The sequence below is a fragment of the Neovison vison genome, chromosome 3 (genome assembly GCF_020171115.1).
Source record: "Neovison vison isolate M4711 chromosome 3, ASM_NN_V1, whole genome shotgun sequence".
NCBI lineage: Eukaryota > Metazoa > Chordata > Mammalia > Carnivora > Mustelidae > Neogale > Neogale vison.
The window spans coordinates 210,673,615-211,148,870 of NC_058093.1; the positions used below are offsets into that span (position 1 = coordinate 210,673,615).

The 475,256-nt window shown below is 42.7% G+C and overlaps 1 protein-coding gene and 1 pseudogene across 7 annotated transcripts; both read left to right on the plus strand.

Moving 5' to 3' along the window:
• Positions 1 to 50,325: 50,325 nt before the first annotated feature.
• LDLRAD4 (low density lipoprotein receptor class A domain containing 4) lies at positions 50,326 to 469,060 on the plus strand. 7 transcript variants are annotated; one of them, XM_044243670.1, is made up of 7 exons: positions 50,326 to 50,701; positions 108,900 to 108,990; positions 205,932 to 206,401; positions 268,487 to 268,627; positions 446,927 to 447,081; positions 465,916 to 465,969; positions 467,429 to 469,060. In XM_044243670.1, exons 3-7 carry the CDS (start codon positions 206,362 to 206,364, stop codon positions 467,957 to 467,959), a joined length of 921 nt encoding a protein of 306 aa, XP_044099605.1. In that variant the 5' UTR covers positions 50,326 to 50,701; positions 108,900 to 108,990; positions 205,932 to 206,361; the 3' UTR covers positions 467,960 to 469,060. The 7 variants fall into 7 exon arrangements, with proteins under 7 accessions (XP_044099605.1, XP_044099607.1, XP_044099608.1 ...); XM_044243672.1 differs by having other exon boundaries at positions 108,903 to 108,990; XM_044243673.1 differs by lacking the exon at positions 50,326 to 50,701 and adding an exon at positions 50,950 to 51,144.
• On the plus strand, positions 150,623 to 151,386 carry LOC122903143 (annotated as a pseudogene).
• Positions 469,061 to 475,256: the final 6,196 nt, after the last annotated feature.

A 475,256-nucleotide genomic window follows, 5' to 3' on the forward strand; every position in this document is an offset into this window, starting at 1 on the left:
CTATGTTCACATTTTTCTGGAGTAATCTTATTTTCTTGGATGTTTAAGCAATTTATAATGCACGTGTATCTTTCACCATTTGTGTTGATTTCCAAACTCTGTATGTAATTCATCATGAGAGACCGGGTCATTGTGTTTTTGTTGTTTCACGTTCTTGTGGGGTCCTAACTCATTTGTCAAGAATACGATATTGTAGAGGTGCCTGGGGGGGCTCAGTTGCTTAGGAGTCTGCCTTCGGCTCAGGTCGTGATCTGGGGGTTCTGGGATGGAGCCCTGCATTGGGCTCCCTGCTTAGCAGGGAGCCTGCTTCTCCCTCTCCCTCTGCTCCTCATCTTTTCTCATGCTCTGTCGTTCAAATAAATAAATAAATAAAATCTTTTAAAAAAATATTTTATTTATTTATTTGAAAGAGAAAGAGTGAATGAGAGCGAGAACATGAGCAGGGGAATGGGGAGAAACAGACTCCCCTGTTAATCAGGGAGCCCTATATGGGGCTGGATCCCAGGTCCTTGGGATCATGACCTGAGCTGAAGGCAGTCGCTTAACCGACTGAACCACCCAGGCATCCCATAAATAAAATCTTTAGAAAACAAAAGTGATATTGTAAATTTTGTTGTGATTTTAAAGTTTCTTCTTTAATGAATTTAACGAAAAGTACAAAAGAATTGAGTCTACATGAACTGTTTTCTGTATCCTTCTTTGTTTAGAGTTTAATTATTAATTATCTTCCTGATTATAATTATAAAGTGATACAGACTTTACCATCATCTTATAATTATTTAGCATTCATTATTAATTAGCGTTTGTTAGTGCCTTCAGTGTAAGAGACTGTCAAACCACATAGGCATTTAATGATATTATTAAAACTTTCAATTGTTTATAAATAGACAGAGTTTTTCAGGTTTAGATAATTTGTTAACTGTCCCCGAGAGTATGGGGTTGATTTGAATGTAAAGAGCTAAGACCTGGAGCTGCTCCAGAGCTGCTGGGTCAGGAGGTGGGGGATGCCAGAGGTGGGGGTGGGGTGGGGGGTGGAGTGGAGGGGTGGCGGTGGGTGGTGCATGAAACTTATTCGTTGAAGAAGATTGAAATCATATCAAACATTTTTTCTAAACACAGTGATATGAAACTAGAAATTAATTACATGAAGAAAACTGGAAACTTCCCAAATATGTGGAGACTAAACAACATGCTATTGAATAACCAATGCATCAATGAAGAAATCAAAAGAGAAATAAAAAATAATGTATCACAATGTGTGAGATTCAACAAAAGAAGCTCTAAGAGGGAAATTCATAATAATAAATGCCTATCTCTAGAAAGAAGAAAAATCTCAAATTAACAAGTTAACTTTACACCTCAAGGAACTAGAAAAAGAATTACAAAACCTGAAGTTAGCAGAAGGAAGGAAATAACAAAGATTAGAGCAGAAATAAATGAAATGATGACTAAAAAGAGAATGGTTAGTGATACTAAGAACAGGATCTTTGAAAAGATAAAACCTTGACAGACCTTTAGCTAGATTCATCAAGATAAAAAGGGAGAGGTTTCAAATAAAGTCAGAAATGAAATAGATGTTACAACTGATACTAGAGAAATAGAAAAGGTCATCAGAGATGACCATGAACAATTATATATGAACAAATTGGACAATCTAGAAAAAATTGTTAAATTCCTAGAAACATACAATGTACCAAAACTGAATCATGATGAAATTGAAAATCTAAAGAGACCAATTACCAGTAAGGAGAATGAATCAACAACAACAACAAAAAAAACTTACCAAAAAATAAAAGTACAGGACCAGACGGCTTCACTGGTGAATTCTGCCAAATATTCAAAGGATTAATACTAGTCCTCATATACTTCCATAAAATAGAAGAGGAGGGAGAGGAGGGAACTTTTCCAAACTCTCTTTATGAGGCCAGCATTACATTAATACTAAAACCAGACAAGGACACGTCAAAAACAGAAAATTACAGGCCAATATCCCTGAAGAAAATAGATGTAAAAATCCTCAACAAATATTAATAAACTGAGTTCAGTAATACATTAAAAACATCATAGACCATGATCAAGTGGGATTTATTCCAGGAATGCAAGGATGGTTCAACATCCACAGATCAGTCAATGTGATACAACACATTAACCAAACTAAAAGATAAAACTCATATGATCATCTCAATAGATGCAGAAGAAGCATTTGACAAAATTCAACATCCATTTCTGATAAAAACTCTCAACAATGTAGATATAGAGGGAACATACTTCAACATAATGAAGGCTACATTCATTCTCAATGATGAAAAGCTAAAAGCTTTTCCTCAAGATCAGGAACAAGACAAGGATGTCCACTCTTGCCACTTTTATTCTACGTAGTATGGGAAATCCTAGCCAGAGCAATAATGTAAGAGAAAGAAACAAAATTGGAATTCCAAATTAGAAAGAAAAAAGGAAAACTTTCACAATTTGCAGATGACATGATATTATATATGGAAAACTCAAAATATTTCATCAGAAAATTGTTAGAACTAATAAACAAGTTTAGTAAAATTGCAGGGTAAAAATCAATATACAAAAATTGGATGCATTTCCATACATTAATTAAAAACTATAATAAATAGAAAACAGTCCAATTTATAATCCAACTAAAAAGTAAAATACCTAGGAATAAACTTAAGCAAGTAGGTGAAAACCCTGTATATTAAAAAGTACATGACATTAATGAAAGAATTTCAAGAAGACACAAGTATATGGAAACATGTTCCACACTCATGAATTAGAAGAATTTATACTGTTAAAATTTCCATGGTACCCAAAGCAATATTCAGTTTCAGTGCAATCCTTATCAAAATTCCAATGGCATTTTTCACAGAAATAGAAGAAACAGTTCTACAATTTGTATAAAGCCATAAAAGACCCTGAAGATTTGAAGCAGTCGTGAAAAAGAAGAACAACGCCGGAGACAGTAGACACTTTTATTCCGAACTCTGTTATAAAGCTGTAGTCATTAAGACTGTCTGGTTATTGGCATAACAACAGACACAGAGCTCAGTAGAACAGATCAGGGAGCCCAGAAATAAACCCTCATGTATACAGGGAGGAGAGTGGAAATGGACTTATCACATGGGATTCCATGAGTGGCCCAAGGAAGACGCTGGCTAATTGAGTAAAGATTGATGAGGAAGAAGATTTGTTAGGACTGACCCATAAGGCTAACCAGGGATTAGATTTTTGTCCCAAAGCTTCTTCCTACAGCCAGAAGATGCAGCGAAGCCTGCCCTTTGATGAAACCACAGTTTCATTCCTCTGGTTAGCCATGTTGGTTTTATCCTTCGCACTTGGGAATGTGGTTTGCTGTGAGAGTCTGGCTCCTGAGCGCCAGATTCTGGGCCTCATTAGCCTTCCTGTTGGTTTCCAGTCTTCCCAGGCCCGTCAGGCATCAGGCCCATCAGGCACCCAGGGAGAGAGAAAATACACACACTGCCTTACGGGGGCGGCCAGGAAGAGCCTTCAACGCTTGAAAGGAGAGGAAGGTGGGAAGCTTTTCTCTGCTCCCTGGAGAGATCCCTCCAAGGCCTGGAGGGCCTGTCAGAGCTCTGGCATCTGACTTGTCACCACTTACTGTTTTCAGAGGCTTCCCTCAGTTTCCTCTGTCCATGGGGTTGGTGGTAGTAGAGTTAGTGTTCCTCTGCCACTGTGGGGCAGTTAGCAGAGGTAGTGCAAAGACAGCACGAGGGGCGGTACCTGGCCCAGAGAGCGTCCCACGTACACTTGCCATCATTACTGCTGTGGTTCTAGGTGGCCGTGAAGCTCAGCTAGAATTGGGCAGCCCTGTTTTGGGTCCAATGAGTGATCTCTCTCTTTTTGGGGCAGTGAGGGCTGCCGAGGGCATGGGAAGAACTGAGGGCGGTCATTGGAGCAAAAGGGTCTGTGGACCACCCTGGGCTATGTGCAAATGATAAAGTCAGCTGTTGGAACGGCCCTGGTGCTGGCCTGGGGCTTTGGGGGTGGCAGCTCACACTGTCTTCTCGCGCACAGGTGTACTCAGTTATCACTGCAATGTGAGGACCAGCCCCGGTCCCTCAGCTGCGGCCATAGGCCCGTGTCCCCTGGCTGTGAGCTGACAGCTGGCTGGTGGCAGGCTGTGTGCCTGGCTGTGCCTCATGTGACAGCCAGTGCAGGGGAGGCCAGGACAGCAAGAGGAGTCACTGCCCTTCATCCAACCCGGCCAGCCCAGGAGCTCAGGACTGTGCAGTGCAGGGAAAGGCTGTACCGGCACCCCTGGGGAGCATCAGCCTTGGGGGAAACTCCCTCTTGGAGGCTGGTTGGTTAGCTCAGCACCCACAGAGACTGAGGACTGAGAAAGCCACACTGCAGGGGGCCCCTGTCTCCTGGGGACACTTGGGATCTGATTTCCTGCCTTTCTGTCTGTACTGACCTCATCACGCTCCCTCACAGCTTGCGTTCCCGGGGTGTCTTCCCTTCTACAGGGCAGCTCCTGCAGTGGGGCCGTGGTTCTCTATTTCTGTACCCACTCATGTGACACAGGTAGGTGACTAATGAACGCCTGTTGAATGAGGACCGCAGGCCTCCTCACAGGCGAGGAAACAGGCCTGCAGACCAGAGAGATACTGCCCGAGCAGGGACATGCCGAGCAGATCCAACTGCAGATGTTTCTGGCAGGGCCTTGGTCTTAGTCTTAAAACTCCCCTTCCTGCACAATGGCCTAACACACACAGCTACTCCCCAGCCATCTCAGAGGAAGTACTGCCAAAGAACAGACACCCCCCGCCTCCCGAGACCTCAGCTCTTTCTCGGGGACTCTCCCCAGCCCAGAGAACACAGGTGAGGTGCTGCTCTGTTCAGCGGGCTCAAGACACAGACTGATGAGACCAACGTCTGTCCTCAAAGCTCGAAATCTGGACAAAGGAGGAAGGCAAATACACCTGACATTTTCTTGGTACTTTCATTTCAAAGAACACACTCCTATCAACTTTTCACTTTAAAAATTCAGTGCCCCCATAAGAACATTCTTTTTTTTTCTTTTTTAATTCTAATCCTAACCCAATGTATTTGTCTAAAATACAAATGTGCCCCAACAAAACCATGCAACACAAAGGCCAGCAGGACTGGAGTCTTTTGCTTGCCAAGACATCATAGAATGCAAGGCTTGGTTTCTTCAGGTCTCCAGCCCCACTGATGATCCCTGACGTCACTGCTAGTGGATGAACATAGAGTACATACTTGATTAAAACACACACACACACACACACACACACACACTGCATCAAAAACTATGTACTAAATGATGGCTAACTGAATATAATTAAAAAAAAAAAAAAGGAAATGTCACATTTTCCCAGGACCTTGTCTGAAACCACTCTATACCAAAACGTGCTACGCAAAAGTAAAGGGTTATTTATCAACATTTTAAAAAAAGATTTACTTATTTGACACAGAGAAAGAGAGCATGCACAAATAGGGGGAACGGCAGAGGGAGAAGGGAGCCCAATGTGGGACTCCATCCCAGGACCCTGGGATCATGACCCGAGCTGAAGGCAGTAGCTTGCTTAACTGACTGAGCCACCCAGGCACCCCGTCATCATTTTGGCTGGTGACTCTGAGAACAGTCACTCGTAACTGTCACTCTACTCATGAGGAACCTAAAACGGAGGGGTAAATATACCTCCAGGTCTGACAGCAAAGGAGGCTCAGAAGTCACACCCCTGCTCTCTGGCTGCAAGGCTCTGTCCTCCCCCACCACCCCAAGTGAAGGACACAGTGTCCTGAAAAATCTGCTCGCTTCAAAGTTGAACAGAGTTCTCCTTCCTGGTGCACTTAAAACAGCTTTTCAAAGGCTCACCCTACGCCCCAAGGAAGTTCATGAGCCAGGTGCACTCCAGCAGGAAAATAATCGATCAGTTAATTCAAAATTCCTGTGCCCTTACTTTCCTGATCATAACTGTCATTTATGCCTAATGGTTTCTTATGGGAAAATTCCATTATAAAAATCTCTTGCATATTTATTGATTAGTACATTTCAGGCATTTTGCAGAGGGCTCTGGCCAACTGTGGAAGGAACTAGAGTTCATAATTCTTATTTTGTATAATATAATATATATATTAGGATATATAATACAGAATAAAGAATATGTAGAATGAAGAATAGAATAAAGAATATAATAATGCTTTATTTTATATAATTCTTGTATTTTATTTTGTTTTTTAAAGATTATTTATTTGTTTATTTGACAGAGAGGCACAGTGAGAGAGAGAACACAAGCAGGGAGAATGGGAGAAGGAGAAACAGGCTTCCCACGGAGCAGGGAGCCTGATGTGGGGCTTGATCCCAAGATCCCGGGATTATGACCTGAGCTGAAGGCAGGTGATTAACTACTGAGCCACCCAGGCACCCCTCTTACGTGTTTTAAACAAAAGCCCATGGCATACTCTACAGGCAAAAGTTCATCAGAGAAAGGGGGGGAAGATTAAATGAAATAAAGGAGCAAGACTATTTGTTTATATATCTGCGATTGTTTTGTGAATTATATATTATGCGCTTTCTTCTTTGTATTTATATTGCTCCAATGATTGCTATCTAACTTAAGGATATAAATTACATAAAAGTTGGAACCTAGTGACTAGGTGCCAGATGTCCTCTGGCATCACGTTGAAATGAACCATCTCCGCGAAGCCCCTGCCCAGAGGAGACCGTGTCCGCAGTAGCCAGATCGCTGGCACCATAGACTTCACGTGCAAGGGCCCTGTGTCCAGAGCCCATCTAGGACCTGGGAAATGGTGCATGCCCACCCCCAGAATGGGAGCGGAAAGGGTTGAGAAAATGTTTCAGGACCATTTTAGCCTCAAAATTAAGGTTCACAATTCTTTTAGCTCTCAGGCATTTCTCCTAAATTTGATGTTGACAGAAAAAATATTTTAGAGGAATACAGGTAAAAATCCAAAGGAACTCAGGCACAGGGTTATTATTCATCGTGGCTTTATTCGTGTCCGTCATGGGCCTGGCTCAGTACACTGGGGTCCATCCACACGGTGGAGAGGACAGGGGATGAGATGCACGGATAACAAAGGGAACCCTGGGTCACGCTGTGAAGTCGGAAAGCCCGAGATACAGAACGGTGTATGTGATGCGTTCACATTTGGTGAGAAAGATAGAGAAACATGAACATGTGCCTATGAATTCGCTCATATTTGTGAAAAAGAGAAGGATGACCCAAATACTGAAGGGGAGGGAAGGGACAGAGTGAGATGAGACCAACGGTGGGGAACTGAGGTTTCTCAGAGTAGAATGTGCTTTACAGTTTTGACTTTAGGGTCATATAAACACCTTATATATTGTAAATAGTCCAAAAGCAAGAACCGATTCCTAACAATTGAATGGCCCTGTTGGACTGGTGACATAACCATTCAGAAAGCAATAATTATTTTAAGAGACTTTAGATCACAGTATTTACGCTACCCATCCTTAGTGAGAAGCCTAAACAGAGGTAGAGCTGCAAAGACCTTCCTTCAGTACTACGGCTGTTTGTAGTAATATGGGATTGTTACTTTGAAAACCGTTGTATCCATAGTTTATTTTACATGTGTTGTATAAAATATGTAACATACATAGATATTTATATGTTTTATATGTTTATTAAAAATATCTTAAAATGTCTACAGATACACATATCAGGGTAGAGTAAATGAGTAATTGAATTAAGGTTGTTAGCAATGAGATTTCTAACATGAGATAAAGTGATATTATAATTCAAAGATAAACTAAGATATTAAGTAAAATCCCTTTGAAGTTAAATTTAAAACAGAATATTAAAATTAAAACAGAAATATTAGCTTGCACTCAGGATTTTTTAAAAAATCCATATTTCCATCTCTGTCCACTGAAAATGCCCCCAAGCAGTTGTAACTCATTACAATAACAGTCCTAGAGAAAATAGATAGGGGACCCAGCTATGGCTGCTAAGCACCTACAATCAGAAGTATTATTTTAATTTTTATCTTAATTCATAAAACAATGTAATGAAGAAAAGAAAAATATGAAGCTAATATTCAAGAATGATTATGTCATGCCTACATAGAAAACTCGAGCTGGATAATTATAACTCTTATAAAATAGTCAAAGTGAATAATTCAAGCCTCAACAGGCATTTTGTTTTATTGTTCACATTAATTAATTCAATTAATTGCCAAATTTCAACTTCATTTTGTTTACAAAAATGCAGACTTTTAGAAAAATACTCTCCATTGCATATTTAGAAGAGTGTAAGAAAGAATGACTCCATTTGGGATGATTTAATTTATAAATGTATATATTTGTTTCTTTCTTTCCCTGAGAGTGATTAGAAATCCCATCAATTATAGACATCTCATAGTCTGCTCCCAAAAGACAACTTATTGACTTCAGTAGAAAAACATGCATTAGTAATTTCTAATTATTAAATAAAAATAAGGCCAGAAATAGATTAATGGAAATAAAAGAAAAATATCATGATGGTATAATTGACTAATACAACTGGAAAACCAATACTTTATGTCATACCTACAAGTAAATTCCAGATGGATTCAAGTTTTTAATGTAAAAAATAAAACTATAATTTTATTTTATTTTTTTAATTATTATTTTAAGATTTTATTTATTTATATGACACACAGAGAGAGAGATCACAAGCAGGCAGAGCGGCAGGCAGAGAGAGAGGGGAAAGCAGGCTCTCCACTGAGCAGAGAGCCTGATGCGGGGCTCCATCCCAGGACCCTGAGATCATGACCTGAGCCAAAGGCAGAGGCTTACCCTACTGAGCCACCCAGGTGCCCCTAAAACTATAATTTTAAAGGACAATTTCTATAACCTTAAGTGAAAGAGATCTCCCTAAGCAGGAAAAGAAACCCAGAAGCTATAGGGAAAAGTCAGATATATTGCTTTTTATTGTAAAATATACATAACATAAAATTTACCATTTTACCATTTTTAAGTGTACAGTTCAGTGGTGTTAAGCATATTCACACTATTGTGCAACCATCATCACCATCCATCTCCAGAATTTTTTAAAAAAGATTTTATTTATTTATTTGAGAGAGAGAGAGAGAGAGAGCACAAGCAGGTAGAGGAGCAAAGGAAGAGGGAGAAGCAGGCTCCCCACTGAGCAAGGAACCTGATGTGGGGCTCGATCCCAGGACCCTGGGATCATGACCTGAGCCAAAGGCAGATGCTTAACCAACTGAGTCACCCAGGCACCCCCATCACCAGAATTTTCCCATCTTCCTAGTGGATGTATTTTAACACAAAATTTTACATACTGAACATCAAGAAGATATCACAAGCAAAAATAAGAGACCGAATGTTGGGTAAAACCATTTACAGCATTTTCTATTTCTAGCACACCAAGTTCTCCCATAAATTGATAAAGAAAGACAATTACTAGAAAAGTAGATAAAAGAGCTCAGACATTTCACAGAATGAAAAACTTAGCTGGCTAATAGACATCTGAAAATTGGTTGAGAAAATGCAAATGAAAGCAATCGTGAAATGCCATTTTTCGGGACTGAAAAATTTAAATGCATCATGCATCCCTACATTGCTGGTGAGTGTGAACTGCTGGGATGGGAAATGCAAATTAAAGCAATAATAAGATATCTTTTTTTTTTTTTGCTCCTCAAGTCAACAAAAATTAAAAATTGAAGTGAATGAGAAATAGCCTTACTTTGCTGGTAGGGGTGTGAACTGCTAAAACTCTTGAGGAATGTAATCTAAAGATGTGTATTAAAACTTAAAGTCCTTTGACCCAACAATCTATAGGATAGACTTTGGGAGTCTATCCTGTACAAATGAAATCACTAGAGAGTATAAAGTTTATCATAGTGTAGTTTGCAGCAGCAGAACTTCAAACAATATGAGGTGTACCAAAAAGGCTGTACACATTAGGATGTGTTAATTTAATTCAATAGATATAAACATAACAAATAAGCTTATCCAATAGAAATAAGTATAACCAGGGGCAGCTGGGTGGCTCAGTCATTAGGCGTCTGCCTTTGGCTCAGGTCATGATCCCAGGGTCCTGGGTTCGAGCCCTGCATCAGGCTCTGCTTCTCCCTCTCCCATTCCCCCTGCTTGTGTTCCCTCTATTGCCGTATCTCTCAAAATGAATGAATAGAAACATAAATTCATTTGGCTCAAAAACATCAATGGCTTAGAACAGCAAAAGCAACACACAGGATCAAGACTGTGGACAGCTGTGCTAACACTGACCTCTCAGGAGCCAGGGTGGGATGTGTGTGCATGCTTGCCGTAGTAGAGGAGCACAGAGGAAATGCAGTGCTTCAGTAGGTGAGGGAGGCCATTGGTGGTGCCAAACGTTAAGGTGTGTGTGCCCAGAAGGATAGCAGGGTACTGATGGACCATAAAAATCTCTGCTACACAGGGGATGGTTGGGTAAATTACAGTTACAACCAACATGAATTGTTACATAGTTTTAAGAAAAATTAGTTCAGTGTACACCTGGAGGGATGCCCGTGGTCTTGTAAGTGACCAGGAAGTTACAGAGCAAGAAGCACAGTGCTACACCAGTTTTCTAAACACAACCTCCAACAGGAGTCTGCATGTGTGCTTGTCCATGTTTGTGTATGGGCGGACAGGAACACGTGGAAGGACACATGGGTTACATCAGGGAAGTGGAAATCCATTGAGTGCAGGAGAGATTTGATCATCTTTAAAATATGTATCTTTGGGTATTTTCTCTTGTTAACATGACCATACATGATTTTACTCATTTCAAAGGAAAGTGGTATAAAGAAAAAAAAATTCACATTAATAAAGACAAAACCTCGGTATTTCTAGTTGAGGATCTTTGATCCTAGGACATTGCAAGTGAACAAAGAGCAAACATTATTTCACAGTGTGGCCGAGTGTCTTTCCTAAAGTTGGCTGCAACTGTATCTACCATTTCCCATGCTCTTCTGGGATGTGAGCTTCCCCTCCCTCACCAAGGGTGGGATCTTTTCCTCTAACCTGGTGACTCTGGGCTGGCTCTATGATTGCGTGAACCAACAAAACAGGACAGAAGTGCCCAAGTGATAATGCCAGATCCAGCACAGCCTTTGACGGACCTGACAGCTTCTGCTTTATTCTTCTTGGAAGCTGGACCCGGGTAAGAAAAGCAAAAATCCTGAAAACACCTTGTTTTGAGAAGCCCTAGCAGATAAGACCCCATAGGACAAGAGAAACCAAGGGGCCTGAGGTGCCAACAGGTGAGCAAAGTAACCATCTTGGAACCAGGTCCTTGTCGCAGTCATCCTGGCTGATGCCCTAGATGTTAGAGACCATCTGCCCAGCTGACCCTTCCCAAGATTCCTCACCCACACAGATGTGCACAAAATAATGGGGTTACTTTATGGAGGGGCACCTGGGTGACTTAGTGGGTTAAGCCTCTACCTTTGGCTCAGGTCATGATCCTAGGATCCTGGGATCGAGCCCTACATCGGGCTCTCTGCTCCTCGGGGAGCCTGCGTCCCCTCTTCTCTCTGCCTGTCTCTCTGCTTACCTGTGATCTCTCTCTCTCTCTCATATAAATAAAATCTTATTATATAAAATTATATAAATAAAATCTTATTATATAAAATCATATAAATAAAATAATAAAATAAAATGGGGTTACTTTAAATGAACAATGTTTATGGTAGTTTGTCATGCAGTCATCAATGAGTACAGCATACAACAACCACCTTGGTTTGTGTAGAGAAAAAAAGTCTCATTTCCTTACATAATGTATTTCCTTTTTATATAACACATTCCTGTACTTTACCCTTTGTGGTTTTTTTAAACCAAAGATCTATCTCCATTCACTAGTAGAGTCAATTAAGCCATTTATAATAGGAAATTAAGGAAAAAGAGTTACTAAGCTTCATATAAAAGGTATTATAGTGTTAATATAGTGGTCCTCCCTTATCTATCCTTTCCCTTTCTGTCAGAAATGATGGCCGGAAGGTCAAGAGCAGCTTCATACCACATCCCAACAACCTATGTCGTTCCCGTCACATCGTGTCATCCCATAGTCATTGTATCATCACATCAACACAAGGAGAGTAAGTACGGTACGGTAAGCTATTTTGAGAGAGACCACATTCACAAAACGTTCATCAAAATTACTGTTTTAATTGATTTATTTTATTATTAGTTTTTTTTTGTTGTTGATTTCTTATTGCACCTAACTTATAACTCAAACTGTCAGAGGTATATATGTGTAGGAAAAACATAGTAGTGTACAGAAATCGATGCTATTTGTGGTTTGGGGCCTTCCCTGGGGGCGGTCTTGGAACATAGTCTCCCCAGATAATGGGAGGACAACTGTATTCGTTTGGGGAAGAAAACCCAAAACCTCCATAACCAGAGTAACAATCTTCTTTTTGCAGAATAAGCTTCATTGCCTATTATTTTATTTTTTTTGTAGGCAGTACATTGTAATTGCTTTGTTGTTATTATCCTTGTACATGTTTTAAAACTTTGCCAGCAAAGTCTTACTAATACTGCTGAAGGGACACTTTTCCTGCTTACTTGGCAAAGTTTCTTTCTGAATTAAAAAAAAAAAAATAAAAGTTGTGAAGACCGTTCTCTTTCCTTGCTTCTCTTTAGCTTTATTCCTCCCTCTTTCTCCTTTCTTTCTACCCTCTTCTGCTTTTTTTTTTTTCTTAAGTGAGCAATACTCCCAACATGGGGCTTGAACTTATGATCCTGAGATCAAAAGTCATGTGCTCTACTGACTGAGCAGAAGGTGCACCTCTTCTGCTTTTTCCTATAACCTATCAAAAAGAGTTCTTATTTGCCTGCAATAGGATTTGACAGTAGTTCTCTTAGGCACAAAGGAAACTTACTGGTATGTGTTCTCAATGGCGGAATACAACGCAGGCTTGAACACAGAACAGCACTGAGAACCTCTGGAGTTCCGAGTCCACGGAGCCTCCACTGAGGCCACACAGCAGACCTAACTGGGTTTGGGTATCCCTTTCATGACAAATTTGACTTCCAGTTGTTCCCATTTCCACTTTAGCCCTTGAGAGCATCTGATTGGCCTTGTCTAGGTTATGTGTTGTCCCCGTGTTAACTGGGGTCAGAGAGGAAGATCTCTGTTAGGAGGCATCTGCTAGAAAAGAAGCAACTAAAAATTAAAGATGAACAGACCTTAACACCCAGAAATCCCATTCTAATATAGACCCTAAGAAAAAAAAAATCTCACACCTGTGTGCAGAGAGACATGTACAAGGATGCTCATAACGATAATGGAGTAAGAGTGAAAGAACTAGAAACGCATTAATGTCATCAACAGGAGAATGGTTAAGTACATCATGATATAGTCACGCAGTGAAATACTATTACCAGTTAAAATAAATGAACTAAAACTTCATGTGTTGGGGCAACTGAGTGGCTCAGTGGGTTAAGCATCTGCCTTTGGCTCAGGTCATGATCCTGGGGTTCTGGGATTGAGCCCCGTGTTGGGCTCTCTGCTCAGCAGGGAGTCTGCTTCTCCCTCTCCCTCTACCACTCCCCCTACTTGTGCTTTCTCTCACTCTTGCTCTCTCCCACTCTCTGTCAAATAAATAAATAAAATCTTTTTAAAAAATAAAGAAAAATGAAAGAAAACTACATGTGTCATATGGAATAAATTTAAACAATGCAACAAGTGAAAAAAAGGTCATGTGTATACTACAAAAGCATTTATATAAAGTTTACAAACACACAAAGTAATATAGCATATATACAGTTAAGGAATTAGATATAGGCAACATGAGTGTAATAACACAGGTAGAAGGAACATACTAATGCTGGTCTTTTATATGTTAGCATGTCTTACAAGTGAGTCACTGAGTGACTTTCGTTCTAGACTACCTTTTGAAGGATGTTGTATAGTCAACAAACTTGGAAGGCAGAGATAGCGTCCCCGCTGGGGGCAAAGCCAGCCAAGCTTGTAGGCCAGTATAAAAGAATCAGGTCCCTTAACTAAGTCTCTGTTCCTGAAATGCACCTCACTGTCTATCTAATTGTCATCTGGCTCTCTTTGCATTGCCCTTTGAGAACCGGGGCTCAAAATATTAGTGTAAATATGCTGACCTGCTATTGTTGTAATAAATTGTCCTTTGTCTTTGATCCTGGAGTCTCATGTCTTCTGCCAGAATCCAGGGGAAGTTAACAGCTGAGAGGTAATAGAAAAATATATAGGGCACCTGGGTAACTCAGTTGGTTAAGCCTCTGACTCTCGGTTTTGGCTCAGGTCCTGATCTCATGGATCATGGTGATATAGTTTTGAAATGTTGGTGTGGTCCAGAGCCAATGGCCAAGGTACAAAAGGTGGTACAAAAGGTGGTTTTATTAAGGCACAGGGATAGAACCTGTGGGCAGAAAGAGGGGCAGCTGCTGCCTGCTGTCCTGGGATTATGAGGAGCAACTGATAATATATTTTGAGGTTGGGGGAAGTAAAGATAAAGGAAGTTCCAAAAGGATTTTCATATGTGAAAGAAGACTCACAGGATACTGGAGGCCTTGCTATTGTCAAGTTAAAGTTGTTTCCCCCTCTAGCAAGGCAATAACATTAAGACAGTGGTCAGGAGCTTCCTGGAAGAACATTATACTCTGCCTGCCTCAAGGATTTGTCAATGGGATGCAGGTAATAGGCACATTTAATTTTCTCTACATTTCCTTCTGCATTTGTTTCAAACACAGTGGGATGGAATCCCACGTGGGGCTCCCTGCTCAGCGGGGAGTCTGCTTGAAATTTCTCTCCCTCTGATCCTCCCCCACTTCATGAGCTCATGTGCTCTCTCTCTCTCTCAAATAAATAGATAAATCTTGTTTTTTAAAAAAGGAGATAAATGTATATGAGCCTCTGCTCCCAGTTCTTGACATAAGGTTCATGTGAGATGTACCAGGAGCATCTTTTTTTTTTTCTAATACTTGGTTTTTGACCCCGGTTCGTGACATAGGGCTTCTGAAACCCTTACAACTTCCTGGGTGATAGGAGTGTCTTTGTTCTAGTGGGGTGACTCTGGGTGGACTTCTGGATGGCTTATGGATAACCAGAAAGACCAAGCCATAATTGGAAGCTTGGAATGTTCAGCCTTGCCCCCCATTGTCTTGAGCAGGGAGGAGGGCTGAAAATGGAGTTGATCATAGATCATGCCTCTTTAATGAAGCCTTCATAAAAATCCCAATAGTATGGGGTTTGGAGAGCATGTAGCAAACACATGCACACAGGCAAGGTGACCCCCATTCCATGAGGGCAGAAGCTTCCGTACTCATGCTATGTATCTCTTCATCTAGCATTCATCTATATCCTTTATCCTTTCCTTCAATAAATTGGTAAACATAAGTTAGTGTTTCCCTGGGTTCTTTGAGCCACATTAGCAAATTAATCTAACCTGAGGTGAGGGTGGTGGGAATCTTCAAGCTGTAGCTGATTGGGTAGAAGCTGTGGGTAATCTTGGGACTACTTGCTATTGGCATCTGAGGTGGATGGAGAGAGTCTTGTGGGACTGAGCCCTTAACCAGTAAGACCTGATGCTCTCTCCAGGTAGACAGTATTAGACTAAATTAAATTGTAGGATTCCCAGAAGATGCTGCAGATTATTGCCTGGTGTGGAATAAAAGCTCCACACACTGGGTGACCGGGAATGTTAGAAGTGGAGTGTTTTGAGTAGTAAAGGGTAGACTCACAGGAAAGATGTGGATTTTTCTCTACCCTGGAGGGATTTTTCCCTACCCTCCACCTGGAGGTGGAGAACTAAGTTTTTCCTTTTTACAGGCTAATTTATTAGTTCACACGCATGGTAGAACTTCAGATTCCTCATAGTTCTTGACAACTACGGATGAGGGCGCAGAAGGCAAACCGAAGACAAAACCCAAGCGGACTCCCCGCAACCACCCCTCCTCCCACCTCCCCAACTCCTGGCTGGAATATGTGTGACATTCCTCCAGGAAACTCCCCACTGTCTTCAAGGTAAGGCTTTGCTAGATGGAAAAGCAACCTTAGCTTGACAAGAGCCAGGCCTCCAGTATCCTGAGGGTCTTCTTTAGTAGATGAAAGTCCTTCTGGATCCCTCCCTGATTCCTTCCCTCCCCCCAGCTCCCGAGTATATAGACCACCATTTCTCATACCCTGAGTGCTGCAGCTCTTTCTGTCTCTGGGTATTGTGCTCTTGCTTCAATAAAATCACATTTTTGCACCAAAGATGTCTCAAGAATTCTTTCTTGGCCATTAGCTCTGGACCTCACCACCAACACTACCACAAAACTATATCATTACCTTCAGGGTAAGAGTTATCTCTAGGAAGGGAGGAAGGCAAATGGAGGTAAGAATGGGGTCAAAGGAGGACTGTAACTTTCAATTTCTCAAGGTAAAGCTTTGAACAATCTGGTATGTGTGTTCAGTTATATTGTTCTCTATTTCTTGGTAGGTCCAAAAGAGAAGTATCCCAGAACAATTTTTTAAAGAGTTTATTTATTTGACAGATAGAGATCACAAATACGCAGAGAGGCAGGCAGAGAGAGAGAAAGAGAGCAGGAAGCAGACTCCCTGCTCAGCAGAGAGCCCAATGCTAGGCTCGATCTCAGGACCCTGGGATCATGACCCGAGCTGAAGGCAGAGGCTTTAACCCACTGAGCCACCCAGGTGCCCCCAGAACAATGTTTAATATGTTTATTCTCCAGGTAAGTTTCACATTTTTTCCGCTGACTTCAAGCCATTTATTAACAAGAAAAAAAAATCAATTAAGGGTCAGTAGTACACTTATTTGGTTGTATTTTTCCACGTTTATATAATGAAAGAATCCATTTATTTGTTTTCACCAATTAAATGAACCTAAATACTTAATAGCAACAAATAAAGTAATATCTTCAGCTTCTTACTCTGGCTAGAGGAGGCAGCATGGGAAGGAATTCATAAAGGAAACAAAAATGAGGAGAGAGAGAGAAGGAAATCGACAGAGAAAGATACAGAGAGGAAGAACACAAGTGTTTTATTTTGTTTTACTTCGACCATGACCTTTTATTGCATTTCTTTAAGTGTTTTATTTTGATTCCAATAGTTAACATAGTGATGTATTAGTTTCAGGTGTGCAATTGAGTGATTCAACACTTCTATATATCACTCAGGGTTCATTATGGTAAATGTACCTTTTCATCCCCATATTGTCAAAAACTGACCTCTGTGCTTCGGGGCCAAAATATAACTGGAAGACAGAGTTTGGGTAAAGAGGAACAATAGCTTTATTGCTTTGCTGGGTGAAGGAGGCTGCAGTAGGCTGCAAACCTGCCGAAGAAAGGGGCTGGGTGGGGGGGTGGTTATAGGGAAATAGCTGGAAAGAGAGGAAAAATGTTACTTTTTTTAAAAATTGAGCTTTACTGAGGCATTAGGGCAGCCATTTTGATTTTTGTTCACTTTGTGCTTTGAAGCCGTTTCCTCCATCCTCTACCCCACTCCCCCTCTTGTAACCATCAGTTTGTTCTCTATAGTTAAAAAGTCTGTTTCTTGGTTTGTCTCTCTTTCCCTCTCTCCCTCTTTTTTTCCTTTGCTCATCTGTTTCGTTTCTTAAATTCCACATAGGAGTGAAATCGTATGGTATTTGTCTCTCTGACTTATTTTGCTTAGCATAATACTCGAGCTCCACCCATGTTCTTGCCAGTGGCAAGATTTCCTTCTTTTTTATGGCTAAGTAGTATTTATACCACATCTTCTTTATCTGTTCATCAGCCAGGGGACACTTGAGCTGTTTCCATCATTTGGCTTTTGTCAATAATACTGCAATAAAGATCGGGGTACATGCATCCCTTTGAATTAGTGTTTCTGTACTTTTGGGGTAAACACCCAGTAGTGAGATTACTGGATAGGAGGTGAGGTCCAAGAACATCGGTATTTTTTTAAGAGCTGAAAGGAGAAAAGATACGTTGACACGGATGCCACACAACTTTCAGACACACAATCACACTCTTTCCCTGGTAACTTTTTCTCCGGCCTTTGAAGACTAGCAGCGTCCAAGTTTCCAGCTTATCTCTCTGCTCCTTTTCTAGGTCTTACTGGATCCTCCTTCTCCAGGTGACCCTTACATGTAAAGTTCTTCAGGGTTTCAGTAGGGGTGCCCATCTTTTTTTTTTTTTTCCTACGTATTAATACGAATGTCTTTCATGTCTGTGTTTTTCCATAAAAAATTTTTAATTTTTTTTTAAGATTTTATTTATTTGACAGAACACAGGTAGGCAGAGAGGCAGGCAAAGGGAGAGGGAGAAACAGGCTCTCTGCTGAGCAGGGAGCCCGATGTGAGGCTCGATGCCAGGACTTTGGGATCGTGACCCAAGCTGAAGGCAGACGCTTAACTGACTGAGCCACCCAGGCACCCCTAGAATTTTTAAATTCTGATAAAATATACATAATGTAAACTTTGCCATCTTAACTACTTTTTTTTAAAAAAGATTTTATTTATTTACATGACAGAGAGAAATCACAAGTAGACGGAGAGGCAGGCAGAGAGAAGGGAAGCAGGCTCCCCGCTGAGCAGAGAGCCCGATGCGGGACCCGATCCCAGGACCCTGAGATCATGACCCGAGCTGAAGGCAGCGGCCCAACCCACTGAGCCACCCAGGCACCCCACTATCTTAACTACTTTTAAATGTATAGTTCTGTAGCATTAAGTACATTCACACTATTGTGTAACTATCACCACCAGCCATACCCAGAACTATTTCATCTTTTTTTTTTTAAGATTTTATTTATTTATTTGACAGAGAGAGATCACAAGTAGACAGAGAGGCAGGCAGACAGAGAGAGAGAGAGAGAGAGGGAAGCAGGCTTTCTGCTGAGCAGAGAGCCCGATGCGGGACTTGATCCCGGGACCCTGAGATCATGACCCCAGCCGAAGGCATCGGCTTAACCCACTGAGCCACCCAGGCGCCCCAGAACTATTTCATCTTGAAAAATTCAAGAGCTCTGTCTTGTAACCCAGCCCCCAAGCTGTTGGCAGCTACTATTCCATCTCTATGATTTGGACTATGCTAGGGACCTTATATACATGGGCTCCTACAGTATTTTTCTGTGTGTGATTAACTTATTTCATGTAGCAACATGTCCTCAGTGTTCATCCATGTTGTAAGTATGTGTCAGAATTTCCTTCCTTTTAAAGGCTGAATAATTTTCCCTATATACCTCATTTTATGTATTCATTCTCTGATGGGCACTTGGGTTGCTTCTACCTTTGGCTCTTGTAAATAATGCTGCTATGAACGTGGGTGTACCAATATCTCTTCGAGACCCTGCTTTCAATTATTTTGGTTACATACCCAGAAGTGTTGGATCCAGCTATCCATACGGTATGATCCATACGGATCCATACGGATCATACGGTAATTGCATGTTTTAACTTTTTGAGTATTTTTTACAACGGCTGCACCGCTCTGAATCTCCACCAACAGCGCATACAGTTCCAATGTATCTTCACGAATATTCTTCCTTTTTTTGTTTTTAATTTCTTTCCCTTTTTTTAAAAAAATAGTAACCATTCAGGTGGGTGTGATCAATTTCACCATGTTGTCTCATTGCTGATTTGCATTTCTCTAAGTGATTAGTGACATTAAGCATCTTTTCATGGGCTTATTGGTCATTAACATATCTTCTTTAGAGAAATATCTATCCACTTTTTAATTAGGTTATTTGTTTTGTTGTCACTGTTATCATTGAGTTGTAGTTCTTTGTAAATTCTGGATATTAATCCCTTTTCAGATACATGATTTGCACATATTTTCTTTCATTCTGTTGGCTGCCTTTTCACTCTGTTGATTATGCCCTTGATATCCAGAAGTTTTTAATTTTGATACAGTCCAAGTTATCTGTTTTTTCCTTTTATTTCCTATGACAAAAACCAAAAGTATCATATTCAAGAAATGATTTCCAAGGGGCACCTGGGTGGCTCAGTGGTTAAAGCCTCTGCCTTTGGCTCAGGTCATGATCCCAGTGTCCTGGGATCTAGCCCTGCATCGGGCTCTCTGCTCAGCAGAGACCCTGCTTCCCCGCTTCTCTGCCTGCCTCTCTGCCTACTTGTGATCTCTGTCTGTCAAATAAATAAGTAAGATCTTAAAGAAAAAAAAAGAAATGATTGCCAAATTAAATGTCATAAAGTTTTCCCCTATGTTTTCTTCTAGGAATTTTATATTTCTAGCTCTTACATTTGGGTCTTTGATCCATTTTGAGTTAATTTTTGTATATGGTGTTAGGTAAGAGTCCAACTTCATACATTTGCATGTGGATATTCATTTTTCCCAATACCATTTGCTGAAAAGACTGTCTCTTTGATATTGGGTGGTCTTGGCGCCCTTGTCAGAAACCATTTGGCTATATGTGCCGGATTTATTTCTGGGCTTTCTATTCTATTCCATTGGTCCATGGTTTGTCTTTATGCCAGCACTACACTATTTTGATTGCTTTGATTGGTTTGTAGTAGGTTTTGATGTTTCTTACATTTGATGCGTTCATGCTAATACAATTTGAGATGAGGATTATGATTTTTTTTTCTATCAGATCTTATTGATAGCTGGAAACAGTCATAATGGGAGAACTTAGCCCCAGAAGTTGCTATAAACCAGAGCTTTCCTTTGTACCCCAGATCTTGTTGAACATTTATCAGCAAACCCTGTTTCAGTATTTACATTTTTAATTGCTTTTGAATTTTACCCAATACCTTCTACTGCAAATTTCTTCTTCTTGAATATTTGGCTTTCAGATGTCATATATATTCATAATAAACATAAACATAGTACATATTATGTATTCCAATAATTCAATAAATACTTTTGAGAAATCTATTTCCTGAGTCTTTGTATGATATATAAATGACTATTTGCCTAGCTAAAGAATTCTGCTCTTCAAATCTCTGTACCTACTGTGATATTTCTCCAGAAACTTAATGCTATGGAGAAGTATAAAAGCTGCTTTGATTCTTACTCCTTTGTAGGTAACTCATGATTGATGGATTGGATTCATGATTGGATTCCAGTAGAATTTTTCTTTTTATCCTTAGATATAAAAATGCTATCAGAGTATTATTCAGTATTGGTCTTTGTCTATTAATTTTATCTGAAATGTGCTCAGTACTCTTTTTTTGGGTGGGGAGAGAGGCAGCAGGGGAGGGAGAGAGAATCTTTTTATTTGTATTATTTTTATTAACATATAATGTATTATTTGCCCCAGAGGTACAGGTCTGTGAATTGTCAGGCTTACACACTTCACAGCACTCACCATAGCACATACCCTCCCTAATGTCCATAACCCAACCATCCTCTCCATACCCCCCTCCCCCAGCAACCCTCAGTTTGTTTTGTGAGATTAAGAGTCTCTTATGGGTGGTTCAGTGGGTTAAAATCTCTGCCTTTTGCTCAGGTCATGATCTTAGGGTCCTGGGATTGAGCCTAGTATCAGGCTGTCTGCTCAGCAGGGAACCTGCTTCGCGCTCCCCCCTCTCTGCCTGCCTCTCTGCCTACTTGTGATCTCTCTCTCTGTCAAATAAATAAATAAAATCTTAAAAAAAAAAGAGTCTCTTATGGTTTGTCTTCCTCCTGATCCCATCTTGTTTCATTTTTTCCTTCCCTACCCTCAACCTCCACACTCTGCTCTCATATCAGGGAAATCATATGATAATTGTCCTTCTCTGATTGACTTATTTCACTCAGCATAATACCCTCTAATTCCATCCATGTCATAGCAAATGGCAAGATTTCATTTCTTTTGATGGCTGCATTGTATTCCATATATATATGTATTTATATATTATATATATTATAGGTAACTATATATGTGTGTGTGTATATATATATATATATATATATATATATACATAGACACATACCATGTCTTCTTTATCCATTCATCTGTTGTTGGACATCTGGGCTCTTTACATAGTTTGACTATTGCAGACATTGCTGCTATAAACATTGGGGTATACGTGTCCCTTCAGATCACTACATTCGTATCTTTAGGGTAAATAACCCGTAGTGTGATTGCTGGGTCGTAGGGTAGCTCTATTTTCAACTTTTTGAGGAAATTCCATGCTGTTTTCCAGAGTGGCTGCACCAGCTTGTATTCCTACCAACAGTGTAAGAGGGTTCCCCTTTCTCTGCATCCTCAGGGGGAAAGAAGCTTAAGCAGGCTCCACACGCAGCATGGACCCAGACATGGGGCTTAATCTCACAACACTGAGATTGTGACCCGAGCTAAAATCAGGAGTTGGATGCTTAACCAACTAAATTACCCAGGAGCCCCTAAAATGCACTAAGTACTCTTAATCCATGAACCAAGGCTTGTTTCAACTCTGGAAAGCTTTTTACTTTTTTTAAATTGGATTTTTCTTATTGGGGCTGATGATTGCCTATGTCTTATTCTTTCTTTTTTTTTTTTTCTCAATTTATTTATTTTCAGAAAAACAGTATTCATTATTTTTTCACCACACCCAGTGCTCCATGCAAGCTGTGCCCTCTATAATACCCATCACCTGGTACCCCAACCTGCCACCCCCCACCACTTCAAACCCCTCAGATTGTTTTTCAGAGTCCATAGTCTCTCATGGTTCATCTCCCCTTCCAATTTACCCAAAAGCACATACCCTCCCCAATGTCCATAACCCTACCCCCCTTCTCCCAACCCCCCTCCCCCCAGCAACCCACAGTTTGTTTCGTGAGATTAAGAGTCACTTATGGTTTGTCTCCCTCCCTATCCCATCTTGTTTCATGGAGAAGAGGAGAAGAGGAGAATTTATTCTTTCTTGATTACTCTTGAGGAAACCTGTAATCTATAGATTGGATCTCCTTTCTTTTTTCGTCCATATTACTATTATTACTTTCTTTTTATTTATTTATTTGTTTACTAGTAATCTCTACACCCAATGTGGGACTTGAACTCACAACTTCAAGATCAAGGGTACCATGTCCTTCCTTCCAACTGAGCCAGCTAGGCAGCAACCCTCCCCCCCACCAATATTATTTTTCATCATGTTACTCTCTTTGTATTTTTAGCTCACTTTCATTTTTAAAATTTGGACTCAACATTTTTTATTGAGATGAAATTCATAGAACATAAAATTAACCATTTTAAAGTGAATGATTTCATGACATTTAGTACATTGGCAATGTTGTACAACTTCCATCTCTATCTAATTCCAAAACATTTTCATCATTCCAAAAAAGAGCCCGTACTCACTAAGCAGTTACCCTCCATTCTCTCCTCCCCACCCTCACCTCTTAGCAATTTCCAATATGCTTTCTGTTTCTATGGATTTACCGTCTCAGGGTATGTCATACACGTGACATCATACAGGCCTCTTTCATTTAATGTAAAATTTTTGAGTTTCATCCACATTGTGGATTTGATCACTGTCTAGGATCATTTGCTTTTAACCTGAAAAAATCTCTTTATTATTTCTTGGAGCATAAGTTAGCTGGTGACAAATTCTCTCACTTTTTATCTGGGAATGTCTTTATTTCATCTTCAGTTTTGAAAGACAGCTTTGCTGTTTGTAAGATTCTTGGTGGACAGTTTTTTCCTTTGAGCACTTGGAATGTTACTTCACTGTCTTCTGGCTTCCGCTGTTTGTGCTGGTTAAGTCCGTTGTTGATCTCACTGGGGCTCAAGCCTTGCAAGCCATGAGTTCTTTTCCTCTTGCTGCTTTCAAGATTTTCTCCTTGTCTTTCCCTTTCAGCATTTTACCCCAAAGTGTTTGTGGCTGTATTTGAGCTTATCCTACTTGGATTTCTTTGAGCTTCTTAGATGTCTAGGTTAATATTTTTCAATAACTTTAGGAGTTTCCAAGCCATTATTTCTTTAAATATTTTTCTCTTCCTTTCTCTTTCTCCTCTCCTGATACTTCCATTAGGCATATGTGGTGTACTTAATGGCATCCCACTAATTTTTCCTCATTATTTTTTCCCTCTGTTCCTCATATTACATATTCTTCATCAACCTATCTTCCAGTTTGCTAATTTTTTCTTCTGTCAGCTCAAACCTACTGCTGGGCTCCTCCAAAGAAATTTCCACTTCAGTTATTGTACTTCCAAACTCCAGAATTTCTATTTGGGTTTGTTTGTTTGTTTGTTTTAACTCCCCTCGGGGGAGGGGTGGAGCAGTAGAGGGAGAGGTAAACGCAAGCAGACTCTGCACCCAACATGGAGCCTGATGTGGGACTTGATCCCATGACCCTGAGATCACAACCTGAGCTGAAAATAAGAGTCAGATGATTAACTGCCTACAGCACACAGGCATGCCTGGTTGTTTTTAATAATTTCTCTTAATTGTTGTTCTCTCTTTGATATGATGATGGCATCACACTCTTCTTTATTTCTTTAAGTATAGTTTCCTTCAGTTTATTTTAATGAGAAGTTTCTGCTCCCTGCCTCTGTGTGTGTGTGTGTGTGTGTTTCTGTGTGTACAGGTCATGCTTTCTTATTTCTTTGTACATTTCTTTCTTTCTTTTTTTTTTGTTAGAAATTGGACTTTTTCAACAAAATATTGTAGAACCTCTAAGTAGTGTTTTTTGTTGTTGTGGTGGTGGTTATTTGCTTATGTTTTCAGTGACTGGCTGGTTTGCTTTAGAGAAGTTGTTTCCCCCCGTGATGCTAAGCCTCTGATGTCGATTCCTCAGGGAGGCACAGATTTGGATATGCTCTTGGACTTGCCTTCATCTCTTATTCTACTACTGTCCTTTCTCTTACTTAGTAGCCAGAGGAATTCTTTATAAGGTAAATGAAATCATTTCACTCCACTGTGCTATACCCTAGGTGGTTCCCCACCTCACTCAGAGTAAAAGCTGCTGTCCTGACCATGACCTAAAGGCCATCTGGCCCCCACTGCTTCTCTAACTCCCCTCAGTACCCTGTACTCTGTACCCTGTACGTCCACACTTCCACATCAGCCACACCACCTAGCTTCCTACACTCCAGATGCATTAGTTAACTGTTGTGGCTGTAACAAGCTACCTCAAGTTTGGTGGTTTAAAACAACACTGATTTACTCTCTTACAGTTTTGGAGGTCAGAAGTCCAAAATGAGTCAGCAGGGCTGATTTCCTTCTGGACTCTCTAGGGCCGAATCTGTTTGTGTGCTCCTTCTAGCTTCTAGAAGATGCCTGTGTTCCTTGGCTTATGGTCTTTTCTCCATATTCATAGCCAGTAGGGTAGCATCTTTCAATCTCCCTCTCTCTCCCCTCTCCCCCTGTTTCTCCTCCTCTTTCTCTCTCCTAGCTTCCCTCTCTCACCTTTCCTCCCATTATCACATCTCCTTCTCTGACTCTGACCCTCCTGCTTCCCTCTTATAAAGATCCTTGTGATTATACTGGGCTCACCCAGATAATCCAGGATAACCTTCTCATCTCAAAGTCCTTAACTTAATCATATCTGCAAATCCCTTCTCCCATATAAAATACCATAGCCACAGGTTCCAGGGATTAGGACATGGACATCTTGGGGGCCCATTACACAGCATACCACATCAAGCATGCCCAGGTCCTATAAACCACTTATGGTTGTCTGCTTTAGAGAGATTTTCCCATATTTGTATGAGTAGATACGGATAAGGATGTTTAGTTTAACAACCTGTATAATAGAGAAACATTGGAGCTAACTTCTTTTTTCCACAAGAGTGGCTAAGAAGAGAACTCTGAAGCCAAACTGCTTTGATTCAAATTCCAACTCAGCCATTGATGAGCTCTGTGAATTTGAGCAATTTTCTTAGCTTCTCTGTAGATGTTCTGTCATCTCTAAAAGAGTTGTCACAATAGTCCCTATATTTTAGGGTCATTTTGTAAACAAAACCACTTAATACAAATCAAGTGCTTAGAAAGTGCCTGGCAAATTTCAGGTTGATTGTTATGGTGGTGATTTGTTTGCTTAATACCACTCTCTCCAGCAGTTAAAATTAAGAAGCTATCTCTCATATCAGTAGAAATATCTCACATCCCTTACATTGGGTGAATAAATCAAGATGCAAAAGATATATGCTGTATGACATCATGTACTTTTAAAAACACAAAGCAATAGTTCAGATTGTTGTGGATGTAATAAGAATTAGTAAAAGTGCAAAAAGGGTGTAATGTCCATTAATGTCATAGTCATGTCCATCTGTAGGGAAGGAGAGAGAACTTCACTTACATTTATAGTATTTTTCTTTTTTATTAGTTCATCCGTTCATTTTTCAAAATAGAAAGATATGAAGTAGATAAAGTGATATGTCCATTTCTGCTTTATCTTGCCAGAGCTGTTAGGTATCATATTATTCTTGTATTTATATGTTTGAATCATCTTATAGTTGAAAATTAGAAAAATTAAGAAACAAATGGGGATCGGAAGTTCTGTGTGTACATGTGTGGGATCTTCTTGTCCAGTGGCCTGGCAGACTGCGCTAAGGTCTGACCAGGACTCCAACACCTTTCAGCAGCAGACCCTGGTGCTGATAGGTAGAACTCTTCTTGAGGCTACTTGTTGGAGCCAAAGTCGACTCTCCTCCCTCTTGCTGGCGTGCTGGTGGTGATGGGTAGTCTGGCACTGGGCCTCTGCTGTAGCCCCTGACAGGTCTGGCCACCTCCACCATCTTCCCCTCATCTGTTTTCTGCATGGCACCCAGAGTTATTTACAATAGACAAGATATAATGTTCAGATTCCTCCAGTGACTTCCCAATCTCTCTTAGAATCCATCTCAGGTTCTCATCATAATCTTGAAACTCTATAGGATCTCTCTCACGTCATTCCTACTTTTCCCTGGATTATTGCATGCCTGACATCCACTGAACTCCTTGCTTCTATCTCATGACCTTTGTACTTGGCACCCAACTCCCTGCTGGGGGCCTCCATTTTATCCAAGTCTTTGCTTCTGTATCACTTCCTTTGAAGTTCAGCCCCCTCCACCCGTCAAAAGTGGAGTCCTGCCACTCCCATTATTCTATTTCAGTTTTCTTCAAGCATTACCTGTTCTTTTAATATTTATTTACTTATTGCCTGTCTGCCCTATTACAATGCCAGCTTCATGAGACCAGGGACTTCTCTGTCTGCTTCAGAGTTGAATCCCCTAAAACAGTATCTGGCGCAAGTTTCACACAAAAAAATTTGTTGATTAATATTAATATTAATATTTGTTGAATAAATATTTAAATGGTTGATAGCAGGTCAGAAAGAAGTGTCAGAGGGCCGTACACTTGGGCACGTCATCTTTCTGCCTTTACCACCATGCCTCCTTGCTTCATTTACTGCCCCTAGTCTACTGCCCATGAGGTGTGACATCTCTGGGAAAATAACCCTTGGTCTCTAAGGAGGGAGCTGGTAGAGGGAGGTCTCTTGTCTGCTCATGGTGGGAAAGGGGACCCAGTAGTTAAATCGCTCTCTACATGTTCTCCTTTTCCCAGTCTCATGCCTACCCAGTTCCCCTCCCACCCCTGACATTCCTCACAGGTTCGGTGCAACAAATTGGTGCACTGAATGATTGATATATCTACCCACTCCTATGATGTTTTTCTAAGCTTCATCTTCTTTCCATTCTCCAAAAGTCCACTGAGATGCACTGAGCTGGTCTCCTCTCATTTTTTTTTCAACCTTGTGGGGTTGCATTTTTTCTATTCTTTTATTATCACTTCAGCAGGGCTTTTGAAGGGGGAGCAATAAACATAAGACTAATCTACCATGGTTGACTGGAAGCCCAAGTCCCTTGTCCTACAAACTAGTTTTTTAAGTATATATACTATTACCTTGGTAAGAGATTGAATTTGATAATTGAAGCAACAAATATGGCACTGTAAATAATGAGCCCAACATAATACTAAAATAACCATTAAGAATGTTGATTTTAGGGGCGCCTGGGTGGCTCAGTGGGTTAAAGCCTCTGCCTTCGGCTCAGGTCATGATTCCAGGGTCCTGGGTTGGAGCTGGCAAGGAGCCAGCTTCTCCCACGCTCCCACTGCCCCACCCCCTGCCTCTCTGCCTACCTGTGATCTCTGTCTGTCAAGTAAATAAATAAATAACCTTAAAAAAAAAAGAATGTTGATTTTATTGGACACTTACCTGGGTTCAGCTTAGAGATTGTTTTGATGACCATCTTCTGAGCCTTTTGCACTTATGATGGATAGATAAACCTTTGTTGTAGGACCAATCCTATTTTCTAGTTGTCTGTAATGGAGATATTTGCTTATGCTCCTATTGGAGACCATTTTATGAGGTGCCTAGATAAGAAACTAACTGTTTTATTTTGGCTAATAAACTTGAATTTTTGAGCGGTTTTGGATTTACAAAAAAATCGAGTGGAAAGTATAGTGGATTATATTTTCTCACTGCCTCTCCCTAGCCCCATTACATTTAATATTGATATCTTCTATTAGTGTGATATGCTAATGTTTCAATTGATGAGCCAAATTGATACTTTACCCCTTTTTCCCCCCAGATTTTACCTATTTATTTAAGAGAAGGAGAGGGAGAATCAGACTCTCACCAAGCGAGAGCCCGACATGGGACTCAATCCCAGAACCCCACAATCAGAACCTGAGCAGAAGGCAGATGCTTGATTGACTGAGCCACCCAGGTGTTCCCTTTGATGCTTTCTTAATAACTGAAATCCATAATTTACATTAAGTTTCACTCTTGGTGTTGTACTTTCTATGGGTTTTTAAAAATGTATAATGACATGTATCAATCATTACAGTATCAGATAGAATAGTTTCACTGCCTAAAAATTCCCCATACTCTACCTATTCATCCCTCTCTCCCCTCAGCTACTTGGAACCACTGATTCTTTTTTTTTTTTTTTTAAGATTTTATTTATTTATTTGACAGAGATCACAAGTAGGCAGAGAGGCCTACTTTTTTAAGAGAGAGAAGAGGAAGCAGGCTCCCTGCTGAGCAGAGAGCCCGATGCGGGGCACGATCCCAGGACCCTGGGATCATGACCTGAGCCAAAAGCAGAGGCTTTACCCCACTGAGCCACCCAGGCGCCGCTGATTCTTTTTTTTAACTGTCTTTATAGTTTTGCTTTTTCTAGAATGTCATATAATTGGAATTATATCGTATGTAGCCCTTTTAGATTTGCTTCTTTTAGCTAACAATATGCATTTGAAGTTCTTCCATGCCTTTTTGTGGCGTGATAGTTCTTTTTATTTAATTGCAGAATAATAATCCATTGTTTGGATGTACCACAGTTCATTTAACTATTCACTTACTGAAGAACATCTTGGTTGGTCTTTCTTTCTTTCTCTCTTTCAAAGAATTTATTCATCTGAGAGAGGACAAAGCAGAGGGAGACGGAGAAGCAGTCTCCCCACTGAGTGGGAAACCTGCTGTGGATCTCGATCCCAGGACCCTTGAATCATGACCCCAACCGAGGGCAGATGCTTAATGGACTGAGTCATCCAGGCTCCCTGACATCTTGATTTCTTCCAAGTTAGGTCACTTATAAATAAGGTTGCTATAAATATGTGGGTGTACCAGGTAAATACCAAAGAGCATGATTACTGGAGTTCAGTTTTTAAAATTGTTTATAAAAGTTTCATTTAGCTACCATTTTGTACACTTAGCTTTTGGATAACTGCATCCCTACATTGTCAACATATATTTTAATACACTGTACCTTAAGATTAACAAACCCTCAACAAGGAGCTCAAACCCACAGCTTTGACATCAAGAGTTTCATGTTCTACTAACTGAGCTAACCAGGCACCCCTATATTCTTACATATGATTTAAGATTTCCAACTTAGGTGATCAGAACTTGAGCATATGACTCACACAATTTGAATAAATTAAGCTTCAGTTAAAAAAAAAAAAACTCTTTCCTCTAGATTAAGTAGTCTCATGCTTAGCATGCTTCAGTTGGCTAGAATGGGTACTTTCTTTTTGAAAAAGCAACAGTTTGGTTAGTGAGGGTTCTTTCATTTAGCAATATTCCAAACAGTTTGAAAAACATTTTCTGGCAACCACCAAGGGTCCTGAGCCCATCTTGATTTTCTCCATCCTAGCACAAATTTAGTGATCTTCCAAGGATTTCTGACCCTTATTTATGGGGAAGGTAATAGAGACCAAGAAGTAGGCCTTGGGGCTCTCTGTAAACCTAGACTGTAGACAGATATTACACCCTGAAGGGGCTGTCCAGTGTTCCTATGATAGAATTAGAATCCCTTTAATGTAGATGAGTTCAGGGGCACCTGGGTGGCTTTGTTGTTAAGTATCTGCCTTCAGCTCAGGTCATGATCCCAGGATCCTGAGATCGAGTGGGATTGAGCCCCGAATCTGGGCTCCCTGCTTAGCAGTAAGCCTACCTCTCCCTCTCTCACTCTGCCTGCTTGTGTTCCCTCTCTTGCTGTGTCTTTCTCTGTCAAATAAATAAATAAAATCTTTTAAAAAGTAGGTGACTTCATACTGATTTAGTATGAATCTTCATTCAACTCTAACTTTACTAAGCCACTCTTTGTTCTAATGTTAAAGTATTTTTTAATTAAATTTTACCTTATTTAAACATGCACAGGTTTTTAAAAATTTCCTCCACCAAAATAAGTTTAGAGGAGCTTTCTGTCAATTAAGTATCTTTGATCACCTTTTTAGAAGGTGCCTTTTCCCAAGCCAACATCCATTTCCAAAACCTTCAGACCCTCAAAGTCAATTTTTAGAGCTCAATTAATTTGAACACATTTACACAAATCACACAACTTCAAGTCACAGTTCATTGGCAGAAAGTACTGTTGTCTGAAAAAGCAGAAATTTTAACTCACATGTACTAAAACAGAATTACTCACAGTCAACAGTGATAATAGTCAACCAAAGTGCCCATTAAAATGAAATTTCCTGTAATGGTTCTCCCTTTTGTGGTCTATGGGAAGGATTTAATCTCTGAAAATGTGAAGCTTTTCTCATCTTCCGTCTCTCTCCTCCTTAATTGAGGAGGACTCTCTCAGTTATTTTATGCTATAAACAAGTCTCTAGTTACCAGAATCCTGGCTTCATCCGTGGTGGGGGGTGCTGATTTGCCCATACCTGTGGCGCCTTCTATTTAATCTTTCATGCCAGCCATGTGTCTCTACTCTAGCCTTTTACCTCACTCCCAAGCCTGCTTTGTGAGTCAGTGCTTTACTTTCATTTTTAATCCCTTTCTACATCTAGGGCATGAATGCTTAGGACTGTGTGAAAGAATATCCTTCTAGTTCCACCGCGTTAAATTTTCTAGAAGGTCCTAGAATTCCCAGGCGGCCAGATATCAATGCCTCCCTTAGGTAGTCCTGACAGGGGGCTGGCTTCATTCTTGCTGCTTTCATGTCACTTTCCGAATACTGTAATGCAGCCCTTGCCGTTAAACTGCAGGGGTTATATAAAGATTTTGAATTGATTTCCTTCAAAAAAGTCATGCCGCCAGATTTTAAAGAAAAGCTTTACTTTATTAAAGGAAACAATTGTATCAATGAGTCAGCTGAAGCTTCTTAGAGCCTCCTGGCCCTCCTCTGAGTTCGGCAGCCTAGAGGAGGTAGGCTCACCAGGTATGGAGAGTCCCTGATCAGTGCCCCTTCTCCCCCATTTTTTGTTGCCAGCTGCTCCTTGACACAGAAAAGGGAGACTACCAGCCCAAACCCAGAACATTCTCCCTCTGAGTGACTCCTCTTCTAACAATGGATTCTGAAGTCCCTTGTACTGAACAGAAAGATCTCAGGATGACCATAGAATGTCCATCTTCTGGCATCCTTATAGCTTGGACTTCCCACACAATGTCCAGTGTCTAAACCCAAACTCATGGCCTTCCCCTCCAGCCTGGTATCTCCTGGTGACCCCTCTGGATGAAATGCTACCTCTTCCACCTGGCTGTCCAAATCAGAGGGCTGGAGCACTTTCTGATGCCCCCTGTAGCTCATCACCACTGTTGCTCTGGATAACCTCCTATATTGCTCCTTGCTCCATGTCCACCATGCTCTCCTGGCCACATCCCCATGATCTTGCCCTTGGCCTCCCGTGACAGACTTGCTATGGATCATCTCTCTGCTTCTCCCTCCAAAATTGTTGTTGCATGTGACCACATGCCGGGTATCTGTTGGGTTTTCTGGCCACAGCAGTAGACTCATGATGCGGGTTGTGCTGAGAGCAGAGACCGATGACAAAACAGAATCTTCTGTTAGCTAGTGATGTGTAAAGAATAAAGCAGAATGGAGGGATGGAGCGATGGTGAAGGACAGAAGTGATATGGGATCCTGTTCGATCTCACTTTGCAGGGGAATTGAGGCAACATAAGCAGATAGCCAGGATAGGGAAGTTGTCAACCAGCTGAGTGGACAAGAGGACACTAAGTCTAGAACAGTGCATGCAAAGGTGAGGGTCAGGAGGAGAGCATTTGGCCTGTTGAGGAGCTTTAGGGAGGCCAGAATGTGCCAGGGGCATGGGAGAAGGTGGAAAGAGGGAAAGAGAGGCCAGAGAGTTAGGCAGGGCTGCGTAGACTCTGGGAAGGATACTGGGTTGGAATCCAAGTGAGATGGGAGCTATTGGAGGTTTTGAATAGTTTCCTCAGGAACCATTCAGGTTGCCTGTGAGAAGAGACCACAGAGCAAGGAAGTTAGGGGGTTTTTGTAATGGTCTAGGAGGGAGAGATTGGTGGCTCATGCTAGGAAGGTGGGGGTGGTGAGAAGCAATCAGATCTGGGTCTATCCACCTGAGTGTCTAGCCAAACTAAGTCCGTCACCCAGCCAGGGCAAACTTTTAAAACTCAATCATGCCACATCGCTCCCCCTTCAAAACTCAGCAGGAGCGTGTATGAGGATGCCTGCCCACAACCACCTATAGGGTGCGGCTGTCAACTCCCACCCATTGCCCGGTGGGGATACAGGGATGAAGAGCTAGGTCTTCTCATTTTTCAGGAGAGGCAGAAATGTCAAATTTTTATGTGAAATTGTTCAGATCATATTCTTTAAAATAACCAAGTTCAAATGAGACATGTCATTGGTTAGAGTTTGACTTCTGTTCATAGGAAGTAGTTGTAAATTTTTCTGGATGGAAAAAAGAGACAGAATGAGTGGGTATAAAAAAGATGAAATATTTACACAGTTTAGGTTTTTAAAATATTACTGTTGGTCTTTAAACCTTTCCCCTTGATATAGCTAGGGAAAAGTATGAAACAGTATGATTGGGACAGGTGGGGTAATCGGAGGCTGGTGGAGGGCAAGCCCCCAGGGAAAGTGGGATGTGTCAAGATTTCCAAAGGGAGGTGAGATTGAAGGGAGCCTTATGACAGCAGTCCTCACATCATATTGTAATCACCAGGCACTGTCCACGTCTGCCATAAGGGATAAGATCAAAGATAGGGAGGGCAAATAATCCTGAAGGAGGACTGGATATATAGCCTTGAACTTGACATGAGGCTGTTCAGAAGAAGATGCTCCTTTTCCCAGCAATGACCAGTCAGATGCTTGACACTTGGCTCATTATGAATGCCCAGTATTAAAGCATCAATAGTGGTTCCACCAGTACTTTAAAACAATTTTATTAGCTTTGACTATTTTTCTATTTAACAACATTACACTACACCTATAGGGGCACAAATCATATTTCAGTGTTAGGCCAGGAGAGGTGGCCACTGTGGGCAGCCGATTTCAAGACACGGAGATGTGGCAAGAAGACAAGAGTCTGGGAGTCAGATGCCAGAAGTAGTGTTTGTATGGTATGTTCACATCATTTAATATGAGTGAGACCCAAGGTTTGCTTTTAAGGATTAAGTAAATCTGTAACTTCTTAGTGTGGTGTTTGTGTGCTTTAATGAGCTCAATAAACAGTAACTAGCACAGAATTATCTTGACATGATTGGCCTCTTTCTTCCTCTGGTAAACAAAGACTAATCTCAGAATTTCCAACTTCTACATTAATTTCTCACTGATACTTTGATATACTACTATAAAGAATATACTGTTGGCTACTGATACATCAACCACTCCACCTGCCTACAACTCACTGGGTCCTTAAGCATTTAGAGGACTAAGATGAATTTTAGGACTGGTTTGGAAAGGCAGCTGCTTGCCCTGTATGATTATGAGAATAAGGAGGTTTATCCAAGAACACCTTTCCAATAAGCTTACTGATGCCTGAAAAGTTAGAATGAGGAATTAATGTATTTAACTTTGTTTCATGTTAATTAATCTCCTTGGATTAAACCTGACAACCATTTAGTGTGAATGATGTTGTTAGTGCTTTTTCTAAAAAGGGCAAGGATGGGGAAATGGGTGAGGCAGGGTGACACAGGGGACAAGACTGTGATGCTGGTGTAGCTGATGCAATCTTTGCCAACGACATCATCCATTCTGGATGGTCTGGTCTGAGAAATCCCCAACTCATTGTCTCCCAGATTTAATCTGGACATATCTAGCCACTATCTGCAGGCACAGAATGTCCTGAAAGTTTCAGTCTCTGAGCTAGCTAGGACCTTAGTTATATGTTGTGGTTTTGTTTTCAGATTAAAGTTACCATTTACCACTATTTCTGTAAGTATGTCCTTCGGTATAATTTTTCTGGGAAGCAACGTGGTTTATATCAATCAAGAACTTTAAATATTCTTTGATATATTTAATCAACTTCTAAAAACCTCTTCTAAAGAAATAATCAGAAATTCTGAAGAAATATGTAAACAAATGTTCATATTGGTGTCTACTTTTTATAGACACAAAAAAGAATGAAAGAAACATGATGTCTAACAGTAGAGGAACAGTTAGACAAATGATGGTACATCTATGAAATAGTAACCAGGATTTTAAAATATGTCACCAGGAATCTTAATGACTTGAGGGAATATATATATATATATATATATATATATATATAGTGTTATATTAGAATTAATTAATATTTTATAATATGTTATATATATTTATCATAATGTATATAATATAATATATATATTATACTATAATGTTAAGTGAAACAGAGCAGGATACAAAGCAGTGTGCAGTATCACCTGTGTTGAGAGGGCTGTTACTTCTCCGTACAGCTACTGGGCTTGGTGCTGATTTCATGCCTGGAATGGATACAGGGACTGATCAAGATTTAAATATGGCCAACATGGTTGGAGTACATGTCTCCTATTCTTGCATAAGCAGTGTTCCTCTTACCTTCATTTGCCCTTAGAAACACTCTTCTCTGTGGAGCCAATTACACAAAGGTCAATGCAAAACTCGACCCTGATCAATTAGTGCACCCCATTTTCCTGCTTTTGGTGATTGGGTCTTGGGTGTACATGTGGTCAGCCAGACTAGAGTTCTCCCAGGACCTTGTGATAGATGCACTTTTCCACTGGGGGTGTGAAACTGCTGGCAGGAGGGTAGGCTATAGCAACTGGGAGCCGCTGGTACCCTATGGAAAGGTCCCGACTGAGAATCAGACCCAACTGAAGCAGCAGAGATGGAATATGGCATGGAGAGAATCAGACAGATAGAACTATGGCATTTTCCTTGGAGACCTCGCTTCAGACCTGCCTTGAAATTCCCTTGAAATTCACAAATAAGGTGAGCCCCCAAATTCCATTTTCAGTGTTACTTTCCCTTTTCAAATGCCTTATCATTTGCCAACAGAAGAATCCTCTTGAGGGGCGCCTGGGTGGCTCAGTGGGTTAAGCCTTTGCCTTCGGCTCAGGTCATGATCTCAGGGTCCTGGGATTGAGCCTCACATCTGGCTCTCTGCTCAGCGGAGAGCCTGCTTCCCCTTCTCTCTCTGCCTGTCTCTCTGCCTCCTTGTGATCTCTCTCTCTCTCTGTCACATAAATAAATAAAACCTTAAAAAAAAAAAGAAGAATCCTCTTGAAAAAGGAATTTGGGGTTTTAGATGCTTGGTTGTAGGCTATTTGTGGTTGGCTGCTAAAGTGAACTCATAGAGTCTTAGTCTGCAATAACCAGACTACCATGTGCAGGAAGGTGACCTACCTGACTTAACTGGTGAAAACCACATGTGGCATTGGGCTGGGTGTCGGGCACCAAACTGCAGGAGGGAGCTGATCAGCCAGGAGGAGAACAGCCAGGGTGCTGAGGGAACTCAAGCCCACAGCATATGAGAAATGGTTGGAAGAACCAAGCTATCTTCAGAGGGAAAGCAAGGCAGGCAGGAAGCTGCTTTTCAGGTAGGGATTCATGTAGAAGATGTCATCTTGCTCGGGCACAAGAGCTGGGACAACAAGAAGAAGCCTTCTTGGACCCTAGTCTTAGCTCAGTGCAAGACCTAACTTTCCAAAACTCAGCATGGGCCACAGGGCTGCCCAAGAATGCAGCGAATTTGTGAAGAGTTGGAAAACCACTTGGCAAGAATGTAGTTGAGAGATTTCTGAGACTGGTTAACCTTCAGGGCACTTCCCCAGGGATTGTAATATTCTATAAAAATGTCAGGCTATTGGCTCTTTCTTTAATTGAGATTAGTTGGCAGCTAGCTGGGAACAAGTTGCCCGCTTAACATTTTTGGCCTAATCAGAGGTTGGCCTTGATTCTAAATGTTTTTTAATCACTCCTTCAGTGGCCAAGTGAACTGAAGGGAGGGTCTTGCCCCAAAACACTGAAACAATGAGTTGTGGTTTCCACCATTCTTCACAGCCCTTGCTGTTTCAAATTACACTTACCTGTTTTGACTTTCCAATGTTTTCCCTGGGTGAGAGCACCATGGCCATGGTGAAGTGAGCTCCCCTGAGATTTCACCTGGAAAAGGCAGGATGAAGCTAGTGGGCACTATAACAGCCTAAAACACATTTTGCTTGTTTTGTTTTAATGGTATCTCTCTTCTTTCTGAGCTGTCAAATACTCCCATGGGAAATTCAAATCCAGTGAGGATCGTGATTTTGATTCGTAGTTCTGATCCCAGTGCCTGGCTCAGAGCTTGGCACATATATTCCCTGAATGAAAACATGAATGGTCTTTTTTTTTTTTTTCCTTTTCTGGTCTTAGTTCCATCCATGTTGTTGCCAATGGAATGATTTCAATTTTTGATGGCTGAGTAGTATTCCTTTGTATATTTATACTACATCTTCTTTATCCATTCATCTGTGGGTGGACATCTGGGCTCTTTCTGTAGTTTGGCTATTGTGAACATTGCTGCTATAAACATTGAGGTGCAGGTGCCCTTTGGGATCACTACATTTGTATCTTTGGGGTAAATACCCAGTAGTGCAATTTCTGGGTCATAGGGTAGTTCTGTTTTCAACTTTTTGAGGCCCTCCATAGTGTTTTCCAGAGTGGCTGCAATCAGCTTCTGGTGCATTCCTGGCATTCCGACCAATAGTGTAGGAGGGTTCCCCTTTCTTCACATCCTCAGCAGCATCTGTCATTTCCTGACTTGTTAATTTTAGCCATTCTGACTGCTGTGAGGTTGTATCTCATTGTTGTATTGGTTTGTATTTCCAAGAGATGTAGTGATTTTTTTCATGTGTCTGTTGGCAATTTGTATGTCTTCCTTGGAGAAATGTCTGTTCATGTCTCCTGCCCACTTCTTGATTGGATTATTTGTTTTTTGGGTGTTGACTTTGATAAATTCTTTATAGATTTTGGATACCAGTCTTTTATCTGATATGTCATTTACAAATATCTTCTTCCATTCTGTCAATTATATTTGGTTTTGTTGACCGTTTTGCTGTGCAAAAGCTTTTTATCTTGATGAAGTTCTAATAGTTCATTTTTGCCATTGTTTCCCTTGTTTTTAGAGACGTGTCTAGCAAAAAGTTGGTGTAGCTGAGGTCACAGAGATTCTGCTTGTGTTCTCCTCTAGGATTTTGATGGATTCCTGTCTCACATTGAGGTCTTTCATCCATTTGGAGTCTATTTTTGTGTATAGTCTAAGGAAATGATCCAGTTTCATTCTTCTGCATGTGGTTGTCCAATTTTCTCAACACCATTTGTTTAAGAAAACATTTTGTTTTTTCCATTTCATATTCTTTCCTGCTTTGTCGAAGATTAGCTGACCATAGAGTCAAGGGTCCATTTCTGGGTTCTCTGTTGTGTTCCATTAATCTAATTGCCTGTTTTTATGCCAATACTATGCTGTCTTGATGACTACAGCTTTGTAATACAGCTTGAAGTCCAGAATTGTGATGCCTTCAGCTTTAATTTTCATTTTCAACATTCCTTTGGCTATTCTGTTTTTCTTTTTGGTTCCATACACATTTTAAGATTTTTTGTCCCACCTTTGTGAAAAATGCTAATGGTATTTTTTCTTAAAAGATTATTTATTTATCTGACAAATAGAGATCACAAGTAGGCAGGCAGAGAGAGAGGAGGAAGCAGACTCCCTGCTGAGCAGAGAGCTTGATGCAGGGCTCCATTCCAGGACCCTGGGATCATGACCTGAGCTGAAGGCAGAGACTTTAACCCACTAAGCCATCCAGACACCCCACTAATGGTGTTTTGATAGGGATTACATGGACTGTGTAGATTGCTTTGGATAACAGACATTTTAACAGTACTTGTTTTTCCAAAGGAACATTTTTCCAATTCTTTGTGTCTTCCTCAGTTTCTTTCATGAGTATTCTATAGTTTTCTGAGTAAAGGTTCTTTGCTTCTTTGGTTAGAGTTATTCCTAGGTATCTTATGGTTTGGGGTGCCATTGTAAATGGGGTCAACTCCTTAATTTCTCTTTCTTCTGTCTCATTGTTAGTATATGGAAATGCAACTGACTTCTGTGCACTGATTTTATATCCTGAGACTATGCTGAATTCCTGTATCATTTCTAGCAATTTTTTGGTAGAGGCCTTTGGGTTTTCTATATAGAGTACCATGTCTTCTGGGAAGAGTGGAAGTTTGACTTCACTAATTTGTGTGCTTTTTATTTCTTTTTGTTGTCTGATAGCTGAGGCTATTTCCAGTACTATATTGAAAACAACAGTAGTGAGAGTGGACATCACTGCCATGTTCCTGACCTTAGAAGAAAACTCTCCGTTTTTCCCCATTGAGAATCATATTTGTTGTGGGCTTTTCATATATGGCTTTTATGATATTATGGTATGTTCCCTCTAACCCTGTACTGTGAAGAGTTTTAATCAAGAAAGGATGCTGTACTTTGTCAAATGCTTTTTCTGCATCTATTGAGAGGACGCTATAGTTCTTTTATTATTTTCTTTTATTATCGTGGTGTAACACATTAATTGATTTGCAGATGTTGAACCACCCTTGAAGCCCAAGAATGAATTCCACTTGGTTGTGGTGAATAATCCTTTCAGTGTACTGTTGCATCCTATTGGCTAGTATCTTGGTGAGAAATTTTGCATCCATGATCATCAGGGATATTGGCCTGTAATTCTCCTTTTTGGTGGAGTCTTTGGTTTTAGGCTCAAGGTAATGTTGCCTCATAGAATGAGTTTGGAAAATTTCCTTCCATTTCTATTTTTCGAAACAGCTTCAGGAGAATAGGTATTAATTCCTCTTTACATGTTTGGTAGAATTCTGCTAGGAGTCCATCTGGCTCTGGACTCTTATTGGGAGACCTTTGAGTTTTGTTTCCATTTCCTTGCTGGTTATAGGTCTTTTTAGATTTTCTATTTCTCCCTGTTTCAGTTTTGGTAGTTTATATGTTTCTAGAATGCATCCACTTCTTCCAGATTGCTTCTTTTGTTGGCATATAATTTGCTCGTAGTATTCTCTTAGAATTGCTTGTATTTCTTTGGTGTTTCTCCTCTTGCATTTGTGATTTTATTTATTTGGGTCCTTTCTCTTTTCTTTTGATAAGTCTGGGTAAGGGTTTATTGATCTTATTAATTATTTCAAAGAGCCAGCTTTTAGCTTGGTTGATCTCTTCTTTTTTTTTATTTTTTTTTATTTCTCTATCATTGATTTCTGCTCTAATCTGTATTATTTCCCTTCTCTTGCTGGATTTAGCCTTTATTTGCTGTTCTTTCTCCAGCTCCTTTAGGTATAAGGTGTATTTGAGACTTTCACTGTTTCTTAGGAAGACCTTATTTGTTATATACTTCCCTTTTGGGACTCCCTTTGTTGGATCCCAAAGGTTCTGAACTGTCATGTTTTCATTTTCGTTTGCTTCCATGTAATTTTATTAATTCTTCCTTAATTTCCTGGTTGACCCATTCATTCTTTAGTAGGATGTTCTTTAACCACCATGTATTTGTGTTCCTTCTAATTTTTTTTCTTGTGGTTGGCTTCAAGTTTTAAAACATTGTGGTCTGAAAATATGCATGGTATAATCTTGATCTTTTTGTATCAATTGAGACCTGATTTGTGATCAGTATGTGATCTCTTCTGGAGAATATGACATGTGCACTCGAGAAGAATGTATATTCTGTTGCTTTAGGATGAAATGCTCTGAATATATCAGTGAAGTCTATTTGGTACACTGTGTCATTCAAAGCCCTTGTTCCCTTGTTGATCTGCTTAGATGATCTGTCTATTGCTGTGAATGGAGTGTTCAAGTCCCCTACTATTATTATATTATTATCAATGAGTTTCTTTAATTTCGTTATTAATTGGTTTGTATATTTGGCTGCTTCCAAGTTAGAGGGCATAAATAGTTATAGTGATTAGATCTTCTCATTAAATAGATTCTTTTATTATGATATGTGTCCTTCTTCATCTCTTTATACAGTCTTTGGTTTGAAATCTAGTTTGTCTGATAGAAGGATGGCTACTCTGACTTTCTTCTGATGTCCATTGGTAACAAGTGGTTCTTCACACCCTCACTTTCAGTGTGGAGGTGTCTTTAGGTCTATAATGAGTCTCTTGTAAGCAGCATATTAATGGGCCTTTTTTTTTTTTTAAATCCATTCCAATACTCAGTGTCTTTTGATTGGAGCATTTAGTCCACTAACATTCAGAGTAACTATTGAAAGATATGAACTTAGTGTCATTGTATTACTTGTAAAGTGGCTGTTCCTGAAGCTTGTCTTTATTCCTTTCTAGTCCTTTTTGCTTTTGGGCTCTCTCCCCACTCAAAGGAGCCCTGTAATATTTTTTGCAGGACTGGTTTATTGTTCACAGATTCCTTAGTTTTTATTTGTCCTTTATCTCTCCTTTTATTCTGAATGACAGCCTGGCTGGATAAAGTATTCTTGGCTGCATATTTTTTCCATTTAGCACCTTGAGTATATCATGCCGTCCTCTGTGACCTGCCAGGTCTCTGTAGACAGTTCTGCTGCCAGCCTATGTGACTACCTTTATAGGTTAAGAACCACTTGTCCCAAGCTGCTTTCAGGATTTTCTCTTTACCTGTGAAACTTGCAAGCTTCACTATTTTATGCTGATGTGTTGACCTATTTTTATTGATTTCTGAGGGGTGTTCTCTGTGCCTCCTGCACTTGAATGCCTCTTTCTTTCCCCAGATTAGGGATGTTCTGACCTATAATTTGTTCAAAGAAATCTTCTGCCCCTCTCTCCCAGTCTTCCTCTTCTAAGACCCCCATTATCCAGATATTATTTTGCTTTATGGAATTGCTGAGTTCTCTAAGTTTCCCTTTGTGATCCAGTAGTATTATTTTTTCTTTTCAGCTTCCTTACTTTCCATCATTTTATCTCCTATATCACTGACTACTCTCTCTGCTGCCTCATTTATTGTCATTTTTATAACCTCCATTTGGGACTGCATCTCCTACTAGCATTTTTAATTTTGGCCTGACTAGATTTGAGTTTTTATTTCTATAGTAAGGGATTCTCTAGTGTTTTTAAGCTTTTTTCAAGCCCAGGTAGTATCTTTATAATCATTATTTTAAATTATAGTTCAGAAATCTTATATCCATATTGATTAAAGCCCTGGCAGTGAGCACTTACCTCCTGTTCTTTCTTTGGGGTGGATTTCTCCATTTTGTCAATTTGTGCAGAAAAGAATAGAAGAAAGAAAATAGAAGAAAGAAAATAGAAAAGACAACAATAACAACAATGACAACAGAAAAAAACCCCAAAAACACACTAGAAAAAAAACAAAATAAAATAAGGAAAACAAACAAACAAACAAGAAACAAAACAAAACAGAAAAGTAGATCCTGGGTGTATTTTGGTGTGCTTGTTACAAGAAACTAGATCCCAAAATAGGAAAGAAAGAAAGACTCATATATATGTGTGTATACACACACACACACACACACACACACACACATATATATAAAATAAAATGAAAACTTCAAAAGTAAATATATATATTAAAATTTAAAAAGAATTAAAAAATTAGAAAATCACTGAAAAAATAATACTGAAGACTTAAGAATAAAAAACAAAAAACAAATCCTATATACTGTTTTCCCCAAGAGCTGAAACTTTGCCACCCTCTATGATCAGTAAACTTGCTGGGAGCCAGCAGTTTGTGCCAGTCTTCTGGAGTAGGGGCCCAGAATGGGAAAGAAAGAAAAAAATATATGTATGTATATACATATATACACACAAAATAATATATACATTATATTTATATATACACACAAAAAAATAATAAAATACAATACAATTTTATTGCTCTGATTCTCAGGTTCCCTTACCCTTGTTGTGCTGATTCTTAAGTGCCCTTGCCCTTGTGGAAGTGTGCCTTACTAGCCAGGGTGCCAGGCTCTGTGTAAGTGACTCCAGATTCTACTATGTGGCCCAGTTTACTCCCTGAAGGCTTTCAGCACCGAAGGGGGGATGAATGTGGTTGTGTCCCACTCTCAGCCCCAGAACTGAAAGTTTTCACTCCCCCCCATTCTTCAGTGAGCCCTCACAAAAAAGTAGCCAATCCCTCTCGTCTCCCTGGTTTCTGTCCAAACTCTGTGTTTACCTACTCTGTGAATGAGCATTTTTATCTCCAGTATGCAACTGAGTTTTAAGGTTCAAATTTTGCAGACTTCGGGGGTATGGACCTGCACTGTTCCTCCGGGGGGAGGGAAGGGGTCTCCCCTTTCTTCTGCCTTTTTTTGGGCCCCTGTTTGGAGAGTGGTTGCAGGACCTGGCACTGGTTTGCAATTCATGGCAACAGAGAACAGAAAGCCGACACTTAGATTTGCTGTTTTTAGCCAGGTTCCCTGCTCCTATGCCTGGGAACTCTGCTGTACTCAGGCACTCCTGTTCCTCTTATGACTCCGGGGATCCTGAGACCATACTCTCCCACCTAGGATTCCACTGCACTTAGCCCCCTTAAGTGCCTTTAAGCCAAGGACATCCCCCACTGTAGCAGACTTCTCTAAAAGTTCTGATTTTGTGCCCTGCTACTTATAGTACTTTGTGGTAGCCTCCTTAAGCCGGCTTCCTCCCCTCCACTGTATTCTCTGATATATCACCCCGGATTCAATTCTCCGCACCTCCTACCTTCCAAAAAGTGTAAGTCTCTGCACCTCCTATCTTCCAAAAGCTTTTCTATTTGTAGAATAGAAGTGTTTCTTTTCTCAGATCTCTGATTGATTTTGCAGATGTTCAGAATACTTTGATAACTATCTGGCTGTATTTGAAGGACCCCATGAATTTAGAGTCCATCTCTCCCCAGCCATCTTAGCTCCTCCCCTGCAATATTAAACTTTTTAAACTACTCTGTGGTCTTCTGTCATATGAGTTTACCACAGTTCATTTATTCTTTATCCACTGATGGACATTTGGGTTGTTTTCAGTCTTTTTCTTTTTTTTTTTTTTCCTTTTCCTTTTCTTTTTTTTTTTTAAAGATATTAGGCTTTATTTATTTACCTTTTATGTATTTATTTGACAGAGAGAAATCACAAGTAGATGGAGAGGCAGGCAGAGAGAGAGAGGGAAGCAGGCTCCCTGCTGAGCAGAGAGCCCGATGCGGGACTCGATCCCAGGACCCTGAGATCATGACCTGAGCTGAAGGCAGTGGCTTAACCCACTGAGCCACCCAGGTGCCCCTATTTATTTACCTTTTAAAGATTTTATTTCTTTATCTGAGAGAGAGAGAGAGAGAGAGAGAGAGAGAAAGAGAATGAGAGACAGAGAACATGAGAGGGGAGGGTCAGAGGGAGAAGCAAACTCCTTGCTGAGAGGGAGCCTGTTGCAGGCTTGAACTTGGGACTCCAGGATCATGACCTGAGCTGAAGGCAGTCGCTTAATCAACTGAGCCACCCAGCCACCCCATAGTCTTTTTCTTTTTAATATTAATGAATAAACTGGTATGAACATTCTTGTACTTACATTTTGGCTGGCACGTGCACACGTCTTTCCTGTGCGTTCTTGGGAGTGGAATTGCTGGGTATGCAAGTTCTAGTTGTTTAACATCCTTGTGAACATTTCAAATTGTCTGTCTTCTAATGCTTGCCCTTTCAGTGGGTGAAACTATTTCATTACAGTTTTTTTTTTTTAATTTACATTTTCCTAATGAGTTGAGTACATTTTCATGTGCTTACTGGCTATTTAGTACCTTCTTCAATAAAGTATCTTTTCACCAATTTGCCCACTGTGGGGAGAAACACGTTTCCTTAAAGAAAGCTAGATTGAGGGTGTTATGTTCTTCCAAACAAGCAAAGAGAGGGAGAAACACAGGTGTGTGATTCTTAATCAGTCAGGATTAGATCATAAGACTCTTTGTAGGTGACACAGAATCAGGATTTATTATAGGCAATAGTGAGAGCCCACGGATGGCTATTGAATCTGGACCTGGCAGGCCAGCAAGTTGGCAGGAAAATGGATCACAAAGGGACTGAGAGGAAGGACAGACTAGCACACACTGGGACAAACTGGAACTCATGGAGACAAACATATAGTGGTTGTCTTTTGTCCCTTCAACGTCAGTGACACAGGCAACCTGAAAAGCCTAGCACCCTTCAGCCCAGTGCTACTGCATACTCTACCTGACCCAGGATCCTAAGGGGACAAGGGGACAGAGAGAAAGCAGGTTAGGGACATGTGTGGGCTTCATGGTGCCTTTTGCCCTATGCTACGCTTCAGGAGTACCAGCTACTGCTTAGTTCCTCTGACAGCCTCCCTGACCTGTATTTTATTTTTATTTAATTTTATTTATTTATTTAATTTTAAGTAGGCTCCATACTGGGTGGAAGCCAATATAGGGCTTGAACTCATGACCCTGAGATTAAGACCTGAGCTGAGATCAAGAGTTGGACCCTTCATTGTCTAAGTCACCCAGGCTCCCCACATCCCTAACCTCTGTTCAAAAGAAGATTAAGGGGCACCTGGGTGGCTCAATCGTTAAGTGTCTGCCTTCGGCTCAGGTCATAAACCCAGGGTCCTGGGATCGAGCCCCACATTGGCCTCCCTGCTCGGTAGGGAGCCTGCTTCACTGTCTCCCACTCCCCCTGTTTGTGTTCTCTCTATGTCTCTCTTTGTCAAATAAATAAATAAAATATTGTAAAAAATAAAAATTAAAAAAATTTTAAGAAAGACAATCTAGGTGATACACGCAAACTTTAGCATTTCATGAAATGGATAGTTTCATTTTGGAGAACTGCAAAATGGGGGAAAGGCAAGAAGCTTTTATAGGGCAGAATATAAAGAAGAAGGAAGAAACAAATGGGAAAGACCTGACTGGCTTGTTTGGGGCGAGAAATCCCAGAGCTGACTTGGCAGTTGAGGACTGGCTGGCCAGATATACTACAGTTCAGGTCAAGGAGATGAAAGTTATCTAAGTTTCCTGTTTGCTGATGGGGGCACCCAAGGCAGGAGTGGCTCCATCTTGAACCCCTGGAATCCCATAGGAAGAGAATTCTAACATGGATCGAGCATGGCTAAAATGTCAGGGTCCAAAATCAGAGAGCCTGTCTTTGCTGGCAGGGAAAAGGGCTAAATAAAAGCTAATATGTATGGACATTTTGGGCCATGTACTGCGCTAAGTCCTGAACTTGATAACTAATACCCTGGTAGGGAGCTGCCTGGACCAGGTTTAGGGAAAGCAGTGGAATAGGGTGGGGTGGCAGCAATCATTTTACACCCAACTTTTGGTTCTGGATCACATCCCCAAGGCCCAGGGAGGTATCAGTGAGCCCTGAGATGCCCTGCCCCTGTGTGGGTTACTTGTGGGCCACCTGGGTGCCAGATGAGATAGAAGCCAGGGCAGAAGCTGTGGGCTGCTGTGACCTTAACAGACTGAAGGGATTTTACTATACTTTAATAGCTGTAAATGGTTTGAAACTACACGTGTCATTACCTAGGAATGGTTCCATCATTTCTTTTTAAGATTTTATTTATTTATATTTTTTGAAGTAATCTCTACACTGAATGTGGGGCTTGAATTTACAACCCCCCTGAGATTATCACAGGCTCCACTGAATGAACTAACCAGGTATCCCATTGTTCCATCATTTTTGTGAACTGATGTAGAGACCCTATACAGAAGAATGTTTGAATGGGTAATCTTCGAAGTAGTCATTTACATTTTTTCCCTGCTGTATTTCTCCTTTGCCTTCGCCCCACCCCCTTCCCTTCAAGGAGAAAGAACAGATACTGGTTTTGTTTTTGTCTTTTTCAGGGAGAGTATTGCAGCAAGGCTGAAAGCAGAAGTTGCCTGCAAAACATTTTCCTTTCTGTCTCTGTGATTTTAAACCAGAGGGGAGAAGAATATTCCACCTCCAGATATGACTCTTGGGCATAAGAATGATTTTAGGCTGATTATTATTTTTTTAAAACAGCAGGCGTGAGGGAAGCTCTGAAAACCAAGCAGAAGTTACACTTTTGTATGAGACATTTACATGTTAGAAGGAAAATCTCCATATGTAAGGGTGTCTCCTTCTGTACTAGGAAGAGAAGGGTGACTCTGAGTTTCCAACTTTTCGAAGTGAAGAAGGCAAGGACTTAACTATGCATAACAACTCTACCCTGATTACTGCACTTTTCCTGGTCACCTCCCATACCTGGTCTCCGGGTACCTACATCTTTTATCTTTAGTGGGATATTACTTAAGGGCATGGCTTGAGCCATTTCAGAGAGTTCCTCAGTTTTCATGGGTCTCTTTCATGGACATGGGGGGTTAGCATGTTACTACATTTTTGTTTTTCTCTCATTAATCTATCTTTTTATTACAAAAGTGTCTTAGCCAACAACCTAGAAGGGTTGAGGGAAAATTATTTTCCTCCACACAAAACCTACACCCATAGAAAAGTAAAATTTGTGAGTCCTGGAGCAGTGGGGAAGGTAGCATCCCAAAGAAGGTAATCTGTATGTAGATGGGGACATGGCCAGCCTCACTACAGACCCAATGAGGTAGGAATTATTATCTCTGGTTTACAGACTGAAGTCTGAGACAGACTGATGGTGCAGAGTAACATGAGGAAACATGCCTATGACATCACTGAGAAATCGGGACAGATCCTTGTCTCCTAGAGCTGAGCTCATCCATGGATTCTGGTCCTAAGTATTTATCTAGACTGGGACTCTCACTTCCCCAGCAGAACCTGCAGTGCAAGCTTTTTGTTCTTACTTCCTCCTCTCCATCTCTTATTTTTTTAAAATACTTTTAATTTTTTTAAAGATTTCATTTATTTATTTGACACACAGAGATCACAAGTAGGCAGAGAGGCAGACAGAGAGTGAGCGGGGGAAGCAGGCTCCCTGCTGAGCAGAGAGCCTGATACTAGGCTCAATCCCAGAACCCTTAGATCATGACCTGAGCCGAAGGCAGAGGCTTATCTCACTGAGCCATCCAGTGCCCCTCCATCTCTTATTTAAATTAAAAAGTACAAAGAGTAGTAAGGATCATTTGAGATAGCTTAAATGTCATCAAAATGTTATGCACAAGCTCAAAGTAACAGAATTATGTTCTCAGATTCACATGTATTTTGTGGTCAGTTGGGGCCCTCGGGATCTTTTTTTTTTTTTTTTCCCAACATTTTTTCATTGTGGTGTCTAAATGTGGTGTCTCTCCTGATGGGACGAGGGCTCCCAAATGTGGAGCAATGATCAGAGTAGAAGCCGGTGACACTGGCAGTGAAGGAATTCACCTGAGGCAGAGCAAAGGAGATAGGAATTTATTGACTATACTGCAAGGGAGCACTGGGCAGGATAGCAGAGGAGAGGCTGTCTGCAAGGGGGCAGTGGGTAGGGGCTGTTTTTCTTGGGAGGGAGGGTCAGAGGTGGAAGGAGAGAGATAATCTTAAGCAAGCTACGCCCAGCGTGGAGCCCCATGAGGGGCTGGATCTCAAAACCCTGATATCATGATGTGAGCCAAAAATCAAGAGTCAGATGCTTAATGAACTGAGCCACACATGTACCCCATGCGTGGGGGACTGTTTATAAAGGGGGAAGATGAAGAAATATGGCAAAGTATGGAATTTCCCCCTCTTTTGGCAATTGTGCCTTGTGGTGGTAAGTAGCCCATTGGTCAGATAGGCTCATGGCTATTTTGAGCTGGGGGTCACCTAATGGACCTGTGTGTATTCAGCCAATTGGTTGCTGAGGGCCCTTTCTGTACTCCATTGCTCAAGCCTGCTTGCTTAAAAGCAGCTCCACACTCATGCTTGCCCTTCCTATTTTTGTCTGTTTAGATGACTGATCTTCTGTGGAGTAAGTATTGTTGGTATATAACAAACAACAGGTAAAATGTAATTGGAATTATACCGAGAAAGAATTCTCATGTCCCACTCCTTGAAACCAAGAGTCAGATGCTTAGCTCCACTGAATGAGATAGCCAGGTACCCCATTGTTCCATTATTTTTGTGAACTGATGTAGAGACACTATACAGCAGTATGTTTCTCGTTTAGAAAGAAAAAGTCATTTCTCTTTCTGCCCCAAGAGGGCAAGAACAGTTTCTCCAACCTCAGAGCATCTAAACTGCTATTTATGTGGTATGCATTCATGATCAGGAAATACAAACTAGTAAGTGTATGCTTGTCACTTTCTGATAACCTGTATTAAACACTTAGTTCGTTGCTCATTTAATAAAAGTTTACTCTAGCAGCCAGATTTACAGTTGTCTCTGTAGTCTAAATGCACCTCTGTTGGTCTGGGATCTGGGCATTCTCCTGGCAGAGAACAGATGCTACCCATTGCTGCAGGGGCTGAGTTTAACTGAACTGGATGTCAAAGCTACCGTAGGTAGGTGGCAGTATGGTTCAATTCCCCACTTCCTATGTAGCCAGTTAGCAATTTTACACCCATCTCTGTGGTCTGCTGTCAAGTTACTAAATCTTTTAGAGCCTCAACTTTCTATCCGTAAAATGGGAAAGCATTGGCTGCCCCAGATATTGTATTAAATAAGACAATCTACTTAGTAGGGGACTTGACAAAATAAATGGAGACAGAACAAATTCTATGCAGCAATTACCACGAGAGTAGAAGAGAGTGGAGAGCTCTTTAAAGAAAGCTGAATTAAGCCAACATTTCACTAACTAAAATGTTACTGACAAATTATTCATCGATTTCAAAAGATTCTCTTCTCTGACATTATGGGAAGTTGAAAATTAATTTAATTGGCTGCACCTCTCACAAATCCTGCCTGAAACCCCAGGTTAGTGTATTTTGGTATGTCTGCAGGGGGTTTACTTTGGGCAGAGGGGAATAATCTAATTTTGGTGACTGTAATAAAACTGGTTAAAATGCCGTACTAGGGCAGTACCCAAACTCCTTGGCAGCCAATGCTATTACTTCTGGAGACAAAATGCATACATATTGTCTGCACTCAGGCGGAGTTCAAGTCCTAAAGGGCCTTGAGAGGAGGAGAGATGTAGGTCCTTCAAAGAGAAAGGGTCGTAACAGGAAGAATCCTGCTAACTTTGTAGTAGGGAGCCATTGCCCTCATAAAGGGCGGGGACTCTTTAAGGGGGGGTGACCACGTGGGGTCAGGAGTAGCCCAGTGGGGCTGGCTCAGGGAGGATTTATCGGTCCCACTACGTGTCCTGCAGCCCTACTGTGTGTCTCGGGACTGGTGCCCAAAGGTCTGCTGCCCATTGGGCGCACGGAACAAGTCGGCCTGCTCTCCCGAGACCTTCCTAGCCAGCCAGCCGGGGCAAGCCGGCTCCTCCCGGCGCGCCAGCCAGCCAGCCAGCCAGCCGTCTCTCCGCACTTGGAGTTCCCTGTCCGGCCGGCGGTGGGCGCGCGCCCCGCGAGGCCCGAGCCCGCCGCCTTGTGCTGAGCCGACCCGCCCCGCCGAGGCTTGGGGTCCCGCGGCCTCTGAGCCCGCACGCCCCCAGCTCCGTGCACGCAGCCTGCAGAGGTTGGCGCGGCTCTCGCACTCGGGGTCGAGACCGGCCCACCTGCCTGCAGCACGGTGGCCCCCGCCACCCCCGCGGCCTGGCCGCACGCCGGGTCCCCGCCGCGGAGGGGGATGGGGAGGGAGGAGAGACTGGAGGAGTTGGAGACAGACACAGCCTCAGCGAGCACAGTTACGGCTGGAGACAGACGGCGGCGGGAGGCGGAACACTCCCCCCCTCCGGCGACGGGAGGCGGGACACCTCCCTCGGCGGCTGCAGCACCGTCTCCCTCCTCCCCCCTCCTCCCGGAGGCTGCGGGCCGGGCCCGGCGGGACAGGCAGGCGATTGCGGCTGGCCCTGCCCGCCCCGCGCGCCGCCGCGGCCGGCCGGGGATCCCCTGCGAGCCGGGGAGGAGCCGCCGCCGCCAGACAGGCTGCGAGTCTCTGGGAAAGTGAAAGGGGGGCGGGGAGCGCGGGGGAGGCCCGGGGGTAAGGTCCCCGGCTCTTAAAGAGACCCGGCGCACCGCGCCGCGCTCCCCGCCGACCCGCTGCGCGCCCCCCCGCCGCGGCGGCCCCGCATCCTGCGCCCCTCCCCAGCGGCCAGCAGGGCCGGTGGCCCGGCGGGCCGCAGTGCGGGCGGTCCCCCGCCTCTGCTCCAGAGGGACGGCCGCAGGTGAGTGCAGATCAGAGGTGGCTGTTGTGGTCTCGGCGTCTGGCCCAAGTTCAGCGCGGCGCTGGGGCGGGAAGGGGGGAGGCTGGGGAGGGCAGGGGGCGGAGGACGCGGGGACAGGACGCTCCGGGAACGGGACGTCCGCGAGCCTGCGCCGTCGGCGGGGGCGGGAGGGAGCTGCGCAGCCCCGTGAGTCCTCCCCAGACCGGCGAGTCCCCAGGAGACGAGTTCTCCAGGTCTGAGGCTGTGTAGCCCGTGGGCACGGCGGCGTCCTGGGGCGCTCGCCGGGTCCGCGTGTCGGGAGGGCGACCCGGCACTCCGAACCGAGGCGCCGCCGCCTCTGCTTGTGTGCTTTGCTGGAGGAACGCTGCCGACCTATTTCTCGGTGCCCGGCGCGGGGTGTCCTGCGGTTGCAGGACCTAATTCTGCACCGCGGGGAGGCCGGGGTAAGCGCCGCGGTAACTGCCCAAACTGAGGTCTCGGTTCCCTGGGGCCTGTCAGCGAGCCACTGCAGGCGGGGGGGTGGGGGGTGGGGGGTACTGGAGGTCAGCGGGAAGCGGGAAGATCGTGCAGGACCTTGCTGGGGAGTTTGCGGGAAGGAAAAGGGGCGGGAGCGGGCCGTACTCTGAACCCTGCATCCCGCTGCTGGACAGCCCGCAGCCCGCGGCTCCGCACCCCGGGACCCCGCAGATCGCGCCCCGCGCCCCTGGGGCCCGCCTCACCGGGCGTCTGCCCCGGTCCCCCAGCGCGCGTTGACGTCGGTCGCGGGGCCGCCCGCAGCTCCCGGCATTGGCTGGAAGTCGATTGTCTCCCGGCGGTTGCTGTTACACTCAGGCTGGGTCTCTGAGCCCCGGAGGAAGCAGGCGTGTGTTGAATTTCTCTTTGACCCTTAACGGTGGAATAAACAGGAAACGACGAGCACCCAGCCCGGGCTCAGCACTTGCCTTTGTTGTGGGGTCCTCTTTGCACAGTGACGAGGAGGCGTCCCTGGGACCCCTGCCGGGTGCGCCGCCCAGTGTGGCGTTGGGGGCGAGCCGTGTAAGTACGCGGCTGGAAGACAGTGGGCTCGATTCAGGTTGATTTGCTGGGGTGGTGGAGAGGGCATTTGCTTGTTTAAAAACTTTTTTTTTCCATTGGAAAAGGAAGTCTTGGCTTCCCGTTGAGGCAGAGATTTTCAGGAGGACGACACGGAGCGTGGTGGGTGGGTGGCACCTGGAGAAGACGCGTCAGTCAGTGCCCTGGTTCCCGGTTTAGCTGGCGGGGCACCGTGCAGCCTGTCAGAACAGCGAGAAACTCTTTAAAGCAAGAAAGGCTCCCTTGCTCCTAGCCCGGCACGGGAATGATTGCTGAGTGGTGGCCACATAAGCTAGCTTAATTTTTGTTTTCCCCAAAGAGTCTTTTAATTAGCTAGGATTGTGTAATTTTGATTTGCTTCTTTTCTCTTTCTCTGTGTCCCATCTATTACCTTCTCTTTTTTTGCAATTACTTTGGCTTCGATATCCCCAGGCCCTACTTACAGTTCAGGGCTGCTTTCCACAATGTCAATTAATTACTGTGATAAATATTCATTGATGACCTACTGTGTGCTAGGCATTGTAGGCTTCGAGGTGAGATAAGCTATTAGAGGATGTTGAGTCTGAGAGTTACTGTAAGTAAGTTTCTTGCAGTGGAGGTGGGTAGAGATGGTCAGCAGCCTTGGTTCTTAAAAATATATAGGTCCCATGGCTGGCATGGAGGTTGGTGCCTTCCTTTATGGCTAGTACTAGGAAACCTCCCTTTAAGATGGCCCTTTCCACTTGTTTAGCTAGCCAAGAAAGATATTCTTCCACTTGAATTTTGCCTGGAGCTTCTGGACTGAGCTTTGCATTGACAAGGAGTGTTCTGTAGAAACTGCCATTGCATCAAGCCATGTTCTGCATTTTGTATGTGACTATTTAGTTCTTTCTAGTATTTATATTGAATTTCCTGTCATCTGTATATCTGTCTTTGTGCTCTGCACAGTACTCTTGCAACATATTCTTTATGTTTGGTAAAGGATCATAATGTCAAATTTGAGTCATTACATAGACAAACGAATAGATCTGAATATTGCCCATCCCATGCACATTTATTGAATTATAATATTTGGTTTCCTATCAACTCTTGAATGCTATTTGATGGCCCTTGCAAAGCAGTGCTTTTTACAACATGGGTAAATGCCTCATGATCTTTGAAAGCTTCATTCTTTTAAGAGCTTCACTTTGCAATTGACATTGAACACACTGTTAGGAATTAGGGCCAAGACTGTAAATGCCGGTTAGGATGTGCTGTAATGGAGTTGTAGCTCCTTCCTCCCTTGTTTTAAAAAGACTCTTTTAATTTCTTAACATTCTTCTGTTGCCCTTGGAAGAGTTTGCCGTCACTGGCCATGGTTCTAGTTCATGTAGGTTTCTATTTACTATGGAGAAGACTTTTCCCACAGGGTTTTAGGACAGTCTCTTGAATCCTCTTGGGGGCTTGGTTTGCATGACCACAGTCCTGCAGAGGAATCCAGCCAGGGCCACCTGCTTATTAAGGGATTTTGTACCAATTTGTTGGCACATGATTTGAGAATCAAAGCCCCGCACCCTCCCCACCTCTCCTCGCCCCCTGCCATAGTATATACATACGTAGACAAATATTTCCCCCCAACTGCTGACAGTGTTCTAAGAATAGTTTTCTTGCCTGGCGTGCTGAGAGCAAGGACCCATCTGCAGAGGTGTTTACAATTTGGGACTGTGCTGTAGTCTTGGTTGACTTAGCAGCCTGCCAGAGTAGCCTTGTAGCTCATGGGATGCCGTCTGTTTTTCATCTGGGCTGCTGGAGGGGCAGTTCCCAGCTGGACAGGGCATCAGAGAGAGCTGAGAATGACTTTTGCTCTATGAGGGTAGTTTCTGTCCTGATGTCAAGCAGAGACCCTTAGGCTCTGTCTGGATCCCTTTGCTGTCACCTGGCTGTCAGTCACCCATAGTCTAGGCTGGAGAGGACTGTTCTGTGTAAACCCAAACTCTCAGGGCTGGGGCAGGGACACTTGGTTGTGACACTTGCTTGTCCAATCTCTCTGGTAGTTCTTGCCCTATTTCTTCTCATGTTTAATCATCTAGACTTAAGGAGTTTCTATGACGTGCCTGTCCTTTTGGGTGAGAGTTAGTAGAGGAGCAATAGCTGTAAAAAGATTATTCCATATTAACCTGGAAAGTTTTTAGAAATGTTAAACACACTTGATTTAGACACAGAGCTATTAAATACAAACAGTAGCAAAAACGCCCTGTAGTCCCATCTTGCCCTTTTGCCGCTTCTTCCTCTTTCTCCCTTCCCTCTAGTCCTCCATCCGTCCTTCCTTCCTTCCTTCCTTCCTTCTTTCCTTCCTCCTCCCTCCCTCCCTTTCTTCTTATCTCAGAAAACTCTTCTGGAAGCCATTATTTTCTGGTGTCAGAGTGACTTTCTGCCTACATGGGATTCTTTAGTCTAGAATTACACCTTGACCTATATTATGGGTGTGCATGGAACGTGAGTCTTAAGTTTTAAAATAGGAACATAAAGTTTCTCTCTACTATTTGCAAATTTAGGCCCCAAGACCTACCTCTTTTTTAGGAAAATTGTGTGTGTGTGTGTGTGTGTGTGTGTGTGGCGTTATTCGTTTCACTGTTAGGCAGCTGGAGTGAACAGGCCCCCAGGACCTGTACTATTAATTGCTACAGAAATATTGGATTCCTATTCCCAGTGACTTTTGTTTTTTCCTCTGTCATAGAAGGAATTGAAAATAGTGTTTGTGTTGTCTCATATCCATGTGAGATGGATTGTTTTTCTTTGAATTTCCACTAAAAATGGCACTTTGGCCTTTTAAGCTGTTTTTGTAAGGACTTTTCTTTCCACTAGGCTTGTTTTCCAGATAGGTCTTGGAAATTACGAAGAACATAGCTATAATTTCTCTCTTGATTGGCAGCTGAGAGCTTTCCTGAACAAAAATAAGGCTACACTGTGCCAAATGGTTGACTTTTCTAGAATAAAAACTCTAAAGGGTATGCAGAAAGTCCTCTGGTTAATATATTGGCATTCCCAGAACCCACTAAAACTCCGGCTGCCTGCCAGACACCACTTAATGAGGACGCAGAATGTCTGGCTCAAATCCCCAGGAGCAGAAGGGGGTGGGGAGCTGATGTCCACACCCTTTATTAATTTTTAATGACTGTACTTTTGTTTTGCAGATTTTGCTCTGTACCCCCCTCAGGACTGACCCCCACCACATCGCCCCTCCCCCCATCCGTTTATTTACTCATTTACTTGGCATCAGAAAAACGTTGAGACTTTCCAAGGTTAAGAATCCTGCTGAGGGATCACTTCTGTTTGTGTTTGTCGTTGCTTTTCTTTCTTTTTCTCTCCTCCCAACCCTTTTTCAGACAAGGAAGAGAGAGAAGGAACAGAAAAAGAGATGACAACTTTTTTCTATTTTTTTTTTTATGATGCTTTATTGTCTGCTGGAAGAGAACCATTTACGAAACTTTAAGTTTGTCAGACAGTTTATATGACAGTGCAAGTTGGTGCTTGCCAAGCTCCAGACAGATTGCTAATGTTACATGACAGGGATAAATGAATTACCGCTGTCTGCAACACGCTTGCACTGCAAACGCGCTCTGGAGCCGGCGTCCGGGCGCTGTGCACCCAGGGAGCCTGCTGGCTGTGCAGCTGGGAGGAAGGCCTCTCTGCCTCTTGCCTAGAATTCTGTGACTTGGTTCGGAAATGAAAAGGGTGTGTCTCTCGCTTTTATTTTTGGCAGGGCTGCAGGATAGCAGAATGGACGGAACAGCTGTGTGTCCTTCGCGTCACTGGGCAGCTCTGCCCCCTTGCCCTGCCCTTCCCCTCCCCCTCTGGCCCCACCACATTCTTCCCTCTGCACCAGGGGGCATGGCACCTAGCCTTCCTCCCAGGGACCTGCTGCGGACAAAACTAAACGTTGTTCTCAGTGGCTCAGGCCTTTAGTGTTCCCGAAGCCAAGTTTCAAGCTGTTTACAGTTGCGTTCTTTCTGCAGGTGCAGACATTGAGAACAAATTGTCTGAGATAAGTGTGTGTGTGTGTGTGTGCGCGCGCGCGCGCGCTGTCCTGGGAGGGGGCAGGGTGGCACTCCTTGGGCATAATGTACTTTCATCTCTGGCAATTTGGATAGTCAGCTGGCAGAGTGACAGGTGTAATGAACTTAATGGTCTTGCTCTAGTTGTTAGCGGACACACCGCTCATATTACAAAGCCACCTCCTAAGTTGGGCCCCTGCCAAATGACTTGCTCTTCTCCTTGCAGACGAGATTCAGGGCCTGCACTACTCCAGTGACGTGAAGGTCAGGAATTAGTGGGTGTGAGCAAACATCTGTGTGTCCTCATCCACATGGTGCCTAAATGGACCTCGAATTTCTCTTCAAAGTAGAAGCGTTGATTCATCTCTCATGCATCCCATCCACCCTCCGCTGGTCAGTCCTCCATGAGAGGTGTGGCAAGGGACCCTCTGTGTAGGTGTGTGGACTCCTTATCCCTGGGGTTTGCAGAATGGCAGGCTTCCTGCTGGGCCTTGTCAGTTCTCAGCCGGCCACCGGCCACTGATCTCCAGAGACGGGCCAGGCCTGTGGCTGGTGGAGGCTCCACCGGGCATTGTTTTCATTGTCTGGGGCCCCAAGGGCCTGCAACCTCCCCAGAGCTGGGGAGGGGATTTCCATAGCTTCCAGGAGGCAAGAGTGGAGCGTCCACGGCAGGAGGCCAGGCTGCTTTTGGAAGGGCTCCTGGACCTCTGGCGGGCCCGCCTCCACTAGGGCACTTGGTCAGAGAATAGTAGCAGCGGTTCCAGACACTTGCAGAGTGCTGACCGTATGCCAGGCTCTTCTTAGTGTTGCACATATATGAACTAATTTCGTCTTCGGTGCAGCCCTGTGACATCTGGACTGCTCCGTCCCCAGCTAGCAGGAAGGCCACGGGAAGCCTGGGAATTACCCAGAGTCGCACCTCTTGTAAACAAAGGGTGGGGTCAGACACAGCCCAGGCGTTCTCTCACTCGGGATCTGGGCTGGGACTCCAGGCCGCCCGAGGTCAGCCCCCAAGCCAGAAGTTCTTCATCAGGGACCTGTTGGTGGAGCTGGGTGGAGGAAGACAAGTTGGGTGGAGGAGGACGGTGCCCTTTCTCTCTGGTCCCGGTCCCAGAACAGGTCCCCGTGACTGCTCAGCCAGCAAGGGCCTTTCTTCTTCCTTCCTGCTTTTATCTGTGGCTCTGTTTATGGCCCCCTCACTGCCATTCCCCATTCTTCTTTCCAGCCTCTGCTTCCTGTTCGTGTCACACTGGTGACAAGGCTGTTGGTAGCTTTGTTTTGTCCATCTCGAACCTTGAGTCTCTCAAGGCAAGATGAAGTGAAAATCAGTAGCAGGATTGTTGGCTGAGGTACTCTGCACCATTCCTTAAAAACCTCTTCTGTTAGTCTTATCTGGGTGTCGATGGTTAGAGCGTTAGGACCTGTTTTCTGAGGGGTGAACTGAGGCTGGTGGAGGAGAAGCCTTCTGTCTGCTGTGGGTCTTGTGGGGCTTGGGGGAGGCTGAATGAGGCCCTCCTGGGTGTTTGTTCACTCAGAAGGGTCCAGATCATCTAGTACATGGAATGCTACTGACTTCATTTCCCTTTGCTTCCTGCATTTGGGGAAAAAACAAAACAAAACAAAACAAAATCATCGTATCTTTAAGAGTCTCTATTTTGATTCATGAGGGCATAGATTAATCACACATATTGACGTGTCCTTCTTAAGAAAGAGTGTCTGTTTTGGACAAACCCAAATGTTTGGGATTACAGCAAGTTCTTAGGTGATGCAGAGTCCCTTGGGCCTGGCAGGACAGCCCCTCAGCTCTTTGCAAGCCCATGGCAGTGGGGCAAGAACGGGAATCCATGGGAATCCATGGTAGCCCCTGAGCCCAGCCAGGTGATTGGGGTCCCTGTAGAATGTGTTATGGTGTCCACATGTTGTGGGGTACTGGAAGTTCCTGTTCTGGTCTGTGCTCGGTCCTCCCCATCTCCACAGCCCCGAGCAACAGTGTTTTCACAGGGCTTGTCCCAGAGTGCGTCAGTCGTCAGTTCCCCGGGACATGCTCCTCACAGCCTGTGAGGCAGGCTTTAGCATTGCCTGTCAAGGCAGACACAGAGGCCTGGGTGCGCCAGCTGCTAGTCCAGCTCTGTCCACTCTAGTTGAACCTGACTTTTCATTCCACAGACTCTTTTAGGCCTGTCTAAAACTATTCTCATAGATCTAGTCTCTGAAATTCTTTTTCTTTTTTTTAAGGTTTTATTTATTATTTGACAGAGACATAGCAAGAGAGGAACACAAGCAGGAGGAATGGGAGAGGGAGAAGCTGGCCTCTTGCTGAGCAGGCAGCCCGATGCGGGACTTGATCCCAGGACTCTGGGATCATGACCTGAGCTTAAGGCAGACGCCTAACAGACTGAGCCACCCAGGCGCCCCTGAAATTCTCCCCCCCCCCGATTATATTCTTATTGAGCATAATTAGAAACAAGGAAACCAAGAAGAAGAAAAAAGAAACAAAGGAGAAAATGAAAATAACTAAAATTGGTTTTGATCCTACTACTTTTAGAAGACCTCTGTTAGTAGGTTAGTCATATAACCATCGACAGCTTATAAAATTATATGTAGAAGGTATGTACATTTTCAGACTTTGTATTTTACTGTGAACATTTTTTCATGTAATTTAAATATTCTCCAAAGATACCACTGCTGATAACTATAACATTCTACTCTATGGTTATATTGTTATTATTATTATTTTTTTAAATCTGTTTGGGACATTGAGGATGTTACCAGTTTTCTGTATCCTAAATGATACTGAGTTGAACATTTTGATTACATCTTTTGATAGATTCCTAAAAGGGAGGATCGTGGGTATAAAAACTTTCAGAGGGTCTTCCAAAAGTATCACCAGCTTGCTTTTCAGAAAGGATGGGGCATTTTGCACTCCCATAGACAAAAGGGTGGCTACATCCTTGCCAATGCTAGGTATTATTATTAAAAAAATCTTTGCAAATTGGGCAGTAAATGTTATGATTACATTTTCCTTTCCATCTTTTTGTTATAAGAATCTAGTTTTAGGGGAGCCTGGGTGGCTCAGTTGGTTGGTCTGCCTTCAGCACAGGTTATGATCCTAGGGTCCTGGGATTGAGCCCCTCATCGGGCTCCCTGCTTGGTGGGAAACCTGCTTCTCCCTCTCCCACTCCTCCTGTTTGTGTTCCCTCTCTTGCTGTCTCTCTCTCTGTCAAATAAATAAGTAATAAAATCTTAAAAATAAAAAAAGAATCTAAGTCTGTATCATCTGGATCATAAGTGAAAAGAGTTTTGCTGTTTGCTAGAGTTTTGTTGTGGGCAAACACAGTGATTTAGTGGGTGATCTCCTCAGGGAGGTATAAGATCTTCATGCTATTTTATTTTTAGGATTTTTATTTATTTCTTTGACAGAGAGAGAGAGAGATCACAAGTAGGCAGAGGGGCAGGCAGAGAGAGGGGGTCAGCAGGTCCGTTGCTGAGCAGAGAGCCCGATGTGGGGCTCGATCCCAGGACCCTGAGATCCTGATCTGAGCTGAAGGCAGAGGCTTAACCCACTGAGCCACTTAGGAGCCCTGAAGTTTGTGCTATTTTAAATTTGAGATAAATTCAACTTAGGTAGGTTAAAGACACTAAATAATCTAATACATTTTTCAAATAAAATTAGAGGATTTTATGGCCAAGGACTGCACCTGCTCTCTTCTCCCTCCCCCAATCCTCACCCTACCCTGTGGGGGAATTTGGGCTCACAGTGGAAGAGTGAGGGCCAGGAGAGAGATGGATTCAGTGGCCAGCTGCTCGAACACGGTGTGACATATCCTTCAGTCACTCCTTTCCTTTTCGAAGACTACTTTCTGAGATCATGCCCTTCCCTAGCCTTGTCCCCAAGGATGCCAACATAGAACTCATCCTCTTATGTTTGACCTGAGGATTGCTACACAACACTTGACCTTGCTACCTCTGCGGAGGGCACTCCCTTCCTGCTTCCATAGGCTTGGCTGTTTGCTTCTGGCTGAGGCCTTTGCCCTTTTAGAGGCTCATGCAACCATCAACAGTGTCTGGCTTGCTAAGCTGATTGCTCCCAAAGCTGGAGGGAAGAGGAAAATCATCTTAGTAGATTTAAATTAAGTAAAGCAAAGCAGTTTTGCTTTCTCTGAAAGGCAGTTGGAAGGTTGGGAGCGGCTGGCCAGAGGGAAACCCATTTCACAGTCCTGGCTTGGGGGGAGGGAGCAAAACAGAAGCCCTGTATCTTTGGGGCCAATCCCACCTAACTTGCTGTGTTCACACTCACCTTTGTGTGTCTGTTTGTTCAGTGGTGTTGACCATGCTCTGGGGTGCATGGTGGAAGTACACCCCATCTGGGGCATGCCGGGTGGGCAGTGGGCAGGGTCCTCGCCTCTGTGCTCAGGTGAGTGAGCCCTGGGCACCTCAGGCCAGGTGGCACCCATATGGCACCCAGCCCTGTGTGGGCAGTGGCCTGCATCTCTCCCCCACTGGCCACACAGTCAACTCCCTGCTGCATTCCTGGTGCAAATCCGCTCTTGCCTTGGCAGGTAGTGTGGACAGTGCCAAGGCCTTGGAGATGGAGTGTGCAGAAGACCGCCATTGGGTGGGAGGGCTGGTTGGTGGCCACCCGGGTGGTCCAACCATGAGGGGTCAGGTAGCACCTTTGCGGGGGGCAGCTTGTGCTGGGTCCCTTGTGGAAACTGGCTAGGAGTATCCCAGGGAGTTGTGTGCTAGTGATGTTATTGAATAGTTGGCTGGAACATTTACTCAGGGCACTTTGGGTGATTGAAAAATACACCTTGTGTACCTTCCTTCTGTTTGCTTGTTGGCTGATGTGTATGGGGGCTGACAGACTTTTGTTTAATTTGACCTCCGTGCATTTGGCTTGCTCCTTCAACAGAATGATAAAATGCCAGGATGTTTTTCTAGGAGGGACAGAGGGCCTTTTTGGACATAATGAATGCATAATTTTAGAGGTGGAGGAGATGTTTACAGTTGGATGGCTTGGATGAATGTTTGTTCTCTTGCTCCTTCAGCTATTAAGATAAATACCATCCCCTTACAGAATTTAGCTTTCATCCTATTGGTGTTTAAAGGTGAGATTCAAAATCTTTACTTCTTGTACAAAATCTTCACTTCCTTAGTTTACTCAAGCTGTGTTCACACTCACCTTTGTGTGTCTGTAGGTCTTGGGATTTAAGGTAATTTTTTCTTTTCATCCGGAGAATAATGTAAAAATATTAAATATTGTACATATACAGTTATAACTTCATAATTATGTAGAAAATTTAATCCAGAGAAATAGTAATTATTTTTTGATAAATACAGTTAGACATTAAATGGAATTGGAGTTATTTAATGGAACTCCTTATGCATTACTTTGCAATGTGAATGCATCCTTTTACTGATATAACATGGTTTATATATTGGCTTTTAAAAATTGGGGCACATCTGTGTGCTTAAGGGGATGGCTTCCATTCTGACATCCGCCACGAGGCAGGCAGGCTGTTCTCACTTGACCCACCTGAGGAAGCAACGGCAGGGCAAAAACGTGGGGCTGACCGCTGTCCGCAGTGCGTGTAGAAGAGTCTCAGTAGACGTGTTATCATGGGGTTGCTTATAAAGGGTTGCTTTCCTCTGCCTCTCCTGGATGTATCTTCTGGGCTCTTGTCTGACCCAGCCCTTGGGAGGCTGCATGACTTTAGAAAGATCTGTTGGCCCTTCTCTAAAACAACTATCTGCCCACCTGTTAGGCTTTGAAGGGGATTAGGTAAGATAATGCATATGCAAGCCAGTGGGGAGAGGCTAAGTGAACTAGTGAGTGCTCAGGAAATGGCCGCTGTTATGAAGTCAGGTAAGTATTTGTGAGGCACCTGTCCAGCTGGTGTGGCGCAGACCCAGCTCCTGCCCTCTGGGGGACTTGGAGACTCAAAGACAAGGTAGACTACGTGTCCAGGAAGCACCCAGCAGCTAATAGCCAGAGGTTTATCATCAGGTCTCTAGTTAGGAGTGGGAAACCCAGGGCGCCTGGGTGGCTCAGTCCTTAAGTGTCTGCGTTCAGCTCAGGTCATGATCTCAGGATCCTGGGATCGAGCTCCGCTTTGGGCTCCCTGCTTGGCGGGAAGCCTTTTTCTCCCTCTCCTACTCCCCCTGCTTGTGTTCCCTCTTTTGATGTCTCTCTGTCAAATAAATAAACAAAATCTTAAAAAAAAAAAAAAAAAAAAAAGAAAAAAAAAGTGGGAAACCCTATTTAAGCCATGAGTCAGGAAGGGCTTTGTATGCGAGAGAGTGAGATGGCAGGGTCTGATGGGCCTCGTGTGTTGCCTCTCTTCCCTGCTCCGTATTCTTGTGGAGCCTTGTGATGCCCAGGCATTGGCTCTGCCCCCACACTGCTGGAAGGCAGGCGCCCACGTGGTTGCTGTACAGGGCGACTGGTCTGGCCAGTGTGTTGGTGGCACCGGGAGGTATGAAGGGCCCCGAGGAGTGAGGAGGACCTCTGGGTCTACTCTGGTCTGTCAAGGAAGACTTTGGGAGAGGGTGACTCGGGGCTGAGACTTGGTGAAGAAATAAATTTTTGCCAGGTGGACAAGCAGGGACAGGGTGTTCACAGTCACTGGCTTCCGGAAGGCTAGATGCACTGGGCTCTAGAAGGCAAATATCAGGGTTTCAAACTTCTGTGTGTAAGTGTATGCTACATTTTTACTGCAGTACATGTGTGTTAATTTATAAATAAATACATGTGACCTCTGTGTGTGCTCACACTTTTTTGCTCATAGGAGTTTGTGCTTAAAAATATTGGGGTTCCTGGGCACCTGGCTGGCTCAGACAGTGGAGCGTGTGACTCTTTGATCTCGGGGTTTTCAGTTCGAGCTCCACGTTGGGTGTAGAGATTACTTAAAAGTAAACAATCTTTTTTTTTTTTTTTTTTTAAGATTTTATTTATTCATTTGAGAGAGAGGCAGAGACAGAGAGAGCACAAGCCGTAGAAGAGGCGGAGGGAAAGGGAGAAGCAGACTTCCTTCTGAGCTGGGGGCTGGATGTGGTGCTCAATCCCAGGACCCTGGGATCATGACCTGAGCTGAAGGCAGACGCTTAACTGACTGAGCCACCCGGGCGCCCTGAGGATGGTGAAGTTCAGTTAATTTGCTGAGGGGGTCGTGGGGGCTGTGGGGGCTGCAGGGGTAAGTAAACATGTGGTTCTTTTCCTGACTTCGGAGACTGTACATTATGGCCAGAGTTCTGAGTGTCAGACGCCTGGCAGGGTTAGTCAGTGAGGCAGCACGCCCAGAGAACGGAGATCCGTGCTGATGGTTAGTGAGAGGGGCTTTCATGGGGGAGTGGTGCCAGGGCAAGGGGGCTCAGGACAGATTTTGTAGGGGGAAAAAAAGGCAGTTGACACGTGTGACCTGTACCTCTGTTGATGGGCAAGGACCAGAAGAGAAAGGTGTGGATAAAGGCAGGGGAACCTAGAGGGGCATTTGAACACCAGTCCATTGTCACCATCGGAGCTGGTAAACATTAGGTGTTGCCATTATCATTTTCGTTCTTGTGTCATGGCACTGGATTAAGGTAGGCAAGACTTTTCTGGGGAGTCCTTCCTCCCATCTTTGCTGAGGACCGAATGCACAGCCAGGAATGGTGAAGAAAAACAAGCCTGCTGGGCTTAATTTCCTTCTCTATTTGTTTGCCCTAGGTACTCTGTCTTGACTGTGGTTTTTTAATACTCAGTATTTGTTCACATTTTACAAAATGCTTACATTTCCTCCTCGGTGCTGTTCATACCAGGAAGCCAGGTTTATCACTTCCACATGGTAACAATAATGCCTTCTATTTGCAAAACATTTGTAACTTTTTAAAGCTCTTCACAGACAGTATCTCATTTCAGGTTCCTTGGCTTGAAGGAACAAATAATTAATGAAATGTACATAGAAGTGTAATTAATGGATTTGTTCCTTATTCTTCTCTAATGTGGCCATTAGCTGAATGTAGAATTCAGACTGGAGTTTATTTTAATGTGCAAAACCTAATGGGAAAGAGATGCTCTGTCATTGTCCAAACCACATGGCAAGGTATTTTCTGCAGTTGCTGGGACCAAGGCTTTGCCTCTTGCTTGCTGGCTGGGCACTCAGGTCACATAATTTTGAGAGATTAGGGTAGGGCACTCAAAATCCAATTCAAGAGTACAGCCAAACCATGCATCCTTTCTCAGAGGGATTGTGTAGACGAGATCTCATGGAAGTGAAGTGTGCCGGTGGCCTGGGTGGATGTTGGGAGCCTCCTCTTGTTTCTTTTCCTTTGGGAAAGGAAGGCTTGCCCGTGAGCCCGTTGCGGCACTTAAAAAGCAGCAAATCTAAAGTGTCCACCTGTTGGTTAGGGTGGAACGTGTGCCCCGCACACCATCTTGGGTGCTGAGAGTCCAGACAGAGCACTTGGGATCTCTGTTCTCCTGGGATCGAGCCCCACATCAGGCTCCCTGCTTGGTGGGAAGTCTGCTTCTCCCTCTCCCACCCAGCCTGCTTGTGTTCCCTCTCTTGCTGTCTCTCTCTCTCTCCGTCAAATAAATAAATAAAATCTTAAAAAAAAAAATCCTTGGCACGCCTGGGTGGTTCAGTTGGTTAAGCATCTGCCTTTGGCTCAGGTCATGGTCCCAGGTCCTGGGATCAAGTCCGGCATCTGGCTCTCTCCTTGACGGGAACCCTGCTTCTCCCTCTGCCTACTGCTCCCCCTGCTTATGCTTTCTCTTTCTCTCTAACAAATAAATACATGAAATTAAAAAAAAAAAAAAAAGAAATCCTTTTCATTCTGAGCTGGGTCCCTTTGTCCCGGTTACATAAGGGTGCTCTGCGGCCTCAGCTCTCGACCAGCGCCTGGCCACCTGTGCCCAGTTTACGCCTCTACCTGTAGTGGCCCCTTTTCGCCACGCAGCCATTTACTGTCATGTGTGGCTCTGCTGCTGCCTCCGGGGTTGCCAAGTTGACCCCCTTCTCACGCTTGCTTGGCAGTGTCCTGCTCTCTCTCTCCCTCTCCTCCACAGACCTCAAGGGGTGTGTCCTCCTCTCCCTCCCCGAAACCACGCGTGCGTGGAGCCTGCCTCACCCAAGTACTGGAGGCCTGCTTCTGCTGTCCTAGGCCCATAACAGAGACGGAGGCTGCAGCATCTGCTGGCTTTTCCCGGTTCGGACTCCCACTGATGACGGTTTAGTTATCGTTCAATGAGGAGGCAGATGAAGTGCTCTGTGATGTCCGTAGGTAATTAGTTGTCATGATCAGTAAGGACTGAGGCTCAGCTGGGAGCTGCGAAGGGGGACTGGCGTGGAGAGCTGGTAGTGAACTGGCAGTGCCTCCGCGGAAGGTGTCAGCCTGGAAGGGCAGCGCCGACAGGAGGCGCTCTTCCCATCGCTCCAAAAGTGAACTTGCCTCCCGTAACATGCGAATATATTCTCTGCTGCGGGGCCAATAGAGCGGTAACATGATCTGTTCACTTCATTGGCTTGTGTGTTGATTGCAAGGAGATGGCAAGATGGCAGGGAGCCCTTCTGGAGTCTAGAGGGAAATGGCAAGCAGAACCCAGTGCAGAACTAGGTGCTTTTGCACGCCGGCTGAAGAAGCGAGCGCTCCCTGGTTTGAAATACTCCTTTCTGTGACTTCTTTGCCACTGTCTCCAGGGTTGTTTCATTGACAGCCTTCTCTGGATGTGTCTGAGCCCATGGTCTCCCTACCTCTGTGATGTGGCCCTCCAGGCAAAGCCGCCAAGGAGGGCCAGGCTCAGAGCTGGTATTCAGTGGGGTCTCTCCTTTACCTGTCAGTGGAGCCGGTTTTTGCACTTAGAAGTTTATACCCACATCTGGAAAGCTTAGAGGCAGGCTTCTTCTGCACATATTGAAATTGGTTGTACCGTTGACTCTTGAACAACACAGGCTTGGACTGCGTGGGGCCATGTACACGGGGTTATTTATTTATTTATTTTTGGTAAATACCAAATACAGGGCTATAAATTAAAATTATTTTCTCTTCCTTGTGATTTCCTTTCTTTTAAAAAAAATTATTTATTTCTTTAACTCCTCTCTGCACCCCCTGTGGGGCTCAAACTCATGGCCCCAAGATTGAGAGTTGCAAGCCCTACCAGCTGAGCCAGACGGTGGGCCCCTTTGTGATTTTGTTAATACCATTTTTTTTTTCTGTATCTTACTTTATTTTAAGAATATGATGTATAGTACATGGGGTGCCCGGGTGGCTCAATCGTTAAGCATCTGCCTTTGGCTCGGGTCAGGGTTCCAGGGTCCTGGGATCGAGCCCCACATCTAGGTCCCTGCTCAAGGGAAGCCTGCTTCTCCCTCTCCCAATCCCCCTGCTTTGTGTTCCCTCTCTCGCTGTCTCTCTCTCTGTCAAATAAATAAATAAGATCTTAAGAAAAAAAGAATATGAAAATAATATATGAATATAAGAATATAGTATATATATAACATACAGAATAAGTGTTAATCAAGGCCAAAAGTAGGCTATTAATAGTTAAGTTTTAGGGAGTTAGAAATTAGAGATGGATTTTTGACTGTCCAGGGTTTAGTACCCCTACTGTCTGCATTGTCCAGGAGTCAACAGTGTATTTGCATAGGGATCTCAGCCCCGAATCCTGAAGTCCAAACTCGTATCTAACTGCCTGTCGGGCATCTCCAAACCTGTGTCTAAAAACCATGTCCTGATTTCCACTACACCTGATTTCCCTCTGGTTTCCCCCACCTGCCCTTCACTGCACCGTAGCAGTAACAGCGTTCCAGCCTGCCCAGTGAGTCAGGTCACCCATCTTGGAGGCCTCCTTGACTCTTTTTGTGTGTGTGTTTTGTCGTTCCCCTTATTCCATCAACAGATCCTCTTTGTTCTGTCTTCTAAGTTGGCCCCAAACCTGCTCACTTGTCACTGGCATGGCTGCTAGCAGCTCAGTGTGTCCCTTCCCGACTCAGGCCAGAGTCTCCTGGCTGGCCAACCCCTGCTCCTGCCTAGTGCCCCAGGAGTCTGGTCTCAGCTCAGCAGTTGATGGGGGCTCTGGGGTCTGGCAGCCCTCCCTCTGCAACTCTTCCCCATGGGCCTTTGTGCTTGCTCTGCTGAAACTCTGCCTTGAGGGCCACACTTCTGTCCCCCACTCCATTCAGTCCTCAGTCTGGTGACCCTCCTCAGGTGGCTGTCTCTGACCTTGGGCCCTGCCCAGACCCTGCCCCGGTTTTCTCCATCTGTTCACATGCTGGTTGTTTCTCCCCACCCCCATCCCTGAAAAGTAAGTGGGGGGGGGGCGGGCATGTCTCTTTGCCTCTTGTTCCCATGAGGTGCCCAGCAGCAGCCTGGGGACTACGGTGCATGTGCAGGTGAACTCGGGTGGGGGAGGGCAGATCAGTGGGGGACATGGTGCCACTGGGGTGAGCCGTGAGCCATACTCCTTCCTGGGTGGAGCTACTTCTGGGTGCTGGGTGTCTCCCCCTCAGTTACCATGGGTCAGGTCAGACCTCAGTGCAAACAGAACATCCTGCCAGAAGGGTTGAAGTACAGCCACAGAAGGGAAAGAGGTGCAGAGAGGCTGGCACATTCCAGGCGACCTCATTGCCATCACCCCTTCCACTCCTTGCCTCCTTGGGCTTTTCTATTCACCTGCATGAAAGCTCTGTATTACTGTTTCTTCCCAAAGCAAACTATCTGCTAGGAGCTAGGAGAAGCCATTGTTTCCCAGATAGGCTCTTGCCTTCCCTCTCTCCTCCTGCATTTAACTCGCTGGCTAAATAAATTATGGATGAATCGGGTACTATTTCTATGTTTCAAGAAAATTGCTAAAACTGTAAAAGATCATCAGATTTATTCATTTTAGTAAAATCGTCATAGGTACACGTTTTCTCTTCAGACAGCATGTCTCTATTATAATCCTGCTTTCCCTCAGCTGTTTTCTTCTGTTCTTGGGATCAGGAAAAGTTCAGAATGGAGAAAAATGGTCTGTGAATCTTTTTTTCCATCTTTTCACCAAAGACCAAGTGTTTGACAGTTACCTGGAGGTTTGACTCATCTTCCAGACATCTGACTGTGCTTTTATTCTGGGATTAGGTACATCATCTTGAGTTTTGTTTTCTTGCCTCGGATTTAAAATCCACAAGGATGTGAACACTCAGTACCTCGTGGAACAAGGCAAAAAACCCCAAATGAGACAAATTTCAAATAGTGGCAAATAGTACAGTGGTTTATTTATGGTAATGGTTTTTAGCTTGGTGGTGTATTAATGCATGCTAGCCTTGCTGGTGAAGGAGATGGGCAGCCGTGGACGGGTCAAGGTCTCTGCTTTGCACGTTCTTCCCTCCCATCTGGACCATACCTCTGCAGTCCTGCCTGACCCAGGACTGGACATGGCTAGTCCCAGGTTGGGTGGCTTTTCTTGGGACCAAGCTCCAGTCTTTGCCTCCGTCAGGAACCTGATTTAAATGACACAGACACGTGTACCTCCATCCGGAATACACCGGAAGCAATTGCAAACAGGAGGTTAAAAATAGATGTCTTCCAGTATAATACTAAGGGTGATTTAAAAAATTTTGCCTCTTCTCCTTTTCCATCTTTCTTACAAGGATCATTTTTATAACAAGAAAATTCCCAGTGAACTTGGTTTCCTCAGGGTGTGGAATAAGAGTCAGTTTCTAAAACGTCGTGGAAAACAATTTGATGTGTGTCTTTTTAAGCATTTTAGAAGCACGGGTGGTGTTGCTATGGGGATGGTAAGGTTTACTCTCTACAGAGAGCGGTTCCATCTGGCACCACACGCTCCCTGAGCCAAGCTGGGCAGTCCTACGCACAGCAGAGTTTCTCATTAGATGTGGAAACAATTACACATAGCATCATGATTCCATCTTTTTTCCCCCTAAATCACCATTTAGCTCTGATCGAATGGCAGGACATGATGCCAAACTGCTTTCTACAGCCTCTGACCTCCGTGCCTGTCGTCGCCTCTGAGACAAGTGCATGGCTTACAGTCGGAAGGGGTTCCGTCTTTGCTGGTGGAGCTGGGTTGCTTCCTGAACACGGTGCACGGTGTTGTACCTTGATCACGTGGGGATTCATTTTCTTTTGCGGACGTGGAGACATCTCTTTGAGAGGCATTGTTTTCGTTTCCCTTGGCTGCCCCCTCGCAACCATGGCTTCCTTCCCTTCCTGCACTTGTTTAGAACCCATGGGGGTCCCATCTCAATCAGAGATGAGGTTTTGACATTCTGCACGGGGGGTGTGGTGGGGACGTGAAGCATGCAGATCGAGTTCAGTTGTACATTCCATGGAGAATGAAACAAATTGCTCAAGAAGAGCGTAGGCTTCTCTTTGTTCGTCTTCTGTTATCCTTGGGGGCCTTATGGGGCTGATGTAAGTGGTGGAGAGGCAGGCATGGGGATGGCTGATGGCCAGCTGGTTGTAATAGGTGATATTCTCAGAAGTCTGGTGGGGGCCCTGAGCTAGATGTCTGGGGAACCCCATGTTGTTGCAGCTTTTGGTCTCCTTTTGGGGGTGTGCTCTTAGTCTAGTTCTGGTACCCTTATCTGGGAAATGGGGGGGCGGCGGCGATGCTTGCCTTCTCAAAAGGTTATTGTGACCATTCGATAAGATGGTTCAGGTGTCTGCTTTGAAAAGCAGAGAACTGAGTTCTTGAATGGTGCGTTGCCCCCATGTCTTGACCACTTGCGGGGTCGCTGTGTGTCCTGCTGTGTCTGGCCCACTTCCTCTGATGATCTGATAGGACATAGTTCTATCATATCATCGTGGATGGCCTCTTAGTACCTATAACTTCTAGCTTAGGTGTTCATGATGATGGACTGGTAGACGACTGTAGAAGAATGCTGTTTCATTCTTGCCTTGGTGACAAGGGTGATAACTTCACTCGGCCCCAGGATCAGTTGGAACTAGGGTGGTTCTACTTAATGGAAAAAGCAGCTGGAGGACATTCAGGAAACATGGATTCTTATTCCCAGTTCTTTCCCCAAGCAGCATTGTCCCCAAGCAACTCAGTATCTCGTCCTTCAGTGGATGGATTGCTTGACTGCCCTGGGACAGGTACCATGGACACTCCAGACCTCTGGGCTCAATTCCCACACTGAGAACTCCCTTCACGTCAGCACTGCTGTCTAGCATTTCTTGTGCATTATTTTATTTTGTTCATTTAATTCATTTGTGGGCTTGGGTAGTGCTCTGATCATACACGCTGTTAAGATCTTGTCTCCAAATGAGCACCTGGTGTGGAGCCTGGTGGCTCCCTGGGCCCCTCCTGGCTTGCAAGTTCAAGGACTCTGGTTACTTGGGAATCATAGCTCTTGGCCTGATTATAGACGACATGGGCAGTGGTGAGGAGCGGTTCCCATTCTGCCCTTTCCCATTAAGCACGTGCTCTGAAACTCCGCTGAAAACCCCAGCAGCTACTGGGACCCAGAAACTTAATAACAACACCCAGTATATCTGCCTTTCTTGAGTTGTAGGGTATCCTGTCACTTTGCCCTCCAAGCTCCAAAAGAGATCTAGGAATTCTCTTTTTTAGTTTCCAAGTTAGAAACTGGAGACAGAATCTTAAGGACTGGCTGTCTGGCTTGTACCCTTTAGGGATTATTTCCTCTTGGAGTTCCTCTGCTCACCTGGAAGGATATTGGCATTTCCAGCGCTGTGCAATCTTTTGTTGTTTCTAAATACCCTCAAAGTCCTTCTGGATGGCACTCAAGCCTTTATTTGGGTTGTTCATTTTCACACCAAAGGAAGACTTCTGTATCTTACCTTGCATGCTGAGTTTCTGTGCTAAGCCAGGAGGGTCCCCGGTTAGTTAGAAGAAAAGGGTGAACAAGAGAGATGTGCCAATTAGGGCATTTTACATACACCAAACCAAGAGCCGGCCTGGTGCAGGGAAGGGGATGTGGGCTGTGGAGTCCCACTAACCTGGGTTCCAGTCTCTGCTGAAATGCATACCGAAGGTGTGTTACTTTTTAGGATTCTGGAGAGACTAAATGAGGCCATGCCTGGGGTGGGGCCAGCACACGGCTGGGACTGGTGGCTGCCTGTGTTTGGAGTGTGGAAAGACATGTTTATAGAGCTGGATTCAGTCTGGCTGTCAGATGGCGTGGCAAAGGCCAGGCTTGCCCACGACCCACTGGCCCCAGCCCCTGCCTTAGCAGAGCTCACGTGGCGGTTTCTGCACAGAGTTTAGCCGATTACTGCTTGCTGATTGCTCCTAACTGTGGTTGGATAGGGCATTTGTGTCCTCAGACCCAGCTTGCCCGTGGGGGTGCCTGGTGGAAGGGGAGAGGGTCCTGGAAATGTTAATGCAGCTAATCCAATGAGATTAGCCTCCTGAGCTGAGGGATTTGAGGGAACAAAGGGTATTGAAGGGACCACTTAGAAGTTTAAACAGACTCTGTTCTCCCTTTTCACCTACATCTTGTATAAGGATTTCAATAGCTCCTAAATGAGCTGGCCTGAATGGCAGTAGCGCCCTTTTAAATTCTAATTAGCTGGTGAATTAACTAGTATGAATTTTGATTAGTTAGCATGAATTACAGGTATTAATGATTGTACAGTCTTAGAGCAAATGAAAGTAGCGGTTTATCCAAAGGGGGCTATGGCCAGTCGTCCGGCCAGAGGACTTTAAATAGTCTCAGAAAGACGGTGTTCTCTTTTCACACCGCATTCTTCACCCTTTAAAGCCTGGGACTGGAGCAGCGTGAAGTGGGAAGGAGACTCGGCCCCCTCGCTCTCCTTGGTGGCCCTGGAAGGAGCACAGCCCGCATGGTCTGTAGCTGGCAGGCCTCCAGACGCCCTCTGCAGTGCACCCTGCCACGCGGCTGCACAAGCTTCCTTGCTAGCAAAGCCAGCGGCTGTAGCCTTTTCCTCCCAGGGCCGGCCTTGACCTGACCTGGAGCTGCAGTGTTCATGTTTGCCGCGGCTGGCACTATCCCCTCTCCGCGTCAGTGTCTGGTGTAGGTTGGTCGGGGGCGGGGGGGCTGAACCTGTTTGGCTAAGGGAGGGAATTCATAGGTATATCAATATTTCCTTGGCCTTGCCCTGTTTCAGACAGCCTTGCACATGGACACTCATTGCATAGTTACATAGGACAGTGTTTTAAAATACCCAACACGGATCCATTTCAGTGACGGTGATGGGTCACATGCGTGTGATCAGGGTGTTCTGGAAAGAGTTGCCAGCTCATTTACAAAAGGCCTCACGTGGTCTAGTGTGCTGAAAGTCCATCACCTGATGGGCAGGGGCTCTGAACTGCAGGCTTAGTGCCCCTGCCGTCTGCCAGGCTCTCACTCCCTACCCTCTTGTCCTTCCTCTGGTGGCAAATTGTGGCCTAGTCTCGTGCTTTTTGGCTGAGAGACAGTTGGCCTTGTTTTATGCAGGCTTGGTCCCCTGCTCCTCCATTTTGTGTCCTGTTGGGCACCTTGTATGACACGGTGCTAGTTTATGAGGACCCAAAGACATGTGAATTTCAGCACTGGACCTGGTGCTTCCTGTGTGATTTCCCATCATTGTGGATTCAGGAGTTCGGCCAGGACACTCTTCGCAGGGCCCGCCCACGTGGTCTTCAGCAGTTCTAATGTGCATCATTGCTCTTAAAAGAAAAGTTTTGGTGCTCTGAGAGTTGAGATGGGCCAGAGATCCCAGCTAGAGAGAGAGTACAAAGCCTTGGCTATACTGATTTTAGCATGGTTGGACCATGGGTGTGTCTCAGGGACAAACATTGAAGAAGGAGCAGCAGATGAATTCAGGCCCAAGGCTTTCTCACCGAAAAGCTGCTGTTTGTGGGCCCTGATGGTTAGCGAGCCTCACCGCTTCTCAACCCTCACTGACCAGCTGGCTGTTGCAAGGGTGACTCTCTGTCACGCCCTGCCCCACCCCGCCACCAGCCAGGTTCGTCTCATGATGGAGCCTTTTGGATGTTGGTTTCATGGGACACTACTGAGCACATCCAAGCACATCCTATGTCATAATCAGTCCTGGTAGAGGCCAAGAATGAAAAGGGTTCATGACTGAGAGACTCTTGTGTACCACAGAGTAGGCTGGCTTTCTGGAGAAGTGGTTGACCACTACCTCCACACCTTCTGCATGAGACAGGATGACCCTGTTGAGCTATCTGGAATGGTTTCTGTTGCCGGAGCTGGTCACCCTCTGCTGTTAATAAGGCTCAGATCAGATCCCAGAATCTAGTTTCATCACATTTGAGAATAGCTCAGACTTATGTCTCCATCAGAGAAAAGATCCCATAGGAGAGCTTGGATATGGTCGTTTCCTATTTATTTCTTTATGCATGCCCAGCTTCCTTCCAGAAGTGATTTAAAGACAGCTTAAAAAAATACCTATAGTGGAGCGCCTGTGTGGCTCAGTGGGTTAAAGCCTCTGCCTTCGGCTTGGGTCATGATCCCAGGGTCCTGGGATCGAGCCCCACATCCGGCTCTCTGCTCAGCAGGGAGCCTGTTTCCTCCTCCATCTCTGCCTGCCTGCCTCTATGCCCACTTGTGATCTCTGTCTGTCAAATAAATAAGTAAAATCTTTGAAAAAAAAATACCTATAGTGTTGGGGTGCTTGGGTCGCTCAGTCGTTAAGTGTCTGCCTTCAGCTCATGATCCCAGGGTCCTGGGATCGAGCCCTACATCGGGCTCCCTGCTCATCTGGGAACCTGCTTCTCCCTCTCCCACTCCCCCTGCTTGTGTTCCCTCTCTTGCTGTGTCTCTCTCTTCCAAATAAATAAATAAAATCTTTAAAAAAAATACCTATAGTGTTAAAATAATAATACAAGATTGAGGTTTTTAGGAAAAAGAAAATACGAGTTTCAGGAGTTTTATTAAACCAGAGGAGTGCTTCAGACATGTTGACTTCTAGAATCCTTTCTTTACACGTGTCCAGGAAAGCCCATCAGAACAATTTTGTTGGGGATTCCAGTATTTCAGGTTTTACCAAAGAAAAGGAAATATCAGGCGACCTCCATACCAGTTCATATTTCTTTTACAGATAAGGGGTTAAGGTTTTTAGGACGTGTTCTCTAAATAGGCTCTTTAATTCCTACTGGTGTTTTGGTTTCAGGCCTGGAGCTGTGTTTGGGTGATTAGTGACATCTAATTATGGGAGGGCAGGCAAGAGCTTTATAGACTCGAGTCGGATACAGAAGAACTACCTTCGAGCACTGACTAATGATTTTCATTAGGAAATGGATTTTTCAGTTCAATATAATACAGAGGCTGATAATATTTTACCTTTTGAAATATGGCCATTCTGGAATAGTATGCAGTTTCTGAAGTGCATAGAATAAGAAAGAAGAACTAAATGTAAAAAAGGTGTATTGTTTTACTAACTCTAATAAAAGTGACTTCCAAGTAGTTTATTTTAATATCATCTAAGAGTTTTGCGTGGCCTTGCATTCAGCTCTGACCCCATTTGGCGCAACTTAATTTCAGCTGTTAAACAATTAGAGTCCCCCCACTTAGGTCCAAATTGGTGTTGTCATCTTATTTATCAGGAGCAGGGGCGCTGACTGCTGCTTGAGCCTCTAGTCCAGCTTGTCTACAGAGGCTCAGCCCTCCCAGGGCACTGGTCTTGCCTTTGTGCCTTTGTTCCCACCTCCCTCTGTTCCGTATCCCTTATTGGAGTGTATTTGAGCTGTCTTTTATGATGGAAGCACTTAGAGTCTTTCTGTCTGATTCCAGCTGATCTTAATTTGCAACTGGGCCATGTTTTCTTTGAGTGCCACCTTGCACTGGGCCAGCCCTGGTCCTCCCTGCTGGAGCTGGCCTCTGCAACTTCCCAGGCTCTTACCTGTTGGGCACGCTATGAACTTCTATAGAATGGGCATAATCACACCTCTCAAACTGTGAGGAGGAAACCTGAGGCAAAGTATGGGGACAACATTCGAAACTTCACATCTGCATCCATCCATCCATCCATCCATCTGCCCAACTCCACCTGCCTAGCATTTAGTAAACTAAATTGCAAAGTATAAATAAAATAAAATTACAATGAAGAACTCTAGTTTTCTTTGTTACCTACCTATGCCTCACTTTTTGTTATTACAGTTAACTGATTAACCTTTGAAATCTTGAAATATTATTTATTTATCCACATGGAATATATTGTGGTTGATAGGATCACTTACATCTACCCTGCAAGTGTTGCCATCCAAAAGTTGTGAGCTCAAGCCCCACATCGGGCTCTGTGCTGGGCATGGAGCCTGCTTAAGATTCTCTCTCTCCCTCTCCCTCGGCCCTTCCCTGCCCCCTCTCCCTCTCTTAAAAAAAAAAAAAAGTAAAATTTAATAAATATTTAGAAAGCGCATATCACTGTGTCTCATTAGCGATTTTTTCAGATGCTCTGGAAGAGCAAAAGCCCACAAATTATCTGTGTCCTATGGACCTCTCATTTTGGAGGGGGGCTCACTGCTTTTTTATGCACACGAGATCCTTGGAGAGCATTGTCATCTGTCTCATTTTGGTGGAGGTGATGGATGGGTTCCCAAAAGTGGAGATATGTCATATTGTCAGTGCCATAAGGAGAAAATGTCAAGAAATGCTTTTCAGGGGAGTAGTTTCTATGAAGTGTATACACAGGAATAACCCTGACTTTGAGGGACCATGTGTGTTACCCAGTGGGTTCTGGACCTTGTAGAGCGCTGACTATGCTGTGGCCTCACCCCCTGGAAGACATGCTTAATTCCACCCTGGCCCCACCATAGGTGAGCTCTCACTGAGGAGTACCAGGGATAATGGGGGGAGATTCAAGGCGAGACAGGCAGGGGAGGGGAGAGGGTTTTTTTGGTCTTTAATTAACATAAAATGTATTATTTGTTTTAGGGGTACGGGTCTGTGAATCATCAGTCTTACACAATTCACAGCACTCACCATAGTACATACCCTCCCCAATGTCCATAACCCAACCACCCCATCCTTCCCACCCCACTCCCCTCTAGCAACCCTCAGTTTGTTTTTTGAGATTAAGAGTCTCATATGATTTGTCTCCTTCCTGATCCCATCTTGTTTTTTTTGTTCCCTCCCTTCCCCCCATGAACCCCTGCCCTGCCTCTCAAATTCCTCGTATCAGAGAGTTCATATGTTAATTGTCTTTCTCTGATTGGCTTATTTCACTCAGCATAATATCCTCTAGTTCCATCCATGTCATTGCAAATGGCAAGATTTCATTTCTCTTGATGGCTGCATAGTATTCCAGTGTGTGTGTGTGTGTGTGTGTGTGTATCTCACATCTTCTTTATCCATTCAGCTGTTGATGGACATCTAGGTTCTTTCCATAGTTTGGCTGTTGTGGACATTGCTGCTATAAACTTTCGGGTGCATGTGCCCCTTTGGATCACTACATCTGTATCTTTAGGGTAAATACCCAGTAGTGTGATTGCTGGGTCACAGGGTAGCTCTATCTTCAACTTTTTGAGGAACCTTCATACTGTTTTCCAGAGTGGCTGCCCTAGCTTGCATTCCCATAAGAAGTTTCCCCTTTCTCCACATCCTTGCCAACATCTGTTGTTTCCTGACTTGTTAATTTTAGCCATTCTGACTGGTGTGAGGTGGTATCTCACTGTGGTTTTGATTTGTATTTCCCTGCTGCTGAGTGTGATGTTGAGCACTTTTTCATGTGTCTGTTGGCCATTTGTATGTCTTCTTTGCAGAAATGTCTGTTCATGTCTTCTGCCCATTTCTTGATTGGATTATTTTTTCTTTGGGTGTTGAGTTTGATAAGCTCTTTATGGATTTTGGATACTAGCCCTTTATCTGACATGTCATTTGCAAATATCTTCTCCCATTCTGTCAGTTGTCTTGGTTTTGTTGACTGTTTCTTTTGCTTTGCAAAAAGTGTTTTTTTATTCATGCACTGGGAGCTGCCTGAAGTTCTTGCTGAGTTTATTCTAGCAGGAAATGCTACTACTTCTAATTAATATTCATGTAAGACTTTGCCAAATGCATACTATATGGATATTGTTGTCATCCTTCCTTCGCAAATGTGAAAACTGAGACTCTGAGAGATTGAGTGACACGCCCAAGTCATCTCGGGCCGGAAGTCATTGGCGGTGTCCCTTAAACCCTTCTTGGACTCTGGCTCTCTCACTTGTTGCTAAGGGCTATGGACAGCAGAGTTTCTCCATACAGGACGAGAGCAAGAAGCAGGATCCTTTCTGCTTCACGAGGAGCAAGAGAAGTGATACTGGTTCCCACGTCACCTGCACAGACTGTAGCTTCTGGCTCCCAGATGTGAGCATGGGCCTGCCCGTTCCCGCTCTTCTCCTGGGCTTCTGCATGGACTTGCCTGCAGCCCAGTGGGAGGACTCAGAGAACAGGCATGCAGAATGAGGAGGCGTGTCCTGCATGCCGTGGGACCCGGGGCTTGGTACGCTGTTGCTGTCATTACTCATTTCTGCAGAGTGGGTCTCTGCCTGGAATTACAAGGCAGGCACTGACAGATGTATAAGTAGATGCTCAAGAGCACATTAAAAATGCATTGTTAAAAATGGATTCAATGTGTGAACCAAGATTGGCATGAAGGTTGGGTCCCTGTATTTTTAGAGGCTAATTAAAGTGCATGAACAATGATAAATTCAGATAACCCATATCGTCTAAAATCACCGTAAAGCATTCACAAAAGTGCTAATTGCAGGGGATGCTGTTGCTGCAACCCGAGGGGTCCAAGTGGTCTGCCATCAAGTTCCGTCTGCTTTGCCCGGATAGAGATCAGCCTGGGCCTGCAGCTCCTGAGCACCTCAGCTGTCTGGCACCCAGCACTGTGCATTTGCCATGTTTCTGCAGCCTTGAGTTTGGGGACACGTGTGGAGTTCTCCCATGCCACTTGTCTAAATCATTCACAGAAATCTGTGGTCACTTTCTGTAAAGTGCTTCACTTTACAGTGAAGTGATAGGGAGAGAGGGAGAGAGATTTAATACTGATGCATGTTCACACACCGAGGGTGTGCAGGTCGCTTCCCTTTCTGTGGCCCCTTCCCTCCTGTTAGGTGCAGATGCCACAGCCCGTTCTGGATGACCGGACCACAGTTTATTGGCTGGGGTAGGTATTAGAGTGCACGGTGTTATCCACGATCCATGGTGATAGTGTTCGCCGTGTTTGTCTGTCTTTGGAAAACTGGCCTCCAGAGGTGAACTGTGGAGTGAGCTGTGTCAGAATCTGTCTTCTCCCTCTGCAACACTGAACTGGTTTATCTGGAGGACCTGGTGCTCTGCAGTTCTGATATTCTGGCAGTCACACTGAGAAATGAGAACATGTGCGTTTAGTGATCGCAGGGTTAGTACATTTGCAAGTTGGTCACAAGATCTATAACTCAGGATTTTGTAATATTCTTTTTAAAAATATATTTTATTTATTTATTTGGCAGAGAGAGAAAGAGAGAGAGCGCACAAGCAGGAGGAGTGGCAGGCAGAGGGAGAGGGAGAAGCAGGCTCCCTGTAGAGTAGGGGAAGTTCAATGTGGGACTCGATCCCAGGACCCTGGAATCATGACCTGAGCTGAAGGCAGTCGCTTGTCCAACTGAGACACCCAAGTGCCCTAACTCAGTATTTTTGAAAGTTAGGATAGTTTTGTTCCTGGAAGTCTCTGATGCCTTTCTTAATCTACAAGCACTTAAAAAAACTTCCCTAGCAGCAAGTGTATGTATAGTCATTGCACACTGACACAGTAATGGCATGCTAAGGGCAAAAAAGACCAGGGTAAACTCAAGACCTTTAAGCATCATCATTCAGAACACATCCCTTCTCACCAGGCAGTCCAAACTGACCAACTTTTAAATTCCAATCTGACCAGCTTTTAGATGCCAGAAGGTAGTAGGTCTTAAGGGTTACAACTTTCAGGGTATTTGCAGGATTTTAAAATCCGTATCCCTTCCCCGTCTATCACTAAGCCACAGCCTTTTTTTTTTTTTTTTTCGACTTCCTATCAATCACTTTGGAATAACTGTAGGTTTATGGAAGAGTTGCAAAGTAGCTACAGAGAGTTCTTATCTCCCTTCACCCAGCGTCCCCTAGTATTTCCAGTTTGCCTAAACACTGCCTACTTACCGCATTAATATTGTGATCACTTTTGGGGCGCCTGAGTGGCTCAGTGGGTTAAGCCGCTTCCTTCGGCTCAGGTCATGATCTCAGGGTCCTGGGATCGAGTCCCGCATCGGGCTCTCTGCTCAGCGGGGAGCCTGCTTCCCTTCCTCTCTCTCTGCCTGTCTCTCTGCCTACTTGTGATCTCTCTCTGTCAAATAAATAAATAAAATCTTTAAAAAAAAATATTGTGATCACTTTTTTTTTTTAAGATTTTATTTATTTATTTGACAGACGGAGATCACAAGAAGGCAGAGAGGCAGGCAGAGAGAGAGAGGGCAAATCAGGCTCGAGCAGGGAGCCTGAGGCTCAGGCTCGATCCCAGGACCCTGAGATCATGACCTGAGCTGAAGGCAGAGGCTTAACCCACTGAGCCACCCAGGCGCCCCAACATTGTGATAACTTGATCACGTATCAAGTTAACACTGGTACAAAACGGCTAACTAATACCGCAGAGTTGATCTGGGTTTTACTAGCTTTTCTACTGAAGTCCTTTTTTCTGTTGTTGGATTCCATCCAGTATGCTGTATTACATTTAGCCACTGCCCTTTTTTATTCTTCAAACAATTTTATTTTTAACGTTTTATTTTGGTAACATTTCCAACTCTCTAAAAGTAGGGAATAAGAGAGCGAGTCTGCGTGGGTCATTACCCATTCGGAACTATGGTCAGCATATGGCTAATCACACTGTCCCACCATATCTCGTTTCCTGTTGGGTAAGCTGGCCTTAAATGGGTCATTATGACCCTCCCTCCACAGTGCCTTTCCCTCATGTGTACCCGCACCTGCGGGATATCACCTGGCATGCTTGCGTGTTATCATCTGGTCTCTTCCCAATGCTTGAGAGTTGCTGATACAGGCACCTTTATTTATTTATTTTTAAAGATTTCATTTATTTATTTGAAAGAGAGAATGAGAGAGAGAGAGAGAGAGAGAGAGAGCACGTGCATGGGAGGGGGGAGGGACAGAGGGAGAAGCTGACTCCCCGCTGAGCAGGGAGCCCCGATGTAGGACTCAGTTCCGGGACCCTGGGATCGTGACCTGAGCTGAAGGCAGACGCTTAATAACTGAGCCACCCAGGTGCCCTGTTGGGACCTTTAAATGCAGACTCAGTTTGATCTTTTTCCTGCTTTTTGCCACCGTTTCCAAGAAGAAGGCTCTACATGCAAGGAATATGGAGTAGGATTTGTTGGAAATGTCTCTCTGGAGCCTTTATTTGGCACTTGAAGTTCGTGTTTGTTACTTATGGTGACCCAGCATGACCTCAAGAGAAGGTCCATTCTCCTAGAGATATGTGACTGTGAGAGCCAGGCTAGAGGGCAGCATCTCACAGCACAATGGCTTTAATTCCATATTACACCTTCCCCCACTTACATCACCACTTGCATGCCAGGGTGTGGAAGAGTTACCGCTTGCTGCAGATGGACTCTTTTCTGCTGGCGGGCTCTCTTATTCCTTCCCCCTGTTATTTGCTGGTGCCAGGCACAGTCACCTCATTAACCTCTCATTAGGTTAGGTGTTATCGGGTAATTGTTTGTTGAGTGAATGAATGACCACCAGACTACAAATAAATAGGTATATGACTGAGCTACTTCACACCAAAGTGTTAATAGCTGTTAGTGTTTTCAGAATTGACCCCTTGGGATTATTTACATTTTAAGGAGCTGGTATCTTGAGGAACAATTGCTTAATCCAAATGTGGAATTCCTGACCTGTGGCCCCAGTGGAGAAGGCTAGGATGCCTTTCATATGGGTCTTCAAAATAAATATTGTGGCTTATATGAAAACTCAACTCTGAAAATGATGCAGATTGAAAAGAATGTTATTTTTGTGGTTGCGCAGGAATGATTCGAAGGGGACTTGGGTCTTCTAGTGATAGGACGTGTGGGACACCTTCTCGTGTTGGAATCAGAACAAGCCTCCTTGCTGAACATGAAGTTTTCAGGGAGAAGTGGATGTCATTGCTGAAGCTCAAATGTAAATAGGCATTTATTCCTTCAGCAGTCATTTACTGTGTGCATCCTGCCTGGGGCAGCAGGGTTTTGGGGACCCAAGGGAGGGCCACAGCCTTGTGTCGGACCAGGTGACTGACCTCTGCTGCACATGAGCTGTACTTTCAGTAGTCATTGCTAATATTATTATAATGAATTGAAACCCAAGACTGATGACAGGCACTCTGGTCATTCCATTGGAAGTGGGGGGGTCCCCAATGCAGCCTTAGGCACTGGGACTGCTGGACATGTGGGGGACAAGGTCCAGCCTCTGTCCTTAGTCATGTTCAGAATTAGGAATTCCTTACAGGTAGATGATGATGCATTTGTGTGTGTGTGTGTGTGTGTGTGTGTGTGCGCGCGCGCGCACCTGTGACATACGACTGGGACATTGTATCTCTGTGGCATCAGATAGCGTCCTCATGTGAATTATTGGTCCGTCCACACTTAGCAGGATGGAATCTCAGCGCTGACGTGTGTGGCAGATATCTGAATATGTGATACGTAAAGGCTATTGAAGAATGTGCAGAAGCTGTCATGACAAGCTAGGGTGCCTTTGGCTGATATTCCAGGCAAGGCTCCCACAAAATGTTTAGAAGCAGCCTTCTCCGCAGTCTTCCTTCCATGTCCACAGTCGCGTCTGCACAAGGACATTGCAAGCTGGGCCCTGTTCTCGTGTAGCCCCCATGGGGTCTTGTTGGGTTTTTCTTCTGTTTATTTTATATCTCGGCACTTTGCTTGTTTTCCAAACCACTGGCTGCACCATGAGGCCTCTGAGAACAGATGGCACGAGACAAACTCATGCTCCTGTGGAAGCGGGGGCAGCCAGAGGGTCCAGGGTCCAGGCCTGCCTGCTCTTGGCCCACGGCCTCTTCCACCCCCACTCCCAAGTCCGAGTGGTTTCTGCCTGGCCTGGGCTCTGGAGGCAGGATCGAACGGGTGTCCCAGGGGAGCCCCTAGGGGTGGATGCCTTCAGTCTGGAGGCACTGAGGTACGGAGGAGGGGTGCAGTGGTGGGGGGCGGGGAAGTGGAGGGAGGAGTGTCAGGTGTCACAGCTGCCGAGATGTGGGGAGCGGGCACGAGGGGCCAGAACCTACAGGTGACTAGAGGCAGTCCTTGTGGGGGACAGCCCGACATGTTTTTGTCTGGTGCCATTCTAGGGCTTAGGCTTATTACTGAAGCATGTCATTTGCTTCATATCTTTATAGAGATGTAATAAGAATCGAGGAGTAATATTTTAAAAATCCATTTTTTTTTCTTCTTTCCCTTCACTGTTTGATGAAATTTCTAAGCCTGCAGGTAAACTAGTATGAGGCTAAGCTAATAAGTCTTTCTAATGACTGATTTAATACCAGCAGGCAAGATTCCTTTTGGGATTGATTGTGGCACATGGTGCTAATGGGGGTTAATTTGTAAAGGGAGGTACAGTGTGCATTACCTTATGAAATCTGCACATAAGAGAGGGAGAGAGACAGAGACACAACGAAAGAAGGAATGTATTCAGTGAAAACAGGAAAAGCTGGAATTCAGAATTGTCTTTTTGATATTCAAGTCCTAACGATCAGGCTGTGTCGTTTTTTTTTTTTTTTTTTTTTTAGAGAGAGAGAGAGAGAGAGAGGAAAGCAGGCTCTCCGCTCAGCAGAGAGCCTGATGCGGGACTCGATCCCAGGACCCTGAGATCATGACCTGAGCTGAAGGCAGCGGCTTAACCCACTGAGCCACCCAGGTGCCCCCTGTGTCATATTCTTATTTCTTTTCTGTAGACTCACAGACACCGGCTCTCTCGATTGGGCACAGAGCACCTGGCCCTTTACACTCAGGTGTCACTGACCATGAGACTTTTGTGTGAGTTCCTGACAAGCCTCTCCCTGACTCAGCGAGCTCAGCCCGACCTCACAGAGCTGACTGGAAAGTGGGGGAGAACGCAGGGATCGAGCAGTCCTGCGAATAGATGTAGACTTCTGGGACAGCTAGCGAGGGCAAGATGAACATGAGAGAGGTTCTGTGGTTTCCTGGGGTCGCTGGGGGATTTCTGGAGGTGGGACGTGGGCGATGAAGGACAGCCAGCCCAGGATAGGGACTCACACGAGAGGCAGGGGAACAGACTCAGCAGCTGGAAATGGAAAGTAGCATGGGCTAGGGGTCCTGCAGGAGGGCTAAGGGTTTTCTCTTCGGAGGCAGTGGGATCTTAAAGGCTTTGGGAAGTCATCAGAGTGTTCAAAGCTGCAGGATGACAAGCTCTGTTCACTTGGTCGCGGTGTGGAGACCGGGCACGGGTATGGAAGGTCTCCCCTTGCACGGCCAAGGAAGACTGGGCGCAGACAGGGCATGGATGCTTGAAGGCTGCTCATCTGATCTAGAGGGAATAGCTGGGCCTGAAGCTCCAGATGCTGTGCTTGCCTTCACGGACATATCCAATATTGTGTTTCTGAAAAGCTCCACTGTTAACAAAAGTAGGATTCTGTGTGCTAGGGGTCAGGGAACTTTATTGTTCAGGTGACATTTGGACAGGGATCCAAGGGAGTGGTCCATGTGGATATTTAGGATGATTTCTAGGCAGAGAGAGCTCTGTGTAAAGGCCTTGAGCAAGGTCATGTGGCTGAAGAGGAGCAGGGGCAAGGGAGAGTGAGGGGAGGGAGGCCAGGTGTGCATGTGGGCTCATGGTCCTGGAGGGCTCTGGTGAAAACGTGCCATTCCAGGTGTGGAGCAGAGCAGTGTCTCCTCTGAGGTTCACAGGATCTCTGGAGTGAAGCGGGTGACCGTACAGGACCGTACAGTATCAAGTCCCAGGAGATGATGGTTTCCCAGGTCAGGGTGGCCTAGTTGGAGAGAATGAGCCAGGACTTGGGAGGCAGCATTTTGAGGATTTGGTGAGGGCTAAGAAAGACAAGCGTGCATCAGAGTTTTTGGCTGAGCAACTGGAGTTGTATCTTAGCAGGTTGGGGAAGATTAGGGAAGGAGCAGTTTTGGTTGTTATTTGTTTCCTAAGGAGACAATTTTTCTTATGATAATAATAATTATTATCAGCGATAGTAGTGATGTTATTTGGCCTACTTTTATTACTATGGTTTGTGGTCTTCTTGTTTCTGCCTAACCTTTGTGCACGATAACCTTTTAGAAAATGGCGTATCCCTTATTTAGGACATTATGAGTCTTAGTCTTGTCCAGAAATCAAATGGAATTTCTTTGCAAGAAAGATTCAATTTAAAGCCCCTTGATTCCCTGGGGGAAGGGGTGCTGTGTGTACACAGCAGGTTGTAATGCTCTGTTATCCTATCGAAAATTAGAACAGTGATTATGTATGTTGACAAGACTCAGATCCATGAATCTGGTGGTGGGAACTTTGGGAAACAAACGAAATCTGTTTGCTTTCTCTAAAAGCATCTTCCTGTGTCAGAGGTGGGTCCTATCCATGTTGGGAGTAGACCTCACTTGTTATTTAAGCTAGAGCCTCTTTCCTTGCTCTGTTCTCTGAGTCACCTCCCTGCGATGCTGGTTAGAAATGCAGACTTTCAGCCCTGCCTCTGTCCCACAGATCACAACCTGCCTTTTAAACGAGGTCCCCAGGGGATTCATGCACCTTAAAGTTTGAGAAGTACCGAGTAAGAACAATGGTGTTTCTGAAGCCTGGCTTCAGGGTAGGCATTTCATCAGGACTGCTGGGTTTCAGTCCAGAGCTGGTGTGAACTGGGTCAAGTTACAGAACACCCCTTGTAGCCCCTCCAGCCGTCTGGCACCCTGGGGACGCTTTCTTAGAGAGACCTTCGCAAACGAGACCCCTGGTAAGCCGGCACGTGTAGGTATGTGTACGGGGGCATACCTTAGAGAGCCTTCTTTTTTCTAAGGAGAGGGTCAAAAGTAGGGGGTTGAGTGAGTGGAGGGGGAAAGCCCAGGTGCCCGGGCATCTCACAATGCAAGTGCTCTTGGTGGGGCGAAAGCAAATTCATATTGCTGAAACGAAATAGCTGTTTGATGCACTTATTTGGAAAACATTGCCCATAGATCTCAGAACTGTTTGTTGCATTTTCCTTAAACATTTCTCTTGTCAGAATGATGAGAAAATTGCCTGTGTGGGAACTCTGAGAAGTGCAAATTTGCTAATACCTCTTTTGACAATGGTTTGTATTCAGAGCTGTTTATGAGCTGTCACAAATCATTTCCAGTTAAAATATGCTGCCCTTAAATCAAGGAGCGGTGGAAGAGTCTGGGAGATATGCATGGCCTCATGGCTCCAGCTCCAGAAAGGGCCCAAGCACGGAAGCTGTGGGTCTGGTTTTTAAATTGGTGAATTGGATTGTGGAGTGAAAATCGTCTGGTTCCTGTGGAAAAGCTCTGTTTTGAAAATCGTCTCTGTTTTAATGCTCTTCAGAAGGCTAATATTAAGGTGTAAGTTTGAGAGTCAGCCCTTCCTTCAATGGCCAGCACAGAGAGGAATTCAATGCCTGTCCTTTTGTTCTTTTATGATCGCACTTGTCAGACTCAGGGGTGGTGCTGTTATCTGTTCTCCTCACTGCCAGAACGTGGCAAGCGGTTGCTTTCCTACTAATAATGGTGCCTCTGCCCTGACCCATCGGTCCTACCCCATCCACCCTGTGCTCCTGGCGGACATTTGTAAGATGGCTGTCTGGGGTTCAGAGTGTAGCCTGCGGCCTCAAATTGTGAGAAACTTTGAGGTCTTGTCGGGTATTTTATTGTTGGTCTGGATGCTTTAGAGCAGTTATTCTCAACTAGAGGCAATTTTGTCTCCCAGGGGGACAATTGAAAATGTTCAGAGACATTTGGCTGTCAGAACGGGGAGGCAGGAGGTGCTGCTGGCATCCAGGACACCAGGAATCCCGTAAGCGTCCTGCTGTGCACATGACAGTCCCCCCAACAAAGAATCCTCCAGCTCCAGTTGTAAGGAGTGCTGAGGTGAGAAACCCTGCCTTAAAGCTAGAGGCAGTTTTGACAGGTGGAAAAGTGGTGGGTAAGGTTCAGGACATACCTGTTGGCCAGGTAGTGGTTGAAAAGATGTCAGATCTCCAGTGTCTGCTTCATACTCAGAAAAGAAATTCCGTTGTCCCAAATCCATTTTTTTTCTAACTGGGACAGATAGTCCCAAATTGCTGAGGTTCGGATGGCCGACTCCTTTATCAGAGGTAGCCTTACTTCTCTTCTTCTCTTCTGTGCTTCCAGAACATTTCGCTTGACAGTGAAGAAGCGCATGTCTAAAGGCATAATAAAGCTTTTCTTTTTTTAAACTCTCGATTTGTCTCAATCAGTGAATTCTATGAATTCTTTCTCGTTAGCATGAAAATGGAATCTGCTAATAAGATAGCCACTGGGACAATAGGGAAAACGCTGGAAATGTCATGCATTTTCTTGAAGATTTTATGGTCACTGAATTTGGATATTTCCTTGTATTTTGCTTCCATGACTTCACAATTCAAGTCTCTAAACAAATGTTTACAGTTGACTAGAGGGAAGTCCGGGGGGTGGAATGACCCCGTCTCCTGTGCCCTGAAACTTCAACCCCTTCTCACAATTGTCCTTCTTTCTTCAACCAGGTCCCCTTAAAAGATTTTGTCACGGGTGCCTGGGTGGCTCAGAAGTTAAGCGACTGCCTTCAGCTCAGGTCATGATCCTGGAGTCCCAGGATCGAGTCCCACATCAGGCTTCCTGCTCAGCAGGGGGTCTGCTTCTCCCTCTGACCTTCCCCCTTTCATGCTCACTCTCATTCTCTCTCTCAAATAAATAAAATCTTTGAAAAAAAAAAAAAAAAGCTTGTGTTGCCTGATTACACCTTATAGAAATTTGTAGCTAAGAAATTTATTATTAAAACTTATTAAGTTTATTATTAAATTTATTATAAGAAATTATTCATTCAGTATTTAGACCAATAGTGCTTCCTGGCTGATCACTAAGGCTGTGGCTCAGTCTTTCATGATAATGGAGTTCCTCTTTCCTTGGCTAGATTACCGACAACGTTCAGAGGAGGCAGAGAAAGGTTTGTACCAAAACAAGTGGACTTTTAACTTCTTTAAAATGAAGTCTTCTCTGAAAATGCTCTCTGACGGGAACTCATAATTTTAATTCAGAATTGACTGGTACTGCCCCAATACAGAACTGGACCCAGTACCATAGACCAGTGGGTCCCGGGGCAGGTTACAGCTTACCATCTCATGCTTGTTTCAGGATAACAGCGTGTTCCTCTGTTGCTGGAGACTGCTTTTTTCTTGTAGCACCTCTGCAGTTTCACGTGTCTTCCATGAAAGATGAATTTGCATCTACCTCCTCATTTCTGATCGACTTTTGGGTAGAGCGAATTTCAGTGTGAAAACATCCTGCAGTTGTAGCCCTTAGAGGTGCTAAAATACTAAATTAAAGAAACTGCCAGCTGTTGAATGTTCTATTGTATAGTTTGCTAGATGGTTTTGATTCATTTTCTTCCAGTTGTTTCTTTAGCTTGTTTTTCTGATTTTATATTTATATTTCTAGCATCTGTCTACATTTCTATCATCTTTATCAACTCTCTATACCTATTTCTACCTGTCTACCTGTCTGCCTTGTCTATCTACTTTTATCATCTCTATTTCTGTCTATCCATCCATTTGTCTATGTATCTGTCTGCCTATCATCTCCATCTGTTTTTACCTATATATCATTTCTCCATCTGTCATCTATAGCTGTTTATCTGTCATATCTATCCACCCATTCATCCATCCATCCATCCCACCCTCGATCCCTCCTACTCACAAAACTCAAGGAGCATGGATCCTACCTTCCCTTGAAAGAGAAAAGGCTAAAATTTATCTTCAGACACTAAGGGCACATGCTGCTTTTTTATTTAGGGTCATTGCTTTTTAAAAAAAATTTTAAAAATTAATATATAGTGTATTATTAGCCGCAGGGGTGCAGGTCTGTGAATTGCCAGGTTTACACACTTCACAGCACTCACCATAGCACATACCTTCCCCAATGTCCATAACCCAGCCACCCTCTCCCTACTCATTTCTTTGACCTACTGATTTTCATGTGTCAGCCCACATGCTGCAGCTTTGGAAACACACCCTTTGCTGCCTGACCACAGCAACAAACGTGTTCTCTTGGAGCTCATGGCTCCCCGTGACACACTACCTTCCCCGGCCTTTCAGGAGCCCTTTCGAGAGCTCTGAAGCCTTTCTTTGCCTTGGGAACCTAACTGGAAAAAGATGGTCTTTTATGTGGTGTCCTGAACAGCTGACATGTAGGACAGCACTCTGCAAATCTTCCTCTAATCTGTTCTGAGAAATAGCTGAGTAGTATTGGTTTTACATGAACTTGACCACATTTGTTCATGTTTGGGGTGAATGGGGACATACAACAATTAGTGAGGGATGGTGAGATTCCAAAGTATAGTATTTCTGTGACTCAACCAGTTTTGATCAGGGTTTGCTTTTCTTCCATGTTGGCAGAAATTTGCAGACCCTTATGTCACCCCATCTGATCCTCCACTTCTCTGGGCTGCCAAGCTTGCCTTCACCACTGCTTCTCAGGCAGTCTACTGACTTCCTCTGCGTTCCTCCTTTATAGATGAGGGTATGCTTACCAAATGGTGGGAGGAGGGTTTTCCAGAGCCCAACTACAATGCACTGTGTTTTAGAGTGGCAGGTTTGGTGAAGTGAGGAGGAGATGCTGGGGGCATTTCGTCCTAGTGCCGGTAAACAGCAAAACTCTGCCCCAGCATTCCATTTGCCGGTGGAAAAACAGATCTCAGTGGGTTCTCGCTGTTCTGCTTACTGGGTGATAGATTTCCTTCATATTGTTTACCAAGAAAGAATGTGGGTTTGCAGCCAAGGACTTGGATTCCTGGTTCCTGGTGAACAGTTGTTAGAGTGCTCCGAGTCTCTTCATTTATAGAAGGACAGTTTCAAGAAAATGCTCTGTCTGGGACAGGATAGATTTCAGCAAGTGTTTTAAAACTCCCAGTTCAGTTCATGCTGTGGGTTAAGAGTCCTTGCTGTTGGTCTCAGTCTCTGACCTTCAGAAATTTGGGGACTTGTTTGGGCAGCTATATCCCAAAGGCGAGACCACTGAGGTCCCCAGAGCTGGTGAGAAGCCCACCTGGGAGATTAACCAGTGGGTGAGAATTTAGGCAGCGTGGTTAGAAACTATGGTATTTCTATCCTACTTTCGAATTTCAGAGACCATCTCTGGACTTTTCAAAGATCTCTTCTCTGCTGAAGGTTGCCAAGACTCATGGCTTGGTAGGTGTCATTCCAGGTCTCTGCTCAGAACCTGTGGTCTGTGTTAGGAAGGGGACAATGGTGGGGGCCTTGAAGGCAGGAGTGCACATGCAGGGGGAAGTCAGGCAAGGGGGATGATGCCATGGGGACAGTGTGACCCACAGGGGGTTGTGTATGTGAGAACTGAAGTCTGAATGGTCGTTGCATTGTGCACTCCTGAGTGCCGTGGGCCAACCTTCCATCTCTGATCTCACAGATCTCACCAGAGCCTGGCAAGGCCAGCAAGGGCAGCAGGGGAGGGACTGGGGCTCATGGAGGCAGGAGCTGGCCAGGAGCTGGTGGTACCTCACTGCACCCACCCAGCTGTACCTAGTCCTAGCTTGTGTGATCTTGGATGATTCACTTAAACGGCCTGTGCCTCATTTTCCGCATCTGTAAGAGGAGGATGCTGGTGGTAGCATGGCCCACCTCATAGAGTTCTTATAAAGATTTTGAGTCAATAATGTCAAGTGCTTAAGACATGGCTGACCTATCCTAAGTGTTAGGATTATAAGTGAGGACACTGGTCCAGACTTTTTGGGGTGGGGGACTGTAACAGAACTCTGGAGCAAGTCTGTAAGCTGGTTGTTGAGTGCAGGACAGCCCGGTGAGGAGTCTGTAGGGTGCTTTGATGGAATCAGGGAGGGGCACATGACCCCGTCCCTCCCATGGCAGATCAGACCCCAGTTCTGCCTTTCCAGGCTCACTGCTGTTGGTCGGATGCCATTTCAAAGAGTAGTGGTAGGAGGGGGATGAAAGTGGCTGTCCATGGCTCTGTACAACTCAGGACCACAGGACCTGACCAGCCTGCCAGACGGCTGCTCTGTGTTAAGTTGCCACAGGAAGGATGGGGCCTGGAGATGGAGACGTTGGATGGCTTCCCAGCTCTCTGGAGTCCACATCCTCACAGTGGGCCTTGTTGCTTTTTTAAGAGAGACTATCCAGAACATTAGACGCATGCATATTTAACAATAAGTGTGAAAACATTTTAGAAACCTGGAAATTATTTTTGAGACATTTGCCGCCATTCAATGGTACAGCATCCTTTATGAGTATAGTTAATTAAGAAGGGACTTTTTTTTTTTTCCTCCATAAATATCGCAAGCCCAGTGACTTAAGGTATAAATACCATTCTTGGGCAGAGAAACCTTTAACATGTGTTTTGTATTAGACACTGTACTGTGTTTCTGTGTTTTCCTTTCTATTCAAAACTGTGATGAGCACTAAGCAGTGTTTCATACTTTTCTCTGCAAATGGCTGTTCTTTGGGTTGTGGGAAGTAATTTCTCTATAGCCCTTCCCTTCTTCCAAGACTTTGAATCCGGATTAATTTTTGTTTATGAAGCTTTCTGAGATGCATTACTGAAAAAGACAGTTGAAGAAGTATATCTGAAGAAAGCACATGGATGCATTTCACAACTGTGCTGTTTTATAAAAGCATTTAAATACAATCTTCCTGAATCTGGAAGCCTCCATGCTGACTTACAAAAACGGACTTGAGTGTTTCAAGGTTGAGGCAGACATGGGCACATTTGTCTGTACAATGATAATAAAAGATCTCTTTTCTTTCCCCTGACTTAAAGCTGGTTACCCAGGCCAGAAACCTGGACCTGGAGTGGCTCTCCACTTTCCTGTCTACACATCCAGCCTCTGGATCACCAAGTCCTGCCATTTTATTCTGAGTATTTGTTCACATGGCTTTTCCCATTCCTGCCTGTAGTGACTGCCTCCGATTCTTAGTGCTTCTTAAAACTTCTGCAGCCGCCTCTGGATGGATCGCTGTCTGCCTTTGACCTCTGGTTTTCCTCTCCCCTCTGCCTAGGTTCTCCCCTGTGTTTCGGAGCAGAGGTTCTCAGACTTCAGTGAGTGTCTGAATCACCTGGAGGGCTCTTTATATAAGAGTTTTTTTTTTTTCTTTTTTTTTTAATTTATTTGACAGAGATCACAAGTAGGCAGAGAGGCAGGCAGAGAGAGAGGAAGGAAAGCAGGCTCTCCACTGAGCAGAGAGCCCGATGCGGGGCTCGATTCCAGGACCCTGGGATCTTGACCTGAGCCGAAAGCAGAGGCTTTAACCCACTGAGCCACCCAGGCGCCCCCTGGAGGGCTCTTTCAAGTGCAGTTTCTGATTTGGTAGGAGTGGAGCCTGACACTTTCCATTTCTTCCATTTTCCCAGGGGATGCTGATACTCCTGGTCGGGGACCCCCTGTGAGAACCAGCACTCTAGTTATGTGGCCCGCACAACTGATGTGTCACTGCCTCGCTTCAAAAGGCAAAGGCTGCACTTGCCGGTGCGGCCGTGGGTCACAGTGGCCTGGTCTGGTCTCTGTCTCTGGGCTCCTCTCCCGCTGCTCCCTATTTCACCCCATTTCTCTAGCTAGACACCCGGTAGACCCCCTTCCTGGCTCCTCTGCCTAGAAGGCCGCCCTCCTCTGTTGTGAAGCAGGGATGTCAGTGGGAGAGGTGAGTACTTTTCTGGGCTCATCTTAACTCGGTAAAATGCATAACAGGAATGAATTGTTCCACGGCACTCAGAAGCCAGTCATGCCACATCCCTGTTTTTCTAGAGCAATTAGATCTCATTGGAGCCCTGACTCACCAGGAAAAGGAAGATGGCATCTACCAGTCACTCAGGGGTGGGGTGTATACCTCAGGACTCGTTGCTCTTCCCCCTCCCGCCCACTTCATCGGTGGTGGGTCCTGTTTGCTGGGCACTCAGGCCAGGTAGGGGGTGCCCTGGTGCCAGTCCGGGGGAGCCTGCTCTTCCTGTCTCCATCCCTTCCGCCTCTGCTCCCCCAGCCTCCTGTCCCGCTCCCCCACACGAGTTTAATTTGGGTTTGGACCTGTTTTTTAAATGTTGGTATGTTTAAGAATTTTAAGGGGGAAGCTTGTTAAAAATGCAGATTCCCACAACTCCACCTTAAGAGAGTATGACTCAGGAGCTGAGGTGGTGCCCAGGAGCATGTGTGGTAGTAAGAACGTTAGGCACTTTTGTAGTTGTCCCGTAGGTCATGGGCTGGGTAGCTCTTGCCTGGACCCTTCCTGCCTTCTCCCATTAGGCCCAGAAGTCTAAAGGCCATTTTGCTACAAACAGTTAAGTCATTTGGCTACCCAGCTTGAGATTCGGGACTGGACCGTGGACACATGCCGCACTCTTCCGGCTACATGAAGCCCCCTCCCTCCGCTCCAGGCTGCTGAGGCAGGCGTAGCCTTGGAGACCAGTACACACCACAGAGCTAGGGAGGCACCCAAATCAGGGTTTGGCTTTTTGTTTTCTTTCTGGCATGATGCTCCCATGTCCAGAGGTGGGGAGGATTCTCAGGGTCTCCAGCGGCTACCTTCTCCCGTTCTGGGCACGGCTGAGGATGAGTTGCTTTGTAATTGGCAAAATGATCATCTCAGATCAAAGGAAGCTGCTGAAGTGGCTCGCATTCATATCGGGATGGCAGCCGGTGATGGCTCTTACGTGGAAGGAAGGGAGCTGCTTCCAAGCGAGCCCAGCTCTGACGTCCTGGCTGGACTCCTGCTCTTGTCCCTGGAGCCCTGTCCCCACCCCACCCCTTGGAGTTGCCTTCAGGGTGTTAGCTACAGTTTTCATCACAACCTCAAAGGGTGGTGAGTCACTGCCTTGGTGTAGAATTGAAATGAACAGAATTCCGAGCCAGAGCAGTTCTAAAACTTGCAATTTTTGTGTTCCAGTGAGATTGAAAAAAATCTGTGTTCACTGAACCATAGACCTACTTTCACATGGAGTCTCTACCTGTAATAACATCATTGTCTGAGCTCTGGGCTAGCTCTTGGCTAGGTTCAGTAGGGAATCTTCGGCAAGGGGAGAGGCTGATAAAAATGTTCTCACGTGGCAATCCGAATTAGGAAGAAGACTTCTAAAGTCATTGTGTAGCAGCCTTCAGTTCTGTGTTTGGAAGATGTACTTTTACTTGAAAGGTTCAGATAATTAGCTGTATTAGAGACATTCACTGCATGTGAGAGTGTGGAGTCATGCACTTTGAAATGATCAGAGAAGGGGCGCCTGGGTGGTTCAGGTGGTTAAGCGTCTGCCTTCAACCCGTTGTCCCAGGGTCGAGCCAGGCATTGGGCTCTCTGCTCAATGGGGAGCCTGCTTCTCCCTCTGCCCCTGCTGTTCCCTCTCCTTGTGCTCTCTCGCTTGCTCTCTCTCTGTGTCAAACAAATAAATAAACTCTTTTTTTTTTTTACTTGTGCCCATTTTTTTTCCTTCAATTTATTTATTTTCAGAAAAACAGTATTCATTATTTTCTTCACCACACCCAGTGCTCCATGCAATCCATGCCCTCTATAATACCCACCACCTGGTACCCCAACCTCCCCCCCCCACCACCACTTCAAACCCTTAAAAAAATAAATCAGAGAGGGACGCCTGGGTGGCTCAGTTGGTTAAGCAGCTGCCTTCGGCTCAGGTCATGATCCCAGCGTCCTGGGATCGAGTCCCACATCGGGCTTCTTGCTCCGCAGGGAGTCTGCTTCTCCCTCTGACTCTGCCTGCCTCTCTGTCTGCCTGTGCTCGCTCTCGCTTGCTCTCTCTCTGACAAATAAATAAATAAAATCTTAAAAAAAAAATCAGAGAAATATTTGGTACCTTTGAAAACAATACTCGCAGTGACTTGAGGCGTGCGTGTGTGTGTGTGTACGCACACGCGTGTGTGCGTGTGCACAGGCCTGTGACATTAACAGTTAGCAAAAGAGCGCTCTGTCTTACTCCTTTTGAAACCAGCACACCACGTCTACCTGTCACATGTTGTGGTGGGATTTGAGAAGAACAAGGACGGTTTTATCGGGATTGGGATGTTTTGCAGGGGAATAACTTTGCACGCTCTTTGGCTTTCTACCGTAACCTGTGCAGCAACTGCAAGCTTGAAACCAGCGGGCTGTTCCTGCTCAGATCTAGCTCCTACCCCACACAGCTTGAGATGAATAAGCCTCACTTCACACGTAGCGGGCAGCTCGGCTGCTTGCTCGTTCCCACCGTTTGATTCCCTGGGAGCTGGAAGCAGAGGTAACAGAACCTCACTCAGATTGGTGTGGCAGAGACTACTGAATCATAAGCACTGACCAGCATGGTCCAGCCGCTTTCCTGGGGCTCGTGGTAAAGGCGACCGGTTGTCTCGCCAGGAGAACTAATGCAGACCGTGAGTCCTTTCTGAGCTTCAATTTCAGTAATGTGCATTCTTTCATCAAACTTGAATTCTTGTGCTTTTCGAGATGTGTGTGGGGGGAGAGAGATTTTCCTAAGGCTGAGACCACAGCTTTTTGTTTTTTTTGTTTTTTTAAGGAGTGTTTTTTTTTTTTAATATTTTATTAATTTATTTGACAGAGAGAGCACAAGTAGGCAGAGAGGCAGGCAGAGAGAGAGGGGGGAGCAGGCTCCCCGCTGAGCAGAGAGCCTGATGTAGGGCTTGATTCCAGGACCCTGAGATCATGACCTGAGCTGAAGGCAGAGGCTTAACCCACTGAGCCACCCAGGCGTCCTGAGATCACAGTTTTATACTGATTTCCTTCGCTTTCATGTCGTGTGCCAGAGTATTTAGTATCTCCGTTGTTGGGTTGCAGACAGGGCTGACTGCCTTTCTGGTGAGTCCCTTCTTTTTCTGGTGCCTCCGTTTCCTCCTTCACCCTCCTCGTCTCCCATTTGGTCCATTTTCTCTTGCTTCCACCTCTTGACCTTGACCCTTCTCCTTTCCCCTCTCCCTCCTGTCCTGGCAAGCCATCGTAATTGGGAAATTGGCTGATCGCATTGTGTGTAAAATTTCTTGTGGTTGTAGTTCTTTTTCACCCAAATTCCAGTTATTTGAATTGCCCAGCTGTTTGGATTCTGGCTAAGTGGGACTTATTTCATCTGAGGATCTGAAACCATAGTGCCAGTTAGTCTTTACGTGCATATCCGAGTTTGCTATTGAAGACACCAAGGGGGTGATATTGTAATAAGTCAGCAGATGCGAAGTGGTATGCTTTCAAAATTGCTCTTCTGTCTAGTACTTAGCAGCTGGAGCATGCAGCATCCATTGCCTCCTGCCCCTAGCTTGATTTTCCCCTGTAATGTAACATTGTTACACCGAAGTTACTTCATGCTTTTCCCTTTTAAGTGTTCCTTTGTCTACCTGTGTCACAGATGTTAGATTATGCTGCTTTCTTAAAGGCTGAAGCAGCGCACAAAGTAAAATCCTAAAATTTTTAGAAGCTATACAACATTATATTGTAAATGTGCAAAAATTCTTAACAAAATGAGTGGTTTGGAAGGATTTCCATGAGAACTCGTTCCGCAGAAAGGTAGTAAATTCCTTAAAATAACGAAACTTTGGCTTCTAACAGGGTCATTGTTTGGCAGGGTCCACATTTTTAAAAACTTTCCAGAGCTAAGAGGAGGAAATGATTCTGAGACAATGTAGCAATTTAAAAAATAAAGACAATAAATTAACATGTGCATTATTTGCCAAACACTGCTTTCCTTTCTTCCAACTTTTTACCTCACATTCTGAATAAATTGGATGATGTGAAGAACTAGATTAACTTTTCCTTTTTTTTTTTTTTTTTTTTGTTTGGGACTGAAATTAGTATTGCAGAAGTGGAAATTTGGCAGCAAGTATGGAAACTAGCAAATCAGTGTTCTGTGCTTCTTAGTTTAATGAAACCCACAAGAATGAGGAAAGACTGCATGGCTTCAAATAAGAGAAGGCTGTACGAGTGTAGGCTTTGCCTTTTCTGGAATTTTATTTTTACTCTTATTAATTCAGTAACATGTAGAACATGCAGAACGGCATGTCCAAACTTTAGTTGGTTAATAGTGACCTCTAAATGGGTAGAATTTCAACTCCCAATAGTTACTTTTTGATGATTTGTTGGAGAAAATGCTGGGAAATAGTTTCCAAGAATGGCGTAAAAGGAAGAGGAATATGGTAATTTAAAAATAACAACAGGCATACCTGGCTGGCTGAGTCAGTCTGTAGAGCTTGAGTCTCTTGGTCTCCGGGTCATTGAGTTCAAACCCCATGTTGGGTATAGAGATTACTTAAAAATAAAATCTTTAAAAAAAATGACAAAAGTAACACAACAACCACTGTGAACTAATGGAAGGTAAGCAATTGGCTGATGATAGTTTTTACACTCAGACATTGTGTTCTGAACTTGACTTCTAATGAGGTAATAGAAGCATATATCCAATTTCAATTGAAGTGACCAATTACGGAGTATTTGGAGCATCTGTGTTCCTTTCAAATAAAATAGGGTAGGTGGGGGGCACTTGGGTGGCTCAGTTGGTTAAGCGTCCGACTCTGGATTTTGGCTCAGGTCATGATCTCAGGGTTCTGAGACTGAGCCCTGCATCAGGCTCCATGCTGGGTGTGGAACCTGCTTGAGATTCTCTCTCTCTATCTCTCTCTCTCCCTCCGCACCACACCTCCAACTCCACTCTGTCTCTAATAAAAGGGGGGGGGAGGTGGACTTTTTTTTTTTAGATGATGGTTTTCATTGTCAATATGTTTTTTTCCAGCCAGCTGGGACTCTAGCAAGTCCATTAGACATAGCTAACTTTTAGTGTATCTAAGTTGGTAGTCTAAATATAGTATCTATCGATTGGATGGGGGCCCCCAAATGTGGGGCAACAATAGGGTGGAAGCCAGTGGTGCAGGCTGTGAAAGAATTCACCAGAGGCAGAACAGAGGAGATAGAAGTTTATTGAATACACTGCAAGACAGCCGTGGTCAGGACAGCAGAGGAGAGCCTGTCTGCAATGGGGTGGGGTAAAGGGGGAAGAAGAGGAGGTATGGCAATATGTGGGATTATCCCTTTTTTGGTAACTGTGCCTAGTTGTAAGTAGCTCATTGGTCATTTAGAACCTATGGATATTTTGATGGGCCTTTTCTACATTGCATTGCTCAAGGCTTTTTGCCTGAAAGTTGTCTCCCACATGAGTGACTTCCAAATAGATGTTCTCTTTTCATCTGTGGACATTTTGTAGATTTCTGTAGGAGGCTGGACCTGCTTTCCAAGTCAGTTTCCTCCATGTGGTTCCTTTACACCCTCTCTTAGGTGCTGTCCTCCAGTTTTCCCAGATGGCCCTTTCCATCACCATCATCAGTGGGTTGCCATCAGCTGAAGCCCACATTAATGTGTTTGTGGATATCCCCTAAATACCCGCCTTCTGCTGAGCCAGTTGCTGTGTATTTGAATACACATTATTAGGGGGTGCTAGGGAGGGCTACCCAGTGCTGTCTAGTGCTTTGTTACCAGACCACCACATTGGCATCCCTTGGGAGCTTGTTAGAAATGAAGAATCTTGGGGCTTGCTGCAGACCCGCTGAGTCCAAATCTGCCCTATGCAAAGTAGTGCTTATACTGGTCCTATTTTAATGACCATTTACAGGTTTATTGAAACACTGGATGCCAAAGATAAAGGTCCTTTCATAATAGAATGTGTTTTCATTAAGTTATTTCAGAATACTGGAGACTTTATTTGACAAATTCATGCACAGAGAGTTCGGATGGGTTGAGTTCTGTTTGGCTCCAGCAGAGAACAGTTAGTTCCTTTCTGCCTTCTGCTTAGTCCATGAGTCTTGCAGGGCTGTGCTGTGAAGGGTAATCCTTTGGGACACTCTGGAGTTTGATTGTTTTTTGGTTTGTTTGTTTGTTTTTTTTAAATATTTTTTATTTATTTATTTGACAGAGAGAGATCACAAGTAGGCAGAGAGGCAGGCAGAGAGAGAGAGAGAGGAAAGCAGGCTCTCCACTCAGCGGAGAGCCCGATGCGGGACTCGATCCCAGGACCCCGGGACCATGACCTGAGCCGAAGGCAGCGGCCTAACCCACTGAACCACCCAGGCGCTCCGGGACACTCTGGAGTTTTACCAATAGACTAGAGTTTGCTCTTTTCTGCAGTTGGAAAGGGTAGGTGGACAAAGTAGGGGACAGGTGATGAGAGGAATTTGAGGTTATTAATTAATTAATAATTAATTGGCTAAGTGCCTTGACTACTGTTTTAGAGCTGCAGGTCCCAACTCCTTGGCTGGTCAAGAAATCATTTTAGTAGGTCACAACCAGCTCTCAAAAAGTGATGTGCAATAGAAGAGAAGATAGAATATACTTTACAACCATAAGGCTAAGTATTATTTTTAGAAACTTAATTTGAAAAAAAAATTTTGGTTTTAGAAATTTTTAAAAAGTTACGTATGTGGTCTGAGTCAGTATATAGAGATATTTAATGTCACAACTCAGTATATGTATATATGCGTATATATATGCATTTTCACACATATATGTATGTACTTACATACATGTATATATTGCGTGTGTTAAGAGTGTTTGAAAGTCCAAAATGACTAGTATCGCAGGTGAGTTACAGAAGAAATATGAAGGGGATATAATCTATGTAGTTTAATAGAGGAGAAAGACTAAGTATTGATTTTTTTTCAAGTATTGATGTTTATTATCATCTTAGTTTACCAAAATAACAAAACATATCCAGATATCAATAAACAGTAAACATTCTGCCATTTAGGAATACTGGAAATATAGGGTGTGAAGATTTTAAACCACTGTAGTTATTATAGAGCTATTATAATATCATTGAAGATTTAAAATATTTAAAATCTAATGAAGTATAATCAGGACTAAAATGATTTTTGGACTTCATTTGATTTTCACTGCTGATTTACACAGCTTTAGGATCTTCTGTATTTTTGGTGTTTTCCTGGTCAGTGTTCAGGATCTATATGTACGTAAAGGGTGGAGGGGCATCCTTTGAGCTCAGAGAGTGCTCATTTCCAGGTTCCCAGGTGAGGCTTGAAATGTACTCTTGGTTACTTAGTCTACTGAAGAAGACCTTAGCTACCATTGAAGGTTGAGGAGTCTAGTTTTTTGGCCTCTTTTCAACCTTCTTCCTGTTCTTATGTCTTTAGCATCTGGCACAGGGCTTGGCATGTTTAGCATCTGGTAAATCCTTGTTGAATGAATGCATGACTCTTTGAATTGCTCCTCATTTTTCTTGAGTAAGTGCCAAGTCCTTACAATTTCCTACAAGCTCTTGGGACCCCCATTGCCTCTTTGACCTCATCTCCTGCTACTTTTGCCCTCATTCGTTCTGTCCAGGCACACTGCTTCTTTGTTCTTGGACCCTTCCCTGAAATCCTCTTTCTCAAACATCCATGTGTCCAACACCGCCCCCACCCCCGGGCCCTGCCTCCTTCTAGCCTTGGTTTTTTTTTTTTTTTTTTTTTTAAAGATTTTATTTATTCATTTGACAGAGAGAGGTCACAAGTAGGCAGAGAGGCAGGCAGAGAGAGAGGAGGAAGCAGGCTCCCCGCTGAGCAGAGAGCCCGATGCGGGACTCGATCCCAGGACCCTGAGATCATGACCTGAGCCGAAGGCAGCGGCTCAACCCACTGAGCCACCCAGGTGCCCCCTAGCCTTGGTTTTGATAACTGCCTTCTCAGGGAGCATTCTCTGGTACCACTTCCCTTTGGCCGTACTGGCCGTACTGGCCTCTGCTCTACTCTGTACTTGCCTTTGTACATGGCCTTTACCATTTCTGCGTGAACTACTTAATTGAACTGTTGGGTAGGTTTAGTGTTCAACTGTAGACCCTTGTTCTACTCACTGATGTGCCCAATTGCCTGGAATAGTGTCTGGCCCTTGGCGGGTATTCATACAGCCTGCCAGAGGGTTGCATGGTTCAGTGAGTTTGAGTGTCGAGTTTGACATACTTGGGGTTCTTCTTTCTACCTCATGCAACTTGGTGACTTCTCTGATCTGTTCCCGGCATTTAGCATCACCCCTTCACAGTGCTAGGGATTCAGTCCATTGAAACAGCTTTCTACAGAGAGTTGGGTCCATTTTTAACGTTAAATATTTAAATAGAGGTCAATAAAATTAATTGATAATATTTTTATCTTTGCCATATGAAAACCAGTCTTGACATTTAATTATAAAAGCACAGACTTAGTTATGTTTGTCCTGTTTTCCATACTAAATTTTAGAGAAATAACAACTTAGGTCCCTTTTATTTTCTGATAGTGGTGGAAAATTTGGCACATAATGGGTCTTCAAAAACATTGCTGCTTCACCAGCCTGGGACTGAGTCCACTGTGGCTTCTGAGAAATCCTGGCTGTGGCCACCCACTGTGCCAGTCTTTGGGGGTCAGGGCTCTTGTGTGCCAGCTTGGTTCCACAGTATCCACATTTGTTTCTGCCTGTGGAGTGTTCATGGGAAGTGACCAAAAGGGTCTGAAAGAAGTGTGCTTATTGGTGAATGACTTGTTGCTATTTCCAAACAGACTCATAAAGTCTGGGTTTGAGGGTAATATTACAACAAAAATACACCTTAGCTTTCAAAGGAATTCCCAAGAATAAAACATATCCATTTTTTGATACGTCAGCTTTGCTTTATTTCTTAATTTAACCATTTGTTTTGATGGCTCTGTGGATCTGCTTGTAGGATGAAATAGGATTCAAATCTTAGCTTTGCCTCTTAATCACTATATGACCTTAGACAAATCATCTAAATTCTCTCGCCTCTGGTTGTCCCATCTGCTAACTGAGGATACTAAAACATCCATACAAGGTTGCTGTGAGCATTAAATGAGATACATAAAGTGACTTGCAAGAGAGGCACTGAGCAAAGATTAAATATATGTTAGCTTTATTGTTATTGTTACTATTATCGCTTAGAAATGAATGACCGAGATGCTTGAGTATCTTTATCTGTTTGATTTCTTCTTGTTGTAATTAATTAAGTAATCGAACAGGAGGTCAAAAGGGGCAGAGAATAGAACACTTGGGCCGGAGCTCAGAATCCTGGGTATGCACGGCTGTTTCTTGAAGTAGGCCTTGTCTTGCTCTCAGGAATGTTGAAACCCCAAGCCTAAGTGCTGTGTGGTAGGATATGTGGGTCATTTTGACATGTATCTCTATAATGCCAGTGGCTACTGTTCTTTCTTATAAGGTAGGCTCTGTGATAAGCAGATGCCAGTGGTATGGTGGGGAAGGCAAGAGGCCAAGTTCTTTGCCCCGGGATGTGACCCACCTGTGTCACTTGGTCAACACTCTTCACCTCCATGTTCCTTGATTTCTTCCTCACTGATACAAAGGAACAGGGCTTGAACTCATTAAGTGTGAGAGCTTGTAAGATATGAGAGGTGGGAATTTGCCTCAAGTCTTCCTCTGAGGCTGCTATTCTAGGGAGTGCCAGATAGGAGATATGGATATGGTTGAGGGGTACAGGGAAAGAAGTAGATTGTATAGAATAACCCAGAAAATATGATACCTAGCCTTAGAAAATATGAGACTTGTTCTTAAGAGCTGGTATTCTCGGGGAGTCCCGTGTAAACATGAGAGAGGGTATGTGCAGATAGCCCAAGAATACTGGAAAGTGAGTGAGGAAGATTGTAGAGGGTGAGGTAAACCAGGAGGACTCTTGGGATGAGGTACTTCTATTGTGAGTTATATGTATTAGCAGCTGTTTTTCTCTGATCAGAAGCAATGCTATTCTTTATTAATTTGACTATATATTTAATATTTATGACCAGTTACTCAGGCCCTTATTGTCTTTCTAAGTCTCTGCAATGACCTGAAAGGTAGATAACCTTATCTTCATCTGTTAGCTGTTGTGCTCAGAGATGACTTCATTTCCCTGGGGTCAGGCACCCAGTTGTGGTGGCTCTGGATTTGAACCCAGGGCAGGCTGTGTCTTTGGCTCTTTTACTCCACCAGTCCACGTGCTCATGGAGTTCTTGTCATAGCGACTGAGTGTTTGATTCCCTTTTTGGCTTGTAACAGATATGGTAACATCTCCATTTGGATGTGTGCTAATATGCTTTAAAAAGTATAGTTTGACCTTGAGAACTCCTCCCAGAATGCTTGAGAAATGAGACAGTACTTTATTGCTTAAGAAGCAAAAAAGGATCTTGATGTCCCAATCACTGTCCGGTTTTTCATTGCTTTCAAGTATTTTGTGATCCTTTGTGGAGGTGTAGGTCTTTGTCTTCCTCCCCTTGAGTTTGGAAATAACTAGGAAACTACTGTTGGACTTGAATGTCACTTAAAAGAAATCATCGTCTTTATTGTTGTTTCCTTAAGGTGCTCATTCCAGCTTTTAGAAACTTTATTCGCCCTTTGTGTGCTTTGAAACATTTAATTCTGCCTTTATGGATCCTGAAACATCCCGCTTTTAGATTTTACACGCGTCCTCCGCCCTTGTGCGCGCGCACCTCCCTATGTGCGTGCACGCTCATGCGCATCTGCATGCACGTGTGTGCGTGCGCGCGCGCATGCGTGTGCGCAGAGACCGCGTCACCTTACCCGGCAGGAGCTCGAGCTGCCATGTTGGCTCCAGTGCTTCCTCGCAGTGCAGAGCTGCCTGGGGGTGGCCTTGTCCTAGTTTCCTCATACATAGTTCCGGCCTTTATAAAGCTTAGCAAAGGGAGCTTCAGAACTTTGCAGTCTGAAGAGCTCAAGCCAAAACAGCAGGGAAGATAGAAAACCTGTCTGTTTAGCCATAGGCAGATGGACTGTTTTTGCTTTGACTGAAAGATTTTCTTGGTTGAAGGGCGAGGCGGGGCGGGAAGAGCCTGTGAAGGTCTGTTGGCCGTCCCGCTGTCCTGTGAGCACAACCCTCAGAGCTGTTGCCATATTGTGCTGGGTGGGAGGAGGTGTGTGTGGGAGCCCGCCAGCACTGCCTTACTCCAGTAGGTGCACCCCGAGGGGCCTTGGGGACCAGTTCTTTGAGGAGGCTGACCACATCAGCAAGGGCCCCTCATCCAGCCCTTTGTGCTCCAGAAGAGATGACTTTCGGATGTGGCCGTCGCCATGCCTTATTTCTTCTTGGCAAGTGGGATGGGACTGTTTCTTTGTTGCATCTGCTTTGAAGAGGTCCTTCGTTTCTATTTTGGGAACAGAATTCTCTGTTAGAAGTAAGGCAGACGGCCGACAGAAGGCAGCTGGCTTTGGGATCCTTCTCCTCAGTCGTGGCCCTGGCTGGTTTTGTGTCTGCTGGGAGTTGCCCAAAGCTGCCCTCTTCCTCTGCATTCCTCGATTTTGAAAGGCACCCATGAAATGGTTGATGCTTTGTTAAGATACAACTTGTCAAACTGTTGGTCTTGGCTCTGTGGCTGGAACCTTTCACTCCTCAATCTTCTTTGCATCTCACCCTGGGCTCTGCAGGGAGATTGCAGTTGATGCTACCTGGAGGCCTGACCCTTTCCCAGGGCGGCCTCAAATTGGGTTGAATAAATGGACATGCACATTTTATGTCGTGAAAATGTACCTAACAAAATTTATGCATCTGGGGTGGAAGTATAGGTCCATCCTTAAGGAATGCCTCAATGTTTCTGAAAAAAGATGTAAAGTCAGTATAGTTTTGGGAAAGAGACCTCTGTTTTCTATTTTCCTTGATCTCTTTGTGTAACATTGAAGTATATTACCTACTACTTTGTGTTTTTTTCTCTCCCAACTTATAATTTATACAAAATGGCTCTCTTGTTTCCGGGCATCACTGTGTTTTAAATGGCTACAGTTCCCAGCTGGAAGCCAGTCTGGTTTCAGAGAAAGGCACACTGCCAGATTTCTCTCTTAACCTTTGTCAGGAATAAATATCTTCCTTTACCTTAAAGAGAAAGTGAGAATGTTGTGAAGATTGAGAATAAATGTGTCTTACTTCCCTTATGGTGTTTCAGTCTATTGCCACTCATGTATCCCCTTCTTGGGGCAAGGGAGGCAACTTCCTTGATTAATGTTACTTTCCAGGAATACCTGTAACTCTGCCTTAGTCTTGTTCTGTCTCTCAGCAGCTCATGATTCCCAGACTGTGACCACTGAACCTATAGTGCTGTGTAAACTGCTGGAAATGTGTTGGGAACGTGGCATTCAGAAGATAGTTTGGGCTGGGGAAGCCCCTCTGGAGAATAGTATGGTGGTTCCTCAGAAAGTTAAAAATAGAACTACCTTATGACCCAGCATTTGCACTACTAGATATTTACCCTAAGTTTACAGAAATGTAGATTTGAAGGGGGTACATGCACACTGATGTTTATAGCAGCATTATCAGTAATAGCTAAACTATGGAGGGAGCCCAAATGTCCATCGACTGATGGATGGATAAAGAAGATGTGACATATATATATAATGGAATATTACTCAGCCATCAAAAGGAACGAAAAATTGCCACTTGCAACAACATGGATGGAGCTAGAGTGCATTATGCTAAATGAAATAAGTCAGAGAAAGACAAATGTCATATGATCTCACTCATGTGGAATTTAAGAAACAAAACAGGTGAACATATGGGGCCTGGGAAGGGAGAGAGGGAAATAAATCATAAGGGACACTTAACCATAGAGAATGAACTGAGGGTTGATGGAGGGAGGGAGGTGGGGGGATGGGGTAGATGGATGAAGGGTATTAAGGAGGGCACTTTTTGTGATGAGCAATGGGTGTTTATGTAAGCGATGAATCACTGAATTCTGTTCCAGAAACCAATATTGCACTCTATGTTAACTAAAGAAAATTTAAATTAAAAAAAAAGAAGAAGTAAAAAAAAAAGAAGATGGTTTGGAGCTAGTGAGATCATCATCCCTCCAGGACCATACTTTATCACTTTGAAAACCTATGTATGGATTCCTCAAATGCTTCAAGCAGCAGGGTGTGGTCTATGTGTAAAGAACTCTGCTAGCATCTTTTTGGAGGTTGTAGGCTTAATAATTCTCATTAAGGGTCATTCTCTTGGGTGAACCATTCTACTGAAGGCTTAATTTCCTTGGTGGGGGCATGATATTATTGCTCAGTCTTCTTCCTTTGAAGCTCTGGACTTTGTGTTGAGCTGCGTTTTGTGAGATTATGGAAAAGGCATGTACTTACTAGAATTGAGGGTGGAGAGACCTGGGTGGGGTCTATAATTTAGCCTGTTTCTTTCTCCGCACAGGGTGAAGTTCCATGGTGTGGGTCATTGGTTATTTGCACACGTGGAGTTGGGCCCAAGAGAGTTAAAATTTGCTGAGAAGAAGAGGTGAATTTATTGAAATTCTTTGCCTCCTATGTCACGGAACTGATGTTTTTAGTTTATTTTGGCTTGAGTGTGAAAACACTGCTGCCTGAGAGGCTGAGCACCCAGGGATGAACCTTGGAGATAATATTAAAGTTTGCTGAGTGATTTATGAGGGAGTGGGAATATATAATACAATCCTGCATATAGACTTCAGGAGAGTATGATAGCTTTCTATAGTGAATAAAATTTTTATTTTGTAGTCTCTTAAGTAATTTAATTGATTTGAATGTTTTTAAAATATCTCTTTTATTAAACCAGTCCTTTGAAAATCTAAAATAGAGCTTTAGTCACAATCTTTTTTGTAATAAAAAATAATTTATCTCTTAAGGATTGCAGAAACCGAATATATTTACATATTCAACTTTTATTTTAAACAGGGCTTAAGTAAAATCTTGCTTAAGAGAATTAAAAATCATGTTTAAAAATAAAAGAAACTTTTTTATATTAACATATATTATTTGTTTCAGGAGTGCAAGTCTGTGAATCGTCAGTCTTACGCAATTCACAGCACTCACCATAACACATACCCTTCCCTATGTCCATCCCCTGGCCACCCCATCCCTCCCACAACTCTGCTCCAGCAACTCTCAGTTTGTTTCCTGAGGTTAAGAGTCTGTTATGGTTTGTCTCCCTCTCTGGTTTCATCTTGTTTCATTTTTCCCTCCCTTCCCCTGTGATCCTCTGTCTTGTTTCTCAAATTCCTCATATCAGTGAGATCATATGATAATTGTCTTTCTCTGATTGACTTATTTCGCTCAGTATAATACCCTCTAGTTCTATTCACGTCATTGCAAATGGTAAGATTTCTTTTTTTTTTTTTTTTGGATGGCTGCATATTTTATTGTATGTAAATATATATATACACCACATATTCTTTATCCATTCATCTGTTGATGGACATCTAGGCTCTTTCTATAGTTTGGCTCTTGTGGACTTTGCTGCCATAAACATTGGGGTGCACGTGCCCCTTCAGATCACTACCTTTGTATCTTTGGGGTAAATACCCAGTAGTGTGATTTCTGGGTCATAGGGTAGCTCTATTTTCTACTTTTTGAGGAACTTCCATACTGTTCTCCAGACTAGCTGCACCAGCTTGCATTCCCAACAAGAGTGTAGGAGGGTTCCCTTCATTCCACATCCTTGCCAACACCTGTCGAATAAAAAAATGAGTCTTAGGTTGTCAGGAAGTTGGATTAGCATTTTGTTTCAGAATTAGAGCTGGGTTATTTGACCTATACAGTTTTTTCCATTTTGATTGGGAATGAATTATTGATATGAATGGGAAATTAAGAACAAGTAACAAATTCTTCCTTTGGAAAATTTCTTAGGGATCTTTTGGTTTTTAACCTTTAGCTATTAGATAGCTAAATGCCAGAAGAAAGGCAAGGATATTTGGCAGAAGTGGTGACTACTGAGAAACATTTTAAGCACTGACTCAGGTTTATAGGTAAAATGAAATAACCAGTACTGGAGAAATTAATGCATTTATTGTTTGGGGGTAGAGCATGAGGCTAAGTGTCTTCCACCTAGTTGGAATTAATTTAGAGGTTCTGAGTGCTGTTTTGAAGAGTTGCATAAATTCTGTTGCTTTGGCCTTATTGCAGAAAACTAGGGATTGACAAGTCATAACTCTTTTAATTTGGCTTCTTTAAAAAAAACGTAAGAGCCTCCCGTGTGCCGCTTACCCTGCGGAGTCCAAGGGGATGTCAGGGTGATGGTGATGTGGTTCTTTCCCAGAAGGAGTTTATAGTCAAGTAGGAGAAATGACTTTTCACTTATTGTGGATGAGGCAGGTGGGAAGGGCTGTTGTATTGTACTAATTATGTATGCATATAACATATAAGTATGTGTTTTATATATCCCTATACTTATTTACTAAGTTAAATTTGTTTTCTGTTGCTGCATAACAAATTGCCATAAACATAGTAGCTTAAATCAGTACCCATAAATTACTTCACAGTTTCTATGGGTCAGAAGCCTGGGCCTTGCTTAACTGGTCCTTTACTCAGGATCTCAGAAGTCGGCAAAGTGTGGTCCCAGCTATGTTCTCATCTGGAGGCATGAGTGGGAAGAATCCACTTCTAAGATCATTTAGGTTGTTGGTAGCTTTCGTTTCCTTGTAGCTATAGGACTGACGTTCCTGTTTCCTTGTTGGATGTCAGCTTGGTGACTCTCAGCACCTGGAGGACCCTGCAGTTTCTTGTCACATGGCCTCCTCACAGTCCTTGTGACCATATAGCAGCTCACTTCTCCGGAGATAAAAAGGGAGTCTGTCACTCTCTAGTCTGCTGAGATGGAGTCTTGTACAGACAGCACTGCCTGATTAAGGGAATGACCTCTCATTACTTCTGCCATATTCTGTTGGTTAGAGGCAAGTCACAGGCTCTGCCTGCCCTCCAGAGTAATTTTGGCCACCTCAGTATATTTCTGGTTATTCCACCACCTTCTTTTCTCAATAAGTCTGAACATTTGACTCCTAGGAAAACTGATGAGAACAATCCCAGTTGAGGAATAAAAACTACTATTTCGAAAACCAGAAGTGGATTACTTTCCCCCGTCTCAGTAGATCATGAACAGGAGAAAGTAATGTCTGTGGGTGCGTAGTATTGGTACTGAGGAGTTACATAAAAACAGCAAGGTGTTTGTCTTATGTGTTCGGGGTGGACCTCCACAGGAATCTCACAGGATCCTCTGGCTAGACACGGTCATTTTTTATCTGGATGTCTTAGCTTTGGCTGATCACTCAGGAGTGACATATGGTAGGAACACACTTTAAGGGACAAGTCTCCTGGAGAGTACGCTACAGCACACAAGCTAGACAGATGGTGGCTTATTCAACCTTGGACAGGAGTGTAATCCTACACATTGGCAGCCTGGGTGCTGAGAGATGCTTGTGGTATCTGAGGCAGAGTTGACCAAGTTTACCCAAAACTGCTTCGTAAGGCACAGGGCAGTCACCTGACATGATCTGGAATGGTGTGAGGCGCCTAGAGCGTACTCCCTGAGGTGAGATGAGGATGATCGTGACAGATTGTGTGAACTGGAAGTGGACCTTGACAAAGTCTGGACCGCCAAACTGGAGAATGTTCTACCAACGGGGTAAAGGGCAGGTGTCAAGACAGCCTTACAGACAGTACCATGGATGTTCCCCTAAGGATCTTCCCTAAGCAGGGGTCCGTATTGCTCCCACAAAATTAAACATATTTCATGGGAGGAAAAATGTGCCCCTGGGCCTGCCTCTCTTTACAGTTAAGGATTGTGTGGATCCTTATGCTCACAAGATAATTCAGACTGTTAAGATTTAAAAAAAAAAAACAACCCATGTCCAATAAAGGTATCGTTCATTATTTGTTCCTGGGCCCTCATTGAAGAAAAGGTTTGTATGTTGAGAGGAGTAAGTTGTGTCTCTTTTGTTTGGAAGATAAAAACAGGGTGCCCCTTGTGGCTGCTCAAAAACTCATAAGGAGATTTTGTCCCTGGCTCAGTCAGGTCCCTGACCTCAATTGTTTTTATTTATTTTATTTTTTGTTTTGTTTTTTTTTTTTTGCTATAATTTTCTCTTCCTTTATTATTTGATGTTTATCTTTGCGTTCTTAATTTAATCACTTTGGTATTGTGGCTTTTATTGTGATAGTTCTCAACTATTTTTGTGGAACTTGGGGAAAGGGAGGGTGCATGAAAAGAAACCAAGAAGTGGTTCACTGAAATTCTTTATTTTTCCTTTTAGCAGTTCAAGCTCTGTATTTGTAACATCACACCATTGTCTCCATATTGGACCATTCTCAAGAACTCACATCAGTTTTCATACAGCTTAAAAGGTGAGTAGAACTTGAGACTCTTTGATAATGACTGTGAAGCAGAGGTTGTCACAGCACTAACTGTTATGAGATGCTGTACCTTTCAAGAAAGGCATGCAATTTCTAGGCACAAAAACTATCTTACTAATTTAACTTTTTCCCGTAGGAGGAATGCATGATATCGGCTTAAATTTGGACTTTTCTTTTTTGTTTGTAATTCCCCTTGAGCTGAGAATGTATATAAAACACATATTTCTAGATTTACTGGAAAAAAGAATAATCTTACTATTCAGCTTGTTTGTTGCTGAGCCTGAGCATTTAATGCCCAGATACTTACAAACATTTAAGATCAGTGGGAAATGGGATTCTTTATTTGTCATTCTAAATTCTGTGTTTTGTTTGCTTTCCTACTTCAGAAAATGGGGATCATGATGGGATTGCCATGAAAAATAAAGGAGCCATCATACTTAAAACAGCCTCTGGCATATAGCATACATTAAATAAATACTAGTTCCTTTCTCTCTCTTAGCTGTTGTAACATCCTGTGGACAGGTTTTTCTTTCTCTGTACTGGTAGCACGTGTGGTTTGTTATTGTGAAGAGGGGGTTGACTTCCTAATTTACTGCATTTGGTTTTACATTTGTGTGCCTGTGTGTTGATGTTTTGGAGAGTGGGTGTAAGTGACTGGGCACTGGGTTATCTGGAAGGAGAAGCTTAGGTGACACCTAAGTCTTTTGGTCATCTCTGGACATCCTCAGACCCAGAGACCCACTCAGAGTCAGCCCTTGGGGGGATAGTCATCGAAGGTGCTGGGAGGGTACCAGAAGAAGCCTACCCTCCCTCAGCTTGCCCACTGCCAGGTTTTTATTTTAGGCATACCCCTTCACCTCTCAGTGCCTCTATTTGGTCAGCTCTTAATTGATTTTAGTGATTCTTGTTCTGCCTAATCGCCAGTCTATGGGGAACATTAAATGAAGAAATACATGAGAGTTGTCAGAAAAGTAAGAAATTCTATAAAATTGCTTTTTATAAAATGTAAGGTGCAACTTTTTCCTAAATTTTAATGTGCCAGGTATGACTCATTGTTTATTCCAAGTTTTTTACTAGACTATAAACTTTATAAGGGCAAGAATCTTCCCTCCTTCCCTCCTGCAGTTCACCCCCACCCCCAGCCCCCAGGGCCTAAAGCAGTGCCTGGTGTAAGGGAGGAGTTCAGTAAAACTTTTGTCAAATGAAATGAATTGATGCAGATTCCTACTCTGGATGCTCTCTCAGAGCATATCCAGACTTTTTTTATTTATGGTTGCAGTTGGAAGTAGATGGGGCAATTGTAGTGATTTAATGTGCTTCCTCCCTGAGGCGCACAGACCCTTGAATTTAAATGGACTTTTCACAGTTTGGAGCCTTCCTAAAATTGTAGTTGCTATGAAGCCTGCGGTATATAACAAGCCACACACACTCTGAGTCCACGTTGGGTGCAGTTCCTCTCTGTTGGTGAGAGAATGTAGTCCGTATGTGTTTCTTTCCTGAGTCAGACACTTAACCAACTGAGCCACCCAGGCACCCATTACTTGGTGAGTGTTGATGAATTGTGCTGTTTTTCTTCCGTAATTTGGCATGCCCACCACCAGCTTCAGGTGGGGGGCAACAACCCATCTCTCCCAGTGCTGAAGAGAGTGTGGGCACAGTTTGGGTACTCTTTCATCATCTCAGATAGAGTCTTCTTTAACCTTACCCACCAAAAACTAAAGCCATCCTCAAATAGAATTTTACTGGATAACTGAAATACCGTGGGACCATGCAGCTCGATTTACAGAATTGTGACAAAAGTAGAAATATACTTCAAGTTCCGCAAGAACCCGATTTCCCACCGTATATGGGGTTACCTCATTCTGTCAGTTATTTTCAGCAACTTTCAAAATTGGTAATGGAAATCTTTTTCTTGACTATGTTACTGTATATGGATTTTATATGAAATACAAGGCTAAGTTGCTCCTTATGAACGTTAGAATGGCTAGAAGAACAGATCCCTTTCTGCAAACCTGCATGTTGCTTTGTGCCTCTCAGGCCATTTTCAGGCACCATACTTGGATTCTGAGGTGTTGCAAGAACTTTCACACCTCTAAAATAGGTTTACAGCTGACTGTCCTGGAATTTATATTTGCGCTGTTACTTGTAAAATTCTGTCTCTCGAAGCTCACAGCTGGACTGTGAGACATTCCTAAGGGCTGATAAGATGGACAGGTGGCCTTACAACTCTGCTCCAACTGCTGTGCTGGGAAAGCCCAAGGAGGTCTGGATTTTTGCACGAATTGCAGCATGTGCCTGTCTTACTGTACAGTGGATTTTTTTGGACTTGGTTCTAAAACAGGGTTGGGTTACCATGTTTAGGTTGTTATTAAATGTATTTTAAAATTTACATTTGTGACCTCCTTGATAAATTTAAAGACACATACTTCTTGGCTGCCTCACATTTGTAAGGTGTAGTTGGAAAAACGGGTTTGCCTCAAATTCTGTCCTTGCCACTTTCCTTCGCTGTTCTACTCTGACAAGTCCTGAGCCTCTCTGGATCTCAAATTTTCTCGTCTTTAAATGGGGTAATATTTATCTTGTGGACTTATTGTGAGGTTGCCTAATTCAGCATTCATGCACAGTAGGAGTTGCATAAAATGTCAGTATTTGCCATCCAAATGCTAGTTCTTATCCAGGGACCGTGTGCTGGCAGGATCAGAGGAAAAGAGGGAGCAGAGGCATGGATCTCTCTGTCCTCTTTCAGGGTGAAGGAGGTGTGCTGAGGAATTTCAGGAGGCATTTTCTTGCTGGAGCCAGGTATGGTGGAATATGGTGCTAGTGACTTGACTGAACATAATTCTTCTAGGATGTAGGGCAAGAAATAATTAATTCAAGTTTTCCACACCATTTCCTGTCGTTGTTGTGAGAAGAACCTCAGACTTAGATCTGGTTGGCTCTCGACACAAATAAGAAAGGTTCAGATGGGGGAAAATCCCACCTCTCTTTTGCTTTCCTTTAAGGTCCTTAAAGGATCAGAAGTAGATGGTGAGGAACAGGAAGCAGTGTGAAATTCTTCTGTGTAAGACCTGTGTTCCCAGTGGGGAGATGCTCCAGCATTAAAAAATAACCTTAAGGGGGCGCCTGGGTGGCTCAGTGGGTTAAACCTCTGCCTTTGGCTCAGGTTATGATCTCAGTGTCCTGGGATCGAGCCCCGCATGGGGCTCTCTGCTCAGTGGGGAGCCTGCTTCTCTCTCTCTCTGCCTGCCTCTCTGCCTACTTGTGATCTCTCTGTCAAATAAATAAAATAAAATCTTAAAAAAAAAACACAAACCTTAGGAGCACCTGGGTGGCTCAGTTGGTTAAGCCTCTGCTTTGGCTCAGGTCATGATCTCAGGGCCCTGGAACTGAGCCCTGCTTCTGGCTCCCTGCTCAGCAAGGAGCTTTCTTCTCTTTCTCCCTCTGCTGCACCTCCCGCTTGTGCTCTCTCTCTCTTTCTGGCAAATAAATGAATAAAATATTAAAAACAAAGAAACAAACAAGCTTTAGATGCTACCCATACATACCTAACCTGAACTTCCTGGCTTTGCATGAAATTTAAACTTTTAAGGAAACTCAAAGAGGATCAGTAGTGCTAGGAGAAGGGACACCTTTGAGTGTAGGTCCCCGCCTTCTATACTGGTAAATAAAGCAAGGCTTATTTTCTCCAGATATTTCCTTGGCATGTATAATAAACCAGATTAAACTGTGAAAATGTGATCAAACAAAAACATTTGGAGCTATGGTGTAAATGACCATATTGTGCTAGAGGTTTCCTAATTTGTAGCAGGATTAAACTCCGCTTTACAGGTAGGTTAGGGTCAATCAGAGGTAACACTAAAACTTCCTATATGTATGAGAAGCCAGTTAGTGGTGGGTTGGTGCCTCTCTAGCCTTCTAGTTTGCCATTAGAGACGTGACACCAAAGTTCCCATTGGGAGGAGTCCCGGGACAGATGCCAGGTTGACTAGTTCTGGGTTGCCTGTTGGCTTCGGAAAGAATTTTTGGGTTCTCGAATCCTCATTCAGACCCTCCTGCTTCCCCCTTTAACTCTCTCTCCTCTTCTTCCTCCCTCCCTTCTGCCTACCTGTATACACAGTGTCAGGGGACTCAGATCTGAAGTCCATCTCACCGCTTTCCCTTCATTCTTTAAGGGCAAGAGCAGCAAAAGAAAAATCGAAACGCCACAAGGGCATCAGGGATGTTTCGTACCCTGTTTGAACTAGGAAAGATCAGCAGTGTGAAGAGAAAGTGGAGCAAGCAGGAGCGCCACTTTTAGAGATAGGGAAGAGAACCTTGTTAGTGCCGTTATTTCTGTCTGTGGTCTGGGAACTTGGGAATTTTCTTTGCCTATTTGTTGGATTGTGTCCTTCTATTATTAGACTGTATCATTTTCTTAAAGTAGACTCATTCAGAGCTGTATCAGAAAAATACCTTTTCATTTTGCTTTAAAATCAAACATGCTTGCAGTTTCGTCAGCCCATGCCTAGCACAGTAGTGTCAAACTGCTAAAAAGCTAGCAAATTTTCCACCTAAAAATTTTGTGGGGGAGGTAAGGGTAGGGGGCGTGGGGAAGAGTATAAAAATAAACCTTTCAGAGATTCTGGGTTGCTTGGTGGCATGTGTATTTTTCCATGGTGAGGGAGGTTAGAAATAGCATTGCTTTTTATGGGAGTCTCAGCAGCAGCTCAGAAATTTGGCTTTGCAGGCTCAGTCTCTCTGTGTGGGTGAGGCAGCTTCTGCAGCCTGTGGGATGGGGGGCAGTGCCTGGCAGCAGGCTCTGGCACTGTCACTGTCTGTCTTCCTGCCTCCCCAACCCCCGCTTGGTGTCACCCGGATGAATAGCACTCAAGTGTAAAATGTGCTTACCAAGGTCAGGTTCTTGTGATGACTTGCCGGTGGGAACTGATGCCAGTTGTAACAGACTGAGTCTCAGCGGTCCCCACAAAGTCACATTGGTACATGTGTGAGGGCGATCACGGGGAGCAGGTATCATAATCTGTGAGGGAGTCATCCTTTAGGGCTGCTGTGTGTCAGACTGGCTGAATGTCTTGAGCTTATGTGAGATGGCTTCCCCTTAGAGTTTTGATATCAGTGGGATGGATGGGCCATGCCATCAAAAGAAGTCCTTATGGGTTCTTGAAATTTGTTCGTTACATAATTTTCACAAATAGAGGTAGGTTGCCAAGTGCTTCTCAAATTCAATGTAGAAAGGAGATGGAAGGAAGCAGCCACTGGGACAGAGGTTTCTAACCTCCAGGGGACCCAGGACATATGTGAATTCCTTGAAATTGTGCCTGTTCCTGCAGAGAAAGCCAGAGGGCTTTGATGGGATTCTCAGTAAGATTTTGACCTCCAAAAAGGTTAAGAACATTTGCAGCAGAGCATAAGATGTGAAGTTCATTTAACTCGGAAAAATCATTTTGGAAATGTAATGAATGTGGGCAGAGGAAGATGTCGACTGGAATAAAGAGGACAGGCAGAGGGAGGAGAGGGGTCCAGTTATAAATTGTTTAACCTAACAACACAAAAGGGGACTGCTGGAAGTTTCCATTGGGGTTTTGCTTTGTGGCTTTTTTCTTGAACTTCATGTAATATTTGTTTTTGTGTCAGAGATGATTTCTGCTGAAGGCCTTTTGGCAATGCTTGGTTAACTCTGCAAGCTCAGTGCTCGGGAGAGGTGCCTGCTGCTCACAGGATGTCTGGGGTCTGTATGGATTCAGCCTGACATTTAATGGTTTCTCCTTCTTTTCTTGGGATCTACTTGGCTATGGTACTCCACATTTTCTACACCTGGAGATTATGACAGGGAAGTCAGGGGATTCACCTGTTCGGATAAGGTGGAGGAAACATTCAGCAACGAGGGCGCTTCGTGTCAGTTTCCACAACACGCTGTGGGCTTTGGGGCTGCTCAGCGGTGCTCCGCTTCAGTACCTTCAGTCTAACTGGACCAGTCACATTCGGGAGACAAGATTGCTGAATGAGTGTACAGATAATTTACAAATACAGAGCATTACAGCTCCCAATGATCATGTAGGACAGAGTGCCAGGCCAGGTCAGCAGTGGTACACTGCCTGGGCTACACCTTCCACTTGGGAACAGAAGTTGTTCTGTTGAGTTCACAGGTAGAACTACAGGAGCCAGGAAACCATAATATTGATGGGCTTGTCAGTTACAGCAGCCACTTGTCTGTCTTCCACAGCAGCGCTTTGGAGATGGGGCATTTGGGGCAGGGAAGTACTCATCCTAAACCCTCTCTGGCTTGAGTCTACATTAACTTTTTTAAAAGTTCCTAAGTTGCTGCCTGTTATGTAGGTTCTGTTCTGTTCTAATATTTTCCCTGTGCTGTTATATTCCAAGAATATAATGCCTTGGCTTTCTTTACTTTTAGACTTGGGTTGAGCTGCATTTACCCAGTACAGTGATGGGCAGGGAGTTCTACTTCCTATGGTGTTTAGTCTGGCAACTGCCACATGTGAGATATAAAAATAAGAAAATGTCCTGGGATTATTGGATCATTTGAGAAAGAGTTGTTTCATGCGGCCAGGTGGGTTTGTGAAATGTTTTTTAGTGTTTTGTAAGATATAATGGTGCTTTTGAATCATTATTAAAAGAAATTTTTACCATTTAGGATTGTGATAGGTTACTTAAGTTTTTTTTTTTTTAGATTATATTTGACAAAGAGAGAGGCAGCAAGGGAGGGAACACAAGCAGGAGGAGAGGAAGAGGGAGAAGCAGGCTTCTGGCTGAGCAAGGAGCCCGATGTGGGGCTCGATGCCAGGACCCTGGGACCATGACCTCAGCTGAAGGCAGACGCTTAACCAACTGAGCCACCCAGGCGCCCCTAGTTACCTATTTTTTGACCTTTAATTGGTTCCCAAACTTCTGCTCCTCCTTTTTTTTTTTTTTTCATTTTTAAGTAGGCTCCACACCCAGTGTGAAGCCCAAAATGGGGCTTAAAGTCTTGACCCTGAGATCAAGACCTGAGCTGAGATCAAGAGTTGGACGCTTAACTGAGCCACCGAGGTGGTGGTGGTTCTTCTTCTTCTTCTTTTTAAAATTGTGGTAAAATGTATATAAGTTGGGGAATTTGGAAACCTTTGCATAGCTGGTGGGAATGAAAAATGGCATAGCTGCTATGGAAAACAGTATGTTTTAACCATTTTAAGTGTACAGTTCAGTGGCATTAAATATATTTTCATTGTTCTGCAACCATCACCACCAACCATCATCTTGAAAAACTTAGAACTCTATACCCATTAAACACTAACTCCCCATTCCTCCTGCTTTCTGCCCCTAGCCCCTGGCAACCACTGTTCTCTTGTCTCTATGACCTTGACTAGGTTCCTCATATAAGTGGCATCATACAGTCTTTGTGTTTTTGTGACTGGCTTATTTCACTTAGCGTGGTGTTCTCAGGGTTCACCCATGTAGCACGTGTCAGAATTTCTTCCTCTTTTAAGGCTGGTAATATTACATTATGTGTGTATACTACATTTTGTTTATCCTTTTGTCCATTGTTGGACCCTTGGCTTGCTTCTACCTTTTGGCTGTTGTGAATAATGCTGCTACGAACATCAGGGCAAACTTGGGCTTTCAAAAGTATGCATTTGTTTATCAGTCACTGAGACAAAGCAGTTGTTGGAACAGGAGCAGTGGGAAAATAATCAGCTGTTTATGATAAAATCTATCTTTAAGACACATTTGTAGAGCTGCGCATTCTGAGGAGGACTTGGGTACAAAGATGAATGGGAAGCAGGTTCTGCTTTACAGAGGGACACATGATCTGACTGAGGAGATCCACAATACGTCCTTAGTCATAGTACATGGTGACATGTCCTCAGCATGTTGTGCTGAGGGGACCCAGAGCAGAGATATCTTGTATACCCATCTAGGAAGGTTTGTTGGTACACTCACAGAGGTGGTGATGTTTAAAGTGGGTCTTAAACCATGAACTCTAGTTTTCTAGGTGGGCAAATGTAAGGGGAGAGCATTCTGAGCACTGGGAAAGTCTCACACAAATGCATGAATGTGGGAAAATTCATAGTGTGTTAGGAGAGTGGAAATGTGGTTGGGATATAGGGTGCTTGAGAAGGAAGGCAAGAGATAGAGATAGGTTGGAAAAGGAAGTTGGGACCAGACCATAAAGTATTTGGATGTGGTGCATAGATTATCCTGTAGCATGGGGAACCCCATTTTGGGCTTTTCAGGGAAGATGATGACATTAGATATGTGTTTAGGGAAGTCGAGTCTGGTGGCCATGGGTAGGAGTGAATGGAGGGGAGAGACAGAAGCTAAGATCAGCCAGAAAGAATAGCATGGGGGCTTTTCCAGGGAAGAAATGAAAAGGCTTGCCCTGGGCAGCAGTGACAGAGAAGAGGGCCTAGAGTGGCGAGGCCTTGGGCATGTCCATGGAGCAAATGTGGATTCCAGAATAACTTTTGGGCTCCAGCCTTGGGTAAATGAGAAGATGGTGGTATGGGCAGAAACAGGCAGCCTAGGAGGTGGAGCTCACCCAGGGTGAGATTTCTTTCTTTCTTTTTTTTTTTTTTTTAAATATTTTATTTATTTGACAGAGAGTTAGAGAGAGAGCACAAGTAAGCAGAGCGTCAGGGAGAGGGGGAGAGAGAGAAGCAGGCTCTCTGCTGAGCAGGGAGCCTGATGGGGGGCTCGATCCCAGGACCCCGGAATCATGACCCGAGCTGAAGGCAGCTGCTCAACCAACTGAGCCACCTGGGCGCCCCCAGGGTGAGATTTCTTGACAGGCATGTCTGTAGAACATCTGTGGGCTGTTTGCTAGATGTCAGTTAGACTGTAGCCTGAGGTGCCTGTGGCAAGATCATCACAAGGGTGTAGAACCAGTAGGAGAGCAGGACTTCTAAAAAGGGCACGGAGGCTGCAAATAGATAACTTTCTTTGTCTTATAATAATGATGATCATCTGATCTGTTGCCAAGTTTTTGTCTGTCTCTTGAGTTGTTTGAAAACAATTGTTAAGCTTTAATATTTAGTACTGTGTATCCTTTTACCTCATCAGTGAGCCTTAGAGATTTTCCCCTTGGTATATCCATTACCCAAAGCATTTTCTGTCTATACTTGGATGCCTTAAGGCCTGTTGCAGTCACACTTACTCTCATATGTATCATCTAAAAAAAAATTACTTCAGATAGTATATATTATAGTCAACCTTCAATGTAAGTGATTTTGCCCATGAACTCCTGGTTTCAAAATCCCCTAACATGGTATCTTGTCTTCTTCCTGTAACTGTCTAGAAGATCTTTTAGGGATGTTACCCCGGGGAAGACTGGGTGGCTCAGTTGGTTAAGCATCTGTCTTTGGCTCAATTCATGATCTCAGGGTCCTGGAATGGAGTCCCACATCAGGCTCCTTGCTCAGCAGGGAGTCTGCTTCTCCCTCTGCCTGCTGCTCCCCCTGCTTGTGCCTTTCTCTCTCTCTCTGACAAATAAATAAATAAAATCTTTAAAAAAAGAGAATTTTACCATATTTGTTAATCATACCTTAATAAAGCTGGAAAAAAAAAGAATTTCACTCCATCTCTAAATTCAGTTGAAAAAATTTCCTTGTTGATATTCTGCCATTAGAAATTGGGAACACTCAAAAACTTTGTAATCAATCTTCTTTTAAAAATGCATTTTAATGAATATTACTTTATTAATACAGAACCAAAAGTAAGGATAAAATGGGATTTATGTTCTATATCTCCTGGATTGATTTTGATATACAGATGTGAGAAATGAGTTCTTGCTTTACTTTGGAAAGTGGGTGAGGGGGTAGCGACATTTTTTTGGGTAAACAGTCTACTCTTGGCCTGTGTATCCTCATTTACATTCTTGTCTCACGCCCTGGCTGTGATGATTTGACTCTGTTGAGGGGGCTTTTACATTTTCTCAACCATCTGCTCTCACATTATGAGGGAGTGGTGCTCGAATTATTATTATTACTATTCTGATTTCGTGTAGAACTTAGTATGGGTGGGTGGAGAGAGAAACATTATGAGTGGACTTAGTCTAAGTTAAAATCAGATAATTGAATATTTGTTTCAAAGAAAATGTCAGTAATTAATATAAGCTTCCTGCAATTAAGAATAATTAATAGAAGATCAATTAAAGAAACTCTGATGACATTGGTTTAGTGCAGAGAAAAATGTTAAAAACTTTATATCAAAGGAGGCAAAGAGATTAAAGCAAAATGTACCTATCAAGCTAGTTTTAGTATAATAATCTGAGTTTCTAGAGTTTTTAGAAAATCTAGCATAGACCTAGAAGCTATCAGATAAATGACCAGGTGCTATTATCATTATCTTCAAAAATGATTACTGTATTCCATGTAAAAGGTAGAATGGGAATAATTGATCAATTTATGGTCCTTCCACGTTTTGAACAAAGATTTACTTATGTAGCAATTCTAATGTATTCTGTGGGGTTTTTTAAATTGATAAAACAGAAGTTTCATAATTCTTCAACTAACTGAATGTAGAATATAAACCAGAATAAAATGGGCATATGCTCCAAACTCAATTTCAGATGGTTAAAGTGAAAAGATCTCTTTTTAATCACCTTCCATCATGTTAGCCCAAATTACATCAATAAGTCTATTCCATATCTGTTTAAAGGACGAAAGCTTATTGAAATTGAAAGATTTACTTTGGACATCCATAATAGAATGGTTTACATTAAAACTATGTCAATTTTACAGCAAAGTAAAATTTTAGATAGGACCAGATATACAGCTTTGGCTATTTCATACTGAAATATTGTTGATGATACAATTTTGGTAATTTTAGCAAAAAGGATCCATAAAGGAATCCATAAAGTAATTTGCATAATATCATGACTATAAATGAAAAAATGCGCCATAGTAACAGATCTACCAATTTTGGCAGTAGACTGTACTTTCTGTTCTTTGGTGACACTAACAAAGCAGTTAAGACCTACTAATACAACTGTCCTACACAAAAACATTTAAAACACCACCAAGAAAAAAACACAAAACAAATATGGAGCTTTGGCAAAAGGGCAAAAACACTATGGTAACAGCATCATCCAAGCCTTTGGGCATTTTGGCAGTTGGGGGCCTTTAGAACCTCACCAGGAACTTGAGCTGTGTTCTGCTTTGCAACAATTGAGAATGTTCCCCTTGTTGGTAATTTCCACATTACTGTAAGGATCCCAACACTAGACCTATTTGGTAATTGTTTTGAAAATGCTCTGAGCTTGAGTAGTAGTATTCTGTTAAGTTCTAATGGTTTACTTCTTAGGGACTTACATCATGTTTGTTTCCTCATTTGTATCGATTGCATAGATGAATAAGCTGAGGGAATGAGAGATTACATGAGGCATATAATAGGATTTCTGATGACTCTTACACTGTTGGAAGGGATTAATAGAGTATCATAGATTGCAGCACATTCAAGGATTCATAAATGTGTAAATATAAGTGAGTTTCATACTGTTAGTTGGCTGATTAATTGTCTAATTACTTAACTTTAAACCTTCTTCAGAGTTGTCATCTGTCTTTAATTTACAATTGAATAAAAAATATTGACTCCATCTTTTTAATTTTTAGTGGAGAAAGCATATAAATAGGGACTGTGATTAAGAATTGCCAGTTGTCCATTGTAGTACTTGGCAAACTAGAAGACAGTTTGGCAAAATCATCTGGGATCCATCTATCTCCATTTTAGAGGGCTCTGCTTACCTGCAGACCCAGCTGTGTCCAGTCCTGAGCCCTGGGGATTGTCATGGAGAGAATAACAGCTGTATTGCAGATGACCAAATGTGAACTCTTCCTTGCTGAAATTTGGTGGGGTGAAGAATCACTCTCAAAAATAGGCTTCCTCCTACCAAAAGAAGAACCACATTTATTTTAGTCTTTCATATGTTGGGGGATCACAAGAGTGCAACACCTCTAGGGGAACCACTGGAACATTCTGTATTTTCAGTCTGGGACAAGACTGGTTATTGGCTGTGTGTGTATACCTTTCCCACATCTGGTGTGTAGTTCTTATGCGTTGGTAGTTGTGGTGGGTTTAGGAAGCCGGTGGGATGACAACCTTATGGAAGACTTCAGTCTTCCTGAGGGTGGCTGGACGGTGGATGCCTACTTCTCTTTGTTGATGGGAGCATCCATTCCTTCCTCTTTATCATCAGAATGGATGACTTTGTTTCTCCATGATTCTCAGGGACCTCAGTCCCATGATCCTTGAAGAAAAAGAAGAGCTGGGGATTCCTTTCTGTTCATGGTTCTTCATAGTAAAGTGTTAATACTTTGAGTGCCTTAAATATTTAGTTTGTAGTCAGTGTGATGGTTAATTGTATGTGTTAACTTGACTGGGTCAAGACGTGACCAGGTTAAACATCTCTGGGCGTATCTGTGAGGATGTTTCCAGATGAGGTTAGCATTTGAGTTAGTGAACTCGGTAGATGGCCCTCCTCGTTGTGGGTGGACACAGCCAATCTGCTGAGGGCCTGCAGAGAACAGAAGGTGAAGGACTATGCATTTGCTCCTTTTGCTTCTTGTCTGTCTGCTTCAGCTGTGACATTGGTCTTCTCCTGTCCTTGAACTGGGGTTTGTCCTATTAGCTTTCTAGTTCTCAGGCTTTTAGACTCAGACTGGAATTATACCACTGACTTTCTGGATCTGCAGCTTGCAGATGGCAGTTCCCGGGATTTCTTAACCTCTGTAATTGTGTGAACCAGTTCCTCATAATCAGTTTTTTCCCCTCCCTCCCTCCTTCCCTTCCTTCCTTCTTTCACTCTCTACCCCCTTTCTCTCTCTTTCTTGCATGCACGCGTGCGTGTGTGGGTGTGTATCCTACTGCTTTTGTTTCTCTGGAGAATCCTGACTAATACAGTCAGTTTGAGAGTTTGTAGCAGCTGCCTCTTCATTAATCTGATTTTGTTTATATCCTAAGCATTCTTCTATATCTCAACATCCGCCTTTTTACGTATCTAACTTACTCTAGATAAAACAATCCTCAAGTCATTAGAACACTATAGAACTTTTGCTTGGCCAGAAGAATTGATAGCTATTAAAGCTTCCATTTCTTTGGTTTTCTCTTCTTCTTTATTCATTCTCCAGACAGATATTCTTTTTTTTTTTTTTTTTAAAGATTTTATTTATTTATTTGACAGACAGAGATCACAAGTAGGCAGAGAGGCAGGCAGAGAGAGAGAGAGAGAGAGAGGAGGAAGCAGGCTTCCCGCTGAGGAGAGAGCCTGATGCGGGGCTCGATCCCAGGACCCTGGGATCATGACCTGAGCCGAAGGCAGAGGCTTTAACCCTCTGAGCCACCCAGGTGCCCCAACCAGACAGATATTCTTAACAACGAGAATTTGGGTTTGTTTTAGGCATGTTTTTGTGCCTTATTCCTATACTAGTTTGTGCATATTTTCCTTTTTGATAAGAAGCAAATCAGGGTTTCCTGAAAAAATTTTGTTGTTCCCTATCAGTTGTGTGACCTACTACTTATTGGTAGGTAGCAGCAAAACACTTAGTGAAATATGAAACTAATTAGAGGTCAAGCACTAGATATATTCTAAGAAGTTCAAGTATAACAAAAAATGAAAACGTCTTATTCCTATTTTTAAATCATAGCCAATTTATACCAAACCTTTGCCTCTAAGATAGGTCTATAAAAATAGAAGAGGGGGACATCTGCCTTCAGTTCAGGTCGCGATCCCAGGGTTCTGAGATCAGGCTCTGAGTCGGACTCCCTGCTTGGCAGGGAAGTCTGCTTCTGCCTCTCCCTCTTGCCTGCGGCTCCCTCTGCTTGTGTTCTCTCTTTGTCAAATAAAGAAATAAAATCTTAAAAAAATATATAAGAGGGTACAGTCTATGTAAGTGCTATCATTGCCAGTACCAGTGAGCAAATCTGGAAAACTTGGTCTGCACCATAGTTTTCTGAGAGTAAGTTAGCTCACGCAGGGGCCAGATCCAGATCTGCTGTGATACCTGTGGATTTTAATTTCCTACGGGTAAGTAAACTCTTAAAGTATTTTCTTAGTTTACAGGCAGTAAACACCTAAACAAAACTAAAATGGACTATCCAGATTGGATAGAGTTTGGACCTCTGAGTAACAGCAAAATAGTTCACAAAGAGAGTGAGTAGCGGCATACGTATCCACTGACCCTCCCTTTGTCCTATCAGTCAGTCCGCGTTCACTGACGTTTTCCACCTTTCTGACTGAGACCCAATCTGTTGTGCTCCGAAAACAAAATGATACATGATATAATAAGCAGCAAAGCTTTCTTTGCCACCAAGAGGGGCATCTGAAGGCGAAATCCGTTTTAGCTTTTTCATTCATTTTACACATTCACTCATTCAGTAAATAATTAACTGAATACTTATGGATTGAAACCAGAAAGTATTACTCCTGGCAAAAACCTTTTACCAGTTGAATTGTATAGTTGGAGAAGCCGAGGCTCAGACAGCTGTAGTGGTCTGCACGTGGTTATAGAGCATGTAAACGGAGCAGCAACGTCCTGACACAGGTCTTCAGGTCCCTCATGCACCTTTCACCTCATCAAAGGCTTGGTCTTCCTTACTTCCACAGCGAACTCTGCAGACTGGCCTGGTTTGAACTGCAGCTGATTTATTCCAAACCTTGACAACTACGATCTTAAGATTCTTAGGAACAGTAGGGTCACATTCAATATAAATGTGATTTATCTTTAAGAATTTCTAAATTTTAACAAAGCAGTGTTTCTGGGGAATAAAAATGTGTCATCTCACGACCCATGTAATTTTCTCCTGCATTCTTAAGCTTACAACTCCTTCTTTTCCTTTTTCTTTTTTCTTTTTTCTCCCTTCCTTTCCTTTCTATTCCTTTCCCTTCCCTTTCCTACATTTCTTCTTCTTCTTTTTCTTTTTTTAAATTGTGTCTTTTATTTTTGAGTTCAAGACTGAAGAGTCCCAAGCAGTGACCATAGCATAGGGATTTTTCTGTTTATCTTGGGAATATTGCCCCCGGATCTGTGGGGCTAGCTGATTAGGTTACTTTTGACCAATCAGATGAAATTTTGGAAAACGTCCCAGTGAAACAAGATTTTCCCTTCTAGGCTACCAGCAAGAAGTGTTAGATGTTGGGTACTTTCAGTATAGCCAGTCCTTATGTATTTGTTGTGTGTCATCTAGGGGCTCAGCAGTGACAAGGAAGGACTGTGGGTTTCAGAAATTTCATGTCCTCAGGAAGCAATTTCTCTGCTATTTGGATGGTAGAGTGGATGGAAATAATGATAGAGCATTTCTGAAGGCTAGATGTTTTTCTGGGTCTTAGGTGTTGCCTTAGTGTTTCAAAAGCATATAGCAAACAGTAATAACAATGTTGAGTGCATTTTCATGTGAACATAGATTACCTGCGGGTTGGCTACTGAGATTATTCCTGGATGGGTTCTGTGCATATTTGTGATTCTGTGAGCCATGCTCTACTGTGTTGTTTCTCCACCTAATTCAGATTGCTGTCTGGCTTGAGATGACTATAGGTTAGGGAAACTCGAGTTATAAAATCTCTTTAGCGTCTAGAAATATCTCAACATTCTTTAGTCTTTCAGCTTTGGGATACCAATCACAATGCCAAATGAAATGAGACATTTCTAATACATTTTGAGAAGGGAGAGAGGACACTCTTGGGGTGAGTTTCCAGTTCTTCAAAAGTTACAGTGGCTGGGTTGAAAAATTTTAAAAATCATGCTTCCAGGTAAAGAAATTGGAGCATAAGAGAGCCACATGATTGATTGAATATCATGAAGCATGGAAGATACAGATTTCTTGGTTTCTGCTTACTCCTCCTGATTGAGCAGGACATTATTTTCTGGTTATTACATGCAGGATTTACTTTGCGGTAAATGAGGCAACAATGAGCTGGCTTCTGCTTTGTGGGAGTCCTGATAGAAGGTTTTTTTCTTGTTTGTTTGTTTTTGGCTACAATTTTATTGTTCTTTGGTAATTCTGGAGAATTCTGGAGAACAAAGGGCACTGGAGAGAGATCTGGAATCTTTCCAATTCAGGAGAATCTTTCTCCTAGAATCTTTCCAATTCTAGGAAATGGAATGATGACCAAAGCAGTGGCGACTCCAGGAGATCAATTCTGGGTATTAATAAGAATGCTCCTGAGGTAGGTGTGCTTTGTTTCTGGGGGTTGGCCACCCCACCAAAGGAATACTGTGAGCCTTCTCTGTTGAATTTTTAACTTTTAAGTTATACACATGATGAAAGCATAAACCTAAAGTCACTGGTTTAGGTCTTGACAAAATTACACATTTTTTGATGATCTTCAAAGCATTGGGGCATGGGTTGGCATTCTTCGTAATTCAGTTTTATATCCCTACTATACTCTATAGAATCATATGCCTTCTATGGTGTCTGTAGAATTTCCTTTCCAAAAAAAGAAAGCTGATCTTTTGTGGAAATATTAATTTAGTGGAAGAGACATTATTTCTAGGTCGCTGCTGTGAAGCTTTTGCCTTATAGACAGGCTATAGCTGATCTCACGTGTTAGTCTATGTGTTTGTTTCCTTTATCTAAGTCAGCATAGTTGGACTATGGTTATTTTATGGCTTCTGTTTCCCCTCTACCATCTCTGAACAGATACCTTAATTATTTAATTAAACTTAGATGCATGAAGAGAACACCTACTTGTATAGAAGCTATGCAAATATATGCAAATCATGTACAAATGAGTTGGCTTGGTTGGACTGGAATACTGCATTACACCAGCCCTTCATTGCCTTCACAGAAGAAGAAATACAGGAGTACAGTTGTCTTACTGTCCACTTTTAGATCGAGTCACAACTTCAGGATGCTTTTTTACAAAAAAGTATTTGACTGCCTCACTCAGAAGCCTTGGTTGAATGTCACATTCCTTCATTTTTTTCACAGTGCATATGAATTTTTAGGTGTCAGAATTACCTCATTAGTCATTGCCACCTCTTCTGATCACCCTGGGAAGCTACCTTTAAAGTTTATCTTTAAATTTTTTTTTTTTTAAATATTGCATCTTACCTTGCTTTGAGTTCTAGAAAATCATATGCTAATGGCACTGTCTGAAGATAGGCCTATATTCTTTAGGGATCTTGTAAAAGTCAGGCTCACAGACTCGTGGGGGCTGGAGGAGTTCTTTAGTACACATTCAGTAGTAGGTCTCTCTAAATTTTTGGTAAATTATTTGTGAAATTGGAATGACAGATTTGCCCTAGTGATTCTTCTTATAACCTCTGGCTATTTAAGTTTAATTCCATAAAGTAAGCTGAGAAATGTACATGTTAAGTGCTAGTTACTGCCCATGATGAAAGGGCTGATGATGGTCAAGGTGACTGTCACTCTGGGGCTGTAGGCTGGGAGCACATCAGAAGGACCTGACCAGAAATGGCTTAAGTAGGAGATAATTATGATGAATGATCTCTTCTTAAAAAGGCTTAATCACTCAATCTGAATACATAGCAAGAGATTTTTGTCATCAAAAGGATGATGTCTGTGGTAGTTCAAAGCCGTTATTAACAGAAAAATAAGTTGTATCTTTTTCTTTAGAATTGAAAGGGACCTAAGCTATCATATATATTCAAAAACCTCAAGTACAAGTGGAGAAATACAAGTCAGAGAGGTTAGGTGGCATGCCCAAAGTCAGACCCTAAGTAAACGATGGAGTGAGCCTTGATATGAAAACTCGGTACCCTTTTTGGACCTTGTTCTACACCACAGGGTGTGGATGGAGAGTGTTGTAAGCTGAGGTGAAAATGGTAATTTTGGGGATGACTGGGTGTCTTAGTTGTTGGTTATGTGTCTGACTCTTGACTTCAGCTCAGATCATAATTTCAGGGTCATGGGATTGGGCCCTGCATAAGGCTCCATGCTTGGTGTGGAGCCTGTTTAAAATTCTCTCTTCTACTCCCTCTGCCCCTTCCCATACCCTCTCACTCTCAAAAAAGAAGAAAAAAAAAAGAAAAGAAAAGAAAAGAAAAAAGAAAGAAAGCGATAATTTTAATGGTTGCTAGGAAAATGCTGATTGCATACTTTTCACATCATAACTGATGTTAGTGCAGCTTGCCTACTTGTTTGAGTGCCAGCCTATTGTGTAGAACAGTAAAAAATGTTCATTTGGTCTTATATAGAATAGCTGGGAGATTGTTAGAAGAGCTGAGAAATTTTCAGTACTCTGAATAGGTAGAAAAGTGAATTCTCTCAGATTTAGTCAGTAGTTGTGAGAAAATGCTCAGGAACAAAGAACATGTTGAGAACTGGTTGGTCAGATTTTAGGCACATACATAAATATTTTGTAGTAGTCAAACACAATGAAAAGTAAGCATTTACTATGTAGTTAAACCCTTCTTGCCCTGGAAGAAATGAGTTATGGGATCTTTGTTTGTAACTGAGGAACTAAGCCAACACTTTTTCTAAGGGAAGTTGCTTAAACAAAGGTATCAGCAGTAGCAAGGACACTTGTTGACATTTGGACTTTGGAGAAACTCGAGAAACTTACTTTACTCTTTTGCTTAGAATGTTCCCTCATACAGTGGCGTGTCTTTTCCATACCAACGTATGTAACCTTGTGGAATGTGCCCAATATTTTAGAAAGCTGGGATGGACCTTATAACTGAGGAAAGCTTGGAAGTTGATTCTTCTATAGGGTACCTGTTGTAGAATCATTACGCTATCAAGCCATGTATGTGGAGATCACATGGTGCCTGAGCCTGAACCAGGGAAAACCAGTGGCTTCTGCATTTGGAAGCACAGAGGTGGGCACAGGGTTCCCTCAGTGTCTCCCCACATGTCAGCCTGTAGCTGTGCTGTCACCCGGGACTACCAGGAACATAAAACATAGCTTTACATATCCAAATGTCTCGTATGTAAGCTTAAACCTGTGGAAGAAGTAGAATGAATTTTAGAGGTTCCCCGGGCACCTTGAAATGTTTAACATCATAATACTCAGTAGGTCATAATGGTTGTGGTCTGGTAACATCTGAGTGGAAAGAGAATCTTTGTGTTGTTGTTTCATGCTCTTGAGTACCTGAAACAAGTGACATGGCCATATTTCTATGAGGCCTTGAGACCTTTCCAATAGAAGTAAACTAGAATGTGTATGTTCATGTGTGTACTTTTAAAATATTTTTTAAAAGATTTATTTATTTTTAGAGAGAGAGTGAGTGAGTGGAGGAGGGGTAGAGGGAGAGGGAGAAAGGACTCCTCAAGCAGATACCCCACTGAGCAAACAGCACAATGTGGGGCTTGATCCCAGGATCCTGAGATCGTGATCCAAGCTGAAACCAAGAGTTGGCCATTAAACTGACTGAGCCATGCAGGTGCCCTTCATGTGTGATTATACAAAAAAGTTTTTTTTTTTTAGTGTTTGTGTGTAATATTGAGCACTGTGCACTAACAAAGGCAGAAATCATGAAGTCAGAGTTTTAGAACTCCAAGTAGCTGTTGAGATTGTTGATTCTATCTTTCCATTTCACAAAGAGGAAAACCAGAAGCCCAGAAATGTGGAGTGACTTGCACAGGGCTGTGTAGACAGCCATTTGTAGAAGTAGGAGCAGAGCCGGGGGTCTTTCCAGTTTAGAGCTTCTTGTGTTCTGTTAGGCTATCTTTACTGCTGTCCCTTCAGTTCAGTTCCACAAGGGTTCTGCAGCATTGGGCCAACCTGAAAGGAGGCATGATCTGTTGTACCATAGCAGGAAGAGAATGCAGTGGATTATATCTACTTAGAGTCCATCTCAAATTAAACATTTGGAATTCTTTTTTTTTTTTTTAAGTATTTTATTTGACACAGAGAGAGGAGAGGGCACAAGCAGGGGGAGTGGGTGAGGGAGAAGCAGGCTCCCCACTGAGCAGGGAGCCCGATGCAGGACTCGATCCTAGGACTCTGGGGTCATGACCTGAGCTGAAGGCAGATGCTTAACTGACCGAGCCACCCAGATGCCCTGAAACTTTTGGAATTCTTAAATATAACCTTGCATAAAGTAGGGAAAAGGAACTCTGGAAAGCTTGTTCTAGAAATTTCAGGCTGTAGCCCAGTAGTGAGCAATACTGATTACATGACCCCTTCTGACAATGTGGGTATAGGGGCTCTTGCCTTCCATGTGCCTATCCATGAATATCACTGATAACTGACAGGCTCCATTTTGTTTTCTTAAGAAATTATAATAGAACTAATAATGGTAAGTACCCCTTCACTGATATACATACAGTTTTGATTTATAACTAACATTTTTTTTCTTAATTTAAAACATTTAAAAAAAAAATAAAACATTTTTAAATGACAAAAGTAAAATAATTTAGGAACAAAGAAAAAAACAAAAGTCACTGTGGTTTCATTATTTTCATACAACTGTTTTTCTTCCTGTGTATTTCTTTTGTCTTTTAATATTTAAAACTTTTTTTAAAAATGTACTTTCTATAAGGTCATAATCCCATGGCTGTGTGAAAAGTTCATGAGCTTTGGAGGCAGACAGACCTGGGTTTGATTTCTGGGCCTATCAGTAACTAATTACGTGACCTTGGGCAAATTCCTTCACTTTAGTATTTTCATCTATAATGAGTTAATACCTTAAACTCAAATAGCATTCTTAAGAGGGTTGAAGGAGATACTACTATACATGAAGTCCCTGGCCTTTTGTGGTACACCATTCACTGCTTAATATTCTCTCCTGAGCATTTGTTTTTCATTTTGCTGCATGGTCCGAAAGGAAATTACTGCCCTTTGGTAAGAGAAGTCCCCAGGTCCTCATGGCTGGCCACAGGAGAATGTTCACAGGAGAGGGTGATGGGACTGAGTGACTCTGGGGCCCCAAGGGTCTCTACGTCTTGGAGGGGCCTTTCCTTTGCTGATCTGAGGGTGGAGGGGAAGGGGAGAAATGACACTGTGCTCTTTGGTGTTTTCTGGCTGAGTAGAAACCCTTTTTCTGGTATCCTATAAAGAGCTGGGACAATTCAACCCTCTTTACTGGAGCCTGGTAAACACATGGACCAGATTAAAGGGAAGTGCTCGTTCCAGTTCTTGAAACATGGTTTCTTGAATGCCAGAGCCATGATACTGGTGTCCAAATTTCAAATCTAACATGGAGTCTCTACCAGGTCTATCTATCCTTTCTAAGATGACAGGCCTTTCTTTGATGATTCGGAGGAGAAGGAGTAGTTGGTCTGGGATTTGGACTGAAGCTGGAAGTACAGTGGGATTTCTCTTATCTGCAGGAACTGGCAGGAGGGCTCCCTGGAGCAGGCATGCAGTGGGCCACATAGGGGCACTGTGGTGTGGAGAGGCCTGGCATAGCCATTGGGGGAGATAGGTGGCTATGGAGGGGCAGCCTCCCTGCCATTGCTCAGGGGCAGAGCTCTGGTTCAAGGGTGGGATAGTCCAAAAGTGAGGGGCTGATTAGCTTTTACTTACCTATTTTTTTGAAAGTATTTTATTAAGTAATTTCTTCATCCAAAGTGGGGCTTGAATTCAACCCCAAGATAAGAGTTGCTTGCTCTACCAGCTGAGCCAGGTGCCCCAATGCTTAGCTTTTAAAGACAATGGAGATTCCCAGCATTTATCAATGGGAAGCTGGCATAGAAATTTCTGATAGAAATTCAAGGGCCTATAGGGTCTGGGGCCAAAGAGCTTGGATAAAAATGCACTTGATCAGGGCACAGCTCTTAGGTTCAGTTTGGCACTGAGCACATGGGGTCCAACAGTCTAGTTTAAGTCTGTCCTGCTTCAACTTGGGATTCTTCTGAGGCCTGGACAGGTAGCATTAGCAATGGGCCCTGTCGCCAAATTCTGGGAAAGCAGAAGTCAGTATGTCATGTGTAGTTTGAATATAAAGCTTGTTCGAAATTTCTCCACTTTTGAAATTCTGGGGGAATATCCATGGGATGCCTTCATCGTTCCCTCTGAAGTTCAAGGACGGAATCCTTAGAGCAGTAATGATATGTAGCATGGAGGTATGCATGTGAAATGACATTTGTAGTGAATAAAAGGGGGTTTGGTTTCCTCTGAAAAGTGAAGATCATTTTTCTAATGCCCCCAGTCCATACAGGAACATCAGATCAACCCTCACAAACAGCAGTGCCCTACTGCTGTGGACGGTGGATGCGTGAGTGGCTGTGGAAGATTAAGCTTGGGCCAGACTCTTTCTGGAAATTGGCAGATTTTAATAGCAGTGGCAGAACTTTTCAAGTTTATATGTGCGTGTTTGATATCTCAAAGTAAAATCATTCAAAAATCTTTCTTTAGAGTTTTGCTTTTAGAACACCTGCCTCTTCCTCACTGAATCAAGTTAAATGGGTAACACACCCCAACCCCCTCAACCTCTCTGCTTCAGATAAGAGAAAGCCCAAGTAACCGACTACATGGGCCAGAGATGTACGCACCTGGGACTAGCACTCTCGAGCCAGTCCTGGATTTAAGATTAAAGCCCTTGGTGTTGCAACTTGCAGTTTTTAGTCTGCCATGACAGTTACAAGTGAATTTCAGGGAGACATTCAGACTTGTGATCTCCTCATGGATGCTGTTGGTGATGTCTGCATTGGTGGTGAAGTGTGTTTTAGGGTACTCTTGTAGGGGTGTAGAAACAAGGGAGAGTCCACTGCTCCTGGGCTCCTCAAGGATGCTGTTCCCCTCAGAAGAAGGGGTGGGTTGAAAAGTTGCCTACCTGTGGTCACCTGATGCTTGCACAGATCAGTCTTTCATGGCTCTGTCCGGAGAGAAAATGCCTGTATTCAGGAGAATATACTAGAAATAGGAATAGCTGGTCATAGCCCATCTGGCTCTACCCAGTGTCTGACAAGTTTTTGGTCCCTGAGGAATTCCACCCTCTCCAGCCATAGTTTCTGGTCCTTGCTTATCTCTGGAGAGCCAGGGTTTTGAAGCCCAGCCAGTACTTTCTTAAATGTGGGGCTAATCCAGAGCGCAAAGAGGAAATTGTGGCTTTTCTTCCCATGCTTCCACCCACCTTTGCCTACTCAACCTCTTGAGGCAGAATGGACGGTTGTGGTGGGAAACTGAACCCTTGTTGGGGGGCTCTGGGAACAAAAGCGGCAACTTTGGGGTACATGGGTGGCTCCGTCGGTTAATAGTCTGCCTTCAGCTCAGGTCATGATCCCAGGGTCCTGAGATTGAGCCCTGAGTTGGGCTCCCTGCTCAGAGGGAGTCTGAGAGGAGTCTTCCTCTCCTCTGCCCCTTCCCCCCGCCTCCCTGCGTCATGTTCTCTCTTGCGTGCACGCTTTCTCTCAAATACATACTTACATACATAAAATCTTTAAAAAGAAGAAGAGGGACAATCTCTGCTCTGATGGTCTTTGTCCTAAGGACATGGCCAAGGAAGATCTGTGATTCAGGGACCAGTGCCTGTACTGAGTGGTGTTGCTGCCTGTTATATAGGCTTGTCCCCGTGGAGATGCTTAGAATCATCTCGGCTTATTTTTGGGTCAGGTATGCGATAATTAGCCATGAAATGAAAACTTGAGTACTCAACAGCAGGATAAGCGAATTTGGTATCTTTAAGTCATCTTTATATTGTCAGCCACCTTATTCAAGAATTCCTTCGTTGTGTGAACACTCAACAGGATTGTTCAAACATGCAAAAGGAGTACTTTGTGTTCTATTTTAATAAGGATTTCAACTTATGGAGACCTTCATCTGGTCTTAAATTTCTCAAGCTGAACCCCTCTTCTGATCAGAGATGGGCTGTGGTAAAAAAGAAAGTGTGGTGACTGGGGAGCTAGCAGCTAGTTCAAGCTCTGAAACCAGTTGCTAACCAGCAGCGTTACTTTAAGCACCTCACGTTACAGAGTTTCTGAACATCTGAGGAGTGGGTCTTTTCCATGTTTATATCCTTGACATCCAGCGTGTGCCTGGCGGGCTAGGTGCTCAGCAAACGTTTTGCCAACTGTGGAAGGAGAAGGTGGTCCCAGAGCCTAGCCCAGGGTGTGTTCAGAATAGCTTTAGGAGGTGGGCAAAAGGAAAGATTTTCCAGTCAGCTGAATTTTACAGATACTGTCTGTTAAATCCCTTTCTTGGAAATTCTTATTTATTTATTTGGTCAGGAGGGCAGAAGGAGAGGGAGAGAAAGAGTCTTAAGCAGGCTCTGCACCCAGCGCAGAGTCCATGAGGGGCTTGATCTCACAACCCTGAGATCATGACCTGAGCTGAGATCCAGAGTTGGATGCTGACCTGACTGAGCCACCCAGGCACTCCCCTTTCTTGAAGATTCTTAATGCACCATGGGCATATTAGACTGTGAGAAGTCCTGTGGTAAAGAAAACCTCAATGTCGTTTAATCTAGAATTTCCTAATCTTTGATACAAGAACACCCTTTGCCTGCAGCTCCATGAAGCTGGAGAAACATTTGCTGGACCAGAATACCTTGAAGGAGACTTCCTGCTGGAGTATTCTAGAACTTGAGAGCAGGGGTGGGTTGATGGGACATATTTAGAGGGATAACAAGGTAATACAAGGTTGAAGTTTGGGGCAAGAGGAAGGGGTAGGATTAGCCTCTCAACAGGGCTCAGACTCCAGATTTTGGAAGTAAACATTTTAGGACACACTCTTCATTCCTAGCATGACCCAGAATCTCTGGTGAAGTATTTTATCTCCCAAGCTGATCTCACACATGCACAGAGAGATGCTCATCTTGTCCTTAGGGAACCTAGCTCAGCGGACCTGTTTCTGTCACGCTCATGAACTTTTTCTTATTTTCCTTTTTAGCAGATTGTAAATATCTTGAAAGCAGGACTCTAGTCAAAACTCTGTACAAATCTCCTGGACACCATTCCTGGTTATTCACCAATAAGTGATGAAAGTGCTGAAAGACGCTGTAGAAACTTGGTTTCCACTGTCCCCTTCCTTTTTCTGTAGGGTCTGAGATGAGCACCGCTAACGGGGCAAGCAGGAGAGTGTCCAGTTGTCCCCTGTCCCAGGTGTGCCCCTCCCCATAACGTCAGCTTCAGCAGGTGGGTTTGATGGTGCCTGCCTGGGAACATGCCCTGGTGGTCTGCTGCTCTCTACTGACCACCCACTGCTGTCTCCGGGAACCCATGCCCCTGCCCCCAGAGTTTCCTCTCCACCCACACCCCCTCCTAGATAAGTACATATAAACGCGATTATGTTTAGAAGCTGAAGCATTTGAATAAATCAGATGCTTTTGCCCAACCCTAGAATAAAGGCTGTAGTTATTTTAACAACAACAACAACAAAAATCCTGCAGTCTTCAGCTATTTCTGGATGTCGACTGGTAATTAGCATGCCATTTGTAATTCATTGCTGTCTCAGGCTGTTTGTTTCCTTGTTCCAGTGTAGCCCAGTTTGGGAGACTAGGCTTATTTCATTTGGAGATGTGATTTTGTGGAGACCTCTAAAATGCTGTCATAAGATTAATGGTTTTCTGTAGCCCAAGTTTGCCAAACCTGGTGTTTGTAGCTCAATTATTAGTCTTCAGTAGTTCTGTGGAAGGGAGTAACAGCTTGTTAGGATGGTATTCCATTTCCAAGAAAAGTGTCAAAAAGCAACTGCTTCAGGAAGGACTGATACTACCTGGGGTAAGTGACACTTCAGGAGAACAGGTAGTTTTGGGATAGGTTAAGGAGGCTTTACATTGTTTTACCTGTTTCAGTGTTATTCCTGGGATATATTCACATTTTTAGTTCATATATTAACCGATGTGCATGAAGGCCAAATGCAGAGGGTGCCTTTTGGAAATTTATACTGCCAGACTGAAAGGAAAATGTTTGCATTTGTTCTTGTAACAGGCAGGCAGGTGAGAAGGCTCCTGGAGACAGCCTAGGGCACCCCCCCAACCCGCCGTGGTCTCTCCCTGGGGACTTCATGCTTGCTCTCCAGCTGCAGAAGGAAAAGAGGAAAATATGCAGTTACTGTTTCTGTTTTGGAGTGCTGGGACCTGCTGCTGGTTGTAAAATGAGAACTTGGCCATGGTCCAAAAGGAAAGCTTTTGGTTCCTTCTTTTTAGAAAGATTTATTGGGGGGTAGTCTTTAATGAATAGACTGATTCTCTAGATTTCGCCAGCAGTGTAAGGCTGTCTGACTCTGGCGGCTCAGTGGACCCTGTAGTTGCCAACAGTAAAGGCACAAGGCGGGCTGGAACGCAGCATAAGGAGAGCACGTGTGAGACTATATACCATACATGGTCTCGATGCCTGCCTGGCCATCTTGGGGTTGCCCATGTGTCTTCTCATATCCACTGAAGGGGAGCTAGATTAACTTTGCCCTCTGAGGACTTAGTTTTGGATGAAGGGAAAGAGGAGTTTTATTATAAATGAGCTAAATTTTTCTCAACTAACTTTCCTGTCCCTCATTTCCCAAGATGATACAAAAAAAGAAGGAAGCTAAAACAAGACAAAACAAAATAAAGCACTTCTGTGAATGGAAAGCACATGTGTTGTTACCAATGGATCACATGATAAAAGGGTTTAGATAGATGAGCACTAGATTCTATTAGGAAAGAATTAAAGTGGTTCTAATTGCTCTATAAGATATGATGATAAGAAGGAACTAGCTCAAATTATACAGAGGCTAAGCAGTCATGCAAAAACTATGGCCTGAAATGTTGGAGAATGCAGTTTATCACCAGGGAAAGTTATTTCTGGAAATTTTTAGGATGCAAAGGTAAACAGCCGGAAAAATTTGAGTACAGTTCCGTACCGTGCAAGGACACACCCAGGTACCTCCATCCAGGTGGGTCGTCTGGGATGTCAGACAGAGTCTTTTATGCCAGGACCCATGGGGGGCTTGGCGGCTTCTCTGCTCAGCTCCAGTTGTGGTTGATGCTGTTGAAGGCATTGGACTTTCGATACCGCACTGTGCCAGACTGTGGGTCAGACCACCTAGACAAGTGTTGGGGAAGAGGCTATGGAGCGTGGTTGCCTTTCAGACTCATCCCTATCCAACAAGACCAACCAGCCATTCTCATCTGATTAATCCAAAAGTTTTCAGCTCTTTCAGCTTTACCTACTGCAGTTTTAAGAAAATGAATTCCATGTGTTTTAGTTTCCAATTATGATATTCAAGAATAATTTCTGTTTTCTGAAATTCCTTGTTGTGGGAATAGGCTCGAGGATAGAGAATTGGTAAATTAAGTACCATGAGGAAATATTAAGGATTCCCTGAGAATGGGGAGGGGTAAATGACGGAGGAGACAAAAAGAACATCAGAGGAAAGTGGACATGTAGTCTTCTTATGCGTCGGCTTGCTGATATGGAATCTGATATAAAAGAAAACTGTGATATGTTTAAAAAACTCATTATTTTTTTTAAATTAGGTGATATCATTACATGGTTCAAAAATAAAATCAATTATCAAAAGGTATTCATTCAGAAGTCTACTTCTGTCTATTCTGTCTCTGTCCCCATAGTCACTGTTATTGTTTCTTATGTATCTTTCTAGAATTTTCTTACCTATTTATAAATTTGAGAATATATCAATCACCACGCTCCGTCTATCCAAAAGGTCTCATACCCGTTATTCTGCACACCTTGCTTTTCATGCTTAATGTGTCTTGGAGATCCTTCCACATCCACATCAGTGCATACAAAGCTTCCTTCCTGCTCATTCTTTCTCTCTCCTTTCCGTCCCCTCCGCAAACCATCTCCCCCATTTACAGATGCCTGGTGTCCCATTTAATATACATACCATAATTTATTGAACTGGTCAGTCCTCTATTAATGAACATTTAACTGATTTCCTAATTTGCTTATACAAACAAAATACCATGAATAACATATTTCATTTCACTAAATTACATTGCACTTAATTATATGCAAGCATAACCTTAAGGATAAATTTCCAGACTTGGAATTGTTAAATCCGAGAGCATATACATTTGTAGTTTTGATTGACATTGCACACCCTCATCAGCAGTGGGTGAAGGTGCCTGGTTTTACCACATTCTTAGCAGTAGACCATGTTACCACATTTTTGGAGTTTACCAAACAGATAACTGGAAAGTGTGCCTAAATGTAGTTTTAATGTACATTTCTATTATTATGAGAAGTTGTGCACCTTTCACGTGATTGTACGAGCCCTTTCTGTTTGTGGATTGTACCTTTTTTTCTCATGGATTTCTAGGAGCGTTTTGTATATCAGGGAAGTAGATTTTGTGATAAAACTTGCAAATACTCTTTGGAAGTTTTTGTTTTCTGTCTTTATACTGATTTTTACCAGACTAAAATTTCTGATGTTTATGTGGTTATATTTATCATTCTTTTCTTCTGTGGCTTCTGGATTTTGAGTCAAAGTTAGGAAGGCATTTCCAACTTGGCTGTAGAAGCACAGTGTTGTTTAGGATTAACTGGTTTTAGAAATTCTGTTGGTTTCTGTTTCTAAAACCTAAAAATAACAGATTATTCAAATTATACTTGTTTTTTTGTTTAGTGTGATTTGCATTTGTCCTTTCTTCTTGACTCTATTTAATGTATATTTACTACATTTTTCCATTTCCCATAACTGGAAAGAGATTTTAATTGCCACCCAAAGTGGAAAATGGAGGGCATGCTCTCAGTGGGGTGGATTAGATTTATGCAGGGTTGTATGTGGCCCTGGCGCCTGTGATTGGTTCTGCCTGGTGGGACTAGGCACTGTCATGGAAAGGAAGTGTAGGGTAGTCTAGAGTGCCTTGGAATGCTGGTTACAAATACCCAACAAGTAGCCTTGGAAATTCACGAGTTGGATGAGGATGAATTGGCCAATGAAAGTAGAACTCCAGATATTTCACTTTCTATTCATTGTGGTTCTCAGTTTTTCTTGCAAGCAATTATTATATGTGCCCAGCCTCTTATGTTTATTACTTACAATTCTGTTTTCCCCATGTGAGTTTATTGAGGATTTGGGGGTTGGTTCATGGGAAGGAGTCTGAAATGACACAGTACCCCATTCCTGTGGTCTCTGTAGTACTCAATAGTCATGTTAAAGACCTTAAAAAGACAAATTAGGGTGGGTCGGATAACTTAGACCTTTGTGAGTGATATTGTGACTTATAAGAAATATATATATTTGATTATTCAGATAACCAAAATATATTTCTTATATATATTTGGTCTTTGTTTTTTAATTCCCAATGCACAGCTTCTAAAACCCTTGGAATATCCTAAGCGTTGAGAGTGATAAAAGGTGTTATTTGTTATGTTAATGTGGAAACTTTTGAAAAGCACTTAAGGATGGGTAGCAAGTGGAGCTAACCTGGTGATAAGAGGGTTAGAACTTTTAGTCCTTCCTACTCCTTCCCCATCTCTAGGGAGCATAGAGGGGCTCAAAGTTGACTTAGTTGCTAATGGCCAGTGATTTAATCAATGTAATGTATGTAATGAAGCCTTCATAAAATTCCAAAGGACAGTGTTTGGAGAGCTTCCGGGTTGATGAATACCCAGAGATTGGGGAGAGTATAGCACCTGGAGAGAGTTTGGAAGCTCTCTGCCCTTTCCCCATACCTTGTCCAACGCATCTCTTCCTTCTGGCTGTTTTTGAGTTACATCCTTTTTAAATGAAATGATAATCTAGTAAGTAAGATGTTTCTCTGAGTTCTCTGAGTCACTGTAGCAAATTAATGGAACCTGAGGAGGAGGTCCTGGGAACCTCTGATTTTATAGCTAGTCAGTCAGAATTACAGGACCTGCATTTATGACTGACATCTGAAATCTAAGGAGAAGGTTGTGGGACCCTCTCATGTATAGCAGTTAGGTCAGAAGGACAGGTAACAACTTGGGCCTGTGACTGGGCTCCTCAAGTGGCATGGGAGAACAGTGTTGCAGGAGTGAGCCCTCAGCCTCTGGGATCTGATGGTATGTCTGGGTAGATAGCATCAGAATTGAGTTGAATTCTCCTTGGACACCCTGTTGGTGTCCAAGAATTGCTTCATTGTGTGGGGATCCATCCCCGCGTGTGTGCACACACACACACACACACACACACATTGGAATTGGTCTCAGAACACCAATTTGACCTTGGTCACTTAGAATAAGATCTTATACATGTTTTATCTTTGTGGAGTAAGCATTTTCTACAACTTGGGAGATGGGGTGAAAGGGGGTCTGAGGGACACTGGGAGTGATACAGGAGAGATGGGAAATAGGGACTTTGGGATGACTATATTTAAGACTGGAAAATACCAGCTAGTCTGATGTTTACCTTTATGAAAAATGATTTTTTCAGGATTCAGCCTGTCCCTGCTGGAGCTGTTACCAGCTTATACTGGCTATTATTTTTGTCAACTGTAGTAATTCTGACTTGTCTGTGGGCAGGCAGCTGTTTTAACTGTGTATCATTTTAAGCAAATGGAGGTGACTTTTTAGCATCAGGCCTTGAATTCCTGCCATTGAACAGCCTCAACAAAATTCTATACATGGTTGATTCTTGGCTGGGTGGTTGCCAATCACATAGGTGTAGTTGAGCAAGCCTGTGGTTTATCGTCTTCTCCCTCCTTTTACTCCCTTCGTCTTGCTATCCTTCATTTAGCATTTCTCCACTGGTAAGCAAATTTAGGTAAAGTCAGGAAAATTCAGGATGGATGATTTTGCTCAGGACAGCACTCCAGGCAGCAGTAAATTTTCAGGGCTCCGTGGAGGAAGAGGGCCTGCAAGAGGGCCTGTGTTTTCTATTCTGTTCCATTCATCATCAGAGACCACCGATGGTCAGAGAGAGACTGGGAGAGTGGAGTCCTGATAACTGTGGAGGGGGACAGGCAGGTGCTGTCAGAGCCTCAGACGTTGCTGAGAGGTCAGATAAGACAGGGGTTGAATGGTCTCATTGAATTTGGAAATCAAGAGGGCGTTGGAAAGTTTTACCAGAGCACGTTCAGAAGTCTGGCTGTGGGATGAAAAGTGAACATTCTGCTCAGTTTTGAGAGTTCCTTGCTCACAAATGAATGAACAAATGAAACCCTGTTGAATGGAAAGGCTGACCCAGGGGAGGCTGTTGTTTATTTAAGATCATCTGTGCTATATGAACTATTGCATAAATTAGCACAGAGTTGTCATTGTTGGACCTGCTGGTATAATACGAAATGCCCATGTGACAACTTCCAAGCTCTTGCCAAATATGAAGTTTTAAAAAAAACTTTTAATTTAAATTCCAGTTACTTAATGGTGTAGTATTAGTTTCAGGTGTACAGTATGGTGATTCAGCATTGGCGTACATCACCTGGTGGTCATCATAAGTGCCCTCCTTAATCCCCATCACCTGTTTAGCCCCCAGCACCACATAGATACGGTAACTATCAGTTTGTGCTCTATAATTAAGAGTCTGTTTCTTGGTTTGCCTTACTCTCTCTCTCTTGTTTTTGCTTTGCTAGTTTTTGTTTCTTAAATTCCACATGAGTGAAATCATAAATGGTATTTGTCTTTCTTTGACTGACTTGTTTCGCCTAGCATAACAATCTTTAGCTCCATCCATGTTGTTGCAAATGGCAAGATTTCATTCTTTTTTATGGCTGAGTAATATTACATTGTATGCATATACACCACATCTTTATCCATTCACTTATTGATGGACACTTGGGCTATTGTAGATAATGCTGCTGTAAACATAGGGGTATAATTATGCCTTTGAATTAGTATTTTTGTATTCTTTGAGTAAATACCCAGTAGTGTGAAGCTAGATTAGGGTAGTTCAATTTTTAACTTTTGTGAGCCTATTCCTTACTCTTTTCCAAATTGGCTGCACCAGTTTGCATTCCCACCAAGAGTGCAAGAGGGTTCCCCTCTCGCCACATCTTTGCCACACCTGTTGTTTCTTGTGTTGTTGAGTTTAGCCATTCTGACAGGTGTGAGGTGGTACCTTATCATAGTTTTGATTTGTATTTCCTTGATGTTAAGTAAAATTGAACATCCTTTCGTGTATCTCTTGGCCATATGTATGTCTTCTTTGGGAAAATGTCTATTCATGTCTTCTACCCATTTTTTAACAGGATTATTTGGGGTTTTTTGGGTGATTTTTTTTATAAGTTCTTTATATATTTTGGATACTAACCTCTTATTGGATATGTCATTTGCAAATATCTTCTCCCATTCCTTAGGTTGCCTTTTAGGTTTTTTTTTTTTTTTTTGGAAGATTTTATTTATTAATTTTAGAGAGTGTGGGAATGATGGGGGTTGCAGAGAGAGAGGGAAGAGAGAGACTTTCAAGCAGACTGTGCTGAGCTTGGAGCCTGATGTGGGGCTAGATCTCACAACCCTGAGATGATGATGACCTGAGGTAAAATCAAGAGTCAGATGCTTAACTGACTGAGCCACTCAGTCCCCTCAGTTGCCTTTTAGTTTGGTTGATTGTTTCCTTCACTATGCAGGTGTTTTTTTATTTTGATGTAGTCCCTGTATTTTATTTTTCTTTTTGTTTTTCTTGTGTCAAGAGACGTATCTAGAAAGAAGTTGCTACAGCCAATGTCAAAGAAGTCATTGCCTATGTTCTTTTATAGGATTTTTACAATTTCAGGTCTCACATTTAGGTCTTTAATCCATTTTGAGTTTATTTTTGTGTATGGGGTAAGCAGGTGGTCCAGTTTCATTCTTTTGAGTGTTGCTGTCCAGTTTTCCCATCACCATTTGTTGAAGAGACTGTCTTTTTCCCACTGGGTATTCTTCCCTCTTTGTCAAAGATTAATTGACCATATAACTGGAGGTTAATTTCTGCATTTTCTATTCTGTTCCATTCATCTATGTGTCAATTTTTGTGCCAGTACCATATTGGTCAAATATGCAATTTTAAAAAACAGTTTCTATTTGTGATTTATCAAGATATCCAGAAGTGAATTTGTTATATGTGTGTATGTTGGGGGGAATTATGCCTTTGGTTTGTTTTTTTGGATTTACTTATTTATTTTAGAGGAAAAGAGAGGGAGAGAGAATCTCAAGCAGACTCCATGCTGAGCATGGAACCCAGAGTGGGACTTCATCTCACGACCCAGATCATGACCTGAGCTGAAACCAAGAGTTGGATGCTTAACATGCTGTACCACCTAGGTGCCCCTTATTGCCTTTCTTTGTTACTTGAATCCATATGATCTTTATTCTACAGGGTCCATCTTCTCCAAAGAATTCTATCACTGAACTTAAAACTACTGATAGATGATAATGAGATCACTTAAAGATTCATTATGAGAAATATAGAGCTGGATAAATGGCCAAGAAGATAGTTTTTTGATCTGCAGATTGGCATTATCCACTTCTTTCAAATTGTAGTGAAGACAGGAGATGCTGTTAGGCCTGCTTGGGCTTGCAGTCAGGGGAAAGATAAGAGAGGGACTGTGTTTGCTCTAATAACCAAAAGAAAATCTAACCCTCTCCATAGCCAGGGGGCACTTCAGGGGTTTTTGTTTGTTTGTTTTTTGTTTTTTGCTATTAGTACGTTTAATTTGCTTATAGAGTTTGCCTTTTATTTGTTCATTCATTAATTCAACATTAATCCAACTAACTTTTTGTGTTACATACAGTGTGGGGATGGATGTCATGGTAGAAAAAAAAATATATATAGGTGGAAGACATAGTACTTGCTCTCAGAGATTTAACAATCTGATCTGATCAGAGAGGCCATTAGCACTGGAGTGGTATGACCAGCAAATTCCCCCTGAGGTGGGGATGGAGGAGGAAGCCTTAGTTGGCTCTGTGTTTTCTTATCCCCTGGACTCCTTTTGTGTTTTGGCATGTTTGGGTTTATATTATTTACAGTAGACTGTCTGAGAAATATAATTTTTTAGTTTTGAAATTAGCATATTTACCTTTGCTTATTTTAAAATTTTACTTGGGAAACTTTGCAGAGTTAAACTGCCCTTAAGAAGATGATTTGGTGTTTTGGAAAGATGCAGGTTTTGATAGAAGAAGTAAAAGTTCAAATTCCTGTTCCACACTTAGCATTAATTACTATGGCCTTAGACAAACTATTTAACTCACTGAGCCTCTGTTCCCTGCTCCACAAAATGAGGAGAACACTACCTACCTGGAGGGCTGTTATAAAGATCAGGACAAATTAAAAGCCTTGACTATTACTGGGGAAGGCAGAGGATCCATGTGACCTTTCTTATTTTATATTTCAAATCCATTCATTCATTCATTCATTCATTCATCTGTCCATTTTACTGTTGAGTCAGAGTGTATTGGGTGCTTCCTATATGCCAGGATTTGTGGTAGGTGCGGCACAAATATGATTAAGATTCCATCCCATCCTTAAGTAGCTACTCAGGGGGGCTGACTTTCAGTCTCCTCAGGATGGGGCAGCAGATCCCACTCAGGGCCTTCTGATACTCTCTGCTTATAGATCCATCCTTATGTGAGAGAGTAGTTGTGTGTCCTGGAAGAAGCCCTGAGAGGGTGGTCCTGGTGGTGGTGGTGGCAGCAAAAAGCTCTCATGTCCGTTAGTTCTCTTTGATGTCACCAGCTCTCTTCCATTGACTCTCAGGGACCATTATTCTTCAGGCCATTGTAGCACCACTTGCATTGGCCAGCAAAGCGGACTTTTACCCCAGTTTTATCCTCAAGAGTACAAACCGCACCGAATGATGTTTTTCAGTTGGTCATTACAGTGTGCTCAAGTGAGATTTTTTGGGGAAAAAAATTTTTTTTTTTAAATTTATTTGTTTATTTGACAGAGAAAGAGATCACAAGTAGGCAAAGAGGCAGGCAGAGAGAGAGGAGGAAGCAGGCTCCCTGCTGAGCAGAGAGCCCAACTTGGGGCTTGATCCCAGGACCTTGGGATCATGACCCGAACTGAAGGCAGAGGCTTAACCCATTGAGCCACCCAGGTGCCCCTCAAGTGAGATTTTGAAATAACCTTTAGGGGGCTCTTAAGAGGTGAATACATTAGGGACTGTGACAATGGGCAGTACCATCTGGTTTCCTTGTTTTTCTGTTTAGGAAAGATGATAGATTAGCTTGGAGGTAGAGGAAATGCTCCCAGGCCTAACTGGAAGGAGTCCTACATATTCAGGTTGCCTTGGAAAAATCTCCTGAGTCATCCAGATGTCCTTGGCTAACCTGTAAAATAAAAATTCAGAGGAAGCTATATACTATAGGAACTATGGGAAAGCACCATTAAAAAAATAAATTCAAAGTTAAATTACTGCATAATTTTCCTCTTAAAGTTATATGAATGAGATGTCCTAAATAATTATAATTATAAAACCAGTGGGGGAAAATCTTTCTAAGCCTCAGGTGTATTAAATGTCTTGTGTTTTTAAATTTATGCCTAGAGCTTGAGAGAGATGGTAATAAAATAATATAAAAGAAACGCAAGATTCTATTTCTGTGTGATATTCCTTTTTTTTTTCCTTTACCTTTGATTGTTTTACTGATTGTTAACTACAGGAAGGGGTTGGTCTGCTTTGTGTTCATCTGTGGGGCTTGATCTACAAATGTAAGCATTTTTCGTGAAGAAGTGCTAAAGAGGGCTTCCATCTTCATAGAATTGGGGGGGTTACTAGAGAGGATCTGTTATTTTGTTCATCTTTTGCTGTCTCTATTCTTTGGAAGAAAGGACAAGCTTGCAAAACTTGTTGCTTCCTCATTTTCACAGAGGCCTGTGAGAACCAGCATGTTTGGCCAACCTGTTTGGGTTCAGATGCTTGCTTGGCCTCACATTGGAGGCTGGGATCAGTTGCACCCTAGCTCTCTGCCACAGCCGGCTAGCTGGCAGCCCCATGCTTCAGCGGTGTGGTCATAAGGGAGAGTACCATTCACATGTGCTCTTGACCGTTCTCTTCTTTTGGCAAATGAGCAATTTTGGGTTGTTTTTATCTCTGTGGTGAACCTGATTTCCCTGTGATAAACAGTTGTTTAAAGGACTGTCTTCCCCCGAAGTCTTCCCCACAGTGGGAACGGGAAGTTCGTCTTCTTGGCATTTGTGTGCATTTCATTTGAACAAGAACATTTTGCACCTGTTGATGTACTGCTTTTTAATTGTTCACAGCTGTGTTCTCTCTCTCTCTCTTTTTATTTACTTTTTTTTTTGGTCTTCGAAATTGTAAGGACTTTGAGGACAGTGATGGTTCTGCCTCTTTTTGCCTTTGCTCCCTTTATTTCATGCTAGTCTGCATGGCCATGTTCTTAAAACAACCCCGTACAGGGGTGGGCTGATTCTCTCCTTCGTTGAGTGATATTTTAGTGCTAGAGGTGAGGAAAATCATTTCTTTTTGCAGGTTGGGTTTGTTGTTGTTGTTCTTTGTTTTTTTGTTTTTTATGTTTTGGAAGACAGAAATGGAGGGAAGCAAGAGAAATCATTATTATTTTATTGTGAACTAGGTGGATCCAAAAAATATCTTTCCACTGCTCTCAGCCCATTCTTTAGTAATATCTCATGGGTAAATTTAACACAAAGTTAGTGTTGAAAGGTCTGTTTTCAAATTGTTAGTATCAGGTGAAGAAGCAACATCTTCAAGTCATCCCAGTAATGAATTTGGGAATCAGTGGGGCTCAAGGGGAAATATCTTGGTAGAATTTATGGGGTTTTTACTTATTTCCTAACAGACTGGGATTTTTCAGTCAAAAGTAGATTAGAAAGGACACTTTAAAAGAAACTAATTTAAAAATTTTTTAAATTCCAGTATAATTAACATACAATGTTATATTAGTTTTAGGTGTACAATGTAGTGATTCAACAGTTCTATATATTACTCAGTACTTATCAAGAGAAGTGTACTCTTAATCCCTTTCACCTATTTCATCCATTTCTTCACACACCCTCTCTCTAGTAATCACTAGTTTGCTCTCTGTATTTAAGAGCCTGGGTTTTTGTTTGTTTGTTTATAAAAGAGACTATTTTTGACCTAAGAATATTTTATGGGTTAGAGGCAGCAAAGGAATATGAGCAAAGGGCTCTGGAAAAATGGTAGTTGTTTTTATATTGTTAAACCATGTCAGATAGTTTATTTAGAAAGTGTTCTTTTAATTTTAACACTTCTTGTGATACGGCTGTTACTCTTGTAGTAATATATGTCTAAAAGGAATAAAAATGACTTAGCTTTATTTTGAAATATTAACATTAGAAACTGCACATTTGTTGAAAAAGTGTTATCAACAAGAATTAAGCAGTAGTCCCCACTGGCCCAGTGCATTTGGAAACTGCTCTAGTGGTAGTTAAGCATGGCCTGTGAGTGCTATGTGTTTTGGAGATGACAACTGGTAAACCAGTTTTTCAACTTCTCTCGGAAGGTTGACATATGTATCTAATCAGTAAACACTTGGAGTGCCTTGGTGGCTCAGTCAGTTAAGCGTCAGACTCTTGATTTCTGGTCAGGTCATGATCTCAGGGCTGTGATCTCAGGGTCATGGGATTGAACTGCTGTAGGACTTAGTGCTCAGTAGGGAGTCTGCTTGAGAATCTCTCTCTTCCTCATCCTCTGCCCCTCCTCCTTGTATACATGCATGTGCTCTCTTTCTCAAATAAATAAATATCTCTTAAAAAAAAAAAGTAGACCCTTTTCTAGGTGGTGTGCATAGGCTGACTCTGTGTAAATCAGGAGAGCTGCTTCCCCTCCCAGGTGTGCTCAGAAGGTCTCAGGTCATTGCTTAGAGGAAGAAAGTTCTACCTCTTTTTCTCTGGGTAGTTCATAGGCCATAAGGGTTCTTAATGAGGCATCAAGCCTTCAGAACACCAGATTGCAGGCTCCCCAGGTCGCATGTAACTCCCCTCTCCATGATGTGTAATGCTGGAAATAGCACTCAGGAATAATGGACTATTGGGTTGTGTGCCCTGAGGTCCATGGGGGAAGAAGATGCCTTGCTTGAAGGGTTGTAAACCAGGCAAGTCCAACCCCAACATTTCATACATGTGAACCAGGTTGCATCCATCCATGAAGTTCTCCTTAGAAAGCCCTAGGTAACACATAGAAAACTGACCACTTGAGTAACCCTGCCTTTTCGTTCCTGTTCTTTAATTCCTACTCTTATGTCTTAAATTTGCCAATGAAGAGTGAACCCATGAAATCCTAAGCTACCCCACTCTCAGACCCTAATAAAGGCAGACCCCTAGTTCTCTGGTCTCTCCCTTTCTTTCTACCTCTGACTTTGCTGTGTGGCTCTCAGGCCTGCCATGTACCCTCCAAGACCTCTGGGTAATAAATCTTGCTCTTCAGAGTTCCTGGATGTTTTTTTGCTTAGGTGCATTTTGCAGTCGTAATCAGAAACATAAGGCCCTGTCAACCTGCCACAAGTAATATGGTCCAGGTGAGTGCCTCAGGCATTCCTAGCCATCAGCATCTCTTTTAGCGTTCCTGCACTCAATTCCAAACTGTGTATGTGTGTGTCTGTGTGTATGTCTCTGTGTGTGTGTGCATGTAGTCCCCATCATCAGGGTGTCCAAGAATTCAACTCAATTTTGACACTATGCAGAGATAGTATCAGATTCCACAGGCTAAGTGTTCAGTCCTACAAGACTGCCACCCCACCCCCCTTCACATGTCAGTTGCAAGGCCCAGGCTGTTTATTACCTGTGCTCTGACCAGCAGGCAGAAGGAAAGATGGGAGGATCCAAGGACCTCCTTCTTAGGTTCAAATAATTTGCTAAAGTGACTTAGAGAAAGAACTCAGAGAAACACCTATGTTTACCAGTTTATTAAAGGATATAATAAAGGATGTAATCAGTAGCCAGAAAAAGAGACACATAAGGGCAAGGTCACAAACAAAAGGAGTCTCTGTCCTCATGGACTATGAGCCTGGCTCAGTGGCATGTGGAAGCATTCTGATTCCCCATCCATGGAAGCACTCTGAAGAAAGGACTAAAAAGGCTGTCCTCTTGGGTTTTTATGGAAGTTTCATTACATAGCCATGATTAATAAGTCATTGACCACTGGCTGATTCAACCTTCAGCCCCTCTCCCTCCCTAGAGTTCATGGGGCAGGGCACTAAATGTTCCAACCGTCTAATCACTTGGTTCTTCTGGCAACCAGCTCCTGCCCTTGGGTGAGTTTCAGAAGTCACCTTTATTAATAATAAGACACCCTTTCATCTTCATGTCTTTTCTCCCTGAAAGTGAAGGCCTGCTTACCAACAGTTCACAGATGAGACTTGAAAAGGAGAGGAGGGTCTCCAAACTTGGAAGATAAACATTGGATGGTGCTTGACTTGGATTGAGAGTACGGGCAGAATTGTCCAGACAGGTAGGTGGACTTGAGTCTTATGTTTAGGTCTGATTATGTGGCTTAGTGACTGGAATATGGAGGAGGTAGGCCCAGAAGGAAGACTCATAAGACAAAATGGATTGGACCAGATATAAGGAAGTTGGATATATGTAGAGGTGAACCCAGCAGTGAGAGCTGGCAAATCCAGGTTTGTCAAACCCCAGGAAATATTCAGAGTTGCAATCGGAGCAGGGCAGTATATGTAGTAAGCCTGGGTAGAATTCTGATGAGTAGTTGAAATAATTGGATCCTACTTATCTGGGCTTTTAAATCAGAAACTATTTAGCTATGTAACTTTGAGAGCTTTTAGAGTAACTTCCAAAAGAAGAGAGATTTCTGGATATGAAAGAGCTCCAAAGATGAACGCCACTAGTTCATTTCTGCTTTTAGTGAAAGTGGAGTAGCTTATAGGTCAACTTTGCCATAAAGCCATCTTGAAAAGCTGGAAAAGTACAAAAAAGGTGGCCAGGACTTGAGGAACCAGGGTACTGAAGAGAAGGGAAGCATACCAATCAAGCCAACATTCTGTGATGGTTTTCTCCTTGACATATTTGGTCCTTCATAAGGGCTCTGGGAATTGAAAGGCAAACAAGTCAAACCGAAAGTGCTTTCCAAGAAGCTGGGATCATTAATGGAGCTGTTGGCAATCCTATGTGGAGATAAAACTTGGAGTTGGAACCATGAAGAGTGTTGGGATCTTGGGCAGAGGGGAAGAATGTTAAGATGAGCCCAATTATCTGCACTGCTGTTTTCTTCAAGGCATTTGCACATGTGTTAACTGCTCAGAGGTTAAGAAGTGAAGAGAAAGCTATTCTTTTTTTTTTTTTTTTTAGTTTTTATTAACATATAATGTATTTGTTAATTTGTTATTTGTCCCAGGGGTACAGGTCTGTGAATTGTCAGGCTTACACACTTCACAGCACTCACTATTTCACATATAATCCCCAATGTCCATAACTCAACCATCCTCTCCATACCCCCACTCCCCCAGCAACCCTCAATTTGTTTTGTGAGATTGAGTCTCTTATGGTTTGTCTCCCTCCCGATCCCATCTTGTTTCATTTTTTTCCCTCCCTACCCCTCAAACCCCTCACTCTGCCTCTCAAATTTCTCATATCTGGGAGATCATATGATAATTTTCTTTCTCTGATTGACTTATTTTGCTCAGCATAATATCCTCTAGTGCCATCCATGTCATTGCAAATGGCAAGATTTCATTTCTTTTGATGGCTGCATGGTATTCCATTATATGTATATATGTGTATATATATACACACATATATAAAATACAATACATTATACACACACACACACACACACATATCTTTTTTATCCGTTAACCTGTTGATGGACATCTAGGCTCTTTTGTAGTTTGGCTGTTGTGGACATTGCTGCTATAAACATTTGGGTGCATGTGCCCCTTTGGATCACTACATTTGTTTCTTTAGAGTAAATACCCAGTAGTGCTATTGCTGGGTCATAGGGTAGCTCTATTTTCAACTTTTTGAGGAAGCTCCATGCAAAATGGAGGACACTTCCAAACAAAATTTGGAATTTAGGGCTTGTCAAGGAAAAGAAGACCTGGTAAGCACTCTAGACATCCTGCTAGGGTCTGGCCTCCCCCAGGAGTAAGAGTAAACTTGAAATAAACTTGAAATAAACTTGAAATACGGCATCCTTCACAAAAGACTGAAATGTTGCTTTGAACCAGTTTAACTCAGAGTGGATTGTAGTGGCCGTCCCAATTCTAATAACCTGCCAGAAAGCAAAAATAAATCATCTCTGAAGAATAACATCAGCCAGACTCACAGATTGTCTCTTTAGTTTTTGATACACAATGTCTGGCATTCAATGAAAAATCAACAGGGATGCTAGGAAATAGGGCTAAATGATTAAAAGAAAAAAAAAGTAAAAATTAATGCTGAAAACAGCAACAGGTGATCCAGCTATTAAAATAATTAGGTATGGATTTTGAAAGAGCTGTCATTAATATGTTCAAGAAAGTAGTTGAGAATTTCACAGATGAAATGGAATGTATAAAAAAGGGACTCAGATGGAATTGCTGGAAAATAAAGATACAGTAAATAAAGTGAATTAAATAGATAAATTTGATAGCAGATTGGACATAGGAAATTAGCAAACTCTGCAGTATAGGCCAATAGAAAATATTCAGACTGAAACATAGAGAGAAAGAAGAGTAGGAAAATAGAAGGGCATAGCAACCATATGAGACACAGTGAAGTGACCCAGGATGTATATAAATAAGGAGAAATGATGAGAGAAGAGACAGATTGGGGCAGAAGCAATGTTTGAAATGATACTGTTTGAGAATTAATCTCAAACTGTATAAAGATATTAAGTCAGAGATTCAAGAAGCTCTACAAACTCCAAACATGATAAATACAAAGAAGATCACACCTAACATCATAATAAAACCAGAACACAAAGAGAAAGTGTTGAAAAGCAGCCAGAGGGTTTTCTAACCAGGGCCCAGCAGAATGGCTCCTGCAAAGAAGGGTGGTCAGAAGAGGGCCATTCTGCCATCAACAATATAGTGACCAGTGAATACACTATCGGCATTTACAAGTGTATCCAAGGAGTGGGTTTCAGGAAGTGTGCCCTTTGGGCATTCAGAGAGATCTGGAAATTTGCCATGAAGGATATGGGAATTCCACATGGGTACATCGACATCAGGTTCAACGAAGATGTCTGGGCCGAAGGAATAAGGAATGTTCCATATTGTATCTGTGTGCAGTTGACCAGAAAACATAACAAAGGATGAAGATTCACCAAACAAACTCTATACATTGGTTACCTATATACCTATCACCACTTTCAAAAATCTACAGACAGTTAATGTGGATGAGAGCTAACTGCTGATTATCAAAGGTATAAAACTGCAGTAGGGGGAAAACATACATTATCTTAAAAGGGCTACTGTAAGACCAGGAGTAGGCTTTTCCACAAAAATAATTGAAATGAGAAGACAATGAAATGATCTTTAAAGCGATGAAGAAAGTAACTGTCAATGTAATTCACTTCCCAGTGAAAGTATCTTTCAAAATGAAGGCAACTAAAGGACATTTTCAAACAAAAGCAGAGAGAATTTGTCACCAGAAGACCCATAGTGAAAGAAATATTAAAGAGAATTCTTTTATACAGAAGGAAAAATGAGTCCAAGTGGAAGCATGGAAATATAGTAAGAAATATAGGAAGAGCAGCAAAAACAATAACTATGTAGACAATTCTACATGAATATTGACTGTAGAGCATCAACAACAAAATAATATCTTGTATATACATTAATTTAAAAAATACTTCATATGGTTTCACTTATTTGTGGAGCATAACAAATAGCATGGAGGACAAGGGGCGTTAGAGAGGAGTAGGGAATTTGGGTAAATTGGAAGGGGAGGTGAACCATGAGAGACTATGGACTCTGGAAAACAATCTGAGGGGTTTGAAGTGGAGGGGGGGTGGGAGGTTGGGGTACCAGGTGGTGGGTATTATAGAGGGCACGGCTTGCATGGAGCACTGGGTGTGGTGAAAAAATAATGAATAATGTTTTTCTGAAAAGAAATAAATTGAAAAAAAAAAACTTCATTGGCGCATCTGGGTGGCTTAGTTGGTTAAGCGTCTGTGTTCTGCTTGGGTCATGGTCCTAGTGTCTTGGTATTGAGCACCACATCGGGCTCCCTGCTCAGTGCAGAGCCTGCTTCTCTCTCTCCCTCTGCTGCTCTGCCCACTTGTGCTCTCTCTCTCTCTCTCTGTCAGATAAATAAAATCTTAAAAAAAAAAAATCCTTCATTGGTAAAAAATGCTAACCAACATGTGAGCTTTCAGCAAGTCAAATCTTATTGCTGGTAGAAGGTCTTACCTCGATATTGATGGCTGCTTACTGATCAGGGTGGTGGTTGCTGAAGGTCGGGGTGGCTGTGGCAATTTCTTAAAATAAGATTGCAATGAAGATTGACTCACCAGTTGACTGTTCTTTTCACAAATGATTTCTCTGTAGCATGTAATCCTGTTTCAAAGATTTTTACCCACAGTAGAACTTCTTTAAAAATTAGAGGCAGTCCTTCTAAACCTTGCCACTGCTTTATCAGTTAAGATTTTAAGTCCTTTTTGTCATTTCAATAGTCTTTACAGTATCTTTACCAGGAGGAGCTTTCACCTCAAAAAACCAGTTTCTTTGCTCATCCATAAGAAGCATCTGTTCAAGTTTTGTGAGATTGCAGCAGTTCAGTCACATCTTCAAGCTACACTTCTAATTCTAGTTCGCTTGTCGTTTCTGTCATGGCTATAGTCTTGAACCCCCAAGGTCATCTGTGAGGGTTGGAATCAGCTTCTTCCAAACTCGGGTATTTGTTGATATTTTGACCTCTTTCAATGAATCCTGAATGTTCTTCATGGCATCTACAATGGTGAATTCTTTCCAGAAGGTTTCGATTTACTTTGTTTGGATCCACCAGAGTAATCACTATTTATGACAGCGTTATGAAATATATTTCTTCAATAATAAGACTTGAGAGTTGAAATTACACCTTGAACCTTGGGCTGCACAAGGGATGTTGCATTAGTAGGCATGAAAACAATGCTAATCTCATTGTGTATCTCCATCAGAGCTCTTGGATGACCAGGTGCATTGTCAGTGAGCAGTAATATTTTGAGAGGAATCTTCTTTTTCCGAACCTACTTCTCATTAAAGGGCTTAAAATATTCAGTCACTCATGTTATAAATAGATGTGCTGTCATTCTGCCTTTGTTGTTTCATTTATAGAGCACAGGCAGAGTAGATTTGGTGTCATTCTTAAGGGCCCTAGGATTTTCAGAATGACAAATGAGCATTATCTTTAACTGAAAATCACTGGCTGTGTCAGTCCTAGCTGACAGGAGAGTCAGCCTGAACTTTGAAACTTTGAAGTTAGGCATTGACTTCTCCTCTCTTGCTATGAAAGTCCAAGATAGCATCTTCTTCTAATAAGGCTGTTCTGTATACATTGAAAATCTGTTGTTTTATGTAGCCTCCTTCATGAACTATCTTGACTTGATCTGCATAAGTGGCTCTATTTCTACATCAGCACTTGGGCTGCACTTTGCCCCTTTATGTTATGGAGACAGCTTCTTTCCCTAATCCCCAGGAACAAACCTCTGTTTGTTCCAAACTTTTCTTCTGCAGTGAGAGATGTACAACTTTTCCTTTCTCTTGAATACATAGAGGTCTTTATAGGGTTAGTGATTGGCCTAGAATCAATATTGTTGTGTCCCAGGAAATAGGGATCATAGATCATTGTAACAAATGTAATAATGATGAAAAATCTTAAAATATTTTGAGATTTACCAGCATGTGACAGAAATGAAGTGAGCAAATGCTGTCAGAAAAATGGCAACAGTGGACTTGCTTGATGTAGGGTTGCCACAAACTTTCAATTTGAAAAAAATCACAAAGCAGAGTAAAATGAGGTGTATCTCTTAATTAAGAGTGTATGTTGTAATCTCTAAGTAATCACTAAAATAATAATAGTGTATAACTAATGGGGTAATAGAAGGGAAATTGAATGATGAAAAGTAATTGAGGAATCAGAAAGTAAGAAAGGAGAGAGAGCAAACAGGTGGGACAAACAGAAGAATAGCAACATGGCAAGTTTCTACTTAAATATATTATTACATGAAATGCAACTGCACTAGATACTTCATTTACCTGGCAATGATTATTGATCTGAATATTTAAAAAAATTGCTGCTTACAGTATACATACCTTAAATAAGGGGGTACAGAAAGGTTGAAAGTAAAAGGATGGGAAAAGAAGGAATGTGCTAGCAAACCAACCAAGAGAAAGTTGGTATAGCTATATACAGTATTAGGTGAAGGGAACTTAGGCAAGGAGCATCGCTAAAGACAGACATTTCATAATAAGAAAGAGTCAGTTTCTAAGGAAGATAATTTATTATAAAGGCAGGATCTGTAACATAAAGAGACAGTCCTTATATTACCCTCAAGTGTACCCAAAGATCTTGGGGATCAACCCACAGCCATAGTGCACACATCCCCAAGAGCAACTTGGGTGGAAGATCCTTGCCTGCTCAGCTACTGAGATTTTTTTTTTTAAAAAACCCATTTGTTTGGTGGGGCAGTGGGGGAGGAGAGAGGGAGTGGGAGAGGAGCAGAGAGAGAGAGAGAGAGAGAGAGAGAGAGAGAGAATCAGACTCCCCGCTGAGCATGGAGCCTGATGTAGGGCTCAATCCCATGACCCCAAGACTAAGACCTGAGCCAAAATCAAGAGTCTGGTGCTCAACATACTGAGCTACCCAGGTGCTCTGTCAAGACTCCTTTTTAAAAAGAGAGTGTTTCTTGTTTGTCTGAATTCATTTTGGTGGATTTACAAATCATATTTCTTCACCAGGAGGGATCCATCATTTTAAAAACATTAACATTTGAATGGCACCTGGGTGGTTCATTTGGTTGGACTTTTGGTTCAGCTCAGGTCATGATCTCATGGGTCTTGGGATCGAGCCCCTCGTCTGGCATCACACTCAATGGGGAGTCTGCCTCAAGATTCTCTCCCTCTGCCCCTCTCCCACTCAGGTGTTCTTTCTCTTTCTCAATCTAGCATAAATAAATCTTTATAAAAATAAAAAATTAATGGACGCCTGGGTGGCTCAGTGGGTTAAGCCACTGCCTTCGGCTCAGGTCATGATCCCACTGTCTTGGGATTGAGCCCCATATCGGGTCTTGGGATCGAGCCCCGTATCGGGCTCTCTGCTTAGCAGGGAGCCTGCTTCCCTTCCTCTCTCTCTCTGCCTGCCTCTCAGCCTACTTGTGATCTCTCTCTGCCAAATAAATAAATAAAATCTTAAAAAAAAAAGAAAGAAAGAAAGAAAGCAAATAAATAAATAAATAAATAATATTTGAAATTGGTTATCTTCCATCTTTTTTGTCAATTCACAGCAATTAGGGATTGGTTGGGTAAGTGTTGGTACACCTGTGTTTTTTATGTGGTATCACTACAGGACCTTGTAAAATTGTTGAATTGTAGTCTTTGAACATAGAACCTATTAAAGAAAGCAAGTTAAAAAACAGTATGTACACTATGCTTCCACTTTACTTAAAAATGTGTATGTTTATATTGATACAGAAAAAAGTCTGGGAGAATGCAACAAAATAGAAATAATGTTTCTGTCTGAATGAAAAGTTTTATGGGTGATTTTATTTTGTTTATCTTTCCTTTGTATTTTCTCCAGTGAACACTATTCATATGGTTAAAATAAAAGTTATTCGGGGGAAAAAAACTCAGCGTCGCATGATACCAGCAATTTCTACAAAGAGAATCTGTGCTTTCTTTTAGTCTTTATTAACATACACAGTTGAATTTAACATTGTGTTAAGTACTTTTCTCTTAGTGTCATTTGGAATAGACTTTCTGAGTTCCACATCCTGCATATCTGTTGTTTTGAATGATTCGGCCCATTTGTACAACAGACTTAGCCTTTTAGCTTGTCCGTTACTAAGGTGATTATTCCTTTGGTGCGTCAGCGTTAGGAGTGTTCTCTGACATAGGAGCTGGTCTCCTCAGAGATGAGGCCATGCCCTCACCTGTAGCCCCCACTTCACAGCACTGCAAGCTGCTTCCCCTCCTGACCGTGGTCATCTCTGTTCTCTTGGCAGCATGGAGTTTAAATTAATGGCTGATCTCAAGTGTGTCCTCAGAAATTAGAATAAATGCCCATTTGTAGGCTAACATTTCTTATTTTTTTTAAATTCATCTGAATTTAAAATGGCACTGTATGATAGTGGGAGCTTTACTGCTACAGTTGGTCTGTAGCTGTGGCAAAAACAGAAGAGGGCACTCAAGTGACTGAAATTTTGGTAGCCGTGAATGAAGTGACATCTAGATGTGTGCATTTTAGGGCATTGATTTCCTTCTGGCTCTAAAACTGGTAAGATTTAATGCTTAGGTCAGGAGGCATTACTCCGGATCACTATGTTGAGTTAGTATCATTATTTTAAATAATAATTTTGTAAGTAAAAGAATTCTTGACCTATACTTCCAAAGGTAAGAAAGGGTGAAAACCAAAACCAAGCCAAATGGGCTGATTCACATGCCATTAAAACCTTTTTGTTTCAACTCGGAGACAGTGGAACCCGCATGGCTATAAAACCCTAGTTACTTCTGATGGTGTCCTGAGGTCCCCAGTCTCTGATAAGACAATGAACTTTATTGCCTATCACATTAGAAATTCTTTTGTGGCTTTCCTTTTCAAGTCTCTTAGCTGCATTTCTGTCTGCCCATCCTGTTTCTAAGTTTGTATAAATCTAATTAGGCTGACTGTGCTACAAAGGTTTGTGTTAACAAAATTCAGTTGTTGGGGCACCTGGGTGGCTCAGTGGGTTTGGCTTCTGCCTTCCACTCAGGTCATGATCTCAGGGTCCTGGGATCAAGCCCTGTATCGGGCTCTCTGCTCAGCGGGGAGCCTGCTTCCCCCTCTCTCTCTGCCTGCCTCTCTGCCTACTTGTGATCTCTCTCTGTCAAATAAATAAAATCTTTAAAAAACCACAATCCAATTGCCTCTACTTTATTTTTACTTTTATGCTATATCTAACCTAGAGGGAGCCTTTTAAACAAAAAACATTTAAAATGCATACTCTGGCTTAGGGAAGAGACCGTTTTTTTTTTTTGTTTGTTTGTTTGTTTTTTATTTTATTTTATCTTTTAAAATACCTCATGGGAATCAGTTGCTTTCATCCCAGGATTGCAGCAGGACCAGTACTCCTGAGTCTCTTGGTACAGTTAGTTTCCTTTGGTTGAACAAATTTCCTCTGACAAGGGGTTACCATGACAGTGCTTGATCTCTTCTAGCATCAGAGAATTCACCACCTTAATAGGGAACATAATCCTATTTCTGGACACTTCTAAGTTTGGAAATCTTTTCTTTATATGGAGGTGAAAAATCCGTTTTTGTAATTCTCATCTGATTGACTAGGCGAAGGCTTAAGGAATACTGCTGCCAGTTGGTAACATGGCAGGGAGCGGTAAGCCAGGGGGAGACCAGTGTAATTTGGAGTTTGAAGATGTTTCTTTTTTTTAGGTTTTATTTATTTATTGGACAGACAGAGATCACAAGTAGACAGAGAGGCAGGCAGATAGAGAGAGAGGAGGAAGCAGGCTCCCTGCTGAGCAGAGAGCCCGATGCGGGGGCTCCATCCCAGGACCCTGGGATCATGACCTGAGCCAAAGGCAGAGGCTTTAACCCACTGAACCACCCAGGAGCCCCTGAAGATGTTTCTTGACTTCAGTATTTCCTTTGACATATTATAAATGCCCACAGCATCAGGTGGACCATATCCAAGTGTGTAGCCCAGCATTGAATAGCCCCAACAGGAAGGGTTTTGGGTTCGGTCCTGTATGAAATCCTTTAGGATATGGCCCTTCTCTGTTACTGGAACTGTGAAGCCTTGCCTGTGACTGTGGATGAAATGATTTCTAGTAAAATCAGGGAAAAGTAAATTGGAGGTAGTGAGTAAGCACAGTATTTTAGTGAGCCAAAATGAGATCTGTTGAGTGAGCATAATTTGAGATATTTGATTTCATAACTTCTTTTCAAATCAGTCTTTTGTCCCTTGCTCTCCCTCCATGTTTATAAAATCAGCAAGCAGAAGCTAGTTAATTTTCATCCTGAGCATCCTTCAGGGTTCTGAGAGGTTTAGCTTCCCATTTGTTATCTGGCCTAGCAGACAGGCAGTTCATTGAACAACAGGTTTATTTGCTACCCCTGTACCTCTGAGTCTGCATGTATAGGAACTGCTTCTCACCACAGAAATCTGTTCATTATTTGCTTCTCTCTTTGTCTTCCTTCTGAAAGTTACTACTCTGATCTCAGATGTAGTAGCAGACATTTTCAAAACCTGTTTCTGTGCACAATTTTTGAAAGTTGTAGTTTGTTTGGCTTTTAGTGGCTATTTAATTATTCTCTTTTGAACTCTATTAATCTCCCTCAAATTTTAAGTGGTTGTTTATATAGCTCTGAATTAGTTTCTTTGTGTCTTCTGTTTTCTAGTCCTTTCCATACAGTTTTACAGCTGTCAGATTTGGATAATTATAGTAGTGACTTTTCTTCCAAAAATAATGTATTAAGAATAAACACAAAATCTTAAAATCTATATTTGTGAAGAAAGCAGTGAAAGGCAGTATAGTTATATTTAGAACTTAAAAAAAACTGTGCTTGTTCCCTTTAGTTAACACATAAAATATTAATTCACAGCCTAGAAAACTTAATCCTAGGTAGAAAATCAAGTGATCCAGTCAGCTTCTGTGCTGTATTACCACACACTTCCATAATTTGACAATTACTTTCTGTGAAAAATTGTATTTTCCTTCTTGATTTCTTTTTTTTTTTTTTAAATAACAGGTATTTATTTCAAATCTGCTTTTAAATATGGCTCTCTCCTCTTTTTGTATTCAACATTATACCTTCCCAATTTTGGATAATGGAAATTTGTGTCACATAAAGAGTTTGACTCAAAGTTTTCCTTTTCTTCCCAGACAGTTACGAAACCAGCAGCAGAGGCTCTGGATTTCTACTTTTGTGAAGCTTGGTTAGCGGGGGAAGCAGTTGGGAACAGGAGTAGTAGAAAGAGAGCGGCTTTCTTTCAGACTCCTCAGAAAATAGTTTGTTCTTTAGAAAATGTTCTTTTAAGAAATATATATCTGTGCATTTTTATTTTTTTAACTATATGTTCTTTGTGTGTTTGGTTTCATCAGGGATGTTCCTTTTTTATCATAAGCTCCTAGAAGTGAGAACTTACTTGGACTGTGTAAAATGGCAGGAATAGCAATCAGGAGAGGAATGGATAATTTTAAATGGCAATTTAATTCAGGGAGGCAAGGACTGTAGAGCTTGATCATTTCTGTGTCCTAAGCAGGAAACAGAGTAAATATGTTAGTGCTCTTTTGTTTTCTCCCTCCTTAAGTCATGTATCACAGGGCCAGGGCTAGAGTCAGGTACCAACTTAAGGAGGTACCGAAAATTTATTAACAGTAATAAAGAATACTTTGAAAAATCAAAATTAGGACCAAAGTCCATGGTGAACAAGATATTAAAATTTTAAATAAACACAGAATCAGTATTGCTGGTATCCTTCTGCTTCAGGTGAAAGTATGCCTTAGTATAGAAACACCTTCTTGGGGCACCTGGGTGGCTCGGTCCTTAAGTGTCTGCCTTTAGCTCAGGTCATGATCCCAGGGTCCTGCGATTGAGCCCTGCATTGGGCTCCCTGCTCAACGGGAAACCTATTTCTCCCTCTCCCACTCCCCCTGCTTGTGTTCCTTCTCTCACTCTGTCTCTCTGTCAAATAAATAAACAAGGTCTTAAAAAACAAAACAAAACTGAAACAGCTTCTTTGTTTTACCAGCTTTGTTCAGTTACCCTCATCTCAATTTTTCTTGTTGGTTTTGTTGTGGATGATTTGTATCTATGCATTTTAATGGGTCTGAATTTTAGGCCTTTCCTTATTTTTAGCTTGGAAAAGGAAAAAATAGTGAAGTGCTTTTACCACTTAAGCTTTCTGGGGGTGTTCAAGTAAATTTCATGAAAATATCTTAATATATCACCGCAAGCAGAAAGTTCTGATAATGTATTATACTACTGTAAATTGTAGCATTTATACTTTGATGGATATACTGAGATGAATACTTGATTCTATTTTAGGTGTATGATTGGAATTCTTTCTTGATTGTGTATCAAGAAAAAAGAGACTTTTGTTTCTGATAAGATGTAAATATTGAGCATATGGGGTCAGATTTCTTGGGAATGATGTTAAATAGTATATAGGGCATAAGGGTTTCCAGTGACTACTTTGGAATATTTTATTAACCTCTTGATTTTTTAAAAAGAGTTATTTATTTATTTGAGAGAGAGAGAGAGAGAGAGAGTGTGTGTGTGTGTGTGTGTGTGTGTGTGCGTGTGTGTGTGAGTTTGGGGAGATGCAGAGAAAGAGAATCTTGGAGCTGACTCTTGCTAGCATGAACTCCACCATGGTCTTGATCTCACAACCCATGAGATCATGACCTGAGCAGAAGCCAAGAGTTGGATGCTTAATCAATTCAGCCACCTAGTAACCCTTATTAACCTTATTATTTAATTAATTAAATACTAATTAAAACAAGAAAAGAATTAAGGTCATGCAATGATGTAATCTTCAAAAAGATGTCAGAGTTAGCATACCAAGTCTTGAAAAAGAATTGTATGCTTTTAGCTTCATTAACCACATTGAACATAATGTATTTTTGAGGCAGCAAGGTTCAGAAATGACTTACTCAATATTTATTGAGCACCTACTATATACAAAGAAGAGTGACAGAAATGGGGAAGAGGGAGAAGGAGCAGACTTGTGGGTTTAGATGGTGGCTTCGGTTTTGATCATTTTGATTTGGAGAAGGTGGGACATCCATGTGTATGTGTCTTTCTAGGCCACTGGAAAGGCTGACATGGAACCACAGCCAAAGGTCTGTAACCTTGAGTCCCAATTGTGCAAAGTGAGATTTGAAATCACAGGTGTGGATATCTGTGGGAGATCAATGGGAGAGCAAAGAGGACTGAGAGAAGACTGAGAGGGCAGATCTGGAGAGTGCAGTAAGCCCACGACATGCTCTAGTCAAAACTCCACCCAACCCACCTTAACACAGTGGAAACCCAGACCTGGAATCTATAACCAGCACAGACTCTTCCCCTATCCTGTTGGCCAGTTTGTCCTTCCGTTTGTAGTTCACCTTTGTTAATGGGGTGTTTAGCGTTGTCTTTATTTCTTCATGTCCTGCTCACTTCTTAGCTGCTTGCAGTTTAGCATGGTCCTCTGCATTTCACTGAAATTGCTTTCACGGTGACCTTCATGTTGGCAGATCATGTTGTGTACTTTTAAGGCCTGTTTTACTGGACTTTTTTTTTTAAAGATTTTTTTATTTGTTTATTTGACAGACAGAGATCACAAGTAGACAGAAAGGCAGGCAGAGAGAGAGAGAGAGAGAAGGAAGCAGGCTCCCTGCTGAGCAGAGAGCCCGATGCGGGACTCGATCCCAGGACCCTGAGATCATGACCTGAGCCGAAGGCAGCGGCTTAACCCACTGAGCCACCCAGGCGCCCCTTTACTGGACTTCTTTGTTGCATTCAGCTCTGCCCTCAGTCATCTTGAAACTTCCATGTGGTTTGGAACAAACCTCGATATCCTCATCTTTAAAATGGGGATAGCACTACATTCCTCAAGAGGTTATATGTGAGAATATATTAAAAAGCTTATCATATATTAAAAAGCTTATCATACGTAGCAAATGCTTCAGTAGTAATAATATTGCAAATACTGTATTACCATCATCATGGGCATCATTAGTACTGTCATTAGTAAACTACTTCTTTGATATCTTATTCTGCCTTTATTAGGGATCCTTCTTTCTTCCTTAAAAGTTAGTATCTTGTTGTGGGCCCATTGTTTTTCTGTTTGACTCTCATCTGTGGGCTGAGGACTCCAATGTATATCTTCATCTCCCTGAACTTCTGATTGGTTATTGTGTTGTCTTCTAAATAAATGATGCTGTAAAAATGCTGATAGTAACAATAAAGATGGTGATTGAACCACTTCTATAAACAGTTGTATCAACCCATGAATTCTCACCTCCACCATGTGAGATTATTGTAGGACAAAGTTTAGCTCTTAATTGATAACAAGTACTTGTGTCAATGAGTCCAGTTTTGTTTTTGGCTTTTAAAATCCTATTCTACGTTCCTTCATTTTCTGTGTTATCTTTTCTGTTTTGTGCTTATTTCAAATTCATTTTCATTTCTATGATTTTGTTCTTCCTCTAAAATTTCTTTTGTGATTTCTGCCAGCTCATACTTTATTTCCCTCCTCTTGATTCTTACTGTATCTATCTTGAATTTTTTACATTTGTACCTTATAGTCTTTTTTTTTTTTTAATTTCCTTTGTTTTCATAGAGGTGATTATCTTGTTAAGTTTTGAAAATTTATGGAAACTCTTTGGTTGCAATTTTCATCTAATCTGTGGCAACATTCTAGGAAGTGTTCTTTGGCTCATGGTAAGTTTTATGGTTTTATAGTTTTTTAATAGAATATATTTTTTATTGCTTCTCCTTTTTTTTTTTTTTAAACTATTCATCATTGAGTCTACGGGATTTTCTGAGTCCAAGTTTTTTCAAGAGGTACTGTGGTATGAGAAAGCTTTTAGGGTAGCTTTTCAAACTTCACAGTCCAGAGCCTCCCTCCATCTCTGCTGCATCGTAGATAGGGCTGTTTCCATCCAGCAAATATGGCTCATGCATGAGATTTTTTTTTTTTTTTTTTAAGCTGTGAGATTTTTTGAATAGCCTCATCTCTTTTGATTTTTTTGAACCTGAAGTCCTGGAGAGCTTCTGCTACTGCCTTGTTCATATCATTTCTTGCACTCATTGTTGCAAACATGGGATATAGCTTATCTTCTTCAAGATGTGCTCTTCACCTTCAAGTATGTTTTTGCTTGTGGTCTTTGGGATCTTCTAACACTGAGTCTGTTTAATTCTCTGTTCTTCTTTCCTTTACCTCCCTCTGTTTACTTTCTGCCCAATCTAACCTGCTTGGGGGCAGTTGTTACCCATATTTTGAAGTCTTTAAATTGCACCTGTCTCCTTGTTGCATTGAAAATGATGTTTGGGGGACGCCTGGGTGGCTCAGTTGGTTAGGCAGCTGCCTTCGGCTCAGGTCATGATCCCAGCGTCCTGGGATCGAGTCCCACATCGGGCTCCTTGCTTGGTGGGGAGCCTGCTTCTCCCTCTGCCTCTGCCTGCCTCTCTGTCTGCCTGTGCTCACTCTCTCTCCCTCTCTCTCTGACAAATAAATAAATAAAATATAAAAAAAAAAAAAAAAAGAAAATGATGTTTGGAAATTCCACTTAATTCATTCTCTTTTTGTGTTTGTTTAATATCCAGAGAAGAAGAAAATTCTGCTATTTCCATTATTATGGATAAGAAAAATAGTTTCATGAAAGTTAAGTAACTTGAAAATTTTCACCCAGCAAAAGGTAGAGTGAGGATTCAAAATCAAATTTAAAAGATTATGCTCTGTCACTATACCCTGGTGTTTCTTCAGGATTGGAAAATATAGTCACAGCAGAATGGATATATGGTCAAAGAAACCTTAGTCTCTTTAGATTTTTGTCACAGAGGTAGCTGCTTCTAAGTAACAAGTAATGGTCCTGGAAAATTTTTGAACTTTAATTTACTGGAACATTAAGAACTACATGATCTTTTACAGCTTCACGTTTTCTCCCTCTTTTCTTCCATTTTTTCCATCTTCTGTGGCTCAGACAGGAGACTAGAGATAGACAAGGCTCTGTTTTCATCTGCAGTCTTTCTCGCAACTTCTCTGAACACAATGATGCTTTTTTTATCACCGATCATTCTTCCTTTCTATTCTCCCTCGATTTTTCCTTTGTAGAAGTAAACTCACTAATATACTCTGTGCTCTCCCTTTGTTTTGTTAAGGGGACCTCTAGTCAGATGTTTTATGGGGGTGAGGGATGAGTGGGTAAAATCACGTTTCTTTTTTCATCTTTTCTAGTTTCACAAATTTAGAGTGGTTGAGGTTCTCAAGCAGAGAGATTTAAAAACAGTAACTATTGCTGTTGACTCTAACAGGATCCTCAGCCCTGAACACTGCTGTGCCCTTCTTGAATACAGCGTTGGTGGATTTGTTTATGAATGTTTCTGAGGGTGTAAAGGTTACTCTCACACATATGTTTACTTTGCCAAGATAAGGTTCTGGTGAAAATAGAACTGAACTACCATGTTCTCTGTCTTTACATTTCTGTGAAGAACACAGTTTTCGAAGGTCACTGATGGTTGTTAATCTGTATGTGTGTATATGCTTCTGTGTGTGTGTGTGTGTGTGCGTGTGTGTGTGTGTGTGTGTGTGTGTATGGCTTCATTGCTAACACTTAAGAACATCTTAGGATCAGACTTAATTGTTTGTCCATATGGCTCCTATAAACAATTTCTGGCTTGTGTGCTTTTTTGTTATTAAGTGGGTAGATTTGTGGGAGATTTAGGGTGGAGAGTAGACAGGAAAGATGATGGTGTTTTGAGATGATGTTTTTCATTGACTTTGTTTCCTCTGAAGAGGACAATGGTGAGTCCAAGGGACTTTATTTTTAGCCCACTTTGGGGTTGAGTGAGGGAAAAGACACATTCTTTCTGAAGAATACATAAAATAGTTAAAAATATTGTTTATGCTTAATTTATAGTAATTGTGACAAAGCAGCATAGTTTGGTAGGAAAAACAGAGGCATTTGATAGTTTTGTTTTCCCTATTTCTTTTTTAAAAATATTTATTTATTTATTTGTCCTAGAGAAAGAGCACAAGCAGGGGGAACGGCAGGCAAAGAAGGTAGAGGGAGAAGCAGGCTTTCCACTGAGCAAGGAGCCTGATGCGGGACTCAATCCCAGGACGCTGGGATCATGATGTGAGCTGAAGGCAGACGCTTAACTGATTGAGCCACCCAAGTGTCCTGTTTTCCATATTTCAAGGACTACTTTGCATTGCAGCTTAAGAGTAACATTCACTGATTAAATTAATGGCTCTTCCAAAATTAATGTTACATGGCAAACCTATCATTTTATGTTTTTAAAGACTTTTTTATTTGGGGTGCCTGGGTAGCTCAGATGGTTAAGCATCTGCCTTGGGCTTGGGTCATGGTCTCCAGGTCTTGGGTCAAGCCCCATGTCTGGCTCCAAGATCATGTGGGAGCCTGCTTCTCCCTCTCCCTCTGCCTCTCCCCCTGCCTCCGCTCTCTCGGCCTCTCTCTCAAATATATATATATATATATTTGAGGTAGAGAGGGGCAGAGGGAAAGGGAGAGAATCACAAGTAGACTCACTTCCCTGCTGAGCAGGAAACCTGATGTGGGACTCAATCTTAAAACCCTGAGATCATGACCTGAGCCAAAACCAAGAGTCAAATGCTCAACTGACTAAGCCATCCAGGTACCCCACATTTCTCGTCCTTTTATATATCTATCTGTTTCTTAAACTTGTTATTGTTTTCATATGTAAAGAAAAAGTTAGATTAAAAACATAATAAAACTATATATAGCCAGAATAGGTACAGTACCAAAATACAATGCTGATATTTGTTTTTTTAAAAAATAATAAAACAAAAAGGTTTTATCTCTTATTAAGATGGTAATAAGAGATTATGAAAACATATTGAAAATAGAGATAATAAATAATTTAAATAATTTAAAAAGGAAATAAAAATTCCCCAGTCTCACTTCCTAGAAGTAGCCATTTTCAATGTATCTTTTGTGAACTTTTTAATATTGTGGTTAAATATGTATAACAAAAATTACCATTTCAACTTTAAATAAAAAGGTTTTATTTATTTATTTGAGAGAGAGAGTGAGCGAGAGAGAAAGTGAGCAAGAGAGAGAGAGAGAGAGCAAGCATGAGTTGGGGGAGGAGCAGAGGGAGAGGGAGAAGCAGACTCCTCACTGAGCAGGGAGCCATCCCCGGACTCCAGGATCATGACTGGAGCCGAAGGCAGGACGCTTATTTGACTGAGCCACTCAGGCACCCCTTACCTATTTTTTTTTAAAGTTTTTGTTGTTGTTGTTGTTTTTCTAAGTAAGCTCTGCACCCAGTGTGGGGCTAGAACTCATGACCCCAAGATTACAAGCTCCACCCACTGAGCCAACCACGCACCTGTTTTAACCATTTTTTGATTGTATAGCTCCATGACATTAAGTACTTTTACAGTGTTGTGCAACCAATACCACCAAAACTATTTCTTCTTCCCCAACTGAAACTGTGTTTCCATTCAACACTGAGTCACTGGTTCCCATGCCCCCAGCCTCCTGGCAACTGCCATTCTACTTGGTTCCTATGAATTTCCTTGCTTTTGGTGGAAGCAAAGTATATGTCTTCTTGTGTTTGGCTTATTTTATTTAGCATATTGTCTTCCAGGTTCATCCACGTTGTATCAAATGTCAGAATTTCCTATCTTTTCAAGGCTGAGTAATAGTCAATTGTGTGTATATACCACATTTTATCTGTTCATCTTTTGAAAGACATTTGCATTGTTTCATTTTGGCTACTATGAATAATGCTTTTGGGAACATTGGTATACACATTACCTGTTCAAATTCTGTTTTCAGTGCTTCTGGGTTATATACCCAGAAGTTGAATTTCTTGACCATATTGTAATTCTCTGTTTCATATTTTGAGGGACCTCAGTAGTGTTTTCCACAACAGCTGTACCATTATTCATTCCTACCAACAATGTACAAGGGTTTCTGTTTCTCCATGTCCTTATCAACACTTGTTATTTAGTTTTATTTATTTTTTCTTTTCTCCTGATAATAACCAATCTCTTGGGTGTGAAGTGGTGTCTCATTGTGTTTTGATTTGCATTTTCTTAATGCTTTATGATGTTGAACATCTTTTCATGTGCTTATTGGCCATTTGTGTATCTTTGGAGAAACATCTGTTCAAGTCCTTTGCCTGTATTTTAATCAATTTGCTTGCTTTTGTTTGTTTTTGGGTTGTGGGTATTTATATTTTGGACATCAACCTTATGAGAAACATTATTTGAAATGTTTTTCCAATTCTGTGAATTTTCTCTTCAGTCTTTTGATTTAAGTTTTCTTTGGTGTGCAAGTTTTTAATTTTGATGAGTCCAATTTATCTATTTATTCTTTTGTTGCCTGAATCTTTGGTGTGTTATCTAAGTTGTTACCACATCTAATGTCATGTAAAACTTTTCTTCTATGTTTTCTTCTAAGAGTTTTATATTTTCAGTTCCTTTTGTTTAGATTGATTCATTTTGAGTTATATTTTATTTTTAAATTTTTAATTATTTTATAAAAAATTTTAAGTGTTACCTATTTAAGTAATCTCCACCCCCCCACTGTGAGGCTTGAGCTTACCCCAAGATCAAGAGTTACGTGCTCTTCTGACTTAGCCAGGCAGGCACTTTAAGTTAAATTTTACACATGGTGTTAAGTAAGGGGCCAACTTCATCCTTTGCGTATGGTTATTTCATTTTTCCAGTTGAGTCCTGTACCAATCAAATCGTCTGGGATCTCTGTCCCATTGGACTATATGTCTTTATGCCAGTACTAGTTTTTTTTTAAATTAAATTTATTTATTTTCAGCACAACAGTATTCATTATTTTTGCACCACACCCAGTGCTCCATGCAATCCGTGCCCTCTATAATACCCACCACCTGGTACCCCAACCTCCTACCCCCCCGCCACTTCAGACCCCTCAGATTGTTTTTCAGAGTCCATAGTCTCTCATGATTCACCCCCCCCTTCCAATTTCCCCCAACTCCCTTCTCCTCTCTAACTCCCCATGTCCTCCATGCTATTTGTTATGCTCCACAAATAAGTGAAACCATATGATAATTGACTCTCTCTGCTGCCTTATTTCACTCAGCATAATCTCTTCCAGTACTACAGTTTTAATTATTGTAGCTTTGTGGCAAGTTTTGTAATTAGGAAGTTGAGAACTCCAACTCAGTTCTTCCTTTCTAAGATTCTTTTTGCTCTTCGGGGTCCTTTGATATTTTATATGAATTTTAGAATAGATTTGCTATTTCCACAAAAAACACAATTGAGATTTTTTTCCTAAAGATTTTATTTGACAGAGAGAGCACAAGCAAGGGGAGGGGCAGAAGGAGAGGGAGAAGCAGACTCCCCGCTGAGCAGGGAGCCCAATGTGGGGCTGGATCCCAGGCCTGCAGGATCAAGACCTGAGCTGAACGTAGACGCTTAACCAACTGAGCCACCCAGGTGCCCCACAATTGAGATTTTGATAGGAATTGCATTGAATGTAAAGAGTGACTTTGGATAGTATTGACAATTGTCCTCTAATTTATGAACATGAGATGTCTTTCCATTTATTGGTATCTTCTTTAATTTCAGCAATATTTTTTAGTTTTCAGTGTACAAATCTTTTATTTACTTATTTCTAAGTATTTTATTTATTCTTTCAGTTGCTATTGTAAGTGGAATTGTTTTGTTAATTTCCTTTTTGTATTGTTCATTCTTAGTATATGTAAATAATGTGCATATTGATATGCAATTGAATTTTACGTGATTTTGTGTCCTGCAACTTAACTATATTCACTTATTAGTGTGATTGGTTTTAAATTTTTTGTTTGTGTGAAATCTTCAGGATTTGCTTTGTATAAGAGCATGTCCTTTGTGAACAGATAATTTTACTTTTTTTTTTTTTTTCAGTTTGGATACCCTGTATTTTTTATTCCCCCTGCCAAATTGCTTTGGCTGGGATTTCCAGTACTATACTGAATAGAAGTGAGGCAGTAGGCATCTTTGTCTTGTTTCCGGTATTAGAGGAAAAGCTTTCAGTCTTTCACCATTGAGTATGATATTAGCTGTGAGTTTTTCATAAATGGACCTCTGTAATGTTGCAGTATTTCTTTTTCTTCCTAGTTTGTTGAGTATTTTTATCACGAACAATGTTGACTTTTGTCATTTTTTCTCTTTATCAAGTGAGGTGATCATGTGATTTTCCCCCCTTCATTTTATTAATGTAATGTATTACATTGATATAATTTTTATTGATAATGCAAACAATCCTTGCATTCAAGGAATAAATATTACTTCATCATGCTGTATAATCCTTTTAATATGCGATTGAATTTGGTTTGCTGGTATTTTATTGAGGGTTTTTGCATCAATGTTTATAAGGGATATTGTTTTCTTAGAGTGTTTTTGTATGCTTTGGTATTAGTAAAATTGGTCTCATAGAATTAGTTAGGAAGTGTTCCCTTCCTTATTTTGGAAGAGTGTGTGAGGGATTGGTGTTAATTCTTTAAATGTTTGGTAGAATTCATCAGTAAAGACATCTGGTCCTGGGCTTTTTTTAATGGAGATTTTTGATTACTGACTCCTTACTTTTTATAGGTCTTTTCAGATATCCTGTGTTTTTGTAATTCTGTCTTTATGGGTTATATATTTCTAGGAGTTTGTCCATTTGGTGTCCCATTGGGTGCCATCTAGGTGTCCCAAATGTGGCATATAATCCTCTCTTATAACCCTTTTTATTTCTGACAAACTGGTAGTAATGTTTCTACATTTACTTTTGAATTTGGTATTTTGAATCTTTTCTTCTTTTTCCTGGGTTGTCCAACTAAAAGGTATGATAATTTGATTTTTATCAACAAATCCTTGCTTGGTTTTTTAAATTTTTCTCTAATGTTTTTCCATTCTCATTTTCATTTACTTCTTACCTTTATTATTTTTGTCCTTCTAGCTTTGAGTTTATTTTATTTTTTTGTCCCTTAAGGTATAAGGTTAGGTTGATGAATTTAGATGTTTTAAAATATAAGTAATATAACTTATATTATATTATAAGTAATATAACTATAAATTTCCCTTTTGGCATTGCTTTGCTGCATTTTATGTTTTGGTATGTTATGTTTTATTTTCATTTGTCTCAAGATATTGTCTAGTTTCTTTTATGATATTTTTCTTTGACCCAAATAATAGCATATTATTTAGGTTTCTCAAGTTTGCGAATCTTTGACTTTTCCTTCTGGGATTGATTCAAGTTTGTTTTTTTTTCCCATTGTCATTGAAAAGATATTTTGTATTTCAGTCTTTAAAAACTCACTAACTTGTTCTGTGATTCTATCAAATATTCTGTTATGAAGAATATTCCATGTGCACTTGTAAAAAGTTTATTCTGATGTTGTTGTGTGGAGTATTTTGTATATGTCTGCTATGGTACAGTTGGTTGTAGTTTTGAGTCATCTGTTTCCTTATTGGTCTTCTTTGTATCCATTATTGAAGTTGGGGTAGGGAAATCTCCTATTATTGTAGACCTATCTAATTTCTCTTTTCAATTCGTTTTTTGTTCTTAAGATTTATTTATCCATTTGAGAGAGAGAGAGAGCGAGAGCGAGTGAGGAAACATGAGGGGCGGGGCAGAAGGAGAGGGAGGGAGAGAGAATCTCAAGCAGACTCTGCACTAAGCCAGAGCCCAACACTGACCTCGATCCCAGGACCCTGAGATCATGACCTGATCCAAAATCAAGAGTCAGATGTTAACTGACTGAGCCTCCCAGGTGCTCCTCTCTCTCATTTTTAAATAAGGCAGTTTGCCAAATACAGAATTTTTAGTTGATGCATTTTTTTCCCCCTTTCATCATTTTAAATTTATCATTGCACTGTGTTCTGGCCTGCTAGGTTTCTACCGAGAAATCCCCTGGTAATCCTATCGAGGATCTGTTTTATGTCATAGGTTGCTTTCATGATTCTTTCTCTGATTTTCAATGGTTTGATGATATTGTGTCTTGGTGTGAGTGTCTTTGTGTTTATCCTATTTGTGGAGTTTGTTGCCTAGTTGGAGTTGTAGATCTAGGATTTTTTTTTCTCAAATTTTCTCAAATTTTTGTCTATTATTTCTTCAAATAATATCTATCCATCATTTTCTTACCCTCTGGGACTCACTTAATGCATATTTTGGACCACTTGTTAGTGACATATAAGTTCTCTAGGGTCTGTTCACTTTTCTTCAATTTTTTCTCCTTCTCAGACTTGATAATTTCAAATGACCTGTGTTCAGGTTATCTGATTCTTTCTTCAACCTGTTGAAGTTTGCTATTAAACCTCTCTAGGGAATTTTTCAATTCACTGATGTATTAACTGGACAAACATCTGGAGAAGTAAGGTGGCCTTTCCTGGATATGTGTCTTGCTTCAGCCTGTGTGTTTGCTTTCCTGATTTACTGTATACATGGCTGCTTTTCAGTGTCTTAATTCCCTATGATTCTCACTTCGATTTCTTCTCCTGGCCTTTCATTTTCTATTGTATGCTTCTGTAAATCTCTTCCCACATGCATCTGTGTGTCTTATAGTCTCCCTCCAGGTTTTATTGCAGCTTTCTCTTGCCTAGAATTTTTCTAGCCTTAGATCCAAGCTGTGTTGCTTTTTTGTTATCTGAGCTCTGAGTTAGGTGACACAAAAACAAATCCCTTATGGAGTCCCCAGAAAGGTTGAAATTTTGTAAAATAGGTCTGCTCTGCTCCCTCTGTTTCGAGAGAGGAAATTGGGAACTGGGCTGCCACCCCTTCCAGATAAAGGCCACATCAAGCTGGGAAGGGGCTGGGACATGGGTGAATAAGAGTATGAGGAAATTTCCTATTATTTTGAATGTAGCTTCTTGTTTGGTCCTTTGCTTGGTTGCTGCAGACTTTTGTTTTCTACAACTCCTATAAAATTAATGTAGCTGGTCTGAAGTTGTGTGTGTGTGGTGTGTGTGTGTGTGTGTTTCCTGCAGGTGAATGAGGGCTTAGAGTCTCTTAGTCTGCTGTGTTGCTGACATCTCTTCTCCAGATGTCTGCCCAGTTAATACGTCAGGGATTTAGCTCAGATGACTAAAAATATTTAGAGTTTAAGTTATTCAACTGTTTTAAAAAATGCAATTGAAATTGTCAATTTTTTACACTAAAATTTCTCATATTGAAGTTTTCATTGTGCTGATATAAATGCAAAACAACTTCTTTTTTATACACAAAAAAGGAATTTGCTCTTAGTATTGGTAGGAACTTTTATCTGATTTTGGGGCAGTCAGCATGGTGTGGTCATAAAATGGAAATCTTTTCCCACTGCTATTGGGTTAATACTCTTTAATTTTCACATTAGGTACTGTGATTTAGAAACTGTATTTATTTGTGTGATGGAAAGATGTAGAGAATTAGAAGCAGTCTGAACTGATTTATAGCCTGTTAAATCAAAGTGCCAATATAGCTTGTCCTATGATGACTTAGGTACTATTCTTCTTGAAGGAAAGAGAATAGGTAAATGACCATCTGAGCCTTCAGTGTGATTTAGATTATTCATCTGGTAATAATGAACCTAGAATGTATTAATGGATGTAAAGCAAACTTTCTTGTAAAATATACTCCAAAATAATTTTGCATTTTGCATAGAAATTGCTGGTCTTCCTTAGTGTACAGTTTGCCTCCCAATACTGATTGAAAGGAAGGGGTGCATGTTGTTAGGTAATGATAGATGTGCTATAGGCCTCTATTGAGTCCTTTGGTAATTTAGGGTGAACCTTGTGCCCTGAGGCCATCTCAGTGTCATCTTCATGGAGATTCTTCTCTGGAACCCATTGTCAACACCAAGTGTTAATTAGATCCCTGAAAGGGAAGTGAATGGAAAGAGGTGCTTGTTTCGACCTCACTTCCATGCCTTTTTGATACATTGATAATAAGTACATATGTTCAATGTGTTGATTAAAGTTGTCATACTGTCACACTGTGTCAAAGAATGTTTGGCACAATGTCAAAGGGGAACTTCAGAGGCTCTGGGTGTTCCTCCAGTTAGTCTATGTTGTCAAGACTTTGTTTGTTTCATTTAATCAGCCCTTACCAATTCTTTTCATCTAAAATTGGACACTCCAGACAGTGCTTAAAACTTAGGAAGACATGGAGACTTGATGAATCTGGAGATCCAGTGAAAAGTCAACTTGATCTTTCCATTTGGATAATCTGGATGATTCTTATGATGCTGTTTAATAGAAGGCTCTGGTAATCAACTAGCAAGAGAAATTAGGACCTTTTGCTTTCTGTCTTTCTTGTGGAGTTGATATTAGAAATCAGTTATTAGGGAGTCTTATGATGGAGTTAGTGGCTCATCCACTTAAGTAATGAAAGATGTTTGGACATGCTGGTAGCATTTAGTGTTTCTAGAATGACAAAATGTTTATTCATGATGATTTATGGAGACCTCTCATACCTATCAGTAATTCACTTCTCTTATACTGAAGTCACTTTCATTACTGCAAAAATGACTTTTCCTTTTCAAGTCTTAAGTTGGCTTTCTTTCTAGCTTTTATTTTTTTTAATTTTTTTTCCAATTTATTTATTTTTAGAAAAACAGTATTCATTATTTTTTCACCACACCCAGTGCTCCATGCAAGCTGTGCCCTCTATAATACCCATCACCTGGTACCCCAACCTCCCACCCCCCCGCCACTTCAAACCCCTCAGATTGTTTTTCAGAGTCCATAGTCTCTCATGGTTCATCTCCCCTTCCAATTTATCCAAAAGCACATACCCTCCCCAATGTCCATAACCCTACCCCCCTTCTCCCAACCCCCCTCCCCGCAGCAACCCACAGTTTGTTTCGTGAGATTAAGAGTCACTTATGGTTTGTCTCCCTCCCTATCCCATCTAGCTTTTATTTATTTGAGAGAGAGAGAGCATGAGTCTGGGGAGAGGCAGAGGGAGAGGGATAAGCAGAAAGCCTGCTGAGCGGGGAGCCCAATGCAGGGCTCCCAGAACCCTGAGATCATGCCGAAGTCATGATGTGGCTTCGTCAGATGCTTGTGCCGAAGTCAGATGCTTAACTGATTGAGCTGCCCAGGTACTCCTTTAGTTGGTTTTCTAGAAGCAAAGCCCAAGACAACAATACAGTTGGGAGTGGTTTATTGAGGACATAGTCTCAGGAATAGGGGGTTGAAGCGAACAGGATTAGGCAGTAGGGGGAGGAGCTGACCAGGTAAGTGATCTCAGCCAGAGTCTTACTTTAGCATCATCCTCTAGGGACTCCCCAGCATGAATTGGTCTAACTTCAAGGGAAGGTGGTAGGGCTATTTGTATTCATTATCAATCACTTTTTGGCTACTGACTGCCTGAAGGCTGGAGGTGCTGAGGCATGGGGTCGGCCATTGAGGGTGGTAATAACCTCTGAGGGGGGTGGATCCCATTCAGCCAAGGAGAATTTCTTTAGAAGGGGTGTCTGTAAGCTGTTGAGAGCCAGCACCCATAGCTGCTCAGGAAGGCTGTAGTGCCAATAAACCAAGTATGCAGTGGACTCAGATGATGTGAATGCATTGTTTCAAGGTAGTTTACATATTTAATTGAAGGGAAAAAGCCCTCTAATTGTCCACTCTTACTATCTGTCTTATCCTAAGTCAAGTGGAAAAGACGAGGGGTACAGAAGGAAGAAAAAAGTAAGACAGATATTTTGTTTAAAATTAAAAATAATTTCTCTTCTAACATCTAATTTACTCTAAGATAAAATACAGATAATAGAAACATATAAAAATTTATAGTTCAGTAAATTATTCTGTGATGAAAATGCCTGTAACTACCACTAATATCAAGAATAGAACTTTGCCACCCACCCAAGAAGCTCCTATATGTGCCCCTTTCCCATCTCATCTTATTCCTTCCTTCTTCCTTCCAAAAGTAAACACTATCTTGTCTTTATAATAATGACTTATTGGCATTTTTTAAATGATTTTATCATCTAAGTTTAATCTATAATTTGATGTTTCCCTATGTTTAGAAAGAACTGGATAATTCTGTAAGTTTTTGTTTTTGTTTTTAATATACAGGTTCTCCCTTTATCCCTTTGTTTTCCTTGACATTTATTTGTTAAAGACCTAGGACCTATTGACCTATAGTTTCCTTCACTTTGGATTTTGGTACTTGCATAGTCATAGTGCATGCAATTCAGCAAGTTTCTCTGTCCTTCATAATTCCTGTAAATTGGTAGCTGTATCCAGAAGATTCAGAATTCGGTCTAGAAGATGATTTGTGTTCTTTCATCAGGAGGCATAAAATGTCTGTTTGCCCCCCCCCTTTTTTAATATTATGTTCCTAGCTCCATTAGTTTATTGGAAGCTATAAACTAGTTATGTTGTAATTATATTTTTTGTTGTTGTTGTTAGCTGGAGCATTTTTGTAAGGAGATGCCTCCCCCTATCTACCATTTGGTTACCCAATGGTATAATTCATCTAAATACTGGATGTTTCTTTTAGTCACCAAGCTTCCCTGTAATTCTCAAAAGATGATGGATTAGTTTTTAAAATATAATTATGAATTTATGGATATATATATTTTTTGAGATTTATTTATTTATTTTAGAGAAAGAGAGAGTGAGAGAGCATGGGGTAGCAAGAGGAGAGGAAGCAGACTCTTAAGCAGACTCTGCTCAGAGCATGGAGCCTTTCCTGGGTTCCATCTCACAACCATGAGATCACAATCTGAGCCAAACCCGAGATCGGGTACTCAATCAACTGTGCCACCCAGGTGCCCTACATTTATAGGTTTAAACAGATGGGTTTCAGTCCATTACAATTATTATTACTGAAGTTAAAATGGTCCCATCTTTGACCAATGAGAATCTCTTTCAGTTTTTTGCTGAGTTCTTTGACATGACCGTAGTAGTCTTTGATGATTTTCTTGCTATCTGGTATGACAGGTATTCCATGTTCATCTTGTACATTTTTTAAAGATTTTATTCATTTATTTGATGGAGAGAGAGAGAGAAAGCATGAGTGCACACAAGTAGAGGAAGCTATAGGCAGAGGGAGAGGGAGAAACAGGCTCCCTGCGGGGCTTGGTACCAGGACCCTGGGATCACTACCTGCACCGAAGGCAGATGCTTAACCAACTGAGCCACCCAGGTATCCCCATCTTGTACATTTTCTGCATGAGACCTGGAATCAGCTGTTTTTTCAAAAAAGCCCTGGCTTCTTTAAACAGGAAGTTGCATTTTAGGAATGTCATCTAAGTACTAGGGATGCTCACAGATATTAGATTATTGTTTTTAGACCTTTTCGGTGAATAAGGCTGGGTATATATACATAGTACAAGATAAAAAAGGTCTTGTGAACTCATCTTAATATATTCAATTCAAATTTAGGATTTCAGGATTACTAGGCTTTTATTTAACCTTTTCTGGGTTACATTATTTCCTTCCTTCTACCTGGTTCTCATGGAGATGAGGAATGATGGAATTAGTATATCTTATGCTTACTCCTTTGATTGATCTCATTTTACATGTATAGGAGAGCTAGAAGAAAAACACTAACACTGCAACCACCAATTATGATTACTAAAAAGTTTATTACAGAGGAACGGATATTCTAACTCTGTCCCCATTAGAATTTTTCAATAATTGAAGTTTTGAAAAATGATGCTTAAGGTCTGAATGTTCATGTTCCCCTGAAATTCATATGTTGAATCCCAGCCTCCAAGGTGATAGTGTTTCAAAGTAAGATCCTAGGGAGGTGATTAGAAGGTGATTAGGTATGAGTGGCAAGCCCTTCTGAATGGAATTATTGCCTTTAAAAAGGAGATACCAGAGAATTAGCTCACCCATTCTACTATGTGGGGTTACAGTGGGAATATGTTTTTGAGGAAGTGTGCTCTCATGAGACCCCACATACTGAATATGCCAGCACAATGATGTTGGACTTCTCAAGCCTCCAGAACTATGAGAAATATATGTGTATACATCACCCCGTTTATGGTATTTTTGTTATAGCCGCCAAGACAGATAGTTTATATTTCCATGTGGAACCAGTAAATATATTATAAAAGGTCATAATTCAGAATGACATAGATAGGCCAGAAAAATTAACACCAATATGATGCAATTTGACATGAATGAAAAATGCAAGTTTGTATTGCATTTGGCTCAGAAACTGAGTTAACATTAATTTTAGGATGGGAAAATGGAAAGGATTAGATGGAGAAAACATTAGTAGTAAAATAGAACACAGCAAAACTAGAAACTATGATGTATATTAAGAATATGAAGCAGCTGGAAACAAAACCCCACCATCAAATTTTCATGCTGCATTCCTAGAAGCCTAGTGTCTAATCAGTGCCTGTGATTTCCCCATGGAAACCCACATTGGTCAGGCCACATCTATGTTCAGTTTTAGGTTTCATGCTAACGTATGGACCATGACACCCTCAAAATTTTGGACATCATGTCACATGAGAAGTAAAATGAAAAACCAAAGGATTGAGAGGATTCCATATTTGTTAGATGCAGGCCTTCAGATAAATGGCATGGCTCTTTGGTGAAGGAGGAGGTGGGTTTTAACATTGCTTGAGATTATCATTCTAAAGCCTGTGAATACAAGGTATAGGGAAATAAAATTCTGCTCCATTGTTGGGAGGTGGTTTCTCTGACAGTTGAAGTTGTCCAGCAGTGGGATGGACTTGTTAAGTAATAAGCATCCCTTTCTTTTTTCTTTTTTTTTTAAGATTTTATTTTTAAGTAATCTCAGCACCCATTGTGGGGCTTGAACTCACAACCCCAAGATCAAGAGTTGCATGCTCTACTGATTGAGCCAGCTGGGTGCCTCAAGCTTCCCTGTCTTTACAATTGTTTAAGCCAGCTTATAAGGAGAGTCATATGGTTACCTGCTAACTCTAATACTCTGCTTTTCTATTTACTATGTAATAATAGCAAGGAAGGATTTTTTTTTTTTTTTTGTAATGGCAGATAAACATGATTGTGAACTCATTTTCGAGAATTTAATTGTCCTGGAGTTCTCTCTTGTAGACACCTAATAAGGAGACACTGCCAGTTGACTTTGATATTGTAATCACATCAATGATGAATAATAGGAATGTTGTTACTTCATTAGAAATATTATCCCGAAGAATTAAACTTTCTGGTGACAGCTACATTAAACACATCTTGGTGCAAGCCAACCACGACAGCTGCAGAGGGTACAGATTCCTCCAACCTCTTCACCCTCAGATGACACTGTACTGAGACTGACTCGTGTGTTTCAGAGATTTCCTTTCAACCAACAGGCATATGGCTAAGGCCCAGTTGGAAATTGGTTGTTTTTTTTTGTCCTGACTGTTGCTGGCCTTTGAAATCAACAAGACTAATATGTTTGTAGTTTCTGATGGAGCATAGAGAATGTTAGTTGTGGGTGAGCCATGGAATCAAAAGACTTAAACTTTACACAGTAGTGAGTCTTGGAGAATGGTGTCTCTCTGGAGTGATAAATGAGGTGTGCCCCCTGTCCCCAGCCAAGATCCTAGCCAGGCTCTTCTTACCAAAATGGCCTTTCCACTTTCTTTCTTAATTTTTTCTTAAATTAATTAATTAATTTTAAAAAAGATTTTATTTCTTTATTTGACAGAGAGTTCATAAGTATGCAGAGAGGCAGGTAGAGAGAGAGCGGGGATGCAAGCTCCCCGCTGAGCAGAGAGTCTGGTGTGGGACGTGGGGCTCAATTCCAGGACCCTGAGATCATGACCTGAGCTGAAGGCAGAGGCTTAACGCATTGAGCGCCCCAGGTGCCCCAGGCTTTCCACTTTCTTGATTTCTCTTGTTATCAGTGAAGAAAAAAATCGCACTTTGGAAGCAGGTTTGTTTTAGGGTCAGGTTAAGAATAAATATCGTTTAGAACTTCTCTTCCCAGAAAAATGTGTTCTCTGTTCTCAGGAAGGTTGTGATTTAATTGGAGGTACAGCAAGATAAATACAAGTGAAGAGATATGCAGCATTACAATGTACCCAGCAAGGGGAGTTATCAATATATATCAATGATAAATAGTAGTTTTGGTCTCCATGCTATGATGTGTTTTATCTTGTTAGACCTTGGGCCTCCATTGTAGATACCAGTACTAAAATAACTAAGTATGACAAAAGTTGTCTGCAATTTTAAGTCGTGGAATTTCTATGTCATACCTACAAAATGACCATGAATTGCTATGAAAAGAACATAAGTAAATATAATGTGGATTTTCCAATTTTTGCCCTTACGTGTACAGGCCATTTAAGTTTATTTATAAAGATAATTCAGTTCAAAAGATTCTCTAGTATCATTATTCAAAAGCTAAAAAGGCCACTAAGAAGTGCTCATACTAGGGCTCTTAGTGGAAACTGAGTACAAAGAGAAAGATTGCCATGCGCTGCCTTTTCATAATGCAATGAGAGGGTTTATGAAAGTGTTTGTTCCTGCAACGAGCAGAATTTCTGGTATTTTTTGGTCCCCTCTTTTCCCTTTGTTTCTCCCCACTGAATCTCGCCCCTTTTTCCCAAAGAAGAGGTGGCAAATGGATGGGAAATGAATAGGACAGCCCCACCACATTTTACATTAAGAATTGCTTTTCAGAGGTGCCTGGATGGATCAGTCGGTTAAAGGTGCAACACTCGGTTTCGGCTTAGATCATGGTTTTAGGGTATTGGGACTGAGTGCCCTACCCGGTTCTTCGCTTAGTGGGGAGTAGGCTTGAGGATTTCTCTCTCTCTCTCTCTGCTCCACCTCCCAGTTAAATAAATAAAGAATCTTAAAAAAGAAAGAAAGAAAGAAAGAACTCCCTTTTGGAAGAAGAAGAGAAAAAAAGAAATTTGCGCCAAATATTTGAATGCACTTTGTAGTTATTGGCTCACAGAGAGAAGGAGCGGAGATAGTAGCACAAGCTTCAGTTTTGAGTACCAAGCAAACCCCTGTGAAAGGAGCTCATTGCTCATCAAGATGATTGTTGATGTGGCCTTGGGGCTTCCCTTTTGTTGTTACCTAAAAATATGCCTCTGAATGTAAGTTACCATTCTTCTGTCATTTTAGTATACACAGCATGCCAGCCTTTCTAGTGGTAAGTTCTAGTAGGGGAGAGAGAGTGGATTTGAAGAAGAGTGCATACTTTTCTCCTTAAATTCTAAGCCCTTCTTCTTGCATTTCACTTTGGGGACGGGGGATGGTTCTGTGACTCTAAGCACAACCCCTCAGGACAGCCAGCATCACCGTGGCCCTGAGTCAGACTGGTATTGCCTCATCTGCCAGGGGATTGGAACATCACCTTTCTGGGCCTCTCCACCTGGGTTCGTTCTTTCATTGGTTCACATGCTTGTCACTTCATGGGTTGCCTGGATGACATCATTGCTACTGCCGCTGTCAGGCAGTGTAGTAAAGTCTATGCTGACAGGGTGTGATAGATGAAAAATAATGAGTTGCATTTTTCTCGTTAAGGTCATCACCTAGCGTGATGTCAGCTACACACTGTGCTGTCCCATGTGAGGGTTTTGCCCCCGGTCAATCAGAGGAGGGTTATGGGAGACCCAGGCTTGCCTGATCTGATTCCTGTCAGCAGTGGGTTTTGGCGCAGTTGGCATATCTTGGCTATATGGTGGTTTAATGGGTAAGGGGAACAAAAACTTGTGATTGTTATCCCCAGAGAAGGTGGTGGGGCAAGAACATGTATTTGAATATAGTGTGAGCAGAGATGTTAAGAGCGAAGAGGCGGTTTTTAGAATTTGTTATAGTTGCTTTGATTCGTACACTGACATTTCTGTTGAGGCTAGTTGTGTGCGTAGAACTGTCTAGTATCAGTTGTGTTATTCTCACAGCTCGTCCTGAAACATTTCTTGGTTTTTCTGCATGTGAGTCACAATTTTACTTCCGTGTATTTGTGTCTGTGTAGTGGTCTCGTGACCTTATCCATCAGAGTCTTTTGCAGTCCAAATAAACCTGTGGAATAGACCAGTAAAGTGTGTATGTAGGGGGAATTGAGACACAGGAGATCAAGGTATGATTTGGAGGAGCTATTTAGGAATACCATAGAGCTAACCTGGTCTATCCATGTGATTATGAAACACCACCCCGGTGGGGTACAGCCCAGGTGACCTTCAGATCTCAATCTGCTTGTTTCAGGTAGGCACCCATGTGTTCCTGCTGGCCCTTAGTAGAAATGGAAACACATCTTAGAAGACGAACTGAATAAAACAAGTAGAAAGCCAAAAGGTGGAAGTAACAGAAAGCAGCTTCAGTACGGAAACCAATTAAATAGAAACGAAAAGGGAATGCAAAGATGATAAACATCATAAATTATTCTTGAGTGGAGATTTAGTATTTATTTGTGTTAAGGGCAGGAAGGTTCCTTCTGACTTCCATTATGAAAATTACATGAGAAGTCTGTGGGTCACTGAGTATGAGCTTGTTGAATCCTTCTATGCTTTCAGAAAAGAGCTTAATTGGAAAACTACAATTTTTCCTTTCTTTGCTTGATATATGAGAGCCTGACTCATCTTTTGGGAAAAACTAATCATGTTTCTAACCAGTTCTGTGTGCTGTAGTGATCAGGTTAATCACAAAAACGTCAGCTGGTAGGAAGGCTTGAGAATAAGAAGAACGGAGAATGGGAGTGGATGGGCAGGCTGTGAGTTTTCCTTTAATGAAAGTCTTTAGGATTGACTGCATCAAAGGAAAATGATAGTAGAAATTAAAATGCAGATTTCTCAAGTGTGCCTGTGTGGTTTAATTATTCTAACACTAAAAAGAGCTTTGTCTAAACAGAACAAAACCTGTTATGCATTATGTCAGAGGGGCCTAGGAGTCAGCTCTGAGGACAGTTCGGCATTTTTAACTATCATGTTGTCTTTGAGTTAGTGTTGGCTTATGACCTAGGCTTTTAGGAAGTGTTTTGACAGCTGACAATGATAATAGTAGTTCTCATTTCCACAATAAAATATGTAGTGTCAGGAGTAGTACTGTAATAAAAATAAAACAAATATTGGTTGGGGTCTCATAGCTACCTTAAGTCTTTATAATTAAGTCTCATTTTAAAAAATGTGCAACATTTTAATTGCCAGATTAACAGCATTAGAGTACTTTTTTAAGTGGAATTGTAATATGATTTGACACTTTACTTTTTGTGATCCCTGTCAGTTTTAAAAGTCTCTAAATAATTCCATGTACTGTGCCTGTTCTTTGCTCTCTTTTAGACCTGATCCTTTTATCAGCAAGGAGTGAAGATGAGTTTTACTCTAAATTTTATTAGATTATCTTCAGATATACTGAGGTTATATAAATATTCTGTTCTGAAGAATAATTAACATAGAATGAGTTTTAGCATATATTAAATGAAAACATTATATGATAATCTCTGGTATGATACTATTTTTTTGTTAAAAAATGCATATTTAGGGGCGCCTGGGTGGCTCAGTGGGTTAAAGCCTCTGGCTTTGGCTCCAGGTCATGATCACATAGGGTCTTGGGATTGAGCCCCGCGTCGGGCTCTCTGCTCAGCAGGGAGCCTGCTTCCTCCTCTCTCTCTCTGCCTGCCTCTCTGCCTACTTGTGATCTCTATCTGTCAAATAAATAAATAAAATCTTAAAAAAATGCATATTTAACTAACCTGAAGGATATATACCAGGATATTAACATTAGTTAGTTTTGGTGATGTGATTATAAGTGTTAATTTTTTTATGTTACTTTTCTGTATTTTCCATTCTTCTCCACAATGAAGGTTATTGCTTTTTAAAAGAAATGTTCTTTAATGGCAGGTATTATTTGACTTTTTTTTTTTCTTGTAGGGGCACGTGTTATACAAATAACAAGTCAATTTAAAAATCCTCCTCAGTGGAGGCACTTTGTTCTCTCTTTGTTGCATAACGAGAGACAGTTATGCTTTGAAAATAGTATTATGTTTGCAGGAGTCTCTCAGTAATTCCTCACTGAAGAAGGAAAGGAAGGAAGGAAGCAAGAAACCCCTGAGGCAGGTTTTTTTTATTTTTTAAAGATTTATTTATTTATTTATTTGACAGGCAGAGATCACAAGTAGGCAGAGAGGCAGGCAGAGAGGTGGGGGTCGGGGGGAAGCAGGCTCTCCGCTGAGCAGAGAGCCCGATGCGGGGCTCGATCTCAGGACCCTGAGATCACGACCTGAGACGAAGACAGAGGCTTAACCCACTGAGCCATCCAGGAGCCCCTGAGGCAGGTATTAAACCATGTAGTTGATACGGTGCCTGCTGTGTTTGAAGTGTGTGAAATGCTCTGAGGGAGTAAATGCAAGGGACATGGGGCAGTGTCCTTGACCATCCGCAGTTTATCGTCTGGGGAGACTCAAAGCAGTTAGTGAAGGATACCTTCTGTGGTTGTACGTTGTACGATACAAGTAGTTAGGAAAGCTGCTCATCCTCTTGGTCTAGTTCTGGGGCCTGGGATGATTAGAGCCCAGGAATATTGTTTCCTGAAGTGTAGAAGACCAAAGAGCTCGTTCACAGTACGGGCTCTGGATTGGTGGGTTTGTGTTTCAGAGGCCTGCTCCTAGACAAGTTCTTTACTGTCTCTAGGAATTAGCTTGACCTGGGAGGGGAATTCTCTTTCTGGTCAGTGAGGCCCCCAAGATATCAAAGTCTCAGAACAGAAAATAACATGAGTGATACCGTCTTGGGCTCTAGTTTTGTGTTTGTTGATTTACAGTATTTCAAGTGTGTTTTAAAATTTCTTCTGTACTGTGTAAGTGTTTAATTCTAATAGTCTTGTGAATAAATAAGCTACTCACTGTTAAAGAAAAGCTGCTCACGACGTGATGCAGACAGTGGGTGTGAAGCACATAGGGAGGGAAAGGTGGATGTAGCTCGGAGTCACTAAGGAAACTCTTCAGTATCTTTTTGTGGGTTCTTCCTCCGGAAGACAGCTGTCTGACTTTGGAAAGGTCTCCCGCATAGCAGTCCCTTTGCTGCTCTAGCAGTCATCTTTTGCTCTTCACCTCGAGTGCTGGCTCTACAAGAGTTGTGAAAACAGAAAGGGGTCTTTACTAAATCGGGTGCTGTCTAATCCTAGGTCCACAGAAAACTTTGTTTCCCTCTCACGTCTTCATTAATGCCACAGAATGGAAGCTGGGCTGTGGGAAACAAGGCAGATAATTCTAGCACAAAGTCAGGCTGCTTTGATTCTGTGGTCACCATTACAGAAATAAAACTTCAATATTTGTAGTACTCTGTAGAGAGTGGTGAAATTCCTTAAAACCTTCTCCACCTTTTTTCTTTTTGCTCATAAGAAGAATTGAACGGTGTCACTTAGAAGACAGCCTGTGCTTATGAATACTCTCCACGGACAGTTTCCTTTTCTGATACTATCTAGTTTGTATCTAGACATGGGGAAATGTCATAAGAATAAATTGATTTGGTTCTGAAACATTCTTCCTGTAAAAACCTATTAGACTGAAGTCATTTCATTCAAAGGGCTGCCTGTCTCAAATAACAAAGTTTCCTCAGCTGGGTTTTATTATTTTTTTGACCATAAGGATATGCTGATTATTTGAAATTCAAAGTAAATATCTGTTCCTATAAGTTCTGAACTCCCAGTGAATTGAGCGTTTATCTCAAAGTTGATGAGTGTTTTGCAAGAGACCCTGGTTGCTTTTAAATGAAAGGAGAGAATAATCCACAGCATAGTTTCTTTTTTGCACTGTCTCCCTAAGGACAGTTAATAGAATGATTCACAGGTCCTTCTGTGGAAAAATCAGCTGTTGGATGTTCAGCTAATATTAAATATTTGACTTTTGAAGATCAGTATTTCCTTATCCTTGGATTGGCCATTTTATAATATAAGCTCTTAGACATGAGGGTCTGTAATATATTTATTTGATGTTGTAAACTTCAATGTCAGAAAAAAATTCTCCAGAATAAAAATGAGTGTTGTTTGATTTTTAACATCTGACTTCTGTTTTTTGTTTAATCCCTTCTGAAAGAAAGAACGGAAGAAAGAAAGAATGAGCAAACATCTTCATAGTTCCTTGCTTCAAGTAGCAAAAATACTTGAGATTCAAGTCCCATTTTTAAGACAAAATTGATGGATAGTAGCCTTAACTCCTGAACCTCTGTCTGTAAATGTCTTCTCTGGGAATCTGGGTCATGACCCATCTTTATGGTAGGTATCTGAGAGAACCTCTTTGTCCTTTTAGGGTGTGTCCTTGAGGTCACTGTTGACAACAGATCTCTGAGTGAGATTCAACAAGGGTTAAGCCATACACAATTACTGTTTTTATAACATCATTCAGAAATGGAGGACATTTCTTGGCTTTCTGAGGCAGTGCTATCTGATGGATGAATTCCTCTTCAATACCCTTGACACATGGTCTTTCAGCCTTTCTCCAAACAGCTGCAGCGATGGGGAACCTACTGCTACATAAAGCAGTCAACTTCAGTTTTGCAGGATTCTCAATTATTTAAATTTATTTCTGGTCAATGAGTAGAAGCCATATCTTTCTCTCAGTGATCCTAGTTCCGGTCATGAGAGCTAGGAACTGTTGTCCTATGTACTGTCCCCGTGAAAGGCCTTTGGATATGTGAAGGAATGTATTATAACCCATTCCAGCCCCAGCGGATCACATGCAACCTGTGGTAGAACTTGGAACCTTAGTTTTAAATAAACTCCCCAGATGGTTTTGATCCATGCAGAGTCTGAGAATCACTGCGTGGGTGGGAGAAACCAGTGGCTTGTGACAGCGTGAGAAGGCTGCATGTCAGGTGGTGTGGACAGCTGGTGGGGTGTAGTGGGTCTGGCAGAGGAGAGCTCATGAGTTTAAGAAGGACTTCCCCAGATACACAGGAACTAGCAGGCAGGGAAGGAATGAAAGGGGGCCGCAGGCCTAGACTTGGGTCGGTCATTCCTTGGGACAGGAAGGAGCCTGGTGATTTTAGGGGCAGGGAGCAGGCCCAGCATGGCCAATTGTAGGACTGGGTAAAGGGCAGGGCAATAGTCTGGAAAAGTCAGACTGTAAAGGACTCTGTTGGTCACACTCAGGAATTACACATCATACCACTGGTATTGGGGAACCACAGTCAGTTTCTACCCAGGAAAGCCCTGAAGAGGGGTATTATAGAAACATAGCTCTGGCAGTGGGAACAGAGTACACTGAAGGGGTTTAATAGGTATATGGGTGGCTGAGGGCCAGAAACCTGAAGGTTTTGGGATGACTGCATCTTCTGTTTTAAGTCAAGGTGTATAAAAAGAGAAGGAACAACTTGTTTGGGAAGAAAGATTTGTTTTCAGTGTCTTAACATTGGGAGTATTGGGGGGATATGCAAGTGAAACTAGGGAGTGGATTTGGAGCTCAGGAGAAGTTTTCTGAGCCAAAGTTACAGATTTGGGATTATCAGTTCATAGGTGGCTGTGAAGATAAGTCTGTAGTGGGAGAAGATGAAAGGGCCAATAGTGGGACTTCAGGGATACTAGCACTTAGGGGATGAGCCAGGGAGGAAGAAGGAACAAAAGAAAGAGAGGAAAAATGGACATGTGAGGAGGAGACCAGGAGAGGGTAAGGACCTGGATGTCTGGTGCACAGTAGAGTGGGGAGAATGCATGTAGCCCTTCTGGGCACTGGAAGTGGGTGTTGCCCCCTGGCCTTGAGTAGCTGTAGTTACTCAATGTTTAAGGAGCTGCAGTTACTAATCGCCCAGTCTGTATCAGAATTTCACTTTACAGGTCATATTTGAATTGAACAACTATAAAAAACACACGTATAAACCTGTTTTTTTCTCATAAAGCAATTATGTTTTTTTTCCACCTGTCACCTCTCTGTGGTCTCTTTGTCGTGTCCATTTGTCTGGGTAGATGAGAGCCTGCTGTGTGCCAGATGCTCTCCTAAAAGCTTCCATGGCACTTTCCTGATTTACTTTATTTATATTATTTCTCTAGGTACTTTCTTCTAGGTGATTTGGGGACTAGCTTGTTTAGGAACACCTTCAGTTTTAGATGGTGCTCTGGCCAAGGACCTGTGTGAACCTTATAGAAAATATTGATAAGTGGCTTAATTGTGCTCTTCACAAATATCTTCTTTCATAAATTTTGGGGGGAAAGTGACTCTGCTAGGATTTTAGTTCAATCTTTCCCTTTACCTGTGAAGAAACTCAAGACTGTAGAAGTTGTGCAAGGTCCTAGGGAGGATGACAGGAGACCAGGCTTCAGTCAACTGAGTCGTCTTCACTCCTTATCAGCCAAGCACAATGGCCTACCTGTCTGTCTGTCCATCTAATTTCTCTCTGTCTTTCTATCTATCTATCCATCTATCTCTATCTGTGTATTACCTTTTCCTTTTGAAATCTGAATCTGTTCATTTAACAAAGTGCTAGAACTTTCTTTTATGGTTCTTTTCTGGTCCCACTTATGTTATTACCCTTTCTGAATGATTTTAGTTGGAAGAGATGGAGGACAAACTGACTTTCTTTGTTCTGTAGTATTTCTTGTTTACTCCTTGTTATCATAGGTGCTAAATCCACCTGCACAGCTTCTGGGGAGACTTAGTCTCATGGAGCATCTCCTGAAGGCAGGAAAGGTCCCCACCCCCCACCACAAGGCAGGGGAGGGGGCATTTTTTCTTATTCTTTTGTGTTGGGGCTGTCTTTTGTGTTGTGCTACCACCCTGCCCCTGCTTCTCTGGAGAAGCCAAGCTGGTGCAGTCCGCAGAGGCTGGCTTTCCACTGGCAAGAGCTCCTGTAAGTCAGATTGTGTTCCAGTCTTATCTTGTAGCCTCCAGCAAAGCCCTTAGCTTCTCTGACTCCAGTCTTATCTGTCCACAAAGGAGGAATGGGTAAAATTTTTGGACTGTGGGGGGAAAGACCAGCCTTATAAGAGATGTGAAGCAGTATTACAGTATAAAGAAATAGCTACACATATCAATTTTTATTTTGAGATGTTATTTGAAATACTGATCAGGATTACAAAGTGACCACAGTGTCTTCCATGAGATGAGCTGTTTGGTAGCCTGAAATTCTGTGACTCAGGGAGTCCAATGGGGGGGCGAGGCGGTGTCTGGAGGTAGCCCCCCAGAGCTAATCACCAGGGAGGCAGGCTTGGAAAGGAGCAGAGCTTCTTCCCCGCAAAGAATGTGTCCCTTCTTACCCCACACCTCACTCGGGGGCACTGGGGCATTTAAACAGCAACTATGGCAGGAAGCCAGGTGTGCTCTGAGCCGGACTGGGTTTGGGGAGAGGCATGACGGTTCAGAGTCAAGGCTCTGAGATGCCCTTAGCTCTGCTAATCATGTTTCTCACTAGTGGGACGCAAAGTGATTATATAGCCACGTGCCATCTTTGGCAGTTCCCTCTTACTTTCCATCTGAAATACTTACATTTCTGAAAGCTGGGAGGGTTAATATAGGAAGGGGGTATAGAGTCTCCACGGGCAAATCTGCTGTAGCTGTGAGCAAGGCTCTAACGAGTTTACATTTGGCTTAAAAACACTAAAGAGTTTTTACCTGTGCCAGGGGTTTGTCAGTGGCAACAACTGGGGCAGCCCCTGTTCCTTCTTATCTCTTTGAATAGTAATAACCTCTTTGTCCATAGGAAGAAACAGATGGGACTTTCTTTGTGGGTGTGGATTGGGTCAGAGGGGTGGGTTTGCCCCACCTGAGAAGATGAGATTGGCTTGCTTGCTCAGAAGATCTCCAGTTTCAAAGGCAAGGACAGGAGCCAGGCTGTCCTGTCCTTTCATGGTACCTAGTCCCTTCAAAAGCAGACCCACCTTGCCTTCTCCTCAGTCACTCATGCTGGTGAGCGACCTACATTGCATATCCAGTGCCGAGTTTCTGTTGCCCCAGGCGTGTGCGCTTGAGCACACTCAGCAGGGGAGGGAATGCTTTTGGGTACTCAAGAACGGGATGGAATCACTATGCATTGTCTCCAGGAGCTTACCAGATACAGGCTTTTGTTTTTATGTTGTATGTGTCTGGTACTACCCCCCTCCCCCAGTAATGGCTTTGTCATTTGTCACTGCTGCTGTTTCTATGTTTATTAAAACTTCACCAGCAGAGTTGGTTGTCTTTTGGATTTGGGGAGTGAACTTGTTATCTTGGTGAGATGAACCTAGTATGTGTCACTTTCCCCCACTCGGTGCCATGGGTTAGTTCATCATTATTGGTAGATGTTTTCTGTCTCCATCTCCGTTTCCGCAGCTGTTTCCATATACACGGACTTGTGTATGTACCTTGTGTGTATAATACATAACACAGAACTTATGATACATATGTAACTTGTATGTAACGATACAATTTTTATATATCACAAAGATGTATTTATCAGAATCCTCTTCTGGGGAGCTGTCTTTGGCCTTAGTTGCTCTCTGTTCTCCTTTCTGGTCACCCTGCTTGTTAGCATTGTGACTTTCCGTTCGGGTGGAGTGGAGGATCAGCTGAGAAGGAGAAAAATGTTATAGGCCGCTGTTTTGTTTCTGCCAGAGGAAACTGTCCATTGTGTGTGTGCCCAGCAGTGAACTGGACACCAAGATGAGAATGTGGGGGGCCAAGGCCGGTTGTAGGACAATGTACTGAGACCAGGCTCACAGAGATGGGGCATATATGTATGAACTGAAGAGCAATGACCACTCACCATTCTTCTAAGAGTAGTTTTGTCTTTTTCCACTCAGTTAAGTGCTTATGGAGCACTTCTTACCCCTGGAGCCCTGTGTTTGGAGCCAGAGAGATACGCATTTATTGTCCTCAAGAAGCCGCTCAGCCTGGTAGTGACAGAAAAATGGAAAACATGCTGGGAAAGCAGGTGCTTTAAGAAGGGGCTGTGTGTGGCAGGAGCCCCCAGAGGCATGAATCCCAGGTTGTGTGTATGTGTGTGTCTGTCTCTCTGTCTCTCTGTCTGGTGCTGGTGAGGGCACTGCTGGCAGGGACACTCCAGGCACTGGAGCTGGCTGTGACAACGTGTGGAGTTGCTCGCGTTGGCAGGAACACGGGGCTTGCCCTGCAACTGGAGGGAGCGGAGTATGGGAAGAGGAGGCAGCAGCTGGACCACAAAAAGCCACAGATGCTTCAGAATTTGAACTATATCCTGTAGACAGTGGGGAAGCCACTGAAGAATGTTAAGCAGGAAAGCAGCCTGATCAGATTGGCATTTCAGAGAGCTGCTTCTGTGCCCTCAGACCTTTGATAAATGCTCTGACTACCTCTTAGTAAATATGGAAAATGAACTTCATGTTCTGAAGATAAATAACATGTCCTTGAGTGTCTTTTCCTCAGATGACAGGCTTCTAGGAAATACTGAGTGGGCTTACACAGTTAGACTGCCTCTCCCATGTCTTCTGCCTCATCAGGAGGTAATTGTGAAGATCGTCCCTTTTGGCCCAGCTCTGCTCTCTAGCCATGCTGGCTGCTCGGGAGCAGGGCTCAGTCAGACTTGGAACTGTGGAGGGTTCTGGGGAGTTCTTGAGCTCCTGTCACTAGAATATGTCTCCATTAGTATGGAGTAGTTACGACGTGGCCATTCAGCCAACACTCTAATTAAATTCCTAGCAACAAGTGGCCTTTCACACAGGGAGCTGTGGTGATGATCTGTGTTAGTCGCATAGTACTTCTTAGTAAGAAGTGAATTTTATATTCTGCCCATGATTTGCGGTAAGAAATAAATGTTGCATTGTGATCCAGCATGCACATACCAGTACCCACCTATCGATCACTTTCCAGAAGTTTCTCAAGGCAATGCTTACCCTTACTTTCTGAGATGTACTCTGTTTCCTTGTCCGTTAAAAAAAAATACACTGGTTATGATTCACGACATTAGTTTCACAGCCCACTAATGGACCACAACCCACTTCAAAAAATACTGTCCTATAGGAACTTACAGTCCTGGGTGTAATGGACTTGTGGCCTCTGCTCCTATTCCAGTGGGCACAGAGAGGAAAGGGCGAGGGTGGACATGGAGAACTATGATAGGTATCACTGAGAATCTCGGCTGGGATTAAACACTGTCATCAGTGAGTCCCATGTGAACACATAATTTGAAAACCTAGTTTTACCGCTTTTAATTACTGGAGTTGACTGTGCTGACTGTCCTTAATGATTCGCATTATGACGGTGCTCTGTGTAAGGCACTTTATATAACCCTGCATAGTTTAGTATTTGCATCACCCCATAAGGCAAGTTTCATGATTCACAGTACTAGAAATGTAAAAGGTGATACCCATTATGATTTCCATTTCCTCTACTGCCAGAGTGACCAAAAGAAACAGCTTGGAATGGTCCAGGGAGCTGGCCATTTTCGGTGATAGCAGGCCTTACCTTGTTTTTAGATGTGGGTGGTGTCTCCTTCATAGTTTTTCATCCTTCTACCTTTTTCATCAGATTATCCTAACAAGATTTTCACACTGAGCTAGTGGCTCCAAGAAGGTTTTGCTGTCCTTGAGAAACCAGGTTCTAGCAGTGGGAGGTAGAGATGGCTGCAGAGAAGGCTTTCCTCCGTTGGGATTTAGATGGCTATGGAAGTTGCTACCTATGTTCATCTTAATTTGATGCTTCATGGGAATGAAGAACGGAGAAACTGAGATTCAGGACTCAGGTCTGTGAAAATGATGGTGTCTCCTGTGCTCTAAGACTGGGGCTGTCCCAAGAGGGTTGGCCTTCCATACTCTGCTGCTGCTACATCCCAAGCCACGATTTTATATTGTCTCTGCTGTGTTGCTTCAGACTGTCATAAACTCCTGTACAAACACTGTAAGGACTGGTGAACCTTCCACTAGGTAGCCTGAGTCTGTGAGAATCTAGATTCAAGGAGCAGCTCAATTAGGGAAATAACATCTTTTTTTTACCAATACATATATTTTTATTTATGAGGGAAGATTCATTGTAGGATTCCCTAAGACATCAGGAATTTCTTTATCATGTTTAAAGGAGCATGTGATTTAGCTCAATTTTATACACTGTTCAAGGACCAGCTCTGAATGACTTTTCATGATGTCTGAGCCATAATTTCCGAGACAGTGAGTTGGACTAGATGATGATATCTAAAAGTATTTCCTATTCCCAACTTCCAGAGTTCTGTTCAAGTGTAAGAAATCAGCTTAGTTCACCGTACAGTTCATCGTACTGTTGAATTTAGTAGATATTTCCATGTGCAATATCCAGGGACACTATTGGGTGAGGCCAGCCCTAGCCCTCCGGAAGTTCTAATGAACTTGGCCTTCATAGGCTAGACCTGAAGCTCATTCTCTACCACAGTCACATTGGTGGGAGACATAAAAGATGGTAGTGTTTTTTCCCCCTGGTTTAGCCATATTTTTGCATATCCTTTGAGAGGAGGGGAAGATTTGTTTGTCAGCAGTATCTTTTGCTGAACATTAAGCTAAATTCTGAGGGAAAGTACAAATTAAAAAGTCTTGCCCTTGGGACTAGTAGAATGTAGTGAAGAAAACAAGATAAATGCAAGACAGCACAAGACAAGATGCAGAGAACACAAACAGCACACAACAAATAATTATTGCATGTTAATTACTAGCAGCTGTACAGAGCTGCTGTGTAAGTGCTGGGAAATGCTAGAAGATTTGGGACTGAGAGTCCAAGGCATTCCTGAGGGGTGGCTGGAAAACGGAAATGAGACAGATCCTGCAGCCTTTTTTCTCCTCCCTCACCTGAAGCTGTGAAGAGGACGTTGGATAAGATATTTCCTTCAAGATATGGAATTTATAGTCTAGTCCAGTGGTTGGTGAAGTACAGCTCACAGGCTACATCCTGGCTAGCACTTGTTTGTGTAAATAAAGTTTTATCGGAACACATCACACTTACTCATTTATGTATTTGTGGTGGCTACTTATATGCTGTAATGACAGAGGTGAGGAGGAGGGACAGAGACGATATGCCTTGCATTTCCATTTACCATCTGGCCTTTTGGTGGAAGTTTGCTGGCCCTGCTCCAGTTGCTTCTTCACGCAAACATGGAATAAACAAACATAGGTACACAGTAAATCTCTACCACCCATTCTCTGGCGAGGGTCTCACAGACTAACAGATTTCCGTGGAGCTCGGCGCAAGCACAGCTCTGCCTTTATGCCCAATTATTTTCATCTTTTTTAATGGAACACTTAACAGCTCACATCCCTTTGGCGTGTTCTACTGCAGCTGTTTAATTTTGTTATTTTGTGTGTGTGTGTGTGTGTTCTCTTTTAAGCAAATGCAGAAATCCCTCATTTGGACTTTATTTTCTTATCACAGCAGTTGTAGCACTCTGGTTTCATGTGCTTTGGGAACCTAAAAAGCAACTCAGTCTCAAACTAACTCAGGGCTTTTTTTAAAGTTTGTGTGTGACATTATATACGCATGTATAAATAAATATATGTATATTTTTGCCTCATTGGAATGAAAATGTATTGCAGACTGCATGTGCGAAGTTTTCTTTGGCTGCCTGTAGGACTTACAGGACTGTGCAAAACGCTGAGCTCTCTTTGTTGCTTGTGTGCTGACTAATCAAAGAATCGATTTTTTCCCCCCATTTACATTTTTTGAATCAGAAGAATGTTTTTCAAGTAAGCTTACAACACAATTCGATGATTTAGAGTCAAATACTTTTTACATATTTTAATTTTCAAAGATGAGTTTATGTTATGCTTTGTGAAGAATGAGATACAAAATGTATTTAATGAAACAAACGGAAATAGCTCCCTTTTTATACGTAGGCAAAATGGAGATTTCTTAAAATAGAAAAATCAGTGACTTGCTTTTGAGTTACACGTTGCCATTTTATGTGGTTTAAAGTTATTTTGCGGTTCAGCGTAGAAATCAACATTACTTTTGTATTACTCTGCACACTTTTAGCTGAAATGTGGAGCCCACTGTTACTCTCTAGATTTTCTACAAGACTGGGAATCTGAGGGCTAGCTGAGTTATTTCCTTATTAATTGTAGAGTTTTTCAAAATTACCTCTTATTTCTTTTAAAATGACATGTGGCATTCTGTTCTTCTTTGATCATACATCTATATTTATAAAGAAGTATTTCATACATTTTCCACCACTAGTTTGAGCCTCAGTTATGTCAAATTTGCTTTTTACCTTTTAGAGAAATTAGATCTGGAGAGCCAATCATCATGGTCCCCCTGACGTTTATACATAAATATTGACTATTTTGTTACCTTTTTACCCATGCAGGACTGTCCCTGAGGGCAGTGGAAACAGGTAGAGGGATGGTAATACATCCTCCATCCTCTTTGGCCCCTAAACCATGCTTCTTGTCTTAGAGGCCTGGCTTGGGTGTGGACTGATGGCTGAAGAGAAATAAACTGCTCTTGTGGAAATGGCTGTAGCCTCCATTTTTGGTCAGTTGAGAAAATTCTAGAGCCAGACTCACTGGGGTCTAGATTCTCAGTACTCAGCTGTGGTTCAAGAAGCAGAATCATCAGCATCCTCTGGGAGCGAGTTAGAAATGAGAAATGTAGAATCTCAGACCCTGCCTCTGACCTGCTGAATTAGAATTTGCATTTCACCGTGGTGCCCGTGGGCTCCATGAGCACCTTAAATTTGGGAAGCTCTGGTCTAGATCATTGGTTTCCCAGAATGGCCAAACATCCAGATCACCTTTGGAGCAGACCAAAAACTACAGAGTCGTGGTCCCAGCCTCTAAGATATCATTTCACTGGGTCTGCATGATCCTGCTGCCCAGCCAGATGTAGGAGCCACTGGTCTGAAATGGTTGGTGAGGGGATGTTTGAAAAGGTGAATCACTAGCTGAGTGGGTGTCTGGAGGTTCACAGCGGCTGTTGGTCCCACAGTCTAGCTTACTGTGAGCGTCCCTCTCTCTGAGACTCCTGAGTGGACATGTCATTCTTGTAGAGTCTGCGGAGGCCTGCAGGGAGCTGGAGCAGGGTGCTAGCACTGTTTGCATCTGTAGCTGATGGAATGGAGGTTTGCAGGCCGTCTAGCTACCCAGCCTCCATTCCCATCTCATCCAGTTCCCATGGAAACAGATTGCAGGAAAACTGGGCATGGTGCTATCTTTACCCTGTTTTTGGCGATCTGAGGTCTGTTGCCATGGGAACCACAAGGGAAAGGATGGTAGTAGAGTAGCTAGACTGCTTTTAAATTTCAATGGCAGCCTTCGTCCTCCCTATTAAACCCTCTTTTGCCCAAGTTTACCTCTAGGCCAGGGGCCCTTGTGGCTCTGAATGTAGCTGTGACTCATCTGTGGGGGGAGGTGGGTGGAGAAGGAGGGGAAAAGATGGAGCTCTTAAAATATCCTTGCAATGCCAATCATTTCCTTTTCTTCCAAGAAGCCATTTTTAGGTGTTGGTATAAGTTATTTAAATGTCATCTTTAGCTATTATTTCTTGTATGGTTTTATTGAACATAATAACATGTTTTTATTCAAAGGAAGTGAAAAGATGAGTCATTTCAATAAGAGTGATTTCTCCAATGTGGGGAATCCCTATGGTTAGTGGGTGTAAAGTAAATATTGACTGGCTCTCCTTTTTGGGGTAGGAATGAGGGTCTCATGAGGTGAAAGGGGGGGCAGGCTAACAGGGTAGATGTCTGGATTAGATGCGGAAATTTTGGCCTGTGGTCAGGAAGAAGGGCAATGGACCTGATGTTGACCAATTTAAGTATTTGAAAAATAATTATTGATTTCTAATCTAATAGGCCCTAGATTTTAACTCTTTGAGTGTTCAGCTACACAGTGGAGTTGATTGGGTCCCACTGAGGTGCTCTATTTTTCCTACCCCTTCCCCCCGCTCGTTTTTGCTTTTGTTATTTTTTTAAACTTTCTTACAGCCTGGTTGACTGACCTCACATTTAATGCATTTCCCAGGGGTTAGACAGCCATAGGCCATATCATTCCTGCCCTTCTTCCCTGCTTCCCTGATTCCTATTGCTGCCTTAACCCTTTTTCGAAGGCCGGTTGGATTTTTGGATGCCATGTACGTGCATTTCATATATTTTCTCACTTAGTCAACACCACTGCCTTACAGTTATATTAATGCCCCATTTGACAGATGAGTAGCGTGAGGCTTACTGAGGTTGTGTAACCTGCCCAAGTAGTGTGTGGCAGGCTGCTCAGGAGAACTGTCATTCTGAGCTCCTTTTGTTTGACCCCAAAGTCATGCTCAATTCTCTGAGCACAGCACCGCCCCCTACCCCCGTCCGCCCACCCAGAGTGAGTGGCTGTGTCAGGGCCAAGGGGTATTGCAGAGCTTCTGACTGCAATGGTTCATCATTCAATGGAAGCCTCGCTTAGCACCCACCTCCCCTAGCCCCCATCCTTTCTATCATTTCTTCCAACTAGCCAGCCCATATAAACAGGCGGCTCCATGCTTTTTGACATTAGTCTTGTATATTTACATATGGCTATTTCTTCTTTCAAATGTATGTGTCAATAGGTTTAGTTTTTCAGTCAAGATGGACAAAATTTAGTTTTGATGATTGCATGCTTCCTCTCAAATATTTGGGGAACAATGGCCTAGCAAGAGTATTCTGGTGAAAAGCAACAACAGCTTGCTTTCCTGTGAGGAACAAAATTAAATCCTCATTCTTGCTGTTTGAAGAAACTGATTTACTCACTAGACTATGGGAAGGTGGGGAGTAGGGTGATGTTGTTCACTGTGGTGAAGTCTCTTCCTGCCTTCCTGCCTGATGGTCCCTGCCACCTGTGCTTCTCTCCAGGCCTCTCAGGCATGTGGAGGGAGGAGGCCCAGGCTTCTATCTGAAGAAGCTAGCTGAGGGTTCCCAACTGCACAGCAGAGGTTAGAATGAGTCAGTGCCTGCTTGTTGATGCCAGAAGGGAAGGGAATAAATAAGGGCTGAATTTTTGAGAAGGAAAATGGAAAAAACTGAAAGAAGATGCTGTTCTAAATGTGGAGAAAGTTGCCTGTCAGGCTGGTGAGGTCCATGGTGGATTTAGATCTTGAAAGTCCTCACAGACACTGCATAGCTAACCTTGGCAAGTGACGGGAACATGACCAGTGACTTCGGGTTTCACATTTGATTGGTAAAATTTTCTCTTGCTGCCAGAGTTCTGCAGTTTTCCTTGGTGGTATTGCGGGAATTCTCTTGTCCAGATCTGATGGTGGACTGCTGAGGCAGACTCAGCATCAAGCCTAGTGATGCTGGGTTGAGTACACTGCTCCGAACGAGAGAGTTTCTGTCGCTGCCGGTTAGTGCCTCGAAAGATGAGCAGACTCAACAATCTGGCAAACACATGGCCTCAGGTGCTGTAGGAGACTGTCCAGTCACACTGGGCTTGTGGAGGGGCCAGTTCTCCCTGAGAGGAGGCCGTGTTTCTGCTGCCCCCTGGGCTGCTTGGCGGGATGCGCAGTACCTGTCCGTCGGGCTTTCCCCCATGAATGACACTCGTTGGCTCCTAGTCTGTCAGAGCACACGCATAGGCCTTTGTTACCAAGGCAGCGGAAATTGGTCTAATGAACTCTTTCTGCTTGGCTGGAGGCCTCTAGAACACACAGGGACAGGGTTTGTGTAGTCCCATTAGTTAAATACCAGGCAGCCTTTCCCCGGAATTCTCTGTCGCCCTTCAACAGCTGCTCTTTAGGACAGATGCACTTTCATGGCCCTGCCTCATCCAGCCTTCCAGGAAGATATGAAACTCTATCAGTGTTTCCCTAATGTATGTGGAGTCAGGCTCTGCTCATCAAACAGCTTGGTGTGCGGGGGCCTCTCACAGATGTAGCGTTCATTATTGTACGTAACTGTACCACCGAGAGCTCGTTTGTCACACTCTCAGACTGGTTGCTGCCGCTGACATCAGCTCCGGGGGCCAACCTCAGACAGTACCATTTTGTGTTACGTCCTTCAGACATCTGCTGAAACGTTCATCTCCTTGGATTTCTGTGATCAGATTAAGTTGTTCCACCAACGCTAACTGACCGGGCCAAATGCGTTGTTTCCAGAATTTGGTATGTCTCAAATGACAAGTTTCCCCAGTTGAATTCCAAGTCATTCCTGAAAGGTTGATCTAGAGGTTGTCTTTTCGCTCTCGTGTGAGAACGTGTGTTTTCTCTAAGGTAGTCAGGGAATCTATGATCTTCCTAGGGTGGTGTTTGACACGTTATATATCATTTGGTTTTCTGGTTCCCTTAAATGATAGAAACAACACCATTTTGAGAGGAAGTATAAGTTCTTGGAAGATATGGAATGGATCTGTGTCTGTGTCTATGTCTGCTGTGCAGACTATAGGAAGGAACTGTTTTCTCTTTCAGGAGGTAAGTGGGACTTATCCTATGTTTTGTTGTAATGAATGTATTCAGGCAGTGAGGAGTCTTTCTGCCAGGGCACAAATTGCTAAATGTGTGTGTGTGTGCATGTGTGTGTGTGTCCCCGACAACTGCATCTACATTAAATGAGCTGACTACTGTCAGAGCCTTACAGGCCCCAGGTGTTGGGGAGAAGCCTTTCTGGTGCTCACTGTACATCTCTGATGTCTGTCCCAGACAACATAGACTTTTCTTTGGAAATATCTAAGAGAAATGTTACCAGGTATTCCTATATAAGCCTACCCACCTCAAAGTGGATATAAAGTGGTAAAAAATTGTAAAACAGAGGGGTGCCCAGCTGGCTCAGTCAGTAGAGCAAGTGGCTCTTGATCTTGGGGCTGTAAGTTTGAGTCCCATGTTGGGTATAGATATTACTTAAGAAAGATAAAATCTTTAAAAAAATTATAAAAAAGAAAGTTATCTTTTTCCTAAATGAATATATTTTTCAGAAAATGAGTATGAGCAAACAAGACAAAACTACACAATGGAAATTTAGACATTCTCTGTGTGTTTTGATTAAAGGTGCAAATGTGGGGCTGGCCTGGGCTTGGTCAACAAGGGAAGTTTAGGAGACCTTTGCTAATGCAAGCAACTAAAATTATACAGATCCTTCATTTCTATAGGGAGTATCAGCTGTTTTATTGTTGATCAAGTTTTATTAGCTTTTAAACTGTTGGTGTTTCTGTTCCAACACCTCGTGTTATGTAGAAGGCTGGATTTATCACACTGCTGGAAGTGGTTGGTAGGATGTCCTCTGTGTGCAAAGTTTCATTCTCAGGACTTTATGGAAGTTTGAGAAATGCACGTAGAGGGCTTAAAAAGTCAGCACTTTACAAAGGGAATGAACCAAATGGGGAAAAAGGTAGGAAGAACGTCAGATTGGAAGATTGGACCCTGCCTGATTATTATCTGGCAAAGAGATGTAAAACCTTGGTTAAATTTATTTATTACTGTCTATTGCTATTTTTTAAATTTGATATTTCAGTGTGAAAAAATGAAAAAAAAATTTGAATATACCAAGAGGCTCTTTTTCCTTTTAAAGGCAAGTTCCTTTTTTTGTCATTTTTTTTCTTCTAGTGTTCAACCACATTTCATACCAAATAACTCACCCACACATTTTGTCTAATTTTGTATCCTTTCCCCTCTTACGAATTTTAGCTGATATAAAGTGATTTTTAAGCTTAGATTTTTATTTCTCAAGAACTTAAAAAAATCAAGACAAATCAACTGAGGAGCTATGAGATAAAATGCCATCTTTTGCCCAATTAGGTCAGATGAAAACTGGAAAAAGGTGGGTGGAGAATATTCTTTGGAGACATAGTTTATCAGTCTGCTACGGTGAGTTGTAATCACTGTAGCAACTCTTATGTGTTTACCATTCATTAGAGACCACTGTTCTATGTATGCTTGCTCATTAAATATACAATAATTCTATGAGGGAAGTTTCATCCCTGCTTCTATTTTACAGGTGAGGAAACTGAGTTCAAAGGGGTTAAGTAACTGCTAAAATCACCCAGAGCCCCAAACGAGGTGAACTCAAGGTAGTCCAACTCAGAGCCTGGCCTTTTGTCCTCTGGCCTGTTTGTGTAAAAAGCTCTCCTTTGAGTGTGTTTGAAATGGTGGATGGGTTGGCACTGCCTGGGCCCCAGACGCCCAGCTGGAACGTCCCTCACACAGTGCCCTGGACCCTGTGGTCTCTTTGTGTACCATGCCCTTGGTACTTTGTGCAGCTGATGCAGAGTTACGAGGAGGTAATTAAGCTAAAGCTCAGATGTGGTTCAGTGCAGTACAACCAGCATTTATTGGGCACCTGCTGTATTCTAGGCTCCATGGTGGTCAATGCTGAGGATGCAGATTAGCAGAAGGTTTCCATTAGGAAATATCTCCATAAACACCATAGACACTTTGGGGACAGTGTTTGTTTTGCTCATTCCCGTCTCCCCATCACCTAAAATAATATGTTGCTCGAGTAATAGTCCCACGAAGAACTATTGAAATGCCGAATGGGAGTTTGCAGCCTATTCAGTGTTCCGTAGGCCAGAGGGCAGGGGTAGTCATGGGAAGTGTACCATGGAAGGCTGCTGCTAGCTGGGGAAGGGAGTGGCTTGGCGTGGGGTGCTGTGAGTGGTGGCACTGGCAGAGCAGGCATTGCTGGGTGATGAGGGCATTGGGGAGTATGTATGAGGAGGACAAACACTGTTTCATACAAACAACTCATTGGTCCTTGTTCTCTCCTACTCTTACCCAAGGAGCCAGAGGACAGCTCCCCTTCCTTACTGCTCACGCTTGTTAGTTGCCTATGGGAGCCCTTTTATCTTTGCCTATCATGCCCATTGCAAACTAATTTTATCTGAAGACAATTGGGATGTGGGAGAGTGCTGGGTGTGGAGCATCTCAGAGCCCAACTCCTTGGTGTGGCCAGTCAGGACGTCTCGCACCAGGCTGGGTGGTAACGGTTTCTCCCACAGCCACCTTCGGCTCGGCTGGTGTTCACATCTGAGGTGACCACGATGGGCTCACACCTTCTGTGCACATTCTGATTCTGTGCCAAGCAGATCCTTCCTTGCCTTTTCTTTTCAGCATGTTGGTAGTGTGCTCTTAGGCCAATTTGGGCCTGGGAAAGTGGAGATCATCTCAGTATTCCTTCATCTCCATTCGCTATTGTTACAGGTGTCTGGTGCACCCCTTCTTAGCTTCTTCCTTTTGGCCAGTCTGTGTGTACAGGGGAACTTGGAGCTTGGTCCTAGACCGACACCTGGGTTTGTTCCCAGTGCTGCCGTCATCATTTCAGTCACTTTCAATGCATTCCCTCTCCTCCCTGAGTCTCAGTCTCCTCCATAAAATGAAGGGGTGGGGTAGATGACCTCTTATTGCTTCCTTTGTTCCTAAACAGTATGAGAAGGTAGTTACAAACTTACTGAATCACCAGGGACAGTGATCCTACTAACTTACCTGGGGGGGTTCTTTCTCCGGTTCTGTTGGAGTAGAGCCTCAGACTATAGATCCTTCAGGATTTATCAAGTGTCGTATTTGCCAAAGTGACATTTTAAAGGATGTTCTGATAGAATGGCTTTTTTTTTCCTTCTTCAGCATGTGTGTGTATTTGTAATGAGTGTTTAGATTTTATACTGTTTCCTAAAATGGTGGCCTTTCTGGAGCCTATGAAGCTCCCCAGGGCTAGGGTGAGTTCATAGCTTTTATAACACAACCTCAAATTGTTTTGTACCCCTGAATCATAGGTGGGTATTAAGGGGGGCACGTATTGCATGGAGCCCTGGGTGTGGTGCAGAAACAATGAATCTTGGAACACTGAAAAAATCAAGTTAAAAAAAAAGAAATGAAAGGTCGTGTGAAGGATCTACATCACCTCAGTTCAGCCTTCCCTGCATCTAAGCAGCTTATTTCTCTGACTTGTTCTCAGACTTCGGTTTAGGTGCGTATTTTCTGTGCTTGGTCCTTATGTTCTTTTCATACAGATTGTGCTGTCTCCCTTGACTAGAGACAGGGCCACAGGAGAATAACCGGGATCAGAAGAGACCTCAGGTTTCATGTTCTCACTTTACAAATGAGAAAGTGGGAGGCTGACAGGCGAAGGGACTTGACTGAGTTCTATATGTGGGCCCAGAACCAGGGGGAAGGATGCCTAGTCTCATGCTCTCTGCCCCATGGCTGCCTTGAGGGGAGAGGCCATATTTTGTCCAAGGGACATACTTTTTGGCTGTTAGGAAATGTTGAGACTCATGGGCACTTGCTGAGATCCAGACTCTCTGTTCACGAGGTAGAGGAGCTCACGCGGGAAAGTGTGACACCTCTCTCCCGGGGTGACACCTGATTTAAACTCCGGTCGGAAGTAGATCCTCAGGTTTCTTCTCTCTACTTTTTCTCACACCTGTCTTGCTAGAAGTCCATTATCACTTTAACATAAGTGAGCCAGCCAGTAGTGGAGATTTTTTTCAGTAAGCAGTGCAGTACAAATTCTTAATGTGTTAATTTTTATGTTTTGATTTTGGAGGGCAGGGAGTCAAGGTTAAAGCTGTCTCTTCATCTCTCAGTATTCCTTTTTCCCTAGGACCTCTTTGGTGGGTGGAGCAGTGACAGATCATCAGACACGGGCATGGGGCCTCAATTCCCTGAGTCCCTTCGGCCTGGAGCCCGTTAGGCTGCTCAGTCTAGCCATCACCTAGGTAACCGACACTCAGCCAGTGAAGCAGTCTGTCCACAGTGAGAGGAAATAAAAAATGAAACTGTAGTGTTTATTCCTTATGTACTACACATTTTTTGAATGTTCCTAGATTTTTTTTTTTAAAGTTGTGGTTTCACTTTGCTTCTGGGTTTTGGCCTTTGTGCCTAGTGTGTCACCCTAATGTTTCCTGAATTCTGTATGTCTATTTCTGCAGTGTAATTTTGTGAAAGCTGTGATCTGATGAATGCCGTTTTCATTCCCCAGTGATTCCTCAGAGACTGCATTTCGTGGAAGTTTTTATGAATAAGTGGTAAAGCAAACATATCCTACAACTTACTTGGTTAGGTTTTGTGGGTGTTCACTCTTTTAAAAGGGTCCCTTTCTGTGGGGATGTTTTTCCGTTTGGTGTGCTCTATTTCCTTAGTAACTGTTGCTCTGTTATGGGAGGGACTTAATGACATTTTTCAAGTGCAGTATTGAATTAATTTATTTTCTGGTTAGGCCTACCCATCTTCCTAGGATAAATAGAACGTACGTGTGTGTGTGTTTGTGTGTGTGTAGAAGACAGAAGGATGTTAGCCTGCTTGCTATAGTGAGGGCTCTTGAATGTGTGGCTCAGGATTATTCTGTGAAGGCTCTCTCTCTTTACTCTTTCTTCATTTTCTCCCCCTTCATTTCCCTGATTTGAATATTGTTCAGTTTAAGACATTTCAGTTTAGGGAATTTGGGTTTACCATGGAGGTTTACCTGATGTGCAGAGGTAGCCTGGGAAGAACAGTTGGTGGAAGGGGCAGGAGACACAGGCATTAGTCCTGACTCTACTGTACCATAGTTTTTGGCGTGAAATTATCTAACCTCTCTGGGGTCAGAGTTTTCTCTCTGTTGTTTGAGAGGACTTAAAGCAGTGTCCTGGGCGCCTGGGTGGCTCAGTTGGTTAAGCGACTGCCTTCAACTCAGGTCATGATCCTGGAATCCCAGGATCGAGTCCCATATTGGGCTCCCTGCTTAGCAGGGAGTCTGCTTCTCCCCCTGACCCTCTCCCCTCTCATTCTCTCTCCCTCACTCTTTCTCTCTCAAGTAAATAAATAAAATCTAAATAAAATAAAATAAAGCAGTGTCCTTTAAGGGCCTCTACTGGTTAGGCTGTTCTGTGAAGTGTGAGTGCATTAGGAACTAGTGCTGGTAATCACTGTCTCACCTTGACCATTGGGTGGTAGGAAGAGCCCTCCCAGTTCACAGGTTCTGAGCCAGCACTGGAGAGTAGCCTCTCAGCCAGGAAATACTGCCTTCAGTATTGGGGTGGGTTTGTCTTGGAAGTGTTTGCTGAGCACCTCTGTGTGTACCCCTCTGAGCACTGATGGCCTTCAGCCACTCTTCTGTTCATTTGGCAGACACAGGCATCAGGCACTGTCCTGGCTGCTGAGGGGTAATGGACAGTCAGCCAGTCACTGTCCTTGTCCTCATGGCACTTACAGTCCATGAGGAGAGATGGGGGCTAAGAGATCAGGAGCCCTGCATGCGGCCATGACCATGGCAAGTGCCGGGAAGCGGGGTGGCCAGGTTCTGAAGTTAGTCTGGGGGACGATCAAAGGAGCCTCTCTGATGAGGGTCATTTGAGCTGAGACTGGAAGGTGAGTAGAATCATGAGCAAGAGCCCTAGGAGAGGGTTAGATGGGAAAAGTGGATGAGGTACCATTTGTTCTGTTCTTGTTGCTGATTCTTGGTTGTTTATCAAGCTGTGGAACTTGGTTGGTTATTAAGCTTTGCTACTTCTGTGTCCTAATCATCCACCTCTGTGCCCTACTCTGTTGGGTCATCTGACTCCTACTGAGTGTGGTTGGGTTCGTGGCCCTGTCTTGGATGTCCCCTACTGAACAGAATAGTCAGTCTCCAGATCCTGGGTACCCTCCCCTCTTTCTTGTATATTTCTAGAAAGGGTATCTGTGTTGTTAGTGGCTATTAAGAAAACATTTTATGGCAGTTACAGTTAAATTTTTATTTTAAAAATTGCATATATTGGAGCCTGAGTGTTTGCAGGAATACAAAATTCATTCATTAGTAAGATAATACAGTTGTGTCCGTCTGGTCTTTATTGGGAACCACACACATCATGCCGTAAAAATCCATGCCAATGCTATGCCTGGGACCCCCCCCCCCACAGTGAGCTCTTACATACCTGTCACCATACTTCTCTTTTAGAAGAACTTAAGTTAAGAATTGGTGAGTGTGATAGATATGGTAAAAGAAAGAAAAGAAAAAAAAATGTGTTTGTTCTATTTCTCTCCACATTTGCCTTAGTCTTTCCATGGCCATATGAAATGTGATATAGGATAGCTTGTTGTTTTTTTTTTTTTTTTTTTAAAGTAAGGTAGCAGTACTAAGTGGGTGGCTCAGTTGGTTAAATGCCTGCCTTCAGCTCACATCATGATCCAAGATCAAGTTCAGCATTGGGCTCCTTGATCAGGAGGGAGCCTGCTTCTCCTTCCGTGTGCCGTTCCCCCTGCTTGTGCTCTGTCTCTCTCTCTTCTTGGACAAATAAATGAATAAGATCTTTAAAAAGATAAAGTGAGGTAACCGTACTTTTTTCAGTGAAACAAGGTAAAATAAACAGAGAGCCCAGAGTAAAGCAACAACACATACCTTCTCACACTTCAGATCGTCTCTGAGTTTAGAAACAGAGAACAAATAAAGTCTAACATTTCTGTACATTGAAAGCACCATAGCAAAGGGCAAAGAAAATCAAGGTGTTATAGAGCAAGTGGATTTTGTTTTTTTATGGCAGTTTCATTTCCTAAAATTGAAAGGTATCATACATGTGATTAAGTTTACTTTAGAAGTTAGTGTAGGACTTTAGGAGGCTGATAGTGTGTGTGTGTTGGTCATTTTATGTGGAATGTTTCAATTCAGAGAAAAAATGTTTTGTTGCATTTTCAAGCACTTCAAAACCATTATTTGCATAAATGATTTTTTAATTAAATAAGTTTTTTACCTATTCATTAAGTTTATGTACTCATGGTATGCTACACCTTATTAACTGTGATACTACAGGTACATGAGGGCAATACAATTGAATTTCTTAATATCATTATAGTGCTTCATTAATACATAAGGTCTTCCTTATAGTTAGTCTGTATTAATGATATTTTCCTCTATTTCTTTATATTTACAACAAGAAGGCTTAACGGAGTATACTTTTCTGTTATGTGCTGTTTTCTTAATTTTTTTTTCCTCTAGTTTGATGGTGAAAAATAGGAATGAAGGTTATATATTCGAAAGAGTGATGTAAATTGATTAGAGTGAAGTGACGATAATGGAAAAAGGTTTTCTTTACTCTTGTACTGGAGATTCCTATTCAGGTTCTCTTTTAAAATGTCTCATCCTTTGGGCTCCTAACATTCATGTTATTAGTGTTGCTTCTTATATAATATAACAACACTGAAATATCTGGGAAGTGTTTTGTAAAGTGCTTTTATTGTTATGAAACATGTAATGTAAATTTTCAGATGAAATTTGCTTTTCCTTTTTACTCTTTAAAATATTGATACAGACCTTTGTCTTCCCCCTTGAGAGTCATTCTTTAAAGGTTTTTGTTTGTTTGTTTTGTTTTTTAAATTATTTGACACAGAGACAGAGAGCACAAACAGGGAGAGCACCTCAGGAACAAGCTTGGGAAATGGGTTTCTTCTTCAGGGTATCTATGAACTATGTGACTGGGGGAAAGACGTTTGAATGTTATGTCACCTTTATAGCCATTTTTAGTGAGGCTTAGAGCAGAGAATGCTGTCTTCTGCTGTCTTTTTTCTGGAGTGCAAGTAAAAGCCACCTCTGTTCCCTGCCACCTTCACAGACACTCAGAAAAAGATGTTGCACCTGCTTCCTACCGAGAGCTCCCCCAGTGCCCATAGCATGGCCATGATCACCACTCTGAGTGGCGTTTTCTTTCTCTCTCTCTCTTTTTTAATCTTTATGGGTCTACTAAATTGAATACTCCTGCAAGTCATCAGGAAAGTGATCTCTTTCTTTTTAATTTCAGCAAGGGGAGAGGCGAAGCACAGAGAGCAGCAGATCAGACCATACTGAGCTCCCTTAGAGCGGCTGAGACCCGTGGAGGATGCTGGCTGCCAAGTGGCTGAGGAGGTCCTCACTGTAAGGTGGGAAAGCAGGTCTCAGCGGGACAGCTTCCTCTGCTCCTGGGCTCACCATGGCCTTCACTCTGGCTGGACGGCTGACGTGACTGTGTGCCGCAAGTGTGCACGTTGCTGGACTGGGTGCTGTCCTAGGTACTGCCCGCTCTCAGGGTCTGGGAGCAGGGCAGGTGGGCATCAGATGCTACCAAAAGCCGGACGGTGCAGAGCGATGGACTCCGACAAGCCAAGATGGAAGTGACCTGAGGCCTCGCCCAGGCAGTTTCCTCTTGCCAGGATAGCTTAAGAGTTGGAGCACAGGCTTGTCTGGGGAGCAGTATGCAGGAAGCTGATTTTCAGGCCACAAATGCTTTCACAGGTGAGAATCCTTCACACTTAAAACTTTGTTTCAATTCTGAGTTGGGAGGTAATAAAATACCAAACATCCCTATGAAATGAGCGTGCATTTGCCTTTATGAACTGAAGGCCATACGGAGCCAACGGGCTCAGGCTGCCATGGTAACTGATTTTGACAAAATAATAGTATGTTTTCCTGCTCTCTAAATTGGAATTTGAAAAAGGATTTGACATTTTATGATTCTGCTTTCGTCGAGTAATGTGGTGCACACAATATCCTGCGAGTCATTGTTCTTTAAAGGAAATGTCACTTGTAGAGCAAGGCAGGGGGCTGTGTTTTTCTTCACAGAACTAGGAAGACTGAGGGAATAAAGTTATTGATGATGAGTAACTTCTCCCTCCCCATCTTTAGCTTTTCTTGTCTTGGGTATTCATGTGCAAATGATGGTGGGGAGGTGGTTCTGCTGAACTGGCCTCCTAGCTGGGGTTCTTCTCATATAAGTGAGCTCATGGGGAATCCCCACGTCACTCTTTGACGTTGCTTTGTACCCTGGCTTCCAGTTGTCACATTTTACAGGGAATTACTTTGGCTGATACCCCAAAGCCATGGCCTAAAACACAGGGCCTTTTGAATTTGGGTCCTTGTTTCTTATCCTATTCACTTAATATTAAGTGCCAGTGAGGCACTTAATCATTCTGGGCCTCTGGCTCCTTATTTATAAAACGGGGGCTGTGAAGTTGAAGAAACTCATGGAATCCAGAAGAAACATTTCAACATAGAAAGAGGCTTTTGTGTTTGTTTTTGTTAGTTTTTTTTTTTTTTTTTTTTTTAAGGAAAGATGGTAGGATAATCATGAAAATTTGGGCTGAGGGCCACACAGACTTGGATTGGACTCTGCCTTCTTCTCTGACTAGAGCTCTGCTCTTGGACAGTCACTGAGCTCCTTTATGTTTCCCTTTACCTATTTGTCAGTGAAGATGGTGCTCTTGTCAGCTCTCAGTGGTGCTGTTCTGAGGGAAAAAGAGACTACCTGTGTGAGATGCTGAATATGGAATTTAATGCTTTCCAGGCTTTGGTTAGTATCTGCCAGTAACATGGGAGCCCTTGTCCTGGAGGTTGTACTGGGGAAGGTCTTCTTAGGGTGGTCACAGCCCTTTGAAAATGAATGAAACAGTATTTAAATGTAGATTCAGAGGAGCACACAAATTTGAGTGCTTTAGAACTATCTTCAGACTTCCAGCCTGGCTGACTGGAAACCCTACCCTCTTGTCTCCCTTAATGGGGACACTTCAGCTGTTTCAGTCACGTGAGCTGCTCCTTCACAGAATGTCCCTTCCACTCTTCTGTGTGGACGGGTAGCACACAGGGCCGCGACATGAAGCACCTCTGTTAAGTGGCCAGGCCCTTCAAGCTCTTCTTCCCCTCTCCCTGGGAGACAGCTGGGGGGAAAGGCACCCAGGATGTGCATGGAAAGAAGCTCTTAAGGCAATTCTGAGAGGAAGCGGGAACGGAAAGAACTGGAGTAAGAGCACATGGTTCCCATGGTTCAACAAGTAGACTAGCCTAGTCCCCACACTCCCCTGCTGTGTCACTGCCGACGTGGGGGGTGAGAAGCTCCTGTAGTTGTTGCCTCCTCCTGCCTGGCTCCTGAGACTCCTGCCTTATTGCAGTCAGCCCTTTAGAGGGGCCCGATCAGGGGGTCGGGGGGTGACCGTGGTGCTCCACTGGATTCTAGACACAGTCTCTCCTGAGACAGGCCTTGGTCTGCCATGGTTCACCCTTGATGCAGTTTTGTCTGGTCCCCACCACTTATTGGGTTGCTCTGCCCACCCCTGTCAGGATCACAGGCTGGCTTATGCCTGGGACCTTGAGGCAGTTGACTCTGAATAACGGAAACCCCTGGGTTCTGCCTGCAGAACTCACAGTAGTTAGGACAGTGCCTGAAATGTGAAGGCCCAAGAAAATGGCAGCTGTAATTACTACTGTTACTGCCCTGGTTGTGGGCTGTGCACAGGACCCTGGTCACCTCCTCCCAACTTGCTCTTAGCCACCCTCTAAAGGCTTCTCCCCAGCTCATATTTCCTTAACTTCTTTTAACTTAGAGTTTACCCAGGGACTCTGTTTCCTTACAAATTTGGCCTCCTCCTAGTTGCATCAGCCTACCTGAATAATATTCATATTGGTAGCAATAGTAAAATAATACCCACGGCCAGTGTTTTAGAGAACCTACCCTGTGCTTTATCTGCATTAACTCCTCTTTAGCACAACTCCGAGGCACTATTAGTGTGCCGGTGTTATGGGTGCAGGGACACACTCAGCAAAGCCAGCAGTTACACTAAGCTGGCAGCCTTTCCGAATCTTCCAGCACTGTGTGTGCAACCTCAGCCACACATGGGGGTCCCCTAGGGAGGCTTACCGCTGCCTGGGTCTCCCATCAGAGGTTGGGATTTAATTAGCCTCTGCGTCGCCTGGCCCTGCTAAACCAGAACTTGGATCCTAACACAATGCCCAAGCACCCGGTGCATATGAAAGCCTGGCAAGCTGCGAGAGCCACCACTGTCCAAGGAGTGGTGTTTAGAGGAGAAGGGTGGGCTGGGAGAGTCTGTAATTGAAAAAAGGGACTGATGGGTCCCATTTACTCAGCAGAAGTGATTGAATTCTTTCTTTCTTTCTTTCTTTCTTTTTAAGATTTTATTTATTTGAGGGGGGGGGCAAGTAAGTGGACAGGAGAGGGAGTGAGAATCTGAAGTGACTCCATGCTGAGTCCAGAGCCCAGCGTGGGACTCCATCCCACAACAGCGAGATCATGACCTGAGCTGAAACCAACAGTTGGATGCTTAACCGACTGAGCCATCTAGGCACCCTGAATCTATGTGTTCTTAAGGAAGCTATCAATTATTGAATATTTGTTGTAAAAGTTGGGCCCACATGTACCTGTAGGACAATGGCTTTAGTTTTCCAATATCCTTAGGGAAATAACCAGTGGTAGAATAAAGGAGATGTATGTACTTTTAGCCTTCTCTGGAAGTGGGTCCCTGTGGACTAGGCTCATCATTGTTTATTCTTTGCCTGTGCTTCTCATCTTCCTTTCCCCACATAGTTGGTCAAAGTTATTTAGGATGTAGAATGAAAGGGACGATCCTTTGTCCCTGCCCAAGGAGTAGGGTAAAGTTGTGGAGGTGAGTAGGAGGTTAAGTAGGAGGCTGGGGCCTACCCCTTTAGTTGGTTTGCTGTTCTTAAATGTTTCTTGACTTTAATCTTTTCTTATCACCTATTTATTTATTTATTTATTTATGAAAGAGAGAGGGAGAGTAAGCGAGAACATGTGGGGGAAGGGGCAAAGGGAGAAGCAGACTCCCCGCCAAGTAGAGAGCCCAATGCAGGACTCGATCCCAGGACCCTGGGATCATGACCTGAGCTGAAGGGCAGACACTTTTAACCCACTGAGCCACGTAGGAGGTCAACTTTGGTCTTTTCTTATCCCAGGACAACTAAAGATGCTAATGTCTTAGTTTCTGGAATCAAAGATGCACTGATTTTGTGGATTCTTTAGGCCAGTGGAAAAGAGTCTTGCCTTAGATATTTAAAGCTTTTATTTATTTATTTGACAGAGAGAGATCACAAGTAGGCAGAGAGGCAGGCAGAGAGAGAGGGAGAGGGAAGCAGGCTCTCTGGAGAGCCCGATGCGGGGCTCAATCCCAGGACCCTGGGACCATGACCTGAGCTGAAGGCAGTGGCTTAACCCACTGAGCCACCCAGGTGCCCCTTACCTTAGATATTTGGAATAGTGAAGGGGTTAAGACATTTTTCCTTGGCTTTGAATCTCATTTTAGAGCATGACAAAAGTCACTATATAGTTAACCATACCTCCACTTAAAAAGATTTGTCAGTTTATGTTTTATGTTTAAATACTCTTGCTGGGGCGCCTGGGTGGCTCAGTGGGTTAAAGCCTCTGCCTTCGGCTCAGGTCATGGTCCCAGGGTCCTGGGATTGAGCCCCGCATCGGGCTCTCTGCTCAGCGGGGAGCCTGCTTCCTCCTCTCTCTCTGCCTGCCTCTCTGCCTACTTGTGATCTCTCTCTCTGTCAAATAAATAAATAAAATCTTTAAAAAAAATAAAAATAAATACTCTTGCTGATGGTATTAGCCTCTGTGACCTAGGGGGCTCAGGATTCCTATTAAAGAAGGGCTTAGGGGCTGCAGTTTGGCTGGGAGGGAAGCCTGGGAGACAGTGCGAAGCTGTGTTTGCATGGCAAGCCCACTGCTTGTTTTGGAGTATGTGCAATTATTGTGATGACTGGTGGGAGCTTGGAAGCCACTTCCTCACCATGCCAGTGCTCATTTGCCTATGTTTTTCAAAGTCCCCTCTTACATCTTATTTCATGTGTGAATGTAGGTGTGCACACATGGATACATATTACAAATCCCATCCTCCTAATTTTGATTTTCTTTCCTGCATACAGGAATTTATATACTGTTTTAAATTTTCTCAGCACACAGAATTTGTTTGTGTGTGGTTTTTTAAAGGATTTTATTTATTTAATGGGGAGAGAGAGAGAAAGAGAGAGCGCACAAGCAGGGGGAGTGGCAGAGGGAGAGGGAGAAATAGGCTCTTTGCTGAGCTGGGAGCCCGATGCGGGGCTCAGTCTCAGGACTCTGGGATCACGACCTGAGCTGGAGGCAGACGCTTAGCCAACTGAGCCACCCAGGTGCCCCTAAGCACATATAATTTAGAAATGATTTTAATCATTTAGATACTATTTTATAACAAAAAAACCCTTAATTTTCTCCTTTACAAGTACTACCTGTTCATTATACGCAAATCTGGAAAGCACAGAAAAACTGCAATTAGAAAAGTAATTACCCATATATACAGTCTTGCCTTATGAAGCTTTCCATTGTTAACATCTGGCTTATGTCCTTTCAATCTTTTCTTTCCTGGATAAATTTCTTTCTGTAGAACTGTTCATAATATGTATTCCGTTTTATCACCTGATCATTCCCTTTTAACATTACATTATGAGCATTTAAAAAAAAGATTTTATTAATTAATTAATTCATTCTTTCTGTAGAACTGTTCATAATATGTATTCCGTTTTATCACCTGATCACTCCCTTTTAACATTACATTATGAACATTTTAAAAAAAGATTTTATTAGGGCGCCTGGGTGGCTCAGTGGGTTAAGCCGCTGCCTTCGGCTCAGGTCACGATCTCAGGGTCCTGGGATCGAGCCCCACATCGGGCTCTCTGCTCAGCAGGGAGCCTGCTTCCCTTCCTCTCTCTGCCTGCTTCTCTGCCTACTTGTGATCTCTGTCTGTCGGATAAATAAATAAAATCTTTAAAAAAAAATAAAATAAAATAAAAAAAGATTTTATTAATTAATTAATTCATTCATTCATGGAGCATGCAGAAGTGGGGGGAGGGGCAGAGGGAGAAGAAGAGAATCCCAAACAGAACCCACCCCCCGACCCCCGCTGAGCACAGAACCTGACTTGGGGCTCAACTTCACAACCCTGAGATCACGGCCCAAGCTGAAATCAAGGGTTGGACACTCAGCCAACTAAGCCATCCAGGCGCCCTAATATTTTCTTTATAAATAGTTTTAAACTTGCTGCATAGTATTCTTTTATGTATGTGTACCTGAATTTTTAAACTGTGCTCTTATTAGACGTTGCAGCTTTTGACAGGTTTTGTCCTTACAGATAGTGCTTTGACGAACACCATTGTGCAAAATCTCTCCTATGGTTTGGGCCCTTTTCTTAGGTTAGGTTCCCAGAATCAGAATTATGGAGTCCAAAGATGTGAACCTTATTAAGCTTTATGATTGAATTTTCCAAGGGATTGATTGTTCCTAGCTTCTAAGACTGTGCTGAGCTCAGTTTTTTTCTGGTCGCTGTTCATAGTTGCTGTGGCCAGTCCCTGCCATTCAGCTGGGATGAAGTGGCCTGCCTGCACTGCCCAGTGTCATGGGATCAGTGCATGTTTATGGAGCTCTCCAGAGCATGATGCTACAAGGCTACCTGAGTGCCACGAGCTAGGACAACGATGCTGAGATCTCATTTGGGCGAGTAAAATCTTAAGCGTCCTGGATTCGGTGTTTTTGTTCTTTTGGGTAGTCTTTCTGCCAGGCTTTAGTTCATGGAAGCAGTAATGTACATGGACAGACTCGAGCAAGATCAGATTCTTATTAAAAACACCCCCCGCCCCCAGTGCATCTGGGCAGGGAGAAACGGGACTCCTTCCAGATTGGGCCGGTCAGCTCTCTGATGAAGCATCCTAATAGTGATGGAGATTTCATCTGAGGTTTACTGTACTCTCTGGTGACTGGGAGAGCATCCAGCCTGGGTTATCACTACTATATCCTAAAGAAGACGCTGGTTTCAGATTTCTGCCTCTTTCCCACCCGCAATGCCACCCTTAAATACTGTTTTGTATAACTAAGTGTCTTAGGCTTTTGGAATCATTTCGTTCTGGGTTAGAAGAAACATATATTCTTGGATGTCTAAATAATGAACCAAATTCCTCTAGAATTTACATCTTTCTTGTGAAAAGGATAATCAGACCTAGGTGTTAAATACAGTAAGGTTACTTCGCTCATAAAGGAGAAGGATGAAAGTTGATTTAATAGTCTTCAGGTGTCTGAAAGAGGGCTCTTGTATGGATTTCGGTGACTGAGTTTTCTTAACCACTAATGATCAAAAAGGAAGAATCACTTAAATTGAATCGTCAGGATGCTTACTTTCCTGCATGGAATTCTTTCACGCTAGCTAGAGTGCTGGGACTCTCTGGCTTTACCTGGAGGCTTGACCAGAGGACTCTGAACAGCCCCGAAGGATCCTGACCCGACTTACAGCTTATTACTGACCCCTTTGAGGTTTTGCCCATGTGCTGACCATGGCTGAGCTTAATCCACACTTTCTAGACCTACCTGGAGGATGCTTGTTTTAGGAGAGTTGTTCCACGATTAGAGGGGTGGTGGGTTGGAGGGGGGGTGGGGATTCATGGCCAAATTCTGGAAGAAGAAATTAAATTGGTTTCTTAACTATAGAACTTTTCATGGCCAAATTCTGGAAGAACAAATTAAAGTGGTTTCTTAACTATAGAGCTTTTCAAAGTCTTTCACATGAGACTTGCATTATGAAGGTCCCAGATGGGCAGAGTATGGGCAGCATTTCCCAAATGACAAGACCTCCAGGGCTTTTTAAGAAAGGAAAACAGAGGACAGCACACGCTGCCAGTCTGTGGTGTTGCCCTCCTTCTAGCGGTAGTTCAGGTGTCGCTGTCCTCCGGTGCTAGTGAAGCAGCCCCCTATTGGGGCAGCTTTTATTGAGTCCATGTTTACAGAACTCTTGCCAGGCACATGCAAAGTGTTGCAGATGAAAAAAGGGAAAAGAGGCAGTCTGTCTTCCTGCCTCCATTCTCCCCCTTTTCTAGTTCTGTCAGTATTCCTTAAAGTGCAGCTTTAATGATACCTTCTCTTGCCCCCAAACTTTTCGTGGCTCCTTCTCGCTTCCTAAAAAGAGTCTAGAATCCTCAGCCTGTAGTTCAAAGTTCCCTGGAGTTTTCTTCCTTTATTCTCTTGCTGCGACTGAAGTTCTGGATAAACTGGACCACTTTTTTTTTCTTTTTTTTTTTTTTTTACATTTTTAAATATATCAATCCTTTACTCATGTTTTTTCATCTCCCTTAGACTTTTATCCTCTATCATTTTTTCTTGAATGTCAGGGTCTGTATTAGTTCCATGAGATCTTCGGTGACGTGCACTGGAGAAGCCCAGATGATCTTCCTACTTGCAATTTAATAGATGTAGAAAGGATTGATAATAATAGCTTTTTGTAAAATCTTGCATGCTCTGGCTTGAGGGAAGTTGGACTTATTAAGAGAACATTCAGAACATATTGTGGGTATGTGCTTGGTTTTTACATTGTGCTATTTAGCTTGGCATCTGGTCCTCAGTTACAACCTAACCCTTATTTAATAACATTATTTCTATGTGTAAATAATGCACAATTTAAGGTGTTTTGTTTAATAAGTCCTGAAAGTATCTCCATTTTCTTCCCTCTAAACTATTCTGCACTGTTTCTAGAATTATCCTACTGTGATAGATGTGATTATCTTTTTTAGAGGCATTATGGTAGCCTAATGCCTGAGGAGTATATATACCCATTTTAAATAAGGACACGAAACAATTTCAGTGTTGCTGGAAATTGTATTTATTCTAAGGTTATTCAAATATGTGTAATAAAATATAGTTATGAACTCCTCATTTTGATAGCTTTTAAATAGCTATAATATCAAAACAAATATTATAGGAATTATAAAGTCAAAATGGGGCCCCTGGGTCACTCAGTGGGTTGAGGCCTCTGCCTTCGGCTTGGGTCGTGGTCTTGGGGTCCTGGGATCGAGCCCCGCACTGGGCTCTCTGCTGGGTGCGAAGCCTGCTTCCCCTTCTCTCTCTGCCTGCCTCTCTGCCTACTTGTGATCTCTGTGTGTAAAATAAATAAATAAAATCTTTAAGAAAAACATTCAAATTACTATTTAATCTGACATATATTTTTATTTTACTGAAGCCTTCCATTTCCTAGCTTTTTAAATTTTTGAGCAGAGCATCCTAAAGGGTGATTCAAAGTGATGGTGGTTACTCTTTGCTAGCTTTTAGTATAAACACACAGAAGTCAAGACTGGTTTGAATGTTGGTTATAAGGAATCAGCACTGGTTTAAGTTGAATTCCTTGTTCTTGAATATCTGAGGTCAAAAATGACCTACAAATCTCATTAGGTTCTTTGAAAAATGTTGGCTTTTGTCCACGATACCTCTGAAACTTGGATGTTTATGTTATCCTTGAAAGGAGTGGTTTAGCTCTGCAGAAATCAAAGACTTTGGCAGAAAGCGGGTGAGTGCTTCAACATATGACCTCTTGAATTTCTTTCTTGGGTCCTAGATTCCTGCTGTATTGGTGTACAGAGGTTTTAGAATCCTTTGTTTCGACTACCTTGAGCTTAACCTTGAAGGATGAACTCAGAGGCCAGAGAAGGCATGATTTCCAGGGAGAAGCAGCCAGTGATGGGTAGTACTTTCCTCCAAATTCCTGTTCAGTGGATGTTGATGAGTTAGCTAAACATTCTGGACCATACATTTTACAACACCAAAGTGGGGGTTATAAGAACTCCTCAGTAGGATTTTATAAAGATTAAATGAAGTAACTCACATATGTGAAGTATCAAATAAGCCTAGCAGATAGCTGGTGCTCAGTTAATGGTTTTCTTCTCCCATCACTGGGAGAAGAAAGCCTTCTCAAGTCAAGGCTTGAGAAAAACCAAGGATTTATTTAGCAAACATTTGATGGGAGCTCATGCCACATCTGTGAGGTGTTCAGAACAGATTGATATGATCTCTCTCCCTGGAGCTCACGGTCTAGATTTTGGGTACAGAGCAGATGCCTCACTGCTTTTGTGGAGCTGGGAGCATAGTCTGGAGAGGCTGTGGACTCTTGCTCAAAACCCTGGCCTCTCCGCTTCTAGAAATCTCCAGCATATGGTTTCCTCTCTCCCTCATTTATATTCCACCCAATTATGGTTTCTGTCTCTGCACTCCACTCACTCGGCCTGCTTGCTCAGAGGCAACCCTGAGTGATGGTTTCTTTCCAGAGGCCTCTAGGGCAGCAACTCTTTGAGGTCCTCATAGGCATGGACGTGTGCTTGGAAGGGTCTAAGTTGGAGTAACAGGTCTGCACGTGCTTATTTCAGGACATTATGTTCAAATGTGACAGCTCAAAGGGGGATTAAAAAATAAACATTTGTGACATCTGGGTGGATGTTTTCTGGTTCTATTTACAAATTTTAAGCAACAACAGTGAATATGGTAGCATGGACATTTTCCTCTCTCAGCCGACTTCAGTACCTTAGAATGTTTTCAGAGCAGTGTGAGGAAAGCATCTCTTGGTTCCAGCTCCAGGATGACCGTGCGTGGTCCCGCATACCCATAGGTAGCATCTGGGCTCAGGGCTCCTTCACTTCAGAGGATGGAAGCCATCCAGTCTTATTATTAAATTTATTGGGTTTTTTTCCCCTGTGTTAAAATTTCAGAAAATTAAGGGTGGTTTCCTTGCCCTTTGGAATTAGTTATCCCTGATCGCAGATACACCATTTCGCAGAGCTGACATAAGGAGTGAAGACTAATTGTCTGCTCTGCCAGGTGCTTTTGCATATGCAATCTCATTCAATCTTCGCGACAGCCCTGGGTGGTATGTGTGTTATCCCAGGTTTATTGGTAAGGGAACAACACAGGCCCAGAGCAGGCTACTTGAAGCCATGTTGTCTAGCAAGCTGTGGTGCCAGAGTTGAAACACAGGTTTGTCTGTGCTTGAGCTGGATCCTAAGCATGCAGGGAAGCAGAGAGAAACAGGACTTTTCCTTTAGAAATCAATGTAGGGCATGAAGAACAGAGAGAATGAGAGAGAGAGAGAGAGAGAGAGGAATTTGAAGCTTGAAACTGAACTCACACAGTAAGCCTTTGTCAGAGAGTGTTGTCTATTTTCTAACTTGGAAAACACAGACTTTTACATGTCTTCCTGTTAACCTCACCAGTTTTTATGTCATCCTGCCTTTGGGATGTTATAGAAACGAAAAAAGAATGAACCATGGCAGTGATGCCTGTGAAGCACTATGAATGTCTTTCATGCCACAGAGCTGTACACCTAAAAATGGTTAAAGTAGTAATTTTTATATTATTTATATTTATGCACAGTAAAAATAGACGTGTAAGGGGGAAAAAAACAATACTGTTGAGCTTATCAGAGGAGCTCAGATTTGAGCAGGGTTTGATGGAGAGGAAACGAAGCAGAAAGAATGCATGGGAAGGTGGAAATAGTCATGTGTGTGAGGAAGAGCAAGGGTCTTATTCGGCTTAAGGGCAGATTTGGGGCAAAGTGGGTACACCCACAGTTGGGCATGCTGGTGAGCTTCTACTCCATTAATGTTGGTTCGGTGCCCATCATGGGAGAGTTTGCATTCAGGTGGCCAGCTGGTACCCCACACAGCCTCTGTGCTGCTGGCTATAAGCATGTGGATCCCACACAGCAAAACCAAGGCCCTACAGGTAAGCAACTCCATTGCCTCAAGGGCATTTTAACAATGATCTCTTATTACTTGGGACTCACTTCCTGTCCAGAACACTGGTCATAATGCAGCTTCCAACTACCCATAGCGTGCTTATGGAAAAGAGAGAAGATAAATGCAGTTTCTCCCATCTCTTGTTGTTTATAAAGATGTTTGGGGCACCAGCACTGTGCTGGCTCTCAACGTAGATTGGCAACCTGGGTGGCTTCTTGGCTGACATGCCCTGGAAGGGGGTTCTCCTTGAGTGGGAGGAGTGGTGAGATTGGAGATTGAGATTAAGCCAGGAGATTCTGGGAGACTACTTTCCGTGGCTTGCGGGGCTAGAACCTTGTGGTTTCTTGGAATCTCCTTTTGTCACTGTAGGTTCTCTTGTGACTTGAACTGATGCATGGCCTCCTTGGCTCTCATGTGTGGTCTGGCAAAAGCGATGGTGACTAGTAACTGGGGAGAGACTGTGCTCTGACCACCTCAAGAGCATCTAGACTGACCAGGGATAGAAACCCCTACTCCAGAAAAGTCACAGATAAAAGGCAGCTGTCACTCAAAAGAAACGTATTGGTACAGGTCTACTTTCCTGTTGCTTGTTTAAGACCTCCTGCCACTCTTGCCTCGTGCGTCTCCTTATGTAATTTATTTGAGTTCTTCCTGGTTCTTGCCTTTGCCTCTCGCCAACGTGCAGCAGCCGCTGCTGTATATCTCTTGAGTTTCCTGAATTTGTCTTCGGCCAAGGACTCTTACACCCATTTTCCTTGCTTGTACTTGGAATTCCAGCTGCTCTGTGTACCTGGCTTTAGATACAGCCTGTGTCTTCCCATTCTAGCTCTCCTTATGGGGGTGATCCTCTTTTAGCCTGTACCTGGGCCGATGCTTGTATCAGGGAGTAAGTACCATTTTCCAGGTGGGAGCGTACAAACGGCACTAGTCCTACGCACCCTGCTCACCACTCCTATCATGAGTTGCCTTCACCATGTAAACTATTGGCCCCTTTTCCTGTGTATGAAACAATCAGCCTCGACCTTTACGGATTGCTTTCTTCACTCATCCAGTCTTGACTAAGTATGCCATGAATGTAAGCCCAAGTTTCCTTATCTCTACTTTCTCAGGATGATTAATTGAGTATTACTCTGTTCTAAGCCATATTCTAAGCACTTTAGCTGTATAATCATATTCAAGACTCCAAGCCATTCTAAAAAATAGTTGCTATTATGAAGTGCTTTTGACAGGTGGGCAAAAATAGGCACAGGTTGAGTGAAGGTAGCACCCCTGGTGAGACGAGTAGCTGAGATTAGAACCTGTAACTTCGGCACAAATAATGAGCACAAATGACTGGACTGTGCCTAGAATATGGTCAAGACCAGCCTTTGTCAGGAAGTGTTTCCCTTCCAGCTTATCATCATCCATAGAGACCTATGACCCAAATGCTGCTTGGAGAGGTGGTTTAGTTCATGGAGAGATGCATGTTATAGGTGTATATTGAAGAAAACTTGGCCTCTAAGGACATTTTTTGGACATAATAATGATAAAATCATAGCCTGTCTGTAAATTGTGGCATCCACTACATGGGCTCACAGCCTTGCTTTCCTTCTCTAACTTTAGGCTCAGTGAGACCACACAGAAGTGTGTCTTGTCCCTGGGATGGCCTTTCAGGGGGCTGTAAGCAAGCAAGTGCAGAAGCACAGGAATGCCTGTGTTTCTTCTGTTGTAGCCCAGGGCAGCACCGATACTGTTCAGCAGTCCAGCTGGTATATTTTCAATGCAAACCTTGTTTCTAACAAAATCTTTTTTTCCTTTCAAAAACGTAAAATGAACAAGAAATTTCCCATTTATTTAGATATGCTGGCTAATGTTCTAGAATAGAAGAAAGATCTGCCTAGCTCACGTTTCTGGTTTGCTCTTGCCTCCTGATGGTCCATTCAGTGCTTAGACACTGGGCAACTAGTTCCTAGTGCAAGAGGAGGTTCTTTTGGACCCAGAGCATGAAGATTCTGGAAAATATCTCTTGTAAGCCTATAGATCATCCTTTACACACAGGGTCAATTTTGTGTGCCAAGGATGCAAGTAAGGATAGGAGAAGATGGGCTTAGACTCATAAGATCTGAATTTTAGTCCGAGTCCTACCATTTGTTTGGGGTGAGATCTGGACAAGTCACTTAACCTGGACCCCAGCTTTTTTTCCCCCTGTAAAACAGTAGTTGTGACCTCAGCCCACACGACCGAGAGCTAAGAGAGAACCTAAGTGGCAGTGCCGGACCAGGTTGCCTGTTTCCCTCGATGCCCTCCTTGCCATGCTGGAAGCCCTTGGAGCTGTGCCGGGAAGTCCCCTGGAGCCTGCCGAGGCCTTGACTGGAGACAGGTCTGGCCTCAGAGACAGGTTGTTGGAGGCTCCTCCTGCTGGAGCCAGGCCTCCACTGTGTCTGCTCGTGCTCTTTATTTCATGTGTCTGGCATATTCACAGAGGGTGGACATGAGCAAGGGGGCAAATACAACATCAGCCTAGCCGTGTGGCTGCATGTGAGTAGTACTGACAATGTTTAGGTGGTTGAGGTACTGGGACCTTTAGGTCAAAATGGGGTGAGTGGAATATGGATGGATTTGGCATTTAATTTGTCCCTGTCCTACCCTTATGTGGGTTTGCGATGTGTGAGGTGACAGTACAGGACCAAATGTACAGTCTATACCTCTGTTGTTTCTTTATCCAGTTTTGAGCAACTTTCCTGTGTTTGGGGTGGGGCCGTTGTGAGGCCCAGACTGTCTTCTAATGTTACATATTAATATGTTGGCTGAAGATATTAGACTAATGCAAGTAAAAACCAATATGGGGAAAATTCATCCTTGTTGTTCTTTGTTCCCTCCCTTGGAGTCCCTCAGTGCCCTGCTGGAGCCCTCTGTCCACCTTGGGATTGCACCTTCTCCCTATGTGTCCTGCCACTCACTGGTGCCGATGTCTTGTTCTCTCCAGAAGATGGTGTCTTGGAGTGGTGAGGCCACACCAGGACACAGGAGAGGGTGGGCATGCAAGCTTTGGGTCTGGCTGGTTCTTCTACCTGGCCCCTATGCACCTTCACAAATGTTTCCTTTCTCTGAAACCATCCTCATCTATAATATGGAAACTGTATAAAAGCCCACTTTCCTCTGCGGTGATACCACATAGGGACAGGAGGGCTGCAATGTGAAGTAGAAGGTTCTGAGTGCTGAGCACTGCTGGTGAGGCTTTTTGGGAGTTCATAGTAGGTAGGCTTGTGGGGTGGCTTAGGGAAAACGGGCTGAGCCCAGAGCCCAGGGAGGGAGAGAGTCCAGGCAGAGGGAGAGGGCGATTGAGGTGGAATTCGTGTAGGCACAAGTGGTTTGTGACCAGGAGTGTGAGGAAGGGGGGCAGGCAGTCCGAATGAGGGTTTGGAGTTTATGTGGTGGTGAGTGAAGAGCCTTCGAAGGTTTCTAGCTCGGGAGTGACTTCATCAGGGCTGCTGTGGCAGCCCTGTCCCCAAGAGGGTGGAGGCGAAGGAGGTCAGGCACAAGGAAGTTGTGCTTGGGCAGAGATAATGCTTAGCTGGGGGACTGTTTTTGTCTTCCCCTTCCCCTTCCCCCTTGATGGCCTGGGCAGGGCTCACCAGCTTTTTAAAATTTTATTTATTTATTTATTTTTCTGTTTATCTCAGAAGCGCACACTCTCTTTTGAGCATAAAGAACCTATTCCCTGTTGCTTAGAGTCAGACGTATGGCTGAGAGATTATGAACCCCTGTCAGCCCTCAGAGAGTGGAAAGAGGGTTGCACTGGTTAAAACAGAAAAAGAAATAGTGAAGATCTGTACATCATCAGTGTAGTTCTTACCCAAAAGCAGAAGAGCCTGCCAACAACAAGTGGCAGAAGTTAGCTGCTGGAATGGTATTTTCGTGCTGAAGATTGCATTGTTTTAAAAGCCATTATGTGCTTTTCCTCTGACTGTACAGTTCAGGTGGGATTCGCTCAACTTAGTGTTTTGCAAAGATGAATAGAATGACCCAAACCAAGTTGTGACTCATAGTCACACTTTTCCTTCCCTCTCCTCCCCTTTCCCCTTTCCCTCTCCCTTTTTCATTCCCCTCTCCCTCTCCCTCTCTCTCCTCTCCTTTCCTTTCCTTCTTGGCAGACTTTGGATTTCTCCCTTAAAAAGAAATGATTGCCAAGTGAAGGTACCAAAATATTAGAGTCTCGCCGCTGAGAGAGGAATTATAGATGGAAGAACTAAGTGGCATCAGCTTGTTCCATCCATTTTAAAGAAACACTGCCCCTGAAGATGATGGCTGGGTAAGCCTCTGCTCATGAGGCTGCTCCACTCAGTGGGAACCAGACTCATCTGGTTCTCTGCAGTTCTCTGGTTCTCCTCTGCAGTTCTTGTTGAGTTTCCGGTCTGTTCCGAGCACACCAGGAGCTGAGCCCCCAGGGGTGTAAAGTCCGAGAGGGGACCTGGGCAAGGGCGTGAACCATGATCGTCATGGAGACCCGTTCCCATGGGCTGTGTGATAGTGTTACCTGTCCCACATCATGGGCACCCGGGAAGAGTTTTCAATAAGAAATGACTTTGAAACAGAGATCAGAAGTAGGACTTGGACATGTGAGGGTGACTGGGATAGGAGGGAGTCCCAGGAAGACTTGGCAGGAAGAGCGACAGCCCAGAGATGAGTGGGAAGAGCCTGGCTGGTGGTTCTCTCCGGCCAGAGCTCGAGCGTACAATGTGGTGGAGACAGCGGCAGTGGCTATGTGAAGAAGGGATGTGAGGTGAGAGATGATTCAGAGGCTAGATAAGGACATTTGGGAAGCAGCAGTTGTAGATTATGGTACTGTTGGCCCTGTTGGCACAGCAAACACCTGTGTCCCCACACTTTTGGGGAAAGGAGCTCGTTTCACAGCCCTTCTTTCTCTGTGCTCGACGACACTGCTTCTCTGCCCCCAGCACCTCCCTTTCTGTCCCAGTCCACTCTGAGTGCCCCACTCCCTCCCCGGAGCTGCTCCGCTGCCCTCAGAAACATGGCTGTGGCCCAGCTGTTATCTCCGTGGGTGCGGGGGTGGGGGATTTGAGGCCAGCTCTCCATTGCTCTCTGAACCCTGCACTAGCACTGACATAAGACTGTAGAGGGCCTGCTTTACCGAAGGCTGCAGATGGCCAGTAGGGGCTCAGGATAAGGGAAAAACTTTCAAAGCCAAATAAGACAGTTGACAGAATTTGAGAGAAAAACACAAGTTACATTCTTCACAGATGATTCTCTCACAGGGCAGCCTGCTCCTGCCCTTTCTTTCCTGCCTACGGGTTTGGCCCGCCTCTTACCTCTTCAGAAAGAGAGCCCCTCCCTCCTTCATGGAGCCTTTCCCTGTACATCTCTGTCTCTTCCACTTCCTGCTACATGTTTTGTCCTGGGCTTTACCTGCTTCCCTCATGGAACAGGCCGTAGGACCCACGAACCCTGTATATGACGTGGCTGCCTAGTCTGTGGTGGACAAAGGCCCAGAGCACACTTTCCTTTGAGCCGAAGCTGTACCCCCTATGTTCTCCCTGGGGCTCCGGTTTTCTCATGGGGGCTTGTGTATCCCTGTGTGTACTCACACACATCTCCTCAGAACCCCACGTTCTATTTCCTAGAGGCAGTAAAGCCTGTCCAGAGACTCCAGTTCTATGACTGCACAGTATTACATGCTCCCTCTTGTCTTCTGCTTCCTGACCAAACCCAGAGCCCACTCGCATATCAGAGGTAGAGCCCGTCACTGGGCCTTTCTGAAAAGAGTCTACTCCGTGGGTACCCAGGCCTTCAAGAGCTTCAGGATTAGAGGTTGTTCTTCTCTCTCGGGTCACACACAGCTTCATTGTATTTCCAGCGTCTTTACATGGAGGTATCTCGGGTTATTTTTCATCATCATTACTGGGGGGTAACAACTGAAGCCAAGAGAGGGAAGGAACACCGTTATGGAGAGTTGGTATATAGCTCAAGAAGAGAGGCTCAGGACTGTGTGGAATTTCAGTATTAAAGGGCAATGCAACTAGGCCATTTAGGGGACAGTGTCAAGATGTGACCTGGGGGGTCCGGGGTGGATGTATGGATGGGCCGTGAGGAAGCAGAATCAGGGAGTATGAACAGCTGTGTATGAAGAAGTTTGGAGAAGGGAGAAAGGGCTAAAGGGAGAGGTGGGTCAAGGCGACTACAGAAAACAAGCTACCGGAAAAATATGTGTTAGATTAGAAGAGACAGAGTAGTGGGAAAACAAACCCCAGCCCACTGGGGTGGCCGGATGGAAGAGTGAGGGGGGGCCGCGAGGCCAAGTGCAAGGTCCTTGTGCTCAGGAGAGTACTTTGGGACCAGACAGTGTCCTCTTTCTTTCCTCCTGGGCCCAGAGAAGGATTCGTGCGGGAACAAAGTGACTGTGGAATGGAAATAAAGCCCGTTTCTGGTTCAGAGAGAGAAGAAGGATCTAGACTTTAAGATATTCTGGAAGTAACTAAAGATTCCAGAAGTAGAACTAATACTCCCCGACATCCAACTGAAGGTCTGGGAGCTCTTTTGTCAGACTGCAGTAAGGGCTGGAACAGGAGAAGGAACTTGGTATAGGTGCCCTCGGTGCTATGCCTGCCTAGTCTAGCCTTGGCTAGACCTTCAAGTTAGCAGAGGGTTACCTCTGTAAACTCAGGTGTGTGCCTTGTTTCTGGGCCCCGCCATTTAACCCCCACCCTCGTCGTCTACTTCCTTGGAGGGTTAGTCGCGTTCTCTTCGCGAAACTCTGACATTACCTGGATCTGAGTTCTGGGGGCCCCCAAAGTTCACTCCTTGGCTCAGAATAGATAAGGATAGTCTCCATGTGTCCACACTTGCTGGAAATAATGTATCAGTCCATTCGTGTCTAGAGGAGGAACTGGGCCAGCCTGCTGCTTCGCTCCTGCCCTCCTCACTGGGCTCCACTCCTCTTACCCTCATGGAGTCTAGTTGGAGGTTGAAAGGGCCTTGCTAGGGGTGATTGCGTTTTAATAGAGGATTTTGTGCTAATTGTCATTCGTGGGAATTCAGTAACGTGACAACCTGGGGTATGAAGTTCAGACAGCGTGGGGTGGGTGGGGGAGGAGTTTCTTGATTAGTGTCTTTTAAAAAAATTTTTTGCATTATATTTGAAATAATTTCAAAAGGTGTTTGTGGACAGAAAGGTGTGTGCATATCATATAGCCAATAATGAGGTGGAGACTTCTTTTGTTTCTTTTTTTTTAATCAATTAATTAATTAATTAATTTTATTTGTCAGAGAGAGAGAGAGGGAGAGAGAGCAAGCACAGGCAGACAGAATGGCAGGCAGAGGCAGAGGGAGAAGCAGGCTCCCTGCCGAGCAAGGAGCCCGATGTGGGACTCGATCCCAGGACGCGGGGATCATGACCTGAGCCGAAGGCAGCTGCTTAACCAACTGAGCCACCCAGGCGTCCCACTTTTTTTCTTTCTGTTTCCTTCCCAGCATCCATGCCTTTGTGGGAGCTTTTCTGGCCCCCTCCCTACTCGACTCTAGTGAGCTTTTAGTCACAGGATTCCAGAGACAAGCTAAGCCAAAATATCAGGTTCCCTCTTCTAGGAGCTTCCGCTGGAGGCAGATAGAATGGACTCATTAGATAGATGGCAGCTCCTAACATAGTCAACACAGGAATTCCCACAATATGTATCTCCTCAGTGCTCCGCTTCCTGGCTTTCCTAGGCCTGGTTAGTCAGCAGTGCTGTTCAGCAGCCTTCCAATAAATGTATTCACTTTGCTTCCTTGCTTTTATGCTTTAGTTAGCGAAAGTTTGGTTGTGTTACTTAAAGCTAAAAAAAAAAAAAAAAACTACTGATATGTGAATCATCAAGCTTCTCATGATTTTTTTTTTCTCATAAAACATTGAAGATTTAAATATGTATGTAGATCATTTAGCTACAAAGGAGATAATGAACTTGGCAGATGAAAAGGTTTGTTATGAAAAACATTATTGTGTTTCCTAACATAGAAATGATGGCAGGAGAATGTGGCACAGGGTAGAGTCATCATCGTACCAGAAACTGTCCAGCTCTTCTAGCACACTGACCCCAGCTTGAACCTCTTATCTTGTTAAATTCTCTCCATCAGTGCAATATGTCAGACTCTGAAATAAAGGGAATTTAAGAAAAGATGAAGATAGATAGTGAATTGAATGGTTACGGAAGGAAAGGAGAGTGAAAAAGAGAAGGAAAGTCTGAGTCAGGAACGTCAAGGGTAGACTGTGCCCACCTAGAAGTGGTAGAAATGGACGTCTCCATAGGGCCAAATTAGCAGAACCCAAAGGCAACACCTTCTTTCTCCTGCTTCTCTTCACCACAGGCCTTACTGAGAAATCGTATAATGCTTGTAGGCAGCATTTATGTTAATTCTCCTCCATCTCTTTCCCCCACAATATATAAAATACTTTGAAAGTCAGTTAACATCTCTGAACAATTTATTTGTTGTAAAAGTGAAGAAGTTGAACTAGGTGACTTTTTCCTTCTTTTTATTTAAACTAAAAACAAAAACCAAAAAACAAAAAAACACCCCACCTCAACATGCCTAGGTAGTTCAGTTGGTTAAATGTGTGCTTTCTCTCTCAAAGAATAAATCATTTTTTAAGTGTTTTCTTTTTTAAGATTATTTATTTATTTGAGACAAAGAGAAAGAGAGAGAGAGAGAGCAGGAGCAGGAGGGAGGAGTCAAGGGAGAGGAAGAAGCAAACTTCCTGCCGAGCAGGGAACCCGAGGCAGGTCTGGATCCCAGGACCCCGGGATTATGACCTGAGCCGAAGGCAGACTCTTAACCAACTAGACCACCCAGATGCCCCACAAGAAAATAAATCTTTTTTTTTTTTTTTAAATCAAGAGTTCAGCCACTTCACCCCTACCAGAAGACAACCATAAGTCTGTTCTCTATATCTATGAACGTGTGGGGTTTGGGGTTTTGGTTTTAAGATTCCACATGTAAGAGAAATCATACAATGTTTGTCTTTTTCTGACTTATTTCACTTAGCATGACACCCCTGAGGTCCATTTGTGCTGCCACAAATGGCAGGTTTCCATCTTCTTTATGGCTAATTTCGTGTGTATGTATGTGTGTTTTACAATTTCTTTATCTGTTTACCCATCAGTGGACACTCAGGTTGTTTCCATATCTTCCTTGTTGTAAATAATGCTGCAGTGAGGGGTGCGTGGGTGGCTCAGTGGGTTAAAGCCTCTGCCTTCAGCTCAGGTCATGATCTCAGTGTCCTGGGATCAAGTCCCGCATCAGGCTCTCTGCTCAGCGGGGAGCCTGCTTCCCTCTCTCTCTCTCTCTCTCTCTCTCTCTCTCTCTCTCTCTGGCTGCCTCTCTGCCTACTTGTGATCTCTGTCAAATAAATAAATAAAATCTTAAAAAAAAAAATAATGCTGCAGTGAGCATGATGTGGGGAACTTTTCAAAGCAGTGTTTTTGTTTTCTTCGCATAAATACCCAGACATGGAATTGCTGGATTGTAGTGGTTGTTCTGTTTTTAATTTTTTGAGGGACCTTCGTTCGGTTTCCCGTAGTGACTGCACCATTTTACATTCCCACCAACAATGCATCATGGATCCTTTTCCTTACATCCTCACCAACAATTGTTATTTTTATCTTTTGATAATAGCTGTTCAAATGGGGGAGGTGATGTCTCATTGGGGCTTTTATTTGCATTTGTCTGGTGATTGATCATGGAGACCATCTTTGTAATGTGTATTTTCCATCTGTAAGTCTTTGGAAAAATGTTCAGATCTTCAGTCCATTTTTAAAGAGGATTGTTTATTCTTTTGCTACTGAGTTGTATAAGTTCCATATATATTTTGGATGTCAGCCCCTCAGCAGATATATGATTTACAAATACTTTTTACCATTCAGTAGATTACCTTTTTCGTTTTGCTGATGATTTCCTTTGCTGTACAGAAACTTCTTAGTTTGGTATAGTTCCACTTGTTTATTTTTGCTTTTGTTGCTTTAACTTTTAGTGTCATGTTAAAAAAAAAAAAAAATCATCACCAAGACCTTCGTCAAGGAGATTCCCGCCTATGTTTTCTTATAGTTTTATGGATTCAGGTCTTATATTCAAGTCTTGAATCCATTTTGAATCCATTTATTTTTTGTTCATGGTGTAAGATAGTGGTCCAGTTTCATTTTTTGACAAGTGGATGTCTGGTTTTCTCAACACTGTTTATTATAGAAATTGTCTTTTCCCCCATTGTATATTCTTGGCTCCTTCATTGTATATTAATTGACCATATTAATGTTGTATCTTTTTTTTAAAGATTTATTTATTTATTTATTTGACAGACAGCACAAGTAGGCAGAGAGGCAGGGGGGTGTGTTGGGGGGCGGGAAGAAGGCTCCCTGCTGAGCAGAGAGCCGGATGCGGGCTCCATTTCAGGATCCTGAGATCATGACCTGAGCAGAAGACAGAGACTTTAACCCACAGAGCCACCCAGGCACCCCTAATAATTGTATCTTAATTGGCGGTGCTTGTGTTTATTTCTAGACTCCCTATTCTATTTATATTCATATTCCCCATTGATCTATGTGTCTATTTTTATGTCAATACCATATGTATTAATTACTAAAGCTTTCTAATACAGTTTGAAATCAGGGTGCATAATGCTTCCAGCTTATTCTTCTTTCTCCAGATAGTTTTGGCTGTTTGGTATGTCTTATCTATCTATAAGATGGGTCCTGTTAACTCTCATAAGATGAGGATGTAAAGCCCACCAATGGAGATTGTGGCTAGATTCATGACCTCCTTTTAAGGGGGTCTCATTCTAAGAACTTACTGGACTCCTATGGAGGAAAGAGCTATTTCACCCACATTCTGACCATAATAGATTCATCCACATTCATGACCCTTTTTCCAAGAGTTGTCTAAAACTTTGTTATCCAAATCAGTGTTGTTCTAAGTAGCAATCATCTTAAGACACCGTATGTATTTTGCAGTAGAGATATATAGAACTGCAGTGTGCCTAAGCACATGTGGTCTGTGATTCAGACTACTTGGATTCAAATCCCAGCTCTGCCGTAGCCGCCTTTGCGGCACTGGGTGAGTAACTTAATCTCTCTGTGTCTTCCTTTCCTCATCTATTACATGAGAATAATGGTACTAGTATATACTAAAGAGGACTGTTGGGGAAATACGTCAGTTTATGCTGGTATGGCTCTATGGCAACAAGCAATTGTTAGGCATAGGCTCACCTCATTTACACAACTTAGTCCCTAGATGAAATTTTCCTGCCTCTGCACACTTCAGCCCACCGCCAGCAGGCCCATAGGTGGGCATCATGTTTGCCCATGAGGTCTGAGGATGTTTCCAGAAGAGCCATTCCAAAGGGTTTTGAGTGATGGAACAGCATTGGAATTAATGGGTCAAACTCATGTGGATGTATGCTTTCCTAGTTCATTTGTCAAACAACAACAAGAAAACAAGTCTCCAATTCTTGGATACTGCTTGTAATTTGAACTTAATATTCCCCTGTGACTTCTTGTTCCCAGTGCATTCACTGTACAGTGTGAGTCTTTACTATATACTTTGTCATTTAAATACGGATTTTTTGCTATATCTTATAATAGGGCAGGAATGTAATTTAAACATACATATTGCTAAGCGGTTTAAATTCTGTATCTTTTTTGTTGATCTTCCTCCTTTTTGTCTTGCTAGATGTGAAGAGCACTCCTGGGCCTGGAGAGCAAGTTAGCAATAGTTGTCTTATTCATTTTCATTGAATTTTATGCCAGACACTAGGCTAGGTGCTGAGAATATAAGGAGGAAAGGATTTAGAAAACAAAAGAGCATTTCATTCAATAAAAATACTCTATAGTTTACTTGAATGGCAGACTTCTTCAGGACAGCATGCCCATGTCATATATATTTGTACAGATATTTTTTTGTGTGGGAAAAAAGAAGGAAGCATACAAGACTCAGAGATTTTATTTCAAACATTAAAAAAGTGCCATAAGGGTGTTTTATGTGTCTCTCTATGTCCCTTTAAGATCCTGGGAGCCTTAAGAAATTTCCATTTCCAGCAGGAATTTGGAGTTGGGTCAAAGTCCAGAGGGTTGAGGGTAGGGCTGCATCCCTCAGGAAGCTCAGACTTGGTACTCAGCTCTCTGCGTGGAGCCCAGACTGGCTGGCACCAGGCAAGTCCCTCTATTTGTGTAGCTCAATTCACAGGTGAGCAGACAAAACTCTTAAATATGGCAAGAGGGATGGAGACCCTTTAAGATGGTGAAAAGAGTATTTATGGTGGGAGTCCATGGCTGGAAATGAACCAGGGTAACAACAAACCCAGCTGTGTTCACGTGTATTTTTACAAGTTGATCAGGATTGAGAGCACATGTGTGGCAGCAGATCTTTCTTCTCTCTTACATCCTTTAAAAACCCTGACCAGGAGGAGGCCTTATTTTTGCCTTAAGGATGATTGAGGAAATGGGTATGGTTTATTTATAGGTCCACAACTTGAGGCCTCCTCTTAGATTTATTCATTTGGCACAAATTTATTGAGCACTTGCTGTATACTAGGAACCGTAGTAGGTGCTGGAGTTACAGGGATGAACAAGACAGAGATAGACCCTGCATTCAAGGAATTTACAAATCAGCCAGGAGACAAATAATATAGAAGTAAACAAACACATTACACCTGAGGGAATGAGCACTGGGTATTATATAAGACTGATGAATCCCTGACCCCTACCTCTGAAATTAATAATATATCACATGTTAATTAGTTGAATTTAAATTAAAGAAATTAAAAAAAAACAAAAAGGGAAAATGAAAAAAGAAAAAAGAAAGTGGGGAAGAAAACAAGACGGTGAGAGGGAATGGCTGAGGCTGATAGAATGATCAGGGAAGGCCTCTCTAAGGAAAGAAAGGAAGGGAGAGAACATGTGGAGATGCAGCAAGAGTTCTGGGCAGAGGCCCAGCAAGGGCAGAGGGCTTGGATTCACAACAATGTTGGTGTTTGATGATCAGCAAGATGGTTGTTTGGAGGGTCACATGCCCTGGAAAGGGCTGGGCAGATGGGTGGTCCCTGTGCTTTTGTTTGAATTTGTTTTGATTCTCACTGTTCTCTCCAAAGGGAGGGAGAATCTGGGTGAGTATCTGTAAATTTTAGCTAGCACTGTTTGCTATATATTTAGTACATTATGTCTTATTTTGAATCACTGCTTTTTAAAACATGTCTCTCTCCCAACCACAGTCCACTAGGAGAGTCCTCTTGTACTCAAGGTCAGTCTCGGACTTCACTTTCTTTACGTCTTGGCACTTCCTAAGCACATGGCTCAGACGTGTTGATACAAGTGTGAGAGAAACAACTGCAGGTCAGGTGACGGAGCCAATTCTCATTGTGGCCACGGAGAAGTGGGTGATAGAACAAGTGTGCTGGGAGAAAATGTGCCCCGTAGAACGAGCTCCTCAGGTCTGCGGAGAGCCTGTGTTTCTTTCCAGCAGAGGCTGAGGGACGTGAAAGAAATGGCAGACATTTTGCATCTTAGCACCCCCATTTTGGCCCCCATTTTGGCCCCCTCAGACTCAAGACTGTGGTCATTTGGGGCCAGACATGCAGAGAATGGGATCTGCTTTCAGCCCCGGTTCTTGTTTTCCAAACTGGGCTCTCCTCCGCCGACACAATGCTATTTTTCATTATGCGTCCTTTCAAAATGCCACCCTCCAGCAGGTAATATCATCACCAGTTCATGCTGGGCTTTATTTTCCTTAGATTTCTGGACTTACTTCCTAAACACAGTTTCCAACGGTGGTTTGTCCTTAAGCGGGGCAAGTACATGGTAAAATAGTGATGGGAATCAGTACCAATGGCACTTTGCCAAATCACTTTTTAATCTTGCCATACTTTGTCTCTTCTCACTTAAAATGAGAACATCTGATGCACTTTTCATGATATTTTCAGCATTAAATACCGCCTTTTAAAAAGATATGCACCAAAAATATCCTTTGTCCTTCTCTTCCAACTCTTCTCTTGAGGCTTGCAGCTCTCGGTTCCTCTTTGCTCGTAACTACATGAGTTTCCTTGTTTGTTCGAAGAAGTCAGGCACAGCCTACTGCCCTTTCTTCAAAACCAAAGCTGCTCCTCTTGTTATGGGACCGTGCTACTGTGGTCTGAATTCATACTTTCATTATAGACATCCCATTTTCAGAAACTCATTGCTTAGCAATGATAGAGTTGCCCAATAGCTAAATTTTGAATTGTGAGTTTTTTTTTTTTTTTTAAATCTCCAGTAACTTCAATAATTTTTATAATCCTGATGTGTTTCCAAAACATGTTTTTGCTATTGCGGGGATTTTTTTTTTTTTTTTTTTACTCAAAAGAAACTTGTGAAAATTTCAAAGTCTCTTAGATTTTAAAAAAGGGAAAAACACTGTAACTTTTAGGATATCAACTCTAGGTGCATTTTTGTAAACGAGAGTTATAAAAGTTCTAACTTATGTAAGTATTCCTAACACTCTGCAGACATTTTTATGGCATCTAGGTGAGTGCTGTTTATAGACAGAAGTGAGTAAACATATATTGAATAAATGAGACACCAAACATTTGTGATGATTGGGTGACTCTCCCCATAATTTGAATTCCTTTTTTTTCTTATAATTCGAATTCCTAATTGATGATCCTGAAGAATGTCGATGAATGCCAGGTGGGACCTGTCAAATGGTTGCATCTCAAAGATTTTTGTCAAGAACTTGGGTGAAGGCAATAAAAAGTGTGCTTATCAAATTTCCAAGTGACAGGAGACTAGAAGGAATTGCTCAGTCCTTGGCTGACACAATCAAAATTTAGAAAGATAGCAATATTACAATACCATGATGAACCAGTCCCAGAATAACACATGGTTAAATAATAATGGTATATCCTTATAATGAAGTACTGTGTAGCTATTACAAAGGATTTTTGAGAACATTTTATGTCCTAGAGAGATGCTTATGATATATTTTTAAGTGAAAAAAAGTAGGTCATAATATAATACGAAGATGATCTTTTTTTTATACTCAAGGAGCAGACGGTATATTTCGATATACGCCAAAATGTTAATGGTGTCTACTTATGATAGCATTAGATAGAATTTTTACTTACTTGTACTTATCTGTACTCCAGATTCTCTTTTTTTTTTATGTAAAATTCAAAATGTTTAATAAATAATGGGTCAATAATGACTCTTACTTTTGTGGTAAAAAACCTTTGGTTGTACACATCCAGTATAGTTTAATATTGTTACTTTATAATATCATGATTATTAAAAAAGAGTTTATTTGAGAATGGATACTAAAACTCTCACTGTTGGCTTTGGAAATGAATGACAGTGAGGTGAATGTAGGCGGTTCTTCCCTTTACATAGTTGTGTGACCCTCGGTAGTTACTTAACCTCTGTGGGCCCCAATTTCTGTGTGAAATCAGGAATTAAAAATGATCTCTGAAACCCCCTTCTGATGGTGAACTGTGATTTGATGATTCTGTACATCTACATCCTGACCTCATTTCGTTGTCTTTTCTGGGTGGGGGGAGGGTCTTATTGCCAGAAAATTTTACCGTAGAAATCTCCTAGGACCCTGTCTTTATAGGGCCCAGAGTATAAATAAACAGAATTCAAATTGGGCCTCATCTATGTTACTTTAAAAGAGAGGGTGTGGGAATCTGTGGCCTTAACAGCAGGCTTTTTCTGTTGTGTGTAAATCCCAGGATGGTGGGAATGGCAAGGATGAGAAAAAGAATATTTGGGTGAAAGAGAGCAAGGTCTTCAGGCACCCTGCGCCCCACCAGGCTAGAGACAGCTCTGGTTTGTTTGCTATTTTTTTGTCCTTATAGAGCAAAAATCTGTTCTGTTTTCCTTTTCTACACATAACACCCACACCTCTGGCCACCAAATATGTGGAATTTTCCCATACCAAGCAGCTCTGTGACACCAGCTGGACAGCCCTACAATTTAATGCAATTCTGACCCTCTACCTGGAGTCAGCATCAGATCCCACAGGGTAAGGGGCTCAGTCCTACATGACCTCCTGCATCAGAGGCCAGGGGCAAGTCAGGTTTTCTGACCGGCTATAAATTAGAGATTCCTGTGACCCCCTCCTAGATTCCATTAATTTGCCAGAACAGCTCACAGAACTCAGAGAAATATGTTACTTCTTAGATTACTAGTTTGTTTTAAAAGACAGAACTCAGGAACAGCCAGATGGAAGAGATGAGAAGGGCAAAGTATGCGGGAAGGGGTGGAGCACCCATACTCTCTGGGGCGCCACTCTCCCAGCACCTCCCTGTGTTCACCATTCTGGAAGCTCTCCAGACCCTGTCCTTTTGGAATTTTTTGAGTCTTCACTGCGTAGACATGATTGATGAAATCATTGGCGAGTAAAGCCCCTCTCCTTTCCCCAGAGATTGAGAGGTGGGGCTGAAAGCTCCACCCCCTTAATCATGCAAATGACTACCCCTGGCAATCAGCACCCCCCCCCTGACCCCCCCACCACAGTTTTTAGTGGTTTCCAAAAGTCATTAACTTAAACTCAGGTGTGGTTGAAAGGGGCTTGTTGTGAATAACAAAAGACATCTTAAGGCTCTCTTATCACTTAGGAAATTCCAAGAGTTTTAGGAGCTCTGTGCCAAACACAGGGACCAAGATCAACTATGTATTTCTCTCCTTATTTTTTTTTTTAAGATTTTATTTATTTATTTGACAGAGAGATCACAAGTAGGCAGAGAGAGAGAGGGAGGGAAGCAGGCTCCCCGCTGAGCAGAGAGATCCCAGGACCCTGAGATCAGGACCTGAGCTGAAGGCAGAGGCTTAACCCACTGAGCCACCCAGGTGCCCCAAACTAGTATTTCTTATTATAAATCACGGTATCACAGTCCTGCCCCTACCCCATGGTTGATGTGGCTTGGGAGATGACTTTTACTTCTCCTTTTAAGTATATTTTACTAAAAGGCCAAATGATTTCAAATTCTGCTGTTTCTTGATTAATGTCCTGTAGGGCTGGACATTAGAGGCTGGAATCCTTTCTTGAGCATCCCTGATGGGTGGTTTTACATCCTGACCATGACCCCTCCATTCAGGGGTGTACACTGTGTCACAAACCACACTTTCCTATTGGGGTTTTGGTGTCCCTTTGCTCTGTTCTGTTTCTAGTCCCCTGTAAAGCTCGTGTCCACAGGTACACATGATATGCCCAAATCCAGATGTCTGAAAGCATAGTGTGCAGTGAGATGTGACCTCAACTTGGGCTATATGCTTTCAAACACAGCCTGAGATTAGATTGCTCTCTGGCAGCCTTCCCACTCTGGCATGGCCTGCCTGCTGCAAGTGTCCTCTGTGCTAGGCATGGTGCATTGTCACGATGTGAGTGAGAGATATGCTGAATTACTGAACATGGAAACTCCTCTAATTCTTTTCATGGGAACTGTTGTGAAGCGAGATTTTCTCCCAAAGTCATATTTTTTGTAGTTATTTTAAATTTATGTTTTAGATTTTTTTTAAAAAAAATTACACAAATTTAGGACCTATTTTAATATCCATTTCAGTCATCTGTGACCTTTCAGAAACACATGCAAAGAACAGAAATAAGAGATCTAATATGTAGGTTATATAAGTGATGAAAAAAAAGTAGTGCAAGAGAAACCTAGTGAAGATGTATTGATCTAAAAGTAGATGTGACATAGCAGCCCTTAGGGCCCCTCTTTCATGATGACAGTACTGCTGCTGTTCCCTGATGCGGTGTGACCCCCACCCCCCCGGGGAAATGGCTGTGTTGTCTTAACGATAGCTTCAAATTTGTTTTTTGATGAACAGGTGGTAATAATTATTAATGATAATACAAAATACAATATTATTAGCTGCCATTTTATTATATATGAACCATGGGTCAGACGCTGTAGTAAGGACGTTCCGTCTAGCATCTTGTTTAATCTTCATAGCAACTTTCAGAAGTAGGTATTAAACCCACTTTATACACAAAAAGCCAAGGCGTCCAGACTCAATGCAGCACACACAGCTTGGAACTTGTACCCAAGCCCATCGCCTTAACTAGGGTATGCGATCTTCCTAAAGTACCATGTTGAGAATGGAAGCTATAAACTAACGAAGTGGTCGGTTGTCAAAGACAACACCATCACAATAATTTGATCTCTGCCTCCCGTCTTTTTTCTCAGATGTCAGTACCATGGACACAAGAGTTATTTTGAATGGAAAAAAAAAGTTGAAATGTTGGTATGTGGATATGTGACCATTTTTACCATTCAGAATTTTTACTGTTGACTTGATTGGGCACGCGTGGGCTGTCTGCCCCTCACTGACTCGGAGGGGGTGTGATGGTGCTGGGGGTGTGCGTGAGCACCAAAACACTCCTGGACCTTTTCCTCTAAGGCAGATGGTTCCTGCCTAATTTCTTTTTTTTTTTTAGACGGAGTAAAGTGTTTTTTTTTTTTTTTTCAATTTATTTATTTTCAGAAAAACAGTATTCATTATTTTTTCACCACACCCAGTGCTCCATGCAAGCTGTGCCCTCTATAATACCCACCACCTGGTACCCCAACCTCCCACCCCACCGCCCCCCCACCACTTCAAACCCCTCAGATTGTTTTTCAGAGTCCATAGTCTCTCATGGTTCATCTCCCCTTCCAATTTACCCAAAAGCACATACCCTCCCCAATGTCCATAACCCTACCCCCCTTCTCCCAACCCCCCTCCCCCCAGCAACCCACAGTTTGTTTCGTGAGATTAAGAGTCACTTATGGTTTGTCTCCCTCCCTATCCCATCTTGTTTCATGGATTCTTCTTAGACGGAGTAAAGTTTTTGTGAAGATTCTTACTATGCCTCCCCGAGCACATCAGTATCACATGTCTTGATGGAGACTGATGCGCTCACCTCTAGTTTTGCAGCATATTTCATTCTGTGGTCTAACAGAGCCACACCATGACAGCTGCCCCTCATCAGAGTGGTGTGCACATGACTTCTAGACAGATCTGCCCTGGATTCTTACTAACCAGCCCTCCTGACTGATAACACCTGGCCAATTTCCAATTCCAAGTGACCTCAGCACCTTCCAGCTGGTAAGACTCAGGTGTCCCAGTTGGGAAAGCAGTGCTGAGGTCCCGAGGGCTGGTTTTCCTAAGTTACTTGGCTTTCTGAAATGACAGTGAACTGTGAACAAGAAGCTGTGGCTCTCTCTTTATTAGGAAGTGACGTGAGCCATGCTTCTTAGGCTTTTGTTATTGTTGTTTTTGTTACAGAGAAGATGAAGACTTTGGCATCATGTAGGACCAAGTCAAGATTCTATATTAAGGGGGACGCTTTGTCCTCTTTGTCCCATCCATGTCATGGAGCACATGATAATTATGCTTCCTGCGGGATGTGCTTCCCTGTTATTGCTAAACCTGTCTGCTCCAGAATTTTTGTTCATGCTGAATTGTTCTGCTTGCCTTTGCAAGGAGAAATTGGAGCAGGGCTGGGGCAGACCCCAGGACCTGATGGGCTGGAACACAGAGCCAGGTGCATAGCACACAGTTTCTCATGGCCCTAGGGCTGACTTTTTCCTGGCAGCATATTGCCTCTGCTTGCCCGTGAGACCTCAGCATAGCAGTCCCGGCATGTCCTGGGGGAAGGGACACAGAGCGGGCTAGATGGCCATGGGCCTCCGCATGTTCACAGGGTGAATTGTATGTCCTCCAGAGGCCTGCTGTCTGTGAGGTGAAAGGTGATTGTCAGGCTGCTCAGGATTGGGTGGTGTGGCAGTTTAAGGTGGACTTGAGTCCTGGACCTTTGGAGCTCAGACAGTAATTCAGCAGTAAAATAAAATGACTGTTTATTAATGGCAATTTAAGGCCGGGACTGTTGGCCTCTGCCCTTTCGTATGTCCCATAAATTTAACATGGTGTGACCTACTGTGGAACAGAATAATAAACAAGGCGCATAGTGGTATGGATTTTAAGATTTTTTTTTTTCTGATTGTTTTTTTCTTGGCAGTGTTTTGGATAATCTGAGAATAAGGGAGAGAGAGAGAGAGAGAGAAGAACCTGGTAGATTTTTCTCATGATTGTCTCAAACGCACATATTCTTGTTCATCACTCCTTGATGTCACCTGCTTGACTTGGGGTGCTTTACTCATAAAGGCCAAGCTGTGAGGATACAGGTTCTTCGATTTCGTTTCTTATCAGAGGCCCACAAATGATCTGGCTTATAGGAAAATGCCCTTTTCCCTTCATTGTAACAGTGGGTTGACAGTGGTGTAACACCTTGAATAATTTCTGCCCCGTGTTTATAGGGCTGCAGTGCCGGGGGATTATATTAACGCTGTCATTAGATGGCAAGGTGAGCAAGAGAAGGTGTCTCCCATGTGGTCACTTTAATATGTTACCTGACTCTTCCAATCTGTGCCAAGTTTGCCTGAAGGGGGAACCGTGCCTGAGCTCTCTGTCCAAGGTTTTGACCCCCATTAGTGGAGATGGCTATTCGGAGCTCAGAGAACCACCTCCTGGCCAAATGATAAGAATGCACCCAGCCACTGTCCAAAAAGGGTCCCGTGGGTGTTGACAGAAGTGGGCTGCCTGTCTGTGCCTCACAGAACTTTCTGTCACACCCCTTACCATAATTTCTAATGATATATTTATGTGGGGTTTTTTTTTCCTTGTGTTTGTTTCCCCAAATCCCTGAAGCTCTAAGGTACTAATTAGTCCACTTCCAGCACATAGGACAAAGTAGGTGCTCAATAAATATTGAGTAAATAAGTGAACTTCTCTGGAGGTACTTTGGCCGTGTACGTGACAACACACAGCCATTAAAATGATGCCAGGAAGGCATTTTTAGTAACTTGAGAAGTATTGAAGACACCCTAAGTACGCAGTCAGTCTGAAGCGTATTACCCTTCCCCACCCCACTGCAACATCTCCAACAATGGGATATGATCACATCTTAAAATTGCTTGTGTTTTCTTTTTTTGTCTTATTGATATAAAATAGTGTCTTACAATCACTGTCCCCTTTGATTCAATTAAACATAACATTAAAGAAATGCAGTAGGTAAACTGTGAGCCCATTTTTGTAAAAAAAAAAAAAAAAAAAAAGATAATGCATGCAAATTACAGAATGGCCAATAGAAAGGACACACCTTGTTAATGGTGCTTTCTTTTGGTTCTTGAGGCCAAGATGCGTTTTCTTCCTTTCTCTCTTAACTTCTTTTCCTTTTGCTTTCTCCTCTTTCTCTTCCTTTTTCTTTTGGTTCCGATTTGTCTAAGTTTTCTAAATTTTGTACCATGAACCTGAGTTACCTTTTTGAGTGATGGAAATTAGCTTAAAATCACTTTACAGAAAGTGATGATTGTATTTGTTTTGGTGTGCACAGAGCAAAGATGTCCGAGCACACTGAGTTCAGAGGAGTGCTGAGATTGTGCCTGTGTGTCCTAGCCTCACCCTGACCCCCCAAATAGGTTTGCTCTTGATGAGCTCGATTCTGCCTGTTTCCAGCTTTACCTGTGTTACATGAAATAATTACACCATTTCCTCTCACCAGGGAAGTAACTGGGCTACCTTCCTAATGTGAGCAAGACATGCCTCCTGGTAGTAAGTGATTGGGTAGAGCCCAAGAGGGGGAAGCTGTTACCTCCACTCCCCAGCAAAGGGAAAGCTGTATGAGGTCCCCCTGGGGATACTGTGTAAAATGCTTTTAATTGCCCTCTAGGGGATCTGTCCTTGACTGTCGAATTCTGCACCATACTATTTGTGGTTATCTTGGCTATGGATTATTAAATAACCTTGCATCTTATTTATTACTGGTACATATAGGAAGACTTTAAGCTACTGATAGGTGGAACTATTAACCTATTATCTCTTATGTGGAACTTACATTCTTTGGACTCTATCTGCAACCTATATTTCCTTCCTCATTTTGTACTAGAATTATATGCAAGTTTTGCATTACATATTGCAATAGGAGCATCCCCTAGATTAATTCTTGCATTAGAGATAGTTCACAAGAATAAAAAGTATTATGGGATGGAAGAGAAGGGACAACTCTTCCTTTTGGAAGAATTCCTGTTATTACATGTAGATGATATGAGGAAAATAGGCATTCCTTATTAGGATACCGTAATAATAATCGCTGTAGGTAATAGGTGCTGAAATTAGTTGGTAAAAGTTAAGGAGAAACAGGATATTTAAATAGTCTGAAAGTATCTCCCTCCAAGATAAATATTTATAATTACAAAGTGAAAAGAATAACTTTACAGTTAGAGAACACTGGCAGACATCAAACACTCAAGGTTAATGTCAGCAGTAATAAACAGATTCTCATTCGGTATCCCTGGATAGGATGCTGTGAGAGGGGAGGTTCGCCTCTGTGGTTTTCTTCCCCCAGGCGTACTCTTACTCTAATCATGATAAGACATGACACAAACCCAAGTCAAAGAACATTCTACCAAAGACCTGACCAATACTTTTCGAAAGTGTCAAGGCCCTGGAAGACACGGAAAGATTGAGGACCCATCACAGATGGAGGAGACTAAGGAGATGAAACCTGGGATCCTGTATTAGATCCTGGAAGAGAAAAAGGACAGGAATGAGGAAAACTGGTGAAATCTGAAAAACATCTGTAGTTAACTTATTATACCTGTGTTACTTTCTTAGTTTTTGTAAATGTCCTATAGTTGTCAAATTATAACACTAAGGGAAGTGGGGTTAAAGGTATACAGGAACTCTGAAGTATTTTGCATCTCTTCTGTAAGTCTAAAATTATCTCAAAGTAAGAAGTTAAAAAAATCATTATGGATATTTATGCCCTTTAAGTGAACATACCACTTTGCTAATGTTTATTGTCTTGTTTGATCATCTGCCTTAGCGCGTGGAAGCATAGCCTATACGGAGTTCAGAATCACAGATAATGGTTTACACTGGACTTTAAAATACAGTGTCTGGAAGTTTTTTCCTTCTTCAGATTTGCCTTGTGATTAACCTAAACAGAAGATGAGGTGAGACCAAAGAGGTGGGATGCCTAAAAAAAGTTCATATAATGGGGTGCTTGGATGGCTCAGTCATTAAGCGTCAGCCTTTGGCTTGGGTCGTGATCCCTGGGTCTTGGGATGGAGCCCCACAGTGGGCTCCCTGCTCAGTGGGAAGCCTGCTTCTCCCTCTCCCACTCCCCCTGCTTATGATCCCTCTCTTGCTGTTTCGCTCTGTCAAATAAATAAATAAAATCTTAAAAAAAAATTCATATAGTGGATAACCCATTTTATGGGAAACTGAAAGCTCTGTTTCTAAAAGGATAGCTTGATTTTGGTGATGATTTTTTGCTAGTGGGAAGCAGAGATTTAAAACAAACAAGAGGGTGGATTTGTTGTTGTTCCGAGGCTGGATCTTGAACACAGCAGCTTCCCCTTGCTGTTGGAGGTCTCTGAGGCACATGGCCACTGTGCACGGTGGCAATTATAAGCAAATTTACATCGATTGTTAATGAGGAGAATCATCTTTTGTAGTCCCAGTATCTCACAGTTTTGCCACAGTATGTATTCAATAAATGTTTGACCAAAGCTTTTGCTGGAAACTCCCATATTACTACTTCGGCAGTAACCTCCAGTAGTCACCATGGCTTCATGTAAAAGAGCAGCTATTTCAGTTACTGTTGTTTTTGTTGAAATCAGCCTTATAAGACTCAACCCAGAAGTCTACACTGAATTCTTAAGTTGGTGTTGGCTCAGGGTAGCTCCCTAACTCCTTCTGCAGCAGTCAGCTGAGTGACACGACTTGGCCCCGGTCACTGCACTGTTTGCCTCTTCCCTGTGGAGACGTTCCACACTGGCCTTGTCACACCAACGACTGCTTTTCTGCGGAACACGGCTTATCCTTTACCGTCAGCCTCTGCTTGTTGTTTCCGCTCCAGCAGCCACACCTTTCTTCTCTCTGAGAAGTTCATGTTCATTTTCAGAACTCAGGTCAGCAAGTGTTTCCTCTGTGAACTCTACCCTGGTTTACGGGACTCCATAGTTCTTTAGTGTAATGTTTAGCATAGTGTTTCTATTTGAGAGAACAAAATTAATTCATTCGTATCCTCATTTATTCATCTGATATTGATTGCCTGTTATGGGCTGGATAAGCAGTAAAAGCACAGACAGGGTTCCTGACTTTATGGGCCTCCATTTTAACAGGGCAGACAGACATAGCTTATTAAGTAATTATGGTTGCGAGAAAATGATCTGTGTACCAATTTCCATGGCTAGATTATGAGTTCTTTAAGGGCACAGATTTTGTCTCCCTTATTTTTATAGCTCAAGTGTATAGACTAGCAACCTAGTAGCTAGTAGGTGCTCAATAAATGGAGAAGTGAACTGAGCACTTAATGTACTATTTGCATGTGATTATATGGCTGATTACTCTCAGCAGTTTTCTAAATTTTTATTTATCATCTATGAACTGAGCTAATCAAAGGAAAACTTACTGGTTTTTCTCTTTGAGATACTGGAAGAGCTGCTTCTTTCTTCTTACACGTGGTGCGGGTGACATATGGACAGTATTCAAGCAACACAAACCAGCAGGATGGACTCTTCTTGAACTTTCTTTCTCATACCACTAGCTCCAGGTCAAGACCAGGAGGGTACATTGGGTTCTGGGAACTAAGGTCACATCACTATACCCTGGCTGCTAGTGAGTCTGGAACCCAAGGGTTTATTTGTATTTGCCTTTGCTGTTGTGAAGGTGCTCCACTTCCCACAGGGCATAAAATAAGGAATTCTCTAAGAAAGGGTTTCAGTGTTGGTCAGGAAAACAATTGTAACTATATACTATATTGCTGAAATGCAATTGGTTGATTATTCATAGATTCCAGCCATTTTGTGTTTAAACTGATAGAAAATTTGGACAGAGTAAGTGCTTCAGCAGGATTTTGTATCACAGTATATTTTAAACGTGTGTCAAGTTTGTAAACTGCATTTTCCTTTTTAACCCTATTTCCAGGGTGATCAGGTCCATGACCAGGTGTTTGTAATTTTCCCAGAACAGTATCTTTTACAGAAAACAGTGTGGTAGAATGTGATTTGGGAAAAGAGATAGAGCCTCTGCTTGAGTACAGAAATTACATCTTTAGAAATCAGGGAATTCTAGTCAATCATTTAGTCAGTCAATAAAATTTACTGGCTGTCCAGTGTCCATTGTGGTTGCTGCATAACTTGTATTACTTAATGAGTTTTTCTAAGACATTTTATATCTTCTTTCTATGAAAGAATATAGTTGGCACATGAAATCATCGGGGAAAACAAGAATTATAAAAGTGTTGGCATTTCTAGCCAATCCCAAGGTTTATGGTAATTCAATATTCTGGACATATTTTCTCAAGCCATAGATGAACTGTATGATCAGCCACACTGTGATCAGCGACACTTTGTTCTACAAATCCCTATTAGAGGCTCACCTTGTATCTAGTTTTGTGCTTGGCTCAAAAGAAATGCAAAGTTGAAACAAGTTGGAGAGACTGCCCTTACAAAGCAGGTCTCCTGAAGGGACAAACAGGTGGGCTTTGGAGCTATGCAGCTTGAGAAACTGCCATACCTGCCATTTCTTGGAGCCTATTTCATCCTTGCAATATGGGTTTATTGATACCTACCTCACTGGATTCACCAGGACAGTGTAAGTACAGTGCCTAGTTCAGTTCCTTGTACAGTCAACATCACTGTTGTCATTGTCACTTAGAGGCCAGAGGATAGGCAGGAACTTGGATTTTACAAAGGAAAATCATGTTTCAATTTTTAGTTATATGACTAATTGGAGAATATGATAAAGTCCCCCATTGACACAATGAGCCATTTTTGACTTACTTTTGCATTTCTGTGTTTGCTGCAGCCTAGCAGGAGGTCCATTAAACCAAAAGACCTCATTATTGTTTTTAGACGAGGGATAGTGAATGAGGAGGCTGGCTTTCAGATAGCTGCCTGCACTGTTTTCAGCTTGAAATGTTGGAGAGCTCGGAGTAGGAGGGAGCCCAGAGAGCCCTAAGCCCAGATAATCTAGCCCTTCTGTGGAGGGGGTGGGCTTCACTATTTGCCATGAAGTAAAATCCCCATACACTAGGCTCATGCAAAATAGAGGTACCCAAATTCTTTGTGAAGCATATGTAAATAGTTCTTTGGAGATCACTCTCATTTTCACTCATGATCATGGATCATTGAAATTCACCTGCAGTTGAAACCGGAGGTAAGATATTTGGTGGCACCCTTGCATGGGGGTCTTTGCACAAGGTAGGGTCCTTAGTCCCAGAAGTGCTAACATACTCCTCAGCTACAAGATTTTTCACATTTCTAGAACATACACAGTCTCTTATGACCCGAAAAACTATTATTTTTATTTGTTCATTCAGATGGGTAATAGCCTAGTGGAATAACGTTTCTCCAGATGATTCTCCTCCCCCCAAAGTGGGGTTTGTGTATGTCGATCCAGCCTGTGGTGTGCCTGGGCTGTTGGTAAGACTGTAATGAAGAGCAGCAGGGGAGGTCCTGATGGTATTCAGCTGAGGATGGGGTTTGGGTGCTTTCTGCTTCGAGGGCACTGTGGTTGCAGGGCAGATGTGTCTCCTTCATGGTCAAGAATATCTGAAGGAGCCGGCCCCAGTCCCAGGGCTGTGAGGGACATTGGGCCTCATGAAGGAAGTGGACTTGTTTTTGAATAGCTGCAGGAGGTAACATGGGAAGTAGATGACACCCTCAGTTTATCAGAGGGGAAAACCTCAGCCCCCCCCCCCCCGCCTTTGGAATCCATTGTTTCATCTATCCCACAGGATTACAGTTCTCCAAAGCTGTTGTCTGGAGAGAACGACTGCTGGCTGTCTCATCTGTGGTCTCGTCAGTAAGCAGGATGGGTGGGCAGGCTTGTCTACCTAGCCCCTGAGTGGGTCCTTCCTGAAGCTGCACGTTAGTTCAACAGAAAGCCTTCCAGGATAGAAGTTTGGGTGGATTGGACTGTGTTTGACTGCTGGCCTCATCTCCACAATGCTTCTTCGTCCACTGTGGAGCTCCTTGGTAGAGGCTATATTGGCTGTTAGTCACTTAGTGACTTGCAGGTCTGGGGATGGAAGGGAGGGTCAACCAGATCTTCAGTCATGACATGGGACTGGTAGAGGGCTTTAAGTCTATTATGATAATGGAAGCCGCTGGGTTGAATGAAAGATAAGGGAAAAGGATTCAGCACAGGAGGGCAGCAGCCTAGGAAGCAGGGTCATGAACTAAGACAAGGGACACCATGGTTGTCCAGTAGGACATAATTAGGAAGTTAATGCTGAGGATAGTTTAAAGTTAAGTTCAATGCTAGAAAGGTCACCCAAAATCTTCTATTTAGTTGCCTCCTTTTTTTTTGAGTACAAAAAACTGAGGCCCAGAGTTTAAAGTCATGCAACCACTTTTTAGCAGATCTGATCCTAGAAACTGGAGTCCTAACCCCTAAGTGTGGGTCTATACCCTGCCACACATTGGCTGCTCTGCACTGTGGCAAATCATCGTCCTCGGTTTACCCTTGGGCAGGTGGGCTCAGTGATGCCCACTAATACCTCTTGTGGAAGGTAAGTGGGACAAAGCCCAGGAAGCCCTTTTCCTAATTATAAATGTGAGTGATCATGAATGATTGTCACATTCACCAGCCAGAACATGGGGTAGCCCTGGGCCTCTTGAGGTTTTTGCATTTTTTTTCAAGTTTTGTGAATGGGATCATCCCAGCACCACCACCTTCTGACATTCTGGTTTTGTTCCCAGTTTTCTTTCCCATAACAGCAATGACTTTGTCTTTAGTGGTTTGTGGTTCCACCTTCGTTCACGGGTCCATTATCTTACATGATGCCTGAGGTCAGCAGGGCTCATTATCACACAATGCTATAGAGATAAATAATGAAAACAGACCTCATCCAGGAACCACTGTGCTGATTACATAGCGGCTTGGGGAAAGGTCGGTGTGTACTTCAGATGTCTGTGTTTCCTGACACAATACCTGTATCTAGTGAAACAGGAATTCATTCATTCGCTCACTTACTCAACAAAATTTTATTTTCTCTTTGCAAAGAAATGTAATTGCTACAGTTAAAAAAAAAAAGCTATCCCACGTGTTATTGCAAAAAAAAATATGAGCTGCACAAGAGTTATATTAAGGGGTAAAAAACAAATTTGTTATAATGGAAGGTATCAGTAATGCTAGGACTATGCCATACACTGTTCTTGGTGATTTCTACGTCTGTTATTTGAGTAAATTCACATAGCAACCTTCTGAGACAGATGCTGTTTCTGACTCCTTTCTAATAGGTAAGTGAACTGAAGCACAGAGAGATTAAGTGACTTGTCCAATGTTGCCAAGCCAGTAAGTAGTCAGGTCGCGCATCAAGTCCAAGTATACTGGCAGCAGTATCCGCTTTTAACCACGTTGCTACCCTGCCTCTGAAATCAAACACTGCCTTAGAAAGATGAGGGCAACTAACTGTGATTGAGAAGTGGTTCACAGCTTGAGTTTCCACAGTTCACATCTTTGGGTAGTAGGGAGAGATCAGGCCAAGGTCTGATCAAGATCTGGAAATTAGAAAAGTATTTTAAGAAATGGATATACGGGGTGCCTGGCTGGCCCAGTAAGCCCCACTTTGGGTGTAGAGGTTACTTAAATGAACAAGTAAGTATAAACTTATTTAACTTAAACATAAAAAAAAAATAAGTGTGTTGGCATAAGTTGATTTCTTCTCTCCCAGATTTACCCACTGTAATTCACAAACTTTGTGTAAAACTTCAAGGCACAAGTAAGAGGCTGAGGGTTTCCAGCTTTTCTACTTTTGAATGGTGGCTTGAATACATCTCTTAATTTGTGAACAGTGATTTGATGGTTTACATGAATTGGTGCTCCCATTACAGTGGGCTGGATTATGGCCTGTATATGTCAGGAGTCCTTTTTGCTTGATTTATTGTAAGTAATTTTTGCGCGTTTCCTTTCATCTACCTTTCTTACTCTATGTTTCACAACATGGCACTTCTGACACCACCGGGCCATGTTAGTCAATGACCTTCATCTACTGAGGAAGAGAGGCCCTGGGAAATTACAGGCTTTCCCAACTCTGTGGCTCCCCTTTTGTTTAAATATTGACAGTGGTAGTCCTGGAGGCTTAGCTTTCCAGACGTTCAAGAGTCCTGAGCCTGCACTGAGCCCTGAACACTTGCTTGTTACCCGAGACCCTTAAGGGTTCGTCCTGCCTCAGTAGCTTATTCTTTTCTATCTCCCAGCCCAGCCCCTGGCCATGGTGGGCACTCCGTGCTGGAAGCAGTCTCCTTCATGCTCCCCCACTCCCGGGCACTGAGTCTGTGCTGGAACCTCCAGCCCTGTCCGGACACTTGCCTTTAGGAACCCGCTTGGTGCCATCTTTTTTGGGCGTCTCACCTGGTTCTGTCAACTCACAACTCCTGTGCTCCCATCTGACTCGACACCTGGGACATGGAAGCTTATGCCATTAGACCCTGCCTGTGCCAGGCCTCCTTCAGATCATTTTTCCTGTCTGAGAGGCTTTTAAAACTGCCTCTCCTATTGATACCCCAAATAACTTCTCATGTTTCCTTTGTCCCTCATCTCTTCTGGGTTCTGGGTCTTTATTATTCCACAGTGAGCACCTGTCACTATGGATGGGACTTAGGTCTAATACAGTCAACTTTTTAATAACCTATACTTTTTGTAGGCTGCATGTTGAGACACCTAAACTGCCTTTGTATGCCAGGTTCAAAGTTTTGAGCAGCAGCTAGTGAACAAACATTTTGAGATATGGCTGGCTGGCACCATCTGCCAGACAGTAGTTTGGTTCCAAAAGTGTGCATACGTGGGCCAGGCACCATGCCAGAGCTAGAGCGCTGGCCTGTCACCTGTAGCTCCCACTCTCAGGGGACTTTCAGCTCAGTCCTGCCACCTTTAGACTCTGGACGGTTCGGTTTTGAAACCAGACAATAGAAATGCTGTATAAATGAAAGCAAAGGTTTTTTTTAATTCTATGGTGGCTTGATTGTATGACATAGAAAACTGCTTCAGGTACTTTTGTCACAAAAAAATAAAAACTTACAGTAAATGCTTCAGTTGGAATGTATTTTACTAGCTTTATAAATTACCTTAGGGCCATATTTATAGAATCATTAAGTCTAAAGGGGTCCCTTAAATTTTTCAGTTATACTTTGCTGCATTTTATTGGGGGAAAATATGTGCTATAATGGTATTTGCAAATCCACCTAAGTCTTAGGACAAGGACCTCTGTATATAGACATATATAATATGGATTCAGGTTATTTGATATTCATTCAGTCTTTTTGTCCTTTTACAACATCTTGTACAGTATAAGTGATGATCCCAGTTGGAAAGCAGTTAGCATTAAGCCAGAGTTTTAGATCGTGGTTTGGCCCAAACTTAGTTTCAGATATAATATGTATTTGGGAATCTTTTAAGTTCCTTACACGAATCATACAATTTCACCCTTAAAATATCCCCACAGGGTGGGGCGCCTGGGTGGCTCAGTGGGTTAAGCCGTTGCCTTCGGATCGGGTCATGATCTCAGGGTCCTGGGATGGAGTCCGCATCGGGCTCTCTGCTCAGCAGGGAGCCTGCTTCCCTCTCTCTCTCTCTGCCTGCCTCTCCATCTACTTGTGATTTCTCTCTGTCAAATAAATACATAAATCTTTAAAAAAAAAAAACAAACTGTTAAAAAAAAAATCCCACAAGGTAACATGTGAACTTGTGACCCAGAAGAGATAAGCAACTTGCCCAAGATCAGCTAGGTAATCAGTGGTTGCCCCAGGATTTGAACCCAGGTGATCTGATTCTAGTTCCACCATGTTATAGCCCCTCCTTTTTTTGGGGGGGGGCTGAAGTTTCTCATCTCTAAAATAAGGAAATTGGATTACACAATTTCTAGTGTTTCCTCCAGCCCTAACATTCTCTGTTTTCAGCTGGTAGAAGACCGGACACACTCCTGTGCACATGCTTACCCAGGCCCCTCATACACACATGACAGCTGAGTGGTCCGGTCGAAATGCCTGACTGAATACTGTGCGTGATGCCCTGGAGGACAGAATCTTTCTGCCATTCTGTGTGCACCTTCAAGGGAGAAGCAACCATGTGTCCCTTGGTAATTGGTTTCCACCCTTGTGATTTATAACGGAAAAAGTGCCACAATATTGAGAACCTTTTTTAAGGAGGGGAGGTTCTTGAGACACAGCCCAGCAGAGCACAGAATGTCTTTTTAACACCTTAATTCTTCCCAAAATAAAGGACATGGGTCTTAACTGAAGATAAATTTCACAAAAGCGTGTTTGAGCTCCAATGCTTATTCTGCTAGAGACTTCTAAGTAAAACGTTGCTCAGGCTTTGGAACCCAAGTGCAGAGCTTCCTTGCATGGCTTATGGAACACAGCAGTCTCCGCTCAGCCTGGACTCATCACTTCCTGAGCTTTGCGGAAGGTAATGGCTGACTATGGACTACTCTCTTTAGAATACTCCAGAGTATTCTAAAAATATTGGGTTTTGCTGGTGTTGGAAGTCACCTTGATCCTCTGTGTCCCAAATGTACAAAAAACTCAGTGCAGTATGGCAGATGCTTATGTTGGCAGGATGTTCTCATCAGAGCAACCCCTGAGTGTGTTGATCAGATGGGGAAGCCCCCCTAAGTAGCCTTCCTCCACATCATACAGAGAAAAACATACCAGGGTTACTGGGCAAAATAATCATTGAATTTTTTAATAGGAGCAGAGAGTACCTTTGTGCATTTAGTCCACAGACTAACTCTTTTATTTTTTTTTTGTTCTTTTTTTTTTTTTAAGATTTTATTTATTTGACAGAGAGAGGTCACAAGTAGGCAGAGAGGCAGGCAGAGAGAGAGAGAGGAGGAAGCAGGCTCCCTGCTGAGCAGAAAGCCTGATGTGGGACTCCAACCCAGGACCCTGAGATCATGACCTGACCTGAAGACAGAGCAACCCAGGTGCCCCCACAGACTAACTCTTTAAAGTCTCTTTATAATGGGATCACTGTGCAGGAGGGAATAGTCAAGTTGCCTTTCAGGCCCTTGCTGTCCATGTTTGTGTGTGCGTGTGTAGGGGGGCAAGGTGTTTATAGACATGTGTTTCTGAGTACATGTATGAGGATACTTTTGTTGCCTTGACACTTACTTCCCGATTACTTGTGTCCTGGGGAGAAGCAGTAGCTAGATGGGGAAGGTGTGTGGAATTTAGGAAGCCCACCTGGGTTTTGCCGCACTCTCTTCCAATCTGTAGATGCTGCAGCACAGTCACCATTGCCACGGGGGCCCCCTCCTCCTGCCCCTCCACATCTGAACTATACACCATAGCTTGGTATGGGCCTGGAGGCCCAGAGCCCAGGACTGGGGAGAGTGAGCCTGTGAGGAATTGTTTTCTGGTTTTTCCCCAGGCAACTATCTGCTCAGTAAACTTTCCGAGCATCACCTGGCTCATCTGAAATAATGTGCAAAAAGCCTCTACTACAGGGCCTGGCATACGTGGTCATTGATCAAATGCTAAGTGAGTGAATAAATAACAGTGAGGATAACAGCAAAAGTTAAGGGCATCTGATGTTTGATGACCCTCTGGTTGCAAAGTTGACTGCTTTCATTTTGGTTAGTCTGAGGGGGAAGCTGAAGAACAGGGAAGCTGACACTTGTCTAAGGCTGTGGAGAAAGCAGTACAGGTGTTTCCCCCCCCCCTTTTTTTTTAAAGATTTTATTTGTTTATTTGACAGACAGAGATCACAAATAGGCAGAGAGGCAGGCAGAGAAAGGGAGAGAGGAGGAAGCAGCCTCCCTGCTGAGCAGAGAGCCCAATGCGGGGCTTGATCCCAGGACCCTGATATCATGACCTGAGCCGAAGGCAGAGGCTTTAACCCACTGAGTCACCCAGGCACCCCAGTACAGGTGTTCTACAGATAAAAGAAAACAGTGATTAACTGTGAGAAATGTAAAAGAAAGAATGAGTGTGAGCACCCATGGACTCAGCGCTCCCAGTTCTAGAAGCAGCTGAAGTCACAGCTTAATGGAAAATATAGTAAATGGGTTTTTTCCCCAAGTCTCCTTAAAATCAAGAATCTTTCTACCCTAAAGGCCCAGAGTTGTCAGAGTTCTAGACAAGTGGTAACTCACTATGATTACCCCAATATCAATGAGATAAAACAAAGGCTCTGGACGTCAGTAATATTACAGATGTTTGCTTATCAATCCTCAGTAGCAGGTTAAAATGTGCCCAGCCAGTGACCACTGTTGGGATCCAGGGGGCTCACTCAGCAACCTAGGCTGCTCCTAATAACTCCAGAGACACACTCCTTTTCCCGGCATCATCTTTGAACTTCTGGTCAGTGGAGATCATGCTACCAAGATTAATTGGGGTTATCCCCATGTGTGCATCTGAAGATTTGGAGAAGTCCTGTTCATGTGGTTCCTCTCACATGTTCTTTATCTCATAGGAAACTTGTGATCATTGACATTTTGTCATTTTGGTGTAGAATTTAAGTATAATTTTCTCTGCATGAAAAACATACATACTTAAATTATTCTCTAGTGTTTATTGGCTTCTCATTTGGACATATAGTAGAGAGGTCGTGAGTATAGTAGTTTGTACAATTTACCCAGCTTTAATAACTTTAATTAGCAAAGACAAATGGGCCCTTCTGAATCATTGTGAAACCCATGGAGTGAAGCATGTTCTGTATTTTTTTTTTTTTTTTACATCTTTCTCTTTAACTTATATGTCTGTGTGGGTAGTCTGTGGTGAAAGCATAGATTTTGGGTGCAAGTGAAGGAAACAAAACTGAACCCCTAAGTGTACTTCTCTCATCCCCTCCCTGCCCCTGCTTTGGATTCAATTTAAGTCCAAGCAATTATTAATCACGTACTCTGCCAGCTGCTGGGGATGCAAAGACATGATGTTGCGGCTAGAGAGGTGTCACCAGTGGGTGAGACAGACAAATAGACAATGACAGCAACATGACAAGCACTGCACTGGAGGGAATGTGATGGTTGCCATGGGAACACAGAAAGAGACAGCAGTATTTTATTGTAGTGGGAATGGAGAGGTTGGGGAAGGCTTTATAGACATGGCACTATTTTTTTTTTTTTTCTCCTGAAAGGTCAGGTAAGGGATGGGAAGAGCAGGTCATCCTAGGCAGGAGAAATAGTGTACACCAGAGCACAATGAAAGGTGTGCTTGAGAACATCATTGTGTTTTGGTGTGTCTGGCTTCCAGGGTGATATGTAGAGGAGTTGGGAAATAGATTTGTAAAAGTGGTCAGGAGCACTTGAGGAGGAAGAGTCGCATACACCTAGCTAGTATGGACTGTATTTTGAAGGTTATGGGAATCTATTGAAGGATTTTGTTATTTACTTATTCATTCATTCATTCACTCATTCATCCATCTATTCATTCATTCATTCATTCATTTATTATTATGTTCAGTTAGCCAACATAAAATACATTATTAGTTTTTGATGTAGTGTTTCAGCGATTCATGAGTTGTGTGTAACACCCTGTGCTCATCACCACATGAGCCCTCCTTAATACCCATCACCTGGTTACCCCAACCCCCAACTCCCCTCTCTTCTGCAAATGGTGGATATTCATCCTTTCTGATGGCCGAGTAATATTCCATTGTATATATGAAGCACATCTTCTTTATCCATTCATCTGTTGAAGGACATTTGGCTCCTTCCACAGTTTGGCTATTGTAGACTTTGCTGCTATGAATATGCGGGTGCAGGCGCCCCTTCTTTTCACTATGTCTGTATCTTTGGGGTAAATACCTAGTAGTGCAGTTGCTGGGTTAGGATGACTCTATTTTTAACATCTTGAGGACCCTCCATACTGTTATCCAAAGTAGCTGTACCAGCTTGCATTCCCACCAATAGTGTAATAAGGTACCCCTTTCTCCACACCCTCGCCAACACTTGTTTCCTGTTTTGTTAATTTTTGCCATTCTGACTGGTGTAATGTATCTCATGTGGTTTTGATTTGTATTTCCCTGATGCTGAGTGTTGTTGAACCTTTTTTCATGTGTCTGTTAGCCATTAGTATGTCTTCTTTGGAGAAGTGTCTGTTCATGTCATCTGCCTATTTATTGATTGGATTCTTTATTTTTGGGGTGTTGACTTTGAGAAGTTCTTTATAGATCTTAGATACCAGCCCTTTCTCCGAAATGTCACTTAACACATATCTTATCCCATTCTGTGGGTTAACTCTTTGTTTTGTTGACTGTTTCTTTGCTGTGCAGAAGCTTTTTATCTTGATGAAGTCCCAAAAGGTTGTTTTTGCTTTTGTCTCCCTTGCCTTTAGAAACGTCTTGAAGAAGTCACTGTGGCCAGTGTCGAAAAGGTTACCACCTATGTTCTTTTCTAGGATTTTGATGGATTCCTGTCTCACATTTAGTCTTTCATCCATTTTGAGTTTATCTTTTTGTATGGTGTAAGAGAATGGTCCAACTTCATTCTTCTGCATGTGGCTGTCTAATTTTCCCAGCACCATATATTGAAGAGGCTGCCTTTTTTCCCATTAGATATTCTATCCTGTTGATTATTTGACCATAGAGTTGAGGGGCCATATCTGGGCTCTCTATTCTGTTCCATTGATCTATGTATCTGTTTTTGTGCCAATGCCATGCTGTCTTCAGGATCACAGCTTTGTAAGATAGCTTGAAGTCAGGCACTGTGATGCCCCCCAGGTTTGTTTTTCTTTTTCATCATTCCCTTGGCAATTTGGGGTCTTTTCTGGTTCCATACAAATTTTAGGATTGTTTGTTCCAGCTCTGTGGAAAATATTGATGGTATTTTGATAGGGATGGAATTGAAAGTGTAAATTGCTCTGGGAAGCATAGATATTTTAATGATATTTATTCTTCCAATCCATGAGCATGAGATGTTTTCCCCTCTCTTGGTGTCTTCCTCAATTTCTTTCATAAGTGTTCTATAGTTTCTAGAGTATAGATCCTTGACCTCTTTGGTCAGGTTTATTCCTAGGTATCTTATGGTTTTTGGTGCAATTGTAAATGGAATTGATTCCTTAATTTCTCTTTCTTCAGTCACATTGTTAGTGTATAGAAATGCAACTGATTTCTGTGCATTGATTTTGTGTCCTGCAACATTGCTGAATTATTGTATGAGTTCTAGTAATTTGGGGGTGGAATCTTTTAGGTTTTCCACATAAAGTATCATGTCATCTGTGAAGAGAGAGAGAGTTTGACTTCTTCATTGCCAATTTTTTGAAGAATTTAAAGTAGAAGAGACACATGTTATTTATGATTTGAAAATAGGTATTTACTTGATAGAATAAACTTTCCTTCACTCAGCAAGGTTTTTTTTTTTTTTTTTTTTTGAGAACCTATTTCATGCCAAATATTTTTCTAGGCCTCGGGGAAGTAACATTAAATAGTACCTTAAAAATTTCCTACATTCAGGCAAACTTAAATTCTATTGATCAGAGAGTGTAAACAATACAAAAAAGTTAATTGTAGAACTTATTAAAAGGTGTTAAATGCTATAGAAAATACAAAGCCAGGAACATAGGCAGTCTTGGACATGGGTTGGGAGGGCTACATTTTAAATGGAGTGCTTTGTTTTACTTGAATAAATAGAAAAATTACTTGGTTTGTATTTTCTTTTATTTGGTTTTGGTGCATGTTTGAGGACTCAGGTTCTATGCCACATTTGTCTTTTATTTTTGTCCATTATTATTGCTGTTTTATGAATTTGTGTATAGAAATAGTATTGAGGAAACCTCCTATACTGGCTGTGAAATAGCATTAAAACTCCACTCCATGTCCATTTAGTGTATTTACACCTTCCAGTAATGTGGACAAATATGAGGAATTGGAGTTTGGAGATGGGAAAACTAAAGAGTAACCTCAGGGGGCACCTAACTGACTCATGATTTCAGCTCAGGTTGTGCGTTCAGGGTCATGAAATTGAACTCTGCATTGGTGCCCACGCTCAGCATGGGGTCTACTTGAGGGTCTCTTCCTCTGACCATCCCCCAGTGCATGCTTTCTCTCTCTCTCTCTCTCTCTCTCTCTCTCTCAAATAAATAAATAAATAAATAAACAAAATCTTTACCAAAAAAAGGGTAACGGAAAATCTTTACCAAAATAAAAGGTATCATTGGATGGTATGATTGGTTATTTAAGTGAGACCATTTGCTTCTGTCTCCATTAAGGAAGAGCAAGATAGAATGGGGTAGACTTCAGCAGGAATGTTGGAGCTGAAGTGACAACAAAACATGAGTTTTCCACGCTGAAGCGGATGACCTTGGGAGCTGGATGAATTGTTCTCCTCAGGTGCTTCTATACTTATGGAATCATTGATAGTACTGTGGTTATCAGCCCAGCTGATCTGATCTCAGCTGCTGCAATGGTGAACAAGTCCTTGGAGTAGGTCATTGATCATGTTTGAGGGTCCATTTTGTTTGAGGTAGATGCCGAAGGGTGGGCAAAAGTTGAAAATGATTGTAGCCTATGAGGGGAGACATGATTCCATGAAAGAGCAGAGGCATCATGGGAGGAGATTCGAGGACAGACGATCAACAGCAACAGGGTTTCCAGAGCTCCTGGGTGCTGGGTCATCAGGTCATACCACACAAGTGGAACAAACTCCCACCTGGGCATGCCCTCAGGGAAGAATTGAGCAGAATGACAGATTAGTTGTTAATTGCCGATGTAAGAGTTTTATCAACCAGTGTTCCACTGAAGAAGATGGATTTAAGATCCTGGTCTAGATTATTAATCAATTGTTTTGAAGTTTCTTAAGTCTACTAGAAATTGTCTTTGGGTAGATGGTCATTGGGTAGATAGGCAAAAGAACTCAGGAAGTCCTTAATTTGCTCATGGCACTATGAAGAAATTCTTTATCAAAAGCCTGAAATGGACAAAAAAATGCCTTGTATTTGTGGAACTTGGGATTCTCACGTGGTCTCTGTTGGCAGAAGTAGGTAATTTTCTCCATTAAAGCAATAACCATGGGTGGAAGTGGAGGGCAGGGTTGCAGGTTCTGTATCTTTCCTGTCCAAGGCAGAATTGGTCCTGGATCAGTGGGAGCCTTCTGGAGGGCCAAGAGGGTTCCCCTGTTAGATTTCCTCCTTCTAAAATATGGCATTTAAGGGAGGACATGGTGATGGCTTTTCACCCATATTGATCCCTGCTTTGAATCTGACTAGTTGTGGAAACCAAAGGCCCTCATTTTAAGTATCTGAAGATCTTCCTCTGGACGGAAAAGGCTAACTACTGTCTACCCACACTGAGCATCTCTAGGGCCATGTGTGTTGTGAAGAAACTTTGATACTTGACCAGATATAGCACCATCGTGGATAGGAGTTCATCAACTTCTCCTGGAGGACAGAAGGGCTGAAGTGGGAAGTTTATTTGAGGGGATAAAGAAGGACTTTCAAGGAACCAATAGAGGAAATAAGACAAAACAAAACGTAGCAAACCTTCTTTGATTGAGGCAAGGGATATTCTCCTTACAGTAGAGCATCCTATTAACCATTAAAAAAAGTATAAAGTTACCATCTCAAAATTCCAGCATGGGTTGGCTAAAGGAGGCAGAGAACACAAGAGTTTATGTAGCCATCTCCCTGGTGCACTTTTAGGTTAGCAATTTGGATTGTGGAGTTCTCGGAAGGTATGAGTTTTCAGAGAAGGGAGATTTCTTAAAGGGTATTTGACAGTTGGAGGACCCCAGGCAGACAGCTTTGCCAGGCTCGAGACAAGAAAGTGAGGCAGTTTGTACCCAAATAGAAGATAACTAGCTGTGATTAACTTGAGGACAAGACTGGATCAGCAGTACCGTGAAATGAAAAATACCTGCTTTACTCCCGGACTCCTGTGAACTTGAGTATAAATATTAAAAAATTAAACAGGTGGTGAACTCAATGTCCACACCTAGTTCTCAGGGTGCTGGAAGCTGTCAGGGAAGGAGCTGACTGTTTCCTGAACAAATAGTCCAGTGCTTTAGCCAGACAATAGACTTTCTTTCCAAAATGTACAAGACTGCACTGAGAGAAAATACTGTGATTTAGGAATTAGGCCAGATGACTGGGAAGGGACAGATGGAAAAAGCCTAAATATTTGTGACATTGAACACTGGAGAGAGAATAATTCCATAAGTGAGGACCACAGGTAATTAAAAACTACTCTGGCTAGTAATTTTAACTAATTCTTTGCCTTAAAATTTTTTATATAATTTGCTAGTAATATATTTGAATTTTATCTCCTTTTTGTCTCTTTCTCTACCTCGTTTTCTATATATATATATATATATATATATATATATATATATATGTCCCAAGTGAGGATATTTGCTCAGTTAGAGAAGACTTTCTTCACTCAAAGGGATATGGTAGTTAATTGTGTTTCCTATGAGAATCTGGATGCAGGACATGTGGGTGGCTCAGTCGGTTAAACATCTGCCTCCAGCTCAGGTCATGGTCCCAGGGTCCTGGGATGGGACCCCGCATCAGGTTCCCTGCTCAGCGGGGAGCCTGCTTCTCCCGCTGCCCTTCCCCCTGTTCGTGCTCTCTCTCTCTGACAAGTAAATAAATAAATAAAATCTTTTAAAAAAAAAAGAACCTCTGAATGAGATTTTATTTCTGTTCATTGATTCATTTAACATATATTTATTGAGTACTTATGATTTACCAGGCCCTATTCCAGACCCTGAGAATTCCTCAGTAAACTGAGGCAAACAGAAGTCCCTACCTGCCTTCATGTAGTTTATATTCTAGAGGCAAGGGGAAAGATTATGCATATATTTAAATACAATGTTATATGGAACTTGGTTGTGGAGAAACAGAAAATAGGAAAGGAGGATGGGAGGGAGTATGGGAGGGAATGTAATGGAGAAAGTATTCCAATTTTATTTCATTTTATTTTTTTATTTTTTCATATTATTTTTTAAGGATTTTATTTATTTATTTGTCAGATAGAGAGTGCATGAGCAGGGGGAAGCAGCAGGCAGAGGGAGAAGCAGGCTCCCTGCTCAGCAGGGAGCCTCATGCAGGGCTCTATTCCTGGGATCATGACCTGAGCTGAAGGCAGATGCTTAACCGACTGAGCCACCCAGGCACCCAGGATTCCAATTTTAATCGGAGTAGTCAGAGACTACCCTACAGAGATGTTGTTGACATTTGGGCGTCAGAGACTACCCTACAGAGATGTTGTTGACATTTGGGCGAAGGCCTGATGAAAATGAAGGAGTTAGCTAAGCCGATATCCTGGGAAAGTGTGTTGCAGGCAAAGGAACAGCAAGTGTAGGGGAGCCTTGTGTGTTCAGGGGACAGTGAAGAGGCCACTGACCCCAGAGCCAACTAAAGGAAGGAGAGAGAGGTTGGAGAGTCCAGTTATGGAGGGTTGTATAGAGTTCATTGTAAGGACTTTGGATTTCCTTCTGAGTGAAGGCATTTGAGATTTTTTTTTTTTTTAATTTTTGCAAGAGAGAAAGAAAGGGAGAAAACAAACATGAGAGAGGGGGAGGGGCAGAGGGAGAAGCAGACTCCTTGTTGAGCAGGGCATCCCATGTACGACTCGATCCCAGGACCCTGGGATCATGACTTGAGGAGAAGGCAGATGCTTAATTGAATGAACCACCCAGTCATCTTGCATTTGAGAGTTTTGAGCAGAGGAGAGACCTGATCTGGCTTCCATTTCAGCAGGAACATTCTGGCTGCTCTCTTGGGACTAGAATATGATGGGAAGGACTGGGAAAAGATGGGTTACTAGTCAGAAGACTAGTATTAGGTTATTGAAGGTTAACCTAGTATTAGGTTATTGAAGTAACCTGGTTGAGAGATGATGGCACTTTAGACTAGGGTGACTAGAATGAGATGATGAGAAGGGGCCAGTTTCCAAATGTATCTTGAAGGTGAAGCTAATAGAATTTTTTGATTCATTGGGGAAAAGAGTCAAAGATAATTCCAGTGTTTTTGCCTGAGCAACTGGAAGGATGAAATTTCGAGATATAGAAAGTTATGAGTGGAGCCAGTTTGCATGGGCAAAGGAGGTATCTGGTTTTGGTCCTGGTAAGTTCAGATGTTTATTACATTCCACATGGAGATGTTGAGCAGGTGATTGGAGGAATCAAGAGCCTAGGGAGAGGTGGGAACTTCTAGTATCACTGTGGGAGTTATTAGCATGGAGACACCAGACTGCTTGAGATCTCAAGGGAATGGGCTGAGCGTGAGCCTAGGCACCCAAAAATGCCCTCCAAATGAGGAGGTTTGGAGAAACAGTGGTCATTGAGGTAGGAGGACATGTCTTTGGGTGCATGAAGCAGTTGGTTCCAGGTGGTGGGATTGATCACCTCCGTCACAGGCAGTGTGGTAAGGTGAGGCCTGAGGTGACCACGTTGGAGCAAACAACATGGAGATCATGGGGGACCTGGAAAGGCAGTTTTGGTGCAATGATGGAGGCCAAAGACTGACTGGAGTTTGTTTAGGGAAGAATTGCAAATTAGAGGCACTAAGCTACGGGAACAGGGAAGCAAAGAACAGGAACAAAAGCGTTTTTAATTTAAAAATGGGGAAAATTATAGCACATTGCTACAGTTGATGTGAAGGATCCCGTAGGGATGGTGTTGATAATCAGTATGTATAAAATATCCAGAATTCAGAGATTATTTATTTATTTATTTTTAGGATTTTATTTATTTATTTGACAGAGATCACAAGTAGGCAGAGAGGCAGGCAGAGGGCGAGAGAGAGAGGAGGAAGCAGGCTCCATGCTAAGCAGAGAGCCTGACGAGGGGCTTCATCCCAGGACCCCGAGATCATGACCCAAGCCAAAGGCAGAGGCTTTAATCCACTGAGCCACCCAGGCACCCCAAGAATTCAGAGATTTTTAAAGATCATCTGTAATTTGGATAATTAAGACCAGGCAACAGAAGTCCCAAAGGGCTAAAGTGGGATTTCATCCTTTAAGATTTCTGTCTTAAACCATGGATTTTTAAGAACTGAAAGGACTTTTAGAATGTAAGACATTCAGTGGTGAATTTTTTGCTGGGGGATGCCTTTTTCCAGTGAAATCTCAGAGGAAATCCTAACCTATGTGCAGATCCCAGTGGAACTGCCAGGATTCCTTCACTGACCCACCCCTACCCCATCTCCTGCAGATGACCCTGACGTCTCAAAGGGAACACCTCGGTTATTCAGAGCAGAGATTCAAAAGCACTGATTTAAGCCAGACATCTCATTTACCAGCAAGAAATCTAGAGGTTAAGATTCTTCCCTGAGAAGAAACACAGTATTTAAGAACTAGAAGAGAAGCCAGTTTTCTGAGTTTCAGGACCATGGACTATTTATGTCTATCCTTGGTCCCTAGGGCCATGCTCCTTACCCAAACAGTGCAGGACTCCTGAATGAATGAATGAATGAATGAAGCAATGAAGCAATGAATGGCTTAGAGAGAAAGAGCCTGAGGCCCAGAAGTTGTGATGCCCAAGGTTAAATGCCTCCCTTTTGGCCCTGTGGGTCTTTTTTTGGGGGCCCAGGTTGGTGCTGTAGCGTTTATCTTGGTTCTGTGAGTTGGATGTGGCCCTCATATGCAGAGGGAAACATCTTTTAGTGGGCCACTTAAAAACTCTTGCCTGAGTTTTGCGATTTAGGCTGCTCACTCCGTGGAGCAAAAGAATAAGAAAACCACTATCTGAGGTTAGTCTTGGTGAGTATATATTAAATGCTCAATTCTGTCCAATCACCATGACATTCAAATACATTTATTTAAAGCTATGGATTGAGAGTCTTTAACAGTCCTCAGCGAGACAGACAAGGTCCTTCATGACTGGATACCTGCTCCCTACCTCCTATGCCTTATTTTTGCATACAGTGACAACCTGTTAAAATGAAAGTTGAACACCCCAGGAACCAAACCCCCACCCTTCTGTATCTTGATCAGCATGCTGGTTTTATGAGCATTCTTTTTTTTTCCCTCTTTGTATAAATCCATTGACCTGGATCTCTCAATCTCTCTCTCTCACACACACACACACACTCTCTCTCTCTCTCTCTCTTAAACACACTGTACTGCTCTAAAATGTTTTTTTAAATGTCAGAGTGTATCAGTCCATGTGCTTAATATTCTTTAATGCCTCAGTTCTCATAGTGAAGCAGGTTTCTGTCCAGAGGCCTGGCCCTTTCCTTTCCTTTCCTTTCCTTTCCTTTCCTTTTTCCTCTCCTCTCCTTTCCTCTCCTCTCCTCTCCTTTTTCCTTTCCTTTCCTTTCTTTTTTTTTTTTTAAAGATTTTATTTATTTATTTGACAGACAGAAATCACAAGTAGATGGAGAGGCAGGCAGAGAGAGAGAGAGAGAAGCAGGCTCCCCGCTGAGCAGAGAGCCCGATGCGGGACTCGATCCCAGGACCCTGAGATCATGACCCGAGCCGAAGGCAGCGGCTCACTCTCCCCTCCCCTCTCCTTCACAGGCCTGGCTTGACCTCAAGGCCTAACTCTTTTGCTTGCCACTCCCTTCAAGCAGTTCCTCCCTCTCAGGCAGTTACTTGGCAGATACAACCTACTGGTATCCCTTCTGCTACTACTGGTCCACCCATGATAGGTGGTCAATTATGTATTTAATGAAATGAAATGTAACTGAAATAGTGTTTACGAGGCTGGAGCTGTCTGTCTGTCTGGATTTCTGTTTGGATGATGTCATGGGGAATTCAGTATTTCATTAGTGTCTTTAAAGTTAGGATCGTGATAGATTTAGAATTCTGTAAACATTTGGTGTTCACAGAGATTCCTCCCCTTAAAAGAGGATTTGAGCTTTTCTTGGTGATAAAATCATACTTAAAATGGTCAAGGAACTTATAAATTACTTAGCAACCCTAGTGCCCGGAGGTGGATGCTGTTTGTATTTTGAACTTTCAAACTGTTTTCCCACGTGCATTGCATATATTGATAAATACTTTGTTTTTCAAAGTGTTTTAAGGTAGTTTTTACCTGCTTGGTTTTAGTACTATGCTAAGAAGTTAGTCAGAATACCTCCTCACATTTTATATATAGAAAAACACAGAAACTAATTCATTCATTAATTGGTTTTAAACACAAAAAAGAAATAGTGCCATTTGCCAATTCAAATCCTAAAGAATTTACTGACTTTTAAAATGCCTTATGATGTTTTGATGAAAGTTAGGCAATATTTAAAGCTGCTCTAAAAGGTAATTGTAGGACTAGAAGTCTAAAGCCTGAAAATACCTTGGACTTTCAAGAGCACATTTTTCACTTATGGTTCTCAGATAATTTCAGACACATTAAAATAATCTTTTCAGCACCATAGTGGGAGTGATAAGCCATATCATAAAATGGATTGAGTTTAAAAAATTTTATTACTATCTTTGATGGGAGGCTCTTCTATGTTAATCTTATTATATGGGCAAATATCCTTTTATCATGTCATTCATCTTTTTGAAGGACAACCATAGTTTTAGTAGCATCACTTAAGATAGGACTTTTATTAAATACTTGTGGGTAACTTAATTCATTACACAGAATATAAACCTTCTAATTAAATTCCCCCTTGTTCCAAATTTATAACCAGGAGAGTCAGCTCTGTCTTTGAGGGAGGGAAGAGGATCATTAGTAACACAGTGTCTTTACATTTGACTTTAGGCATTCTGTGTAGATCACTGTGTGATATTAGGTGAGGCACACGCAACTTCTGCAGATCTCTTCCCTCAGACTTCCAAAGAGATCAGTGTGGCTACTATTTAAGTCTCTCACAGGTTACTCAAAGTGTATTCTTTGCATTAAAAGGTTTTGTAGGAGAAGTTGCATATTATCATCCTTAGGCCATTCATATACTGTCAAAAGCTGACATTTGAGAATAGCCCTGAGGATTAGCTTTTCATTTCTGAAGATTCTCAAAGCCTTATCTTCCTAATTTGCTAAATCAGTACTTTCTGGGGCTGTCATTCTGGCTCACTTTGTAGAAACTACTCCAGGATTCTAACTTCACTGAAAGCTGATAAAGGAAATAACCATCTGGAGAGCCTGCTTCCCTTTTTTGACAAAATTAGTTATCTAAGATAACTTCCATAGGGGTGTTGTATAGCACCCCTTAATAAAAATGGTGACAGACCCTTTTAAGTCTTAGAAGCAGGAGAAAGTCTGTTTCTGATTAACTGAAATGCCTACCACTCTTGGCTAGCAAGGGCTGGCCACCATGCCTCTGGTTTTCTTGTCTCTGTGGCAGCTTGTTTCCTTGGAATTCAGTGTAATGACCAGTTCCTAGAGCTTTCTTAAGTCACAAAGTTTTTCTCATTCCCCTTGCATTTTTTGGTTTATGTTTTTTGTCTTTCTACTCTTTGTTTTTTTATTTTTATTGAACTTTACTTTTATGGTAGGTAATCCTGTACTTGCTGGGAGTTGGTGATGTGTGTTTAAGTCGATAAAAATATTGTCATCTCTATGCTAGGAAATGTGAAAATATGTTGACTGTGGTAAAATTATACTAATTTTAGAAAATTATTAATTCTTCACCTATAGGTTGCTAACAACTAAGTTTAATCTCTGTTATTCACAATATAGGTGCATTCAGAAGGCCCCCATTATTGAGAGCAAATTCTAGATTTTAATGTCAGAAATGTTGGAGCCAGAATCACTCTGTTTTCAGGTTTGTGAATGATAGAAGTGTGAACTGAATGAGTCAGTGTTGCTATATGAATTTTAACAGAAATAGCTATCATAGACTACTTTGCCAATTCACAAAAAAGGCTGATTTTACAGCTGTGATGTAATACTGTATATAGGTCCTTATTTTGTGACTGAGATTATATCTGTGATAACTAAGTCCTTAAAAAAGAGTATAGGAAAGATTGAAAACAACTTTTTTTGCCTTTCTCCCGCAGTTTTATTGAAATATAATTGACATGTAAGTTTAAGTGTCTAACGTGTTAATTTGATACTCTTGTGTATTGCAAAATGATGACAGCTATCATATTAGTTAATACCTGGGTCAGATCACCTGTTTACTTCCTTTTTTGTGGTGAGAACGTTTAAGATCTACTCTCTTAGCAACTTCCAAGTACTTTTTGTTGTCTTTTAACTGACAGATTATTGACTCTACCAAGTAGATTAACTTTTGTCTCTGAGATGCAAGTTTGTTCTTCTGGAGTTCAAGGTTGGGCATTTATTGGGGCACCTACGTGGCTCAGTCAGTTAAGCGTCTGCCTTCTGCTCAGGTCATGATCCCAAGGTTTTGTATTCGAGCCCCGCATCAGGATCCCTGCTCAGCCGGAAGCCTGCTTCTCCCTCTGCCACTCCCCCTGCTTGTGTTCCTTCCCTTGCTGTCTCTCTCTCTGTCAAATAAATAAATAAAAATTAAAAAAAAAAAAAAAGATTGGGCATTTATCTTTGAATCCTGTCCAGGATTAGGTGTAAAATATAATTGTTAAGGTCCCAGTCCTTAAAAATTTTTTTTGAATATAGACTCCATGGCCAATGTGTGGCTCAAACTCATGACCCTGAGATCAAGAATTGTATGCTGTACCAACTGAGCCAGCCAGGTGCTCCCCAATTTTTTTAAATACAGGTTTGTTTTGTTTTGTTTTTGTTTTTGTATGTAAGCTTGGGATTCACAGAATCATTCTGTTCCTTTATCCTCTCTCACATGGTCTACTCCAGATGGTTAATATTGGTTTGTACATAATTAGAATGATATTTAAAGCAGAAGAATTTTCCCCTCAATTTGATGGAAATATTGGGCTTGATGTTCTATTATAGGGAATTCATTTTTTGACTTTGGGTAAGTCAGGAATTCTCTCTGGACTATTTCCTCATCTATGACATGAGAGGTTGGACCACTGTGTCTCTAGGGCCCTCTTAGCATTAGTATTTTATGAAGCTATGACAATTGAAAGTCATAAAATCATCAGAAAGCTTTATGTAGGTATGTAGAAAAACTAAAGAAGACCCTAAATTTGGAGGAAATTCTGTATTGCTTAGAGTATATAAAGTGCTTCTAAAATCTGTTGCTGATTCTGGAAACTTTTTCATAAGAAACAGAGAGTTATTGCTGAAAGAAATGCCATTTTCTTCATTTAAGAATCTCCAACTTTGGGGCACCTGGGTAGCTCAAAGTTTAAGCCTCTGCCTTCAGCTTAGGTCATTGTCCCAGGGTCCTGGGATCGAGCCCCAAGTCGGGCTCTCTGCTCAGCAGGGAGCCTGCTTCCCCTCTCTCTCTCTGCCTCTCTGCCTACTTGTGATCTCTCTTTCTCTCTGTCAAATAAATAAAATAAAATAAAATAAGATAAAAAAGAATTCCCAACTTTAAGGGAGAGGAATTATTTAAGTATTACAGATTTTTAAATTATGTCTATAGCTCCTGAAGGGAAAACTAAGTTCCTGAGTTGTTCCTTCTATAGTCCATTCCAGTATTACACATCTGAATTCATCATGAATTTGTAGCCAAAATATTTCCAGTGTTTAAGCAATCTTTGATATCCTTCGACTTAAGGCTTGGGAGAAATACTCAACAAGTATATACAAGAAATACTCAACAAAGAATGGATGAAATTTAGTAAGAAAAATTTTTTATTCTTCTATCTTCTTTCTCTCACATGAGTTTTATTTCATTGAGTTAGTTTTCTGTCTTTAGTGGGTCAAAATGTAGTTTGGAGGTCAAACCTTTGGTCCCAAAGTTTCTGAAATACCCTATTGGCAGTACAGAGTTGTAACAACTAGGATTAATGTCCACGAATCATCAAAATACCTGCCTATTTTAAGAGAGAAATTTTTAGTAAATTACCAAATACCGACTAAACATTCCAATAAAAAACTATTAACTAAAAAGGGGGCTTAATATAAATAAGTTATCTAATTCTTAGGAGGCAGTGGTTCTTCATCCTCACTGCCCATCAGAGTCATTCTAAGGATCTTTAGTAACAACTGCTGCCCATGTTGCACCTTGGACCACTGAGAACAGCTGCCTAACCTGGCGCTCAGGCATCAGAAATGTTGAAAGATGCCCAGGGGATTCCTCCTGTACACAGCTAAGGTTAGAGCCTCTCATCTAGGGCTCTTAGTTTGTTTCAAGTATCACAATAACTTGGTTATTAGAGGACTGCTCACTAATGTCTGAACACGCTGGGCTTTTGGATAGCCAAGTATGGTGGAGATGGCCTTGAAGGCCGGATCTAGTTGAAAGCCTGCCTCTCACTTGATGGAACGAGCACTGGGTATTATATGCAACTGATGAATCACTAAATTCTACCTTTGAAACTAATAATATACTTTATGTTAATTAAGTTGAATTTAAATTTAAAAAAAAGAAAACCTGCTTCTGTTGATACCATTATGTTACCTTAGATGTTTTACTCTGCAACTTCATTCCACCTTTAGCATTAATCTTTAACACTTAATAACATTATAGCAATTTTCTAGTTTTTCTAAATCACATCCAGAAGTCAATAGATTCAAAATTTCAATCTAGTTGTTTTGATTCAAGTGGCCATGTATTGGAAAGACCTTTAGCTTGATAGTTAGTTAATGACTTACCATTGAGAAGATTGAGATTTTTTGAATTTGAAATTCTATGGGTTGATGTCGATGTTTGCAATTATCTAAGAATAAGAGCTTTCTAAGCACATCAGCAGCAAAAGCCTTGTTAATGCATCTTGAGTAATGTTGAGCCTACTTAAGAAAATAAACTGTTTTGAGAATCTTGTTACATACGTGGGGATCCTCATTACAAATGAATCTTACACATTCATGAAAACAGACTCGGAAACTGAGGAAGCGGGCTCTGGAGATAGCCTGAGATCATCACTCATAGATCTGCACACCCTTCTGGATTTTGCCATTTATTCGGAGTTTAATTATGGGCAAGTTGTTCAATCTCTGAATCTTAATTTCTTCATCTATGAAATGGGAATAATATCTACCTTATTTCACAGAGTCCTTACAAGGCTTAGATTAAATCATTCATTTGTTCAACCAATATGTGATTCATTGAGCGCCTTTTACTTGCTAGGCAGCGCTCTAGATGTGAAGGATAGAAAGAAGGAAAATATGTCCTTGGAAAGAGAAAATACATTGGTCACTACTCATGGTATTAAAAAAAAATCATGTTGTAAGCCCTTTGAAGAGAGCGACTCTTTCATCTCTTGTGTTTGCATGTTTTGATACCTGGCACATAACAGAGAAGGGGCTAAAATATGGATTATATAAGTGAATGAATCACATAATTCATTTCCTTGAATGAACATTTTGTTCTCTGGACTAGGTCTTCCCTGAACAAGTTGAAATGAGTAACATGTGGGGGTAGTTTCAAGTTCTTGCTGGTTTAAAGTTCCACTTAAACTGGAACGTGGTAGTCTCACCTGAGATCCTTTCAAACCACAGCGATGGTTAATCTTTTAGTTGGAGTTTAATTCAATTTAGATTAGTATTCCCTTTATTCCACTTACCATTTCAACAGCATCAGCCTATTTTTGGCTAATGTCCTTTTCATGTTTGGTATTAATCTGAACTCTAATATTTCTTTTGGAAAGAAAGATAAATTCTTTTCTTGACATCCCTTTTTTCCATTAAGTTTTTTAAAAAGTCACTTCATAAATGTGATTTCAAACAGCTGGATTTTAATATTTCTACCTTCTGGGAAGAGCATTTGGCATTAGCAGTGTTCCCACCACATGGCCTGGATTGCATTTAGCACACAAATTTCTTAACCTGGACACTCTGGCCAGTGATGAACTTGTAGACGTGCAGTTGGGCTGTGTTCACATGCTATTCTAAACTAGGTCAGGGGGTGGGCTGGTATCTTCTATACTCTTTTAGGAATATGGGAACACATGCAGAACTGTAATATTCCTTTCATACTGGGTCACAGAAATACTTTGAGGATTTAAGTCGCCTGTCTCTTTGCAACAGGTAAAAAGGTTATTCTCTTTGCAGCCCTGTTTGTTGTTAGGATAGCTGAAGGAGGCCTTGGTGTGCTGATGCCCAATCTTTTATTTGAATAATGGAAGTTTGGAGTTGAAAGGACCTTGGATTTGATCCAGGCCTGCCACCCATATTCTAGGCAGACAAAATAGAGGAGAAATGAAGAGGCTGTGATAGGCAGCACCAACAGGGGTCTGCGATGCTTTTCCTGAGGTTTTGTTTCCTACCCACGGATTTGTATATACTATGTGAGTTTTGCCAGCTTTTGTGGGTTCTCCTAGGAGAAAGCTCACAGAATGCAAGGTGATACGCCATGTAAGATAGACACAGATGTTTATGGGCCCACGTGTATATAATTGTGTAATTTCCATTATCCTTTAATGCTTACATTGATAGTAATGTGTTGAGTTTGCAATGGCCAACAGAGATTTGAGCTGGGCTTCATCATGTTCTTTAAGTCACTCACATGGCCCTTGGCATGTGTGCTTCTCAGGTAGCAGAGAGCACCCATTATTTTCCTATGTTTTGCGTTATAAAGTCAGTGCTACCCTTGCCTGCTATTAAAATTGGTTTTTCTTAGGCATGAGATGAATGAATACCAGAGAGGTTAAATATTTTGCTCAGAGCTTCACAACATCCAGTGACAAGTTGGAAATAAAATATACAAGCCTCCTTTTGTTAAGCTTGAACTCTCAAGTTCTGCTGGACCCCCAGCTGCTGTTTCCAAGGCTCCCCACATTCTTGGAGGCTTGGGAAACTGCCACAGATGTGTTCACGCAAAATAAGAGCCCTGTATCTATGACTTTTGCTGGGCAGGTCATGGAAGGAAAGCACCTGTGTTATTCATTTTCGGATTAGAGACATGGAGTGAGTAATATACCGCAGGCCCCAGAGTTCCCCTGGCTGGGACACCATCTTGTGTGTTTCATAGGATGAAAGTCCTTACCAAGAGAACCCTCTCTGAGTTCAGTTTTTTAGTATCTACACATAGACTGATTTCCCAAATTACCATGGCACACAAATAGGGAGGGGGGAAAAATTCAAGAGCATCAACCTTGCATTGACTACTTTTTGCTCTATATTGTATTTTTTCAGAGTGCAAATTCACCTGCACCAGCGGTAAATGCTTGTATCTTGGTTCATTGGTCTGTAACCAACAGAACGACTGTGGGGACAACAGTGATGAAGAAAATTGTCTCCTGGTGACCGAGCACCCACCTCCTGGCATCTTCAACTGTAAGTCCCTCCTACTTACCTTGGTATCGTTAAGTTGGATTCTGTTTTTTGAAATGGTTAGGAGGTAGGGTCATAGGGAAAGGGAAAGGATGTTGATTTTTGGTTAAGAAAAGAGAGTTTGTACTTTCACAAGGGAATTTTTGTTTGTTTGTTTCATTATAGAAAGATGGTGTGTCTAAAAGTGGAAGATTCATTCTACTTTCAGAGATGGCCGGTGGTGCTGTGTTTTGGAATAGGCTTTGACTACTTAGAAACACTAACTGGATAACAAACTGAGGGGTTTGGAGGGGAGGGGGGTGAGGGTTCGGTGAGCCTGGGGGTGGGTATTAAGGAGGGCACATATTGCATGGAGCATTGGGTGTGGTGCATAAACAATGAATTTTGGAACACACACACACAAAAATTAAATTAAGTTAAAAAAAGAAAAAAAATATTTTGGGTTAGTATTCATGTCAGTTTTGTAGAAAGTTTTTAGAGTAATTTAAGATAATGATTTTAAAATTTTTAAATAAGCAAAGAAAGATATTTGGAGACTTCATAATTTGTCATGTAATTAAAATAAGAAAATAGAAAAATTTATATGGGACTTGAAAAAGGTTCTGATTTTGTGTTTTTCTGTTTGGCACTAGATGGAAAACAAGTTAAGTAAGGTGTTTACATGTGTGAATCCCGAGGCCGAGGCTTTGAGCATTTCTTGAACTTGAAAAGGTGAAATCAGAGCTTGAAGTTCATCGATGTTTTGATCTCATGATTTTTATGAAGAGAAAGGAATAAAAAGTCAGCTTTGAAACACTGCTGAACTTCTCTTAGGAAATTTGTTTTCGTGAGCTAAGTGAAGTGGCTTAATGATGAGAATGTCTTTGAAATAACAGGTCCAAAAGGGATGTTTTCTCCTCTTCATGGGGCCCTACTAAAATCATTTGTTGAAATTTGCTTCTTTCCCAAGTTTTACTGCCATTATTTTGAAAAGTTATATATATTTTTTATTTACAGATTTAAAATTTTTGTTATGGCTATCAGACTGCATAAATACTAATACTATAATGTGAAATAAGAGGAGATTTTTTAAAAAAGAAATGGTTTTCTCTATCCTTGCTTTATTTTAATATTGAAAGCAAACTCAGAAAGTGACCATACCTAGTGAGATTGAAGCCTTTTATTTATGCTTACTAAATTTCGGAGTGTAATAGTGCAGTAATTCTCATCAAGTTTTTCTGTTGTCAGTTTGCTTTTTCTTATATTGACTGTCCTTAGAGTCCCATCTCTATACTTTGAGAAGACAATTTAAGGTTAAGAGTATACTTTCTTGGTGTTTGGTCCTTGTGTTTCTTGTGGTGATATTTTCAGAGCCCACATCTTGGTTGTGGAGAGCAGAGTTCCTTTGACTTTCTAGAAGCAATAACTGAGTAACTTTATGGTCATCAGTACTGTAATTTGCATAATGCTGTTTGCCTGGACACAGGGAAAGGATCTCCACAGTGAATTGTCCTGCCTACTCCAAGTCTGCCTGCTGGGTTGGGATCCAAGCCACGGCACTCACCTAATAATGGGGCAGCTCTGTGACCTTATCTGCAAGATGGAGCATGAGAATGAGCATTGTAAGGATTAAGTGGGATGGTCATAAAGCACATAGAATCTCCCTGGTACTAAGCACTTGATGTAGGTCAACTAGACTCAAGTCAGTGGGTCGTAGAAGAAAAGAACAATGTAAAGGCAATGTTTTGTTTCTCTGGACTTGAGTAATAGCAAACATATTACATGATAAACTGTCTTAAAATCATATGCTACTTTCACTGGATTGAGAGTTCTGTATGAAAAGCAGGCAGACCAAACCTTTGGCCCTCTAACCTGGGGCACTTTGGAGACTGTTTCCCTGTATCTTGAAGGTGCTTCCCCTTCACTTCAGGGTAGTTCAGCTGCAGTCCTCTTACTATATTGAACCCTCCCTTCCTTTCCCTTCCCTTCCCTTCCCTTCCCTTCCCTTCCCTTCCCTTCCCTTCTTCCCACCTCTCTCCCTTTTTCAAGAGTAGTACTTTCTGGTCTTTAAAGCCTATTTCCAGATATCTTTTTCATTCATTTTTAATGATCTGAATGCTTTAATTTTGCTTAAAGCTAGGTGAAGGAGTTACATCTATAAATGTCTCCACGTTGCCCAGGCAGCCACAAAAGTTTATCCTACTAGGAATCTTAAGATCCTGTTGACAAACTGTCGGTCCCTGCTGTTCAGATATAACTAAAACTTGTTGTGTCCTTTTAGCTAAAATGGGAGATTAAGACAAAAACCAGGAGACATAAGAACAAAGTTTAAGACCATGGCTGTGGCTTCAAGTAGACTTGGGTTCAAGTTCCAGCTTAAGGAAGTGACTAAACCCCTTTAAGACTTAGTTTTCTTTTTTGTGTAAGGGGAAGAGTTCTCTGCCATATAAGGTTGCTGTGAGAATTTAAGTGAAATGATATACATGAAAAGCATAGTCTATATAATCGCATCATTATTCTTATCATCCTGTCTCATTGTGTGGCCATTTCTTGGGGAGGTGGACCACCATGGCTTGTGTCCTCTGTCTCTAATGCCAGAGTCAGTCTTCATATGTAACAGGACTTTGCAGGTATCCAAAGGTGAGTTCATTTTTACAGATTCTAGATGCTTCCTACCCACTTCTCCCTGCTCAGCTGAGGGCAGCTTGCTCTGATCTAGCCAGCAGCCCCCTCTGCACTCCTTTCCCCCAGTTCTTCAAAGGCACCAGAGGAAGCTAGGTTCCCTTGTCATATGGGACACCTGCTCTGAGTTTATTGTCACAGGTGTGTTCTTTGTTGTCAGGAGTCTTTGGGAAGAGTTGTAGCCTCCTCGCTCTTTGTTGATGCCGGAAGATGATCTAATATTGAGTGAATATATTTTCTTCCCCATACCCTACTGGGCAAGAATATAAAATTAACAAAGGATATGTTATTTCCTGTTAATAGCTGCATAGCAAGGGTTAGAGGCTCTCTATTTGAAAGTGGGTTTTAATGGATCTACCAACACATTTCCTCCAGTAGATGGACAGTATACCCTTCACAGAGTACTAACTCCGATGATGAGGCTCTCCTTCCTCTCTGCCTCGAGAACTTCAAGTTCTACAGGAATTCTTACCTATAGAATGTCACATTCCAGAAAAATACATAGTGCTTCCTCCTTGTTCCTGTTTAAGAACAAGATTCATTTACTTGACCTGCTTTGTTCCCACCCATAGGGAACATTCAGTGTTCTGCTATTTGATTGTGCTTATGGTAAAGCAAACTGGAATCTTTTGGATTTCCAGATGAGCTAGACTCCATTTTTTGCCTATGTTATTGGCTGTGAGCATGCACCATGGCTATAATGTTTGGGTCATCTCTGTCTCATTTGATATTTACTAAAATTTACCCTAGATTAAAGTTAGAAAGAAAAAGTTACTGTCATTTGTGAGGTTATGAATGCTAATAATAACGGAGGCACTTACAGTAGCTCTAACTAGCTTTTCCCTTGAAAAAATGTTTTTGCAACCTAAACTGGGTGGGTTTTTTATTTTTCTGTTTTAACTTTAATGAAGAGTCTATTTTATTTGACAGAGAGAGTGCACAAGTAGGTAGAGCAGCAGGGAGAGGGAGAAGGAGGCTCTCAGATGAGCAGGGAGCCCGATGCGGGGCTCAATCCCAGGATCCCGGGATCATGACCTGAACCAAAGTCAGATGCTTAACTGACTGAGCCATGCAGAAGCCCCTAAACTGAGTGTTTTTGACTGCTTTATCTGCTTCACTAACTATGGTTAGGTCATCCATTGACTGAGGTTGGTTTATTTTTCTGTGAGCCTCAAAGGGTTTGCATAGATGTGGAGGACTAGGCTGTTGGTTGTCTCACAAGGAAAGAATTTTCCTGGATGCACTTTTTTTTAATAGAAGAGGAAAAATGTTGTCAGCCTAAATGCCAGTTTTTTCTCATGTCTTTTCTCTTGGCTGCTCCATCAAAATATTGTACTTTTGAGCGCTAAAGATACAAATTATACAAATAAAATGATTTATTGTGTAGAAAAATAAAATTATTTTTATACAAATTATTATATTTACAAAAAAATTATTAAGTGCCTTCTTTGATCATTGTACCAGGAAATGTGTGGGATGAAGAAAAACATAGATCCTGTGACCGCAGTGCTGATAGTCAAGTTGGGGAACTGGAAGCTAAATACAAGCATAGCGTAGTGAGAGCTAAGCAGTTCTAGTATTTTGTGGTTCAGTAGGTTAGAGAGAATTGTTTTGGTTGGACAAGTAGTCATGGTGGCTTTCTGGAGGAGGTGTGCAGGGAGGCGTGGAGAGGGACAGAGTGTCAAGGCCAAGGATAGCACGATTGTGGGGAGAAGGATGGGGTAGCAGGTCGCCTGAGATAGGGTAGGAAAGGTAGGTTGGGCCCATAGAGGAAAGCCAATAAGTCATGCTACACTTTCTGTCCATCTCTGAAAAGCACTGAACTGCCTGTGGGTTTGCTGTGCGTCTGTGGTCTGTGGGGGAGAGCTGCACAGCTCACCTGTCGCCCTGGGTGGTGCTTGCGTCGCTGCTCCCAGACTTTCAGTGGACCCTGCCTCACCATTCCTACCAGGCTGAGTATTTCCTGTTACATGACATTTTCAAAGCCCCTGTGCCACATCTTGGTCAGGGAGAGCGCAGAGTTCCTTTGACTTCCCAGAAGCAATCACTGAGTAGCCTTGAGAGGAGCCATGTCCTTTGGGGAGGTTGGCAAAAACAACCCTTCCTTAAGCAATCACAGCTAAAAATTCATGCCGCTAGACCTTAAGAGGGAGCCCAAAGTTGAAACGAAGCCAGCAGTTAATCAGAACAACTTTCACTTTCAGCATCAGTGGAATTTCCAATTAACTGAGGGGGTCCGATTCAGGGAAATCGGGGAGTGGAGGAGCTCCCATCTCAACGGGAGGGAGAAGTTGCTTCTTTCTCCGTAGGTGGTCTCATAAAACTCAATCTCAAAATCCAATGAACTAAAGCTAATAAAGTGTACCCAATTAAGCAGGATTTTAACTTCAGGACTTTTGAAGAAGGACATTTTTTTTTTTTTTTTTTTGGCCCAAGGTCATTTAGGGTAGTGACAACCAAATAAAATAAAATTTAACATATTAAAACCTGAGTTGAGTGTCTTTCTTCCGATACCAGTTCTTCTCATAGTCCTCTCTCCACCCCCACAACCCCACACTGAAAGGGACATGCACCTAGGCTCAAGTCACCTTTAGGCACTGAGCTATACTACCCTGTGCTTCACCCTCCTGTCTTCTGCCAGCTCTCTCCACCTCGCAAGTATGTTACTATATACTTGCTATATAGTATATATAGCAATTGACTATATAGAATTGACATATGGCACTGTGTAAGTTGAAGGTGTATAGCATAAGGATCCGACTTACGTATATTATGAAGTGATTACCACAGTATTTTATATTTGGGACCAGGCTCATAACCATGGAGAAAACATACAACCAGGCTTCACAAAGACCGGACCTTTTTTTTTTTTTTTTTTACTGAAATTATTTTGGTAAACATTAACAGCCACTACTGTCAACTATCCCATCAGAGTTCATATTTCTTCAGTTGTCTCATAAATGTGTATGTTGTTTTATTCTGTTTGCAGTTTGTTTGAACCAGGATCCAAAGAGGCTCCAAATATTTCTCCAAGAGGGATTGATATGCCCCTCAAGAATTTTTTACTCTATAGGATACTCCGTAACTTCTTGTAATTTTTGGTAGAAGGGTCTGGGTTGTGTCTTCCATAGGGTTTCCATACTCAGGCTTTTGCTGACTGCTTTCTCCTGAAGTCACTACATGTGCTCCTCTAGCCCCTCTAATCCCTGTCAGTTGGTAGTTACATCTAGAGTTTGAGGAGATTTACATTTGAATATTGTGTGTGTGAAGCGGCTTCACCAGCACCATTTTCTTCCTTCCCAGAGGCCCATTAGTCATGAGGGGCTCCAAAATGGTCATAACCTAATTCTGTCACTTTTTTTCTCCATTTACTAGTAGGGAATGCTTCTAGAAAGTGAAACTCCCCATTAACTATGTGATGACCATATCATATAGGATCAGTTTTCTTTACAATGAGAAAGTTCCCTTTCACCCTTCACAGGTAACCAATGAGATTTTCTTTATGTGTCATTATGAACTGATGAATTAAAGCACATTTTTAAAAAGATTTTATTTATTTATTTGAGAGAGAGGTCACCAGCAGGAAGAGGAGCAGAGGGAGAAGCCGACTTGCCCCAGGGGGCAGAGCAGAGGAAGATGGAGAAGCAGACTCCCCACTGAGCAGGGAGCCCTACTTGGGGCTCCATCCTGGGACTCCAGGATCATGTCCTCAGCCAAAGGCAGACATTTAACCGACCCAGCTACCCAGAGGGTCCTAAAGGACATTTGAGAGATATATATATATCTATATATAGATATATATATGGAACATTTTGGGAAACCCCTCTGCTGCACTTGGGGTGACCCAACATCTGGGTCTTATCCAGGATTCTGGATCCCCAGTGGCCTTTTTAAACAGGTGAAACTCCAGGAGTGGAGGGTCTGTCCAATTTTGCAGCACCCAGGAGCCTCATGAGCTCATTCCCTCATGCCTGCTCCTTCACCTCACCCTGTTGATCCTTTATCTCCCTTGCACTCTGAGCTTTCTACAGCCCTATGCCTCTGAGCCCACCACCTTCTGCTGTACCCAGTGTGCAGACCCGAGGGCTATACTCTGCTCTCCTAAACCCTGAGTATCCAAAGCTGAAGCAATGATTTTTTTTCCTCCCAACCCAGACCAGTTTCTCATTTGGCATCTTTTTTAGTGTTTTGGCCAGCTGCCTGTTATATCAAGTTGGTCACCCTTCCTCTGATCCCCTCCCCAAAGCCAGAAACAATTTCTCCTGCTTAGAACCCTGCAGCACTTGGTGCCCTTCCTAAGGTGCTGTCTGTTCTGCGTGATCATTACGTGTATACGAGTATAGTTCCCACCAGATAGTAAGCTCTTTGAAGGTAGGGGCTATGCTTATATCTTTGGAATACTGATACTGCTAACATAGCATGGGCAGTACATATATGGACACATAAGAAGTGTTTATTGTATTCAGTTGAAAACCATTTATCCTTCCTCTGCTATTTCTCAGCATGCTGTAGGATGACCTTCAGTGAACAGGGACTATAAGGTTTTCTGCGGTAGCCCTGGTGCCCACAATAGTGTGTGGCATAAACAGCATGGTGCATGGCATATACAGTATACGGTATGTGACATGTGTTAACATATGGTAATGTGGCCACTATATAGCATATAGTGTATGGCATATATGGTATATAATGCGTATAATATATATCATGTGGTTCATGGCCCTGTATGTATATACTGAGTGAATGGATGAATGTGATTATTTTAGAAACTCAGGTCAGAGGATGTAAAGAAATTTCTGTTTGCATGGCCACGTACTCTGCCGATGGAACCAAAGAGTCAAAAATAATCTATACAACCCTGGCAGCCTGTGTGATAGGACACAGAAAGAGATGACAATAAGGTCTATCCCCCAAATCATCTGTCATTGCAATATATATTAGGTTACCATATACACCCAAACTAACCAGAGTATAAGCCTACTTTAATTTATCCTGTGACCAACAGTATGATAGACTTACTGGTTTTTGGAGGTCAAGGTTTCCCAATACAGCAACCCTCTGAATATCAGTCCTCGGCTTCTGAATATCCACATGCTTTATATGAAGGGCTGGTTCGTGCCAAGCCCGGAAGTGATGTGAAATACTTCCTGCAGGTCCTAAAGAAGTGTGAGTGAATGTGCTAGAGTGGGTGAATGTGTGTGGTCTGTGCATACACAAGTGTGGAAGTATGTGAGTTTATCTGTGTGGGCATGGTGTGTAGCTTCACTTACCTGATTAGTCCTACCAGGGCAGGTCCCAGTTTTAGGCCAATGCATCCCTAGCACCCTGGGTTTCTTATTACTCCTGGAGAACATATTTTCCTATAGACCCAATGTTTTGAACTGTGATTAGGGTCCCAGGCTAGCTCTACAATTTATTTAAAATATATAAATTATAATATCAAGTCCCGAGTTCCAATCCTGCAGTCATCCCTTACTGATTGTAGCTTTCAGCAAGTTGCTTCACCTCTTCCTATCTTGATTTTCTCATTCGTAGAATGATGATAATGATATTGGTATTTCCTTCAAAGTGTTGTTCTGAGGATTTAATAAAATAATTTAGGTGAAACAATTATAACAATGCCTGGTACATAGTAGATGCTCAATAAATATTACATTTACAGCCCTGCTTCTCTGTTTGCTGTCTTTTAAAATTCATTTTGAAATAACTTTCAAATAATAAAGTTATAAAATTTATCCTTTTTATCATTCTGTTTCTATATATTAACATTTTCATTTTTTTCCTGAACCAGTTTATAGTAAGTTGTAGACATCATGTCTCTTTACCTCAAAATCCTTCAATGTGTATTTCCTAAGAAAAAGAAAAGGTCTCTTTCATAATCATGACATAGTTACCCAAACCCCCAAAATGTAATGTTAGACACAGTACTATTTTCCAATATATATGTCACACTAAACTCTTGCCAGTTGCCTCAGTCATATCTTTCATAGATAATTATTTGTCTTTCTCAGCAAAGTCTCAGCAGGAATACTGCTTGTGAGGAGTGTGCACTGGGACACCTGTCAGATCCCTCCCACTCTTAATCTCTTCGTCATCTCGAATGCTAAAGAACAGAAGTGCACACCAGGAGCTCTCTGACCCTAGTTTTTTACCCACTTCTGGTTCCCATGTGTTTCATCAGAAACACTGCTCCCTTTCTCTGATGACCAGTGTGCAGTGGGGGCTGGGGTGTGTACGAAGAGTTTATCTGAAGGCTTGCAGCTTCAGGGGTGGGGGATAAGGTAGGCAGAGAGCTCACCTTACTGAGTGCTAAGTGTTTATATGCATCATCTCATTTATCAAAACCATCCTAGAAAAGTTCTTATAGGAAATAGTGCTCAGAGAGGTTAGATAATTTATTCAGACTCACACAACTAGGAATCTGTGGTTAGGCTGTGGTTTTGTTTTTGTTTCTGGGTATTTTTTTTCCATGTTTTTTTTTTTTTTTTTTTTTTAAAGAAGGTAAGGATTTACTCATCTGTTTTTAAAGATTTGTAGCATTTGGGGCTGTTATTATGAAGGCCCATAGAAGTGAGTGTTCTAAGAGCAATAATTTATATGACAATTTTTAATCGATCTATAGATGATGATAATCTTGGTTTCATCCTGGATTTTCAAATAGATTACAAAAACTTAACCCAGTCGTCCTAGTGTGTCAGGGATCATGGGTTTCTTCCACTAATTAATTAATTAAATCCTCCTTCAATTCTGCCCAGGCTGTGTACTATTTACATGATTTGAGGGAAATCAGTTTCCCGCTCTAACTTTCCCCATTGGGACAGGGTGATAACAGCTACCCTATAAACATGACAGATTGTGTGGCTCAAGCTGAACGGGACCCAAAGAGCGGAGCAGCTCTTTCTGCCATTACTCTCCTCTTTTCACCTGCTGTGAGCCCCAAGAGCCCTCTCTGGCCAGATGTGGGCTTGCAGCTCTAGACCCCTTAATTCCCTCCTGATCTTATGTGCACACCAGGGCCCCTTCAGGCCCTTCAGCTGTCCCAGTGGACAGAGGGCCCTGCCTGTTTCCTGGGCCCTTAAGCAACTCAGCAGCTTGGACTCTTGATACTGCTGACTGCAGGGAGGGAGGGACAAGGGTCTTCCAGTGTCTTGCATTGTCCTCGTGCACGGCGGGGTGGATCGTGTTCTGGAGGTCCCGCTTGCTGAATTCTGGTTTACGTCAGTCAAGGCCGGTAGGAGAGGCCGCTTTCAGTGAAGCAAGCTGTTCTACAGAGTGGTGTCTATTTTTTGACAGGGCTCCCCACCCCTTTTTCAACTCAAAAAAAGAAAAAGAACCCACGACAAAACAATTATCGACTTGTACGAAAATGATCCAGGATGGTATTTTAAACGAGGCGAGGAGAAGGGATACGCATCTCTTCAGCTGAGCAGGATCAAATTCCAGGTTATCATTGGCAACATTCCACCTGGATGGGTTTCTTAGGGTGAGGCCGCCCGAGGAGGCACTAGCAGCCGGCTCACCCTTCTTCACTGCTGAAGGCAGGGGGTGGGGGATGAGGGGCAGGGGGGCTCTTCCCCGGCCCTCCCCTTTGCTTTGCTGCCTTTGTTTCTCCAAGACAGTTTTCGGATCAATTAAAATCTTGTCGGGTCTTGAAAGGCAATTCTGCCTTTTCAGATAAACAAAGGCAGAGAACAAATGGGAGGGAAAGTTTCCATAAACCTGAGGCATCATTTCCTCCTGCTGTGACACTAAATTTACGTGGATAAAAACAACCTCTTAGATTTACATTTTGATTCTGTGACTGCTTTCATGTGTGCAAGGGCTGTCCCACTTCAGAGGAAATTTATCCACTTCTTTAAATATTTAGTAGTCTAGCGTGGATGTTAATGAAAGTCTGGCGGTGCTATTTTGAGAATTGCAACAATGATAGTAATTTTCAGTGTCAGATTCCTGCTTCGCAAAGGGAGAGAGGGATGGGAGGAGGAGGAGGGAAAAATGGTTTCAGTTCTAATAGAGTTTGCCATCCGCTGGGCCGTGCCAGACAGATGGGTCATGAATACTGTCTAGACGCTCTCTGCCTGAGCGAAGCCCTGGTCTCTAAGGACACCCAATGAGACGCCGGCTTAAGTAACCAGGGAAAGTCAGGGCAAGCTCTCCTGTAATCAGATAGAAATCAATGTGGATCCTGCTTCCTGGGGGAGGCCAAGGGCTGCGGGTGGGGGGTGGCTAGATGTGGAGGGGGGTGTTAAGAGAAAGCACCCTCTGTTACTGATCAATTTCAGTGCAAACTTGACTAATATTAGGCATTAGGGAGAGCGTGAAAGGAGAGTTGTAGTATGATAACGCTATTGATTTAAACTGTACTCGGCCACAGAACGCAGAATGATTTAATTCAGACATGGTCCTTGGAAGGCCAGGGAGCAGAAAAGGAGGGTGACTTCTCGGAGCATTACAAGGACACAGACCATTGGGTGACCTGTATTAATTATGGGTATTGATGAGCAGGGTACTAAGACTGTCCATCCTGACTGTTCATTTTCTAGGGTTTAGCCGCTTCATTAAGAAGGATTTTAGAAACTCGCCTGGCTTGCTTTTGTTTCTCATGAATCTCAGAACTTTCCAGAGCTAGACCTCATCACAAGCTGCTGTGCTAATGAGGCTGTAGGAAATGAGATAAAAATCTCACAAGGGCCCTACTTGGTCGAGCTCTAGGGTATGGCTACTTTCTGGTGGTCATTTTACCCCACATTTCTCCCGTGCCAGGAGTTTACATGACTTAAATAGTGAGCTTCTGTTCACAGAAATTCCACAGTATAAATGTGATGGTGGCGGTGGGGAAGGGGCTATTGCTAACAGGATGAAATTATGGGGAAGGTGAGGGGACCACCAATGAGAAGAGCATGACTCAGCTCAGCTGCAAAGGGCTTCATTGTTGGGCTTGATGTGAGCATTTCATTTATGTGCCTTAGAAGACTTACCGCAGAGGGTCTGCAGTAAATCTCGGAAAGGACCATCTCTGAATAATTGCAAAAATACAGCCGAAATAAACCATCATGTGACATGTCCTGTGCTGCAGAGACAGAGTTGACCCCCCCCACCCCCGCCCCACATGAGAGCAAGACCTCTGAATGAACCACCTGGGCTCATAGCTCTTTCAGCCATGTCTCAACCAAGACATGGGCATAGGCTTTTAATTTGGAAAAAAATTCCAACAACATGGATTTTTTTTAAAGTAATATATTTTTTTCACTCGTTCATCCATTCTTGTTACGTTCTAAGAGCAGAGGACACAGTAGACAGTTACTGATTCTTCCTTCCAGAAAGAAAAGGAAAATCAGTGAAGAAAAACATTCTCAAAGTACACAACTCCTGGAGAGGGAAGCATGAAATCCTGTGTTCCAGAGCTGCAGCCGTAAGCAGTGAGCAAGTCTGTCCTTGTTCCAAAATGTCTCTTCTCAGAAATATGCTGAGGTTGCCTAGAAGGTGTGGTGGTCCTTCAGAAAGACACCTTCTTTCCCTAAAACTTTTGCCTGCTGTCCCCATCAGACTTATACTTATGGCAAAAGTGTTATATATACCCTTTAGATAACCTATAAGAAGTGTCCCAATTGTGGCAACAAGTTATAATGTTGGGAGAGTGATGTCGGCTCTCATGGACGGCCTTGGGTGTCTGGAAGAGGAACCACAACACTTGGCAGAACCCGCAACACCTCTTGGTTCTGATCACTTAAAATCAGAGAAACAAAACATGCATCTGCCTGTTTTAAGGACTCCAGAGATTTTGTGGGGTGGCTTGTGGGCTTATGTATGTGCCTTGGCTAAGAGAATGTGGTACTGTTCCCCCTCTTTGAGAAAAGGCCCCTGCCTTCACGTTGGCAGACACCTGTTATGGAAGGTGACTAGGCATGTTGCCTCCAGATCTGTGTCTTTTTAGCAGGCGCTCTGGGCTTTCATTATTTGATTTGATTCTAAAAAAGGGAAGAGCAAGGAACTTGAGCTAAGCCTCTGACCATTTTTCCTCCTTAGATCTTGGAGGGAAAGGCCAAGCATTGTTCCTAGAAGGTACAGCAGTGGATTTGTTCACAACAAGCCTGTCCAACCAGTGTGGGTTTGAAGCAGGCAGCATGTTGAAGTCTGGTGGTAGCTCTCTCTTATGGAGGGAGTGGCTGAGCCAGGCAGGGACAATTGTTTACCTCTGTGATGTGATTTAAGTCTTTGTGACTTGACATGGTCTTCCACAGAAGGGCAACCAAGGAAAATGCGCTTCTTGGAGATACACTCTTCTTTCTGTTAGGTATGCTTAGAAGATAGGAATGTTGAGTGTTGCCTGTTCCATGGGAAGAGAGCTTGGCATGACACTAAGTTTTTAAAGGCCAATTTGACCTTAGGAGATGGGAGAATCTTCACTTTCTTAGACCTATCAGTGCATCCTGCTTACCTTCACAAGACCATCAGGAGCCAGTGGCCAGAATCCAGGAACTACCTCCTCATGCTCTTGTAGTTCCATGTTTGTTCTTATGTTGAGACATTTTAATCTGGAAATAACAGGAACTGATGGCTAGAGTAATTAGCTTCTTCCAGAAAACAAGATACCAAGACCAATTACTCTTTAGAAGTTGAAAGAGAATTAGTCATTGAAAGATAATATCTAGACAGGAAGCTGGAGAATGTTCTAGATACATATAGTGTAGTTGCTTGCAGAAATGATGTACTGAATAGAAGCAATGTGTCTTTTTGGGGAGGCATATTTCATGGAGAGTATTTTTGTGAGTGTTGAATATGTAAGAGGCATCGGGGTGGGGTGATGGGATGGGTGTAGGTATACAGAATATGGTTTCTGTTTTCCAGCTGTTTCCATCTAGTGCTAGTGGTGGGACAGCTCAAGGCAGACTTCATCATGGGGTTTTCTAGAGAACTCTCATTTTCCTGAGAGGCAGGACGGGCCAGAAGCACAGGTGGAGGAATGGGTGCGCAGGGATGTCATGTAGGAATTGCCATGATAAGCCAGATTGCTTGGAGGTAAGGGATGATTTTGAGGAGCATTACTAGAAAAGGCAGGTTGGGGCCAGATCCTAGAAAGCCAGGGATATCAGGCCAAGTAGTTTAATTATCTGCCCTGAAGGAAGTCACTGAAAGTTTTTGAGTAAGGTAATAAGGTTATGCTACAGAGCAATTATATGCAGGAAGGTCCTGAGGATCACCTAGCCCAGTGCTTCTCTTTATAGACCTGGGAGCTTTATACTCAGGGAGTGTAAATAACTCTCTCAAGGTCACAAAAATAGCCAGTGGCAGAAACCCTGACATGAATGCTTTCTGTCTCTTAGACCAGTTTTCTTTCCTCTATATAATGGCTCCATACTAACTTCAGGTGAGACAGTGACAGGGAAAGACAAAGAATGAAGAGGGAATCACCTGGAAGGACGCTTCTTCACAAAATAGGTGGCCTTCGTGTGATCTTGGTATATGCCCCATGAGGTCAGAGACAGAGACATAACTCAGAAGGTTGTAAGAGGGGGTAGGCACCCAGCACAATCAGGACAAGTGGCACTTTTCCAACAGTTGTTGAGTATAGTCTATTGCTATGATATTTGTTAAGATGATGTAGGAAGGGACAGCTGGGTGGCTTAGTTGGTTGAGCATCTGATTTCAGCTCAGGTCATGGTCTCGGGGTCCTGGGATCTGGCTCTGCATCAGGCTCCACACTCAGTGGGAACTCTGCTTCTCCCTTTCTCTCTGCACCTGCTTGTGCCCTCTGTCTCTCTATCTCTCTTTCTCTCTCTCAAATAAATGAAATCTTAAAAAAAAAAAAAAAGATTATGTAGGAAAAAGACTTTGGAGGAATCTGGGCAAGCCACATCAGAAGATGAATAGCTAGACAGTGTGCCCAACTTGGAGGTGTCCCTTAGTGTGGGGTGGCCCCAGCGCGGGCCCCAACTGTGCCTCTGCAGGCTCCATCGTTTCTGTAATGTTGGCCCAGCACAGTGCCTGGCAGCCCTATGAGGCTCTCTGGCCATGAAGGAAGGGGAAGGGAGGAGGAGGGTGGGAGGCCCTACATTCTTTTGGGCAGGGGGTGCCTTTGAGAGGTCAGTGGGTGACTCCAGAACAAGGAGAGGATCCCAGGGACAAGTCTTTGAGAGAGCCGGGATCCAGCATGGAGAAGGGGAGAAACCTCTTCCTGGGAAACTCGGTGCTAAGGGGGAGCAGTGCACTGAGAGGAATAGGGAGAAGAAAGATTACCTCATAGTGTGGGTCTTCACAGTAAGGGGTGCCCTGGGCTCTCCTGTCACTCAGCCAGGGGCTGAGGGGTCATCATGGCAACATCTTGGTTGTACTCTGCAATTTTCTTTAAAATTTTTTTTTAAATTTCAGTTTTATTGAGGTATAATTCACAAATAAAATTGTAAAATATTTAAAGTGATATTTATAAACACTGTGAAAGCCTTCCACCCCCCCCATTAGTTAATTACAGGTCTATCACCTCACATTTATCTTTTTTTTTTCTTTGGTGAGGATGTCTAAGTTCTAAATTAAGTTTAAATTTGCCTCCACAAATTTTCTTTCTATAGTACAGCTCTTTCAACTGTAGTCACTCTCTTTCACACTAGATTCTCAGATCTTATTCATCTCAGAGCCTAAGTTTATTCCCCTCTACCAACTTCTCCCTATCTTCCCTGCCTTCTGGGATGCATGTGAGTGAGTTGTGTGTCATGGGATTTTGTTGTGTGCAGATACAACATTTGAATAAGAACAAGAATTCAATTTTTTTTTGAAGATTTTATTTATTTGAGAGAGAGGGAGAGTGAGCGAACATGAGCAGTGGGGAGGGGCAGAAGGAGAGGGGCAAGTCTGTTCCCCGGTGAGCAGGGAGCCCGGCGTGGGGCTCCATCCCAGGATGCTGAAGTCATCCTAGGATGCGCCGAAGTCAGATGCTTAACTGAATGAGCCACTCAGGTGCCCCAAGAATGGTATTTGGAGAAAGACACAGGGTCCAGCTCTTTTTCTCTTTGAAAACAGTTGATGATAGACTGTGTTTTGTTTCGCTGCTCATGTGTTTGGTTTATGTTCATGTGCATGCACTATGGAAATCAAGGAATCTGTGAATTGTGTAGAAACTTTGGGTGTATTGTTTTTGGAAGGGACAGAACACTTAATGATATTTTTCTTGGAAGACCAGGACTGACACTTGTTTTTGTCATGGATGATGGTGAATTTGTGCTTACTGGTGTCACAGGAATGAGTCAGAATAGAGAAGCAGCATCTCTGCTACTGTCGGTAGTGACCTGTATCTTCAGCATCTTGGGCCTGGGGTGTCTTGGTCTGCTGGCAAGTAACATGGTTTTTGATCCTAGAGTCCCTTGTGGCTCAAAACAGCACCTGAACTGGTGACTAGACATCTGTTATTAACTCGAATGAGGTAAGTATTGGACACAACATTTATTCAAGAGAGGTGTTTCTTGCTAAACAATGTAATTACTTTCAGGTTTTTGAGAGAGGTGCTCATCAGGGTAGAACTTGTCTACCGGTGCCCGCTCAAATTAGAACCTTCCTCCGTGTGATCAGCGCATTCATTCATTACAAAGTGCCAGGTGCTCCGTCTGCTTTTCCCACTGGTACCCCTTCTCATTACATCTCAACCTCCATCCCCAATATTGCTGTGTAATCTGTTCACTGGGGACAATAATGACGCAATGTGTGAATCCAGAGTCTGGCACCTAGTAGCACCTTGACAGAAATAGAAAGCTGTGATCTCAGCATTAAAATATGCTAACAAGCTGTAGGAGCTAATGGGTGCCGCTTTTACACTGCAGATGTTCATTCCCGTGCCTCTGCTGAGTGCGGGGACAGAACAGGAGGGTGCGCTGCTCATATCTCAGTGTCTGGTGGTAACTTTTGTTTACTGCAATGTTATTCTCCATAAGAGACCTCCTGGCTCCTTTGTAAAGTACGCTGCCTTTCTGGGGCTAGAAATGATAGAAGAGCCCCCTTTAGCAGGACTGTTAGAGAGAACAAGAGAGCAGAGCCCATGTGGAGGAGCGATGTTAACGATAATGATAGGATATAGTTGTTTGATTAAAATAAATTAGATTTTGTGCTGTTTGTGGTTGATGTTTCTCTAGACAGAGTTTCCGAGCTCTAGAAGGAGGTCCTAAATGTGTTATATAAATGCATACAGAATTCTGGTATACCAAATTTAAAGGGATGATTTAAGTGCATTACATTAAAATTTAAATATATAGAATTTTGAATTTCTCTCTTACAGTTCTGTTCTGTATTTGCTTCCTGGCTCATATTAACAAGTGACTCCATTCTGTTCATAATCTTTACTCTTATTAATGCCAAGACACATCCTCAGCTCCCCCCACCCTTTATTTTTTTGCTGTCACTTTGCAGAAGTCAACTGGATTAAAAGCATCGTCAGACTGAGGGGACAAGACAGCCAGGTGCGATCTGCTGTACAGGGATGGTAGTGTTTGTCCAAATTGAAGGATGACTCTCTCTGCAGGGTGGGTGGCAGGAGGGCATGCCTAGCCCATACCGGATGTCCTGCCTGGACCTGCAGCTGAGAGAGATGAGGTGGACAGGATGCTGAGCACCAGAGTACCAGTCTAGGGCACACACACAGCAGGCCTCGTCCAGAAGATTCTGGGGACCGGGGGAGCACTGCCTTCCTGTGACAGATGCTGTTATATTGGATGTTTTGTGTTGCCTTGGACTATACAACTCTGAGTCCAGAGATAAAGGTCATGATCATTTATATATTCATCCATTCATCAGATGTTCCCCTCGCATGTACACTTAGTTATGCATACCCAAGGTAGGAACAAGGCATAGGACCTAGTAGATATTCAACCAGTACTTATTATACCAGCCACTTTACTGGGTAATCCCGAGCATGGAAGACTTGGTGGTCCTGCCCTACAAAGGACACAAAGGACATAAAGTAGACTGATGCTGGGATACCTGTAAATACATAGTAGCCAGGGACCAAAGAGGAGTCAGAGCTGCCGAGGAAGGGCCTGGGGAGGCTCGGCAGAGGACCAAGAACCTCTCAAGCGCATCCTGAGACCAGAACTCGGGTTGCTCCAGGCTCAGCAGTCAGGTCATTCTTCCCAGTGGGCACGTGGGCAAGGGTCTCTAAGATTTTTGAGGGCTGACACAAGTCATGGAAACCTGAAAAACAATCATACTGCCTCCCATATAGGAAAAGATGACCAGAAAATTGAAATGAACACATGTAAAAGGTATAAGGTATAAGGTAAAAGGTATACATCAACTAGTTGGTTGTGGTTGATTATCTCATGGGAAATGTGGGTGCACTTCAGTGGCTTGGGGTGCATATGTGAAGCTCTTGCAGATGCTGACATGCCCCTGGGAAGCCTGTGGTCAGAAGAGGCTGGAGCCTGCACTGATCCCTGTTCTTGACTGAGAAGGTCCAGAAATACCAGGAGCTTCTCAGCATTATTCCATAGCCCAGACATCCCACTGAGGACATGTCCTCCTGACTTCCCATGTGTCCCCACTCTTCATGGAGGAGTTTTGAGCTTGGTCACTTTGTGCATGTACATAAGGCAGGTGCAAAAGGGCAGGTACTGAGACGTAACACATCTCCCACCCCCTGCCACACACAAGGGCAGAGCATGTGTTTGCTCCTTTGTCCCTTCCGCAGCTCCCAGTAAGCTGCCCAGGAGCTTGCCTGTCCACCTCCACTTCACCTGTCTCCAGCCCCACACCAGTCAAGGAGGAGTGGGCACAGAGAACTCCTGAAAAATGTGCACTGAACAGTAGAGATTTATTGAGAGGGGAGGCTGCTATGTGATAGTGACACGAATAAAGCCAGAGTCCCTGGTCTTTTGAAATTTACGGTTAAGCTTCAGTGGTAAGAAAGGACAATAGCAAAAGGAAGGCAAGGTAGACGCCCATATCCTTACACACTGTCTCTGCCCCTTATTTGGCCAGTCCTGTGCTTCCCCCTCAGTTCCATCTGCAAAGGAATGTTTGCCCTTGTCCTAGAATCTAGTTTGCCAGCCTAGCCCTAACACATGCCAAGATGATCCTCAAGAGACAAGACCCTCTTCCCACCAGAGAGGGGAGAGGACTCCCCATCACCTGAAGAACAGAACAGTAGGGGAATTGCCAAGGGGACTTTGAAAGAGAAATTGTTTCCAGTGCTCTGATGGATGGCACTCTATCAACCTATATATACACACCAGGAGCATATTCTTCTGCAGTATCTCTCTCTACAGTACAGTTCCTAGCAATATGTCTCACCTGCAGTCAAGGTCACTAAAATGTATAATTGAGGAGACTACGTAAAGTGCTTTGCTGTGTAGTAGGAAACACATCATAGGTTCTTTTTTTTTTTTTTTAAGATTTTATTTATTTATTTGACAGAGAGAGATCACAAGTAGGCAGAGAGGCAGGCAGAGAGAGAGGAGGAAGCAGGCTCCCTGCTGAGCAGAGAGCCCAATGCGGGGCTCGATCCCAGGACCCTGGGATCATGACCTGAGCCGAAGGCAGCGGCTTAACCCACTGAGCCACCCAGGTGCCCCTCTCATCATAGGTTCTAATTAAAACCACAGTCATCCCTTCCTCAGGCTTTTCTTAACACATTATTATAATAAGTTTAGAAGGATATTTTGTTGTAGCAACTCTTTTTTCTGCTTCTCACATAGGAGCTAAACTTTGAAACACCCATCCTCTGATCCTTTACCCCTCATCTCTTTTCCCTTCCCTCCCTGCACCCTCCCCATCTGATTCCCTCCTTCTCTTCTCTTCTTTTCTTCTTTTCTGTCTTTTTTTTCTTAAACTGGACGATGATCCCTGCTGTCTATACGTAGGGCTATTTCAAATGAAATGTAGAGTGAAGGTTACAGCAGAGCTGTTATGCCACAGGGAGGAAGAGTGAATTTCAGGGGGAGACAGAGCTCTCCAGAGGGTACACAGCCCTATAATGGTGGCTCCTTCACAAAGTAGATGTGGCCTCTCTCTTTTTGGGATCTTTTCAGACACTAGGCATCTACCACACAAGTCAATGAAGACTTTGAGGTGCTTAGAAGTAAAAATGGGCCCAAAATGCAGAGTGACTGTGTGATGTGTGTTGGTGGGTAGGCGGTACATGTCTGTAGTTTACATTTTTGTTTATTTAAAAATGCTCTTCTGACCTTCTAAATTGCAAATTTGAAAGATCTGTTAGAATCCTGAAACAATTTTTCAGGAACCAAGCCTCACTTGGAAGACTCCAGCAACCACCTCTTCTTTCTGGATGCAACTGTCCATCATTGTATTGCATTGTATTGTATTTTACAAGATTTTATTTTATAAGATTTATTTATTTAATTTCTTTTTATTTTTTATTATGTTATGTTAGTCACTGTATAGTTAGTACATCATTAGTTTTTGATGTAGTGTTCCATGAAAGATTTATTTAGTTATCTGAGAGAAAGAGAGAGCGCACAAGCAGTGGGGTGGGGGTTGGGGGGAGGGAAAAACAGACACTCCCTGAGCAGGGAGCCTGTTGGAGCCAATCCCGGGACCCTGAGCTCATGACCTGAACTGAAGGCAGACACTTAATGGACTGAGCCACCCAGGCGCTCCACATCTCTCCATCATTTTGAACAGAAATCCCACCGTGAGTAATTCTTCTTGGATACCACTTACTAGACAGCAATGACAGGACCAATAAGGTTTGTCCCTCCTTTCTTAAAGACTCAACTCCAGAAGCCTTATGTAAAATACCCAATCATTATCCTTGCACTCAGTAAGAACAGAATGAAATTGCCTTTTTTCCTACAATCGGAAATATCACCTATTAGAGAAGATGCATTGCAGACTCATTCCCACAGTGTTACAGGTGCAAGAAAGAGATCAAAGAAATGAATCATAAGAGTTTCATCTCAGCCTCTCTCTGTTTTGTTTGTTTGTTTGTTTGTTTTGCTTTGTCTTTTTCCTTTTTCCAGTCCTCTGCCTCCTCTGTGGTGTAAATTTTCTGCTTGGAAATTCTGTCTTAACAAATTGTTTGGATATAATTTTTGCATATTAACACACTTTATATAGGTTTTCTATCTGCTATAAGAAATGATATGTAAAGTCAGAATAATGTGACCACAGGAGGAGAAGAGAACAAGACTTGGAAGGAAATTTATTATCCTGACAGGTCCCAGAAAGGACCAAAGGATGGAGGTAGAGGTTGAAAATAAGTGGAGAGCTTGGGCCACAGCCTTTATGGCAAGGTTGGGCAGGGTAAATAGTTAGATTGGCTATGTCAAATAATTTTGGCAGGCTTTGGACTATAGGGGTAGTATCTAGTTTGCCTGGTACCTGGCCCTGGGGTGACTGGGGCACAGGAATATTGCCTTCTGGGGTGGACAGGCCAGAGAGGTTTGACTCTGGATTGGTCAGTTTGCATATTAAAGGTGTGCTCCTGGCTGAGCCCTTTGGTAGCTCCAAGAATTGACTAGTCCTGGGAGGAGCAGTCTCTTCCCAGCTATAAAGTTTTCTTTAAGATGTCATGAAATCACAATATACAAAATAAATGTATATATTACATTATCACTGTATGGAGAAAATCTCAAGTACTATATCAAACAAGTCACAGCTTTAAAAGCATTATTTAGAGTGTATAAATTTGGGGCAAAAAAAGTCTATTTGTTAACACAAAGGGATAACTCATCAGCATTTAATAAAATTCTCTTACTGTGTTGATATCAGAGATTTACTAATGAATGACTAGGAAAATCCAAATTTTAATATATACAAGGATGTTTTTTATAAAGTTATTTTATTACATATATCATAAAAAGTCATTGCCAATTTCTGAAAATGCAGTCTCCGGTCCTCTTGTGAAAACTGCAATGCTTTGATATCATTTTTGGTGGTTTAACATACAATTGAACAAATATTGGTGGTGCTAAGATGAATGGATGATACATTATAATTATATATTTTTAAGATGATGATAATGGCAAAAATATGCATGAAATAAGCCTACTTATTAGTCTACGTTTTATTTTGAGCCCCAGCAGGTGACTGTTCCAGTATGTGCTTCTTTTGATTTCCATGTGTATGTCTAACAGGTCTCCTGATAGGGAGGCCAGTCATCTCACAAGAGCTTTCCATTGTTAGAAGAATCATGCTCTTGTTTGGCTCCCAGCAAATGGGGGAAGAATCACATATTTCATTAATGTGGTAAGAAAACATCTTCCAAGAACTAAGGGGCATCTTCTCATGGACTGCTAGGCAGGAGATGGGTCAAAAGTCAAGTGTACCTGTGGTTTGGGTTGGGATATGAATCAATAATTACCAAAATGACCAACTGTGGTGGGGGAGTAAGGGACTGACCTGAGTTCCACCTGAGAAGGGGAGACCAGAATTCAAAGGTGGTAAAAACTTTTTTATTTCTTCCTGCATGTCTTTCTCTGAGCATGCCTTGCCTGGGAGAGAGTGCTGCTTCATCAGCCAGGAGGCACTACCTGCTACCTGCCCACCTAGGCTGCTCTTTTGGGTAAGGCATTCTCAGGAAGGGCAGTGAAGCAGCTGGCATGGTATATGAGCCACTTTAAGTTCTCAGTGTATTGATTTCCCTTTCTCTTTTCATTGTGCTCTTTTTTTTTTTTTTTTTTTTTTACCGTGGATCCCTGTAACCCACGTCTTGTTGGATTTTAATTATTTATTTAATCATCCCTCTCTGCTGGATTTTGAGTAATCCCTCCAGGGTATGGTCTATATTCTATGCATTTTTAGACCCTTCATGTCCAGCATAAAGCCTACCACATAACAGACACTCAGTGCATGGTAATTTTGACATAACATTCATATATACACACACACAAATGTATACCAATGATTATATATCCATATATTGATTATAATTTTATTTTTGTAAACCAATCATGTAAATAGAAATGCAAAAACATTATTATATTTGCAGACATAAACCTAATTATGCTATTAATGTGGGTTTGGACCCCAGTCTCAGGCTAAAGAAACTTAATAAATTGTAGTTCTACAGGACTGTTCTTTTCCTTAAACATATGTGATTTATTCTGAATTTTGAGGTTTACAGCATTATCTAAGGTTGCTTCTGTCACTTTGTTACCTTTTTCATCTCTAAAAATTCACATCGTCTCCTCCTTCATGGTCCTGCTCTAAAGCTTGCCCCACAAGCTGCCCCAGGGCTCTCTGCTGTGAGGCATTGCTCTCTCAGCATGATTCCATTAGCACGGGAGGCCCTGACTTCTCCTTTGCAGTTTCCTTACTTTAGTGCTTACCCTACTGGCCTTCCTGGTTATAAGCTTCCTAAAGACAGTACTTAATAAATGTTAAGTGAACAAAGCCATGTATCTTTGTAGAAAATAGCAAATTCCAGCACTGTCATTTTGGCCATTAGTACATATTCTGATGATCTCTTTGTCTTTTACTAATCATGAGAGTTATAATTTCATTCATTTCTTTTTGAGAAGGGTAATTATAGTAAGTCTCCCAAATGGATCAAGAACACAGCATCGGGCGCGTGGGTGGCTCAGTGGGTTAAGCCGCTGCCTTCGGCTCAGGTCATGATCTCAGGGTCCTGGGATCGAGTCCCGCATCGGGCTCTCTGCTCGGCAGGGAGTCGGCTTCCTCCTCTCTCTCTCTCTGCCTGCCTCTCTGCCTACTTGTGATCTCTCTCTGTCAAATAAATAAATAAAATCTTTAAAAAAAAAAAAAGAACACAGCATCACTAAGGAAGGTCCTAGGCAGAGAGAGCCTAAAGGAAGAGCTTGGGGGCTCATTCTAAGGCAGGAGCCGTGGTACAAATCTACGTACGTAGTTGTATCAGCTTCCACATGACAAGGTATTTAAAATGCCATGCAGGGAAAACAAAAATTAGCAACTAAGAAGGAAAGCTGCACATGAATTTAAAAGTGCTGTTTGTTAGCATGTGACATTTAAGACTTAGCTCTTCTTCTTTGGCTGGGAAAGGAGAATGGGTCTTATGCACGTATTATCATTTAGGCACATATCATTTATACAAGTCTCATCCTGGGCATCCTCCATGAGCAGGCTTGTGGCCATGTTGGAGTGTGTGTCTCAGGTGAAAATTAACCTGTATCCAATGGGAGCAGTTCTACAAATACGCTGAAACATTCACTGCATGGTTTTGTTTCTCTGCTTAATTACTTAAGTGCAGTAGACAGAATAATGTCCCCCCAAAGTTGTCCATGTCTTAATCCCCAGAACCTTTGAATGTATTACCTTTAGTGGCAACAGAGACTTTACATGTAGGATTATGCAAAAGACCTTGAGTTGCAGGAACGATCATGGACTGCCCAGATAGCCCCAAATGCACGGGCCTGAAAAAGTGGAGAGCTTTTCTTAGCTGTGGTCAGAGGGAGATGTGTTGGTGGAAGAAAAGTCAGAGAGATGCAATTTGAAAAGGACATGGCCTGCCATTGCTGGCTCTGAAGATGGAGAAAAAGGGCTTTGAACCAAGAGGGTGGGCAGATTCTAGAAGATGGGAAAGGCAAAGAAACATCCTCTCCTAGAGCTGCTGGGAAAGAATGCAGCCCAGTTGATGTTCATTTTAGCTCAGTGAGATTCATCTCGAACTTTTGACCTTCAGAACTGCAGGATAATATATTTGTGTTTTAAGTTACTAAGTTTGTGGTAATTCTTTACAACAGTAGTAGGGAACCTAGTATACATGGTCTTATGTATATGAAGATACCGTTTAAGTAAAAAGAAAAAAAAATTCTACTGCTACATTTTCTCAGTGTTTATACTATGTGAGAAATACAGACATTTACATTCACTTCAAGTCCACAAATTCTAGCCCAGCCGCTTCATTTTAGAAAGCATTTCCTAAGTTTCTGCCTTAGGTCACGTACACTAACAGTGACACCGACTTTACTTCAAGGACAGTGGAAGGTTCTTATAGGTCCTTGTAGGAAAGGACATGCTGAAGAAGGAGTTCAGGGTCAGTTGTTCAGTTAATTAATGTGGTTGAGATTCATTCTACAGCAACTACAGTTGATTTTTGAGCAGTGGGCTGACATCATGTCTACCATGACAGCAACAGCAGCTACAGCAATGGAACACAACTAATGCTTATGGAATCCTTTGCCATCCCCAAAGTAGACCCATTGTGTGGACCGACTGGAAATAAAGCATGCCAGGTGTGAGATAATTCCGAATAGGACAGTAGCAGTAAGACTAGGAAGCAGTCAGTCAATGCGAATACTCTTAAAACTTAAGTGAAGAAGGATAATCAAAGGACTGTTGAGCTGGTGGGAGAGAAGCCCAGGGGAAGCTTTCAGGCGTCAAGTGAATGAAGGTGTGATTCATCAAACCATGCAGTCAAGGAGGAGGGTGCTTTTCAGGAGAAGATGCCAAGTTTGGTGTAAGATAAGCTGAATTTTATATAGGACTGTGAGACATGCAGTGTCCTATAAGTAGTTAGATCTTGGAACTGATTTTAGTGATTATAAAAAAGAAATCTGGGAGGTATGTAATTGGGATATGTCTTCTTAATTAATGCAGAAGTCTTCTATGCCCAAGCCTTGAAAAGCTCTCCAAGAAAGGAGGTTTCAGTGCAGCAGGGAGATGGTCCAGAAGAACAGGGCAGGCTCAGTTGTGGTGGCTATAAGGGGTAGACATGGACAGTGAGGACTTTGCCCAGAAATGCAAAGACCCCCAAGCAAAGTTCTATCCAGGAACTTTTCTATAAAGAAGGAGCCAGATGGATCTGATCTTTTGGTGAACAACTTGCTGCCCAGACTCAGAAGGAGCATCATAATTCTTGCGAAGAGGTGTTCTTGGGGAGATCTGGACACTTTGGGTGGGGTTGCTATGGAGACTTCCTGCTGACAGACATGTCCAACCGTTCAGCTGCACTAACTAAGGATGGCTTTAAGGGGGAGTGGTATGTTTTCCGACTTGCTATTCTTAGGGACCGACGGCTGTAGAATCTTTGTGAAGCAATTGGTGATTCCCACACAGAATTTCTAGATTCAGGCATGATGTGTGTGTGCACTTAGGGAAGGGGTGCCATGTGAATGCTGACTTCTTTCTGAGTGTGGCAACATCTCTAGACTTTGACAGGTGAGGACAGACTCTCAGGCTCTCTCCTTCTTCCCAACCCTCTTTGTGGCTGAAGAGAACTCCTTTCTCCTCCGTTTTCCCTGACAGGAATCCTTTCTCCTCCTTTGAAAGGGCACACTGCTTGTCGGGCTCCACTTGTCAGTTCTTTGCACCCTCCGCCTGCTGCAACAAAGGCAAAAACAAAGTCATGTGTGAACACATGACTGATGAAGGACAGGATACCACTGCCTTTGTTGCCTCTCAGTGTCGTAGCTCCATTCTGTTATTTTAATATTTAATCAGACTTAAAAACAATTCTTAACACATATTCTCATCTCTCAGATTGTCATTTTTTTGAGATAGTGACTTAACCGGTGTACATTGGGCCTTCCAGAGGCTCTAATTTGCATCACATAGTATACATGCCACCCACACAATTCTGATATTTTTTTTCCCAATTCTGAGAAATGAACTTCAGGTCACATTTAAGTTGTTTTAAGTCATCCCCAAAATACTCTCATGGGTACTCTTGTGCGTAGGAAGGATGGCCCTGGCCTGAAGACCTGGTGCCGAATGCCGCCTTTACAGACCATCTTGACAACTACCGTTCCATCTTTGGAGGAAATGTAGCAGCTAAGAAATATGTGCTGCAGAATAAGAGAAGAGGGCCCAAGATTTCTTTTAAAAAATGTGTTTCTTGTTTTCTGGCATAATTTTTACATTTATGGATAGTACTTCTCAGCCTTTCATGAAATTTCTGCCTCTTGTATGTGGAAAAAACAGAGGTTATTTTAAATGATAAAGACAGACTTTAATCTAGTCCAAGAAACTGGGGGAAATAGACTTATTTTCTCGCTTTCAGCCCCATTTCCTTACCTAATGTTAAATATGGCTATTTTTCCTAATTTAGAGGGTTTTCTTTGTAGAATATGAATGATCTATTTACTGGGTAACAAAAAGACAAGCCTTTTAAGTACAAATGGAGCTTTGGAGATCTCTCAATTTGAAAGACTAATCTCTGCATAAACACAACTGTTTCTCCATATTGCTGGGAACACTCCATCTAGCTGTTTGGCCACATTTTCTATTATGGTTTTTATAAAATGAAACTATGGCTAATAGCTCAGCAGAGAAATATTTGGGCATGGTAGCAATAGGGATGTGTTTACGTTGCCTTAAACTGTGTTGATGAGCAAAGAATAGTAATTCTCTATAGAAATTGATCTACTCTAATAAATAAAATTAATCATTGCATATTTTCATTCCCCTACATTTTTCCGAAATCAAGGCAACCGTAATTTCATTTCAATGTTTTGGCTTTTTTTTTATTAAATGTCTTGGTATACCTGTTACCTTTCAGGCACAAAATTTTATAACAAGACTTCCTTCTTCTTTATATAAAATGACATAACATCAAGACTGTCTACCATAGAGAATAGTTTGGAGGTCACTGTATACCTAGTACCTCCTGCCAGGAAGTGCACCTGGGTATAGAAAGATGGAGCCATTGCATTCAGAAATACCCTTTGGGGCTGACAGAGCCTGGACTGTTTCGAGTTTCACATCCCTGTAGATGGGGCTTGGGAAACCCTTCTTCCCTTCAGCCCCACCCTCGAGGTTCTAGGATAAAACTGGATTAGTGAATTCATGGCTTGATAGACTGAAGAGAAAAATGAGGCTCTGTGCTCCATATTCATGTGCATCTGCCCCTCTTGGTGACATGCTAATTGCTTGGCCTGGGCACAAGACTAGGAAGCACAGGTTTCCTGTTACTCACACAGTGTGTCCTGTCTGCTGTGATGGGAGAAAGGCGAGTGAGGTGAACAGCCTGAAAGACATCACTGAGCCTGTGACCGGCAGGCAGCCTCTTAGATATAAAGTCAAATGATTGTTTTCTCTAAGAAGCTCCTTATTAAAAATCTACATAGCTCTTAATAAGCATATTGCTATTTTGTTTTATAATTTAAAGTAAGTGGTGTTTAACCTACATAATAATTGGTTTTTAAAACCTGGGTGTATCGGGGCACCTGGGTGGCTCAGGCAGTTAAACATCTGACTCTTGATCTGAGCTCAGGTGTTTATCTTAGGATGGTGATTGTGAGCCCTGTGTTGGGCTTCACACTGGGTGGGGAGCCTCCTTAGGAGAAAATTAAAAACCTGGATGTATTTTATTTCTGTGATTTAGTTAAGTGGCATTCAGTTGTTACTTCCATGTACGTGGTCAGTTTATCAAATAGCATGCATGCTCTTCGTCCTCATGCTGTATTTTTTCATTATTTTCCAAGTTAGATGAATGTGTTCAGGTTCTGTAGCATGTTGGAGTCAGCAATGAAAAGACCATGTAACCTTTTATAACTTAAAGAATCATATAATATCGAGAAATTAGCCTATAAGACTTAAGGACAAATGCACTGTCCTGAATGTTTTCAGCTGTTAAAATGAATGAAAGGGATAAAAATTGGAAAACGTGGCTATTTTGAAGCATTTGACTCTGGACTATTACTCATTTATCATTTGATAGATCTTATAGCCTTTTTCTGGTTGAAGAGGGCAATATCTGGTGCCATTTATGCCCTCACTGGCTCATAACACCTAAAAACCATGTTACGTTAGGCATCAGTGTCAGTATCTGTTGGTGGAGGACATGGAGCCAAAAGGAAATGGGATTTCCTAGTATGGGTTGTGGCTTGACAGAGGATTTTTATGGGAGACGTTAAGTCTATTTAGACAATTTCTTCTTTTCACTAGAAGTGTTTTTCTTTAATTCTACAGTAATGCTAGGGTATGGACATGTGTATAAACTGTAATGCTGTAAGTTAGATAGGCTTCTAACTAAAATATCAACTTCTTCATACTCTCTGTCCCTGTCGTTGCTTTATTATTTTTCCTATCACTTGCCACTAACTAACATACTCTATATTTTACGTATCTTGCTTATTATATTTTACCTATCAGGATGTTATTCCAGGAAGGTAGATACGTTTGTTTAGCTGACTGGTGTGATATACCCTCAGTACATAGAATAGAGCCTGGAAGTATAATTAATATATGAATGAAATAATGAACTAATCCTTAAAATGATGCTCAGAGGGGTGCCTGGGTGGCTCAGTGGGTTAAAGCCTCTGCCTTCGGCTCAGGTCATGATTCCAGGGTTCTGGGATTGAGCCCCGCATCGGGCTCTCTGCTCGGTGGGGAGCATGCTTACCCCTCTCTCTCTGCCTGCCTACTTGTGATCTCTGTCTCTCAAATAAACAAATAAAATCTTTTAAAAAAATGATGCTCAGAGCGTAATTTTTATATAGTAATACATATTTGTAATAATTACCCTTTGAAAAAATAATGAAGCTGTAGTTCAACATAAGAAAGTCAACCAAAGTAGTATACTGCATTAATAGAATGAAGAAAAAAAATATGTTCATCTCAATAGACACAAAATAGGCATTTGACAAAATCCAGCATCCTTTCATGATTAAAAACATTCACAAAAGCAGGAATAGAAGGAAACTTCCTTAACAAAGTAAAGGACATTTGCAAAAAACTCACGCTAACACCATACTCAGTGGTAGGAGACTAAAGGCTTTCCCTATAAGATCAGGAACAAACAGGGATGCCCTCTTTGACCACTTCTATTCAATATTGTACTAGAAATTTAGTCAGAGCAATTAGACAAGAAAAAGAAGTAATAGGCATCCAAATTGCAAAGAAACTGCCCCTTATTTGCAGATGACATTCTCTTATGTATAGAAAATACCAAAAATTCTACAAACAAGTTTACAAGAGTTAATTTGTAAAATTCAGGGAAGTTGCAGGGAAGATTAACACAGAGAAATCCATTATTTTTCTACACGTGTGCAATTAATGATCTGAAAGGGAAATTAAGAAACTAATAACATTTTAAAATAGCATTTAAGAGAATAAACTACCTAGAAATTAAAACAAGTAGGAAAGACATGTACACTGGAAACTACAAAACATTGCTGAAAGAAATGTAAAGAAGCCCTAATTAAATGGAAAGATATCACATATTTGTGGGCAGGAAGACTTATATTACTAAGATGTCAATATGACCCAAGATGATCTGCAGATTCAGTGCAATCTCTATCAAAATGCCAACATCCCCCCCCTTTTTTTTCAAAAATGCAAAAGCCAGTCCTCAAATTCTCGTGGAATTGTACCGGATCCTACATGAACAAAATAATCTTGAAAAAAGAACCAAGTTAGAGGACTTGTAATTTAAAAGCTTGCAAATGTACAGTATTCAAAATGGGATGGTACTGGCTTAAGAATAGACATATAGACGTCTCAGTGGAGTAAAATTGAGAGTCCAGAAATATATACTTATATATCTGTGGCCACCTGATATTTTATAGGGATGCTAAGTTCATTCAGTGGGGAAAGAATAGTCTTTTCAACAAATGGTACTGGGACAACTGAATTTCCACATGCCAAAGCATGAAGTTGGAATGCTACCCTCATACCAGATACAAAAATTAACTCAAAATAGTTGAGTGATCTAATTATAAGAGGTAAAACCACAAAACTGTTAGAAGAAAACATAGGGGGAAATCTTTATGGCAATAAAGATATGATACCAAAAGTATGAACAGCCAGAGGAAAAATAGATAAATTGGTCTTCATAAAATTAAAAACTTTTGTGCATTGAAAGACATTATCAAGAAAGTGAAAAGACATTCTACAAAATAGGAGAAAATATTTGCAAATCATATGCCTGATAAAGGTTTTAATATGCAGAATATAAAAGAACTCCTGAAACCTAACGGAAAGACAACCCAATTCAGAAACGGGCAAAGGATGGCAAAAGAAATGATAGACAAAATAAAAAGACAGCTTCAAGAACATGAAAAATATTTGCAAATGTCATCTCCAACAAAGGGTTAATATCGAAATAGATGAAGAACTTTATACCACTCAATAGCAAAAAAAAAAAAAAGAAAGTCCTAAAATGGGATGGGAAAAGGACCTAAATAAACATTTTCCAATAAAATATACTAATGGCCAAACAGGTATATGAAAATGTACTCAGCATCACTAATCAGAAGGGAAATGCAAATCAAAATCACAGTGACATACCTCACACCTGTTAGAACGGCTGTCATTGAAAAGACAAGAGATAACTTATTCTGGTAAGGATGTGGAGAAAGGGAAGCCTTGTGCGCTGCTGGTGGTATTCCATGGTATAGCCACCATGGAAAACAGTGTGAAGTTTCCTCAAAAATTTAAAATAGAGTTATCATATGATCCAGAAGTTGCACTTCTGGAAATAGGCAGTAGTCTCTCCTTACCTGCAGTTTCACTTTCTGCAGATGTAGTTCCCTGTAGTCAGCTGCAGTCCAGAAACAGGTGGTCCTCCCGACATAATCAGAAGGTTAACAATAGCTCTATGTCATTTCACCTCTATCGTTCATTTCACTTCACCTCCTCATGTAGGCATTTTACCATCTCATCTCATCCTCAGAAGGGTGAGTACAGTACAGTCGTGTATTTTGAGAGAAAGAAAGAGAGAGAGAGAGAGAGACTGGTCATAATCATCTAAGCTTTATTACAATATGTTATTATAATTTGTTCTATCTTATTATTAGTTATTATTGTCAATCTCTTACTGTGCCTAATTTATAAATTAACCTTTATCATAGGTATGTTTGTATGAGAAAAAACATGGTCTGTAGAGGGTTTAGTACTATCCACAGTTTGTGGCATCCACTAGGGTACTTGGAATGTATGCCTTGTGGATAAGGGTGGGGGGGAGAGCTACAGTATCTGAAGGAAACAAAAACACTATGTTAAAAATAAATCTGTGCTCCCATGTTCATAGCAGCATTATTTACAATAGCAAAGACATGGAAACTACCTAAGTGTCCGTCAACAGAGGAATGAATGCATAAAGAATAAAGAAAATGTGGGTTGTATGTGTTTGTTGGGATATCATTCAGCCACCCCAAAAGAGGAAATTCCTGCCATTTACAGCAACATGGATGGACCTTGAGGGCATTATGCTAACTGAAATAAATCAGCCAGAGAAAGATAAATAGTATATGATTTCATTTATATGTTCAATCTTAAAAAAGAAAAAAAACTCAAATAGAGATCAGATTTGTGGTTACTAGAGGTAGGGGTTTGGGGGATTTGGGGAAAGGCAGTCAAAAGTTTCAAACTTCTAGTTACAAGATAAATAAGTACTCGGATGAAATGTACAACATGATGACCATACTTAACACTGCTGTATGGTGTATGAGAGCTGTTAAGAGAGTAAATCCTGAGAGCTCTCATCACAAGGAATAGAAACCATTTTTTTCTTTTTCTTTTTGTATCTGTGTGAGATCATGGATTTTAGCTAAAGGTATTGTGATAATCATTTCACAGTGTATGTGAATGAAATCATTATGACGTATGCCTTAAATTTACACAGTGCTGTATGTCAATTATATCTCAATAAAACGAGGAGAAAATTGAAAATAAAAATCAATAAAATACCATAAAATGGGCTAATGACTTGAATAGATATTTCTCCAAAGAGGAAATGTAAATGGCCAAAAAGCACATGAAAAGATGCTCAATATACTTAGTCCTTGGGAAAACACAAATCAAAACTATAATGTGATAGCACTTAACACCTAGTACGGGGGCTATAATAAAAAATCAGAAAGCAATGATAGGGATGTGGAAAATTGGAACCTTTGGGCATTCCTGGTAGGAATATAAAATTGTACAGTTGTTGTGGAAAATGGCTTGTTATTAAGGCTCAAAAGCTAAATGTAGAATTACCATCTGATCCCGCAATTCCATCCCTAGGTATATACACCAAAGAATTAAACACCAAGGAACTCAAACACACATACACATATACATACTACATACATACATATATACTAGTGTTTATTGTAGCATTGTTCACAACAGCCAAAAGGTGGACATAATCCAACTGTCTATCAACTAATGAATGGTTGAATAAAATGTGATATATCCACACGATTATTCAGCCATAGAAAGGAATGAAATTCTGATACAGGCTACAATATGGATGAAACTTGAAAAACATTTTATAATAATAAGTGAAATAAGCCAGGCATAAAAGGACAATTACTGTTTAATTCCACTTATATGAGGTTTTTAGAAAGCCAAATTCATAGAGACAGAAGGTAGATTAGAAGTTACCAGCTGTGGGGAGGGAAGAATGGGGGCTTAGTGCTTGCTGGTTACAGAGTTTTTGTTTGGGGTGATGGAGAAGATGGAAACATATAATGATGATTGTTGCACAACACTGTGAATATAATTCATACCACTGAATTGCATACTTAAAATGGTTTAAATGACAAAATGTGTTATATACGTTATCCCCCCCTAAAATAGAATGGAAATAATGTTGTGTTTTATTTTTCCTTCTCCAGAATTAGTCTTTTTTTTCCCCCAATTTATTTATTTTCAGAAAAACAGTATTCATTATTTTTTCACCACACCCAGTGCTCCATGCAAGCCATGCCCTCTATAATACCCACCACCTGGTACCCCAACCTCCCACACCCCCGCCACTTCAAACCCCTCAGATTGTTTTTCAGAGTCCATAGTCTCTCATGGTTCATCTCCCCTTCCAATTTACCCAAAAGCACATACCCTCCCCAATGTCCATAACCCCACCCCCCTTCTCCCAACCCCCCTCCCCCCAACAACCCACAGTTTGTTTCATGAGATTAAGAGTCACTTATGGTTTGTCTCCCTCCCTATCCCAGAGATCGAGTAATAGGCTTTCCCTGTTAGGATTACATATGATAAGAAAGTAATAGTCATTAGATCCTTTATATTCAGAGGAATGCACTTGAACACTTTTGCAAATCTTTAAATACGAGGCTACAGAAATGTTTGCAGTGTCTCTTTTCTCCAGAGTCATGTTTACATAGAGAAATAAGTGCTTACTGTATCTTCACCCTCAAGCTTAATGGTCACGTTTCATGAAAAAACAAACTTTCCGGCATTTAGCTGGCTCCCTCACCAGCTTTGTGGTTGTACCCCAGTCTTCACAGTTCATGACTCTAACTTGTACAGATTTGTAAAAGGCAAATGGCCTGGACCACTGGAGCACAAGCTTTGTGAGATGTATATGAAGTCATTTTACATCCTGCCTAGCCTAGAGTATGAATTCTAGAACTATTCCTTGAATGAATGGATCAGTAAACCATTTTCTTTCTTTCTTTTTTTTTTTTAAGATTTATTTATTTGAGAGAGAATGCACCTGAGTGGTGTGAGGGTGGGGCAGAGGGAGAGCATCTCAAGCAGCCTCCCCGCTGAGCACAGAGCTGGAACCGGCCGATCTCACAGCCCTGAGATCATCACCTGAGCCAGAGACTAAGAATTGGATGCTTGATGAACTCAGCCACCGAGGTGCCCCAGTATGTCACTTTCAAGTAGTCAAAATCACAGACCTTAATCTTAAAAACCCTTCTGGTTTTTCTGTATGGTATTGCTTTTCAGGAATATGTTTTGAAATTAAGAATGCACTCTGAGAAATGGGGTATTTGATCTATAGTGATGACACTTCCTCTCATTCTGAAGGGGGGCCTCTGAAGCTTTCCTGCTGCTCTTATCCACGGTGCAGGGTGCAGGAAGACTGGGGGCAAGAAGATTGTTTTCTCCTTCCCCAGACTGATACCTCACCTGTTGGCTGCACAGGCACCTGGTGGTCCTCACTAGTGCTCTACCTTCAATCATCTATCCCCAACCAGAGCACCCCTGAGAGCACTCTGATGAGGTGTGTGGGCTATCACAATGGCCCCTTCCTTTGCTGTTGACTCTACAGTCACACCCACTTCTCCATGGCCAGTCTGACCTAGGTAAAGAATCTGGTCTGCAGACAGTGTGTTGGAATGCCACTGCTGTGGATGAAACAGCACACTTGGAGATATTTTTGTGAAGTCCTGTAGTATCATGACCGATGATGCACTTTTCACTGATGGTTGCCCCAGTGGCTCTTCATGGTCTTTCTGACTGGTTTTTCCAAGGGGCTGTACACTGATGTCTGTCTCAGACCAAGGACTTCCCCTTGTAGCCTCAGAGTGACCCAGCGTAAAGAGACATCTGTAGGAATCAGACTCATAACCTTGATCTGGTTAAGGCAATGTGCAAATGATAATAGTGAACACTGATCAGGTTCTTCGCGACTGTAGCCTGTCGCTGGGAATCTGCTAAATACGGAACAGTGACGGTGGTAAAAATGTGAAACACTTAGCCTACCATCAGAAAGGAACAAAGCACTGTTTTTCTTTCTTTTTTTAAATTTAATTTTATTTATTTATTTGACAGACAGATCACAGGTAGGCAGAGAGGCAGGCAGAGAGAGAGGAGGAAGCAGGCTCCCTGCTGAGCAGAGAGCCCGATGCGGGGCTCAATCCCAGGACCCTGAGATCATGACCTGAGCCGAAGGCAGAGGCTTTAACCCACTGAGCCACCCAGGCGCCCCCTGTTTTTCTTTTTTAATGGGCAAGAGGGATAAAAAGGCTCAGGCACAGACTGTCCAATTTTTTTGTGCAAGATATCACTCTATGCTCTGAGATGCAGAAGTCCTGGGGTCTTCAGAGAGTTTGTGTTTCCTCTAAGTTTGCAGCTACTGCTGATGCTGCTCTGGCATTGAGACCCATCAGCCTAAGGGCACTGGAGAATGTGGCAGAGTCAGATGTTGGGGGCAGCTGGAGGAGGAGAGGAGGGGTCAAGGCAGACTTGCAAACCTCTCAGCTGAGCCTGACATAGCCCCCAGATCCAGAGAAACTGGGTGCTCCCCAACTTCTTGCTAATCACTCACGGGTGATGCAGCAGTTTTCTTGAACAACGCTGTCGTTGTTGTTTAAGGCTTTTATGGAGCTTTTGGCACTATAGGAGACATTTACTAAATAATTTATCCCTTTTTGTTCTAAGAGTTCTCGTACGAGAAGGTCATGAAGAGAAGGAAACTCAGCTCCTAAAAGCATGGATTTTGACTTTCTACTCAGAGAAACCAGACTTGTGGCTTGAGCCGGAGGATTTGGTTGGGTCGAGCTTGTCATACCCACTAAAATCGAAGCCTCCCACCTACCAGCAGCCTGCTAGGACGGAGGGTGAAAAAGACAGGCCTGGTGGACGAGGTCTCATGCTGTTTCGGCCAGCCGGTCCGCAGACGGTGTGCTTTCTCCTACACCCTGCCATCTCCTGGAGAACGGCCTTCTGAAGCCCCACAAACCAAGTCGGTTCTTTGCCCTCTGAGATGCTGTTGAGTTCATTGGAACCTGGAAATGTGACAGCGCTGGCCTGCCTTGTTTTCATTCAGGTACTTGAAGGGAATGGCCAGCAACCCAGGCCGACAAAAGAAGTCATTTAGGCTTCAATTTCAGATAAAAGACTAGAGGTTCATGAAATGTTCCGACATAACAGTGTAGCTTCTGTTCTGTGCTGTGAAACACATTAGAATATGAACAAAGGAGCAGCACTGTGGAATCGGCAGGATCCTGACCCTGCCAAGGCTGTGAGCCAAGTCTGAGGATTTGGGCGTCCTCAGAGCTAACGCAAAATCCACCTGACAGCCTCCTTCACCCGATTCATTCTCCTACCCGTCCTTTCTGTCTTGTTACCTTAATTTTCACTTGCCTGGCCTTCATGTTAGCTGGAAGGTCATGGAGAGAAAGTTTAAGGTTAAGTGCAATAAAATGATTTTATTTATGAATCACATAGATTCCTGGTTGACGCACTACAGAATTTTGTATTATCTCATGAATAATCTTGCTCTTCGAATCTATTCCATCTTTGTTTTCAACAGATGAAAAGGGGCAGGTTTCATTATTCACAATGGGCATTTATGAGCAAAAAATGCATCACTTTCCTTGGGTAGCATGTAGAGAAGATTTTGTGGGTGGGTACATGTCTTTTAAACAGATTTTCAAGGGTTATGTGAATTTTCAATATACTCATAATCTCAATATGTCAGTATCGTTCTCTGAACAACATTTGTTTGTAGAAGCCACCATTAATTAAGCTTCTCAATTGAAATGAATATACTTTACGGGTATAAGGTGGATGCCACCAGTGCCCCCCTCTCCTCAACACATCAGATAGTTTTAAACACTTGATCACAGAATACCATTCACAGAAGAAGCAAACCTAGTTATAGTCTAGCAATCCTATACCCGGTGAGTTGTGTTCTCTTCATATTGGAGACATTAAAATTTGTTTTCATCTTCCCCAGGCTACAGTCCTAGACAGGAAAGGGAGAGCATACTGCCTGGCCTCTTCCTGCCATCTCTAACTTCTCTAGTTGTTGTAGGCACTTGTCCACAGTCAAGATGTTTCTGAATGAGTACATTATCCCCGCCAGGCAAATTCAAGCAGTTGGTGGGAAGTCCTGAGGTCAGACTGGATTTGTCTGGCTCAAAGTTTGCTGGTGGCAGTTATAGAGGACTCAGGAAACATTTAGGAAAGCGTGTGGCCATAGGAGTCCAGGCAAGGGGTTGGTTCAGGATTCCTCTTGGAATTTGTTCACTGGAAAGACTATGGGTCCTGTTTGGTGTGGGGTTAAAATGGTTCATGGAGCAGAGACAAATGCCATGGTCTCCTGGGAACTGCAGTCTGGGAGCTGAGTTTGCCTTGGGTCTGGTATGACTCTTTCCAGTTTCCAGAAAACCCCCAAGTAAAGTTTAGTACCAGTTGAGTACTCACTTGACTCCAGAGGGAAATAGAGTAGACTGGTGAGTTCAAGGTTGTGAACATTCATTTGCTGTTTTCAATTCTAACTTTGCACTGTTCCTTAATGCATCCATTTTAGGCTGTGTTGCTCTTCTCCCTTCCACTGTGAGAAATGCCAAGCCAGGAGTGGCTGTTCTGCTTTATATTAATTAATGTAGTGTGTTTTGTGGCTGATGTCCCACACGGCTTTATATCTTATGGTATGCGTGAGCTCCTGTGACCCTGTTTTTAAAACACATGGGATCTTATGCATAGCCAACAAGACCTTGCCCCTTCCCCCAGCCTGAAATAACAAATATATGTGGGACAATTGACTCACAATAACAGCAGTGTATGAGGACATGCTAAACTGTGGTATTGACAATTAAAGATACTTTCCCCAGAGGTACAGAGGAAAGTGGTGTGGAGAGGTTGTGATTGTATGTGGTGAATGGACAGGAGAAGAGAGGACATTTTTGGGAAATAATGTAAAATAACTTAGGCAAAGAGACAGAGATGGAAATGAAAATGGTAGGATCATGCGCATACAGGACAGTGTTTTGATTAGAACTGAGTGTCAGAGGTATGCACTATAAATTGGATGAATCGGGGGACCAGACAATGAAGGATCTTTAAACCTGTAAGGCATTAGCACTTGATACAGAAGCAAGCGAGAACCTTGATTATGAACCCGCGGACTGTGAATTCCTTGGGGGTGGGGGTGGGGGTTCCTTTGTATGTTGTATGTGAGACGTTGTAAATTGCCATATTTGGTCACATCTGGTAGACATGTGTTTGATTTGGCATACACACTGTTACTTCTCAGTGTTTTAGAAATTATGAACACATTGTCAACATTAAAAAAAATTAGGGGACTTCACATGAATCCAGTCAAATGTCTCTCAAAAACTGGGAAGGTGACCCGGCAGTTGGGCCTGCATTGCTGGTGGTTCTTGGTGAGGCTCAGGTAGTAGCTGGCTCTGTCTCCTTCACAAAGAGGCATGAGTCTTTTGTGGTGTTGTGACTGTTGCCCTGTCTTTTCCATTCAGCCAAGTTTACTCACTGACATCACCTGCTTAGCAGCTGGTGGTGGGGGCATCTGGCCCTAGGTATGGTCTCCTGCAAATGTTTGCCTGGCCTCATATCCTTAAACAAGAGGATGGAATGATGTGGAGAATACTTGCATTAAATTAGATTAGGCCTTCTATCAGAAAAAGTCCTCCAATAGCATTTTTGGTTTTGTCTTTTTTGATGTATCAAGAAAAGTTACTTATATAAAATGGTTCATTACTTATATAAAATGGTTCAAGGTGTCAAAACAAAATAAGCCCCGGGATGTAACATACAACATGGTGATTATAGTTAATAATACCATATGATATATTTGAAAATTGCTAAGAAAATAGATCTTAATAGATCTCACCACAAGAAAACATATCTGTAACTATCTGTGGTAATAGATGTTAGCTAAACTTACTGTGGTGATTGTTCACCACACATATGTATATTAAATTATTATGTTGTAACACACGAAACTAATATAATGTTATATGTCAACTGTGTCGTGATTTAAGAAAAAAAAGTTTACTTAAATCAGTTTTACAAACATGTTTGAATTTGTCCCCACAATGGACTAGGCCTTTTAGGAGACTGAAGTTATATTAATGAATAATTTAATAATTTGGGGGAATTTTCTGAGATAGAGAATAAAAGAAGGAACACCAGGAGTAAGAAACCCTGATTGTGCCCTGACTTTTCCCCAGAGGGAAACTTCTTTTAAACCTCAGTTTCCCTTCCAGCAAGACTGTGGTGTTAGACTTCCTTTCCTCAGTCTGAAGGACCGGAAGAGGTATTTGTTGCTGGGACTCATGGTCAGAAGAACAAGCTGAAAGAGATGTCCACATGCTGGGAAACACGGACTTGCCTGAGAAGGCAGCCAGCTGCCATTCTTCCATGACCACCTACCAATCTCTATAACCAATGAAAGAAATGAAAACAATGGTAAGAGTGTTTCTAGAAAAGTGCTCCCCAAACTGCTTTTCTTTTGTGAAATCTTTCCCTCAGCAGTTGCTGGAGGCTGAAAGTTGGGGTAAAGCCCGAGTCTGGGAGGTAGAGAGGCTCTGAGTAAATCTTTGGGAACAAAGGGGAGAGGGAAGGCTGAGGGTAGAGCTCATGATATGGGATTATGGAAAGAGGACTGTAGGCATTTCTTAGTCCAATCCTTCTTTTCATAGCCAAGAAAAATCGTGGCCTAGAAAGAGAGGTGTAGGGTCCAGGGGATATCCAGGTACTTATGTGCTCCCCAATTCATTGCTCCTTTGAGAAGCTGTATTCACTTTCAGGAAGGAGAAAGCAGCTGCACAGGAGACACACAGCCCTGCTGATGGGCAGTAAAGTAGAACCTTCAAATTGATGTAGTGAAGGACCAGTGCCGTAGGACAAATCCAGCAGGTACATCTCACTGGTTAGGGGAAAGGTGGCAGCAGCATATCCTCAGTCCCTGACGCTGATGACCCATCTCAAGTCAACGGAAGGTGCCAAAGGCACATTGTCTTCATTCACCCATTCACTGACCCCTTCATCTGTTTCCTTCCCTGCGCTCAACCTAATTCTGATAGTCAGATGCAGTGGAACAATGATAAGAAAAATGTTCCTGCCTCTGGAACCTGGCCCTTCCTCACTGACTCTGCCTGACCTCAGACCCTCATTCTCTCTTCCTAAGACCTTGGTGACCCCACGGCTGAGAACCCACGGCATTTGCATTGCCTGGGGTATTGTTGGAAATTCCGAATCCCAGGAGCCATCCCAACCTCCTGGGTTATAGACCGCACTTCAGCACGGTTGCTGGGTGATGAGTGTGCAGGTCCAAATTGAGATACGCTGCCCTAGGTACTCCCCCTCCCTCCACCGAAGCATCTGTTCTTCCATTCTGAATAGCAACCAGAGTTCTGATTTAAAGCAAAATCTTGCTGGGGTGTCTGGGTGGCTCAGTTGGTTAAGCATCTGCCTCTTGATTTTTGGCTCAGGTCATGATCTTTGAGTCCTGAGATCAAACCCTGTGTCACGCTCTGCACTGGGCATGGAGCCTGCTTAAGGTTCTCTCTCTCTCTCTCTCTCTTTTCCACTATCCCCCCTCAAAAAAAAAAGAAAGAAAGAAAGAAAGAAAAGAAAAAAACAAAAACAATGAGTATCTAGTTATGTCAGTTCTTTGCCTAAAATCCTTGTTTGGCTCCCTGTTGCTTAGTAGATACAAGACCCACTTCACCACCTGGCAACCCTGGTCTCCTCTGTAAGACCTCCTGAGTTCTTTGCATTGAACCATATTTCCTGAGTGTTTTTCTCCCCTCACCCGATTGGCTCCATGCCCATGCTTGCTTTAAGGCTTTGCCCAGACTTCCTTCTGTGAAGTGTCATGTCCTCTCCAGGCTCATGTGCCTGGTTCACTGATGGTCCACCTGATGCCTGCTCTCCATGTGGTCCTCAGGGCAGGCTCTGATTCTAGCGTGGTGCTGGGCACAAGCAGGTTCTCAGTATGTGTTGGGTGAGTGAATGGTGGTGGAAAAGGGCACCAGGAGGCCTCAGCTCAATAGGAATATTATTCTGTAGGTTAACAGGCTGCTTTGATGGTGTGGTGATAGTTCTCATACATTAAGTGAACCATTTAGAAAAGAGCCACAGTTGTGGTTCCCTTTTAGACCTGGAGTTGAACATTAAGTTCTCACACAAGAAAAGCTTGAGAGTCACTGATGTTATATATCCCTTTGCCTGGAAGGTGCTCATGCTTTTAAAACACTTCTGGAGAAGAATCTTAGACAACAGTGCTTGGTGATGTGGGCCTGTGTTTCATAAATCCTAGTCTGAGTGTCTGACCCAAGGTAGACAAAGCCCCAGTCCTCTGATGTCTGAAGCCGCTAGATCCTGGGATTCTTCATAAATGTCTTACCTGTTACTGCGATCTAAACCTGTTCCCTCTGACTTTGCACTTTTAGAGGTAGAAATTGGACTCACAGGCCCAAGGGGAAAGGAAGAGAACTTCTACTCCCTGTAGTCAGACTCAGCTCTCAGGAATTGGGGGTCAGCCAGGCCATGGGGGAAGGAAAGAAAGAGTAAAGGGAGAGCCTGGAGTGCACGCGGAGGCTTTGGTGAAGCATTTCTCTGTTGATATCAGGCATGCTTGGGAGAGTCCAGATGCAAAGTGTGGAAGGGATGGAAGCCCAGAAGCGTATGTACTCACAGGGGATATAAGCAAACGCAGTAGGTATTAAGTTGAGTTACTTTCTTAAAGAGCGGAGTTCATCATATAATCATTTTCAGGATTTATCACGAAAACAGGTCTTCAAAAGCTAAAGGTTTATTCTAATAAGCATGATTTGGTGATTTTGGCTTCTTCGTTTTAGGGAAATTAATCTGTCATCACGAGATTCTGTTGCTGTCTTTCTTCTAAAATAACTTGAAGTGAAACACTGTTAAATCACATAAGCACTAACTTCACTGTTGTCATTGGGTCTTTCTTCCAGGTTCAGTTGACTGTGCTAGAAGAGGGTCGCCTCCCACAGGGGGCTCTCTGGCAAGTGTTTGCACCCATGCTAGGAAGCCATGTTCTCTATTCTTGCTACGGTTATTGATTTCTATCTTAAATGAGTCTGACTTGCAACTATGTAGTTGTGATTTGGAAAGAAAATTAGGCTTGCTTTTTCTCATTAGAAAATTATTTGACTATTTCAGCAAAAGAGGGAATCCTATAGTAACTTACAGCAACTAAGATAAAATTACTAAAAAGATTTTGAAATACACTATTGTGTAAATGTTCAGTTTTTTCAGATTTTTGCCCTTTATTAAAAACACCCTAAGTAGAACTTCATATCGAAGGATGCTCTCAAAGTTAGATTTGGGCCATGACAAGATGTGTTAGGAATGAATGGCCTGAAACAGAGCATAGAAAAATCCCTCCAGCCACATCTTCACTGATGCTCCCCACATTCATGCTGTCCCTGATGTTAGCCAGAGACGCATGGCCAGCACATCGAAGAAAGAACAGGTAAAGATCACCTAAGCAAAACTTTAGCCTTCTAGCCAAACCCGGTTAGTCTTCCCAGGAAATCTGATGTGGAAGCTGTGAATGCGTGTCACTTTGGGCCACAGACCAACATACCAGCATGGGCTGGTGTGTGGCTTCAGTCCTCACTGATACTGTAGGTAGCTCTCCTTCTGCCTCCTGCAGTCATCTTAAGATGGCAGATGTCTGGCTTTTGAGAGTGAACACACCTGCCAGGAAGAGGTAGCCTGGCTGAGGAAGTGTCAACGCGGAGAGTGTCTGGGAGTGGAGAGTCACCAGCCAGATGCTTCCCTCCCTCCCTTACTTGGAAGCCCTTAACTCCATGACAGCCTTCTGGGCAGACAGGGTGATTTGGGCCCAACCCGAATAGGCAAGGTTTCTCTACAGACGGAGACTGAGGGTTGACACTGACTGCTACAGCAGTGGCTTGATTTCTTGGGGGACATGATGATAAGGTTGAGCATGTGTCCCCCTCTGCTGAGAAGAGCCCTAGAGGCCCTTGAGCTGTTGTCATAGTTCCTATCCCTGCATACACCAATCCCTCCAAACACACACCAGTCCTGTGCGCTTACCCCCGTCACTCATACTTCTTCCAGGTACAACCTTGTTCTGTCCCTGGACATCACCATTTATTTCTTTGTTCCCTCCAAAAATCTTTATTAAATGCCTGCCCCATGTCAGGTCTCTGCCAGGTATGTGGATTCTGCAGGGCTTCGGATAGGCTGTCTCGTCTGTTCCTCCATAGCTTGCAATCTGTGGGAAGAGGGGGGCAGTTAGATAAAGAATTAGAAGAGGGCCCTGAATAAGGGGCTTCCACTGGAGGGAAAGGATGAGAAGGAGAGAGAGTGGGCAGAGTATGGAGGAGGGCTGGGGGTGGGGATGAACAGAGTGACAGGTGCAAGGCCGGGGAGACCTGACTCTTTGGGGTCTAGGAAGGGGAGAGAGGTCTCTGCAGCTGCAGGTGAGAAGGCGTGGAGGTGAGCAAGCGCAGAATGATGGATGGCTTGCTCCAGGAAAGAGATGGGAAGTAGGACCACAGTGAGAGCTGGGGACCTACAGAGGAGGGCCAGAGTGGGGCATTTCAGGGGAGAACCTGTGATGGATGGGTCCAGGCAGCTCTACAGCACCACATCACTGTCTTTTAGGAACACCAGCCTTCCAGTTTGTGCTTGACACAAACCGCCACTCTTACTGAACAAACTGGATGAGAGGCTATATTATAAGGACTTAAATCTCTGAATTCTCCCCATCTCCCTTCAAATATAAAAATAGAACTTGCCAAGTTACACAAAAGGGAAGGAACATGGGGAAGCTTGAGGGTGATGCTGGGCCAGAGGTGTCCCATGGGGGTCCAGGGCCTGGGCTGACTGCAAGGTGATGCTAGCCCGAGGCCCATTGGTTTGCACATCATGGAGAAATGTGGGACACAAAGTGAGTGAGTTGAAGGCTCCAGAAGGTGGCTGGTGATGAGGTGACGGAGGTTGCTCAGTGTCTGATGGGCCTTTGCGGCAGCTCAAGGTGAGGAAGTGGGAGCTGTGATAATTAGTCTGGGTCGGGGCTGCTGGTATCGGCCCTCAGCCCCTGGTGGAAGTGTCCATCTGTGCACAGTGAGCCCTGAGGCATGGGCTGCAACTCCAGATCTCACCGGGAGGGAAAGCTGAGCCCTAAAGCCCTGAGGAGCACCTACGTAGCCTAACGAGATGGGGCATCAGTTCTGGAAAGGGAGGAAGCTAGAAGACCTGGGGCGGAAATGAAGGAAGTCTCTCGGTCAGTACTTGAAAGGGTGTACGAGTCTGAGGTAGTGAGCAGGGATTGGGGGCGGAAGGATGCCTTTCTGTCTTCTACAGGAGGACCCCTAGGCACTGAGGTGTTTGAAAGGCAAATGACTGGAAAGATGACAAACCGAGGGAAGGAAGAATTGCTTTTTATTTTAGAGGTGCTTGCTTCAGAGTGGTACTTCAGAAATTTATGTATGTGGGAAAGACCAAATTACTGTCCCCAAATACTGAAACCATTTAGAACCCTTCAAAGCAAACACAACTGTTAAACTTTCAGATAAACAAGATTAGCAGTTCCTCAAAGTAGTAAGTTTTCTGCCTTTGAAATCACTAAATGGATATGTGTTGCAAAGTCTGTAGGTCTTCTGGGTCCTTTTTTTTTTTTTTTTTTTAAAGATTTTATTTATTTATTTGACAGGCAGAGATCACAAGTAGGCAGAGAGGCAGGCAGAGAAAGAGGAAGAAGCAGGCTCCTTGCTGAGCAGAGAGCCCGATGTGGGGCTTGATCCCAGGACCCTGGGATCATGACTTGAGCCGAAGGCAGCAGCTTTAACCCACTGAGCCACCCAGGCGCCCTTCTGGGTCCTTTCTAAAGGTTCAGGTTGTCGTTTCTTTTTTGTATCAGAAGAATCAGGACTCTTAGCGTTGCTAATAAACAATGAGTTTTGGATGACCTTTTTGTGGTTTCGCAGAGTTGGGCCAAGCCTGCCCCATATATATATTTTAAACTAATACCTATTTTTTTTTAAATGTATAGTAAAGACAAATAGTTCTGTAGTACTACTTCAGAGCTCCTTGTCTGCTTTCTGAAACAGTTGTGGGTGTGTCTGTGTATCAGAGAAAACAGTATTTGCATTTGAAAGCGCTCATGGAGTAAAGAGATGCCTGATGAAGCCGATTGGAGAGGTTTGGGAGTGGACAAGACCATAGAGAGATGAGCGTTCTCTTTTCCATAGGAAAAGAACTATAAACAGACTGGTGAAAAGAAAATCAGTTAAATACCAGCTTTTTGATGATGAGAAATCTTAGACTATAGATTTTGCCCTTGAGTTGAAAGGTGGAACTTTGGAGATGTCTGGAAGTTGACAGTTAATAAAATAATATATGAGCCTGGTATGGAGACTTAAGATGAAAGTGTCATTCATTCATTCATTCATTCATTCAACAAATATTGAACATCTGCTATGTACCAGGCACTGTGAACAAAACAGACATTTTGGTGCAGGGAAGGTGAGGAGTGCTTTGGAGAAAGCAAAGGAAAGAATGGGGATCACTTCAGATCAGAGGAGGTCTCACTGAGGATGTGACATTTGCATGATAACCCAAGGTGGGTAGGCAGTAAACCAGGCAGACATAGAGGGAAAATATCATCCAGTGGAAAAGCCCTGGGACAGAGCAAGTCAGCTAAGTTGAGGGACATCAAGGAAGCAGCTTCATCATGGGAAAGTGAAGGGTCAGATCCTGTAGGGCTTCAAGCACCACCGAATGAAGGAGTCTCTTACTCTGAAATGAGGAGTCACTGGAAGATTCTGAAAAGAGATGAAATACGATGTGACCACAGGGTGGTACCTGTGAAGGGGTAAGAAGTAGTGGGGTATATTTTGAATGCTGAGTCAACAGAATCTGCTGTGGACCAGATGGATCAGGTACGGGGTGTGGGAGCAGTGCGGGAGACAGGAAGGCTCTAGGGTTGTTCATTTGAGCTCATGGAAGGATGTAGACATCATCGACCAGGACGGGGTCACTGTGGTGCTGGGTGGTCTGGATCTGGACATCTTAAGTTTGTGATTCCTGATGAATACCAGGTAGTGACTGGGATGGGCCAGACACTTGATATATCTGGGCTTCCATTGCCTGAAAGGAGAAGGAAGGTGAAGAAAGTGGGTATGGAGCTGAGGAAGGGCTGGTGAAATAGTTTATACTACTCTGGAGTTTTCACTTGATTTGTCTTATTAATAACATGTGGGGTTTTAAAGTTGTTCACAGTTTTTATCCAGAATGTTCTGATTTTCTTCTGTAAAACTCTCATTTGTCTTTATTTCTGATAATAGAAAAGCATTTTTCCAGGACCTTAATTCATCTCTGTTCTGGGTTGTTTCCTACCCCTGCCACCCCCGTCACCCCCCACCCCCCGTTGGAGCAGCACATAAGAAATGTCTTTCTCCAGAAAAGAAAGGATAACTTTTTTACTTGCAAAACAACTTCACAGCTCTGCTAATGATTTAGCATATGATTTGCCCATCATGTGCCTTAAACCCTTGTCCTAGGGACAGAATAAATCCAGAAAGTGCCTTAGGCAGCATACCTAAGGAGGAGACAGGCAGAAATTGCCAGAGTTACCAGAAGTCAAAATTGATTTGATTTTCTTAGAAATCAGTGTTTTAGTCTGGATGTTTAATGACACCCCCCTCTCCATACCTTTTCCCCCCACTCTATCCCCAAACAGCTTATACTTTTATTACCATATCTCTAACTGCTCTGCTTGACAAAACAATGTGGTTGATAAACCGGGGAGGCTGTTGAGGCCAGGTGGTGATCAAATAGATGACTAGAAAGAAATAGTAGGGAGGGAGGTAAGGAAGAGTTTAGATCAGTAACAAATCACTTCCTCTCACAGATGGTTCCTTCCTCTGTGATGTGAAAACAGAGGGCAGAAGGGGTCTTGGAAGGAACCAGCTCCCTCACTTTAAGTGAGTTTTAAGCCACTTGCCCAAGGCCACACAGATTGTCAGTAGCCAGACCTTGCTGCAAATCTGTTTTGGCATCATTCCTCTGCTGTTGTTATGGTATGTGAAAGCATAAAGAAAGAGAAATACTGGTAGGGGAGGAAAAGAATTCTTTCCATTTAAGTCACCTAAGAGCCTGGACTGGAAATTTTGCCCCTCCCACAGGAAAGCGAGGGGCATCCCTTCAGGGCCGGTGACCTGTGTCTCTCAAACCTTGGAAATGCCCAAAGGTACAGCAGAGGGGAGTCTCCTCCTCCCTAACCCCTTCCTACTGAGGACTCTTAAACCTTTGCCTATGTTTCCATCTGGGTTCCTGGTGGGACCCACCCAGGGGGGCTCTGTTGAGCTCCAGGCCCCTAGGCTTAGCATCTAACTAGAGTTGCCGTGACTCAGGGCTACAGTTAAGGAATGTCTTATGTGTTCTGAAGATCTGAGCTTTGCCTGGTATCCCAAGAAATATGTCTTCTACTTTTGAAGCTCCTTGTCCTCAAGTCTAGTCTTCCATGTGTACTGCTGAAACCTTTGTAAAACACGTGCCCTGCCCCTGCCCAGATGGACCCCTGGACTTGAGGACTGTTTAAGGTCATCACTAAACCATGTGGCTGCCCAGCTGCTGTGTTGAGAAGAATTGTAATCTGCATTCACTGGGATGGAAAGGAGCACCAGTCTTTTTTTTTTTTTTAAAGATTTTATTTATTTATTTGACAGAGAAATCACAAGTAGTCGGAGAGGCAGGCAGAGAGAGAGAGAGAGGGAAGCAGGCTCCCTGCTGAGCAGAGAGCCCAATGCGGGACTCGATCCCAGGACCCTGAGATCATGACCTGAGCCGAAGGCAGCGGCTTAACCCACTGAGCCACCCAGGCGCCCAGGAGCACCAGTCTTGAGTGCACCTGCCACAAGTTGGGGCAGAGGGTATGAGCCCTGGGTCTCACGTCCATTTTCCTGGCCCAGTAGTCTTGAAGAGGTAAATGAGACATGTTTGTTGCTCATTTGCTAAATCTAGGCACTCTGTATATTGTATCATTTAATTTTCTCAGTCTCTGTGAGGGTGAATGTTTTTAGCTCCATTTTACTGATGAGGAATCAAGCTGAGACAAGAGGTTAATGGGGGGCAGGTCATTACCTAGGTCTCACCCTGCAGTTTTCCAGCTCTGCCAGTTCTGAGGCCTTTTCCTCCAGGTTCTGGAAGGGTATCTGTGTTTTCACTGAGGACCTGCCCTCCATAATGGACTCCAGACTCAGCATGTCTGCTCTGTCTCCTGCTGGTTCCCCCCACCCCACTCCTAAGCTGATCCATTGGACTTGGATCTGGCCCGCTCTGACCAAGCCTACCAGATATCTGCATTCTCTCTCACTCCATTCACGAAAGGAATTCTCAGCAAAAGCTCTAAACCGCAGGCACAACACAGGACTTTGTTTTGATAGTCAACCAGTTTCTTGTTAAATTTTATGAGTAATACCCCCCGACACACACACCCTTTCTATTTCACTGGTGAGCGTTCTCCAGAAAATTATTCTCTCCTCTCAGACTTAAAAAGACACAACTCTGCCCCCAACATTGCCCCAGTAGGATAGTCCCCAGTGCACATACCCAACATAGGTGCCTGTACCTTCTTTGATTCTTCAAACGAATGTCAGCTAATCTGATACTGATTTGGATGTGCTGGGGGGTAGATTGAAATATCTTTGATATTTAAATTTCAGCCTTGGGTACAGCAGTATTATTATACATTTTAACACTTGTGATAGAGGATCATTTTATAAAATTAGAACATAACTTTTATTTCTGTAGCTCCTCTGAAAACTTTGGAAAGTCACATTACCTAATGGAGGTGATTGGTGGGGACACCAGCTTCATATTGGGAGAAATATTATATCTAGAGCATATATTCAGCCACTATTTACTGAACAGGTATTATTTGCTAGGTACGGGGCATCTAAAGATGAAAAGACAAACCTTCCTTGAAGGGAGCTCCTCGGCTGGTGGGAGAAGTCATGAGAACAGACAGTATCACTACAGTGATGACACGCGCCTGGGTGTAATAAGGTCTCATCCTGGTATCTGAAGCTGCTTGGGAGAGTCAGGAGGGCTTCATGGAGGAGGTAGCAAAGCTTACTACATACTGTAGATAGAGTACCACCTGACCGGCCTGGAAGCCATTCCTCGCTTCCTCCTGAATGGTCAGAAGTTGGACTCTGTAAGAACTTTCACAGCTGGTCTGAATAGATCAAATGACAGACCCGAGTGGCACCTTAAGTTGGTTTTTCACTCTGGGCTTATACCACATCCTTTTTCTAAGGAGCCCCAGGGGGTTGCTCAGTGCCTGTTTTTCCAGTTATGAGCATCTGCTTCTTCAGCCTCTCTGGGATCCCTGGAAACACTTCCACGTGTATTGAGAATGGCTGTCAGCATGCTTACCTTCTCACAGCTGACCAAAACCTCCTGGGGGAGTTCTCACATTTCTTATCTATGCTTTTGTTCTCCGGATGGACATCTTGCCTTGGTGTGAGGCAGTGTAGTCAGGCAGTAAAAACACAGATCTGGGGATCAGTAAGGCCCAAATTGGAAGCTTGGCTCAGCGGATGTGGCCAAGAAAGCTTGGCCACACAACTGACCGACCGCATTGTGGATAAAGTACAGATGGTGTGAAAATGGCGGTTGCTCTTGTCTGGGTGTTAACCTGGCCCAGTGCATGGCCCCAGGATCACCTGCCCACGCACCAGAGTCTCATTACTGATGTGCTCAGGTGCTTCAATTTTAGTAATTTAATCATTTCCCTGCATGTCACAGAGTACTGAGTCCTGCATTATATAATTTTTATATTATGGCATCAGTGTAAATAAGTAATAGCACCACACAAAAATAAGAACAGAAAACATCAACTGTGGCTGAAAATACAAAATGATAAAGCCTTATTAGTTGCTTTAAAAGGGGCCTTTTCCCTTCTTTTCTTCTGGTTTATTTAGTTTTATAGTAATATGGAAGCAACCTCGGCTAAAGAAGGTGTGGATTATTGACAATTACCCATGGTTCTGGGATGCATCAGCTACTTGGAAATATCAAGAACTAAGAAGCAATCCTGGAAACTGAATTTTAACCCCATTATCTACTCTCCAAATAGTAATGAGATGGGGCTTCAGAAACCATCTAATGAGGAAATAGTTACTAAATATACACCATTATTTCTCCAAGGGCTCTGAGTGCTGTTAGCGTGATGAGTGCCAAGTATGAAAAGCACTTGCTTGTTGCAGTCGTAGGTCCCTGGGTTATGTGACATGGTGTGGAATTTTCATGTACAAACTTATTTTCTACACATTTATTTTTGTTAGTATTACTTCTTTATGACTTTTCCCCTTAGTTCCTTTCTCCAAAGGACTGGAAATGTGTTGCGTTGGCTAATCATGAAAACAAATAGCAGAGTATAATTTAAAGCCATCTGGAAAGGTTAGGGATGGGTTTTGTCACATGCACAGGAAACCCTACCCCCTCCAGGAGAAGGGATCTAAGCCGAGTGACCAGAGCTCCTTCCACCAAGGAGAAAGAAGACACCACACAGAGATCGCTAAAGAGAAGATTCTGCACACACCTTTCCTCTGTTTACAAAACAAATGTTCTTCTGAGGAACAGAGGGAAGAAAAGAGATCTCATTTTTATGTTGTCATTCCGTTTTAAAAAAAAATTTTTTTAAAGATTTTTTTAATTTATTTGACAGACAGATCACAAGTAGGCAGAGAGGCAGGCAGAGAGAGAGAGGAGGAGGAGGCAGGCTCCCTGCTGAGCAGAGAGCCCGATGTGAGGCTCGATCCCAGGACCCTGGGATCATGACCCGAGCCGAAGGCAGAGGCCTTAACCACTGAGCCACCCAGGTGCCCCCCGTTTTTAAAATTTTTTATTGCGTCAGTATGTCCATTAGAAAAGTGCATATGTCAAAGGCTCACTGTATTTTTTTTTCACCCATCCCCACCTATAGAGCTCCCGTGAGCTTCTTTTTCATTGGAAAAGTAGGAATGAATTTGCTGGGGCCATTTCCACTCCAGCCAGTGACCAGCAGAGTTATGAGAATCTTCCGTCCTCTACATACGCCACAGTACCTGCTATGGTCAGGCTGTTTCATTCAGCTGTTTCTGGTGGGTGGGTAGTAGTAGTTTATTGAAGCTTTAATTTGCATTTCCTAGATGACTGTGACCTTTCCATGTGCTTATCAGTTATTCTGAGTTTACATAATTCTGTTTTAAATAGAGATCTTTCTTTCCTTAGTAGAATTTCTGTGAGGGAGATCATTGCTCTGTCATTCGCCAACTGCAGTCCAGTTCCAGAAACAGAAGGAATTTGTCTCCCTCCCCTCCCCCACCTCCCCAGTAGAGCAAAAGGCACCCTGTCCTCCATGGTGGCCAGGAGCCCTGTCCCGCTAGGCTTGCCCTTGCTGTTTGGTTGGGGATATGGTCAGAAAGAGTTACAAAGGCCTGGCAGTTCAGGGAGCCTTCATGACTTACTGGCCGTGCCAAGTGCAAGGACAGGGAGAGGGTGAAGGAAGAAGAGGACTGGCCCACCCCAGCCTGGCCCGTGGAGATGCCGTCCTGCTTGATGTGGACAGAAATGCCAGAACCTTTGTGGAGAGGCGGTCACAACATCAACTTCACTTGTTGCTGTTGCTACTGTTATTCTCTCTCCTTGTCTGGGTTTTTAATACCCATGGGCTGCCTGCTTGTCTGGCTTAATGAATTAATTTGTTCATTTCTTCTTTATTTTGTACAATGAGTACCACTGAGTTCTGCTGTGTCTTCAACACTGGGGCTAAGACACCAAATAGAGCGTCTGCCTTCTAGGGGACGGAAAAAAAAACAGTAAAAATATGATGTAATATTATGTGATTAGAGGTACCTTGGAGAAGAATGAAATGGTGGGGGTGGGGCTGGAGAGTGGTGGCAGCTGGCGGTGGGGAAGGTCTTTGAGTGAGGGGGCATCCAGGCCATTTCATGGAAGAGTATCAGGCACCAGGAGGAGCCATTCGGAGGCTGGAGGCAGGAGCTCACTTTCACTGGAGGCCAACACAGAGGTATGAGGCCTGGTTAGGTAGGTCTTCATGGTCCTTGGTAAGGAACTTGGGTTTTCCTCCAAGTGAAAGGGGAAGGCAGGCGAGGGCTTTGGGCCAGGAAAAACATGAGCTGATTGGGTTTTTTAAAGGATAACCCTGCCTACATCATGGGAGAGAAACCACCAGACTTCTTGGCTCTTAGCATATCTGCCCCACTTCAAGCTCACCCTTTCCCCAGCCCATCAGGGACTTCAAGAGACAGCTTTGCCCTCTGCCCCACTTGCCTCCACGTCGGCCACCCCAGCCTTGTGCGTCATTGCTCCTGCTTCAAGTTTCTGCTCTTGGGTCCTTGTCCCCTACACCTATGCCCTGGTGGTGAGCATGTCCCAGGGCAGAGCTGACATCTCCTTCAGTGCCCCTCGATACCTTCCTCATCCTGCTGTCTTGGAGGGAAGCAGAGCAAAACGGAAGTATGCCCTGACTATTGTAGGGGCTTAAAATCCACGTGGTTTTTCTCCCTGCCACTTTTCTAGATGCATTTCTGAGGTATGTAAGGTGCATGTGGGCTGCACTGATGGTGTTTTCTGTTCATCAGCCCAAGACATTCCCTATTGAGCACCTATCACAAGGGGTACAAGACCTCTGGAGACACTGAATTGATGTTTGCCTCTTGGCATTTTTAATTGCAACAGAATCAACCTTATTTTTCGTCCTTATTTTTCAGAACTCATTGGTAGGCTCTTGATCTAATGTCTTGTGTTTCCTGCTCTACAGATGTACATGCATACATACTTACTCATACATGATCAGTAACGCACCCCCCCCCCCGCCATTACATTGATAGCAGATGCACCGATTGGAAATCCTGGTGAGGATTCCTGAGTCATAGTACCTCAGGTCCAAGAGGAGCGGGGCGTGCCCGGAGGCTCCCCAGCCCAACATTCCTGACACAAACAACCATTTAGTTGTGTCATAGCAACAGCCTTTCCAGTGTGTGGGTTGGAGTCACTTCTCTGCTAGGTTAAAATGCCCCTGTGGTGTGTCTGCTTGTTTTAACAGGAGTGACTTACAAGGACCTGGGATTGAAGAGGAAAGGAGGGGATTTTGTGCCAGGCATGAAGGTGGCTAAAAGATTAATAAAATCATATATATATAGATATAGATAGATAGATATCTATATCTTTTCCTTCTGTACATAACTCATGATGAAAGTGAATAAAATCCAGGTCTTCTCTACTTGGAAGAGATGTGGCCAAGAAGTAAATGCTTAGCCTAAACCTCCATAAATGCTTAGAAAACCATGGTTCATTCTTCAGAGACCAGGGGACTCCTGTCTTGAATATGCCGTCTTCCCCAGGTGCTAACAGCCAGGAACTCAGCGTTATGGGATATAACGCTAATATACCCAAAGTGACCTACTGTGACCTGATGTGGTCTAGTGATTATATTCACTTAAGCATTATTAATAACTTTGTGACTGTCTATTATGAAATAATAGCAAGTGAATTTCAAATACATGAAGTGAAATCCAACCTTTTTTTCCCTTCATGTATTCTTTTGTGAGATTTTTATTTGAACATATTACAGTCCAAATTAAAACATTTACATGGGTGTGTTCAGTTTCTGAAAATGTAACTTATGACATGTGTGCTTTCCATTACACCTCATTAAAAAAATTTTTAGGGGCACCTGGGTGGCTCAGTTGTTAAGCATCTGCCTTTGGCTCAGGTCATGATCCTGGGGTCCTAGGATGGAGCCCCGCATCAGGCTCCCTGCTCCACGGGAAGCCTGCTTCTCCCACTCTCACTCCCCGTTTGTGTTTCCTCTCTCACTGTGTCTCTCTCTGTCAAATAAATAAATAAAATCTTTAAAAATACATTTTTTAAAAAATTACAGCCCAAACCCCTTTAAGCTTTACCTCATCTTACGGTTTATAGAAGCTTCTAGGTAAAGTTTTTTTTAATGCTGTTTTCAGAAAGGAAAGAAAAGAATATTAAAAGCAAACAGTGAACTCTCCTCCATGTCCCTGACAGGTGTGGCTTTGGTCATGGAGGGCATATTTTTGCCATCCAGGCTGTGGCCAGAGCAGTTCTTGGAAGCAGTGAGTGTGTACAGGTGAGGGTCTGCTCAGTGTGAGGACCACCCACACTGCATGAAAAGAGACAGCTGGGACGGAAGGTGGGACCGAGGCAGCATCTTGACGATCTCTACTCTGGGATGCTGTGAAGGGAAGTGCTTACCTTCTTTAAACAGGAATAGCCTCACCTGGCCGTGCTTTTCTCCTTAGAGGATATGAGGTAGTGGGTTTGGGCTCATTGTACAACCACGGAGTTTACCAGAAGTTGGCTATGCCAGAGATTGTACAGGGCAGGGAGAGGCAGGCTGGAGCTCCTGTACTACCTTTCCCTTCAGACAGTCTTCCTCCTCCCTCTAGTGACAGTGTTTCTGTGACTCTATCCTGAAGCTCTCAGAAGTTGAAAATGGGCAACAGAGTGAATCCCTGGGCTGCGGGAGGGATTTAGTTGGAAGTAGTGGGTGGCCAACCAGTCTCCATTCCTTTTCACAGGAGAAAGGCCCACTCGGGTGCCATCTAGACTCTTTATGGAAAAGGCAGCAGACAGACTCTATTCAACATGCTACATACCATACAGAATCCTTAATACTTAAGAAGGAGGGGTTGAGATGTGCTACATTTCTTTATTTTTTTAATTTTTTTTAAATTAACATATAATGTATTATTAAGGATGTTAATATGTTAATACATTAACATATAATGTATTAAGGATACAGGTCTGTGAATCACCATGTTTACACTTCACAGCACTAATCATAGCACATACCTTCCCCAATGTCCATAACCCAACCACCCTCTCCGTAACCCAACAGGTGTCCATAACCCAACCACCCTCTCCAACCACCCCCTTCCCCCAGCAACCCTCAGTTTGTTTTGTAAGATTAAGAGTCTCTTATGGTTTGTCTTCCTCCCGAGATGTGCTACATTTCTATGGGAGTAGCTTTTTTTTTAAAAGATATTAAAAAAAATTTTTTTTTAAGATTTTATTTATTTATTTAATTGACTGAGAGAGAGACAGTGAGAGCGGGAATACAAGCAGAGGGAGTGGGAGAGGGAGAAGCAGGCTTCCCACTGAGCAGGGAGCCCGACGTGGAACTCCATCCCAGGACCCTGGGATCATGACCTGAGCCGAAGGCAGATGCTTAACTACTGAGCCACCCAGGCACCCCTAAAGATTTTTTTTAAATTTACTTATTTTAGACAGAGAGGGAAAGTGTGGTGGGGAGGGGCAGAGAGAGTCTTAAGCAGACTCCACACTGAGTGTAGAACCTGACTCAGGACTCGATCTCATGACCTTGAGATCATGACCTGAGCCAATATCAAGAGTCCAGTGCTTAAGCAACTGTGGCACCCAAGTGCCCCTTTATGGTAGTGTTTTGTAAATAATTTATTATAAATGTCTATGGGATAATGAAGACATTCCTAGAGTTATTTGTCATGTCTGTAGCTGATGACCTCTTGAACCCAAGTCTGATGTCTGGTGGTCACTGTCTCTGTTACTGGGTATATTTTCTTATGTATGGGTGTCCTGTTTAAAGACAGAGATTTTTGGAGAGATGCCCTGAAACAGACACATTTAAAGTTGAATGACAGTATATTTGACTTATTGCTTTTGAAGCTACTTTTTATGTTTGAAATAATTAATAGCAGGTACCATTGAATCTAACTTGGGTCTTTTCTTTAGAGAAAGGTAGTGTTGGTCAGTGTCATATAGTAGCCCAGAGTTAAGATGCTAACATTTGTTTATAGCAAAAGAAGTACTTGAGTTTAGCAAGGATATTTGCATATATGCAACAATGAAGTTAATGTCAGGTGGCCCAGAGGTGAGTTTTTCACATACTTCACAAAGAATAAGATCTAGAACTAGAGGCCCAGGAAACTGATCTCTTCTTTGCCCACCCAGTACTTTTCCCATTAAGTCGGCCCACCCAGTACTTTTCCCATTAAGTCGGTGTGAAGGTCTGTACCTTGTCACGCCAGAGTTGCGTCACATGGGTGCCATCGGATCCCTGAACTTGCAGACCTCCTCAGAAGCTTGCGTTGATCACTAAAGGAGAAGTAGAGCTGTTTCTAGCATCAGTTTATGGATGCCAGTGAAACTCGCTTCATTGTATCTAAAACTGTAATACTGTATTTTATGGATATAATTAATACAAATATAGATAATTTGTGTTGCTTTCATAGTTTTTGTGCCCCACCCTCCCATTCATTGCTGGTCCGCTGCCGAGCTGGTATAGGTGGACAGGCATCTAGGCAGGAGCTAAAAATGCAGCTTGTTTTGCTTTAAGACCCATGCCACCCTAGGCCAGCCTGGCCAGACACGGCTCATGTTTATCCCTTGAGTGCTGGGGAAAGGCTTGAGACCATGAGGTGACACTGTGAGGACTTAGACACATGGAGGGGCATATGCAAGTGGGCTGCTGTCAGGCTTCTCCAGAACCCAGGCATCCAGGAAGGTGAATCTTGGTCTTTCTCTCCCACGTTCTGGGCCCTTGATAGGATCTTGCCTTTCTGAAGAGTCTTCCCTCTAGTCACAAGTTGTCTCCACCTGAGGTGACATCCTTTTGCTGTCTAGGATTTTGCTTTTGTCTTTGCCTTGCTAAAGGTAATGAAGATATGGAATGTCTGTATTATTTAGTATAACAGAAAGGATTATCCCTTCACTCTGTGTGCTTTTCCAAGTTTGCTCATGTTCCTTCACTCTTGTCTTCTGTCAGGAAGTAGCTGTTCCTTAGCAAGTGCCTCCTCCTTGGCTCAACAGGACAGTCCACCTCCCTGAAGAGGACACGGACTGGCTAAGGGGCATTGTCTCCCCTTACCCAGCACTGGGGTCTCCACAGACTGGCGTAGCCTCGGGGATCTCCAGAGGGATCAGTGGACTGTGAATCTGTGGTGGACTGACCCTCCTCTGAGCCTTTGTGTGCAAAGCCCACCAGAGCGAGGAACACTTCCAGAATCCTTATTCTCAAGGTACCTTGCAAGGCCCTCACTGCTCCCTCAAAGACTGAGCTCTCCCTGGCTGAGGCTGAAGTACACAGGCTGTCTGGGTGCCCCGTCAGAGCACCAGCCAGGCCATCGTCCCACCCTTCATTTCCTCCATCCCAACAAGCCCCCCCCCACTCAACTGTTTCTGAATGTCCCTCCCGTAACAAAATGGTATGATAGAGGGGAATCTAAGATGTGACCCTCGTCTTCTGAATGGCTTGACATGTTGCCCCCAGTCAATACCTTTAATTGTTTCAAACAATTTTAGAGCCGTTTTGTACATAAGTACTCATTCTGGGAATGTGCCTGCCCTTCATCTGGAGGCTCATTCTGACAGTCTGGTCTTTTTAGCTCTTTGAGTCTTTTTTGTGTTGTGGCTTTGTGGTTTTTGGTTTTCGGTTTGTAGTGAAGTTTCTTTTTGCTTTTTTTGTTAGATCCACAGAAGCAGATTTTAGAGCTAGAAAAAAATCAGAGAGAAATTTAGATCTTGGCAGTATTTATCACTAAAGAGAATTTATATAAAAACAAATATATTGGTTTTTTCCTTTTTGCCCTGTACGCCCCCTACTGCTTCATGTTATTCCTAAAGTCCAGAGAATCCCTATGGTATTCCTAGTTGGGAATGGCTTTGAATACATTGGAAATATTTTCCAATATTCGAATAGCATTCTGTCATTAAATCATAGAACACTCTGCCTGGCTCAAAATATAAGGGCTTTTCTTTAAGCAAGGAACCGAGGGAGACTGAGATTCATTGATTTTTCTCTCTGCTACACCAGGAAATCCCAGGCAAGGCTCAGAGCAGAACATAGTTTCTTTACTTTGTCCACTGGCAGGCCTCTCTCTATTTGAGATAGAAAAAAGTACACAGAACAGGCAAAGTGTGGCAGAGGTAAAAGCCACAGTCATACCCACCCATGCCCCTGGCCCCTGTGGTCCTTAGGAAGAAAAACACTTGCTGGATTGGGCCTCCTGAAACCCCTGTGGGGCCCTTGCTTCTTCCTATCTATATGCTGGACAACAAGGGGTACCCATGTCCTGAGAATGTGCTGGGGGTGCCCCATAGTACAGAGACAGACATGCTGACCTTAGACACAACAGCCACCATACTGATGTCCTCAGATATGAGCGAGTCCATTCTCCCCGTGTTTGGAGGACAGCTGACTGCAAACATTACCTAGCAACAAAAAAAGCTGGAGTCAGGCAGGGAGAAGTGAGACAGTTGTTATTAATCATGCTGAGATGATGTATTGTGGTTTAAAAATGGAAAAGGAAGGGACAGATTAAATATTGACATGTACTGTATTCCAACTGTGGTAGCTTTTGGCTTATCTAACACAAAAGCATATATTCACTGAAAGGGGAAATAAAATGTTCATCCTACTTCTGCTTCAAGGGGCTTCAGTTGAAAAAAAGAGAGAACTTAATATGATTCATTTCCAGCCTGGCCTCAGTTGAAGAGTTTAGGTATTGAGGTCTGCAAAATCTTCTTCTTAGTGGGTTCACAATGCATTGTGTCCACTGAAACAAATTCTCTCTTAAGATCTCTCTCAAGTCGCTATCTTAGTTTTAGAAAACAAGTCAAATAAATCTTCTCTTATACTACTTGTTGACTGTATGCCTGTAGTATAGAAAACATACATTAAATAAATGACCTTTATAGTGGGAACTCGAAGAAAATATGTGACCTGTAAGAAGTTTGGGTGCCCCACCCCAGCTTCCCAGGATATAGGCCTTGTCAATGAATTCTTAAGTATTGTTAAACAAGTCTTGTAAAATGTTAATTTGTAATTCGGTGTCTTCTCTCTCTACATGTCGTCCTTCAAGGTCACTTTTCCTATTCTTACAATAGTGAGAGTGAATCTAACGGGCTCATACTCACCTCTACCCTGGTACCCTCAGCCTCCTGGCAAGGTGGTTAGGATGGCTCTTAAGGTCTTATTGGCCTCCATTTTCAAATTCACCAAATTTTTACAGTGGATAAGTCATTGTCTGCGAAAATGATCTCTGAATGTGAATGTATGGGACTATTCAGAAGGGCCGATGTGGTGGGATTCTAAGGAAAGACCATTAAAATTCAAATCTACATCCATAAATACAGAGTTTCATCATAGAAGAGAAATTAGAATTCTCGTGGCCTTATTTTGTGAATTGGGAAACAGTTTCAATTCCAGTGTCAAAAAGGTGAATGTAGCTGGAAGGAAGGAGAAAGGTATTGAACCCAGATCACTTTTGTTCTTTAGTTGACAAATCTCAGAGCTTAAAATTCTCCTGACAAATGAAATTGTAAATGTATCTCATCTGTTTCTCTAAGCCTGCCTTCAGTCAACAAATGTTTTCTATTCATCAGCCTAAGAAATGGCTCTGGTGCTGTCACTTGCAGTGAGCCCTTGTATTTATCTTTTAGAGGAAATACAGGGGTATATTTTTTCTCCTTTCCTGGAGTATGGGATGGTGTTCTTGAAAGGGGCTTGTTACTAATAACATGGCTTAGTAGAAAGGAAAAGAAATACATTAAAGATCCTTCAATCTTCCCTTAACTGCTTCTCAGAATTGGGTCAGTAACCTCTAAAGTGGCTAAGATGGGTCAAGAATAGGTTAATAAAATTACAAATTCTAGAACAAGAAAGGACCTCTAAGGTCACTGGGCCTAGCCTCTGTTTTTAGGTAACTAAGGTGTTAATTTCGTACTGTGATAGCAGCTGAAACTCAAATGGTTTATAAGCTCCACCTCGATCCCATAGTAAAATCATAAGCGCTGTTATTTTATAAAATTAAGTGAACTCGAAGAGCTCATTCATCTTCTAACTCAGTCAACTTGCCTTTGCCTCCACTGCAAGCCTCTTTATGGAATTTCTTTATCCTAGTCATTCCTGCCCTTCCCCCCAGTGCCCACCCCACATTTTTAGGTCCCTCTTTTAAAGATTTATTTATTTATTTATTTGACAGAGAGAGAGAGATCACAAGTAGGCAGAGAGGCAGGCAGAGAGGGAGGAGGAAGCAGGGGCGCCTGGGTGGCTCAGTGGGTTGAAGCCTCTGCCTTCGGCTTAGGTCCCTCTTTTAATTCTATAGCAAACCCCAGGCTCTCTGGGCTCTCCTGGCACCCCTCTGGACCCCCCTGCTTGGCCTGGAGGAGACTGGCTGTGTCTGGAGGGACAGGAAGAGTTATGATGCGGACGACAGGCACCAGCTGTTCCGCATCGGTACCAATGAGAACACGGGAGGAAATGAGCTCCAGTGGCAGCTTGGAAGATTTAAGTTAAGCATAAGGAAATGAATCCTGAGTCATGAAGACTGTCAGGAATTAGAGTAAATTGTTAAGGAAGAATGTGGAATCTGTTTCTCTGGAAAAACAAAAAATACACCCTCAAAATAAGGCAGCCTCGCTGCCCAGAATGATTTTAGTGGGGTCTGCTTGAAGGTAGGGGGGTAAACAGAATGACCTCCCATCCTCCCTCTTGATTCTATTAAAAGATTTGCAGGGGATGAGGTTTCCACGGTAGCACAGTCTAATGCTTAACAAGTCTTTTGTTGAAGATATTAATACCATCTTTTCATCTGACCTAAATCTTTCCTGTGGAAGTTAAGCCATGCTTCCACTGGGGATGAAGAGCAGAGGAGATCAGAATTCAGTCTTGAAAGAATCCAGTTAAATTTAGAGCGTTTAGAGTTAGGGTGACTCAAGAATTGGCACTGAACTGGGTCGCCTCGTTCAGTGGTTTCAGGGAGGGGTATCACGGAGTCTTGACTCTTGGGTTTGGTGTTAGAGTCGAAGGCTCCCATAGCTGAGATTAATAAGGATTAATAAGCATAAGGAGGTGGGAGGAAAAGAGTGTGATTTCAAGGTTTGTGGCTGTTACCACCAAACCACTGCATTAATGTAAGCCAAAATTAAAACCACAGAGTATAAAATGTCATGCTCACACATTTATTCGCTCCAGCACATCTGAAGGGAGTCGACCCTGCAACTGGTGGACTTGAAGATAGATAGCCAAGTAGCGCAAGGATTAGAACCTCTTCATTAATTTTTTAAAATTGTTTTTTTATTAGTTTAACAAAACATAAAAAATGTGCATGTATTCAGGAAGTGCAGTAAGATGAATTAATGAGTTTTAGGGCTATAATGTTCAATTAATTAGCAATTTCCAGTGTTCAATTAATTAGTAATTTCCATTCAGCCTGTTGCCCGACTCATAATGAGCATTTTCTGCAGTCTAAATAAAATTTAGACTGCTTAGCTTTGGGGAATTTTTATTTAGCTTCTTTTTATTATAGCTTAAAAACAGGCCTTTTAGCATTTCTAAAAGGGGGACTACTGTACATTTTCAGCCTTTCTTAATTATTACCATTTTTCAAAAGCAGTTCACCAAACCCTGTAAGAAGACACAAGTGACGTTCATGTCATAATATCAGATCAAAACACATTTGGGGAGCCCAGTTTTTCTTGTAGGTGACAAAGGTCCCGCCTTTATGGGAGAAAGAAGGATGAGTTAGGAACACAAAGCTACAGCAAGAAGAAATATTTTAATAGGGAGAGGGACAACAGGAAAATTCTTTTCAGCTCTCACAGTGGGAAGTGGCGCAGGTGAGGATGACTTGAAGAAATCCTTCCAAGTGTCCACCTTCCCCAGCTGTGGAAAATCTCCATGATCCCCTTTCACTTTGACTCTGATCTCTCCTTCCGGTATTATTCTTGGGACAAGTAGCTAGGTCCCCACTCCCCTAACAATGGAAGACCTCACCATTGTCTGGTTTCCTTTCCACCTCCATGTCCAGTTCCCATCTCCAGTGAATCACCTTCCTGATTCATAGGGAACCTTGGTTTCCCATTTAGAAGCACGTGTATGTTGTCCAAGACTTTGAAATTTGGAAAGGTTAGGAATAAGTTGAAAGTCTTTGCTTATGGAGGGTTGTTTTGTTTTGATCTTAAAGCAAAACCAAAAACAAAACAGCATTCAGCTAACATCATGGAGTCACTGGGTATAGATATTAGCAGCCAGCTGGGTTGGACTGGCCCTAACCAAGCACAAGAATAGAGTCTGTCTGTCTATTTTCCCATCTTTGGCTCATTTGAGGAGTTGCCTCCTGATTCCATTCTCTAGAGCTCCTCCTTCTGTCAGGTGATGTAGATGAGGTCAGAGTGCAGGGGTGCCTCTCTCTGTCTTGTTGCAGGATAATGTTGGGTTTCAGATGTTCTTTCATGTTGTTCACACAGAATTACTGCCCTTTTGGCACCTTTTGCAGGACGACTGTGCTTAGCATCATGCTTTCCTGCCCCTTCCTGGAATAATGCCTGGTAAAGGGAAGCATTGTTTTCACATCTTTGGTGAGAAGAGATAAGATTGGTGAAAGTTGGACCGTCCCTTGTAGGTGGTCTTTCATGAACCCAAGTGAAGTTTGACCTTCAGTTGGGGACTCCCAGAATGAAAAGTCCGGCCTTTTTAACCGAGTAAAGGCTGATGTCAGAGGACTCATCCAGTAACAACAGGGAAAATTTAAATTAAAGGAGCCCTGAGCGTTTCTGTAAATGCTTCTGTAGGATCATATGCTGTGATATGAGTGTATATTGTTGACAGTAACCGCAGAGACAGATCATCAAGGGAACAAGTTATGGGGTCTGTTCAGTATCAGCCCAAGGGTGCCTGTAATCTGTAAGGCCATAAAGCAGGTCATCAAAAATAGATGGGGTAGCAAATTTGGAATTTTTTTAATAAGAAAGAAGAAACCATGGGCAATCTACTATGTTTCCAAATGTCACAACCATCCAGGTAGTTTGAAGTGGGCCTGAAGCCCCTCCCACCTATGACCTCCTCCCCCATTCTCACTGACAGGGTGCAAGATGGGGAAACCCAAGGACTTTTCCAGATTTGCAGCCACTGGGAGAGAAAGTCACTGGGAAAGACAGTTTGTGCAGCCCAGAGAGTGTAAAAGAGATTGCAGGTCTATGCTGTGGCTGTCGCTGTTAGGGGAAGCTTGGGGGTGGGGAGCAGAGCAGGAGGCTTGCTTTTTCCTCTCCCATACCTGCTAATGTGACTTCAGCAAAAACCCTGGCTTTCCATATTCGGTCTTAAACAGGTATGATGGCTAGGTATTAATATTAATGAGCATAATAACAATAATAAAACTGGCAGCAGCATCAAATGAATGTGGTCTCCTGCAGTAGAAATATTTACCCGATGTGTCCTGCCAGTTAGAGAGATTTTGGCATTAAACCTAGACATTACCTCATCCTCCTGGGCAGACAGCCGATTTCAATGCTGAGCAAGTCTGCAGAAGCGAAGAGCTGAATACCTGTCTGGTTAGCTGTGTAGCCCCAGACCCTGGTTGGAAGTGATTTTCTTGAGCATGTCTGTCTGTCTGTCTGTCTCACCCTTAGTTCCTTTCTTTCTCTCTGCAGCACTCCATTGGGTTGTCATTGTTTTCAAATTGTGCTGGTATGTATAGATGTGTGTCTATATACATATCAGCATGCGTATGCATATGTGTGTGTGTGTGTGTGTGTGTGTGTGTGTTTAAATCTTGAAGGGCACACTGTGAAAAGGTCTGCCAGCCAGGTGGGTGTGTATTAGTACACATAGAAACCTGAAAGGTCAGAATTTGGAGGGAAAGGGAAGTCTTATGTATGATACCTCCCCCCTACACACACACATGTGCATGCACACACACATGCATCCTTACACTTGCAAGCACACATGCTCCTCTGTCTTTGTAAGAATCAGGGACAGGGGAATGAAACAACTTTTTTGTTTCTTTTAGTTCATGATAAATACAAGGGACGTTGCACAATGAAGGGGGTTTTATTTCAAGATCTTTAACAACTAAAATAATATTTTGAAACATTGAAATTGCACTAAAATTGTGGTTTTGCTACTTCCAACCCAAGAGAACAGAACATTTAAAATCCTTTTATTCTACTGGCCTTAAACTACTTTGAAGTTAGTACTATATACAAATTAAAGGCTCAGGATAAGCACAACAGAGAAATCTGGTTAGAAGTAAAATCTTTGCATAATAGTGAAGATATTAACAGGACTTTGAATTATCATGAAAGCATCAAGTAGCCATTCCATAAGTTTTCCAAATAGGGTGTAGAAAACCACTCCTATCTCTTCCTAGGACCAATTTGCCTTATGTTTTCTTTAGCTCTTGACTCAAAGTTTCGTATCACACAGGTTTCATGCTATTGCTACTAAGTGAATTAATGTTATCAATTGGTGTCATGTCTTCTAAAATTCCTCCCCAGAGCCAAACAGCTTCTGTGTTGGCCCTGATTTTTAACCAGTTCTTAGGACTGCATTGAGGTACATTTTGTGATAACTTTTAAGTTTTTTTTTTCCTGTAATGCTGTTATTTGGATTTAAGTTGTTCTAATCCCTTTATACACCCACAGCTGAATCTTGATTATTGGTCTATAAGCATTAGCCAAATTTTGTATATGAAGATCATTCTAGCCACCAAGTCATTAAAAAATGTAATACCATGAGTGCCAACTTCATAAATATACTGTCTGGCTATCTACTAAATTCTTAGTTATTTGTTAACATTTTACAGACAAAATAATGTTGAGAGAAAATAGCTTCCTTCTGATGGCAGAATGGGCCAAACTCTGTAGCTCTGCTTCTCATGTACTCTCAGCCAGCTTGGGCTGTGACTGTCCAGAATCCACAGGCACACCAGGACAGGGACTGCCCACCGGGAGGACTGTTTGGGCCAAGCCTAGGAAGGTGAGCTGCCCAGGAAACAGGACTTCCGAGTGCTTCGGCACAGATTTTGGCATCCTCAGAGAGCGCAGCCATCTGGGAAATCAGTGACAGACTGCACAGTTATCCACGGGGCACCCCCCACGTCCACCGGCCGAGATCCGTCCTCATTAGACAACTCTCCAGGGGCTATCTGGGGGGATGGATTTCTTTCCATCTAATAGGGGCTTTATGTCCAGAGAGTTGTAGGTCAGTAAATACAGTAAATATCTGCTGCAATAGCGGAGTTTCGGGGAGATGCTCAAGAATGAAGGGTGACAGCAGGGTTGGTTGTATAAATCAGGATCATATGTTTGTATTAATACAAACTTAAAATACTGATGGTATTACACGGAGTTTTAAATTTTGACTGTGTGTGAATGGTGTCTTTTAACGTTCATCTGTGGCTGCAATCAGTTGATGATATGTGATAAAATATTTATAATTTGTATACCTAAAAGCAGAGATTGATAAAAGGGTATTTTTTTATTTTAAGTTTTCATTTTATTCCAGTTAACATACATTGGTATATATACGAATATACCAGTGTACAATATAGTAATCCAGTGCTTCCATACATCACCTTGTGCTCATCGACAAGGATTTTTTTTTAGACTTATTTTACTCTATGACTTTTTTCTGCTCAGTTACTTGGAAGATGGCCCTAAATACTCTTACAAATGGTACCATTGAAAAAGGCAGCACTTTGTGCTCCAGCAATATTTCTACGCTGGGCAGGCTTTGAAAATCCCTTTCCACAGATAGTTGGCAGTCTGCCGCTGTTTCCAACAGACAACATGTTTCCCCGCCATCAGGTCCCAGAACAAATGGTGACCTGTAGGAGGTTCTCTCTCTTCAGTAAAAATACCCTAAGTCCTCTGAGTAGGGATTGGGATTTAAATATCAGATAAGGGAAGCAGGTAAGAAGGGAAAGAGGAAAAGGGATCAGAAGGGAACTTCCTCGACTATTCCAGCAGTTCCACATAAAATAAAGAACCACAGGTAAGGGAAGTGGGAGCATAGGTGTGCTAGCAAGACCCGGACAGCAAAAGGAATGAGGCCTGTTCTGAAGTGAATTTTGTTTTATTCTTGGAGGGCATTTGAAGCTGGATATCCAGCAGAAGTAAAAAGGAAAGACCAAGACCATCGTTACAAAGAAGAATATACATTGTCTTTAAATGAGCAATTGCACACTCAAGGGTGAATAGGTAATACAGAATACACATTTTCTCTTCTGCAGAAGGCAAGAGTGCGAGTTATGATTCAGAGTCTTGTGCTGACCTTCCCACAAAGATGCCGCCGTTACTTGCCATTGTTGCTTGTGATGGATTCTGATGTGGGACTAGCCATCCTTTGTAAGGGAGGCCCTCCTTCCCACCAGAGGACGTGGATAGGCTGTGGAGTCAGAGGAACTGGCTTTGGATTTTAGCCCTGCCACGTGGCTTGGATGAGACACCTGATCCCTAGCTCACAGGGTTATCATGATGGCTTATGGTAGAATCCCTCGCACACTCTGGGGACTCCCAGGATATGGTGGTTGTTTCTGAATAAAGAAATATATTAATGTCTTTTAATTCCTATAGATTGTAGGAGCTATTCAGCCATAAGCTGTCTCAGTGAGCTTCTACCAATAGGAAAAAGGAGATTTTTTTTTTAGGTTAGCCCCACTAATCATCATGGGAAAAATTATAATTGTTTCTTGACCTTTTAACATTTTTTGTCAAAACATTAAAAATGCCTATTATCAATTACACATATATAGGGAAATGACAAATGGTAGTACAACTAGTATTTATTTAGCATATTGTAATTTAAAACATTAGAAACATTGAGAACCAAACTGTTCTATTTCTCCGTAAAACTTATCAAGAGTAGTTTGAACATAGCCTGCCATCTCCTTCCTGTCCTATAACTTATGGTGTGGAGCAAATGTTTCTCCTGTGCATTGCTGAATTGTCATACTTCTTTCTTCGTTTGGATCAGCTTCCAGTGTTTTATCCTTTGTGCTTTTCTTGTGAAATATCTCTTAAGAGTTCTTTTAATGTAATTTTTTTTTTTTTTTGGTGCCATCATTTCCCCTGAGTCATACCTTTATCCTTTTTGTCACAACTCCTTTCCTCCTTTATGTCCATAAGCTTGCCTTCTCAGAGTTTTCTAGCTGTCCATGATATGTCTTGAGCAGCATCAAGGTCATTGTTCCCATTGTTGGCTATTTCTTCTATACCTCCACTTAGAATTCAGATTTCACTTCCAGCATTATCCCTTGGGATTTCTTTCTATCTTCGTTGGCTAGTTCTCTCTTCTGATTATCATTTTTGTAAAATGGCACGTATGTATCCCTGGGACACAGGACACACCACAACTACGCCCTTTGCTGTTTATGTGTAAATAACAGCTGCGTGGTGACCCGTCACTAGCGGATTTTGAAAGAAGTGATGTGATTGGTTACTGGTCCTGATGCTCAGCTGTTATTTACAGAGTGATCTGCAGACTGAAGAGCTAGCTGTAGAGTTTGGGCTTTATGCAATTACTCCTAGTCAGTACACTCTGATAACTGAAATTTGAAATGCATTGTTTGGGGATGGTGTTATTTAAAGTGTGGTAATTGATTGACATTTTTTTTTCATATCTGAATTTTGTGTGTAAAGCAAAGATTGCCTGTACTCAGATCTTGAGCAGAACAGGTAACATGTTTTGTAGGAATAGGAATCCATGACTTCTGGTTAAAACTGGAATCAGTAAAATCTAGCAATAAACTGGGAGACTTTCTGCATGTCACTCAGCCTCTTTGGGTCTCAGTTTTCCCTTCTGTAAAAGCATGGACGACTTTACAGTGTCTCTTTCAGCTCTAAAATGATTTGATTCTACTGTATGGGGGCACTTTAAGAGACACTTAGAAAGAAAGTCATTTAAAGATGATTAAAGGGTTGAAAAAGGAGACCTCTGAGGAAGGGTTATGACAACCAGGTTAGCTTTCCTAACATGTAGTGACAGATTGCAGCCCTTGGGAGGGTCACACCCAGAGCCTGGTGAGCACCTCCCCATCTTCGTTACTGAGAGTAGGAGGAACCTAAAGGATGGGGGAGATACAGCATCTATAGGAAGCAATTGTAGGATTAATGTGGCTTGTATAAGGAGCAAGAGGGGGGAAAAAAAAAAAACAAGAAAGAGGTGTAGAGCTGGTACCAAAGTAGTCTTTTCATCTACTTGGGAAACATGGAATTAAAGTTAGGTCATCCAAATAAAAGCTAACACACTGAGGTTAGGGAAATGGAAATAATTTCTGAGAGCAAGATCCTTTGAGCCTGGATTGTGTTGCCCATGGAGACTATTAGTCTTGTGTTGCTTGTGATTTACAAAAAGAATCTTTGAGGAATGGTCTAAGGGTAGCCCAAATAAGAAGTAGAAGAAAACTGGGAAAGCTCAGAAGGCTTCTTCTCCACTGTGCTTTTTTTTCCCCCCACTGTGCTTTTTAATTCTGTTTCTGAAAAGAGAAAGCAAAATATTCTCAAAAAGCATCACACAGCTATCAGTTTACTACAAAATGGGCATTCCTCTCCAAAATTATGGGTAAAGAAAATGTATGTTATGAAATCTGTGATCTCCTGAGGCGGAAGGTTTTTCCTAGAGGACTGACTGGGAAATTTGGGGATGAGAAAATGAGTAGTTGGTTTTGACCCACTGATATGAAAGTCCTATGCCATCAGTATAGCTGGTATAACATCATCCATCAGTATTTCTTTCTTTTTTAAACAGGCTGTATTAGGAAGTATTGGCTCTCAAGAGTAAGAACGCCTAGACCTAAAAGAAAGAAAAGACGTTAGCCACACTTTTGGTTGTTTGACTTTAACTCCGCAAATCAGACTATTAGAAACTGTCCCAAGAAATCTGTTTTTACTGTCATTGGTACTGGGAAAGATGTTTCAGAGACCGCAAGATGTAAAACATCTGGAGTGTATGTTATTGTGACTGCTTATGCATCTAGTTGAAGACATTTCTTGGGCACTGAAGTTAAATTTATAACAAGGAGTACTTTCACTGTTTATCACTGAAATTCTTTGGATTCTCATCCAGCAGTCGTTGTGTTTATCTAAATGGGTTGGAAGGCAGACCATAGTGTTTTGTTTTCAAATGTGACTTGCTTCTGTTTCTTTTGATGGTTGTCTCTTGCATTAGACTTCTATACAGGCTTAATAAGGAAATGTGTCTATATTTTAGCTGCCCCCTTTTTTTTTAACCCCTCAGCTGCACATCTTTTGTGGCATAACTACTTGACCAGACTAAGGACTCTGAAGGACTGTCCTTCAGAGTCACAATACACAATTTATGGTTTGAGATCTCTGTGTAGTTAGTAGTTGCCTAATCATCCATGGCCGGTTTCCTATGAACAACTTTGTAAGAAAATATCCTGAAACAGGAATATTCTACATATGGTTTTGCAAGGCACTTACCATGAGCTTTTGGAGTAGAAATGGTTGGATGCTTGCAATTTTTTAAAAGATGTATTTATTTATTTTTGAGAGAGGAGAGAGAGAGAAAGAGAGAGAGTGAATGCATAGGTGTGGGGTTGGGGAGGAGCAGAGAGAGAGGGAGAAAGTCCTACGCAGGCTCCTTCCTCGCTTAGCACCGCCCAGCTGGACCTCTGGCTCCATCTCCTGACCCAGAGATAAAACCAAGAGTCTGATGCTTAACTGACTGAGCCACCCTGGGACCCCAGGTGCTCACAGTTTTTTGTTTTTGTTTTTGTTTTTTTTTAAGATTTTTATTTATTTATTTGGCAGAGAGAGATCTCAAGTAGACGGAGAGGCAGGCAGAGAGAGAGAGGAGGAACCAGGCTCCCCGCTGAGCAGAGAGCCCGATGTGGGACTCAATCCCAGGACCCTGAGATCATGACCTGAGCCGAAGGCAGCGACTTAACCCACTGAGCCACCCAGGCGCCCCAAGTGCTCACAGTTTTTAAGATTTTATTTGTTTGACAGAGCATGAGAGCACAAGCTGGGGGAGGGGCAAAGTGAGAGGGAAAAGCAGGCTCCCTGATGAATGGGGACTGGATGTGGGGCTTGATGTGGGGCTCGATCACAGAGTCCTGGGATCATGACCTGAGCCGAAAGGAGACCCTTAACCTACTGAGCCACATAGGCACCCTAAGTACTCCTTGTTTCGATGCTGGGTTCCTTTCAAATGTTAATGCTTTTGAACACGTGTGTTGTGTCCCTAATAGATTTGCTACTTTCATCCTTCACATGCTAGATTCATACTTCCTTAGATTCATTGACCAATTTTATGTGGTTTATGGTTACTATGTTAAATGGCCTTGATCAATTCTTTCTTGAAGTAGTCTTAGAGAACTAATGACTACTACATTTAACTTGAGAAAATTGGAGATTGATTTTTCCCCTAGTATTCAGCCTCCTTCCACTTCTAGTTAACCATATGCATTCCTTTTTAATTTAATTTAAAAATTTTCCATCTAGTTTTTGGAGGGTTAATTAGGTTCACATACTGTCCTGGGTATTATTAGCCAAATTCCCATTGGCTATAATATTTTGGCATGTCAAATTTTGCTTGAAGATAACTTTGACAACATAGATTACTTCCCACAAATACTGAAAAATAAAAAATTTTTGGCTTATTTTATGTATCACCCCAAGGAAAATATTCCATCCTCTCTTACTGCATTTGGACTTCAGGGACTGTGCTCTGAGTTACCAGATGATGCGAGCTGAGACTCCTATTTGACCACAGACACTAGTTGCCCAGCAGCAGTTCCTTTAAACTAATGAGGACCTCAACTGCCCAGAGGGGCCTGCTCAGCGCCAGAACAGAATATTGCCGGCTTCGTGGGCTTGATGCATGTTGATGGTTTGATTAACAAATCATCTCAGTCTGCCCTATGCTACATTTCATGTTTTTCTCAATAGTCTTGCCCTGTGGTCATAGTGCTGGTTCTGAAGGGGCTATGATCTCTGCACCATTTCTGCCTTCAGGCTTATATATAAACTAGTACTACTTTCTGGAATGTGACTCGTCTAATTCTTATCTGATTCTTCAGAAAGCATTCAGATAGCAGAAGACCAGTCACATTTGCCACATTATTACTATGAGCTAAACACAACATATTTTTGTGGGTGGGCAATATTTTTCCTACATGAACATGTTTTGCTGTAGTGAAGTAGTTAAGGGGTAGTTTAATGACATGCCTTGTTTCCCTGTTTCATTAGGGAAAACTCCAACTTTGGAAGCTTCAGATGTTCTTAGCAGGGGCAGGGGTCCTGGGCCCACATTAGCTGATAGATAGCTCATGGGTCATCACAGACTTCCTCCTTTCACCTTTCTTTTTTTTTTTAAGATTTTATTCATTCATTCGACAGACAGAAATCACAAGTAGGCAGAGAGGCAGGTAGAGAGGGAGAGGAGGAAGCAGGCTCCTCGCCGAGCAGAGAGCCCGACGCGGGGCTCGATCCCAGAACCCTGGGATCATGACTTGAGCCGAAGGCAGAGGCTTTAACCCACTGAGCCACCCAGGCGCCCCTCCTTTCACCTTTCTTGATCATCAGTTCATGGCATCTCCATTTCCTATGAGCTTCAAGAACTTATGCTAAGTTTTCTTGCCAGGTTGAAAACATCAGGGCCCTAAGCCTTGAAGATAGGTTACACTTTGATTTCACTAGAGAATGTTAAAGGATATTTATAGAATACCAGGCAGACCTAGGCAACAGGGAAAGGTATATACTAACCTAGCACACATTAGCTTATCCTTTTAAATTTGCAACATATGAGAGAATTTAGAAGTCCAGTTGATAAAGACTAATTCAAAGTCAGAGCTTGGAGAAACTGTAGACAGATTGAGAATTCACAGCAGAAAGTAGTAAAGGTTTTTTCAGCTGTAAGGCTCATAGAAAGTCACAATGGATAAATATAGGCAGCTGGGGTGATAAAAAGTGGATGATTCAAAGTATCAAAGTCATGTCTCTTACCTCCATTCTGTTTAAGATTTCACCATTTTATAAATGGGTAGGTGCAAAGAGTATAAATTACTATTGTATTTCATTTATAGCATGTTGCATATATTAACTTTTTAAAAATATTTTTATTTATTTGACAGAGAGAGATCACAAATAGGCAGAGAGGCAGGCAGAGAGAAAGGGGGAAGCAGGCTTCCTGCTGAGCAGAGAGCCTGATGTGGGGCTTGATCCCAGGACTCTGGGATCGTGACCTGAGCAAAAGGCAGAGGCTTTAACGCACTGAGCCACCCAGGCGCCCCCATATATTAACTTTTACATTTATATCTAGTAAATGATATAATTCTCATTCCATAATGTGGACCCACATGTTTTCAAATGCATATCGTTGGATTGCTGAAGTCTTAGGTTGAGTACTGACCCCTTCATGACTGGGCATGTGACTTAGTTTCTTTTAACCTCAGTTTCTTAATCTATACAATGGCATAATAAACTAATTTCATGGAATTATGTGGAAACTGAATGCAAATACGTCACTGACCATGGTTTCTACTCTGTAATAGATGCTCAACAAATATTTATCCCATTTCCTTTCTCCTTCCCTCTCTTTATGAAATTCAGACTTAAATATCTGACTCTCATTTAATTAAACATAGATGTCTGATGTAGGTGGGGCTAGCTGACCAATCATCCAAGATTCTGGGATACAAAATAGAGACAGAGCAGGCCTAGTGTGGCCGTAGTGTCCCTAATCAAGTGCTATTTGTTACATAGAATCTTGACTGTGTTTTGTTTAGTGTTTCTGTCATTATGTAAGTTCATTTGAAGAAGCTGTGGGTCCACTTGGTACTCTAAATTCTACCTTGAGAAGCAGTGACTGAGCCCATTCCAGAACCAGAGTTAAGTAATGCAGACTGATGAGCTAAGCACATGCATCAGCCCAGAGGTGAAACCCAGGCCTGTGTTGCTGCTACAGCCTCTTCCAGGTTCCCAGTGAGCAGGTTCGAGTTCCAGGGTTGAACCGTTCTGTTCAAACCTGCCTAATCTTGCTGTTTATAGAGGAACAGAATAAAAAGGCTCCTCTAAGCAGCAAAATAGAACATTGCTGTGTGCTGTGATTAAAAGATGTATTAGCCAAAACTGTGCCAATTATGCACCTCATTTCTTCTCCCAGTGCCACTGTGGCTGGGCAGCTTTCCTCTTCATGGACATTTTTGCAATGTTTAAGCAGCTAGGAAGTAATTAAGTTACACAAGTGTTGAAGGGTCGGCTGTTGTTGAAGGGTCGGCTGTTGTTGGAGACAGAATGAAAATGGTGGAGGACAGTGTAAGTAATCTTCCCTATGGATGGAGATGGCTCAGAGAGCTTCTTTGCCTGGTGCACAGCCTTGATATAACTCTTCTATTTCAAGAGACGCTGTTTGAAATAAACCCAAATCCATGGTGAGCTGCCTATAAAGCAGTGTGTGAAGGAAGGAAAGATGAGTAGTTCTGACTTCACTTTTTGTAAAGCTTCCTAATACATAGCAAAGGGCAGGAGACAAACAGGGATCTGGTCCTAGAAGTGGTGGGTTGCTGCAGTGTTTTCATTTGAATGTAACTCTGAAAGCTAACTTTTTCCAGAAGCCTTGTAGTTACAGGACAGTTGTCTTCAAAAAACCGAAAGCATTTCAGGACACCCAGGTGGCTCAGTCAGTTAAGTGTCCCACTCTTGATTTTGTCTCAGGTCTTGATCTCAGGGTTGTGAGATCAAGCCCAGCACCAGGCTCCACAGAGGGCGTGGAGCCTGCTTAAGATTCTGCCCCTCTTCCTCCGGTCCCTTCCACACATGCATGCACTCTTTTTCTCAAAACAAAAGCAAAAAACAAAACCAAAAAAAAACTGAAAGCATGTAGAATCCAAGATAAAGAAATAAACTTTAAATTGTCAGATGAAGCAAGCCATTGATGAGACATTTAGGCAGAATTTCAGGGAAGTACAGATGCCTTTTCTGCTAATATATACCACTGATGAAGGTCCCCTGGTGTTTTACCAATCTCTTGAAGAAGTCTCAGTAGACTTACAAATTTAAATATTTAATTCCCATGATTTAACAATGGCTTCCGTTTTACTTTTCTTAGGACCACCCCGTCCACCCAAATCAGACAATGATAAAAGATCCGCAGGGCCAAAAAACATTTCTGAATTATATTTAGATCATTACTATTTGAAGTATTTATTTGCATTTTATGGTGAATGTTTCTTAAGCAAGCTGAAGTATTCTGATTCCTAAAAGTCTCCATATTTATCTATATCTCTTCCCTTTCCCCTGCCCTCCCCAAAATGAAGGTAAAAGTTTGTTATATTACCATAAAAAGTTCTAATAAGATTGAATCTTTATAGCAGGCCCTATAGCAGTAAAATCATGAATGATCTCTTTTAATGGTGTTCTGAAGTTATTTTTTTATGGATGGCTGTAGATATCCATACTTCCAAGGGCATTCCCGTCTTTGTTCACTCATCAGCTGGGTCTCATAAGCTGAAGAGGCACGATGGTGATCCAGCGAGTACCTCCTCTTCCTGTGAAGCAGGAAGGTTATGATGTGAAGCAGTTGAGGGTGTGATGTGTGTAGCATGTCCTCAGGCAGAGCTCTGCCCCTCGGAGACAGAAAGACTCTTCATAGACACGTGCTCATGGAGCTGGGCTCTTTAGTGTTCAGGTAGCGTTGTAAATTTCAGCGGTTCCTAAACCAACAGAGCAGTACTTTACATTGGCCCTGTTTTTGATTCAGGGTCAGTGTCACCGAGCATCATATATTTTGATTCTTAGGGGAGGTGAACCATGAGAGACTATGGACTCTGAAAAACAGTCTGAGGGGTTTGAAGTGGCGGGGGGGTGGGAGGTTGGGGTACCAGGTGGTGGGTATTATAGAGGGCACAGCTTGCATGGAGCACTGGGTGTGGTGAAAAAATAATGAATACTGTTTTTCTGAAAATAAATAAATTGGGAAAAAAAAAAAAAAAAAAAGTTTGATCCTGAACTCTAGATGAGGTTATGTAAAGTAGGTTTGGGTTTGTCGACCCTGGAATGTGACAACTCACTGGGAGAAAAAGCCCTTGGTGATGCTTTCTTCACAGTGTTGGTTGTTTTTGTTTTTTGAAGGAAAACAACCTGGAATCAGCCTGTGCTCCTCAGACAGTTGGCATCCCTTTTTTAAAAATGGCTTCTTCTTATGGGGCGCCCGGGTGGCTCAGTTGTTAAGCATCTGCCTTCGGCTTGGGTCATGATCCCAGGGTCCTGGGGTGGAATCCTACATTGGGCTCCCTGCAGGGAGCCTGCTTCTCCCTCTGCCTGCCACTCCTCCTTGCTTGTGTTCTCACTCTCTCTCTCTCTCTGTCAAATAAATAAATAAAACCTTTTTAGCTTTTTACAAACAAATGCTTGTAACATATATGTAAGCTATTAAGAAGCATTGTGGTTCAGTGGACACTCATGTTCCCACCACTTGGTCCAAGCAGAAGAGTCCGTCCTTTTGCTGTCTTTCATGTGCCTACTCTGGGCTCACCCATTTCTGTCTCTTCTCAGGTCACCACTACTCAGCGTTTGTAGTTATCATTTATTTTCTTTTCTTTATAGATTTCCTCAGATATATGTACTCCTAAACCATTTGGTTTTTTAAAATATATTTCTAAACCTTATATGATGAATCTTAATAGCGTTATTCTTTTGCAACTTTATTTTTCAGCAAGTTTCTGACATATGTCCATATAGCTGCATGGGTGGTATAAATATGCCACAAGGTAGATATTTACATTCTCCTATTGGTAGATATCTGAGTTGCTCTAAATATTTTTTTTATTGCAAATAATACTTGTCTTATGGTGCCTGTATGCAAGGGATTCAGTGAATCACCTTTGAATGATACTGCCAGGGCATGGGATATGTACATCTTCAATGGCACTGGAAGGCCAAATTGTTTTCTAGAGTGATTAGCTCAATTATATTTTCACCAGCAGTGTCTGAGTGTTGAGTTTCTTCCTGTCAGACTCTTCAACTTTTGTCATGCTTTTCAGGGTGAAATAGTATCTCATTGGAGCTCTCGTTTTCATTTACTTGGTATGTTTATTGGCTATCCTGATTTTTCTTCCATGAATTGCATCTTCAAGTTTTTTGCCCATTTTCTTTTAGGTTGTTTGAGTCAAGATTTGGAAACTGTCCGAGGTTTTACCCTACTTGCAAGCTAACAACTTAGCCTGCCAGTTCTGTGGATACTGGCAGAAGATATGAGACTCCTGGATTATCAACAAAGGACTTTATTACTTCCAGAATGACAAATAGCATGAGCATCAGCATATTAGATTCACTTCTCCTTGCCCCAAGTCCCACTGGGGTGCCATTGGCCCAGATGGATGCATAGGCAGTGGGTTGAATTAAATAAACCCTGAGCTTAGGTAACCCAAATCTTTTATAATTAGCAGTAAGCGTGCCCCTCCTTCATTTTTTTTAAGATTTTATTTATTTGTGAGAGAAAGAGAAAATGCACACATGCACACAGACAAACATGGGGGAGGGGAAGGGAGGAGCAGAGGGAGAAGCAGACCCCTGCTGAGCAGGGAGTCTCCATCATGACCTGAACCTTAAGCTGAAGGCAGACACTTGACCCACTGAGCCACTCAGGTACCCCATGCCCCTCCTTTAGTCTGGAGGGAAGTATTGTCTTTTATTATACTGAAGTGAACAGACTTGCCCTTGGCTCCAGAGGGAGATACTGTCTTGTAAGGCTGGTTCCTATGTAGACATTCTTGAAATTATAATCCAGAACGAAGGACAGTTAGTGCCTTTGCTCACAAGATTTGCAGAATCACAAGAGCCCCATGGAGAATTGTTTTCCAATAATATCCACCTCTTGTTTCTACACCATCTTGGCTTCTGAGAAATTTTCCCCTGAGTACACCATTCTATTGATCACCACACAAGCTGAGAACCAAATCCATTCAATTTGTTTCATACAATACTTAATTAAGGCTATTATCAACAGAACAAGACCAACCTGAAATAATGACTTCAGCCTTGTGCCCCAGGATCCCAGACCCAACAAGCAGAAGAAATCCCATTAAACCATCAAAGACTACCTGAGAAAGTCAGGTGGTTTTTCCTTACATTTCTCTGTTGACCTTTCCACACGACCTGAGACATTTATCTGGGCATGACAGAATAGATAAGTTATTGCACAGATTGCCTTGGCCCACAAGAGATTAAGGCAATTCTGTCACCCAGACCAACTGTGCCCAGGGAGTTGAGGCTGACCTGAATACCTTCTAGAGTCAAGGAACTGTTGATCACTTCAGTTCAAGGACAAATTTTGTTCCTCTTTTTTCAGTCAGGTGACTTCCTTTGTAAGATGCTCATTGCCTGCACAATGCACATAGATAATGAATCAGTCATTCTTCCAAGAACCCCCCTATGTAACCAAGAGTAGCTTCATTTTGGAGCATGCTCCTCAGGTGCCTAAGGACTACATGATCTACTGGTGGTGTTTCCTTAAACCTTCAAATTTAGGACCAGCTCTACAGTGAAGTTATTATGTTTTCAGGAAGCTAGCAGGTGAATACCTGTCTTCTACACAAGAGGTATAGTCTGGGGGCGCCTGGGTGGCTCAGTGGGTTAAAGCCTCTGCCTTCGGCTCAGGTTGTGATCCCAGGGTCCTGGGATCGAGTCCCACATTGGGCTCTCTGCTCAGCAGGGAGCCTGCTTCCTCCTCTCTCTCTGCCTGCCTCTCTGCCTACTTGTGATCTCTGTCTGTCAAATAAATAAATAAAATCTTTAAGAAAAAAAAAAAGAAGAAGAAGAAGTATAGTCTGGAGGCTTGTATGGGGCCCCTAGAAAGAAAGTATTGTTTATAGTTGTTGGGGCCACATGCGTGGGATAGTTTTTCTCAGCTATTTTTTTAAGGTCTTTCTATGTGATATTCTCTTCCCCCTATAATATGTGTAGACATTAATTTCTCTCTTTTTTAAAAGATTTTTATTTATTTACTTGAAAGAGAGAGACACAGAGAGAAGAGGGAACACAAGCAGGGGGAGTGGGAGAGGGAGAAGCAGGTCTCCCGCTGGGCAGGGAGCCCGATGTGGACCTCCATCCCAGGACACCAGGATCGTGACATGAACCGAAGGCAGACTGAACCACCCAGGCACCCATGAATTTCTTTCTTTTTCTCTACCTCCTCTTCTTCCTTTTGTTCTCTCTCTCTCTCCCCTTCTCCCCTGACCAAGATCTTACTCCCTTCTCTGAATTTTGTGATCTTCCCAAGTCTCTGGATTGGTGTCTTTCAGCAGTTCTGAAAAATTGTCAGCCATTAGTTCTTCAGATGTTGTCTCTGTATTGTTCTCATTCTCCTCTCCTTATGGTTAATTGTATGTTAATTCTTCTCAGTCTATCTCCCATGTCTCTTAACACTTTTATATTTTCCATGTCTTCTGTTTTTCTGTGCCACATTCTGGATAATTCCCTCCAGTCATTAAGTCACTGCTTGGCTGTCACTAATATGTTATTAAACCCATGCAATAAGTTTGTGTTTAAGTTATTACATTTTTCATTTTAGAAGTTTTATTTGTTTCTTTCAGTTGGACTCATCATTTTTTAAAAATTGTGTCTGGTTCCTTATATAAAGTTTCCATTTCTCTTTTTTTTTAACACATTAAACATACTTAATTTTCTTTTGTATAACCGATATTCTCCATATCTGAAGTCCTTGCAAATCTCATTCAGCTTCCTGTGCTTCTGCTGGCTCTCACTCATGGTGCTTTGCTTCTTGTTTTGTCGGAGTGTGTGTGTGTGTGTGTGTGTGTGTGTGTTTTAATGTGAGCTTCTATTTTCTTAGAACTATGTCAGTGGTCCTTCCTGAAGCCTAGATTGAAGGCCTCCAGGGGCTACTTGCATTTATATCCACCAAATGTCTTAAATATCCTTAGCTTTTGGCCATTTTCTGTTATTGGTTTGAGCGTTTTTGACTTACCCAGAAAGTATGATTTTAGTTTTTAAATCTGCCTAAGAACAACCTTAGGGTCATAAATTCTCATGGGAGATTGTTTCCCACCTCCTCAAGACTAGTAATTTTCCTCATAGGCCATTGGGTAAGATGGGCACAGGGGGTGGCTTTATTCTAGTTCACCATTACCCTAAGCATGTAATTCTCAAGAGACCCAGTTTTATCAAACAGCAGTGTTTATTGTTGGACCCCCATAGTGGAAATTCCCTGGGTTTTTTGTCTCCTGTCTACTGTGCTGCAGGAGCCATTAAAATAAAAACTCAGATTCATCGCCTTGGCCTTCATTCACTGCTCAGTGACTTCTCGAGTGCCTGCTTTCATGTAACTTCTGAATGTTGCTTGCTTTTTTACTTGTATTTTAAAGATTGTTCATTTTATTTTATCCAGAACTTTAGTTGTTTCCAGCAGGGGGCAGGTCTGGGGACCTCATTCACTGTATTGCCAGAGGTGGAACTCCTCCTTTTTCTAGTTCAGAGACATTTGGAATCAATGTGCCATACTCTCCTTGGTTTACCATCAGCACTTCCTTTGTTGGCCTTGCCTTGGATTTTCCTTCTTTGGATTATTTCCTCAAGGGGAACTTTGCCTCTTCCAAAAAGACTTAACATCTTCCAAAAGTTAGCAGAGATGAAAATTCTACCATATCTCGTTTTCTCACTTATAGTAAATACTCTAAATGTGCTGTGGTTTGCCAGTTCACATAGAGTTTTCATTTTCATGAGCTCCAAGTTGTTCTTAGGGTGTGTGTAACCAAGCACTGCTGTGTAAACTAGATGCTGTTACCTACAAAGCCTTGAAGTTTAAAACATACTTGGAATTTAGTAGGTAAAATGTGTACCTAGATACAGATGCACTTAAGTAATGAATATACATGAAAAAGAGAGTAGAAACAGAATAATTCTTAATCATAAGTGTCCTCTAAAAGCCCTAAAATTTACCAGTTTTTTTTTGAGAATACACTTATCAAGGGGTCAGGCAATGAAGTAAGTTACTATAGGTCCTCAGAGGAATTCATGGGATGACTCTGATTTTCTTCACTATTTCATTGGAGGTGGCTTACCAAGTCTGCTAAATACTGTACTCCAGGATTACCAGAAAGTGGCCCGGTTGGCATTCCATGATGAAGAAAAATAGGAACCTAGAATAGTAGTGGGGCATAGAAGAATAGCCTCACCTTAATATCTCTAATGTGAATTTTGCTAAACCACATTTCATATATTTTTAGTATTCTCTTTGCTGACATAGTAATAGATATCTTTTGACAGAGGAAGCTCCATATTCAAACGAGGCTGGGGACACTGGGTACACACCTAGCTGTTCAAAATGCTACAGATGAAGCTTCTAGGTGTAGCTGTTCTTTAGGACAGCTGACCCAGAAGAGGCAACTCAAAAACGTTCTCTCATATGAGAGTAGAAAGACGGGAATTTTCTTTGTCAAAACATAGAGGGGATGTTGGTGGTGGAGAATGTGCACCCCACCCTTGGTTGCCTCCTGGCTCCTCTGCTGACTTACCACTCTCATTAGTCCATTGACTGTCCCAAGAAATCAGAAAGCCTGTTCGACTCTGTTTGGTGCTGCAGTCTCCATACCTGACTTAACCACGGAGTCCTTTTTGTTTTTAGAAAAAGACTTGTTGGGTGCCTGGGTGGCTTAGTGGGTTGAGCCGCTGCCTTCAGCTCAGGTCATGATCTCGGAGTCCTGGGATCGAGTCCCATATCGGGCTTTCTGCTCAGCAGGGAGCCTGCTTCCTTCTCTCTCTCTCTCTCTCTCTCTCTCTCTGCCTGCCTCTGTGCCTACCTGTGATCTCTGTCAAATAAATAAATAAAATCTTTAAAAAAAAAGAAAAAGACTTGTTAACAACTTGTGGAACACATGTGTTCTGTGAACCCAGTTTGGGAGGAGACATTGTTCTAACTGATGCTCATGTTTTCAATTTCTCATGATTTCTGGTGTTACACATTAGGAGCTTTTAGTTTTCTAGAACATGAGTACTACAGATGAATGCTCTAGTGTGAGAAGGAAACTAGAGTTTGGAAGACAGTGTGTCTGCCGTGCCTTGGAGCTTTCACAAGGGGCCCTTGCTTCTGCCATACCTGAGATAACCATTCTCTTTTCTCCTCTTTCCTCCCCTCCAAGTCTCCTTTACTTACCCCACTTCATCTGCCTTTCAAGGACCGGAACTCTCCACGCAGAACCCAGATTCTCTTCCCCGCGCTCCGTATTTTTAGAGTCCAGTGTGTCTGTCTGCTTTAAACAGCAAGTGCATTTTCTCTGAACTTCCTAAATGAAATTGCTCTGTGTCTTCACTAGGAATATTTGTTTGGAAAATGGGGTTGAGAAGATTGATTATCTTCTTTTTAAGCATATTTACATGATTAGACTATTTAAAATAATTTGATACAGGTGTGAAAATCAGCCTGTTGTGGAAAGTATACTATAGTCATTAAGAGCTTTTGGCTGGTGCTCTCATTAGAGATCGAACACCATAAAACAAACCAGAAGATTTCAAATTATGACGGAGTGTCTTTAGTGATATCCAATGTAAGTACCTCTGCTGGACATACTGCTGATGACATGAATTGGGAGGTGGCCCAAAAGCCACAAGATCGCACCCTTTATCACTGCTCTGTTTTATGATGAGTGGAGTGAGGAGGAGCTGTGATTTGGAAACCTTCCTTGTCCCAGGATACATTCTAATGAACACACCACTGGGAGTCACCAGAGTTTACTTCAGCCCTATCGCTTCCTTGCTTTGTGTTTTAAAATTTTTTTTAATATCTTAAATATGAGAGATACCTTAGGACAAGAATGAGAAACATGGAAAAATTTTATTATAAGATGGTAAGAGACATTACTGCACATCTATTTGAAACCTAATAGCCATCCATGTTTTCTCTAAGGCTGGTGAATAATCAGTTCCCATGCTTGGTTTTATTTTTGTGGGCAAGTGATTGAACCTGCCTCATCTAGGTCTCCTGTCTGCAAGCTAGATAACAGTCCTCATTCTTATTTTCCAGGGTTATGGCAAAGTAACTTACCTAAGCTCTTACTTCACTCCTGGCTCCAATACCCCTTATAAATTTTACTTGTTGATTACGTTTGCTAATATATCCTTTTTCTCCTAAAGGCAGTGTATTGAAACAAAAATATTTCTGATCTGCTTCTTTTGTTTAAAGTGATAAATGTCTCAGTATTCCTGTCTTAATTTACTTTTCAGTATTAGCTGTGGCTGGCTGAGTTCCTGTTCCCTTGATAAGCTTCATAGTTCTCTGACCAGCTGGTTTGAAAACCTTGCTGGTATGTGAAACAAAAGAGTCTTTGATCCCACTGCCCAAGCAGCCCCTTGAAATGGAACATTATCCATAACTGACTCTAGAAAATCTTCTGCAACAGACCAATTTTTGACATTTGTGTAGAATTTATACTGTATGCTAATCATGTAAATATGCTTAACAACATGCCTTTTACACTTCTTATTTTCCCAGATGCTTGGAGAGGCCATGTCTGCAGTGGGTGGTCCTGAGGGCTAAATTCTATGTAAAAAATTACTGTGCAAATGAGATGTGTTATCTGAGATGTGACTGACTTGCTAAGCTTCATGTCATGGAACATGGCACCTACCCAAAATACTCAGCAGTCTTCATCCACGTCATTCAAGTAGAAGCGTGAACATTGCAAAAAGGGACCAGAGTGATGTGACATCAGCCACAAAAGCCGTATCCTGAATGTTTACCTTTGTCTTCCTAATCTGGGCCAGAGGTACTTACTACTCCTTTAAATGAGCCCAAGCTCTTAAAATCCCAGCAGTGAATCCTAGAGTGATGTTGTCATTGTTATTGTTGTTGTTTGGGAACTTTAGTAAGAAACTCATGATATGATCAACCTTTTTTTGTAAATAATATTTTATAGTGTTATCTTAATATAAAAAGCATATATGTGATTAATATATTTGCTAGGTGCTTCAAGTTCAGAAAGCATAAAGAAGAAAACCAAGTGGCCTCCAAAGCCACCACTCCTTATAATTGATCAAGCAGGACTCAAGGATCCCAGGATCCTGGGATCGAGCGCCCCCTTGGGCTCTCTGCTCAGCGGGGAGCTTGCATCTTCCTCTGCGTCTGCCTGCTGCTCTCCCTGCTTGTTCTCTCTCTCAAATTTAAAAAAAAAAAATCTTTAAAAACATTTTCATTTCTTTGTCTCCCATGGGAATTCTTCACCCTTCTGGTTCAGCTCGGGCATTTCCCTGACTCCTCGTTGTTAGGCAGTGAAAAGTAGCTTGGTCAGTATCTGTGGGTAGGAGTCCAGAGAGCAGGTGTGGCCCGTCTGTCCTTAAACTCCATCACACTTCTACCCTGCCTCCAGCATGCTAACCAAGACAGAACATACAAAGAGAGAGGGTTAGGGAAGTTGGAATGTTGGCAAGGCCAGGATGGTTTGGGTTCTTTGGGTCTCCATTATTGTATGGCTCTCTGTTTAGTGATTTTGTGGTATGTGAAACAAAATTCTGAGATGGTCCCCAATATCCTGGCCTCCAGATATATACACCCCAACTAATCCCTTCCCCTGAGGGCGGGTGGCAGCTGTGATTGGATAGTCACTCTCAAGATTATATGGTAAGGGTGAGGGGATTTGGCAGATTTAAAAAGGTTCCCAATCAGTTCATGAAAAGGGAGATTATCCAGGATGGGCCTGATTTAATCAGGTGAGTCCTTAAAAGAGATGAGAAGCACCAGCAGCTTGGATGCCATCCTGCTGGCCTTGATGAAGTGAGCTGTCCTATTGTCAGAGGAGTGGGCCATGCTGTAGGACATGGGGACCCCAGTCCTACAAGAGTAAGGAACAGAATTCTGCCCTGAACATGGGTGGATGTGGAAGAGAATCCCAAGCTCCACGTGACAGCACAGCCTCATGAGACCCTGAGGAGAGAACCTAACCATTCCCTGCTGGACTTCCAGCTTACAGAACTGTGAGCTGATCACCAGGTGTTTTAAGCCACTGAATTTATGGCTATCGGCTACGCCACAGTGGAAAACTGGTCCACGTGGACTCTCCAGAGTTGCCCACTGGGAATTTTCTCTTGTACTTTCCTTGGTGTGGTTGATGCCTCTTCCTCCATGGACACTTCTCTTGCTATTTGGATGGCCCCCTGCACACAGACCCTTTCTGTTAGGATCCCTTTGTTTTTCCAGTCGGACTGTTTGTGGAAGGTTTGAACCGACTTCCATGGGTTCTCTTTCATGATCTGCATCCTTTGTTTAGGAAGACTGGGAAATCCCTTAGCTCCCGTCCCATGCAGCAGGAGCAAGAAGTCAGCCCCTCTCTTCTATCCCTCGGTTTCTTTGGTAGGAATCAGGCAGCAGTGCACTGAGGCTCCCTGACTTGTTTAAAGCTTTTTGAGTGGCCCCATGACCATCTTTCTGCCTTGGCCAGAAGCAAAAGGGAAGCACCCTCCCACCATGTCCCCTGGCCAGGAGTCCTCATGAGACACACAGCACGACTCTCCAGAGACGTTCCTCTTTACAGAGTTCTTTGACGTCAGGGGTCCTAGATCGGTCTAGAGCAGATGTTCCCTCTTGAAACCCTTGGGATTGGGAGCGAACCTGGGAACACCGGAGAGAGCCTCTCCTCAGATGTTGCCGTGGCTCTTTTGTACTCAACTGCGAGTAAGCATTGGAGGGTCTTCTAATACCTGGTGCCAGCCATTAATTTTTCTTCTGTGTTTTCTTATGAAAGTGCATGTTGATCTGTGCCCTTGCTCTGGTATATTCCTCTTGTTGCATCTTGACCCTTCTTCATTCAAAACTACCAATTCCACATGTTGACACCCCTGTTTAATTTTGTTTCCTAAAGAAAACTAATGTGTCATTTCTATATATGAAAAAAAGTAGTTAAATAGAAGCATTTTTTTTTTAAGATTTTATTTTTAGAGAGAGAGAGAGAACACAACCAGGGGAAGTGGGGGAGGGAGAAGCAGGCTTCCCACTGAGCAGGGAGCCCGATGCGGGGCTCAGTCCCAGCACCCTGGAATCATGACCTGAGCTGAAGGCAGACACTTAATGAATGAGCCACCGAGGCATATCTTTTAACCTGAGTGTTTTAGGAAAAAGAAACAAGGGGTGCCCAGTGGTTAAGTGTCTGCCTTTGGCTCAGGTCCTGATCCTGGGGTCCTAGGATTAAGCCCCGCATCAAGCTCTCTGCTCGGTGGGAAGCCTGCTTCTCCCTCTCTCACTCCCCCTGCTTGTGTTCCCTCTCTGGTTGTGTCACTCTTTGTCAAAAAAAAATAAATAAAATCTTAAAAACAAACAAACATGCAGAGTGGTTACACTATGGTCTGACAATAGATTTTGAGAGAATCTTATCGCTAGCAAGGAAAATTATTGTCTGTAGCAGCTAGCCAGTAGCTCAGTTATGGTGTGTAACAGACTGCTCCAAAAACTCTAAGGCTTAAAACAGTAACCGTTTATTATATTTTGTTTCATAAGCAGCCCCCACCTGTCTTTATTCCCAAGCCTGCTCATTGCAGCAAAAGCTGGGACAATCAGATCATATAGGATGCACTGTACACGTTACAGCTCCCACCAGAGCAGATGTCCCTTAACGCAAGCTCTCTGGGGTTGAAGCTCTGCATTTTTTTTTTTTCAGGTCAGAACTAAGCCTATGATTTTATTCTCAGCTTCTAACGAATGCTTTAAGTGTGACTTGATCTTCTTGATCTTAAGAAGAATTAAGATGCCAATTAAGTTGGCTGTGTCACTATCCATCTCACCCCATTTCTAAATTAAGGCTGCCCTAGTTTAAAACTACTTATCCTCACCGTGCCTGAGTGTCAGAAAAGCTTAATTACAATCCTTGTGCTGGATTTGGGAGTGTGCATGTGCCCTTGCATGGGTGTCTGCTCACAAGCAGGCTAGACACACTCGTCTTCAGCTCTTCTGGTACCCTGAACTAGATTATTTTGGAACATGGTGCTTAATGATGGAGAGAGTGGATTGGGAATTAAGAGGCCTGCATTTTGGAAGTCCTGACTTAATATTTTTGCGACTTTCCACAGATGACTTAATAGCCAAGAGTTTTAGTGCCCCGCTCTGTAAAATAGAGATACTGACATCAACTTCCTGTTTTGCCTGAAGAAGGAAGAGAGCATGGCACCTGGCATACAATTAGTATTCAGGAAGCGTTAGTTCCTATGCCCTTTGAGGCTCTCATTTGGGTATTTAAACATTTTAAAGTGTGCCTTTCAGACCACAGGACCATTTTTAGATCATGATAATCCTGTACAGCTCGGGGGTGCTAACTCGTCGGGATGCCCAGGAAAACATGAGTATTCCTATAAACTTGATTGTGCAGAAATTTTTACCAATACCACTGAGCGTTAACAACCATGCTTCCGGTGGCTGAGGTCCAATCTTGAGTCTGCACTGTATCTGGGAAGGTCTTAAAGTCTGGTGGGGTTGACCTGCTCACAAAAGACCCATCGAAAGGACGCCAGGCCTCTTGTACGGGGACCCACCCTATGGCCCCCGCACAGCACCTGAACCATGGGAGGACAGCAGGAGACCTGAGCACAGGTTGCAGACCAGAACTCTAGCTTAACTGGGACTGCTTCCCAGGGAGAATGATGCCCTGTAAATGAAAAACTGAAGACCTATTTTACCGAACTCTGTAAAACACTGCTGTGACAACTCTAAGGGAGGGTAACAGAAAGGAGAAACTGCCATTCTTCCTCTCTACCTTCTGGGTTGCTAGAGTTTGGGCACTAGGATGGGTGTAGGGCACTGGTGACAGAGTCCAAGTGGCCCCCAGGACTTGGCAGAAATTCTCAAGCAGAGAGTGACTTTGAGGGCACAGGGGGTCCTATATCAGCAAGAAGGGACATAGATCTGTGGAAATTTCTGTTGATGTGATTCCACTTGGTTCTACTTGGTGCTCTCAGATATTTGGGGTGCTTCCTGGGGATATTCCCCACGTGTACACAAATAAGTTCATTCTGTGCTGCCGCTGTCCCTTGCTGGGTACCCTGGGTCCTGACCCCCAAGCTTTGCAGCTTTCCACCAACAGTACTCCTGCCATATGCCTGACCTGGAGCCCCACCTGGGGGACCTCTCCACACCGGGACTGGGCCACCTCCCATCACTTCTGCTTCAGTATGGTTCAGCAAGGGAAGACCAAGACCCTGAGCCAAGATTATAACAACAGTGGTGTTTGCTTCAGGATCACGAATTAAATGACAGGCTGCCACACCTCACCCTTTCCTCCTTATAGCACTGGTTTTCTAAATGGCCACTTGCCTCTGTGTGTGTGTGTGTGTGTGTGTGTGTGTTCCTCTGTGTCTGCAAATTTTGAGCAGCTTTTTCCATTTCAGAACATTTTTAAGCATTAAACATGCTTGAAATCTCATGAACTCTATTTCAATTTGGGAATCTTATTTTATTGGGGGGGGCTCATTTCCTGTGGGAATTTTTTATGGTACTATTATAAGCAAACACTCCCGTTGGAAATGTATGAAATATGTTCTCTGTGCATGTTCATTTCCCTTCCCAATTTAAATGAACAGTGCCTTTGAAACCTTTAGGATTTCTGTAGGAGCCCATTAGGCCCCTTCTTGTCAACGAGCCTGTAGTGACTCCTTGATCTGCATGTGGTGGGAAAAGCATCCCAGATCAGCTGTGGCAGATCACAAAGTGTGTGGAAGGGATTTTTATAATATTGGAAAACCTATCATGCCGTCTAAATAGGTTAACTTGTGTAAGAAAAAAGAAATATTTGTAAGAGGGGAAATGATGTTAGCAGTAACAATAAAGCTGAAAGTATGTAAGTAAAAATAATCTGTTACATATTTTGTGTATCCTGAGGGCACTTGCACTTGAGCCATGCTTTTGAAATAATAACAAATAATGTTTGTGTTTGAAATAAACACAAAAATTTTCTCGGGTGTCTTGAGCATTAATCATGATTTATATCTTAACTCTTTTGGGGGTGGTATTGTTTTTCTTAGAGCAAAAATAAAATTTAAATTCTACAGTGATACATAGTACACAAAGCACTTTCCACATCTTATCATTTCATCTTTACTGAATGCTTCAAGGTGTTTTCTCCATTTGCATATGATGGAATTGAGATTCAGATAGGGGAAGAGAATTGCTCAGGGACCTAAGGATGAGAGAAACAGTTGGAACAACTTCTGAGTTCTGCTCCAAGGTCCTCTAATCCCCTTCTCTTTCTTCCCTTCCTCCCTTGTTCCCTCCCCCCCTTCCCATGGTCTCATTCTTTTTTTTTTTGTTTTGTTTTGTTTTTTTCCCCACAGTACCACATGTCCCGCAAGTGTAAAAGATTATCTGGATGAGTGTTTATGGTGCATGTTATCATTATGTTTGTGTTGTATAATGAAAGTTTCTCTGTCCTTTGTCATAGTCCCTGGCAAAGAGAGGCAAGTCTGAAGGCAATGCTGACTGAGGTTGGAGTCTTTGGTAGAATGTGGAAGACACTGGCCTCATAACCTGACACATTCCCTTTGCAAGAAACCATTAAGTCTCATGGTGTTGACCTTACTCAGCTCCATGGAGAAAGCTCTGAAGTAGAGAATTCAAATAGATGAATTTAATGGTGCTCCAAAAGTGCTCGTCCTACAGATGCTTCATGATGTCGTTTACAGATCAGCCTTAGAAAGCAGTGCACGGAAGACGCTTTAATATTACCAACAGGGTTGTCATTTGGCCAATGAATTTGTCCTTGAATGAGGCATATACTGTGCCTTTTATAGGTAGGCAGTCCCCAGGCTAATGCATGGGTTCATGTGGCCTTCTGCAAGCTTACCTTTGCAAGGTTGGGCTGCTCACGGCACTGGGCTGCAAGTTGAGGAAGGATGCTGCTGCTTTGAGAAAGTCTCGTTCTTCTTCCCACTTTCTCCGAGCCCCATCCAAAGCCCTACTTGCAGGTTGACCAAACATTAGCCATTCTGTAGCCTCCGGTCTCTCTCCCAGTGGTTTTTGATTTTGTTTTTGTTTTGGCTTCTGGCCTTTTCTAGCCACTACCCCTCCTAGGGAATTTGGAGTGACCTGGCTGCATGTTCATAGTAGAAGAAACAGAAGAAAGGGCATGGGTGATTGTCATCCTCAAACGTGTGTTCTTACAGTCCAGGTTGTAGGGGAAGAAATTACCTGCTCATAAATTTCACATTTAAGGCAAAAGAGTGCAGTTTCCCCTTGTACCTGTGATTCTAGCCATGTACCTCCAGGTTCTTCGAAGGATAATTTTTGGAGTCACCAAGCTGCTGCAATAAAAAGCCATAAAAATCAATAACTAGGTTGAAATGTAGTGTGTTGCTGTAGACAACAAAAGTAACAAGAGGAAGAAACACATCTCCCTCTCTTTTTCTCCTAGAAGAAAAATAATCTTTTGATCTAAAATACATACTGAAAATTTTCTTTTAACTAGATTCCATAGCCATTTAATGAACAGTCTTAAATTATGAAATACCCAGTATGTTTCTCAATAGGGAAGGGCATGATTCTAGCAGTGTTTGATGTTCTTGGGCAAAGTGTCCTTCAAGCACAGTTCCAAAAATATTCTGGCCAAAATGAATTAAATTTCTAGCCACATCTACAGTGCAAGCAAATTGACCCAAGAAAAATCTCCACATGGTCCAGAGGAGAGAGGAAACCAGACCAAGCCTGCTGGCTCATGTGTCAGGAAGTACCATGGGCTTTGTGCTGGCTTGAGTCATAGCTCACATTCCCTTGGTGTGAAAAACATGGGTTCTTAATTGGTTTGGTAATATGTGTAATGTGCAGGGACTCTCTAGACCTCTGAGTGGATGCCCAGAAAAAGCTATAAATCCTGCCCTCTGGAAAGTTACAGTCAAGTTGGGAGGAAGAATTCAAGGCATAAGAAATGTCAGCTAGGACACAGTATTTGGAGAGTGGCACTGATTTGTAGTCCTATAGGCTAGGGTGGTCCCAGGCAGTAAATATTCATTCTGAAGGAGCTTTATTGAAAACTTTCCATGCTCAGAGATAGATTTAGAGTAGCATTAGGCTACCTCTTAACCAAATGGTTCTTATTCATTTCATCTGCTGACCACACTGTGCTGCCTTCAGGCCTTGCCCACCAATCCATTGCTTCTGCACTGTACAAAGCCACATGTTGCCAGTTCTTAACTCCAAGCTCTGCCTTGGGTTCAGAATCAACCCAGCCCTGGAGGCAGCAAAGGGTCTGGGAAGGGATGGCACCAGTTACGAGTCAGGATCTGGCCTCGTGTTTGATGTTCCTTCAACACAAAGACCAAAAGTACGGAGACGGATGTGTGAGTATCCTCCTTGTGGAATCAGTCTTAGGACTTAATCATCACACTTTATGATAACAATAGAGTGGAGAAAGGTTTTGTAGGGGGAGGAAAGAAGGTTATTCTGGATGGCTATTGTCTGTATTAGGAGGAGGAAGAATACCTTATAATGAAGGTCTGCAGTTTGGGTTGGAACCCCGATGGGCCTCCTTTAGTATGAAAGGTGAACATTTTTACTCCCTCTGACCCCTGGTAATAGATAGTGTGAGGACTTCAGAATAGGTGGGGAAATGGAGAAAGTGTATTTGTGGGGAGAGAGAGGTCATATACCCCTGCACTGAGGAGGTAGTATGGCTGATCAAGTCTCCCCTGCTCGTTTTGCCTGGGGCACCTTCATGTTTTGTTATGCTGAGCAGTGAGGTTATTACTGATCCCCTCCGTTGTACCGACTTAGGCCTAGTGTAGTAGCTTGTCTTCCAGTGGTGTTGCTTTAGGGAATGAAGAACAAGGACCGTGTGCCATGCTGGATGATGGTACTAGAAGGGAGCAGGGCAGGAGCTGGCTGGGGGAGAGCTCAGTGGAAGCAATAGGTAAGATCCTGGGATGTAACTGGCTGGGGTTTGTTAAATCTTGAGGAGGATGTGAACTTGCCACACTACATGCGATGGAAGGGCTCACACTCTTTAGTTCAAATATGAAAAAGTGATTTAAGTGGGGTTGGGCACCAAGGCAGCAGACTCTTGGGCTGTATTATTCTTCCCTCTTGGAAGTACATTACTATAAATTCAAATTTGAGACTGGGGCTTGTGTTCTTGTATTCTGTCTGAGCTAAATGGGGCGTTAAATAAGTGATTATAAAATAGGTCTGTCAATTACTATGATTTGGTGATCTGAGTTTATTTCCAAATAGGTCGGGCCAGATTACTACTCCATAGACTGTAGTTGGGAAAAAAGAAATATTGACACAGTTAGAGTCCCCATTTCCTCTATTCTTAAAAAAAAAAATACAAAGGGGTATGGGCAGATGGCATTGGATTGGCATAAGGGCATTTGTCTAAGGAATTACAGTTCAGGCAACCAGTTCACCTGGGTAACTAGTCTAATCTTATCCCTAGTCTTTTGATGCTTATCTCCTTGTCTGTGGTTTTTATATACATGGTAGAGACTCAATCATCATCAGACTTGGCAGAACAGAGGAATGTTCATCTATATAATAACTTTAACAGCAGTGGTACCTGTAAAATACTTTGGATTCCTAGCCCTGAGGGCAGAAGACCTCTTTGCTTCTTGTGTTCCTACTATGTAATGGCACACTCAGTTCTGGGTCCTTAGTCCTCTGGGTTCCAGAGAGGCTCTGAGGGCCAGTGGACCCCATTCTGGTCAGGGACAGAAGGAGGAACCCTTGTCCAGGAGCTCAGAGCTCAATGTCAAGGCTGCTAGCTGGAAAGTGGAACAGAACTCAGCAAAATAAAAACAAACCTCACTTAGTTAGAAATAATATGCGCTATGTTTTTTTTCCTTGGTTTTGGTTACTAACAGCTACTCATTTATTGTTTTCCATTAATTAATTCATCATATTTCTTTTTAAAAATGATTTTATTTATTTATTTATTTGACCGAGAGAGAGAGAGAGCACGACCAGGGGGAGCAGTAGGCAGAGAGAGAGGGAGAGGGAGACAGGGGGCCTGATGTGGGGCTCAATCCCAGGATTCTGGGCTCATGACCTTAACCGAAGATAGACAATTATCTGACTGAGCCACCCAGGCGCCCCAGTTCATCATATTTCTGAGCACCTACTGTGTGTCAAGGGTTAAGGGATATGCCAGTAAACGAAATAGTGTCCTTGCTTCTCACAGCACTCATTGTTCTAGTTAAAGGCTCAAGTTCAGCAAGAGGGGCTTCTAACAGTATTAACTTGTGTACATTAATCTGCACAAAAAGGTACTTTTTTTGTTGTTGCAATTGATTCTTCAGACTCCTAAGCCATTCACTTTGATATATTTCTGGTCCCCAACTGTTGTCAAATGTTTGATTGTTTAACTCCCCATTACTTACTTTGAAAGAATGAGAAAGGGAAGATAAGGAAAATAACACTGAAATTAGTAGATCTTGTTATTGGAGAGCATCTTAAGGAGAAAAGGCTTAATGGTGAAGAAAGTAGGGACAGAATTAAGGATTTACTTTTAGCGCATGATCTCAACTTACATAACTGGAGCATTTTCCGCTATGCCTAGCAAGAATTTGGTTTTAAATATCTGGGTTTAATTTAAATATTAATTCAGTTTATGAATAGTATCCCAGTTGCCCATTACCATTTATGTTTTAGAAGTGATAATGCTCTGACCTTTACCATAGAACACTATTTCATATACCTGAGTTTATATAATAAAGGTTTTAAAAAATATTTATGTCCATAGCTATAAGGATGGATGGATGGATGGGTAAGCTTTTTTGAATTGAGTTTAATGACTCACCTCAGTAGGTGAATAATGTTCTAGTTTGGGAAATAAAGAAATTCTAAATGTCTCTCTTGAATATAATATGCCTTTCACTGAACTGTAAGGGTCTGCAGAAACCTGCACAGCCCCTTTGACAAATTGCAAAATGGAATGATGCTGAGAAAACTGTTATGAAATGCACTAATTTACAACGCATTTTAAAGTGCATTTAAGTTGAATGGGCCATGAAGCTGTTGCCTTCCTGTTTATATTTCTGTTAAATTCCCTGAAATATCTTGAGGTCTGTCTCTTGGCTCTTCAAGCTGCCTTTCCTTCTCGTGCTTCCTGTGGACGGTTAGAACAGCCCGATCCTTCTCAGCCCCATCCTTACCATTTCTGTCATTGAAACTCCTACAAGGTTTGTATTGTGCTGCCTTTGGACTTTAGATTATTATTCCAAGGCTGTTCTTATCTTATCTTATCTGTTCCTACAACCCTCTCTCTTTTTCTTTAACATACATCCACATGAATGTATCAACACTTTTTAAAATTAGAGGGCAATTAGCTCACTGCACAGTCTGGGTATGTTTGGTATTTGGACTTCTGATGATACTCCACATGGATCAAATTTTATTTTCAGAAAGCTGATTAAATTTTTAATGGGACCTGTAGTTAAATCACCTTGTAAACAGAAACACTTCCTCACTTTTTTCCTTCCTTCCTTCCTTTTTTATTTCTCTCTTTCTCTCTTCTCCTTCCTTTCTTCCCTCCCCTCTCCTCCCTCCCTCCCCCCTTTCCCTTTCCTTCCTTCCTTCCTTCCTTCTTACAAAGAGGAACGTTATCGACATTTTTAACTAAAAAATAATAATAATAATAATAAGGAGCTTTGCTTCTATTCCTTTATGGTTTGGAGGACCATAACTTTGGAATGGGGAAGATTTCAAGAAAGAGGGCTGAAAAGCTTTAGAATTTTTCTTAAACAATAAAAAAAATATTCTAGCAGCATCTTCAGATGGTTTTGTCTGGAATCTGATCCCTAGCTCTGCACAGCTTCTTTACACAGGTCAAAGGAGGAAACAGCAGCATGAGTGAAATGCCAGGCCCAGGTGAGGCCCCTCGGGAATTTTAATTTCGAGTTTGCTACCTCAATGGAGGGGATGCCAGGCCTGCCGGGTTCTCATTCCTTTTAGTTTTATATAAGTTCTATATAAGTCAATTCTTTATCCAAGAGAGAAAGGTAGACAGAGAGACAGACATAAAGCCTATGGTAAGTGCTTGAGAAGCCAACCTGTCCACGGAAACACCCTGGAAGGCTACCACGGAGAGTTGTTCATTTCCTTTGCTACCACAGAGAGTTGTTCATTTCCTTTGCCATTGGCCATAGCGACTGTATCTAATGGAGCAGAATGGTTTTTAACCACAGCTATCAGTGGGCCAGTCAACACACACATATTCTGTTTACCATCTGCCTTTGTATCCAATTCATTCTTCATGTTCAGTTCACTTGCCTGACACCAGGCCCCAGGCCCAGGCCACTTCTAATCTGCTTTAATTGTTTCCAGTTAGGGGCTATTATGAATAATGCTCCACCCAGGTGTCCTCTTTTGCCCATTTTTAATTGGATTGTTTTCCTTTTGATTTATTAGAAACATGTATAAATTCTGCATATAAAACTTTTGTCAGATATGTCTCGGAGTCAGTGGCTTGGTTTTTGTTTTCTTATCTGTGTTTTGAAGAGCAAAATTTAATACATTTTGATTTTTAAAATTTATTTGAAGAGAGAGAAAGTGAAAGAGAGAGAGCAGGAGCACGGAGGAGAGGGAGAAGCAGGCTCCCCATGAGCAGGAAGCCTGATGAGGGGCTTAATCCCAGAACCCTGGAATCATGACCTGAGCAGAAGGCAACTACTTAACCAACTGAGCCACCCAGGTCTCCCCCCCAAGTTTAATTTTATAATTTTTATAAATTCTATAATTTTTAAATAAATTTTATAATTTTTAATTAAATTTTATAATTTTTATTTTATACTTTTTAATAATTTTTATAAAATTTTATAATTTTAAAATAATTTTTATATTTTTTTCTTATATAGATTGTAGTTTTGTGTCCTATTTAAGAAATCTTTGCCTAACCTAAATGTCACAAAGATTTTTTTCCTATTTTCTTCTATAAGTTTAGTAGTTTTAGCTCTTATGTGTTTACGTTTTAGTTCTTTGATCCTTACCAAGTTAATTTTTGTTTGAGATAAGATTCAAGTTCACTTTTTTCCATAAATAGTTGTTTCAGCCCCATTTAGGGGGAAAGCTCGTCTTTACCCTCCATTGAAATACCATGATGCCTTTGTGAAAACCAATGGGCCATAAAAGGATGGGACTATTTTTGCTCACTCTCTTCTGTTCCATTGAAGTTTATGTCTATCCTTACACTACTGCCACGCTGTCATGATTACTATAGCCTTATAAGAACGGTAAAAGTGAGGTATTGTAAGTCTTCCAATCTTACCCTTTTTCAAAAAAGACAGCTTTGGCTTTGGTTCTTTTCCTTTACACATAAAATTGCAATTTTATTTGTCAGTCTTTTCAAAAAAGTATGCTAGGATTTAATGGCACTTGCCCAAATTTAAAGGTTAGTTGGGGAAACGGCCATCTTAATAATATTGAGTCTTATAGTCCATTAACATTGTGTATCTCTCCATATACCAAAGTCTACTCTGATTCTTCTATGTAAAGTTTTGTATTTTTAGCACACAGATCATTTATTAAATTCATTATATTAAGCCCTAAGGATATTTTTATGGTATTGTAAATGAAATTTTAAAAAAATTATTACTATGACATTATTGCTAGTTTAAAGAAATGTAGTAGATTTTCATATGTTAACCTTGTATCCTGTGACCTTGCCTAATTTGTGTTTTTGTTCTAGCAGTTCTTTTGTGGATTCTCTAGAGTTTTCTCTGTATAGGCCTGTTGTCTGCACAGAAATGGTTTTACTTCTTTCTTTTCAACCTGTATTGCACTAGTCAGAATCTTTAGTACAATGATGAAAAAAATGGTAGAAAAGGATATCCTTGCCTTGTTCCTAATCTTAGGTGGAAAGCATTGAGCCTTTCATGACTGAATATAGTAGTAGTTCTATGTTTTTTCTAGATGCTTTTAATCAGGTTGAGGAAGTTGCTTTCTATTCCTTCTTTGCTGGAGTTTTACTGTGGATGAATGTTGAGGCTTGTCAAATACTTTTTCTGGCTCTATTGAAGTGATCATGTGGTTTTAAAAAACATTTATTCTATAAATGTGATTAATTACATTGATTTTTCAGATATTAAACCAACCTTTTATCCTTGGGATAAATCCCATTTGCCATGGCTATATTATCCTTCTTATATATTGTTAGATTTGCTAAAATTTTATCAAGGACTTTTTTTCTTCTGAGTTCATGAGAGATATTGTTCTATTGTTTTTCTCTTTTGTAATGCCTTCATCTGACTTGATATCAGAGTAACAATGGCCTCATAAAATAAGATGAGAAATATCCCTCCTCCTCTGTTTTCTGAAATAATTTGTATGATTGGTATTACTTCTTTTTAAAATATTTGATAATTTAAGTAAAATTCATCAGAGAAGCCATGGGTGGGGGGACAGGTATTTAATTACATATTCAAATTGTTTAATTGGTGTAGGGCTCTTCAGTCTTTCTATTCTTTTTTGTATTCAATTTTGCTTTCATATGTCTTAAAAAATTTGTCCATTTTATCTGAGTTGTCAAATTTATCAGCACAGGGACGCCTGGGTGGCTCAGTTGGTTGGACGACTGCCTTCGGCTCAGGGCGTGATCCTGGAGTCCCGGGATCGAGTCCCACATCAGGCTCCCAGCTCCATGGGGAGTCTGCTTCGCTCTCTGACCTTCTCCTCGCTCATGCTCTTTCTCACTGTCTCTCTCTCTCAAATAAATAAATAAAATCTTAAAAAAAAAAATTTATCAGCACAAAATTGTTCATAACATTATTACCCTTTCAATATTTGTAGGATTTGTAGTGATATTTTCTCTTTTATTCCTGTTACTGGTAATTTGTGTCTTCTCTCTTTTCTTCTTGACCAGAGTAGTTACAGGTTTATTAGTTTTGTAGATCTTGTCAAATAACCAGCTTTTCTCTTTGTGATTTTCTTCCATTTACTTTCTTTGGATTTTGTTTGTTCTTTTTCTGATTTATTAAAGTGGAAACTCAGATCATTGATTTTATATCTATCTTCTTTTCTAATATAAATATTTAAAGCTGTAAGCATCACTTTAAGCACTTTTACCTATAACCCACAAAATTTGAAGTGTTTTATTTTTACTATTTATTTCAAAATATTTTCTAATTTCCCTCATGATTTCTTCTTTGATTAATGGGTTATTTAAAAATGGGTTGTTAAATTTCTAATTATTGGGGCTTACCTGGTCATCTTAATATTGTTAATGTCTAATTTCTTTTCACTGTGGTCAGTGTACTGTGTATGATGATTTCAGGATTTAAAATTAATTGCCACTTGTCCTAAGGTCTAGACTTGACAAGAATGTCTATTATGCTGTGGTTAGATGTAATGTCTCTCCCTCTTTTTTTAACTGATTTATTTAGTTATTTATTTATTTTTAGAGAATTTATTTATTTGACAGAGAGTGAGAGAAGGAGAGAGAGCACAAGTGGGGGAGCAGCCGAGGGAGAGGGGTAAGCAGGCTCCCTGCTCAGGGAGCCCGATGCAGGACTCGATCCCAGAACCCTGAGATCATGAGCTGAGCCGAAGGCACAGGCTTAATCCACTGAGCCACCCAGGCGCCCGCAACCTTCCATTCATAGATTTTGGCGGGGGGATATGAAAGGTGTCATTTAAATTTTTTTATTTCCTTTGTGACTCTTTTGCTGTCACTGTGAAAAGCCTTCCTTAGGAAATTGAGGCTAGTGTTTTGCTTCTCTTTGGTTCTAAATGGGAAATTCACTTTCCTTTAATGTAACCTGATTTTGGCTTGAAGTCTCCTGTCGTTGTTACAAAAGGCAGCGGGGGAGGACCCACACCACAAGTGCTTCCTGCCAATTTATCTTTTTCTCAGAGTGGAGTGATTGCTCTTACAGGCATGTTTGAGTAGTAAACATTTGTTGGGAAATCCTCTTTTTACCTTCCCAACAGCACTGTATTCTAGAGGCCTCTGAAGAGACTTGGGGTCTAGAAGTGGGTGTGAAACGTCTGATGAATAAACACAGCAAAACCCATACTGTGGAGCAGGGATGTGCCTGTTTGAGGTCCAACCAGCTGAAGGAAGAATTTCATAGTGTAATGTTTCAGTCATTAAATGTAGTTCAATTTCATTTGTTTTACTGGTGTAGAAATAGAGCTATTCAAGGAAGGAACCAGAACTTGTGGAAGCTCACGTTTTACCAACAGGAAAAACAGATACAAGCTTTTTTTCACTGTGTCCTTCACGATAGAAAGCTCTTGTGTTCGTGCATTGCAGATAAGCAGCATAGATTATTTCCCACCCCCTTTTCAGCTCTTTAAAGATCACCTATGCTACCCTGCTTTATCCTGCCTATTTCAGTATTCATCACTGTTACAGTGTTTATGTTTTCTTTTTTGCCCAAATGGAAATAGCAAATGAATTAGGTAGGTATCTCTGATGGCTGTGTCTCAGCTGGAGGAAAGACGTTACATCAGAAATTGATAGGAATAAGCCTGAGGATTATTGTATGCATATTTGCTCAATTGCATACTGGATTAAGTGCCAGCCACAGGTGAAGAATATACTGTCTACATATAATTCTTATTTCAAAGAGACGATCTCCAGTGCATGAGAAGGAGGTATAACTGGTGCCATAGTGGAGGAGAGGAAATAGATGCCTAGCTGGGAGACCGATAACCAGATAGAGAGCAAGGTGACTGTGCCCCGGGCTACCTAGAGCCACCGGGCCCTTGAAAACCTTGGCTAGGTCTGCTGGTCCAGCCCTAGTGGCCCTGACATCCGTGGGCGGGGTGTGGGCAGACTAAATGATAGGCACCAGCATGTTAAAGCTCCTTTTGGCCCAAGAACAAGAAAATAAATAAAACATACAGTTGAAAATTACATGACCAGCTGCTAGCAAAGGTTAGGTAAAATAGGGTTGGGATTTTTTGTCTTGTTTTGTTCTTTAGTTTTTGCATCAAATTTTTCCACTTTGTCTTTTTTGATAAAAAGACAAAAACAAAACAAAACAAAAAAAACCTGGTAAGAGACATGTACCAGAAAGTCGAGAACTCTGTAATTCTTTGTTTAGTCTCTAAGGCAAAGTATCTAAAATTAAATGGACATTAAATAAACTCTAGTGTAATGTAAGGGTACTACTGTTTGCAGATGTCTGCATTTGTTAAAAGCAAATTTAAGGTAAGGGAAACAGGAAGTTCTGGGGTTTGTATTCTTTTTTCTGGAAGGAGTAGGCATTTCAGATGTGTCCTATAGAGTTTTGGGGTGTGTGTGTGTGTGTGTGTGTGTGTGTGTTCTTCAGATATATTCATAACTAACAGAGTTTCTGAAAGGTATTCAATCCTGGTTGGGAGCTGGAGATGTGTTTATGCTGTGAATTGTTAAATATATTTACAGCCTTTCCAGAGAATTCAGTGGGGGTTCTACAGTAGTTATTTATTAGTCTGCTTCAACAGCTGCTGGCTGGAATTAAAGAAAATAATCTATCCAATGTGATTCATAGAAATATTATAAATCACTTCAGATTATAATGAGCAGTAGGAAAGGTAATTTGAAGGAAACTCTACACATGTTGTTGGTTACAGTGTGTCAGGAGAAAGATCTGGTGTGAAATACTTAGATAATCAGTGTCTTCTGATAGCAGTTTTTAAGATGGAAGACTCTCTTGGTGTCTCAGCAGCATTTTTTTCTCTTGCTTTTGGGGTTGCCAGGAGTTTTGTCCACGAGGTCCCATCAAGTTTGTTGACTTGTCTCCTTTTGGGGACTAAGCAAGTTGCCAGACCCCCTTTCTGTGGGCACTGCCAACTGTCTGTGATGGGAGTTTCCTATGACCAACCTGGTCCATGTGGTCTCTTCAGAAGGCAAGGAGCTGAGTCCTCACCCCTCACTTTCAAGACCAGCCTGATCCAACAAAATATTCCCACCAGGGTCTAAATTGGGCTGCCATTTTGGAGGGTTTTGTGGAAAATGTAACAAAACATAAAATGTGGGTATCACTCCACCCAGCAGTTTAGATCGGTGCACAAGATAGATATTCAAGGATGCTCATTATAACATTAAAAGTGCTCACTTCATTTTTTAAATTTTTTCAATTAACATATAATGTGTTATTTGCTTCAGGGGTACTGGTCTGTGAATCATCAGTCTTACACAATTCACAGCACTCACCACAGCACATACCCTCCCTACTGTCCATCCCCCCCGCCACCCCATCCCTCTCAAGCCCCTCCCCTTCAGCAACCCTCAGTTTGTTTCCTGAGATTAAGAGTCTCTTATGGTTTGTCTCCCAAAAGTGGTTCACTTTAAACATTTATTTATTAATTTTAAAGAAAGAGAGACAGAGCATAAGCGGGAGGGGGAGAGGGAGAGGGAAGAGCAAAGCTTAAGCAGACTCCATGCGGAGGGTGGAGCCCCACAGGGGGCTTGATCTCATGACCTTGGAATCATGACCTGACCTGAGTCGGAGACTCAACCGACTACACCACCCAGGTGCCCCCAACATGGTTCACTTTAAATTGCTCATTGTAATACCAAGAACTCAAATTCGCATAAGTAGTTGCCAAGAATGGGGACTTGGTTTAAGAAATTACAGAGAGAGAATTACCACAGACTACAGGGGGTGGGGGAGGATGTAAGGAGAGAAAAAGCAGTGAGAGCCCTTTGATCTCTTATGTACCAGTGTGAGTGTCCACTGGCGTGTTTGTGTACAGAGGCATGAAGAAGGGTAACCACCAGCATCTATGTGGTGCCTTTCTAGGCTGGTGGACCCTTTTGAGATGTGAGTGTGTTGACTCTAGAACTGGTATTTCTTACTGAAGGATCATCCAGTGTTTAGTAGTCTGCATGTGTCTAGTTAATACTGAACATTACTAGCAATTAAGATGCTTCAGAATACTGTTCTGTGGTCACAATGATTGGAAATGGTTCTAAGTCTGGAGTATGGATTATTTTTGGACCTTGTCTGGTGGGAGACTTTTAACTCACTAAATGCAATATATGAAAAAAACAAGGGCCTCTGGGTGGCTCAGGTAGTTAAGCATCTGCCTTTGGCTTAGGTCATGGTCACAGGGTCCTGGGATCGAGCCCCATGTAGGACTCCTGGCTCAGCGGGGAATCTCCTTCTCCCTCTCCCTCTGCCACTCCCCCTGCCTGTGCTCTCTCTGTCTCTCTCACTCAAACGAATAAATAAAATTTAAAAAAAAAAAAAAGAATTTTGAACTCACATTCAACTTCTAACAATAGCAAAAGCTCTCTTCATGGAACTAACGTTGTGTCGTTTACACTGGGGACTCAGTGGCTTCAAAGGTTGTGTCAATTCAAAATTAAGCCAGTGTGTTTTGTTGAGAAGTTATTTACTATCCACTTTTGGACTAGGCCTTGCTGGCTCAGTAAATATTTGGCAGTTGCGTAGTCCTGAACCGCGTGATCACAATCTGGCGTCACTTCGCCTCCCACCTCGTGTCTGATCACTACCTGCACAGTATTTCCCAGGACGACTGTCTCTTTCCTGTCTGCACACCTAGGCTCACACCGTTTCCTCTAACCCGATGTACCTTTTCTACCCGAATCAGATCGAGGTGCCTGCCTTGATGAAGTCAGCCTTGACCCCCCAGGAAGAACTTGCTATTTTGTCTTGCATCTCTAAACAGGCTCCTGTGACAATCTTGTGCATAATGTGTCACCCTTCTTGGTTAGGTATCAATCTCCTTCGCCTTCTGTTGGCATCTTGGTGGGCGGGGGGTGGCTTGCAGCCCTCTTCATAGCAGCCCTCAGGAATAGTGGGAGGGGAAGAGAGGTGCTGTCCCAGAAACACAGAACCCCCCTCCCTTCTTTTTATGTTGCCTTTCCTTGTGAGTCCTTGGGATTTTTAAACAAATCCTCTCCCTGCCTCAGATGCTATTTCAAGCACAGATCTGTTGGCTCTCCGGGTTTACAAGGAAAGAGGCCTCTTGTGTATTCAAGCTCCAAGGAACAGAAGGTGCCTCCCGTTTGCCTGTATCCCCTCTGAGTCCTTCCTGATGTTTTCCTTTTCCATCTCTTTTTTGCCTGGTTGCCCAAGTGTTAAGGAAAAATCCTTTCTCTGGATAAACAAGGAAGATGTGGCCTGCAGTTGCTGCCTTTTATAGGCAGTTACCTGGTGCCATTGGGCAGGGAGCCGAGCAGCCTGCTCCCATGGCAGGGGGGCCCCTGCTGTGTTAGCTGGATGTTTCTGGGAAGGCCATTTAGGGATCACCCATTTCCATGTCTTAAGGATTTATTGAACATGGCTCTTCTGATTCAGTCCTGCCATTAAATCAGATCCCTGCCCTCTCTTGAAAGCTTGCTTCTCAGGTGCACATACCAAGTAGATAGATGAACAGTTGGCTTCACGTGTCCTTGTGCCTTCCTGGGATGACCAGTGTCCCTAAGTCGGGCTGGAGCTGAAGGTCTTAAGTGCCTGGTCCTAAAATTATCTCCATCCCATCTCTGCAGGCTTTGCCTGCCAGAATACACCCAGCAGCTGTGAGCCTCTTGGGTGTGGAGCCATCTGAATTTTGAGACCATCTGGCTCTTTCCTTTATGGTCCTGTCCATTGTGCTCCTGAGCCCATGTAACGTACACAGCCATACTTTTGTTGACTGAACGGTGTGCTGGTGGGGGACAAGGGACTCAGACGTGTAATTTGAAGATTATCTAAAAGGTATAAGAGCCCCTGAAGGAGGTTTAACAAACCGAATTGAAGAAGAGGACCTCTTTCAGTTAGAGACAATGTGCCGTGTTGCATTATTGTTAAAATTAGCATCCCATCTTTTGAGAAGCATGTATAAATTATCTTTCTATTGGACCCTCTTGGTCTGTCTTACATTACTTCTCAGAGCTGGATTGGTGGAGTCACCTGGAATTTGTTGGTGAGTGAGAGGCCACCTGTGGGGTCATCCAAACCCAGATTCTTCCCTTTATCTGCTTTGTGCCCTTGGGAAAGTCAGTCAACCTTTCTACATGACAGTTTCTTCAGTAAGGCCCTAATATCTACCTCAAAGAGAACTGCTGGGAGGACTAAGTAAGAAGATGTACATGAGGGGAACCAGCACAGCCTCTGGCATGGAGTAGGTGTCTAGGGACACCTGGACAAGCCCCACCGTGAACACACACACCATGCATGTGCGTGTGCGCATGGGCACGTGCATGTGTGCGTGTACACACACACACACACGCAGTGTGAGTCACTCATGGAACTCAGCCTAGCATTCGCTAACCCTCGGTCCTGACACTGCCATCTAAATTGCTGGGCTTGCTCCGGAACCATGCTGCTATTCAAAAATAACATTCAGAAAGAGGATTGGGAAACGTTGGTGAAAATGAGATTATTGCCCTAGGCACTGCTCTGCCTGGGCACTGTTTTCCTGGAGTGTAATTTCCCAATCAGGGTGCTGCCATGGGCCAGGGACATTTTTAGGGTGCCATGGAGTCACAACTGTTGATTTTGTTAATAGGGTAAACAAACCCTCTTGGACACCATAAATAGTAGAAGCTATGCTTTCCTTCCCACCTCCTTTAAGCAGGGAAGGTATTTGAAGCTGGAAAGAATTGAGCCCTGAGCTTAATACAGTTACAGATCCGAAAAGAAAACTGTGTACAAAGATGTGTTTTCAGGAGACAGAAAATTATGAAATCAGCCAGGGCCCAGAAATTGATTGACCTTGAGTGGCTTCTGGAAATAATTGATTGTTGATGATGGCAGCCTGCATGGTGGACTGTGAAAGTGGAGTTTGTGCGTAGTTGTAAATCACCTACTGGAAACATACTGTTTTCACATAAGTAGGCAAGAAGGGAGGGCAGTCAGCTTATAGGTGGGCCTAACCAGGGACTTACTGAAGTCTGAACACACCAGAAAATGTTCAGAGGACAGAGAGAAGCCATCTTTATAATAGCGATGTTTGATAGGCCAAGAGAGGCTTCATTCAAGTTTCAGACTTTCCTAGGACAGAGTTGCTCAACTCCCTGAAACATTTCAGAATGTCAGAAGTAACAGGATGACCTTTCTTGTCTCTTTACATGCTTACTGGTATTTTTCAAATTTTCTAAAATGAGCAGATATTATTACACTTGTCATCGAAGGTATTACTAAAGTATAAATGAAATTTTCTTAGAATGTAAACATCCATTGTATGAAGTCACCCCTGAGGTTTTAATGGTCAAACCATTCAGATTTATTCATCGGGGCTTCTCAGAAGTTTCTTAGCTGGGGGAAGAGGGCAGAGTGAGCATTTTCTTCTTGATGGTCCTAATTGCCTAGGCAGCATGGATCTCATGGACACTACAGATAGAGTGTGAGGGGAGATGGTTCCAGGACTTCAGTAGTCTGTATGTCTGTCGCCTTGCTCCGGGGGACTCTGCCTCTTTAACACACTGTTGAGCTACTACTACTACATGAACTACTCATGCATGTTCAGATCAGAAACCTGGAATCCAAGAGCTCCAACTGATAAACAGAGAAGAGAAGGGGACTCTTTGGGGGCTTGGCTCCATAATATGCAAGTAATATATAAGTGAATCCTCTTGACAGAAACAAAATTCAGGCTGAAGCTTTAGTGGAAGGATGGGAAAACCTAAATTTGATTAAGTGCAACCTTTCGCAGATTAAGACCAATTCAGGGATGATACACACGTCACGGTGCCCAAAGAGAATGGCTCTGTATGATCTTATGTTAACCCTGTTGGGATTCAGTAATGGCTTTCTCTTTTATGGAGTGGTGGGTTTAGCACCAGAAGCTGCCTCAGTGGCTCTTCAGTGTGACTACCCTGCTGCAATCCACCATGAGCTGTATTTGTCAGTAACAGAGGAGTCGCAGGGGCAGGGAGGAGGCTGCTAAAACTGGAAGGGCGGGAAAGACATGGGAGATGTTACGGAGGAAAGAAAGCTAATTTATGACACAGAGTGCCTGCTGTGTTTGGGACATCCTGGGGATGAATCATTAAGAGATGATGCCTGTCAACGTTTCTTAAAAGGCAGGGAGAGCCAATCGAACAAGACTGGGGTTAGGAAGAACCCAATCGGTGGAGTCATTTGGCTTCATTTAGAGTCACAGTGCTGGAGTTACCTTAAAACCAAAGCTGAGATGGAATAGTATCAGTATGGAGGATGGGGTTCTGGTACAGTCGCTGTAGCTGTGGAATCACAGGCCCATTGCTTCCCCTCTCTGGGCGTCAGTTCTCCCAGGTATGAAGTGAGCCTTTGTGCCAGTGCTGGGAGGCCCTTCAGGATTAGGGTTTAGGAGTCAGCCTCGGCCATTCTGTCGGGGGCTCAGCTAGGAGTGGGCTTGTGAGAGCCAGCAGCAGCTGAGATGGAGAAACAGATTTACCTGCATAGATGGAGAGGTGGGTCCAGTCTTTACCTGACGTTCATAGCTCTTTGGGTGGAAAGCTGTGGGTTGAGGGAAAGCAAGTCAGCAACGAAAGCTCTGCCGATGAATCTTACAGACTTATTCTCCTGCTGTTTAATTCCCATGTGCTGCTTTGGGAGTGATTTGTCTAAGAGTGAAACAGCTCAGCAGTAAATGGCCAAACATGGCGATTTTCTCTTTTTTAATACCACAAACCCCACTGCAGTTTGATGTAACTGAATAATAGGATGAATAATAGGGTGGGTTTACTCTGCGTCCTGGATGAAAAGTGACAAACTGTTGTCACACCCAAAGAGGTATTTGCTCACTGTGACTTACAGGTCACATAATATGAACTAATTAGGCATAACGCCCTGGAAGGACATCTGGTCTCCGCCGCATTGCTCACTGGCTCAGTCAAAGTCCTGATAAGAGAGTGAGGCTCCTGCTTGCAGGTGGGTTCCCCTCAGGGCTTATGAAGCAGCCGGAAAGGTTGTGAAATTGCTAGGGGAACATGAGCTTACATAGAGGGATGGTATTACTGGTATTACATTCCACTGGATGGAGGTATCCCCTTCTCTTGAATTTATTCACTGAAAAAGATAACATTTGAAATTCCAGTTGGTGAGGTAAGGCTGTGAGCTATTGTCAATTTTTTTGACATCTTGAAATTTATGGATGCTAGATAAGATTACAGCGGGCCCAGATGCTGGCATTTACATTTTCATGCCAGTGAGAATTAGGCGTCTCCCTTTGCTACTTTTCTCTCTGATACTGACTTTATTTCAATTAAATTGTCTTGAGATAAAAAGGAAGGAAATAGGTAGCATTTCATCATTTACCTGAGCAGCGTCCATTCACAGTGCATGATTCTTTATATCCCAAGTTGGGATTACAGATTCTGGGCTTCTTTGAAAGCTAGAACTACTTAAAAAAAATTAAATTCCTTTACAAAGTACTTGAGAGTAAGAACAATATCTGAAACTTGTGGGGGGAAAAAAAATCTCTCAATGTCTAACAATGTGGTTCCACTTTATTAAGTACTTTATAAATATTAGATGGCATAATATAATGAATACTGATTGCTTCCATTTTACCTTCTCAAGGTGGGGCTCTCTCTCAATTATTTCATGAGTCCTAGGGCAACTTCTCGAATGTCCAGCTCCCCGAAAGCAAGCAGCTACATAGTTGAGTTTCACTTTTGTCACAAAATGATGTTGGCTTGCTTCTTACAAACACATAGTCACATGAGGTGGGGAGGGGGTGCTTGGTTGGGATGGCACTATGATGTTTCAGAAAAGCTGTACAAAGATGAGAAATATTTGCATCTAGGCACAGAGGGAGGCACCAGGCAAACATCTAATTTGCTAAGCTCCCTGCTGGCAGTTTTTAACGCCCTGTTGATTTTATTAAACATTCCTAATAAGAATTTGGAGTTTTGTTTAGGCTAAAACCATAATGAAAACAGCTGTCTTCATTTCTCAGCAACCATGAAAGTCACATAGTTGAGGAATCAGCACTGATCAGGGGAGTGGGTCCAGGTCACAGGTGAGGTGTGACTTCTAGAAGGCCTGGTCAGGGTGCTTAAGGTCATGGTATTTTAATGTATAAGGTTCTAAAAGACCAAATCGTTCTGTTAAATTTATTTTACTCACAGAGGCATTTAATTTGAAGAACAAATATGTAATTGTGTTTTTACATGTCTAAAGAAAGGGAACCGGACCTAAGTATTTGAGCATGAGAGTGAAACATAAAATTAAAGACTGTGGCTCCTGAAGGAAGAGGATTTGGAGTTCTGGTAGAAGATCAGAAAGAAGAAACTCAGTAAGAATAACGAGTTTTAAAGGGAGAAGGAGGAGGAGGAGGGGGAGGAAGGGGGAGGGGGAGAAAAAGGAGAAGGAGTTAAAATTTGCCCCTGACCATGTTGCGTTCCAGACAAACAGTGCCTGGGGTCAGACAGGACTCTCTTGTTTTGATTTGTGGAATATAACAGCTTCTAGCCTTTTAGCTTTTGCTTTCTTCATTTTTCTCCAGAAGTGGACAGCAGAGTTGTCAAGAAGACAACTTTGCTTTCAAGTGAAACTGGGTTCAGATTTAGGTCTTACCACTTTAGTAGCCTGGGGAACTAAGTTTCTTGATTTTTCTGAGCTGTATTTGTTCTATAAAATGGAGATGATATTACCTGCTTCATGGGTCATTCTGAACTACTGCCATCCTCCAACTACTACATTTTTATTCAGCAAACTTTTTTTGGCAGGGGGGACAGGAATGGATGTTGACCATGTCCAGAAACAGAAATCAGACACAGTTGCTGTCTTGAATGGGCTTACTTCTACTTTATATAAGACTTGAAGAAAACAGATTATTACAAATTAGAACATGACAAGTACCAGAAAGAAGTTTCCAAAAAAATGTCGTAGTACTCAGTAGGACAAGGGATGGCTTCATGAGGAGTGTAAAAAATACAGAACCTTGAGCAGAAACTCACTTCACATGTAACAGGAAAATGCTTTCATTCACGGAATTGCTTAACTTCCATAATAAAGAAAAGGCTAGCATAGGAAAAATCTTCACCTGAAGCCCAGGTGGCTCAGTTGGTTGAGCTTCCGACTCTTGATTTTGGCTCAGCTTGTGATCCCAGGGTCACGAGATCCAAGCCCTGCATCAGGCTCCATGGTGGGTGTGGAGCCTGCTTAAGATTCTCTCTCCTTCTGCCCCTCCCCACCTCTCAGGCATGTGTTCCAAGTAAGTAAATAGATAAATAAATAAATAAATAAAATAAAAAGAAAGAAACATCTTCACCTGATTGGTGTTATGCAGATTGTGATTAATGAAATAAAAAATCTAGAAACTGTAGTGGATTTGTGGAGAGAATTAATATTGGGAACTACAGAAGGTTTGGAGTAAGCTCGTGCTCACCCATGTAGAATGTGGCAGGGTTCAGTTGTATTACGAAAGCATACCGTGATAGTAAGAGAGGAAATGTCCCTGATACCAGTGATAAGGAAGGTGCCGAATGTGATGGATTAGACTGGCTATGTTGACGTGCCCCTAAATATTGAGTAGTACTGAGCAGTGTTCTGTAATATACTTAAATTATACCAACTGCACAAGGATTCATGTCATTATTAGGTTAAGAAAAAATTAGAGAACCAGGAGCTAATCACAAGTCTAGGTCTAAGCCCAAGCATATCAAAGCGGTCCAGCTGACAGAGCCCTGGTGGCTGCCCAAATCTAGGGGTGTTCTAGAGATTCTCAGGAAGGACAAGAACCTGAGTCACATTGAAAGTGATGTCCAGAGTCTGTCTCCTTACCCTGTGTCAAGTAGGAGTCCCTTCCTCAGTGTTCAACCAATACTGATTTCCTATTTGGCATGTCCCATTCTTTGCCTCCATTGAGCCCCCTCTGATATGCACAGACACAACCACCCTGAGTTGGGACCATCTGACGTACTATCCTCAGCCACACCCTCCTTGTGGTAGTGTGTGGTGTGAACACTAGTTCCCCATCTGTACCCAGAGACTTAACTTCTAGATCACAAGGTAGCAGAGCAGTCGGTACTTTTTATCTTCCAGGTGCCATGCCAGCGATTTCTGTGTGTCTCTGAATGTCATCACCCCTAACACCACTTCCTAAAACTTTTAGCAGCACCCAATTTTCAACTTCACCTCCAGTGGTCATGACTAAAGCAGGGTCTGTCATCCCCCTGTAAGAAGCATTGGAGCCTGTCTAATCAATAACAGGGGCTGGCCCACCTAGTCCTGGGACAGCTGCACGGACCTTCCCTTCACAGTCATCTTACAAAGATTAAGTGTTTCTGTCCGGTTTCTTTCTACAAAGAGCACATTTTATGTTTCACCTATGTACAAACTCTTATGTGTCATGCTACTGAACCAGAATCACATACTGACACAGTGGGAAGGGTGAGTCCTGCAAGGCGGCTGAAGCCTCAGCTGTCACAGACCATATGCGATAGAGCTGAGAGCAAGAAGGTGGCCCTATGTTTGCAGGGAGAGTGAAAGCGACCCAGGGAAGAGGAAAGTAGCTGAAAGTTGGTGAAAAGGGGAGAAGTGATATTAGAGGAGTGGGCAGGATATTGTCACAGAACACCTGATGAAGGAGGGGACAGCTGAAGGCCCCTAGCCAAGCAGGAAAGCAGGGAGAATGGGAAAGAAATCACTCGCACAATTGGGCTGAGAAGCCCCAGATCTGCAATGCATTTGGATTTGGGAAGAGGACAGAGCAACCAAGTGAGGCACAGAGAGACCAAGCAAGCACCCCAGCCCTGTTGGAGTGAGACAGGGCAAGATCCCATGTCTCTTCAGTTATCTGGCAGCCTTTTCCACGACCCTTCTTCTTCCTTGCTGTGGGAGTGCAGGTGGATGGCTGCTGACATCCTGGAAGCCCAGCACTGTGGGGAGGGCACGTTGAAAGGTGTTGCTCACATTTTATGTGCCCTCGTCTTCTCTGCCTCAGACAAATTTGAGGGGCTTATGCACTATCTCTAGACCTTGGTTTTCACATCTTTGAAAATACCTTCAAGATTTCTTTAGCCCCTGGTTCCTTTAGCCCCTGAGAAGTCATGATACTGTCCAGCCTGTCTGTATTCGTGTTCATGTTCATGTTTCCTTGACTCTGCCCCTCTCTGTGCTCTCTGCACAGTTTGGTTTGGGCGTTTGGTTGGAAGCCAGATGCTGTGCTTTATCCCACTACTTCCTAATGACTGGGAGCTAGCTGATTGTCCCCGTGGCTTCTAGGGGAGTTTTGCTCTCTACTCCCCTTTTCCTGGTATGTCTTGATTTTTAAAGGTGCTTGGAAGGTATGAGGAAGGTGATAGAACCTACATTCAGCCAGTTTCACTCTTCATTGGCTGCCTTAGTAGAGAATGTGCATGTATTATTTACTGAGTTTCCGTTTGGGATTGCCTATAGAATTTTTTTTTTTAATTTAAATTCAGTTATCCAACTGATAGCACATCATTAGTTTCAGGTGTAGTGTTCAATAAATTATCAGTTGCGTGTAACACCCAGTGCTCATCACATCACATGCCCTCTCTAATGCCCATCACCCAACTACCCCATCCCCCCACTCACCTGCCCTCCAAGAGCCCTCAGTTTGTTTCCTACAGTTAAGAGTCTCTCCTGGTTTTTCTCCCTCTCTGGTGACTTCCCAGATTTTCTTTACCTAGCTTTATTTCTCTCTTGTTAAGAAAAACTGAGAGTTTGCTATGCAAAAAAGGACCTATAGTTACATTGAAACTAATCATAATCATTTTATTTGTTTTAGGTTCATTTATTTTCTTTATTATTTCATTAGTTAAGACTTTACCCATCCTTGCTATAGTCTTAAGGAAGGATTTGAAAAATGATAAGTGGTTAGTATTTTGTTATTATGTATTTTTTAGTAAATATGACATTCTGGTTGAGTCTAAATATGTGCAGACCTAGAACAGTGTTAAAATTATTTATGAGTAGGAAATAGATGAAGATAAATAAAAAAGACTTATAGTTGATGATTTATTCAGTTATCACTTAGCAACATCAATATTTTTATCCACAAATAAAGGTCTGTTTGGTGCCTGTTGAAAATATTTGTACACTTACGTGTTTGTGAACTTGTGTACACATTATCTAAGGCACAAGGATCATTTTGGTTGTTGCTGGGTTTACAGTACTTAATTTGGGTGTCTAGACACTGGGTATAGTGACAGAAAAGCATGTGAAGATATGAGACAAGATTTTAAAGAATGGTACTCTCAAAATATGTCTGCAAACTGCCTCTTAACACAGAAATAAATTCAATTACAGAGTTAGCAAAAATCCTAAATGAAAAGGATTTGTTTCCTCTAAAATAATGATTTGAACATCAGTTTTTCCTTTTCAGAAGTTGAAACATTATGTTCCCTGAACTGTGCCAAGAACAGGGGATGATTCCCATTAATAGCCATGGAACTTAATTAATCTTTAGTTTTTTGATACCTTTATTATTTAAATCTTAACCAGCTCAGACACACTGGCTAATCTACATTTCTATTGTGGACAATAGTCTTTGTCCCTTCCATAAAAACAATAACTTTGGCCCACCACTAGTCTGTTGTGATGTGTGTTTTGAGTATGTTTCCCCATTTGGTATTAATACCAAGGCAAGTCTGATTGTTCTGATGAGTGCGGTTTCTGACCTGGGAGCAAGTCAGGTTGCCATTTGTACAGCAATTTTTTAAGTTATTGAGTCTTACCATCCAAGGCTCTGTCTATATGGATGTCCCTTCCTAGATCATTTTATCTCTTAGTGGGTTTTATTACTTCCAATTACTCTAGTTATATAGCTGGAATTTAATCCCATTATCCCATTTGCTGTCTATCTTTTGCTTGAGTAGATGATATAACTACCTTATTTTTCTCTTCTGGCACACAGTAGGCCCTCCATACATAAATGGTAATGAATCAATAGATTGAAGAATGAGTCATAGGCAGTGCAAGCATTATTGTAAATATTTTATATGTCAGTTGTTTGAAAAAAAATACATAATTCCCCTATAAAAATATTTGCAAATTATGGTCAAAATCCAAAATTTGCCCATGGCAGTGTATATAAGTGGTATGTAAAAGTTAAGCTGTTTTTATATGTTTTTCTAAGTCAGAAAGTCCGTATATGTTAAATAAAATCGTTGTATATTTTGGGAGCACTATTTCAGGCATTTAATTTAAAATATGGCTTTAGAAAGGATCTTTTCTGTTAACGTTTCACCTTTATATGATCAACTATAATCCAAAAAGGGTAATGTGTAGGTAGAATATGTAGATACTGAATTTACACATGAATGCCTAGATACCAAAGACTCAGGGTCCAAAGTTACTTTCAAATAGACCTACTTAATTTTTTGCTACAATCAACTATTGCCCTTTAATGTTATTCTTTTCTTTAGAATGATAACATTGTAACATTTATGGCATTTTCTTTAGAATTATGACATTATAACACCCTTATAACAGAATTTAAATTTCAGTGCCTTGACCATTAAAAATAATTTAGTTAGTCATTTCCATTTTTGCATATTTTCAAAAGGTGATCAGTAATTTATTTAAGTATTTCTCCTCTACAAAGGAAGAGCAGAACTCCTTACACCTTAGGTTTGAGGTGTGCATGTGACTGGCTTCCAAATATAGAGTTTAAAGAGGAGTGGGAGAAGAGTAACTTCACAGTATAGAAGCCTGACAGACACTACCACAGCCAGGAGATCTACGCTAACATCCACATCATGGGTCATACTTACAGTATGTACTCTTGTGATATGACGTGACATATGGTTTTTCCCCCCTTCCCCCCAAACTCATAGCATTAATCATGAGGGGGGGGGATAAAAATCAGACAAATCCCAATCAAGGGGAATTCTACAAAATATATCACTAGTATTCCTCAGAAATGACATGGTCATCAAAAACAAGTGAAATGTAAGGAATAGTCACAGCCAAGAGGAGCCTAAGGAGTCATGGTGACTACATGTACTTGGGTATCCTGGATGGGGTCATGGAACAGAAAAAGGACATTATGTTAAAAGAAATAAGGAAATATGGTGGGGTTATGGATATTGGGAAGGGTATGTGCTATGGTGAGTCCTGTGAAGTGTGTAAACCTGGCGATTCACAGACCTGGACCCCTGGGGCTAAAAATACATTTTATGTTTATAAAAAAATTTTAAAAATTAATAAAAAAAGAAATAAGGAAATATAGACAAACTATGGACTTCAGTTAATTTTTCTTTTAATTGTAATCCGTAACTGGATTTGTATACCAAACTTGGTATAGTTTGGTTTACAAAATTTTAACTCCAACTGCAGTAAGAGAGCAGTAAAATTCATCACAACTTGCCTTCTCCTTCCTTCTTATCTCTTTCTCTTCTTTTTCTGTTTTCAGAAGTTACTCAGCTAGATTACTTCTGATGAAACTTCTTGATGTTCTCTCACCTGTGGAATGCAGTATTAGATTAATTGTTGATTTTTGGGCTACTGAAAATAATTTGCATTTGAAATGGGCTAGAAGATAGCAAACTCTAAGGGTCTAAATTTTGTTGTGTAGCTCTATAATGTATACAGCAGGTGTTACCTTAGTGTACAAAGAAATGCAGATCAGTTGGCTTTTGAGTTGAAAAATTCATGGTCTGTCCTACTAAATAAACCAGGTGTGCCTCAAAGAAATTCACTATAATTAGACAAAGACACAGAATTAGAAACTGAAAGAAGTTTATACAATATATAATTGAATTATTTTATAGATGGAGTAAGACTGGGGCTTAGATGGTTACTTAAAGCTTGGGAATTGTTTAGGACTTGTATTATTTTCTAAGAAGGTTTTTGTGTGCGAATCTTTCTCTCCCATTTTGTTTTAATAGATTGTCAGTGTCTTCCTTGTGACTTCCTGATTATAGAGAGAATGTGAGTCTGTGTTAAGCATTAGATTTATTATCCACCAAAGCATGAGACAAATGATAGTTTTTGAATACATTTCTGCCCTGCTAGTCAGTTGCTGAGATATAATTTGCATATTCATAAATTGGGCAAATAAAACCCATCTTCTTTAGCATTAGTGATATTGTTTTGTAGAATTAATCATGTCTGGAAACTTGATTTAAAAAGAAGTTATTTATTGTCACTTTGAATTTCTGAGACTATTGGTTATCATTTCCAGGCAATCAGAGAACATTCTCAGTGAACAGAGCTTCCATCCTTGTGATAGGTCATTGTCATTTCTACGTGTTAGTAGGAGGCTACAGGGCCTTATGGAAATAAGTGAGTTTGAGATGACAGAAATTAAACAGATGTAGACTCTGCTTTCAAGAACCTTACAATCCAGTGAAGACCCATGATTACCTGGAATGTATATGCTTATTTCATCATATGAAATACATAGGATGCATCTTGCTTGGCTCTGCTTGAACCCAGATAGGCTTTGTCTAAAAAGAGGAATTGTGAGCCTAGACCAAAGATCCAGATAAACAAGAAGATAGAAATAAGTTCTGACACAGAGAGCAAGAACAGCTTCATGGAGTAGGTGCACATGAGTCCAGTTTTTTAAGGGTAAATAGGTTTCCAGAGGTAGGGGGATGCATTTCAGGAAGAACAAATTTCATCTAGTAGAGAAAGACATGCCAATGGGAGAAGTTGGAATATTTTGGGGAAATTCCATGATGGGGGATTGATTGTTGTTGATTACCTCCTAGTCTTTGTACATCTGATCTAGGGTCTATACTGCAGTTTATGGCTATTGGTGTTGACCTTGATACTTGGCTGAGGGTAGTGTTTGTCAGATTTCTCCACTGTAGAGTGATTCTTTTCCCCCTCATCTACAGGGAACCACCCTTTAAAGCATCATCAATACTCTGTAATATAAGTGTAGATAGCTATCAACGTATTGTTCTGAAAATCAGTCCATGAAAATCATGGGTGTTTCAGAGTGTTTGTCAGGTTTAAGAAAATAATAAGCAATTACTAGACCTTGGGCTACTTTGAAAAAGGTACTAATCTAAACTTGACCTTCTCAAAAACTAGTATCTAAATGTGGTTACCTTTAGACAAATTTTTTTATAGGGAGATTAGAAGTTGGTAAGAAATGACATTTACCTAGTATTTGGCATATAGAAATAACTATATATGTGTTAGCCATAATTCTCAAAATCACTATCATCATCATCATCCTCTTCCTCCTCCTCCTCATCGTCATTTTTGTCATGGAATGACAACTGAAGCAATGACAACTGAATGGTAGCTGAAGCACCCTGATGACAGACACCTGTATACCCAAATTATTGATAAACAGTCTCATTATTTGCTTTGAATTTGAAGTAGGAAAAATTGGAAACAAAACCAAAATCAAATCATTTTTTCAAGATATAAAGAAATTTTACTTATCAAAATATAATGAATGGTTTTTGGAGATTTGATTGGCACTTCAAAATGTGTTGGAGTAGGGTGTTCTGGGAAACTGCCTATTGATTGCACTGTTGTCAGTTCCTAAGCAACCATTGCCAAATTTATCTCCACGTCACACAACTTCTGTGTTTATCCAAGCTGGTTGAAATTCTTACCCTTGAACAAAAATAGACCAGGGAGAATGTTGAGTAGGACTGGACTGCTGGAATGGGCTGCATTTATACATACTTTCCAGTAGGTGTCACTCTGGCAGAAGAAAACAAGATCATGAGTTCCCAAGGAGTGGGAAGACATTAATGGGAGACCTACCAAGGCCCAGATCTGGGTGCCATGGGACACCCAGCCTTAGTGTTTTCATTTTAATGTGGGTGTTTCTCTGACCAGAAGGGGCAGGTTATCAAGGGAATGTGAAGAGGAACACTTGTGGAAGACGTTGTTCTCTCCCAACACTCTAGCCACAGTCAACCCAGCTTATGCATAAAGCATTAGAGTAGCGATAAAAAGAAAAGCTATAATTTATGTAGGCAAAACCTGAAAAATGGGCAGCACTTGTTGTGGTATGGGTAGCAAATTTTTATTTCTAATAGGGTAGGTACCTACAGAGCCTCCAAAGTAAATGCTCATTGGCTAGCTGAAAGATACCCACAGGAATTGCATGTGTTTCTGGGTAATCTTCCATATTAGTTAGTGTTTGTTCAGAAATGCAAGATGATTTTGATAATAGTAAAATACATTGTAACTATGAAAAACATATAATAGCATCATACATGAATTCCCAAGAATATTTATGTCAATGTTACTTTCTATTTACAGGTGTAATGAAGAATAAATGTTATGATGTAATTTGACTAATATAATAAATGCACACCTCTAATTCTCCCAGGAGTAACTCCTCCCATCCCCAACATGCAGCAAGAGAAAGTCGGCAGTAGGCCGTCTCATGAACTTGGGCAATCATGGTATTGTGAAGCACATCAACCACAGTGGATACCTTTGATACCTTTCTTCTTGGGAATGCCTTGACAGTTTTCAGGAACCCAAGTGTTGTTACTCTCACTAGATCTGTCACTACCATACTCCAGAACACAGTAGTATCTAATGCAGTAGTACCTGCAAGACCAATGTAAAATTGCATTGTAGATAAAAGTAATAAATGAGTCGAGATTGTGAATCACAAGTCTTTAGTGGCTGTAAATGTCTCTCTCAGGAAGAGAAAATCCCTATTTTCGTTTTTCCTCAATAAATAATTGTTGACTGATTAATAACAAAAGGGTACTCAAATACGCTCAGTGACTCTAGAGTACTCTCATAGGCCATTAGAACAGTATCTGCCTATCTGCTTCCTCACTGGGGTCTCTGAAATGCTACCAGCTACTTCTGTTACTCATTCCCCTGGCAAATGAATGAATGACAGACCTGGAAAGGAGGTAGCTACCCTGAAATAACATTCATGGAAAATGTCTGTATACTTAAGCCAAGTTGTTTTTATAATTTGTTAATTACATTTTAAAGCCAGTCAACTAAAAAACAATGCAACAAGATTATTTGCCTCTATTTGTCCAGAATTGGAATTTCTAAATATTTATGTCTGTGTATATATCTGTGTGTATGTATATATACATATATTATTTCCTCAAAGTCTCGAGACCAACATCACATTACTTGAGAGTCAAGAAACTGGTTTTTGTTGTTGTCGTTTTTTAAGGTTTCATCTATTTAGTTATTTACTTGACAGAGAGAGAGAACACAAGAACACAAGCAGGGGTAGTGGGAGAAGCTTCCTGCAGAAGGGTGAGCCCGACTTGCAGGGCTCAATCTCAGGACCTGGGATCATGACCTGACCCAAAGGCAGACGCTTAATGACTGAGCCACCCAGGTGCCGCAACAAACTGGTTTTTTTTTTTTTTTTTTTAAAGATTTTATTTATTTATTTGACAGAGAAAGATCACAAGTAGGCAGAGAGGCAGGCAGAGAGGGAGAGAGGAGGAGGAAGCAGGCTCCCTGCTGAGCAGAGAGCCCTATGCGGGACTCGATCCCAGGACCCTGAGATCATGACCTGAGCCGAAGGCAGCGGCTTAACCCACTGAGCCACCCAGGTGCCCCAAACTGGGTTTTGATAGCACCTCCACAAATTGCTTTTTCAATGACCTTGGCTAAATCACTTCTCTTCTCCTGGCCTCAACTTCTCCATCACGGGAGCTGGCTAGAAGTCTGTGAGGCCTCTTCTACCTCAAAGACTGTGTGGTGTGTGAGATTGCTGTATGTGTCTGGGTGGTACCTTAACACCCTCTAAATGAGAGGCACGAGTGTTTCATTTGTGAAATGTTCGGTCTGCCAATTCATAATCTCCCAGGCTGAGTGTTGAATCCTAGCAATAAGGAATCTTGAGTTCAGTCCTTTGGTCTGGTCATTTGTGGGTATACTGGGTATTTTTTAGCTTTTAGGTAAACTGTTAGTAGAAAAACTGGAACTCCTTAGTTCCTGTTTTGCTTTTGTATTTTCTTTATAAATTTATGTGTTCAAAACAAATAAAGGAACCAAGAAATTATTTTTAGGGAATGGAAGCCCCCATGGGGGGGTGTGATTACAACAGTGTCCCTTTGCTTTTGTATCTATTGGCATGAGCCAGCTACACCCCAAAAAGACTGTAGGTGAGACTGCGAAGGAAGATATGTGACAACCCAAGTCACTGAGCGTCTCTCTGGTGGCTGAGTTTTTCTCTGCGGCTTCTGAACAAATGTTTGGAAGTGACAGATAATTTGACACAATCTCAGAACTCTAGTGTATTCTAGCTTCCTACTTCCTAGGCTGGGACTCCTGACTTGGGCCAGCTCTAGAAGAGACCCGCATCTGAAATATCAGTCTCCATGCCAGTGGGAAAAAGTGGGGCTGACACTTCTTCCAAAGATACCAAGTGACTTGGATTTCAGATATGACTCAATAGAATTCTGAGTGACTCAAAGATCTTTGGGTCACTGAGTGACAAGATTTGGAAAACAATAATCTTCCTCTTTATCCTTGAGTTTTGAATTTAGTTTTTTCCCACCAGAAATCGGTGTTCATCTTGGTTTGTCTATGAAAGGGTCTTAATGAGATTAGGCTTCTTCTTTCAACCTCAGCCTTTTATCTTGAGAATAATCATTAAAGAAGTCTCCAATTTCAAGTGTTTTGAGTGTTCAAGAAGGAGGAGTAGTACTTTTGGTGTGGCTGACAAAAATACAGGAAATAGAATGCAGAGCTGTGGTTGAAATCACCCACTGAAGACTCTGCAGATGAACACGAGCCAGTTGTGTGCCCCAACTATGGCACTCTCAACAAAGAAACTTCAGACCTGTGTGAAATAAAGGAAAGTAGTGAGTGTCCTCCTCAGTTTTCTGCATACAACCTGTGGGACCTTAGGAAAGTCTCCGAAGAGTTTTGATTCTGTTTTCTCACTTCTACAATGGCTGTGATATGTCACATGACCTTCTCAGTTTCCAGCTTTTACTGCCTCAGGAAATATCCCAAGTAGATATTAGGGACCCTCCACTATAGCTATCCTTCAACGTGAATGGTGTTCAAATTTTTGATCTGAAATGAACAACTCAAATTATTTGGGGAGACAGCATGTCAAAAATCACCCTTTTTAAGATGGCATCTGTTAACGTATCTTATTGTCCTTTGCTTTTCTTAGAGTACTACCCAGTTATTTCTCCTCAGGTCATACGCTTTGGAATTTTGAGAATTTCTCAATAGTAGACGCGACTTTACTCTTCCTTAAGATTTTGCACTTGTAATTAAATTTTTGAGTACCATTTTTATATCAGAGCAAATGAGATAATTAAGAGATCTTTCAAGGAGGAGAAATATATGAGAAAATAGAGGGTTCCTGCCATGTGATTAAACACTGCAGCTGAGATACTTGATGAGCGGAGGAGTCATTTTATTTGTTGGAAGTGTACTTCATCATCATGAGTGGTGTCCTGATTATAGTTCAAGAAATATGTTCATAGAAATCAGGAGTGTGAGGACACCCATTCACAAGCACATACCCTGAGACTTGCCTTTACTTGATGAGAAACTTATATTGGTGTTTTTTGGACCTTGTGAAAGATGAGCCATTAAAATATATATTTGTTTACTTTAGTGATACAGTGCAAGAAGGATGCACTGTGAATCTGACATTAATTTTGGAAAAGCTGAACTGGGAAGCTTTTCTGATTATCGAATCCCCTTGTAATTGTAAATAGTTGTTGTATTATTATACTAGAGAAAACTTAAAAATGAAAGATGTCTGACAATGAGTAATAGTAAGAAAGAAAAAAGTGGAAAGTCTAAAATATCCAATACGAATCCTATAGCTCCTGTTTTACTCACCCATCTGACTTCAGAGACCTTCTTCACTTCTGGGATCACAGAGAGATTGAGAACTTTGGGGGTAAGTGGATTCGGGCTCCCAAATCATGGTTTCATCTCTTTTTAAAAGATGTGTCTTGGGGCAAGTTACATAATATCTCCAAGCTTCCATTTCTGCATCTGCAAAAAGGTGATAATCATACCTACTTTGTACGTAGATCTAGGTTGTTAGGAGAGTAAATGACAATGTACACTGTATTTGGTAGAGGGACTCAGGGACACCACCGCCCTTGAGCCCTAAGACCCAGAATGGCTACCTTGAGACTTTGTAACTCAGCCAGCTCTGCTGACCTAAATCAGTTAAACCTGATCTTGTCCCATTTCTCCACCCACTTAACTAGGCTCTTTCTTTTAAATTTATTTTCAATGCATTTCAATTTAAAAAAATTTTCAGGGAAGGCTATTGATAGGACATTGATGAACTCATGAGACTTATGAGCTCTGGGTTGTCGCCTGCCCTCCTCCCACCCCAGGAATCTCTGTACTTTTCAGGCTATGCCCTCATATGTGATCTGAAGTAGGGAAGTGACATGCTAACTTTTGGAAATATTCAGCTGCCAAGTTTCCTCTGCTGCAGACTTAAAATAGATCAGACTGAGAAGGGAAGGTAGAACTTGAACCAACTGTTACCCTCTATATTGAGACTGTTTTGCTTGATCTAGTGTAACTAGTACAGTTCTTTGTTAGGAGAGGAAGAGACTTAACCCTCCATTTTCCATTTCTGAGTATTTGGGGATAGACAGAACTGATGGTTTACCATCAGTATACCTGAAGGCTTTCTATTTCTTGTCACTTTATTTGTTTTAGTAAAGTGATAGTTTTATCATTGGGGATGACAGATACCTTTCAAAGATTTTAGGGATAACTAATGATTATTTTTGGTAACATGAGTATGTTTACAACACCTAATTAATCTTTAAACCAAAATCCATAGCGCATTTTAAGGTTGATAATTAGATCCGGTTTAATTTTGAATGGGTGGTGGAATTACAGAGATGCCTTCCAAGCACCCTGGATGGAAACCTTTCCAGCCATGCCTACAGATGGCAGTAGGAAGAGCGGGTGGATTCTGGATGGTTGGACTGTAGGTCAACTGAAAGAGTTGTTGGTCAGTGACTATTGGGTGTTCTGACTCCCAGAATCTGTTCACACAAGAAGAGTTTTCTAGATATATGGCACAAGGAAGGAAGTAAAAGAGTCTACCAGCTGTCTAACTATTTCTCAGTTAGGGATAGGTAAGTCTATAGAAATGGCATATTCTGTGGCTTTTCCATGTTACTCTTTTCGGCTGAACCAAAGAAGTACAGGATGCAGAGCTTCCTTCCTGAAGGCTTTGACCGTAGTAACATTAGCAAGTCTGTAGGGATAGATAGTCATACCTACTGGGCTGATAAACAGAAGGATCCATAGTTCTCATACATCAAGAACTACTTAAGTGCATATCAAAAGCCAGGCCCATGATAGAAAGAAAAGTCACAAAACAGATCGCTGTTCTCTAAGATCTCTAAACAGACAGCTTTTCAAGACCCATCAATAATTGTCTGGGCTGTGGTTTAAATCCTCGTAGCCAGGGCATTTTTTCAAACTGCCAGAATTCTCCACTTCCTATGCTTTTTGTTGGTAGTTACAGAAATTTTATTTTCCCTTCCCCCCCCACCCCCCTTAAACAGAATAGTGTTCTGGATTAGAAAGTGGCTGTTATTCTAGCAGTCCCCTTTGGAAGTAAACAGCAGTTGTTATGTCTGAAGGTAAATCTCTGGCAATTTTCCCTCCTGTTTCTAGACCAAGGCTAGCAGCTGTGTGTGCCCACCTCTGCTAAGTGGGCCAGTCCCTGAGGGTTGGGGTTGCTTGTCTTTCCCTGATAAGGCCTGAGAACCTTTTCCTTACCTGCTATCCTTGGTTTTTGTGTTTTTGAGAATGTCAGCAGTTTATTTGTATGTTCCCATTTTCTTCAGACACACACACACACACACACACACACACCTCAAATTTAAAACCTTCTTGGGGACTAAGTCCGTGTTTAACCACAGCAGGTAAAGGACACTGAGGGGCCCCAGCAACCTTTTCTCTGCTCCTGCTGTCTCTTCCCTCTCCTCACCACCTCCCATTTCTCCTGATTTGGCAGTTTGCCTAGGAACCGGTTTTCTTTCATTACAGTAGCCGCCATCCAGACTTCCCTTGCTAACTTCCCTGTAGCTTGTCGGGTCATTGAAGAGTCCAGGTGTATGTTATTCTTTAGGCTTGGCAAAACTTAGGTTCAAATCCCCTGAATCCTCTGAAGAGCCCTTGCTCTCTGCGCCTCTGCCCACACTATCCCCCTACCCCCTGCCAAAAAGAGAAAAGACAAAGCAAGAAGAGACACATTAAAAGTGAGGCTCAGCCAGTGGGAATTTTTAGTGAATCTTGCTCTACACATGTCAGTTACGTCTATGTTACTGCTCTGGAACATAGTGTATTTCACCCTGTAGGCCCTTGTCTGAAAAGTAAAGGCCATGAAATCTCATGTTACCATGATTTGAACCCAAAGTATTAATATAAAATAAAGCCACACCATTGCAGAGATAGGCTTTGTGTGACTATAATTCCCCGTAAAAGAAAAAGCATCCCCAGCTAGTTATGTCTCAGAGGGCTTTGGTAATGCATGGACTTTTGGGTCTACCAGTTGTCTAATAATAAACGGGCCAGCAGGGGATACCGAGGGGTGGGACCAGAGCTGCTGTAGTTGAAGAAAGTGTCTTCTGTGGTCTCAGACGGCTGCCTACAGCTTGTGTGGCAAGGGGCCTGAGCAGCAGAAGGGAACAGAGCTATATCCAACACCAAGCTGGAGTCCGGGCCCGCCAGTGCCATTCTGAGAACAGCTGGGCAGCCCTCCAGGGTGCTGGACAGAGGGGGACTGCAGATCCTCAGCCACACAGGCAGGGCCTGCCGTCTGCCAGCAGCAGGAAATAACAGTCTCTTGTAGTAGCCGGGTCGTGACATTGGCACGAGCTGCCCCCTCACAGCTGGGCTGTCCTGGCACCTGGTCTTGGGCCTATGGAGGGAGCCGGCCCAGCTGTACTGAAATACTCATTCTTTTCTCCCCTCTCACACTCCCTCATCAACAGGCAAACAACAAAAGGGGATGATATTGTAGTTCATGCAATGAACAGAACCTTTCTCAGCTGAAGGAAAGAAGTGGTTGCCTCACGGAGAGCAGAATTCTATACCTATACCTTATTTTTTTGCATGAGCAGAGGAAATTTCGTATTTTCCATTTTCATAGCCCCTAGGACAGAATTCCTGTGTACTTCTTGGGTTGCACATTTCGAATGGAGCCTTAAAGGATTTGTCTTTGTACCAGAGGGAAGAATTCCATCAGTGTTGATCAGATGTGGCTTTGAAGAACAGGATGACATTATACGCAGCATTAAAAAAAAAAAAAGAAAAGCCTTGGGTGCTGCACTCTGACATGTCCATCATCATTTCCTTCATTCAGCAAATCTGAGTCATGAATTTTCTCTAATAAAAATACTATCTGTTTATGGAGATACAGAAACACCTCCACTTGCTCCCAGCAGCATGGCATGTGATAGGAAGGGACAGGTGTCTGGGACATGGGGCTTTAGTAGTTATACCCATTTGGTGGATAAGACTGAAGGGCCTCAGGCAGGGACCTCCAGTCAGTTTAGAAACCATTATAGGGAATGCCATTGATCAAGGTGAATAAGGTGTTCTTTGGCTACTTTCTTCCCTGTCCCTTAAAAGTCAGTATAGTACTAGAATAGAACCCAATATTTGTCCTCTGCTTGGCATGATGGGCTTGAGTTTTCTTTGTTTCCAATGGAATAGCATTCCTGGCATGCCCTGAAGGTGTTAAATGATGGACTGATGGACAGGTGTGTCTTGGCCCCGTGAAAATAACTAATGTAGTATTGTACTATGGTTTTATATATACTATCCTTGACACATGAGTCTCCCCCACCGAAAGAAGGGAGGATTTAAATGTATGTGTCTATATATGTATGTATGTGTGTGTGTGTGTGTATAGTTTTGCTTTGTTTTATTTATATGCCTCTATCCAAAAGGATATGAAAGTGTCATGGAAAGTGAGAAGTACTTAGATTTACTGAACATTTGCTGCATGCTAAGTACTGTGCTGAAAATTTAATCAATTCAGTATTCCTCTAAAGAAGTGAACACTGAAGCCCAGCATGGTTAAGTACCTTGGCCAAAGTCACGCAGCTAATGTGGAAAGGCTAGGCAGAATCTAAGCCCAAGTCCTGTCCACATTCTACAAGGGAAGGAACACAGCTTAACACTTCTCATAGTTATTCCTATTTGGGGCTCCCCAACCCTTTCCTCATCTCATGTTGTTATTATGGTTTGTTGAATGATTTCATTCAAGTATGAATCATTTCCCCCATCCCACAACCTCTCTGTTTTAGCTATGATGCGCACTTCTGTGGAGACAGTAGACCTTCATGGATGTAGCTTAAATGAACACACTTAGGGAAGAAAAGTATGTACCTGATATATTACTAATTCAGAGGTATCTGAATTGCTTGAAATTCCTGGTATAGATGGATCAGAAGAGGAGAAGAGGTCCTTTAGGGCTTTTTACCTTTGTGGGCCTATTGGCATAGAAGCTCTTCTAGCTAATTTTTTAAAAACTATTTTTATTAACATATAATGTATTATTCTTCTAGCTAATTTTGTTCAACTTCATAGTTATTCAGAAGTGGAACTGCACACTTGGCTGTCCCCATAGGGCCTGCTCACAGAAACACTGTCTTCATCTGACATTGCAGGAACACTAAGGAATTTATACTTCTGCAGAAGACCCAACCACCTAAATAAGAATAAAAACTCTCAAATTGTTTACAGCTTTTAAAAGCCTTTTTCTCAGCATTGAAATTCTCTGAAGATTTGAGACTGTTAACACCAAACCAAGAATTTTCTCGGGTCCTTTTTCTCTTTCTCCTGAATGCAAATGAATTTTCTCTCCTGGTTTCTATTCATCTTACTGGTCATACTTGTTATATTTGTGGAATAGAGAAGGTTCTCCCTTTAAAATAAAACTAAGAGAACTTTTTTGCCAAAAATAATAGAGTATTTACTTGTTTTCAAATGAGATTAACAAAATAATGACCACTGCTTTTGAACGCTAGCTTGAAAATTTCTTGGTTTCTTACCAATGGTTTGCTATTATTTTGGGTATAGCTATTAGGAATTGTGAGTAACAGATACCTGACTACAGAGCTTTAAAACCACAAGCATTTTTTTCCCTCACATTAAAAACAATTCTGGATGGGGGCGCCTGGGTGGCTCAGTGGGTTAAGCCTCTGCCTTTGGCTTAGGTCATGATCTCAGGGTCCCGGCATTGAGCCCCGCGTCGGGCTCTCTGCTCAGGGAGAGAGAGCCTGCTTTCCTCTCTCTCTGCCTGCCTCTCTGCCTACTTGTGATCTCTGTCAAATAAATGAATAAAATCTTAAAAAAAAAATTCTGGATGAAGTTTGCATAGCATTGGTAGAATGGTAGAGCGACTCCACTAAGTCCTTCTGGGCCCAGCACTTTCCCGTTTTTGGCTCCACATCCCCTGCCCTCCTCCCAGAACTTAGCTTCCAACTTTGAGGTTGCTTCATGGTCTAGGATCGCTGCTGGAACACCACCCATGACATCCATATTGCAGGCTGCACCATGGAGGAAAAACAGAGTCTAAAATTATGCTCAGTTTTTTCCTTTGAGGATCCTTCTTAGGAATCCTACAAAACACATCTGTGAATGTCTCATGACTGGAGGGTCATCGTATGGCCATACCTGGCAGTGAGCAAGGCTGGGCACTGCCCCCCTCTTACTAACGAAGGAAGGGGAGGGAGGAATTAAAGCAAGAGGTTCATGGCACACACGACCTTAGTTCAAGGTTCACAGGTTGTAGTAGACAGAGCATGTGTTTAGAGGGCCATTAGGTCTGACTTTTCAGGTCTAACTACTTCTTAGTCGAGTTATTTAAATTTATGGCTGGGATAAACTCATCTCTCCGGTGAGTATATGCATATCTAGTCTGCACAGTTGTCATAAAAGGGCACATGGAAAGGCCTTTGTATCCCAGCTTGACAAGTACTTAGGTCTTAAGGGATGATAGCTTCCCTCACTCTACACCCTCTGCTAAGTCTAACTCTCTTCATGGGCACTAAGTTTATAAGCATGTTATGAATGAATTGATTCTGGCAGATTAATAGGAGCGAATGTATAATTCGAAAAAAAAAATTGTAGGAAAGTAAGAGAAGCTGTGGCAGTAATTCAATGTGAGGGACTCTATTGTCTTGAGATGCTCATGTTAGGTACTGGCTTTCATTTAAGAAGCCTGGCATGTAGTAGCAGCTGAAGTATCCTCTTCGCTCCTCCTTGCTATTGAAACCTTCACCCTAAGCTGCTCAGCTCCAGAAGCTTCTTTCCCAACCCTCTGCCCTCTCTTGGCCACCCTCTCCTCCTAACAGACACAGGGACTCAGACTAGAGCTGAGCTTTCAAAGGAGTAAAACACTGTACACCTGTTTCCATAGAAAAAATCCTTATCAGTTGAAGGATAAGTCAATTATAATTGAATTTTGGGAACCAATCTAATCCATAAGTGAGACTCTGCTTATGTTTACCTTGTTTTAAAAGAAATCTCTTTTTATGTCTTTGGAGGAAGAAGTATTTTTTTGAAGTCTTCTGTGCTAATGATTAGCATTACTTTGAGTTAATTTCTCTTTCTAGAATAACTGATAATTGTACCAACAATTTGGTTGAACTGTATTAAACTTCCCCTGGAAGAATAAGGTAGTATTTATTTTTATTTATTTGTTTTCTTTGTTATGCATAAGTGAGGCTAGACAGCTGATCTCCATCACAATTAAGCTGCAGGGCTTCAGAAGTATATTTTGGTGGAGGTGATGGTTCTATTTTATTTTGCAGGGTTTTTCTTCTTCTTTTTAAAAGATCATTAAGCCCTGGAAAGATGGTCTCAATTTAACTGAAGCCAAGATAAAAGGCCATGATACAAGATGACATTTTAGTTTTCTCAGCAAACTGACCCTCGTAGTACTTCGCGTCATACAACGAAGAATTACAGGCATATGACCATTCGGAGGGTCTGGACAATAGGAAGTGGAAGTCGGGTTCTGTGTGTGTGTGTCAGCTCTACCCCAGGATAGGGTCTTCTCAAAATGCCCCTACATGGTCCAGGATGAAATGACCTTGTCCTGAAGTTTGTTGCTTATACGGCTGCTCAATGGGAGCCCAGACATTAGCTGTCCTGGGAGCAAGGGAGAAGCAAAGTCTTCAGGGAGAATGGGAGAGCTCACAGCACAAAGCTCTGCCAGGCACCTTCCTGACTGCTGGGCAGTAAAGAAAGGCAGGAGTCTGGCAGTGAGGAAGTGGCATGGCCTTGGCTGAGCACTTAATGAGTGGATATATGCCACTGACCAGCGTAGCTCTAGGTAAATTAAAGGGCGTTCTCCTGATGTTGCACGTGGAAAGGTAAATAGGGTCAGAGAGGTCTCTTGTGCCCAGGACTGCTTTGAGGTGAGCATGCCATGGTGACCATAAGTAGGGTCTTGGGCTGCCTTTTTGCAGTGTGGAGTTAGTAAGCATGTCTTCTCTTTCCTCCGGAAAGCTGTCCGAAGCTGAGACACTAAATTCAAACAGAGCTTCTGCCTCCCTGAAGCTCCCAGTGGCTCTAAGGACCCTACATGTAAAGCACAGGAAACTGAACACGACTCCCTAAACAAGTACTATTTCTGCCACCTCCACCCACAGCCCCAATGTGTGGGGATTACCATGAAGCCACGCCTCTTCCATGCCCTTTCCATGCCCACTGTTGTCTCTGGTGGCCAATGAGATGAGCACCTATGTTGAATCTTCATCAGAGTCACAGAAAATGTGTTCTTCTAAAGTTGTAGATGATCTTTTTGGGTAGTTTGAGGTTGCCTGATACTGCTCATGTGCCAGGGTTGCTTAGAATTCTGAACAAAAAGTAGAACGATAATTCATAGACTGGAATTAATTCATTAATCATTGCAAAGATGGACAAAAAATATGTAGGACTCATTTTTTTAGACTGGGCCAGTGTTTTAACTGTTGGGGAGGTACAGTGAAAAAGGTTTTGAAGCTACAGTGTTTTTTGAAGATTTATGTATTTATTTTAGAGAGAGAGCACACACAGCGGGGAGGGTCAGAGGGAGAGGGAGAGAGAATCTTAAGCAGACTCCGCGCTGAGTGTGGAGTGCAGTGTGGGACTCGATACCGCGACCCTGAGATCACGACTCAAGGAAAAACCAAGAGCTGAATGCTTAACCAACTGCGCTACCCATGCTCCCAAAAAGTTACAGATTTTTATGATGGATTTCAAGTACCAGAAGAGATCAGCCCCCCATCACATCCTCCCTCTGGTTACCTTCTGAGTTGGCTGTCATCCTGTAGTGGCTGAATGTTAGTTGTGAATTCCTTCATCTCCTGGACTCTGACTGGTGATTTGAAAGTAGATGGCAGTGCTTGCAGACCTGGGATTGGAACAGAGGGAGATTCTGAGAACTCTTCAGACTTTTGGCTCATTTTTGTGTTTGTCTTAGAAGATTTAGGGATCCTTCAGTCCATGTCAAGAGGCTCTCTAAGTCTTTTGTTGTGCTTCAGTGCACATAGAATAAGAAACCCCAGAAGGAAGGCAAAGAAGGGAACAATCGGTGGAAGCAAAGTTGATGTGCTCAGAGTTGTATGATTTCCAAGTCATGCCTGTAAGTCATGCTAATGTTTCTCAGTGCCCAGAGTTTATTGTCTTTTACCTAAGTTAGGGCCACTACAACCTGCTGAGCAGTACGTAGTGTTTTAGGGTAGCTTATCTGTTCATCCAGAAGTGATTATTGTCACAGGAACCCCCCTAATGGGGAGTTTTCACCAATACTAGGGATGAGTGTTCTACTTGTAGAACTTGCCTTGTCCTGTCCTAATAGTAGGAGGATAGAGGGTACAGAATAGCACAAATGAGACTTGCAAGACCCCAGTGAGTGTGGGATGCATGAGGGATTGCTGTATGGACGGAGCTCCTCCTTCCTGTGTAGGTGCTTGTTACAGGACACTGGGAAGGGCGCCACTCAAGGAATTGTTGCTTTGGAAAGTTTTGTTTAACAGGGATTCTCCTATTAAGTTTATCTCAGTTTTTCCATAGAAATCTTTGGAGTACTCTGGACTTAGAGGTCATGAGAAGAGATATGTGTTACTTACATACACTTAAGCAAACGAACATTGAATTGGAATTCATTTTCTGTTCAATAAGAGAGGAGTGTAATAGATTTTTTTGATAGACGGAATATTGTCAGAGAAGCCAACTCAGGGTGCAAGTCTGGTGACAAATTCAGTTTCCCATGTTTAGAACTTTCTCAGGTGATGAAGGTGAGAGCACAGGCTTAGATCTTCTGTAGGAGAGAGAAGCCAGATATTTTGTAGTTGATGTGCTCCGTCTCACGTCCTCATCTCAGTATTTTTGGGTCAGGAACTTCATGAAACAGAAGCTGCATCTTTTCCAGGCTGACATCTGGAACCGATCTGAGGTCTTTGGGCTTCATGTGTAGTCTTGGATGGAGACCTTTTGGCCTGCTGAGGAGAAGACATTGAAGGAAGCCTAATTTCTTGATCAGCTAGTGGAAGACTGTAACTGGCAGTCATTTGTAATGCTCATTTCTCTTCTTTGACAATTAAGAAGGCTTCAAGATGACCAGATTTGCAAAAGTCCATCCAACTATTACCAAATTTAATAAGGACTGTTCTGTCGTCTGTTAGGTTTACCTGTTACTTGATTACTTTTGTACTATTAGAAAGTCTCTCAGGAAACAAGGAGAACATGGCCGGACTACAGCTCTTGGGTGAAGCCAGCTGTCTGTCCCCAGCTCAGGTAGAGAGGCTGCTCCCTCAACCCTCCACAGTGTGCTGTTTAGAGCCTTGTGACATTGTGACCCATCCAGCTGGACACCTTCCTCAACACAATGCTAACTCCTTTGGGGCAGGAACTGTGTTCGGTTCGTCTTTGTTCCCCAGCCCGCATCTGGTGTCTAAGTGCTCCAGAAAGGTGGCCTGTCCAAGGTGTGCAGTCCTCACACTTTTCCATCTCAGGGTTCACCGTCCTTGCTGCCTTGGGGTCCCGGGCATTGATGCGGATGGGGCTCTGGTGCTCGTTGTGAGCACTTCCCAGACCATGGCTCCTGGGTGGCCCTCTGAAATGCAGAGCGTAGAAGGGAGTCCCAGTGCGGCAAGTGTTCTTAGAACCTCCTCACAGATTATTGTGACGTTTTAGAAACAAAGACCTTCCTGCTGCTCTTGAATCAGATTCTACTGGGTTCCAAACAGCAGCCAAAAAGTAAGAATCCCGAGCCTGAAGTTTGCATTTCTGGTGAGAGTATTTGTACTAGAGACCCTTCCCTTTGGGTGTCTTGCCTCCTTAGAGCACAAAGCTTTTTTAGAAGGAAGAGAGAGGCTGTATTGTCCCATTTGTCTCCTTCCCCAGCTGAGTACTGATTTTGCTTTAAAGAAAGGAAGACTCCGGGTTGCCTCGGTGGCTCAGTGCATTAAGCTGCTGCCTTCGGCTCAGGTCATGATCTCAGGGTCCTGCGATCGAGCCCCGCGTGGGGCTCTCTGCTCAGTGGGGAGCCTGCTTCCCTTCCTCTCTCTCTGCCTGACTCTCTGCCTTGTGAGTCTCTCTCTTGTGAGAGAGAGAGATCTCTCTCTGTCAAATAAATAAATAAAATCTTTAAAAAAAAAAAAGAAAGAAAGAAAAGAAAAGAAAAAGAAAGGAAAACTTCCAGAAATTCAAAGAAAATGTTTAAAGGTAGGGTAGGGTTACTATGAAAACAGTCTTTGAGGAGGCTATCCTGTCCCCCAAAAGTTATTGCAGGTGTCAAGACAGTAGATTCCTGGTCCAATTTCTTGTTTAGTTTGTAGCCCATCATTTAATGTTCACTGAATCACATGCTGATCCTCTGATTTTAAACCTTTCTGGTTGGAATTAAAAATTGTTTTAACTACACTTATGAGCTGGATGATAACTGCTGTCTAGGGTTAGTCGAATCAAGACCTCGTCGTCCTCTTTCCATTCAATAGACTGGATTATCTGCCCTGTTTCTGGCACCATCCTAGGCCCTTTGTCAGAGCTTTAAGATGTGTTGGGTGAGAGGACAAAAGACACATGATGAGTGAAATCATGACTGAAGGCAGTAGCAAGAGGATGTCTGGTGGCCGTGGAAGGTGGAGTGTGAAGTGAGGGGTGTGCACGGCGTGGTGTTGCACGGCGTGGTGTTAGGATCTCAGAAGGGAGGCCCAGAGGAGGGCCGTGGGCACCGCTTAGTGAAACCTCCTTCTTCGGAGGCAGCAAGGACCTGGCTTTGAAAGAAGAACTGACCCCATTAAGCAAAACAATATGTTGTTTTCTGCAGAAAAGAATCCTTAGCATAAATTTTAAAAAATACTATTGGGTATCTTGCCCTGACATTTAACAAATAAGTTCTGTGTGTTTAATATCCTGGTGGCATTTCTGTTTTGCTTTGCGGTTTAGCCTTTTCGTAAGTGTCTGAATTTACATGAAACTAGATTCCTATTTCTGCAAGTTTCAACCTATGCAATTGGAAGCAGATATGATAGTAAACACGACCAGGATTCATAATGGGAAAGTAAACTCTTGGGCATGCTGTTCCCTGCCTGCATTGACTGGAAAGAAATATGATTACTTTGGGAAATGAGACTGATATTTCAAATATTTCAATAGTTGTGTCATGGACAAAAAAATAGCGTGGTCGCCAGCCTTTGAGAACTGAGATTCAACTACTATGCGGTTGTAGTACTGAGTTTCAGAGGGGCTTGTACTGAAATTGGTTTTCCAGCACCTAGAGATGCTAGTGAGAAGCTTTTTTGCTCAGCTGAGGCCCATTTTTTTAATGTGGTAAGTTAGAAATATGACCAGAGTGAGTTACGATTCTGTTGATTGTAATTAGGGAGGAAAAAAAGCAACCTTTAAGAAAAATCCTAGGAGAAAACATAAGAAATGAAGATATTCTTATTCTCTAAAATCTAAACTGTGAATTCCTTTTTACTGATAGGGAGGGAAAGAGAAAAAGTGAAGGAAGAAGGGAGCTTTTGTGCATAGTATCTCGAGCGTTATACAAATCCTCTTTAATGAATAAATGGAACCTTAATAAGGAAAACTACCGGCTGCATTATCAGTTGCAAATTGATTTGCTGTGGGCTAATTCTAATATAGTTTGACTATGTGAGGCATAACCTCTTAAGAAAACAAAATCAGGTTACCTGAAAATGGACTCTTATTTTCTAGGTTAGAAAAAAAAAAAAGGGAAAAAAGGCAATAATGACAGAGCATGGCTTTATCCTGAAATTTTTACTTGCTCCTGAATCACGGATGGGCTCTTCTGTTGGTATCTCTAAAGTCGAGATTTTATCGATTTAAAGATAAAAATTGTATGCCTGCATACCTTCCACACCCGAATGAGGCTGGGATGGGAGTGAGGAGGGGGAGGTCAGTGCTTTTCCACTCCTTTTTGGTGGGACAAGAGATTAAGGGGGGGGGGATCCATCTCTAATAACCTATGGTTCTTAGCCCTTGAGAATGTATGCAGGCCAACCACTCTCACCTCAGAAAAATGGAAATTACACTAAGTTTCATGAATAAATATGGGGTTTGCACACCCCTGAACCCCATCCATGGATTCTCAGTCTAAAGTACCTGCTGCAGACTCAATTAGGTGCCATGTTTGAAATAAAGCAATTGGTTGCATCATCTTTTTGATGAATGATTTCCTTGCTATTTATTTTCTGATTTTAATAGCTACTTATATTCCTGTGGAACACCTTGAAAATATTCCCCAATGTAGATAAAGTAATCTGAGACCCTGCTTGTCCCAGGAGATAAGAATACCTTTCCAGTCTCACCTTGTGACCTGTGTATCATCACCACTACCTCCATCACGTTCTTCTCTGCCCTCCTCCAAATAGTGTTTGCTACGTATGGTTCTAGATACCAGAGAATAAGCAAACCGGAGGGGATATAGAGGAAAGAAGAGACATATGTAAGTATTAACCTTCAAAGGAAGAAGGCACGGAAACCCTTGAGAGAAATAATAGTGACACCTAGTGTTTGTGGGTATGTATTGCAGATCACGGGGAAAGCAGCTGAATGGGATGTGGGTGCTGGCTTGTTAATTAACTGTAATCTATTTAGCTTGGAGTAACTTTCGGCTTTTGATGGGATGAAACGCCGGCTGAAATTCAGTGAGGATAAATGCAAGAGCTCAGAATAGAATCCATGAAAATACAGTTGCCAGTTTAAAAGTTGTCCAAGTCTTTTTTTGAGTCAAGGGTCACAGTGGACCATTAAGTTGCTGGTGACAGAATAGTGTTTGTTTAAAATGATAATGGTGATTTTTGAATGTGAGAAGTATCCGGAAAATACAAAAGAAGTAATTATTAAGTCATTGGTCATTTGATTTTTTTTTTTTATGTGTAGTCAGCTGGTTGTAGATGGCAAGTGTTTAAGTGGGTGAATTCCTTTTTAATAGGAAATCACTTCTTCCCCATTCACTGAGCCCAGGGCTTTCCAGCTTCTCCCAACCTGAGGGACCTCTTGGCATGGCTGAAAGAATGGTAGCTGAGGGGCAGTCTCGAGGCTGATGGTTGCTGTGGCTGGTGGTTGCTGGTACAGTCCAGCTATTCCTGGGATCATCCTGAATCTGAAGTTTAAACCGATGAAGATATGATAACATTGGATTTGGCTCCACAGGCAAAGTCACCAAAGACTCTATGAACAATAGAGCTGAAATGCCACCTTTACTTCTAGCATGTATTTAGGTTACATATGGATTATAGAGACTTTCGTGAGATATCCTGGACACCAGCCCACCATTGGTGATGTCTTTTTTCTAGAGAGAAATTAGTTCTCAATTCCAAATGACTTTCATGTGTATTTTTGGAACGCAGTCTGTCTGTACAGCATCAGGGGGCCATATGTACTTGGCAGGAGTCAGACTTTCCTCTCTGTGCCACATCCCTTTTACCGTGAGCTGCGAAGTCCCAAAAAGTATTCCCTCTTAAAGCCTCTCCCAGCTCTCCCTTCCCTTCCCCTAGTTCACCACGCATTAGCTGTAAATGAATCTACTTTATCCATGCAGTGCTTTTCACACATTCTTTGCTTATGTGTTTCTCATTTCTACCGACACCTTTCCTCAGGATGACTTCAGGAGCCTCAGCTCCTGGCCCGGAGGTGTTCCACACCAGACCCCAGGCCCCTGAGCTCCCGGCTGCCCCAGCAATGCAGCCTGGCCCCTGGCACAGCTGTGTGTATCTCTGCCTCCATTCCTTCACTCAGTCTCAAGCTTCCCCACCATCCTCAGCCCCTGCAGTCATCTCCAGTTCCTGAGGCTCTCCATGCCCTGGGGTGTAAGAGGACTATCTCTCCAGCTGGAGGACGAATCCTCCAGCTCAGGAAGTCGTCTCCGTTTGCTGAGTTCTCCAGGATCCCCCAAACAACATAAGAGGGTGCTCAGTGAGTGTTGGCTGCTGCTGACAAAGATGCCCTTGGAATAAGCTTAAATGACAACAGGAACATGACCTCAGCTGCCAGGAGGACTCTTCTGGAACCTGAGGATGATTATTAGCCCGGAGCAGCTGCTTAACAGAAGCACGAGGTGACAGTCCCCACCCCCGAATCTCTCCTGGGACTGAACACCTTTCATCTCCTCTCCTGGTTGACTAGATCACGGTCTTGTGGAGGGGCAGAGCTCTGGACCTAATAAGGGCTACTAAGGATTTAATGTGTTCCTGGATTATGAAACCATAACATGTCTTTAAATGAGCTACGGTTCTCTTTCTCTTGGCAAAGAGAAAAGCGGCATCGCCTAATTAGTACGAATTCACCTTTTATTTACTAGCACATAGCTTTTAGTTCTGGAATGGGGATAGCTACAGCGTTACTGTGAGGTAGATACCTGGATTTGTGCTCTGCGTGATGCGTTTTTGCTGATCTGTTCTTCTCGTGAGGCAGTTTTTACAGAGGCTTGTCTCTCATTTTCTGTCTCCCTAGTAAACTGTCTGGAGACAGTCTAGCATATTTCAAACAGCTGAGCTGCTTGCGTTCTGGCTTCTCTGGATAGACTCTTCTAAATTCTTTGGAGCCCTCTCTCTGGGAACATGAAAAAGGGACTCGTGCCGTTATAAAAAGAAACCAGAGATCATCCAGCCATAAAATTGCATCTTCGCATTAGCTTCTGTTTTGTCTACCATTCATTTTCTATTCATCCTTTTCTAAACTTTGTCCAGCAATTTGAACCTGGTAATTTTAGTTCTGTGGTTTCGATTGGCTCCCAAACACTTACCCAGTGGTTAAAAATAAAAACTGCAAACCCATCTTGGTGGGTGTGTGAGTAGCCAGCGACTGAGGACTCCCAGCCCCCCGCTGACGTCTGAGCCCAGCTGCCACGCTTGCTAGGACTGGTGTGCATGGGTGTGCGTGTCTGCTCGTGTGCCTGTATGTGCATGGGTATCTGCATGCGTGTGGTGGGAGGTTAGTGGGGAGCAGATCACCGCATTTGATAATTTAGAGCTTTTCTTGAAAATGCATATATCCTTTCATGATTTAGTGCACACTGAAACAAGCTTGGCTTTGGAGGGTTGGATTCACTGTCCCTTGCTAGCCATGGGTCTCTGGTCAAGTCACATACTGCTCCTCCTCAGTATCTCCCTCTCTCAAAGTGTGCAGAGTGATTCCTGGCAAAAGTAAACGGGGAAAAAAAAAAGACATAAAACGGTTTAACACGACGTGTGGCGCTGAACCGCTAGTTCCCTTGCCCTTTGACCTTCGAGCTGCCTAAAGGGCAAGAAGCTTTTGGGAAAAGAAGGAGAGGGGAGGAATCTGCGTCTGTATCCATATCCGTTCTGTGCTGGGTTACTGTGCAGACAGAGCCCGGAGTGGGCACGGTGGGCAGCATAATGGTTTTGCACATCAAAGAATGACATCTCAACCTCCCTTTGAATGTGAATTAACTTGAGCATACTAGATCAGAGCGAAAGTAATTCTTTCTCAGGTGCCTATCCTAAGACCAGCAGTCAGGCCTAGAGGAGAACAGCATATATGCAACTCCTTTGCTTTGTCTGCCTTGGTTCCCGTGAGTAGGTGGTGTGACGAGGCGTTTGACACATGGGGGTTTCAAGACCCAAGAAGCCCAGTGGGTTGAATGCCAGAGACAGCCTGGCGGCCAGCGGGGCACCAGCCTGGGCCTGTGTTCCTACCAGCTCCCCGCTGGGCTCTCCCCCAGGACGGCCTCCCTCTCAAGGGGCCTCACTTCGCCTTGACACTTGTCTAAATCAAACCCTGATACATTTTCTGCCAAGGAGCTCTCTTATTTGTTGTTGTTTTTGGTTTTGTTTTTAAGATTACTTCACCTGTACTGCAAGACAGTTGGGAGTCATGACTCTTCTTCTGAGGCTTACTGCTACTCAGAGTGGGCTGTTTGCTGTCCCAAGTCTAGCTGCACTAGTTGTCATGTTGTCACTGAATCCCATAAACACACATAATTTAAGATGTCAAAGTACTTCCTTTGTACGATCTCTCTTTTTTTTTTTTTTAACAGCTCTATGAGATGGGTAGAGGACACAATGTTTGTGTTTGTGTTATATTGTGTTACATTGTGTCATGTTTGTGTTATGCTGATGACAGGCTAAGGCGCAGAAAGGATGGGCACCTCACTGAAGGAAACCCAGATCCTGGGCCCTGGGCTAGCACTGTCCTCCGGATTCCCATGTGTTCAGTGAACGCCTTTAGATGCTGAGATCTCTGGGAAGGATGTGGGCCAGGCCCTGCCTTTCAGGTGCTTAGAATCTAGTTAGGAATTCTAGAAAACTGAGCTGGGAGCCTAAGCTGGAGAAATGGCAAGTTTTTTTTAGAGTTCCAGAAAGAAAGTGGTTTGGGCCTTAAGATAGTTGGGGGGACATTTTATTATCACCACTTTCAACTGAGAAATGAGATTTTAAGAGACATTATTATTTATGCAAAGATACGCAGAGTAAGACTCCAGGTGGCCGGACCACTGTTAAATGAGTAAATGTGGTTTTTGCTCATTTGCTCACTTAATAAGTAGTTGCAGAGGCCCACCACATGCTGAGGACCGCCTGGGTCATTGTGTGTGCCACCTCTGCCGTCACGGAAGTCCAGCAGCAGGTCACACCCTGAGGCAGGTACTGCCGCCTCATGGTCTTGCCGGCAACGTTTCGTCACTGTTTCCTGGCTTTGCCTGTGGCTTTCTCTGGGGCCCCTCTCAGTTCTGCAGTTCTGGTGTATCTCTGGGCTTAATAAATGTTATGCTCGGAGCGAAGAGAATTGAACTTGTAACCCCTTTATGCCACACTCTGACAGCCAGGAGTCCTTTTTGACCCCTGCTTCTTCCTCTCCCACCAAGTCCTATCATTGTACTTCGGTGTACTTCCACAGCCTGCCAACGCTTCCCACTCTGCCATGCCTCATGTCTTCATCTCCTCTTCCCTGGAGTATTGCTAGTCCTGTTAACCCATTCTCCCTGTCTTCTTCTCATCCATTTCCCATAGAACTCCGTTGATCTGAAGCCCCAGCCGGATCACACAACCCCATACTCTTCAGTAGATTCCCCCCCACCCACAGGGTCTGGAGTCTGTACACACCTTATTTAGCCTCCTGGTCACAAAACCCTGGCCATGTCACATTGCTGAGAGTTGCCCCAGATAGACCAAGCTCTTTGCCATCTCAAAGCCTTGGTTTCAAGGCAGTCTCTCTCCTTTGGAATCTGGCACCCTTCTCCTGTCCCTCTTTCATCTGGCTAATAATTACTTATCCCTTAACACTCAGATTAATGGCCACCTCCTCCAGGAAGCCTTCTCCAACCCCTCTTTTCCTCCCACTGGCTAGGTACTTCCTATCTGCTCCCTTTGTGGACTGTAATATTTGTACACAGTCCTTGCCTCCTGGTTTGTAACAATCACTTCATGTCCTGCCTGCCCCAGGCTTCTCTGAGAACACAGACTTGTCCATTCATTCTCATCATTGACTAGCATTGTGTCTGGTACTCATGAAGCTTTAAGAAGAAGATGGACTGTTGGATGGAGGAATGGCTGCGAAAGTGATCTCTCCTTATACCTGTTCCTCATTAGCTCTGGACCAATGGTTACATATCTCCTCCTCTTTTTTTTTAGATTTTATTTATTTATTTGACAGACAGATCACAAGTAGGCAGAAGTAGGCAGAAGTAGAGAGAAAGAAGGGGAAGCAGGCTCCCTGCTGAGCAGAGAGCCTGATATGGGGCTCGATCCCAGGACCCTGGGAGCATGACCTGAACCGAAAGCAGAGGCTTTAACCAACTGAGCCACCCAGGCGCCCCCTCCACTTCTTTTAGCTCTGTTTAATTTAGGAGAAATTTAAGGTAAGAGCATATAATGGGGACAAAATTAAAGGACCTACCTAAGGGTAATATTGCAGTTAGTGCCTTAAGATCTGTCTCCTGATTCATTCTCTAGCCAGGATACATCATAATCATTTGTCCAAATCCCTTAGAGCTTTCCTTCCAAATGAAGTGATTAACTTCCACCGTAAACTTCCTCCAGTCCAGGCTTCAGGCTTTGTGCCCAGCCCAACGGTGCTCCAGCTTTCCTGCCTACGTGGGCATTTAAGATTGTCCTTATCCTTTGGTTCTCCTGCCTGGTAAAATACTAGATAACGAGGAGAGAGCTTATCTTACACACGGCTGAGCTGACAAATATGGCAGCCTTTCAGTGAAAAGGGGAAAGCAGACGAGGCTCCTTCCCTGGCTGGAATAAGAATGAGCCTCATACTCGTCTGGCCCCGTTGCCGATGGTCAAATGCACTCGACGCTATTTCCATAGCATCCAGACAGCCTGAGTACCCAATATCTACCTGTCTAGTCAGTGCATCAGCTTTGCTGGAGAGAGAGAGCAGAAGTGTGTCTCAGGGTCTCATTTCTAATGCATCAGGAACAAATCTGTTACCAGATCTCTTTATTCTGGCATAAACCCTATAGGCTGCATTAATTTGTTCTCTTCGGTGGTAAATAGCAGTGCCTTCTGAGTTTTGTTTTTAGAAGAGGTCTTTTTAGAGCCTTTAAGGTCAAGGTGAAGAGAGGGGAGAAGAAGGATTGTGCCTGACCACAGGGATTAGAGGCTCACTCCAGGTGAAGGGTGTCCGCACGTATTAATGCACTAATGAGCGAGAAGTTTCGTTTTGATGATTAGTAATTTTGGCAACCTAACTTCTGCCCCAGATTTGATTAAGCCTCCATACAGACTTCCTCTTCCAGGAGATTATCTTTCAAAAGCACATTTGGTTTCCCTCCCCCTTTGAAGCCCATTAGGAAAATTAAAACATTTAATTTTAGTGATGAATTTTACTGATGCAGACAGCTGCTCTCCCAGATTCTCTCCAAATGTAAGCACAATTGCTACAACAACTAAAATATCTGTTATTTAACTCAGACTGGTGTTAAATTGTGTGGAGATTGCAGATTCCTAATAATAGATTACAGAATAATAAGCCCAGTATTGGAAGAAAAATATCTCAACATTGAACCCAGTCAGTGGGACAGATCAGCTACAGGAGCTGAAATTTAGCTAATGTCTATAAACCTACTACCTCCCAAGTGGACTTGTCCACCAAACCCTCAGATTTCCCCTGCTTCTTCCCTTAAGGAAGATGATCGAAAATATTTTGTCAGGCACAAGCTAGCCAATACTGGATTAACTGATGAATTAAAGTGAGTGAAAGCTGAAAGTGTGGCAAAATCACCGAGGCTGAAATTACTGTCTTTGGGAGTTGAGAAAAGCACCTAGTAAAGAACTGAAATCAAGAAGGGTTTTGAGTCACAGTTAGTATTTGTCTTTCTTCTACGAGCCAAATGAGTCAGATTATGACAGCAGTTGTCCCATTGTAAGGACAGACTCAGAGCCCTGAAACACACCCACAGTTTCTCCTCCCCTCCTTTTTCCCCTTCCCTCTCATTTTTCTCCTTCCCTGCCTAAATATATAACATCTCATTCCTTGTGTATTTGTTGGGTTTCTTTCTTTCTTTTTTCTTTCTTTCTTTCTTTCTTAAGAGGATCACTTGAGCTGAGGCCTAGCAGACGATGAAAAGTAACAGGAGAGGAAATAAGACCAACAGCAAAGGAGAATTATTTTTCAAGCCTAGAATGTAGGAAAAAATGCTTCTGTGTTTCATGTAAATGTTTTAAAACCTAAAGATTTCAAGTAGGACGTTTGCAGAATGACTTCTGATAAGAAAAGTTTTAATTTTTCAGAATGTTCTCCATTGCATATTACGCACTTGTCTGCTAGAGAGGGAAGGAAGCCAGGGCGGGGAATTTGGGGGATGTATCTGCAAGGGCTTAATAGACAGGTGCTTTTTAGATCCTTCAGCTGTGACAGAATTAAAAACTATGTAACAGACACAATCTCATGAAAATATTATGAAATATATTAGAATAATGACTAAAGATGAACTGGCCAGTTGCTCTACCTAAAATGCAAGTATGAGAATTAAAGTAGAAAGCTACTCCCCCCCACAACCCTCCAGGCATTATTTTGTTTCTCTCTCTCTCTCTCTCTCTCTTTTTTTTTTTTTATTTGATAGACAGAGATTACAGGTAAGCAGAGAGGCAGTCAGAGAGAGGAGGAAGCAGGCTCCCTGCTGAGCAGAGAGCCCAATGTGGGGCTTGATCCCAGGACCCTGGGATCATGACCTGAGCCGAAGGCAGAGGCTTTAACCCACTGAGCCACCCAGGCGCCCCATCCTCCAGGCATTATTTATCATTCCCTCCTCTAGCATCTAAATGCCCTCCTGGCTTTAGTTTTCCTGTGACATTCATGTGGTTTTAAAATGATGTTAGGAGGAACTTGTCTCAGCCAGAGAAACATCTAGTGGGGGAGAGTGGAGGAGGGAGCGATATGTTCAGAAGAAGAACTTTCTTTTGATCATTAAGATATTTTGACTCAATGTTCTCTTTTTAAATTCACTTCAGTTAACCTGGCTCTAAGTTCTAGATGCTCTATGACAGATGAAAATGAATGCTGAGTCAAAATGGAAATTGAGGAAACTCAAAATACAGAACGATCCACATGTTTATCTCTGGAATTCTTGAAAAAATTAGACCTACCTGTGAAAGTGAGCAGACATGAGAGATGTTCCAGAGAGAAGGAATTGGTTCAGTCACAATAGTAACTTTTAATAGTTGATTTCAAAGAAATAGTAATAGTAAGTAAAACTGTATCAAAAAGAGGCCCTACTTGGGAAAAGAGGGGAAGGCTCTCTTGTGTAGGCAAGGGCGTCCCTGAGGCTCTCTGGTCCTACATGGCATTTGGTTTTCTCTGTGGTCTCATTGGAAGTCAGAGTGTACATGTAATAAGACTGTGATTTTTACAAGAGTCCACCGTAAGGAAATTGTTTCCCATCATATGGTTTTTCTTTTTTTCAGAATAGGTCAGTTGAAGATATGTACACTTTGTGATTCTATGTTTATTTACAGCACACCTACAGACGCACACCCATGCGTGCTCACAAATACCAAAATACTCAAGGACCTAACTTTCAGAACGTTCCATCTGAAACCGTCGGAGTGCCTAAAACATTAAGGTGGACCTGTCTGTGGGTGTGTTTCTATAGCATTCCACTGCATCTAATCCAAAAAAACAGAAGGGGTTGGCAGTCCCGTTGCGGGAAATGAGAGACCAAAGGAAACCTGAATGCCTACGAACTTGGCCCTATCAGAATATTCTGTGTGTTTTCATTTTCTTCTTGGAGATTTCAGTCTTGACAGGCCACCTCTTCCCTAGGTCAGTAGTTTTCAAACTCGAGCCCTCATCACAGCTCCTGGAGGGCTCCATAAAACCCAGATGGTTGGCTCCATACCCAGCGATTCTGATTAGGCAGATTTGAGATGGGCCTGAAAATCTGAATTTCTAACAGGGTCCCAGGTGATACTCATGCTGATGCTGCTGGTCCAGGAACCACAGTTTCTGAGAGCCACTGTCCAGGCCTCACATTCCAGAATTCTGTCTGTGGTCTCACACTTATATATTTTGCATATACTTATTAGGCGCTCACCAGGTACCAGGCACGTGGCTAGGTGCATGGAATATGGGAAATACACCATCCTGGCCTTTATTGACAGACAACTATTCTTCTTTCCATCTCCAGTAGACGTGGGATATTAGGTTTTGCAGAATAACCTCTTTCTTGGATAGATGGATTTTTGTATCCATTTGTAGGTCCTTGGATCCTTTCTAGAGCCACTGCTCAGGTCAGGTACACAGTGGGGTTGTTCTTCTCTAGTACTTAAGAACTTTTGTTCATGATCAAGCCTTTACTCATTTATAATCCTGTTTAGGCACCTCAAATCCTTTGTCTAGTTGTTTAGCTCTGTAGTGTCTACAAAAAACCAAGGTCACTTTCAACCTTAAAACTTTAGCCCCCAAATAATTTCTAGTATTAAGAGCTGACCTTGGATCTCTTTCATGTATATTGGATGGTTGTCCTTTAAATTACCAGTTATGGGGCACCTGGGTGGCTCAGTGGGTTAAAGCCTTTGCTTTCGGCTCAGGTCATGATCCCAAGGTCCTGGGATCGAGCCCCACATCGGGCTCTCTGCTCAGCAGGGATCCTGCTTCCTCCTCTCTCTCTGTCTGCCTCTCTGCCTACTTGTGATCTCTGTCTGTCAAATAAATAAATAAATCTTAAAAAAAATAAATTACCAGTTATTTCTTTATTTTACACTCAAGAACACCTCATGTTTGGAATTCAGAAAGGTTTTTTTATAAGTTGTGCCATTTTGTACGTTCCTGAGGGGGACACAGCCCAACATCACTCATTATGAAATACTGTTTTCACAAGAATGATTTACTTGTCCTCCCGTCTCACTGATACTTTGAGGAGCTTGACGAAAATACTGTGAGAAGATAGACTCGTTCCTGCTTGAGGTTGAAACCGCTGGTGACATTTACACTAGAAGTGGTCTCACTGTGTTCGGGCATGCACCTGTGTCTTCTCTTTCACCCCTGGCAGATGCTTCCTTTTTATTCCCCGTTTGAGTATCATTTTGAAGTTTCTTTGCTCTGGGTGAACTAGTTGGAGACGAACATTTTACACAGGGATTTTATAGATAAAATAATAACTTTTAGAGGCTAGGAAATCAGTCTGTATGTTGATTTCTTCATTTTCTGAAATTTTCGGATTATCATCCTTTATTATTTTAGCAGAATATTAAAATAAATTAACAAATGGGGCTTCAATGAGGAATATATTTTAAAATATATCATCCAAATAATGCATTATTTTTAAAATGTCAGTTACCTCCCTTGCCTTAGAATTTTTTTTTTTTAGAAAAGTATAATGTATCTGGTTGTTTCACTTTACCAGGTGAAGAGAAAAAAGGCACATTTTATCCCCATGGTTTGGTTTTCAGCAGACTCACCTGGTGTTTTCCATCAGCAGCTTCAATTCTGGAAGACATATTTTAGGCCTGCTCCCTCTGAGCCCTTAGGACTGAATTGTTCTTGCGCTACCAACATAATCTCTTCCCAAAGAATATTTGATCACCACTGGTTCCTTGGAAATAAGATGACCCTATTTTAGAAGAAATGCTCTCTTAATCCCAGAGTCCAGCAAACATTGATTTTATGTTTTATAGTGCTCTCATTCAGCTGTTTGTGTACTCGGGAAGCTCAGCTAAATCATCCATCACCCTTTTTTTTTTTTTTTAAAGATTTTATTTATTTATTTGACAGACAGAGATCACAAGTAGGCAGAGAGGCAGGCAGAGAGAGAGAGGAGGAAGCAGGCTCCCTGCTGAGCAGAGAGCCCAATGCGGGACTCGATCCCAGGACCCTGAGATCATGACCTGAGCTGAAGGCAGCGGCTTAACCCACTGAGCCACCCAGGCGCCCCATCACCCTTTTTTTTCTCTCTCTTCTCTTTTACTGTTAGCACCTGCCTCCAGAATCTTTTCATCTTTATAGAACAATCTGCCTTGGGAGAAAGACAGTGAAATCCCAGTTTGAAGCCACCGCATGTCGCCCTCCTCAGCTTGGGTTTTTGTCTGCTGTGTGGTGGCTCGCGAGGTGTGGAAAAGGAGCTCAGGCCTCCGTGACACACTCGGCTTCATCCGAGAGACTTAAGGGGCTTGTTTTTGTTGGCACATTCCTGTTGGAGACCCAGAGGGAGTCTGCAGGAAATATATATATATATATATATATATATTTTTTTTTTTTTTTTTTTTTTTTTCCTATTTTGGCTGTTGTTCCCTCTGGCTATTCCGACAGCCTGGCTCGTTCTGATGTTTTTTCCTTGAGGACGGCTTGTGACAGCACAGCCAGGCCCGCTCACACAGATCCCAGAAGTTCAAGAAAGAGTTGGGTCAAGGCAGCTGCAGAGAGGGAAGGTGGTTGGCTCTGGCTTGGGCTCCAACAGAACCCACAGCTCTGTTACCGGGACTCCTGCATCTGTGCTGGCAGCCGTGGTCTGTCTTTTCCCCAGGCAGGCTCATTACCTCCGGGGTTGCTATGAGCATAACAGGTCTTAGATTGTGGGTATGGATCAGACTTCACATAGTGAAGCTAGAAAGGAAGAAAAAGTCAGAAGGAAGAGAGGCTTAGAGAAGGAAGAAGACGGGTTTTGGAGAAAAGGAAAGATGCCTTAAGAATTAAGGAAATCTCAGATGAGATAAAGGAGGTGAAGGTGTAGTGGAAAGGATTAAACTAGCAAAAGGAATGAAGGACAGAGGAAAAAATCCCTACCTGTGTGGGGTACTGGGCTTCCCCTCCAAGGGTAAAATAGAAAACAAACAAGGAAAGACATGAGGCAGGTACTCGGGGGTGGGGGGGGTTGTATGTGCACACGTGCACGTATGTTGAGCATTCACTCATGCGTAGCAAAAAATGTAAATGACCCAGAATCTGAAACATCACCCATGGAGGCACACCACCTCTTCTGTGTTCTGATTTGTATGATAAAAATTGGCATGTCCCTGGAGCGGCCACACTTCCTGAGGGCTACCTCTGACATAACACCCCCTTGACCACACGGCCCTCTCTGATTTCTTTTCCTCTTAAAATCTGCAGTATTTATAATCTCTACAAATAGTTTAAACCATCATGGAATTCTGGCTGAAAAGGTGCCCCATCTTGTTTGATATATGTGACTAGTCCTTCTGTACCCACCACACCTGCAAACACACGAAAAGTTCAGGAGGGGGTGCCTGGTGGCTCAGTCCATTGTTTAAGTGTCTGACTTTGGCTCAGGTCATGATCTCGGGGTTCTGGAATGGAGCCCTGCAAGAGAATGCTCGGGGGGTGGGTGCCTCTCTGTCTGCTAAAATCCTTTTTTAAAAATTAAAAAAGAAATTAAAGCTCAGGAAGTATTTGCTGATAACTTGTACTGGGGATTTAGTCTAACTTTGGATTTTTAAATTCATAAAGCCTCTTATATTTAGAACTAGTTTGAAAGACCAATTTATTATTTTCCATCCAGAGGTCCCATTATTATGAAATGGAAAAGAACAAACAGCAGAATGAGTTGGTGGCCTTGAGGCTGATGCTTGTCTTTTCACTGGAACTCCTGGGGCTTTTTGTTTTCAGACTTTGTTTTAGGTCTGAATAAAAAGGAGCAGGAGGCTCTACACCATTAATCACGAGTGGGTCTGAGTGCCTTTGATGAGGGAGTTTGGGCTGCCTTCCTATCTCTGAACAATTAAAACATCTGGAAGAGAAAAGCCAGAGCTCAAGTCATGCCCTCTTGTTTGTTTGCTCACAGTAGAATTCCATTTCTTCTCCCTCTCAACAATTTTAAAATAATGCCATATAAATAAAAACTCTTTGCGGATTTCCTGGAGCATACCCAAGGTGATAATTTGTCTAGTTTAAGACCTTTATTCTATAAACTGGTTTGGTGTGAAAGATTTTGAGTTTCGCATTTAACATTACCAGGTAATTAGAGGAGGAATTGAGAGGTTTAAGTAAATCAGCCTTGGTTTTTTGTCTTTTCTGAAGTCAGCTGCAATGTGAAGGAATGTATTTCAAAAGGGTCGTGTGTGTATATTCGTGAATGCTTGCCTGCCTGAGCATAGAGAGTCAGAGGAAGACAGCCGATGGACTCTTTTAAAATAAGAATAATAATAGCAGTAATCCAGTCTAGGACAGTGATTCTTAACCCTGACCGCACACTAAAATCACCTGGGGAGCTTTAAAGATTACAGATGCCTAAGCCCACCTGTCAGGCTTCTGATTTAGTCTGTTTGAGACAAGGCCTAGGTACTAGTATTTGTAAAAACACCCAGGTGATAAAATCTGCAGCCAGCTGAGAACCACCGCTGCTCTGAAGAATTATGTGCAGAGTTGAATTCAAGGACTGTGAACAATGGAGCCAATCTGAAACTCAGCTGTCACTTGCAAATGAGGCCAATGAGAAATAATGCATGCTTTCGAGTTACATGCCACTTAAACACATACTGGTTTATTTGGTTTTTATGACAGCCTTAGGGCATTTAGCAGGGATGATGACCATTTCACAGATCAGGAACCCGAGGCTAAAGAAGCTTATGTGACTAATCCAGAGTCACACAGTTTGCAGGTAGTGTGGGTCAGGTTCTAGCCCAGGGCCTCCACTGGGGTGCCTGTGTTAGTCCTCTGAATTACTCCCGCAAACCTCCAAAAGACCTTCATTAGTGTATTACTCCTGTGTTCCTGATGAAGACTGGAATTTTGTGGAAGAAGATTCACCTTGTTTAACTGGGGAGAAATGACAGATTTGAATAGTCAGTTACTTTTTCAGCAAGCGCCTTTCAAAATTTTTTTGAACTCTGACCTCCAGTGAGAAATACATCTTATACCAAAACCCAGTGAAAAACACGGATACATGCATTCAGAGCCCAAACACACTTCTCACTGTGCTTATCCTTATTGTAGATAAACTCTCACGGTGCTTACCCTTGCTATTGGCACTCTAGTATTTTCCATTCTGTTCTGTTTTTTTAAATGCTGGTGGCATGCCGGCTGCGGCACTGACTGGCTTAATAGACTGGGACCCATGACCTGAAAAACAGTGCTGCTTCCCTTCTCTCTGAAGGCCGCAGAAAGGATACATCATGATCAGAGAAGTGAGGGACCTGTCTTACACAGCCTTTATGGAAAGATCTGCTGTAGACCAAAGAAAAAAGATTATTTGTAGAGTGTATGGGAAATATTATTACTTCTAAGCTTGGTGTCTTGATGCTATGTGGTCAACCAGGCTTTTAGCCCTTTTAAGGAAAAAAATCTTACACAATGATGAGTGTAGGTGTATGGTTTTTCCAAGGCAAGATAATGAATGTCGTGATCCCTTCAGTGTTCTGGGTTTTTTTCGTTTTCCTTTTTAGAGAGGGAAGTTAGGTGCAGATAGAGAAGGAGAGAGAGAATCCTAAGAAGTCTCCATGCCCAGCATGGAGCTCGACTCATGACCCTGAGACCATGACCTGAGCCGAAATTAAGAGTCAGACTCTTAGGGGTGCCTGGGTGGTTCAGTTGGTTAAGTGTCTGCCTTTGGCTCGGGTCATGATCCAAGGGTCATGGGATCGAGCCCCGCATCAGGCTCTCTGTTTGGTGGGGAGCCTGCTTCTCCCTATGTCTGCTGTTCCCCTTGCTTGTGATCTCTCTCTGTGTGTCAAATAAATAAATAAAATCTTCAAAAAAATAAAATAAATAAGAGTTGGACGCTTAACTGACGAAGCCAACCCCATACCCCAGGTTCTAGTAATCTCTTAAGAATTTATTATCTGACTTACATCTTAAAACCTGATTGTACTAAATGAGAGTCTACATGTAGAAGTATTTTTAAATATATGAAGTACTATTTGCAAAATAATATTATTTACATTTTTTAATTGCCTTTGGGGGGTGGGCAGTCTTGCACTACAAGCAAGATTGTGAGGTTTGTGTGAGCTGACCTGGGCATCGATTTCTCTTCTTCCTCACAGTGCTTTGCCAGAGATGGTTACAGAGGATATGCTCTGTGATCATTTGTCATAGGGAGGCTCAGTCTGCACCTAGGAGTCTGGCCTGTAGCCTAAGAAGGGAGAAGGGAATGCTGAAGAGTATGGGGATGGGAAACTTGGGCAGCTTCTGAAAAATTTTTTTTCTTCTGAAATGTTTTTCTATCCTGATTTTCCATCAGCGTCCTCATTTAGCATTTGCATATATTTACATGTACACTTTGTAATCACCCCCTACACACAAGAGCATGTGCCCAAGAGCTCACCTGGTGGGAACCGAGCTTGAAGGAGGTGGCTCCTGGCTCAGTCCTTCTGCCTGTCTGGCACTCGGCTGACACTGCCAGACACCACGGTGCTTCTGACTGCTAGAGGTTCGACTTGTCCTTATTCCAAACAATACTGTTTAATTTATTTCCACTGTGAGCCACTGGTTAGTGAAGAAAACACTCATGTTGAAATACTAGTGAGGAGATTAAAAAACTGTAATCACTTTGCAAATTTATCTCAATGTTTTGCTCAGATCTATATGTTTTGTTATTCTGATAGATGTTTCTGGCTTTTCAAAATGTAATGTTAAAGAGGAAAAATATGTTGATAATTATATTCTGGTTAAGCTTATATTTATTGAGAATAAGCATCAGTCACACCTAGAAAGGTGCTTGCAAACAATGGTGGAGAGTAAAAATTGCAAAAGCAAGCTCATTGAGTTATTAAAGCTGGAAATACAAAACTTATCAATGTTAGTAAAATTAACATTGTTAGCAATTGTTAATTGTTAATCATAAAACAATATTATTTTCATAGTTTTTAATCATTCCAGCTTTATTGAAATATAAGTCACATACCATACAATCCCCCTCCCATTTAAAGTCTATATTTTAGTATTTTTTAAAAATATATTTGTTCATTTAAGCCATCTTTGTACCTGACGTGAGTTTCAAACTCACGACCCTGAGATCAAGAGTTGCATGCTCCCACTGAACCGGCCAGGCACCCCTCAGTAGTTTTTAGTATATTCATAGAGTTGTACAGTCGTCACTACAATGAATACACTTTGCCACTCCAGAAAGAAACCTCATACCTGTTCGTGGTCATCCCCATTTTCTCCCAAGATACCAGCTCTAGACCACCACTAATCTGTTTGCCAGTTTGGGACATTTCATATAAATGGATTGATGTAGTGTGTGGTCTTTGGTGACGGTCTTCTTTCATTTAGTGTGATGTTTTCAGGGCTCATCCATGTGTTAGCATGTATCGGCCCTTCATTCCTTTTTATGGCTGAATAATATTTCATTCTGTGATTTTGTTTAGCCTTAGCCTTTCTCCTGTTGATGGACATTTGAGCTGTTTCTACTCTTTGGCTATTACAAGCATTAACTGCTGTCAACATTTATAGAAGTTTTTGTGTGGATACGTGTTTTCATTTCTCTTGGTGATATACCTAGAGTGGACTTGCTGGGTCATGTAGTAAATATATGTCTAACTTGGAGGAACTGTCAGACCGTTTTGCACAGCAGCCAAACCATTTCGCTTTCCTCTCAACAATGTATGAGTATTTCCATTTCTCCACGGTCTCACCGGTACTTCTTATTGTCAGCCTTTTGATTATAGTCATCCTCGTGAGTGTCAAGTGGAATCCCACTGTGGTATTGCATTTCCCTGATGGCCAATGATGCTGAACATCTTTTCATGTGCTTGTTGGTCACTTGTATGTCTTTTTGGAAAATTGTCTATTTAGATCCTTTGTCCATTTTTTTTATTCGATTGTCTTTCTTATTATTGAGTTGTAAAAGTTCTTTATATACTCTAGATATATAATGAGACACATGATTTGTAGAAATGTTCTCTCATTCTGTGGGCTGTCTTTTCACATTTCCTTCATGTACGATTTTCTAATTTTGTTAAATACAGTATATCTATTTTTCTTTTGTTGTTTGTGCCCTTGGTGGGATAATTAAGAAGGCTTTGTATAATAAAGGTCACAAAGATTTACTCCTGTGTTTTCTTTTAAGAACCTTATAGTAGGGATGCCTGGGTGGCTTAGTCAGTTAAGTGGCTGCCTTTGGCTCAGGTCATGATCCCAGGGTCCTGGAATTGAGTCCCGCATCAGGCTCCATGCTCAGCGGGGAGCCTGCTTCTCCTGCTGCTTCTGCCTGCCACTCTGCCTGCTTCTTGTGCTCTCTCTCTCTCTCTCTGACAATAAAATCTAAAAAAAGAAAAAAAAACAGAATAGTTTTAGTTCTTACATTTAGATCCATTTTGAATTAATTTTTGTGTATGGTCGAGGAAGAGATCCAGTTTTATTTTTTTTTTTTGTTTTTTTTTTTTCCCAATTTATTTATTTTCAGAAAAACAGTATTCATTATTTTTTCACCACACCCAGTGCTCCATGCAAGCTGTGCCCTCTATAATACCCACCACCTGGTACCCCAACCTCCCACCCCCCCGCCACTTCAAACCCCTCAGACTGTTTTTCAGAGTCCATAGTCTCTCATGGTTCACCTCCCCTTCCAATTTACCCAAATTTCCTACTACTCTCTAACGCCCCTTGTCCTCCATGCTATTGGTTATGCTCCACAAATGAGTGAAACCATATGATAATTGACTCTCTCTGCTTGACTGATTTCACTCAGCATAATCTCTTCCAGTCCCGTCCATGTTGCTACAAAAGTTGGATATTCGTCCTTTCTGATGGAGGCATAATACTCCATAGTGTATATGGACCACATCTTCCTTATCCATTCATCCGTTGAAGGGCATCTTGGTTCTTTCCAGAGTTTGGCGACTGTGGCCATTGCTGCTATAAACATTGGGGTACAGATGGCCCTTCTTTTCACGACATCTGTATCTCTGGGGTAAATACCCAGGAGTGCAATTGCAGGGTCGTAGGGAAGCTCTATTTTTAATTTCTTGAGGAATCTCCACACTGTTCTCCAAAGAGGCTGCACCAACTTGCATTCCCACCAACAGTGTAAGAGGGTTCCCCTTTCTCCACATCCTCTCCAACACATGTTGTTTCCTGTTTTGTTAATTTTGGCCATTCTAACTGGTGTAAGGTGATATCTCAATGTGGTTTTAATTTGAATCTCCCTGAGGGCTAATGATGATGAGCATTTTTTCATGTGTCTGATAGCCATTTGTATTTCTTGATTGGAGAAGTGTCTGTTCATATCTTCTGCCCATTTTTTGATGTGTTTGTCTGTTTCGTGTGGGTTGAGTTTGAGGAGTTCATTATAGATCCTGGATATCAACCTTTTGTCTGTACTGTCATTTGCAAATATCTTCTCCCATTCCGTGGGTTGCCTCTTTGTTTTTTTGACTGTTTCCTTTGCTGTGCAGAAACTTTTGATTTTGATGAAGTCCCAGAAGTTTATTTTCGCTTTTGTTTCCTTTGCCTTTGGAGACGTATCTTGAAAGAAGTTGCTGTGGCCGATATCGAAGAGATTACTGCCTATATTCTCCTCTAAGATTCTGATAGATTCCTGTCTCACGTTGAGGTCTTTTATCCATTTTGAGTTGATCTTTGTGTACGGTGTAAGAGAATGGTCGAGTGTCATTCTTCTACATATAGCTGCCCAGTTTTCCCAGCACCATTTATTGAAGAGACTGTCTTTTTTCCACTGTATATTTTTTCCTGTTTTGTCGAAGATTAATTGACCATAGAGTTGAGGGTCCATATCAGGGCTCTCTACTCTGTTCCACTGGTCTATGTGTCTGTTTTTATGCCAGTACCATGCTGTCTTGGTGATCACAGCTTTGTAATAAAGCTTGAAATCAGGTAAGGTGATGCCGCCAGCTTTATTTTTGTTTTTCAACGTTTCCTTAGCGATTCGGGGTCTCTTCTGATTCCATACAAATTTTAGGATTATTTGCTCCAGCTCTTTGAAGAATGCCGGTGGAATTTTGATCGGAATGGCATTAAAAGTATAGATTGCTCTAGGCAGTATAGACATTTTAACGATGTTTATTCTTCCGATCCAAGAGCATGGAATGGTCTTCCATCTTTTTGTGTCTTCTTCAATTTCTTTCATGAGTGTTCTATAGTTCCTCAAGTATAGATCCTTTACCTCTTTAGTTAGGTTTATTCCCAGGTATCTTATGGTTCTTGGTGCTATAGTAAATGGAATCGATTCTCTAATTTCCCTTTCTGTATTTTCATTGTTAGTGTATAAGAAAGCCACTGATTTCTGCACATTGACTTTGTATCCTGCCACGCTGCTGAATTGCTGTATGAGTTCTAGTAGTTTGGGGGTGGAGTCTTTTGGGTTTTCCATATAAAGAATCATGTCATCTGCGAAGAGAGAGAGTTTGACTTCTTCATTACCAATTTGGATACCTTTTATTTCTCTCTGTTGTCTGATGGCTGTTGCTAGGACTTCTAATACTATGTTGAACAAGAGTGGTGAAAGTGGGCATCCTTGTCTTGTTCCTGATCTCAACGGGAAGGCTGCAAGCTTTTTCCCATTGAGGATGATATTTGCTGTGGGTCTTTCATAGATAGATTTGATGAGGTTCAGGAATGTTCCCTCTATCCCTATACTTTGAAGCGTTTTAATCAGGAACGGATGTTGGATTTTGTCAAATGCTTTTTCTGCATCAATTGAGAGGACCATGTGGTTCTTCTCTCTTCTCATATTAATTTGTTGTATCACATTGATTGATTTACGAATGTTGAACCATCCTTGTAGCCCAGGGATGAATCCCACCTGATCATGGTGGATAATCTTTTTAATGTGTTGTTGGATCCTGTTGGCTAGGATCTTGTTGAGAATCTTAGCATCCATATTCATCAGTGATATTGGTCTGAAATTCTCCTTTTTGGTATGGTCCTTGCCTGGTTTGGGGATCAGGGTAATGCTGGCTTCATAGAAAGAGTCTGGAAGTTTTCCTTCTGCTTCAATTTTTTGAAACAGCTTCAGGAGAATAGGGGTTATTTCTTCTTGGAAGGTTTGGTAGAATTCCCCAGGGAATCCGTCAGGTCCTGGGCTCTTGTTTTTTGGGAGATTTTTGATCACTGCTTCAATCTCGTTATTAGATATTGGTCTATTCAGGTTGTCGATTTCTTCCTGGTTCAATTTTGGTAGTTTATATTTTTCCAGGAATGCATCCATTTCATCTAGGTTGCTAAGCTTATTGGCATATAACTGTTCGTAGTAACTTCTGATGATTGTTTCTACTTCCTTGGTGTTAGTTGTGATCTCTCCCTTTTCATTCATAATTTTATGAATTTGGGATTTCTCTCTTTTCTTTTGGATTAGTGTAGCCAGTGGCTTATCGATCTTATTGATTCTTTCAAAAAACCAGCTTCTAGTTTCATTGATACGTTCTACTGTATCTCTGGTTTCTCCCTCATTGATCTCAGCTCTAATTTTGATGATTTCCCTTCTTATGTGTGGAGTTGGTTTGATTTGTTGTTGATCCTCCAGTTCTTTAAGGTGTAAAGACAGCTGGTGTGTTCTGGATTTTTCAATTTTTTTGAGCAAGGCTTGGATGGCTATATATTTTCCCCTTAGGACCGCCTTTGCTGTATCCCATAGGTTTTGGACCGAAGTGTCTTCATTCTCATTGGTTTCCATGAATTGTTTCAGTTCTTCTTTGATCTCCTGGTTGATCCAAGCATTCTTAAGCAAGGTGGTCTTTAGCTTCCAGGTGTTTGAGTTCCTTCGGAACTTTTCCTTGTGATTGAGCTCCAGTTTCAAAGCATTGTGATCTGAGAATATGCAGGGAATAATCTCAGTCTTTTGGTATCGGCTGAGTCCTGATTTGTGACCCAGTATGTGGTCTATTCTGGAGAAGGTTCCGTGTGCACTTGAGAAGAATGAGTATTCTGCTGTTTTAGGGTGGAATGTTCTGTATATATCTATGAGGTCCATCTGGTCCAATGTGTCGTTCAATGCTCTTGTTTCTTTATTGATTTTCTGCTTCGATGATCTGTCTAATTCTGAAAGAGGCGTGTTAAGATCACCTACGATTAGTGTATTCATATCAATATGACTCTTTATCTTGATTAACAGTTTTCTTAAGTAATTGGCTGCTCCCATACTGGGAGCATAGATATTTACAATTGTTAGATCATCTTGGTGGATAGTCCCTTTAAGGATTATGTAGTGTCCTTCTGTATCTCTGACTACAGTCTTTAGTTTGAAGTCTAATTTATCTGATATGAGAATCGCTACCCCAGCCTTCTTTTGAGTCCCATTGGCATGAAAGATGCTTCTCCACCCCTTCACTTTCAGTCTGCGTGTATCTTTAGGTTCAAAATGGGTCTCTTGTAGACAGCATATGGATGGGTCCTGTCGTTTTATCCAATCTGCAACCCTGTGCCGTTTTATGGGTGCATTTAGGCCATTCACATTGAGAGTGATTATTGATAGATACGTTTTTATTGACATCGAGTTACCTTTGAAGTCTTTCTTTCTGTAGACTGTCTCTATATTTCTGTTCAATGCTATTCTTGGGATTTTTCCTCTTTTATAGCACCCCCCTTAATATTTCCTGCAGTATCGGCTTGGTGGTTGCATAGTCTTTTAAGTCTTGCCGGTCTTGGAAACTCTTTATCTCTCCATCCATTTTGAATGTCAGTCTTGCTGGATAAAGTATTCTTGGCTGCATGTTCTTCTCATTTAGTGCCCTGAATATATCTTGCCAGCCTCTTCTGGCTTGCCAGGTCTCTGTGGACAGGTCTGACGTTATTCTGATGGGCTTCCCTCTGTAAGTAAGGAGCCTCTTTGCCCTGGCAGCTTTCAAGAGATTATACCTACAATTATAATTTCTCAATTTGACTATCAGGTGTCGTGATGTTTTTTTGGAGTGTATAATCTTGGGTGGAGACCGTTCAGCCTCTAGTACATGGACGCTGGTTTCATTCGCGAGATTTGGAAAGTTTTCATGAAGGACTTGTTCCACGACATCTTCTAGACTTCTTTCTTTCTCCTCCCCTTCAGGAATTCCAATAATTCTGACGTTGGAACGCTTCATGGCATCACTTATTTCCCTAATTCTGCTTTCGTGGGATCTAAGCTGTTTGTTCCAGGCTTCCTCCTGATCCTTTCTCTCTATCTGTTTGTCTTCCAGATCACTAATTCTATCTTCTGTCTCAGTTACCCTAGCTTTGAGAGAGTTTAGATTGGATTGGAACTCATTGAGAGCATTGTGGACCTCCTCCCTGGTAGCTTTAAGCTCCTCCCTAACATTGTGAACATCCTGTCTGGTCGCTTTCAGTTCGGCTCTAATCAATTCTGTTTGGTCATCCATGGCTTTCTCCAACCTAGCTATTGCCTGGATAATTGTTAGCCTGAATTCTCTTTCCGACATATTGTCTATGTTGATAGCCGTTAGCTCTGTTGCGGAAGGTCCATCCTCTGTATTTTTCTTCTGTTGGGCATTCCTCCTCCTAGTCATTTTGGTGGGAGAAGACTGAACAGATGTAGCTGGATGTATCAACTCTGGTGCAGTCAAGGTGCACCCTGGAACACTTCCTGATCTCCGTCTCAGAAGCCTCAGTCTGGGTGCAGAAGCTGAATAAATTCCCCCTTGGACGCTGGCAGTGCAGGTTCCAAGTTAAAGACCCTGGGGGCGCAGGATCTTTTGCTCGTCCCCAAAGCCAAGGCAGTGGCGGCTGTCTGGGAGCTCCTGACCGCCAGAGAGGTTCCAAGCAGCGATCGCACACTGAGATTTTGCCGCCGGCCGGGGCTGGGAGTGCCCGGCTTGCGCGCACCTCTTTTCAGAGGCGGCTGTGGGTCGGGCTCGCGTCTGGGGCACTGAGAACGGGGCGCTGGTCCGTAAGCCGCAGGCTGGGCTTTTGCGCGCCTCTGTCCGAGGAAGAGTTTCGCGCGCGCGCGGCTTAGACTTTGAAACAATGGCCCGGGTCAAGAAGCGCCCCAGGGCCTTAGAAACCCAGGAGAGCTGGAGCGACGTGCGCGCGCATCTCAAGCTTTGTGGTAGGGCTAGCGCGCGTTCTGCAGACTGGCTCCCATCCCCTCACAGGAGCCGGAACCCCCGCGCTCTGGGGCGCGCTGGCGGCTTAGGGACCAGGAGCCGGTTTCTCCGCCGCACTCTCTCTGCCTCCGCGCCGGGGAGGCCGTCTGGGACTGGGGACTCAAGCCCCTGTCCCTAGCCGCCCCGATTCCCACAATTTGCCCCCGCGATCCTTTGCTCTTTTGGAGTGCTTTCAACCAGTCTCCGAGTTAATGCTGGTCCCCAGACTCAGGGCACTCTCGCTCGTATCGGGGTATTACTTTTGCACCGGTCGCCTCTGGTGGCTCCCTCCCCCTTTTGTTTATCTTCCGATATCAGTCCGCTGTTCCCATTCCGCTTTACCTGCTCACTGGCGTCTTCTGCCCCTGTAGAGATCCAGACGTGTATAATTCTGATCTCAGGCTGATTTCATGGGTGATCAGAGTTCTTTGGTAGGTAATCAGCTCACTTTGGGGTACCAGCTGAAAAGACGCCTCTTCCTAGTACCCCGCCATCTTGTCCCCCCAGTTTTATTTTTTTGCTTGTGGATATCCATTGTGCAATCACCATTTGTGGGAAAGACTCTTCTTTCCCAATGATTGATTGTGGCACTTCTGTCTGAAATGAATTGACTATAAATGTGAGGGTTTATTTCTGAACTCTGTTCCACTCATCATACTTAGCCTAATACCAGTACCACATTGTTTGCATCTTTTGAGATGATTGTGTCATTTTTGTCCTTTATTTTATTGATACGGTATATTACTTCAATTGACTTTTGGATGTTAAACCAACCTTGCAGTCCTAGACTGAATCCCAATTCATCATAATATGTAACCTTTTCCTACATATTGCTGGATTTTGGTTTGCTAGTTTCTTATTGAGGATTTTTCATCTAATTCCATAAGAGATATGGTCTGTTATTTTCTGTTCTTATAATGTCTTTGTCTTTGGTTTTGTTAGCTGGGTAATATTTACCTCATAGGATGAGTTGGGAAATGTTCTATTTTTTTAGAAGAATTTGTAAAGAATAAGTTAATTCTTCTTTAAATTTCTGGAAAAATTCACCAATAATGCCATTTGGGCCTGGGCTTTTCTTTGTGGGAAGTTATAAAATTACTAATTCAAGGGGTGCCTGGGTGGCTTAGTGGGTTAAGCTTCTGCGTTTGGCTCAGGTTATGATCTCAGCGTCCTGGGATCGACCCCACATCAGGCTTTCTGCTCAGTGGGAAGCCTACTTCCCCCTCTCTCTCTGTCTGCCTCTCTGCCTACTTGTGATCTCTCTCGCTCTCTGTCAAATAAATAAATAAAATCTTTTTAAAAATTACTAATTCAATGTCTTATTATAAGTCCATTCAGATTTTCTATTTCTTTTTGAACCAATTTTGGTAGTAGGGACCTTTCTAGGGATCCTTCCATTATATCTAAGTTATCTCATTTGTTGGCATACAGTTGTTCATGTTATTTCATTATAATCCTTTTTATATTTGTAATATGGGGATACTGACATTGCTTCTTTTGTTCCTTATTTTAGTAACTTGAGTCTTTTTTTCTTTATCAGTCTGCTAAAGGTTTGTCAATTTTGTTGATCTTTTCAAAGAATTAAATTTTGATTTTGTTGATTTTCTCTATTCTTCTACTTATATTTCGTTATTTTCTGCTCTAATCTTTATTATTCCCCTCCTTTTTTTTTAAGACTTTTTAAATTTTAGCAGAGGAAGAGAGAGAATCTCAAGCAGACTTCATGCTAAGTGCAGAGCCTGATGCAGGGCTTGATCTCTTGAACCTGAGATCATGACCTGAACTGAAATCAAGAGTCAGATACTTAACCAAGTGAGCCACCAGTTGTCCCTCCCCTCCTTCTTTGGATTTCATTTGCTCCTAAATATTTCTTAATTTGCTCTATGCCCCTTAAATAGTTTTCAGAGACTTTAAAAAGTTAATTTTTAATAATCTTTTTTAGTTATTTTCCTGGAGAGTGGGACCATGGATCTTTTTTTTTTTTTTTTAAGATCTTATTTATTTGAGAGAGAAAGTGCAAGAAAGCACAAACGGGCCTGGTGGGGGGAGGAGTGGCAGAGGTAGAGGGAAAAGCAGACTCCCTGTGGAGCCGTGAGCCTGATGCAGGGCTTGATCCCAGAACCCTGCGGTCACGACCTGAGCCGAAGGTAGACACTTAACCCACTGAGCCACCCAGGTTCTCCAACCATGGAGCTCCTTACCCCACTATTTTAGAAGTGGCACTCCCATATTTTATTTTAAATATGTTCAGTTTCAGAAATATTATAGCATACATGTAGATAAATCATCTTTTTCTTAAATAATTGACTGAAACTAAATTGTATAGCAAGCATTTCTTTTTAAATGGGCAACAGTAAGAATTTTTCTTTTATATTATAAATAGTATTAAAGATTATATTCAAATTTAATGTTGCTGTAAATTTTTAGTAGTATACGTCACCAAAAAATCCCTAGCATATCAAACCTGTGATACCATAGATATTAGTTAGGAGAGGTTGAAATTTTTTCAAATGAGTTACTTTAGAAGTCCAGTTAAAAGTTGCTATTAAATAAATAGTAGTATAGGTGGAATGCAGATATTTTAAGAATCCTATGTGTGGGCCTTGAAGGACTAAATTGTGCAGAACACTGGAATTTGGTCCCAGCAGTGAAGTGAGAAAACATATGGGGACTGAGCCTCCACAGGCTTCCTAATGGCAATCTCGGGCAACAGTAGAGGCAGCACCAGAAACTGGCCTCCTGTCCAGGGTTCAACCCCACTAGGAGGAGCTAAGGCCAAGTGTTCGGACATAGTGACTGCGGAGAGAACCTATATGTAGCCTAAGACCTAAGAGCCATTTACTTGAAATCTGATCAAGGTTCTCCATTTCCTGTTTTATCTGTGTGACCAAATTGCCACCCTGCAGCCAGCCTTGGCCAGGAGTTCTACTTTTTAAGAGGGTTAAATGTAAATAGATAGTTTCAGAAAGTTTTTCTATCAAGTACATAACGGGGAAAAAATTGTAAAGACATTTTCAACATTACCATTTCTGGGCCTTTAAATTTTTAAAATTTGGTTTTATTTGTATAACCATGATTAAGTTTCAGCCAGAAAACCATTTATCCTATGGAAATTCCAACCACTTTTATTATTGCCACTCTATTTTATTATATTCTGTTGCTTTACTAATTTGGGTGCTTATTGTTGAGAGTAACAGACTTGATTAAGGTCACTTTTAATAAAAACAGGACCACATTTCACCTTATCCACATGAAAGGTACTCCTGACTCCCCACTCTCCTAAACTTTTTGGTATCTGCCTGTTTTCACAGGGGCAAGATATCCTCAAAACCTAAGTGATCTTCATTATCTCTGGCTAATCAGGGGCCTCATGTGCACACCTTATTCACATTTCCTTGTGGTGATTTCATTGCCTTTGTAGAAAGATCCTTCCTTTTAAACAAAGAAATCTGACTGACACTATAGTGGGCTTAAAAATTATCTTTCAGTTTCAGTCCTTTTCAATTCACAAATGAATAAGATATTACACTGAACAATTCCTTCAAGCACATTACAATTTTCAATATTAGAATAGGTTCCAATGAATCTAAATGAAAAGGAATTTTAAATTAGAAAGAAAAGTAAGGGCTAGAGACAAGGGCTAGAGACAAGCTAGAGACAGAGGGAAAAAAAGATGGGATGATGGAATGGATGATTTTTTTCTGGACAACTCTGATTTTTTTAAAAATATTTATTTATTTATTTATTTATTTATTTATTTGATAGAGAGAGAGAGAGAGCACAAGTAGGCAAAGCAGCAGGGAGAGGAAGAGGGAGAAGCAGGCTCCCCACTGAGCAGGGAGCCTGATGTAGGACTCAATCCCAGGACCCTGGGATTGTGACCTGAGCAGATGCTTAACCAACTGAGCCACCCAGGCGTCCCTGAAAACTCTGATTTTTATAAATATTTACATTTATTTTTATTTACCTCTTTATACTACTAGTATAGAACCAGACACTTCATCCTTTTAGAGCTCCCCCCGCCCCAGAAAGGAAAGGGATAAAAGACAATAGCCTGAATTTACTTGAGGACAAGTTTCATTTAACCTAAAAGAAAAATTGCCCAAAGGTACAATTAAGTTTGCTTCCAACAGTGTCTTCCTTGAGATGTGACGACTTCCTTCTCAGACAGTAGAGTTAAATGGTCTCTGTGTTGGGTCAGCCCTTCCAAGAGCCTTGGCCTCAGAGAATTAATTCATTCCTTGAATCTTTTAAATGGGGCTTGCCTATCAAGATCCTTCTTTTTTTTTTTTTTTCCAGATTTTATTTATTTTTTGACAGAGAGAGACACAGCGAGAGAAGGAACACAACCAGGGGGAGTGGGAGAGGGAGAAGCAGGCTTCCTGCCAAGCAGGGAGCCCAATGCAGGGCTAGATCCCAGGACTCTGAAATCATGACCTGAGCCAAAAAGGCAGATGCTTAACAACTGAGCCACCCAGGTGCCCCAAGATCCTTCTAAAAAATGGGATTTGGTTCAGGGGTCTTCCTTGGACCTGCCACATTTAGAGTTAGCCTGATTAGTGGTTAAGAATAGATTTTGGAGGGGCGCCTGGGTGGCTCAGTGGGTTAGGCCGCTGCCTTCGGCTCAGGTCATGATCTCAGGGTCCTGGGATCGAGTCCCGCATCGGGCTCTCTGCTCAGCAGGGAGCCTGCTCCTCTCTCTCTCTCTCTCTCTCTCTGCCTGCCTCTCCATCTGCTTGTGATTTCTCTCTGTCAAATAAGTAAATAAAATCTTTAAAAAAAAAAAAAAAAAGAAGAGATTTTGGAGTGAGACTTCCTCGTTCAAGTCCAGGCACCACTACTTACTCGCTGTGTGACATTGGACACAGTCTCTCTGTGACTCAGTTTTCTCATCTGTAGGGTTGGGAGAATAACCAGTATTCATGTTCCCTGTAAAGATTAAATGGCTTAAGTAAATGAGGAAAGTGCTTTGAAATACTGCCTGGCACATGATCAGTGTCGTAGAAGTATTAACTATTAGTGTTATTATGTAGGTTGAGAACCCCTCTTCCTACAGGACCCTCATTTACTTGTTCGTTCATTCATTCTCCTGCTCCTCACTGAGCCCCCTGCCACTCTCACTATTTCTCTAGCTCTTGCTCAGGATGAACTAGGGATGTCATGAACAAGGGCAGTTCCCCACTTTCTTTGTATCCTGTCTCCTCACAGTGACTGGTATTTAGTGAATGCTCAGCTCTGACATAAATGAGGATTTTCCAGGGTGATCTGATACCAGAGAACCGTGGTTTTAATTTTTAAAGCGTGGGTACGCTAGGTTTGCCTGAAAGTGTCAAGGATGAGAACGGAGTGTAGTTATATCAATCCGATGTGATTTTGGATTAACTTGGATTTTAGCCTGTGATTTTTCTCGTGTTCACCTTAGTATATACACATTAAAACAGGAACTAAAACTCTGGAATGTGCTGTGACTTTTTCTCAACTTTTGAAGAAATTAATCCTTTCCCTAAAGCCAGGAACCTAAAGGTCTTGGAACTGCCCAGACACATCCTGAAATGTATAAGCAAGAAAAATACGAGCTCCGGAGACGATAGCCCACGCCTCTCCTCCAAATTCGGATTGTCCAAGAAATGCTTGTGATTGAAAAGAGACCACACTTTAGAATCCTCAAGAATAATGATCACAGCATGGTTCAGGAAACTAGCAATAACACATACCAAATATAGAGACCGTATATTGTGTCATATACTGTATGTGTGTAAGAACGCCCAATGCTTGCCTGTAGTAGAGTGTAAATGAAAATAGTATTATCATCACCAAGGGGTTAAAGTTCTTATGGGGTCAAGAACCAGGAGTGGAATCACAGTATCTAAAATCTGAGCTATAAACATCTTGAGCTTATTTTTTATGGTCTGCCCAGAAATAGGTTGAGTTGTGAAGGTTATTTAGCCTTCTAGCATTTAGACAAAATTGAGAAATATCATATATTTGAAAAGCAAAATAAAATATCTTGTTGAATAACCACATTGACTATTTTAAACATTAAAGTATTTGCTGTGTTTTTATGTAGAATATGTGTATATTTTACCTGAAATGTGAAGAGGGTAGAGTAGAGCATTTCTCCGACACCTTGAAGGGGCCTCCCCTTGAGGATGACAGGGCAGTTTCACGAAGGCACCATCCATAAGTCTTGTTGCTAAGGAAAACCGTTTGGGAGGGGCCACTGGAAGAATGCGTGCAACCAAAGAACAAAGTTGTTTCCAGAACCCCAGTGCCAAGACTCTGAATTTCCTGGTATCTGTCTCTTTCAGGGAACAGGGAGGCTGGGGAGGACATGATGGCGGGGCCATGTTCATGGAGGAGACTGAGGGCATCTTCATAATTCTGTCTTTAAGAAGAGTCTGCTCATGGCACTTGAGTTTTTCCAGAAGGCAAAATTAGAACTCTTTCTTAACATATAATATCCAGAAGTCCTCAAGGACTTCCAGAGTTTTTATGAAGAATGCCAAATAGCCTAGAAATTGCATTTCAACACCAGAGACTGTTTTAACATAAGCTAGTTTAGCTTCACCATTACTGTGAGCCCCGACAACTTTTTCTAAGAGGTGTGAGTGGGTCAGTGTCAGCCCATCAGCACCAGCGGGGAGGACGGCCGGAAGTACCTGGCCTGTGGTACCAGGCCCTGCCTTTATCCCAGGAGGGCAGTGTGTGATTTCACACACATGCGCACACAAAGGCATGCATGTGGTGTACCCCTGTCTAAAATCATTATTGAGTAGCAGCTGCTTGGGCCCTCAATAGGAGACCTGGATTCTACCCTCATTTCCTTTGCGTGGTGTGCACAAGTCACGAATTCTTCAAGCCCCAGTTTGCTCATTTAATCCGAATGAAAAGTTTGAATGAGTCCAAAGTATCAGAAGAAACTTTGATGTGCAGGTGAATCACCTGGGGTTTTTGTTCAAATGCAGACTCTGGTTCAGTAAGTCCAGGGCAGGATCCAAGATCCTGCATTGTTAACCGATGCTGAAGTTCCCTGGACCAGTTTGAGGGGTAACAGTTCAGAGATGACGTCTTGGTCTGTCCTCCAAGCACCCTGCACAGGTATTCTTAGCTTCATTTTACAGCTGAGGAAGCAGGGGCTTAGCTCAAGCTGACACAGTCAGACGGCAGGATTGGTACTCCGACTTGGGTCTAACTGGCTTCGGATTTTAGCCACTATAAAAACTTCATATTGCCTTCCTTTTTTTTTTCTGGGGCTTGGAAGAATAGCTGCAGTTTTCAGAGGTGTGTAACTCACTTAGTATGGAGTAGCTTCGCCATTATAAAAATCTATACCACCATGAACGTAAAATAATACATAATTCTTTTTTTTTCCATTAGAAGAAAAAATATTATGGTGGGAGAGATACTGTGTAAGATAAATGCCAAAGTCTGTTAATACAGGGGGTATTGTTGCATATTAGGAAGCTATGTAAGGCTATTCAATTTAGACTAATTTACTTAATAAGCTTTTAATCCGCCTTGTCAGCTTGCTAGTTCCATCGTGTTGAATATTTTTATATTTGCTGACATTTCTACCAGCAACGATGGGGGTATCAAGCACTGTGGTTGGAGGATATGCAAAGTGTTCGTATTCCTACAGAAAAACCTTTCTGTTGCTTTGCTTTTCTTTCTTTCCTTTCCTTTCTTTTTCTTTTCTTGTCTTGTCTTGTCTTTCCTTCTTTTCTTTTTTTTAAGGCAGAGAGAGAGCATGAGCAAGCCAGAGGTGGGGGCGCAGAGAGAGAGGGAGACAGAATCTTAAGCAGGCTCCATGCCCAGCACGGACCCCACTGTGGGACTTCATCTCATGATCCTGAGATCATGACTTGAGGCAAAGTCAAGAGTCCAGTGCTTAATGGAGCCACCCAGGTGCCCCCCTGTTGCAATTTTTAAGCCCTAAGCAAGCATTAGTAAATTATTCCATGCCATAGGCTGATGTCCATAAATATCAAACCGTTACTATGTTTTGAGTCTGCAGGAGTCAGCGTTCTTTTAAAATCCTCATTCATGACTTAAAGCATTGCAAACTTACTGAAAATAAACCGTTTTGTTTTCTAAAGGCCAAATTCCAGGACTTAACTTTTATGTGGAAAACTTCACGTCAGAGCAGAATTTTACAGCATAGTTATAAACCTCAAAGAATAGGAATTTGTAACGGCCAAGCCATTGATTCTTAACAGGAGTCACATTAACAAGTATACAAGGCACATAAAATGGTTCCAAGAGCCTCTGGCAACGTGTGGAGATACAGGATCTTTAACGTGGACTTGCAAGTTAGTGCCTAAAAGGAACTGGGCAGTCAGGCTCTAAAAATCCAATCCTCGATCTGGTGAGATGCTTTAGTTCATTCAGGGACCTTTAGTTTGGATCGTTGTAAGTTCACTGCCCATTGAGCAGAGTGGGGTAGGTAGGAACTTCTGAGTTAGCCTGCCCAGGGTTCTGACCCCAGAATCCCAGCTTGCCTCTTAGCAGCCAATTTGACCTTGGGCAAAGGACTTACCTTCTCTGAACCTCGGCTTCCTCCTCTAGAAACTGAGAATAAGAAAACATGCCTCACAGGGTTGACATGAAGGTAAAAAGATATACAGCACTTGAAAGTGCCTAGAACACAAAAACAGATCTTTAAAAATGTTTATAAATGCTAATTTTCTGCTATGTAACCATTATAAAAGTATGACTATATTTATATTATAAATTACAAATAAAATTTAATATATAAATATTTAATTAAAATAAATAATAATAAATATTAACATAAACAAGTAAAAATTATAAATATGTACTATTATAAAAGTATGGTATATTTATCTGTGAAAGTTTGTGTTGTGAGTAGGGTACCTGTTGAGTGGTGGGGAGAGACAGCAGGGCATGGCCAAGGAGCCCATGGTGATCAAAGCCAAGGATGGAGCCAGGCAAGGTGCTAACCCAGGTTATATGTGACAGAGAAAGATTCTGTATAGCGGAGCACCCCTCTAACACCCAGAGGTAGTTTCTGAAGCTAATGAGCCCTGAGTAGCCCCTGATCTAAAATCTCCTGCCCTGTGCTATCTCTTTTGGCCGTTCAGGTGACAGATATTCCCAGTCACCTCGGCTTGTCCCATTCAGATGGGGCTGGAAGCCAATCCTTAGAGCTTGTTCAGTTCCTTAAATAAGGAACTACCTACACATAGCCCCCAAGACAAGTTCAGCCCTACAGTAAATGCTTGTCAGATTACATTCGATGTCCACCGTATTTCCTCTGAAGGTCTCGAACCACTTAGTAAATATTTGTCAGATGAACTGATGAAATAAAGACCTTTATAGAGGAAACCTGAGGATATTGGTAGAGTAGGTCTATGCAGACAAAGGCTCTTCAGGTCCTTGTTGCTGTCAACAGACCCTGTGAAAATGTCTATCATAGGCGACCCTTCCTTGCATCATCTCCAAGGCCTCTGGTGTGCACAGGGAAACCACATACAGCTCTGGGACATCTTTTTTTTTAACTACTAGCAAAAGCAGTTAGCCCATCAGAGTACTCATTTGAAAGATGCATATTTAAAGACAAGGAGGGAGGAAAGCATTCTTAAATGCAAATGGCTTTTTACACTCTTTCCTACTTTCGTGTTTTTGTTCCCCAGACTAGTCTCTTCCCACACCCTTCTGTGTGTGCTGCCATTTTCTCCGAATTAAAGGAAGAGAAATCTTGGCACCTACCAATTAAAAAGCCCCAATGTCTCACATGCCATCATGGCCAACTCGAAGGAGGTGTTGATCAGGGCACAAACCCCTGGCTTCTGGGCATCCCCGGTCTGACCTCTGTGCCTTCTTCCCAAAGTCCTCAGGCCAATCCTTCAAAAGAAAAAGAACAAAAATAAGGCCACCATGGGGGTGATTTAGCCTTTAGGGGATGCTGAAGATTGGTGACAAGCTGGTGTTAAGCCAGCAGCATGGAGGGTGGGGGGCTGGGGTAAACACGCAGCCAACCAGGAGTGCAGCTCCCATCCAGCAGAGAGCTGCCCCAGCCCACAGTGGGGTCCAGTGTGTGGTTTGGGCAATATTTTGAAAACAAGGCACATCCATACAGTCAAAGTCTTTGAAAGTGATTTTTAAATAGATTTAACATCGAGAACCATTAAACAGAATGAACAAGGAGTTTAAATAAGATTGATCCCCCCCCCAACCGACTCCCTGCCTGAATATGCAGCAATAAGGAGGCCAGCCCAACAAAATAAGTGTGTTAAGGCAGAGTGGAATACAATGCAGCCATTAAAGGTGATAAATGTGTTAGGGGTTTTTTTTTTTGGGTACCTGATAGGCCTCTTTCCTAATGTTGAACCCCAAAGTGGGCTATTTGGAACCATTTCAAAATGCAGGTATAATCCTTAATAAGTGGCAGAACTGGATTTTCATTATATTGACTAACATTTTCATGATACTGACTAAATCCCTAATTTTTAAAAATGGACCCTCGTAGCAGTTGTATGCAATCTTGTGAACATTCTCTTGTAAGGACTTGATTTCAGAATGAGCCTGTGACGAGAAAGTGCCACCCCCAGATGGCAAGGACCTGGGACTGTAGGGACAAAGGAGAGCCAAAGACCAGCAGGGCCGTCTGAAGCTTGGTGCTGTCTGATGCTGGCTCTTCTCTGAGGAGGGTCCCCAGCCCTGGTGGCCACACTCCAGCCCAGTCTCCAGAGCCTCACCCTCTTCATTCACCCAGCCGTGTGACTGAGGTGACATGGGGTGGGGAGGGGAAGTAGAACAAGAGAGGAGAGTTATGTTTTAAATTTGGAAATTGCTCAAGAAAAATCAGGCTGTCTTGACTGGCACATGCAAATATACGCAACTGTTAATTTTCTTGCTGAAATTCCCATTTCCTTTATCCACATGAAATCTCTGAAAAATCTCCTTGATGATTCTTTTGTTCCCTCCTTTCCCTTTTGCCCCCTCCCCCAGTATTTCAAACTTGAAATTGTGATGCCCTCTGGCCAACCTGAGGACCGGGTGGGGACTTCAGGCCCAGGACACTGCTGTGGGCCCCAGGTGACATGCCGGGGCAGACAGCAGGGACGGGCTGCTGACGTAACTGTCTTCGTTTCTAATGCTGGTGGTAACCAACGGCGTTTAGTTTTGCTTTGACAACTCCTCCTACAGCCAAAACTATTGTTGTGGCCCACATGTCATTGCTATTTCTCCTAAACAAGGAAAAACAAAGGCTATTCTGGGCATAGAGCGGGGCTTGGGCTGGGGTTATTTGCAACATTACCACAGCGTGCTGTCCTTTTCACTGTGGCCGCGCTGTGATTTTTCTGAAAAGTGCTGCAAGAGACGCACAGCCTTCTCTTAAGTCTTTTCATGCAGCCCCCGGGGCATCAGAATACACTGGGGGTGTTTTCACACACCTACCAAAAACCGCCTAGACCTCGGGGGGAGACAGAGACTGCGGTTTGCACAAAATGATCCAGGAAAAAGCGCCCTCCTGAGAGAGCTGTCTCTGCTCTACCATTCGGATGCTTTTCTCTCATTTCGGAACCTCGTAAAACTAAAACCGCCTAGTAGGAAGGGCAGAGTCCTGACTTGACAACATCTCTGTGGGTGTGTTTTTGCCACCCTGCTTTGAGAAGCAGAGGGGAGAGAAGAGAAGGGGAAGGGCTGGCGGGGAAGTGAGAGCGGGAGGGGGAGAAGCTGAGTGTTTCCTGCTGTGGTTAGGACTTTGCCAGTTGCCAGTGCACGGCTTCACTGCGAGAGCTATGTGAACTGCTCCCATCAGTTAGAGAGAGACTCTGGGGAGAGGAGGACCCCGAGGAACAGCCTGCAGCCTGGCTCCCGGTGTGAGAGACGCTGTGGGCACTTCAAGCCAGGACGTGCTCTGGAAGCTGGCTCCACAGCGAGAAGCCTGAGTAGTTAAGCCTCCCCCACCCGTTTGCAGGAGCTGCCTGGGTAAGCTCTCTCTGCATTTCTCCAACCTTGAAAGCTTCTATTGGGGATCAAGGGAAGAAATACCGCATTGAGATTTGTAGATCTCCCCCCCCGCCCCCCGCTCTCTGCCTTTACCGGCTTTGATAGTTACCTGTTAAAAAGATTATTGAATGCAACAGAACAAGGCAGTCTATCTGCATTCTGCTTGTCTGTGTGCCTAACATGTCCCACGTGAGGCCAAATGTGAGACATACAGACGAGTCATTGCTGTCCGTTGCTGTAGACCACACTGGGTGTTCAGCTGCTAGCGCAATCGGAGACCCCGGACTTATTAACGGGCTCTGTGACACCACCGGCTTCCTGCCGCAGAGCTCCTGATTAGTGTGGATGGCCGTTGGTAACCAGCTGGTAGCCACGGTCTGCGGTCAGAGCCACAGCATTTGAGTTTAGCACCTGGGTTGGGCCCCGCTGGTACAGTAGAGAGAGAGAGAGACAGACAGAAGCACGCGCGCGCGCGCGCACACACACACACACACACACACACACAGACACACACACACTCTCACACCCCACGCTGGCTATAACTACAGCTCTGAGCTGCCTAAAGAGGAGATTGCCTGAAGCCGAAGGGATGCTTTGAACTTAGGGGCGGGGGGGGGGTGCTGCATCACAGTTGGACTCCCCTTTGCAAAGGACCCGATTATGTCCAGAGACCACCTGAACAACAGCACACTGAAGGAGGCCCCGTTTAAAGACCCGTTCTTGAAAAAAGGTACACTTTCAAAGGCCAGCTGCGGGTGATGCCTGTTCTTTGGGGTTTGTGGTGGTGGTTCTTGGAGTTTGGGCTGAGGACAGAGTTGAGAAGAGCAGAAGCTCTCTCTCAAGAAGTTTGTATCTACCCAAGGGTCTGTCCGCTCTGAGAACTCTTCAGGGCTCAACTCTTTGGAGGAAGATGTACTTTAGGCTTTTTCGTCTTCTTTCTCATCTGCGATCAGTTTGTTCCTGCTGGAGATGCTATACATAAATACACAGGTTTGCTGCTTTGGAGTTTTTTTTTTTTCAAAAACGTTCTATATGGGAGACTAACTCTCCTCCCACCCCCGGAAGGTCTATTACTCACTGCTAGACTCATGGGTGTTTTGGTTGGTTTTTTTCCCACCCTGAGTCGTTGCAAACAGCATTTGAAAGAAAAGATGTGTTTCTCAGGATGTGGGTGGTTTACTGGGTTGTTTCTCAGGTCACCCGTCTAGTAACAGTAGACCTTAGAAAAGCCAACTGTGACTCTGAGAGAGAGACTGTGAGAGACAGGCAGAGGCGGCTAGCTAGGGAGCTTTCAGAAACCAGAAACTGCTCTTAAATGTGAAGACGACGGTGACTTGTGCATCTGTATATGTTTCTGATACGTTTACCTAAATTAATGATGTGGGGGTGGCATGGGGGAAGATTTTAAATGAATCCTATAAAGGGAATTGTGGATTTATGTATGTGGGGTTGTTTTTTTTTTTTCCATTTATAACGCAGTGGAGGGATAGACTTTGAAAAGGTTTGTAATTACACTTACTCCTCGGCTGTGTTTTCAGAAAATCCTGTCAATCATCTTTGATTGGAACATATTTAGCTAGATTTCTTTCTGAAGAGATCATGAGACTCTAGATTCTAAAATGCATGAGGGAAAGTTGTATGGAATGAATGCTTGGACCGTAGTCATTTAAAAAGATGTTATTCTAGCTGGATGGACCCGCAGTGTCCACATTCTAGGGATTCAGTAGTCAGTCAGCTCATTTGCTCACTGCTCCTTGCCTGCCAGTGTCATTAAAGGCACCTGGCTTTGGGCCCGGGTCAGGCAAGTGTGGGCCACACCTTCCGCTCAGACAGCCCCACGCCATTTTTTTTTTTTTTAAGATTTTTATTTATTTATTTGATAGACAGAGAGAGATCGCAAGTAGGCAGAAGGCAGGCAGAGAGAGAGGGGAAAGCAGGCTCCCCGCTGAGCAGAGAGCCCGATGTGGGGCTCGATCCCAGGACCCTGAGATCATGACCTGAGCTGGAGGCAGAGGCTTAAACCACTGAGCCACCCAGGCGCCCCAGAGTCCCACGCCATTTGACTGCACTCTGCTTTCATCTCTCCTCGTAGAGATGGCAGGTATCATTTCCCACATTTATTATCATGTAAAACATCTTATATACATATGTTAACAGAAATGGGATTCTGTACACAGGTAATGTATAGCAACCAAAAGGTTCTTTTTCCAGTGACAGTCCACACTGCCTAGAATAGTAATAGTCAAACAATTTTTAGGAACTATGAAAACCTTTGGGAAAACTTCATCACTGAAGTCACTAGGAAATGTCTGGTGGACTATGGTTCTGTGCTAGACATTGTTAAAAGCAGATTAGGCAACTAGGACCCTTCCTTCTACGGATTTCTTTAGCAGTTTATCTAAAATGAACACAAACCTTGTGTGAGTCGTGTGCTGCCTCCTGAGGATTCTAAAGAAGATCAGGGTACTATCCCAGAGATGAGTCCATGATGAAGAAGACCAGAAAATGGGCACTATGAGTGATAAGTCCTATGACAGGGTTCCGGGAGCCTCCAAAGGGAGCCATCATCAAGTAGTTAGGAAAGAGCTTCTTAAGGAAGATAAAGCCCAGGAGGAGAAGCCACATTGGCCTGTCTCTGGGGGGTGGTTCTTTTCCCTCTTCTTCATTCTACTTGTTATAGGTTGGATTGGAAGAGTCAACCCACCCAAGGAAAAGAACATTCAAAATATATAATCTAATCATTATGATTATAGCTTTTACTGTTTTGCCTTCTGAGCTTCAAGCTGTGAAGTTATTCATCTAACAGGCTCAATTTTCCCCCCCAATCATGGTGTTTAATGAGTGTGAATTTTTGTTCAGCCATTAAAATCTCCAAGAGTATTTTTAAACAAGCAGTTCACAACCTTGAGGCAATCATGGTCCATGTAGATTCCAACTCCTGCCCCCACCCATCTTCCTGCCCCCTCTGCCCAGTCTCTGTAGGACCAGGGAAAGGATTTACCAGCCTTTAGGAACACTCAGCGCTTTAAAAGTGTCACAGAGCCATAAAGAGAGAGTAAGACACCCTCCAAGGCTGCCATCTTCTCATCACACCCACTGTGCCCAGGAGAACAAAGAGGAAGGAGATGCTCAGTTGCAACTCAGCAACTCAGTTGCTGTGCCCAATCCATGGTAGAGACCTAGGAAAGCTCCTGGGAGAGAGGGGCTGCCCAGAATAAGCCTGGGTGGCAGCTAGCCACAGTCTCTGTATTCCCAAGGGACTGTAGCACTTGGGGAGAAAAGTGGAGTGCTGTCATTTGTTAGACTGGGAGAGGCCCTTTGCGGTGATGTGTAGGGATCTGTGGCAAGCATTCAGCCCTTTAAGCGGCGTTCCAGTATTCTACATGGCAACTTCCCTGAATGCTGGCTGCCAAGATATTTCCTTGGCTGGGTGAAAGGAGGGGGCTGATGGGAGGCTCAGACTTTGCCCCCCCCACCCCATTTTTAGGGTCCGTAAGGGCATAAATTACCCATCTGGAGCTTTATAATGAAACATCTAGAAAACAGGACTCCTGGGAAGGATGATATATTAATGGAGGAAAGACCAAGTGGAAGATGGTGTTAACCTTCCCACAAATAGAAATGAGTGTTATATTAGGAACCCAAGGTGGTAGAACCATGCTTCCCCAGAGTTCTTTAAAAATAGTACAGACATTCATGCCTCTAGTATGAGTCAGTTTAGTTCTCCATTGAACCAGAGAGTAGACCAACAGGCCTCACACAGTTTCCCCCGTTCTTGTAATTCTCTACTGCACAGCCTGGCATTTCTTGGGGATGTTTCTACAAAAATAGAAGGATGCCATCATCACTATCATCACTGTCACTGTTTCATAGTAATAAAATAAGGTGCTGTGATGCCTTCCTGTAAGTTTTAGGCTAAATTTATTATAAAATTTCTGGTGTTTGGATTGCGATGACTCATCCATTATAACATCGTGAACTACAGCCCCATGAAAGGAGGGGGAGTGTGAAAATTTGACTGTGGCCTAAAATTATTTTCTCGCATGGATTGCTTTTTGGCGTCCCTCAGTGGATGTCAGTCTCTACCGGAATCAAGGAAAACTGACCGTGGGCTGCGTTCAGAGTCCAAACTGGGCACATAAAATTTTGGAAACCCTAAAATATACCATTATTTTCTCAGAACTCTACTATTAGTGTAGATTTTTTTTTTAATCTTTGTTTTTAATTGTTCTTCCAGAATTCATTCTCTCCTTAGCCTCCTCTTTCCACCCCATTCCCACCAGAATCCCTGGCATTTTTCCTTTCCGAGCACTATCACACATTGCCTCTCCTCAACCATAAGAAAACAGACAGCATCTTGTAAGGCCAGGTGTGGGCAGACCAGGGGGAGAGGGGGAGAGGCAGCAAGGTCCCAGGGAAGTTCTAGGTCTCAGCTGTTATCTGGCTCGCTTCTGTGCATAGATTATTGCTCCTAGGCACAGAGTTGGGTGCCTTCTTGATTTAGGAAGCATGCATGCACCTGTCTGAAGAATATGCCTCTTCAAGGCCCGTCGAAGGAGTCTCCTACAGGGTGGGTAACAGGTCACACCGTACCTCTGTATATACAGCCTTTGCACCCTGGGCCTCCCAAGCTTTGGGCACCGTGGAGAGGAATCAGTGACGTGCAAAGCAATTGGTACACACACACACACGCACACACGTGTGGGAAAACAGGTGGCCAGGGACTGCTCCCTTGAAGAGATGGTGGTTTCGGCGAGAAGCAAAGAGTGTTCAGCCTGCCTGAGCCCTGACTGTGCAGTATAGGAAATTGCTATCTAAGGTCCCCAGAAGCCCCTAGAAGGTCTGTGGTTGAGATCAGGAGTAGAGCAATCTTGAAACTGGACACCTTGAAGAACAGGTGTGCTGATTTTCATCTGGTATTCACATTCGGAAGTGAGAAAGCAAGGTTTGTTTTGTTTTTCTTAATGGAAAGCTTATTTTCTTTTTTAAGACGCGTTTATTTATTTATCTGATAGAGAGAACACAAGCAGGCAGAGAGGCAGGCAGAGAGAGAGGAAGGGAAGCAGGCTTCCTGCTGAGCAGGTAGCCCAATACAGAGCTCAATCCCAGGACCCTGGGATCATGACCTGAGCCAAAGGCAGAGGCTTAACCCACTGAGCCACTCAGGCACCCCTGGAAAGCTTCTTTTACTTGTCCTGTGAGTTATTTTCTTGAGGCATAAAATCAGGCCATTGGCAACAGAGCAACATCCGGGGACTGCAAAACACTGCCCAGCTGCCTCTGAGCAGTATTTATGCAGGAGTGAAGGGTTTAGAATGCCAAAGGAAAAGACAGGATTCACTATCACCATTATTGCACGATGTATGGAGTGAGAGAAGGGGGACTGGGTTTCCCATCTACTGTGTCCAGGCTATTGATATCCTAGAGTGGTAGGATCTTTCCTTAATTTGCCTTTTATGATGCATGCTTTAGTAGAATTTTCCTGTTTAAAGGACGAGAGGGTGTGGGAGGGCAAATATGAAGAGGGCCTGCTCACATACCCTTGTCTTGATGGGAGAGGTTATCAGTAGCAGAAGTCTCTGGAGTCTGGACGTCATTGTGCTTGTCCCCAAGACAACTCACTCACTCTCTTTGTTCCAATTTTGACTCTGAGAAATCTCTGAACCCCTCTTGGAGGAGTACTTATAGCCCCCAAGAGAGTAGGACCTTCCTACTTCCCTGATGTTGACGTTTGAAAAAGCAGTCTGTTTTTATTGACTATGTATTTGCCAGAGTCAAAGTGAAGGTCAGGTGCTCATTTGACTGGGGCTGTGCCGCTCTGCTGAGGCTCCGTCCCCAGGGGCTCCGCTTCAGGCTCCAAGGAGCACCGCAGGTGACTCCAGACTGCAGCCGGGGCTGCCTGGCTGCTGCCGTGCTTACCGTTGTTCCTGTGTCTGATTAGGACTTGGTTGTTAGGACAGTGGCCTTTGGGACCCAGGCCAGTCCCTGCAGGAAGGGCTGCCTCTCACACTGGCCCACGGGATGTAGTAGCCGAGGCTCTGATTGGACTTTTGTCACCCAGATTGGCCAGCTGGGCTATACCACCAGGCTTTTTGCCTTAGTGAGTGGCACCCTGGGAACCCAGCTCCTGCCAGCCTGTGCCCTTGCCCTGCCCCATGCGAGTTCCACACTGTTTCGAAGCCTAGGAACCCCGCTGCGGTCTCTGTGTGTCCTGTGTTGCGTAGGTGCACCTGTTGTGGCTGTCCTTGGGCATGAAAGCTCAGGACAGTGGCCCAACAGCTGTTCTGACCACATCTCAAATCCTGGAGACTGGAGTATCCCCAAGAAGTCCAGGCATTAGTGTTTGTACTAGAGTGCCTGCTGTCCATCAGTCTAAACCACCATTTCTCCAGCTGGGGCTCAGGGATCTCTGGGGTGTCTCTAAGACCCCAGTCTCCAGTGGTCGGTAAGACCAGATCTCCTTCATAAATCTTAACCGAACAAACATGTCACAGCAGACTGAAGGTGAAGCACAGGAGAGAATCCAGCTGTCTCTTATTAAGGCATATATCGTGAAGACGTGCGCAGAGGGGTAAAGCCATGCTGCTCCTAGCACTAAGTTTTTGTTTTGAGAAATAGTGTATATAATTGTTATATACGTTAACATGAGTTTATTTTTTTAATGAATAAATTCTTAAACTTGTCAGTGTTCATTGCAAATATGGCAAATATCAGTAGATGTCACCCGTACAAATTAAGCTCTTTGGGGGTTACCAGTAGCTTTTAAGAGGATAGAGGGGTCCTGAGAGCAAAGCACTGGAGAGCTGGGAGTGTAAGCGGAGCAGGAGCGCAGAGCCCTGGGAGGGAAGTGCGGCAAGTTTGGATGTGTAGTGGGGGTGGGGTGGGCTTGCCTGGCCTTGGCTCCTCAGCAGGGCCGGCATGGGGCCCACATAGCATGTTTTTTTTTTTTTTCTTTTTTTTTTTTTCAATTTATTTATTTTCAGAAAAACATTATTCATTATTTTTTCACCACACCCAGTGCTCCATGCAAGCTGTGCCATTTATAATACCCACCACCTGGTACCCCAACCTCCCACCCCCCCACCACTTCAAACCCCTCAGATTGTTTTTCAGAGTCCATAGTCTCTCATGGTTCACCTCCCCTTCCAATTTACCCAAATTCCCTACTCCTCTCTAACGCCCCTTGTCCTCCATGATGTTGATATGAAAGCTGATGAAATGCAACCTCAGAGCTGCTAGTCCCCTTTAAAAGAAAGATTCCATACACTGTTTCCCACAACGGATATCTTTCGTACTCTTGCTTGTGATGAACTTTCTAATGTAATGTTAGATCAGAAGATTAATGCCTTTCAGATGATATAAAATGTTCTTTGTGCTGTCTCAGACCCAAAGAAATCAAATCCAGAGTGAACGAAGATCTAAATGTAAAAATGCAATGTGTAAAAATCTTAGGGAAAATATTTTTACACTATTAGAGAAGACCTTCCTAATCAAATAGGAAGCTTAGAAGCCATAAAAGAAAAAAAGTAGTATTTCTATGACATAAAAATTATTTATATCTTCCATAAACTCACAGCAAAGTTAGCGAGTGACAGATGAGGAGAAAATAGTTGCAACATATGTAATAGACAAAGCTTTGTGGTCTTAATGCATCAAGGCTGCTACCAATAAATGAGAAAATGACAAATAAGCTAGTATGAACGACTGTGATTATGAAAAAAAAAATACAGATTGCCAATAACCACAAGGGAAGATCTAAAATTACTAGTAATTGGTGAAATACAATTTAAAGCAAGATATATATTTTGCCCATCAGATTAGTGCAAATGAAAAGGGTGAGTATTCAGTGTTTGAGTAGTGTGGGGGGCAAGAGACCTTTCCGAAGGCCGAGTCTCGGTAGCCATCAGCATTTAAAAGAATATGTCCTTGACCCAGAAATTTCAATTTTAGGAATCTTTCCTGTAGGGATACTCAAAATGTGGGTCAACACTCAAATTCACACATACGTACACATGCACACACAATCTTTTGATCTTAATGGGAAAAAAGATACCTAAACGTCTATCACTTGGAGAGTATAAATTCCAGTACATCAGTATTCTGGACTAGACAGCCACCATAAAGAATGAGGTTGGTTTTTATATATTCTTGTTTGAAAATGTCTGTAATATGTTAAGTGAAAAAAAAAAGCAATGTATTTGTACAATGATTCCACTCATTAAAAGAAGAAAACCTTTATTCAATAGGCAAATGCACAGATATACACAACAGGTGAACTGTGCTGTCCCCCAGGACACTGTGGGGCTGGGTGGGGTCAGGGAGGGCTACAGGCCTACAAAGGAGACTTTTACATCATACACTATTTCCTTCTGTATTGTTTACATTTTAAGAAAGTCTTCATTATTTTTATAATAAAATCCTTTTCAAACGAAACACAAATATACCCCAAATGCCCATAGAATCATGGACAATACAATTTGACTGTGTTGCCACAAATGGTTATCTGCATAGCTTTCTGTATACAGGAAAAGATAACCTAGAAAGACATCCTCCCAGTGAAGAATTAACCCCTGAAGACTTTGTGCAGTGCCCCCACTGTAATTATCATTTTCCTCTCGTTCCATGTTTATAGAGCAATTGTGGGTTTTTTTTTTTTTTTTAAGATTTTATTTATTTATTTATTTATTTGAGAAAGAGCGCACAAGCAGGGAGGGTAGCAGGCAGAGGCAGAGGGAGAAGCAGGCTCCCTGCTGAGCAAGGAGCCTGATAATGGGGCTGGATCCTAGGACGCTGGGATCATGACCTGAGCTAAAGGCAGACGCTTAACCAACTGAGCCACCCAGGTGTCTGCCCTTCAATGAAGCTTTTTAGAGAAAAGAAAACATTTGTCAAGTCCAGGGCATGATTTAACCTGATGATCAGCCACACAGCCTCAGGGGGTGTCCAGAACAATGACAGCCATGCCCATGGAGGGGGTGAGGTGGGAAGCACAGCATCAGGGCCTTGCGGACTACCGGCTTCTAGAGCTGCTCAGGGCTTTGCCTCCTGAGCCTTCTGAGTCAGCCGTGCCCATGGGATCTACCCTTTTACTGCCCACTAGAACTGTGCCCGGCAAACCTGCCTGGCCTCAACCACTCACCACATCGACCCAGCAGCTCAGCTCCCTCACACTCAGCTCTCTGTGCTCCAGGGTGCACATCCAGGCCACTCCCACTATAGGCCCCACGCCAAGTACCGTCCAGCCCACTCCAGCAAGCACATTTGTACATCTTTGTCCCTTGGGTATGTATGGGCAAGCGTGGAGGGCAGTGTCCCAGGACTGGACACGGGGAGGTCCAGGAACACCCTGTGGTTTACCTCCATGCCGACTCTAGCCCCTCTGTTTCCAGCGTATGAACGGTGGGGGCTCATAGGTGCAGACCCTGGGGGGAGGGTGCTACTGGGACCCTTCCTGCATTATCCTGGGTGTGGGCCCGTGCACAGAGAGAGAACACCTCTCCACTGGCCTGGGGTCTACAGCAAGAGGGTGTGTGTGTGTGCATATGTATATTCACATACATGTGTGATGTGCACAAATGCACTATGCCCATGCACGTGCATGTGTGTTGCTGTAAGCCCATGTTGGGGTGCAGGTGTGTATGTGTGGGTGTATGCATGAGTGTGTGTATGCATGGGTGTGTGTGGTAGGCTCCAGGCAGGGACACAATTGACAGAGCTCTCCCTTCTTTCTTCCCCTTCATTAAACCCCATACCTCCCTACCTCACAACAAAGTTGTGTGCGCTCTTCCACTGTCTCGCAGAGACTCCCCATTTAAGTTGACCCCCCTGCACAATCACTTCCTTTTACCATGCGGGGAAACTCCCAGGAACCAGTGGGCCACATTCCACAGAGCCGTGAGCTATAAGTCAGAAAGCAGGAAACGTGCGTTCTAGGCTTGACCTTGAGCAATGAGCCTCTGCTTCCTCTCTGCAAAACCAAAGGGCTTGAATCACCCAGCTGTAAGTGCCGACTCAGGGTGCTGTGGTTCTAGAGGTCGCTCCCCGGCCCTGTCCTGGAGTTTGAGGCGTGTGTCGGTGGCAGCCAGGAAATCCTCTGTAACGGCCATCTTAGGAATGCAGCTTCTGACCGCTCATAAAATATGGTGCCTGCAGGGTTGGGGACAGGGGAGATGTGTTTTCTAAATGACTTCCAAAGGCAAGGCCCTGAGCAGAGGATATTGGAGCTTTTTATCAACATATTCTCCCTTCGGTGTATTGTGGGGGTCCTGCGTGGGCGTGCTTTGGAAAACGTGACTCAACCATAAAGATGGGTTTAACATTCCAGGAGAGATTACCCTGGAAGTAGTAGCTTCAGTTTTGGCAGACTTTCTTACCTCCCCTGGGGGCAGGGCCATCCAGCAGGAACAGAGTTCTGATATTGGAGCTTTTCATACCCCAAGAGGCAGCAGCCCTCCAGGGCCCGCCTGCCCATGGGAAGGGGCAGCCTGGGCAGCCGCACACATGCCTGCTAGCACGCACACTGGGCTAGAACTTCGAGATCCGTGTGTGGATGGGGTCAAGCACCTCTGGAAGTCTTGTAGAGTCAAGAATACGTTTTCCTAAGGCCCTGCTTAATGACACAATTTGCAAAGACAAGGTTTGAGCACCACATTTGCCTGACCACCAGAGGGCCATTGGCAAGAGCCCCATGCCCAGGTCTCTTTTTCTTCAGATGTTATTCTGCTGTCAAGGTCTGCTGATGGCCTCGGGCAGCAGCAGGCCTGGGGAAAATGAGTTCTTTCTTGAGGTCCCCGAGAGGACCGGGGCCTGGTGGTCGCGTTTCTCAGAGAATGGTGATGGTACAAAGGGCCATGTGGCTAACGGGCTTTTTCCCCTTCCCTCACAGCGGAGCTGGAGTTTGCCCAGATCATCATCATTGTCGTGGTGGTCACGGTGATGGTCGTGGTCATCGTCTGCCTGCTGAATCACTACAAAGTCTCCACCCGGTCCTTCATCAACCGCCCGAATCAGAGCAGAAGGCAGGAGGACGGGCTGCAGCCGGTAAGTGTGGGCCTGAGCCTCTCCCTCTCCGTGCCGCCCAGGCCTCTGTCCCAGGCTCCAGACATGAGGCTGGGTACCAGCAAGGGCCACAAAGCAGGCTACCCTCTTGAGTCAGCCCACGGTGGTCCACAGGTATCAAACACCCTATGGAAGTTTCCTGTACTCAAGAAAAGCACGGGCGTTGTGAGTGTTACAGGTCGGTGAGTTCTCACCACCCGAAGACCCCGAATGTAACCACTCCCCAATCAGAAGAGTGACATGACAGCCCCCAGAAGCCCCCTCGGGTCCCGCTTCTAGGCATGCCCCCCCTACAAGGTCACTGCTGCCTGGACCGCTGTCAGCACAGATCACTTTCGCTTGCTTTTGAACAATATTTTTACAAAAGAATCCAACAGGAGGTGCTTCTTCGTGTCTGGCTTCTTTCACTAAATCGCCCATGCTGTTACATGGAGATTGTTTTTTAAAAGCAGCCCTGGAGATGTTCCAGGGATCAGGAGGGCACCCGTGCAGCACCACCTGTGTCCATAAGGTGCCCCGGGGGTTCAGCAGCGCCGTGGGTGTGGGTGAGCTAGAAGGGCAGTGGGGGGATAGCAGGAGCTCGGGGCTGCCTCAGGGAGATCAAGGTGGGTTGGACTGTGCAGAGGACTCCCAAAACAACCCACGGTAAGGCTTGTTGGGTTGTCAGTTTTAGGGTTTCTAGCTACTTCTTGCCCTTAATCACCCTCCTCTGGAAAATAAAACATGTTTTCAGTGGAACTGCTCTATGATCTGTACCCAGGAGACCGAAGGCCACTGGCACTTTCTGTTCTGAGCTGCTAGGCCAATCCGTGATTCTGGAAGCCTTCAGTAGGAGGCTTGGGAATGTGAGTTTAGGCAATTACAAACTCTTGGTTGTGGTGGTGGGCAAGAGGCCGGATCCCCTCATGCTATTCAGCCCCTCGTGATACTTAGTCCCTGTGTCAGGACACGGGGGTCTGATAACTGGCCGTCATAGGTGTGGGGGTGCAGCTGTCCTGGCAGGTGTGGTGCAGTGGCTGCTGGGCCCAGGGCCCTTGGACCCTTAGGGGAGGGCTGGGTCACACTTCATCAGGGCTGCAGAATTGCTCAGTGACCCACTAATTCTGCTGTCTGCATGGGTGGAACTAAGGTTTGCTGGGTGTTCTGTGTCTGTGGCAGGCGGGGGCAGGGTGACGGAAGGGATGGGGCTGCTGGAAGCAGTCTTGAGAAAGAACCCCCTTCTCCCTCTTGCTTTCCCTTGTCTGCTGCAGTCCTCTGCCTTTATCTCTCTGGGTCCCCGGTTAGGCCCATGAGCTTCCACAGTCCTACTAACAGGATTTTCATCACACCACCACAGTTTCCCTGCTGTTTCCCAGCAGTCTGGTACCCAAGGGGTCCAGATTCACCCAACACTGGTGTCCTGGTGCCTCTAGATTCCCCAGTGTGGTATAGGGACAGTTCTGTCCCCTAAAGTTCTGTCTCCTGAAGGAGAGAATGAATTCTTCCAGAGTTCGGAACACAATACACATCATTCCCCAGAGTTGAAAGAGAGAAGACAGAGAGAAGATCATACTTTTGGCAACACTTTCAGAACTGCAGAAGGATCAGCCATCACTGCTTTGCCTCAGCCTTAATGCAAAGATGGGAAATGCTGACCACCAGTCTTGGGGGATGGAGGCAAAACCATCCTCACTCCTTGCCATCAATAGGCAGCCCTCAAGTTTCCATGAAGTACCTACCAGGAATTTACCCACGTTCCCTGCCTTAGGCTTTGGGCTCCACTCCCCAGGGGATCTGGAGTCACTGCACACAGGGACTCAGACTGCCTTCTTGTGTTTGGCCTGGGTCCCCACTGACCTCTGTGTTCCCCTCAGATTTAATTTGGGGATCACCTTTCTTCTATGTGACTCACCTCGCATCGATGAGGTGGCTCCTCCCTCCACTCCTCAGCGTAGACCTGGCTGCGTCTGCTGTCCCACCTCCATCCACGGTGGCTAAGCTCCAGCCCATGGCTCTGCTCCCCAGATGGTGAGCTCCATGACCCAGTCAGGTGATGGGACATGTATGCACACACAGTCACACTCTTACCAGCAGAATAACACTTTCGCAAAGGCAGAAAAGTGAAAATTTAAGGGTAGTGAAGTTTTTTAAAGATTTTATTTATTTATTTGAAAAAGAGAATGAGCAGTGAGGAGGGAGAGAGGGAGAAGCAGGCTTCCCCCTGAGCAGGGAGCCTGATGGAGGACTCAACCCCAGGACCCAGCGATCCTGAACCAAAGGCAGCCGCTTAACTGACTGAGCCACCCAGGAGCCCCTAAGTTTGTTCTTACTTAGGATGTGTCTTCTGTTTCATTTGGGAATGGGTTTGTGTGGGGCTATCTTCCAGGGGGGCAGAAGGTCGTGAGTCTCCCCACCCCCCGCCCATCTATCCTGCTCTGGGGTTTGCTGGGCAGCAGAGCCTCTGTTTCTTGAAACTGAGAAGGTAATTGGTAATTTTGTGGATGCCTCTTAAGGGCTGCACAGCAAATGAAGAGATAATCAATATCTAGAGATTGTGTCTCTAGATGTCTCTCTCACACTGTATGCCTAATTTTGTTAATAAATGTCTGAAAGTTTTAACCCTGAGAGCTGGACCCTGGTTCCGAGACGTAGGCTGCACTCAACTTAGGGTTTAATTCCTTTGCTGCCACTCTACTGGTTTTTTATTTCTTTGCGGGATGGGGTACTGAATGCTGTTGCTTCTCAAAGCTTGAATTTTCCTTTTAATCAAATGGGAATGGGGGTATTGCACAGCTTAGCCGTAGGCTCTGTTCAGCGTTTCACAAGCGTTTTACGCAGTCACTAGAGACTATTCAGGCTCAGACTGTAGCTCCAGCTCCTGACTAGCACTTCTGACCTGTGGATAGTCCAGAGAGGGAAGAGAAAGGGTGAGAAAGCAACCTTACTTGTCTTCTAGACACAGAGACGAGTACAGCCAGCACTGTGGGCCACTTACCATGTTTCTGGCTGCCCAGGAATGTGCCCCAACCAGACGTCTTGCCTCCTTTTTGGCTATCTGTCTTCCCTAACGCCTTTCAAGAAATGATCTCTATCTCTCTGTCAAATAAATGAATAAAATCTTTAAAAAACTAATATTACAAGATAACATTTAAGAAGTGAGTTCATTCATACCCTATAATGGCTGCTTTACAACAACAGCCTTTTAAATTATGGCTTTTTTATTATGATCAAATTTCATTCTAATGGCTCAAGAAAGTATGAAAAGAGGGGATGATTAAATACATAAATACATCAAGGATAGTGGACATCAGATGTCTTACTGTCAGCAGGGGGAATTATAAATACAGAAGGGAGGAAAATTAATCTATGAGGTTGGATGGGAATTCATGTAATAATGTGATCTATTACTACATATGAATAGAGATAAAACATGATTTAAATATATACATAAAAAAAAGAAAAAAAAAGAAATGCAGCTTCCCCTAGTACAGCACTAGGAGAGCAATTGATTAATTTACGTGCATGGTTCCATGGTTCCCCGCTGGGGTGATTTTGCCCCCTAGGGGACATTTGACAATGTAGGGAGACATTTTTTTTTAAGATTTTATTTATTTATTTCACAGAGATCACAAGCAAGCAGAGAGGCAGGTAGAGAGAGAGAGAGGAGGAAGTAGGCTCCCTGCTGAGCAGAGAGCCGGATGCGGGGCTCTATCCCATGACCCTGGGATCATGACCTGAGTCAAAGGCAGAGGCTTTTAACCTACTAAGCCACCCAGGCGCCCCAGGAGACATTTTTGTTGTCGAAACTTGGGGATGCTATAAGGATGTTCTAAATATTCTTCAGTGCACAGGGCAGCACCCGCCACAAAACAAACAAACAAAACCGACCTGACTCTAAATGTCAGTAGTCCCACAGTGGAGAACCCTTGGTCCCAGCAGGTGTTGACTACCATTTTTCTAGAGGCACTTCGCTGTTCAAAGAGGGTGCCTGTTACTGTACATGGATCTCACAGGGCTGGCTCTGAGGCTTCAATAGAGTGAAGAGAACATTGCCCCACAGCATGGTGGAAAGTGTTGGGGGTCCCCTGCGTGATCAGAGGGTCCTGGTCTGAGACTCGGAATAATTTCCTTCACCCATTCCTGCCCTCCTTTGTTCATTTAGTCATTCACTGAACACAAACCAGGCAGTGAGCAAAATAATGAAGAAACAGTCTGATATTTCCTTGTCCCTGACCCTCCCTGTGACCCTCAGCAATGTCCAGCTGGCTAATTCTGTTTGGCATTTTATTAGTCTGCCTGGGACGGGCCAGGGGTCTCCAGTGGCCATTTGTGTCTATCACGGGACTGTAAACTGTAGAAAGGGTGTGGATTGGGGCACAAGGGCTCAGTGTGAAAGTTTCAAGCTGCCCATCCAGGTGCCCTCCCTGAACATCCTGAAGTGACCACCTGTGCCAGCCAGCCTCCTCCCCTGAGGGGCTCAAATGGAACTTGGCATTGAGGAAGGCCCCACTCTCATGGACAGGGCTTGTTGCAGAGAGCCTCGTAGGTGCCCAACTAGCTGGCAGCTTGTGGGTGCCGAATGCCCCCCATCAGCCTCCCCCGGGTGAGTGCATTGCCGAGCCTGCGCATTGCTGAGACCCTGGTCCGTTTATTCTAGAACCCTGTGAAGTCTCCTGAGCATGTTAGAAAAGATGTATTTATCTTAAACGTGCGTGAAAAGGGCTGTGCAAGGCACAAGGCAGCCCCCACAACAACAACAACAAAATGAAGTGACCCTAAATGTCAGTAGCACCAAAGTGGAGAACCCTGATCTCAGCAGGTGGGACACTAGCTGGGTTTTACTTTCAAGGAAGAGGTTGAACATGTAGATGTTGGGCTCCGCCCGAGGAAACTTCACAGCCCTGACGTGAGCCACCCCTCTCCTCATCAATGGGCTTTCCACTCTGACCAAAGGGAAGAGCAGAACTAAGGTCAATAAGATGGACTCTTAGTAGCCATGAATATCCCTAGTTCTCAGGGAGAGTCTTCTTCTGGAAGATGGTTGGTTGGACACTTGCCCCTTTGGGCCAAGTGTCAGGCTCACCCTGATTCTGGGAGGTTTGCTTTGTAAAGTCAGAAGTCCCTTCCTCCATGACTCCTCCACACGCCTTCTTCCTCACATAACACCCCCTCCCAGGGACTCCCAGGCCCAGCGCTAACAGTGTCTTTTGGAAGCATACCCTCTCTGTGCCAGCTCCCTCCCGCCATGAAAGGAATGGATGGAATCAGCATTGGCCCTGGCCAGTCAGCCTTCATCACCACGGTATCTCTGAGACTCGGTTCTGTGGGAGCCTGGGGACAGAGCAGTACTGGCCATCAATTTGGTGGAAGCAGCTATGTCTGGATGAAAATGAAAAATAGCAACCTAGGCTTAAATTACAAGAAAAGTAAATACTTAGCTAATGTCCAAGAGCAGTGAGTGTCTTTGTGACACAAACCTGTAAGTATTCTCCCTGAAGTAGCCTTGGCTTTTTTTTTTTTTTTTGGAGCCTGGATTCATGTGATTTCAGGACTTTGAGACCGTCTAGATCTCTTTCCATTACCTTAGACTGCCAAGTAATAGGACAACAATAAAGGGGTATAAATATTCCAGACACAGCCCTGAGAGAGATTTGCACATGTCGCCAGAGCCTCTCTCACAGGAGCTGGGCAGGGGGGTGATGGGGGCAGGAGCAGCCCTTTCTGCCAGCCTGCAGTGAACCCACCTGGACAGCCCGGGGTGCAGTGGGCAGCGGAAAGTGGTGAGGTCAGAGTGGCCAGCCACTTCCTGAGGAAGAGCAGAGGGACAGAAACATTTTGCTTCGTGTTAACTATATGAAATTGTGGGTGTTCAGCCATTTTGACCTATAAAAACAGCCATTTCAATTAAAAAATTAACAGGAGTCATGTCAAGCATTTCTCCATTACTAAGTGCTGCAGGGATTAAATCACTTGTGAAAATATGGGGGCCTCAGCCTCCCCATGGAGATGGAGCTGTGCCAAACCGGCACTCAGCACCGCCTGCGCTATCCCAGCTCCACGGGGAGATTGCCAGTGGGATGCTGGAAGGATGCCATTTGTTTTGTGTCCCAGCTGTTGGGAAGGAGGACATGCCTGCCACGCCCAGCTGTGTCTGTACAGAAATGCGGGTTCTGGAGATCCAAAGTGTCCCAGGGTGCAGGAAGCCCACACCCAAAGTCCCTCCCTACAGATCTTGCATGCAGACTTGCCCTAAGGTGTGGCCAGTGTGTATGGTTTGCCCCACAAGGTGTTTTGACAAAACTTGATCGAACTGCAAAAATTGGGAGATTTCACATAAAAACTGAAATTTAAAACTTCTCTTGAAAAGTCGGTGTATCAGGCCACACTGGCCTCTGTTTGTGCCTGGCAGCCCCATGATGGGGCCACTCTGAATGGACTAGTGCTTACCTTTTGACTGTGGTCCCACCTTTCTGTGGGGAACCCTCAGTTGTGGGTAGGGTGCCATTACCATCTGTTGCTTCACACAGTGGTGATTGTGTTTAGAGAAAAATCTGTTCTGCGCTCATACCTCTACCACAAGGGGGAAAACAAAAGACCAAGAGAGCCACTGGTTTCCAAAGAAATGGGAGAGAACTTCCTTGTAGAAGTAAAAATCATTCATGCAAGAAGAGGAGTTCAACCAACTATGTCTGGGCCAGCAGAGTCTGGTGTCTCTTCCGTCCAGCTGGATGCGCTCATTCTGGCCCCTGCCATCCAGTCGCATCCTCAGAGGGGGCCATCTCCTCCACAGCTGGGTCCTGGTGGCCAAAAGAATTAGAGGAGATGGCCATCGACTTGGGAGCAAAGATGGCCTGAGGAGAGGCAGTTCTGGACTCTTCTAGAAGCAGCTCGGGAATCCACCACACTGGGCTTAGAACTCCTGGTGCTTGAGAAGCCCACAGGCTCTGTTCTGGGCCCCGTGAAGGGTGCAGGGAGTGGGGAAGTCAACCACACACACAGTTCATTCCTTCAGGGACCTGCCTTTTCTCATTTCTACTTAGGTTTAGAAAAGCATTTAGAAAACCATTTCTAAAATAATAGAAATGAACTATTTTAGTAAGGTGGAAAAAAAATGAACTAAAGGGCTTGATGTTGTAGTTATAATAAGCATGTCTCTGACACTCCAGACTAAAGAGAAGAAAGCCACTGGCTTTATTTAGCATTGGACTGAGATGAAAGATGGCAGGGGACAGTTTCTCTGTGGGGGAGGCAGATTCTTGCTGCCTGGGAAGACCAGGGGTACTTGTCAACTTGTTCCCATAAAATTCATTATATCATGAGCCTCTGAAACTGCATTTCCTAATGTCGCAGGGACTGCGAGGGGCAAGCCAGTCAGCACTGAACTGTAAACTCCAAGCATACGTTTCCTATTGTCAGTCAAACTGTTTCTCCCTGAATAAGATGCAGTCCAGCCGCCAGACTGGTCATTTAAATGGTTTTACACTTTGGTATGTCTGATTGAAGCATCAGAAGGTAATTGTAACAGCTTCCGAATGAGACTGCCTCCATTCAAGTGAGAGAAACAGGAGGGGAAGTTGCTAGCAAAAACTGGCTAAGATTGCTGGGACACAGCTGTTACACAGCAGATTCTCATCAGAACAAAAGTAGAAAGGTCTTTTTAATAGCCAAGATTTGTTTTTAGAGCTCTGGGAGTCGTGCAAATGGCCCCTCCAGTAATGTTGCCGGTGCTCAGAACAGTTCTGGCATTACCTTCAGAGCTTGTAGGGTCCTATTTTGGAGATCTTTCAAGGAGAAAAATCTTTTTTTGAGTATCTCAGTGATGGCAAATCTTCCTTTTTCTTCTTTGTTTCCTGAAGATGGTTTGCTTTTTGGTACCAGCCAAAAAATCCATTTAGAGTTAAATCTTACAAATGATGTGACTGATCGGGCTGAATTATATAAGCTCGGTGCTCAATTAGGAAGACTGATTTTGTCTGAGTTACAGACTGATGCCATAGAGAAGGGTCCCACAGCAAACCAATGGCTTCTTCTGGGGAGGAGCTGGGATGGGAGGAGGTAGCCAAAGAGAGGCTGGTTTGTGTGTTGGAACTCTTTTGATAAGAATGTGTTCATGTGCTACTTTTGCAATTAAAAAACATCCTCTGCTAACATAAGCTGATGATGAAGACAAGTCCAATAATGTTCTGAGCATCTATAGACTCCCAAGATAACTCATTTGAGTATGGTGTGTATTATGACAAAAGCATGCTAAAATCAGATCTTTAAGTAAAATTGGTGAAAATTTTAATAGGTAAATTTTAGTGATGTTTTAGATAGGCCCGATAGCATTTAATAATTTAATGGTAAAGCCTGTCTTGTTTCTTTTTAATTAGCCCTTAGAAATTGGTATAAATTTTTTCTGGGGAAATCAAAGTTCTCTAGATTATTCTAATTCTGTGGCACTAGCTGAGGAGGCTCCCCGGGGCTATCAAAAGATGCCAAGGGAGGTAGCTGGGTTCTGGCTCCATGTGTTAATCCCCCTACCAACTCTATGACCTTGGGAAAAACACTGTCCCTGTCCCTAGGCTTAATATCACAAGAGAGGAGGTGATTGTGCCCGCCTTGGCTGATAGCATGTAGTTCCACATTTCTCTGTTGCCCTGAGCTTTCTAATTCCCAGGCTGGTTTGTCTCCAGGTCTAATTGCTCATTCTCCCCCCAGCACCAAGCTCAGAAGAGGCACATTTGAGGCTCCTTTCCTGCTCACTCCTCAGAGCCTATGATCTATTGTACTGTTCTGGAAATACTGTTCTTCCCAACAGATCATCCTGGATGATTTGTCTTTCTCTTAAGGGATGTGCCTAGACCAAGTAGAGTTGGGAAGGCCATTTTAAGTCTGGAGGATAAGTTTGCTGGTGGATTCCTGAAGAGGAAGAAAGGGGGGAAATGCTGGAGAAAACAGTCACTGATACCTAACGGTCTTGCCTTTGCATCTAAGCTGTTACTGCCATCTAGGGTGGAAAGACAGAAATACTAAAGCATTTGGATGGTGAGAAGCTATGTGAGGAAAAGGAAGACATGAGAGAAAATATATTTTACTAGATGGTAAAGGCGTTGCTGAATAATCAAAGATGAGTTTTGCCTCTGCTTTGAAGTTCTCACCCTGAGATGGGGAGAAAACAGTTCCAAATATTTGATGCCATACAATAAACTCATTCACTGGGAGGTACCCTTGAAGGGTAGAAGACAAAATATCCATCTAGTAACAGCCTTGCTTTACCACAAACTGGCTGTTACCTCTGATGAGCAGTGTACCTTCTTTGGCCTCACTTTTCTCCCATCTAAAATGAGGGATCATTGGCTTAGATCAGAGGCCTTCAGATTGTTTTTGACCCTGAAGAACAGTAAAAAACGCGTTTTACATAGTAATCCACAATACTCATTTACACAACTAAGGAAGAAGTGTAGCAGAATACTTACAATGTACTCAGCCATTATCTGTTCTGTTTCAGTTTTTTGGAATGCTGGTTTTGACCCACTTAAATTGATTTTCCAGTTCTCTAAGAGGCTGCAACTCACAATTTGAAAAACACTTTATTAGGTGTTTACAGTCTCGCAAAGATCTCATTTCCAGTCTTCAAACGTGTTTCCTCTGGTCTCCTGTATATGGAAAGGAGAGCTGGACTGAGAGCATAAAACAAAGAAGATTTGGGGCATGAGAGTGGCCTTACACATGGTCACAGTGCACATGGGTGCAAGGCACCAGGCTTCAGCTGCAGGACCCAGCAGAAGCCCCAGTAAATCATGGTCACATATTACTCTCTTTTAATGCTACAAATGTTGTATCCTTTGGATGTAAAAAAAAAAATCCAAAAGATACAGAAGTATGAGAGGATTATAAGAGAGTATATGAACAAGTTGAAATGGACAGATTCCAGGAAGCACACCCTACTAAGACTGACTCATGAAGAAATAGAAAGTCTGAATGATCTATAAGTAGTAAGGAGACTGAACCAATATTAAAAAACCTCACAAAAAAGAAAATAATCTAGACCAGAAGCCTTCATTGTGAATTGTACCAAACATTTAAAGAAGAACTAATCCAATCCTTCTCAAACTCTTCCAAAAAATTTGAAGAGGAGAGAACACTTTCTAACTCATTCTGTGAGGCCAGCATTTCCCTCAAGCCAGACAAAGACAACAACAGTAAAAGAAAACCAGTATCCCTTATGAATATTGATATAAAATCCTCAACCAAATACTAGCAAACTGAGTTTGGTAGCATACTAAAAGGATTATACACTATGACCAAATGTGGTTTATTTCTCTCATGGAAGGATGGTTCTACATATGAAAACCACTCTACGGTTCATTAATAGAATGAAGGGGAAAAACTAAATGATCATCTAATTGATGCAGAGAAAGAATTTGAAATTAGTCAATTCTTTTTCATGATTAAAAACATTCAACAAACTAGAATAGAACAAAACTATTTAAACATAATAAAAGTCCACTCATGAAAAGCCCACAGCTAACATATGCAGTGGTGAAGGACTGAAAACTTTTCCTCTAAGATCAGGAACAAGACAAGGATGCATGCTTTTACCATTTCTATTACATCATAGTATTTATTGGGAGTTTTGGCCAGAGCAACTAGGCAAGAAGGAAAAATAAAAGGCATTTTTTTTTTAGAGGGGAAAAATTAAAATTACCTCTGTTCAGAGATGACATGATCTTATATATAGAAACCCTTAAATATTCCAACAAACAAACAAAAACCTGCTAGAACTAATAAACAGATTGATCAAAGTTGCAGGATACAAAAATCAATATGCAAGAATCATTTGCATTTTTTACACTAAGAGTGAACAGTCTGAAAAGGAAATTAAGAAATCAGTTCAATGTACAAGTAGCATCAAAGAGAATAAAATACTTAGGAAGAAACTTAACCAAGAAGGTGAAAGATTTGTACACTGAAAACTATACAATGCTCTGAAAGAATTTAGACACAGCTAAATGGAAAGACATTTATGTTCATGGATTGGAAGACTTGATATTCTTAAAATGTCAATACTACCCAAAGCAATCTACAGATTCAGTGTAAACATGTGAAACTCAATGACGGTTTTTTGCAGAAAAAGAAAAGTCCATCCTAAAATGCATATGCCATCTCCAGGGAAATAATGCCCCCCACTGTAGCCAAAATAATATCGAAAAGGAGTAACAAAGTTGGAAGTCTCATAATTCTTGATTTCAAAACTTACTACAAAGCTACAGTACAGAACAGTACGGTGCTGGCATAAAGACAGACAAAGAGTCCAATGGAATAGACTAGAGAGCCCAGAAATAAACTGTCACCTATACAGTCAATTGGTTTTTGACAGGAATGCCAAGACCATTCAAGGAGAAAGGACAGTGTTTTCAAAAATGGGATTGGGAAAACTAGATATCCACATGCAAAATAATGACATTGAACTTTATCATCTAATACCATATACAAAAAATTAACTCAGCATGGTCCAAAAACCTAAATGTAAGAGCTAAAGCTATAAAACTCTTAAAGAAAACAATGGGGAGAGACTTCATGAAATTGGGCTTGGCAATGATTTCTTGGATATGACACCAAAAGCACAGGCAATGAAAGAAAAAAATATATTAGAATTCAAAAAATATAAAAGTTGTTTATCAAAGGACACTGTCCAGAGAGTGAAAAGGCAGCTCCCAGAATGGGAGAAAATATTTGTGAATCATATCTCTAGTAAGGGATTGATATACAATATACATAAAGGACTCCTACAATTCAACAACAAAATAATAGACAATGTAATTTTAAAATAGGCAAAGGACCTGAATAGACATTTCTCCAGAGAAGATGCACAAATGACCAATAAGCACATGAGAAAAGCACAAATGACCAATAAGCACATGAGAAAAGCTCTGTGTCACTAACTGTGATGGTTTATTTTATGTGTCAACTTGACTGGGCTAAGCAATGCCAAGATAGGTAATAGAATATTATTTTCAGATGTGTCTATGAGAGTAATTCTGGAGGAGACGAACATTTGACTCAGTTGACTGAAAAAAAAATAATCTGCCCTCCCCAGTGGGAGCAGGCGTCATACAATCCCTGGAAGGCTCAAGGAGGAAGGGTAAATTTTGTCTCTTTCTTCTTGAGCAGGAGGCAGGGTACATCTTGTGTTCTGCCATCAGGACTCCTGGTTCTTGGGCCTTTGGACTCTAACACTTATATTTAGCCTCACCCCCAGCTTCTCAGGCCATCAGACTCCGACTGAATTATACCACAAACTTTCCTCGTTCTCCATCCTGCATATGGAAGATTGGATTGTGGGACTTGTTTGTCCCTGTAACCATATAAGCCAATTTCTATAATAATAAGTATCCTACTGTTTATAACTCCTGTAATTATTTGTAATTCCTATAATAAATATCCTATTATATATTTATCCTATTATATATATAATATGATATACATTAAATTATATATATTAAATGTATACATATATTGTGTGTATATATGTATCAATGTTTCCTATTGGTTTTGTTTCTCTGGAAAACCTTGACTTAATACACTACACACAAATCAAAACCGAAATGAGGCACCACATCATGCCCTTTGGGATTGCTGTTAGCAGAAAAACCCAGGAAATAACAAGTGTTGGTGAAGATGGGAAGAAATTGAAACCCTGTGCATTGCTGATGGGAATGTAAAATGGTACTGCTGCTAGGAAAACAGTATGTTTGGCTCCTCAAAAAATTAACCATAGAATTACCATATGATTCAGCAATTCCACTTGTGGCTTAGACCCAATTAAAAGCAAAGCTTTCAAGAGATATTTATAAACCCCAGTTGATAGCACCTTTATTCACAATAGCCAAAGGATGGAGATAGCCAAAATATTCATCAATGGGCAAATGAATAAACAAAATATGACGTATATTTACAATGGAACTTAACCTTAAAAAAGGAGGGAAATATTGACACATCGAGGAACCTTAAAGATATTATAAAGATATTAAAGTGAAAAAAGAATACAGCAGTCTATCTGCCCACAGAAGGACAAATGTTGTATGATTCCAGTTATAAAATGTACCTAGAATAGTCAAATTCATAGAGACAGAGAGTAGAATAGTGGTTGCAAGGGGGTCAGCAGGGGAAGGAATGGGAAGTTAGTGTTTAATGAGGACAGCATTTCGGTTTGAGAAGATAAAAATGGTCTGGAGATGGATGGTTGTGACAGTCGCACAAAAATGTGAGTACTTAATGCCATAGAACACACACATAGAACACTTCTAAATTATTAAGATGGCATATTTTGCATTATGTACATTTTACCACAATAAAAAAAGTAAAAAGAAGACAAGTCAGTTTCCCACTCACCACCCACCCCCTGAAATGTACCAAATGGTCAGATTTAAAGGGGAAAAAAATGCTGTCATTGTGTTGTAGGTCTGCAAATAACACATCTTGATTGTTGGTGTCATAAAGATAATCATTGGAAAGATAGGTGATTATTTTTGTCTTCAATGCAGATGTTTAAGCGTCAAGCAGATTCAACTCAACAGGAAATTTTTCCATCAGTATGACTGTTCATTGACAGTTGGAAAGGAGGAAAATACAAAGCGATTTCTCAAGTGTAAATGAGTCTGAAAATACCTGTCTTCAAGCCCACAAGATTTAGAGCTGTCTTGTGTCCCTTTTCCATAACATGTAGATTCAGTAGCACCCCTTAATGACCAGCCAGCCCCCCAGAGTGGCCCAAGGGCTTCGGGGTACTTTTTTATGGATCTGTGCTGATAGGCTCTGACATGAGGGGAAGCCTCTCCCTTGGCACGTTTCCGCACAGCAGATTCTGCCCACAGCTTTGCAGATTCAGAAGAAATAGGTCACCTGACTCCAGGTGCTTGAACACGAGTGAGCGCTGGTCGGTGACTATATTAGCAGAAGAATGACAAATGGCGAAGTACTCATTCACAGGAAAGATTTCATTTTAGCAAATAAAAGAAGATCTAAGAGATAAGCTCTCATGATAAGCTCTTACTCTTTCTGTTTTCTGCCTCCCTACTTTGACGTGAGGATATCAGAAGGAGACGTGCATGGCATAAGCAGCCTCTGCCGGTGTCTGGACCTATGGTGGTTCCCTCAGTGGACGGCTAATGTCAGCTGAGCTAATGACTGAAGAGTACAGACAGGGATCATGCCCTGGTGGGCCCTTCTGTGTAGCACCTGGGGTCTTGCTGAAACCCAGTGGTGGGAAGCGGTGGAGAAGAACTTGCTGTGAGGGGTCTCCTGGGTAATGCCCCCTCTTAAGAATCAGCTCCCGATCTTATGAGAAAGGTTCTGGAGAAATCTGAGATAAATGCAACTTTGCTTAAGCCTTCTGATGCTTCTAGTGTTTCTATTCAAAATGCCACCTTTGTGGGGCGCCTGGGTGGCTCAGTCGTTAAGCATCTGCCTTCGGCTCAGGTCATGATCTCAGGGTCCTGGGATCCAGTCTTACATTGGGCTCCCTGCTCGGCAGGGAGTCTGCTTCTCCCTCTCTCACTCCCCCTGCTTGTGTTCCCTCTCTTGCTATCTCTGTCAAAGAAAATCTTAAAAAAAAAAAAAAAATGCCACCTTTGGTGACAGGTGGTGGCAACATTGTGTGTCAGGTATACTCAAAAACAATTTTTTTGAAAAAGACAAAATGCCACCTTTGGAATAGTCCTGTAAATAAACAAATGAGGAAATTTCAATGAATTCATTATTTTAGAAGTCATAACTGAAAATTATCTCCACTTTAGCTGTGTAAAACAGCCAGTAGCCATTACCTATAATGGTAAGAGCTACCATTTACTGAATATTTATGTGCAAGGCATGGACTAAGGAATTTGCATACCTTGCTATACTTGAGCCTCAGCACAAGCTCCTTTTGCAAGTAAGGAAACTGAGACTTGGAGAAATGAAGCAAGCTTGTTGAAGTCACAGATGGAAAAGTGGTGGCCGAGGGCTTTCCCCAACTCAGAGTTCACTTGCCCTTACAGTTCTGTGTCAAAAGCTGTGTCATCCATCCAGGTAATATTCAGTTGTCATCAGATAATCAGTCATTACCTTTCTTGTTACAGTGACTTTGTTCCAGGCGGAAAACCAGAGAGTAAGAAACACACATGCAAGGCAGGGCACATACGGAGAGAGACCCAAGAGAATACCCTTCTTGTAAGCTTCCTAGATGAGGTGTGACATTCCCCCATGTGTTGTCCTGCTCAGTTTCAATGTGTGTCTCAAGTAATTGGTCTAGTAATAGATACAACATGAGCGACTTGAGAATAATAGACCTCAAAAAAATGAACTAGAATTGATTCAAAGTGATCCTTAGAGTGTTGTCACACCAACTCACATTCCAGAATGCTTTCTTGAGTGGAGCAAGGTGGGGAAGTGACGGCTTAACTTTGGGGATCGTGCAAACACCCACCCCCCATCCCACGGGAAGGTGTGGCATAGGGCCTTTTCGGTTATGCACATCATCTCATGTATTGGGATCAAGACCCCTTGTCAGGAAGTAGTCAGTAGATGTATGATGAAGTAATGAATGCATGTGTCCCTTCCCTTTGGTGGGTGTTCTAACAAGGGACAGCTGTAAGGGAAGTGAAAGATTTTAAGCCTGCATAATAATATTGGCAAAGTTTTATTCCTTTTTCTCAAATCTCTATGAACTATTTGAAGTATTCTCTTATTTCACAGCTTATTCCAAGTATAATACCATGTAATAATACAAGCATTAGCCAGGAACAGTAGAGACTTCACTGTTGAGATAAAAATTGGTCCCATAATGAGGATCCAGAAATACTGCCATTTGAGTGATGCCGGCTGTATGATGAGCCCCTTCTCCCTGAAAATGTTACCACTAGTGTTTGGAGATGAGGAAACAGAGGGGTCCAGACAAGAGGCCCACATCTTTGAGTTCAGCTAGGCACAGCTATCTGAAAAGATAGTACAGGCCCCTTGGAGGACTCTGGTCATGGGCTCAGATCATAGACTAAGGACTTCACCTCATCTGGGGGGCCAGAATAATCAGGCTTTGCCAGCAGTATGAGAATCGGTGCTACTGAGGATAGTCTGGTGATGGGCAGCATGGCGTGTGGCCAAAGCAGGTTAAGGCAAGAGGACCTGAGTGAGGCAGCTCCCTAACCAGCAGGTCAGCTGGGATCCAGCTTTCTAGAATTCTGGCCATCTTCTGGGTCTCGGTTCTCTGTGTACCAGCTCAGAACTAGAATGACAGCTTTCTGGGCTGTTGACCCTAACCATTCTCACCATGGCATCTTGTAGATTTCATTGTTTTAATGGGCTCCTGTGTGCTGTGTGGGTGAAAGGCCTAAAAAATAAGTGTCCTGTAGAAACGAATGCATCAGGGGGCAGGGAGTTGTTAGTGAATCGTTAAATAAGCCATGCCATTGTTAAAATATTAATGACAGAGAGACTGAGCCTGGGTGGCTCAGTCAGTTGGGTGTCTGCCTCCGCTCAGGTCATGATGCCAGGGTCCTGGGATGGAGCCCCGCATTGGGCTCCCTGCTCAGAGGGAAGCCTGCTTCTCCTTCTGCCTGTGCTCATTCTCTGTCTTTCTCTGACAAATAAATAAATAAGATATTTAAATACAAACAAATAAATAAATAAATAAAATATTGCTGATAGCAATGAGGGAGGTGGAGTGGGGTTGAGGGGGCCTGGTGAGCAGATGAGCCGGAGTGACAGAAGAATGTGAAGTTTCAGGAGAAGCTGATGAGTGTCAGTGCAAAGAGGTCAGCACTGGGATTCCGTACTGGAATCCAGGAGGCCCCCACAGCTGGGTCCTGGAGCTTCCAGGAGGAGGTGCTGTGGTGTAGACCCATCCCCATGAGGATGGCCCTGTAAGGAGGGGGATAGGAGGGAGTGGCCCAGGGAGCCTGCAGCGAGAGGAGACATGCCCCCGACAGGGTCTGTGGACTTCCCCACGGTTAACCAAATGCAGAGCTGGAGGCACCCCCAAGCTTCGGGCAGTGTGGGTGAAGGCACAGACCAGGAAGGGAGGGTGGCCCTAAAGGCGGCAAGAGAAGGGCTCCAGAAGGCTCCGGAGGAGGGTCCCAGAGCACCAAGTAGAAGTGATAATGGGAGGAGCAAGACCACGAAGTGTGGTCTACTCTAGGCCGTTTCCCAGTTTGGCTAATTTCTAGGGAAATAAAATCATTGAGGATGGTTATTTTCATTCTTCAGAAAATGTGCATGCTCCTGCTTCTGGGTCACCTTGCATGGTGCTGTTATTTGTGGCCCTTCGGCGACTCACTCTGGGCTAACCACCTGCTCCGGCTGTCGCCTGGTGTCAGTCCCCCGGGTCAGGGAGGTGGCCAGTGTGTGCAGGGGCAGGAATGGAACCAAGCTCATCTGACAGACAGGGTTGCTGGGGCAGAATGACAAGTCACAGACGTATCCAAGGATTCGTTTTTATGCTGTTTTCAATATGACCTCGAAACACTCTGAATGTTTCCCTTTGACCCAGAGGAAGTTGTGGAAGCTCCCGGCAAGCTGCCCAGGCCCGGTGAAGGGCTGCCCATGGGTGCGGGTCAGCTGCTTTATTAGATTCTACTTGGGACTCTGTCACCTGTCGCCATGCTGATGCCAAAACAGCTCATTACGTAATTTCATAGTCAGACCCTAAGCCCCAACTTCCTCTAAATGCAGCTGGGTCTGTTCATATTTTTGCCCCTGATTCCATGATGTCCTGTGGGTATTTTAGGAACGGGCTGTATGTACTGGGCAAACACTGTTTAGCTGCAAAAGGAGTGTTTGTATTCGAATTCTGGCCTACAAAAGAGAGCAAGAGAGGGTTGGCCTTTGCGTCCAAAGACATAGGGGTGTTTTACCTGGCAGGTCATCTCATGGGTGTTCTTCGGTTTCAGGAGGCTCAGTGATAGCACAAGGTCATGTGTGCACATTCCTAGGAATCCAAAAATACAAGCATCTCTTCCCACCACCACCACCACCAAGAACAACTCAATTGTTCTTATTCTCTTTCTTATAGCAACAGGCCTTAAGCTAATAAATAGCCCAGCAGACACTTGCTAAGAGCCAACAATTGCGGTTCAAAAGGGAAGGCATACTGAGATGCCTTGTAAACAAATTCATGGTGCTAGAAATGACCCTTAATCACATACACTATTTGCACATCACCTCGTTGGTCTGGTCAAACATTTTTGAAAAAGATATTAAACAACAAGATGTCCAGTTACCTCTGCCTTATGAATACATGGACTCAAGAAGAAATTCGTTACAAGACACTTGAAGGGCATCTGGGCTTTGGGAAACTCAGTTTTTGGTCTAAAAGCCAACCATTGTGGCTGGGTAGTGCTTTCCTGCTGCTGCTGCTGCTGCTGCTGCTGCTGCTGCTGCTGCTTAGGGCAAAGCTGGTTGCATCCCAGAATGGTGTCATCTGGCGGCTGGCCCATGGCAGCTAGTGCCCATTGTGAGGGACAGGCCTCCAAATGAAACCTTGGATTCACCCAGACCCGACCCAGATCCAGGTGGTGACCCGGGTGTCCACTTTTGAGGACATTTTGAATGTATTGCAAACACACAGGTGTAGAGTTTGGAAGATACTTGATTTCAGATCTGTTTTCAATCCATTATGGCTGAGACCAAAACCTTCCAACTTTTCCTTGTGATCACAGTTCTCTGTTTAGGTGTTCGGTGTGAAAGGGACCAGTTCTTTGTCACTCCATGTTTTAAACAGGTCTGCTGCTGTCAAAGAGGAATGTGATCCCTTGATTTTGGGTGCTGTTGCATGAGACTAATACTGTTTCTTGTGATGTCTCTTGTCCCCCCCACTGCCAGGAAGGGCGCCTGTGGCCTTCAGACAGCTCCGGGCCTCGGCCAGGGGCCTCAGAGGTAAGGAGTTGGGTAGGGGTGGGGGGTGGGCTGTGGGTCATAGCTATTACACCCATGTGAGGGGAGGGGAAGAGGGGAATAACCACTTCGAGAACATTGATGGAAAGGCTAAGTGTATTACAGCACAGATTAAGAAATAACACATTACGATCAAGGCACAAGCTGTAACTTTAGTTAAAAAAGTGAGGAGGAGTTTTTCTCTAAAATGTCCTAGAGATGATTCGTGCTAGTCTGAAGCTCCTTAGAGAAATCAGGTTGAGAATCACTGATCTTTACCTGATTTCATAAGCTGCTAATAATGAGGCTTGGCAGATGTGGGCATAGTTTATAAATGCATCTCCAACTTTCATAATGTGATTTTTAAAATAACAATAGATTTGCCTATCAGTTAAAACTACAGCGTGAGGGGCACCTGGGTGGCTCAGTGGGTTAAGCCGCTGCCTTTGGCTCAGGTCATGATCTCAGGGTCCTGGGATCGAGCCCCACATCAGGCTCTCTGCTCAGCAGGGAGCCTGCTTCCTCCTCTCTGCCTGCCTCTCTGCCTGCTTGTGATCTCTCTCTGTCAAATAAATAAATAAAATCTTTAAAAAAAAAAACCAAACTACAGCGTGAAAGAAGTCAGTGGAGATATAGATCTTTATATCTGTATACATCTCTTTCCTCTAGAAGAAATCTGGTTGGTGGAATAGGTGAGAGAATTATGTAAGAAGAGTAGTACTTGGATTCATTTTGGGAAAACAAACCTGTAATTGTATTTACTTTGGAGTACAAAATGTTCTTCGTGTCAGTTACTAAAAGTAACTACAGAAAACTTTCATCCAGAATGAAACAACCGGAAAAGTCTAGAAACTAGAAGGAAAAAGAACTCGTTTTGTATTTTCTTAAATGATGGCTAGAACAACATGCTCCTATATATGCTGTGATTATACTTAGATTTACATGAAAACTCTGAGGGCCCCCATTCTTCTGAGCCATAGGTGAGGAAGTGGGTAGTGGGGTCCTTTTGCTCCAGGTGAAGGTGTGGGGGCCCAGAGCTGTCCCCTGGTGGACAGGACTGCCGTGCCACCCCCACAGCATTCTTCCGCGTCATTCCTGTTTACTGAACTCCGGAAATTGCTGTTGAACTCCACTGGAACCAGCAGAAAATGTTTACATAGCGTTCACGGTAACTCCCGTCAAACCCAAATTTTCAGTTAACCACAATCTCCACTGTTGAGCCAGCCTAGATTACCTGTAGTTTGGCAAGGTGAGTAGTGTAAGTCACAAGGAATAAGAAAACGACCTCCCACCCCACCCCACCCCCCGAAATAGTCGTTTCCCATTGTTTCCTGTTTTGAGGACTGCGTGAAAAGTCTTCAAACTGCTGAGAACACAGACCGTGCGTGAATTTCCTTGATACCCTCAGGTTCGTGGTCATTGTGCCACGGATGTCTTCAACGCTGTCCTCCTTCCCTTGCAGATCATGTATGCCCCGAGGTCCAGAGACAGGTTTACGGCCCCATCCTTTATCCAGAGGGACCGGTTCAGCCGTTTCCAGCCCACCTACCCCTACGTGCAGCATGAGATCGACCTTCCGCCCACCATCTCCCTGTCTGACGGGGAGGAGCCGCCTCCTTACCAGGGGCCCTGCGCCCTGCAGCTCAGGGACCCTGAACAGCAGAGGGAACTCAACCGAGAATCTGTGAGGGCCCCGCCCAACCGAACCATATTCGACAGCGATTTGATAGACATTTCCGCGTACAGTGGGGGCCCGTGTCCGCCGAGCAGCAACTCGGGGATAAGTGCCAGCACCTGCAGCAGTAACGGGAGGATGGAGGGGCCGCCCCCGACGTACAGCGAGGTGATGGGCCACTATCCGGGCGCCTCTTTCTTCCATCACCAGCACAGCGGCGCCCACAGAGGGAGCAGACTGCCATTTCAGCAGGACAGCTCGGGGGGCACAGTGCTGCCCATCCAGGGCAAAGACAGGAAGCCCGGGAACCTAGTCTGACTCCGCGGACGGCGCAGGAGGAGGAAGAAACCAAGGAGGGAGGAGAGCCGCATTGCCTCCGCCCCCCGGCACGCTGTTGTTCCGTTTCACGTGCTACAACGAAGTAAAACCAAATGTGCAAACGTGGTCTTTGTTTCTGATTCCTTTCAGGGGAATTGCAAGCAGACTAGACTGAAATAATACAAACTTCCATCCGGTCTGACCGCGAACAGTGTTTATTTGGGGACAGGCGTCAGGACGGGGTGGGTGCTGGTTTTCACCAAGGGTGGGCTTGGGAACACAGAGAAAGGGATGCTTGGAAGATATCATGAAATAAAACCCACAGAGGTGTTTGATTTATTTAATTATGAAAGGAGACTTTGCAGAGAAAGAGGCCAGAATGGCCCGTTTTATAATGAATTGATAAAAAAGGATGCATTATTATATATTATCATGGGGAAGTATCGGCCAGTTTGCTTTTTCTCCCAAGGTGTGGAACTTTTATTTTGTTTTAAAAATATGATTCAAAATCCCTGTTTTGTGTGCCAAGGTATAAAGTGAAGAAGTTAGATGAATGCAAGGAGTTAATTTGTGTCGTGATGATGTGTTTTTTTTAAAAGTTGCACTATCTAAATGTTTATATATGAGGGGACTGTTCTATGTGAAGTTCTGTATGTTGTCTTCTCACCTGTGGATTATTATTAGGCCCAAGGAATACCCGGAGTGTTCCCCATAATCACGCGAGAAAAGATGTTTGGGGATATAGCCTAACATATGCCAACTTACCTAAATCAAGGAGGTCATTACCGTTGCAAGAGTTTGGCTCACAGAAGCATCTGGAGACTTTGCGATTGGAAGATAGGAAAGACTAAATCCCAGCGTTTCTGACTTGCTGAGTTCCTCTGCTAGTCTTAGGCTGCATATTTGATTAACTTTGACCCTGACATGTGCATTTTATGTACCCGGTATCACGCAATCCTGCCCGTCCTCCCGCGGAGCAGTTTCTTCAGTAATTTAGAGGGGTTTTTTTTTTGTTTTGTTTTTTGTTTTTTTTTTTCACTGTAGCATGAAGTATACTCAGATACATACATTATTTTACGCAATAAATTGTTTAAAATGCAAGGTGGTTATTTTTAATACTGTTGAAATATGTGACTTCTCAGTGTATTTCCGTTTTCTCTCTCCTTTTCTAGATAGGTAGTGCAGTTCAGGCCTGGCTGGCTGGTCAGGGCTCTGGAAGAGGCTCTCACCAGTGGCCCCCTGGGGCAGCCTACCTGGCCACAGTGTGCAGGCGATGCCCCCAGGGGCATCTTCACGCGCAGGAGGCCCCCTGGAGCGGGTGAGAGCACATGGCCGGGGCCACACATGCTACCCATCACTGCTGGTGGCACTGGACTCTTGGAGGAATGCGGTACTCAGAACCCATCCTGGCCCCTGGGGGGAGCTTCCTCAGCCCCCAACCCCCCAATGGTTACCCAACGGTGCAGGGCGGGGGAGTAACTGGAAGCACACAGGAGAAAAAGCACAACACGTAGTTCAATGCAACCAGAGAGCTCATTTTAAATATCGCTAGTCTCAGCTTCACTATTCGTGATATTTACAAACATTTGCTCTTATGTAGAATAGGTAACTTCCTTGTGTGGAAGCCAGCATCTGACCCGTGTGACAGCCGCAGCCTGTGGGTTTGGCCAGCACCAGGCCATGGGAGGGCTTGTCCCCTTTGGCCTCTGCATGTAAAACAGTGAATTTGGAATGATGGCTCAGTGACTCTGATCTCTGCGGTTTTCATTGCTGAATTGGCACATGTGTGTTTGTGTCTGTCTGTGGGTCTCTGGGGTGGTTTCTCAGGGAGGTGACTTTGTGCTGTGGGCTAAGAGCTGGAGAATGTTCTGAATGGCAAGTCCTGTCCGTGGCTCCTTTCTGCTACTTCTCTCGGTCAGTAGGTGGCTGTTTTTTGTTTTGTTTTGAGGATTGGAATCTCCATTAGACTCACCCATTTCACACAGTAACCTCCACAGATCTAGTCTCTCTTAAAAGGAGAGAGAGAAAAGATGGGCAGCAGTTGCCACTCAGGCCTCAGACCCTGTTTGGAGGTATATTTTGTTCTGGGGGCTGCCTCTGGGACCCCGAGACTGGACAGATCCCTGGGAGCCTGGACCCAGACTTCCTCTCTGGACCCAGAGCCTGCCTCTCCTGTGCCCTAGGCCCTCCTGTGGCTCAGCTCACTGCTTGGGTTACAGGCTCGTGCTTAAGGAAGCTGGGCATCCCCTTGGCATGAACCTTACCTCACTGTGCAAGGGAATGTTAGCACCTGACCCAGTCAGGACCCCACAGGTGGGGGCTCAAGGTAGGTTAGGTGTCCCGTCAAATGCAAAAGGAGAAGCTTAGTCATCAGTCCAAACCTCACCTGCAATTTTGGTAAAGTGGTGAACCCGCCATATTATAGCTCTTCCTCAAAATGGTTGCACAATCCTTTTCCTACCTACTACAAGAATGAGCTATGGTCACAAACTGGTAAATTCCTTAGTCACTTTTTAAGTTTATGAATGTTTTGCAGATGTTTACAATAATTTGGCAAAGCAATTATTTAATTCCAGTAACTTGAATCGTCCTTCAAAAGAGGTTCTTCCCATTGGGCCACCCTAGAGAATTGCCCTTTGAGTTATATAGTTATTTAAAGACACAGACCTAGCAAACCATGACTTGATGGTCTTTGGGGCTGGACCTCTGTGTTGAATTAGTTTGAAAGCCAAGGTCATGAGTTGAATTAATAGTCAATTTCCTTTGTCATGGGGAAAAGTTGATTTAGATCCACAGCTTCTTGAAAGGTGTGGTTGCCTTATTCACACCACATTACCCCCATGCTGGCTGGGTGAGGGACAAGGGGTGATGTGAGGAGGCAGCCCACATGCTTAGGAGATCCGAAGGTCTGGCTGGGGAGCCTGTGATGTAGGCAATCCATGGTGGGTTTATCATTTCAGAAAGGTGTTAAAGGATTGCATTGTTCAAAGGAACAGTGGGTGGGGAGATAGTGCTCCCCGGGAACCAGCTGTGACATCCAGCTGCTGTCCCCAGACTTCCAGGAGCATAAAACCCAGGGTATGTTGAATCCCATTTCTAGGAACAAAGTCTTCAGGGGTGTATTTGCTTTTTCAGAAGGTCTATGTTCTTCAGTCGCCAAAGCAGTCCTTAGTACAAATGAGGTTTTCTTAAACAGTGTAATTAAGTAAACGTTGCTCTGTTCTTTGTGTCCCTGACCAAAATTTAGTGTTAAGGAGTTTGACAAGCATGCACTCCATCCTTCCCCATCACATACACTTGTGGACACACAGCCCCCAAGAAATTTCAAGATAGCCGAAGAGAGCATTGAAAACTTAAAAAGACTTGTCATGAGGACTTCACGTTTATCTGCTGATTTTAGCTCAAACTCTTCGGAGAGGACAGGGGCTGATAGTAGCCTAGAAGGCCTTCAGAAGCACTGGCGTAGGAATGTGGTGCACAGATGAGCATGCCTTAGGCTTCTGAACTTCTTCCTTTGATCTTCTTCACCTTTATTCTATGTTCATTAGAATGAGAACTCAGACAGCATGCACTGCTAGAAAACTGCTCTGACCTAGAAGAATCCGGCCAAATCACAGCCTTCCCCTCAGAAGCAGAGTTTCCCCCCTGGACAGGGCCCTCCTGCACCATCCATCCAGTTGCTTTGCTGACTAGGGGGTGCCTGTAGAAGGGTCCTGTTGGGGTGCTCAGGGGCCAGGCTGGGGGCTGCTCCCCCACGTGCTCCCTGCCTGCAGCTTCCGTCTGGTATTAGCGAGGCCGGGACTCCTGCTAGAAGTTTGCTATGTAAAGCAGCACTGTTAAATGCATATTGTCTCATATACCATTCATTTCTCTTCAGATTTCCAAAGTTCAGCAGTATGCAAAAGTGGGGGGAGAACTGGGAAGGACACGTGGGTTTTGTTAACTTTTTGGTTTTGTCTGTGACTAAAGGCATAGACCCATGCTTGGCACCAAGCCTTTGTATGGTGACATGCCCCCCAAGGCCACTTCCCCTCTCTGCCAGGGCCCAATCCTAGTGGAAGGGCCAGATGCAGACTCCATTCTGCTGATGTTCACCCAGATTACCTTGGCCTTGGTGAACCTAAATAAAATGACATGATTGGGTGACGGGCTGGCACATCTCCCCTCCTCAGTGTGAGCAACACGGTGTCCACCAGTGCCCACCAAAGTCACAGATGAAGAAATAGCTTTCGCCCCAGACCACAAAAGCTAGTCTCGGCAGCTTTGCAGGCTCCCCTCACTGGGGCCAGCTGCCAGAGGCCGGCTAGAGGACCTTGCAAAATCCTCCTGCCTCGACATAACCTACATTTTTCAGGAACCAAGATCTCAGCCGAGGTGATATTACTACCCAAAGTACTGCGTCTTTCACGTAGTTCCAGTTTGTAATTGACTGCCAGGGTTAGATGGTCGTTTGCTGCTGCTGCTGCTTTCCAGACCAGCTGCATCGGGAAGCTGGTGTGTGTGAGTCAGAATGCCTTGCTAAGAAAGCGCTGCCTTCCTCTGATCCTCTTCCCTTTCTCCGCGTGTGCTTGTTTGTGTGCAGTGGGCGGGGGAGGGGGGTGGGGTGGCGGGGGGGTGGGGTAATGGACGCACTACTCGCATGTCGCGTGGCCCTTGGCGTTCCAAAGAGCTCTGCATGCCGGTGGCTTTGAAGCCCCCATGGGGTCTCTTGCTGACTTCAGCAGACCCAGGAACCGAGCCCCCCACCGCCACACTCTGCTCCCACCTTTGTTGTGCCTCACTTACAATGGTGCTTTTTCAGTTGTCCGTCTTCTCTTTTTATTTGTAAGGTGCTGTATATAACTTGAATATATTATGCACATATCCTACCCAATGGGTAGAACAAAAAATTGTTAATATTGTAATATAATGTATAGATACTGATTTTAACAGAAATGGCATAGAATTTGTGAATGCCTATGTGCTTTGTCCTCTTTTGTAAGGAAATTTGCAAATGGATGCATACAGATAAAAGTCTATGTAGTTTATTTTCCTATTAAATATCAATATTATAACACAAGGGAAAGAAGTCTGAACAAACAAGCCACTGTTTATGACCAGCATATGTATAGCAAGTGAGAGTTGCATCTTTGCTGTGAAAACCCTTTAAAAAATAATTTAAAAAGAATCCCACAGCTTTTTGGTTGCCACTAGATGCTTCTCATTTTCATCTCTTTAGTAAGGCTCAGTTGGACCAGTGTTAGAGTCAGAAAAAAAAAAAAAGCGTCTTTTGAATTTGTTTTATGAGAAGATATCTCACGTTGTAGAAGACCGGAGAGGTCAGGCCCCAGTGAAAAGTGCGTACTTTGTTAAAATTATAAAAATGATGCCCAAGTTCAGGAAATTGGCCAGCAGCAGAGGACTTTGGTCAGTACAGAGGCTTTCAGAGCCATCCGTGTCCCTAGTCTCTCTGTGCCTTTTCCTTTGACAAACTGAAGTTGTGGAGCCAATGAAGGTACGCGTGTGTAGGGCAAGAGTATCTCAGGAAAAACAAATCCACTTAGGAGATGACCCCGCTCTTAGCAAAACTTCTGTTTTGGGTTAGCATTCACAGAGAACTAGCTATTGGTCAGTCAAGTGAAGAATCTTATCCATTCCTGTTGGTGTCTCGGGGTGATCTTCATAAGCTAGGATCTGCCAGCCGTTAGGGATTATGTTTTTCGTCGCCTGTTCTTTCGCACCTCTTACACATCTATCCTTCCAGCTCAGTGTCCTTTGTGACCTCTGCCTTTATCTTCAAATATTCTAATACTAAAAAAGGAAAAAGCCTATCATGTCTTCACCAAAACCACAGTTGAGTCATGGGCATGTTCATTCTTTCCAGTGTTGTCCATAAAGGCAGTCAGTGAAACTTTGCCCATCTGATCCATATTTCCACTCTACTGTGTCACCAGAGGATATTAATTCTAGTAAAACCCACGTTTTTTATTTGCTCTGTGGTGTTATGTTCTGATTTTGAAAATCACAAAAGAACCATGCCCTTATCCTCCAGAGAGCAGACGATTACAGATTATCCTTACATTGAAATCACCTCTACAATGCAACTCTCAATGCTGAAGAATGAAAAGTCACCCCTTCTCTCACTGTTCTGAAAAGGCGTGACAAGATAGTTATCTTGGTGGGGAGAGGCTATGTCCCATCCAGCCCCCACCCTCGGCTCCCCTCACGAACTGTGGGGGCTCCTTATGGTTCTGGTTTGGCATTAGGAGTCAAGGCTCTCTGCTCTCAGGAGCAACACTCCCACCCTTCCAGGTTCCATCTCTTGGGAGAACTGTTTGAGGATGAGTGTCATCAGAGAATGTTCTAGACTCAGAGGTACTAAAGTGTGTTCCCACACCATTGCTTCCTTTCTACAGAACTGAGGCTTAAACTTTGCTGTTAATGATACTGGTTCACCTTAATGTGCTTGTTGGTATATTGCTATTTTTCATTTCATGGCTTTCAAAAATCACATTTTCTAATTGTCTTTGTCTACTGGAAAGCTATTTTTAAATGTGTACAAGACTATTCATAGCATTTAGTTCATTTAATTTTTATTATAAAGAAGCCAACTAAAAATGTACAACTGTATGCGAGCTTTTCAGTAGCTCATGTGAGCTCTGATAACCAGAAGTTATTAAAGTCTGTAACAGCCGTTTGTGCTTACTTTCAACATAATTCCCAGCTATATACAGAGAAATATTTCCAACTGTCGTGTATCTGCCTCTTTTAACTGAGCAATGGTGATGTAGTTCTTAGGCCTAAGGTCTGTAATTGCAATACTTTTAAAGAAAGATGTTGCTCTAAGTGCTGTTTGTTAGTTATGAAATCAGCTTTTTCTGCTTGTTCTTATTGCTGTGGTCAAACCATAGCACAAAATCATTAAAAATAATCAGTGATATACATGTGTCTCCTGTTTTTCTTTTTTGCAATCTTTAAAAAACAAAGCACATATGTGAGGGTGGGGGGAAACTACATGTTTTAAAATCCAGTCCCAAAGAAACACTATTCTTAGGGTTTCTTAGCTAACCTTTCCCCAAGCCCAGGTTCTACATAGAAATGTTCAGGTGTTGTCCACAGGTCTCATCATGGGAGGAACCACGGAGAATGGCTTCACTTGAGCCGAGGTGCCCGAGGGATGTGTAGCTGTCTCCCAGTTTTAGGATGGCTGTCAGAGAAACAGAAACCAGCTAAGCCCAAAACATGAACAAGATTTCTAGCAATGGGTCCACAATAGCCAAACTGTGGAAGGAGCCAAGATGTCCTTCATCAGACGAAT

Excerpts from the sequence above, each read along its gene's own strand:
- LDLRAD4 (XM_044243670.1), top strand. The coding sequence starts at position 206,362 with ATGCAGGAAGCTGATTTTCAGGCCACAAATGCTTTCACAG. Across the intron at positions 206,402-268,486 it reads GGCCACAAATGCTTTCACAG|AGTGCAAATTCACCTGCACC; the intron begins GTGAGAATCCTT and ends GTATTTTTTCAG. Across the intron at positions 268,628-446,926 it reads ACCTCCTGGCATCTTCAACT|CGGAGCTGGAGTTTGCCCAG; the intron begins GTAAGTCCCTCC and ends CTTCCCTCACAG.